At 57.1% G+C, this 414,153-nt stretch overlaps 8 protein-coding genes and 1 long non-coding RNA gene across 32 annotated transcripts in view; 6 read left to right on the forward strand and 3 right to left on the reverse strand.

Annotated features, from left to right (window-relative positions):
• Window positions 1-2,589: 2,589 nt before the first annotated feature.
• On the forward strand, window positions 2,590-13,193 carry GPR153 (G protein-coupled receptor 153). 4 transcript variants are annotated; one of them, XM_078452509.2, is made up of 8 exons: window positions 4,300-4,553; window positions 4,895-5,061; window positions 6,548-6,765; window positions 6,857-7,324; window positions 7,784-8,213; window positions 9,687-9,879; window positions 10,210-10,394; window positions 10,559-13,193. In XM_078452509.2, the coding sequence occupies exons 4-8, from the start codon at window positions 6,969-6,971 to the stop codon at window positions 11,225-11,227; spliced, it is 1,833 nt and encodes a 610-aa protein (XP_078308635.1). In that variant the 5' UTR covers window positions 4,300-4,553; window positions 4,895-5,061; window positions 6,548-6,765; window positions 6,857-6,968; the 3' UTR covers window positions 11,228-13,193. The 4 variants fall into 4 exon arrangements, with proteins under 4 accessions (XP_060481924.1, XP_078308635.1, XP_060481926.1 ...); XM_060625941.3 differs by lacking the exons at window positions 4,300-4,553; window positions 4,895-5,061; window positions 6,548-6,765 and adding an exon at window positions 2,590-2,866; XM_060625943.3 differs by lacking the exon at window positions 6,548-6,765 and having other exon boundaries at window positions 4,300-5,061.
• A 120-nt stretch (window positions 13,194-13,313) lies between these two features.
• Window positions 13,314-15,959, reverse strand: HES3 (hes family bHLH transcription factor 3). The gene is made up of 3 exons (XM_060625944.3): window positions 15,864-15,959; window positions 15,681-15,762; window positions 13,314-15,290 (listed from the first exon to the last, which is right to left on the reverse strand). The coding sequence occupies exons 1-3, from the start codon at window positions 15,942-15,944 to the stop codon at window positions 14,917-14,919; spliced, it is 537 nt and encodes a 178-aa protein (XP_060481927.2). The 5' UTR covers window positions 15,945-15,959; the 3' UTR covers window positions 13,314-14,916.
• An 8,217-nt stretch (window positions 15,960-24,176) lies between these two features.
• ICMT (isoprenylcysteine carboxyl methyltransferase) lies at window positions 24,177-30,639 on the forward strand. The gene is made up of 5 exons (XM_060625004.3): window positions 24,177-24,482; window positions 25,364-25,452; window positions 26,345-26,514; window positions 27,292-27,509; window positions 29,358-30,639. The coding sequence occupies exons 1-5, from the start codon at window positions 24,288-24,290 to the stop codon at window positions 29,538-29,540; spliced, it is 855 nt and encodes a 284-aa protein (XP_060480987.1). The 5' UTR covers window positions 24,177-24,287; the 3' UTR covers window positions 29,541-30,639.
• A 2,023-nt stretch (window positions 30,640-32,662) lies between these two features.
• RNF207 (ring finger protein 207) lies at window positions 32,663-46,763 on the reverse strand. Of its 3 annotated transcripts, none has more exons than XM_060625001.3 (17): window positions 45,757-46,738; window positions 45,003-45,135; window positions 43,845-43,989; window positions 43,656-43,737; window positions 43,503-43,578; window positions 43,303-43,428; window positions 42,839-42,885; window positions 42,509-42,581; window positions 42,357-42,425; window positions 41,825-41,893; window positions 41,634-41,731; window positions 40,794-40,980; window positions 40,468-40,653; window positions 40,157-40,208; window positions 39,713-39,830; window positions 35,171-35,251; window positions 32,663-34,334 (listed from the first exon to the last, which is right to left on the reverse strand). In XM_060625001.3, exons 1-17 carry the CDS (start codon window positions 45,945-45,947, stop codon window positions 34,163-34,165), a joined length of 1,905 nt encoding a protein of 634 aa, XP_060480984.3. In that variant the 5' UTR covers window positions 45,948-46,738; the 3' UTR covers window positions 32,663-34,162. The 3 variants fall into 3 exon arrangements, 2 of the variants coding, with proteins under 2 accessions (XP_060480984.3, XP_060480985.3); XM_060625002.3 differs by lacking the exon at window positions 32,663-34,334 and adding an exon at window positions 34,352-35,010 and having other exon boundaries at window positions 45,757-46,763; XR_013557731.2 differs by lacking the exons at window positions 32,663-34,334; window positions 40,157-40,208 and having other exon boundaries at window positions 45,757-46,751.
• Window positions 46,764-49,919: 3,156 nt separating this feature from the next.
• On the forward strand, window positions 49,920-57,588 carry RPL22 (ribosomal protein L22). The gene is made up of 4 exons (XM_060625397.2): window positions 49,920-50,032; window positions 51,809-51,913; window positions 54,554-54,678; window positions 57,387-57,588. Exons 1-4 carry the CDS (start codon window positions 50,021-50,023, stop codon window positions 57,529-57,531), a joined length of 387 nt encoding a protein of 128 aa, XP_060481380.1. The 5' UTR covers window positions 49,920-50,020; the 3' UTR covers window positions 57,532-57,588.
• A 6,289-nt stretch (window positions 57,589-63,877) lies between these two features.
• On the forward strand, window positions 63,878-123,589 carry CHD5 (chromodomain helicase DNA binding protein 5). Of its 3 annotated transcripts, none has more exons than XM_078452511.2 (42): window positions 63,878-64,100; window positions 73,515-73,639; window positions 79,103-79,282; window positions 81,950-82,068; window positions 82,595-82,833; window positions 84,511-84,635; window positions 85,869-85,992; window positions 86,517-86,683; window positions 86,826-87,047; window positions 88,181-88,387; window positions 88,609-88,820; window positions 91,158-91,289; window positions 91,372-91,477; window positions 92,534-92,725; window positions 92,820-93,020; window positions 96,024-96,161; window positions 96,282-96,403; window positions 97,290-97,463; window positions 97,893-98,034; window positions 99,024-99,155; window positions 101,406-101,523; window positions 102,776-102,900; window positions 103,952-104,183; window positions 104,362-104,472; window positions 104,814-104,986; window positions 105,529-105,703; window positions 106,106-106,198; window positions 106,415-106,503; window positions 106,785-106,918; window positions 107,298-107,442; window positions 107,825-107,984; window positions 110,065-110,144; window positions 110,400-110,517; window positions 116,749-116,838; window positions 117,625-117,762; window positions 118,030-118,138; window positions 120,366-120,498; window positions 120,897-121,092; window positions 121,852-122,015; window positions 122,138-122,252; window positions 122,354-122,407; window positions 123,257-123,326. In XM_078452511.2, the coding sequence occupies exons 1-41, from the start codon at window positions 64,022-64,024 to the stop codon at window positions 122,359-122,361; spliced, it is 5,844 nt and encodes a 1,947-aa protein (XP_078308637.1). In that variant the 5' UTR covers window positions 63,878-64,021; the 3' UTR covers window positions 122,362-122,407; window positions 123,257-123,326. The 3 variants fall into 3 exon arrangements, with proteins under 3 accessions (XP_078308637.1, XP_078308638.1, XP_078308639.1); XM_078452513.2 differs by lacking the exon at window positions 63,878-64,100 and adding an exon at window positions 67,264-67,345; XM_078452512.2 differs by lacking the exon at window positions 122,138-122,252 and having other exon boundaries at window positions 123,257-123,589.
• Window positions 123,590-127,292: 3,703 nt separating this feature from the next.
• On the reverse strand, window positions 127,293-213,182 carry KCNAB2 (potassium voltage-gated channel subfamily A regulatory beta subunit 2). Of its 11 annotated transcripts, XM_060626208.3 has the most exons (18): window positions 189,879-190,159; window positions 188,761-188,849; window positions 179,682-179,810; window positions 178,483-178,524; window positions 152,959-153,002; window positions 152,122-152,159; window positions 145,329-145,408; window positions 142,551-142,595; window positions 140,522-140,566; window positions 139,775-139,818; window positions 138,705-138,791; window positions 137,916-137,960; window positions 134,904-134,989; window positions 133,011-133,131; window positions 132,728-132,822; window positions 131,625-131,745; window positions 131,191-131,279; window positions 127,293-130,084 (listed from the first exon to the last, which is right to left on the reverse strand). In XM_060626208.3, exons 3-18 carry the CDS (start codon window positions 179,756-179,758, stop codon window positions 129,995-129,997), a joined length of 1,149 nt encoding a protein of 382 aa, XP_060482191.1. In that variant the 5' UTR covers window positions 179,759-179,810; window positions 188,761-188,849; window positions 189,879-190,159; the 3' UTR covers window positions 127,293-129,994. The 11 variants fall into 11 exon arrangements, with proteins under 11 accessions (XP_060482191.1, XP_060482189.1, XP_060482193.1 ...); XM_060626206.3 differs by lacking the exons at window positions 188,761-188,849; window positions 189,879-190,159 and adding an exon at window positions 213,052-213,182; XM_060626210.3 differs by lacking the exons at window positions 188,761-188,849; window positions 189,879-190,159 and adding an exon at window positions 191,396-191,528.
• A 172-nt stretch (window positions 213,183-213,354) lies between these two features.
• Window positions 213,355-323,427, forward strand: NPHP4 (nephrocystin 4). 7 transcript variants are annotated; one of them, XM_060626201.3, is made up of 32 exons: window positions 213,358-213,604; window positions 214,449-214,516; window positions 220,348-220,449; window positions 220,837-221,009; window positions 230,097-230,249; window positions 238,018-238,190; window positions 239,305-239,369; window positions 242,815-242,970; window positions 253,906-254,042; window positions 255,923-256,104; window positions 256,795-256,921; window positions 269,543-269,725; window positions 273,183-273,321; window positions 279,497-279,558; window positions 281,451-281,558; window positions 282,942-283,093; window positions 283,238-283,429; window positions 283,864-284,051; window positions 296,971-297,131; window positions 301,295-301,472; window positions 307,426-307,551; window positions 309,848-310,059; window positions 313,812-314,038; window positions 314,161-314,332; window positions 315,128-315,211; window positions 318,450-318,606; window positions 319,368-319,453; window positions 320,006-320,091; window positions 320,924-321,095; window positions 321,693-321,872; window positions 322,112-322,255; window positions 322,849-323,427. In XM_060626201.3, the coding sequence occupies exons 4-32, from the start codon at window positions 220,875-220,877 to the stop codon at window positions 322,987-322,989; spliced, it is 4,278 nt and encodes a 1,425-aa protein (XP_060482184.2). In that variant the 5' UTR covers window positions 213,358-213,604; window positions 214,449-214,516; window positions 220,348-220,449; window positions 220,837-220,874; the 3' UTR covers window positions 322,990-323,427. The 7 variants fall into 7 exon arrangements, with proteins under 7 accessions (XP_078308641.1, XP_060482184.2, XP_060482183.2 ...); XM_060626200.3 differs by lacking the exon at window positions 220,348-220,449 and having other exon boundaries at window positions 214,449-214,520; XM_060626199.3 differs by lacking the exon at window positions 220,348-220,449.
• A 76,011-nt stretch (window positions 323,428-399,438) lies between these two features.
• The window catches only part of LOC132672481 (uncharacterized), a 41,798-nt gene continuing 27,083 nt past the window's right edge, over window positions 399,439-414,153 (forward strand). The window contains exon 1 of the long non-coding RNA XR_009607533.3: window positions 399,439-401,830. This is a non-coding gene — a long non-coding RNA (uncharacterized LOC132672481). The remainder of the gene's footprint in view (window positions 401,831-414,153) is intronic.

Below are 414,153 nucleotides of genomic sequence, written 5' to 3' on the forward strand. Positions count from 1 at the left end.
GAGCCCAGCCTGACTGGGCCACGTTCAGCAAATGGGAGCCCTGCCCCGGCCTCCCTCTGCCTCTTCTCAGTGGGAGCAGCTCTGGCTCTTTAGCCCTCTGGAGGAAGAGGCAGGGATTCTTCTAGAAGGAGCCTCCCAGCTGGTGCCAGGGCCCCTGTGCCTGTTGTGGAAACCCCCAGCCGCTCAGGCCAGGGGGTTATTGGGAAGGCTTGTGGGGTGGGGGTCTGAGCAGCAGCGTGTGTGAATGGTGTCAGCGTGTAGCTGGGGGGGGGGGGGGGGGCGTGCATGCACATCTGTAGCCCTGTCTGTGCATACGTGTGTGTGTATGTGTGAGATGTGAGGCTGTGCGTGTGCAGCCTGCCAGGCACTACAGGGGTCAAGCCTTCACCCCCACCCGTGTCTGAGAAAGACTCCACCAAGCACACCTGGTGATGGGAGAATGTTCCCGACCCAGGCTCATCGTGGAAGCCTGGAGATGGGGAGAGTGGCCACCCAACAGCTGCAGCCTCACACAGGGCTCCCTGGGGCCCAGAGAGGGGGAATGCGGCTCCAGATGTGCAGAAACACCCGCCAAGAGCTTCGGAATCTGTCTCAGGCCTCAGTCCCAGCTGCCGGGGTTATTTCCTGCCTGGAAGCAGGAGGAGGGAACAGGCCACTGGAGGCCACAGCACCAATCCCTTCTCCCCCCCCCCACCCCCAGCTCCACCCAGGCCCCATTCAGACCTCCTTAAGGCAGCAGGTGGGTGCCCTGGGCTGGGAGTGACCGGGAGGCCTCCCCTACAGGTCCAGCAGAAAGCCCAGCCCAGCCCAGGCCAGCCAAACCAATGTCCGTGAAGCCAGAGCCCAAGGGACGGGGGACATCAGGGCATCTACATCCTTCTCGGTCTTGACTTGACCACTCATCTATGTGGCTTTGGGCAAGCCAGGTGCTTAAAATCCACTTCCCGGGACAGCTGGGAGGAGCCCAGGCTAGCAAAGCATTTAGCACAAGGTCCCCAGGGTGGCCATGGGAGGCCCATCTCCCACCTGCCCCCAGAGCCAGCTGAGCCCAGGGCAGGGACACTAGTACAGGCAGCAGTGCGTGAGCTGGGCTGGTGGAGGGGCACTGGGGGCCATAGGCCTGGGGCGGGCTGTCCTCTGCCAGCGGGACAGCAGTGTGGCCAAAGGCTCCGGATGACTGGGTCACCTGTGTTTGTCTTAGAAATGCCACACTTGGTTACCAGCCTCCCTGTGCCAGCCTCCCGCTGCCGGTGGCCTATTTATAACCAGTGCCACCTGGGCAGGGAGCTGGCCCATCCATGGAGAGCTCACTAGGGGTCCTGGCTGCCCAGAAGCCATACATGGAGTACACGGTCCAAGGCCCCCCATTCGCCAGCCCCACTTCATTGTGGAGGCTTTGGATACAAACACCTTTACTTTTGTCACAGAGCACTGACCCTATGGCCTGCCCTGGGTCTCCTAACAGCTGCCCCTAACTCCCCAGCTGCTCCTGGGATACGGAGGTGGTGTAGGGGCAGGCGGTGTGGGAGCCAGCTAGAGAGTGGTGTGGGCAGCACTGGCTGCATTGGGTTGGACCCGGTTCTATCTGGACAGGTGCCCCCTTCCTCCTGACACTGGGCTGCACACTCTTGGATGCTTCCCAGGTGCATGGGAAGGACAGTGACGTGCCAAGCGGCCCAGAATGACTTCGAGGCCTTGTGCCCAAGGGTGTGTGTGGTCATGGGTGTCCTTGAAGAGACAGGCAGGGTCCTCTGTAGGGATGGGAGACCAAGACTCCAGGAGTCTCCAGAGGCCCCCATCAAGGAGACCAATAGTATTCCTTCTGGATGCCTGTGCCCCCCGCTAGAAATGCTAAGGTGGGGGGGGGGGGTGGTGGCGGGGAGCTCCTGAGGCGGGGACCAGGAGTGCTGAGTTGCAGGCCTGGCCTCTCCCAGCCGCCACGTCCTCCAGTTTGAGAGAACATTCCTGAGCCCATGGGGTGAAGGGCAACAACCAGGCAGACCCGTGGTCCATTCACCATCCCACGGTGGACCTCCCCAGAACCCAGCAGAAGCTTGAATCCTTAGTTGGCCCGACCTCGCCTCTCCCTACCCCAGCCCCTGATCCTGACCGACTCCCCAGTTCCTGGAAGTCGCTAGTCCTCAGGCGCCCCAGGTCCCCTCCAGCCCCACCCTTATTGTTGACCATAGATGTGGCTTCCTCCGGGAAGGCCTCCCTGGGCCCCACGCCCGGCCGTAGGTTCTCACTGTCCGTTCCAGTCCTAGGCCCCCTGGGCCCGCCACCCCCCAGAGCTCCAGGCCTTTCCTCTCCCCGGAGGCTCGGAGGCCGAATCGGGCCAGTGGACCGACCCGAGACGGCAGCGAGAAGCCGCTGCGTAGCGCAGACGTCCCAAGAGGCGCCTCCCTCCCGAGGGGCTTTGGCGCCCGCCGCGGCAGAGGCGGGGTGCAGGGCTGGAGGGAAACCAAGGACCCACAGATGCGCAGACAGACGGACGCGGCGGTGGGCCGCGCCTCCGGGGGCGGGGCGGTCCGAGGGGCGGTGCGGAGGCATGCGCCCTGCTCCGCCCCCCGCCCCCGGCCGCCCGAGCTCTGCCAGCCGAGCGGCGGGAGCCGAGCGCGGCGGCGGCGGCGGCGGCGGCGGCGGCGGCGGCGGCGGCGGCGGCGGCGCGAGGGAGGGAGGGGCGGCGGGCCGAGCGGAACGCGCGGGCCCCGGGCGGCGCCGCCAGGATGCCCCGGCCCGCGGGCCGCTCCGCCGCCAGCCACCCCCGCGGCCCCCGGCGGCCCGCGCTCGGCCCGGGAGCGCGTGAGCCTCAGCCAGAGCCGGAGGCGGGAGCAGCGAGCAGGAGCCCCGGGCGCCCGAATGCAGGGTGAGCGCCGCCGCCCGGGCCCGGGGACGGCCGGGTGGGAGGATCCTGGGCATGAGCCCCCCCCGCCCCCCGGCGGGAGAGCTCTGGGCGGGGAGGGTCTGCCTGATGTCCGTTGGTCTCACGGTCTGTCCGCGGGGCGGCGGGCATCGCTGAGGGCCATGCACCGCCCCCCCAACTTGGGGACCTTCGGGGTAACTTCCCAGGGGCCGCTTCTTCCTTCGTCCCGCCTCCCCGCCCCTCCCCCCCCGCCTCCCGGCGGCAGCCGCTTGCTGGGAGCGGTGATGGCCAGTCTAGGGGTACTGGGCCCACCCCTGCCCAGCGTAATCCGTGGGGACGGCTGGTTCCCGGGCCGTAGCTCGGACGCGCCCTCGGGCTTGGGGAGGGCCGGGGGTTCCGCTTGGGACCGGCAGGCTGGGGCGCGCCGGGCGGGGCGGGAGTATCGAAGCGCCGAGAGGCAGGAACCGCTCTCTGGGTTGGGGGGCGGGCGGGCGGGGGGGGGGGGCGTGCCGGAGATGCGGAGGCTCCGCGCTGCGAGCCCCGCCCTGGGCGGCAGCGGGGCCGGGTGTCGCGGGCAGTTGGGCGGCAGCGCGGGCGGGGCTGAGGCCCGCGCGAGCCGGGCGGGTGCAGCGGGAGCCCGGGGAATCCTTTCAAGTTCTGGGTTCTCTTTGTTGCGCAATAGAGCCCTGGGGCCACGAGGCTTCATTGGCCCGGGACCGTGACGTCACGCCGGGGCCCCGCCCGCGGACCCTGCGGAGGGAGTCTTCTGGGCCGGCGGGGTCCCCGGCGGGTCACACCTGCGACGTGCTGTGGGGGGGAGGGGAGGAAAGAGGGGTTCCAGGATCTGAGGGAGGCAGGAAGCCCCAACCTGAAATGCTGGGGGGGGGGGGGGGGACGCTCTGAGTGTGTCGCGAAAGAAACTTCCCAGCAGGGGGCGGCGACACCTGGGTGCGGACCGCACTAGCTGGAGCCCAGCCTGGGGTCTGGCCCTCAGTGTCCGCTGCTCCCTGTGAAGAATGAACAGCAGGCATGTGATCAGTGGGTCTCTGGTCATCAGCCTGGAGGAAGGGGTCTCCCAGTTCCTACACTGTTAAGCCCCCTCTCACTGTGAATTTGGAGACCTTGGAAATGCACTCCCCACCTCCACCCCAGTGACGTTTCTCCCCTGTCCCCAGGACCACCACTCTCAGGAATCCTGGGCTGCAAACCCAGCCCTCATACTTCCTCCCTGTGTTGCTCTGGCTTCTGAGCCTCAGTGTTCCCATCTGCAGTGTGGGAAGAGTAGGACCCATCCTGCAGGGACAGAGGGTTGAAAGGCAGCCTCTTTTCAAGGACCAAAAATGCCTGTTTCTGCTAGGGTTCAGGTTTGGGTTTGGGCTTGGGTTTAAGAGGCCAGGATTTAGCTGCCAGCCAAGGGCGGGGAGGGGGGGAGGTTGGGTCCTGATTCACGCACATGATAGCTTGGGGCTAATGTTTTAACCCCTGTCTTTGTTTGACTACCTTTAAAATGGGGATGCTGTTGGTATTTATTACGCAAAATCTCTGGGGGTGCTAACCAGGAGTGCGCCTGTTCGCGGGAAGACGCTTCCTCCCTCTCCAGGCAAGGCACGTTCTGCCCACGGAACTAGAGCCTTTCCCTGCAGTGAGAGACGGTTAGGCCGGACAAGGGGAAGTCCCGGCACCGTGAAAGGTTGTGCGTTGGCACCTTCCCCACCCCCCTGCCCCAGTGATCCACAGGGCCCAGGGTTACAGGGGTCGGACAGAGCCTGTGGGGCATCTGAGGGAAGGCCTCCCAATATGACAGCCAGGGAGACCCGACGTGGGTGGAAATAGATGCTGGCCCACCAGGTGCGTGCTGAATCCAGCTTCCTACTTGACAATGTAAAGACCACTGGTTGTCTGTGGTCTCTGGCCCCCCAGCGGCGCCCACACCCTGCCTGCTCTAGACCCCTCGGTACACCCTGTGCCCTCCTCACCCCAAAGCCGGGCTGTCCCAGGTTCCGGTTGGGGTGACTGTGTCTACCCACACAGGTCTGAGGCTTACCCACACCTCCAAGCTCAGGGTCTTGGCCCTTAAGGGACAGCCGAGCTCAGTGAGCCAAGAGGGCTGTGGTACGGACTTCTACCTGGCAAGCATTTATCGAATGCTTACTGTGTGCTTGGCTGCATTCCTTGGCATAGTGTATCTACTGTCCAAGGTAGGTACTATCGTGTCCAGCTTACAGATGAGAAAAATGAGGCCCAACTGAGTCAAGTAATTGGCTGGAGAGCTAGAGGCAGAGTCTAGCAGCTCTTTACCCCACCCCACGTGGCCTCATGCATGCTGATATCAAAGAGCTTTGCTGGACACTGGAATGGCTGGCTGGTGGGGGGTCCGACGGGGCCACCCCATCTCCCACACTGGGTCTGGGGTGGGGAAGAGGAGGAAGCTCTGTACGCAGAAGCCTGCTGTTTGGGAGGGAATTTCCCTGGCCCCAGAACTTCCCCAACCCCGTAGGAGGCCTTCAGGAGCGCTGGTATGGTCGAGGACAGTCTCCTCCCCTGGGTCACGGGTCTGGGCAGGCCCCCAGCAGGGGCGGATAAGATGCATCCCTCAGAGGTCCCTCAGCGTCCAGGGGGCTCAGGCCACAGATAGACCAAAAGAACCCCCGGACAAGACAGGAAAGGGCCGAGTGGTATTTCCTACCCTGCCCTGACGGCCAGGGGCCTGCAGTGTCCTGCCCATCCCAAGCTGGAAACAGTCCCCGGGGGATGGCATGGCTGTGTCTGGTACAGCAGCTGCTCGAAAGTGCTGGGGGCAAGAGAATTGCAACCGGTGAGATTAAACAGGCGCTTGAGTAAGAAGGGCCAAGTATAGGCAGAGGACGCAGTAGGCTTTCACCTAGCATTGTACTTCTCCTCATGCTGCCTGCTCCAGGCTATGGCCACATTGTCCTGTTGTCCCGGCCTCATATCAGAAGGACCAGCCAGTGCTCCACTCGAGGAAGTAGCTTAGGGCTGCCAGGCTCGGAAGGAGGAGGGAGAGACTCTGCCTGGCCGCCTGGCAGGATGGAGCGCCTCTCCAACATGCGCGTTCTGCCCAACTTCCTGTGTCCCTGGCTCGTGGCTGTCAGCTGTCAGCCGTTCCTCGTTGGGGTCAAGGTCTGGTCCCTGGGCTGTCTACAGACCCATGCTGTCCGAGGCATCCATAGCATAATACTGATCAGCTCCCCAGAGCACCACCGTGTGCAAGACCTGGTCCCAGAGCATGAATGTGACCACCACCCAGATCGCCCACTGGGTGTGAGACCCGGCCCAGGGCTTTAGAGATGCGGCGGCTGTCCGCCCCAGCCTCACCCTGGAGGAATCATCATCGCCCCGTTCCAGAGGACATGGGGGCAGGAGCCTTGCTCAAGCCACACAGCTGGTAGGCTGGAGCTTAGTTTGCACCCCTGGCCTGCAGTAGTGCGGGGGGCTGACCCAGGCAAAGCAGGCTGCCCGTTCCCAAGCTGGCCATGGAAGTGGTCGCCAGATCACCCCTGCTGCACAGGGAGCTTCAGGGGGCTCACCCTCTAAGGCATGCCCTCATTTGGCCAAATGAAGCGGGACTGATTAAGATAAGGGCCCCTGATGTGCGCCGGGGAGGCATCATGCGGGCTGTGTGAGGGTTGGGGACATTTATGGTGAGTGCTGGTTCCTGGGCAGGGCCAGGGCACCAGGGGACAAGAGCGCCCAGCTGGGATGAACACAGATGTCCTGGAAGCAAACCCAGACCCAGACCTTGGCCAGTAGCAGGCGGAAGGGAGGGTGTTTGCACTTTATTGGGCACCCCTGGCCGTGTCCCCTGGGTGCCAGGGACATGGGCTGGAGGCCTCGGAGTAGAGAAGAGGCAAAGCAGCCCAGCTCAAGCCAGGACCGTACAGGTAATGGTGCATCAGGAGACCCCTCCATCCCCCACTCTAAGGAGCCAGAGGGACAGTCCCCACGCACTCATCGGCTTCTCCCCCACTGCAGATGCTCGCGGTCCCTGGTGTCTCCGAGCCACCACGTGTGAGGGCCGCTGCTCCCAGCTGAGGCCTGGCCCCGAGGAGGATGTCTCAGCTGCCGGCCGGCGCCCGTCTGCACCATGAGTGATGAGCGGCGGCTGCCTGGCAGTGCGGTGGGCTGGCTGGCATGCGGAGGCCTCTCCCTGCTGGCCAATGCCTGGGGCATCCTGAGTGTGGGTGCCAAGCAGAAGAAGTGGAAGCCGCTGGAGTTTCTGCTGTGCACGCTCGCGGCCACCCACATGCTCAACGTCGCGGTGCCCATCACCACGTACGCCGTGGTGCAGCTGCGGCGGCAGCGCCCCGACTACGAGTGGAACGAGGGCCTCTGCAAGGTCTTTGTCTCCACCTTCTACACCCTCACCCTGGCCACCTGCTTCTCTGTCACCTCCCTCTCCTACCACCGCATGTGGATGGTCCGCTGGCCGGTCAACTACCGGTGAGCTCTCGGGCGTGTGCGCGTGTGCACTTCCGGACCTGGCGTTGATAGAGGGGGGGCTTGTGGGCAGTGCATAGAGGCCTGAGGGGCGTCTATACCCACAAACGGCTCCAGGGTGCTGACGACCCCCCCCCCCCCGCCACCAGCTGTGGTGCCACACCTGTGTCGCGCTGGGGGCAGACAAGGAGGCTCCGGAGGGGCTGTTCTGGGCCCCGGCTGGCATGCACGTGTAGCTGTGCCTGGGGGTCCACGGTATCCAGTACAGAAATGCTTGGTGGGGGGATGTGTGACAACACACATCAGGATCCCCCGTGCAAGGGACAAGGCCCCACTTTGCCGACTGTCACGACTGTGATGTACGGGGGGGGGCCGGGGTGGTCGGGGATCCTCTGCAGGCCCCCCGGGGCTCCGGGAAGACCCGGTGAGTGACACCTCGCTCCTGTCCCTACTCTGTGTCAGGCTGAGCAACGCCAAGAAACAGGCAGTGCATACGGTCATGGGCATCTGGATGGTGTCCTTCATCCTGTCAGCCCTGCCTGCCGTCGGCTGGCACGACACGACTGAGCGCTTCTATACCCACGGCTGCCGCTTCATCGTGGCAGAGATCGGCCTGGGCTTCGGCGTCTGTTTCCTGCTGTTGGTGGGCGGCAGTGTGGCCATGGGTGTGGTCTGCACAGCCATCGCCCTCTTCCAGACACTGGCTGTGCAGGTGGGGCCGCGGGCCGGCCGCCGCGCCTTCACCGTGCCCACCATCGTGGTGGAGGACGCCCAGGGCAAGCGCCGCTCCTCCATCGACGGCTCTGAACCCGCCAAAACCTCGCTGCAGATCACGGGCCTGGTGGCCACCATCGTCATCATCTACGACTGCCTCATGGGCTTCCCCGTGCTGGTGGGTGAGACTGTCAGCCGGCGGGAGCCTGTCAGGGGGACTTGGGCTCCGGGACAGCCCTGGGGTTAGGCACGCTCCAGGCGTCAGGTGGTTGAATCCTCCCACCCAATCCGTGGGGGCGGGGGCGGGGGTGGGGTGGGAGGCATTATCATCATCATCATCATCCCATTTTGCAGATTTGGAAACTGAGGTTCAGAGAGGTAAAATGACCCACCTAAAGTTAAGGCAGCTGTGTTAGGACTTGAGCCCAAGTCAGATGACTGCAGACCCCAGGATCTTTCTGGCACACTGTAGGGACATTTCTTACCAGAGTGAGGCCCATTCAAGCAGAGGATGTAGGACGTGGAGTGACATGACCACCTGACCCCAAGAATAAAGTCTGGATTCAACAGCCATGGCCTCGCACCCACAGGGCTCCAGCCCAGCCCCCTGAAGGGTCTGGAGTGGGACAGGAAGGGGTCTAGGGGCAAGGACCAGCCCGAGACTTTGTCCAAGCAGCTAGGCAGGGCTGTGTCCCTGGAGTCATGGCAGGACACTAGCTCCAGAAGGTGACAAGTGGGGTGGCAGCCTCATAGGGGACAAACTCAGGATGCAGTCCCAGGTAACCTGTGGGCCCGCTACCCCCTCCCCCAGGGGCTGGGTTCTCCTGTGTGCAGTGGGGCCCTACGTCTCCAGTCTGTGCTGATGGAGAGAAGGGGCGTGTGTAGAATTGCAGAGCCACAAGGGGACAGCAGTGGAGGAAGAGCGTCCCCCCACCTTCCCTTCAGGGCATGGAAAGGGGTGCTGTTTATGGAGCTCACTCCACGCTGCAGGCCTGGTATGGTGTCTGAGATCTTCACTTCACACTGTGGGGTGTTCTTGGCCCATTTCATAGATGAAGAAACTGAGCCCCAGAGAGGTTCAGCACCCTTCCGAGGGTCACACAGCTCACATAGTGGAACCAGTGTGATGAGTGTATCATACCCACTCTGCTCTGATGGGGGAATAATTAAATATCACTCTGGGTGGGGGAAGGAACTCTCCTGGGGGAGAGTTCCCTGCATCCACCACCATGCAGGGGAAGAGCGAGGAGGCCACTGGCCGCGGAGGAGTGAGGATGGCAAAAAAAGTCCCTGAACTGGGAAGCTTGGGACCTGGTTCTCCAAACCTCAGTTTCCTCTTCCCAAAAAGGGATTGGTAAAGCACACCCCCACCTCTCTCCTTGGGCAGTCATGAGGCCGACGTGAGGGAAGGCCCGCCCCGTGCTGCCCGGCGTCATGTGAAGGACCATCTGTGCACTCGGTGGGTTCTGGCCGTGCATCTGGGCAGCCGGCGGCTCTTGCCGGACACGGACTTCTACCCTCACACTCTGGCTCCTTCCGGCCCAAGAGCCCGTAGCTGCGTCTGCTGCCTCCTCCTCCCACACGCGGGAGAAGTGAGGGGCGAGGGGGAAGGGGGTCCTGCCAGGTGCCAGGCCGAGCCCTGTGCCCACAGGTGGTGAGCTTCAGCAGCCTTCGGGCGGACGCCTCGGCGCCCTGGATGGCACTGTGTGTGCTGTGGTGCTCCGTGGCCCAGGCGCTCCTGCTGCCCGCGTTCCTCTGGGCCTGCGACCGTTACCGCGCCGACCTCAAGGCCGTCTGGGAGAAGTGCGTGGCCCTCATGGCTAACGACGAGGACTCAGACAATGGTGAGGATGACCTGGGAGAGGCCCCAGGGAGAAGGGGGCCTGGGCGAGGTCAGCAGGGTGACAGCTGTCAGGTGACCACCCCATGGCACTGAGGGGACCCCTTGCTCAAATGGCCTTGAACCCCTAAGGGACCTAAGTGTCTCCTGGGGTGTTCTCCTCTCAGGTGAGTCCCCCAGCCCCACAGCCAAAAGGTGGCAGAGCCAGGATTTGAACTCAGGACTCTGCCCTGTGTGCGTGTGTGTGTGTCTGAGTGTGTCTGAGGGTCCCTGGAACTCACTCTCCGATGCCCCCAGGTTTCTGTGGCCCCTAAGCTTTTGCCCCACCCTGCAGATACCAGCCTGGAGGGTGGCATCCCCCCGGACCTGGTGCTGGAGCACTCTCTCGACTACAGCTATGGAGGTGACTTTGTGGCCCTGGACAGGATGGCTAAGTATGAGCTCTCTGCCCTGGAGGGGGGCCTGCCCCAGTTCTACCCGCTGCGGCCCTTGCAGGAGGACAAGACACAGTACCTGCAGGTAGGGCACCGGGCAGGGCCCGAGACCCCCAAAATGCGGGTGTGTGTGTGGGGGGGGGGGGGCGGGAAGTATCGTGATCTCCCCAAGGCCTTTCCTCTCTGAGCCGCGCGTCGGTCCCCGTTTTCCAGGAGGGCAGCCCGGGTTAACCCCGCCCGTCCTGACAGGTCCCGCCCACGCGACGCTTCTCCCACGACGACGCGGAAGTGTGGGCCGCCGTCCCGCTGCCCGCCTTCCTGCCGCGCTGGGGCTCGGGCGAGGACCTGGCCGCCCTGGTGCTGCCCTCTGGGTCTGACCGGCGCCGCGGCAGCCTGCTGGCCTTCGCGGAGGACGCGCCCCCGTTCCGCCCGCGCCGCCGCTCGGCCGAGAGCCTGCTGTCGCTGCGCCCCCCCGCCCCCGACGGCGGCCCGCGCCGCGCCCGCGACTCGCCCCCCGGCAGCCCGCGCCTCCGCCCCGGGCCCGGCGCCCGCTCCGCCTCGGCCTCGCTGCTGCCCGACGCCTTCGCGCTGACCGCCTTCGAGAGCGAGCCGCAGGCCCTGCGCCGCCCGCCCGCCCCGCAGGGGCCCCTCCTCGACGGCGCCCAGCCCGGCGAAGACGCGGCGCCCCCTGGCGGCGGCGGCGCGCAGCGGAGCCCCGGGCCGCGCCCGGCCGTGCACGCGCGCGCGGGGCCCCTGCGGACCGGCCTGAGCGCGTCGTGGGGCGAGCCCGGGGGCCTGCGCGCGGCGGGGGGCGGCGGCGGCGGCGGCGGCGGCAGCACCAGCAGCTTCCTGAGCTCGCCCTCCGAGTCCTCGGGCTACGTCACGCTGCACTCGGACTCGCTGGGCTCCGCGTCCTAGGACCTACCGGCGCCTCCCCACGCGCGCCCGGCGGGCCGGGCCGCCCGCAGGGACCAAAGCACCAAAGATGCCGCGCTGACCCAGGCCGGGCCCCGGGCAGCGCCACGCGGGGCCCGCCGACGGCGCCTGGCCGTGGGCCAGCTCTCCCTGCGTGACTGAGCCGCGGGCATTTCCTGGAGTGACGGCGGCTGCCCTGGACGACCGCCGGGCACGGACCAGCTGCTGGGTACCGCATCTCGGGGCAGAGCGAGCCTGGCTTGGGTAAAGGCCCTGATGCACCTCGCGCAGCCCCGGGGCAGCTGCGTTGGGGGGATGGGGGTGGCGGCCGGGAGCCCAAGGACAGGGCCACCACAAGACGGAGCAAAGCCCAGCCCTGCGGGAGCCACCGGGCTACACCCTAACTTTCCACTTTGCACTGTAACTGTCTCACCCCCGTGGGGGGCAGGGTACAGAGGGTCTCTAAGCACAGGGGTCTTCAAAGCCCAAACAAGCTCTCTGAGCAGGTGTTCCTGCTGACCAGTTCTGCCTCGGTTTCCCCATCTGTTTTGAGCAGGTGACCATGTTAACTCTCAGGACTGTTGGGAGAAGTCTCCTGGTCCCTGTGCACTGGCTCCTCAATGGACAGGGTGTGAGAGCATCTGGGGCCCTCTGTGGGCCCTTTGCGGGGCATCAGTCTTCAGTGTGTGGCCCGGTGTGGCCTCTGCACCTGAGGCCTCCCACTCTCAGTGCCCCTGGCCCCCCAGGGACACACCCCAGCTAAAGCACAGCACTTTTCCTCCACCGCCCACCTTGACCACTGTTAGTGTCCCCCCACCCTCATCACTCTGCCATCCCTGTGTCCCCACCAAGTCAGCCTGTGACTCCCGTCACGAAAGTCATGGGTCCGTGATGGGAAAGAACTGAAGAAAGGGAAAACGGGCTTCCTTATCCTGATGCCCCAGGGAAGGAATCCTGGCTTAGAGTCCTCCCAGGTTGTGGGCCGGGTCCCTGGTGAGGGTCCTCCCTCACCCGTGGACAGGGCTCCTGGCTTTGCCATGGGTCTTGGGGAAGGGCCTGCTGGGTATTCTTTGGAGAAAGACCCTAGGCTCAGGCTAAGGAGAAGCCCAGGAACAGCTGTGACCTTGAGCTGAAAGGACAAGGGCAAATGCAGAGGCTGCGTCATCCTGGCCCCTGCCTCCACACAATGGCCCGTACACCTGAGCCCCTCCCCTAGCAGATTCCAGGGCCAGCACCGAGCCTGCCGGCCCTATGTTCCCTCCTGCTCTGTCACCTAGGATTGCAACACTGCCCCGGCCCCTCGTGGTCACGCCCATTTCCTCACCCCCCTGACAAGGTCTTGGCCCCAAAGGAGGCCCTGGCGGGGAGGGGGGGGGGGTGAGGATAGGGGATTACCTGGCTCCATCTATGGTTTGGAGGCCACTGGTCCTAGGCTGTGGGGTAACTGGGCAGGGAGGAGCCAGCCACAGGTGAGCAGGACAGAAAACCACAGTAGAGCCCCAGCCACGGGAGGGGCCACCTCTGGCCAATGCTGCTGTGCCTTCAAGGACCCACATGTCCAGTGGGGGCAGAGATCATCAGCTAGCCACTGTGTCATCTCCCCACCCCACCCCTTGCTCAGGCCGGCCCACTTGTCACATTGGGTTTTTACTCTGTATTTCATATCCAATGGCAATACTTGCAGGGAGACATGATACCCCCAAATCCCTCCAGTTATGGTTTTTACAAAAATAAAAAGGAGGGAGGACCCCAGACGGAGGACCCTGGGGCCTGGGTCTCCCCCTCACACTTTGTGCAGCCGCCAGGCCTATTTGCTGCATTGAGAAGCAGCTTGGCCCCAGGCTCACAGGGGAGGGAGCTCTGTCCTTATACCACCACCCACCCAGAGCCAGGAATCTGTTTGTAGTTTTTTGACGACTGAGCATTTCTCTTCTGTACAGAATACAATAAAAACTTCCTATGATTTGCACCTGGCATTCCTAGGGTGGTTTCATGGAAACACCTTTCCAGAATAGAGCAGCACTGCTAGCCAGCTGTCCCCAAGTGTCTCTCCCTCTGGGTCCAGAAGTCCTCCTAGGGCGCCATCCTTTGGGCCAGTGCCCCTTTTCTATGCCAGCGTTGCAGCCCCACCCAGGGAGCCAGGATGGCCTGGACCAGCGGCAGGACAGAGCAGTGGGGTGGGCACCACAGCGCTAATAGCAGGAGAAGCACTATAATCGCAGTTGGCAGCCTCCGCACCAGGAGTGGCTTCAGGGACGTTTAGCCTCTGTGAGGTCTGTTCGGGAGAGCAAGAAGGGCAGGGCCTGGGGGCGCCAGACCTATCGTGCCTGGTGGTGACCCACTCCAGCCCGGGTACGAGTTTGGAGGCCGCTCCCTGGGTCCGCGGTATAAGGTCGCCACCTAGTGGCTGGCAGAGGGATTAGTGCGGCTGCTCCTGTCCCCCACTCGCCCCCAACGCAGCAGGAGACCGAGACCCTAGGGGCCGCCCCCCCACCACCACCACAGCCGAGACCCCCTCCCCGTCTGCGCTCCAGAGAGACTGATGGGCGGAGTAGGGGAGCCGGGCCAATCTCTCCCCGTACTCTAACCAGAACGGGCTTAGCACACATAAGCAAAGCAGGGGTATCCCTAAATGGGAAATGTTTTATAGAAAGTCAGTATTTGTAGTTCAAAAGATGCACCCCAGTAGGCATCGTGGGAGAAATTTGGACTTCCGTGGTCTCTTTGTACCCATCTCACAGGTTCGCCACTGTCTGTATTCTGAATTTCAAGCTGGAAATGCCAGGATCCCTCCCAGGGCTTGGCGCAGGATTCTCATCCCCCAGCCCCAGGCTGCGCCTCGAACACCGGGACCCCGGGCTAGGGTCGGAGCACAGCAATAACCTCGTTTCCGGAAGAATAAACAGGCGCAGAGCGCTCGGAGGGCTGTCGAGGGTCGCGGGTTCTGTCGCGGCAACAGAGGTCCGGCGGCCGGAACCCTCAGGAGCCGCGCGCTGCGGGGTGTGGGGTGACCCGAGCGGTGGGCGGAGCATCTGGCGGCAGGGCGGGCTGCTGAGCTGGGGCAGCTCGGGGCAGGTCTTCTGAGATGGGCGGGCCTCAGAGAGCGCGCCGGCCGGGTGGGCTGTGCTGCGTGCGGAGGGGGTGGGGACCCGTGGAAGCCGAGAAGCTCCAAGGTGGGGGTGGGCAGGGGGCCCCTCGCCGGCGGGGCGGGACCCGGCGAGCTTTGTGCCGGTGGGAACCGGGCGTCCTCGGCTGGCTGAATGGGCCGGGGCGGGGCAGCGATTCTCCTCGCTGCGAGGGGTCCGCTCTGCGCCGCTGCCGACGGCGACCTTCCCACAGCGGCGAGGCTGCGGGGCGGGGGCAGGGGCGGGGGCGGGGGAGGGCTGCCCCCCGGGGGCCCTGGGAAAGAGGAGCAGCCTGGGACATCCCCTCCCAGCCCCGCGAGAAGGTGGGACGAGGAGAGAGCGGGTCCAGCTTGAGTAGGTGGGGCTGGGGGGGGGGGGGCACAGGTCCCCCTCGAGGCTCCGTGTATTTCCTCGCGTTCGCGGGCACGCGACACCCTCCCAGCCACCCCTGCCACGGGACCAAGACGGAAGCCTGGGGTCCCGGCCATCACCGCAGGCGCGCTCTAAACAGTCTCTGCGTCCCGGGGCCAGAAGGGGGCCCCCTTGAGTCTGAGGCGGCGCCGGGACTCACCAGGGCCGCCAAACCCCCAGACCCGGCCCCGGGCTCTCGGCGCAGCGGCGAGGGGCCGGCTGCGGCCCCGGGACGCTGGAGGACGGGCCGGGGAGACCTCCAGGGAAGAGGAGCCGGGGTGGCTGGGACCTCGAGCCGCCGATGGCTGGAGCAGGGGCCCAAATGGCGGGGACGCAGGGGCCAAGCGGCGCGGGCGCCTCCGGGCTCGGGCTGGCGCTGTCCATGGTGCTGCCACCTGCGCGCTCAAGCGCCAGGGGGCAGCGCAGGCCGCCGCCGCCGTCCTCTCCGCGCCCCAGAAGCTGGCTAACTCCCGGCAGACAGCTGCGGAAGCCAGACGGGAACTCGGCTCCGCTGGGGACCCGCCAGAGCCCTGGGGGGAGGGGAGCGGACAGGAGAAATGTGAAGGGGAGGGAAGAATAGGAGAGGGGAGGAGGAAAGGAGAGGTGTAGAGAGAGAAAAGGAGGGGAGAAATGTGGCGGGGAAGGGAGGGGAGGGGCTAGGCAACCTGAATTTCTTTCCCAGGGTCCAGACCCTCGCTCACCCGGATTGCGACTGCACTAGCCTGCAGGGTCTTCGCAGCCTCCTGCCTCCAGCAATCTGGGGCCCTCTCCTCACCCAGCTGCCCACTGCCCCGAGCTCTCTTCTCATCCATCCCTCCTTTATCTGGCCTTGTGATATCCACGGGTCTGACGCCACAAGTGCCCCTCCCCCCCCCCCCCCCCCCAGATCCTTGCCCTATCCCCTCCAGACTCCCTCCCACCTTGAGCCGAGTTCTGAAGGCTTTTCATGTACTTGACGCTCAGCTCCAGTATATCCGCCTTCTCCAACTTGCGTTTCCGGATCTGCAGATCCGTGGAAAGGGCTCTTAGCTGCACAGTCCGACTTGGAAGGGATGAGGTGGGGGATCGTATCACCCCCACCTCACCACATCCCCACGTCTCACCTGGTGGGAGTAGTGTTTTTCCAGCAACGACTTCAGCTGCTCTAGCGATACATTGATGCGTGCCCGTCGCTTCTTCTCCATCAGTGGCTTGGAGATCTGTAGAGGGGTGGCATTATAGGACAGGGCCAGGGTCCTCTTGCCCTTTGCCCCACCCCACCCCCGGCTTGGCAGGCCCACGCCCTGCGCCCTTCAGGACCCCAGACCTTGCGGAAGCCGCCGGCTTGGCCACCGGAGCTGCCTTGGGTCCCAGGCTTAGTGCCCATGTTGTCGTATCTGCTCCTGTGGGAGGCAGTGCCGCCTTTATAGGGGCTCCTCGTTTACATGTCAATGAGGCACTCCTGGACTCGAGGAACCCCGAGGGGGAGGAGATGAGAGGGGGATGCACTGGGAAATTCCCCACCTCTCTGTGCGACCCCCTCTCAAAGCCCAGGCTTCAGCCTTACCTCCGGGAACCCTCCTTTCTTCCAAGGGGCCCTCCTCTTCCCCTTTCTCAGTCTTTCCCATATCCCTTTCGCCCCCACTACTTCCCGAGTCTGGGGTCCCCTCCCATGCACATCCCTCCGTGCCCTGTTCTGTCCCAGTGTTTAGTGTCCCTAGGGACCGAGCCTCACTAGTCCCACTTACCTAGTGCTTGCCGTCCCTTGCCTCCAAGCATTCTGGGGGGCACCCACTGAGGAAGGTCCATGGGTCCAGCTGGTTCTGAGCCCCACTAACGACTATGACAACACACCAGGCCTCCGTGTGTCTGATGAAGATGCGGAGGCAGGGAGGACCCGCCAGCAAGGCCTTTCTGCGGGTTTCACGCTCTGGCCACGCTGGCAACGCCACATTAGTTGTTCTAATGTTGGGACAATGCAGCGATTTTCTGCCTGTGTCTGCTCAAAGCCGGGCACAGGCTGGGCTTGAGGGGGCCACACAGCGACATGTGTCCCATTAAAGCGTGCAGCCCGCCCTCGGGGCCACAGCCAGTCTCCTCCTAGCTGGGGTCTTGGACTGGGAGCGTTCCTGTGCCGAGGTGTGTGTCCTGACCCCAAGTGCCCTCTGGCCCTGTTAGGCCCCAACCCACACTCTTCCAGCTGGGCTAGTTTCAGTCCTGACTTTCCAGGCTGGACAACTCAGGCTCTGCCACTTGCCCTCACAGCCGGGGAGTTTATTCCCACCGGCCTTCTCTTGCTCCCAACAAATGAAAGGTGAGGGTGAGAAAGATCACTGGTCATATGGCGAGAGCATCGTTCTGTGCTCTTGGAGGTCTGGGACCCCCCAAACACTGTTCATTATTCTGGCTGTGGTTGGAGACCCAGGGAGCTCAGTGGAAGAGACACCCACCCCAGGACCTGTTAGGCCCTACAGCAGGACTGCTGCAGTCCCGGGGCGGGCCCCAGGAGCAGGACTCCCGTAGCTGTGGCTGACAGGATGACGTCCCTGGATTCATCTCCAGTTATCTCCCTGTCCTGGGTTCGCAGGGTCGCAGGTTCAAGGTTTATAAAATGGGGCTCCGAACAATGCTGGCTCCCACGGCTACTCGTGAGGGCAAGGAAGTAGCTTCGACGCAAAAGTTCTGCAGTTGAGCCCTGCGGCAGAGGAATAAACAAATCGGCCTTTGCGAGGGACCCAGCGCGAGGCGGAGGGGAGATTGTTGGGTCCCGGATGGGCCCCCTGGCTCCCTGGAAAGGGGCTATCTTCTTCCCCCACACCCGCCCCTGCCCGGAGTATTGATGGGCCCTGCCTGGGGCAGAGACTTCTCAGGCGCCTAGCAGCGTGGAGAATCGCGCTCCGCCCTCCTTTCAAGGCTCAGACTGCGTCGGCCGGGGTTCCGAGGTGCTCTTCCGCCCCGGCCGCAGGACCCCGGGCCAGATCGGGCCGGGCCAGGCGGCGGGGCCGAGGCCGGCCGGCCGGCGTTGGCACGCGCCGGGCAGCTTTGAAACACCGGGGGCTGAGCGGGCCCCACTGGCCTCCGTGCGCTCCCCCGGCTTGGGGCGGTGGCGGCTCGGTACAAAGGCGCCGCGGGGCAGGCGGGCGGCGGGGCCGGGCACAAAGGGGGCAGCCGAGTGTTAAGGGCATTGTGCCGGCCCCACAAAGCCCGCCCGCGCCCGCCCCCTCGGGGCCAAACTCCGGGCGCCCCGCTGCGCGCGGGCTTCCAGCGGCCGCACATCTGCACGGAAGCTGGGCGCGCGCCTCGCTCCGGCGGTCGCCCTCCGCCCCCGCCCCGGCTCTCAGCCGCGCGGGCGGCGGGGCAATTTGTCCTCTAATTATGATCCCTCCCCATAAACCGCCGCCCGCGCCTTTCAACTCGGGCGCATTAGCAAACCAATGGCCCTCGGCGCAGCCCTCGCGGCCCGCCCCCTCTCCAGAGTTAGGGCCGCCATAAAGGGGCCCGCGGCCCGCCCCTGCCCGCACCCTAGCAGCCGCAGCTCCTGGGGCCGTCACTCCTCTCGAGCCCGAGCGGAAGGCTCCCGGTCGCGCTAGGTGGGGCCGCTCACGTGGGTGGCTTAGTGTGTTCTTAAGCACTGGAAAATTGACCGCAAAATGAGCTAATTCGCAATGTTCTGCTTTGGCTGCGGGCGGCGAGCCTGGTGGGGCGGCCTGGGCTGGACTCGCAGCCGTCAAATTCTGCCTCCGCCCACTTAATGGGCCTCCGCCTCGCTGCCCCCTACCCCTACCCCGGCACCGCCCCCTGCGCCCCCATTTAGCACCCCCCCCCCCATCCCGGGACAAGTCCCCGGGCTGGCGTCCCCGCGACTCCCCGCCTAGGCTGATTTTCTCTCTGCTTTCCGGGTTTCCCCACTCCCAGCGCGGCTCGCCCGCCGAGAACCGCCCTTAAGTCGGGCGAGGGTCGGGCAGGACTCAGGGCTGAAACAGATCCTGGTGAGGATTCCACCCTCCTTTTTTCCCCGCGCGCGGAGAAATCTCCACTTGATGCGCAATTCGGGCTCCTGGGCGGCCACGTCCCCACTAAGACCCAGTTCCCCTCCTCCCCCACTCTGTGAGTCCTGAGCTAGACCACCCTCAGCACACTCACAGGCAGGCGGGGTGGGGGTGGGGGTGGGGGGCTCCGAAGGTGTGCGTAAAGGTTGGGCGGGTGCGTTTTCCGAGGTGGGGTGGGAGGGGCAGCACACCCTCCCCCCCTTATCTAAGAGCAAGCAGGGCGAAGCCTCTCCGGCTGCTGGGAAGGACGTGGACTATCTTAGAAGCCGGGCTTATGCAAACTGGGATGTAGGCCACCGACTCCCTTTCCATCTTTAGCATCTGGGCTCCCCAGGGGGCCTGGAAAGGAGCACGAGTTCCGGCAAAGCGCTGGGGAGACCCAGGTTGCCCTTTGCTCATTCAAGGGAAAAAAAAAAAAAAAAAAAATCCTTCTGTAGTTCTGGAGACCTCGGGGGGATTCAAGGAACACTCAGTCCTCTGCTTGCTCAGGCTTGGGAATTGAAGGCAAAAAGCGACCTGTGCCTTCGTTCTCCCTTTCCCCTTTGGTTTTCTCGACTTTGTCTAAAGAAACACTGTTACAGAGCAACTAAGGTCTGGAAAGGAGGTAGGCGGGGGGTTTGCAGGCCCCAGGACAAGAGCCGCACCAGATACTCCCAGGCGATGGCCCTCCCTGTGTAACCTCTCCGCCCTGGGTGAGAGCCCCTTTCCCTCCGGCAGCACCCAGGGATTGGAAGCAATGCTAGTTTACTGGGGAGTGCCGCAGAGGCCACCGCCCGCGAGGTGACTTCGGGGAAGAAATACGCCAGCCGGCCGTCTCTGCAGATGCATTTCAAAGGGGAATGAAGTGATTGCTTCGTGTAATTAACTATTGGGACACAGCAAAAGCTCTGAAATGACTCAGCCATTTGTCTCCAGATGGGGTTGGAGTGGCTGCGATTGTTTAACTCTCTTTAGCTGTGTTGGAACTCCGAATGGCCTGGCAGCCAAGGGCCCTCCAGGGGACAAAGGCTGGGACTCCGGTGAGTGCATCAACGCTGAACCGGGCTGGCCCAGCTGAGGGAGAGTGAATTCAGAGAGACCCCCATTGTCCCAGGCCTTTGTGTTTCTCCCCAGCTGGCTCTAATCTTTAAATATTTACCCGGCCCTTTTGTGCACTTGTGACTTAGGCACTTCGGGCTGATGTGCTCATAAATTCACATCATTTACCCGTTTCCACACTAGAGAGAGGAGGCTTTCATGCCTGGAGCCCAGAATGGTCAGAGGAGGGAGAAGAAAACTGTTGGAGGATCAGGGTTCCCTCCTGGGGAGATGAACAGGCCCTTCCTGGCCTCCATGTGGGAAGTGGATGAGACGGAGGGCCTGTGAGTGACAAGGAGCCCCAGAGGCCCCTCCGGCAATAACTGACCAGAGACCCACCGGCAGAGGGAGGGGAGAGGCCAGTTCTCAGACCTTTTCTTACTTGGTGTCAAGCTTGGACAAGAGCAAACTTTTCATCCTGGGAAGCTGGTGTGGGTTGAGGTGTTTGGTTCACACCTCTCACTAGCACCTGCGTCTTGCGTGCTTTGCACTTGCTCCATTCTCTCTTGCTCTATAAAGCAACCCCGTTTAAGAAAAAGGGTAGGGGCGCCTAGGTGGCTCAGTCGGTTAAGTGTCTGACTCTTGATTGCGGCTCAGGTCATGATCTCATGGTTCGCGAGATCGAACCCCCCCCCCCCCCCCGCCCCAGTCCTGCTCTGTGCTGACAGCAGGAACCTGCTTGGTATTCTCTCTCTGCCACTCTCCCACACTCTCTCTTTCAAAATAAATAAATAATCATAAAGAAAAGAAAGAGAGAGAGAGAAAAATAAATAAAAAAAATAAAAAAGAGAGAGAGAGGCTAATTTCATCTCAGCCTACAGTTTAACTTGGAAAAGTCAAGCTGGTTCTTAGGACTCTTTAAGCAGGAGGAAACTGCACTTAGACCCAAGATGGAAAACCACCTCAGCTGGTGGGTGAATAGCAGGATGGGGGATGGGGGCGGGGGGAGACGTGCAGGGGAGACCCTGCAGAGGGACCTTCCTGCATGAGAAAGGGCTCCCTTTCTCCTTGCCTCCCAGCTCCAAGAACAAAACACATTCAAATGCTTCTTTACAAAAGAAGGCAAGTAAGGCATCCCAGGGCTGAGTAGTTTTCCTTTATTTTCTTATATTTTTATGGGTTTGTTGTTCTCCTGCCTGGGGATGAGAGCCAGATGCAGAGTGGATTTCTTTGATCAGGTTGCTTTTCTCTGGTAGGACAGCAGGACTCATTGTGTGTTTCTGTCCGTATCGCTGGTTGAATTACTGTTACTCTGTGCATCTCTGTATCTCTGTGTGTGACTTTGTTTCTCTGGTTCTATGCCAGTGTGTGCATATATTTGCTTACTTGCCTGTTTCCTCCCTTACTACTCTGTGAGCCCTAGGTCCTGACAGATTCAGCAACTCCAGTCACTTCTAAAAATCCCCCTTCCCTCAGGTCTGGCCATACCTGGGAAGAGACTGCTTCCCCTTCCTTTCTTCCTTCTCCAAGATGAGGCTTGATGAGGTTTTGGGGTGATGGTGGGGGGTTGGAGCCCACAGCCAAGAAAGGATTCTCAAAGATGTCTTTGGTGCAAAAAAGGTGATTTTATTAAAGCACGGGACGGGGCCCGTGGCAAGAAAGAGCTACACTGGGGTTGCAAAGAGTAACTGATTTATATACCTTCAGGTTGGGAGGGGGTTAGGGACAGAGTAAGTCTCTAAGAAATTTTAGAAGAAAGGTTTCCAGGACCTTGAGGGTCTAGCTGTTGTTAGCAAAACATCATTTATTACTGCTTAGTAAAACCTCACTCATGAGACCCTTTAGATGTATATCAGGAGTCATATACTTGGAGTTTAATTGCCAACATATACTTGGGGATTAAAGACAAATAAGGTTTGCAAAATAGTTTTTATGTGTTTAAGGAGACTCACAGGATCCTGGGTGGTGGGGGGGGGGGGGTGTCAGGATAATGTTAAGCCAAGATTCCCTTTTGCCCCTAGCAAAGTGTCATCGTCCAGGCAGCTGAGCTCCTTGAGGGAGGTTGCTCACTCTGCCCCTTTCAAGGACTCATCACTGGGCTGTGGGCAGTAAGGGAATTCAATTTTTCATTTGCCTTTGTTTCCCACATCACCGTGGCAAGCACTTAAACCCCCTTCCGTCTTGGTGAGGGTGCTATTAGGGCTCCAGGAAACGGAGTCTATAGGTTTCTGGAGATTAGACTATGGAGAAGATTGCTTTTTACTTGCAGTTTACTAAGTTATCCGTAGACTGAAGGAGACTCCTGTTCTGTATGACTGTGATCTCCATCAGTCAGACATTTGCTTCCTTTCTTTTCCCCTGTTCTTGAGCAGTCAGGAGTGTCGGAGGAAGACACATATCCCACCCGGGGTGGGGGTGGGGGTGGGGGTGCTGTTAGCCTGTACTTTGTCCTCAGCTTGCCCCATGCTCCCTAAATCAGGGCTGATGGAGAAGGATGGTCTGAAGTGATGGGCAAAGGAGAGGGGGTTGCCTGGACTGGCTAAACTGGATTTCATGTTACTCTTTGCCCCCAGAAGGAAGCCAGTCCCTGGGGGGTAGATCAAGGCCCTAAGTCAGTGTGGACAGCAGATTCCAATGGCCAAAGGCACCCTGGAGATTTAATGTTTTAAAATACAAAGTTGGGGCGCCTGCGTGGCTCACTTGGTTACACATCCGACTGTTGGTTTCAGCTCAGCTCATGATCTCACGGTTTGTGAGTTCGAGCCCCATGTCCAGCTCTGTGCTGCCAGTATGGAGTCGAGTTGAGATATTCTCTCTCTGCCCCTCCCCACTTATGCTCTTTCCCTCTCTCTCAAAATAAATAAATAAAACTTAAAAAAAAAAGTTAAACAGACTTAAAAACAACAAAAACATTACATCTCCTTTCAATTCCCATGAACCCAGTTTAGCAAATGTCTCCTGAGCACCATTTAAACACGGTACAAGGCTTGGGAGGACACTGTCAATACCTGATGGTGAAATCAGGACCCCTGTTTTACAGGACGCTGAGACTTGGGAGTTGACTTGCCCGAGGTTACAAAGCTGGGCCACTGCAGTCCTCAGACCAGGATTCAATCCCAGGCTCTCCATCCTTCCCCGAGCCCAGCTGCTCAGACCTCAGGCCTCCTGCCAGGTCCTGCAGGGACAGACGAGAGAGTGGGGCAGCCAGAGGCTCAGATGCAGGCCTGGCTGACTGCAGCTCAGTCTGGTCTCGCGCTCTCTGACCCACTGCTCTGGGCTCCAGCCTCCCCGGGGGCCTGTCCCCTATCCCAACTCAGGCTTCCTTTCTCCTGCCTCTGTGTCTGCAAACTCAGTGCCAACCCTCCCTCCCTCCCTCCCCACAGATGTCCTTGCTCTCATTTCCAGCCTAACGCTGCGGGTCCCCGAGTGCCCCAAGACCTAGCTCCAGCCTCTCTTCCAAGCTGCCTCCTAGCCCTCTGCCCGCCCATCCGCAGGCCCCTCCTTGGAGCCCCTCCCTCTCCTCCACTCTTACTTGGCTCCTGTCCACTCCCACCCGCCATACTCCATTCTGGTCACTTGCTCACTTGCTTTTCTCCTTCATCATCCCTCTGTGAGCTCCCCAGAAGAGGACATTAACCCTTTCGAAAAAAAGAGCAATTTCCGATTCAAAAAGTAATGTATGTTGACTGTGGGCAATGTGGAAAACACAAAAACATACAACATATAAAGAAGACAATGAATGTCACCCCGAGTCCCACCACCTGAAGGTGACCGCTGTTAAATAATTCCAATCTTTTCCCCATGCTCACACGTCTGCTTGTGCTTTTCCCCAGCGAAGCCAAAGTCACACTGTAAACTTTTGAATTCTGCCTTTTGGAAAACGCGGTGCAGCCTCCTGCGCTTTTTCGCTATTGGCCAACATGCTCCCTCACCACGAAGTGGGCGGTCGTCCCGCGCGCGGTTGCCCGGTACGGGGTGTTCCGGCTGCCTCCAGGGCAGGGTCCCCGCGCGGTCGCAGCCTGGGCGCCTGGCGGGCCGCCCCGCTCGCGCCTGCGCGCCGAGGGGTGTCGGCTTCGCCGGGGCACCGCGCGGGGCCGTCCGAGGGCAGGGTCGCTTCAGGCTGATTTCTTGGGACAGGGGCGTCCTTGAGTTTGGGGCTGCTTTCTGGCAGCCGCCGGCAGCCGCCTCTCGGCCGGGGCCACAGGCGCCCCGCCCGCCGTCCGCCGCTCTGCGGGGGGGCGGTCAGAGGATTCCCCCGGGGGCTGACGGGGCGGGGTGGGGCGGGGCCGTGGGCGGGGCGCTCCCGCCAAGGCCGGGTCCCCGCCCCGCTGCGCGGCGGTATCGCGAGAGCTCTCGGGCGGCGCGGGGCTCCAGGCGGCGGCGCTTCCCAGCCGGCGTCGGCGGCGCAGTACGCAGGCGCGGCGGGCAGGTTTCCCCGGGCTACAGCCGGCGCCGTCGCCCGCTCGTCGGCCGCCCGGCGCCATGGCGGGCTGCGCGGCGCGGGCTCCGCCGGGCTCCGAGGCGCGCCTCAGCCTGGCCACCTTCCTGCTGGGCGCCTCGGTGCTCGCGCTGCCGCTGCTCACGCGCGCCGGCCTGCAGGGCCGCACCGGGCTGGCGCTCTACGTGGCTGGGCTCAACGCGCTGCTGCTGCTGCTCTACCGGCCGCCGCGCTACCAGGTGCGGGTCGGGCGGGGGTGGGCCGGGGCCGGGGCGAGGACGGGACCCGGGTGGGTTGGGCGCAGCGCGCGGGCTCCGTCCCCCTCGGGATCGGGGTGGGCCGGGAGCTGGGCCTGTGGGAGGGACCGCCTCCCCCGGGCGTGTTCTTTCTCCGGAAGTTCAGTTGGCAGGAGGGACCCCGCCTCGCCAGGCTGGTGGGGGGGTGGGGGGGTGGGGGGGGGCGGGGCGTGGGTCGCGGGCCCTCTCTCTCCCGCGGAGTGGGTGGGAAGTTGCAGTTGGTGCGGTTCAGCAGCTGCGCTTGGCGTGGGGAGGAAGCGGGCCCACGAGTTCCTTTATGTCATTTAAGTTGTGGAGACACACTTAACCTGCCGCCAAGTCAGGTCAGAAGCCCCCGCAGTGTTACTCGGAGGGGGTTGGGCACAGAGCCCCGCACGTCCCCGACTAGACTTGCTGCGTGGACTCGGGAGAGTCTGGCCAGTAAACGAGGTTCATGCGGTGTTCCCACTGCTCTGAATCATAATAGCAGTAATGATAGCAATGGTAGCTCGAACTTACACACAGCACTCTTAAGTGCTTTATGCGGGTACTCTTCACAGCAGTCCTAAAAGGTAGGTAGCATTGTTGTCCCCGTTGTGTATAGGGGGGAAACGGAGGTCCAGAGAGGTTAAGTAACTTGTCCAAGGCCACACAACCAGAGAGGGGTGGATGCGGGATTTGAACCCCAGGCACGTTTGCCTTACCCTCTTAGTCTCTGAGCAGATCAGCTCTAAGTGTTTCCCAGTAGCCTACTTGTCCCAAGGAAGTGGGGTGTGTGCTCTTGCAGCCCGGATGTGTGCTCAGGGAACAGCCCGGTGACTGAGCTTCTTTTGGGTGCATTTCAGATAGCCATCCGAGCTTGCTTCCTTGGCTTCGTGTTCGGCTGCGGCATGTTGCTAAGTTTTAGCCAGTCTTCTTGGAGTCACTTTGGCTGGTAAGATGTATTTGGGGGGAAGAGTGGTTTTGAGGCAAGGGTGGGAGGATCAGAGGGTCAGAAGTGGTATATCCTCATCCCTGTGTCTCCTCTCTGACTGGCTGAAGGCTGTTGAGGATTCTGTACGGTCTCTGATGTCCAGCTAGATCCCTATGTCTCGGACCTTGAGAACTTGTGCCCATCGGTTGCTTCTGTTGCAGGCAGAAACAGGTCTCCCTGGCACCCTCCCCATAGGCGCCTTCATCAGTAATGTGACGAGCCCTTCCCAGAAGAGGGTACAGGTCCTCAGTGACAGGAAGGGGCAAGGCTCTGGCTCGTCTTCACAGGCCTTTTCCGTCTCTAATTTCTATTAGGTCACATCTAGCGCCTCCCCCACGGCCACTGTAGGATTTTCCCCTACACTATGATTTCAGTCCCTTGAGCCTTCTAGTCCCTGACCTGGATATGAACCAGTGGCTTCAGGTAAAAGGCTTTAACTCCCGTTATCAGTTCTCTGAGCCATCTAATCCTTCTTTGCTGGAGTTATCTGTTTGGCTGAATTTTTGTATTCAACATACATCACTGCTTTGTTTTGACTGTGTTCCACTTTCATATTTTACTGTGTGGTGTGGTATCCTTTCTAAAAGACTGAAGGGCCCATAATGCCCTCATGACCCTAGTCTGTTTGTGGGGTCTGTTACATTCAAAAGTAGTCTTTTCAAAGCCCCACCTTCTGCAGACCCGAAGAGTAACGTGACATGTGGGTGCCTGATGTCCACTCTCAGGCAGGTGACAGCAGGACCTCCTCAGAGAATTCAGGGACAGTTTGGCAGACCCAGATCTGCACTTGGACTTATGGCCAACTTGATTCCCTTGCCTCAACTTACCTCTCTTTCTTTTTGTTTTTAAATAGGTATATGTGCTCCTTGTCACTATTCCATTATTCTGAATATTTGGTCACAGCAGTCAATAACCCCAAAAGTCTGTCCTTGGATTCCTTTCTCCTGAATCACAGTCTGGAGTACACAGTAGCTGCTCTTTCTTCTTGGATAGAGTTCACACTCGAAAATATCTTTTGGCCAGGTCAGTGTGTCCCACGTTTCCCTCTGGAGGGGAGAAGGGTGGCTTCTGTGCAGGCCTGAGGGTGGTGACGTGGGCTCGCCTCCCAGGTGTAATCTCCCCGAGTGGCTTTCCCCAGCTCTCCGTCCTCACTAAGCTCTTTATAAAGGACAAGCACAGCTTGTGGGTTCCGCTTCCGGATTTTGAACGGAGGACATGTTGACCGTTTGCTTTAAGCCTTCCACGACGTACCGCACTACCTCATGTGAAGTCCCGACCTTCGATAGCTATAATTCTAATTTTACAGTCAGAGATTTGCATCTGTTCATTTTCTGTGACTTGAGACTTTTCGTGTCAAGATGTTATTAGCAAAAACCTCTGCATCTGAAACCTACTCTCAAATGGAACTTTCCACAGCAAATTAAGTAAAATATATGTGGTTCCCAGGATTTGGTAAAGGGCCAGAATGGGAAACATTGGATCCCTCTCTGCTTCACTTAGCTGTCCTTGTCCCCAAGGGAAGGAGGGGCATGTGACAGAGGGACACGGATGGAGAGCTCATCAGGTCTTTGCCATGATGCTCTAATCGGGTTGTTGGCACTTGAAGCAAATGAACAGCACGACTTAGGGGAATGTGTTTTGCTTATAATTAAATTTTAATGTGATGACAAATGCTAATTGCCCACTAGCATGTTTCTAATGTTGCTGGCCTTGGAGAAATAGGTTCAATTTAAGCATCTGCAGGGGGAGCTCCATGGGCCCATGTCTTCACTTCCTGTCTGTCACATGTCTCTCCTCCAGAACTGAAGCAGATCACCTGGCTCAGTGCCTTGGGGTTGCTGATGGTGGTCTTTGGAGAATGTCTGAGGAAAGCGGCCATGTTCACAGCTGGTTCCAATTTCAATCACGTGGTGCAGAATGAAAAATCAGAGACTCATACCCTGGTGACAAGCGGAGTGTATGCTTGGTTTCGGCATCCTTCTTACGTTGGGTGGTTTTACTGGAGCATTGGAACCCAGGTACAGTATCAGAAATGACAGTGGTTGCCTTGGATTCTTTTTACATTTTAAAAAATTTAACGGCATAAAATGTACCATTTTGAAATGTACAGTTCAGTGGATTTCATTGGATCTGCAAGGTTATTGGTCTCCTTCAAATAGGTGCATGTGCCCTCTGTTGTGTTTCGGTGGGTGTAGAAGGGGCAGGTTACCACACATGATTTATTCTCTCTTTTCTTTTCTTTTCCTTTCCTCTTTCCTTTTTTCTCTTTTCTTTTCATTTATTTTTTTAAAGTTTGTTTTGAGAGAGACCACGCATGAGCATGAGTGGGGAGGGGCTGGGAGCCAGGGAGAGAGAATCCAAAGCAGGCTCCACCCTATCAGCACACAGCCTGACTCGGGGCTCAGTCTCACGAATGGTGAGATCATGACCTGAGCCAAAATTGAGTCGGACGCTTAACTGACTGAGCCACCCAGGCGCCCCAGGATTTATTTTAAAACTTTCATTTCTGAAACTTAAGACTGCTGCATTAACGATCATACTCCCTGGGAACAAGTTGATTGTAGTTGAATCGTGTAATTTACCATAAATGCTGCCTATGTATTTAAGTGCTCTAGGACTAAAGAGTTTTCGTACCTCTTTGACCATAGGTCTTTTTACACTGTGGCCCGGCACACAGACATGCATGAAAACGGAACAGGTCTTTCCCAGAGCAATATTTGTTCTTACTGAGTACAAAATACTCCTGTTTTCTATCTTGTTATTTGTGATGCACTAAATGGATTTCGGGGCTCAGTAACAGGTTGTGGGCTGCAGTTGGGAAACCCTAGTATAGGGTGTGTTGGGAAGCCACATGTGGTTGCTGGCTGTGAGGGCACAGGCTCTGGGGCACTGACAGGGCCAGTCCTGGCTGTCATGTTGGCTGCTTGGCCTCTCTGTCCTCACACACTGAGGACAGCAGTGCCGCCCCATAGGTTCATTGTAGGGGCTTATTGGTCGTAAAGGGCTTAACTTGTGCCTGGAATACGGTTAAGTGCCCAGTAAGTAGTGATGGGAATAAGAAGTCAAGGGCATGTGCCTGGCTCTTGGTGGAAATCGCCCAAGGGGGAAGACATGTGTCCGTAGGGGTCCATCAGAAGGGGCAGGGGTGGAGTAGTGGGTTTCCCACACAGCACAGGAAGTTCCTGAGAGCCGGGAGGTGTTCTTGGCCTGGAGGGACTGTTTGGCTGTGGATCAGCGGGGAAGACATTCTTAAGAGTGGAGAAAACACATGAGTAAGGAAGTGAGAGGCAGTCAGAGTGGGGGTACAGCCCAGAGAAAAGGGGCCAGAGGAGGTGGCCAAGGTGCTGCTTTTCTGGGTTGGGGCAGGGGAGTGGTTTGAAGAAAGAAGTGATTTCATAAGCTCAGGTAGCAGTGGATCTGGTACAGGGATGGGCTGGGGCGGCAGAGGGGCGGGGGGGGTGGGGTGCAGGGCAGGGGCCGGGGACCAGGCAGCTGCAGGCTGGAGGGGGTGCATGGAACAGGAAGGGACAGGCTAGGAGCCCCACGGGGAGCTGCCATCAGCCTCGAGGACTGAAATCTGAGAAGTTGATGTTTTAATTTTTAGGTACCTCTCACATAAGAGGAACAACAGAAAAGCGTATGAAAGAAAACTGCCGTGATGAGCGTTTAGCTCTAATGTGAACGCGGTGGGGTGGTTTCAGTGCGTGTGCCCTGGCCGCTGCTCTCAAAGACCCTGATAGTATTTGAGAATCTCTGGGGCCCTTCCCTGACGGGAAGTCGACCGCGGGTGTTCAGGAGAAGCAGTGCTGCTGACGTTCGTGGTGTCAGAACACTCTGACCCCGATCGACTTTGTGTCCCCTGTCAGGTGATGCTGTGCAACCCCATCTGTGGCGTTGGCTACGCTCTGACGGTGTGGCGATTCTTCCGAGATCGGACAGAAGAAGAGGAGATCTCATTAATTCACTTTTTTGGAGACGAGTACCTGGAGTATAAGAAGCGGGTGCCCACAGGCCTGCCTTTTATAAAAGGGGTCAAGGTGGAGCTATAACATAGCAGGAGCGGGCCAGGCTGGGCCAAGGGGCCTCCCCCCTCCACACAGCCCGGGACAGAACTGCCTCTGGCAGCCACGCCGCAGAATGGATTTTCTGAATCATTTTATACGTCACCAGTTACTCTTCTGGAATATCACTCGAGACCAAACGGTCAGAAGGCCTTAGGACCAAAGGACCCCATACCCTAGAGCAATCTGTTCTTGGGCTCAATCAAGGTAGGACATAGATTAAAGGTGGGCAAGGAGCAAATAACAGCAATATTCAACAGTGCCCCTCCAGAAGGGCCCTGGCGAGAGCCCATGGCCCACGAGGTATTTAGTGTAACCAAGACCCCTCGGGAGAGGTGGACTCGCTCATGATGTCGAGTAAGGCTTCTTCTGCAGGAAGGGGTATGTGGGCATCAGTGCTTAGTGTTAGAAATTCGTTCAGAATCTTTAACCGAAAAACACAAACAGCACAGCTTCGACCTCCTTCTTTCTGTGCTTAAGTGCATGAGCATCTATACAGTTTTAAGATAATTCTTTATAAGGCACTTTGGCTCTTAATATATTTAATCGTATTTACATATCTATTTTTTATAAATAGCAGTATAGATTTAGAGGGGACTCACTTGGTGTTTATAGCCCCAACTTTTATCTGGCAGAATGGACACCTCCAGACAACTTGGCTGAGTGGCTTTGTGTTCACAAGGGCACCCCTGGCCAGGGAGACTGGACCCCTGTGGCTTTCCCCGGGGTCCTGGCTCCCGCTCTTCTCCCCAGAGGGGGCTGTTGTCAGTGACACAGGCATGTCAAAGGGGTGTCATTTTTCCTTTAACAGAGAAATGCTCACTGAGCACGTGCTCTGTGTAAGGCGTCGTCAGACACCGGGAAGTATTGCTCTCCGTTGGTTTGGGATTTCAGTCTTTCACCATAGCTTATATTTTTCTGTTTCATTTGAAATCTCTCAACTGTTGATTTCTATGTTCTGTTCTCAGAACTTCACCATCTCTAACATCATCTCGCACTGTCTTTCCCAAGGGGGTTTACGCACACACCACTGCAACATTCAAGCAAGTCAGTGTACGAGAGTCTTAAATAGAGCAAATGGTCCCGACGGAGATGTAGTCGGTATTTTTGTTTTTCAAGTTTGGGGAAAGTGGTTGGCTTTAAGTACGTAAGCTTTAGGACCCTTGTTTAATTCTGGACCAGAGAGGGCCTTGGTCTCCGCGTGGAATCCTTCCGCTGTGGCGCTAACGGAGCCTGATTACGACGGCCGCGGCGGCCCCGGCTGGAGGGCTGCTGTGCTGCCACGCCGTGCCGGGCGGCTTCGAGGAGCCACTTAACCTTTCCGTGCCTAGACTCCCCATCCGTAGAATGGGGTCAGTACCACCTACCTCATAGGGGTGTTGTGAAAACTTAGAAGAACAACGTCAAACGTTTTTAATACTTAGATGAGAGAGAATGGCGTGAATGAAATCTATCCTGTGCCAGAGTCACACAGACGTGGACGTTGCTTAGCTGTACCAGACGCTGGAAACGTGTGTTCAGAAGAGCATTTTACCAACTCAGAAACATCACTTGTTTCTAGATTTCATGGCCTAATTAATTTTTTTGTTATTATGTATACCAAAGAGGTTTACGGGTTTGTTGATTCCTGGGATGCCGCTCGCCCGTGTGAGCGGACTCTACCATCGGCCCTCGTGAGGGCCTTGCAGCCAGGCCGGCCGAGGCCGCCGCTGGAGCACTCAGCAGCAGGTCCTTCTGGCACTCCCCAGTGGGACTCCCCACTCCCCAGTGGGGCACTCCCCAGTGGGACTCAACATGCACTTACTCTGGGAACTCGAGTTGACTCACTTCTGACTTGTTCTCCAGACCACGCTTAGCAAAGTCAGCTCCGCTCATTGGAATGCAGAATGGAGGAGGGTGTGGCTGGGGTTTTGGCAGCCATCCCCAGCTGCTTGAGGGAAAGTGCTGTGCTGTATCTACCGGGATTGGACCCAACTTTCATTCCCACTGAGGGCTGTGAAGCTGTCTTTAATAGATGGAGAACAGCTAATGATGGCCCCCCTGGCTTTGTGGACAGAAAGTCTGAAGGTGTTGGCGTTTGGCGATCTCATCTTGCCCCACCTGCTGGAATTCTCAAAGCCCACCTTCCTGCCGGGGCCCTGAGCCCAGAACGTGGACCTGGTGTTTTGTGGCGAGGTGCTGCTGTTACACCACCTGGGCTTTAAAGAGCTCTTCCAGGGGCGGGACTAGGGGGGCGCCCTCACCCCGACTTGTACGCCCAGGGCAGAAGTGAGCAGTTACTTAGGGAGAAAAGATGAACTGCTTAGGGGCAGGATTTGGCAAGTGATTGACTTTCATCTAGTACTGACATTTTCAGATTATTTTTAACTTTATAAATTTAGCAGTGACAGTGTGCATGCAGAGAATCAGGTTAATGAAGTGCAGGCTTTTGGGGTATTCCCAAAAGCTTTTGGGCAAAGGCCACGTCACCAGTTCCCTCAAATTAAGAAACTGTCAAGAGATTACTTACTTTTTCCATTGCAGGTTTTAAAGTGGAGATTCTTAAATGGAAAAAAAGGCACTGCACAGAACAAAGCTACTTTGAAGCAGCGTAAAGTGAGACGTTTTATGAGGATTTGCAGGCTGTGGCCGAGAATAGCAGCTCGCAGAAAAGAGGTAGTGAGTGGGGTGAGCCTGGCTGAAAGCGAAAGGCAGCGTACCCCACTGCCCCTTCATCTGTATGAACTGCTTCTTGAGCCTCAAAACTAAACTTGATTAGTCCCTTCCATTTATTTAACACTCTGAGTGATGGACACGATAGGGAAGTATTCCTAAACCAATACACGTGTTAGTAGCTTAGGCTCAGGAGGACCGGCCACAGCTCCAGCTTTTTGGTAGCAGCCCCTCCGTAATAGGCACAGTGACCCCCACTGTCCCTTCTCTGCACTTTCTTACTGCCTTAGATAGTTGCGATCTCCCACCACATCTTGCTCCTGTAGTGGCTCGATGAGGTTGGTGGGAGAGGCTTGCTCTCTCTCTGCGCCCTGCTGTGAGAGCTTGACGCCTTGTCCTGGGCCCCGAAGGCCAGCCGGCAGGGGTGGTCCCAAGCGCTTGCTCTAGAGGAAGCCGTCCCATAGCTAGGAGAGTAATTTAATGGAGTAATTATTTTACTCTTCTTTTTACATGCAGAAATGTTTATTTAAGTATTTTAAATTGGATTTTCTTTCACAGATACTGATTATTTCCAATTCTTAAATAAAACTGTACTTGATTTCACTATGAGCGGTAGCGTGATTGTGTGGGATGTAGGAACTCTAAGATCACGTCATCACTGGCTAAGAAATGTCCGGGACCTACAGCATAAAACCAGATGTGTTTTGCCCCTTCAATTCAGTTTTGAATTCTAATCTGTAACCAGTTTGTTGTGACGAGTTCCTCCTGCCTTTTAGGCTCCCATGGGTTTAGGCTTTGGAATGAGGACATCAGTGCTCTGAACGCAGGGGCAGAACGGTGGATGTTGACGTGACATTTTCACGGATTGATGTGCTCCCCTACCTGGCACATGGAAGCCATTTGCTGTTCATTTTTTGGTGGTGGTTTTTTTTGTTTTTTTGTTTTCAAGTTTATCTATTTTGAGAGAGAGGGAGAGTGCAGGTGGGGAAGGGGCAGAGAGAAAGGGAAAGAGAGAACCCCAAGCATGCTCCATACCACCGAATGCACAGCCCAATGCAGGACTTGAGCTCATGAACTGCAAGATCATGACCTGAGCCAAACCAAAGTTGGACACTTAACCGACTGAGCCAGCCAGGCGCCCCATCCGTTTGCTGTTTGAACCACCACATCGAGCTGGATGTTTCCTTAAAATGTGACTGTGTGGACATTTTAACTCCAAAACTTAAAATTTTAGGTCATCTGGGTTAATTTTCCTCTTTAAAGCATTTGTGAAATTACGCTTGATAGAAAGGACACCATGTAGGAGTAGGAATTTCTGGAGAAAGGATTCTGAGTCATCCTTTAGTAATACCAGTAGAAGGTGAACACGAGAGTGACCGTTGTCTGGAGAAGCAGCAGAAAGTTGTGGGGAAGTTGTACTGACCCTCTCCTGCAGCCCATGCCACCGGCCGCCTCTCCTTTGCCCTGGCAGCTCAGTCCTTCCTTGACAGGAGAAAATGGGAGTGACAGTTTTCCCTTTTGCTGAGTCTGCTCAGATTACCGGCTGGAACTTCCCAGCAGGGCCGTGGCTCAGGACACCCTGAATTCTTGGGAGGCAGGCACGGCAGGGCTGTCTGTGCACGGCCCCTGACGGGGGCAGGGCCTGGCGCTCCCGCAAAGGAGGTGCCAGGCCAGCGAGGGGCTCGCGTGGCACGTTCATGTGTTCACTCTTTCCAGGCGGACTGGGGCGTCGCCCCCAGTCCCCATGAGGAGGACGGAGACTTCATGCAGCGCAAACACAGGGAAGAGTGAAACTTAAGCCAAAGAATCTGAGATTAGGACCGGTCCGAGTGTCTGGGTTTTTCCGCTGATTAGTGATTACCCCTTATGACATACCTGGTGGGAATAACCTTTCTTAAATATCCCAGTCTTGACCTGCGTGCTGTGAAATGCCCACCCCTCCGGACCAGTCCCGTTTGCTAAGTCGGGCGCTCTCTCTGTGTTGGGCCCTCGCCCCCGTTTTTCGGTTTGGGTCTATGAGGGTCTTTGTTTTTCAGTGGAGACTCTTCTTTGAGGCTGTTTGGAGTCCGGCTGTTCCCTCTGGGTTCTGACGTCTTCTCTCTCTTCTCTGCGACACTCACCGGGTCATTCCTAAAGGGACACTTGGCATGAGTGCTGCCTGGCACCCCCCATTTCACTGTGTGCCAGCACCAGCATGGCTCCTGGGATGGGAAGCCTTTCTGGACGACACCAGTGGGTGAACCAGAACCTTCTCTCCTAAAGGATTCTCCTCTCGTCTCTAATGGTTTTTAGTTGCCAAAACATTGGCAGCTCAGGCTACGTCTGTGGCTCGCAACAACAGCTTTGAATGGACAGTCCTCTGACGCATCTGAGCCGAGCGTGGTGCCCAGGAGGGTGAGACTAGTTTCTGCTCTGTCACCAGCCACTCTGGACCGTGGCAGGTGCTCTGTGCCCTCCAAGCTCTCTTAGCTCTGGTCTCCTGCAGCCCTGGTCTATGCCCCGTGCACAGCAGGCTTAACTGAGAGCAAAATACTACAAGATCAGCCCGTGACAGTGACGGATCTGTTACCACACATTCTTCTCTTTCTCTGGCAAGGATTTTGGCAAACCCCGTGGTTCCAGTGACTAGTGATGCTCCCACTTGGAGGAGAGAACCCTCAGTTACTTTTCCTCATTCAAGTGAATCTGACTCACTTGATGTAAATGCCTACGAGCCAGTCTCCGGTGCCCGCAGCCCTCGGTGGCATGAATGGTGCAGGCAGCAGCCGTGGCCATCTGCAATTCTGGAGTGCGGGTCACGTCTCCTCTATGAAGCCGCCATCCGGGTTCAGAACCCCTCTGACCCGTGTTTTACAAACAGACCCAGCCAAGGCTCTAGAGCTGGTCAGTGGCAAGCCTGGACCGAATGGGAAAGAAAACCCGGGACCTGTCTCTGAGATCGAATCTGCTGGAAAGACTCGCCTTACCTGGCCTGGGTCTCAGCACTGACGTCCTCCTTGTGCGTGTTCTGTAGGTGGTCCAGCTGTTCCCCTGCGGGCACCTGAAGCCTGTGCGGGAGAGACCGTTCCCGGGAGGCTCGAAGGCAGCAGAGCCAGTCACTGTCCTTCAGCCCCCTCTTCGGACAAGACCAAACTGAATGAGGCACTCGGGCCTGCCTAGGGCTTGGGTCTCAGCTGTTTACTGAGGGCCAGAGCTGCTCCCGGGGACGGCAGCTGCGCTGTGGTTGGGAAGAAGGCACCGCGGGGCCAGGTGGTGGGGAATGGCAGGAACGGACACCTGCGTGTCCCAGGATCCCTGGGACAATCTGGGAAGGGGGATCTGGTCTGGCTTCTCTGGGGAACTGAAAGGCCATTATGACTGGGGTGTGGCCAGGGGCTGCCGTGGTCAGAGGTGGACAGGGAGGGTCCCGAAAGGGCTGTCGGGCCCCGGAGTGATGGGAACTCTAGGCTCTAAGAAGACCACTGGCTGTGGAACACCCTAGAAGGGCCAGAGAGGGTCAGCAATGGTGGCGTGGCCTGGGGCTGCCGTGAGGACAGTAGGCAGAGACAGATACATCAGCAGAATTCAGGGTATGTAGGAAATGGGGCGAAGGAAGGAAAGGAATCAGAAGGCCCCCTGGCCTTCTCACTTGGGCACCTGGGGGATGTGATACCACTCCTGAGGGGTACAAACAATGGCACGTTTGGGGGAGGAAATGGGGTTCTGCCATTGTGGGATCTGAGGCCCCTGTGACCTGTCCAAGTGGAGACATACCCCGCCCCAGGAGGAGGCAGCTGGAGAGGGGTCTGGAGCCCAGGGGGGCCTATGCCGGGGAGGGCTTGGGGGTGGTCAGTGGCACATTGGAGTTTTAAAGTGGGGGGACCGGATGGAGCCCCTTAAGCATAGGGTGTGGGACGGGGAGAGGCTCTAGGACTGAGCCCTGCGGAAAGCTGACACTTGGGCACTGAGCAGAGGTGGCAGAGCGGCCAGTCTGTAAAGGGACAGCCTGAAGGGCAGGAGGGAAACAGGTGTGGGCTGCCTCAGAAGCAAGACAGGAGCCTGGTGAAGCCAGCGGCCTGCTCTTGAGCGCCGGGAGAGGCCAAGCGCTGCAGCCAGAGGTCGCAGAGGACAACAGGCCACAGGAGCGGGCTCAGTGGGGACGGGGGTGGCGGGGGCGGGTTGTGGGCACTGGGAGAGGAGGAAGCAGAGGCAGCAACGCCAGCTGCTGGAAAATGGTGCCATGAAAAAGGACAGAGGCAGCCAGCCTCCCCCGTCCCCCCCCCCCCCCAAACCTCCAGGAGCTGGGCTCCAGCCTGAGCTCCTCCTTTCCCTTTGCCAAAACCCACCGCTGGCGCCACGTCCCCCGAGACAGGCGGGCAGGAGCACGTCCTTGAAGCTAGTTCCTCGCCGAAGCAGCACACAGAAGGAAACGTGCGCAAACTCTAAGAACGAGGCTCGGGACAGGCACGTGGCCTGCACAAGTTGGGCAGCGGCACCCGGAACGTCTCCTCCTTCCAGAGCCCCCCACCCCCACCCGGGGATGACCACCATCCCGACTGCTAATGCCAGAGGTGGTTCTGTCTGGTTTTGACGTTTCCTAAACGTCTCATAAACGGAATCACACCGTCTGCGGAGCAAGCGACTCGGAATGGCAGCTTCGGAGCCGATGCGGCAACTGGTCCCGGGTAGACAGGGATTTCAGCGCAATTGCGCAGAGGCCAGGCTGCGTTTAACCTCTCCGTGCGCATGTCAGAATAGTCACCGGAGAGGTGGCTTGGCAGTTCGGGAGGAACACGGTCACCGCACACTAGTTCTCCTTCTTCCTCAAACTCACGAAATCTCCAGGAAAGGGGCCAAAACAACAGGGGAAGGAGCCTCTCCAGGTTGAGGAGAGAAAAGGGTAACACCACAGTTTTGGAAGCTGGAGGGTAGTGGTAACCTCAGCAGCCGGGAGAAACCCGAGCTCGGAACGGACACGGGACACGCCCGGCCCTACTGCCTTCACACCAGGGAATCGCCTCTACCAGGGAGGACGGGACAGAAATAGGGAGGGGGCCGCCTCAAGCTCCCCACGGCCGAGCGGCCTCCCCTCGCCCACCCCAGCCCCCTGAAGGGTTGGTCTCTGAGAAGGTACCAGGGTACAACACGGGTGGGAAACGAAAACCAGGGCTGCCTGCAAATGCTCCACACAGCGGCCGCCAGGAGGGAGACTGGGGAACGACAGGAAAAAAGCACTGCCCAGCCTGGTCCCCCCACCCCCCTGCAGTGAAGTGCCACCCATGTGCTCTGAGTTTCTGGCCTGCCCCCTCTGCCCCCCACCCCTAATATGAGCACATGATCAAGGATGGCCTGAGAAAAGTCCTTAAAATGGAAGACAGAGAGAGGGGCGCCTGGGTGACTCAGTTGGTTAAGAGTCTGAGGTCATGATCTCACGGCTTGCGAGTTCGAGCCCCGAGTCGGGCTGTGCGCTCAGAGCCTAGAGCCTGCTTTGGATTCTGTGTCCCTCTCTTGCTCTGCCCCTCCCCCACTCACTCTCTGTCTCTCTCTCTCTCTCTCTCAAGAATAAACATTAAAAAAAATAATAAAATAATCCAAAAATAATAAAAATAAAACGGAAGACAGAAACCTAAACAAAAACTTGGAGGAAAGAGACTTAAGGGAGAAAGAAACAACAAACACCTATCAGCCTTGGAGGGGTAAGAGACTGTCCATAAAACAACAGAATGCTGTGTGTTGGGGGGGGGGGGGGGGAAGACCATGTTACAAAACAAGGGCTCTTGGAAATGGAAAACAAATTTTACACATTTTTATTTATTTTTGAGAGAGCACGAGCAGGGGAGGGGCAGAGAGAGAGGGAGACACAGAATCCAAAGCAGGCTCCAGGCTGTCAGCACAGAGCCCGATGTGGGGCTCAAACCCACAGGCCGTGAAATTGTGACCTGAGCCGAAGTCGGACGCTTCACCGACTGAGCCACCCAGGCACCCCCAAAACAATGAAATTTTAAAAAGAGCTCTTGGGAATTTTCTTCAAAAATGAACTCAACAGAAGGGTTGGAAGAAAAGAAATCTCTCAGAAAGTGCAGCAGAAAGACAAAGAAGAAAGTACCGAGGAGGTACATCAGCCCAGGAAAGCCAATAGTCCAATAATAGGGATTCCAGGAAGAGAAGTGAAGAAATCAACTAATTCAAGAAGACATGTCAAAACTGAAGGACATGGGGGCACCTGGGTGGCTTGGTTGGTTAGGTTGGTCATGATCTCACAGTTCCTGAATTCAAACGCCACATTGGGCTCTGCACAAGGAGCTAAGCCTCCTTGGGATTCTCTTTCCGTCTCTGCCCCTCCCCGGCTTGCTCTCTTTCTCTCTCTCTCAAAATGAACAAAACAAAAAACCTGAAGCACATGAACTTACAGACTGAAAGGTGCTTCCTAATGGATGGAAGTAGACCCTCACCAGTGTGAAGTTTCAGAATGCTGGGACCAGAGAAAATTCCAGAAGCTTCGAAAGAGAATAAGTAGATCTCATCACAAAGATTAGGAGTCAGAATGCCTTCAAACTTCTCAAAGACAATCTTGGAAGCAAGGAAATACAGTGATGCCTTCAAAGACAATCATTTCCAATCTAGAATTTCACGACTTATTTGTTTGAGAGAGGGAGACGGCAAGCACAGGCAGGGAAGAGGGGCAGAGAGAGGGAGAGAGAGAAGAGAGAAGAGAAGAGAGAAGAGAAGAGAAAGAGAACCTCAAGCAGCCTCCACACTCAGCAAGGAGCTTGGTGAGGGGCTCAGTCCCACAACCCCGGAATCATGACCTGAGCCAAAATTGAGTCAGATGCTCAACCAACTGAGCACCCCAGGCACCCCTCCAGTCTAGAATTCGATACCCAGCAAAATCATCAGTCAAGTGCAAAAGCAGAATATAGACATTTCAGACTTGTGCTGTCCAAAATATGTACCTCCTGTGCACCCTTTTCCAAAGAGTCACAGAAGGGTGCAGGGGCAAGGCAACGGGAGTCCCCCAGAGGGTGGTGGAGAAAGACTTCAGGCTGACCGCGGTCAGACCTACAGGGCAACCAGCCCACCCTGGAACCAGGTGATGCAAGAGACAAGCACATTGAGAACCTGCCACCAACATCCCTCTGCCACTGTAACACCTTTTGATGCCCAAGTATGGTGCTGAGAGCCTAGAGTTGGCTTAACCATGTAGGGAGGCAGTTCTGCCCTCTCCTCCGTGTCCTGCTGCCTGGATCTGTCGAGGGCCCTCATTTCACCCCTAAGAAGTGTCTTCTGCTTTGGCCTATTCCTGAGGGCTAGAGGGGGGCAATGTTGTGCCTCGAAGCAGAAACTCCGAGCAGCCAACTCATTCTGTGTCTTTGAGAGATGTCCAGCACCTGGTCTGCCCAGATGCCCTGAGTAAACCCTCGTGACCTGGCCCACTGACTTCCTGAAAGGAGCTCTTCTGCACGTATGGCACCTTGTCCACACACATTCAGAAGTGTCTTGGCTCCCCTGTGAACAACCCCTGCTCTCACCTGGGCTCCAGTCGCTCCTTCACCTTGGCAATGGAGCGGACGTAGGGCGTGATCTGCTTGGTGATGCTGGTCAGGTAGGCATTCTCCTGCTTCAGCTGGAGAAGGTCACGGAGCTGGGCTGTGGGGGCCAATGCCAGAGCGTTGGGTCTTGTTGGCTTCAGGTTCTTCTTGTCAGGCTCACACCTTCTACGAATCTATCCCAACTATGTCATCGATTGCCTCTTTAATTAAAGAGCATCGTGAGACTTGTGGAGGTATTCTGTTTACTGAATCCTGACCTCACATGCATCATTTTGGGGCATTAGCAATCGTGAGGCAAAGTCAAGGGCTAAGGGGAGGAGCCTGGGAGTCTGTATCTGGTTAGTGGGTAACTGACTTCCTGCCCCTGCTAACACGTGGGTTAGCTCCAGGATGGGGGTGCACCCAGCAGCAGTTGCCTGGGACCTTTGTAGATCTCCTGCTCGTTAGCTACCCGCTGGTAGGATTCCTCCCAAATCTGAAAGAGAAAGGGAGTTGGACGTTGCATATGGCCATCAGCTGGAATTCCCACTGGTGGCATTTCTGTCCTCTAGCTACTCAGGTCCACAGGGCACCCCCAGCTAGGTCACGGGGTTCCAGGCAGCAGAGAGCCTCATTCCAGAGCCTGCCACACGAGGGCCTCATGATGGACCAGGCCAAGCTCCTCCTTCTCTCTCCTTCCCCTGTATGCCCGACAGGTGGGGCTGCAAGGGGCTCAGCGCCCGGGGAGGGTCTACCTCCTGGAAGACCGCTCTCATCCCCTCCAGGGAAGCGTACTCCAAGGCGATCTGCGCGTCCACCTGTGCGGACTTGTGCAGGATGTCTCCCATGATCTCCGCCTTGATGAGCGAGTGGTGTTTGGTGAGGTCCCGGTGCAGTTCCTGTACCTGGTCCTTCAAGTTCTGCGTCTCTGCCTGCAGGCGCTGTGCACAGACACCTAGTGAGCGTGCCTCAGCAGAGGCCCAGCCTCCAGGCCAGGTGGTCAGGACTCGATTTGGCCACTGCACGCTGGGCAGGCAGGGGTGGGGACATTCCCAGCCTGCAGGTCCCTGGCCCCGCTCACCCGGTAGGAGTCCTCATAGTGGCGGCAGTGCTCCACAAAGGGCGTATCCTCACCCTCGGCCAGCAGCACCTTGGTGCTGATGGACCGGTGCAGCGTGGGCTTTTGGATTAGTGACCCCAGCATCTTTCCCGCTGGGGAAGGGCAGCTGGGCCCCATCAGCACGTTGGGGCCTGAGCCCGCTGCTAGCCTGAGGGGGAGAGAGCCAGTGTGGATGCAGATGGGGGGGGGGGGTTGGGAGGGTCTCCCCTTCTCCAGGCTCTCAGCCTCTCCGCGGGACTGCACACCAGAACCACTTAGGAACTTTGAAAAAGTCTGCGCAAGGTGCACCCAAGACCAAGGACATCAGCATGGTGTTTAAAAAAATCCAGGGTAATGTCAATGTACAGGAAAAGGTCCATCCAGATGTGTCAGGGCTGGTGCATAATAAACTTTGTTCACTCACCCGCGGGACTCTGGGCATTTCACCTGACACCCAGTCTCCCCTGACCGGGTCCCCGGGGTCCCTGGCACATACATCCAGCTCAAGCATTTCTCCTAAGTTCTCCTGGGTGTCTGGCTCTCCAGACTAAAGCCCGGAAGTCAGGCCTTACCCCAAGCTGCCCCTCCCTTCAGTCCCTAGGCGCCAGGGGCCGAGTGGCGGAGGAAATGAGCGGCAATTGGGGACAGTCCCGGTCTTCTCTGTCCTTCCCTAACCAGGCTCTGCTCTGCCAGGTCTGCCCGGGGCTTCCGATCCCTCCGTCTGGGGAGGGCGGCAGGCAGCCTGTCCCTACCGCGACAGGGTACCTCGTGTCGCCCCCACACCCCGCCCCGGCGGCAGGGAGGGCGCCCCCAGCTGCTCACGTGTTGGGGGCGGCCCCAGCCCCCTGCGCCCGGCGCGGCCCCAGCAGCAGCAGCGGCTCCAGGCAGCGCGCGAACTCGGCGCGGTAGTCGCTGGCGATCTGGGCGGCGGGACCGGCTGGTGAGGCGGCTTCCTCGCCCCCTCCGGCCCCTCCGGCCCCGCCCCGGCCCCCCCACCCCGCGCCGCCCCGCACCTTGCTATTCTGCGCTGGCCGGAGGCGCTGCGGCCGCGTGACGATGCCCTGCAGCCTCTCCAACAGCTCCTGCAGCGGGAGGAGGGCGCTCAGGCCCCCGGGAGCGGGGGAGGGGGGCTGGCGGGGCAGGACAGTGAGGCCCCGCGCCGCGAGGGCAAGGCTGACTTTGGCACTCACCTGGTACGTGTTGGAGTCCCTTCCCTGGGACTGTCCCAGAACCCCCACGCCACCCCAGCCCCCAAGTCCACAGGCAAGTTGGGGGGAGCCGGACTTCAGTAGACACCCCACACTCTGGGCGGAGTGGAGTGGAGGCTCCCGCTCCCCTCCAGGCTTCGCCGTCCTTTTAAAAGGGACTCAGCTGGCCCCTGAATGGTTTGCAGATGATGGTGCGGAGGAGGGGGAGGTCAGCCGCAGAGAGCCCTGGTCCAGACCCCGGGTGGCAGGCTGCCAGGCCCTGAGGTGGGAGTCCTGGGTGTGCAGGGTGGGCTTCTGATGGGGAGTGGGAGACCCCTCAGGAGCCAGGGGGACTCACATAGCCCAGGTCCAGGAACTCAGCCTTATTGGCCAGGCTGAGGAAGGATGAACAGTTGACCAGGTGAACCTGTGGGCGGGACACTGCTCTGTAAATGGTGGGGTGGGGTGGGGGGGGTGAGTGCCCAGCCCTGTACCCCCAGCTCCCCTTACCTGCAGGGTGGGCAAGAGAGTGGCCAGGTGGGAGAGCTGCTCCTTGAAGGCCTTGTCCTTCTCTTCGTATTGGCTGGGGGAGGGGCAGGCAGCCTCAACTCCTAGGGGAGTGCCGCCCACCCCCCACCTGGGTGGGGGGTGGGGCTCAGAAAGGGGAGGTTCTATCTCCCCACCAGCTCTGTGCATCCTTCCCCGGTGCCCTGAGCCACCCGGCCCTCCTGGCCCAGATGTCTTGCTCCCCAGGGTGGGGCAGGGTCTGCCTAGGTCCAGGCAGGGAGATAGGTGTATGGAGGCCAAGGGACAGCGAGTGGAGACCCCGCCACCACTCACCTCTGCACCGCCTGCAGCAAGAGCGCTTTCCTCTCGGCCAGTTTGTCCTGGGAGGGATGGCCTGCTTCTGACTGGGCGCGGTCAGCCCGCCACCTCCCGGCCCAGCACCCCCCCACGCCTGGGGCCCAGCCACACACCTGGTTCCGCTGCTGTCCCTCCAACCTCCTGGCTCTTCCTGCCTGCCCCCTACTGCCTGGGAGTCCTGGTGCCCTCACCTTAAATGTCAGCAGCTCCCCCCGGGGTGGGGGGTGGGGGGGGGCGGGGAGTGTTCCCTCACCACCCCGCACCTCTGGCACCAGCCTGGGGCTGGAACTCTCCTGGCCACCGTGATTAAGTAACTCCATGCGCGGCTGCCCTGCTACACCGGAAACTCCACGCGGGCGGGAGGTGGGGTGTTGTGGGGACCGGATTGTGGCTGATGAGGATGCTCAGCCTGTGGCTGTCGGGTCCCCACTACCCCTCACCTGCATGCTGCCGAAGAGGGCATGAATGGCGGCCTCCTCCGCCGCCGCGCTGCGCCGCACCTCCTCCACCATCGCCTGCAGCTGCGCGATGGCCTCCCGTGTGGCCGTCTGCAGGGCCTTCACGGCCTGGGAACAGGGCGGCCTCAGCCCGGCAGGCGCGCACCTCCCCTGCCCCGGCGCGCTGGGCACCCCGCGCTCACCAGCACCGCCTGCTCCAGCCGCTCGCAGCCCTGCACGTAGGCTGACTCGAGGTCCACGCAGTGCGCCCGGCTCTCCCTGCGGGGACCCCGCGCGTCAGCCCCGCTCCCGGCTGCCCTCCGGCACCCCCTCGCCTCCCGCTCCCCCCTACCCACCCCTGCATGTCCCGGAAGCAGCGGATGCACAGCAGCGACTTCTTGTCGGTGGAGAACATGATGTAGGGCTCGGCGTGCAGCGCTGCGGCGGGGGCGGCGGGGGCGGCGGGGGCGGCGGGGACGGAGGTGAGGGCTCCGGGCAGGCCCGCCCCGCCCGGCCCCGGCCCCCACCCGACACGCCGCACTCACTGCACTTCTGGAGCACGTCGCGGCTGCGCTGGCCCAGGGCCACGATGTCGTGGCGCGCGAACATGCGTGCCCGGTGCGTCTCATCGCGGCAGCGTGCGCACAGCGGCTGCCCACACGTGTTGCAGAAGTACGTGGTCTCTGCGTCCTAAGGACAGAGGACCAAGCGCAGCCTCAGCCTGCCCACGGGCCGAGGAGCCTGAGTCCCTGAGCACGCACGTGTCAGAGACTGTCAGTCTGAGCCTGGGGCAGGCACGCGGCTAAAGGCAGCCCTTCCCGGTAATCATGACGCTTGAATATACCCAGTTTACAGATGAGGGGTGGGGGGAGCAGAAACATTTTACCTACAACAAAATTTCGTGTTCGAAGGCTTCTCAAGCCCTCCTTGGCACCCTCAACAGTGGCCAAGTAACGGTGCCCACCCTGGCCATCTGTGTCACAACTTGGCTGGGAGAGGGAAGGAGGGCCCATTGGTTCCCTTCCCTACGCAAGACCTAGGGCTGAGAGGCCAGGTCTCCCACTGCCGCTGTGGCTTTGACCCCAACAACGGCTGTGTAAGCACGGCCCCAACTCCTTACTTTGGCATTCAAGGCCATTTCCTTCCATGCTGTCCCTACCTCCAACCCCTAACCTCCCGAACTGTCGGCTCTCACTTGCCCAGCACATCCCGAGCTTTTGGGCCCACAGGGCTGTCCTCCTGGGGCTTGGAATACCTCACCCAACCTTCACAGGCGAGTCCCGCGTGCCATTCACGTTCACAGCCCAGCCTGAAGCCTGGCCTCTGCTCCTCTTTCTTAGACTGGGGGAGGGGGGCAGGAACACCCCTCTCCAACAGCACATTGTCCTCACTTCCCCTTGGGTACAGGTAGCTTGGTCAGCTCCCCAGGTAGGAGCCCTCGAGAGCCATCCCAACTCCACCCCAAGTTTGGGGACTGGTAAGCCCTCCCCCAGTGGAATGATGTTAACCTCTGCCACTATCTGGCTAGTGCCTCAGGTCACTTGTCCTGGACCTCAGTCTTCCCACCTGTAAAACGGGGCCCACATTTGGGATCCAGGGTGACTTAGGTTTTGGAAAATCCACGGAGGGACTAATCCTCTAAGGACATGGGGGGCACTCCCCCTCCCCCCAGGCACTCCCCCCCCCCCCCCAGGCCTCCCTGCCTGCTTGCCGCACTCCAGGTCACAGTTGGCACACTGCACCACCTCCATGCCATCCCCTGAGCTGTCCACCAGGAACTGCAGCAGCCGATCCACAGGAGGGAGCCCGCTGGGGCCCTTCACCACCGTCTGGTGTCTGTGGAGAAGCTCAGCCAAGATCCAGATGCCCCTTCCCCATGGCTCCTTATCTCCTTTCCCACCCCCCGCATTTCAGGCTGGAACTAAAAATAGGAGCTGGCCTCTGCTATAAATATCTCACCCAGTGCCCATTCTGACCCCGTCCCCCACTCTGCCCCATCCTGGGCGAATCCTGGGGGCCCATGGGGTTGGCGACCTGGGGTTTCAGAGGTGGACACCTCCCCTCTACCCCTTCTCAGCGCATTGCACAAACTTAGGGCTAGCCCTTGTAACTTGAGCCAACATAACCTGCTTCTGTTGATCTAATACTCAAGGGATCCCCCAAGTGAATTACTGTCAGTGTTAGGGTTGCTGTGCTGAGATCGTGCACAGCCTTCCTCTCGCCTCCTGGCTTTCTAGGGGAGGGCTTCTGCCAGTTACTCCGGGCCTCGGTTAACCTGCTCTGTACAATGGGCGGGAGCCCGCATTCTGGGGCTGAGAGGTGCGGGCTGGGGGCAGCCTCTCCCAGCGGCCTCTGCCGGGAGTCAGAGCCCTGCCCTCCCTGCACCTAGCCCCGCATCCAGACGGGGCCAGTCTCCCCGGGGGGTGGGGGGCGACCACTGGGCTTTGGGGCACTCACTGGCACAGCGGGCAGGCGAGGCGGCCGTCGGTGGCGCGGCCCCGCAGGCAGCCGGCACAAAAGTCGTGGAAGCAGTCCAGCAGGCACGGGCGCTCGAACTGTGCGTGGCACAGCGGGCACACCAGCGGGTGGCCGCTCGCGGCGTCCGGGGCCCCCAGGCCCTCCAGGGGCACGAAGATGGCTCCCGACATCTTCTGGAAAAGCTCAGGAAGGCGGCGGCGCGTGCACGGTGCGGGGAGCCGGCCGCGGAGCCCGCGCGTCCCCTCTGCCCGCGCGCGGCTCCCTCCCGTCTACCCCGCCCCGCCCCGCCCCGACGGGGCGTCCAGCGGTCGTGGGGCGGGGACCACCTAGGCCCGGGCTGGGGTCTGGAGCGGCCGGGGCGGGGAGAACCGGCAGCAGGCGTGCGGAGGGGTCGCGCCCTGTGCGCGCTCCCCGCCTCTCCCGCACCCCCTTGGTGGCCCCGGAAGGTCAGGCCGCAGGACCGAGCAATGCGTCCTACCCAACGTCTACCCTCCCCTGCCTCCTCGTCGCCCACCTCGCCTCACTCCCACCCCAGGAATTCCCCTCCCGGTGTCCTCTGGGTGACCTGCAGGCGACACCCCTTCCGCGCTGGACCGCAGCACTGCTCGGGCACGATGCTCCCGTGCACCCTTCCCAGGCCGCCCGCTGCGCCGCGACGAGGGCTCCCGCCACGGCCACGGTCACTCCGCGTCTCGCCCCGAGGGCAGAGGCGGGAACGCGGAGGCTGGAAAGGACCGCGCGGCGCGAGGGCCCGAGGCTCTGACTGGCTCCCGCCCGGTACCCGAGCCCGGAGCCCGGAACCGCAGGAGCGCCGCGCAGGGCGGGGCCGGAGGACCCCGACTGTGGGCTCCGCAGGGGTGCCGAGGCGCTCTGGCTAGGCCGGCTCTCTCCCGGACGACGGGGGCTGGGACACGAGTGGGTGTGCGGGTCCCCATTTCCTCCACGGCCAATTGGGGGCGCCGGAGAGCAGCGGCCGCCCCTCCGCAGACAGCGCGTGGGAGGGCCTGGAATCCCAGGCGGGCCTCTGCCTGGTTGGAGTCTCTCGGCCAAGAGACTGACCTCTCAGAGCCTCTCTGTTTGGGTGAAACAGGGCCTGCCCCTCGGTGATGCGCGAGAGTTTAATGAACTGAAATGAGCCTACTAGGCTTCTAAGTAATGAAGGCCTCAACCCCCATCACCAGCCGAGTTCCCCAAAGAAGGGGTGAGTTGGGGAGGGAGAGGAGTTTCTGAGCCTTTCCGGCAGAGCTCCCTCTGCTGTTCATGGCCAGGCCGGTCCTTGTTTATCCCAGTGTTATTTTCTCCAGAGTGCCTGCCATGCTTGGGTCATTTTCTACCTTCTCTGCACATGTTATCCTGAGCTCTGGGAAGGCAGTCTCTGTCTCTGCCCCTCCTGAAATCAGAGTCAAGCCCAGAGACTGACCCACAGAAGGTGCTGGATAAAATCTTATCAGTTAGGATGTAATATTTTAAAGCTAGGAGAGAATATTTAAAGCTGGGTTTTGAAGGATGAATAGGAGTTTGACAGTGGGAGAAAGGAAGAGAATTGTAGGTATAAACTACCTGTTCTTTCTCTCTCTCTCTCTTTTATTTATCTGTTTGTTTGTTTATTTATTTAGAGACAGAGAGAGCTCGAGCAGGAGATGGGCAGAGAGAGAGAGAGGGAGAATTCCAAGCAGGCTCTGGGCACAGTCATCCAAGAAACCAAGAGATCATGACCTGAGCCAGAATCAAGAGTCGGACACTCAGCTGACTGAGTCACACAGGTGCCCCTAAACGACCTGTTCTACCCCTCTCTACCCCTGGTTCTATTTGTGCTCTAAGCCACAAGAACTGTAATAACAATAGCTAATGTTGTGGACAAGGTACTATTCAAAGTTCTTTTACTTGTATGAACTCATCCAGACAACAGCCTTAGAAGGTGGAAAATGTTACCCTAGTAAGTGATAGAACTGATATACAAAACTACAGGATACTTCATAAGCGAATTATGCAGGAGTTTCCTTCTGGAGGGGCTGTAGGAAATGGATGTCCCTTCCTGATACTTGGGCTTATTTAATCCATTGATTCGTGTCTTCATCTGTTAGTAAGCAGCTGCCATAGGTCATACACATGGGAGGGACCACAGTAGCCACGGTTAGCCAAGTATAAACATGGACAAGTACAATAATGACAGATAATAATGACAGTGCTAAGTGCTCCAAAGAAAATTATCAGGATGATGTGAAGGAGGGCAGCTGGGAGGGGTGGAGCTGAGGGTACACTAGGTAATCCTGGGCAGAGACAAGCACTGAGCCTGAGACCTTGCAGGATGAGAAGCGATCAGACACAAGAAAAGCCAGAAAGAGTTCAAAGTGGAGGGAGCAGCACATATAAGGTCTCAGAAGTTGGAATAAATGTCAAGCAAAGAAAAGTAGACCCATGTGTGTGGAGACTCAGGAACTCAGGGGTGAGGTGGGGCTGAGGACGGAGATGGGTGTAAGGGTTACGGGTTTGGGGGGGGAGGGGGAGGGGGAGTGGGGTCATGGGGGTGAGGGTGGTCCACTCCACACTCTAGACTAGAGATATCAAGGAGGTCACTGGTTGTGAGTCAGGAGTCCAGGGAGGGGTGGAAGCTGCACACAGAGACTTGGGGAGTTGTATTCAAAGGCATGATCTTGGGTCACACCAAAGGTCAAGTGCAGATAAAGATGAAGGGAGCTCTGTGTCCTGCAGCCCTTCAATCCAGGGAAGAGGAGGGAGCAGTAAGGAGATGGAGAAGGAGTGGCCAGTGAAGTGGGAGGAGAACCAGGAGACCCTAAGTCCTGCCCACCCCCCAAGAAACGTCAGCAAGGAGGAGGGAGTGACTCACAGTGTCAGATGCTGCTAAGGAAGCAAGAAGAGGAGGACAGAAACCTGACCCCAGTCCCTAGCAGGGGGACATCACCAGTGACCTTGATGAGAGCTGTCTTGATAGCTGGGGGCCAAAAGCCTGACCAGAGTGGGTTTAACGGACAATGGGAGGACAGTCCAGAGAGAGGCAACTCTTCCAAGAAAATTGGTGTGAAGAGATTGTCTTTCTCTGTCTCCCTCTCTCTCTCTGCCCTTCCCCCACTTGCACATTCTCTCTCAAAAGGAAATGAACATTAAAAAAAAAAAAAAAAGAATAAAAGGGTGGGTTTGGTACTTGGTTAACTGGCACAACAGGCCTGAGTTTAAACCTAGACCAGTCACCAGTCGGTGCACTGGGTTTCCTCCAGCCCTTGTAAGCCAGGATGGGATTTCTGCCAGGGGAGGCCACTGGAGCCAGGTGGAAGGGAGAGGAGGGTGTATGCAGCTGGGTGATTACAACGAAGGACCCTAGGATGTAACTGGTGAGGACAAGAGGGGGGTGAGGGTGGGTGGAAAGCAGGCCTGTCGATGGATCTTAGTTCGGGGGTTGAAGATCCCTGCTACTCAGCTTGGGGTGCATAGACCACCACCGGCAGCAGCATCTTCTGGGAGTTTGTGGGAAATGCACAATCTGAAACCAGTGAGATCCACTGAATTGGAATCTGCATTTTGAGGAGATCCCCAGGTGATTCCTGTCTACGTGCCAGTTTGAGAAGTGTTGGCACAAGAATTTTTGGAACTGGGAAACTAGAAGGCACGCGCTGGAAAGCTAGGTGGTGATGATCAGAGGGTGGGCGTCTTGTATTTGAGATGGCGAAGGGGTCAAACTGGAGAGTGTACCTGACTGCAGCATGGAGGGCTAGCCCTGGGAGACACAGCCCCTGGGCACCAGCTTCAAGGCTGGGCACTTCAAGTAGGAAGAAGCCAAAGTGCTCTTGGGCATTAGGATCCCAGGACCAGAAAGGCCTCAACTCCCCAAGTTGGTGGGTTCTACTCCCATACCACTAGCTGGTGATTTATGGGTTAGTGAATTTCCTTATTTCTTTTCTCTTTCCAAAACTTTCAAAAGTAGAGCGAACCCTCTATTTCTCTTTGGGCTCATCCAGTCTAGCTCCCCCCTCCGATCGTTTGCAGTGGGACAGGCCACAGGGCCTCCTTCCTCAGCACGCCCCCGCTGCCTAAGGCCTGCGATAGGACGGGCTTCGCATTCAGGCAAAAGCAATCGCTCCCCGATCGTACAAAACAGGGCGAAATCGTGGCGGCCGAGGGGCGTGGCCGAGCGATTGGTACGGCCTGAGTCCTGCGTGCTCTGCGCGCTGCGAGCTCTTTGCGTCTGCGTAGTGCGCCCACCTCCCTTTCTGCCTCCGCTGCCGCCATGGCGCCCGTGGTTAGTATGGCTCCGCGCGAGGCCTCGGCTCTGGGGCAAGCACGTGGGCTTCGCTGGCCCGGCTCCTGCCCGGCTCGCGCGGGACGGCGCTCTGCAGAGCCCGGCCGAGGCTGGGCTGGCAGGCCGGCGGGAGCGGGCCAGGGCCGCCCCGGGCCCAGCACGTTGTGGGCGGAGGAGGCCGCGGCCTGGGGCGCGAGAGGAGCCCCGGAGTTTGCGGAGCCCGCGGCTCGGGCTCGGGCGGCTGTCTGCGGCCAGCCGGGAGCTGGGGCGCCCAGGCTACAGCCTGGGCCGGCCAGGGCCCTGGGGAGCCCGGGTGGCGTGAGGCAGCCAGGGTCTGGGCCTGGCTACCTGGGCGGAGGGCGGGGAAGAGGAAGGGGACCTGCCACTCTCGGGAGTCGCATATCCGGGTAACCTACACCCGGGACTTGGAGACGAGTGGGAATGTCCACGGAAGGTGTCTGGCCGGTTTGCTTTCAGAGAGGGGCCTGGGTTTGAGGACCCTCGTAGTGTTCATGGAGGAAGCAGTTCCTCAGGGCGCACCTGTAGAGACTTTTTTTGGTCGAGGGCAGGGCCCACCTCCATTCAGCCCCGGCCGGGCTGGGACCGGCCGTGTGGCGCCCTCGTGTCACTCGGCCTGCAGCTAGCCCTCCTCACATGTTGCCTCGAGCAAGTCGTTTTCCTGCCTCCCTTTTGTTGGGACACCGTTAACATTTTCGGCTTACCTACTCTTTTCTGCCGGGGCAGGCTTTTAATACCTCTCTGCATTTGTATGCCTTTGATTTAAAACCTTGATGGGAGGTGTGGATCCCATTGTGGGCAGGTCTTTTACTTGCTGATTGTGTCTGTCCGGGGCTAGATCTTAAAGCATCCCTTTAGGTTACCAGGAAGAGATGTCTTAAAGAGAAGTCCGTGATTTTTGGAGTAGCTAAAATGTTGGACAAGTTGAGCCAGTCAAATGGTAGATGAAATTTTTTTAAACGTGAAGGGGGACCAGGCGTGTTCTTGGAAAAGTCTTTTTAGAGTCTGTAAAACTCTTTAGAGTGGAACTGCAAGTAGTTAGGTAAGGTCGTACAGGTGCTTTTTTTAGTGATGTTGGAGTTTGCAGAGGGAGAAGACTGAGGTTTGTGAGAGTAAAGGGACTGCATCCTTGCAGGATGTGCTCAGACTGATGATTTAAATCAAAACCTAGAAATCGACAGTAGTGTTGTAATTAGAACCAGTTTGAGTCTTTTTCTTGTCCCTGCTGGGGTAGATGCGCTGCTGGGACGTGCAGTTCCCACTGTGGTTTTCAAGAAGGTAGGTGAGCAGTTAAACGGATCAGGACCCTAATCTGGAGAGTTAGGACAAGTACTCATTTCAGATTCAATTTGTTTTAGATATGCAAGGCATACTTTGTATGCTTGCCCTAGTCCTGGAATAAAGTGTGCACTGTTTCTTGAAACTGTGTTTCTAAAGTTTTATGGTAAATAAAAGAAAATGTTCCTTTTATTGTGGTTCATAAGGTAACAGACTTTTCGTGCCCAGAGAGATGGGGGAGGCTGGAAAGGGCAAGTAAGTCAGAGTGCTAGAATTTCCCCCTCAAAAGGGCATGACTCCCGGCCCCTAAGCTTACAAAGCAGCATTCTGGGTATCACCCCTCAGGGCAGGTCGCTTGCGGATTTTGGATTTGTGTGGGCTTTTCCATCTCAGGCGTTTTTGGTTCGGTTATGTTTTTGGTGGTTGAGGGGAGGGGCATACCGGTCGTACCTTCATCTGTGTATCGTTTGCGCACCTTAGAAAAAGCTTGTGGCGAAGGGGGGCAAAAAAAAGAAGCAAGTTCTGAAGTTTACTCTGGACTGCACCCACCCTGTAGAAGACGGAATCATGGATGCTGCCAATTTCGTAAGTGACACCCTTGCTGCCACTCAGGACAGGGAGGGACCTTCTGAGATGTTGCCGAGAAAACCTGCTGGAGCACGTTTCTGTTCTCCTGCTCGTGGGCATCTCTGGTTCTGGCTCCACACAGACCGGAAGTTGGTCTGGTTACTTGTTTTTAAGTCTCACTTTCTTTCATGTGTATCGGTGGTGAGGAGTAAACATCAATGCTAGGGAACTGCCTCAGTTTCTTTCGCCTCTTTCCTTTTGTTTCCAAAAGTGGTTTTATTTACTTCCGAGTTCCCAGGAAACAGCCAACTCCACTGGATCCAGTACCCGCTTGGCACCGTGGTGTGTTGAAGCATAAGCACTGGGCCCTGATCCTCACAGAGTAAGGGGCTGTCTCCACCCGGCCTGACTGCTGGGCTATGGGTATTGGACAGATGGCAGCGTTTCTTTGGGCTTTCCTTTTTATTAGTTATCAGGGCTTCAGTGTTTACATTAAAATACTCTCTTTGCTGATTTGTAATTGGAGCTTGTTTTTTTCCCATATCCCGCTTTGTATTGATATTTTACCCCATATATTTGGCCCTAGAAAAATTAACCTCATTGCCATATTTTGACTGTGCAACTTGGCAGTTTACTCTTTACCTGTTCGGTAGCCGTGTCTGGGGAATTCAGACTGACTGACTGACTTATTTATTTATTTAGAACGTTTACTTATTTTTGAGAGAGAGAGAAAACGTACGTGCGAGCAGGGGAGGGGCAGAGAGGGTGTGTGTGTGGGGGGGGAGACAGGATCCAAAGCAGGTTCTACACTGTCAGCACAGAGCCCGACTCGGGGCTCGAACTCACAACCCGCGAGATCATGACCTGAGCCGAAGTCGGACGCTTAAGCCACTGAGCCACCCGGGCGTCCCAGAATTCAGACTTCTTGTGCAGAGGCTCTTAAATTCCCATTTGCTCTTCTCTTTGCCAAAAGATAATGTTACAACAAGAATAATTTTCAGGTGAAACAATCTAGAGGTTCAGCCTATGGCCACTAACAACAGTGAATGCCCGTAACTTCTTGCGTGTCCCTGCCTTGTGTGATGTGATGCCTTTTGTGTCTCTGTTGCTGCGGGAAGTCCCTTAATTGGCTCCTCAGTCTCTGTGTAACAACGTTACTTTTCTCTTCTCTGTGGCCACCTTTCCCTCCTAACCTTTGTGGCCTCTTCCAGCTTGTGTCTGTGTTGGCCCTTCCCTGGCATCGCTTCCCTCTCCCTGCCTTTACACTCACTTGTGTGTAATTGTTTTTCCTTCTAGAACCTTCTTAGGATAAAAAAAAAAAAACTTGAGTCTAAGATGCAGAAATCAAGATTTCTGACTTAGTCACTCTACTCTGTCCTCAGTTAACGTACAGTGTATTGGAGTATGTATGTATGTATTTTAAAATTTATTTTTGAGAGAGTGCGTGTGTGCATGCTGGGCAGAGACAGGAGGAGACAATCCCAAGTAGGCTCCACGCCATCAGAGCAGAGCCCGATGTGGGTCTCTAACCCATGAAACATGAGATCATGACCCAAACTGACATCAAGGGTCGGACACTCAACTGACTGAGCTGTCCGGGCACCCCTACCCTTGGAGTTTTTAAATAGAGGATTGTAGGGATTTGGGGCTGGAGGGATTTCATATCATTTGTAACAGCAAGAGAACCAGAGTTGTCCCCCCCTTTTTTTATTTTTATTTTTTTAATTTTTTTTTTCAATGTTTTTTAATTTATTTTTGGGACAGAGAGAGACAGAGCATGAACGGGGGAGGGGCAGAGAGAGAGGGAGACACAGAATCGGAAACAGGCTCCAGGCTCCGAGCCATCAGCCCAGAGCCTGACGCGGGGCTCGAACTCACGGACCGCGAGATCGTGACCTGGCTGAAGTCGGAGGCTTAACCGACTGCGCCACCCACGCGCCCCCCCCCCCTTTTTTTTTTTTTTTAAAGAAGTAGGCTCTAAGCCCAATGTGGGTCTTCACCCCACAACCAAGAGTTGCACACTTCACTGACTGAGCCAGCCAGGCACCCCCGGAGTCCTCCTTTTTGACCAAGACCGCTGAATTCACCCCATGGAGGTGGGTGCCAGGCTTCCAGGGGGTTTTGCCAAGAGTGCCATTTCTGGGCTCCTGGGCTGTTGCTCTTCTGCTGGGCCATGCAAACGGCCCCTGAGCTGATGTAGAGTTGTTTTGGTCTGTGTTATGTTTTGCTCCTACTGCTAGGTTGAAGACTGACTTATTTCCTCTCATGGTACCGAGAGCAGTGTTTTATACTCCTTAGATTCAGAATTGTCTGTACTTTGTAACAGTTTGGCCCTAGGTTTCCTGTCTATTCTTTACTTTTGACTCATCAGTCAAGCCTTTTGTGTAGAGGCACATTTGTTTGACCTTGTGTGGAAGCAGTCACGTGTGTTTGTGTGGGGATGTTTTCATGTTCCACGTGTAAATAAAGTTGAGTAGTGCTGTCTTCTAATTTCCATTCTTAGATTTCAGACCTCATATTAATAGCTAAATATGTGCTGTAATTTTTTTTTTTTTTGAAGACTGAACATAGAAACAAGTCTTCATTCAGTATTAAGAGCATAAAACAAGTGGGCCAAGCTGTCGCTTCACTTACTGATCGATTTGACCATTTCCACAGGAGCAGTTTCTTCAAGAGAGAATTAAAGTGAATGGAAAAGCCGGGAATCTTGGTGGAGGGGTTGTAACCATCGAACGGAGCAAGAGCAAGATTACGGTCACTTCTGAGGTGCCTTTTTCCAAAAGGTATGGGACAGGAAAGTGCTACCTGCCAGCCTCCCATCTCTGAGTCCCGCCGTCCCGCGCGCCCCCCCCCCCCCCCCGTCATTTGTTTTTTGCTTGCATCCCTTAATCCCTGGAACAGGGTCCAGTGCAAGGAGGCACTGAATGAATGATCCTGTGGGGGTTGAAAGCATTCAATTTTTGGTAGTTTTAAAAATTTTGTTTTTCACGGGCTAACATATTTCAAGCAAGATGCTCAGACTTGCTTAGACAGTACTGAAAATGAGAATATTGCCTCCTTTCCCTGTAGATCAGTGGAGAGCTTTCGTTTTTATTTTATTGAGGTATAGTTGACATGCAGTGTTGTACTGGGCTCAGGTGCACAGCACAGCGATAGGACAGTTCTCTACCTTCTTCAGTGTTCGCGATCAATGTGCTTGCATTTTTAATTCTACTTTTAGTTCCCTGTAAGTGCCAGTATCGTTGGATGAGGACTCCGAGATCTCAGTTTAGACTGAAGCCATCCTTTTAATTCCTGTGGGCCCATTTTTCTAAGTCGGAGACCCCAGTTCGCTTGTCCTGCCGTATTGTATGGTGGTTGTAAGGAATTGAACCGGTTTATACCTGGCTCCTAGCCCAGAGCCTGGCATGTTCTTAGGAGCTTTCAATCAGACTGAATCAAGTAATGGGAGATTTGAAGGTGTGTTAGGACAAATTTGGTATAATTCAGCTTTTGCTTTTAGCTTTAATTATTATCAGTCAAGAGGTGACTTCCTACTCTGCCTGGTTCAGTTATTTGTGCAGAAGGAGATTTTTTTTTTTTAATGTTTGTTTATTTATTTTTGAGAAAGAGCACAAGCAGGGGAAGAGCAGAGAGACAGGGAGACACAGAATCCAAAGCAGGCTCCAGGCTCTGAGCTGTCAGCACAGAGCCTGATGTGGGGCTCGAACTCACGAACTGTGAGACTAGGACCCGAGCCAAAGGTGGACGCTTAACCGACTGAGCCACCCGGGCACCCCCAGAAGGAGATTTGATAACACGAGAGATGGGTGCAACCATAGGGCCTCCAGGCCGTACAAAGCCTGCGACACACTGGGCTTTTGCAGAGCTCCTGGGGGTGATGCTGTGATCTGTGACCTGTCCCCGACGTTTACCAGGCTGGCTGTGAGAATGGCTCCTGACACCTTTTCCATTGGCACAGATTGTTCATCCCCAGTGCAGGAGGACAGGGGCCCTGTGTTCTTCGCTTTCCTTTCTGGATGGTAATGGTTTTCTTGAAGTGTTCTAGGTATTCCTAATCCAGGACTTTTTCTTGTTTGCGCACTTCTGTAGCTTTTTACCTAGTTTTCCAACATCCTATTATAAGAAAAGGAAAAAGAAAAATTTTTTAAAAATTTTTATTTATATCGAGAGAGAGAGCGTGTGCGCACATGCACGAGTGGGGGAGGGGCAGAAAGAGGAGAATCCCAAGCGGGCTCTGCCTTCACAGTGGAGGTCATCACCTGAGCCGAAATCAAGAGTCGGACACTTACTAACTCAGCCACCCAGGCGGTTTAATTTAAAAATTATGAAAAATCTTAAGCCACCTGGACTTTCAAATTAAGCACCTCACCTGAATACAATATGGTAGAAACAGTATATGGCAGAAAAGAATACTTTTTAGATGGAACGACCAAATTGATTTATTTTTATGTAGGGGAAAGTGGATAGGATTGAACTGAGATCTTCACATCTTTGTGAAGATGGCTTTGTTGGCGTAAGTAACGCTGTTGAGCGGTACTCGTTTCCTGGAGGTGGTGAGTTTGTTGGTCCGTTCCTATCTGGGTCCTTGCCGGTCTGCCTGTGTGGCTCACGTAGTCCTTGTGACAGCCTGAAGAGATGGTAAGTATCAGGAGTCTCATTTCATGGAGGGGGAGAGTGGGGCTTGGAAAGGTTAATTTGCCCAGCCGGGACTTAGTTTGGTGTTCTGCTCCCTCTTCTCCTTTTGGGTTTGGGAAGATGCCCGAGGGCCTCCTAAGTCAACAAGTGAGAGGAGAAACACGATTGCAGGCTGTGGGCAGTTGGGATGTTGAGCACAGAAGCCAGTCGCTGCCTTTATGAAAACAGCCAGTTTTTTAAGCAGTTTGCTGTGGTGACTGCTTAGCTGTCCCCCAGGCCACGCCAGCAGTCAGGCTGACAGGTTGAAAGGACTGAGTGCCGTCACTTGCAGAGGTGGAGCAAGGGCAGTGGCAGGGTGGCGTCCTGTTTCCCAGGAGTTGGGTGGTGAGCATCTCCTGGCCGGAGTGAGTGTATGACAGACAATCCCCGTCATCCGAACAACCTCGGAAGGAGGTTAGAATCCGTGAGGTGAGATGCGGGAAGTACCTGGAGCTCATTAGAAACCCAGTGATTTCTCCGTAGAAGGTACTAAGATCGGGTACTTAACTGTGTCATCACTACTGTGGTATCTTTCTCCAGTGGTCACTAAGAACCACTTCATAGGCGTTGTGCTGTGTTTAACCGACAACTGTGACCTCTCCTTGTGTGTCCTCATTTTTATTGCCAGTGTAGATGAAATGTGGCTGACGCTTGTTTTAGAACCTTGGCTGGGTATATCGGCCTTACCTTTGCCCTTTTTGGATGCTGGGAGAACACCCTGAATGGTGATGGTTTGAATGCACAGGTTTTATACAAGTGACTGTTGGAGATGCCGGAGCCCTGTGGTGAGTTCTCAAGTGTTCTCTCTCTGCAGGTATTTGAAATATCTCACCAAAAAATATTTGAAGAAGAATAATCTACGTGATTGGTTGCGCGTAGTTGCTAACAGCAAAGAGAGTTACGAATTGCGTTACTTCCAGATAAACCAAGATGAGGAAGAGGAGGAAGATGAGGATTAAAACTCCTTTATCTGAAATATTTTGTATGAGTTCTTCAATAAAACTTGGGAACCAAAATGGTGGTTTTCCTTGTATCACTGCAGTGTGGATTGACCAGAAAATTGGAAATCATAGTAAAAGGGCTTCATTTGGGCTGCCGTTCACTTATTTGTAATTAGACTTTTTTTCCTGCTTAAAAACTTTAGTTATTGTGGTAATAATACCAAAATAGAAATAACCTCCTTTAAGGGAACTGCCCATGAATTGACCTTGAGCAGGTGGTTAAAGGGTGTGGAGGTGTGTGCACTTCAGTTAGTCACTATTTTACTTCAAAAGGTGTGACCGTTTTACCTGGTGCTTTTCTTAAAAGATTCAGGTATACAAACATTGGGACGTCTAATCCACTGAGAGCAAAACCAGTGACTTCTCTGAGGTTTGCTTCCTGCAGGAACAGGGCAGCGTCGATAAAAATGCAAGGTTCTGGGGCATTTACTTCACCTTTTGATTACAAATTACTCGATGCACATAACTACTATGTACATCCTTTTTCTTCCTGTAGAAATAGGATGTCCTTTTCCACCGCTGCGTATTCTCCTCTTCAGGAAAGAATTTGGAGAGTGCTTATAAAAGTCCCAGGTTTTCAAAGTAAGAGTGCACAAAAATGAATCTGTAAATAAAAACTGTTCCCACAACTCTTTGCAACAAACTGTCCCTTTGGCCCCCAGCAGGGGGAGCTGGAGCTGAGCGGTGGTAGAGCTTCCAGAGATGGACCTGTGCATCTGGCCGGGATTGGAGCCTTGTCACGGGGGTGGGGCGTGAAGGAGAAGCGATTGAGAGACGGTTCATGCCGAGGAGACGGGGAAACAGTGTGGACGTGCCAAGGGAATGGTCACTTCTGAGCCACCTAGGCCATGCCTGGATTTAATGTCCAGTCCTACAAACTTGGATTAAGCAGGACCAGGCTGAAAGTGGGATTTCGTTGCCTTGTGTGCAGAGGCTGGAGATCTGAGCAAGGTCATTAAGTTGTAAAGATGTGTCGTTGCCAACTGAGAATCCAGAGTATTTGGGAGTGACTTTGAAAAGAGACCCTGATGCCTTATGGTGCCCTTCTAAAATCTAAACAATTCTGCAGAAATGTCTGCAAAGTCTTAAAACTACAGTGTAAAATGTTCTTAAAGAGTTTCCCTCAGCTAATTTCTACACCTGACATTCTTGGGCTCTGCTGGTTGAGGAGCTGGAAATTAGAGTCCTACCTTGGCTCCAATTTCACATTTGGTGCTCCTTGGATTGAATTTAACATGTTGCATCTTTGCAATTTCATTTGTGGTAAAGGCTCTAGCATTTTCTATTTCTATGCAAATTTCGTGAAGCAGAATTGTTTGCATGTGTGAAGGCGAGGTTTCTTTCTGATGTAACTGAGGCATCAGCTGGGTTTTGGCCACAGTCCCTACCATGATCTGTCCCTACCGTGATCGTGATCGTGATCGTGATCGTTAACTGTTAGTAAGTTTATGACCTGGGTTTGCAAATTGTACTTGTTTGTTGCATTGATGTTCGCCTGTAGTGATTCTTAGTTTGGTTGTAAAAAATTAACCCTGGGCTAAAATTAGCATATATAGTTTTTTTTTTTTTTCCCAAACTGCTCCCAAATTTTAAAACTTGTAATAAAATTGAAACTCATTGGTTTTTCTATGCCTTTTTGAACTCTTGTAATTGAGTTTTGATCACATTTTATATTAAAGTGGCTAACACATGGCTACTATTACTGTGCAAGCCTTTTTTTTTTTTTTTTTTTTTAAGGATTGGCATGTTAATCTATTTAGCGACAGATTGTTTTTCCTGCTAATTGCTGTACCAACAATGACCTTGGTCTTCATTAAGCTTGAGAAGAAAATGTGTCCTTTATTCCCATTTTCTTTACCTCAGCTGTGCCTTGGTGAGAGTCTGGAGTTGGTGGTGACCCAACTCTCCGGGTCAGATCCAGAGCCGAGAGAATAAATTTGCAAACGACTTTTTCTGATGGAGGATGTGTAATGGGAACCTGAATCACCACGCCCGTTATGCCAGCTGTGTCCAGACCACCTTTAGACCACTTTCCTTTTCATCTCTTGACTGATGACCTACCTGCTCCATGGGAAATACAGCCCAGGAATCGGGGGGGAGGGGGGTCATGGAGAGTTTCAGGCCAAGATTTTCGTTCATAAAAGCAACGGAATAGGAAGCTGGCACAATCCTGTTCTTAGCTGATTCTGGTCACCAGTACCATTTCTGGGCTAAAGGTTGAGTATTTGGTTTTCTTTCAAAAGCCTCAGTGACACCCACCTTTTCCTGTGACTTTCAGTGGTTAAAGGTGCTTGTTTTCTGAGTAGTGTTCCTATCTTTTTGGGAAGAACCAAGTGTTGAGATACATGGACCCTAACTTCACCAGTGGCGCCTGGCAGGCGGAAACAACTTGTGTGTAAGACAGGGAACAAAGTGGGGGAGTTTGATCACACCAAATACTTGTAAAGACAAACTGATCAAAATTATGGAATGTTCTGGGGGCGTTTAGACCACAGCCTTTTCAGAGGATACTTGATGACCTAGGAGGTGAGCAGGATTCCAGTGAGGTGATAGACTGGCCTGTCCCCTGGTTGTCACCTTAACCTCAGGAGAGCCTAGAAATTGGCTTTGGCAACCTGGCTTTCGCTTCCTCCTGCTGCCACGGTCCTTCCCGTGGCTTTGCTCCAAGCTTATCCAGCGTTGGAAGCAGAGTGTGGTGCTGGCCGCTCCCTTTGAGGGGGGGCATACACTTAGGATGTGTGGGTCATTGGCCAGATGACAGATTCTGCAGTACCATGGGGACATGTCTTCTTGGTAACCCTGGACAGAGAGTGGGGCTGGCCAGAGTCAGAAGCTGGGGAGAGCCTGGGTGGGGTCCTGCTGGAGGTGTTGACTGACTTGTTGGGTGCCTCTTCTTTGGGGTAACAGGTTGTAGAGGTTGCGTCCCTTTCTGGAAGGGAGGAAGGTGAGGAAGAGGCCTGGTGGGTGAGGAGGAGGTGCCGAAGGAAGCCGGTGAAGGGCTGCCTTTTGAAGGATGCCACCATGCTGCTTGTCTCGGGGAGCAAAAACCTAAGAATTTGTAATCTAGACATTTTCCTATCTTGCCTCTCTTTGGGAGGATCTGAGAATTCACATTCTTTTTTTCTAGGCTATTTCTGGCCAAGCTAAAACTGTCTGTTAATGCTGTGCTGACCGGCTGAGTTGGCTGCTACCGTACCTAGAACCCAGAAAGAACCCCTAATATGATTTAAGTCTTAGACAACCCCTTCCTCTGGCCCAGGGCCGTGGGGCCCAGAAGTCTGCCTTATCGAGAAACACCCCCAGCAACTCTAAGTGATTTGGGTTCAGGCAGTGCAAGACTGCCGTCTTGAGAAACAGGCTCCAGGTACAAGGGAGATCTTGGTGCGTTAGGGACATTTACCCTTCATTTTATTTTTATATATTGTTTTATTTATGAGGGCGAGAGAGCGTGCACAGGTCGGGGAGGGGCAGAGAGAGAGAGAGGGACAGAGAGAACCCCAAGCAGGCTGTGCGGTCAGCCCAGAGCCTGACACAGGGCCGACTGAGCCACCCGGGGGCTCCTGCCATTCATTTTAGAAGACACTGCGATGCCAGCGATGCGGCTCAGCCGCTAAGAGGAGGCCGGGGCAGAACTGCATGGCTCGTGTGAGGGGTGTAGGGACAGGGGCTTCACGGGGCCGTCAGGTGGTCACAAGTAGGATATGTGGGTAAAGAACTGTCCTCGGGCAGCGCTTGAGAGCCGCCTGTATGAGGAGTCCACGCAGCCCGGGGACGGAGACTGATCGGGGTGTTTGCTGAAGGTGCCTCATAAGCAGTATAGTTAAAATGATTTTGATTTTGAATTGTCCCTCAGGTGTAATTCTAGGCTCTCATCAGCCAACAGGAGGAGCTTGTCTCCTGAAACTGGAACCTTATGGATAGGCTTATTCTCAGAATTGGGTCTTTATGGAATTGCCACCTTTTTAGGGATTGTTTTTGACATCAGACATTTGTGGTCCATTGTCACGGCTGCTGATAGTTTGACAATAATCAGAGCTCTCCTTTAAATATTCTCGGAGATTTCTAGTCAAAAATCCCTTTGTCTCTGCCATTGCAGTCTTTGCTTAGTTTTGCTTTTGGCGGGTAAGTAACTTGACCGAGCCGCAGCCCTCTGCAACATGGGATGGCCAGGGGGCGGGGGGAGGTCTAGGAATGTGAGCATTTGGACTGTTTGTTGCCAAATTCGGCAGGTGGGACTGTCCTTGAATGATGTCTTGACTGTCTCAGCCTCGCCTTGGGAATGGGACCCAAGATTAGCGGTGTGTGCCCGAGGTGGGGGCTTTCTGGTGATAGGAGGTCCTGTAAGCCCACGTTTCTCTCAAGTGGGACAGAGAACCTTTGGAAGGGTCCTGACCTCCTCTGCCATCCGGGAGGGGTTGGGGGCGGGGCTGCCGAGGGGTGGGCAGGTTTGATGGTGCTTCGGGCTTTTCCCTGGATAGTTAACATTCCGAAAGACTGGAGGTCTGGAAAGAGCAAGGCAGCCTTGCCAGGGAAAACGGAGGCTGGCTAAAGCATTGGCGATTTGGGGCCTCTGAGCTAGACGCTCAGTGACGTGAAATGCAGCCTTAGACCAGAGAAGCCCTTTGCTTTCTTAGCCCAACTCCCTGCTGCCTTTCCCTCTGCCCTTGCAGGCCACCTGCTCTGGGATGCTTCAACCTCCCTCTCTAGTGTGGCTTACAAGTGACCCGGCAGATGAAGGGGACCCCCAGCACCCTGCACTTTGACCCGGGAGGCTGGACAGACCTGCCTGTACCCAGGAATAAATGATGAGGAGCTTTTCTTCAGGGCTTGCTCCCAATTCATTTGGATCGGAAGGGGGAGGAAAAATTGCCTACACATTTTTCCAACTCCCCCGGGCCATCCATCGCCTTCTGGTCACAGCTTGGATTCATGGCTTGGGCTGTGGCCCCCCCGCCGAGAGGTTTTGCATGGGGTGCCCTCACCAGGCAGTCACAACTTTCCTGGTTCCCCAAAGGCCCCAGGAAAAAGAGCCCTTTTGTTAATGCCAGCGTGCCAGGGGTTACTGGTCAATCCCTGCCAGGACGGGGCAGGTGTTCAGCCAAGGCCAGAGGGGTTGGTGCGAGAGAGGAGACAACACTACCCCTCTCTCTTGCTTCCCAAGCCGGGCAGATCCTGTGGGTCCCTGGCAGCCACATGGGTTTCCAGTGGGTTCCCCCAAACGTGTCTGGACTGAGGCAGCGAGACAAGGGTACCCTCCCTTTACTGGCTCTTCTAGGGTTAGAGAACTGACCATCCTAAGGGCTGCTGCAACTTTGGCCTTCTCTGAGTAGCTTTTACACCTCCGGCAGCCCAGACTGGCCGCGCTCGTTTAAAATTCCAGCCTTGCTCCCAAGGGCTTCGGCCTTCATGTTCACCTTTAACTGAGGGCTGTTGGCGGCGCCTCCTTACCGCCCAGCGACAGGTGTCGCTTCTGAGCGGGAGTTTTGGGCACAGACAACGAAGATCCGCACCACCCCCAGGGGCTCTGGAGGTGTTTAGACCGGACCTCGCCTGGAGGGGCGTTTTGGAAGAGGGCACGTGGGCGGTGGGAGCGTGGTGCCATGGGGTGAGGGAGGAGCCAGCCTGCATGCATTTTTCTGGAGGAATCGCACCCGGTCTCCAGAGCGACCCTTCCCCAAGTGCGGAACACATTTTTCTTCCGATCTTCCTTCCAAAGGGCCGAGCCAGGTTCTCGGTGCATGTGAGTGGAAGTGCGGGAGCTCGACGCCTGCCGCCCAGGGCACCCCGCCCCTGCGCCCTTGGGGACTCGGGGGGGGGGGGGGGGGAGGGGGGGAGGGGCAGGGCGCCGTCCCGGGCGGCGGCGACGGTGGTGGCGGATCTTCCAGGGGTGCGCGGGGGCGAGTTCCCCGCCTCCCAACGGGCCCGGCTCGCCCGAGTCGCCGCGGCCCTCTCGGCCGTCGGGTCCCTGGGCGCGCGGGCGCCTCGACGGCTCCCCCTGCCGGAGCGCCGGGTGCGCCCCCCTGCACCCGGGGCTCAGGACTAGTCCCCCCAACTTGTTCTCGGCTGTTAACTAGTCGCGCTGCCGGAACGATGGGATGGGGTTGCCACAGCAACAGACTGGACGTCACAATCCGGGCATGTGTGCCGCCCCCCCGCCGTGCCGCCGGCGCTGCCGCCGCCACCCTCGGCCGGCTGCGGGACTCGGGCTGCGGGGCGCGGTGGGCGGAGCGGCCCGGGCTTTGCGGGGAGCGGGGCGAGGGCGGCCGAGAGGAAGGGGGTCGAGACGGGGGGGTGGAGGTTTGGGGGGGTGGGGGGGCAGGCGGCCGCCATCTTCTCGCCGAGGCCGCCTCGCCCGCCGCGCGCGCCCGTCCGGCCGCGCACGGGTTAAGGCTGGCACCGCGCCCGGCGGGAGGGGGGGCGCCCACCTCCCCTCCCCCCCGCGCCGGGCATGCGGGGCCCGCTGGGCACCGAGGAGGAGCTGCCGCGGCTGTTCGCGGACGAGATGGAGAACGAGGACGAGATGTCAGGTGAGCGGGGTGCCGGCTGCGCCCGGGGCCGGGCGGCGCGGGGCGCGGGGCCCGGCGGGGGCCCGGGGCCGGACCGGCGGCGCGCAGGAGGGGAGCCCGGGCCGCGGGACTGCGCTCCCGCCCTGCTGGCGCCGCGCGGCCAAGGGCGCGGGGCCGGGCGAGCTCCGGGGCGCGGCGCGCGGGCGGGCCAAGGGCGGGGTGCGGTCGGGGGCTCCCGGGCCGCGGCGCGGACCGGGCGCGGGCGGAGGAGCGCGGGGGGCTGCGTTGGGCGCCCCCGGGCGGGGAGGGGGCGCGGCGCCGCCGGCTCAGCCCCGCGTGCCCTTGAAGGGGGCGGGAATCGCGCTCGGCGCCCGGCGCCGCGCACCCCGCGCTGTGGACCCGCGCCGCGCGCCTCTGGCCTCGCGGGGGCAGGCGGGACCCGGCCGCCACCCGCCTCGGCCCCCCTCCCTCCCCGGGGCGCTCTGGGTGGGGCCCGGAGCGGCTCGAGGACCGGCCGTGCTGGGGGACCCGGCGAGCGCCTTGGCTGGGGCGGGCTTCCCCCACCCCCCGGGCCCGCGAGGGCTCCGGGCCGGGGCGCTCGGGCACTGACTGCCTCTCCCCTTTCCCGGCCGTGGGGTGCTTGGGGCCGTCGCTCCTAACACTTTGCCCGGGCCGCCGGCGCCTCCAGCCCATCCAGCTTTGGCCACGGGCCTGAAGCCCAGGGCCGCCGCCCCAGCCCTGGCGGGCCCCTCTCAGGGTTCAGCATGAGCAGGGCTTGTGCGTCCGGGGTAACCTTGCTGGATCGTCCTTTAGTTAACTGCTCACCGTTTGTTTGGGACGGTTCTCCCCCTGGCACAGCTGGGCAGGGCCTCACCCTGTCAGCCAGCCTCCCTCCCTCTCTCCCTTTTGGTGGACTCTTCTCAGCTGCCCGGCGCCAAGCCCATGGCCCTTTCTGGGCTCCCGAGAGACTTGGGGGAGGCTCAGGGGCCCTCCCGAACCCAAGAGTGTGCTGTCTGGCCCCAACAGTGCCTTGCAGGGAGGGCGGATGGGACATTCTACACGTCGTCGTCGGGTCCCCCGACTCTTGTGTGCAGGGGGCGGGAAGGGGAGGGCCCTGCAAGCAGCAGCTCCCCCGGGTGCTAGGAGGCTTCCTGGAGAGGGGATTCCCACCAGGTGGCCCCGCCCACTGGGGGGCCTCCTCCCCACCCCCCCACTTGTTGGCTTGCTTTAACACAGACTGGGCCCCTAAGGGAGCCTGGCCTCACTCCGCCTTTCAGACCGCCGGCCAAGTTTGCGAAGGGCCTGCCAGCCTTAGGGGAGTGGGGGTGAGGTGGCCCCTTACGGGTGGGGCTGCTTGGACAATCATTGTTTTGCCCCTGGGTGCAAGGAATTAGGCCCATTTTCTGGGAGGGAACACAGAGGCCCAGCACAGGCACTGAAACCCCATGGCTGCTTTCTCCCCGGGAGGCGGGCTCCTCCCTAAGCTGTCCTCCTCAGTAATTCCCAGTGGTGCTTGGGGCGGGGCCCCTTTGTGGCACTGATGGGGCAGTGGACAGCTGAACTTGCACCAACAGGTTTATTTCCAGGACTTCACGGAACCCCTGATGGGGGGTCCCCTGTTCCCTTTCCCCCCATTCTCTGCCTCTCCCTGGTTGTGTTAGGGCTCAGAGCATGGGGAGGGTTGATGGGCTCCTGCTTCACTCTGTTTGGGCCAGAGGGGTTGGGTCCCTGTCAGAGTCCCCTGCCCACCACCTGTTCTCCCTGCTTGTGCCCATTGCTCTGGGGCAGGGCGAGGTGGAGGGGTGAGGTGGTCCCCAGGGGCCCGGAAGAGGTCCTGCTCTGGGCCCCTCTGGCCTGGGGATTGCAGCCCCGTCTTTCTGCAAGACGTGATGCCCTGAGCCTTCCCAAGCTCCCAGCTCCCTCTCTGTGTCCCTGGCCCCAGGCACCGTCCTGGTCCACTTCGTAGCCTCCTAAGCAGTCCTCCCTGACCGCCCTCCCCTCAGCAGCCAGGGTCACCTTTGTAAGCACAGATCAGACCCAGACTCCCGCTGCTTGGGTAGATCAATGTGCTCCTGGTCTATACCACCTTCGTCTCCCCCCTCATTCCCCAGCCGCAACCACACTGGGCTGCTGGATGCTTCTGGAACGCCACCTCCAACTCCAGACTCCGTCCTGCCCTTGAGTACTGGCTGTGACCTCTGTCTGACCTGCTCTTTTCTCTGCTCATGGCGGCCTCCTTGCTGACACGTCAGTCCCAGGACGCGCACATGTCTCCGCGGGGAGGCCCTCCTTGGGCCTGGCCCAAGCGCGGCCCCACCCCTGTCCCTCTCAGGGGCCATTTTATTTTAATTTTATTTTTAATTTTAATGCTTTATTTTCTTGGCCACACCAGGTTACTTCTGTGTCAGTGGGCTCCCCGTCTTGAGGGCGACTCCTTTGATCACCTGCCGTGCTTGGCATCTGGCACCCTGGGTGCTCAAGAGATGCTTGTGGTCTCGGCGTCTGAGGGCTGGGAGTCCCTAGCTCACGCCTGGCCTCTGGACACGGCGTCGGCTTCAGCCCGGGCCTCGCGTCTCTCCTGAAGTGCCAGCCAGTTGGCCCCCTAGCCCTCCATTACAGCTGCCCCGTGGCCCTCGGCCTGGGCTCATGGTTGTGACCCGCTCGGACCTAGGGCCAGCTGCTTCCAAAACGTCACAGCTTTTGCGGGGAGGAGCCAGTGTGTGGGGCGCAGTCACGCTAATTTTTCAAATCTGCAGCGGTTGGACGCGTCTCTTGTCAAATCTTTCTTTCCATTGTGCCTCACCTTCCCCTCCCCCTCAGCCGTGTTCTTGTTTCCCACACAGGGCTCTGCGCCACCAGTGCTCTGGCACCGAGGCAGGTGGGCGAGCCTGTGTCCAGGAGGAGGCGGGGCGGGTCCCTGCCTTTCTGGCTCGGGCCCTGGCGGCTGCCACATTCTGTCGGGAGAGCGGAGGGCTCAAGGGTCAGGTGCAGCCTGCCTCTGCTTGTTAGCTGACTGACCCTGGGCAAACTCCCCAGCCCCTGTGCCTCGGTGTCCCCACTTGTGGAATGGGGATATGGCACTAGCTACCTCATAGAGGGTTATTGTGAGGGCTAGTGAGACAGTGCACGTGGAACATTTAGGTCACAGTGCCCAGCACATAATAGGTGCCCCATAAACTGTCACCACTGTAATTGGCACCATCCAAAGGGGGGCAGTTGACCTACCTTCCCCGAGGAAATGCTTCTGAGACTTGCACCCTCATCTAGTAAGTTGGGGGGGGGGGCCCGGGGCCCTGGGCTGCAGGAGGGCTGGGAGTGTGAGGCCATGGTGGGGCTGGAGGGAGAGAGGGAGTGGCTCGATGCCCCTGGCCTTTTCCTCTAAAGTTCCCAGCCTGCTCAACCCCAGTCAATCACTTACAGCCGGAGGGGTGGGTTTCTCAGGGCTGGTGAGCCCAGCCTCTCTGCTGGCCAAACAGTGTGACCACTCTGGCCGCAAAGACACTTGACTGGCCCATGTCCCCATGCCCACAGGGCTGACCCCAGTCATGTGAGCATCTTAGGCTTCTTGGAGCCCAGGATCCAGGAAGGAGTGATGGCCATGATTCCCAAGGTTCATACTTTCCTAGCTTACTGCACCTCCCCTGGGGACATGTGGGTTTTGGGGGCTCCACGGAGCCTGTATGTAATACCATTTGCTGGGGGGAGGGAGGGAAAATGACCAGCGTGCTTTGCCCAGTGCCTTGGCCTGTGAGATAGTCACTTCCTTCCGAATTGTCTATCATTTCGTCCGTTTATTCAGTCAGCAGCCCTCCTATTAATCCACCCACCCATGTGTGCACTTTCCCACCGAGCATCTGTTTATCCAACCATGAAACCAGCCAACAACCACCAGCCGTACAACCACCACTCACCAGCCAGCCATCCTGCCCACATTATCCATCCATCCTAGCCACTCTCCATCCACCACCTACCATCCATTTATCCATCCATCCATCCTGTCTATTCTCCATCCACCATCCATTCATCTGTCCATCCAGCCATCATCTGCCCATCCATCAATCCGTCTGTCCATCCATCATCTAGCCATCCATCCATCCTACCCACTCTCCATCCATCCATCCATCCATCCATCCATCCATCCACAATCCATCAGCTTGTCCATCCTTCATCCATCCATCTGCCTCCCCAACATAGATTTATTGAATATCTTCTCCGAACACAGTATGTGGTATCTAACTTTCTGGGGCTTTTGCAGGTACAACTTTTGAGACTTTCTGCCTTGCCTTTGGCTCTGTCCTTATTTCTCTCTCCCTGTCTCTTTTTCCCACTCTGTCCCCATGTCTGTCTCACTGTCTTCTCTGAGTGCTTGCCCCTGTTTCTCTCTCTCTCTGGCTATCCCTCTCTTTCCCTGTTTTGTCCGTGTCTGTCCCTGACCCTCAGGTGCGTCTCTCTATCCTCTCCCTCCTTGTCTCTCTTTCCTCCTACCTGCCTGTGCTCTGGCTTTGCATGGGGTCCTGTCCCTGCTTGCCCTGGGTCCCTGTCCTCTCTTCTTTGATCTCTTCCTGTCCCCAGTCCCTTAGGGTAAAAGCTTCACCTCTTCCCCCTGCTTGCCTGCCCAGAGTGCTCAGAACTGACACTCTCTTTGATGAGATGCCAGTGAGGTGATGTCTGGGTTTTGGTAAAGGTCATAAATAAATTATCAATCCTCTCTTGGACAGGAGTACTGACCTCCTCCCCATTATCAGCAGAGGGCCTGTGGTGTGGGGGTGCTCCAAAGACTGATGGGAACCTTGGTCTTGGTGCCCTGTCCCTTGGCTAGCCTCAGAGTGGCCTTGGGAACCCCTGGCTTGGCAATGCCCAAACTGGAGACCCGCTCTCTGCCACCCGCTTTGGGGCCCCGGGCTCCGCCTGCTGTCACTGAGCACTCACTCTGTCTCACGACGTCTAAGTCTCCACCCCATGAGAACGGCACCGTGAGGCCCATCTAAGGATGAAGAAGTAGGCTCATCTGGAAAGGGATTGGGGGCAACCTGCCAGGAAGGGGTGGTAGCTGGAAGCCTACACTCCCCTGGCCACCAGCTCTTGTCCCCTGCCTGGTGGTGGGTTGGGGATGGAGAACAGAAGGAGCCTCCTCCCCAAGACCCAGAGACGATGGTGGACGTTGAGCTGGGTCCCCATCGCTGGCAGATTTGCCTGCCTTTCTGGACCCTGGCAGTGGAGCTTTTGTCCCTGCACCCGGCTTGGGCCCCGAATCCTTCGACCATCCTCAGATCAGATGACCCAACTTTTCCCTCCATAATCTGATCACCTTGCATTTGCAAAGCTCCCTGGGGGGCTGCGTTCTTGCCCAGAGGAGGGGGCAGGAGCTGGGCAAAGCATAACCCGCTCGGTGGGGGGGGGGGGGGGGCAGTGAGCGTGTGGACCAGCTCTGACCCTGTGGGACCCTGAGGGACCCTGTGGGACCTTCCAGACCAAGGGGTGATCTGAGTCACCTTGGTCCCAGGGTGAGGCCCGAGCTCGGCACAAAGGCCTTGCTAAATAAATATGAGGTAAGTCTGAATTCTGGAGTGGGGGTGGGGGGTTGGGGGAGGCTCCGGTGCCCGGAGAGGGGCCGGGGTGAGGACCACGCATGGTGGTGGGAGACACCCGTCTGAGTTCCTTCCTGGCTCTACCACCTGCTGGCTGTGAAGCTATGTGGGTAAGTCGTGAGATCTCTGAGCCTCAGTGTCCTCATCTGCAAACGGGGGTAATGATAGTACCATCTCTCAGGGTTCCTGTGTGGAGTAGACAAATTGGTTCAAATTAGCACACGTGACCTTCCTCAAGCCCAGTGCAGGTGGCACCAGGTGACACGTAGTTACTTGCACTGTTACGCCGGGTTACCCCCGAGAATGGCCCACCCAGCTTGGCTGGGCTGCAGCCTTAAAGGGCTCAGTGAGGGCAGCCTGGGGGGCACCGGAGCATGTGCCCAGGGAACTGGTGGGAGGGCTGCGGGTGAGCTTAGGAAAAAGCAGCAGACTTACCTCTCTTTGCCCCGCTGTCTCCACCCCGCTGCCTGTCTCCGTCTCTCTGTCTCTGGAGCAGCATCCCCCTCACACCCCCTCCCCTGCCCCCCAGCCTGCTCCCGACCTGGAAGCTCAGGAGGTAGCAGAGATAACAAGGCTAATGGGTCCTAATTATAGCCCAAGTTGGATCGATGGAGCCTCGGCCCTGGAGGGGCAGGGCTGGTGCGGGAGGGCACAGCCCGGCGGGGCCAGAGGGCTGTGGGGGCTGCCAGGAAGGGCCAGGAGCTGGCGGGGCACGGAGTCCTGGGGCTGGTCTTTCCTGGACCCTCACCCCAGGGCGAGTGGGATCCCCCCCGAGGAGGGTACAAGGCTGGGGGCCCGGGGAGCAGCAGACGGGCCCAGGAAAGGGTGCTTGGATATAACTCGGAGGGTCTGGCTTTCGGAAGCTCTCCTGATGTTGCAGAAGAAGGAGGGCGGGGAGATGAGGCCGGGGTGAGATCGGGGTGCTGGGGAGTCATGAGGTGTTGGCGGGGAACGTCACAGAGCTCAGCCCTGGGGTGTCCTCAGGGCTACCAGAATCTGTGCAGGGAGAGGAAGGGTCTGTCAGAGATGGGGGTGGGCAGGGCGGGGTCCTGATCCTGGTGCTCCAGCTCTGGAACCTTCCTGGAGGAGGGGTTTAATCAGGCAGATGGCCCTGGGCCGTGAGGTCTTCTGGGAGTGGAGGAGGGGCTCTGTCCATGGGCAGAGGGTCTGGGGCCTTGTCCTCTGAGGCTCATTCTGGGCGTGGATTAGGGCTGGAGTGTGGGGCATCCCCCGACCCCCTGCCCTCCGCCCCGGGCAGATAACCTCCCGCAGACACCTGTTCATCCCCTTGTCTGCTCTGCTGGCCACTTGGCCAGTCGGTGACTGTGTGCTGAGCTGGCCTCCCCGGGCTGGGGACCACCCTGCTGAGGGAACAGGGGACTCAGGGAGGTGGCAGGAGGGAGAGAGAGCCCCTCCCGATTGCATCAGCCTGAGCCTGTTACATAACTGGCGCTGGGCACTGCAAGGGTGCAGGGGTGGCTCTGCCCAGGCAGTCTCCCCACGGCTCCAGAGGAGGTGGGGGCAGGTGGGGGTGGGCAGGTGTCGACGGACAACTGTGTCACTACCTCCAGACCCCCCACTTCAGGACGCCTCTGGGGGTCCCCGTGCGCGTTTTCAAGCGGTCTGAAAAATCCCTGCCCCTCCCTTGCCAGGGCTAAGAGGGACAAAACGGGACAGGGTCAGCTTGTGCAGCCTTGCCTCGGCCTGGCTCCACTCAAGACCTGGCCCACATCAAACCCAGCCCTGGGCTGGCCCCCCTGCTGCTCTCCCCTGTGTGCCATGGCCCCGGCCAAAGGCCCGGCAGCTATGCCCCCCCTGTGCCAGCCAGGACCACTGAGCTGGCCCTCGGGGGCGGCTGGCACGGTGACCACGAGCAGCAGCTTGAGGTCCTGCCTGGAGTCTGCCTCTCTGCACGCCCGTGTTTGCCCAGCGGGATGGGAAGGGCTCTAGGACTCGGGCCTGCCCTGCTGCCTATCCCCGCGGACTCCAGGGGCCCCGGCCGCCCCAGAGGGGGGCCTTGGGGCAGACGGGTGCCCAGACAGTGGTGCAACCCCCCACTTGCCCCTGGTGGGGAGGTGGTGCGTGTGGGAATGGGTCCTGTAGGGCACCGGGGTGGGAGGGCGTCCGCTTGGCCACTGGAGTCACCAGTGCCCTCTAGCCGCACCCACACGACCCTGGGGACTCTGGGGGACTGGGGTCCCAGGCAGGGGGTGAAGGGAGACCTGTGTGGAGGACAGGAGGCCGGATGTGGGTGTGTCCTGGGTGTGCACACGCGTGTCTGAGCATCTGATGTCGAGCAGCTGCTGGGGTCAAACGCCACGCCAAGCGGTCCAGGCTTCCTGGGCCGGGTGGGTGCGAGCTCTGTTTCTATTAACTTATTTCAGTGGGGACACCCTATCGTCTTTCCCGATGAGAGTCCCCTGGGCACCTTCCTCGGGGTCACGGGGTGGCAGACCCGCCCTGGCTGAGATCCCCTGTTGTGTGTCCCGCCCCAGCCCCCGCACGGCCAGAATCCCGGGGGGCTCTTCTCTTTGCTCCCCTGGGCACACTTGGCGGTAGGGGGGCGGGTAGGATAGCCTGACTGGGGGTGCTCAGGCCCCCGGGCTGGCATGCAGCACCCCTTTTGTGGACTCTGGACACTCCGTGGCTTCCTTCTGGATGTATCTCTACTCTGGGGGGTTCGTTTCTTGTCGCTGTTTGCTCCCAAGAGGACCCTCGCCACTGTCCCCTTCATGGCCCACGTCTGACTCTCCGTCCCCCCAACTGGGGACTCGGGGCTCGCTGCCCTTTTCTCACTGCTGATCTCCTGGGTGGGAGTGAGGCCCTGGGGCCACACGTCAAGCCCTCTCCTTTTTGGCAGGGGTGGGGATGGAGGGGTGGCATGAAGCTGGAAGCCAGCTGCTTCTTCAAAGATTTCCCGCTGCGCACACACCTGTCCTGCTCCCCTCTTGGCCTTTTAAATTCACGAGGGAGGGAGGGAGGGAGGGAGGGAGGGAAGCGTGGCCGCTTGTGGAAAGCCCACGTGTGGCGGATGCAGCATCTCTCTGTGGAATTTCACGTCTTCCTGGGTGCCCAGCCGGAATGTGCTTGGCATCCTGCATGTGTGACTGGGGGTGTGTGCACCGCGTGGGGGTGCGCGTGCCGGTTCGGGCGGGAGACGCGATGTGGTCTTCGAGCCTCATCAAGGGAGGGTTCTGGCTTCCTCCTTGTTGGTCTCCCTCCCAACTCCGGACACTTGTTGTGTGGCTTCACGTGGTCCTGGGGTGATGTGACCCGTGCGTCCCCACCATCCAGCATTCACAAACCGTCTCCTGGCCACACTGTGGGCCTCTGGAGGGCGCAGGTAGGCCCCGACCCCTCCCCGGGGCCAGCTGGAGGGGGTTTGTGATTCTCTGGGGCTGCTTCTGCCCTGGAGGGGGTCGTGTCAGCGAGGACTCATGATTAATCACTCACTTGTGCTCAGAACACTGTTCTCTCCTATCGGGGCGGGGTTCTATCGGGGGGGGGGGGTTCTTTACGGTCCCATTTTACAGTGAGGGGAGGAGAGGTCTGGAGAAGTGGGGACATGGGGCACAGCCTGCCTGAGGCCTGGGACTCCATGCACCAGGTGTGGGGTGGTGGCTCTGAGGTCTTGGGAGGAGCCTGGGGCAGGGGCAAGGTCTGCAGGGAAGGGGTGGGTGCTGGGGAGGCCGGTGGCCGTGACCTGGCAGGTGGCTGTGACCCGACCCGGCAGGTGGGTGCCTGTGGAGCTGCCCGTCTCACTGGGCCCTGCCTCTTCCTCTGCGTCCCTGGGGGCCACCTTGAGGGAAGAGGCGGAGTAACCCCCTCCTACTTCTTACTCCTCCAGAAGAAGAAGATGGTCTTGGGGGCTTCGATGACTGCTTCCCTGAGGAGCCTGTGGGCCTTCCCAAGAAGAAGAAATCCAAGAAGCTCAAGGAGAACAGGTCCAAAGGGAAACGGAAGAAGAAGGAGGTGCGTGGGTGGGTGGTCCTGCTGGGGTCGGGGTGGCTGGGGGTGGGTCAGGGCCCCAATGGGGTCTTGGCTGCTCTGCCTGGGCCTGCGGAGAACCTTCCAGGGCGGTGTCCTGAGAGCTGGGCTTGAGTGCGAGGCACCAAAAGCAGTGTGTACAGAGCTTCACAGGCCGGGTCTGAAATGCCCTGTCCTCATAAATGGGATGATCCAGGGTCGTGGTCTGTATGTCCCAGAGCACTGGTGGTTTGGGGCTGGTAGGACGCCGGGATGCAGGGACCGACCCCCATCCTGGCCGCGGCCACTGCTCTCACCCCACAAGACCTGAGGCTCTGTGGACGATGTCCGGGGAGGTGGAATCTAGGATCCTGGGGCCTTGTGCTTCCTGCACATGCCCGCCCGCCCCCCCCCCTCCCCCAGCTGCTTTCATGGGCAGCAGACCTGGGTGGGAGGCCCGATGCTCTCTGTTCCTTGGCCGCAGGCTTTTAGGTTGAGTCTGCCCGGTCCCCAAGTACAGATGAAGGACCACCAGAGGTGCCCCAGGCAGGGCTGAATTCTCTCTCTCCCTCCCGGGCACAGGGTGCAGCAGGAACCGCCCCCTCCCCCAACCCCAGGCCAGGAAGGAGGCTGGAGGTGGGCAGTGTCTTTGCAGTGGTGAGGCCGGGGCAGGGCTGGCGGGGTAGTTCAGCAGCTGGAAGGGCGAGGGGCCTTCAGAGCCTGGGAAGGCTGGCGCTTGCCTCCCCCATACCCACTGCCGCTCCCTCGGGTCTCGCCCTCCCTTCTTCCTCTGGACCCGCTTTCATATGTTTGCGTTTGTCCAGGCCGGTCTCCGTCTCCCTCCGCTGTTTAGGCCTGAGCTTGGCCTCTGCCTCACCCTCTCTCTCCCTCCCTCTCCCTTTTCTCCACCTCTCCTTCTCCTTCAGCCTCATTTCCCACCCCCCTTCCCACCCCTCACTTCCTCACCCTCTCTCCTTCCTTCTGCTTCTCAAAAGGGGCGGAGGGCCGGGTGGATGGGAGGCCTGTGCATGACCAGCCGCTGCCTGGCAGGCCCCCAAGGTGACCCTTAGGTCATTGCTGCCCCCTCCCCGGTACTCCTGAGAGCCTGGCTCGGCCGGCTGTCAGATCCTAGAGTCCAGAGCAGGGTGCAGCAGCCAGAGAGCAGTGTCTTGGCGGCCATGTGCCCCCCACCCATCCACCCGCTTGCCTGGGTCCCCAGGACACGGGGAGGGGGATTTCAGCCTGTGCTCCTCGTCATCTCCAACCTGGTGGCTCCAAGATAAGGCAGTGGGTGGAGGCAGAAGAGGGGCGGCGGGTTTTTTTTTTTGGCCAGGGGTGGGGGGTGGGGACAGGCAGCAAGTCATGGATCCTGATTTACATAAAACAACCGGGCTGCGGCCAGAACCTGAGCATATGTAGATGAAGCTCCTTGTCAGACCCAGCGCAGGAGGGAGAAATGATTTCAACCTGTACTGCAGCGGTTACCATAGCAACCAATTATTCAGTGCTAAATTATAACTGTTTATAACACTCGTGAATGGGAAGGCTCATATTTCATTCTTTCTTTTTCCCTCTCAATCTTGAAGGACCCCAAATTGAGAATGACCAACTCTCTGAATCTTTCCTTTTGAGTGTAAATGCCTCCTTTATCGAGAGAGATGCGGGGCGTGTGTGTTGTGCGCTGGGCGCTGGGCGCAGAAGGAAGGGAGAGGGAGATGGAAAGCCTGGATAAAAGGCATCCGCAGAGCTGGGGAAGAGGAAGGGCAGGTGGGGACTGGCTGCTTGGGGTCCCCAGGGCCTGCATTGGTGGCCTGCCGTGCCCTCAGGGGGCCAGGGGGGTCGGGGCAGGGAGCCCTCCCACTTACCCCCAGCTTCTCACACACACAGCCTGGGCGTGGTGTTTATTAAGGCAGTCGATGGATTCCGATGGGGACTCCGAGTCCACTAAGATTCTTCCACTACCAGGTGTCTCCCCTGTAGTTATGTCTGGGGCTGCCACAGCCCAAAGGACAGCATCAAGGTCAAAGCCCTGACTGTGACGGTCATACTGATGTTCGCACATCACTATGGCTTGGGGCTGAGGTTGGCTCCGGGCTTTATTAGGACATTATCCCTCCGTGCCTGTGTCTCTTCCCCTGAACATGGCTTGGCCCAAAACCCCTTCTGTAAGTTCCAAGATACTGAACCGGCTGGTCTACCCCTGGTTCTCGGTCACTCCTTCCTTCTCACCACTGGCTGGTGCTGCTCATGGATCACTCCTTTTTGTATTGTTTTCAGAACCCCTTGCTGCCCTTCCTCTTGCCCGTTTCTCTGCAAGGAAAGATTTTGGGGGAAGAAACAGGAGGCCTGGGTCTTGAAGGGGCCAAACAGCTGGATGCAGAGATAGGCTGTGGATACAGGCTTCTTGTGCCAGTGGGAAACCAGTCTTCAAAGACCTGTCCTGTACCTCCACCCTCAGCCAGCACCCCGCCCCACCCTGGGCAGGCAGGAGGGCCTGGATGACATCGGGGTGCAAGTCGGGGTGGGCCCAGGCGCCATGAACTTCATTTGGTTGGGGGGATAAGGCATGGCCTGGGGAGGATGAAGGAACAGGTGGTGAGTCGGAAGAATTGGGGAACCAGAGCTTGCTTTCTGACAGAACTTTCCCCAGTGCAAGTAGACCGCGGAGGGAGAAGTCTCCCCTCTCCCTGCCACCACTGCTGTCACCCCAGGGGGCGACTAGGGCACTGATGAGTGGCATATGTGCCCTGCCTTAGCACTAACTCATTCCTCAAGGAGGATCTTGGCCCTCCTGCTGTGCCATTTAGCCCTGGAATGGACGCTGGGCCAGCCCTCTGGCAGTGCTCAGCTTGGGGCCTTGCGCCAGGCCTGGCCTCCAGGGCACATACAGACAGTGGAATCTGCTGGAGGTGCTTTCCCCCGCTCCCTCCCTCCCTGCCTCCCTCCTGCCTGCTCCCTCTGGGCCCCACATTTGGAGCTGTGCTGGCCACTCCTGGACCTGGCAATGCTGGCTTCCCATCAGATGCCCAGGTCCGTGCACCCTTGGGTGTTGCCACAACAGCCTCTTCTGTAATTGCCACCCAGCTGCAGACACTGGCTTTGCATTTGGCTTAGCCGGGTCCTCACGTGCAGAAATGAGAAGGGTGAGGCTAGTGATGTCCTCAAGTCTGTCATCTGGCCTGCATCTCTGGCTTCCAAGCAGAGTTGGAGTTATGGGTGCTTGGATCTCTCCCATTTCAAAATGGTTACAGCCCCCTCTCACACCCTCTCCTTTGTTCCTCTTGAATCCCCCTTTCACAGATGATGAAGCTGAGGTCAGGCCGCAGTGACTTGCCTAGTTCTGTGCTAGCGGGGGACAGTGATCCTAGGCATTCTGTGTCCTGCAACCTCCCTAGGGAGCCCCAGGACCCACGGTCAGGCCACTCGGGTCTCACCTGAGTGGGTATTAGTCATGGGTCCACCCCAGGGCAGCTTGGGGACCAGCCCCATGCCCCGCCCCCGGCAGCCCCACAGCCCCACAGCCTCTGTCCGAGGTGCTGAAATCCATGGCAGCCTTCTCCTTCCATCCTTACCTTTGCTGGGGTGAGGGCTGGGGTAGAGCCTGTCTCTCAGGTCTCTGGAAGGATGGTCTCTTGCAACTGGCTGAACTCTACACCCATGGGGAAAATTGATGTCCCTATCTGACCTCTGCCTCTCCAAAGGACTGTGGCAGAGCTGGGAGCTGTGGTCCCAGGGCTCTGCATTGGCATCTGCCCTGGGAGCACCAGCAGCCAGGACCGGCTTTGCCCCTCGGCCCCGCATGGCACATGGCGAGTCAGTATTCTGGGAAACACCCAGTTCCGGAAAGGCGCAGAGGCCTTGCTGTCTGGCACCCGCCAGCCAGCAGACTGACTCAGCGTCTTAATGAGCATAAAAGGTTTGGGAGCAGGGATCCCAGTGGGAGAGAGTTGGGAAGTGCAGGGAGCCCGTGGGGGAGTCCTTTCCCAGCTGTATCTTGGGAAGAGGCTTCCTCCTGGGAAAAGACTCTTAGCTCTTTACAGGGTGCCTGGAAGGGGCAGAGATCAGGTTGGGCCCTCCCAAGAGCCTCCAGACAGACCCCTGCCCTTGCTCCCCCCGCTTCCCTTCTCCCACCTGCTCTCCTTCCTCCTCTCCTTTCCGACCCCCTCCCCACCTTCTCTTAGGCCTCCCCACCCCCACCCCCCGTGCTGTTTCTCAAGCTCATTTTTCACCTCTCCAGTTCTCTCCTCATCTTTTCCGTGCCTCTCTTTGCTCACCTTGAAAACAGTAAACAGCCAGCTCGAAAATGACAAGCCCCGCGCTGGTAATTGGAACGTCAGTGCCCAGCCTCTCCTGCAGACCCAGGCCAGGAGGGGGCTGGGAAGGGCTTTGCCAGTGCACTTGCATCTGGAAAGGCGGAGAGTAAACAGCTTTCTCAGAGTAAACAGCCTTCTCGGAGGGGCAGTGCCTTTCTGGTGGGGATGCTCTGGCTGTAAACGCCCTTATCTCCATATAAATGGGCCATTTTCTGCCTGTACAGACGGGGAAACTAAATCAAGGAAGCCAAGCTTAAGAGCTGCCTAAATTACCTTGTCTCATATCGAGGCGAAACGGCCAGGGTGGGGGTGGTGGAGAAGGTGGGCTCGTGCCATAGCAGCTTCTGGAGAGCCCACGGACAGATGAAACTGCGATGTATGTGCTACGTTAATTACAGGTTTCACCTGACGCACGCAATTCCATAGGATGCATGCAGCTCCAACAGAGGTTGGGTGCTGGCTCACACCCCTGGCTCTTCACCCGCCCGTTTGCTGGTGCGCTTTGTATTTTGGCTCTGGACATCACGTCCTGTCCAAATTCCTGGATCCGAGCACTCTCACCAAACACTCGTTAAATCCTAAAGTCCAGGGGCGCCTGGGTGGCGCAGTCGGTTAAGCGTCCGACTTCAGCCAGGTCACGATCTCGCGGTCCGTGAGTTCGAGCCCCGCGTCGGGCTCTGGGCTGATGGCTCGGAGCCTGGAGCCTGTTTCTGATTCTGTGTCTCCTTCTCTCTCTGCCCCTCCCCCGTTCATGCTCTGTCTCTCTCTGTCCCAAAAATAAAAATAAAAACGTTGAAAAAAAAATTAAAAAAAAAAAAAATCCTAAAGTCCAGAGAAACCTGATTCTGATGGACGCAGAGCCTGAGCCCTCACCCCAGGGCAGTCCAAGCAGGCTACCCTGGATTCCCCAGGAGGGGAAGTGTGGCTTCACGAGGCCTCGTCTTTCCTTGCACGCTCCACCATCTGCTGTGGCCCCAGCACTGGGGACAAGGCCCTGCCTTGCCCAGTGCTGCCCCGAGCCAGCCCCTCTGGCTGGGCTTTGGTGCTGAGCTGTGGGCAGAGGAACGCTGAATGATCCAGAAAGCAGTACTGCTGCCCAGGACTCTGGATTTTCTTGGGGCCCCTGTTGCCGTCACCACCCCCCTTTCTCTTCCAGGGGAGCAATGACGAGCTGACGGAAAATGAAGAAGACCTGGAAGAGAAGTCGGAGAGTGAGGGCAGTGACTACTCCCCTAATAAGAAGAAGAAAAAGAAACTCAAGGACAAGAAGGAGAAAAAAGCCAAGCGAAAGAGGAAAGATGATGACGAGGATGATAACGATGACGGGTGCCTGAAGGTAACCCCCGGGGCCCGGCTGCAGGGACCTGGGCTCCACCAGGACCCGCCAGCCTGGACGGGCCGCGGCTTCAAGGCGGTTCTTCTGCCTTCTGGCGCCTGTGCGAAAAGGGCCAGAGCTTCCTCCCCGCTCCTCCGCCCCTCATGGCTGTCGGGGGGCGGGTGGGTGTGTGGGTGTGCACATGCGCGTGTACGTGCGCCTGCACGTGGAGGTTGGACACAAGCGTGTGAGGAACACCGTGCCCCAAGTCCCGGGGACACATTTGAAGTAAGGATGGCTGACGTTCAGAAGTAGCCTCCTGCTCGGGAATTTTCTGCTCCTCCACCTGCTGGAGTAGGAAAGCGGTGTTCTTTCTTGAGCTTCCAGTTCGGAGCCTCTCCCTCTGGAGCACTCTCGGAAAATAAACCGACAAACGGAGCCTCTGCCGGCAAGAAGCGGCTGGACAGCTCCACTTCGGGCAGGGGGAGCTTTGGCGCTCAGCGTGTGCTCTGGATTTCTGGCCGCCAGGGCATCCCAGAGAGGGTCCCAGTGAGCGCGAGTCAGGGCGGCTGCAGGGGCGGGCCTGCAGCTCTCTCTGGGGGACAGCAGCGTCTCTGTGCGTGTGCGGAATGATGTGAACCAGGCCACGGCCCCTCGGGTCCCCGAGGCCACTGCGGGGCTCCTCGGGGAGGGGAAGGTCGCTGGGCCCCCCCTGCTCTGGGATAGTGGCAGAGAGGTCAGCGAGCGGCCCGATGTGAACCAGGCCACGGCCCCTCGGGTCCCCGAGGCCACTGCGGGGCTCCTCGGGGAGGGGAAGGTCGCTGGGCCCCCCCTGCTCTGGGATAGTGGCAGAGAGGTCAGCGAGCGGCCCCGGACAGAGCGCTCTGCTTCCTTTGTTCTCCCCTTAAGGCACCCAGACTCAGTTTGGGCTAGCCATGAGTTTAAAAAAAAAAAAAAAAGTGCCCCGTAAATATCAGTGGAGTGGCTGTTGGGTGAGGCAGAAATGGTGGCTGTCAACGGCTCGAGTTAGGAAGCACCGTGGTGTCCCGACACCCAGAGGGATTTCATTAGTCGGCAGGTGTGTTGTGAGTCATCTGTGACTGATAATAGCTGAGGGCTGACAGCTTGAAAGGTGAACTTGTGGGCACGGTCCAGGGTTGTCCTGGAGCCATGTCACCCGCTCATGCCGTTCCGCTTCCTGCTGTGGGAGCAAGGTCAGAGGTGCCTCCAGGGATGGATACGTGTCGTGGGGGCAGGTCAGCCATGGGAGGGGGTCCCACACGGGAGATTAGGAGGCCAGGAAGCGGGTTCCCCAGCCTCCCTTTTGCACTGTGCTGGAAGGCCTGCTTCTCAGCGCTCGGGACAGAGGGAGGCTGAGCGCACGTGCCGGGGTGGCCTACTGTTGTGGAGGAGACAGCCCGGGCTGTCTCGGGCATCGATAGGGCTTGTTGGGTCAGTGCCCAGGAGTCGAGAGGCCAGGGGACTTCCGGCTTGCGGTGTTACCCAGGGCCTGTTTTCACATCTTTCGCCCTTCGTGGGGTCAGCGCCAGGCTCAGGCCACACACACCCTTGTGTCTGAGAATGAATGTCTCTGCAGCTCAGGGCTTCCTGGCCACCCCGGCCCCCTCTGGTAGCGGGGGAGGCAGGCCTGCGTCCTAGATCGTTGTCCACGCAGGAGACCCAGTGGCGCCCTGGACTGGACTCCCGCCTGGGCCGGTGACTGTGGCCTGGGTGTGGCATGTGCCGACTGGCTGGGTGGGTCAGCGGGGTGCCTTGGACCAATGCAAAATGGGGCGAGGGCCCCGTTCCAAGCGGTTGTGCTAACTTGTCCCTCCTGGGAACGTTTTGCAGGCGGGAGGCAGGCATAGAGGGGCGAGGTAGCTTGTCCAGCTCTCACCGCCAGGATCAGAACTGCCATCTGAGCCTGGCTCTAGGGCCCGAGCTCACGGCCAGGACCTCCACCCCCCAGCCAAGCCCCGCAGGCCCGGGTTAGGCCAGAGATCGGACCCCTGGGCTGGCTGTCTTGAGGCCGCACTGTATGCCCTTAGGGAATCACACACCTTGGGTCTCAGTGCCCCATCTGGAAAGTGAAGCAGTGGCCAAGGGACCCTCTCCCGCGTCTGCCTTCAGCTGGGCCATTTGTCCCGTGCCCCTACCCTGGCCAGGGCACACCTTCCTGGCCCTGGAAGCAAGAGAGCAGTGGTCTGTCATTTCATGGCGTCCATGTGTGACTCTACCAGGCGACGTCCTGAGGCGGTCTCCTTTCTTCCCGACATGCCTCAGGCAGCCCTTCAGCCCTGCTCCCTTCTCAGGGACATCTGTCCCCTTAAAACCCATCTTCAGGCTACTGTTCCCTCCCAGTGCCCAAATTTCCAGAACACATTCCTCCCAGAGAGTGAGTTCTGTTACTGTTCCTGCCTTGGGTGTGCATATAGCCTCCCCCAACCGCCGCCCCTCCCACTAAACCCCCAGGCTTGACCCCACACCCCCTCATGAGCTGGTGCCTGAGCCCTTCCCTCTGATCAAGGGGCAGGCGGGCTGGGGGTCAGGGGTGGGTAGGAACTGTAGACACAGCCTTCCCCTTCCCCCGGCCCCTGTTCCAAGACCTCCTGGGACGGGGCCCCAGGGGTGGGGGTACGGGTTAGAAGGACCCTGCTCTGACCCCACCTCTGGCCTGGGTGTCCCTAGGAGCCCAAGTCCTCGGGGCAGCTCATGGCCGAGTGGGGCCTGGACGATGTGGAGTACCTGTTCTCAGAGGCCGACTACCACACACTGACCAACTACAAGGCCTTCAGTCAGTTCCTCAGGTGGGCGCGCCGCCGGCTGCCGTGGCCGGGCATCCATGGGAATGACAAGTTGGAGGACAGAGCCCCAAGGCCCCTGGGGTGCTGGGTGCTTTCAGGCCAATGCCAACACCTGGCAGAGCCATTTTACCCGGTGGTCCCGCCTTCCCCTGCTTGCCCGGAGCCCCAGGATGGCGGTCCCGGTCAATCCCGAGGGCCATACCCTCATGGGCTCTCTCAGCTCTGGAAGAACTGGGGCTGGGCACCCAGTGGCTCACTGCGGGCTCGTCCTTCTGGTCTCTCGGGTCATACAGGGTCTGGGAACCTCATTAGAAGATGGCCGACCACATAGACAGGGAATCAGGAATGTCTGGGGCTGGACTGCTGTCGAAAGCTTTGTTCTCTTCCCTGCTTCCTGCCCAGTTTCTCAGCCTGGAACTCGGGGCTTCTTATCCCAGGCTCGGGAGAGGAAGGGCTGCCTGGGTCTCGTGGGGGGGTCTCATCCCCTCCGTGGTGGCGCCCTCACCTGCCTGCCTTTCACCTCACACAGGCCGCTCATTGCCAAGAAGAACCCGAAGATCCCCATGTCCAAAATGATGACCGTCCTGGGTGCCAAGTGGCGGGAATTCAGCGCCAACAACCCTTTCAAGGGCAGCTCGGCAGCGGCTGCCGCGGCAGCAGTGGCCGCGGCCGTGGAGACAGTCACCATCGCCCCTCCGCTGGCTGTCAGCCCCCAGCAGGCACCCCAGCCTGTACCTATCCGCAAGGCCAAGACCAAGGAGGGCAAGGGTAAGGCTGTGGGTGGATGGGCACCGGGCCCTGCTGGCAGAGTCCTACCCCAGACCCCATAGCCTCAGGCAGGTGGGACAGGTGGGGCAGTCTTCTTCAAGGACCCAGGGCCGTGGTTGACCTTGGACCCACTCGCCCTTTCTCTGCTGTACTGTGGCATTATAGCTTCTGCCTGCCTCCCTTTCGGGGCTGGGGTGAAGCAGAGGGGATAGTGTGCTTGGAGCTTTGGGACTTTTGCACTGGCACCCTCCGACATGGTATGGAGGTAGGGAGAGGGCAGGTCCATGCTGCTGGGAGTGGGGGGGGGGCTCTTGAGTTCTCATTTTCAAGGAGAAGGGGTCCCAAGGTTAGCCCGTTGACCCCTCTTGTCTGAGCACCCAGCCCTCGGGGTAATGCACGTGCATAGGTGTGGTTGTGGTCAGGACTGGCTGCTCTGGGAGACCTGGAAGGAGGTCCAGATACAAAATCAGACTCAGTGCTGGGTGTCTGGGTCTCTCTGGGGGAGAATAGGGACAGCAGAAGCTGTCTGTGACTTCAAGTCCTGGGGGAGGGACCTCCCCTAGGTGGAGGATTTCTGGCCCCATTGGGGTAGAGACCCACATCTCCCCAGGGCTCTCAAAGATGGGGTCACTAGCAGCTCAGCCTTTCTGGGTACTCGGGACTTTGGTGGGCAGCTAAGGGGGCTCTGGGGCCCACTGTTTCAGCCCTAAGGAGCTTTGGTTTCTGGGATGATGTACCCCTTTTCCAGGTCTCTGCAGGGGCCTGGTGGGCAGAGTGACATGGGGTTTAGAGCCTGCTCCTGCTCTCCTCCCTCACTGTCCTCCATCCTGGGCCTCCCCAGCCTGCCTTACCTTCTCATTTCCTCTTGGGCTCCAGCCACTGAGCTATTCCCTGAGCTGCCCATTCAGAGCCTGAAAAATTGAGATAGATTTTCCGTGGCACCATGGAGGTTACAGCTGGGCTCCTAGTCCCATCTCAGCTGTGTGATGGAGCTGGAGGAGGGTCCAGGTCAAGGCCACCTGCTGCCAAGGGCTCCATCTTCCCTGCTCAGCCGGTGGGAGAGGCTGCTGGGGGGGGGGGGGGTGGTCATGACTCCCAGGTGGCTAATTGTCCTGTGGCCAGTTCCATAAAAATAGCCTCAACCCTGCTGGCCACCAGGGAGCTAGTGTTTCCTGGGGGTGATTGGCAGAGGTGGGGCAGTCTTGAGTGGTGCCAGTGTTGGCCGGGCCTGGGGACAATCTGGAGGCTGGGGGCTGGCGGCTGGGGAAAGGGCTTCCTGCTCAGCATGTCCCTCCAGGGCCCAGGTATGGACCACAGGTGGGTGGGTGTGCCCTCAGTGGCCCTGCTAACTGTGGGGGCCCACGGCTTCACTGGGGACAGCTCCTTCCTGGGGAGAGGGGACAGGACAGGGCTGTTCCCATGATGGCCGGCATTTCTACTACTCATGGAACAGGGGCTGTGGTGGCCAGAGCAGAGACCGGGTCGGGTCCTCCTTGCTGTGTCACTTTACACAAGGACCTCACCGCTCTGAGTCCCCTGCCTTCTCATCTGGAAAGGGATGGCGGCCGAACCATCCTTCCCTTATGGAGCCCCTGGGAGGGCTGACCCAAGTCATGGCTCTGGGTGAGTGAGCCGCCGCGGCTCTGGGTTATTGGGTTATCTGCGGTCACTCTTCAGGGCCAGGAGTGAGGAAGAAGATCAAAGCGTCCAAGGACTCGAAGAAAAAGGGCAAAGGGAGAAAGGTAGCCGGGCTCAAGTTCCGCTTTGGAGGGATCAGCAACAAGAGGAAGAAAGGCTCCTCGGTGAGCGTGTGCGTGAGACAAGGTGGACTGGAATGTGTGTGCGTGTGAGCGGGAGTGTGGGTTTGGGAGCAGGAGCGTGCGAGTGTGTAAGCATGTGAATGTGTGAGGGTGGGCCGGGATGGGTGGGTGTGAGGCATCGAGACCGCATGTACTTGGCCGTGTGTGTGGGTGTGTGAGCAACCTTCAGATGCATTCTGCACGAGTGTGAGCGTGCTCGTGTGCTTGTGCGCCATGGAGGCAGGGGGACTGGAATGCAGGGCTGTCAGTCCGCTCTCCTGAGGCAGGACTCTGGGACAGAGAGCGCCCCGCTGAGCTGGGGGCTCACTTCGGACTCTGCTCCATCTGGGTAGCAGGTGGGGGAATCAGCTGGCCCTTAAGAGTCCTGACGGGGCCTGCGAAGCCAGGTCTGCTGGGAGGCTGGACCCCAGGAAGGTGGCATGTAGGCAGGATCAGGTGGGCCGGAGCTCTGACCCTTCCTTGCCCTTCCGGGGCCAGCTCTGGCACCCGGTTCAGACTGACCATAAGTCCCCATCGGAGCCTCTGGCCCTCCCTTCTCTGGGAGGAGGGCATTCACACTCTCCCCTACCCCCGCAGCGCACCCGTTTCCCTCACCTTGCCCCACCTCTGTAGAGGGGCAGAGTTGGAAGCCATTTCTCTGTCCCTTGGTAGAGGCAAGTGACAGGTCTTGAGTTTAGCTGCTCTAAGAGGGGAGCACGGGGGAGCAGGTGTGGCCCAGCCCAGAGCCGGTGGTCCAGCTCAGCTCAGCAAGTATCTGTGGAGCACATATTAATGTGCTCGGCTGTGGTGGGACTTTCTCCGGAGGTGTTCACAGTCTGGAGGGTGTTTGGGAGATATAGTGGGAGAGAGCCAAAGACAGGCAGATGATACAGGCCAGACCTGGCACACAGGCTGTGCAACAGGTCCAATTAAGGAGGGATCTGGGAAGCCTCCTTGGAGGAGGTGTCCTTAGGGCTTTCCCTTGAGGGATGTATAGGAGTTTGGCAGGGTGGAGAGCAGGGCTCAGGGAGGGTGGTGGGACATCCGGCTGGCCTGGTGGGTGGGGCCTTGGGGTTCCTAGCCAGAGGGAGATGAGATGAACCACAGAGCACGCTGTGCCTCTGGAGCCTCCACCATGCCCTGCACCACCTCGTCCTCTGCCCGGGCCAGTGAGACCCTCAGGATGAGCCCCCAGGGCAGGCTGTGGGCTCACAGGGCCCTCCCCCACCCCCGCAGAGCGAGGAAGATGAGCGGGAGGAGTCGGACTTCGACAGCGCCAGCATCCACAGCTCCTCCGTGCGCTCCGAGGGCTCGGCAGCCCTGGGGAAGAAAAGCAAGAGGCGGCGCAAGAAGAGGAGGAGTAGGACTTCCTGGGGTTCCTGGTGGAAGGGGGTGCAGAGCCCCCCTTGGTTAGCAGGGGAGGGCGTCCTCCTGTCTGGGCCTTTGCCGGCCTCAGCCCGACAGTTCACCTGTGCTCCCTCGCCCACTTGGTCTCTATGGTCAGGAGAGGGGTCCCGTCCCAGTGAGGCTAAGCTAGGGACTTTTGAGCCACTCGGGGCATTTGCACTAGCAGAGGGGACACTGGAGAAGGCAGTGCTTCCTAACCTGCTGCACGTCCACCCCTTCAGTCATCCACCCATCCGTCCATCACCTTCAGTTATCCCCTTAGGCCCGGTCCCCACCCATCCCCCCTCCCTTTATCCATCTTCCACCCACCTCTCCACCCCTTTCTTCCACATTTGTACACTCCGCCTGTCCGTCCACCATCCATTCATCCAACATCTATTAAACACCTACTGTGTACCGGTCCAGTCTGGGGTGGAGATTGGTTGGGCACTGGGAGTGGGCACCAGGCCCTCCACTACCGCCTCTGCCCCTCCCCAGTTGACGATGGTGATGGCTATGAGACGGACCACCAGGACTACTGTGAGGTGTGCCAGCAGGGCGGGGAGATCATCCTGTGCGACACCTGCCCGCGGGCCTACCACCTAGTCTGCCTCGACCCAGAGCTGGAGAAGGCTCCGGAGGGCAAGTGGAGCTGTCCTCACTGTGTAAGCCTTTGGCAGAGGCCCCGGGGCAGGGGCGCGGGGAGGTGCAGAGTGTGGAGGGGCGCGCGCGGGAGGGAGGAGGGAGGCGCACCCTGCCGGAAGGGGGGCCTGGCCCAAGGTGCCTCCACGCGGATTGTCCCTCCAGGAAAAGGAGGGGATCCAGTGGGAGCCGAAGGACGACGAGGACGACGAGGAGGAGGGCGGCTGCGAGGAGGAGGAGGACGACCACATGGAGTTCTGCCGCGTGTGCAAAGACGGCGGCGAACTGCTCTGCTGCGACGCCTGCCCGTCCTCCTACCACCTGCATTGCCTCAACCCGCCGCTGCCCGAGATCCCAAACGGTGAATGGCTGTGCCCGCGCTGTACTGTGAGTGTTACGCCAGCCCCGCGCCGCCCCGCGCCGCCCCGCCAGCCAAGCCCCACCCCCTGATCTGGCCCCTCCCCGACCAAGCCCCGCCCCGGCCAGGTCCCTCCCCCCCGGCCAGGCCCTGCCCACGAAGGCCCCTCGTCCGCGGGCCCAGGCCACGCCTACCCACAAGCCCTGCCTGCGGCGCTCCAGGCCACGCCCCGCCGGCGGATCCCGGTCCACCAAAGGCTCCGCCTCTGTTGGGCTAGGCCACGCCCACCCAGTATAGCCCCGTCCGCGGAGGACCCCCCCCCCCCCCCCACCTCACCCAGCTCTGCTGGCCCAGGCCCGGCCCACCTAGGCCGGCGCCGCGATGCCACAGGCCTACTAGCCAAGGCCCCGCCCCCTCCAGGTCCGCCCAGCCGGCCACCATCCCATGCTCGAGTTCCCGCCCACCACGGGTACCCCCACCCACCCACCTCCGAGGCCCGCCCACCGCCTTTTCCCACCGGAAACCCGAGCCCATTTGAAGAAACAAGTGGCGTCCATGACCTACCATCACCCTACCCTCTGGCCGCTGTGCACCCCTTTACCGCGTACCGAGTTTTCCAGTACAGGCCTTTTGTTATTCCCATTTTTAGATGACAAAACTGAGGCTCAGGGAGGTAAAGTGACTTGTCTAAGGCCAAACAACAGAACTGAGCACTCAGACCCTGCCAGGACTCAGGGCTGGGGGTGATGAGAGGGCAGGAGGCAGGGAGAGAAGAGCGCCTCCCACCCCGCCCCCAGTCGCTTTGTGCATTTGAAGGCCCCCCTGCTCTGAGTTGTCCCCCAGGCCCACCCCCACTGCTGGATTCTCCACCCTCTGGATCCTGGGCTGTGCTGTGACCAGCCGCAGTTACCCTGGGTGCATCTGGGCTTCTGGTGTGTGTGTGCGTGCGTGGGCGTGGGTGTGCACAGACTCATGTTGCCTATCTCGTGTGTGCACAGCATGTGCCCTGAGGACAGGGCAGCATTGTGGGGTCAAGGTGGTGCCTACTTGGGGGTCACTGCAACTTGTTGGAGAGAGCCTTGTGACGGCCTGATGTCACTGGAGCCTCAGGGTGGGGCCCTGTGGCTAAGCCCTGAACTTGGGGACCCTCCTCTGTCCACAGTGTCCCCCACTGAAGGGCAAAGTCCAGCGGATCCTGCACTGGAGGTGGACGGAGCCCCCGGCTCCCTTCGTGGTGGGGCTGCCGGGGCCCGACGTGGAGCCCGGTGTCCCCCCACCGAAGCCCCTGGAGGGCATTCCGGAGAGGGAGTTCTTTGTCAAGTGGGCTGGACTCTCCTACTGGCACTGCTCCTGGGTGAAGGAGCTACAGGTGAGCGCCCCCGGGCAGGTGTGGCTGTGCTGGGGCGCCGCTCCTGAGGGCGCTGGCCGGCACCCCGAGCGAGCGAGGCACCCCGCTGGGGGTCCGGGAGCAGGAGGCTGCACGTGGGGGCCGTCCTGCCTGGGACCCAGGCTGGGGGAGCTGGGTTGGGGACCTGGGGGGGGGGGCCATGGCCCATCTCCCTCCCATAACCTCTGCCCCTGTGCCAGCAGCTGGAGCTGTACCACACGGTGATGTATCGCAACTACCAAAGAAAGAACGACATGGATGAGCCGCCGCCCTTTGACTACGGCTCTGGTGACGAGGACGGCAAAAGCGAGAAGAGGAAGAACAAGGACCCTCTCTATGCCAAGATGGAGGAGCGCTTCTACCGCTACGGCATCAAGCCCGAGTGGATGATGATCCACCGTATCCTGAACCACAGGTGTGTGCCCGGGGGGGTGCGGCCCTGGGTCTCCCTGGAGGGGTGCCCGCAGGGCCGGGACACATGGCTCCTTCACCCTGTGGAATGGACACAGGACTGCACGCGGGTGCGGAGGGGGCAGGAGGAAGGGGTGGAGGGCCCCCACCGGCAGCGATTCGACCGCCCAGCTGGAGGGGCCGTCGTGTGCTCGCAGGTCGGTGTGCGCGCACGCGTTCTGGCTCACATGTGCGCACGTGTCCCACTCACGGTGGGAGCACGGCTCCGAAGTCTTACATATACAGGGGCAACTTGACCAGCCCGTGACGCTTGCACGGAGCGGGACCGTCATTGGGTCAGGATGCTTGTGCTCCTGGGCTTCTGCCAGAGCTAGTGCTTGGTACCTGGGGTAGGGTCCTGGGGACCGAGGTGGCCTGAGTGTGGGGGCGTAAACACGCGTGATCTTCCTTTATAACAGCAGCTAACACAGCTGAGCGCTCTCTACCCGAGAGACAGGCGTTTTATTTCTCTCTCTGTTATGGACGTGTGAGTAGGCACAGCAAGGTTAAGTTACTTGCCCGAAGTCACACAGCCTAGAGGGGGTGGAGCTGGGATTTGAACCTGGTGAGTTTTGACGGGAGGGCTTGCTGTCTTGGCCACTATTCCAACCTCTGTTGAATGGTCTGGAAATCCCCCAGGGACAGCGATCGGAGGCTGCAGAAATTTGGACAAAGAGATCAGGGCGGGAAGCCTGTGGACCCCCTGAGTTTGGCTTTGGTTTGCAGAGCCAGTGGGAGCTCTTGTGAGTCCTGAGCTCAGGTGCTTGAGAACTGGCAGTGGCCGACAGGTGGGCGCAGGGTGGGGGTCGAAGCCTTGCCCTTGCCTCCCTGCGTCCACCGGATGGGCTCTGCCCTGGAGGAGGGGCTTAGGGCCCAGCCAACCACAGGCGTCCTGAGAAGCGGGAGTTGGGTAGTGCAGAGGTTAAGAACCAGAGCCAGACCCAGATTCTAATCCTGGCTCCCCATTTTCTGGGCTGTGCGCCCCGTGTTTCTCATGTGAAGTAGGATCTGGAGAGTACCCCGCAGGGCTGTTGTGAGGGCCGAACGAGCATGCCGGGGCCGGGGCTGCGAGTGCAGCCTTCAGTAAGAGGGGGAAGCACTGCCTGGAGAAGCCGCCCGCCTCTTCCCATCCCCAGCCCTCACTGAGAACAGCTCTTAAAGAGAGGGTTAGTTACTATGCGAACCTGAGCCCCCCACTGAACTGACCCACGGTTTTTTGCCTTTATTAAATTGCATTTTATTCATTTATTTTTTAAAGTTTATTTACTTATTTTGAGGGGAAGAGGGGCAGAGAGAGGGGGAGAGAGAGAATCCCAAACAGACGCGGGGCTCGATCCCATGACCTTGAGATCATGAACCAAGCCGAAATCAAGTCGGTCGCTCAACTGACTGAGCCACCCAGGCGCCCCTTAAATTGCATTTTAAAAGCATAAATGACAATCTGCTCCCTGTCTCCAAGGCAGGGCTGATGACTTTTCCCCACATTTATTACCCCACGCCTGAATAACAACTAATTATTTATCTTCAAAAATATCAGTTTCCATGGTGCCCGGGGACTGGTCTTTCTCTTAATGGTTCCCAGGCTAGTTGCAGCCACAGCCTTTTTGGGGGGCCGAGACTCCCCCACCCCGCTGCACTCCCCAAGCCTGGCTGCCCGCTCAGCTCAGTTGGGTGGCAGGCCTCTAGGACCCTCCCAGCAGCCGGAGTCAAGCTGGCGTAAGGTGCTTCCCTGGCACAGCCCTTCTGTGCTGCTGGCTCGGTCACCAGGTCCCTGCGTCCCCAGGGGTCTTCAGAAGAGGTCATCCCACTTGCACCCGCGGGAATCAGCCCTTGTTTACTTTGCAGAGATGGGACCAGGATGGGCATGGCTCTGGTCCTTTGAAGTTTTTTTTTTTAAGTTAGAAAACAAAGGCCTGTGGTCAGGGGAGAGGCCTGCCCAACTCAGAAATGCCGAATTCCGGTGTCCACACCCCCGGCCCGGATGGGATTTGTCACTGTGACGGGAGGATGGAAATGTGGCTGGCTCTTGGCTCCTCTGTGAGCGTGCCCTCCCACCTCTCCCTCTCCGGCTCTGCCACTCAGCCCGCGCCCTCCTCCCTGTCACCAGCCGCGTGGCCTCAGGCAAGCCGCTTCACCTCTCTGGAGTCACAGCCCTGGTGCTCTGCCCTCCCTTCTGGGCCCAGGATGCCAGGGGACTGCGGGCGCGGCGGGGTCTGCATCCTGAGAGAGCCCTCCTGGACTCTCCCAAGGCCACGGGCCCGGTGGCCCGCCCCTCCCCCACCACCCGTGTGCTGTGTTGCAGCTTCGACAAAAAGGGGGATGTGCACTACCTGATCAAGTGGAAAGACCTGCCCTATGACCAGTGCACCTGGGAGATCGACGACATCGACATCCCCTACTACGACAACCTGAAGCAGGCCTACTGGGGTCACAGGTGGGCTGGCCGCCGGGCTGTCCCCGGGCTGTGGCCTCTGGCGGGCTGGAGCTTTGCCCATCTGCACCCCCCTCTTCCGCAGGGAGCTGATGCTGGGTGAGGATGCCAGGCTGCCCAAGAGGCTGGTCAAGAAGGGCAAGAAGCCAAAGGAGGATAAACAGAAGCCGCCAGACACACCCATCGTGGACGTGAGCAGGGAGGCGGGTGACGGGTGGGGTTGCCAAGGCCTGCCACCCCGGGCGTGGCCACAGAGGATGGCCCGTCCTGCAGAGGCGGGACAAGGTGATCAAGACCCAGGACCGCCCAGGTCCCCCAGCCTGTGCAGCCCCCCCCCCCCCAGGGACAGAGATGGCTTCCTGTGAGATTTGCACCGTGGGTTATCTGTGCACAACCGGGAGGGGGTGGGGGGCAAATAGTCCCTGCTCAGCACACAAATTTACATTACTTTAGGTGAGCTAATTCCAAGCATTTAAGTCAACTTTAAGCCGACATGGTAATTATACACCTTTCTTACCTGTTCAGGGAGAGGAGACCCCCAACTTGCCCCACCCCCAGCTTTGAGCCCATCAGGGAGGGGAAGGGTTGACCTTTATTCCTTTAGCAAACTTCCCTGGGGTGTCTGCCAGCTGCTGGCCCTGTGGGAACAAGGACTCTGGCCCCATTTCGAAAAGTGCCCGTCTCCCAGGGGCCTGTGGCGTGAGCACACAGAACATAGGGGTTCGACCTGGGACGGTGGGATGCCAGGGAAAGGCAAACGGGCCTGGTCCATCTGGAGGACTTCATGGGGGAGGCGGCTCTGAGCTGTAGGATAGAAGAGACAGAGGGTGATGTTTAGGATCGAGTGGATGGAGCACCTCAGGCACGCACCAAACACATGTTGACTGAGTGCCCACCGCAGCCCAGGTACTATGTGGGGCTCAGAGGAAGCAATGGTGTACAGGATGAGTGTGGCGACCACAACCTGGGCTCAAAGTCAGAGAATCCAGCCATCAGGAAACTGCCCCGATAGCAGCAGTACAGGGCTGCTGCAGGAGGACAGGGGAACACCTGAGCCAGAGTGGGAGTCAGGGAGGGCTTCTTGAAGGAAGAGGCGTTCCAGCCAAAACATGAAGGATAAATAAGTTAGCAGGGATGAGAGAGTGGGGAGAGTATTCCAGGCAGAAGGAATGGTGTGTGCAAAGGCCCTGGGGTGGGCTCTGGTGCCCAGGATTGAGGGTGTATCTGAACCTCTGCCTCCCCTGCAGCCCACGGTCAAGTTTGACAAGCAGCCTTGGTACATTGACTCCACGGGTGGCACACTGCACCCGTACCAGCTGGAGGGCCTCAACTGGCTGCGCTTCTCCTGGGCCCAGGGCACAGACACCATCCTGGCCGACGAGATGGGCCTGGGCAAGACTGTGCAGACCATCGTCTTCCTCTACTCCCTGTACAAGGAGGTGCGCGGGCCAGGGCAGGGGCCTGGGAGCGGTGGCCGGTGCTGGCCGGGGTGCGGTGGGCAGCCTCACTGCTTCTGTCTCCCTCCGTCCCCAGGGGCACTCCAAGGGGCCCTACCTGGTCAGCGCGCCCCTGTCCACCATCATCAACTGGGAGCGGGAGTTTGAGATGTGGGCGCCCGACTTCTACGTGGTCACCTACACGGGGGACAAAGAGAGCCGCTCCGTGATCCGGGAGAATGAGTTTTCTTTCGAGGACAACGCCATTCGGAGTGGAAAGAAGGTGTTCCGCATGAAGGTGAGCGCCCCTCATCCGCGGGGAGGACCCCGGAGAGGCTCCGGGTCTGTCGCTGGGGCCGCAGGGGCCCTGCGTTCTGACGGGGGTCCCTCAGCTCCTTTGGAGGCCTGTGGCCGACTCTGCAGGCAGAGTTACCAGCGTCTTGCGGCTGCTGTCACAAAGCACCACAAGCCGGGCGGCTGACAACAGACTTACTTTCTCCTGGTTCCGGAGGCTCGGAATCTGGGGTCGAGGTGTCAGCAGGGCCACGTGCCTCTGAGGGCACCAGGGGAGGGTCCTTCCTGCCTCCTCTGGCTTCCGGCGGCTGTTGGCGTTCCTTGGCTCACAGCTTGGCTCACAACTAATCACACCTGCAAAGACCCTAGTTCCTGGAAGGGCCACATTCCGAGGTGCTGGGTGGACACGGATTTGGGGGGAACACAATTCCACCTAGTACACCAGCTGGGCGACCTCTCTGTGCCTCAGATTCTTCTCAGCAGAATGAGCTCACAGACCCCGCGGGGTCATGGAGGGGCGACCGAGTGAGCCAGGAAGGGTCTGTCCCACTTGATTGTGCCCCCGGGTCACCAGGGCTCTTGCTGAAGGGCAGGTTCTGATCCAGCAGCTCTGGGGTGGGGCCTGAGACTCCGCATTTCTGACGAAGTCCCAGGGGGTGTGGATGCCTCTGGTCCCCAGGCTCCCCCAGAGCACTCAGAACAGTGCCTGGTGCATGGGAGGCCCTCAACGAATCTCAGCACTTACGCTGGGGGCTGGGGCTCCCCTCCCAGGATCCTGGGGGGGTTCTTACCCCAGCTTGCTGCAGCATCTTGGAGCCTCTGTGGCCCCAGGGGATGCCCAGTAACTATTTGCTGAATGAGGGGATGACTCAGATGATGGACCTGTGGGCCAATTAGTCACAGAAAACTTCTCCTGAGCTCACACTGGGGTCCTGTGCCGTGCTGGGCACTCTATAGACTCACCTCTTTTACTTTATTTTTTAAAATCGTGGGGGGCGCCTGGCTGGCTCAGTTGGTTAAGCGTCCGACTTTTGATCTCAGCTCGGGTCTTGATCTCAGGGTTGTGAGTTTAAGCCCCACATTGGGCTCCATGCCGGGCACGGAGCCTGCTTAAAACAAATTGCGCTAAAATACACAGACATAAAATTTACCGTTGTGACCATTTTGAAATGTGCGGTTCAGGGGCACCGAGTACCCTCCACCATCGGGCAACCATCCCCCATTATTCGTCTCCAGAACTTTCTCCTCTTGCAGAACCAAAACTCGGTCCCCATCAAGCAGTAACTCCACCAGCCCCTGGCACCCGCCCCGTGATTACCAATCAGTGCCTCATTTAAGTAGAATAGCACAGTGTATGCTTTTTTTGTGACTGGCTTATCTCACTTAGCAAAGTGCCCTCAACCTCACCCTTGTCGTAACATGGGTCAGAATGTTCTCCCTTCTTCTTCTTCTTTTTTTTTTTTAGTGTTTATTTATTTTGAGAGAGAGAGAGAGAGCGAGCGCGTGTGCGTGAGCAGGGGAGGGGCAGAGAGAGAGAGGGAGAGAATCCCAAGCAGGCTCTGCGCTGTCAGCGAAGAGCCCAATTCGGGGCTTAATTCCACGAACTGTGAGATCATGGTCTGAGGCAAGATCAAGGGTCGGACACTAAAGTGACTGAGCCACCCAGGCACCCTCGGAGTGTCCTCTCTTCTTAGACCGAATAGCACTCCATTGGCGAACTGCATTTCCTTTTTCATTCACCCATCCAGACCCTTGGGTGGTTTCCACCTTTTGGCTCTTGTGAAAATGCTATAAACGTGGATGTGCTGACATTTACTCTAAGTCCCTGCTTCACTTCTGTTGGGCCTTTGGGTCTGTATCCAGAAGCAGAATACTTGGATCCTGTACTGATTCCATGTGCGTTTAATTATTTTAAGGGACAGCTTTTGCCCTCTGGATTCTCATGGCGTTCCTCACGCAGACAGGATCTCTCCTTTTTTTTTTTTTTTTTTTACCAAAGGGGATACTGAGGCTCAGGAGGCTAATTAACTTGACTTGGGTCTAGCTGGAAAGGGTAGGGCCGGGTGCAAACCCAGGGGCCACCTGCAGGCAGAGCCCGTGCAATGAGACGCCCCTCTGCCCCTCTCTGGCCCCTTCACAAGGGACGTCGGTCGCTGGGAGATCCGGGCTTGGGTTGGCCAGGACTGGCTGCCTCCTTTGCGGGGCCCGGTGGAGACTGAAGATGCAGGGCCCCTGGTTCAAATGCAAGAAACAGCGTTTTCCTTTTTTTAGTAGTCTCTCTCTCGACCTCTGGGTGGTGGTTTTTATTGGCTATTTAATGTCCTGTTTCCTCAGCACGGGGCTCCTCTCAGGGTGAATGCCCCCCATGCCCGGGCCCGGCCCCCACAAGGGTGTGAGGCGTTGGTGTTCGCTGGGTGGGGACGGGGAAGCTGGGGGCTCCATCATTCCATAGATCTCCTCTTACAAAACACAAATTCAACAACGTAATTATCAAGAATTTCAAGTCCGTGGGGGCACCTGGGTGGCTCAGTCGGTTGAACTTCAGCTCAGGTCATGGTTTCTCAGTTTGACAGTTTGAGCCCTGCGTCGGGCTGGCTGCTGTCCGTGTAGAGCCCGCTTCGGATCCTCCTGGCCCCCCTCTCTCTCTGCCCTCCCCCCACTCTCTTTCTCAAAAATAAAATAAAATTTAAAAGACAAAAAAGAATCTCAAATCAGCGACGGCAGAGCATTTAACCACACGTACAGGGATCGCTTCCCTGTGCGAATCCTGGTTCTGCCATCCTTTGGTCTTGGGGACCAGCCTGAGATCCTGTGAGCTGTAAATGGGGACAATGACAGCGTGGGGGGGGGGCGGCTTGTGAGGATGAGGGGGCTTGCCCCCGCGGCCCTTCCTGTCAGTCCCAGAGCCTCCCTGGGCCCTCCGGAGTCCTGTCCACCCCTCCTCCACGTCTCCTTATCTCTGGAGACCCTACCTGCTCCCCTCCCAGACGCTCCTCTTCCCCTCCAGAAAGAAGTGCAGATCAAATTCCACGTCCTGCTCACCTCCTACGAGCTCATCACCATCGACCAGGCCATCCTGGGCTCTATCGAGTGGGCCTGCCTTGTGGTGGACGAGGCCCACCGGCTCAAGAACAACCAGTCCAAGGTAGGCGGTGCTGGCTGCTGGCCCCTGGAGCCACGCCTTCCACCCCGGTGGAGGGGTGGGGCGGGGAGGGGTGCCGGCTGGCCGCCCCGCTCCCCCTAACTGGCCGCCTCCTCCCCGAAGTTCTTCAGGGTCTTGAACAGCTACAAGATCGATTACAAGCTGCTGCTGACGGGGACCCCGCTTCAGAACAACCTGGAGGAGCTTTTCCACCTCCTCAACTTCCTGACTCCAGAGAGGTTCAAGTGAGCCAGGGGGTGTGGCCGGGGAGGGGGTGTGGCCGGGGAGGGGGTGTGGCCGGGGAGGGGTGTGGCCGGGGAGGGGGTGAGGCCGGGGAGGCGGGCTGGCGGGCAGCCAGGGAAGACCGGTTCAGTGCGAGCTGGAGCTCAGCTTCCTTGTCAGTAAAATGGGAGCATTAGCAGCAGCCTGCCCCAAATGACCTGTGCGGGAGGGGCCGCGGCCCTGGCGTGTGCAGGGTGCTCAGTGGACGTGAGCTGCCCCGAATACCGTGACTGATCCTCGGCTCTGCCCCAGGAGACCCCCGGGGCATCCTCTGGGGCTGCTGTCCTGGCCCCCCCATGCCCTGCCTCATTCCTTCCCCTCCACTGACACCTAAGTGACTACCTGGGTGACAGTGATGAGGGCAGAAGGCTGGGGGTGGTGGTGGATATGGGGCGAACACGGAGCCCCTGCCAGTGGGGGGCCCCGGCCTCCTTGCCTTCACCTACCCCATTCTCCGGCTCAGAATGGGGGGTTCAGGGTGGAGGGTGCTGACTTCAGAATCAGGAGATACAGATTGGAGGGCAGGCTGGACCATACAACCTTGGGCCCCCATCAGCCTCAGTTTCCTTTTCTGTAACAGGGGTAAAAGTCCTAGAGACTTTGTTTCCAGGACAGCTTTGAGGAGAGGAAGTTATCCTATGTGGCCGAGCTACACTGGAGGGGTGGGGACACGGGCTTAGGTGGACACTGAAGGGACACTTAGGGCAGGGCTAAGGCTCCCAGGCCCACCAGCCAACCGGCCTGCCCTTGGCCCTCTGGTCCCCCACCCCAATCCTGGCTTCCTCTGCAGAGGGCTTTGGCCTGTTCCAGTCCCCTGCTCCTGGCTCTGATCCTGGTTCTCTCTCGCAGCAATCTGGAGGGCTTCCTGGAGGAGTTTGCCGATATCTCCAAGGAAGACCAGATCAAAAAGCTCCATGACCTGCTGGGGCCGCACATGCTGAGGCGGCTCAAGGCCGATGTGTTCAAGAACATGCCGGCCAAGACCGAGCTGATCGTTCGCGTGGAGCTGAGCCAGATGCAGAAGTGAGTGGACCCTCCGCCCGCTGGGGCCCCGCCACAGAGCGGTCTGCCTCACGCCCCCTGGGCTTGCCTTCTCCCAGAAGGTCTGACTGAGCCTTCCAGCAACGCTTCCCCGGGTGGTGGGAAGGCTCTGCGCCCCACACCCCTGCTCCCCCCCGCCCCTCCCCCGCCGACCCCTTGACTCACATTTTGCACGCGCTTCCTTCTTTGACCGCTTTCACTGGCCTGGGTTGGGGCTGCCTGAGGCTTTTCAATGTCCTGAGTAACTGGCTGGGTGACTCGGGGCCTGGGGCTTCACCCGGCAGGGCTCCTCTGGTCTCTGTAAGTGGTGCTCGGCCGGCAGCCCTGTCTCCCTGCAGAGCAGAGAGTGTCCTCTCAGAGGTTGGGGCGGCCCTGGTGTCCAGCCTGCCTTTCCTCCTCGCCCTGCTGCAGGAAGTACTACAAGTTCATCCTCACGCGGAACTTCGAGGCACTGAACTCCAAGGGGGGCGGGAACCAGGTGTCGCTGCTCAACATCATGATGGACCTGAAGAAGTGTTGCAACCACCCCTACCTCTTCCCCGTGGCTGCCGTGGTAGGTCCCCATGGCCGCCCTGTGGCCACTGTAGTGGGTGCCCGTGACCGTCACGGTAAGGGCCCGAGGCTGCCGCGGTAGGTTCCCTTTGCCCGTCGTGGTGCCTGTCCGTGGCTGCCGTGGCACCCTCAGCCCCCCAGCCCTCCCCGCACGTGTGGACTTACAGGTGATGTGGCCCCGTTACACCCAGTTTCTGAAAACTTACCTCCGTCCATTGCTCAGGCAGGCCCTCTCCTTCCCTTGACCCCTCCTTGTGCCCACAAAGCAGTGGGGGGCATCAGGGCACCCCAGGCTGATCTGGCTGTGCTCGGTCACCGGGGGAGTCAGGAAGGCCTGCGTGGGGCCCCAGGTAGTCCTGAAGTGAGAGACTGGACCCGGGCCAGGCACCAGCTCCAACCCTGTGGTCTCAGGAAAGCCAGTGGTCCTGCTCTGAGCCTCAGCTTCATCTTCTATGAAATGGGACAGTAACAGCATCTGCCTGAAAGGGTGAGGGCCGGGTGAGAAAGTGCCCTCAGAGAGAGCCCGGCACGGCCGTTCTTGTCACCGTCACTACTGTTCTGGTTCTTGCTGAAACCCTCCGCGGTGTCTGCCTCCTGCCCCCAGACAGCCAGTCACGTGCAGAGGGAGCCGTGGGGGGCCGTGCTGTGGGTGATCTGCCCCCCAGATCTCTCTCACCTCCCTGGCACGGCAGGGCCCTTGGGCTGACGTCCTGCCCAGCTGGGGTTCAGGGCTTGGCCTTGCCAGGATGCGCCCTACCGTGACCACAGAGACCAGGCATAATTCCTTCTGGGAAGGCCGGCTTAGCTTAAGACCCTGTCATCGCCTGTTGGCTGATGTCCCCGGTGTCCTGGTGGAGTGCCAGCAGGGGGAGATGGAGGGCTCTGCCTGGGAGTGCCGTGTGCCCGGAGGGGCCCCGTGGGATGAGTGGCCTGTCTGCCCGGTCCGACCCGGGAAGCCCCCCAATGCCCCACCTTCTGCCGTGTCTACAGGAGGCCCCCGTCTTGCCCAATGGCTCCTATGACGGCAGCTCCCTGGTCAAGTCCTCGGGCAAGCTCATGCTGCTACAGAAGATGCTCAAGAAACTGAGGGATGAAGGGCACCGCGTGCTCATTTTCTCCCAGGTGAGCTGACCTCCCTGCTTCCCCCCCGCAGCCCCCACTCCACATCCTGCGGAGGGCACCCCTGCCAGCTGAGGGCGCCGCCTGCCGGTGGCCCTCCAGGCCTGGTGCTCTTTCCCGGTGGACTGCACGTCAGAGGTTCGTGTGCGCCCTGGCCGGGCACAGCCCAGAAAGCTGGCTGGGTGCCAAGCTCCAGGAGCTCAGGGCATGTTGGCCATAAAGCCCAGCGTCTTCCCCACCACCTGCCCCTTCTGGCCTGCCCCCCCCCACCCAACCTCCGAAGCAGCGGAGCCTTCCCTGGTGTCCAGGCTGGGACGACAGCCCCTGGCCCTCACCCCTGCAGCCTGACTTGTCACAGGCGGGCCCTGAGGCTGGTTTGGGCAGAGCCTGTGCGGGGGCAGCTCCTCCTGAAATGGCACTTGTACCACTGCCTCTTGGGTGGTCAGAGGCAGGCTGTGCAGCCTCGGGGGTCTGCTGGTCTGTGCACCCCTTGTTCCCTCACCCCTCTGGTTGCATCTGCCCTCTGTCAGGCTCTGTGGGAGGCACGGGGCCAGTCCCTGTCCTTGAGACATGCCCAGTCTAGTGTGGGAGACGGATGTGGGCAACGGACGTAAAGAGACATTTAGTTCCGGGGTCGTCTCTGTAATGGGAGTCAGCAATGGTCCTGTGGGTCCTGGTGCTAAAAATGCTCCTGTATTCTGGGACTGAGCCAGGCCCCTTGCTCAAAGCCAGAGAGGAGGATGTGGCTCTTCTGTGTACTGAAGTCAGCTGGTGACTGCGGCTCCTGCCTGCAGCCCCGACCCCACCATGGGCCCGCAGGAGGCCCAGAGACGTTGGGGAAATCTGACCAAGCCTGGCACTGTGGACTGGCTTAGAGATTGGACCCACAATGCCCCCAACCCCCTGCCAACATAAGATATGATTCTGGGACCAAAGAGAAGGGACTGCGCAACTCCTAGAAATGTGCACAGAGGGAAAGGGACGGAGACAGAGCACCTAAAACGGGCCCACAAACCCCACTTCCAAACCTCATGACAAAACCGGATATTAGGACATCCCACAAAACAGTACGTACACTCCAAATGAAAAGAATAATAGAAAAGCCTGAAAAAGACTTCAGACAAGCATGTTTAGGATCCCCCAAATTAATGGAGTAACAACCCATAAATCAAGAAGAAATCAGTTAAGCACAAACAGGAAGAAATGAAACAAGAATAATTGGATACGAAAAGGGTCTGCATGGAACTAAAATAAAACATTTCAACACCTTGGATAAACTCTCAGCACTGGTGAGGGCAATGCTGATGAATGGGACCTGGTGCTGAGAATCTCCCCAGAATGGAGCAGAGAGACACAAAGATCAGAAAGAAGAAAGTGCACGAAGGACACCTTGAGAGGCTCCGATAATCATCTAACAGGAGTTGCAGAGGAAGAAATAGAGAAAATGGCGAAGAAGCTGGATTCCGTGAGAGTTTGCAGACCTGGGGAAAGACGTGAGGTCTCAGATCTGAAACGTACTCTGGAGTACCAAGCAGGATAAATATAAAGAAACGAATCCCTAGGCACCTCACAGGGAAATCACAGCACTTCAGACCTAGTACCTACAAAGGAATGATGATCAGACTGTCCTTAGGCTTCTCATCGGCAACAACAGGTGGCAGGAGGCAATCGTAAAATCTTCAGTATCCTGCGGGAATGGATCATTTTATATCCAGCTCAACTATCTCTCAAGAATGAAGGGAGATACATGGGGTAATGGGAGCCCAGAAGGGACTGCTTTTCTCTTCTTATAGGGAGCAGTGAAATCAGGGAAAACCTCACAGAAGAGGTGCTGTTTGAGTTCCCTAGGCAGTAAGGGGGTGGGCTTTCCAGGAGGAGAGGCCAGGTCATTTGGGGTAGCTGAGGGTATGATGGAAGCATTGAGACATGAAGCCCATATAGACTGCACTAAGTCTTGCCAGCCTGGAATGCCAGGGTGAGGAGCTGAGATTTTGTGCTGTTAGGTAAGGGCAGGGCTGCTCAGAGCTGTGCTTTAGACAGATGGCTGTGGGGCTGGTGTGGGTGATGCAGTGACTCTGGGGGTCAAGGCTGGAGGCTGCATTCTTGAGCCTCGAGTCAGGTCTGCCCGGGTCCCACCTCTCTCCCCACTCAACAGGCAGCTCTGTCTTCCCCAAACTCATGGGGACCATGCCCATGGCCCCATGGGGCTCCTTGCTCTGGGGCAGCCCCTCAGGCATATCATGTCCCCTGCAGATGACGAAGATGTTGGACCTTCTGGAGGACTTCCTGGAGTATGAGGGCTACAAGTATGAGCGGATTGATGGTGGCATCACTGGGGGCCTCCGACAAGAGGCGATCGACAGATTCAACGGTACCCTGCCTTACCCATGCATTCTTGACTGGGACCCTATATCTGCCCTTCCTCCCAGGCTGGGGTCTCAGCCAGGCCACCCAACTGATGTTCAGATTAGTTTCCCCTCACGTGGCTGCAGAAAGCAGATTGGTGTCTAAGTCCTAACAGCTGTCCCTTTTAAATGCTAAAAGGAATGAATTCCACGGAACCTCTGGGGGCTGCCTGGGGTGCTGAGGGCCCAGTAGGGAACACCTGCTTGGAACTGAGACCCAGACCAGGAGAAAGAGAGGAAATTACCACCTCTGTTACTAAATGAAGCTGGGGCTGAGGGTCTGGGCGGCACCTGTGGGCTTCTGATACCCCAGATAAGCCACCGGTTACCAGCAGTGTGGGACAGAAGCTGCCACCCTCAAACAGACCGCGGGAGGGGTGGAGCTGAGCGCCTGCTCCCTGCGGGCTGCTTCCTAGCAACAGGAAGAAGCAGAGCCCTACGCATCCAAACTCAATGTACTCTCTTCCTGGCCCGGGAAGGAGAGACCAGAGCTTGCTGGGCAGTGAAGGAGACCTCCGGAGTGGGGGAGAGGTCAGGTGACCCAGTGCCCCTGTATAGTGGCAAGGTTTGCAGCAGTGATGATGAGCTGTTTCCCTGGGGCTTGTGGCTTTCTGCTGGCCTCCACCCTCAGAACAGGGCTGGGGCCCCACTGCCCGATCGCCCCGGGGAGGGGTTCCTGTTGTCCACTCGTGTTTGAGGTGAAGCGAGTCCAGAGTTGCAAGATCTAGACGGAGGTGGGAGCGGCCGAGGCCCCGGGAGGATCGGGAACCTGTTTGCAGCTCTCGCGGGCGCACAGGTCAGACCCCGTCACTTACGAAGGGCTCAGGTGGGCCTGAGAACAAGCTGTCCTGCGACAGTGGGAGCTGCCCGGTGGGGTGGCCGCGGCCCTGTAGTTTGGTCTTTGCTCATCTAGGCTTTGAACATAACTTCCTTCTCTCTCTGGCTCCCTCCTGTAGAGTCAGGACTCAGAGCACAGCTGGGGGCTGAGTGGGGCTCAAGGGGGCTGCTCTGTCCCCACCCTGGGCCCTGGGCCTCCTCAGGCTTACCCTGAACACAGCTGCGGCTGATGTCATCTGCGATGGGGCCACGGTGTCCCAGCACCCCCCTCCCCCTCTCCCGTCCTCTGCAGCCCTCCTATCTGCTGTCCACCTGTGCCCACCCTCACCTCTCTGGGCAGCCCCTCACTGACCCCACTGGGCACCTGCCTCTCTTCCTCAGCCCCCGGGGCCCAGCAGTTCTGCTTCCTCCTCTCGACCCGGGCGGGTGGCCTGGGCATCAACCTGGCTACAGCAGACACGGTCATCATCTACGACTCGGACTGGAATCCACACAACGACATCCAGGTCTGTGGCCCTGACACCGTAACCCTGTCAGAGAGCCCCCTTGCCACCACTGGTTCTGTGGGCTTTCCACCCCTCCCCCTCAGACTGTGTGTCCGGGTGTCACCTCCCCCTGGGCCACCCTCATGGAACCCCAGCCCCAAGAGGGGACCTGGGAGGTGAGCGGAGGCTATGCCCTGCCCCTCCAGCTTCCTCCCTATACAAAAGAGGAAATGCCCAGAGAGGGCAGGCAATGTGCCCAAGGACACACAGCAGTCTGTGTGGCCGACAACCCTTAGTCTGTCCCATCACTCTTAGGATCAAGCCCATGGGGGGAGTCAAAAGGAGGGAGTCCTGGGACCCAGACGGGGGGCAGTTTGGGGGGGGGAACCAAGGAAATACTGGGGGGACAAGCCTGTGGGAGAAGAGATGGAGGAGGGGCAAGCAGGGTTGGTGAGGAAGGACAGAAGGGCTGAGGGGGTAGGGGTGTGGGAACTAAGACACATGCTCTTGTCCCTGGCCACCTGGGGCAGGGATGGACACACTGAGTACATACTGTTAGGGGCACACACAAACTCATGTCTCACGCACACGTGTGTGCGCCCACGCAGAGTCACCCACACAGATAGTCACGCTAGGGTCGCCTCACGCAGACGCCTGATGCACAGAGTCTCGGGCACGTCCTCATACCACTGGGCAGCTTCCTGGCCTTGCTGCCCTCCCAGGGTGGCCGAGTGTCTCCAACAGGAGCTCCTGCGGTCACGAGCGGCTCGCTTCAAGGGAGGTGCCACCCCACCTCCCCAGGACTGCCGTCAGAGCCCCGTGTGGCTTTCTCGGGGGCACACACTGGCTCCGCCGCCCCTGCACACACCCCTGCCCACCTGCAGTTATGCCTAGTTCCACCTGTGCGGGCGCCCAGGCCCGCCCGAGACCACCCACGGTCAGGAAGCCAGCACAGCCCCATGCAGAACACGGCCCTGAGCACGCGTGCACGCCCCTCCCACCTCGCGGCGCCCGGCCCTGTGGTCCCCCCCCCCCCCCCCCCCCCCCGCACTGAGCTGCAGCTTGCCCCCAGGCCTTCAGCCGCGCCCACCGCATCGGACAGAACAAGAAGGTAATGATCTACCGCTTTGTGACTCGGGCCTCGGTGGAGGAGCGCATCACGCAGGTGGCCAAGCGCAAGATGATGCTCACCCACCTGGTGGTGCGGCCTGGCCTCGGCTCCAAGTCTGGCTCCATGACCAAGCAGGAGCTGGACGACATCCTCAAGTTCGGCACCGAGGAGCTCTTCAAGGACGACGTGGAGGGTGGGCGTCTAGGGCGGCTAGTGGGCGGGGGTGACGCTCCATCCGTCCCCGGGGCCCACAGCCTTTCTCCTCTGCCCCCGTCTCTTGGCCACGGAGGGTAGGGCCAGGGCGGCGTCTCTAGGCACCGGGGCTAGGGGTTGCCCCCCAGCCCTGCAACCCCTCTGACTCTGTCCTACAGGCATGATGTCTCAGGGCCAGAGGCCTGTCACGCCCATCCCGGATGTCCAGTCCTCTAAAGGGGGAGCCCTGGCTGCCAGCGCCAAGAAAAAGCATGGCAGTACCCCGCCAGGTAGGGGCTAAGTCAGCCTAGCTCCCAGCTCCTCTTGTGTTTCGAGGGGCTGTCCCCCGAGAGGAAGGGTTTCGCCCCGCCCCGCCACCCCTTTCTGTGTTTTGTCGGGCTCCCGTGCTCGCCCCCACTGGCCCCTCACTTGGGTGCCCGCGGACTGTCCGGTGAGCAGGCAGCCGGGCTGATGCGGTGCAGGTTCCGCTCTCTGATCACCATGCCCCTCTGCTGCCGCCCCTGCTGGAGGCTGGGAAGGGCCATGGTCGGGAGTCTGTTCCTGTGGGGTCCCCACACTTGGACCTGGGCACCCCATCTGTCCCTTCACTCTGCACCCTGTCTGCTCCCAGGCGACAACAAGGACGTGGAGGACAGCAGTGTGATCCACTATGACGATGCGGCCATCTCCAAGCTGCTGGACAGAAACCAGGACGCCACGGACGACACGGAGCTGCAGAATATGAACGAATACCTGAGCTCCTTCAAGGTGGCGCAGTACGTGGTGCGCGAGGAGGATGGCGTGGTAAGCCCGCGGCCCCGCCCCCACCGGTCCCGCCCCCACCGGTCCCGCCCCCGCCGGCCCCGCCCCCGCCGGCGGCCCTTCTCTCACAGCAAACTTAACCCTGGGTCTCTCCTGGGTGGGGTCTCCGCTTCCTCCTTCTCCGCTTCCTCCTCAACTCCCATCACCCTCCATGCAGACCCTGGGTGCTAATTATCCTTCAGGAAACCAGGAGCCTCCTGAGGGCAAGGCTGGGGCTTATTCACTTCTGTACCCCAGTGCCTGGCACACGGCCAGGAAATACTTTTGGAATGAATGAATGAATGAATGAACGAACGAACGAATGAATGACTGTGTCAGGGGCAGGAGGAAGACCTGTTGGGGCTGGGGTGATCAAGGTGGCTTCCTGGAGTAGGCAGGCTTTCCGATTCATCTTGGGCTCTTGGAGGGTGAGGGGTGGCGGAGGCCGCTGGGAGGCTCCCGGGGGTAGCTGTTGGCCCCACCTCCGAGCATCCGGGGCCTGCGCCTGCGGGGCCTGCCCTCATGGGCCCTGCGCCTGTGTCCAGGAGGAGGTGGAGCGGGAGATCATCAAGCAGGAGGAGAACGTGGACCCCGACTACTGGGAGAAGCTGCTTCGGCACCACTACGAGCAGCAGCAGGAGGACCTGGCCCGCAATCTGGGCAAAGGCAAGCGCATCCGCAAGCAGGTCAACTACAACGACGCCTCCCAGGAGGACCAGGGTGCGTGGCCCCGGGCGGGCAAGAAGCCCGTGGGCGCTGAGAGTGCGGGCGGTCAGAGGGCTGGCCGGGGGGTGGGGGGTGGGGGGGTGGCTTGGAGAAAGGGGGCTGGGAGCAGGGGTGGGTGCCGGCTGTTTGGGGAGCTTGGTGGCTAGGGTCCAGTGACTTCACCACTGCTCCTGGTGTGGCCTTGGGGAAGCCTCAGTTTCCGCATCTGTGAGAGAGGGATGATGATGGTGTCATGCCTTAGGATACAGTGCAGGGCTGTTGGGGTTCAGTGAGCTCCCAGGAAGTACACCGTGCTCGTTTCGTTGTCCCTCACCCCTGGGCTGGGTTTTGGGGGCTTGGCATGGCCCTGGGCGTGGGGGGGTCTCACTCTGTGCCTCTGCACGTGGCCCCTCACAGAGTGGCAGGACGAGCTCTCTGATAACCAGTCTGAATATTCCATCGGCTCCGAGGACGAGGACGAGGACTTTGAGGAAAGGCCAGAAGGGCAGAGTGAGTCTCAGGACTGGTGACCCTGGACTGGGGCCCAGACACGTGTCAGGGAGCTGCTGGTCAGCCTGGGGTCCCCTGGGGACACCAGGACAGTCGTCCATCCTTTGGAGGATGTCCTGAGGGGTTCTGCTGTCCTGGGGTGAGTTGCTGGAAGGGATGCGGGGGGTCGGGGCACCCCGGGCTCCGGTGAGGTGTCGTGGTGGGTCTGCTTCCCAGGTGGACGGCGACAATCCAGGAGGCAGCTGAAAAGCGACAGGGACAAGCCCCTGCCACCTCTTCTCGCCCGTGTGGGTGGCAATATCGAGGTGGGGCCCGCCTGCACCCCACTTTCCCAGCTCCCCTTCCCCCCCCTCAGAACAAAGAGCTCATCCCTGCTGCACCTCTGGGGGTGTAGAGTAGGGATAGAGGCGGGGGGGAGGGGCGAGGGGCCTGCCCAGCGTCACAGCCAAGTAGAGGTGGGGCCAGGACAGACCCCTGGGTCTCCGGGTCCTGCCTCCTCTGTGTTTCTCCCAGCTTCTCCCCTCCGTCCGCCTCTCTGCCCATCCCTGAGTTCTCTGCTCCTCCGCCCCACTCCCCGCCTGCCCAGGTGCTGGGCTTCAACGCCCGGCAGCGGAAGGCCTTTCTGAACGCCATCATGCGCTGGGGCATGCCCCCCCAGGACGCCTTCAACTCCCACTGGCTGGTGCGGGACCTTCGAGGGAAGAGCGAGAAGGAGTTTAGGTAAAGGGGCTGAGGTGGTGGCCCGGGGCGTGGCTGCCCACCCCAGAGCGGGCAGGCTCCGCTGAGGGCACCTGCCCACCGGGCCGTGTTTGTGGATTCCTGTTGTCTGGCCTTTGGGTGGGCAGGGCTCAGGTGCAGAAAACCCTGAGCAGCCGCCTCTGCTAGACCAGATCCAGGGCAAGGGCTGTCATGGGGGGGGCTCCCTTCTGGGCCCCCCCGCCCCCGGTCCTTCCCTCGGGGCCTGACCCAGCAGGCCGGGCTGGGAGGCAGTTGATGGATGATGGCTCCAGCCAGGGGGTTACCTGGGGGGTCCTGCCAGCCCTCTCAGAGGGTCCTTGCTGGCCCCTCACTCCCTGAGCCCCAGTCCCCCCCACCCCAGAGCCTATGTGTCCCTCTTCATGCGGCACCTGTGTGAGCCGGGGGCTGACGGTGCAGAGACCTTCGCGGACGGCGTGCCCCGTGAGGGCCTCTCGAGGCAGCACGTGCTTACCCGCATCGGGGTCATGTCACTAGTTAGGAAGAAGGTGGGTGAGTAAGCCTTGCCTGGGCCTTTCCCGGCGGCCCCCCCATGGCCCTTGTGTGCCCTCTGGGGGTCAGCGGGCAGAGGGCAAGTGCCTGGCTCCGGGCACTGAGTCAGGCTAGAGGGACACCTCTAAATGCCTCTCTGGGCGGGGGTGGGGAGGCTGGAGGTGGGGACGGTAGGTCAAGGGGCAGAGCACACACTGGGGTGGGGGTGGGGCCTGGCGTAGAGGTTTGTGGTCAGAAGTGCATTCGGCTTGGCCAGCCTCGGTGGGGAGGTGGCATTCATCCCAAGCCCGGGACACCCCCTGTCCCTCCAGCCACCCTGAGGCCCTTAGCTCTGGGCCGAGACCACTTCCCTCTCCCCTTCCCTGTCTCCTGCCTCAGGTTCAGGAGTTTGAACACGTTAACGGGAAGTACAGCACCCCGGACTTGATCCCCGAGGGGCCCGAGGGCAAGAAGCCAAGCGAAGTCATCTCCTCGGACCCCAACACGCCAGTGCCCGCCAGCCCTGCCCACCTCCTGCCGGCCCCACTGGGCTTGCCAGGTCTGGGCTCCGATGTGCGGGGGAGGGCACCTGGGTCACGGGAGGTGGCAAGGCCCCAGGAGACGCCGGGTCCTCTGCACAACCCAGGATGGACAGCCTCCCTTCCCCGGCTGCAAGCTTCTGCCTGCAGAAATGTCGCTGTCCTGAGAGTTTATCTTTTTAATGGCTATTTACTCACCACAGCGTTCAGTCCTTGCAAATCTTACTATTCGGTAGTTTCTCGTGTGTTCACAGGGGTGAGTTGCCTCTAATTCTAGAGCATTTTCATCCCCCTGTGAGAATCACGTACTCGTTACCAGTCATTCCTTACTCTTTCTCCCCCGAGCCCCTGGCAACCACTAATCTACTCTGTGCACTTGCCTGTTCTGGACATTCCATGTACGTGAAGCCGCGTAACACCTGGCCTTTTGTGTCCGGCTTCATTCTCTAGCATGTTTTTCATTTTTTAAATTTTTTAACGTTTATTTAATATTTGAGAGCGAGAGAGAAAGAGTGCCAGCGGGGGATGGGCAGAGAGACAGGGAGACGCAGAATCCGAAGCGGGCTGCGGGCTCCAGGCTCCGAGCTGTCAGCACAGAGCCCGACGCGGGGCTCAAACCCACGAACTGCGAGATCGTGACCTGAGCCGAAGTCGGACGCTTCACCGACTGAGCCCCCCAGGCGCCCCGGTCTAGCGTGTTTCCGAGGTTCATCCACGTTGTAGGGCGTGTCCCGCTTCCTTCCTGTTTTTGGCCGAGTGATATCCCATTGTGTGGGATGTGCCGTGTTTCTGTTTGCTCGGCCGTCAGCTGGTGGATTTGGGGCCATCGTGAGTAAGGTGGGGGGTGCCATGAGTCACGTGGCTGTGAGCGTGGCTAGGGGTGGCACTGCTGGATCACGTGACCTGACATTCTGAGGAACTGCTGGACTTTTTCAGAGTGGCCACGCCATTTGACGTTCTCACCAGCAACGTGTGATGCTTCCCGGTTTCCCCACCCCCTCCCCGAACATTTGTTTTCTGACTTTTTGCTTACGGCTGTCCCAGTGGATACCAAGTGGTGTCTCCCCGTGGTTTTTTTTTTTTATAATTTTTTTTTTATTAATTCTTTTTTTTTTAAATTTTTTTTTAATTTATTTTTGAGACAGAGAGAGACAGAGCATGAACAGGGGAGGGTCAGAGAGAGAGGGAGACACAGAATCTGAAGCAGGCTCCAGGCTCTGAGCTGTCAGCACAGAGCCCGATGCGGAGCTCGAACCCACGGACCGTGAGATCATGACCTGAGCCGAAGTCGGATGCTTAACCGACTGAGCCACCCAGGAGCCCCTCCCTGTGGTTTTGATTTGCGTCTCTCTGATGGCTGAAGACGTTGAGAATCTTTTCACGTGCTTCTGGGTCATTCACGTGTCTTTGGCGAAATGTCTTTTCAGATCTTTTGTTCCTCGTTAATTGTCTGTCTTTGAGTGTCTTTTGGTGACCCATGTGTTTATTTGGGCAAAGTGTCGTCTTCCCTCCGTTGGACCTCGAAGGCCCCGTTCTGACCTACCTATGCCCGGGTGAGGCGTGAATCCCTGAGAGGCTCAGTGCCTCCAAGGACATCTATCCTGCTCCTGCGCAAAAGTGTGCCCTCTGGAGGTGGACACACCTGGTCCTGTGTGAGCCCCGTTTTCTCCCTTGTGATGTGGGACCGGACAGTGGACACCTCCCAGGGCTGCTCTGAGCACTTGGCAGGGTGTCAGGAGTTGGCTCAGTAAGGGGAGGCACACAGCCTGTCAGCCAGCCTGAAGGCGGGAAGCACCTCCAGCTGTCCCGGCTCCTAGGCCGGCCTCCGCCAACCTCCCCTCCCTGCCATGGGCAGCCCTGTGCCATCAGCCTGTGGCTTTGGCCTCACTGGGCCCAAGGTCCTCCAAGGATCCCCATGTCTGCGGGCCTGGCTTGAGGTCTCTGGCTCACCTGGTTCACCTGTCCTTCTTCTGGAGGGGCCAGGCCCAGAGGAGCCTCCTGAAGGCCAGCCTGGCTCTCCCCTGTGGCGCCCCATTTCCTGCCTTTTCACCCCTTGCCTGCCCAAGCCCACCGTCTCACCTCTTCCCTTTGATCTTTCAGACAAAATGGAAGCCCAGCTGGGCTACATGGATGAGAAGGAGCTGGGGGTGCAGAAGCCAAAGAAGCCCCCAGAAATCCAGGTGTGGAGGATGCTGGTGCCTGGGCCCTGGTGGGTACGGGGTGGGGGTTGGGTCTAGGGACCTTTTCAGCTCTTGCTTGGACAGCTGAAACCCAGACCTTCTGGCTCCACGCTCGAGCTTCTGGGTCTGGGGGGAGCAGTTTGGGAGCACGGACGGGAACCAGGAGGGAGTGGATTCCCAGCCGAGTGCCTGTCCTCTGCCCTCCGTGCTGTTGAGGCCTCAGGCCCTGAAGCATCCCTGGCCTGTCCTCCCCAGGCCCTGCCAACTGCCCTGGACAGAGTGGAGGGTGAGGACAAGCATGAGAACTCAGATGGCCAGGAGCGACTGGAGGACACAGAGAAGGCCCCGCCGTCCCCAGAGCAGCCGCCAAAAGGTGAGGCTTCCCACGGTCCCCCCACCTCTGCCAATGCAGGCTCTGGCTCCCGCCAAGCTATGCTCCGCGCTGGCTCTCCCTGGCCGAGCGGCAGACTCTGTCCTACCACGACAGGATCCGCAGGAGGAGAGAGCCAGGGGCTCGGGTCTCTATAGTGGACTTAGCTTTCCCTACCAAGCAGAGTTTGGGGGTTACTGGGCTGTCTTTTTTATTAGTGATTTCTAACTCCGTTGTATTGTGGTTGGGGCATGTGGGTCCGTGTGATATTGTTTCTACATTATGTTCATGAAACCTGCTTTTTGGCTTAATACGGTCAGATTTGGAAGTGGTCACGTGTGCCTGGAAAGAATGCATATTCTCTTCATTACTGGGTGTGAGGTTCTGAACATATGTGTTAGGTCATTATGTTGTTCAAATTTTGTTTGTTTGTTTGTTTATTTATTTACTTGAGAGAGAGCGGGAGTGAGTAGGGGAGGAGCAGAGAGAGAGAGAGAATTGCAAGCAGGCTCTGTGCTGCCAGCCCGGAGCCGGACGTGGGGCTCGAGCTGTAAAATCATGACCTGAGCCGAGATCAAGAGTTGGATGCTCATCTGACTGAGCCCCCCAAGTGCCCCCTCAAACTCCTTACATCCTTACTCAGTTTTGGTTTGCTTTAATCCGTCAAGTCTGAGAGACTTGTGTTAAAATCTCTCACTATGATTGTGGGTCAGTCCCTTTTTCCTTGTGAGGCCAGAGTTTGCCTCGTATCATTTGAGACTGGGTTGACAGATGCATATTGGTTTAGGGTTTTTATATCTTTCTGGTGAAGTGTGCCTCTTATATGATCCTTTTATCTCTCCTGATACTTTTTGCTTTAAGGTTTATTTAAGCTGGTTTGGATGGATCATACTTTTGTTTAGAATGTAGTCGGTGTATATGGCTTTCTGTACTTTCACTTCAAAAAATACACGTATACGTACACACTCTTCGCATGATGTAACCGCACGGATACAGTTTACCCGTTTAAAGTGTGCAAGTCAGTGATTTTTGGCATATTCGTAGAGTTTTGCGAACCATCAGTGCCATTAATTTTTAGAATATTTTCATCACTCCAAAAAGAAACCCCATATCCATTAGCATTTACTACCCGTCTCCTTCTCTCCTTAACCCCCGGCAATCACTAAATGTACTTTCTGCCTCTGTGGATCTGTCTGTTCTGGACACTTCAGGTAAATGGAATCATAAAACGGATGCCCTTCTGTGTCTGGCTTGTCTCACTCAGCGTAATGTTTTTGAGGTTCATTTATCTTGTGGCGTGGACCAGCACGTCACTCCTTTTTATGGCTGAATAACATCCTGTTGTAGAAATACGCTGCCTTGGATTGTCATCCGTTGATGGACGCTTGGGCTGTTTTCAATCTTTGGCTGCTGTGAACATTTCTGTAGTTTTTTGTGTGGACGTAAGTTTCCATTCTCTTGGGTATATACCTAGGGGTGAGACTGCTGGATTGTATGGTAACTCTGTGTTTACTATTTTGAGGAAATGCCAGATTGTTTTCTCCAGTGGCTGCACCGTTTTGCATTCCCATCAGCAATGTCTGAGGGTTCCGGTTTCTCCATGTCTTTGACCACGCTTGTGTTTTGTTTTTAATGTGTATTTAAAAAAAATTTTTTTTTAACATTTATTTATTTTTGAGACAGAGAGAGACAGAGCATGAACGGGGGAGGGTCAGAGAGAGGGAGACACAGAATCCGAAACAGGCTCCAGGCTCTGAGCTGTCCGCACAGAGCCCGACACGGGGCTCGAACTCACGGACCGCGAGATCGTGACCCGAGTCGAAGTCGGCCGCTTAACCGACTGAGCCACCCAGGTGCCCCTTAATGTGTATTTTTTAAGATTTTATTTTTAAGTAATCTCTACACCCAATGTGGGGCTCGAACTCACAATCCTGAGATCAAGAGTCGCATGCTCCACCATCCAAGCCAGCCAGGAGCCCTGCTTGTCTTTTGATTATGGTCATCCTAGAGGGTGAGAAGTGGTATCTCCAGTGGTTTTGATTTGTATTTCTCTTATGCATAAAGATGTTGAGTTTCTCTTCATGTGCTTATTGGCCATTTGTATATCTTTGTTGGAGAAACGTCTGCTCAGATCTTTAATTGGATTGTTTTTTTATTACTGAGTTCTAGGAGTTCCTTATACATATATATATCGTATCATATATGTGATTGGCAAGCATCTTCTTCCATTCTTTTACTTTAAAAAGTTTGTTTCCTTTACGTGTAATTGGCGTAACTACGTCTTATAAATAGTGTACAGAGGGATTTGTTATTTTAAGTCCAATTACAGAATCTCTGTCTTTTAGCTGGCAAGTTTGATGTCTTTTCATTTATTGTAATAGCTAGATATTTGCATGGATTTTTACTCTCTTTTTTTGTGCTTTATATTACCCTTGCCTTTTTTTTTTTTTTTCTCCTTTCCTATTGTCTCTTGGATTGATTAAATTTTCTTTTTATTTCCTCCCTCAACTCCTTCGGAAAGTGTATAGTCAATGCTATTTGATACTCTTAAGCTTTTAACATGTATCCCTCCTGAATAAGAGAAGGATGGTGGACAGTTCCACTCCCTTAACATCTTCAACGTGCTGCTGCTCAGTGTTTTAGTTTCAACGTGTTTTAATTTCCCAAATTTGTTATGGTGCTTCTTTCTAAATCTTTTTTTTTAAAGCTTATTTTATTTTGAGAGACAGAGAAAGAGAAGGGCAGAGAGAGAGAGAAGGAGAGAGAAAGAATCCCAAACAAGCTCCATGCTGTCAGCTCAGAGCCCAACGCAGGTTTCGAACCCACAAACCTTGAGATCATGACCTGAGCCGAAATCAAGAGTCGGACACTTAACTGATTGAGCCACCCAGGCGCCCCTTGTTTCTAAATGTTTAATCTTTATTTAGACCTGACCATTCTTAGCAGTTTTATGTTTGCTTCCTCGTTCATCATTGCTTTGTTCAATGTCTTTCTTCCTAAAGTACCCCCTTTAATGGTGCCTTCAGCAGATTTCTGTGCACGGAAAATTCTCTCATTGCGTGTTGTTTTCTCCTTTACTCTTGAATAATAGCAAAGCACAAGACGGGAGAGGGGCTTTCCCTCAGTGCTTTGAAGATGTTTATTCCCTGTGTGTTTTGGCTTCCACTGTGCTGAGAAGGCTGCTCTCAGGGTAATGTTTGCTCCTTTGTCGGAAACCTGCCTCTTCTGACTTTCCTAACACGGAAAGACCACTTTTAAGATGCTCCGTTTGTGGGGGCGCCTGGATGGCTCAGTTGGTTAAGCATCCGTCCAACTCTTGATCTCAGCTCAGGTCCTGATCTCAGGGTTGTGGGTTTAAGCCCCGCATTGGGTTCCATGCTGTGCATGAAGACTACTTAAAAACAAAAAAGGAAAAGATATTCATGTGTGTTTTTGCTACGATGAAATTCTTATTTGTCTTGCTTGTGACTAACTGTGATTCTTAAAGCTAAGTATTCTGTCTTTCATTGATCACGAGCAAGTTCTCAGTCATTCTCTCTTTGAGGATTGCCTTTGTCCCCATTATGTTTATTTTCTCCTGGCATTCCTGCTACTCACGGATTCTTTCATTCATCCAACAAACATGTATTGAAGGCCTGCTGTGTGTTGGGTGCCGTCCTGAGTACTGGGGACACAAGCAAGAAACCAGAATAGCCAAAACCTTCACGTGGAATTGCATTCTAGTGGGGGAGGCAGGCCATCAGCAGGAAACGGAAATACGTCTTGTTCAACAGCAGATCCCAAATGCGACGAAGAAAAGAAAGCAGATACAAGGTTAACCAGAGACAGGGGCTGGTGTATCTTTCACTTCTTTGTCTCTCTGCAAGCCTTTTTAATTTTTTTTTTAAGTTTATTTATTTTTGAGAGAGAGAGAGAGAGAGCGAGCCGGGGAGGGGCAGAGAGAGAGGGAGAGAGAGGATCCAAAGCAGGCTCTGCACTGACAGCAGAGAGCCCAACACGGGACTCGAACTCAAGAACCAGGAGATCGTGACCTGAGCCAAAGTCAGACACTTAACTGACTGAGCCACCCAGGCACCCCTCTCTGCAAGGCTTTTTGAGTCATCTTTAGATCTAGCTTCTGCCTCTTCCTTTATACTGTTTTGTTTGTTTATACCACCCATTTGTACTATTTTCTGTGGCTATGAAACAGATGATTACAACCTCAGTTCTGGGTTTTTTTTTTTTTTAACACTTATTTTTTAGAGACAGAGAGAGACAGAGCATAAGCAGGGGAGGGGCAGAGAGAGAGGGAGACACAGAATCCGAAGCAGGCTCCAGCCTCCGAGCTGTCAGCACAGAGCCCGACGCGGGGCTCAAGCTCATGAACCGCGAGATCATGACCTGAGCCGAAGTCGGACGCTCAACCGACTGAGCCACCCAGGCTCCCCTACAACCTCAGTTCTTAAAGCAACACCCATTTCACGAGCCCACGGTTCTGGGGGTCAGAAGTCTGGGTCGGTGTGGCTGGATTCCCTGCCGAGAGTCTTGAAAGACTGACATCAAGGTGTTGGCTGGGCCGAGTTCCCGAGTTCCCGACTGGCAGCTTAGGGGAAAAATCTGCTTCCAAGCCCATTCTTGTTGTTGGCTTTCGTCAGCTCCTTGGGGGTGGGGGACCGAGGCCCCGTTTCCTTGCTGGCTGTCAGATGGCCGTTCTCTGCACCTAGAGGCCGCCCACATTCCTTTCCACGGGGCCCGCTTCATCTTCAAGCTTCAAAATAGCACTTGTGTGCTGAGTCCCCCTCCTGCTTCAAATCTATGATGTCCTTTTCTGTGACTGGTTGGAGAAAGCCTGCTTTTTAAAGGGCTGGTATGATGAGGTCAGGCCCACCCCAATAATTTCCGTCTTTTAAGGTCACCTGGGCCTCATCACAAGCTCTGCTCCCACTCTAGGGCCCAGAAGCCTTGGAGGACATCTCAGATTTCTGCAGTGAAAATGTTTAATTTTAATTTTTTATGTTTATTTATTTCGAGAGAGAGAGAGCGAGAGAGCGCACGCACACGAGCAGAGGAGGGGCAGAGAGGGAGGGAGACAGAGGATCCGTAGCAGGCTCTATACTGACAGCAGAGAGCCTGACTCAGGGCTCAAACTCGTGAACCGTGAGATCATGACCTGAGCCGAAGTCAGACACTTGCCAGACTGAGCCACCCAGGGGCCCCATGACCGTGTATTTAATTTCTAGAAGTTTCATCTGGCTTTTTCCAATTTCCCTTTAGTTTTTGGACTTGCCTTATTATGGATGCTCATCACTTTTGTCTCTCTCTCTCTCTCTCTCTCTCTCTGGTGGATCTCTGGATTTGGGTGGGTACATCTTTCTGCTCATGGGGATCCTGGGTCACCTGAGTAAGCAGGAATGTCCCTGCTTTATTTCCAGAAGCCCTGGGCCCCGTGGTCTTGCTGGTGGCCTGGCTGGTCTGGGACCAGTCTTTAGGGCACGGTCTGTGCTGGGCCACACAGCTCGGGTTCCACAGTCCGCACGGACTTCGTGTTGGGTTTGGGTCTCTTACCGGAGACTTTCTGCCTCTAGATTCCACGCTGGAGCCAGGCTTCCTCCGCTCGGCCGTGGGGCACCGGACGGAACTTTCTCTCTTTCGCTGAGTGTGTGTGTCGTTAGAGGGTGTTGGGTTCCGGTTCCTGCGTCTTCGCGGCTTTTGCCGCCTCATCCTCCGGGTCTGGGTGTGGAGACGGAACCCAAACCCCCCGGGCCTCCTCCCGGCACCTGCTCGTCCCACGCCTTGTGCTTCTCAAGTTTGAGTTTCTCTTCATTTATGGCGCCAACGGTTTCCTTTGCTTCTTGTGAGCTCACTGTTGTGTTTTTCCAAGGTGATAGATTTTGCCTGACATTTCCGGGTGTTTACAAGAGGGTTTTGTGTTACTGAAGGCCTGCCGTGTCGCCAGAAATTGGAGTCTTCTGGTTATCATTGCTGTCGGGAAGATTTTTGAGGCTGCACCTTGAGGAGTTTGGGGCTGGGGTGCTGCTGGGGGTGGGGGGTGAGAGGGAAGGGGCAAGCCGACGGGTGTGGGGGGTCCACGCCCCCATGCCCCCCTTCCCAGAGGACCGCTCCTCAATGGCACCTGTTGGACCCTTGGCAAAGTGATGGATGGGGTTGTGTGTGTGGCTGAAATGGAGGTGAAAAGCCACCAGCCCAGAGTCCCCTCGACCCCTTCCCATTCGACAAACACCCCTTGTCTTGCAGAAGAAGTGCTTCCTGAGAAGGAGAAAATTCTGGACAAGCTGGAGCTAAGCTTGATTCACAGCAGAGGGGATGGCAACGATTTCAGGCCAGGTTTGGGCCTCTTGTGTGCTCTGTCTTGTGTCCCTTGGTCTCTGGAGGGCACCATCTGGACCCCGTTGGGCCTCCTGCAGCTGCCTGGGTGCCGCCTCCAGGCCCGACTGGTGCTGGTGGGCGGGAGCCTGGGCTCACCAGCTTTGGAGGGGGGAAGATCCCACCCCCTCTCCGAATCTTTCCTGTGGCCCCAGCCACCACCGGGAGAAAGGAGAGTGGTCACGGAGCTTGGCCTGGAGCATTTGGGGCTCAGTTGGAGGCTTTGTGTACCTGTAGGTGCTGGAATATTCTGGAACACCCATCCTCAGATTAATGTGCACTTTTTAAAAAAAAGTTTATTTTGAGAGAGAGAGAGCGCGCACATGAGTTGCGGAGGGGCAGAGAGAGAGAGGGAGACAGAGAATCTCAGGCAGGCTCCAGACTGCCAGCATACAGCCCAATGCTGGGCTCAATCTCACGAACTGTGAGCCGAAATCGAGAGTTGGGACACTCATCCGACTGAGCCACCCAGGCGCCCCTTAATGTGCACTTTGCCCACTGCTCTGCCCCGTGTTTTCAGGTGGTCCTGACTTGGTGGGGGAGGAGCATCTGGGCTGGAGCCCACCCTCCCTGCTCAGGACAGAGGAAGGAGCTGCTGGTCTGTTTACAATCCCTCTTGGCAGTGAGCTCCTTGAGGATGAGGAGATACGTTTCCCACTTGCCTTTGGGTCCTCAGTGCTTGGCACAGAGAGGCCCCTGGCCAGTACCTTTAGGATGGGTGGTGAATACGCATCTGTACTCCCACAGACGACACCAAAGTGGAGGAGAAGGAGCCCGTTGAAACACAGCAAAATGGTGACAAAGAGGAAGATGAGGAGGGGAAGAAGGAGGACAAGAATGGGAAGTTCAAATTCATGTTCAACATTGCAGATGGGGGCTTCACAGGTATTGGGGTGAGGTGGTGCCCAGAGAGCTAGGGTGGTTGTGTCATTCCTAACCATGTGGGCCCTGGGAGTCTGGGCAGATGGTTATTTTATACTAAAGTGTGCATGGTTGATGTAAGTGCATTTTAGAACCTTTCCTAATAACCCTGGAACACTGAACTTCTAGGGGTGGGAGGATGGTGGGTGGTGAGGAAGAGACTCTCCTGTGCCTACCTCTGTGAAGGACTTGGGGGGGCACCTCATTCTGCTCCCTTGGCTGGCTTCCCAGAGCTGCACACGTTGTGGCAGAATGAGGAACGTGCTGCTGTGTCCTCGGGGAAAATCTACGACATCTGGCACCGGCGTCATGACTACTGGCTGCTGGCGGGCATCGTGACGTATCCTTGGCCAAGCCAGGCCGGGCAGGAATGTGGCCTGTTCCTCTCTGGGCCTCGGGGAGGGGCATGGGGTGTGTAGGAGTCAGGAGCCAGCGCTTTGGGTCAGGTGCCAAGGACCCTTTCCTGGTGGTGGCGGTGACGATGACGTGATGATGACCATAGCTGCGGCTCGTCCCTTTATGCCCAGTGCTCACTCTGTCCTCACAGCAGCCTTTCGAGGGGGCGCTACCATGATTCCCATCATGCCGAGTAGGACACGGTGCTCAGAGAGGCCACACAGCTGGTGAGTCCCAGCCCATCCACCTGACGCCACGGCAAATCCCCATAAGTCCTGCCTGGTGCATACCTCGCCCCCTCCCGGGAATAATGCCTGGGGGGCGCAGCACCATTTACGGTGGGCTGGTATTCGTTCGTTCCGGCTCGGTTGATCATCTCCTGTGTGCCAGGCTTGGAAGGTACATCCGTGGACAACATTCCCAAATCCTTGTCGACCCGGGGCTCACCTCCTACCGGGGACAGATGGCGAACACCCTAAATGGGCAAAGTGTGGCATTCAGCACATGATGAAGCAGGGAAGGAGCAAAGAGAGCTTTGGGGGAGGGGGAGGTGCGTTTTCTAATGGGACGGTCAGAGGTGACATCTGAGCACAGACCTCCCAGAGGCAAGGAGAGGGTCACACAGCTGCCCTTCTGCAAAGCTGAGACAGCCTGGAATGGGCTGGTTATTATGAGAGGGGGAGTGTTCTGGAATGGGGGTCAGCAAACCTTGCTGGTCAGGGGCCAGAGAGTGACTATTTCAGGTTCTGCAGAGTGATTACTACATTCTGTGATTATAGCCAAAGCGGCCATGGACTTTAATAGTAAACCAGTGAGCGTGACTGTGTTCCAATAAAACTTCGTTTAAAAAAATAGGGTGGGGAGCTCAGGGGGCTCAGTCAGTTAAGCATCTGACTTCGGCTCAGGTCACGATCTCACAGTTCGTGAGTTCGAGTCCCGCGTCGGGCTCTGTGCTGACAGCTTAGACCCCGGAGCCAGCTTCGGATTCTGTGTCTCCTCCTCCCTCTGTCCTTCCCCCGCTCACGCTCTGTGTTTCTCAGTAATAATAAATAAATAAACTTAAAAAATTTTTAACAAATAGGCTGTGGGCCATAGTTTACAGATTTTGTTGTAGAGGTTAAGGTGTTTGGAGCCAGCCTGCGGGGCTTCAGATCCTGACTCTGCCCCTCACTAACTGTGGGACTTTGGGCAAGATAATTTTATTGTGTCTCCTTGTTCCCTCGAAGGCTCTGGGGGGAGGATCTCTTGCCAGCTTCTGGTGGCGGCCGTCAGTCCTTGACATCTCTCGGCTGACGGCTCTGCCTCCCGTCACGTGGCCTTCTTCTGTGGGTGCCTGTGTCCCAATTTCTTTTCCTTTTTTGTTTCGAAAATTTTTTTATTTTTTAAAAATGTTTATTATTTATTTTTAATGTTTATTTATTTTTGAGACAGACACAGAGCACGAGTGAGGGAGGGGCAGAGAGGGAGACCCAGAATCCGAAGCAGGCTCCAGGCTCCGAACTGTCAGCCCAGAGCCTGATGTGGGGCTGGAACCCACGAAGCATGAGATCGTGACCTGAGCTGAAGTCAGACGCTCAACCGACTGAGTCGCCCAGGTGTCCCCAATGTTTATTTTTGAGAGAGAGACAGAGAGAGACAGAGCACGAGGAGGGGAGGGGCAGAGAGAGAAGGAGACAGAGGGTCTGACACAGGCTCCAGGCTCCGAGCTGTCAGCACGGAGCCTGACACGGGGCTCAGACACATGAACCGCCAAATCATGACCTGAGCCAAAGTTGGATTCTTAACCGAGTGAACCACCCAGGCGCCCCCCCAATTTCCTTTTCTTATAAGGATACCAGTCACTGGGTTAGTGCCTGCCCTCATCTAGTATGACCCCTCCTTAACTTGATTGCATCTACAAACACCCCATTGCCAAGTGAGGTCACGGCCACAAGTGTAGGGGTTGGGGCTTGAGGGTTCTGCCCTCCAGGTTGTTAGGGTGAAGAGTTAAGCCCGTGCAGCCTCAGTGTTGTCTGGGCCTCTGAGGGCACCTGTCACATGATCATCAACCTGCTCACCCTGCAGCCAAGGTTAATGGCGTGTCCCAAGCTCACAGCCAGGATGCTGAACCTGGGCTGGGCCCCCCCGCCCCCCACCGTGGCCAGGTTTGCCCTTAACAGTGCTGCACCCAGGCACGGCTACGCCCGCTGGCAGGACATCCAGAATGACCCGAGGTACATGATCCTCAACGAGCCCTTCAAGTCTGAGATCCACAAGGGCAACTATCTGGAGATGAAGAACAAGTTCCTGGCCCGCAGGTTCAAGGTCAGTGCCAGCAGGGCCAGAGCCTGCAAGGGAGGGGGGCTGCAGGAGGGCAAGTTACACGAGGGCCTGGGCCAAGGGAGCGGCGCTCCCTCCCATATACCCGGACGTGGGCCAGGCTGTCCGCCAGGGGAGTCACGCAGTCAGTCAACCAACAGGGCGCTGGGCCCTTGATCCGCGCCTAGCCCCACCAGGTGAGTGTCCCAGCCCCAGGCGATGGGTGCAGAGAACCTGGCTTGGTGACAGTTCCGAGGGGGTGCTAAGATCAGACAAAGGTGGACAGACAGGTGGAAGTGTGTCCTCCCTCCTTCCTTTCTGCCAGATCCCAGGCATGCGGGGGTGGGTGCTGGTGGAGGAGGGGCTGGGCCAGCGCTCAGATCTCGCCTTGCCCCATCCCCCAGCTGCTGGAGCAGGCCCTGGTCATCGAGGAGCAGCTCCGGAGGGCCGCGTACCTTAACATGACCCAGGACCCCAACCACCCAGCCATGGCCCTCAACGCCCGCCTGGCCGAGGTGGAGTGCCTTGCTGAGAGCCACCAGCACCTGTCCAAGGAGTCCCTTGCCGGGAACAAGCCAGCCAATGCTGTCCTGCACAAGGGTGAGTGAGCCCCCTTCCCAGAGGCCGGCCTGCCAGCCTTCCTCCTGCCGGTGCAGATCCTTCGCCATCGACGAGGGCACCGATGGGACAGGGGCCTGGGGACCAAACGTCAGTCCAGAGGGCATAGCCTCCCAGCCGGGATGGGACTATCCATCATCCGGTCCAGGGAAATTTAAGCCCTCCGTGCTCTGGACTTTTCCTCAAGGTGGGCTCCGTGCAGGCCCCGGTCTGGGCATTGCCCTGGTCTGCGCATTAAAGAGATAAGCACGTTATCTCTTCAATGCTCACGATACCGGGAAGCGGTAAGGTGTATTACCCCATTTTAAAGTCAGAGACATTGACGGGCGGTGGAGTCAGTGCCCCAGATCTCCTGGGATTCAGACCTTTGACTCCTGTGCTCCGGAACTTCAGGAAGCTCCCGGGCCAGTTAGAGGGCCGGGGGCAGCCAAGGCCAAGCTTAAACCAGAGCCCCCGGACTTGCCGGCCCCTGCTCTGTCTGGGAGACGTCTCCTGAGTGGTGGGCTAGGGCGGGGGCCTCCCTGGGAGCCGGGACTCTAGCTGAGGGCCTGGGGGAAGCCCAGTGTTGGGTCAGAGCGTCTGGCTCGGCCCTCGGGCCCCTGGGGACGCCTGCTCTTGGCCCGGGTGGCGTCTCTCTGCTCCGTGGGCCCGGAGGGCCGGGTGAGGAGCGCCCGCCCGCCATGCCCCCGGCCTGGGGGGTGCTGGCCCCCGGCAGCTTTTCCACCTGCCCCCCCTCTGCAGTCCTGAACCAGCTGGAGGAGCTGCTGAGCGATATGAAGGCGGACGTGACGCGCCTGCCCTCCATGCTGTCGCGCATCCCCCCCGTGGCTGCCCGCCTCCAGATGTCAGAGCGCAGCATCCTGAGCCGCCTGACCAACCGAGCTGGTGACCCCACCACTCAGCAGGTCAGGTTTGGCCCACATGCCCTGGGCCTGGTCCCCGTCACGCGAGTCCTGGGTGCCCCGGGGCTGGGGCTTGGGGTGGGGTGTTGGGACTACGACCTTTAAACCCGAGTCCTTGCCTCCAGGGCGCTTTCGGCAACTCCCAGATGTACAACAACAACTTTGGGCCCAACTTCCGGGGCCCTGGACCGGGAGGGATTGTCAACTACAACCAGATGCCCCTGGGGCCCTATGTGACCGGTAGGTGCCCGTCGCTTCTGGGCGGCACGTGCAGGGGTGCTCCACGGGGCCCGGCCTGCCTGCCGCCACCCCAGGCAAGCAAGCTTCTCTCTCTCTGACAGATATCTAGCTGTCCCCGCGATGTCCCTCTGTTGCAGTGCTCATTTCCAGCTGAGGTAAGCCCGCACCTGGGTCCTCCACTGTCCCTTGTCCCCTCCTCGGACTGGCAGGTCCGGTCCGGCCAGAATGGACCCTGATTCGCTCGGGTGTGCCCCTTGGTGTCCACAAGCGTGGCTGTGTGCACACGTGTCCACGGCAGTGACTCAGCCCCAAACCTGGCCTCCACGGCTCCGCCTCCATTGCCCAGCTGGGTGGTGGGCACCCCGGGACATTGGCCCCCTGCCCGGGACGAGGAGGGTGGCTCAGGGACTGAGGGGGTTAAGTGTTAATGGCTATGAGAGGGGAGCTTATTCCTGAGAAACGGCCAGTTCACTCAGACCTCCTCCCGCTGGTCCCCCCAAGCCCTGTCTGTCCCCGTGAGAACTGCCACTTTAGGGTTGGGATGCTGGGGGTTTCCAGACCGGCCGCTCTTCCTTGGGCCTCTTCGGCACTGCAGGTGTGGTAGGGAGGTCTTGACTCTGGAGCTCTTTCTTTCTTTCTTTCTTTCTTTCTTTCTTTCTTTCTTTTTAATATTTAAATTTATTTATCTATTTTGAGAGAGAGAGAGAGAAAGTGGAGGGGTAGAGAGAGAGAGAGAGAGAGAGAGAGAATCCCAAGCAGGCTCTGCACTCTTAGCACACAGCCCGGTGCAGGGCTGGAACCCACGACCCTGAGATCATGACCTGAGCTGAAACCGAGAGTCAGACTTGGTTTGACTGAGCCACCCAGGCGCCCCTTGGGAGGCCCTTCTGGTGGTGGCTGTGTGTGGTTGGCTGTGACAGGCGGCGGTAGATGGCGGCAGGGTGCTGGGTATCCCAGTCTAGCCCTGGCGCTCAGCCGTGTCCCCTGTGATCTGCCTCTTGCAGCCACACCTGCCGGGCCACCTGCCCGACCGCCACAGGAGAGAAAAGCTACCGCCTTTTTAGGAGCCGTGCCACCTTGGGACAGAAAGGGAAACTGAGTAATGCCATCACATGGGGGACGAGGCCCAGCCTGGCTGGGCCAGAGCCCAGAAGTGCCACCTCATCATAATGCAAGTGTCCCACCCAGCGTCACACCCACCCAACACTGGGACGTGCCCCGTGGCGGCCTTTGCCGGACAACTTCTTAGAAGAGATTTCATTTATTTGTACATCTTTTGCACTTTCCTATTGAAGACTTGAAAAGTTTGTCTTGATAAAAGTTGAGTGACGCGTGGAGGGGGTCTGACCTGCTACACTTAACGTCTCTCTCTGTCAACGGGCTCCAGACTGCAAGGGAAGATTCTAGAAGCCCTGCTGTTGCCCCATGGACTCGGTCCGCCTGGGCAGCCCTCATTGTGCTCCCGCCCACCCCATCCCGTCCATACTGCCCGACCACCCGTGTCCTGGCCCCCTGCTCCCTGGGGCTCTCCAGTGCTGGGTGGGTCAGGACTGGGGAGCAGCTGCCCAGCCCGAGGGTGGAGACCTCGGCTGATGCCCAGGGCAGGGGGTTATTCCACCCCCTTCCTCCCAGGGCTGGAGACCACCAGGTATGTGCTATCTGTGTGGGGGAGGGGGCCAGTCAGCAGGCGTCTGGCCCTGGCCCAGAGTGGCTTGTGGGCCCTGAACTCTGATCTGAGCAAGGCAGGCCTAGCATGTGCTCCTGGGAGGGAGGGGAAGAGCCTCCTAGAGCTTTTTTCTCGGCCTATGTGGGAAGGGGCTTGCTCTCTGCCGGGATGTGGTTAGCATCCTAGCGGGGAAGGTCACAGTGGCCCTGAGGGTGGCCCAGGAGACCCTGGTCCTGCCCTGTGCCCTGGGAGGCCCATCACACCCACCTCCAGGTAAACTCTCCCTGTTCGGTGTCACGGCCACAGATGCAAGGAAACAGGGCCACCCCTTGGAGCCTGGACTTCTCCCTGCCGTCCTGTCCCCAGAGAGGCCTCAATGTGGTCACTTGCCGCTGGGGCCTGTATCACAGCCGCCCTTGCTGTGTTATCAGATGGCCTGGGGAAAGAAAGCTCTGCTTGGAGACGGGGGACTGGACGCGATGACCCTCGAGCATCCCGGGCTTCCTGCCGGGAACACCCACTGTCTCCTGCGAGGGCCCCAGCAGACGGAGAGGAGCAGCCAGGCCGGGCCTGTCTGTGTCTGATGCTTCCTCTGCGCTCGCTCGGCCTGGAAGGAGGTTTCCCAGCCGTGGGTGGGCGGCTTCCTGGGGAAGTGCCCTGGGTATAGAATCCAGGATGGGGCCAGATTTTGGGGGCTTGTCTTGGGGCCTCTTGGGCAATCAGCCAGCCCTTACAGGGTCCCAGGACCCAGGTGTCCTCTGTAAATGGCTCTCTGTGCATCCCGGGAGGGCTGGGCCCCAAAACCTCTCCCATCTTGGTGTCCCCTCGCTTCAGCATCTCTGAAAGCCCCCAAGGCTGATGCAGCATAAGCACCGAGGTGGGGGCAGTGGGGAGCATCCAGAAGGTGGCCCGCCGGCTTCCAGGACACGTGTGCAGCAGCACTGGCCTCGCCTTCTGGGGAGGGCAGGGTCATCCCTGTCCGCTGTGGTTCCTCCAGTGCCACGTGCACGTGCTTGTGTCTTGTGGTCAGTGCCTCCTGCAAAGGCTCCTGGCTTGGGCCACGGGCGAGGTGAGCAGGTGAACCCCCTCCCCCACAAGCCCTGTGATGCTCCCCTCCCAGACCTCTGGTCGGCCCTGTGGCTGGCCTCACTGGAACAGTGCTGCCCTTCCCTGGCCGCTGTGGATGGGCCCGGAGTGTCCAGCCGGGAGGCACACGGGGGCAGGGCAGGGGTCTGCATCCCTACTGTCTGGCCTCAAAGGCTGGTGGTCCCCCCTGCTGTCAGCCCTTCCTCCCCAGGAAGCCTCCCTCTGTGCCCCCCATCTTTGCCTCCATCTCAGACCTCCCCCTTGCCCTCGCCCCCCGGGCCAGAGCCAGGCACCCACAGATGGCCAGATCTGGGAAGGGCTCAGCTCTCCGCAACCAGCGCCCCCTAGAGGCCCGGGATCGGGGGCTTTGGACAGTTGGGGAGTGGCTTTCTGGTCAGCTGGTTTGGGAGAGGAAAATGGATCTCAGACTGTTTTCTTCTTAGTTTATCAGTTCTCTCCAGCCAAGAGTGGTGGCGAGCGGGTGCGGTGTCCCCTGTCTTTGGCATCTTGCGGCTGGGTTTGGTTTTTGCTGCTGGCAGAATGAGGGTCTTTGTGTACGAGCAGAATCCTAAAGTGCCAGCCCGCATTTTTGTTTCCAGCCACCCTATTATTTAAACCAGTGCTGAGTAGGCTTTCTGTCAAGCCACCTTTGGGCCACGGGGGCTCCCAGGTGACGAGGGGAGCCTGGGCTAGACTGACCACGTCTGGAAGGTCCCCCCCCCCCCCGCCCCCCCGCACATGCCTGCCCCTGGAAGTGTGTCCCATGTGAGGAGACCCTCCCTGTAATTACGCCACCTTTGGGAGTTCCTTTGTTTTCTCCAACTTATGACCAAGGTCCTGCTGATACCCACAAGGGGTGCAGGTGCCTGCCCTCCTGCTCTCGGGGGATTCCTTCCCAGGGTCCTCTGGGGCCTCCCCAGCCCAGACTGTGGCTGGATGAGCCTTGCCCCAGTGACACGGTAGCTCTTGCTCTCGTGTCAGGTCCCGCAGCTCTTGAGGGCTTGAGGGGGGGGGGTTCACGTAGAGGGTTGGCTCAGGGACAGGCGCGCCTCCAGAGCTTGGGGTGGGAGTGGGGGACTTGGCCGAGAGGCGGGGGTCAGGTCTTGGCCTGGCCATGGCCTCGGGTCCCCCCCCCAACACCTGCGGCTATTCTGTGCCCACTACCACCTCCGTCGAGGAAGCCGGCTCCTGCCCCATTTTCTCTTTCTGGAAGTTTACAGGTCGTGGTGCATCAGCCCAAAGTCATTGGCGTTGTGTTTTGGGTTTTCTTCTTAGTTTTCAGATTTTTTTTAAACAAAGTATTTTTTTAGGTGCGATAACCCAGAAAGGGCCCGTTGGGTGTGTGTGTATGTCCTGAACCCCTGACGTGGACAGGGGGGCCCAGCCCCCCTCGGCTCCTGTGTGCGGAGATGAGGGGGGGTCCTGCTCCCTGTGTGTTGGAGCCATGAGGGTATGAGGGAGCAGATCCCCACGCAGGCTGGCATCTGGCCCAGCTAAGGGGGCCGGGCCCCTTGCCCTGGGTACACCCCCAGGCCAGCAAAGGAGCCTGGGTGAGTTGGGAGGGTCCCAGCCAGGGGGCTGGAGCTGGAAGCTGAGCCCCCGTGAGTGGCGACCCGTCCGGTCCCTGGCAGGACACGGGAGAGGCTGGACAGAGCCTGCAGCCGACACAATCCCCTTTACTTTGTACTCTGTGTGTATGTCTTTGTTTTCTGTGTTTTAATAAATCCTTTGGGAAAGGATAGAATCCGTGTTTTCCTAGATTCCCAATGATCTAGATGGGGGTGGGGGCTGGAGGCGGCAGAGGAACGTGGGGGATGGGGTGTCACCGGAAGCCAAACCACCTCCCCCCTGGGAAGACATGGCCTCATGAGGCCGAGGGGCTTGCTGGGAAAGGGGGGGCAAGGAGGTGTGGTGCCTGTCTCTCCCACTTGGACCCCAAACACAGACACAACGTGGCGTCAGGGAAACACGGAGCCCCCAGTGGCACCTCGTGGACCTTCCTGGACCCTGATCTCTCCGCACCCAGAGGGCACAGCAGCCTCCCAGCAGCAGAGGATGTGTTGAGGGTAGTGGGGGGCACCCTTATCCTCAAATCACTTGGGATGTGGGGTGCCTCAGAGTCCCCAGTCTCTGCCTCTTCCCCAGGGCCCTTTTTCCCCATCCCTACCCTTTGCCCCAAGGTCAAGACTGGGGGGGCGGGAGGCGAGTGTGCGGCCCCTGCAGGTGGCGGCCTTTTCCTCCCCTCCCCACTGCCCGCGGCCGGCCCCTGGAAAGGAGAGGAGCAGAAAGCCGCAGACCCCGACAGGCTGGGGTTTTATTTGTCATTCCATAAATACGGTGGCTGTGTCTCGCTGAGTGTCGTCTGGAGGCGCGAGGCATGAGGCAGGTCTCTGCCTACGTAGGGAGTGCAGTTAGCGGAGGAGCCACAGTCATTAAAAAAAAGGGGAGAGAAGAAAAGCACATTATTTACATGACAGAAGACCGAGCAAGCCCCTCTGTCATTCCTCCGGACCTCCGATTTGCACTGGATCTGGGATGAGAAATGGGGGGGGGGGGGGGGAACTCCGGGTGTCAGCAAGGGAGAAGGATCCCACCCCTGCTCCCAGAGTGGACCTCCTTTCCGTGCTGGGCATTCCCGGAGGGGGTCCCCTGGGGCAAACTGCCTCGAGGGGAGGGCCAGAGGCTGGGAGGCTTCCCTCGACCAGGCGGCCAGCGTAAACCCATGCTGGGTCCCAGGCCACACTCCTCCAGGCCCCACCTCTGCCCAGCTTGTTTCCAGACTCTGTCCCCCCCCCCCCCCCCCCCCGACCGCCACCCCACCAGACCTCTTCTAAGTCGGGGGCCTTCCCCAGGGAAGCAGAGCCGGGTCCTCCCTGCAGGTGGGTGTGGGAGAAATGACGGCTGAGAATCAGGCTGTGGACAGTGCCCCAGGACGGGGAGGCTGCCTGGGTCCTTGCCATGGGTATTTCGGCCTTGGCCCAGCTCAACTCTGGCGGCCCTCGTCTCTGTTTGGCAAATGTGGCCAACAGGGGACTGCCTTCCCAGGTGTGGCTCCCCATGAAGGGGGCAGCAGTGTGAAGGGGGCCCAGCAGCTCTCCCCAGTGAGGGGTGGGCAATCTGGTCCCTCAGTACGGGGGCTGCCTGGCCCAGAGCACCTGGTCCCTGCCTGTCTTGGGAGCTAAACACGCATCCCGTGTGGTGGTGGGCAGTGGCCACAGGCCAGGGGCCCCTGCCAGGATAGGCTCACCCCCTCCCCACACCCACAGCGTGCAGCTTATAGATTTGGTGATGAGCCCAGGGGCCTGGGCTGGGAGGGGGGAAGGTTCTAGACTCCAGGGTCAGCATAAAGGTCAGGAAGTTTGTGGCTTTCTCAGGCCTCAGCCCAGCCAGGGCTGGCCAGGAGGCTCTCTGAGGATGGCAGGGCGAAGCAGGACCGGGCATACCGGCTGCAGTGAAGGTGAGACTGTTGGCGGGGGAGGGGTGTCGAGGTGGGGCCAGCTGCTACCTGCTGGGACCGGAGACACAGAGGCACCCTACAGAGTGGGCTCCTGCCTCCAAATAGCCAGCAGAGGCTGGTACCTCAGGACTCCCGGCTGCAGGCCTGTGCCCTTCATCCTCCCAGCCGGGGGGCTGACGGTTCTGTCCTGTTCCAGGCTGGGGGGCGGGGGGGTGGATGCATCGCCAGGAATGACTGGCTCCAGCCGTCCTGACCTCCTCACAGGGTGCATGTGGTGGTTCTGGGGTTGGTACTGCTGTCCGTCTGCCCGGGTAACCTGCTCTGGGCACCTAGACTTAGCACCCTAATGTGGGGTGCCTCACCCTGACCCGATCTGAGGCCTTGAAGAAGGCACTGCTCCAGGGGGAGGCTCCTGGGGCCTTTTCCTAGATCGTGGGGGCTTCTGTGGGATGTTCAGCCTCCCCAGCTCCCCTGCGCATGCAGCACGGAAAACCCCAGGGGCCTAAGTGTGTTCTCTCCGCAGACCCTGAGGCCACTACCCAGGCAGAGCAGAGGTGGGCCGCCTGGCATGTGGCCAGCCAGCGACCACAGTCTAGCTAAGTATGCATGACCTCAGGGCATTCTGGGGCAAGGACAGAGGGGCAGTGGGCAGGGCACCTGGAGAGGAGGGTAGGTGGGGCCCTGGAGGGACCTGGGCTGGAGCCTGCTCCTCAGGCCCCTCCCGAACGCTCAGGGCTGCTCTGGGCACGGGGATCGTCAACTGTGAGCAGGGAGGAAGCTGCCAGGACGATGAGCGTGGTTAGAAACCCTCCCCCCCCAACTTCCTGTGGACCCCAAACTGATAAGGAATCCCCCCGGATCTCTGCCCCTGCCAGCAAGGGTGGGGGTGGGGGTCAAGGGACAGCTTGGAAGGCCCCTTGAAGACCCGCTGGGGCAGGGGGTGGTGGAGAAGCGGGTGCAGAATGAATCTGAGGTCGGGCCCATGGTAAAGTATTGGGAGCCCTTGGCAAGAAGGGAGGTTGAGGGCCCCACCTGGGAGGCCCTGCCCAATGTCCAGTGTCCTGGCAGAGGGGCCACGGGAGGAGCCAGACCTGGTTTCCTCTTTCCCACCCCCAACACCAGGTGGGGGTGCTCAGCAGAGGAGAGGCCAGCCCTGCTGCCCCCAGCACCCGACCGGGTCTCGGCCTGGCCTGGACTCGGGGCGTCTCTGGGAAAGGCCGAGGCTGGGAGAAAACGCGGTGGTCTCTTCCAGGAGGGTGAGCAGGGCTGCAGGCGAGCTTGGACGGGACCGCACCAACACCCTTCCCAGTCAGCGTGGTCTCCCCAGCACGGGTCAGAATTCCGTCCCGCGAAGCGGCGAATGGTGTCTTAGCAGCGACTTTTGAGATCTTTTCCCCACAACATCTCGTGCCGCGTGATGTTTTCTTTTTGATGCAAACCACACCCCTGACTTGGCTTCAAAACAGCTTAAGCGAGCGAACAGAGAGACTGGGAGGGAAACAGAAACTGTCCGGGCAAGCGGCCGGGGGCTTCTTAGGATCTGTAGTCCTTTTTGCTGTAGGGTTTATTGCCCAAAATACTATCAATCTCGTGGATAATGGAAGACGACAGTTTTGGAAGGACCTGCGGGCAAGGAAGGACAAGGGCTAATCAGAATCCCACCAAGGAGACAGGACGGGCCTGTGGAGGAGGCTGGGTGACAGTCTTCCGGCCACTGCTGGCCCAGGCTTGTCCTGCCTCATCACATCAGCGTCCCGCTGAAGCCGATGGGGGCTATGCTGCTTTTGGGTTCCAGAAGGTCTGGGGCAGAGAGGAAGCCTGCCCTGGTACACGCTCTGCACCTCAAATGCCAGAACGTGCTAGAACTATGTCTGGCAGGCATAAAATACAGATTCCAGGGCCAGACACCGGATCTCCGCACCCCTCACCTACTTTTCCCAGCCTTCCCTATTTCAACCAACAGCAAGGCCACCCTTCCAGGTAACAAAACCCCACGGGTAACTCTGACTGGACTCTCCCTCACCCTCAACCCGTCCTGAACATCTAGGAGCCAAGCAGCTGAGCTCGGGACCAGGGACCATCAACAGCCCTCTCCCAGGGGGCCCGCCGTCACTTCCCTGCGGGTCTTTCTGTTTCACCCCCTCCTGCTCCCTAAAGCCCTTCCCCCACTCAGCAGCCAGGCAGAGAGGGGTCCTGCCCCTCCTGTGCTCTTGGGGACTCCCGTCTCACCCAACAACCTCCCAAGTCCTTAGTGCCCCAGGCGCTGCCCCACCCCCTCTGCTCCGGCCCACGCTCACCTGTGCCTCCTTTGCTCCCAGAATGCTTTTCCTCCAGGTAATTTGCACATCTCACTCCTCACCCTTCAAGCCTTTGCTCATGCGGCACTCTCTCAACAAGTCTACCCCCACGGCCCCCTTCAAACCGGGGCCCACGGCACCCCCACCCTGTTCTGTGCCCACTGGTGCCCCGGACCTTGCTCAATTTTTCCCCCACAGTGCTTGTCACCCTCATGTTCTAATTTCCTCATTTACTGTCCACTGTGTGCTCTGAATTCAAGAGCAGGGCTTTTACTGGCTCAGTGACGTAGCCCAGACGCCCAGCACGGTGTCTGGCACATTGCAGGTGCCCAGCAAACACGTGCTGGACAAACGACGGAGCGGTACCTTGCGTTCAGCCCAAGGGCCGGGGGGTGGGGGGGGACACACCCAGCAGCCCCCTCCCCGACCCACCTGTATCGCTCCAATGTTCTCCATTAGCTGGTCTGCGCTGGAAGCACCCAGGAGCACGGAGCTGACTCCCTCGTTCCTTAGGCACCAGGCTGGGGCAGGAAGACCAGAGGTGAGGGGGACACACCCAGGGCAGGGGCCCTTTCTGGCTCTGCCCTGTCCCTAACTGGGCCACACAGATCCAGCCTTTTGGTCATGGGGCTGAGGGTGCCCAGGAGGGTCCCCGTAAGCCTACAGCTCTGCATGCTGGGTTCTGCGGAAGCCCAGGCACCAACTGCTTGCGGGGGGGGGGGGGGGGGGAGGGGGCCCAAGTGCTCAGGGACCGCCCCCCATTCTCTCCCCATGAATGTAAGGGCCCCATTGCCCATGGCTGCCTGATGGAGGTGTGGCCCCGGGGACCACGGTCAACCCTCCCCCCTCCCCCCCAGCACGGTTACCTATGGCCAGCTGGGGGAGGGTGCAGCCCAGGCGCTCAGCTATGGCCTGCAGCTCCTTCAGCTTGGCCTGCTGGCGCCGGCCCTCCTCGCTCAGGATCTTGTCTTTCAGCCACTGGTAGCCCTGGTTGTGGGGGGGAGAAAGCACAGCCCCCTGGTGAGGGCAGGTCACCTGGACCTCTGCGTGCAGACAGCTGGTGATTTGTGCCAAGGTAGCACCCCCACCCCTGCCTAACCGTGTCCCACTGCAGAACAGACCTGGGCAGGTGGAAGGATGGGGCCTGCTGAATCTGAAGCCAGAAGCTTCAGGGTGGCTGAGGCGGGGTCCCTGAGTCAGGACCGGGGGGGCCCGGCAAGCCCGGGGCGAAGTGGGGGTGGGGGAAGAGGAATGCTTTGGCCGTTGGCCCAGAGGACCCCTTCCCCAGGCTCTGGGGGAGCTGTGGTCTTACCTGCCCCCACCCCTGGGATTGCAATGCCTTCCAGGGAATCCCTGATCTCGGTGTGGATTGGGCAGGAGTGGGTGGGACAGGCCTTCCTGTCTTTGAACCCCAGGCAGGGGGGCTCCAGTGCTGGATCTGCCCTGACCTGAGTAGGCCTTTCTCTGCCTGCTTCTCATCCCCCAAACCCTGCATTTGGGGGACCCTCCTGAGTCCCCACTCCAGAGGCATGTCTGCATGGGGGGAACTTGTCCCAGGGGGTGGCCTCTGAGGGACAAATGAAGCAGCTCTGCAGCCCCCAGCCCAGAGGTCTCAGAGTTGGCCTAGAGAGTGTGTAGGGGGGTACCCGTCGTGGGAGGGGCCATCCCAAATAGCACAGGTGGTCCGCCCAGCCCACGTTGTCAATGCTGAACCCAGCTGGGGGTGGCGAGGGAGTGAAGGGGACCTTTCACCCGGGGGGCGCATCCCAAGAAGAGGACAGAGGACGGCCTTTCCGGAGGTGGGATCCGGCCAGCAAGGGCTCCAAGTTCGCTTTTCCTGGAACGGCCCCCACAAGGGCCCAGGGAAGCCCCGCCCAGACCCATTGCGGCGGCCCCGCCCCAAAGCCTCGTGGATCCAAAATGCCTGTCACGTGCCCGTCCCCTCCTCCCAGCCTGGCAGCTCTTTCACCTTTAAGGAGGCTCTTGAATAGGGCGGGATGCCACTGTCGTACTTTCCGGAAACGATGCCGCAGGCCAGAGGTGACCAGGTCATGGCGCCCACTCCTGGGAGAGGAAAGCCAGGCGAGGTCAGGCCCGGGGTGGGCGGGGCTAGGGAGCGAGGAGGAGGAGGAGGAGGAGGAGGAGGGGCGGAGCGAGAGGAGGGGCGGAGCTAGGGAGCGAGGAGGGGCCGGGCGAGAGGAAGGGGCGGGGCAGGGGAGAAAGGACGGGACGGGGCGCGGGGGGGAGCCCACCTATCTTGTGGAAGAGCTCCGGCAGCTGGACCTCCACCTTCTCGCGCTGGAACATGTGGTACTCGGCCTGCTCGCAGATGGGCGGGATCAGGTTGAACTGTCGGGCCACGGAATAGGCCTCCTATGAACGCAAATAGGACCGTGGATGGTCCCTGTCCGTCAGTGGGTCTGGGGGCTGCTCGGGCAGCATGGAGGAGACACAAAGACATCCCCAGGAAACAGCCGGCTCACCTGCTCTCCCCCCACACTCCTCCCCGGGGAAATTCACCGCTTTCCTGGGAAACCGGTAGCCTGTCCCCCTACCGTCTCTGCTGGGAAAACGGGATGGGACCCCAGCGTTGAAGGCATGGGGAGGATTCTGGCACTTATTGGCCAGGTGGTCTTGGGCAAGGAGCTCACCCCTCTGTGCCTCAGTTTCCCTGTATGTTGTGAGGGTCAAGTGAGCCAACGGCATTCACAGCCTTCAGGAGGGCAGTGCCTGCCTGCTATGGTGTTACTGTTTTTATCATGATCATTATTCCAGGGCCCTGGCCCTGGGATGATGGTGGCAGTGTCAGGAAAATGCTACGTCAGGAGGAAACGTAGCATCAGCCCATTTCTGGGACTTGGAGCTCAAGGCCTGGACTCTGCAGACTCTCCCTCTGCTCCTACTGGATGGGTGTGAGCCAGGGCTGATGTCTCCTGACAAGATTCCTGGGGAAGCCCTGCCTGCCAGCATGAGAGGCCCTTTCCTCTTCGGCTTCAGACTCAGTTTTTGCATCTGTAAAATGGGAATAGGATACTGACACCTCAGAGAGCCCTGTTCTGGCTCCAGGCAGCTTCAGAGAAATAGCAAGTACTCATTAATGCTGTGAATACCAAAGGCTGATTAAAATCACAGGCTCCTAGAGTTGTGTTGAACTTGAAAATTCTGCTTAATTTTTGTGATGAAGTAGAAATCTGGGGCTCACTAGAGGAGAACCCCCCCCCCCCCAAGGATACCGGGATGTGGGGAATTCTGGGAGGAGGGGCACGGGAAGGGCTGAGGCCGGGAGGGCCCTGGAGGCAGGGGTGGCAGGTCAGCCTCAGAGCCAGTCCTGGGAAGACCCGATCCCCAGGCCTCTGCTCTCCAACCTCTGAGGAGCACAGCGCCACCCCGCTGACCCTCCTGGGATACCCTGATACCAAGAGACATCTGCAGTCCTCTGTCCCTGATGGCTCCTGGAGGGAAATGACAAGGAAGGGGATGCTTTCCTGAAAGTGTGGGAAACGTGACGGATTAGGAGATGGAAGCCGGGCTCCCAACAGCAGCGCACATTCTGAGGCAGCCCAGGCCGGGCGCTACACCTGGCGACCCACCTCAGAGTGAGCTGGCTGACCTTGGGTGTGTTACTTAACCTCTCTGTGCCTCAGTATCCACATCTGAGAAACAGGATGACAGTAACGCTTCCTCCTAGGGCATTGGGAGGTTTCAATGGGAGTCAGTCTGCATGAGGCCCTCAAGTCTAACGACAGCTGGGGCATCATGAGAGCCGGGTGCAAGTGGCTGGTACTGTTACTGCTGCCGAGCGCTGGCTGAGCTCTAGGTTCTCTGCTAAGAGCTTCGCAACTGTTCTCTCGGCCCTCAGAACAGCCTCCTGGGGGGTCATGCTAGCGGTCTTGTTCTACAGGTGCGAAAACCAAGGCTCAGAGAGGTGAGGCCATCTGTCCAGGGCCACACAGTGCTGGGATCCAAGTTAAGAGCACTGCCTACAGATGTGGCTGCCACAGGTCACCATACTGTCCCTCCCTGTAGTACCCAGTTGTCTGTGCCATCAGGACCAATGGCACTGAACGAGCCAGAGTCCTGGGTGTTCATCCCTAGAATGGGGCAGGGAACCCCATGGACACACATATGCCGAGAGGTCGCCGTACCATGATCTCCATGGAGCTCCAGCGTGACGTGCCCCAGTACATGGCCATCCCCTGGTTAATGACGTGGGTCATGGCGCGCACGGTCTCTGTCAGGAGAGAAGGGGACACTGCGGGTCGGGGGTGGGGTGACTGGGGGCATGGGGCCCAGCCTGGGGACATTCTGCAAAGACAGGTGGAGCAGGAGGTGGGGGGCTGCAAAGATGTCTTGCAAGCAATGTACTTCCTGGCTCCAGAGTCAGGTGTGGCTGGGGTTTCCAGGGACCACAGGAAAAAGGGAACCACAGCCCAAGCAGCTGGCCTTGAAAACAATTTCCCCCAGTAGTTCCGAGTCTTACGGAATCTTTGAAAAATGGGTTCTAGATGGACGGTGGCATTTCTATGGCGGATTGGAGAGAGGAGGGAAAGGTGAGATCAGAGGATGTCATTCTAGACGGTGGAATGGTTGGGGGGGGTGCGTCTCTAGTCTGGGGACGAATCACACTGGCAGAGGGCAACAGGAAGTTGCCTGTTTCGAGTCCCCCCCGCTTCGGGGTGTCCCAGGTTCTCCCTGGGATCTGGAGGACTGAATAGAGAGGTAATAATGGCATCCGTCCGGACAGCGGGCAGGGTGGGGCCCTGGATGGTTCCAGATGTGTCCCCAAGAGCCGGAAGTGGACATGGAAAGCCCCGTTTGTATCCGTCCCGGATTCTCAAACCAGCCCAGGAGCAGGCAAAGGACCCTCGCCCCAGCTACACGATACACTCTTTCTAGTACTCAAAAAAGTTTTTGAGAGATGAAAATCTGCCACTCATAGTCTCCCTACTGCTCCCGCACCAGGCTGTTTCAGCCCACGGGGATGCTGTGGTGTTAACAACATACTTGGCCTCGAATTTAAAGACCTCAAATGTCTCTCAGCTTTGCGGGGAGAAGGGCTGCGTCGTCAGACTCCTCGCTGGTCCCATACAGTGCTTGCAAGTCTCACTCCCACAGGCAGGGCAGGAAGGGGGGCTCAAGAACAAGTGTCTGTCAAAACGAAGCGGCAACCTTGACCCCTGGAAGTCCTGTCTCTCCCCAGGTGGCTTGCTCATCGGCTGCCGACATGGCGGGGGGCTGGGGGGCCCCTGAAGATGGCAGGGCGGTGGGAGAGCCGGAGGAAGGAAGGAGAATGCGGGCTTTGTTCACCCAAGCTCCCCCTTGAATGGCACAGACCCTCGGGCACCTTCTCCCGCAGAGAACGGCACCTCTGTTTTGGGGTGTCGTCCGCCCCCATCCCGGGTCCCTGGGCGCCCCTTCGGCCGAGGTCCCCTCTTTCGGTAGAAAGCTAAGGTAGCTGGGGCTTCTGGGGTGTTGGTCTTGGGGCAGGCACGCCCAGGGCCCCCGAAAAATCACACCTCGCCTTCCAGGCCTTTAGGCCGACCCCTGCCCTCTCCTTCCTTCCAAGGTCGGGGACTGGGCTCCTCTCTGCCCATCCTCGGGAGGAGGCTGGCAGGGAGGCCCGAAGCCCCGCCCCAACCCCCAGGGACCACCGACAGGCCGCCCGGTTTGACTGCCCACACCACTCGATGCCAAGGGGGACAGCTCTTGTCGGAAAGCCCGGGGGGCCCCGGGAAGATATCTGCCCACACCCAAGGCCAAGCTCAGGCTTCTGGCCGCTGTCCTTGTCGGCTTCCTCAGAAACGCTCCTAGGGTCCCCTGTGACCATGCAGTGTAACCGCCGATTCTTTGCAGCCACGGCCTCGGCCCGCATGCCGGAGAGGGAAGCGACACCCTCGTTCCCCAGCCTGGCTCCCTCTCATCCCTCAGCACAGCTGTCTCCTCACCCGGGAAATGGCACGATACACTGCAGCACCCCTTCTTCCATGCAGAGAGGGGGTCCGCCGGGTGCCTGGGGGGCGGGGCGGGCCACCGGGGCAGCAGCCCGCCGGAGCCTGCGACCAGCTTGAGAGAGAAGGGGTCCCGGGCACGGCTGGCCGGGTGGCCGGCCCACACACGGGAGTCCGGCACTCTGCGCTTCTGCCCAAGCCAATGTCAGCGGCCCCAGATGCAGGGACCACTGGGGACGACTGTCCTGCACCTCGATATTTAATGCCGGCCGGCAGCAGCAGGAGGGCCCGATCCTTCCAGCTGCTGCCAGAACCCACAGTACCTCCTGCCTCATCACAAATAATACATGGGAGGGGTCAGGTGGCAGCACCAGTTGGCAGGCAGGCGCCCTCCCACTGTGGGACACAGCCCGGCTCCCAGGGAGACCACAGCCTGCCCTGGGGCGGCCCTTAGCTCGGGGGCAGGCAGAGCCCACGCCAGGTCTCAGGGTTTGGCCTGCTCGAGTAGGTATCGTGCAAGGAGGCCAGTGACCGAGTTTTGATGGAGGGGTGGGGCTGCGTGGCAGGGGGCGAGAGCGGCAGGTGGCCCAGCCCGCCCAGGGGACCTGAGCACCACGCGCAGCCACGATGCTCGTGGAGGAGCCCGCGTGCCGTGACGGGGCAGCTGGCCACCGGTGTGTTTTGCTTCTGCTTGATGCAGGAGCTTAGCAGACGTGACCTACAACGTTAAGACGCGCTGGAGGCCGCTCGTCCTAGGGATCCCCCCGGTGTTGACTCCTGTGGGCCCCTGGTCTCCCCAACCCTCTCCCAGACCATCCAGGGTCAAGGTTTCAGGCGCCCATCCCAGCATCCTCAAATCAAGAGGAGCCCTGGTGGACAGACAGCCGGCCTCGAGGATCACGGCAGTGCAAGGCGGGGGGGGGGGGTTGGGGGGGCAGGGCGGGGGGGGTCATGCATGGGGCGGGGGGGCGGGGGGGGCAGGAGAAATGAAATGGCAGCGCTGGCCAGGCGGGGGTGAGGGCGGGGGCTCCACACTGCTTTGCTTTTCCTTCACTTGCAAGATGTTCTCATAGGGTGCTTATTTTTCCTTTATGCATTTTATGGAGAAGTTTGTCTTGGGGGGAAAGAGAGTAGTGTAAATAAAAACACTGTCTCATAAAATGCAGCTTGGACACAGGAGTCAATAGTCGGGCTAAGGGTACTGTGTACCTTCTATGATGAATGTCCTTGACTTGGAGGAACTAAATGGGTCCCCTGGTGATAAAGAAAGATTTAAAGAGACCAGAGTTTATAGCTGTGGGAACACGGACAGGCGCGGCATGACAGAGAGCGTGGGGAGGGGACGCACAAATCTTCCCAGAATACTCATTTTGTTTAAAGACAAAAAAACGAAAAGACAAAAACCAAACAGACCACACAGACCCCACACGCAAATATATACACGCACGCGTGCACGGTATATATAGAAACAAATGAAGAAAAAATAACTCGAACACAACTTCATTTTCCAAATCCCTGAAGCAGCAAAGCACAAATGAGGAGCCTGAAGCAGGAATGGCGGGGGGGGGGGGGGGGGGGGCGGGGGGGGTGATGGGAGGGCGGAGATGGCGGGAGAGGAAAGAATAAATACGCGGCAAAGAAACCAAAACTGCTTTTCAAAGCACCGCTCCTCTAAGTAACAATTTACCTCTCAGAGCAAGAGGCCCCTAAAGCCTCCCGGCAGAACGGGAGTATGACTGAAAAGAACACAGCAGTTGCAAACAGCCATCGTATCGTGACTTCATTTAGCTACGGAATAGTAAGAGCTGAGAGGAGAGGACATTCCACTCGGTTCTGAACCCGGGAGGGGGCGTAGAGCCCGCACGGATCAGGTGCATATGGACCCAAGGCCAGGACGGGGACTCGGGGACTCCGCCTGGAGGTGCCAGCCCCCCCCCCCCCCCCCGCCCCGCCCGCCCCCAGCAGCCGGGAGGCCTGGGTGCCCCGCGGAGAACCCACCTTCCATGGGCGTGTTGGGGTCCGGGCGGTTGGCAAACACCACATCCACGTACTCCAACTGGAGCCGCTCCAGCGAGGCTTTCAGACCTGGGGGGCGGAGTCAGGAGGGGTGGTCACCGTCTTCACTGACACTGCTGGGCCAGTGTCACCCGCGCACCTGCATGCGGCACAGGGAGCAAGAGGTCCCAGGCACCCGGAGCCGTCACACGGCGTGGGGACCCATGTGGGCAGGCGCCAGCGGAGGTGAAGAAAAGCCAGGACCTAAGTGGGTGCACGCCCCAAAGCGGGGGGTCGTGTGGTCGGGTCCACAGGCCAATGCTCTGTGACTGCACGAAGGGGTGCCCTCCTGCACGCCCTGGGGGCCCACATGGAGAGCCAGGTTCTCCGCACGGAGTGGGAGCTGCATCCCTGTCCACGCACCAAAGGCGCAGATCACCAGTGAGCGCTGAGCAAGGGCTCAGAGCAGAGCCGCACAGAGCCTGCTGGGGCTGCGGGGGCCGCAGCAAAGCCCCCCTAATCGTGTGATTCTTAAAGGGACGGGTGTGTCATCTGGGAGCCCAGGTGGAAAAAGGCACAAGTATAGGATAAGCGGGACAGCCTACCCGACTCCTCTCCCCCCCCCGCCCCCCCCCCCCCCCCGCCTCTCTCTCTCTCTCTTTCTCTCACTTGTGCACAGAGCGCCTGGCTGTGTCTGCACCTTTCCTGGGTTCTTCCCAGTCCTCCCCCAAATCCCAGAGGTGGCCACTCTTCCCACACCCATTTTACAGATGTTGCCACAGAGGCTTGGGGAAGTGATGTCCCTTGCTCAGGACCACCAGTCAGCATGGGGCCCGGCCCAGGCCTGTCTTGTCTTCCCCAGGACCACAATGCCCATCTGAAGGCGGTGGTGCCCTGCTCTGGTGACGCGGAGGCTGGGTGGAAGGAGAGGGTGGGACCAGAGTGAGGGGCATCTCCAGGCCTAGGCCTGCGCGTGTGGCTGGTGGGCGGGGGCACTCTGTGTCCTTCACTTGGGCATCTGCAGGAGGCTCCGTGGGTTCAGGGGCCGTGTGGGGCCAGCGCGCCTCCCTCACCTTCTATTATGTGCTTCCTGGAAAGGCCCCTCTCGGTCTCCGCTCTGAAAAACAGCACAACAGCGTGTGTGATGTTGCAAGCGGTTTTGGGGGAAATGTTCATGATGCAACGTTAGGCCAAGAAAAGTAGGTCAGTGAGTGCCACGTGCATCTGATTCCACTTGGGAGACAAACCACAGGCTCCAGGGGTGCGTTCATGCAGCCAGGAGGAGGGGCGCTGCCCGGCTGGCCTGGGGGAGTGGGGGTGGATGCAGGGGGAGGGGTCTCTGGGTTCCAATCGGCCCTTCTGTTTTGCTTAGATTTTTTTTTTTTTTAAGTGAAGAATGAATCATATTTATAATTCCTAGGAAGCCGATTTGGTCCGGTCCTAGAGACAATGAGGGGCCAGACCGCTGGAAACGGGCAGGGGTGGTCTGTGGCCAGGGAAGGTAGCACGTGGTTGAGACAGTCCACGAATTTTCTAGGTTTTCCAGAGTTTTGGGGATGTTACCCCTGTAATCAGAAAAAGAAAAAAAACAAAAACAAAAACCAAGCCCATGAAGGTAAAAAATACAAATGAAACAAGGTTTGAGTAAAAGGCAACTCAGCCGAAGCTGCTTTTCCGGGACTTGATGTCCCTCAGTGGGGCTGGGCACCGGCCGGGGCAGACGGCTGCACAAACACCCCCCGCCCCGGGAGAGCCTCCGATTCGGGGCCGTGGCTGCTGACCCCTGACCCCGGCCGGGAGCATGCCTGTGCTGCACCTACTTTCCTCCCCAGAAGATCTTGGTGGTGATGACCAGGCTGGACCGTCTGCGAACAGAAGAAGAGGGGTGTTACTGGACGTAGCTGGGGTGGGGAGGGGTGTCTTCAGTTTACAAAGAGGGTCCTAAACACCCTTCTCATCTGGGAGCACGGGGTGTGAAAAGGGTGCTTCGAGATCATTTCATGTTTGCCGTGTGCGAGCCCGGGGTCCTGGGGCTCCCCGCTGAGCCAGGAGACAAGCCACAGACGCAACTAACTCATCTTGAAGTTGGGCAGTGGGGAGTGGGGGCCGGGGGGGGGGGGATGGAGTCTCACGCACCAGACCAGAGCCCAGAGCAGGACACACACTGGGGGGTGCAGGGAGCACGCTCCCAGGAGGTCAATGCAGGGGCTGCAGCAGAAGGAGGGGCTCCAGTGGGGATGCCGAAGGCGAGGGGGCCAAGCAGTCTGGCTCTTCCCCTACAGGCCGGAGACAGGCTTTCAGAAAGCGGTTTGTGGGACGGCCTTGGGGAGAGCCTGGGGCATCCGGAGGGAGAGACAGGTGGGTGGCGCAGGACCCGGGGTGTGAGGGAGCTGGTGTGTGGGGTGATGGAAAGCCCCGAGGGAAAGGAATAGATTCGGGCCTCCTGCTGTGAATCCACAAGAGGCAGGAGCTGACACCTGTTTGGTCCTGGAGGGATGAGCAGGGATAAGGATGGAGCCTCCAGGCCACATCTCATCAAGACCCTTCCCAGGGGAGGGGGTGCCCGGGTCCCCTGTGGTTGTGTTTTCCTCCCTTGGAAGCAGGGGGGCTGCTCAGGAAATAGCTCCTCAAAGTCAGAAGCTGTGGCCCCCTTGAGCTCCGTCTCCAGGCAGGGGGGTGACCGGATATGCATTTCCCGAGGTATTCACCTAAGACCTAACCAGGGGACCCACTAATACATGCGATTTCCTTTAATTACTGCGTGAGGAGGAATTTTGTGATGAATTAGAGCTGAGAAGAAACAAACAGCTCCGTTGGGACAAGAGGAAGGGTGTCTGTCATCTGTCCCCAGGGGGTTTTGCACTCGCTGGCGGGGGAGGGTGGGGGGGTTGGGGGGGTGGGGTTGGGGGCAGCTTTACAACAGCTTCTGCTGTTTCTGAAAATAAACACATGCAGGCCTCAAGGGGCCCCCAAGTGCAGGCGAGTGCCCAGCCCCGTCTGTCCTGGGGAGGGTGGAACCCTCAGGCTTCTGAGCGCCTTGTGGGAGGGCCCTGAGCAGCTTGTGGGGGGACCCCAGCCACAAGGGCCACCACTCCCCAGACAAGTGTGATGGCCCTTAGCTGGCCAGCCGTTTGACAGACTCGGGCCCTCGAGCCTCAGGACAGCCCTGCCAGGGAGGCCAGACGTGGTCCCTTTACAGGTAGGGCCAGTGGCAAAGGGTGGAGTCCAAGTCCGGAGAAGGATGTCCCTCTCCTCAGTGGCTACACCCTCTGCCTTACCCGGGCCATCCGGGAAGTCCTCATGTCCAGATCTTTTTGGCCTGACACAAATCAGAGCGCAACCTAGTTCCCTGGCCCCCTGAATCCCTGCTGGACCAGAGGTAGAGATCAGAGGCAGAGGAGCAGAGTCAGGGGCACAAGGACTACCCCCCCCCACCCCGCTCGACTCCCCCCCTCAAGCAGAGATGCCTCTGGTCTTGGGGAACGGAGTTTGGCACCTCACTTGGTGACTCAGCCGAAGCTTCCCGCCTCACCACAGCATCCCCCACCACGGTGTGAATGCTCTCTACCCCTGGAGGCAGCCCGGGGCTGGAATATTCTCCCCAGTGAGAACAGTTCTGAGAAGTTCCAGGCTTTCGAAGGACTGGCCGGCTGCCCAAGGGCCAATGAGGCCTCACTGAGCACTCCACTGGGCAATAGGAAAGAGCAGCTTCGGGGCCCTAGCCGGAGCTCGCCCAGGACCCAGCACGCATCTGTCCCTCACGGTGCCCTCCTCCCTCCCGCCTGCCTTTTCCACGCTTTTCCCTGTGTGCGCCCTGGACACTGACCACAGAGAGAACAGGGTAATTACCTCCATCCCTTCTTCTTGATGATGTTTCCTAATACCACTTCAGCCCTGCAGGAAAGACCGAGATACGGGGATTTCATTACAGCGCGACAAAAACGTTAAACCTCGCCCCTACCATGACAATGGGCCACTTGGTCCCCTCTGTGGAAATGCCACTGGGGCCACAGAGCCAGGCTGTTCATGCTCGCCTTGCCTTGGACACTTCATTCCAGAACGAGGAGAGAGCCTGCGAGCGGCTGTCACCCCCCATGAAGGTGGCCGTGAGCGGTGCCCCTGCAGGAGCCTGTACAAGCAGACGGCTCCAGCTCTCACAGAGAAGGAAGGGGCTGATGTCCTGTTGGTGAGGCCTGCCGTATCCCGTTTCCCTGGCCTGCTGGAAATTCAGCGGGGAAGATGTTTGGCAACGTTCCGTGGGTGAAGTTTCCAGAGAAGTGTCTATATATTTTTTAAAAAGGTAAATTATTCATCAAGTGCATCCTCTCTTTTCAGAGACGATCAACATGTATTCAGGGCCAGGGGCTGAATTTCCAGCAGGGTGCATGCGTGTGTGTGTGTTCACGTGTGTGGGTGCGTGCATCTCTCTTGTTTCTTGCTTTTGAACGCTAAAGAGACAAACGCCATGAGGACTGCTCTCTGTTCTTTTTGGCGTCACTCTGGCCCTGCACCAAACCTGGGCTAGCGGGGGTCACGGGCGGGGCTGTTCCAGCCTTGCCTGGCACTGTAGCGCTGGCTTAACTTTTAAGAACTTTCTGCTTGTAGCGAAATGTTTCTGAGTAAAAACAACAGACGGAGAATGATCCATACCCAGTGCTACATTCCAATTATAAAAGCGCCTGAGTCATCCACTCAGAAATAATGGGCTCTAATTTGCAAGCTGTTCAGCATACATTCTGAATGCTCGTCATTCGTGGTCAAGACGTACAGAAATTCACTCAGCCCTGGGCCTCTTCCTTTTATTCCTTGGCCCCTCATTTGTGGGACAAAAGATGAGGAAAGGAGGAAGGGAGAAAAATGAGGAGTGGTCCTGGGGTTGCAGGAGCTGTAGACCATCGGCTAATCAAAGCCTGTTGCTTGTGGCTGTGAATTCTTGTGGCCCTGCATTTGGGAAGCCTGACATCTGCTTGGGGCTGGGGTGGGGGGGCGGCGGTGGAGCGGGTACAGAAATCCTGCAGCTCTCTGGTAAGCGCCCAAATTAGCATCAGCATAAGAAGCAGGGGGCTCAGCAAAATATGTGCTTGGCATTCTGGTTAGCAAGAGGGACAGTGCCTGGCCCAGAAGCCACCGGAGGAGCCCGGCAGCCCCCCCACCGCCCCCCAGAACAGCTTCTTCTGGCCTGTCCCTTGCTTCCCGTGTGGGTCACTGCTGGCACCATGCCACTGATGGGACTGAGGGCTGGACTGAGAAGGAGCCGCAGAGGCGTGCGGAGGAGAGGACAGGATGAGGGCAGTGGGCTCCAGGGGTAACAATAACCCACCGGAAGCTGCTCTGAGTCCCCGGCTGCTGGCAAGGGGCTCCGAGAGGCCCTGAGGCTGCCAGGTACCCAGTGCATTTGCCCTGCTATGCCAGCCCTGGGTGTCCAGTTCTTCGGGGGGAGTGAAGACAGGGACACAGGGAGTGTGGCGGCTGTGGAGTGGGGTGTGCAAGGCTTGTACACGGGGCCAGGCCATCTGGAGCCCGAGAAGGCTGCCTGGAGCTGTCTGCCGCGTGCTCTCATGGGCAGCGAAACCAAGGCAGGAGCAGGGCCAGGGAACGCCTGCGGGCCTGGCATCCGCATGGGGCTTTTCTACCTCTGACCCTTTGCTTGGTTCATCTGTCTGGAAAGCATTTCACTTTGATGGGAAGAAGCTGCCAGCAGGGAGGGGTTAGGAGGGGGCTGTAGCACCGGGGGGGGGGGGGGTGCAGAGGGCTGCTGACAGGGACTGAGGAGATCTGGGGGTCCCAGTGCAGGTTCCTGGGGCTGTCAGATCCTCAGACCCTGGGTTGAGACTTGAGAAAACGCCCTGCTGGGTCCCTGATTCTCAGAGCTCTGGGCCCCAACTCAAGCCGCAGGTAAGAACCCAGAGCCCTCAAGGCAGGTGCTGGCCCCGCAGCAGCCACGGTGCACAGCCAGCCCGGCTGCAGCCGACCCAGCTGATGGGAACTTGGCTCGCCCCAGGCAGGAGGGGCCAGAGGGAGGACGAACAGAGAGCCAACAGATGACTTCACAAACAAAAGCTGACTTTTGGAAACCCGATGCAGGAGAGTGGATGATTTGATTACAGCTAGTCTTTAAAACTGAAGCCAGCAGCCTTGGCTGAAGAGGGCTTTTACATAATTGAGTAGGGAAGTTCACTGCCAAGATGGGAAGTGCTTCCTACAGTGCTCGGCTGGCCAGACTCTGCTCCCCCCAGCTCGAGAGGCCCTGCCGTTCCCTGCAGCCCTCACTGTACCATTAAGACGTGGGAATGTCAGGCATGTGGCGCTGGCCGCAGGAACGCGGGGGACGGACGACAGCTTAATCAGGCTCTGGCCCAGCACAGCATCTCAGGCACCAGAGGGACTGTGGTCCTCTCTGTGTTTGGATACATGGGGAGTTTAGTAAGTGACCGGTGTCCCAGTGTTCTGCAATTCTGGCCCCATGCAAACAACACCTTCTGAAGCCACTTAGACTTTAGAAAAGCAGGCAGAGTGGGAGGCCCATTGTGGACGTTTGGGAGCAAGGACCGGAGTACCAGCAGCTCTGGTTCTTCCCAGGGAAGCCAGGGCCTGCACCACACTTTCCCCACGAGAAAAGACACGTACTTGCCCGCCGCGTAGACTTCTGCAGTATCGAAGAGGTTGATGCCATTGTCGTAGGCCAAGGTCATCAGCTGCTCTGCTATCTGAAATGAGAAAACCAGGCCGCTAGTGTCCTGCCAGGCTGGGGGGCGTGCCTGGGGTTCCAGGGCATCGCCTCGTGGCTGGGGGGTCCCCTGTCCTGCCAGGGCTGGGGGGTCCAGGCCCTGCACCCGGGGCTCCGTTCGGCCTCTCCTGCCGAGGGACAGGCATGGAGGCAGCTCTCAGCAGCGGACCCACAAGAAGGAACAGCTTATGGGTTGCGAGTTTCAGGCAAGCAGGACTCTTACCTGTTGGGTCATCACAAAGCTTAGCACCTATACCAGGTTGAACACAGCCCCCCCCCCCCCCCCATAGGAGGGCGATAGATCCGGGGGGCGGGGCAGGAAATGAATACGTTTTTAAAGCTACGGCTACGACGTGTCCTATGGCCGCATGCCCGATGCCTTCCCAGCAACCACACGAGGATGATGTTACTACTGTTTGCAGGTGGAGGAAATGCCACCCTCGGCCGGCAGGCACGCTGGCCTCACGGGAGGCCAGAGTTTGCTGCCCAGGCTGGTCTAAGTATGAGCTCGCGCTTCAGCAGCAGTGACCCACTGGGAGTGGGGGTGAGGCTCGAGCAGCCGGGGGAGGCCCCCCTGCCATCAGCAGCCCCCCCACGCTGCAGCGGAGAACTCTGCCGGTCCTCTGGACAGCGCAGGTGTCCCTTTGAGAGTCGTGGAGGCGAAACTCCCCCGCCCCTCACTCCTCAAAGCTCAGCTCGGGTGCCGAGCCTGCGTCCCCAGCTGCCCAGGGTGGGCTCGGTAACACTCCACAACCCTCAAAACCCGTAGGACGAACAGCCAGCCACATTTGGGTTCGCAGAGATTCTCTCCATACCGGACTCAGAAGCCCCACGGGCCGGGCAGGTATGGAGGGTGAGGCCGGTGGCCGGTGGGGAACCCACACTCCGTCTCTGCCCCTGGAAGGCAGCTCAGCGTGACCACACTCCTTGAGTTTTTTCAAGAGAAGCCAGAGATCCAGGGAATTTGGGGGTGGTAAAAATTTCCTGATTTTTCAAACGTGGGCAAGGAACCCCAAATATTTCTGATACTGAGCAGGCCAAAGCTAACTCCCATCAGTCAGCAGCTGTCATTTGAGTCAGAAAGCCCAGGGGGTGGTAAGGCTGTCCGCGGGGGATTTTTTGGATCCACCTGCAGGGCTGACGGCTTCACTGGCACTTAAGTGTGATCACGCTGTCGGGAGGCGTCCGGGCGCCCTCCCGGAGCCTCCCCCAAACCCCCATGCATCTCTCTCCACCTCGGGGGTCGCTTTCTTGCTCTTCAGCGCTCCAGGCACAGCAGGCTCCCTCACCAGTTCGTCTTGTCTTCATCCAGACTTTTCCGGGGTGCGTCCCACCAAGCTGCCCGAGCTCTGCCCGGGAGAGCACCCAGCGCTGGGCCCAGGCAGGGTTATACAGACGGTTTGGGGGTGACGCTGCCTCCTGGGGAGGGTTCTGAGCCGAGGTGACTCAGGGCCAGGGCTTTTATTTTGATACTTCAGACACTGCCCACTGTGGATATTCTGCTCTCTGCTCTTCGCACGCTACATCTTGGAAATCAACCCAAACTAGTTAAAATGATTTAAAAACCGTGGTCAAATATGCGTAACATAAAATTTACCACTTTAACCTTTTTAGTATACAGTTCTGTGACATTAAGTACATGCATGTTGTACAGCCATCACCCCCGCCCACTTCCAGAACTTTCTCATCTCCCCAAACAGAAACTCTGTTCTCACGACACACTAACTTTCCATGCCTCCCTCCCCCCCAGCCCCTTGGTGTCCACCCATCTATTCTCCGTTTCTATATTTTTGACTCCCCTAGTTACCCCATATGAGTGGAGTCTCACAGTGTCTTTCTGTGGCTGGCTGGCTTATCTCATTAGCTTGGTGCCTTTAAGTTTCCTCCATGTCGTAGTGTGGGTCAGGATTTACACGGCTGGGCTTTGAAGGATGGTTAGGAGTTTGTCAGGCAGGAAGGGGGAGAGTAGGTGGAGGGGGGTGGTAGAAGGAGGGTAGCTTGCTGTGTCTTGTCCTTCCTGTGCGCAGGTCCAACACCTGGGCCTCCTCCTTGCCCAGCTTTCTCTTACTCCAGCATCAGAACTTTGGCCGGTCCTTCCAGCTCCCCCTTGAAGCTGATCTAAAATCGGACCCCCCCTGCCCACCTCCACTGAAGCCATCTGGTCCAAGCCAGAATGCCCTCGGCTGGGTTTCTGTGGTAGCCCCTGACTCTCTCCACTTCTGTCCTTGCCTCCAACACTCTACCTGAGCAAAGTGCGGTCCACAGACCAGCAGCATCAGCATCGCAAATGCAGAATCCCAGGCTCTGGCCCAGACCTGTCACAGCAGAACCTGCATTTTAACTGGATTTCCAGGAGGTTCATGCATACATTACAACTTGAAAAGCAGCCCCCACCATCTGGCGGGAGGGACTGGCTGTCCTCAGTGGAGCAGCCAGAGTGAGCCTTTTGAGTTAAGTCAGGTCAAATTTCCTCTGTCCAAAAATCTCCAGTGGCTTCTCTGCCATGGATGGTCAAAGCCAAAGTCCTCACCAGATCTGCTCCCTCACCTCTGATCCCATCTCTTGACCTGAGGCTCCTCCTGTGGCCTCTTGGAGGCTGGGGACAGTCCTGTTCCCTTGGCCTGGAATGCTCTCTCTCTGAATCACCACATGGCTCACTCTCACTCCAGCTTTCCTGATCGTCCTGCATAAATTGGGAGCCCACATCCCAGAACTTCTTTCTCTGCTTTCTTGTTCTCTGTGGTTGACTAAATAACAGCTCCTGGAGCCTGTGAATGGTCCTTTGGGTAGAAAAAGGGTCTCTGTAGATGTGACTACATTAAGGGTCTTGAGATAGGCGATGCTCTCAGATTGTCATGTGGGCCCTGAATGCTACAGGTGTCCTTGTAGGAGGGAGGCAGAGGAAGGATCTGACACAGAGGAGCGTGAACGTAACCACAGAGGCCGAGGCTGGAGTGATGTGGTCACAGAGGACTGTGAGAAAAGAAATTTCTGTAGTTCTAAAACCATGCAGTTGGTGGTAATTCGTTAATGCAGCCACAGGACACATCTCGCCCTCAGAGATAAGATGTGCTTACGGTCTGTCCCCCTCCCCAGAAAGATAGCAGCCGATGACAGGGACCTGGCACTCTGCGGGTGCCCACCAGGCACGAGCTGGGTGGAGACCGTCTTCAGCTGGCCCCGGAGGCCTCCAGACCGCCCTCCCCCACCACCTCCTCACTGCCCCTGTCTACGCCTTGCTCCTCCCTTCCTGTGCCAGGGAGACCTCCTCCTGTTCACTGAGCTAGAGCACGAGTGCTGTGAACACGCCTAGATCCCACCCCCACGGAGGACGGAAGCCGGGCAAATTCGCACAAACCAGGCCCTGGCCGCCATGCACGGAAGATTAGCAGGCTCTGACTCAGAGGACACCCGTCCCATTTCACCTGTCGGTTAGCAGAAAGACATAAACACGATCCTAACCACACCAGGACAGTGAGAAAGAGAATGAGGGCCCGGGAATTTTCAGGGCTGGGCTTTTTATTTTTGTCAATGCTAGGATTTTGGTATAATTCCTCTTCGGGTTTTTCTATGTGAATATATGCTTTTTCCCTGCAGAACTACGGCTCTAACACACAGACCGCTGCAGGTGCTGTTATCCACGCACTCTCTCTGGGCCTGTTCCCGTCATTCTTCAAAACGTGACTTCTGAAGACTTCCGCTCTGTGGGCGTTGTCCTACTTTATGTGATGGGGCCTCTATTTTGTGAGTGGCTATTTCCAACATCAGAAACTAATGGCAGGAGGAACTTTAGGAGACACGTGGGCCTCCTCCCTTCCGCTCCTACTCGGGGGACCAGGAACCCATCCCATCCCAGACCTTGGCCCCCCTCCAGGATTCTCCAGGTAGACCTCGGGCACCTGACGTGTCTCTGGAGCTCTGTGTCCTCGAAATAGGGCTAACACTACCTCCCTGGGTCGATGGAGGATGGAGTGTCATGATAAATGTCAAGTTTAGGGGTGCCTGGGCGGCTCAGTCGGTTGAGCGTCCAACTTCGGCTCTGGTCATGATCTCACAGTTCGAGGGTTCGAGCCCCGTGTCGGGCTCTGTGCGGACAGCTCGGAGCCTGGAGCCTGCTTTGGATTCTGTGTCTCCCTCTCTCTCTGCCCCTCCCCTGCTCACGCTCTCTTTCTCTCTCAAAAATAAACATTAAACAAGTTAAAAAAATAAATAAATGTAAAGATTGTAGCTACTATCCTTATTAGATTTTTAATGCCCGGGCCGCTTTGAACGCATGCTCTGAAGAGGAGTTTTTCGCCTGAGCAGCCGTGTCAGGTCACAGGAAGGGCACCAGACTAGAGGTTGGAAACCTGACTCTGACCAGGGCGGCCCCCACGCCAGGCCACATGATCAGAGCTTTACTAACACTCTGCCAGGCTCCCTGGGGCCATAGCCCCACAGACATCTGCAGCGAGCTGCTGTGAACCCAGAAGGCCGGGAACAGCAGACCTTTTCTGGGACGGACCAGAGAGTAAAGACTGCAGTCTTTGTGGGCAGTGGGGTTCTGGGAAAGTGGCCATTACAATATGTAAATGAGTGGGCGTGGCCGCCAGTCAATAAAACTTTATTTATAAACACCTGGTTGTGGAATTCATAGAGACAGAATAGAGGCTCCCCAGGGGCTGGGGGATTATTCCCTCATGGTTCCAGAGTTTTGTTTAGGGCGATGCAAAATTCTGGAAATAGACGGTGGTGATGGTTGCACGGCAAAGGGAATGTACTTAATGCCCCCGAACTGTATGCTTATAAATGGTTAACGTGGTAAATTTTATATTATGCATACTTAACCACAATAAAAATGATGCAAATGGCAAATCTTATGTTTCATATACTTAGTTAAAAGAAAAAAAAAAAAAAGAACCAAAACTGGGCTGGGGGCCAGAGTTGGCCCGAGGGCCATGCTGCTCACTGCCGTTTGCAGAGTCCTGCCGGGGAAAACCACTTTGCCACAGAAAATCCACCGGCTCCTTGTTTCTGTATCTCCCCGGCATCACGGCGTCTTGTGTACAAAAGGGAGCTCTAAAAACAGGACCCCGTTTCTGGATTCTTTGGCAGGGCAAGCACCTTCCTCTGGACACACCGTGCTCCAGGTGGGGCACCCGTCTGGAATGCGCAGTGGCCCTTGGCCACCCTGGTCTGGGCAGGAAGCCAGCCGGCTAGAGAATAAAACCCGGCCATTCATCTGAACCGCGGCGAGGTGGGCCCCTCATCCTTGACGTATTGATCTTGTTGGACACTAAATGTAGGATTTAATACAAAAATTCTGCTTGCTCCCTCGCTCAATCACTTTCGCCTGCCAGGACCTTTTAGAACCCCGAATCTGTCATCTATTGTGTCCGCTGTCCTCCCAGCTTTGTGTCACCTGGAAACGACTTCTGGTATCTTCACACGTGTCACTATATACAGGACGGAGACGCGGCGGAGGCCAGAACCAGCGAGGCCGCCACTGGATCGTTAATCGATACTCAGGGCGCAATGTATCTGTTGGTGAAGACGTCACCTAACTGGATGGTTATGATTTCGCCACTTCTCTGTATCTTTCTCACAAAGACGTCACACGTGGGGGAAAATAAGTCCTTCCCCTCCACGTCAAAAGGGAAACAGGTGAGTCACCCACTACTTCCTTAGGGTGAACCACATGGGCTCCGGGGCTCCGACTTTATATTCTAAGTGCTCTGAACCAATCTGGTAGCTGAAGGCGAAACAATTCCCTGCACCTTAAAAACCCCTCACTTTACCCTGAGATAGTCCAGAGCCAGAACCCCCAAAGCAAGGGCAAGGGACTTCGAGGACCAGCGACTGCCACAAAACCAAAACGGAACAAAAGCACAAGTTAAATACATTTCGATTTTGACGGAAGCAAAGCTTCTGCTTTGAAAACGAACAGAGCAATCACGGCTAACACGGTCTCAGATGAACTCACTGATTAATTTTTAAACGTGACCTTTCTGAGAGTACGTAGGGCAGACATGAGGACAGCTTCTTGTGCAGATGTCCAGGACTCTCTAAGCAAATGCCACTGTTCTCATTTCCAGGATATTCACTCACTGGCCCGACGTGCACAGCAGCCCGGGGTGCACCCGCCTCTCCACGGCAGACGCTGCGTGGCAGTGGGAAGCCAGAAGCCCCAGCAAGTACCTTCGATGGCGGCTCCGGGAAACGCAGTTAGGAGCTCGGTAGAATGGGGAGCCACTCAGAGTCCTCAGCTTGCAGTCAAGTTTGCTGAATCCGCATTCGGAATGCCCTCCACGGATACTTACTGAAGTTCCAGATCTGCGTGGGTGTTCTCTGTCGGAGCAGCTTAGAAATACATCGGGCTTTGTAATTTGGAAAGCATGCGCTCCCTGAATTTTCCTGGCTAGTGGTGGAACAGGTGTGCAGGTGAGAAGCCGCAGTTCCTGTGCCTTTAGGAGACTCATGGACGCCCCAAGGCACCCAGCTGCTAAGCACAGGCACAAGATCGTTCGATACTGCCGTGGCTCACCTCACCGTTCCCGCTACCCAAAGGGTCAAGGCACCCTTGAAGAACAGGAAGAGGGAGGCTGCGGTGGCCACTGTGAGCACAGGCCCAGTGGTTCATGTGGTGGACTTTACCATGTGCCCGGCATGGGCAGCCCTTGCTGGGACCTGGGGGCCGAGGGAGCCCCGTCTTACCTCATCGGTGATCTGGCCTCCGAAGGTCACCCATGTTCCTGGAAGGAGACACACAGGCTCAAGTCAGAGAGCCTCCCCAGGGAGCTTGGACCTCCCCCAGAGTGCTCAGTCCTCAGGCTGCAGGGCCTGGGTGGGGGGCAGCCACAGGCCACCGTGCCCCCCTGCTCCGCGGTGAGCATGTCCTCGGCACGTGTGGACACCTGGCCTTCAGGGCAAGTCTTCCTCTCTTGGGGCCACCAACCTGGGGGACAGGACGTGCCTGGAGCAGGCAGCGGGGCGCAGATCTTTGAGCTGCTCGTTGGGGCTCACGCTGACGCGGCTCCCATTCTGGTGACCAGCCACACGGAGCAGGATGAGGGGTGTCTCCCGGAAAACAGGCTACGTCTGACAGCCACGCCCGCACTCTTGCTGGACGGCATACACGTGTATGTGTGTGGAGGAGTGTGGCGGAAGCATACTGTGTGTTCCATGGAGGGGGAGGGACAGTGTATTCTGGGAGCAGAACTCACATCCGGGCAAAAAATCCACCTGCCCTTTATGAGGACTCTGCCACGTGAGGAACGAAGATGGTCTCCAGACACACCTGGGGCCAGCGTGCTTCTCTAATATTCTGGCGCGAGGCAGGGGGCTGTGTGGGCACAGGGCCCTGATAACTTGCCTCGTCTCCCCCCTCTCTCCCCTAGGACACCCCCACCTCCTGGTTGCCATGGCAACAGCCTCACCAGCGTCCCCCCCATCCTGGCTCCCTACCCTTACCCCCAGGAGTGGCCCCTTGAGTCCCCCCCCAAAGCCCCTGCTCCCTTGGGGGGCACTGGACCAAGGGGGCCCCACACTCACCGAGCCCCAGGCAGGAGACCCGCAGGCCCGACTTGCCCAGGTTCCTGGAAAACAAACTTGGTGTGAGTTCTCAGGAGTGGCACAGGACCTGGCAGCCAGGCGCAGGCCCCCCCCCTATTCCCAGTGCCGTATTCCTTGAGCCCCCCACCCTAGTCAATGCATCTTTTGAGGCTCTGAAGGCCACGGGTCCTTTGGAGAGAGTCTTACTGTAGCTCACCTGCCCCCTGGGGGTCAAGAGCCAACCGTCCACTTCCCGCCCCCCTCCCCCCGCCCCTGCCACACACACACCACAGTTCGGCCACGGGCTGGGCCTTGCTGGTGCCCATGGTGGGGCCTGGAGAGCGCCCCAGAGAGAGGCTGGCGGAGTGGACAGTGTCTTGTTTCACGGGCGAAACAAGGCTGATGTAGGCGTGGCAGTGCTCTGCTGAGGACTGGATGCCCATCTGTCCCGGCACAGGCCGGCTGGGGGCCTGCGGGGGCAGCAACTCGTCGAGGATCCTCCACGGCTCTGTGGGTCAGGCACCTTCCTTTTCCCAATATTCCCACTTGACCTGAGAGCATGCCAGACCCGCCCAGGAAGCGGCGAAGCCAGGAGTCCACCCAGGCGGTCAGCTCCAAGAGCATGCTCCCCACCACGATGGCATGACCCTGTCTGCATTTACGGGGGACACAGGATGCGAGCTGCCCAGATGGGGAAGTTGGCCAGGGCAGGGTCGGAGTCCACTACCCTCAGGGGGACCCCACTGCCGGCATCTCAGTCCTGGGACCGGCCCCCGGGTGCAACACCCGGCCAGGCACCGGGAAGTCAGAGAGTTGTGACAGACCCAGAGGGTGAACCCCAGCCTCCGTCCCAGAGGGCCCCAGCTTTTCCCTGGGGGTACCCCACTTCCAACTTTAGTGGATGCTGTGTCCTCAGTTTCTCCCCCCAAACCTGGCCCCCTCGGGCCCTCTGAAGCTTCGGTTTCCTGGTCCCAAGATCCACAGGTGGTTGTGGGGGGTGGGGAGGGGGTACAATAAACTTGTAAGCGGTTTGAAAACAGTTTCACGTGTCTCCAAATTTAAAGTAGTTCTGGAATACGCAGGCTTCTGTTCAAATTTCCCATTAAAAGCAGCCCGGCTGCCAGCCCACAGTTCCTGCAGGGAGGGCTGGGATTTTCCCTAAATAAAGTACAGAACAGAACAGCAGCTGGTTTCTCTTTCAGGGAGGGGGGCAGAGGGAGCAGAGGCTCTGAAGCCAGAGCTCAAACCCTGGCTATGCGTCTTTGGGTGTGCGATGTAACCTTGTGATGCTTCAGTGTGCCCCTCTGTAGAATGGGCTCACAGGGCCGGCCGAGAGGATGACACGAGATAACACGTGTTCCCCCGGGGCACAGAGTCACAGAACACGGACTCTGCATGTGTCCCACTTCCAAGAGACAGGGGACAGAACACAGAGGCCTTTTTTCCTCATGTGAGAAGCAATGGACCAGTCAAGTAGTTTTTTTTTTCCCCCTTAGAAATCAGTGAAATAACCTGAGGGTGCCCTCAGCATGTCTCGTATGTTCTGACCCAGAGCCCCTGGCATCTCTGGCTGCTCTCAAGGAAGGCACGATGTGTGAGGTGAAGGACAGTCGCCATACGTATCGTGGTGACCCTTTCATAGTGCACCCACACACGTCAGATCTTTATGTGGTATACCTTAGCCTTACACAGTGTTACCACATTTCCAGAAGCCTGTGGGAAAATACTTGATTTAACTTCAGATCTGCTATGAGAAATTTAAAATAGAGTATGTATGAAATCCAAGGGCTGAGTGGTCAAAAGACGTGACTTGAGAGTTTTCTTACATTCTTTAAACCGTGTGTGAATTGCTGTTGCTTGCTAGGCAGGAAGGTAATTTTTGTTTTGTTGTCTGTAAATAAACTGGAATTAAAAAGTAATTAAAAAAAAAAAGAAAGAAAGAAAGGCAAAGCACATCGCCTATAGACCATGCATCAGGCCGGGACGATTTAACGGTGCAATTTTCCCCATGCTAGTTAGAAGGGACCCGTGGCGAGAAATCAGAGCATTGCTTAAAAGCAGTCTGGTAACGAGGCAAAAAGGATAGAGGACTCTGATCAGTGGTTCTTAACTGTTGGGAGGTCACAGGCCCCTTTGAGAAGCCGATAAAGGCTACAGACCCCTTCCCTGGAAATGTGCAAGGACACGAAAACCCCCAGAACCCCGTTAGCAATGCCCGGCGGGCAGCGGGGGGGGGGGGGGGGGGGGAGCGGTTCACAGGGCCCCGGGCACCTGCTCTCAATAAATCCAGGTGCTGGAAGGGGGGCTGAGCTCCTGACTCTGCAAAACCGGCTCCCACCTGTGACCGTGGGAAGCAATTTCCTGGCCAGGCTCTGAGGAAGGCTAAGCGTTAGGTACGTCCTCTCGGAGTTCCCTTTTACCAGCATGGAACCAAATGCCTGAACGGGCTGCGCGTTCAGGGAGACGAGCGGCGTTAGCAACAGGCAGATGAGGGTACAGAACGCCTGGCTGTGTCCACCTGGGTCTGTGGCTGAAAGTCGCCCACCAGAAGGGGCTCCTCGCCTCCGACCCAGGCTCTCCAGCTGCTTTTCCACCCACTGCCCACAGGAATAATCGAATGAAACTAGGACACCGCGTGATGCTGCAATTACCCCGCTCAAGTTGTCTCCCTGATAAAATGATGGTATTAGTTCTGCCATCGCTGCCAGGCCTCAGGAGAAGGGATGAGAAGGGACAGGGTACTTCCGGGCGAAAAGCTTTACAAACATGACTGCTCCGCGACGGGGGGGAGCCCCAGACATCTCAGCCTCAGCTGGACCGGGGCTGGGGACCAGGCCACTTTCTGATCAGCTGTCGTACGGAGGAGGGAGGCTGTGTGTGATTACCTGTTCACAGGTCTGCCGCGCTCACAGACTCCAGGCTCCCTAAGAACAGGCCTGGGTTTCTGGGCCTTCGTCCTCAGACTGCAGCTGACATTCGCAGGGTCTCAGGGCTGCTTGTTGGGAAACTGGGGGGTGGGAAGCCCAGGCCCTGAGGCCAGGCCCCGCCGCTTACTCACAGGGCTTGGCATCACGCCTCTCCCACCACGGAGCCCCTCTTGGGCCCTCCGGCAAGAATGTGGCTGGCGCTCTGGCCACCCACCTTTTGTTCCCTCAGCACCAAAGGGTGTGGCTGGAGGCCTCCCCCACTCTGGCCAGCTTCCTAAGGTGATCGGAGTTGGGGGCAAATAACCAGGCCCCCTGCAGCCGTCATCTGCACCCAAGCCGTGGTGCTGGGAGTGTCACTATGCAGCAACCCCAGGAGGGGCAGGTATCTACCTGTAAGGCAGGTGCCCTGTGCTCACCAAGAGTCGGTACCCAATGGTTTGGACTCTGGCTCCCACTTCAGCTTCTAGGCAACGACGTTTCCTTTAGAGGTAGAACCCGCCTTCCTCCCCCCACACTGTAGTCCAGAAAAGCTCACCAGGCCACATGTAAGGACGGATGGGGGGGGGGTCCCATAATTAGGAAGTGCTGGGGCTGGGATCTGAACCCAGCCTCTTGGACTGCAAACCCCCTTATCATCCGTCTCGCCCTCCCTGCCTCCAGCATGTGTCATACCTGAACACACAAATGCACACACACACGCATGTGCAAATATATGCATACATGTGCCCACGTGTGTACTCACACAGATATGCACACACACATACCTATGCACACGCGGTAATCCTGAGCAACCAGGCTCTTTGAGATTCACTCCTTAATCGACCACAGGATCTTAGGAGGGAAATCATGTGAATAGCCATATTTTCCATTTACACAGCACTTTACATTTTAAGAAATGATCTCACTCATATTAACTCCTTTAATGATCCTGGGACTGATTTAAAAGTATCAGCCGGTAACAGGTACCTAGCTTGAAACATATAGTCTGTTTACTCTTAGCTTTTGATCCCAACTTAACAAAAAGAGATAAGCCGGCAGGGCTCCAAGACTGGAGAATTCCAATCTGGATTGTCCTCCTCAAGCTTAGAGGCTGGGAACACAAGCCTTTTTACACCAAAGGCTCATAAAAGAATATCAAACACCCCCAAGGACCCAGGGAAGGAAGGGATACAGGCAGAGGCACAAAAGAAATCAGAGTTACTCCAAAATTCATCTCCAGGAGGCAGGGAACTCCACACGGTTCTTTCACGCGAGGTCTGACTTCAGGCATTGGTTTTGGGGCAGGTTCAAGCTAAACATCTCAGGTGTTAGGAGTGAATCTCTCATTACTTTTCAAGTTGTCAGCACCACCAGCTAGACACCCAGACACTCTCCTCAAATACAACTAGAATCTCCTGTGGCTCTTTTTGAGCCTACATGACTCTTTGGGTCCGGCCGCAGCAGATTGTTTGCTGTAACATCATCTCCCAGGAACATCATTCTAGAAAGGCCTAAGGGTGGACATACAGAAACACTCATAGTAAGAAAGGCCAGACTGCCAAGCAAGGTGCCCTCCGACCTTGGCCCCAGGGGTCCTTGGTACAAAGCGGGGACTCTCCTCTTCCACCTGGGTGCGTGTGCCCAGCATCTGAGCAAGGCCCAGGGTGGGACAAGGGGTGACATCCAAGGAGGGGGAGGAAGGTCCCTGCCCCTGACGCTCATGCTCTGCACCCTTTCCACATACCGGCGGACTGAGCCCAGGCAGACGTACACAGTGCAGTCTGGGCTAAGCCACCAGCAGGAGGGTCCAGATGCCGCTCTGTGCCCTGCCGAGTGGTGGTCCTGCCTGTGGAGGACCCCGGCCTGGGGTCTGGAAGATGAATTTCATCACATGGTTCACTCAATGGTCCCTGAATATCAAACCAACGCTTGTCATGAGGGCCTAACCACAAAGACCACCTAGGGGAGGGCATGGAGGGCAGGAGGCTCTCTGGCCGGTGTTGGCGGTGGTCCCCAGGAAGAGAAAGCATCCCTGAGTCTTGGAAACCATCACATGGATGGTTTGGCTACTGTTACCACCGCCCACTGCCCCCACCCCCCAACAAAGGAAACAAACGGGCAGAAGGAAGAGAAACCATCATACATCTTAGCCCTGTGGTGGTGAAGAAAGAAATTTGGGGCTGAACGTGAGCCAAGCCTCGATGTTGTTTCTCACCCAGTCCACCCAGTGCTAGGAGCTCTTCCCCCCGCCCCCCTCCGCCACCTCTCAGCACGCAGAGTGTCCAAATCTGACAATGGATTGCAGATTTCCCCGGCTCTCCCTGATGGGGGTGGTGGGGGAGGCAGCCTCGACCCTGAGAAGCCACCCCGGAGCCCGTACCTATATTTCATCCCTGGCTGCTTCACGCTGGCGTCACCGGCACACGGGAGGCTCTGCATTGACAGGTGTCCCAGGCTCCGGGCCACCATGGCCACGGCGCGGAAGCGGCCACGGGAGCCCAGGCTGGGGCTGCTGGCAGCCGGCCGGCCCAGCCGCTCCTCGGGGCCCCGGCCCTTGAGGCTGTGCTCTGAGCACACAAAAGACACCTGCATGCCAAGGCTGGGGCCCAGCTCCTGGCTGCGTCCCCCTCCTTCTGGGCTCTGCAGTCAACTGCCCCTAGAAGTCCTCCTGTTCCCAGGACAAGGCTTTATCCCAGAAAGCCAGGAAGCTGCGAGGCGCTCCTTCCGGAAGCGAGGATTTCCCAAGGCAGCGAGAGAAAAATCCTGTGCGGTGTCCGAGAGAAGGGAATCGAATGTCCAGAAGCATGCGAGGAAAGACCTTATCGGAGGGAACTCGGAAATCCAGGTGGGGGCGGTACCATTTTTTCTCCGCTCACAGCCTTCTCGGCTCTACTGGTCCTTCCCCTGCACTCACCCTGGTCTGGCTCTGGCTGCCAGAGTCCCCAGGCCGGCGGTGTCCGGCAGGGCTGGGCTGCAGGTTACTCCCGACCTCCGCGTGACATCGCCCTCCTCCAGGGGAGAGGGGAGAAGGGAGGGCGCCTCCCGTCAGGGTGGTGGCCTGGGGGCTGCCGGGGGCGAGGGGGGGGTTCAGGGGAGCAGCTGTTTCCCCAGGCTTCCCAGAGTCCAACTCCTGGCTCTGCACACCACGGGCCGTCGGGCGCCCCCGCCAAGTAAATTAGGTGACCGGTGGGAAGCGCAGGAGGCATCTAGCGATTCATTATTAATGACGCGGATGCTCCGCCGCCCGCCCTGGCCGATCCCCGGGAGGCTGGCCCTGGCTGCTCCAGGCTGACAGCCGCTCGGCTGGGACGGGGACAGGCAGCCAGCCGTGCCCCCCCACCCCCAGCTGCCTCTGGTTCTTGCTCCACAAAGTGGGGCTTCCACCAGCACGAGGAGAAGGAGAATCACCCGAAATGTGGAGAAAAGACCTCTCCGTCTAGACGACCCGAGGAGAGAAGCCTGGGGGTCGTGGGGCCAGAGACCTGAGAAGTTCTGGCACTCCACAGTTCTTAGCTCACAGCAGAGCAGACACTCAGTAAATGCTTCTGGAATGTATGCGTGAATGCATGAGTGAATGAGGACACCCATCCCCATGACCCCAGCCTTCTTTCCCACACTCATGGGTTCAGGATGGACTTGGGAGCAAGGCTCTCCTCCTGGAACAAAGCTCATGGGGTTTCCTGAAACCCAAGGAGATTTCCTCCCCCCCCATGGCAGGAGGGACTGGCTTTGCCCTCTGACCCCAAACATGCCACCTTCACCCTGTGAGGTGAGCCCTGGCCAAAGCTACCTTTTGGGGTCTTTCTTGCCATGCAGGAAGGGGCAGAGAAAGAGCTAGATGGGAGACAGGTGATCGGGGTCTAGTTCAGGGTCTGCTGTTAATTTGCTGTGTGATCGCAGGCAAGGGGCCTGCCCTCTCTGGGCCTCCACTGACAAAATGAGAGACGTCGCCTGACAAGCCTCTCTGTCTCTCCCGGCTTGGACCCACAGGGCCCTTCCCAACCAGCTGACTGTCCAAAGATGAATCCGCCTAAAGATGTTCACGATGGATGGTGTCTGAACTCGCTCTCAGCCCCGGCCCTGCCTTTTTGACACAGAGGTTAAGAATAAAACCTTGCTCCTGTCTGGTCTCCCTGCTCCTGAGCTGGGCATCCTCAGGCAAGAGACCTCGTCTGCAGGCCTCAGTGTTCTCAGTGTCCAATGCAGAACACAGAGCATGGTCAGATCACAAATGGCATGTATTCCCAGGATCCTCAGCAGGAAGGAAGGGCTTTTTGCAAATTTTTTAAAAGTTTATTTTATTGGGGCGCCTGGGTGGCTCGGTCGGTTGGGCGTCCGACTTCGGCTCAGGTCATGATCTCACAGTCCGTGGGTTCAAGCCCCGCGTCGGGCTCTGTGCTGACAGCTCAGAGCCTGGAGCCTGTTTCGGATTCTGTGTCTCCCTCTCTCTGTGACCCTCCCCTGTTCATGCTCTGTCTCTCTCTGTCTCAAAAATAAATAAACGTTAAAAAAAATTAAAAAAAAAAAAAAAAAAAAAAAAGTTTATTTTATTTTTTATTTTAGAGGGAGAGAGAGAGCACGAATGGGGGAGAGGGGCAGAGGCAGACAGAGAGAGAGAATCTCGAGCAGACTTCACACTCAGCAGAGTGCCTGATGTCGGGCTTGACCCCAAGACCCTGGGATCATGACCTGAGCCGAAATCAAGAGTCAGACCCTCAACCGACTGAGCCACCTGAGCGCCCCGAAGGAAGGGCTTTTTGGAGGTGGCAGTTGGTACAGGCCCATGTGCAAGACTCTACCTCCACCTCTGCACTGGTCACTGTACCCCTTTTGACCCCCTCAGGGCCACAGGCCTGACGCAGCAGCAGGAGACACACCCTGAGGGTGATACCTGGACCAGGGATGGAGCTGGGGCCTTCGCCAAGGCAGCCCTGGCAGGTCACAGACACCACTTACACAGGCCAGCAGGGGGCCCTCAGGACCCAGAGGCCCAGCTCTGCCTTAGTCTCTTACCTGCCCACATAAGCCACAGGTCTGCTTGGCCATCCCTGAGCCTCTCGAGTGGGCAGGGCCTGAGAAGATCAAAGGGCAACCTATAGTGCCGAGCCCCTCCACGAGCGGGGCCCTGGCCTTCAGGGAGCCCGCAGGCCTGCCAAAGAGGCTGCAGGGGCAAAGCCTGCCTCTGCTCCTCCCAGGAGGGGAGCTTGTTACAAATACAGATGCCTGGGTCCCCCCCTGATCTACTGAATCAGCAGCTTTCGGGCTGGGCTTGGGAAGATGTGTTTCATCAAGAGCTTCTGGTTGTGCTGTGTACCTGGTCTAGGGGATGTGGAAACCCTCTACTCCTTTCTTCCTTATATATTTCATCTCTCTGCACTCTGGCAAACTATCAGATCTGGCATCTTACCATTCCTCAGAGGTGCCTCAGATGGTGTGCTTTAGGCAGCACCAAGTTAAGTGAGAATCACAATGACTTAGTCACCACAGTGGGTAAAATATCATCTGCTCCACCATGCAACTCAGCAATTCCACTCCTAGGTATGTGCTCAGAGAACCGAAAACATATGCCCACACAAACACTTGAACACAAATGTCCACAGCAGCATTATTCATCATTGCCCCAAAGTGGAAATAACCAACATGTTCATCCACTGACGAACTGATAAACACAATATGGTCTGCCTGCCAATACAACAGAATGTTACTCAGCCATACAAAGGAATAAAGTACCGGTATATGCTACAACATGGATGAACCTTGAAAACATTATGCTGAGTGAGATAAGCCAGTCACAAAGGCCACATAGTATATGATTCCATTTATATGAAATGTTCAGAATAGGCAAATTAACAGCTATCATAGAAATCTGAGACATAGCTTTCTGTCTCAGAAAGTAGCTTAGTGGTTGCCAGGAGCTGGGGGGTGGGAATTGGGAATTGGGGAGTGATAGTTAATGTGGGTATAGTGTTTCTTTTTGGGGTGCTTAAGATGTTCTAAAGTTGATTGTGGTGAGTTTTCCACAACTCTAGGAATATGCTAAAATCACTGAACTGTATACTTTATTGTTTTTTTTTTTTTTTTTTTTTTTTTTCAACGTTTTTTATTTATTTTTGGGACAGAGAGAGACAGAGCATGAACGGGGGAGGGGCAGAGAGAGTGGGAGACACAGAATCGGAAACAGGCTCCAGGCTCCGAGCCATCAGCCCAGAGCCTGACGCGGGGCTCGAACTCACGGACGGCGAGATCGTGACCTGGCTGAAGTCGGACGCTTAACCGACTGCGCCACCCAGGCGCCCCTATTGTTATTTTTTAAAAGTTTACATATTTTGAGAGAGAGAGAGAGAGAGACTGAAGGGGAGGGCAGAGAGAGGGGGAGAGAGAATCCAAGCAGGCTCCACACTGTCAGTGCAGAGCCTGATTCGGGGCTCAAACTCACAAACCGTGAGATCATGACCTGAGCTGAAACCAAGAGTCAGATGCTTAACCGACTGAGCCACCCAGATGCCCCCTGAACTGTATACTTTAAACATATGTATGGTATATGAATTATATCCCCATAAAGCTGTTGCCCCCCAAAATGCCACCTGCCTCAAAAGTCTCTGGGCCTCAGTCTCACTCTTGCTCCCATGAGAGCATCATTCCTGTTTGTCTGCCTTTGAAGTCCTCCTCGCCCTCTGATATCACCTCAGAGAAGCCAGCTCCCTAAGCACATGTAACCCTTTCCTTCTCCAAGTGCCAACGACGCTCTACCCAGCGACACATCAGGGGGCTGGGAACCACTTGCCGGTTCCTCTCTGCAAGACGCACTCCTTCCAGACGTCAGCAGGACTCCTGAGCAGGGCCTTGTGATAGAGTCCCAGCCCTCACTCCATCCCATTGTAGTGTGTCATAGAAACGATGAATATTTGACCTCAGCACTCCCCTGGGGAAACCCAGGGCAAACAGGTGCTGTCCTCAGCACAGAACTGCCAGGCAGAGCAGGTAGGTTTTTAAAGGCTGGCCAGAATCTGTAACTTTCCACTTGCCCCAAACAGGGGTCACGACTTGCAATACTCCTAGGAGGTCGCAAGAATTAGGCAAGAGGGGAGAAGCTGGAAGCTTAAACCCTTGACCAGAATTTGCCATGGTTAAATGTCAGCCCCAAAGGGCTGCTCCTTTCGAACGTGTTTAGGTCAAGAGGGTGAATTCCAGACCTGCGTTGCTCGACTTGAAATGGGCTTTGAGCAGAAGCGTCAGTATGGCTGGTGGATTTGGATACAGAACCGTTTCTGTGGTGCTTTTTCTGCCCCTGTGGTACCTGCTGTTCTGAAAACAAGGCAGCTAGCTCCTGCTGTGATTAGAGGCAGGGCCACCCCAACTCAAAGCTCTCCTCTTCATCCACAGAATGCCACTATAGAGAGCTTCTGAGAATAGAAGCTTCTGGCTCAGCCACCTGGGATCCACCCTGTGCCCCACCTGCCCCGGGAGCTCATGGAGAGACAGGAAAGCTGGGGCCCAGGCAGGCTGTTCCTCCAAAATGGTGACAGCCTCTCAGTGGGGAGGTGATGGGCACTCTCCCCATGCAGAGTGAGGCCCACGGAGGCCTCGAGGTCTGGAGCAAAAGTTTTAAAGATGGCTTTTAAAAGCCCAGACGGCTGGGGCACCTGGATGGCTCAGCCGGTTAAGCATCTGACTTCGGTTCAGGTCATGATCTCCCAGTTTATGGGTTCGAGCCCCGTGTTGGACTCTGTGCTGACAGCCTGGAGCCTCCTTCAGATTCTGTGTCTCCCTCTCTCTCTGCCCCTCTCCTGCTCCTGCTCTGTCTCTGTCTCAAAAAGAAATAAACATTGAAAAAATAAAAATAAATAAAATAAAAGCGCAGACTGCAATAGTCACTCACGAGTGAGGACGAGCGGCTGCGTCCTGTACAGGCCCGGGTGCCTCCCCTGTACCCGCGAGGCTGCCTGGACCGTGCCAAATGGAGGGTGTTTTGCACCCAAAGGTGACTTCTTGACCAAGGAGGTGGGGGGGGGTGCTGACGAGTTGGGGGCTGCTCCAGTGGGGCAGTGGGATGGGAGGTCCTTGGCCCCTGAAGTTTCTAAGAGCAAAAGGTGGCAGACCGGTGACCTTCCTGCAGGAGGTGTCGTCTGGCAGGTAAGAGCCGAAGACCCCTCGGGGGCTTCCTTCAGGACCTCATACCCCAGTCACCAGAAGGGGAAAAGGGCTAAGTGGCTTCCAATCAGCTCCTTTTGCTTCTTAGTTGATGCGTGTACAAAGCAGTTGTGCAAGCCCTGAGTAAGTGTTTCTGGTACGTTTCCTGCCTCATCGCCAGGAGCACCTCCGAGGCACCAACAATGGCCACCGCACTATCAATGAAACGGTGCTCACTGAGCCGTCCTGCCAAGCCCTTTTTGTGTAGCTGAACTCCCACCGCACCCTGCCACACCCGGGGAAACTGAGGCACAGAGGGGTCAAGCAAGGAAGGCAGACGCTGGCTCCGCCCTCATTCACAGGGGTGGCAGGGTGGGAGGTGAGCAGGGTGAGCAGGGCCCCTCCCATGGAGCGGCTCCCGCTCTCAGAGCCCTGGATTAAAGGGTGAGGGCTGGGGGGCAGTCCCGGGGGGCTGCCTGGTGCTGTCTGTGGATTGGATCGGGCTGTGCTGACCCTGCCTTTCTAGGTGGACAATACAGAACCAAGCATCCTGGTCCCCATCCTTGTCCAACGAGAGGGGTGGATCCCCTCAGACCTCGGGGTGGAGGCCTGGGGGTCTGGACTGCTAACAGCTAGGCCCCTGATTCCCGAGGCCAGGTGGGCTGTGCTGTCAGCTGGTTACAGCACAATCCACTGGCGGAGGTGTTAGGCCCGCCGCGGCCCTTCCTATTCCGTGGTGGGGGCAGTGGCTGCTATGCCGACCCCGTGGCCCGGTCGGCCCTCCACAGAGACCCACAAGTCACCCACGCCGGCCATCCTCCCAGCTCCTGGTCGTGCCGGAGCGGCTCTTCCCTAAGACCGGCTGGTCTCGCCTCCTCCCTCCTCTTTCCCTTCCCTCCCTTCCACATCTGCTCCTTGTCCGCACAGGACAGGGGAGCCACATCCCCAGGACCAGAGTTTCTCTCCCACCCGCAGCCAAGCCTGGAGCTCTCAGTGATGTCATTGCCTAATGCAGTCCTCCAGATGATTCCGTGAGGAATGCCTGTGGTCTCCACTCTCTAGACTGGGAACTGAGACACAGAGAGGCCAGGTGACTCATCCAAGGTCACAAAGGTACCTGCGGGGAGCCCGGATTCCTCCCGGGACACTCCCCTGGGCCTCAGTAGGCTCAAGGAGTTGACTTAGCCCTTGGGACCTGTTGTGGGTGGGAATGCATCCCCCAAAACATGCTGAGGTCCTGACTCCTGTATCTGTGACCTTATTTGGAAGTAGGGTCTTTGTAGAAGTAGTCAGGTAAAGGTGAGGTTGTCCCAGAGCAGTGTGGGCCCTAAATCCAATGCCTGGTGTCCTTGTGAGGAGATGGGCAGATACACACAGACGGGCAATAGCCACTTGAAGATGGAGGCAGAGACCGGAGCGTCTGTGAGCCAAGGGACACAGGGGACACTGGCAGCCACCAGAAGCTGGACGAGGCAGGGAGGGGTCGTCTCCTGGGGCCCTCAGAGGGCATGGGGTCCTGCCCACACCTGGATTTCAGACTTTTGGCCTCTAGAGCTGTGAGAGAATGTTGTTTTAGGCCACCATTTGTGGTATTTCATTGTGGCAGATGCAGGAACGCAGTATAGGACATTTTTCAAGGTGGACTTGTCCCCCACTTAGCTTCTGAGATTGGTCCACACGTCATCCCTCTCTGGCCTCTGCTCTTTTTCTCCTGCCTCTCCTCCCCAACCCCCCCCCCCCCCCCACCGGGTCCTCTGAATCACACCTGTCCTGCCCACCTGCCCTCTGAGGCACACCTGGATTCTCAGCTCTTTCAGGAAGCCCTCTCTGATGGCCCACCTGCAAGGGATCTCCTAGGAATAACTGAGCAGCTACGTAGAATCCGCTCCGGGAACCCGACCACAAATCAAATAGTGCCTGGTGACAAGTGCTGACTCGTGGCAGGAGCCCATGGTCTAGGGTCCGAACGCGCAGGTGTGCCAGGGGCTGATGACCAAGCTTCACTGCCCAGGGCTCCCCCCCCCACCCCCCTCCACATCTGGGCTGCAACAGAGACGCAGACCCAGCCTCCAGAACCGTGGTCGAGGAAGCAGCAGGAAGGAGACACATCTTACAGGGGAATATTCTAGAAAGGGGGTTAAGGCCAGCAGCATTCAATACCATCGAGGCTCCGGATGTTCTAGGTGCTGGGAACAGACAAAAGCCCTGCTCTTAGGGAGTGCAGATAAGAGGGACAGCAGGGGGATGTGAGGATGACCACAGGACAGGACAGTGCACTCGAGGACCGCCTGCGAGGATGTCATTAGACGAGGCACTCGGGGAAGTCTCCCAAAGGACCAAGATGTGACTGACGGGAGGGAGCCAGCTGTGAGAAGATCTGGGGGACGAGAATGTGCAAGGGCGCTGAGGACGGACGGAGCTTAGCACCTTCGAGATACCGAAGGAAGGAGCCTCCTGAGCGGGAGGGAGAGGGGTCTAAGCTGAAATCAGAGCAGGCAAGGGACCGCGTGGGTCTGGGGGGATTTGGGGTTCATTCCCGGCGCCACTTCTCTGAGGCCACATCTCTGGACCCTCCCGTTGCTACCACCAGGTGGGTGTGGGGAGGGGAGCTTACACGTGCATTGTGCGGATTTAAAAATTCGATGCATTTTTTTTTTTAAATCACAAGAGTTGAGGAAAGCTAAAAAGCGGAGGAAGTTAACACGAAGGCTTTTCCCAAGCTGCAGGCTCGGTTCGGCAGATAAAACGCCCGGGCCTGGGGCACAGCTGTCCCCTTGCTTATCTGAAGGCATTATCTTTTTTACATTAATATTTAAGACCGAGTTTAACAGAGTCGCAGCCCTACTGCTGGTGGGGACGTTAACTGTGGAACGGCATTTATCTGGGATCTTTAATAACTGCTGGTGTTAGTTGTGGAGGCCCCTGTTTCCAGATAACTGCAACCCCCCTGGATGCAGCAAGATCAAATCCGCCAGATAAAGAAAGGGCCGCGTGGGTGTGACAGCCTTTGGCCCATCAACTGCTAAAGACACGGTGGTTTTCTGGTCTCCTCTGCAACTTGGGAAGCGAGTTTTCCCTGGGTATTTAGCTCCCTGGTTAGTTCCCCACATTTCAGATGTGGCCCAGATTTTCCGGTGGCTGGGGGGGGGGGGTGTCAGGCAAATAAGATTTGTCCTTGTCCCTGTACCCACCCATGTTAGTGTCCCGGGGTTCCCATAACGAGCACCACAAACGGGGATTCAAAGAACAGAAATGGATTCTCTCCCAGTTCTGAAGGCCAGACGTCTGAGAGCCAGATGTGGGCAGGGCCGTCTCCCTCCAGAGGCTCCAGGGGACCACGCTCCCGGCCTCTTCCAGCTTCTGGTGGCTGCAGGCATTCCCAGGTTCGTGGCCACGACACTCTACTCTCTGCCTCCACCACCACGTGGCTTCTTCCCTGTGTGTCTTATAAGACAGGCCCTATAAGGGCTTATAAGGGCCCTTATAAGGCCCTAACTCTGATGACAGGCGTCCTTATAAGAATATCATGTGATATTCTTATGATATGATATTCTTATAAGGACGCCTGTCATTGGAGTTAGGGCCCACCCTATTCCAGCTGGGCCTTGTCTTTTTTCTTTTTTTAATGTTTATTTATTTAGTTTGACAGAGAGAGAGTGAGCGAGGGAGAGGCAGAGAGAGAGAGGGAGACAGAGAATCCCAAGCAGGCTCCACAGCTGTCAGCACAGCACCCGGCGTGGGTCTTGAACCCACGAACTGTGAGATCATGACCCAAGCTGAAACCAAGAGCCAGACGTTTAACCGACTGAGCCACCCAGGCCCCCCCAGTAGGGCTTCATCTTAACTGATCACATCGGCAATGGCCCTATTGGCAAACAAGGTCACATTCTGAGGTTCAGGGTGGACATGAAATTTTGGGGACGTGATGCACTCCATTGCAACCGCCATCATAAACTGTATCCACAGTGGAGGGGGCTGGGGTCTTCCCAGGGGAGGAGGCCGAGCTCCAGCCGCCCCACCTCACCCTACTGCCCTCTACCTTCCTTGCTCTGGCCCAGCCGCCCGGGCCTTCTCTTTGCTCCTCAGATGTCCCCCTGTCTCCTTGGCCTGGAAGGTTCTACCCCACATCTTCAAATGTCTCCCTTTCAGATGGTTAAGGTCTGGGCTGTGCCTGGCCTCTCTCACGCCCTTGGGTGGTGGCTTGCTTTTTTCTCTGCTTCCCCACATGAGGACTCACTGTGAGGGTGGGGACCCTGTCCATCTTGTTTGTGTGGCTTCTGGCCGGCTGCCTGGAGCTAACAGACCCTTAACAAACATCTCCTGAATTAAGGACAAATATTAACGGCCAGTGCCCCTCCCTGCCCCCCATTTCTCAGTCTTGAGAAATTTCCATTAGAATTAGGACTTACTGGGGCCAAAGTAGCTGACGCTTTGTCCCTCCCACACAGCTGGATTCAGAATACAAAACCTTATGAATTCTGCCATCTAATGGACTCCGAGAAGAAGTGTTTTGTTTCTTTAAATGGCAACCACGCGTTCAAACAATGAACCGAAGGTCCAGACACACTGTCCACAGGACAAAATGTTAAGCAACAGGTCTCTACCCTCCTCCCCACAGAACAGCCAGAAAAACCTCGGGAGGCCTGTGTTAGATGGAAGCCAAGGGTCTAGGGCTGCCAGATGAGCCACGGGACACCCAGTTCAGTCTGAACTTCAGATAAACAACGTTTTAGCATAAGTATGACCCAGATATTGTGTGGGATATACTTATACTAAAAAAAGGAAACGTTATTTGAAATTCAAATTTAACAAAGGAACAAAGCTGCATATACGTAAGGTATGAATGCAAACACCAGCTCTGGGGTTCTTTGGCCGTTTCTCCGAGGCTTTCACAGGAGAAAGTGGGCCGGCCGCCGGAGTTCTGCCCCAGATGCTGAATTCAAAGATGAGCCAGCTAAAGGCAACGTCCTTCTGAAGTTCCAAGGAGAGTGAGCCTGACGTGCCTATCACCCGGAGAACACAAGGGACATGAAGCCACAGCCTTTGCCCTGGACGCAAGCGTAGGTGCTAATTCAGAGGCTGCCTGTTGAAAGCTGCTTCCCACGAGGACAGCCCAGCTTAAGGTCAGATGGGGGGCGGGGGAGCACATCTTTGCCCCCAGGACCCAGCCTGGGATTCTGATAGCAGGATGAATTTGTTGTTAGAGATGACCAGAGACGTTCTCGTTAATTCATGTCTAGCCAACCCCTCATGATTAATTTGTCCCAGTGGTGCCTCAAGAAAAATGAAACGATGCCTCTAACCCCTGCTGCAAAGCGTTTTCAGGAAACCACGTTCTCCCACAGAGGATAAATCAAACCGGTAACAGCGCTTATCTTCCAGGGCAGGACTACCCTTTGGAGAAAAGACTTTCGTTTTCTTCTTCGTACATTTCGGTATGGCTGGACTTGAAAAAATTTTTGGGGGGGTTAATTTATTTTTGAGAGAGAGGGAGAGCGAGGGAGGGGCAGAGAGAGAGGGAGACACAGAATCGGAAGCAGGCTCCAGGCTCCGAGCTGTCAGCACAGAGCCCGACACGGGGCTCGACCCCCACGGACCGCAAGATCGTGACCTGAGCCGAAGTCGGACGCTTCACCGACTGGGCCCCCCGGGCGCCCCGGGTTGGACTTTTCACACACAAACTAGTTACCCCGACATCCGATAATGTCACGCTCGATCCCCGTCTCCCGGGCTGCAGCTCCGGCCTTGTGCAGGGTCCTTCCCGCCCCGCCCCAGCCCGGCCCTTACCGGTACTTCATGCCCGTGCGCTGGGCGGTGCAGCCGTCCAGGGAGAGGCCGTGCATGCGGAGGAAGCTCTCCATGTTCCTGGCCTGGGCCGCCGCCCGCACCTCCCGCAGCCGCGGCAGCTCCAGCGTGTCGGTCTGGCGCACGGGGTGCAGGGCCCAGTCCGAGTGACACCTGCTGCTCACGCTCCTCAGGCTCTCGCTGTACGTCATGGACAACATGGCACCGCCCGGCCCGGCAGCCGCCGCTGTCCACACGGGAAACGCCGAGTGGCCGTGAGTTAGCGAAGGTGCCGCTGCCCTGCCCCGGCGCCCCGCGGGACGCCGGCCCCGGGGCAGGGGTGCCGCAGAGACACCCCCTCCAACTAGAGCGGCCAGAACGGGTCTCGGCGCCTGGGGCCGGGGCCCCTGGGTGTAAACGCCTCCTGGCACGACACTGTCAGCCCTTGACTCTGCACGGGCCGGGGACTCTGGCTAAGCCGCCCTCCCCTGCCCCGCGCGGCCCCGAGACAAGCACTGGCGAAGCCACATTCCAGGCGTGAGAACTCAAAGCGGGGACTCCGGATGCAAACAGAGGCAAGAGAGCATGCAGGGAGCCCGGGCCCCCGCAGCGAAGGCGCCACGTCACAGTGCTCCCCGGAGGTGCTCGCAAGGTAAAAGCAGGTTCGGGGCTGTCTCCCCGAAGGGGCAGGAGCACATCCGTCATGGAAGCAAACGCTGGTGTGATTTTGCTAGGGGAGCCCACCCCAGGAGCGCCCTGTTTGTTTGCTCGCAAGCCTCATCAAGGGAAACGATATCCACACACACGTTCTCTGCTCGCAGGCACCGTGGCACCTGTAGACTCTTTGGGCCCCGTCCTCCATGAGGATTAAGTATGTCACAATCCACAAATTTTGCAGTAGAAAGACTGAATGGGATGCACGTAAGGAGCGGGGTGACAAGGGGGGGACAGGGGTTCAGTACAGACAGGGAGAAAGCAAGGCTAAGATGGGAGGAACCATCACTAAATAGTCATCCTGGGGGCACCTGGGTGGCTCAGTGGGTTGGGCTTCCGAGTCCGGCTCAGGTTATGGTCTCACCGTCAGTGAGTTTGAACCCCGCATGGGGCTCTATGCTGACGGCTCAGAGCCTGGAGCCTGCTTCGGATTCTGTGTCTCCCTCTCTCTCTGCTCCTTTCCCACTCATGCGCTGTCTCTCAAAAATGAAGAAACATTAAGAAAGAAAATAGTCGTTCTGAGTGATGGCTACACTCTCTCAGAAACTAAGAGCAGCACAGATGTCCATCAACAGGGAGACAGGTTACATAAATGATAGTCCGTCCCAATGATGGGACTTGTGCGGCCTTCAGTGAGGTTTCTCTACATGGGCTGATGATGCAATGAATCCTAGAAGACAGTAGTAAAGGAAGAAAGGAAGACGTGTGTGCAAGGAATGCTACCATCTGTGTTAATGGATGTACATGAGTGAGTGAGTCAAGGAACGTGGCACCATGGCTACGCGCCGAGGACACGGTCGCGGGGCAGGGGGGCTCTATGATCCGGGGACTCCTGTCGGCACCTGACCGCAGCCCTCTGCCCGGGCTCAGATGCCTGCAGGACGACCCCCGCCTCATCACCGAGCACAGAAAGTGCCATGGAAGTCATCATTTCAGTTGGGTCAGCAAAGCAGGGTCCCGGAGCCCAGCCCTGGCAGCTGGAGGAACCAGCGTGGTCCCCACCTCTGCCCCAAGAAAGAACAAGCTCGATTATCCGTGGGAAGGGCAAGGAAAGCTGTCCTGGGAGCCGAGGCAGCTGCAAAGGCTGCGGCCCCACCCCCCTCCTTGGGGAAGCTCTCCACCAGCACCCGATACTTCATAGCCCCCTTTCCCGCTGCAACTGTTCTCCACAGCCGTGTCCTCATCTGACCTGCTAGAGTCTTCTCTAATCATCTTGTTTGTTTGTTGCATTTGAGCCCCTGAAGGTCAGGTCCAGGAGGGCCAGGACCTTTCTGTCCGCTTTTACCACTGAGGCTCAGTGCCCACAGCGGAGACCGGGCCTTCTCACTGGGCTGGCGGTGTGGACAGCACCTGGCAGGGGTGGGCTGGCCCCCTGACTCAGGCCCAAGGCACCAAGAAGGATGCCTTATCCTGGAGGGTGTGGTGGGGGGCTCTGGGGCCAGGACTCCCATTCACTATGGCTCGGATCCACAGGGAGGGGGCCTGCAGGGCCCAGGACCACTGGCCTCCCCCAAGGGTTTGGACTAAGCTCTCTGATGGATGCTAAAGCAGGTGAGGATGTCCCTGGCGTGAAAATCCCCATGTTTCAGGAGAATCACTCTGGAGGCAGAGGAGGGGCGCAGGGCTCCAGGAGGGGGGTTGTCTTAGGAAATGGAGCCACGGATGCCTCCAGGGAGCAGTGCTGCCCCTCCTTCCCTCCCTGCCTGCTGGCTCCTGGCCCCCTCCAAGCACTGCCCGGGGTGGGGGCAGGGCAGCGTCGGACAGCTGCTTTAGATGTGGCAGTGTGGCCGGCTGCCCGTCCTGCAGGGGGCAAAGGCAGGCCAGTTCTGGCTTCCCTGGGGGTCCGTCCTCAGAGAGAAGAGCCTGGCAGGCCGGAGCTGCAGGGAGCAGGAAGCAGGCACACAGGCCCAGCCAGGCAGAGATCAATAACCATTAGCTTTCAAGACACCACCCACAAACAGCAATCCGGTCTGGTGTGGCTCTGGAGGTCCAGCCAGGGTCCCGGGGCTGGGGTGACAGTGTGGCTGAGCACCTGGCTGTCACCCACTTAGCGAACACAAGCAGGCACCCTGACGGCTTCGAGGCTCAGTCTCCATGTCTGTGAAGTGGGCCCAGCAGGGGCTGATTGCACCCGCTGTCGAGACAACCAGGCAGGGCTGTGGGTGCGGCTGGGCGCATGCCATGTGCGGGGAAGCGGCCGTCAACAGTGTTGCAGCGTGGTGTAGGATACCAGCTAGGATAATCGGGGTGGTGGCAGAAATACACAAAGCGAGGTGGAGGGGACAGAGGCTGGAAGGCAGGGTGGGCCTCTGGAGAGGGCACACGTGAGCGTGGGCTTCTGTGATACGAGGGAGTGGTGTAGATACCAGTTATTACTAGAAAAGGTTGAATAGGATTAACGTAGACCTTAATAAACGACCCGGGTCTCGCAGAGAACACACATTCCTTATGAGACGGGGGCAGGGCAGGGTGCACCATCTCTGTGGGGGCTGGGGTCTCCCCTGCTTGTGATCTCTCCTTACAGTGCTGGGGGCATGGAAGGCACGGAGAGTGTCCCCATGATGCCAGGCAGGCTCCGGCTGAGGGACGCAGAGAGGTGGGGCGTGGGAGAGCACGGTGGCCCTGCTGGGGGGCCGCAGGGGTGAGCACCTGGTGCCCACGAGCAGGTTTGTGGCCAGATGGCCACGCACAGTGCCAGAGGAGCTAGGACACGTTCCTCCTCTCCTCTGGGGAGGCAAGACCCCACCGAGGGGGAAGGATACAGAAGGCACAGAGGGGCTCTGACGGTCAGCAGTGCTGCCCATGGGAGAGGACAGAGTCCAGCTCCTGGACAGCCTCACGCTGGGGCTCATTCCCAGCCTCCTCCCGGGATGACTGGGGGCAGGCTGGGGTCATTGGACGAAGGGGCCACAGGGAGACACTGCCAGAAGGGAGCGCCCACTGCCGGGGCTCCTGCCTCAGGCCCTTTGCTTCCTAGGGCTCAAAGGTGCAGTGACCCTGACCTCGTGTTCCTCCTCCTCGAGATCCAGCCCCCACCCCATCTCAAGAGAAACCCGCCCCCTCCTCGATAGCCCTTGCTAATTATGAGGCGCCTATAGGTTCGTCCCTGAGCCGGGGCCTGCCTTTTGCAAATCTATTCTTGTGGAGGGAGGGCTCAGGGGGATTCCAGTAAATGAACACCGTGACACGGAAAAACCGAACTGAAGGCATCGACCTCATTAAGTCAGTGGGGACCACGACCGCCCCGAAGGGCCTTCCACCTGGAATTTCTGAACTGTGGTCTGTTGACTGAAAGCCACCAAGGCATGAAACGTGACGTTCGGAAGGAATCCCGAACAGCTCTTTTAAACGGTGACATTTGTCTCGATCTTAGAGAAACCAGCCCGAGTTCCTGAAAGCGGGGTTGCAAAGGAATACGGCATCATTCCGGAGCGCAACTTTAAAATGCACAGCAGCGCATCAGGGCAAAAACAAAACCACCTTTGCTGGAGAGCAATCAGCGAGCCAAGGCCCAGACAAGCGCCCCTGCCTCCCCCATCCCAGACCCTGCCCCAGCTCCCTAGGCCATGTGTTTCCAGACAGACCTTCCTGACAGCCGCCGAACCTCCCTGCTGTCATTCTCGGGGCAACCTCGACAATGCCAAATCCTAATGGTGACCCCAACGAGGTGTGGCTGGATGTCTGGGCCTCCCCCAGGCAGGAAGACGGACGGTCCCAGCCGGCAGGTCTGGGAGGCAAGCTCACTGAAGCGGGAGAAAGCCCACCATTCCTGCCTCCCACTGTCACCTTGCGGTTACTTAGGGCTGGCTTTTTTTTTTTTTTTTTTTTTAGGTTTTCTGCTTTGAAAAAAATATAGGGGATCTGATTTCGGATCAGCCAAATGCACCCCCAATACTGTCCCTCTGTGACTTCCATTCCTGGGCCACGTGTCCCCAAGCAGCAACACCCCCCCTCCCGCCCCCCACCGCCGGAGACAGCAGCTGCCCCTGGACTCCTGGAGCTGAGGGGGCCACTCACCTGCCTTCCTGGCGTCTGCTCGTTAAAAAGGACACAGTCTAGTTTATAGGGTTCACCAGCCGCTGTACGGATCTGGCGCGGCAGCTGGTTCATTAGGGAGTGTCACTGTAGGACGTCAGAAGCAATTGGTGAATGAGAAGCGCCCCATGAGGGTCGAGTTTGGAGGCAGGGAGTCCATTAGTCTATTAGGGCGTTTTCAGCTCAGTGAAAGGCTGAATTATTCACAAGCAGCGTCTCTTTCCCCTAAAAGCCCGGGAAGTGCACTCCCGCGGTGCAGCCTGGCTGAGGCCAGCTCCCGGCCTGTGGGGCTGGGAGGGGGCACCCACTGGGGTCCTGGCATTGCCTGGGGCTCTTTCGCCCACCAGACCTCCCGTGCCCCCGAGGGCCAGGGACACCACCCACAGGTGGAGAGCGGCAGGCCCTGCTTTCCAGTGATCTGAGGCCAGGACCCCTGCTTGCAGCTCGGGACCCCCACCACATTCGTATGTCTGCAGTAAGGGATCCCACAGCGTGTGACCACCACCCACAGTGAAGGGGCTGGGGGTCTGGTGAGACCTTCAGCAAGGCAGATGGATGTCCCTCTACCCTTCTGCTGGGACATGCCCCAGTCAAGGGTGCTTACCCTGTCAGTACCTTTACATGGCCAGAAAGTTCTGGAAGTCTGCTATTTGAACACCACGCTACCACTCCCTGCAGGCAGGGGTGCAGGGGCCCCTCCTCACGGCACACATTCTGATCTGGGGTTTGAGGCTGAGCTCTGGGCAGTAGCCATGCCGAGCCCCTGTTCCAGAGTCACGACCCTGGGGGCGTTTCTTGTCATCCTAGGATCCCAAAGAAGTCTCAGCATGACACGACCCTCCAGCACGAGAGATCCTGGATGGAGGCTGAGTGGCTGTCCGATGACAAACCTACATCTGGCGACTACGACCCTGCTGGGGAACTGCTGCTCGGGACCCGGAGTAGAAAGCAAACAAAACGGGAAGCAGGCTGCGAAAGCCAGGCAAACGCCAGCAGGTTTCTACCTGGAGAGGCCCCAGTGACGGGGCCGGGTGGTCCCTCTCAAAGGCGCCCACCTGCCACGTCAGCTCCCTGGCCTCTATGTCACAGGGCCCATCGCTGGGTGGTGGCATCAGCCTGCCATACCCTGACACACCCTGTCTCCTTCCCCCCAGGCCCCGCACCCCTCTGTCAACTCAACATCCTCAGCACCAGCCATCAGTCACCTGGAGGACATGGTTCCTGACTTCCTGTCCTCCTGCCCTGCTGCCCTTCACTCCATCATTCCTGGGCTCCCCCACCCAGCCTTTCCACCTGTCGTCTCATTCCCTGCCGCAGCAGAGCTCTGATCCCTGCTCAGACACTGTCGATGGCTCCCCATTGCCCACTGAATGCAGTCCAAGCTCCTTTGCTAGGCACTCACGGCCCTTCCCCCTCTGACCTCCATCTTCCTCTCTAGTCTGGCCTCCTGTCCCTCTCCATCCCGTCCCTCACGGCCGGTCTGTGTAACCACCACCTCCTGTTCTTGGCACCTTTCCAAGCTGTGGCTCAGGCATCTCCTGGAAGGTTCCTCCTGGGCTCTATGTAGGAGTCTGCCCAGCCCCCAAGGCCCCGCTCAAAGCCATCATGCTGTCTCCTCCATGAAGATTTCCCCGACTCTCAGTGGGCTGTGCCCACGCCTGGCCTTCCTCAGAACGCCAACAGCTGTTTAGACTTCCCCCACGACACGTTCTGCCTTGTAGATATTTTAGTTATTTGGGTTCTGGGGTAGACTGCATTATGATGCTGGGTCCTCTACCCGCCTCTGCGTCACATGACTATAGTTCTCCTGGGGTGGGAGGGCGGGAGAATATCTTCCTGCCCTCGGACATCTGGCGTGGTCGTGAGCTTTGCTTTGGCCAAAAGAACGAGCGGTGTGCCGGTTCCAACCATGGGCCTTCGAAGACATTACATGATCCTGCTCTTCCTCTGACACTTTTGCCGGGAATAGCCTCTGGTTAAAAACGATGGGAGGATGAACACCTGGGCCCTACCTGCGGCTCAGACCAAACCCAGCCGAGACCACATGAACTGACACAGACACATAAACAAGAAATACATGCTTCTCCTTGTAAGGTGCTGAGTTTGGGGCCTGTTTGTTATGAGGCATTCTCTGGGAGAGCTGACAGATACAGGGTCTCACCTCCCTTACTAGTCTGTGAGCTGTCCCAAGGCAGGGCGCACACCTTGAACACCTCTGCCCTGTTCGGGGAGGGGTGGTCACTTGGCAGGATGCTGCCGATGGACTTAACCCTCTGGTGGCTGTGTCAGGGCCCAGGTGACAAGGATGCCCCACTGTGAGTGGCACCCAGTATATTAAACACAGATCCAGCCTCTTTAGAGGTCATAGTCGGAGACCCCCACAGGAGACACCTCGGTGTCTGTGAGTAGCAGCCACACTGGAGCTGCAAAGGGCAGGACGGCCAGAGCCTGTGGGCATCAGGGACAGAGGTCGGCAGATCTGGGGTGCAGCTCTCCATCAGGGCTCGTCTCAGGGTAAGACAGCCTCTTGGGCACAGGGGGGTCAACCAGAAGGTTCCCCAGGGAGTGGACAACAGGTTGGATCTGTGGGGCCCCGAGGGCCAGCAAGGGGAGTGGGACCCTCCTTCACTTTGGCTCTGTGATACCTGGCAATCTACTCATCCCGTCCCGTGGCGGGGCCCCTTAGGCGGCGGTCTGTGCCACGGCCCCGCCACCCACCCTGTCATGCCTCTCCTCCAGGGTCTCAGAGGATGCAGCTCGAAGGCATGTTTGGTCCCAGTGGTCAAGTCCTTCCGGGACAAGTATCTCGAGCTCGCCCTGATACACCATGCCGTCATACGTACGTGATGGCAAAAGTGTCATCCGAAAAAAGCATCTGCAAGCCCAGGTTCAGATCTAACTATTTCAGGCAAAATCTCATCGAGCAACAATTCCAGTCACCATTTTAGGGTTCTCCGTAAGGAGTGAGACCCCACGGGAGGCACTGGAGTAGTGGCGAAATCGGCCCGAGGACCCAGACCCGCTGTCACGTTCAGAGGTGCGGGGGGGCTGTGGGAATCCAGGTCCCCGCGTCCTCCGGGGGGTGTCGGCGGCGACCACCCCCTGGCTCTGCGCTGGTGGGTGTGTGCGACCCTGGGGAGCTGCTCCTGGACACAGACCTCGCAGGCCCGAATGCCAGGACAAACACTGCGCACCAGGGCCCTGCCCCCAAGAGCCACGTGGTCCTGAGGCTGGCGGGGCTGACCCGGGGCTCCCGAAATGTCAAAGTAAATTTCTGGAGTTATAGCCTTCCCGAGGAGCAGCCACCTTGGTGGCTCCCCTCCCCACTGCACAGGTGAGCTACAGGCTGCCGAAGGGACTCGCCCGGGAGGACTCTGCTGGCTGACCTGCCTTGGACGCACCTGGACGCCCTGTCCCTCTGGGGCACAGCCTCCGACCCAAGAACACGCTGTGCTGATTCAGCAACGGGGACGCGCACCAGACAAACACCAGCAGGTCCGCCCCTGACCCGGGTTGCGCCAGAGCCACACGCCCGGGGGGCGGTATCGAACTCTGATTACAAGTCAGCTCACATCCAAAGAAAAGGGGAGAACGGTTGGGTTCGCCCCGTCTCTTTTACTCTAATCACCCAAGAAGCACAAACCCACGAGAGACAACAGGAGACAGCCACATCCGCCGCCCCACGAGTGAGATTTTAAGGTGGATCTGGTGAGGGCTAAGCAGGTATCACAAGTCCGTTTGCTCAAACGCAAGCGAACTCTAGAGATCAGCGCACACACGGAAGCGGCTTCACGCTGCTCATCAGCGCCTTCCACGGGGCCGTGTGGGTGGCCACCGGAGCCCGTGTCTTACTGGACAGGTTCACCGGCACACCCGACCTGCACGGGGCGTGGCCCTCCCACCCGCTCCCCTGCCTTCAGCGTGCGGGTCTTAGGGAAAACGGAGGGCTCGTTACCTGTAAAACTGGAGCTGTCTTTTGGGGCTCCCATACCGAGTACTGCGGACAGCGATGGAGGACAGAGCAAAAGGAGAGAAAGAGAGAGAGAGAGTCCACAATTGGCATCAGCCACAGGGAGGTGCAGGCGACGGCCCCGCGGGACACACCAGCGACGGCCCCGCGGCCCGGCCCCTCCCCGCTCAGCTCCGGGCTGTGGGTCGGGAGGACGCGCGCCCGCGTACCAAGTGCTCGGTGGCAGCGCCACCTAGTGGCACAGGGAGGCGGAGGCCCGGCCTGGGCGGACGCGGGGTCCTCGGGCGCCCAGGCTCATTCCCCACACGGGGCGGGCGGGGAAGCGAAGACGAGAGGTAAACCTCTGGGTGACGGTCTGGGTTTTAACGAAACCTGCTTTAGAACGACAGTACAAAACCCTCAAGCCGAGAAGCTGCCGGCCACCCCACGTGCTGGCGCGTCTGCATGTGACCATGCGGTTCTTTTTAGGACTTGGATGAAGGCGAGACGTCCCCTTTCCCTGTGGGCTCTACAGATACTTGCTCTGATCAGGCCCTAACAATTTTTGACAAAGGCCCAATCCATCGGGACCGATGGGCCCCCCTGGTGTCCCGCCCGGGGCCCCAATCTTTCAGGACAACCACTGCCATCTGGGTTCTGTGCTCCGTGCCCGGGACAGCAGCCTTCACCCAACGCCTTGGCGTGCCCTCCCTGTGGTTCAGCCTGGGCTACTTTCCAAACGGAAAGACCCAGAGCTGGGTTTGGGAGGCGGCCCCCACGTTAGGGAGGTAAGGGTGCCTGGTGAGCAGCTGGATGCCTCCACCCTCCTGGTGCAAGGCTCTGAGCCCCCCTCAAAGGGGCTGCACGGCCTGTGATGTGTAAGAAACAGGAACTGGAGAGGGTCCCCCACTCGCTTCCGGGCCTGCCACCTCCAAGATTTCAGGGGAGTCAGGGCCAAGTCTAATCCTGGCTTCACCCCTCTGGGAAAATCGCGGGCTTTTCTGTCCCACTTTGGTTTTAAAAGTTTCCATTCCTTTCCTTGGAGAAAGAGCTTGCCTACATGCACCTCAGAGTCCTGTGGGCCTCCCTCGATCTTTCCCTCTGGGCCAAGGGGTGGGGCTGGCCTCAGGGACCCCCCCAACCAGACGCAGGACTGACCCCGAGAGTGGCCCAGGTGGCTGGGGTGGGGGGGGCGGGAGAATCACCTGTAGATCATGCCGGGGGAGCCCGTCTGCCGCAGAGAGAGCCGTGCTGGGGAGCCCGTTGTCGATTCTGGATACATGGAGCCTGCCTCACTTGTGCTGACCTGCCCTCTTCTTCACGGACGGAAGATTCTGGAGGAAAAGCAGAGTAGAGGGGAGGTGGTTCAAAAAGGGCAGTCTGGTTTGCCCAGAAGGCTCTGTGATCCTGAAGGCCCTGTATGTCGGGCACCTGTACCCCCCACACCAGAGGGACAGACCAGCCCATGGGGGCTCAGACAAGGCGGGTGGTCAGGTTCAGTAGTTCTCCCTTCCGCCTCCCCAGCTGCCTTCCTGAGGGTCCGGGAGCCCTTTCCCGGTGGTGCCAGGGGAAATCTGTGGACTTAGAACTCTGGGCTGTCTCCCCTGTCCCAGGAAGTGGCACCACCACCACCACCCAGGCTCATCCCTGAGCCTGCAGATTCCCAGGTGCCCCGGGGCAGTTTCCAGGAAGGCAGCCAGTCGGATAACCCCGGCTCCAGAGACTCACGCCCTCCCCGTGGGTATGCGCCGGACCTAGTGACCTGCTCCCGCCCTACAGGACATGGCACAGGTCACAGGATGTCACTTCCATCATCAGGTGATACAGGCCGTGCCTTCTGTCTTGCCCGCAGACTCTCTCCCTTGCTGGCTGTGACGACGCGGGCTGCCGTGCTGGAGGGGCCCGTGAGGCCGGGAACTGAGGCCCTCAGTGCAACCACCCACAGAGAAGTGACTCCTTCGAACTGCGTGAGCTTGGAAGAATATCGTTCCCCAGTCGAGCCTTCAAATGAGACCACCTTGGCTGCAGGCTTGTGAGGCCCTGAAGCAGACGACCCTGGTGAGCTGTGCTCTGCCGGACTCCTGACCCACAGAAACTGAGTTTTCAGGCCCTACGCTTCCAGCAGTATTTTTATGTAGCACCACGTAACGAATGCAACAGACGTGTCTGTCCGTTCGCTCTTCCCCCTGCTCCCTGCAGGCTGAGCCACCATCATGTCACCTGGACCTCCTGACTGCTCTCCCTCCTTCCATTTCTACTTTAAAAGGAGATTAGGTCATGCACCCCTTTCTTCTCTTCTCCGACAGGCCAAGGGCACATCTACCACAGGGCCTTTGCACTTACAGCTCCTTTTGCCTGAAATACCCTTATGACCGACCTTCTCGTCGTTGGGTCTCCTCTGGGAGCCCGCCTCCGACTATCATGCTCAGGGGTTCTCTCCCAGCACCCTGCCTGCTGTCCTGTGTAGTCAGCACCAGGGACCTTCTTGATGGTCTGTCCCTGAGTTATGAGGTCTTAACTCTCTCTGGAGTGCAAGCCCCACCAGCACAGAAAGTTTGCTGGTTTTGTTCACTGTTACATCCTCTGTGCCTCAAACAGGGCTTGGTACTCAGCAGGGATGTAATACAGGGTTTCCAAAAGAGTGATGGTCCTCTGATCCAAAATCACCACGCCGATGGGCTTTAAAAGGATGGTCTGGGCTCAAAACACAGCCCCGCCTGCTCCCAGCGGGGCCTCTCAGTGAATGCCCATCACTCTTCCTTCTGCCGGGACGTGACCCTCCTGCCAGCAGGAAGCAGGCTTTCTCTGGACACATTCCAACCCCGGCAGAGGGCTCGTAGGTAGTGCAGGTTAGGTCTCACTCATCACTCAGCTCTCCTCTGAGTGAGGGGCGTGCGCATGTGTGTGAACATGCTGGAAAAATGGGGAGAGAAAATGCAAATCAGAGTCGCTACAGAGATAGCCTCACGGAAATGACAGAAATGATGCAGACAGCGAAGGTCCCCAAAGCTTTCTTCTTTTCCTTTCTTTTAAGCAGGCTCCACGCCCAGAGCTGAGCCCAATGCAGGGCCCAAACTCACGACCCATGAGATCAAGACCTGAGCCGAGATCAAGAGTTGGATGCTTAACTGACTGAGCCATGAAGGTGCCCCCCGCCCCTGCAAAGTTTTATTCTTAAGAAATCTCATTCAGAAAGAAATGACAAAATGAAAAAAAAAATGCACTTAAATCCTTAAAAGAAATGCAGTAGATCCTTGGCTGATGCGGAATCCAGTCTTCGGGCTTATCAGCTGATTCCTCATGACCTGCGATGCTGTGACCCAGGCTCACCTCTCCCCAGGCCCCAGGCCCCTTGTCTGCTTGGCCCTGTCCATCCACACCTGGTGGATGGCTCCGGGCAGACCCTGAGGGCCTGCTGGTGACCTATTCTTTTACTCTGGGGTCCATCGGGGTCACTGTCACCAGACGGACCAGCCTGACTGCCCCCACCCAACTCTATGCAAGAAAGAGGCACGGTGCCTCTCCCGCAGAAAGAGGTCAGTTACACAGCTCCAGGGGAATTGAGTCCTGCAGCTTTGGGGGTGGGAGGCCTCAGAGGCAGGCTCCCCTCTGTGCCCATCAGGTGCTCCTGGGGTTTGCTCTGCCAGGTGGCTCAGGGGACGAAAGCCAACCTTCTCATGAAAGTCGTTAACCTTAAGTCATTTACTGGCGCACAGAATGTCTGTCGAGGCCCTACTGTGCGCAGGTGCTGGTGGCTGCCTGTACAACACGGAGCCCTGTCCGTGGACAGGAAACCACAGCCACAGAACTGGGGGTCCCCAGAGTGCCAGGCATTGCGTCCAAACACGGTGGTCCAGAGGTCACCGGGGAGGAGGGATGGCCACAGGGGTGGGGGACGCAGCATGTCCTCACAGGGTCTTGTGGAAGGGGATGGGGCCAGGCAGCCCATAGCAGGCGGGACGCCTGTGCCCTTCACTGGGGGATGTGACCCAGCCCACACCCCACTCTCTCCTGTCTGCCTTTCCCTGGGTCCAGTTGCTAAGCGGTGGTGTCTCAACCCCCAGCCTGGGCACTCAGGGGTACTTAACTCCCAGGATTCCAGAACCACAAGCTCCGCCTGAATTGGGGATGGTTGTGGGGACCAAGAGTCTCAGATTCCACAGATATGGGGTGCGCCCAGGAATCTGCATTTCTAACTAGTCCCCCGGGTGATGCTTGTGCTCCTGGCTCAGGGACCACGCTTTGAGGACTGCTGGCCCACAGCCTGGGTCCCGGACCAGGAACTGGCAAATTAGCAACAACAGACCAGATGCAGCCTGCCGCCTGTCTCTGTAAGGTGTTACCGGAACACCTCCGTGCCCGTCAGCTCACGAGCCGCACCTGTGTCTGTGTTACACTGTGACACCGGGCCACCACAACATACCGTCTGGCCTCCAAAGCCTAAAATATTTACCACCTGCCTCTTTACACAGCAGGTTGCTGACCCGGCTGTAGGCCCCACCCCCGCCTCCAGCATGACGCTGGCGCGCCTCTCCCCTGAAGTCCCCAACACGTCCTCTGCCACGTGACTTAGAACCTTCTGTTTCCCCTCCTATTGCCACCTGGACGCCTGGCCACGGCCACGGCCACGGCCACGGCCACGGCGCCCGCTTGAGCACACACCCCACTCCCGCCCCCACTCAAGAGCATCTCGACTCTCAACGCGGATTCTTTGTCCTCTGTGGAGCACTGCCCTCCTCACGCGGTCGCTCGTTACTTCTCGCATCTTAAACAACAAAAAGCACAGCTTCTTGGATCCCCTTCCTTCTCCACCAACTGTCCTGCTTCCCTCCTTCCATTCACGGGAAGATTCCTCAAAAGAGCTGTCCTTTCTGGTCCGCAATTCTCCCTTCTGCCTCCGCCGCTCTGAGGAAGCTACTCTTGCCAAGGTCACATTCCTGTTGCTAAGTCTGATGGTGCCCACGGCTTGGGGGTGACGGCAGGGCTGCCCCCACCCTCCGGCTCCTGGGACGCACGCTTTCTTCCTGTCTCCCCGTTGCTGCTTCTCAGTCTCCTTGGCTGCCCCGTTCACCTCTGCGACCGTGAATCTCTTTTCTTTTGCATCACAAGAAGCGTCTCGTATTTCCACCTGTCTCCTGTTTCTGAATCGAGTGCTTACACCGGAACCCGTGCGACTGTACCTCCAGGTCCCAGCTTCCCCCCTGGACCCCAGACTCATCTATTCAACTGCCCTTTGGGCATCTCTATAGGGTGCGGAGCAAGTGTCTCAGATTCACTTGTCCCACGTGGAGCCCCTGGCCGCCGCTACCCCGGCTCCCCCATTATACAGGCATCTTCAGAAACATCCAGAATCCCATGCTTGCCCCAGTGGCCCCTACCACCTCCTCTCCGGTCCAGGCCACCACCTTCCCTCTTACAGTCCTCACAACAGCCTCCTGATGGGTCTCGGCTTCCACCTTTACGCCTCATGGTCTACTTTACAGGAGCCAGAGTGATCCTACTAGAACATCAATCAGGTGCCATTACTTTGCTCAAAACCTTCCAGTGGCTGCCCATTCTGTCGAGAGGGAAGGCCTGAAGTTCACCAGTGGCCTCAGTGTCTCATGAACCCACAGACGCTCCAACCTTCGGGCTTCCTTCTGCCGGAAGCTCTCTGACCTCCCGTGAACCACCCAAGGCCCCCTCTCCAACCTCTGCCTCTTTGTACAAAGGTCACTTTTTTGCTGACTCTTCTTCGGACGCCTTGTCTTAAATTGCAAACCCCATCTCCCCGTGTTCCTCTAATCCTCTCCTGGTCATTTTTCTCCTTAGCACTGTCACCTTCCAACATACCTTGTACTTCACCTAGTGTCCCAGTTGTGGGCTGTGTCTCCCTCCCCTTAAGACACCAGCTCCATGAATCTGTCTGCTGTGTTCACACCTGTGCCCGGGAAACACTCAAATATTTGTTGAATGAATGAATGAATGAATGAATGAATGAGTCTGACTCAGCCTGCTGAAGGCTCATCCAGGGAAAGCAGAGGGGAAGGGGCCAGGCGTCTGCATTAAGGGCAAATAGACTGCCCGCGGTGCTGGGTGGGCCTGGGGACCCTGGCCGCATGAGGGACAAGGGCAGTCTTCTCTGGAGGGTGCAATGCTCTGTCGGTCCCAGGTGTGGTACTCAGGGCAGCTACAGGGACAGGAAAAATATGGGCTCCACTCAGGGAGGTGCCCCTGAGTAGGCCGCCTGGCACACTCCTCTCCACCTCGCCTGGACTCCGAAGGTCAGGCTCCCCTTGGAGCCAGCGGCCAGCTCCCCGACCTGCAGCCAGGCACTGGCCATGCCCTCGTGCCCACTTCACGAGAACGACAGGCCTCATTCCTCCTGGGGGGCTGGTGCCTTTGCACCTCCTGGCGAGGGAGGGGGGCCCGTGAGGTTTTCCCCTGCCCCCTGCCTTGCATTCGGCTGGCCTGCCCAGAGCCCTCCTCCTCGTTTGCAGCTGCCACAGTCCAGGTAGGAGAGACCACGTCTGTCCCGTGGCCATCCCGAGGGGCCAGCGTCCCAGCAGGAGGCTGCTGATCCCAGGGATCACGGAGGAAGGGAGGCTGGGAGAAAGGCTTCAGAAGCCATTTGAGAGACTACCTGGCCCAGGGTGCAGCCTGGAGGTCCGCAGTCTGGGCCCCTCCATCCCCTGCACTTCCACTTGTTCTGGATGTGACCTTGAGCAAGCTGCCTGACTCATTCTCGGAGAAACTGAGGTATGAAACACTCACAAAGCCCTGCCTGTACTTTCTCACGGAAGCAGAGGGAAGGAGTGAAAACGCTTTGAGCTCAGGAGGGAAGAAAATGGGTAGGTCCCAGCTCTCAGACGGTATGGGAGGGGGGCTGACAACGACGGCAGGCCCCCCCAAAGCCCAGGGCTCCATCTATGGGCACTGCCTGTCTTCTCCTCAGCTTACTATTCTGCAAACTTTCAAACATCATTGAGGTTGTAAAGAATCAGCACAGCAAGGAACGCCCATATGCCCTACGTTCTATTCCCTGATTGTCTGTATTTTGTCTGGTTTGTACACCTGCTCTCTGTCCTCTCTCTGCTCCTCCTCTCCCTCCCTCGCTCTCTCACTCACAGGCAGGGCTCGCACACAGTCACATGCGCACACACACACGGCCGCACATGCTTTGGCCAATGGCGAGCAGTGAGGCCGTGTCAGCTCCAGCCTCAGCCGCGGCAGCCTTGCCTCCACCATCGCCACGGATGAACGCACCCCCTGGTCCCCCAGGACTGTCGCACGGAAGGTGAATGGAGCTGTGAGCCCTCCTGGGAGTATGTTCTACTGGCTTCAGCCTTCAGACCCATCCTTGTTACATGAAGTTACGACTCGTGAGTCACGGGAGGGACCTCCAGTTGGCGGAAAAAGCCTCCGCTCGTCTCACCGCCGTAGATTCTGGAGCGCAAGAAAACCGGGCAGTGGGAAACGTCATTTAGCACAAGCTCCTGAGCCCTGGGTCACAGTTCCTGACTCGAAGCCTCACCAGAGCCACCACACACGCTTCTATCCTCCTCCAGGGCTGGTCTGATGACACAATCCCGCCTTGTGGGTGACCTGAGGAGACCATTCCAGGTGTCAGGGAGGGAGGCAAGGTCCGGTTGGGCTCGGATCTGTTGTCTGACCTGGGGCAGCTCTTTCAACCTTCCTAAGTGTCAGTTTCTCCATCTGTGAAATGGGATAATGGGAGTTGAGGAGGACCTGATGTGCTAACGGGTGGGGGTGTGCTGGGAGGGCCGCGGGCTGGGATCCACCTGTGCCTGGCCCTGGTGGACAGAAGGTGCCGGTCCAGGACCTGGGAGCCCCTGATCATACCTCCTTCCTTAAGGAGGTGTGCACCACGGGGCACAGATGTGCCCCTGCCTACTCCCAGGCGGTGATCTCATCTTCTTAGGGCCCTCAGATTTGCTACCACATCTGCTTTTCCCTCGCCGCCTCTCTGCTTTGCCCGTGGGGGCTGCTCGTCTTTTCCCCAGAAAAAGACGAACCCCTTGTGGATGTGGCCAGCCACATGCAGAGATGATTCAGCGTCATAGTGGGACCTGTGTTTCTTGGGCCGTCTGTGGCTGCATCCCAATGTGGAAGCATCAAAGCTTCCAGAAGGCTTGTCCCCACCTAGTGGAGGATTTAAGAATTACAACACTGGGGGCCCCTGAGTGGCTCAGTGGATTAAACATCCAACCTCGGCTCAGGTCATGATCTCGCGGTTTGTGGGTTCGAACCCCACGTCGGGCTCTGTGCCGACAGCTCGGAGCCTGGAGCCTGCTTCGGATTCTGTGTCTCCCTCTCTCTCTGCCCCTCCCCTGCTCGCACTCTGTCTCTGTCTCTGTCTCTCTCTCAAAAATAAACTTAAAAACAAAAAGAATTCTAACACTGCATGAGTTCATCTATTGCCACGTGACCCGGGTTAGGGCTGGAAACAAAGAATTCTCACGTGGCTTTGGAAAGTCAGGGACTGGGGGTTGTCCCGGCCGGGTAGCTCTGGCCCAGGGTCTCTCCTGAGGTTGCGGTGAGGGTGTCCTCTGGGCTGGGGCTGGAGACGCTAGATGTTTCACACACAGGGGTGAGCAGGGGCCCCCTTCCCACCACCTGGGTCTCTCATGCCGAGGCAGCTGGCTTCCTCCAGAGGGAGGGGTGGAGAGAGAGAAGCTTTGATGTCTTTTATGCCAGAGGCTCAGGACTTTTGTTCTCTTGGCTGCAAAGGCCAGCCCTAATAAGGGGGTGGGGGCAAGGACCCGGAGGTCTGGCACTGGTCATTACCGAGACACCAGCAATGGATGATTCCCCACGTTTACTCCTTCCCCATCTCCTGTGAGACCCCTGGACGTCGGCTCCGCCAGGGCAGGGAGCTCTGTCTCTTTTGTTCCCCGGTGGGTCTGAGTGCCCAGAGCAGCACCAGGCACACACTGAGCACTCGGGAACACTGCCCGAGGGGGAGAAGACAGGAGAGGTTCGTGCTGTTGGGGGTGGAGGACGTCGGGGGCTCTTCCCAGAAGCCTCGGGGCTCGGGGCTCGGGGCTGGGACTCAAGCTCCTGTCTGTCGAGCTCACCTTACTTTGCGTGTTGCTACTCCGTCCCTGGAAATCCTTCCTGCCAAAGCCCCGAAGAACCACTGTGACTATGACATAGCGTGAAACCACCGCCTTTTATGGGTCCAAAGCTGCAGCAGCCACGGCAGCCAGTGTGCACCCCACAAAGAGACAGGAAGAGGTGTAACTGCTCAAAACCACCAGATCCGGAAGGCTGCTTGCGTAACACACCCTTCCTCTCTCTCCCACAAGCGGGGTGCCGCGAGACGCAAGCCCACTCCTCCCCGTGAGCAGGGGTGGCGGGCAAGAGTGAGTCCATCCGTGGAGGCACTGCCAGTCCGAGAGCACTCGGGGGATCGGCTCTGCCTGTGGGGCATCTTGGGTGTGAGCAGAGAGGCCCAGGGGCTGGAAGGATGGCCCCGGGGCCCGGTGGGGAGGCGGTCCGGGGATCCACAACCCGATTTCCAAGCAGTACCCCCAGGCCATGCTCAGCCTTGGATGGGGGCAGGGAGAACAGTGAAAACACTACTGGGGGCAGGGGGCCCCGGCCAGGACCCCCTGCTCTTTGCCACAGAGAAACCTCCGTCTGTCCTCCAAGCTCCTGAGCCAGGAGTGGCATGGCCATCAGCCCACCTGACAGGAAGCACCGTGGATGTCACGTGTTCGGACAGCAGGAGAAACAGAGGGACCAAGCTGCAGAGTCCCAGTGAGAATTTCTTAAAAAGACGACAGGCTAGAAACTGTTTTCAAAGCAACACTCGGGTGTCTGTCCCCTGATGACACACAGGCCACCCCAGCATGGGGCTCTGGCTACACTCTTGCAGGGAGAGGCCCCATTCATATCTCATTAGTGCCACGATGCAAAAAAAAAACAAACCAACCAAACAAAAAAAACCCATCATGGCCCCAAACTTTCAACTTTCCCAGAGCAACACTGAAACGCCTCTGCCCTCATGCAGCCCACCCAGATGCACACCCACCCGTCATGCACCTGCAGGCTGAGCGCCTCCCGACTGAAGCAGGAGCCCTGCTGTGGCCCCCAGTCACACCCAGGGGATGCACAGCGACCGACAGGGGTCCGCCGGGGTCAGGGGCCGAAGACCCCCAGTCTTGGGAACTGCCCCCCGCCCTCCCTGAGAGTAAGTGGAAGCTTGGACCACCCCTGGCACCGAGGAGCACCACCCCCTCCATCCGGGTCGCACCAACCACAAGCGGGACGGGCCCTCACCCGGAGCCAGGGCAGAGGGGGCCTCAGAGCTGCAGCTAGTCAGGGCAAGAAGTAGGATGCGAGCCCCCCAAGCTCCGTGCTCCGGAACCCTGTAACCGCGGCGTCCCCTCCGTCATTCATTCAGCAAAGCTTGGTGGCCCTCCTGCCCCACCTCGGGAAGCTGGCAGGCCCCTCCTGCCGCCTCCTTCTGGCCACCCCCGCCTCACCCTCCTACCGTGACCACACCCTGGCACAGAAGTGGAGAAGAGAAGCCGGTGGGGGAGGGAGGGAACACCGTCCCAGAGGCACTTGGCTTTTCCGGGCAGGGAGGAAGCCCCTTGGGCAGCAGGGAACTCCCTGACCACCCCTGCCCTCCTCTCCCGCATGGGGGCCATGGGCTGCCTCTCCAAGACAGAGCCACCAGGTGGGGAGTGCTTTCAGGGTCCCCCCTATCTTGCCCCCCCCCCCCCGCTACCCTGCTGTTGGCCCTGTGCTCAGCTCTGTGGGAGACACGAGGGCTGGGGACCCGCTCATTTCTTTCTAAGGCAGGGACCCTCACTTCTTCTGGCTGTGAAACTACTTTCCTCTCAGAGACGGGAACTCCCCGGAGAGGGGTTCGGGAGAAGCAGATGGGCAGGGATCCCTCCAGGAGCTTGTGGGAGCGCCTGGCAGCTGGCGCTCCCTCTCCCCCAAGGGCAGGACAGAGGTGGCCCCACAGCGCTTCTGATCTCCAGGCAGCTCCTGTCTTGTTGCCCCAGGGATGAAAGCAGACGCCAGGCAGAACAGTGTCCCGTGTCCCAGTCAGACACCTCTGCTGGGTGCCAGCCTGCTCGGCCCCACCCGCCCGCCCTGGCTGTTGTCGCCGGGTTGTGGGGGGCCTGCGGTGTCCCCGTGCAGGCAGGACGCCTGTAGCTGCTCTGCTGTGACAGATGGCCACACGGGCTGTGCCTGGGTCCAGCAGGGACAGCTCTCCCGGCTGCAGCCAGCCCCGTGCGGGCACGGGGCCCCAGGGCAGTGGCCGGCCCGATTAACCCTGGATGTCAGGGGAGCGCTAAGCCCCGCTCAGGGAGCTGGGGTGCCCACCTCCCTCGAGCACAAACCCCATTCGGCAAACAGGATCCCTGAAACACCCCAGGTACCTGTTCCTGAGACAAGACCATTTTCGTGCGTATGAGGTGGAAGGCACGGGACCACAGGGCCGACCAGGAAGTGGGTGGCAGTTCATGTGGGAGGGTTCCTGGCGAGCCAGGGGCCCCCGAGGCGCTGGGGTGGGGCCTCCGCTCCCGGGCGGACACCCCAACCTTCCTGGCTGGCAGCACAGCCACCTCTCCGGGGGAGGGGGCAGGGGATGAGAAGGGGAAGGACACTGGGCGTGTCCCCTCCCTCCAGAACAGGAGCGGACCCTGGCAGGCAAGCCGTGGGCCCCTTTCCCGGAGGGGGAGAGGGACACACATGCAGCTCCCGGCTGGTCCTGGTGACGTCACAGAGTTCCGCTTCTCGGTGCCAGCTTTGTACGAGGGCTGGGCTGCACGACTTCCACCTGCTTCCCCTTATCTGGTCATCCCCACAGCCCTCAGAGGGTACTGCTGCCCTCCTCATTCTACAGATGATGACACTGAGGGTCAAAGGTCAGGCCCATGGCTGGGATTCAGACCCAGCTCCCAAGCTGTGCTCTGAGCTCTGCACGGCTCTGCCTCGCCCATTTCCCATCCCAGTGGTCCCAACACGGTGCCAGGGCACAGCAGGTGCAAGCAAAGTATGTGCAGGTGGGGCAGCCCCGGGGGGAGGACAGGTGGAGGGGACTGTTTTTCCCCATAGCCTCTCCCTGCTCTGCCCTTCCTTCCCGGGGAGGCCCCTCAGCTGGGGGAGAGCGAGGCCAAGGGACGATCCGGACGGAGCATCCCCTCTGCCCCTGTGCCGGCCAGGGGCCTCTGCCCCTGTGCTGTGCCACCGCAGCCCTGGCCGTCCCCTTCCCCACGGTTCCGGGGAGTAGAGCGGGCTCCCCTTCCCCCAGGGGTGGGCACAGGGAGTCGGCCAGCTCAGCCCCTGTGCCTCAGATTAGGGGTGGCGCTATGTGTCCCCAGCAGGGTTAAGACACGGACGGGGTGACGGGGAAAAGAGGTAAGGGAAGTGAACGGTTTGGGGCGCTCAGCTCTCCCAAGTGATGGGAGGTGAACAGGAGGCAGAAGAGAGGAGAGCAAATGGGACAATGGAAAAGAGAGACCATGAGGCAGTGGGGGAGGGGAGCCCCTCTGGGCCGCAGCCCAGGCTCTCCCCGCTGCCCTGTAACCCCCACAGGCCGGAGCGCTTTATAGACGAGAAAGCCAAGGCTCACTATACGAAATCGTATCCCAGGGCACTCAGTCGTCAGTGGCAGAGCTGGGATGGGAACCAGGAGGGTGTGACTCTGGACCGGGGCTCTTTCCTCTTGCTGGTCTGAAGCGCCCCCTCGGGCCTGACTCGGGACCCCGCCAGCGCCCGCCAGCCCCGTGACCCTGTGCCCTGAGAAGGCAGGCTTAATTCAGTGCTATCACAGACCTCCAGGAAGCAGGCAAAAGTCGAACATTTCACATGACCATCTGCAGCCCTCACACCCCAGCATCATCCCCGGCCCTTACGTGTCTATTGCACCCACTGACTCTTTGTAAACAGTTACCTTAGACCAGGAGGGCTGGCAAGTGTGCAAACGAGGGGCAGCGAAGTTGGAGATACCCCACAGGAGGGGCTCCTCTCTGGCACTGATGAGTCTGAGCCCCACGTTCAGGCTCCATCAATAAACATGGCGGCAGGGTTGCTGGCCCTCTCCTGAATTCGCCACTCCTGAATTATCTCCCAGCTACTGTGGCCTGGGACGCGGTCTACGGCAGAGTCCTGGTGGGTGGGGCTTCCAGGAAAGTTTCGCTTTCCTGATGGAAAGGGAGTCTTCCGGTACATTCTTCCTCATGGAGGAGGCTGCTGACCACGTTCTACCTCCATTTTCAGCAGAAGGAGTAACGCTGGGAGTTCGGGGCGGGGCGGGGGTGTCTCAGAGAGGGTCGGGGTCCAGGAGGTGGTGCCACAAAGGCCCGAGTGGGGCGATGTGCAGTGAGCAGAGTCTACTGCTGTCTCCCACGACTCGGCCAGAGAACAAGATCGTGTCCCAGACTGGTCTTGAGACCACCCCCAAACATCTTCCTGCTAGGTGGGGAACCTCACAGTGGTTCTGGATATTTCCACAATTTAAGAAGCAAGTACTGCCTTGATGTAACTCGTGTTCCTCCGGCTGAGATCCGGTGGGGGGTGCGGTGGGGAGGGGGCGTGTTCCCCGGGTGGGCGTATGTAGCCAGAGAACTGGTCTCACATGTGCTAGGCTCCCCCAGGGTGAGGGGCAGAGGCCCAGGTCCAGGGCGCTGGAGACACCGCTTCCCTCTGCAAGATTCCCTCGCAGGCAGATCTCGAAAATCACCCAGATGAGTCCCCTGGGGACAGATGAGTCCCCCCAGGATAACCGAAATGATGAAAAAGGTCCTTTTTATGTTGATTTGAAATCCCTGTCCTTGTAACTACACCCGCTAGGCCCACTTCTGCTCTCCAGAGGCAAATCCTGTCTCTACGTCTCACGGCGCTCCTATCCATCTCGCAGACATCCTCACACATCCCGCGCCGCTCCCCTGCCGCGTCTTTCAACGTTTCCCCCCCGAGGTTTCCGACTTAAATTTCATTTGGGCCAACGGCACGCGATGTGCATTGCTTCTCTGTCACACGGAACCCTTACAGAACCGTAAAGGTGGCTGGGAGACTCCGTCATGCTGTGGAGGACACTGGGCCCGAGTCAGCTGGCCGCTAAGTGCAGGGGCAGAGATTTGACGCTTGAGGGGCTGACTTCAGAGCCTGGGCACATAATTAGCCACCCCTGGGTACGGCCTCTTTCTGGAACATCAACACTGAGGTCACATCCTCCAGTCTGCTCTTGGCGGAGATTCTCTGGAAAACGACAAGGCACCCAGAGCCAGGAACAGTATCTCAGGCCTTGGTCAGCAGTCAGGGAGGGAGGGGGTCTCCTTCCTTGCTCTGGGACAGGGTTTGGCAAGGGCCTGGGGGCCCAATCCAGCCTATCACCTGTGTTTGCGTGGCCTGTGAGCGAAGAGTGGCTTTTAAGTGGTTGGAAGAAAAACAAAAGAAGACTATTCCATGGGAATGAAAATTACATAAACTTCAAGTTTCAGCGTCCATAAATAAAGTTTTTTTGGCACAGGGCCATGTTCATTTGTTGTGCTGTTCTGCTCTGGCTGCCATAACAAAATGCCACAGACTGGGGGAGCTTCAGCAACAGACACGGATTTCTCACAGTTCTGGAAGCTGGAAGTCCAAGATCAAGGTGCCGGCAGACTCAGTGTCTGGTGAGGGCCCGAGTCCTAGTTCACAGTCGGGCTGTGTCCTCAAATGGCAGACAGCGAGCCTGCTGGGGTCTCATCATCTTCTTACAAGGGCACCAATCCCATCAGGGGGCCCCGGGCTCACGACCTCGTCAAATCCTAATCACTTCCCAAAGGCCCCGCCTCCAAACACTATTGCACCGGGGGTCAGCACATGTGAATTTGGAGCCGGGGGGAGGGTGGTGGCGGGGGGGGGGGGGGTGTCACATTCAGACCACAGCACTTAGTCACATATTGTTCACGACTGTGTTCATGCTACACGGCAGGGCCGGGGGGTTTCGACAGCGACCGCATTACCTGCACACCAGAAACATTTGCTCTCTAGTCCTTCGTACAAGAGGTTTGCAGAGCCCTGACCCAGGACGACACTGCTCGTCACCACGCCTCCTTAGACAGCCTGGCCTCCCTCCTGGAGAAACGAACCCCCCACCACCTGCCTGCTTCACATGAGCCTCCCCGTCCCACACCCTTCTCCGCCCTGTGCCCACACTTGCTTCTGGACCCAGGTCTGGGTCTTTACCTCTCTCTGTGTGGTGCTCAGCGCTGAGCCACAAGCATGCTCTTGGACTCTGTTATTTGTCTCTCGCATTTGGGGGCACGGTAGGGGGTTTGGTGTCTTTCAAGCCAACCCTGGGAGTCTGCTGGGGGTTTTCGTCTCATGAGATCACAACCTCCCCTCTGGGGATTGGACACGCTAATCCACGCTAAGAACCCCTATCCAGAAGGCAGACCCGTTTTGGGGGCGGTGTGACCTCTAGGGTTCTGCTCATCCTTGTCCAAAACCTAACCACGAAGAGGCGAGCAACATCAGGGGGAGCCCTTGTTGACGCGGGGGGCCACGTGTCCCCACGCGGCGAGTTATTGCTGGCATGTGCTCAGTAATGCCACCGCCATCCCACCTACACTCCCCACCTGTCATGCCATGTGGGAGAGGTCCCCCGGAGCCTTCGCAGCAATGCGAGCCTTCACGGTTGAAAAGCTCCCTGCATTTCTTTCCTGGGGGACGCCTCCCCAGGGAACATGCCGTGCAGAGTTCCCAAGCATTCAGGACAAGGCCAAGTCAAAACACCTGATTGAATTCAGGACTTGGCTCTGTGGTCTGTTGAAAGGATCCTCTCCCCAGAAGGCCCCAGAATGGGTGGACACAGGGCCACAGGCCCAGCTCGAGGTTTGAAAGGGCTCCACGATGACTCATGGAAGCCAGAGGGACAGTCTAGACAACGTTGCAGGGAAAGGGAAGCCCCAAGAGCGAGGTCCCTCCTGGCTCTGCCCAGCAGGGTTCTACCTGCTCCCTCTCCGATGCCTGGGGAACAGAGCAGGGAGGGAGGGCAGCAGGTGGGCGTGGGGACCCTGCCTGGCCCTCGGGGGTCAGCGGGACAGCTGTAGCTGTCCATAGGTGGTGGCACATATGCTCTCCCTTCACAGGGGCGTGCCGGGGGGCGGGGGTCTGAGTCTAGTTGTGTGGCTCAAATATCCCTGCCCCAAAGATATTCCTGGTGCAAGAGAAACCTAATTATTGCAGAGTCTTCTTTTCTTTGTTCGCCCCCAGCAACACGTGTAAAGCTCCAATCAACATCAGCACAGACACAGCCCCAAACCGAACCCTGTCACCAATGGTTGTCTTTAGGTGGACAGGATGCTTGCCTAGGATGCTTAGGCATATGATGAAAAACATCTAGGGCGGGAGACCTGCCAAGATTGGGCGGGTAAGGGCCAGTGCGTCAATATTTTAGGCTTTGTGGGCCAGGTGGTCTCGGCAGCAAGGCTGTGCGAAAGCCAGCAGAGACAGTGTGTGACTGGACGGGGGTGGCTGTGTTCTAATAAAACTTTATTTACAGAAGCAGGTGGAGGGCTGGAGTGGGTCCTTGTAGTTTGTAAAACCCTGATCGATGACATAAAAAAAATAAAGGCGACGTCCACCATGAGATCAAGACAAATGTGTGGGCCCTCGTGAGGTCCACAGCATCTGCTTCGCTGGGGGCTGAGGCCTGTCCTGTGTGAACATTCTGCCAGGAAGGTCAGAGGTGACCCCACACTGCCTGTTGGCCGCACCCTGGCCCGCTGCTTGGCGGGGGTGCAGGGCTGGAGGGGAGGACGTACGGGGGCCCTGTGCGCCCCGAGTAATTATCCTGCTCTTACTTTGCTAGTAATTCTGATCTATCATCGGATTGCAGGCCTGATTAATCTGTTCCGGAATAAGCATGCAAAGCCGTCCTCCTGGCCGCTCTCTGCGATGCCGCTCGCCGGGGACAGCTGGCCGAGGGACACAGGCTGCTGCCTCCGATGCCGTACTATTTTTGGTTACTCTTTTTGCCTCATTTATTTTTGATGTGAGTTGCTCATACAGGCTGTACGTTCTCTTTCTCGCTCCTGCACTGAAATGAAATAAGCATAGTATTTTTAAACCCTGCTTGTGATGCTCCTGATTAGTGCGGAGGAGCGATGCACCTGGAGAGCGTCCTCCGCCGCGAGGCCACCTGCCCTCTCACGCCGGCAGAGCCTCTACCTGATGAAAACAAAAGCACAGAGATGCTACACCTCACTCTCCTGGACACGGTGACCTGCACAGTCCCGGAGAGAAGGCTGGGCCTTCAAGGTCCTGCCCTGAAGTTGGACTTCGAATGGATGGGGTACAACGTGTCCTCTTAGTGGGGTGGATAGAGGAAGCGCCACTGGGGCGCCTGGGGGGCTCCCTCGGTTGGGTGTCCCACTCTTGATTTCTGCCCACTGGACATCCAGGTGAGAGGCTGGTGGTGTCCTCTCCTGCTCCTCAGTCCCTGGCCGGAGCGGTTTCTTCTCTTGTACCGCAGGGCCTTTGCAGGTGCTGTCTCTCTGCCTGGCACGCTCTTCCTTTGTGTCCTTGCTCAAACGTCACATCTCTAGAGGCAGTGTCCTGGAGCGCTCTCTCCAAAGTGACCCGTCTGTCACATGTCAGCGCATGCCTCTCCTTCGGAGCTCGTGATTGCTCACTTGGCTGTCTCCCAACTTGATGGCGAGCCCCCCGTGGTGGGACCGGGGCTGCCTCGTTCCCCGTGGAGACCCTCCTGCCAGGACAGGCTGAACCCTCCTGCCAGCACGAGGCATGTCCTGCTGCTCCGATCGGGCGGTGCTTTCCTTCTAGTTAACACAGACTCTCCGTGAGGCCGAACCGAGCAGGGTGGTGAGTGGTGGGGTGAGAGCACATCGTCTTCCAGCTGCTCCTCCGAGGGGCCGCCCGGTGCCACAGTGCAGCCTGCACGGGCCCTGGTCAGCATCTCGGGCTGTAGCTGGACTCGAGTCTCCACCAGGTCTGGACCCCCAGCAGGACGATGCTGGGTTCCTGAAGCGTGCGGAGAGCCGGGCGCCTCAGGGGCACGCGTGCATGGGCGTGAAGACACACGTATACACACGCGCACACACATCCGCATCACCTCTGCCCCCTGCGCCTGTATCACCTCCATCACCTCCCCAACTCTGTCACCTCCACCTGCACCCCAGGCTGCTCCTCTTCCTCCAAGCACTCTTGCTTCCAGTGTTCTACTCGTGGAGCCTTTCCCCTGAACGACCCTCCAGGATGCTTCTTTGCCCCTCCCCCACCCCCACCCTGCGAGCTTCAGCTCTGGCCGCCACCATGAGCCCCACGGCTAGCCGTGCCTCCATGTCACCCCTCTGCCCCGAGCAGAGGTTCCTACTCCCAGCTCTGTGGGCTCTGTCCACATGAGCAACCCTTGGAACATTCCCTCTCTTGCCCATTTCCACCGCTGGCCTTGGGAGTGCCTGCCTGGACTATGGTCATTCCCCTGTCACCAGAGTCCCGTTCCTGCTGCCCACCCAGGGATCTATCACATCATGCCTTTCCCTGAAGTCCTCAATGGCTGCCCAGGGCCTTCTCTGTCAGGTCCAAGCACCTCAGCTTTGCATGCTGAACCACTCATGGCCAGCCCTGCCTACTTTTCCAGTCTTCTCTCTCCTCTCTGAACCTCCTGCACCCCTGACCTTGGGCCCACCTGCCTGCACGTCTTTTCTGGCACACCCGACCTTGGGGCCAACTGCTTGCCTCTTCCCTCATGCCCCTGTGCCCATGGCAGTCCCGTCCTTGTTCTTGCTGTTGCCTCGGGGGACCGCTACATCTCCCCATCTGCCGGGGCCTTTACCAGCCTCAGGGTCCAACGGTAGGTCCCCAGGCCTAGACAGGTCACCCCGCAGGATTTTCAGGGTTACCCTGGGGGTGGGAAACGGTGGGGAGGCAGCTTGCACTTTCCATTTCTAACTCCTGTACCATCTGCGTCCTCTTAGAGACCTACCTAGAGTCACACAACTCTAAGAGGCAAAGAGCTAGGACGGGTCTGCCTAACTGCAAAGCCAACACTCTGAATTACAACCTTATGCCATTTTGCCCCCAAATCCACGATGATTTCTGGAGAACGCTCCCTATAGTTTTCTCGTCTAAGCCTTCAACACTTGAATGCCGGCCCTGCCCCTGGGCACCCCCTCCCCAATAACTGCCCTCTGCCCCGGAGCCTAAATCCAACAAGGGGATATATATATATGGGGCTGATGCCTCAAGGCTTCCCCATCTCTTATATTCACCAGAGCAGGGGCAGGAGGGACTCCTCAGCTCGCCCTTGAGAACATGAGTAGCCTGCCTGTGACCTAGGGGATGGGGTGACTGGAACACCCCTGAATCTCCAGAAGGCAAGCAAGGGCTCATCCCACATCCCCTAAGGCAGAGACAGTCAAAGTCTGCATGTCCTGATCACACTTGAGATTAAAAAAAAATGTTTTTTAAACGTTTATTTATTCTTGAAAGAGAGAGAGAGCAAGCAGGGTAGGGGCAGAGAGAAAGGGAGACACAGAATCTGAAGCAGACTCCAGGCTCTGAGCTGTCAGCACAGAGCCCGACGCGGGGCTCGAACTCATGGACCGTAAGATCATGACCTGAGCCAAAGTTGGACACTCAACCAATTGAGCCACCCAGGTGCCCCTTGAGATAGTTCTTGAATCCAACATCTACCTACTTCTTTTCTAGTTATCTCCAAACTATGACAAGTAATGCTGGCAGCAAAATTCATTTCAAAATAAGCTTATTTAAAAAAAAAAAAGCTTAAGGGAAAAATATAAACGCAGAAACGGGCCTGAAAGTGTGCACGTATATAACCCAAATCCTGAGATGGCTGGCCAGTGGCTGAAGCGTGGGAAATCTTGCCAAAGAGAGACAGACAGAGAGCCGAGTGCGAGAGAGTGTCTCTGACATCCCGGCAAAATCTCATCCCAGCAGTCCCAGGAGAGGGCGTGTGGACTCCACAGCAGAAGCCCAGGGCGAATGTGAGTTCCAGGACATCGTGCGGTTCTCGCTTCCCTTTGAAACTAATTTTACATCCCCTTTTGGGAAACTGTGTCAGGGGTTTCTCATCTTACAGGAAGTTTATCAAGAGAATCTAGGGAGAGACCAGAACACCCCCCCCCCCCCCGCCCCCTGCACCGCCCCGGCGGATGGCGTGTTCCAGGCCAGCCCTGGTGAGAAGCTCGGGGAGGGGGGTGTAGGCACGGGAAGCAGAAAGCAGATCTGAAGGGGTGTGTGCACGTGTGTGCACACACACACTCACACGTACATGCACACACATGGGCCCACGCCACCCAGTAGCCAAGTGGCCCGTAGTCTGCTGGTGCTTGGGTACCCAGAGATGCCGGGAAAAGGCCTCGCCTTCCAGAGGCCAGACACTCCACCCCGCGCAGACCAGACGGGTAGTGCTGACCTTCCCACGTGTAGAAGGCACTGATGTCCCAGGCCACCCCGTGGGCAGCCTCCCTCTGCTCTAAAAAGCAGATGCCAACGGGGAAGGTAAAGACCGAGGGCCCAGGGTCCCCACAGGGGTGTGGGGTGGCCAGAAGGACTTGAGAAGCACACGATGCCACCTAGACCCTCGGGCTCGTCTTCAGGGGAAGTGCACATTCAGCCACGGCGCATTTCAAACAGACTCAGCGTGTCCCACACTTCTGGAGGGAGGCAGAGGGGGGTTGGATGTGCTCCTACCTCCCTGGGGATGAAGCACACCCAGGGGCGCTGTTGCTTTCTTCCTTCTGGGCCCTGGCCAAGGCCAATTTCCTGTCTCTACAGCTCCAGCTGCACCCGCTCCCAAAGGAATGGCAGGGCTGCCCCAGTGCCTCCCTCGGGGAAGCCAGACCATGATCGAGGCCACAGGCATCTCCCCACGAGGCAGCCTAAGGCCTGAGTTCCCAAGGGGCAGCCCCTCCTGGGTGGGAGTTACACGCAGCATGAGATCATGGGGCTGCGCAAGGAGGGTTCTCACCAATTCTGGTGTCAGGACCAGCCGATCTGGTCCTTCCGAGAGGAGAGGCTCTTAAAGATTATGCACGGGGAACACGGGAGATCTGTCCCTGGTGCTGGCAGTCCTGCAAGGGGTGGGGGCGGCGGGGGGTGCAGCTTCCTACAGCAGGACCAGACTAGGGGGTCATTTCCCTTGCAAAACCCAAGCCCTGCCCTTCACGCCAAGTAGAAAGCCTGCAGGTCTCAATGGCTCCCCTCCAGGATTCCCTCCTCACCGGTGCTAGAGTGGGGATCCGGGGTGAGGCAGCGGCCCCCTTGGGGGTGGCTGGGCAACCCACAGGCTGCACCGAGCTAAGGACACCCTATGGCCATCACGGCCGTAGCATCTCCAGCCCCTCTCGGCCGCGGCTGCAGCTGCAGGGTTGCGAGGACCTGGCTGGCGCGTCCACCTCTCAGCAGGGTAATCAATGAATCAAGGGGCTGCTCTAGGTGGGGAGGGGCCCGGAGGCCCCCCCCCCCCCCCCCCCCCCGGCCCCGTCCCCTGCGATGGCAAGAGTAACGGTGTTGCACAGTGTCCTTGGGAGGGCCTGGCTTCCCCCTCTCTTTTGGGGGCATCCATGATAAGAGACCATAAAGAAAACATCTCTCACAAACGGCTCAAGTCCTAACTGAGCGGAGGCAGGAAAACAGAGTTCCAGGAACGGGAAGGAAACAGGCAATTCTGCCCGTGGTTACAGCCATGAGCACTGATTACTGCGTCTCAGAGCCTGACTCAGCAGTCAGAGCAGCTGACACAGGAGAGAGCCGAGGTGGCATCCACCGATGGATGGAGCTGCTCCAAGCTTCCCGGCACAGGGGTGCGTTTTAACCGCTTACACCCCAGGACGGGAGGAGGAGGGACCCCAGCTTCCTGGTGTTCCCAGATGGGCAATTTCACAGTCTGTTCACATGAAGTGGCCACGCTGGCATTGTCTTGTGTTCCCAAGCAGTCCCTGGGCACCTGGCCCTCCCCCAGGTGGGGCTGAGGTCTCTTCCCCTCTGGAGCCCTGCAGGAAGCCACCCCCTGTGCAGCCTGCTTGGGGAGCAGCGGCTGTTGCCATCTTGCTCACTGATGTGAGTTTCTGCAGCAACATCGGAGGTGGGGAGGCTGGTCCTGGGCTGTGGGGACCGGAGCCACCTACTCTGGGCCAGCCCCGCACTGGGACACTCTGGCCATCGTGTCCAGCCAGTCCCCCTCCCTTGTGCTTAGCACAGTGCCCGGCGCAGCTCCAGGCTGGCTGTCTGCACCGACCGTGTGCCGATGTGACACACAGTGGGGGTGGGATCCCTGGAAGGTAGCTCTTAACCTCACTCTCAGGTGCATCTCGATAGTGACCCTTGGAAGTTGGGGGCCAGATCCTGGTTCCAGCTGCAGAGGGGAAGCAGGATCCTGAGAAGCAGAATTCTGGCTGAGCAGCATGTCTGACAGATCCAGGGCCCCCTCACAGGCTGGCATCCTGAAAAGGGGGTTTACCTGAGTGCCTCCCATCCACCGTCAATGAGACACAGGGCCCTGTCTTACCTGCTCACCTTGTCACCCTCAGGTCAGCTCTAGAAGGAGGGCCTGGGCTTCCCACAGCCTCTCCGGGCTGCTGAGCCAAACCTGATTGGCAGGGGGGGGGGGGGGGGGGTAGGGGTGGGGTGTGGGGGGTGTGGTTCTGCCTTCCAAGTAAGCCCGCAGATGCGGCTGGGGAAGACCCCATTCTTGACAGCATGAAGCCCTAGTTCCGGTGTAACTGTGGGCCTTTGACACAACCCCCTCTCCCCCGTGCCCCCACTCCGGGGTCCTCGTGAACTCTCACCCCCAGCCAGCAACACCTGACATGTGATCTTCGCCAAGGGGAAAATAAACAGGAGGCTAGAAAGAAAGTCATAGAACCCTCTGTAGGGCACTGGGGATGCGGGTGGACATCGGGGGCAGAACCCCACTGCAGCAGGTTGAGGTGTGTACCCGCCCCCCCCCCCCCCCAAAAAGGTCAAAGTATTAATTCCAGAGTATGATCTTATATGACAACAGGGTCTTTGCAGATGTAATTAAGGTAGGGATCCAGTGATGAGGTCACTCTGGATTGGGAGGGTGGGGGGAGCCCTTAATCCAGTGACAGGTGTCTTTGTAAGAAGAGAAGATTCAGACACAGAAAGAAGGAGATGCGAAGGTGGGGGCAGATGACACATCTAGAAACCTGGGATCGTCAGTGGCAGCACCAGGGGCTGGGAGACAGGCCTGGAGCAGGAGCTTCCTTGGGGCCTCCAAAGGGAATGAGCCCTGCCCACACCCTGGTTTCAGACTTCTAGCTTTCAGATCTTCGAGAGAGTAAATACGGCTATTTTGAGCCTCCATGTTTGTGGTAATTTGTTCTGGGAGCCCTAGGAAACTGACATACCCACCACCGAACCCTTTAAGCCTTGCGATCTCAGTAGGCTGTACGGGAGGCAGAGGAACAGCCTTCTCTTGGGGGAGGGGAGAGCACCTGGGGGGGGGGGCGCTGGAGCCCCGTGTCCCCAGCCGTGGCTTAGCTCCACACCCTGGTCAGGAGTGGGGCGGGGAGTCTACAGGGATATTTCTGCAGCTCTCCCTGCATTAGCATCTGTGAGCAGCCTCCTGGGGCTCTCCCCGCTCTCCAGGGGGCTGTAGGAATAAATAACAAATGGTTTCAAAGAGGATTACGGTCCTAGCACCACATGACGGAGGCATGGAAGATTAATATCTTGCCCATGCAGCACCACACTAGCAATTTGAAAGCCAGCTTTAGCCCAGCACATCCATTAAAGGCTCTGCTGAATTAAGAGCTACGCAAAAGACAGTCACCAGGCGCCGTGCCTTGGTGATCATAATTCACAGGGAAAAATAGTTTCAAATGAGAATACCCGTTGTTGGTGAGGCTACGATGAAGCTACTCCATTCAGATGTTGCTACTTTGGGCTACACGGCACAATCTTCTAGTGAAACAACCGGGGTAATACAGATCTATATAGCCTGGGATCCAGAAATCCTACTTCTAAATATATCCTAGAGGTTCAGGAGAGCAAATAAACCTAGACACACACAAACCTCACTACAGCCGCTAACCCCCTAAGGAAATGATGTTTAAGTGAATGATGGAAACCCAATAGGGTGTAACGCAGTCACTGGCAGTGAGCGTCCCCCATAATTGGGTGAGGAGTGTGGAGAGCTCCCAGGTCTCCGCTGGCAGAAGGGAAAGCAGACAGGTGACAGGGGAGGGGCCCCTCTTCCCAGTCACCCTGTTGCTGCTTCAGATTCAGTCCCCTTTCTGGTGAGGACGGCCTGTGTGCACAACGCAGGGAAAGGCTCCGGTGGCAGCCTGGGAATCCCACAGGGTCGGGGGTGGGGGTGGTGCTCTGCCAGGGCCAGTTCTCACCTCCTCATCAATGGAGCTGGAGCAAGGGTGGCCAGCTGGGGGCCGGGCGGCACCTTCCTGGGGTTTCCCTGTATGCTGACCTGGACCAGGGATCCCGATGACCCTAGACCAGGAGTGAGGCCAGGAGTGTGCACCTGCCCCGTCACGAGGTTGGTCTGGGACACAGGATCGGGAGCCCTCTGAGGTCATATCCTAGCTCCGTCCTCTGGTTGCATGACCCGAGGGAGGCATGGTGCCTGTTCTCCCCCGTGAGGCGCAGAGATTCATATTACCCAATCCTGGGGTGGCTGGAGGATTAAGAGCAAATGCGTGCCAGGTTTAACCAGGGGACTGACAAAGAGCAGGGCTGTTCTTGGACAAGGCAGCTCTGGTACAAATAATGACAGTGACAGCGATCATTGCTGCCATCATCCTCACCATTAACCCCATCGCATGACCACCATCACTATCTTCATAACCACCATCCCCATTACCACCGCCATCATCCCCATCACCATCCCCATCCCCACTGTTATCCCCACCATCACCCCATCACCCCCATCATCATCCTCCCCATCACCACCATCATCATTCCCATTACCACTGCCATCTCCACCATCACCCTCATCATCATCCTCCCCATCACCACCATCACCATCCCCATCGCCACTGTTATCCCCACCATCACCCCATCACCCCCATCATCATCCTCCCCATCACCACCATCATCACCCCCATCACCACTGCCATCCCCACCATCACCCCCATTATCGTCCTCCCCATCACCACCATCGCCATCCCCATCACCACTGTTATCCCCACCATCATCCCCATCACCCCCATCACCATCCTCCCCATCACCACCATCACCAGCCCCATCGCCACTGCCATCCCCACCATCACCCCCATCGTCATCCTCCCCATCACCACCATCACCATCCTCCCCATCACCACCATCGCCATCCCCATCACCGCTGTTTTCCCCACCATCACCCCCATCCCCACCGCCATCCCCATCGTCATCCTCCCCATCACCACCATCCCCATCCCCATCGCCACTGTTATCCCCACCATCACCCCCATCCCCACCGCCATCCCCACTATCACCATCACCACCACCATCATCCCCATCATCCCCATGTCACCATCAACATCATCTTCCAACATCCAGATGAAGTGCCAGCTCTTTCTCACAGCACGACAAAAGGCGGTCAGCTATTCAGGTCCCCCCCCCCCCACCCCCCAACTGCCGGGCCCTCAACTCCCCTGCAAATCTGCTGGTGGGGCCATGGCCTTCTCTACCTGCCACCTGGGACGACTCAATCCGGATGCCCTGGGACGGTGTCTGCAGTTAGGAGGAATTATCTCCGCATAATTAAGTGGCTTGGCTGTAAAAACACGAGGGGCATCCTGGCCGCTGGGCACTGAACATGCGGTCTGTTCCGGGAGGCTGAGGGGCTGCAGGACAGAGGCCGTTGGTTCACACGCCAGGCGGCAGGGAGGCTGTGGCCATCAGCCGGTGCTGCCGGCCCCAGGACCGCAGCTGTCTCAGCACGCAGGTTCAGTCCCCACATGCCACCGTCTCTGGCTGGGTGCCAGGCCCAGAGGCTGTGGCTGCCCTGACCCCCCCTGGGGCACTGCCTGGTGTTCAGGGTGTGCCAGGATCGTGCCCTGGATCCGGTGGCGGGTAAGACACTTCCGGGGAGGATCTGCTGGCAGGTAGCCAGTATAGGGGAGAAGAAACGAGGGAGCCTGCAGTGGGGGTGGCCTCTGCCCGCCCCCAGGGAGCCCAGGCTTGGTCCCATGGTTTCAGCTTAAGGACCCAGAGCCCATGAGGTGGGGAGTGTGCTGCAGCTCAGCTCCTCCAAGTGGGGCCTCTGGAGGTTCCTGGGGTGGAGGAGTGGGCAGAAGGGGAGCCCCACAAGCAGTCCTGGTGGAGGGCAGTGCCAGGGCGGGAGGTGCGACTTCATTCCTGAGCCACGGGGAACTCACAGACTCATCTGGATGGTGGCATTTACCTGTCTCTGCAGCTCTGAGCCCTGGGCACGGACGCCGTGAGGGAGTCGGGTGGTGAGTCTGGCCTCCGAGGCACGGAGTGTGCTGCTTCAAGGGACTGTGGGCACTCGGGAGACTGTGAGGTCAGCCCGGGGCAGGCGAGTGCGCTTGGGGCCCGTGTGGGGGGAGTGGGGGGCGATGCCCTGGCACCAGGCAATTTCACCAACACATAGAGGGAAACGAGCATTTCCCTGGAGAACGAGGCACAGGCTGTCTGGCTCAGGAAGCGGGAAGGCCTGGGCTGGGGTTGCAAGAGTAGCCCCCATGATGGGTGGGCCCCTCCTCTAAGGACGGTCCAATGCATGGAGCGGGGTCCCAGGGACCATGGCACAGGTTCGGTTTCTGCCCAGAGGGTTCCCTTCTCTGACCGTTCTAGGTCCATGGGCCACGCTTTTGCACCTGTGCCCAGCTCGGCAGAGGGTGCCTCCAGCTGGGCGAACGGGAGCTCCACGTGCCATTGTCCACCCTGCCCTGCCTTCTGGGAGTGTCCACTGTTCCTGACGGTCGCTGACAGCCTGCTTCTGGCACGTCCCCCCTGAGGGCTGAGCCGGGGGCTGCAGCGGTGATGACACAGACATGCCCTGTCCTCGCGGGCACACGGTCTAGGAGGGCCCAGACACCAGCCACAATGGCCGCTATGGAGTGCAGAGGCATACAGGAGGCTAGCGAGGCGGCTCAGGGACCCAACACAGGTCAGCGGTCAGGAGCCAACAGGTAGGATTCCTCCCCGAGCCTTGGTTCCTTCTTCCTAAAATGGGGTCGCTGGACTACAGGGCACCAGACTGAGGGGCCTGAAGGGACTTTGCTGACGCCCACTGGCTGGAGAAGCAATGCCGAGTGAAATAAAGCCCTGTATTAGTTAAAGTGCCTGCTCACACTGGGGCTGTGTTAGAGACCAGGGATTCTGCCCGAGCGGGGGGACAGGTGCCCTCGTCTCTGTGAGGGGCTGGGGGAAGGGCCCCCTGGCTTGTGATGCCTTTGCGTGCAGAGTGCTGGGTGAGAGCCTGGGCTGCACCTGCCGCCCCCTCTCCTACTATTCACACAGGCTGCTACCCTGGGACCCACGTGGGCATACCATGGGGCCCAGCCAGGCCCTCACACCCATACAGCCCAGCAGGTGGCTGGGCACCTCCAGCGGTTACCATGGTTACCAGCCTGCAGGAGGGTAGGGAGAAACCCTCTTTTCTGCAGCCCTCCCAGGGGCACTCTGTGGGCTTTGCCAGAACCTTCTAAGCATGGGTGAGATGCAGCCTGGGCTGTGTGAATGTGCGTGTTTGGGAAGGTGGTAGTACCTGAGGGACCCTCAAGGCAGGGCTGGGGGCGCTCATGGGACCTGGTCAGCTTCCCTCTCCCCACGCTGTATGAATGACCCAGCTCAGCCCCACAGAAGAGTCAGGAAACATCTTCTAAAGATGAGCAGACCCCTAGACGCTTCCTCGTTTGGCCCAGTGTCCTTTCCCTGAGGTCATGCCAGTACCTCTCGCTGTCCCTGCACTTTTTTTTTTTTAAGTTTCTTTATTTATTTTGAAAGAGAGTGAGTGAGTGGGGGGGGGGGGGGGCGGCGGTGCAGAGAGAGAGAGAGGGGAGAGAGACAACCCCAAGCAGGCTCTGTACTGTCAGCCCAGAGCCTGATGTGGGGCTTGAACTCACGAACCGTGAGATCATGACCTGAGTGGAAAACGAGAGCCGGGCACTTAACCAACTGAGCCCCCGGGCACCCCGTCCCTGATCTTTCTGTATGCAGCTCTCCCTGCCCAGAATGGTGCCCCGTCCTATGTCCTCCTGACACTCTGGCTTCAGCCTCACGTCTCTTCCTGACCACATAGGATGCACGCTGTCTGGTGGCACCTGCCCGGCCTGAAGACACTTCTGTTGTGGCCCAAGGGGCACCCACGTGTCCCGGACCCCACATCTTCTCCCCCAGCCGATGTGGCCTCATCCACACCTTTTTGGGACAGCAAAGGAACGGGTAACTTCCCGGCACAGGCCGTACCTGCACAGAGCTGGGGTTGGGAGCACGACATCTCCTACAGGCAAGCACAGCTGCTCGGGCTGTGACATCAGGCCTGGGATGGTTGACGCATCTCATCCAAACAAATCCTTTTGTTAGGACCGTGGGTGCACGTCCCCCAGCAGATGCCCCGCGCGCCCTGGTGGCCTCTCCTAAACCCATCTTTCAGCATGAAGGGGAAGCACAGTGAGGGGGCAACCCGGTGCCTCCAAAGTGCCCTGGCCGGGGCAGCTGGGACCCCCTACTCCCCACCCCCCCAGTCACCCCTGGCTCCCTTCTCCAACAGGTGTAAACGGGGAGGGGTCTGCTGCTCCAGGAAAGTCAAAGCTTGCCTGTGGCCCTGAAGAAAGGTGGCCGTTTTGGGTTGGGATTTGCAATTCTGTTCTGGGTATCATGTGTCCTTTGTAGGAGCAAAGGGACAGAGATGGCTCCGGGCCTCCTGTCCCTGACACCTGAACACCGCCTGGCCAGGGTGACTAAAAATACCTTCTTCTCATTGAGAGGGAAAGGCAATACCCCCGGGGCTGGGGGGACGGGGAGAAGAAGCCAGGAGCAGAGGTGGGAGACAGGCTACCAAGATGGGGGAGGCGAGATGCCACAGGGTGAGACCAGAGGGACAGAGCCCGCTCCTCTGTAGAGCCTGGCTTCCATCAGACAAGTGCACGGACCGTCAGCATCCCCAACCAACCAACATGCCGAGAGGACCACGACGCTACTGACAATGACACCCTGTCACGCTTGTCAAGATAAAAGCAGGATTTGAGGTCACAGATGACACAGATGTAGCAGGTCACTCCTGGAGAAGTGGGCTTCACGCATTCCTGAGACTCGAGGAAGCCCCAGGGTGCCCCTGGCATCGGAGCCTCCAATGACCGAAGCTTCCCTGTGAGCTGCCTTAGGGAGAAGCGAGAGCCGCAAGTTCACCGATAAACACAACAAGCTGGGAGTGTCTCTCAAAGTGAGGTCTCAGAACCCCTGGACCAGTGCTGGCGAAAGATGGAGCCTCATCAGGACCCTCGGGGGACTGTTTTCGGGTGCCCCTCCCTGCGGTTCTGGCGTGTGCGCCCATGGCCCTTGGCACGTCTGGAGCCCTGGGACCCCCGGAGCCCCCTGCTTCCCCGCTCTGCAGTCACACTGTGTGCACAGCTACCAGTGAAGCTGGAGAATCAGAATCTCCTTGCTCGTGCCTTCTAGTATAGCCGATTTTCTTCCATCTAGAAGGGGCGGGAAGGGCACTGTTCCCAGGGAGGCCCTGCCACCACAGAGCGTTCAGGAAAGCATGGCTCGCAGGCAGAATTCTAGATCCTTCTGCCCTTGGCTGCATTTGACAGCTTGTGGGTATCAGGGCTGGAGTTTGCTCCGAAGGATCCCCCAGCTGCCGAGGGAACATGGAAACATGCCGCGGTGAAGGGGAGTGGGTACGCTCAGACAGCGGCTCAGCAGCCCCCCCAGTGCCCACTGCAAGGGTGGGCGGGCGTGCAGACAGGCGCCGGGCAGACTGGCCTGGCCATCCAGGAGGCCTGAGGTAAGGGAGGACAGGGCGAGGTGCGTCCCTCCATTCACAGAGAGGCTCTTCTCGGCAATGGCAACGGGACCGCACCCCCTCCCCATGGAAGTGGCCGGCTGGGCCCGTTCTGAGCAGCCCTGGGGGGGATCATGAAGTCACTCAAAAGGGGACCCGAGTCACTGCTCAAGCCTTCCAGGGAGCCCCCTGGGCTCCAGGTAGGGCGATCATTTGGACCCCGTCTGTGACTAGAAGTGGAAGGTGGCAGGGTAGCCGATGTTGACCGGATACCCTGCTAGGAGACATGTATCGTCCCTATGCTTTTACTCACATAGTCTCGTTTTGCCAGTCCGGAAAGAGAGTGAAGCCAGATGGCTGAGAAGGCGAGAGCCAGAGACTGAGGGAGATGCGGAGCTAACTTCCCACCAGGGTCCACGGGCCAGACTGGTGACCGAGGGCCCTGTGGACAAGACCTGGTATTTAGGGGTCTTTATGTGCTCGGTATTTATGTGCTCGTTTACTGGAGAAACTGGCCTAGTGACGAACACTTTGCTGCTCTGTCTTGAACTCGGGGCAGGGATCTGAGAAGTAGGGCACTGCCTAGCTTTCAGCCTCCAGGAAGATGACTGCCCAGCAGCCAGGGCCCAAGATCTCCGTGGAGAAAATGACCAAACTGAGTCTGCAGCATGGGTATGAAGCTGGAGGAGATAGTCCCCCCTTTCCGCTTCTTCTCTTGCCCCAATCTTATTTTATCTGTGCCCCACAAGACATCGAGAGCCAACTCTGCAGGTGCCTGTGTGCTGGGGTGAGAGAGAAGCAGGCTGGCTGCAAGGGGGAGGGCAAGGGAGGCAGGGGCCAGGGATGTGGGCAAGACAGGTGTTGGGGGACTGGCTGTGCTACGAGGGACACACACAAGCCCGCACGCATGCCAAGGTCTCCAGGGTTAAGTACGTGGCGATGATTTGGCAGAGCAGGGAGAGCCTCCTGAGACCACATCCTGTGGGGCTATGAGTTAGAAAGCTGGGTGTGGCTGTGGGGCACCCTCATGGCTGGGGGGCACTGGGCCCAGAGCTCATCCTGGAGATACAGGGAGAGGGAGGCCAGCTCTCAGCTGAGCCCCACAGGAAGTGGTAAAGTGTAAGAAGACACGGCAGCTGTTCACGCCCACCCGGCAGGGAGACTCTCCTTCCTACCTGCCAAGGGCAGGCTGAACGGAAGCCTCAAGCTACCCCACAGAGACAGTATGACCAGGTGGGTCACCATCTGGTCCCAGGGGTGCTCTCTCTCCTGGGGAGGCCCTGTTCCCTCTTCCTCCCCTGAAGTGGCTGAGCCAAGAGAGGTCGGCCAAGGACCACCTCTGTTCACAGAGTGCTCCAGAGAAAGGCAGGACCTGGAGTGAATGGAGGGCAGAGTGTGTTAGGCTCCCCTTTGTGAAAAGGGTGGGTTTCCATGTCCCTTGGGAGCTGGGATTGAACCGTGACCCTGCTGTGGATCTGAGACCCATCTGTGTGTGTGCGGCACACGGGGTGGGGGTGGGGGGACGGCGGGGATTTCCGGCATTTCCGGAGCTTGCTGGGAAGGGGGAGGGGTGGTACCTGTCTCAGAGTCTTGGCACAGCAGGAACAGAATCAAGGTTTCCTTAGGAGATAGGAGGCTGGGTCAGTCTTTCTACCCTTCTGTGCCCCAGTTTCCCCATCCTGGCTAACCAGCCCACCTTGTAGGGTGATTTACAAAGATCTGTCACAGAGCAAGGTCCAAAGTGCAGGCCCAGGATGACCTAAGACTCTTCTCTCTTTTCATCTTGCCAGGTGCCTTGGCCCCTTGCCTTCTCTTTGATGACCTCTTTGGAACCATGGCGCCCTGGCTCTGGGGTCCTGCCAGGCCAAGCAGGATGGTATCACTAGAATTCTCTGTGGTTGATAACATTCCCCCCCCCTGCCCCCCACAACAGCTCCCCAGTGACTCAGACACACCCCAGGGCACTGGTTTCCTCTATACATGTCAGCAACATCTCAGAGTGGCCTAACCCAAGGGCAGCTGAATCCAATGGTTGGGCACATCACAAGGTGCTGGCTTCTTCCGATTGGGAGAGCGGAAGACGACCTGGGCTTCCATTAGTGGGGTGTGAAGGGTCTGGATCCACCCCTGCCCTCAGTGACCTTGGAGAAGTCTGCCTCTGGGCTTCCGTGGACTCCCTTAGGGGGGAAGATGGCCAAGACCTTTCGCCTCTATGAGGTGAGACCCCCTGGCTGCTGGGAGAGGGGATGGAGGGAGGCTCGGTGTTTCTGGCCCCCCACACCTTCAGAGATTGTCTTCCCCAAGTGCCACCTGCAGCGGCCACTGCCCTGCCCTGTTATTCAGGGACTCCAGGAGATCACTCTTCTCTGTGACCTTTGGTGACATGAAGGTCACTGAGAATGTCGTCAAGGACTAAACACGTGCTGCTTTCAGCCGGAGTCCCCGGAAACGAAACGCGTGACACAGGTTCCAACAAAGAGGAGGCCTTCCTTCGCCACTCTGAGGTGCCTGGTTGCCTTGGACCCAGCACCAACTAACAGAAAGTCTGGAGGAGCGCCCCCCCCACTCCCTCTGAGCCCCTACCGGAAACTGCCAAATCAAAACTTGTGCCACTCACTTCCTCCTGAATCATTTGGAGATCGTTGGCAAAGAAAGCCAGCCTCTCAGGCTGTCCCCGTCCACGGAGCTCACTCGTCCCTCAGGCTCCCAGAGCGCACGGCCGGCTGGGACCCTCGCAAGGCAAGAAGCGGTATCCCGTTTCGCCACACCTGTGGTGTGCAATTCCTTTTGTGCCCAATTCTTCCCAACCAGGCTCCACATTCAGACCCAAAGGGTTTTGAGCACAAGACCTGGGCTTCACATTTTTCATAAACCCCCTCCCATCCCCCACGGCCTGGCTCAGTCCTGGGGGGGTGCCGAGGAGTGTCTACAGAGTGTGGCAACTGGCAGGGGAGAGAGAAACACAACAGCTGAACCTCAGTTGTATACGGGAGGCCTCCCCCGGGGTTGCTTTCCAGGCAGGAACGAGCTGCAGCCCAAACACCCCAAACACCATCACGGCCACTGAGGCTGGGTGTGGATCTGGAGCGTTCCCATGGACGCAACCTGGGGAGCCAATGCCCTCTGGGCCCCTCACTGAGACAGCACATGGGCAGGAGCCCAGGAACTGCACATAAGCCTGGCTCTGCAGGTGGATGCTTTTCCAAGCAACAACCAGGAGGGCAGATGGGACTCTCCACACGCAGGTCCCCCAACCCTGCAATGTGTTAGCAGAGTGGGAGCTTGCTCTTGGCACTGGAAGGGGGATGGCATTTTTGAGGGGGAGGAGAAGTTGCAGAGAAAGAAGAAACCCTGAAACGACAGACCCTGGGACAGCTGTGGCCTGAACTTGGTGTTCTCACTCCTCGGATGTGGATGTATTAATTTCCATAAATGCTAATAGCCCATTTCCCCAAGAGCTATTACTTATGTCATCTCCCCTTGGATGCGGTTCAACACAGGACAGACAAATGAGGGGGAGAGAAGGCAGCCCCCACTGGCGGGTCCCCTGCTCCCCACCCATGTCCCCACCAGGCAGCTCGGGTCTCTTTCCTAAGGTGGCCCTTGTAACTAACTGCAGGGTCAAGACCCCCAGCCTTCAGCCCCGCAGCCGAGTTCTGTCAGGCCAGGAGGCAAAGAAAGTTACCAACCCCGAAAATGCTGAATCACAAAGTGAGGCTGAGCAGGAAAGTGGGGGTGGGGTGGGGAGGGAGATGGTGGCCAGGCAGGAAGGCAGGAAAGGGTGCTAAGGGGCTTCCCACCTGGAGCCCCCCAGGATGCTCTAGGTGAAGCGCAGTCCCCCCACGGGATCCCCCAGGATAAGCGCCAGGAGGAGCGGAGCCAGGGTGTGACTGGGTGGGAGGGTGGCAAGGTGGGCAGGTACTCTGGCTGCTGCTACCGCAGCACGAAACGGTGCAGCTTCTGGGTCTCTGCATCCTGCGGGAGCAGCAGCAGGTAGGGAGGTAGGGAAAGAAGAGAAGCTGAAGATGGGGAAGGGGCTTAGGCACGGGGTGGAGTGGGGTGGGGTGGGGTTGGGTGTGTAGGTAGCCCGAGGAACTGGTGCAGGAAGGAAGTGCCAAGGACCTGGGGACCTGCAAGGTGGGGGGAGAGCGCCCACTGGGAGAGATGTAGGGGCTGGGAGCAGACTGGATGGGAGGATGGGGACAAGGATCGGGAGAGAGAGGCAGGATGAGCCTTCAGAAGCAATAAGGAGGAGAGATGGGGAGGTCCGTGGCCAGGCGCGCTCGGATGGGGCTGCGCAGAGGCCGCGGGAAGGGATGGGAAGGAAGGCTGGGGGCAGGGGGAGGCGAGGCTGCAGGAAGGGGAGGGGGCAGAGGTGGGGAGGAGGGCACCCGGACGAGGGGAGGGATGAAGTTTGGGGCAGGGGTCGGGGATGGGAGCTGAAAGGTCGGGCGGGATGGGGGAAGGGAGATGATGGAGAAGGAGGTGAGCCGGCTGGAGAGGAGGTGAGGACGGAGGCGGGCGCGGGGACGCGCTGTGGAAGAGGAGATGGAGAATCAGCGCGGGCCTCGCGGGTGCCCGCCGCTGCTCTCCCGGCGCACGGCGGTGGCCAGCGCGGCCCGCCGGGGTCCCCCTGCACTCACCTGGGGGCTCCAGCTCCGAATCCTGTGCCCCGCTCCGGATCTTCCTTCCCGCCCTGCCCCGGCGACTTTAGCGCCCCCGAATCCCGCTCGCTCGGCCAGGTTCCGCCTGCAGCATCCTCACCTCGTGGGACGCCCTGGGCCACGCCTCTACTGTCTTCTCATTGGTTGGACTTCACGCCAGTCATATTCCAATTGGCTGAAGGGGTCGTCGGCCATGCAAATCAGGACGGGCCCGCGGCTGCGCCGATTGGCTGGCGCTACGGGAGCGGAGCTCCTGGACTGGGGCTCTGATTGGTCCCTCGGGCCTGCCAGCAACGCTGACGCGGGGCGGGCTCCGGGCGCGAGCGCGCGGCGCGCCGCCTGCCGAGGCTACTCCCGCGGTGGTGGCGGACGGGGCGACCCTCTGCGGGTCCTCTGTCCTCTAGGCCTGCGGCTCCGGCGGGCTCCCGAGGGCACCGGCGGGGCTCTGGGTCGGTCGTGGGGGCACTTCCTCAACAGCTTGGGCCTCGGCGCGCCGGGCACGGCCGCGGCGGGCGGCGGGCCCGTCTCCTAGGTAACGCAGTCCGCGGCGGGCGGAACCACGCTGGCTGGCGCCGCGGGGGAGGTTGGACGGGGCCCGGGGCGCTGCGAGCGGCGGAGCGGGCTGGGGCCCGGGCTAGGGGTGCTCCGTGCGTCCCTCCGCGGAGACAGGGAGCCCGCGTCAGTGGCATCCCACCCGCTGTCTTGACCCTTGGTGCGGCCCGGGGTTCCAGTGGGGCTCCTTGGGGCTCACCCTGCGCGCCCTCTGCCCTTGGCCCTGGCGTCCGTCAGCAGCCGCTCGGCTTAAGACGAGAGCGCGGTGCGGACGACCTGGGCTTTGCTGAGACCCTGATGGACGTAGGCCCACTGCACTCGGCGTCCCGCTGCCCTCCCCGGCCGGACAGCAGTGGGGGACTCCTGCAGGGTGTTTGTTCCCGGGTCGGGCCCTCATCCCCTGCTGGCGCATCCCAGAGCCGCCGCCCAGCGGAGATGGCGAGACTCTGGCTCTTGCAGGAGGTTCTGTCTGCCCTGCTGGTCCTGCCTTCCCTTCCGCTGTCCGTGTCGCTGACTTCCTGACCGACTTAAGAGCTGACCACCTGGGCCCCTCCCGCATGCTTGCTCTCCTAAGCGCTCCTAATGAGTCAGAGGCCCCACCTGTGCACATGTCTCCACCGCCTGTCTCCGTAGAAGACCGCTGCATTCTCAGAGCGGTTGGGTCTCCGTGTTGCGAGCGTCCTGTGATTGTGGACAGCCGGCTCCACTTCCAACCCAGTCTCCATCCCAGCTCGCTGCACCCTCACCACCTCTGTCATTTTCATAGATCGCACCCTGCCTTCGTTGTGTGCTAACTTACCTCCTGTCTTTCTGCTTCACACCAGATCCATCCGGTGAGGGCAGGGAGCTGGTCTGCTACCTTCAGGGCGGTGTCTCCAGGCCCTGGCGCGTGGTAGGTATGCAAAGAAGATTGCTTGAATGAGCAAATTCAAGGCAGCGCTTAACTAGACCTCACTTGCTCCCAGAAAACCTTGCCAAAGCTTTTTGGTCTCAGGCACCCCAAATCTTGTTCACTTCTTGGAAAGAAGCTTCCCTCTGCCTGCACAGCACCTCGTGGCTCCTGCCCGTCTTTCTCTGGTGAACCATCGGGAAACTCTGTCCCAGCTTACCCTGTTCAGCGTCCAAGCCCCCTTTTCTTTCTGTCCCCTCACCCCCCTCTCCCCAACAAAAACAGAGACTTGATTAGGCTCATCTTCTGTGTGCTGCTCACTCTTGTTCCCACTGGATTTTTAGATTCTTTTTTTTTTTTAAGTTTATTTTTGAGAGAGAGACAGACAGAGAGACAGAGTGGGGGAGGGGCAGAGAGAGAATCCCAAGCAGGCTCCATGCTGTCGGTGCCCGGACATGGGGTTCAAACTCACGAACTGCGAGATCATGACCTGAGCTGAAATCAAGAATCAGATGCTCAACTGACTGAGCCACCCAGGTGCCCCGGATTTTTAGATTCTTAACAACAGGGCACTTGGCGGGTCTTCACCATTGCATGCACTGGAACGGAATAGGTGAGCAGAAGCAGAGCCCTCTAGGAAACCTCCCAGCCCTCTCATCTTACAGGTGGGAGACAGATGCAGGGAGGGCAGGAGACTTCCCTGAAGCCTGAGGGCAGTGGGGGTAAGCCTGGGTCCTCGGCTGGTGTCTCATTGGCTTCGATTGTAATGGTCATATACGACCAGCTGTGTGACTTTGGCCTGGCCCTTTAACCTGAGTCTCACCGTCCTCATCAGTGATATTTATCTACACAGTTGCTGGAATAACACACTTGGAAAGGCTTGAGAGGGCCCAGCTCACTGTGGGAACTCGTGAAAACTGGTGCGTTTTCTTGTGTGGTTTTTCCCCAGAGAGCCCTTTCCCTAGGCTCAAAGCATGGAGCCCTCGACGTTTTCTCTTTATTGTTTCCCCCAACCCCAGAGGTCCTTCTGTCTTTCCTCTGTAGCCGTCTTGATTCCTGCATGGCACAATTTAATTATACTTCATCATTGGAAAGATTTTCACTGAGGACCTAGCCCTGACCTCACTGAGCTCAGTCTTGCAGGACAAGAGAGGGAGCCTGGTGACTTCTGTGACTTCCCTTGTGGGGGAGCCACTGGAGGGGGCTGGGGGTGCTCACCCTGCGGAAATGGCATTGGATCTGACTTCTAAGGATGTGTGTGGGTTTTCTAGGGGCCTTGTGTATGTGTGTTGAGGGGAGCAGAGAGAGGTCATGGTATCTATGAGGGACTGTAGCAAAGGCAGCGGGGTGGTGGAGTGGGGGAGGGTCAGGTGGCAGCTGTTCTGTGGGGGTTGGGAGGAAGGGGAGAGTTCTGTGCCTGCCTGGTCTCCACCCCCAGGAGCCTGTGTCTCCAGTGTCCTCTCTCCCTCCACCAACCACTCGGACTGTTGCTGTCTACCTCCACCTGCCCAGCTCACTGTTTTGGTTGGGTGGCTGTTCCCTTCAGAGCAGATGCCTTTCTGCCCGGTGTGGGTCCTGCTGTGCCGGGGGCACTCCCGTGGACGCGCGTTCCCTGCCAGGTGGACCAGAACTCGAGTGTTCCTCAGCACCTGCCGGCCAAGTGCGGTCGCCGGCAGGAGGGGAAGGAGGTGCCCGGTCAGGAATCTGGGCCAAGTGGGCAGGGTCTTCAGTGGCCTGCAAGGGGGGCACGGCCCCAAAGCTGGGCAGACACTACAGGCAGCGTGCAGAGGCCCCATTCAGAGGCGACGCTTTACCTGAGGCAGGAAGGCCTTCCTACACGGCGAGCTTCAGGCTGCCGCGGCGCTCGCTCGGTATGAATTAATGTCCCGGTTTTTAAAAAAAATTTTTTTTTAACGTTTATTTATTATTTTTGAGACAGAGAGAGACAGAGTATGAATGGGGGAGGGTCAGAGAGAGAGAGAGAGACACAGAATCTGAAACAGGCTCCAGGCTCTGAGCTGTCAGCACAGAGCCTGACACAGTGCTTGAACTCACAGACTGTGAGATCGTGACTTGAGCCGAAGTTGGCCGCTTAACCGACTGAGCCACCCAGGCGCCCCAATGTCCCAGTTTTATAACAAGTGCACGGGGAGACGTTTTCCCTAAAAAAAAAAAAAAAAAAAAAATGCTTGGGAGTCAACTTTATTGAGACTTCAATTAGATTTTATGAAAATTTTTTGAGTTCTGATGATGAGCCAGGTACCAAGGACACGGGAAAATAGATCCCTTTATGCAGGTGGCTGGCCAGTACAGGGCAGGTGGCAGCCGTGCCCGTGGGAAGCCCAGCAGCTGGCCCTGGGAGCCTCCCAGAAGGTCTCTTGGGCAGGTGGCCCTCCTGCTGGGTGTCAGGCCTCTGCTGCTCAGAAGTGCACCTGTGTGTCCTGTGGCTTTTGTAATGGTACCACGTGCTGGGTGGCTCAGGACGACACAGAGTTCTTCTCTTTCAGTTCTGGAGGTCGGAAGTCCACGGTCTGTCTCACTGGGCCGAAGTCGAGGTGTGGGCAGGGCTGTGGGGGAGGATCTGTTTTGCTTTGTGGTCACCTGAGCTTCCCTCTGACCCTCCTGGGTCCCCCACCAGGCCCGCCTATGGAGTCCAGGGCACTTTCCTCACCTGAAGGTCCTTAGCTTAATTAATCATGCCCCCAAAGTCCCTCTTGCCATGTGAAGTCACACATTTCTCAGGTTCTGGGGATTAGGACAGGGACAGCTTTGGGGGCAATTCTTTAGCACAGAAAGCCTTCAAGGGCTTTTCCTGGCAACTCAGCTCTGGTGGGAGTGGGGCTGCCTTCCGTCAGCCTGTCTCCACCTGGAGGTCTGGGTCCTCCCCACCCCCATCTCCGCCAGCTCCCCTGGGCTGGCCTTGACCTCGGGCTCTCCCTGGAGCGGCAGGCGGCCCCTGGGGCTCCCAGCTGGCTTGGGCAGCTCCTGTCTCCTGAGCAGAGACAGCCTCTCCAGAGGGAACCGTGGCTGGAGTCCCAGGGGAGATGGTGGTTTGCACACCGTGGGTCACATGTCACCTGTGAGCGTGCCACTAGAGCGCTCTGCCCGTAATCGTGGGTGGCCTTCCCACACATGGGGTCGGGAGGGTCATTCCTTAAAACGGGGTATCGTGCAGACCAAAGTAACGCAGGACAAGGACCCCAATGCATGCATGCTGTCCCGCTCGGGAACCGCCCAGATCTGGATGCTGGGGTGGATGCCTGCCTGTGTGTGTGTGGGGGGGACTCCGGGGTGGGGGGCACTCCCGTGGAGGGACAGGGCTCCGTTCCCCGGGCCCTCTGGTGTGGGAGAGCATCTCAGGCCAGTCACATCTGTGCTCTGTGGGCTCTGCTCCCCACACGCTGCACAAAAGCCCTCGTCCTTTGGGTCCCGCTAGAACAGCCCTTCATGCTTTACAAAATCGTTGAGGACTCCAAGGAGCTTAACATCTACCAGGATTTACCATGTGAGGAATGAAAACTGAGAAATGTCAACAATGCTATTGTTCATTTAAAGATAGCGATAGACCTGTTACGTGTTAGCCTGAAGTGTATTTTTTTTTATGAAAGCCAACTGTTTTCCCAGAACAAAAAAATTAGCAGGAAGAGGGGTGGTTTTGCGTTTTCGTAAATTTTTTTTAACGTCTGGCTTACTAGGCAGCTGGGTCTCATACAGATTTCTGTTTTGAACCTGTTGAGCTATGTTGTTTTGGTCGCAGTCGTTGAAAGAAACTTGGCCTCACTCAGAAGGGAGGAGTGTTTGGGTAAAAATTAGGGATGTTCTCCTCTGGTGCTTCACCAAAAAGTGGTAGTTTCTTTTTTTTTTTTTTATTTTTTTTTTTTAACGTTTACTTATTTTTGAGATAGAGAGAGACAGAGCATGAACAGGGGAGGGTCACAGAGAGAGGGAGACACAGAATCTGAAACAGGCTCCAGGCTCTGAGCTGTCAGCACAGAGCCCGACGTGGGGCTCGAACCCACGACCGTGAGATCATGACCTGAGCCGAAGTCGGACGCTTAACCGACCGAGCCACCCAGGCGCCCCAAGAGACAATTTTTTAATGTGTTATTTTAGTTTTTGAGAGACAGAGACAGAGTTTGAGCAGGGAAGGGGCAGAGAGAAAGAGAGAGAAAGAGAGAGAGAGAGAGAGAGAGAGAGAGAAGGAGAGAATCAGAAGCAGGCTCCAGGCTCTGAGCCATCAGCCCAGAGCCCGACGCGGGGCTCGAACTCACAGACCGTGAGATCGTGACCTGAGCTGAAGTCGGACGCTTAACCGACTGAGCCACCCAGGCGCCCCAAAAAAGTGGTAGTTTCTTGAACGTTTGTTGCCAAGTAGAGTTTGACACTCTGCCAGTGAACTTGTCATACTCTGGTACTTACAGTCCTTTGGTCTGTCCTGTACTTTGGGTGGGTCTTTTACACGTGCAGGCTTTTATATCGTTAGGCCCTGCACGCTAGGAGAATACTGGTTCTAAGGTAGGCTCCTCTTCTAAACAGCACAGATTTAATCCTACAGATCCTACAGTTTCAAAAGATCCCTTTCCTTACTGTCACCATCCATCTCAGGAAAACCTTCAAGGAGCTGGAAGCTGTCAGGTTCCCGGGGGAGGATACCGATTTCCCCGATTCTGATTTTTGCCTGAAAGCTCAATTCTTACAAGTTTTCCTTGAAGTGACAGACTCATTTTGTTCACGTCTGTCTGTCTGCAAGGTGCCCAAGTTCAAATGAGCACGGTTTGTCTCTGAGCTGGTCTTTTAGTAAAAACGGTGCTGCTGAGTGACAGAAGCAGCTGGTCCCCCGCACGGTGCACAGATCATGCCCAGCTGACCCCGAGCCAACCATCACCCTTCATTTTGTAGCAGAAGGGCTTTTTTGTGGATTTCCCACATCATCACAAAATATTAGAAATGTGTGTACTCAAGGGCCAAGAAGTGGTGGTTTTGACAGCTTTACCAAAGACATTTAAAAAATTTTTTTAAAAATTTTTTTAACATTTTTATTTCTGAGACAGAGACAGAGCGTGAGCGGGGAGGGGCAGAGAGAGAGGGAGACACAGAATCCGAAGCAGGTTCCAGGCTCCGAGCAGTCAGCACAGAGCCCTATGTGGGGCTCAAACTCGCGAACTGCGAGATCATGACCTGAACCGAAGTCGGCCGGCCGCTCAACTGACTGAGTCCCCCAGGCCCCCCAACCAAAGACGTTCTTAAGTGAAGCTTCTGTGTCTTCTGCTGTGAGTGGTGAAGAACACCCAGCGGCCCGAAGGGTTTGGTGCCGTTGCCTTGGGGCTCCCTGAGGCCCCGGCAGCTTCGCCCACTGTTGCCGTGGCTTCATCAGCACAAATTGTCCATACAGAGAAAAAGGCCCATGACATCTGAATATTGTGGAAATATTTTTGACCTTGTGGAGCCCTTGACAACCCCAGGGAACGGCAGCGTCTGGGGACCACATTTAGAGAACCACTGTCTTAGGAGACCAGATCACTGCCCTATCTTGCTTGTCATTTGAGTGTACAGGATTCAGCCTCTTATCAAAGCCAAGATTGTGTCAGCTGGAAGGTTGACAGTTCTAGAGAAGGTTCAGATCCCTGTCTGCCCGGAAGGCGGGTGACATCCTCGATGAGCCAGGTCCCCAAAGAAGCTCTTAGCACTCAAAACCTGTCCCAAATCGGCTTTGGCAACAAGGGACTGCCCATGTAGCTGAGCTGTCCTGGGTGGCTTTAGGGTCTCTTACCATGACACGTAGACCCACTGGTCCTTTTGCTCTGCTTGCTTTTTCCATGTGTGTCTCACGGAAGCTGCTCCCGTGGTGACCCCTGACAGCTTCACACTGATGACCTCTCTGCTTTAAGGGCTGCAGAAAAGAGTATTTCCTTCTCTCAACAGGAGCAGCAGAAGCTGTGAGATTTGCATCTCGTTGGCTCTGACTGGGTCATGCCTCCTAGTCCCTTCCAAGACGGCCCTAGTCCCCAAGGCCTGGCACTCTTGCGTAGTGCTCAACCTCTGCAACTGTACAAAGCAGCCCTGCATGTGCCTGTCTCTATACCAGTCACTGGCTGAGGCCAGCCTAGTCATGCTGTAGTTGGGTCAGGACAGCAAGGACGGAGAGGCTATCCGGAGCGAGACGGGGCATGTTAACCCCGGGGAAAGCAGCATGGGGTTCGGAGGGAGGAGTGGCGGAGGGTGGGTTTTGGGGATGGTGTGGTGGGAGGTAGGAGATTTTCAGAATTGCTCTGAGCACCGTGGCCCTTAAAACTCCTTTATTTATTTGAACACAAATCACGCAGGTAATCCTAGAGGCCCGAGTCATCCTCAGACTGGCAGAATGAAAGACTGGCTCAGGATTTTTGACCAAAACGTGCTGGTCCCTCCCCACCCACAGAGAGCACGCCAGCCTATAAAGGAATCAACTGCGTTTCAGTGCGTCCTGAAGTGGCTTGATGGGCCGCTAATTAAGCAGGTAAAGAAATTTGCTATTTGTTGTCAACTGCATGTCGTTACTGTTCCAGCTGAGAGGATATTGATTTTTACTTATTTATCTAAGTCTTACCACTGTACCCATTACCTCGGTCTTTGGCAGTATTTGGAGGCAAAGTGGCCCATCAGCAAAGAGAATACCTGATTCAGCGACTCGGTCAGCACTTTTGACACCGGGTAAAGGTTTCTTCTGCCCACAGTGGAGCAGTTTTAAAACCCCGGTAATCTGATTTTTCTTGGGTCCCTTGAGCCAGCATATTTGCAGGAGGTGGGCTCGTGCACGATCCAACACCGCCCGCTTGCAGCCTGGCACTTAGAGCTGCCGGGGCAGAGCTCCGGGCATCCTGGCAGAAGCCGTGTGCCTGGACGTACCACGGCCGTCTGCACGCTCGGGCCCTTGCTCCGTGGCTCTGCAGGCGTCCGTGTCCTTCCGGGGCAGGGAACCTGGGGAGAAGCTGGTGCTTCTGCGCTGCCCGCGAGACAGTCACATGATTGGAGGCTTCCAGTGTGGCCCAGTGGGGTGCATGGGAAGGATCCAGACCTGCCAGTGTGAGCATGTGACTTTTTGTAGGGTTTGGCCTGGCAAGGCCGTGTCCTCCTCTGCAGGTGGTCCTAGAGCTGGTAGAGTGATTCTCCATGTCCAAGTCGTTGGGGGGCTGGGTCTGTAAGAGCTCACTCCCGCGAAGGCGCCCACACCCTCCGGCTCCAGGCCCTTTGATCCAGCGCCTGCTCTGTGCGGCCTCTGCGGTGGCACCGCGGTAGCTGCTGTTCCCCCAGCTGTACCGCCCGGCACTCTCCTGTACCGGCCTGCTTTGTCCCGAAGCCGGGTCGTCAGAAGAGGAGGCGGTCGGAGACCAGCGGAGCCGGTTGTGAGGGACGCCCGGCTCTAGGCGGCCGGCGGCGGGGCAGACAGCCAGGCGGCTCTGCCTCATAGGAGCGCACAAGTCAGTGACGGCACTGTCTGTCTCCTAGGAGTTTTACGAAGGAGATTTTATTCATTGTCCCATTTTATTTCGTTTACTTGTATTTATTTTTGGAAAGGTGATTACCGTTGTTCAGAATTCACTGGGGTACGCCAGCAAAGTGTATCGTTCCACGGAGTCCCTGAGGCCCCAGTGTCCCTCCCTGGACACAGCCGGCAGGACCTGTTGTTTGGTGTAGCTTTCCAGAAATTGTAAGCAAACGCAACGAGTAAATACACTTGTATTTTATGCTTTAAAAAGATTCTTAGCAAGGTCTTACAGATGTTCGTGTCATCACGTGAAGAACTTCATTCTCTCTTATGACAACATAGTATTTCTTTGGATGATTCTGCATTTATTTCTTCAGTCCCTTATTGATGAACACATAGAGTTTCTTTCAGTTGTTTGCTGTCACAGATACAGCTATAATAACTTCATTTACGTGTTTTTTTTTTCATGTACACATGTGTCTGTAGAATGAGTCCTATAAGTGGGATTCCTGATTCAGAGTCACGTGTTAGAAGTTATTGTTTAAGACCCAGTTATAGGCTGTTTGTAAAAAAAAACGTGCTTTAAACAGAAAGACGTGAACCGTATGTGTGACGGTAAAAGGATGGAGAAAAGATAGGCCATGTAAACCCTGTAAGAAATCTTTGTGTTGTACTGACGTCAGATAAAGTCAATTTCAAGGTGAAGAGTATTACCAGAGATAAAGGGGCATTTCTTCCTTCCTTTCCTTCCTTTCCTTCTTTCCTTCTGTCTATTTTGAGAGAGAGAGAGAGAGAAAGAGAGAGAGATTCCCACGCAGGCTCTGCACTGTCAGAACAGGGCCAGATGCGGGGCTTGAACTGATGAACTGTGAGATGGTGACCTGAGCTGAAATCAAGGGTCAGAAGCTCAGCTGAGCCACCCAGGCTCCCCTAGAGGGGCATTTCATTATCATGATGGCAGTCAAGAAGATATGACAGTCCTAAATGTGTATGTGCCTCTCTTGGGGCCTGTAAGACCACCCTCAGGTTCAGTGATTCATTGGGAGGACTCCCATGGCTCGGCACGTGGTCTGTCTCCCAGGAAAGATTTACTACAGTGAGAGGATACGGAGCAGGATCAGCCATGGGAAAGGCATGTGGGGGAAAGTGTGGGAGCAGGCACATGCTTCAGGGGTGCTCTGCCAGTGGAGCCCCACAGGGTGCATTCAGTTCTTCCAACAACAGTCATGACAACACGTGTGAAACGTTCCCAGCCAAGGAAGCTTGTTAGAGGCTCCGGACGTTTTGGGGACTGGTCAGGTGGGCATCTTCTGCCTAGCGGGTTCCCAGATCACAGACTCCCAGCAGGAAAGCAGGTGTTCAGCATGAACCACTTTGTACAGCGTAGGCAAAGTACGCTGTGATCGGTAGAGTGACGGGAACCCCCAGCCTCCAGCCAAGGGCCAGCCTCGTGGACCCACCTTTCAGAGCACACAGTTGGGCCAGCTGTGCTAGCTCTTCTGTGCACGGTACCCGGTAACACAGCCTCCAAACACGTGAAGCAAAATCGTGTAGAACTAAAGGGAGCACTGTTCAGATTCGCCGTCACCACTGGAGACTTTTAACTCTCCTCTCTCACTAACTGATAGAGCAAATAAACCAAAGACCAAAAACCAAAACAGGGGCGCCTGGGTGGCTCAGTCCGTTAAGCGTCCGACTTCAGCTCAGGTCATGATCTCACCATTTGTGAGTTCGAGCCCCGTGGCGGGCTCTGTGCTGACAGCTTGGAGCCTGGAGCCTGCTTTGGATTCTGTGTCTCCCTGTCTGTCTCTGCCCCTCCCCTGCTTGCACTCTATCTCTCTGTCTCAAAAATAAATAAACATTAAAAAAATTTAAAAAACAAAAACAAACCAAAAACCAAAAAACGCCCCATAATGATTTGGAAGATCTAAACACCACCAACCACCTAGACCTGTCTGTTATCTCTAAAACACTACAGCCAACAAATAGAATATGCGTTTTTCTCAAGTGTGGAAACTTCACTGAGATAGGCCATATGCTGGGGCATAAAAATAAGTCTCCATGGATTTAAAATGATTGAAATTTATAGAGTATACATACGTCAACTGACTAGTATGGTATTACATTAGAAATGAGCAACGAGATATCTAGAAAATCCTCAAATAGCAGAAAAGTAACACACTACCAACTAACCCATGAGTCAAAGAAGAAATCATGGGGAAATTAGAAAATATTTTGAAGTGAGGAATGGAAGAACATACCAAAATTTATGAGGTGCAACTATTTGAGTCCTTTGAAGGAATTTATAGCTTTATATGACTGTTAAAGGAGAAGAAAGGTATGAAATCAATGATCTCTTTCCTCCATCAGAATCTACATAAGAAGTTAAACCCGAAGAAAATAGAAGAAGGAAATGGTAGATTTCTGCTTATTTAGCAGAAATCAATACATTAAAAAGGCAAATAGTAGAGAAAATCAGCAAAGTTAGAAGTTGGTTCTTTGAAAAGCTTAATAAAATTGACAAACTCCTATAAGACTGGTCATGAGCAAAGAGGGAGAAAACACAGATTACCAATATTAGGAAGGAAGGGAGTATTACAGTATATCTTACAGACGTTAAAATGATAGTCAAGGGAGTGGCACCTGGGTGGCTCAGCCGGTTAAGCTTTCAACTTCGGCTCAGGTCATGATTTCACATTCGTGAGTTGGAGCCCCGTGTTGGGCTCTGTGCTGACAGCTCAGAGTCTGGAGCCTGCTTCGGATTCTGTGTTTCCCTCTCTCTGCCCTTCCCCTGCTCACTCTGTCTCTGTCTCTCAAAAATGAATAAATGTTAAAAAATTAAAAAAGATAATCAAGAGATATTATGAATCACTTGTGTGCCAAGAAATTTGATAACTTAGTTGAGATGGAGAAATTTCTTGAAAAGCACAATTTACCAAAAGTTACACTAGAGGAAATAGAAGATCTATTAAAAAAAAAATTATTTTTGAGACAGAGTATGAGCGAGGGAGGGGCAGAGAGAATGAGGGAGACACAGAATCCGAAGCAGGCTCGAGGCTCTGAGCTGTCAGCACAGAGCCTGACATGGGGTTCAAACCCACGAACTGTGAGATCATGACCTGAGCTGAAGTTGGACACTCAACTTACTGAGCCACCCAGGTGCCCTGAGGAAATAGAAAATCTAAATAGTCCTGTATTCATTAAAGAAACAATTCATAAGCAAACATCTTCCTCCAAAGAAAACTCCAGACTTAAATGACTTCACTGTTGGATTTTATAGAATATTAAAAGAAGCAATAATATGAATTCCAGAACAAACTCTATCAGAAAATAGAAGAGAGAGGATGCTTTCCAGTGTTGGTTTTTTTTTTTTTTTTTGAGCCCCCATAACTGATAACTAAATCAGGAGAGGATATCACAAGTACAGACTAATGTCCCTCATGAATATTAACACAAAAAACCTTAAAATATTGGGACATAGGATTTAGTTAGTACCTTACAATCAGATGGGGTTTAACACAGGAACCGAAAGTTTTACAGTTTTTATAGTTGACTCTTGAACAGTATGCGGGTTGGGGTGCTGACCCCCTCAAAATCAAAAGTCTGCATATAACTTTTGACTCCTCCAAAACCTAATTACTAATAGCCTGCTGTTGACCAGAAGCCTTCCTAATAATGTAAACAGTTGATTAATACGTATTTTGTATGCTATATGTGTTATGTACTGTGTTCTTACAATAAAGTCAGCTAGAGGAGAGAAAATGCTATTAAGAAAATCACAAGGAAGAGAAAACACATCTACACTCCTATGATGTGTTTATAAAACAAAAGCACGTGTAGGTGGACCTGTACGGTTCAAATCTGTGTTGTTCAAGGGTCGGCTGTACATACAAGAAATCAGTGAAAAGACAGCACTTGAAAGAAGACTGGGGTGCCTGGGTGGCTAAGCATCCAGCTTGATCTCAGCTCAGGTCTTGATCTTGGGGCTGTGAGTTCAAGTCCTGTGTTGAGCTCTATGCTGGACGTGAAGCCTCCTTAAACATAAAATAAATAAATAAATAAATAAAAGAAGACCAAGTAGGAAACAAACGTAGAAAGCATAGTCTTACAAAGTTTATACGATTTGAGTTATTTTGGGAATTGACAGCTTTAGATGACAGCAAACTTCCTATGAAAGGTGTTGGCTAAAAATATTAACGTGTTTTTGAACTCAGGATACTTTCTTAATAATTTTAGTATGTCTTTCTTGCTGTCCCACTTACCTTTTCCGTTGAGTTTAACTTTACCATGAACGTTGATTGATCTTCTTTGCTTCGGCTGTTCCAATTCAGTTTGATGTTTCTTGGGCACAATTGTATGTTTGCAGCTGTGTGGGGGACACAGATGACCATCCCACATTCTGTCTTCACACACCAGCAGAGACTGTTTAGAAACCTACCTGATTAGAAATGGGTACGGAGTCACATAGAGGTGGAAGGATGGTTAGGGTCTGGGTTCTGGGAAGAGGTCTAGGTCAGCAGGAAAGGTTTGGGAATTAGCAGGTTGTGGCTGGTGCTTACATCTCTGAGAATGGGAGGAAGAGGAGGGAGAGAGAGGAGGAGGGGGGGAGAGAAAGGGGAGGGGGGAGGAGGATGGGGAGGAAGAAGAGGAGGGGGAAGGATTGGGGAGAGGGAGGGGGAGGGAGGAGGAGGGGAAGGGGCAGGAGGGGAGGGGGCAGGAGGGGAGGGGGAGGAGTGTCAGGGAGGAGTGAGAACAGGGAATAGGGGAGGAGGGAGGAGGGGAAAGGAGGAGGGAGGGGGTGGGGGGGAGGAGCGAGAGGAGGAGGGGAAGGGAGAAGACGAATGGGGAAGAGAAGGAGGGTTAAGAGGCTGCTGGTGGCACCCTGGGCAGCATCAGCAGTGAGGGGAAGCTTAGGATCAGGCCCCTGGGGACAAGTGCACTGATATGGGGCAAGGTCTCGTTCTAGGCCCTAAGGATGGGGCAGGGAAGAGTATCCGGGAGGATACTCTTGACCCTTATCCTCCCAGAGCTCACACTTGGTTGGGGGCAGCAGAGAACTGGATGAACCCCGGGGAAAGGGAAAGCAAGATCAGAGGACCGGCAGGGGTCTAGATGGTGGAGGTCAGGGAAGGCACGGGAATGAGGTTCCTGAGAAGAGGTAGCTGGGGGGAATAGGAGGAGGGAAGGGGATGTGGCTAGAGAGACAGGGGCCATGCTGAGAGAGGTGTGTGGAGGCCTGGGGAGTGGGGAGGTCCCCACAACTCCGTGACTGAAACCAGGCCTGGCTGCCTCCTCCCTACCTGTTTGCTGTCTTTCTGCTTCCTCGCTCCCAGCTTCCAGGGACAGAAAACACTGCCATCATCCTTTGCTAGGGACTAGGGACTAGGGACATGGGACTCACGAGCGCTAGACCCAGGAGAAGCCTGGGCACCGTGAGGCAGCTGGCCACCCCATCCTTACCTGTTCTGTGGTTCTGTCCCTCACATCCGCATCCAGCCCATCCTCGCTGAGCTCCTGGTGCTGGCTGGAGGGAGATGAAATTGACAAAATAATTGTGAGCTATTTAATTAAGGTGCCCAGTGGGGGGTTTGATACACTGTACATTGTGAGGACCCCCACTGAGTTAAATGACACATCCGGCCCCTCCCTCTTCCCTCACGGTTGCTGCAGTTACACAGGGGGACCTTGTTTTATTTATTTATTTATTTATTTATTTATTATTAAATGTTTGTTTATTTTTGAGAGAGAGAGATAGAGAGCTTGAGCAGGGGAGGGGCAGAGAGAGAGGGAGACACAGAATCCAAAGCAGGCCCCAGGCTCCCAGCTATCAGCACAGAGCCCTACATGGGTCTCGAACCCATGAACCACAAGTTCATGACCTGAGCTAAAGTCAATGCTTAACTAACCGAGCCCCCCGGGCGCCCCAGGGAATATTCTTATACACATATTTTTATGGGTTTGTCTAAGGGTATCCAGAGGACAAATTCTAGCTGAGTTGCTAGAGCAAAGGGTGCATCTGATCAGATTTTCAGTATTGCCAGATGCCCTCCATGGAGATGGTAACATTTTATATGCCCATGAAAATGGTACATGAATGCCTATTTCCCCCATCCTGTGGCAGAAGTTGTCAAAGTTTTTGATTGTTGCTAACCTGAGAGGTTAGAGGTGGTATATCATTATTTAAAAAAAAAAAATTTTTTTTAACATTTATTTATTATTGAGAGAGTATGAGTGGGGAGGGGCAGAGAGAGAGGGAGACACAGAATCCGAAGCAGGTTCCACGCTCCAAGCTGTCAGCACAGAGCCCAACCTGGGGCTCGAACACACAGACTGAGAGATCATGACCTGAGCTGAAGTCAGACACTTAACTGACTCAGCCACCCAGGTGCCCCATGGGGGGCCTAGTTTTAAAACCCATGTCATGAAAGGTGCCTGGGGGGCTCAGTCGGTTGAGCATCTACCTCTTGATTTTGGTTCAGGTCATGTGGGATCGAGCCCCATGTTGGGCTCTGTGCTGACAGTGTGGAGCCTGCTTAGGATTCTCTCTCTCTGTCCCTCCCCCATTCCTGCTTTTGCACCCTTGTGCGCTCTCTCTCTCTCTCTCTCAAGTAAACTTAAAAAAAAAAAAAAAAAAACCTATGTGGGGTGAGGGCAACATTGAGAAGACAGTTTATTACTGTTCCTAAGAGGCGGGGTATGCCAGGCCACATAGGGCCATGCGGGGTGGCACCAGGGTGTCATGGGGTCTGTCAGGAGGCAGAGCAGCCGGGAAGACCATAGCCAAGAGTCTTCACCTTGGCTTTCATGGGAGGGAAGGCACAAGGAAGGGTGAGCACTTGACCAGGTTCAGGATTGGTGGGTGTGAATCATTTCCGTGGCCTCCTGGAGGCTAGGAGCCAGATAGGGGACCAGATGGGAGTCTGGACTCTGGATTGGCCAGTTTGCATATCAGAGACGTTCTGGAAGGCAAGTCATTTACTCTGTGTAGGAGTTAGCCGGTCCTGGGGGGGGGGGGGGGCCGGTCAGTCTCCTGTGGTGAGGCCCCAGGTGCCAGAGCACCAAGAACACAGTGTCAGAAAAACTAGTTAACACAGTTGAGTATGGTTGGTGCAGGCTCTCCAGGGTCGCTGAGAACCCCGGCTGTCCTCTGCCCCAGAGCCTTTGGTTTGCTGCTCCTTCTGCCTGGTGTCTCCCCTCCCCTTAGTTCTCAGCTCAAACATCGTCTTTCCTGACCTCCCCTGGCCATCCTGTTAAAATGCACACCCACCGTCTCCCCCACTCTCACTGTTCTTTACATGAGCCCTGTTCCCTGTTGTCTCACTAGTGCCTGGAACAGTGCCTGGCACAGAGTAGATGCGTAGAGTAGGTGCTTAATGAATGTTTGATGAATGAATGAGTGAATGAATGAATGAAAACCATTTCTTGGTTCCAGGGCAGACGATAGGAGCACAAAGGAGAGCCTCACTGTAGGTTGTGTGGCTCTGGGAAGATGGCTTGTGTTTACAGTCCCTGGGTGTTTTCGTCTGTGTTGGCAGCCATGACTTCTCAGTCCTCAAAGATCTGCTTTTCCTTTGCTAATACCACCCCAGAATAATTCTGACAAGTTGAGGATTTAGAGTTTGTGATTATATCAAGAAGGACTCATTTGTTTGCAAATAATAAGGACAACCCCATTCAAAACAGCTTAAGTTAGAGAGAGCTCACACAACAGGCAAATCCATAGTTAGGACAAACTTCAGGTGTGGCTTGATCTAGGGTCTCAAGTGCCATAACCTGGGCTTGTTCTCTCTCGGGCCCGTGTGGTGTCAGGTGCCTGTGTCTCTTCAGCCGTGGCCTCTTGTGTCTCATTGGCACTGGGTGAGTCTTTTGCCCATGTTGTCTGTACCTTGGGACTTTAGTGCTTGGATTGGCCAGGGGAGGGCCCAGCCCTTTGACGCATAACCCCCCACCCCCACCCCAAGAGCACTAGCCACGGGAGAGGCAGTTCCCCCAGAGGATATTGACCCCTAAAACCGGTGGATTCTGAGTGTCCCAGTTCTCCCAGGCTGGCCGGTCAGCACGTGGGGCATGGCTCGTGACGTCGGGAAGCCTTCAGGGCCGGCACCTTCTGTCTCGCAGGGAGTGCTGGAGGTGCTCTCGGAGGTGGGCTGCTGTCTGCGCGTGTCCCTCTTTGATGTCACCTACCGACACTTTTTCGGGAGGACGTGGAAGACCGCCATGAGGCCCGTGGAGCAGCTCTCCAGGCAGCCGTCCAGGATCGTCTTCGACGAGGTGGGCCTTGTCGGCGGGCGGGGCTGCTCTGGGGCCAAGCACACGCCCTGTGCATCTCAGACCCGAGGCACGCGGCCGCAAAGCTGGTCTTAGCCCTGGGGCACTCCATTTCCAGACCCAACCGATGCGGGAGCCACGTGTCCTGGGCAGACGAGAGCGTGTGGCTCTGGTCCAAGCAGTGGGGCGGGGGACACTCGCGGGTCTTGTCACCTTCAAGGAACCCTGGAGTTCGTGGAGCAACGTTAGGAGATTATCGGTCTCACTGACTCCCCCGTTTTCTCTCACCCTCCTTGTCCCCCTTCTTCTTTTAGTTTGGTTTCCTTCTTTGTCTTCAAGACGGGTGTTTGAGACTTAGCAGGAGGGAAGGTGACTTACCCAGGTGGCAGGGGGCAGAGCCTGGACTGGGACCCACGCCTTCTGTGTCCACACTGGGTGCTTGCGTTGGCACTGCTGCTAACGTCACTGGCCCCTGCCCCGCGGGCCGGTGGCTTCTGGCTTTGTCCGGCTGCCCCCAATACAAGCATGTATTCAGGCCTTGGGCTGGGTGCCGGGGGTGAGGGTGGACGGCACGGTCACGGAGCTCACCGCGCAGAAGGGGGGTGACGCGCAGAAGCAGGTAACAGAGTCATTGTAAGTTGCGGTGAGCTTCCAAAGGAGGCCGGTACGCTGCTGTCCCGGGGGGACGGGGAGACCTCTGCGGGGAGGGGAAGAAGGAGGGGCTCCCCTGAGTGAACGTCGAAGCCGACGCTGCAGGCAGAGCAGGGTCACACACGCACCAGCTTCCCGACGCGGCCCGTCTGCTTGATTGGGCTCCTGTGGAGACGTCACAGGTGTGGAGAGGGCCGGTGCCCTGTTGACTTGATCCTTCTCGGGTGTCGAGCGGGGCTCAGGGGAGCCTGGTGCTGTAGCCGTAGTGCAGTGAATGGTGAAGCTGGCAGTGTCCACAGCCGTCCTGGGAGGCGTCACCGCATGTGACCACAGCCCGAGTGCCCCTTTGCTGCTGGGGACCGTCCCGGCTCAGTCCTGAAGCTGCGGGGGGCCGGCTGAGCACGCCGCTCCCTGCATTTGGCTGCCACCCAGGGTTCGGGCTGTGGTCGGGGCGCGGATCCATCCGCTGGAGCCCTGCCTTCCCAGGGTAGGAGGGCGCTCATGCCCCCAGAGGTCAGGAAGGTTAAATGAGGCCTTGGGAAAGCATGTGTCCTGGGGACGAAAGATGTGTCTGATATTCAGGTTGTCACACAGCCTATGCAAATGCTACTGAAGAGTCTGGCTGGCTGCATCGTATGTGAGCCACGTGTGGGTCTGTGGACAACTCCTTATAGGGCTGTGTCAGCATGGGCGATGAATGGCCTTCTCGCCCCTGACACGGCTGGAAGAGGTTCGCCAGGAGCAGCGTGGCCCTGGGGTCGTGGATCACCTGGCCAGGCTCAGCCTCCGCTGCCTTCGGGGGTGGCCTTCGAGGGCCAGGCTGCTCGGATTTCTCTTTGTCGTGTGTCCGGTCAGGCCCACGGAAGCCTGGTTTGTGACATGACCACAGCGAATGTTGGAGGTGTGGACGTGAATGAGGAGTGGTGGACGTGGGAGTTCACCGTGGGCTGGGCCGTGGGCGGGCCTTGGCTCACAGCACGTTATGTGATTCCGTCCCCCCAGCCCTCCTCCAGAGGACGGTGTTATATGTCCCTCCTTACAGTCATCAGCAGGTCAGGAGGCCGGGAGTGCCCGCTCCCAGGCCCCTCATGTCACTGGGTGGAGGTGAGCCCTGAAATCAGCGCCTGAGTGCTTTGCGGTCGTGGGTTGGGAACGAGTCCCTCTCCCATGTCCTCCCCTTGGCACCCCTGTCCCTGACCAGTGCCGAGTGGTGGGACTTCCCTGTAGCGGCGGGGTCATGTCCCCCAGGCCACGTTCTGCCCAGAGTGGCTCGGCCATGGTGGCCTACGGAACTGGCCACACCGTAGAAAACAGCCTCCGGAACTGCCCTGCTCCTGCTGGACCTGTCCAGGCTCAGCACTGCTTCCCCCCAGAGGCCTCTGCTGCCACACCGGCCGTGGGATGCGTCAGATGTCACCCGGTCCTGGGCCCTCCACGTCTGCTCAGCCTCCCTCGCTGTTTGTCTCCTGCTGAGTCGGCCACGCGGCGGGGGACGGTGCGTTAGTGAGGACACAGTGTTTAAAGTTTCTGGAAAATTCTGTACCCTCCAGTCTTGCAGTTGCTGAAGTGGAGCGTGCAGCAGGGCCAGTGGGTGAGCAGAGGGTTTTTGGGGGGCGGTGATGCCAGAAGAGTTGCTCAGGAAGCCGCTGCTGTCCAGCTGCTATGCCCAAGGCGAGCAGCAGAGGCCAGTGGTGCCCCAGGAACCGGCCGGCCTGCTGCGCCCTTGAGCACAGTCCTCCCGGCCCAGCACTTCCTCTCTGATTCTGATGATCAGAATACGGGAAAGTCAGCTCCTTTCGAGTTAGTTAAGGAAAGAATACCCCGTGCGGAGTGTGTGTGCGTGCGTGTGCGTGTATACGTGTTTCCATGCATGCGAGCCATGGAAATGGGGAGCACTCCCGTGGTGGCACCCACAGACAGGAGGGTCTGCCCTTGCTGCCCATGCACCTCTGGAAACAAGTACAACTTGCCCTTTTTAGAGGGGATTCGGAAATTTGGCGAAGATCTTTTTCTGGTTTTATTAATTGCTTGTGTTTTCTGGTTTTACCGGTCGGCAGTGGCGTGGGGAGATCTGATTGGAGGTGGGCAGGCCGCCGGTAGCGGGCCCCCATCCTTGGAATCACCATGGCCGTCCAGTCTAAATGTGGATTAATGAGCAAAGCCCGTGTGCTCAGGGTTTTTACTCAGTTGTCAGTGTCATATGGGCCCTGACTTTATTGCTTGGCAAATAACGTCTTGGAGAAAGACCTTGAAGAAAGAAGTCTTGCCTTGAACCTGAGCTGGTATTTCCGTGAGTGATGAATTCCTCAGGCTCAACCTCCCCCCTCAGGCTTGCCTGCCTCCCCCGCTGAGGCTCAGCCTCCTGAACTCAGGCTCGGCCACCTGGGCGCTGCCTGGTGGAGCCTCTTAGCTCAGAGACCAGAGTTCTGTGCTGTCCTTTGAGACCCTCCTGGTGCAGAGGAATCGCCTTTCACTTCCGCCGAGATGGTTAATAATTTGTTCCACCTCTCAAAAAGTATCTTCTGAAAAATAACCTGGGAAGCCAAAGTACCGTGCGGTTTCTGCATTTTCCTCCTGAGACGTATGTCGTTCTCCTTTAAACTCTCCCCCTAACAAAGCACACGCAGGCTTTCAGTGACAGCGTCCTGTTTCCTTCTCGTATATTTTTTAAGTTATTTATTTCGAGAGAGAGCTGGAGAGCTGCAGGGAGAGTGAGAGAGAGAGAATCCCAAGCAGGTGCCACACTGTCAGCACGGAGCCTGATGCGGGACTCGATCCCGTGAACCGTGAGATCGTGACCTGAGCCGAGATCAAGGGTCGGACGCTTAACTGATCGAGCCACCCAGGTGTCTCTCCTCCTCCTTGTGTTTTATGGGAGACAGGACCGCCACCATGCAGACCGGGCTGGCTGCCTCCAGGGCTCCCCTCAGCCCCTGGTGTTGCTACAGGGGTAGGTACACCAGTGGCCTGAGCTCGAGGTACAGCTAGTGGGGTGGCCTCTGCTACCATGCCAGTGCCACGAGAATCCACTCTCAAATGGTCCTGATTCGTCAGGCGGTGACAGCCATGTGATTTCCTCTTTAAAAGTGGACACTCTAGGGGTGCCTGAAGTGTTCAACTTCAACTTAGGTCATGATCTCCCGGTCTGTGGGTTCTGGCCCGGTGTCAGGCTCTGTGCTGACAGCCCGGAGCCTGCTTCGGATTCTGTGTCTCCCTCTCTCTCTGCCCCTCCCCTGCTCGTGCTCTGTCTCTCTCTGTCTTTCAAAAAATGAATAAATGTTAAAAAAAATTAAAAAGTGGACACTCTGGCCCTGGGCGTGGGGGTGGTATAAGGGGGGTGCAGGCTCTCACTTAGTCCTGGGGGGCTTTAGGCCAGGCACCTAGACTCTTGGCTCCGAATTCCCTCGTGTGTGCCTGAGAGAGAACGGTGTGCATCTCGTAAGGCTGCGGGGGTACCAAATACGTTCTCGAGCACTCAGCCGGTGAGCAGCGGGCACTCCTCCATACACACTTGGCTCCAGGCCCTGTCCAGGAGCCGCACAGACCACGATGGAGAAGACCGTGTGTCCCCACGCCGGCCGGGGTTGACGCTTACGTTGTCCCTCTGGAGCAGGGCCTCTCAGCCTTGGCGGGCTGACCCCTGGGGCTGGCCCTGTTGTGTGTTGTGTGCTGTGGGTGATGGCGGGCTCTGCCCTGGGTGCACAGAAGCCTCTGACTTTGGAGCTGGAGACTTTGCGTTTCCCAGAGGAGAGTTTTGTGTCACAGAGTCCCCGGGTTCGGGGCACTCGGGCTCATGGTGGGAAGTGCACAGGAAACCATCTGAGCCTCAAGTGGGAGGCCGCAGGAAGTGTTGGTAAGCCATCTGCCTTCCTGAAGATTCTCTGTTAAAGGCTTGTTGGAAAAGAATTGCTCGAAGACACTGTTGCCATCTCTGCTCCTCTCTTCCCTGGCCTTGCCGCCCAGCCTTCCGCTTGCGACTGAAGCGAGCAGGTCGAGTGGCAGTGCAGTTGGGGACGCGTGGCCGCGGCCTCTCCATCACGGCGCGTCATCAGATGCCCCATTTCAGTTCTGTCATGTGGGTGAGAGATGAGGACCTGGCCCCTGGGCAAAATGGTGTCCATGTTTTGGAAGATGAAGGTGTTAAGACAGGAGCGTTTCCATGATTTATTAACCTGTTTACCCCATCAGGGAGGAATCCTGTCAAGTGTAGATGAGTGGGGATGTGACTGGAGTGAACGAGAGCCCCCCTCTTCAGTCCCGAGAGTTCTTCTCTTGCAGGTAATTTGATGGGCTTGACGCAAACTTTTAATCACGTGGTTTTAGTTGATGCACAGGATTTTCCTCTCGCAGCCTGCCTCGTGGTGTTAATTAGACATCCTTACACTGAAGGGCTTATTTGCAGTTTTGGCTCAGCTGAGTGCTGGCGGAGTCCAATCGCGTGCTGCAAGGTGGGAATGGCACCTCGGTACCGGGTGGGCCGGGCTGGCCCTGCTTTGCCCTCCTGGGGAAGGTCCCCGCAAGGCGACCAGAGTATTAAAGCTCGTTAGAAAACAAAAATCAGGGGCCGTGGGGGTTCAGTTGGTTAAGCGTCCGACTCTGGATTTCTGCTCGGGTCACCAGCTCGTGGATTGTGAGTCTGAGCTCTGTGTTGGCTCTGTGCTGATGGTGTGGAGGCTGCTTGGGATTCTCTCTCCCTCTCTCTGCCCCTCCCCTGCTTGAGTGTTCTCTCTCTCTCTCTCAAAATAAATAACTAAGCTAAAAAAAAAACACCAACAAACCCCAAAAACCAAAAATCAGCTGTGTAAATTTGACAATCTCATTGGCTGTATTCACGACTCATGAATGGGGCGGCATCCCATCCGGCAAATAGAAAGGAGCTCCGGGGAGCTGGACAGAGTGCGGGGCTTTCATAGAACAGGGTGGGAAAAAGTCATTTCTGCAGAGAGAACATTGTTCTCGGGTGAGGTCCCCTTCCTGTGGGGGGAAGGCAGGGGTCAACCAGGCGGTCTGTGTCACCAGCACCGACCAGGGAGTCCCAGATTGCCGGGTTAAAGGTTACATGCCCGAGAGGTGGAGACCACACTAGGTCAGGCGTGGCCTTGTTTGCTGACCGGGGCTCGGCACAGGCGACCCTGGGGCCTGTTGTGTTCTTTCTGAGAAGCTCCACGGCTGCCTTGTGCTCTTACCCCTGGGAGCCTTTTTACTTCCACAGGCTTCTGGTGGGTTCTGCACTGGGTATGTGTTTTATACCTGCCGAGGCTAGCCTTACCTTTGAGCTCTGAACTTGGGGGTGGGGTCGTGTCTTCAGGTTCCTTAGAGATTCTTCAGCACGGTGCTCTCCCCACACTGAAGGCTCCGTAAATGACATTTGGAAAAGAGCACGCGCCCTTCACGGTCAGTAGTGACAGGGTAACACCCTTCAGGCCTCGGGTCACGGTCGGCATGCTGTGCTCCCGGCAGCCGATGCTCCTGGTTGAAGGTGGGGTCTTTGGGGACAGACAGCAACGGGGCTCTGCTGTCGTCGTTTCCGGTCTCAAATCATCGTCTTCGGGGGCAGATGGCAGGGAAGGGCCGCGGCCCTAAATTCGAACTTGGACCTGCTGAACAGCTGGTGCTACTGCTCCAGGCAGAGCAGTGTCAGGGTGACCTCCGAGTGGGGGACCTTCGTGGCTTTGCATCGGAGCATCTGTTTCGCTGCCGAAAGGAGAAGCGGGCGGTGTTGCTAACACGGACGTACCCAGGTATTGATAGGACAGGTGAGATGGTGACAAACCGACGCTGCGGCCGGCCGTTCAAAAACAGTTCTTGAGTCTCGGAAACAGAAACATAATTCTCTCTTGGTCCCACCACCTGTCAGCTGTGAGTGGCCATTATTTCATCATTTTGCCATAAAAGATAATAGAATAACGATTTATATCTCATGGCTGATGTTTTAATGTGTCTCTCTGTTATTCTGGGCTGACAGTCTGTGATTACAGGAAACATTTTCTCGGTGACACCCTGGTAATGACTCATTAATGGGGGATTAGTCCACGGTTAAATCACATTGAAGCTGCCCAGCGTGGCCTTGCCTTACCGCTCCCTGGCTGGGGTGGGGGGGTCTATGTGTGCAAGGGGGTGACCTCTCACCCGTCACTCTCCCCCAGTGCGGACGCAGTTCCGGGGACGCTCCCAGTGCAGAGCCACAGCTCAGCACCTCTGTCTAGGTTTGACCTGCGAAGCCCGGCCGCGATCCTGTCCGCATCCTCGGTGCCTACGCCGTTTATTAGCTTTAAACAGAGGTGACTGCGCTGGGCTCACCAAATAAAAGAACCACAGAGCCCACAGAGCGGAGGCGCGTTCTCTTCTGTGTCAACGGAGAACGCCACCGGGCAGCCAGGCGGAGAGGCAGGTGGCTCTGACTCCCCTCTGTTGTCTTTCCCTTAAGGCCACCACCAGGATGACCCCCAGGATGGGCGGGGCGGGGCGGGACAGGGCCCAGCTGGGGCTCCGATTGCATAGGATGGAGCGGAAAGGTGACAGGTGGGAAACCTTTTAGGAGCCACCTGAATACCGTCTACTTGGCTTAGGTCCAAAAACAGTCTTGTAAGAAAAGGCTGTCGAGGTGATTTTTGTCGTAAAAAGATGTTAGTTGGGCTCTGAACTGGGGATGATTACATAGCATCTCAAGAAATCTAAGGATCCTGCTTAGTTGAAACAGTTGGTTTGGTGGAACTTCGTAACGGCTGCACAGAAAACGGACTAGGGTCGACGTTGGCAAGCTGGGTTGAAGTTTCAGGCGGTGAGTGTTCTGTGGGACGGGTCGGCAGGCGTGTGTGTTTGCAGTGACTGGTTCCCACGAGGAGACGGGGGCGTGAAGTCGCTCCTGCCTTCCTTTAGGTGCAGGGCCTGCGGCACGTTCCGTGGATGGGAGTGGATGGGAGTGGATGGGAGCTCCTGGAACAGAACAGCTTCGTTCACTCCCGTCCGAGTGAAAAGCCGTGATGCCAGCTTCCGACTCCGACGGAGCTATTCTGCTCCAGGGCCCTAGAAGGAGGTGTGTCCCAGGAGGAGACACGTTTGCGGCATTTTAGGACCTGCAGGACAGTCCATCACCTACGTTCTGGTTTCTGTTTTGCAGTCCTTGTATTTTCACACGTCCTTAAACCACCCTAACATCGTGGCTGTGGTCGAAGTGGTCACCGAGGGCAGGAGGCCGGATGGCTCCCTCCAGGCTTTGTCATGTGGGTTCGGAATTCTTCGGATCTTCGGCAACAAGCTGGAGTCTCCTACCTCAGCCTCCCAGGACAAGCGGTATCTGCCTCGTTTTCTTTATCCTGGGGATTTTCCAGCCTCACTCTGGGGAGAGTTAACCGCTCATCATCCCCCACACAGAAAGCTTTCCCTTTGTCCACTTGTGTTGTGGTCTGTTCCCAACGGTGTGTACTGTGGGAGGTTTTTGCTTTGGAGTAGCTGGGTTTGCCATTTCTGAGTAAGCCGGGGAGTTGTCCTTTAGATGGGGGTGGGGCCGGCTCTGGCCCTGGGCGTGGGGGTGGTATAAGGCGGGTGCAGACTCTCACTTAGTCCTGGGGGGCTTTAGGCCAGGCACCTGGACTCTTGGCTCCGAATTCCCTCGTGTGTGCCTGAGAGAGAACGGTGTGCATCTCGTAAGGCTGCGGGGGTACCAAATACGTTCTCGAGCACGCAGCCGGTGAGCAGCGGGCACTCCTCCATACACACTTGGCTCCAGGCCCTGTCCAGGAGCCGCACAGACCATGATGGAGAAGACCGTGTGTCCCCACGCCGGCCGGGGTTGACGCTTAATGTCGTCCCTCTGGAGCAGGGCCTCTCAGCCTTGGCGGACTGACGCCTGGGGCTGGATAAGTCTTTGCTGGGGGGCATCCTATGTGCTGCAGGATCTCTGAGAACATCCCTGGCCTTACCCACTAGATGCCAGAAACCTCCCAGCCTCCTCCCCCCACTTGTGACCATTGGAAATATCTGTGGACGCTACCAAATATCAGGCAGTCTCACCCCTGGTTGAGAACCAGTGGTCTGGATACACAACCATGGCACTTCCTCAGAAGTTGTCTTTGCTGGGACATTTCAGAACGTTATAAATTTCCCTGGTGTAGTTTTCTAGCACCTGGGTGCGTGGGGGCGGGCTGTCCGTGTGCTGGAAGTGTGTGGCCAGGGGCACGGGGGGCGTGGGGGGCGCCAGGGGCGTGGGTGGCACGGGGGGGCTGCTGCTTCGCTTGGCCATCTCTCTTCTTTGCGGAAGGTGTGATTGTCTGGTGTGTAGAAAGCTCTAGTAGGTGTGGGGCGGTTGGTGAGTTGCGTGCTTTCCTTCCGAGACGTGTGGCTGACGTCTGGTGACTGGAAGCAAGACGCGGAGAGTTGACGTGCACCCCCTGGACGTGTCTTGCAGGTTGAAGCTGTACCACGGCACCCCCCGAGCCCTCCTGCACCCGCTTCTCCACGACCCCGTAGAACGTAAGCGACGAGGCGTGGCCCGGCCTGGCCCGCGGTGTTGCCGCGGAAGGTCCTGCCGTCCTCAGCAGCACTGGTTCACCCTGTAACTCTGAGTGCTCTCTGCCCTCAGTCCATCTTGGGATCTTTCTCCGTGTAAACCTATCAGCTTAGCGGCTTTATTTAGTGAATTAGGGCAAAACTTCTCACGGGCCTGGAGTTTGGACACAACTGAAGGAACTCTAACGTGCCAGCCTGAGAGGAGGGCATTGCTTCCTGCGGACGTCCCTGGGACAGCAGCCCCGGAGCCTCCTGGCCGCCGGGGCGGCAGCCTTGCCCACCAGACGGGGTAGTTGCTGTCGGTCACCGGCCACGCGGGCACCAGAGACCTTTCGCCGTGAGGCCCGCTGGTTCCTCTCGGCACGGCACGGCCTTCCAGCTGTGCCTGACCGCAGAGGAGTGTCCTGCGGGGCCTCCCGCCGTCCCCCACGAGGTCCAGCAGCCGTGTGGAGGATGGACAGATGGATGGGGGCGCCTGGCAGAACATGTCCGAGGCCCGGGGTGGGGGTGTGGAGGGGTCAGGTGGTCAGAGGTGGATCCGTTTGGGAGGATGGCTTTTCTTGTCTTAGACTTGTTGCCGGATTCTGTGACAGGAACTTTGAGCCTGCCCCGTGGCCTGAGTTAAAAATCGAACCAATCCCACACCTTCCACTGCCCATTGAATTTGGTGAAAATTTCATTACAGAGGAGCAATCAGTCCAAAACTTTATGTTAGTTTTTAAAGTATTCAAAAACATTTTTTTAATGTTTATTTATCTTTGAGACAGAGACAGAGCGTGAGTGGGGAGGGGCAGAGAGAGAGGGAGACACAGAATCCGAAGCAGGCTGCAGGCTGTGAACTGTCAGCCCAGAACCCGACACGGGGCTGGAACTCACGGAATGGGAGATCGTGACCTGAACCGAAGTTGGATGCTTAACCGACTGAGCCACCCAGGCGACCTAAGATATTTTTTTTAAAGTTTACTTATTTTAGAGAGAGGGTGAGAGAGACAGAGCTCATGTACATCCATGCGTGTGAACGAGCAGGGGAGGGGCAGAGAGAGAGAATCCCAAGCAGCCTCTGGTGTCAGTGCAGAGCCTGACTCGGGGCTCTAACTCGCAAGGAACCCTGAGATCATGATGTGAGCTGAAATCAAGAGTTGGACGCCTAACCAGCTGAGCCACCCAGGTGCCCCTGAAACTTAATTTTATTGATAGAAATTGACTTTTAGGTTATTTCTTAATTGAGTCTAATCATTACTTTGCTGGCATTTTGTGTCCTGGAGCATCCTTAGGATCAGGACTTTTTTTTTTTTTAATTTAATTTTAAGTAGGCTCCATGCCCAATGGTGGGGCTCGAATCATGATCCTGAGACCAAGAGTCACATGCTCCATCGACTGAGCCAGCCGGGCACCCCAGGATCAGGACCTTTAGACAGATGTGCACAGCCAGCGGCTTGTCCTGGGGCAGCAGTGGAAGGTTGTGTGCTGGGAGCTGAGAGCATGAGGGTCACCTTCTCGTGGGCATTTCCCGAAATGTACAGATTTCTTGCTCGAATGGGCAACACATTCACATGATTGAGAATTAAAACAGCATAAAAAAGTTTAAAAAGGTCCAGTGAGGCCTTCCCCCGCTGCTCTGCTCCCTCCCTTGCACCCCTGGGTGTCTCTAGGACCCTCGTGTGGGACAGAGGCAAGAACACATTTCTGGGCTCTCATTTTTGCCTCCTCTTTTCCCCTTGACAGTTTACCTTAGTGAAGTCTTCCTGTTGGTCCCTGGAGTGCCCCCCATTCTTCCTACGGCCGTGTGCTGTCGTTGAGGTCACGTTCCGTGCTTTACTTTGTGGTCCTGCGAGCCAACCTTGGGGGACCCAGGGGACAGAGTTTGGGAACATTGCTGGTGTGGACAGCTGCCGTTTTGCACGCGTGCCCGCACAGCTGGGGGTTGAACTCCCGGAAGCCGGGGTGCTGGGTCTGAGGACTAGTTTGTAACATTTCTCCTGATTTCCCTCCATGGAGGCCCGGCCAGCGTCTTTCCAACCAGCCATACGGAGAGTGCCTTTCAGGGCATCTAAATCTTAAAGTAGGCAGCAGACCCTGTGTCTGTGGTGGTTAGGTATTAAATATATAGTTTTCGTTCATTTCGTTTTCTAACGAATGCAGTAGGTCATATTTAGCTCATTTCTTATGAAATCGTGTAGCACGTTGTAGTAGGTGCTTAGGCTCCTGTCAGTGGAAGAAATCAAGTCCCAGCAAGACTTTTTTGGGGGGCTGTGTAGAGGGCCTGTCTCTGGTCCGTCTCAACTCCAGGGCCCTGTGGTTCTGGGCACCGCCCTTCCTTGAACCTCAGTTTCTGTTGATGATGTTCCCTCCATCTTCCCGAGCTCTGTGTCTGAACCCTTTTTTTTTTTTTTTAATTTTTTTTTTTTTTAACGTTTATTTATTTTTGAGACAGAGAGAGACAGAGCATGAACGGGGGAGGGGCAGAGAGAGAGAGAGAGAGACACAGAATCGGAAGCAGGCTCCAGGCTCTGAGCCATCAGCCCAGAACCCGACGCGGGGCTCGAACTCACGGACTGTGAGATCGTGACCTGAGCTGAAGTCAGACGCTTAACCGACTAAGCCACCCAGGCGCCCCTCCGAACCCTTCTTTAGCCGTCTCTTCCTCCAGGATGCTCTCCCTCTTCACTTTCCCTGGTCCGCTATCTGCTGTCCGCACCTACCTGGGGTTCAGTCCCGTTCTCCCTTGTGCTGTGGGTATCGCGGTGTTTGTGTCTTGGTCTGTCCTTGAGGGCTGGGCTCTATCTCAGAGGCTGCTGCTCCCAGGTCCCAGTCCTGCTGCTCCGTGGGCTCGATGATGCAGGTGCTGAGTGGGAAGGGAGGCAGGCTGGGGCCCAGGCTGCCTTCTAGACCCCTGGTGATAATGGGGACCGGGCGGTTTCTGGACTTCATGACTCGGGGCGGGGGGAGGGGTGAGCAGGAGGGAATTTGTTGTGTTGCATTAAAAACGAGTATCTGGGAGGGCGCCTGAGTGGCCCAGTCGGTTAAGCGTCCAACTTCCGCTCAGGTCATGATCTCAAGGTTCGTAGGTTCGAGCCCCACATCGGGCTCTCTGCTGTCAGCACAGAGCCCGCTTCTGATCCTCTGACCCCCTTTTCTGCCTGCTTGTGGCATGCATGGTCTTTCTCAGAAATAAACAAACATTTAAAAAAAAAAAATAAAAAGCAGGTATGTGTGTTTGTAGTTTCACCAGAGAGTTCTTAAGGATCAATTCTTTTTGCTTTTTAGGCTGAACAGAGCATTTCCCCTGCCTTCGTGGAAAAATGTGTTTCCTGCTTGCGGTGTTTCTTTCTTAGATGCTCAGTTTATCGACTGGTTTGACCCAAAGGGCCTTTGGTCACAGCTGTCACATGGGTGTTTTCTCCCCCAGAAAACAAGCATATGACCCTCATGGAGAGCTGCAGCCTGCAGTACATGCTGAGGCCACACCCGCTCCTGGAGCCCGTGTTCCATCTTCTTCCCGAGAACCTTCTGGTGTCTGGTCTGCAGCACATTCCTGGCCTCCTTCCCGCTCACGGAGAAAAGGGTAAGGGCTGCTCGTCTCTCTCCATTTGGTGTGTCTGTATTATTGACGGCTGATGGCTAGACCTCATAGGAATTGGGCTCTACAGAGGGGTCTGGGTGTGGCTAGGCACCCTCAGCAAGAGGCCTGGTAGAGGTGGTGGTGGGAGAGGGAAGGGGGGAGGGGGGGAGGGGGAGGTGGTGATGTGGGGCGAGGGGGAAGGACAGGGGCGGGAGGGAGAGAGGGGAGGGGAAGGAGGGGATGAGAGGGAGGAGGAGGGAGGGGCAATGCCCTGTCTGCCTGTCATCCCTTCTGAGCAGTGTCTCGTGTCCCTCAAATCACTTCTGTTTTCTTTCCTGGGGAAACGCTTTCGTAAGACAGATAGTTCACATCTTTATGACCAAGGTCAGGAAAACCACTTGCTAGATCTCTCGGCCTTCCTGGACGCCCCCGTCCGTGGCTCGATTATTAATTACTTTTAAATTGTGGTGAAATAGACACGACACAGAATTTGCTATTCTGACCCTCTTCAAGTGTGCAGTTTGGTAGCGTTAAGCGCATTCTCGTGGTTGTGCAGCCGCCACCACCACCATCCACATCCAGAACCTTCTCATCGGCCCAACCTGAAGCCCTGTCCCCACTAAATACACACTCCCCATGTCCCCTCCCCCAGCCCCTGGCCACCACCGTTCTTTCTGTCCCTGAATTTGACTCCTCTAAGGTCTTCTAGAAGTGGAATCATCAGGATTCCACTTCTGTGACCAGCTTATTTCGCTTGGCATCGTGTCCTCAAGGGTCATCGTGTTGAATCACATTTTGGGACTTCCTTCCCTTTTTAAGGCTGAATAATATTCCATTGCACGGATGGACCACGTTGTGTTCGTCCATTCACCTTTGGACGGACACCCGGGTCGTTCTGCCTTTTGGCTGTTGTGCCTAATGCTGTTATGAACGTGGTGTGCAGTGGGTTGGTAATCTTTGAACACTGAAATCCACGTGGAAGCCTCAGGACTCCGTCTTGGCGTGATTTAGAAGTAGGTTCTCCAGCGGTGGATTTGGGACAACCCCTTCGTGCCTTGGAGATCACTGCAGAGATGTGCTCTGCTCTGGGGTCCCGCCGATGGGCCTTGACCTGGGCCTCATGCTCCTTCTGGGTACTTCCAGGGGCTTTTAGTCTGGCTGCGTGAGGAATCCAGGAGAAGGGACCACCCCAGTTCTTTCCCGCCCGCACGGCGGAACCTCTTGTCCTGGGTGGTCTGGCTCCTTGTTCTGGCCCAGGGAGAGCAGGATGGGGCATGAGTGTGAGTTGGGATGTGCCGAGTTTTGACTTAGAACAGTGACTCTCAAGAACCCAAAGAAAAGGTGTAGTTCAGCTCCAGTATGAGAATGTTTCCAGTAACGGTGTCCCTGCACGTGGCTTGGTGTTCTGGTCCATGCTGGGATGCAGACGTTGTTATCTGAGTTCATGAGTTTCTTGGATGGGTCCGTGGGGGTCATCTCATCACGAGGTCACTGTTTTTCCTAAGAAGAGATAACGATGCGTGAAAAATGATAAATTAACTATGAACAGAAGCAAGTCCTAGGACTGGTCCCGGCTTTGGGTCTGCCGTGGCTCACTGAGCTTCAACCCCCCACCCCCCGGCCTCATGTGGGAAGTCTTACCGCCCTCTGTAATCCTCTTGTGTCCCCTCGAGAGGGAGGAGGGGACAGACAGGGAGACAGAGAAAATGCCACAGGGTCTCTGCTGTCGAGATTGAAAGCAATGGGACAACCCGCGTCCGGCTCGGAGACCTTGGCCCCTTCGGTCACGGAGGGCCCTGTAAGTGCCGCTGTGCTGTGTGCTGATGTCAGGAACCTAGGTGCACACCTGCCGTAGAGTCCCTTACGTAAGTCTTACCCGACCTGGGGTTCCGGGAAAGCAGCCTTTCGTTGGGGCCTGAGGCGGCCCCATCACCTTGTGACTCGCCAGCGGGTGTCAGCAGAGCTGCAGGGAAAGCCTGGCAATACCTACAGCTCATCGGGGGCCTGTGTCTGTGTCTCTACGGCTGGGGCAAGAGGGCAGCTCCGACGGTCCCGGGTCTGTTCTCAGTATCTCGTGGCAGTCCGAGGGTTCGGGGGGCCACTATAGAGTCCTCCCAGGTCATGTCTTCTGAAGGGATCTGAACCCCAGTGGCTTCCCATTTGCCCCCTTTGTGTGGGCAGCCAGCTGGTCACTGGGGCACTTACCGGATGCAGGCGGTGCCTGTGAAATTGCAAAACTGATGACAGTTTAGGTTGTTGTTTTCTTAAAAATTTATTTATTTTGAGAGAGAGAGAGAGAGAGAGAGAGAGAGAGTGCTTGTACACAAGCGAGTGAGGGAGGGACAGAGAGAGGGAGAGAGAGAGTCCTAAGCAGTCTCCACGTTGTCAGCGCAGAGCCCAATCTCGAGCCACAGGGCTCGATCTCATGACCCTGAGGCCATGACCTGACCCGAGATCGAGAGTCCAATGCTTACCCAACTGAGCCCCCCAGGCGCCTCTGTGTCATATTTAAAAACCAATGACCAGGATGGGGTGCCTGGGTGGCTCAGTCGGTGGAGCGTCCCAACTTCGGCTCAGGTCATGATCTCCCAGTCTGTGAGTTCGAGCTCCGTGTCGGGCTCTGTGCTGACAGCTCGGAGCCTGGGGCCTGCTTCGGATTCTGTCTCTCTCTCTGCCCCTCCCCTGCTCATGCTCTGTCTCTCTCTATCTCTGTCAAAAATAAATAAACATTAAAAAAACTAAAAAAAAATAAATAAAAAATAAAAACCAATGACCAGGGACTGTGGAGTGGAGCCTGAATATGCTTGGGTGGGCAGGCAGGCAGGCACATTCCCCCTTCTCGGGGAGAAAGGACCAGAATGCGGCTTCTCACCAAGGCCCCCGGTGACCACCTGAGACTCTGAGAAAGGAAACCCGTTGTGCTCAGCCTTCTCCTCACGTGCAGGATGCCGGGTTGAAAATCTAGCTCACGGCCTTGCGGCCCTCAGCTTGCGTCCTGACAGCGGTTACGGTCTGTGTTATAAATCCTGCCCAGGGTCTTCTGGGCTTTTGTGACTCAGTCTTGGAAAAGGGTTTCTTTGCTGGGTGACATTTTATCTCCCTGGAAGGGCCAAGGCAGGGACTGGGACCGGCTTCTGTGGTGGAATTCACATGCAGTTTGCAGAGGGTCTGACTTTATTTTGCTGTCATGTGGGGACATGGATGTTTGTTTGCTTGGGAAATGCCACAGTACAGGAGGATTGAGCCGTGTTTAACGGAAATTTTTATTGAGGTCATTCCAGATTCACATGTGGTTTTAACAAATAATGCAAGAAGAGTCTGTGTGTCCTTTGCCCAGTTTGCCCCAAATTGTCACATGAGGTCACGACCAGGATATGGCGACACAGTCAGCGACCTTCTCCCCATTTCCCTAGTTTGACTCCCCGCTTTGTGTGAGGACTGACTTTTGAAGAGTGGTTTTCAGCCTGGGAGGGACTGGAAAAGACAGGTCTTAATTGTGGTTGTTCTGGTGGCTCCTTGTCACTCCCCGGAAGAAAGGCAGGCCTTCCCTTCGAGGGACGCTTTCAGAATCTGTGCAGATTAGCAGGTGCTGTCGGTCTGTCGTCTCTTCTCTGCAACTAGGAAATTCATGCAGCCTCCCTCGCTCTGTCTTCTGTTCTTTGCTTGGTTCTGACCTTTCCCTTGTTTCTGTGTGACGGGCCTGGACAGCCGCATCAGCACCAGGGTGACTGTTCACGTGCCCCTGAAAGCTGCCGCTTGCAAGGAGAGCCCCCACGCCCTGGCTTCGAGCGAGTCTCTGCCCTGGGGCTCCTTGGCCTGCTCTCGTGGCCGCAGAGCTGTGAGCCGGTCACGGGCCCGGTGCCGTGCGGCTGCCTCTGGCGGCGTGGGAGGTGGTCTCGGGAGATGGGTTTGGGAGAGGGCTCGGGTAGCTCATCCGGCCCTGGAGCAGACGCAGAGCTTTGCATAAAGTGGCTGAGTGCAGTGGAAGCTGGTCATCAGTGTAGGCGGGAAGCCCGTTTTCTAGAACTGGGCCCGAAGGCCACGGGCCCACGCCAGGGCGGAACGGAGTCCCGAGCGAGGCTTCCTCACCAGGTGCTCAGGGAGGTGTGGGGGTCCTGGGCCCACATCCCATGGTGCTTCTAGCTGGAGGAAAGCAGAGGGCCTCCCGCTCCCCCCACACCCAGCCAGCTGCCACCACGGCAGCGTCTGGAGCAGAGCACTTGGCCATGGACCTCTGCCGGGGCCTCAGTGGGAGTGAGCTGTGACTCGGCGGCATCTGGGCGGGGGGGCGGGGGGGGGCGGGGGGGCGGGGCCTCCGGGGAGACCTGTGTGGAGGTCACAGAGGTGATCTGGATGCTGTGAGTCCCGGGAATGTGTGTGCGGCAGAGAGGCCGAGGAAGACTGCCGCTGAGGTGTCCCTGCTGCGTGCGCGTCCCCCACGGCCGTCCTCACAGTGAGCCTTCGTCCTCCCTGACCCGCAGGCCAGTGGCTCTCTGACCCCTTCATCCGCTTTGAACACCCCCCCTTGGTGATCTGCCTCCCACCTTTCCTTCCTCACTGCCTTCCTCCTTCGTCCCTCCCTTTGGTTTCACTCAGTGGCCGCTCTGTACTGGGAAGGCCCTGCCCCGCCCTCCTGCATGTCCGCTCCTGTAGACACGCCCCACAAGTGGCCTTTCCCCGTGGACCCTCCCTCGGCTACCACATGGTGGCCCGCTCTGGTTGGTGTCCGCACTCAGGAATGCCCTGAGGTGCTCCTTAAGGATGCACCGCCCCCTGACCTGCTGTAGGTGCATTTCAGCAGACGGCATCCAGGCACCTCAGCGGCTGCGGGGTTCTTCTCCCAGGCTCCCAGACCACTCATATCCTTGTGAGGAGGGGATTCGGCTTCTGGATTGCCCCATGTGAGCGCGGGGCGCGGGTGGGCAGGGCGGTGCCCCCAGAGCGGGCTCCTGCCCTGTGTGAGCTCCAGTTTTAACACAACAAAGGTAGTCTTCCTTCCGGCCTCAGTCCCCAGGGAACCGCCCCAGAGAAAACCACCGCCCCCAGCGTGGTGTGCACCTTTATACCTTCTCTGGCCACCGATGCTCTGGTTTGTCTGGGATTCAGGAAAGCTCACTGGGTGCATCTGCGTGCGCAGGCCCTGAGCGGGGGTGAGGGCACGGCGCGCGCCTCTGGGTGGAGTGCTCGTGTCTTGGGTGGATTTCAGCAGGGGCAGACCCCACGCCTCACCACGGCCATCGGAGGCAGCAGGTGTTGTGGAAGCGCCACGTCCCAGCCTCCTTTCTTCCCGTTGCCTCTCTTGCAGCGCTGTTCGTGTGGTAGGGTGTGTTCTGCTGGATCCAGTATCCTTCCAGGAGAGCTGTGTCCCCGGGAGGTTGTGGACCCTGTTGGGACCTCGTGGGGAGCTCCTTGGGCACCTGGGGGTGTTTCCGAGCACCTCCCCGAAGGATGTCACTAGGAGGGAATTCTTGCTCGTTCAGCACCTGTAACCCCCATTTTCTCGGCAGTGCGTGTGTGGGAATCCCTGAGGGAAATGGGTCTGTTTCCCATAGGAGCAGTGCTATTTTGGGGAAATAGATTTGTACCCAAAGGCTTGGCAACAGACACATGAAAGCGAGGCCCAGTTACAGAGCATGAGGGCCAAGAGCTGCCCCCTGGGGAGGTCGGCTCTGCCGAGGCTCCATCCATCCTGGCCGCTGAGGTGGGTGGTGCACTGAGCAAGTACATACAGACGGTGGTGTTGGAGCCGTCCAGTGGGGCCGACAGACCTTGGTGAGCGTGGCTCCACTCCTGGCCGCGGGGTGAGCCCTGAGTTTCCTAACCTCTCCCAGTCTCTGCTGCTGCGTTTTCTCCATAAAATGGGGGACATTCTTGGGATCTGTCCCGGAGATGCATTTGGGAGCAGATGACCGGGCTGGTGGAGCCCAGTGCCAAGGACTTGGAAAGGGCTCAGCCCAGGACCTCTTGTCCTTTCTCCATGGGACACTGTCCTCTGCTGTGGCCGCCCTGGGGCTGCCTTCTGCGGTACAGCATCCGGGGAGGCCTGCTTTGCTGAGAGCCCTTCTCTGGAGCCTGTGCCTTTCACAAGACATGGCCCGGGGACAGCTTGCCGGATGCCAGCCAGCCCTGCCTCCCGGGTCCTTCAGGCTCTAGAAGGTTCTATGTGGCCAGTGCAGATACGGCTCTTCAGCCTGGTGTCCTGATGGAAGAGGTGTCCTTCCTCCCTCCTCCCCCCCTTCTGTGCCTGGGACGCTCTTCCTCACTGTGAGACCAGGGTCATGGCTCTTATTATTATTTTTTTAAATTTATTTTTAATGTTTATATATTTTTGAGAGAGAGAGAGCGAGTGAGCATGAGCGGGGGAGGGGCAGTGTGCGGGAGGCACAGAATCTGAAGCAGGCTCCAGGCTCTGAGCTGTCAGCACAGAGCCTGACATGGGGCTTGAACTCATGAACTGTGAGATCGTGACCTGAGTCGAAGTTGGACACTCAACCGACTGAGCCACCCAGGCACCCCGGGTCATGGCTCTTCTTGTTGTCACTGATGGCTCTTGTCATGGGGAGGCTGTGCAGAGCCTGCTTCCTGCCGGACCGGGCCCTTTCCAGAAGCGCTGGGCCCTGCCCCCTTCCTAACACCCGGGGCTCGCCCCCGCTGCCGCGCTGTCACCCCTTGAGCTGTGGTACCAGAAGGACTCATCCCAGGGGAGATCTGTCTGGGAAATGGCCCGCGCCCCCCACCGATTTAGTTTATTTCAGTTTACGTACGTGGGCGATTGGCGAGGGGGAGCGGGTTCGCCGCGGGATGGGCCGTGGCGGCAGCACACAGCGTGAGTCTGTCCGTCCGTCTGTGCTGCCGGCCCGTCCCTGCAAGGGCTGGCTTCAGCCAGCGCCCCGAGTTCTGCCTGAGTCCACTGCTCCCAGCACTCCCCGCCCTGGTTACTCACGGATTCTGCATTTGCGAATCCACTCGTTCCCTGGAGTCCTCACGGTACTTGCCTGGCCCTTCGTGGACGTGTGCTCAGCAGCTTGAGTATTTGAGTCTCCCTCATGCACGTTCCTGTGAGTGGGGTGGCCTCGGGCCAGTCACTTAGCTGTCCAAGCCCCGTTTGCCTTTGTAAGATAAAGAGAAGAGACTCTTCCCGGGATGAGCCGTGCTGAGGCTTTAAGATGACAGTCTGGGAGGTACGTACACATATGTGTGCGCCCTTTCCCGGGAGCCCGTGACTCCGAGCTCGTGGCTCCTCTCCAGGGCACAGCGTTGACGTATTCGCTCGGTCCCCGCAGCGCCGTCCCGCGGTGGGCGCTGTCACCTGGCTTTCGCAGCTGAGGAGGCTGAGGATTAGAACTGGGGTTCACACCCGGGCCCCGGCCCCGGAGCGCACGTCACCTCCCCGCTACCCTCCCTGGTTCCAGGAGGCGCACAATTCATTCTGACTGCCGGGAAGACGCACGGGCCCTCCCCGGCGGGCGGTGGCGTCGGCCCAGGGAAATGGAGACCCCGCCGCCAGCCTGTCCTCTTCCTGCTGACGGGCCCTGGTTTGGTGACCGTCGCCTGTGCTTCGCAGGGCCCAGCCCGTCCCCGTCTGCTGCGTCTCAGATGTGGCTCCGAGCCTGCTGTGGCCTGTGGTGGCCTGCTGGTGGCCGGCCTGTCCTTGGTCTGTTGTCGCCGTCGCGGTGTTACGTTGGGCCCTGGAGCTGTTGTGTCGCTGCCGGTGCGCCTCTCCACCCTGTTCTTCTGTCTCCTGCTCCCCGGTGCCTCCTGTACTTCTGCCTTCCTGCCGAGACGCTTGGCTGTCGTGCTCTGAGCGACCACTGCACGCGTGGCTCTGTCCTGGTTGTGATGCCCCTGGTCCTGGGCCAAGGTTTTTGTTTGGTTGCAGCCTGCAGACAGGGCTGTCTTTCCACGGTCAGTGGTGCTTTTGGAACCCCGGAAGGACCTGTGGCCTGGGGGCTGCCCAGCAGTAGCTCGGGGAGAAGCGGGTCATGGTGGGTGGGCCCCGGGGCTTCCCCTTTGTGTTTCTGCAGAAACAAGGCTTAGCACTTGGGAGAGGCGGGCACTGAGGGCATGTTATTCTCTGCACCTAGAAGGTGACCGGCAGGCTGTGTCGTGCGGTGTGGCTGCTCCCTTCCTCCTTGCCCGCGGGCCGTGTCGTGCAGGGTGACGGCGCCCTTCTTCATTGCTGGCACAGGATAATCAGGTGGGAGGGCGCTGGGCACAGCTGGTTGTCCCCCCACCCCAGGGTGCCTCGGGCCAGTGACCAGAGCCCAGGTCGGGGGCAGGGTGAAGTGGTCCCACTGCATTAAGGCCAGTAGTGGGGGGTCTCACCGGGAGCTTGAGGGCCACTGTGCCCCCTTGGAGCCCTCAAGACTGGCCCCTGTCTCTGGCCAGCTGTGTTGGCCGACAGTTCAGCCACAGTCAAGAGCGGAGGGATTGTTCGGTGACCCGCGAAGGAGTTGCTTGTGCTCCGAGGCAGCATGTGTGTGCGGGCAACGTGTTCCTTCTGGTGACTGTGGGAGAGGGCACTGGCCGTGTGCTGAGGGTGCCACCAGGGCCGCTAGAGGACTGAGCCTGTTTGCCCACCGTGTGGGCGAGTGACTAACGTGCCCTTGCTCTCTACTTGACGGGAAGCGTGGAGCCTATAAAAAGAACGAGATAACAGACTCGCTTTTACGTTGTCCTCCTTTTCCTCAACTTCCTGCTGCGTCTGTGCGCTCGCTTCCCGGTCTGCGTCGCCGCTGGCGCTCTGCTCGTTCACCTGGGCGCCACCTGCCCGGGTCCGACTGGCCGGGGATCGGTCCCTGCTCCTCCTTTCTCTGCCTCCGGAGGGCCGTGGCCTCCCTGCCTCGTCTTCTCTGAAATCCTGCGTGAGCAATCCCGTGTGGCCCGTCGGCCTGTGTGGGGGGAGGCCCTGGGGCTGTGGTTTCTGCTCCTCGGGGCCAGGCTGTGCAAACATGCGGTTCCTCCTCCTCTGATGGAACGTCTCCATTCAGGATGTGCCTCAGACACTTGCTGGACCATTTCGAGAAAGGTTGGACTCTAAAGAAAAATTGTGGGAAAGTCGATATGGCATGACATTTACCACGTGAGCAGCTTAAAACGTGCACTTTTGTGGCATTAAGTACATTCACGTTGCCGTGTACCCACCCCCACCATCCACGGCCAGAACTTCCTTGTCTACACTCTCCACCCCCGCCCCCTAGCCCCTGGCGCCCACCCTTCTGCGTTCTGTCTCTGACTTTGACTGTTTCTGGTACTTCGCGTGACTGGAATCACCCAGGATTCGCCCTTTTTGTGACTGTCTTACTTCATTTAGCATAACATCTTCAAGGATCATCCGCATGTCAGAATTTCCTTCCCTTTGAAGGCTGGGGAATATTCCACGTGTGGGTTGACCACGTTTTTCTTATCCGTTCATCTGCTGTTGGACACTGGGTTATTTTTACCTTCTGGCCATTGTGAGTAATTATACCTGCACTTTTAATGGGTTCTGACTCATCAACCGACCAGCTTCAGATGCTCCTTTTTAAGTTACAAAGGAAAGCAGAAAATTTCTCAGAAGCATCAAATCTGATGTGTGTTTGTGACGGGGAAGGCGTAGAAAAACCGTAAAGAAGGAAATGGAATAATCTGCGATTACTGCCCCCAGGTATCTATGTGTCCTTGTACGTGCATAGATTTTTAAGTGAAACTGGCACTAAAGGGTCTAATGCACAATTTTATGTGTATTATTTTCACCTACGATGCTATGATTGCTTTTCAGTCATTAAGTAATCCTTGGCGATATGAGTTCATTCTCATTTTAAATGGACACACAGTAGTTTACTCAACACCCCCCACTAGTGAGTGCTAGGTAGTTTCTTATTTTTTTTCTGTTATAAATCAGGTTTCATGAGTATTCTCGCACATAAAGCTTTGCTTCTACGTTTGATTAATTTTGCTGAATAGGATGAGAAAGTGGAATCACCGAGGCAGAAGGTGGCTGTGGATATTTTTAAGGGTCTTGGCACACGCGGGGGCAACGACGGGGTCCCTCTGGCTGTGCTGATTGACCTTCCGCAGGACGTCGGGGGGATCTCACTGCGCTCTCCTCCGCCAGTCTCACATCGATTGTTTTCGTTCTCTGACTTAGGAATTGGCTCTGAAAGTCTGACTTTGCACCTTAATTCTTGCTTGTAGAAGCTCGGGAAGAGACAAAGAGGGCGGCAGGGCAGGAAGATCGAATGCAGGGATTGGGGCCATGGTGCCAGAGCCTGGGCTGTGGGCTCCTGGGGAAGCAGTGGGCTTGGCCTTTGTCCTGCTGCCCTGGTCTTTGTGCCACAGCCCAGAGGGGAGGGCTCTGCACAGATCTGACCGCGCCCCTCGAGGCCGAGGGTTTATGCACCTGTTCTGAGCCGGGCACCGAGCTGGATGCCAGGACCCACCGTCCCCTTCTGTCCTCACGGAGCTCCTAGTCTGGGACGGGGGCTCTTGCCTGGCGGTGCCAGCCCAGACAGTGTTTTTGCTTGTTGCCTTAATGTGCTCGTGAGTATTTCTGCATGTTTCCAAATGGTTCAAGGTAAATGTACAAAAATAAGAAACGGCATCGTTGGCTGGGTTCTCGCTGGAGAGGAAGTCAGTGACAAAGGGAAACCAAACCGAAAGGAACAGATGTTAGCCTGCGTTCTGTAGTCTGCGTTCTTTGGATTGCTGATTATAAAACGTGTGTCTGGAGGAGGGTGGGGGGAGAAATCGGGCCGTAAATGAAATCTGGGTTTGTTGAATCAGCTTGGTGTCTCCGTGCGAACGGAGGTGGGTTCTGATTCGGTCTGAGTGCCGTGCCCGTGGTCTCTCCTCTGCCCGGAGGGCGGGCACCACGGCCTGGCCCTCGGTGGGGGAGAGCCCTGGACCCCCTCGTGGCCTCCCCGCGGATACTCTACACGAGCCCCCTCGTTGTTTCAGGGGACGCCCTCCGAAAGCCTCGCCTTCAGAAGTCTGTCACGTGGGACTTGGATGATTTGTTCTTCACGCTCTATCCTTCCCTGGAGAAATTTGAGGAAGAGCTTCTGGAACTCCTTGTCAGTGATCGCTTCCGGGAGGTACTGTCTTCCATCAGGGAACTTCATCTGATCGGCAGAGACGCGGGCAGGGCAGGGCAGAGATGGGGGTGCTGCCGGCCTCTGATGCCACCAGGGTGGACGGCTCAGCCCCTGATGACACGGTCCCGTGTGCTCCCTCTTTGTGGCCGAAGAGGGACATCTAGCCTGTCGTCTTAACTTCGGTGTGACAAAGGTGTTGTTACCGTAAGCTGCTAACGTTGGTTTTGTTATATCTTAAAACAGTCTTCATTTAAAAATAAATTAAACCTCCAAATGAGCATAGGGAAACCAGCAAAACATTCTGCACTTACAAAGGCCGTTTTCGAGATTCTTGGCTCATTCCAAGGAGACGACTAGAAATCTGTCATTTTATCCCAGTGGAGCCGCGTTCTGTGAACGGGGCTTCCTCTCACAGTGTCCAGTTCCGCCTGCCCGTGTGACACATTCCCATAAACTCCGGGCAGTCACGGGCCATAGCTCGTCCCTACGGTGACCTTTGGACACGTAGCTCACGTTCCTGGACATTCTGTGTCCAGACCCTCACGTGGCTCCTCTCAGGCTTCAGGTCTCTGTGCAAACCCAGCTGTCCTGACCGGCCACCTGAGCGTGCTGCTGAGGCCGCGGCCCCTCCCGCCCCCTGGCTCATTTCTCTGGGTGCCTGGCCCTCCCCGAGAGCACCCGGTCTCCTTACCTGTCCGCTCCTCTGTCGTCGTCCCCTCGGTGGGTATTGGCACCCGGAGGACAGGGACTTGGCTGGTTCGCCGCTGCAGCCGAGGCGCCTCACACCGTGCCATCCCGTCACGGACCTTCAGTCTTCACGTGCCGTGACGGTGGGTGATGCCACCAGCGGGTGCCCCCCCGGCGCTCCGTGGCAGTACGGCACGCACGGGTGAGACGGACTCTGTGCTCGCTACCCGTTCTCGAAAAGGCAGCTCCCCGTGATGTGTCGTACGACACGGAAACGCAAGCAGATATCAGGGTGGAACCATAGCAGCGCACATTCTCTTGCTGTGGTTCCCGCTGTGTTCTTGCTGCTCAGAGTGGATTGCGTGAGGGGAGAGCTGCTTTAGGAGCATCAGCGTTGAATTCTATGTGTTCCCGTAAAAACCACTTTCTTACGTGGTTTACTGCTTTGTATTTTTGTTCCTACCCAACTGGTAGCTGGTCTTTTACCTCCATCGCTTTATTTTCATTACTCATAGGCTGAGTTTAGGTCTGTTCAGCTTGATTAATGGGCAGTGAAGAAAACTTGAAAATTCAGGGACCGTTCTGCAACGATCACACAATTTAATAAACAGTAATAGCCTGGAGGACTATCCTTGCTCATTTGTTAAAGTGCCTGTACATTTTTTGTTAAGATGAAACACTTTAATATCCGCGATCACTTTGGGGCAGAGTCCATGTTTATTGGTTTATGACTTCCCACATAAACATGCTCCCTGTTCCTGCTGCCCCTTGTGCCCAAGTCTCCGGTGTCTGAGTGTCAGGGAGGGCGGAGGTGCCTCGGGGGGCGGTGGGCTCCTGCACCCTGGGGCCTGGGTCCCTGCTTGCTTGTTTGGTGCGCCTTGAGAATTGAGCTCAGCCGTGGAAGCCTGAGCAAGAGTTCAATGATTCGGGCGTCTTTGGGGAGGTGGTGTCGGGGTGCATTGCTCCCAGAAGGCTGTCCTTGTGAGAAAAGCTGAAACTACCTAGAAAATGGCCTAGGCCAGTAGTTTCGATGGCCTTATTTGCCTGTCATTTGGACTCCTGTTCACTCAGCACCATCTGATCTGCAAACTCCTGCAACTTCTGTTGAAGGTTCTTCTCTCTGCTTGCCCCTCCCCCGGGAGCTTCCGCCCTCCCGCGGAGGGACTTACTCTGTCTCCTGCGTGCTTTCCTAGGAGGGCATTCCGCGGGACGGCGGCACGCTGGAGATCCTGGAGCGGCGCCTGTGCGTGGGTGTGCACAACGGTCTGGGCTTCGTGCAGAGGCCGCAGGTCGTGGTGCTGGTGCCCGAGATGGACGTGGCCTTGACGCGCTCTGCCAGTTTCAGCAGGAAAGTTGGCTCTTCTTCAAAGGCCAGGTATTCTCCCCAGGGACGTGAGGTCTGGTCCTGCGGAGGTAGGAGGTATGAGTGTGCATGTAACCCGGGATCAAAGCGAAATGCAATTTGTTTTTGCACGAGAAGTGTGCACCGCCCACCTGGGGTTCTTCCTGGCTGACTTTGTTTTGTCTTGGCGACTTGTACCCATCAGGAGCAGACCTCAGTGTTATAAGCTTGGGAAAATCCTGATTTGTGCTATTAGAGATGCCTCGCGCTATGGCTGCTTAGGGTCTGAGGAGACCCTGGCACGCTTTCCCCCAGCTGTGCCTGTGATCCGTTTCTCCCATGATGGAGAACCAGCAGGCAGGACGGTCTGCATCCTGTTGAGTCCTGTGCCTCCCAGGTCAGAACCTGAGACCTCTCCGAGGAGTGCTGCGTGAGAGTCCGGGCAGAGGCGGGCGCCCTGGAGGACGAGCCTCCCTGGAGACCCGGCCGTACCGTTCCGTCCTCCTCACATACGCTCTGGCAGTTTGGAAATTGTTGTTTAGGTGTTGACTGAGGCACCTGAAAAGGCTCTGATTTGGGAACTGCCTTGGGGGCCGGACACACAGAAGAGCCCAGTGGCCTTGCTGGGAGGGGGGGGACTCTGCACCAGCAGCGCCCGGCGCCCAGGTGGGTGCAGGGCAGCGGGGCACAGCCTGACGTGCCTCTGCCCTGTTCTTGACCCAGCTCTGGAAACCAGGCTCTAGTTTTGAGAAGCCGCCTCCGACTCCGTGAGCTGGTCCGTCACCCTGCGTTCGCCATCGTCTTTCAGCTGGAGTACGTGTTCAACAGCCCTTCAGGGGCAGACGGCAAGGTGAGAACCCGGCCCTGGGCTCCGTGCCCCGAGAGTCAACAAAGTCGCCACTAATGTTGTTTCTGTTAAGAGCAGCGTAATATTAGCAGTGTGGGTGACAGGTGTAGATCGCGATCGTGAGCCTAGAAAACACTTCTCCCTAGTGATCGCTTTGTCACTGTCATTTCCCGTCTCTGTGGTGATAGGACGCTCTGCCAGCCGGTGGTAATAAAGAGTGCAACAGGTGGGCATGACCACAGCGTTAATTCACAATTACCAGATTGATACTTATTTTGGAAACTGAGTTCATCTTAATGTATTTTTCATATGATATTAAGTGTAGTAAAGCTTGAATCTGGACAAGTGATAAATGTCTTACAGTGACTTGATAATGTGCTTATCTCATAACTAAGAGCAAGGATTTGTAGGGTTCAGTTGGAAGAAATACGGTTGACCCTTGAGCAACACAGGATCCACTTCTAACAGGTGTTTTTTGGTAAATACAGTCGAGTACTGTAAGTGTATTTTTTTCTTATGATTTTCTTTTTTTTGTTACGATTTTCTTAATGACATTTTTTTTTTCTCCAGCCGATTTTACTGTAAGAATACAGCATATAATATGTACACATACAAAACATGTGTTAATCGACTGTTTCTGTTATTGGTAAGGCTTTTGGTCAGCTGTAGGCTTTTGGCAGTTACGTTTTTGGAGAGTCAAAAGTTCCACGCAGGTTTTTGACCATGTGGGGGTCGGTACCCACACCCCTGCCTTATTCAGAGGTCACGGTATAGCATACAGACATCATTTACATCATGGAGGTCGATTCTTTGGAAAACCCAAATCATGCCACGCTTAAGATTCCGGTTTCTGTTTGAAAAAGCAAGTTATCAATTTAACAAGTAGGTCAAAAACAAAACAAGGATGACCGGGTACCTTCCATGGTGGCCGGTCTGAGGAGCGGGACTGAGCACGGCCCCGGGGTGCGCCTTAGGAAGGGGAGCGGGGTGCTGAGCGGAGGGGCTGTTGTATTTTCTCATGTTCTCTGGCAGCAGTGAGCTGACCTCTCTGCCATCCACACCTCAGATCAGCATAATTGAGAGTCCTGATCAGGTGAGCAAATCTGGAGGCAGGTGTTCTGATTATAGCTGGACACACGGTCACACTGTGTCCTTCCCAGGTCTGCTTTTCTTTATTTATTACCAGGAACTGTATCTAAGATGCAACCGTGTGTGAGCGTGCCTGGCTGCCTGGGGTGGGCATCCTGGGCCTGGGTGGGGGGGGTTCTGCGGGGAGGGAGGGCCTTCTGGGGCTGGAACCCCAGAGCTGCCCTTGGGAGGACGTGGGTGGCGGTGGGAGACGTGGCGCCCTCCGTGTCCCATTTACATAGATGGTGTCCCGCCAGAATGTTGATTGTGGTCATACCACGTAATGATGTAACATAAGTGTCGCATACAGTGTTGATTTGCTTGCGATTACAAAGCACCTAAGCAGAAAGGGATGTGTCTCATGTGACACTTTGTTATTTTGTTAACTCTTCATGGAAATGCTTAACCCGTGGCAGGTGGTGGGGTGTGGCCCGGGGGGGGGTGGGGGGACAGGCCGCAGCCAGCTCGCCCTGGGACCCTCTCTGGGCCGTCGTGGGGCACACTCTTCACTTGCGTTCCACCTGTAGGTCTCCCCTTCCTTCCCTGAATTAGAGCTTCGTATGGCGGATGCTTCAGACACGAACTGAGGCAGACGGCGAACAGTGAAATGAACCGGGTGGCCCAGTGGTGTTACACCTGTGTGCGCTGCCCTCTGCTGTCTGTACCGACTCCCACAGTCCGTTTTGATTTATTTTCAAGCAAAATCCAGTCACGATCTGCTTTCATTACTGTGAACGTCGTGGCACGTACGTTTCTTTTCTTCCTTTAACCCTTTCGTTGTGGAAGATTTCAAATACGATGGCAGGGAGAAGCCTGTGGTGGACCCAGAAGTTACCTGCTCACGGCCAGACGCGTAGGTTCCAGACAGCCCATCGCTGCGTCTCTGAACGGTTCGGTACGTGTCTCCTAACGGTGGGGCTTAAAAACACCGCTGCAAAACCGTCGACGCGCCTAAACGCCTAACGCGGGTTTCTCCACTGTCACCCGATCGATGCCCAGGCAGCCCGCGTGCACATTCTTCGCCTCCTTTCCTGAATCGGAACTGGCAGAGCCAGAAAGCTAACTGTACTTTTCTTTGGAAAACGGTTTCTGAAGCAGGTCTTCCTGCACGACTGGGGCAGCCATGGTCGTCTCCCTCACGGATGCTGCCTTTTGTGCTGCGACCTGTTGTCAGGATGGCCTGGCCGCGTCCCTTAACCCCGTGTTCCGTTACTCCTCTCGCTTTGGACCGGGAGCTACGGGCCTCAGTCTCCTGAGGCCCTTTGTGAGACGGGTCACTTTTACCTGGTTTATCCGGAGGGGGAGACACCATCTGGGCTGGAGTGTGTCCAGCTGACACCCAGTCACCTGTGTCTGAGAGAAGTTTTTGGTCCTGAGTGTTTTGTTCGGTCACTAAAAACAAACTAGAGAAACGGTTTTGAGAAGGCACGCCCCTTGGTGGCGGTCCGCTGTGGGGCTTTCGCATCTTGTGTTTAGCCAGCACAGCTGAAGCCTGGGTGGTTTGTCTTGGGCTGGCGGTGAAGAGCCGGAGGGGTACTTGTTCCCACCAGACAGCTTCCTTCCCGGGAATTTGAGTGCGTGGGGACAGTGTGCCCGCACGGGGCGGCGCATTTTGGAACGCTGGCAGCTGCGGGAGTGTGGGCTCCATCAGCGTTTGCCGAGAAAGCAGACTTCCCAGGGCCTGAGAGACAGACACAGAACGAAGGCAGCCGTAAAAACAATCAGGCCCAGGGTCCTCTGTTGCATTTTTATGTCAGAAGTGCCAGCCCCCACGGGCTGCCAGGGATCAAAACAGCCCTTTTTTTTGGAGTCACATGGCAGAATACCTCCCGGATGTCTAGAAGGGGAAGGTGAGCTGGTCTGTTATTTACGTGTTTGCTGGTATTCTCTGGACAAGACAAGTCCCTATAACAAAGATCTGGGTGCTCGCCAGGTGCCTGGGATTCCTCAGAGCCGAACATTTTGACAATCTGTATCGGGCGTGTGCGAATCATGCCTTGATTTATTCTGAAATGATGTGAATTTGCACTTGTAGAACTTGGAAATAGAGGCGTCTTGAGGGTTTCCTGGAAATGTTTCAGGATAACCTGGCTCGTCCCTTGCAGCGAGCCGGGTGTCCCAGCGTCACCATGGCGCCCTCCATATGGCGTAGCCACACCTCCACCTGCTCAACCTGGGCCTCTGCCCTCCATCTGCCCAGACTGCCCACTGTGTGTGTGTGGGGGGGGGGAGGGGCGCCCGCCGAGTGTGCCCTGTGTGTGCGGCGGAGGGGGAGGTGGGCGGGGGGAGCGCCGAATGAGAGGGGATCTGCTGCCGGCTCTTCTGTTTTGTCCTGAATGTTGGGTTCCCCTCGGGGCTTTAAGAAAGATATCCACTCACTTATCTTTTGAAAATTGTTTGTTTGGTTTGTCTTTTTAAAAAATATTTCATTGAGAAATTCACAAGGCCTAAAAGAATTTTAAAGTGTACAGTTTAGTGGTATTCTGACTTTTATTTTTTAATGTCTTTTTTCTCTTGTAGTAAAAATACACAACATAAACTTGGCCATCTTCACTGGTTTTAAGCGCTGTGGTTTGGTGGCATTAAGCATGTTCACACTCTTGGGCAGTGGTCACCCCCATCCATTCCCAGAACCCTTCACCTCTTGTAAAGCTGAAACCCCGGCCCCAGGAAGTACTATCTCCTCCTTGGCCCCGTTCTCCAGCCCCGGGCACCACCATATGCTTTCTGTCTTTATGACTTTGACAACCCTGGGGACCTCACGTATGTGGAATCGTTCAGTATTTGTACTTTGTGACTGGTCTCCTTCACTCAGCATAATGTCCTCACGGCTTATCCATGTTGCTGCGTGTTGGAGAATTTCCTTCCTTCTTACGGCTGAAGGACGGCTATCCCACATTTTACTGATCCAGCCATCTGTTGATGGGCCTGGGTGGCTACTCCGTTTTAGACATTGTGAAAAATGCTAATACGAACATGGGAATACCCGTGTCTCTTCGAGACCCTACCCTCCTTTCAATTCCTTTGGGTGTATACCCAGAAGCAGAATTACTGAAGTGTGTGGAAATTCTACTTTTAATTTTTTGAGGAACCCCTACACTTTTCCACGTCGGTTGCACCACGTTACGTTCCCCGCCGACAGTGCAACAGTGCTTGAGGGCTCTGGTTTCACCACACCCTCGCCAGCACTCATAGTTTTCATGAGGTGGTGTCTCTCTGTGGTTTTGATTCGCATTTTCCTGATGGTCAGTGATGCTGAACAGATATCTTCTCACATGCTTGTGGGCCTGTATTTTCGTTGGAGAATGTCTGTTCAAGTCCGTTGCCCATTTCTGAGTCGGGTGGTCTCTTGTATTGTTGCAGGGTTTAGGAGTTCTCTCCGTGTTCTGGGTGTTAATCTTTTATCAGGTAATGGTGTTTGCAGATTTATGTTTTCATTTTACTGTTGGTTGGCTTTTCCAGCTAATAAATAAAGCTGCTCTAAGCATTCTTGGGCAAGTCTTTGTGGACATATGTTTTCATTTCTTTTTGGTGAATGCCGCGGAACAGAGTTCTGGGTCCTAGGTAGATACAGGTTACCTTTCCAAGCAATGCCTGTTTTTCCAAAGTGGTTGTGCCAGTGCTGTTTGGGAATTACAGTTGTTCCACATCCTCACGAGCTTCTGGTTCCGTCTTTTTAATTTCAGCCTTTCTAGTGGGCATTAATTTGCCTTTCCTTGGTCACCAGTGATGAGTCCTGTCCCTGTGTTGGTTGGCCATTCTAATCGTCCTTTGTGAAGTGACTGTTCCGTTGTTTAGGATTATGTGTCTTTTTTATTATTGGGTAGATAGGAGTCTGTCTGATGTATTTTTGCTAAAAGTCTTCTGTCACATACACAGATTGTGAATATGTTCTCACAGTCTGTCACTTGCCTTTCCGTATTCTTAACACTGTTCTTGGGGAAAAAAGGCATAGTAGGACTTTATGTAATTTCTTTAAAAACTTTTTCTTTGGATGCTAAAGAAAATCACAGTCTCCATATGTGCCTTGGTCCCTACTGTTGGAACACAGAACGTTGGATATCCCAGAATGACTGTGCATTTCAGCACACCGGGAGAAGGTGGGCGTGGACAGTAGCAGCCTCTGTACCCACCCACGCCAGCCCACTTAGTTCCATGCTAGAGAAAATACTCTCCTTTGGTCGCCCCTTAAACAGATCAGGAATGTGCCCTAAACCTGTTGGTCTGCTACGAAACTCTTTGTAGATTTTTCTTGTAACTTACATTTCTATCATCGCTGGTGCTTAGGAAAGCAAATTTCATACATGTTTCATTTACTCTGTAGAGCAATACTTCTTTGCATTTGTCTCAAACTTCTTTCTTTTTTAACTATCCACGGGCTAAGCCTTCATGCTCAAACAATAAAGCGTTCAAATACAAAAGAAAAAAAACCATTTTATCTGGACATGATTTTAAGCTTACAGACAAGTTACAGAAGTACCAGGAATATTAGTCCACTCTTAACCCAGATTCACCTGTTCTCATTTGCCACACTTGCTTTATTTCATGATTTTATTTTTATAGGACAGTCTCCCTGCTTTAAGAAACATTTTGAAGTGAGTCTTCCTTGTGTTAGATTTGGTGGTGTTTCCTCCTGATGGAGTCAGCTTCTGCATCCCTGCCGGAACACTGCAGGGGGTAGGGGTGCGGTGTGTCCCTCAGGGTCCCACGGCAGAGATTCGTGAGGTCCCTCCCATCTCATTGGCCTAGTTAGTTTCTTTTTTAAGATTTTATCATTTTTTATTTTCTAATGTTTTAATTTTTTTTTGAGAGAGAGAGAGAGAGAGAGAGAGAGAGAGAGAAAACGAGTGGGGGGGGGGGGGCGGGCAGAGAGAGAGGGAGACGCAACCCGAAGCAGGTTCCAGGCTCTGAGCTGTCAGCATGGAGCCCGACCCAGGGCTCGAACTCGTGAACCGCGAGATCATGACCCGAGCTAAAGTTGGACACTCAACTGGCTGAGCCACCCAGGCGCCTCTAAGATTTTGTTTTTTTTTTAATTTTCAAAAAATGTTTATTTTGAGAGAGAGAAAGAGTGTGTACATGAGTGAGGGAGGGGCAGAGAGAGAGAGAGAGAGAGAGAGAGAGAGAGAGAGAATCCTAAGCAGGTTCCAAGCTGTCAGCACAGAACCCAGCGTGGGGCTCAATCTCATAAACAGATCATGACCTGAGCTGAAATCAGCAGCCTGACACCCAACTGACTGAGCCACCCAGGTGCCCCTAAAGATTTTTTTTTAAGTAATCTCTACCCCCAATGTGGGGCTTGAACCCACGACCCCGAGATCAAGAGTTGTGTACTCAACCGACTGAGCCACCCCGGCATCCCTGGTCAGGTCTTGTGTGATGTCCCCACTGGACAGTTGCTGTCTTCCTCCTTGCAGCTGAGAAGCAATCTGTGGGGAGACCTTTAAGCTGCACAGACCTCCGCCCCTCATGTAGCCGTGAGGGTTTCCAGCTCCCTATGGCGATGGACTCACGGACACCTTTAAAAAAACCCCAAAAGCTGAAAGCTGCCGTTCCTGATTAATTTGGTGCTCACAGTGTCTGTCCCAGAGTGTGCACGGTGCCTTCGGGCTGTGTCCTTGTGACGTCCTCCATCATGTCTCTCAGTTTCCTACTTCCTGGCATAACGAGAGGCCCCAGGCTCACCTTGCGTCCTCCCTGTTCCAGCCCCGGAATCAGCCATTTCTGTGATGGGCTGTGGTTTCCCATCCCTGCCACCTGCTTTTTTTTTTTTTTTTAAAGAAATTTTTTTTTGTTTTTAATGCTTGTTTATTTTTGAGAGAGAGAGTAGGGAGGGGGCAGAGAGAGAGGGAGACACAGAGTCCGAAGCAGGCTCCAGACTCCGAGCTGTCAGCACAGAGCCCGTTGCGGGGCTCGAACTCACAGACTGCGAGATCACGACCTGAGCCGAAGTTGGACGCTTAACCGACTGAGCCACCCAGGTGCCCCTAAAACGTAGCTTTTAAACAGTTGAACAGTTGCTTATTATGTTTATTGATAAGTACTTGATTTCTGTGCTGCTGTTGTAAATAGGGCCTTTTCCTCCATTGATGGCACCTTCTCGCTTACCACTGTGGGTGTTTTTTTTCTGGAGAGTCATTTACAAACTTATCAGCGGTTCCCATGGCTCTTACCCTATACCACACACTGGTTTTAAAATTGCACTGTATTTTGAGGTGAGTCCCACTGTAAGGAGTATGCAGAGGGCTCCGTGTCCCTCTCCCACCGTCCTCAGGGGGAAGCCTGTCTCTGGACAAGCAGAAGCTGTGTTGTCACATCCCCTGGTTGGCTTTTCCTTCGGGTCTGACGCCTGGTGAGTGCTCTCCTGGACCGTCTGCAGCCTCGTCAGCCCCTCGTCCTTCCCTGTCCCCCTCCCCCTCCCACTGGGAGGAGCTCACTTCTTCCCCCGATGCTGACTCTGGAAGAGAGCTGCCTTCTCTCGAGGCCCCTGGGGGTCCCCTCACCCAGGGATGAGCCCTGGCCTCCCGTGCACCCCTTCCCTGGAGCAGTGGCTGTTTCAAAGCACGCAGTCCCCTGTTGACCTGTGGCGGGGGGGGGGGGGGGGGGGAGGCTGGCCCTGAGAGGTGGAGGGGCTGTGCCCACAGGAAGGCATGCCAGGCCGCCAAGCCTGGGCCCTGCCATCCATGGGCCCAGTGCGAGGAGGGGGCGGGAAGAAGAACAAGGCAAGGGGCCGGTTCTCCCGCGGACGCACGTGCAAAGGCGGCTGGCTGGGGACTCGGTGTCCAGAGGGTCCAGGCACAGCTCCGGGCTCAGGGCCGTTTCGCCTTTGCTTCTTTCCTTCACTGTCAAGTGGCACCTTTTTTGCAGAGAGGTCCAAAGCGTTATGATCCCTTTAGTCAGCATGAAGACTTGTCCCAGGTTATGGAACTTTCTTAAAACCACGGTCCTGTTGATTTTCACTGCTCATGTGTATGTTCAGAAATGATTCCTTTATTCCACAGAATGAAATGAATATGTTGCCTGCCGAAGATTCCTATGCTTTTAAGTGATGTATACTGTGTCCTACAAGGGGAGACTAAGTGACTTTCATTCTGTGTTGTTGGGTTTCCTCTTCCACCGTGAATGCGTGTGAAGGAAATTAGCCTGCAGCCACTGCCAAGCTCACCTCACTGTCTGTCAGATTTGCAAAGGGCTTTGGCATCTAAACGATCCGTTTTTGGAAGCACGACTCCGGGCCGGTGACACCTGTTGTGCGAGCCTGTGCTTTGCCCGGTGGGCGTCACCCAGGCTCTGGGTGTCTGTCTGCCTCCCGACTCCTCACCTCGGGTGGCCTTGTGCAGTCTGCCTCCGGGATCAAGGACTTGGCGTCCTTCGAGGAGAATGCCGGGAAGAGAGCAACTTACAGGCGGCCTTGCTCCTTGTCGGGCTCTGGCTGCTCCCGTGTGCCCCTCTGGAGGCCGTTCCCTGGTCCCTGCCACCTGCGTTGGTGGGGGGCGTTCTCGGGGCACAGCCTACCTGCTCTCAGCCCAGGGCCCGGCCTCTCGCCCCTCCTTCAACTGTGATGTCTCTCTGGTCTCGTTTCTTCTGGCTTTCTTGTCCCTCTGTGATGTGGCTGACACTGGGGACACCGGGAGGCACTTTGACACACATTTGTTTCCCCATTCCGGTTCACCCAAGCATGTCCCCCGACAGGCGCTGCTGTCACCTCTATGGTGTGGCCAGGCCCTGAGTCTGGTGCTGGCCAGGAGCCTGGGGCAGGAAGAGAAAGGTCTCCCTGAAATGCTGGAGAAAATCACCCTCATGAAATAACGTGGACTTTTTACCTGCCTCTAGATGACTTTCAAGTTGGTCTGAGGACAGAAGCCAAGGGGACCATGCTCATTTCCTGGGGCGGCCGGCCCAAATTGCCACCAACTGTGTGTGTCTCAAAGTGATTGACATTTATTCTCTCATGGTCTGGAGGCCTCGGATTTAAAGTCAGTTGCACTGGGCCGAAGCCAGTGCAGGCAGGGCGGCGTCCCTCCCTTCGGAGGCTGCAGGGGAGGGTCCTGCCTGCCTCTTCCGGGTTGGTGGCTGCTGGCGGCCCTTAGCTGATGGCGAAGCTCCTGCCTTCACCTGCACACAGCCTTCCCTCTGCGCGTCCCCCTCTGTCTCTCTGTCTGTCCTGCTTTGTAAGGATGCTTGTCATTGGATTTAGGGTCCAGCTGGATAATCCAGATCTCCTGATCTCATAATAATTAATTCCATGGGCATGGACCCTTTTTCCAAATAAGGTCACAGTCACAACGCTCAGGGCTTAGGATGTGAACATGTATTTTTGAGGCCACCGTCAAGCCCACCTCAGGGAGCCCAGAGTGCGGCATTCCTGGGGTCGGGTGTCTGTTTTCTGTCTGTTTGGGCTTTGCCTGGTGAATGTTGGCGTGGCTCTTCTGTTCCGCGACAAACCTGGCTCACATTCCAAGTGTGTTCCTTTGGCCTCCCGTGTGTTGTTTGCTGTTACAATTAAAAGTCTTAGTGGGAGCAATGTGATGTATTTTTTTTCTTCTTTTCATGAAGTCAAACCTGATTGGACAGGATAAGACGTTCTACAGTAACCAATCTTCTCTCGACCACTAGAATTCACCGACAGGAGGAGCCTTATCATGGTGGCCAGCTAAATAGCTGCTCTCACTCTGCCCACCTGCTTGGATGCACCTGACCTTCTCCTCAGAGCCTGGGGCTGGGGCTGGGGCTGGGGGGATTTGAGGGACGTGGGGTGGGGGAGGTTCCTGCCTGCAGCTGTCACCCTGGCCTGGTGAGAGGGAGCATAGGCTAATAAATGGCAATTGAATTGCCATCGAGCCCTAATTGTCGCAGAAATCTTTGCAAAGGAGCGATCAGTGACTTGCTAACTGTCTCCTCTCGTCGGAGCTGTTGGAGACACGAGCGAGGGAAGCTGGATACGCTGTGCAGAGGAGAGCTCTATCGATCGAGGACTGGGAAACCAAAGGAACCATGAAATTGGAAGATTGCATATCAGAATCACCTAATTTGAAAGATTAAACCACAAGGACTTGTACAAAGAGCATGAAAAGTTGGACACATATTTCATTTTATTTTTGATCCCATAATAAACTGGATTTTATAGATGACTGTTTAGAAAAGTAGTCTAGAAATGATTGGGTCTGTGTAGTTTTTATAGTGGCCGTTTTTGCCGGCACATGTATAGTCATTTTTTAAAAATATTTTTAAAATTTTTAATGTTTATTTCTGAGAGAGACAGAGTGTGAGTGGGGGAGGGGCAGAGAGAGAGGTGGAGACCCAGAATCCAAAGCAGACTCCAGGCTCCGAGCTGTCAGCGCAGAGCCTCGAACTCACAAACCGTGAGATCGTGACCGAGCTGCAGTCGGACGCCCGACCGACTGAGCCACCCAGGCGCCCCAATAGTAATTTTGTTTTTGAAGGGCAGTGGATTTATAGTTGCTTGGTGCTGGTTTGTGTCCCTGTCATCGGCCAACGGGATGGGGAGCCGCAGGCATCGTCTTCGTATTCGACTCGCGTCGGAAGTGTCACACAGGGTCGTGTGCTTCGGCTTCTCACTTTGCTGGTTCCTGGTACTTCCAGGATGTGAGTGTTTTTCTCGTTGATCTGGCGGGGACCCAAATCCCCGGTCACCCCTGTAACCAGGGCAGAGGAGGCGGTAGCCCAGCTGCTATCTGAAGTTTGGCTCCGTTAAAGGGTCAGAACAGGCCCCCCTGAAGTGAGGTCGGTCCCCTAACGATGGGGCCTCAGGAAGAGATTAATTCAAGACCAGACGCTGACTCTGGACATTTATCCCCACGTGACCGAGGGAAGCAGCAGGAAGGAAGAGCATCTGGCAAAGGAACAGTCTGGAGAGACTGACTGAGGAGACGAATGTGCTTCCTTTTCCATGTTGGGTGCTGTTTGCACCTACGCTCGGCTGTGGTGTGGCCTCGCTGACTGTCGAGCCATCCGCGTGGGGCTCCAGCCAGAGTCCTTTTGTGCGTATGTGACCTTGGACCCGAGCGCAGTCGACTCCTGGCCAGGACAAGGGCGTGGCAGCTGACCCGTGTCCAGCAAGTAAGCGGGGTCCGCTGGGAGCCCCAGCCGTTCTGCTGGACGCAGCCCGTGTCAGCGGGCGCCTTGGCTCTCCTCTCCTTGGGGACGATGTCCTTCACCATCACAGATGGGGCGTGGGCTTCGGTTCCTTTCCAAGAGTGTGAGGCCCCCTCCATGCAGGCTGTCCACCTTCCCCGTCCCCGTGGCCCGAACCGGGCTGCCTGGGTTAGCGCGTGTGGCTGGTGGTCTAGAGCGTCGGAGGCCCTCGGCTCCCTCGGCTGCCCAGGGACCACATGGCACCACCGTCCTCATGCCAGACGGGCGCAGATGGCCCTCTGCTGCCTCTGAGGACAGCGTCAGGAGGCGGGGTGCTGAGCTCGTGCTCCAGTTACTGCCCGCCACCTTCGGGGTTTGCTCCTCCCGTGTCACCAGCCGGGCCTGGAGTCGGGGCAGAGGAGGTGTGGCTGCGGCCCGGGTCTGGACTGTGTCACTGTGACCCTGGTTAGGGCCGCTGTGCTCTTGGGCCGGAAGGGCCCTCCTGGGCTCCCAGTCTGACCTCCTTGCAAGTGTCCCGTGGCCCCTGGTCGAGAATTTGCCTTCCCGGGGTCCCGATGTGCTGCCTCCCAGGGAGCCTGCGGCGTCTGCCTGTCGGGCTCGGTCAGAGCCGGAGTTCCTGACCTTGCCTTCTGCCTTGCATCACTGCCCAGCCGATGAGGGGTTTTCCCACCCGACCGGGGCCTGGAATGTGGTTTTATTCTTACTTCTCAGTGAATGGATGAAAGTGAGCCATTAAAACACCGCTGACTCAAGCCCTCGAACCGTATTGGAGAAAATGACTCTTCCCTAATCCTAGGTTTTCCTTAGTGTCCTCGCTGCTTTCGCTTGGCCAGTGATAGAGAAAAGCAGGAGAAGGACCCGGCTGATTTCCCAGGTACACGGAGTCACATGGATGAAACGTGCCATTCATTCTGAGCTGGGACTTAGCTGCAGAAACTGTGTGTAAATAATCCTGATTTGAATTCCCATGTGCGTTCTTCATTATTTTACAAAGTTTCCTATCACGAACACAAGTGTCACTCCTGGTGTTTTCCTAATGGATTTGTGCAGACGTGGGCGAGGTACAGCCTGTTTACAAACCTGCAGAAAGAGCCTTATGGGACCAGGAAAGGTCAGAAGGATGATGTCGGTCTTTAAAAGAAAAGCCGCCGCCGCTTTGAGCCAGAAAGGGAGACCTGGACGGAGGAGGGTGCTGGTTAGCTTGAGGGGGGCTCCTCAAGGTGGGCAGCGGCTTCCCTGTCCCCTGAGCTTCTGTGTTGTGTTCTCCTCCTGCTAGACAGGCCCCTCTTGCACGGTCCCTGCCCGGCGGCCCTGCTCCCTGGTGTTTGCCAGCCGGTTTGCTGGTAACTCACACACCGCTGTGCTTTGTCTCCCTCCCAGGCAACGTCGGTCACCTCTCTGTCCAGCGTGGCATGCATGCACATGGTCCGCTGGGCTGTGTGGAACCCCTTGCCGGAAGCCGGCTCCGGAAAGGTGGTCTTACCTCTGCAGGGTGGGATCCGGCCCAACCCGTCGCACCGTCTGGTCTATAAAGTGCCCCCAGCCTGCATGAACTCCAAAGAGGTAAATTGTTGAGGTGCTTTTGTAAGTATGAGTCCTGGCTCGTAAGCTTTTAGCAAGCTCGTATGTTTTCAGAACCAGAAGTTGACAGATCTGTTTGTGGATGTGTCGTGAGCAGAATGTCTCGTGTCACGGATGTGCCCTTAAAAGACAGGTGTGACTGCTGAGTCACAGTTGGCTGCGAACTCGCTGAGGCTGGTTTCACCTCGGGGCTCATGATGTGCTGTTCACACGTCAGTCTTGCAAGGTGGCCTGTGACCCTTATTTGTACACTCTGTGGAACAAGATCCACTTCTGTGCTCTCCGTGTCTTTTTTTTTTTTTTTTTTTTTTAAACGTTTCTTTATTTTTGAGGGAGAAACAGAGTGTGAGCAGGGGAGGGGCAGAGAGAGAGGGAGACACAGAATCTGAAGCAGGCTCCAGGCTCCAAGCCATCAGCACAGAGCCCGACGCGGGGCTCGAACTCACGAACCGTGAGATCGTGACCTGAGCCGAAGTCGGCCGCTTAACCGACTGAGCCACCCAGGCACCCCTGTCCATGCCTTTTTATTTTTATTTTTTTATTTAAAAAAAAATTTTTTTTAACATTTATTTATTTTTGAGACAGAGACAGAGCATGAACGGGGGAGGGTCACAGAGAGGGAGACACAGAATCTGAAACAGGCTCCAGGCTCTGAGCTGTCAGCACAGAGCCTGACGCGGGGCTCGAACTCACGGACCGTGAGATCATGACCTGAGCCGAAGTCGGACGCCCAATCAACTGAGCCACCCAGGCGCGACTGTCCATGCCTTTTTAAAAAGGACTCTTGGAGCGTTTTGCCATGGAGGGTGGACTTCGGGGCTGTGGTCGGAGCTGGGCCGTCCGCGTCCAGCCCGGCCCGTCCGTGTGACTTGTCACTCGTGCCCGCTGGCCCTTGGCTCCCTCCAGCTTTGTGTGGAGGGCAGGCCACAGCAGCAGTTTTGAAAATCCATGTTTGGAACAAAGCTTTCTCTGAACCCCAGTAGAGGAGTCAGGTAAAACGGGGGGCAGGGCCAGCTGACGTGTGTGTTGTGAGAGGTCTCGTCCCCCGCCTCCCCCACCCCACCGGCAGCCTCGCAGGGTGGGTGGCAGGGACCTGGGGTGTCACAGACACCGTGTGACCCCGCGGCCCCGGTCGATGGCTGGAGTCTCTCTCCCAATGCCTGTGTCGAGGAAGGGCTCTCGGTTCTCCCGCTCACGTTCCTGAAACGTGTTCTCCTTGTGTCAGTGGTGCGGCCAGGAACCTTTTAGAGCTCAACTGTGTCATTTTTCTTAGGTGAAGGGGCCACTGTGTTATTTCAGCACGCTGTCTGTGTGCTGACCCAGGCGACAAACATCATTTTCTGTGTTGTTATTTATGATGCTTTGGGGACCTGGATGAGGGAGCGGCTGACTGTGTGGCTTTTCCTGTTCCAGGAGCGTCTCATTATGGGGCCACATTTTGCTGCATCCCCCCCACGGACTAGTCTGAGCCCTTGTTATAAAATTGCCACTGGAAATCCTGAGGCCATCACCTCTCTCTCCCCCTCTCTCTCTGTGTGGGTGTATGTATGTGTTTAAATAAATATTTATTGGATCTAATTTTAGCCTGTCGTGCCACTACGTTTCCTTCACTTTCTACGTGCGTACGTAAGCTGTATTGGGGGGGGTAAGCGTTTGGAAGTTTCGACTGTCTCGAGGACACAGATACCTCCAGTACTGCCATTTTTTCACAAGGAATATCACTTCTAATTGGCTTTTCTCAACCTTCGCGCTGCTGACATTTTGGGCCTGATAATGCTGTGCTGCGGGGGTTGTCTTGCACAGCGGGGACGTTTGCCACCAGCCCTGGCCTCTGCCCTCTAGATGCCAGGAGCGTGCCCCCAGCTGTGGGCACAGTGGCTGCGGACGTTGCCAGGTGTCTCCTGGGAGCAGAATTGCACCTGGTAGGACCACTGTGCTAAACACGTGTAACTACCTGACACAGTGGGCCCCATCTGGTCACAGCCGCGATTCCGTACCCTCCTCCGCTTCCTCCTGTGTTTGCCTTCTACAGCCGTGCCGGTGTCTGGCAGGCAGAGAGCTTGTGGGCCAGCGTGTGCCTAGTCTCCACCCCTACGCCAGGCCACTCTTTATCTTACTCTTCTATTCAGTGAACTTCTTTTTTTTTTTAATTTTTAAACTTAAAAATTTGCTTATTTTGAGAGAGAGAGAGAGTGTGTGTGTGTGAGCAGGGGAGGGGCAGAGAGAGAGAGAGAGAGAGAGAGAGAGAGAGAATCCCAAGCAGGCTCTGCACTGTCAGCACAGAGTCCGATGTGGGGCTTGAACTCACGAACTGTGTGATCGTGACCTGAACCAAAACCAAGAATCGGACACTCAGCCGACTGAGTTACCCAGGCGCCCCCATTCAGTGAACTGCTATTGAGCACCTGTATACATTCTTGGAAACTATCCCTGATCCCGTGAGCTTACAGTTAAGGGGAAGTGGCAGATATTACTTGGAGGAAAATACAAAGATTGTAAACATCCCATAGTTTTGGACTAAGTAAATCTGAGGGCTTCTGTTATGATTATTTCAGTGTTATTTACTGTGAAGGTAAGAACGGTGTGTTATGATTATGTTTTCTTTCCTAAACACTCTTGTAGTTTTCCTATGAGCGAATTACTGTCTTTTAAAAAAAGTGTCCATCTCCAGAGGCAGTCACTTCCAACTCTTAGCGGTGACTTCTGGCATTTACTTTGTTTCCAAATATTAATGCTTCTACTTCTATTTCTTAGTTGATTACTCTTAGACGTTATATAGTGACCTCCAGTAATGACAGACGAGAACGTTAGCTCTTTGATGCAGTCCCGCACTCTTTAAAGAAACCACTCTGTCCTCCCACTTTGTGGCCTCGGATTCAGGGACTGTTTCTTGCCAGAAGCGTGCAGCACAGTGAGGTCTGGTCTAGAGGATGGTAAAGGGGACTGGGCAGTACGGGTGGAGGGGCCATGAAGAGGGAGGGGCTTGGAAAGCAAGCCCCTAACGTTGCTTAAGAAATGCCGGGTTAACCCTCAGGTGCACGTGCCCGAGTCTGACCCTGAACAGCATACCAAAGACCTTGAGAACTGACTGTGGCACTCACACTATGCACCAAAATTTAAAAGGTCGGCTTTGCATAGATTTGTTAAAAAACACATTCGAAACTGGGGAGGTGTGATTTCTACTTGTGCAGGGGCCATTCTGTGCTAGTGTGGGCGTCTGGGATTTGATGGCTGCTGGACGCTGATCTTTTTCTGCTTGGCAAGTGACTCGATTATAACTTCAGAGCATGTGGCTTCAGACATCGCTGGTTTTACGCGGACTTCGGGCCGGGGGGCTCGCTCCCGGGTCAAGGTGACAGGAAGGGGGGCTCGCTCCCGGGTCGATTCGACACGAAGGCGCGACTAAGGGAGGCGGCTGCTGTTTGCTGTCTCCTCGCAGGTGGAGCAGGTGGCGTCGGGGACGGTCCAGTTCCAGTACTCGCTGAGCCCCAAGGGGCACCCGGACACGCTGCCAGGGCACGGCCGCGGCCCGGAGGCGGAGCAACAGCCCTCCAGGAAGCCACCCGCGTCCCCTGCAAGTAAGTGTTTGCAAGGCACTGATTTTGGAGCACACAGCGTGACTCCCGCCTGTTCCCGAGGAGACGTACTTGGGCCGGTACGATAACGTTCATCCGCGAATCGCCACAGATTGCTGTCGTTTGAGCCAGTGGGCTGAGCTTCTGCTTGATGTGGAGCTGTAGGATTGGACGGTGACGGGTGGCCTGGCGCGGTGTCACCTGTCACCCGGAGCTCCCTGACCAGAAGCCCGCGGAAGGCTGTGCCGGTGACGCGTCACGGGGCCCTTGGCACGGGGGTCCTGCAGACGCGGGCCCGAGAGCCGGAGCCGCGCTGAGCGCCATGGGTGCGCCTCTGCGTTGTGCTGTTAGCGTGTCGTGGGTTTGCCCTTCCGACGAGGCGCTTCCCACCCGCTTCCAGTCCGAGAGTGGGGCGTCTGCTCTCAGCTCGGGCCTGTGAGGAAGGGAGTGAGGGCTACCAGCAGAGCAGCGTCCTTCCCGTGGGCGGGGACGTGTCTGCACGTGTGCAGGTGGTGAAGCAGTGATGTCCGTCTGTCCGTCTGCCTCCCACACCTCATCCCCTCACCCCTGAGCTCTCTTGCTGTTGGCTTCCTTCCGGGAAGAGTTTCTCCACGTAGTGACCCCGGAAGCTCTGGGGAATCCCAGCAGAAAGAACCTCTGTTCACACGCTCCATAGAAGTCCTGACCGGGGCCCCTGCTGCGTCCCCTGCCTTTGTCCGCGTGGTTCCTGACCGGCAGCCATCGGTGCTGCTCTCGGAAGAGAGTTGTGGAGTCAGGGTGGGGCCGGCAGACGTGTCACCCACGGACCCAAGTCCCCGCTTGGTCCCTGCACTCTGCCACTTCTGCCGTGGGGCGGCCTCCCAGCTTGGGCCAGCTTTGCCTGCGTTTTGAGATGTTCGAAGGAACAGATATCAGCAGTCCTACCCCTGTTGTGCCATGCGAGGATGGAGACCGGTGGGAGCTGGCCTGTCCCTCGGACCGTAGTGTCTCCAGCTCTCCGCACGTAGCCAGGCACAGAACAGTGCCCATGGGAAGCCAGACACTCCTGGGCTCCAGGCATGTTGTGGAGGTTCAGGGGGAAGGGGATCCTCCCTCCCCACAGACGCCGCTGGCTTTGGGCTCGAGATGATCATGTTAGTCAGTGGGACGGACATCTCTCTGGATGACTGGGTGGGGGTGTGTGCTCCCCGTGCGGGGCTCACTGAGCCCTAGTTGGGCATGGAGGATTCGCGCCCTCTGAGCTCTTTACTAGGAGAGTTATGGTTAACATCATGGCAGACAGATTGCTGGAAGGATCCAGATCTAGTACAGACGTGTGGTGGCAGTGCCATCCATTCTCCACCACCATCTGGGGACCAGCAGGTCCGCCCGGATGGAACCTGATTGCATTTGGTTTATTTAATTGGGATTTATCGCTGCATTCACATCACATTGAGAGGATTGCCTTCATCCCAGATTCCAAGCATTTGAAGGCCTGGCCTCCCAGGACCCGACGCAAGAGACTTAAATATCTCTCGTGCTTAAGCGGTGATGGAAACCTTTCCTCCTTCGATATTTTACCAACTTACCCGGTTCCGTTGGAAATCTTGAGGACACGCGGCTGTCACGTTAAGTGAGGGACTTTGGCTCTCTGTTATGAATTATCTTTTTTATGTCCTCTGGAGAATTACGAGGGAGCAGAGGCCCACTCATCACCCTCCGGGAACGAGTGCACGGAGCCACTAGAGGGCACTCGCTCTTGGTTTTTGGAACTTGGAATTTCCCTGACCCATATTTTACTTTTGAATGTTCTGGCGGTCTCAGAATGTCCGCGTGTTCGCTTCACGGATTTGAAAAACAGCCGGGTAGAAGGGGTCGTGGGAAACCTGTCCTCATGGTGTTTCCCAGGATACCCTGGGTTGGGTTCTTGCCATGGTTGTGACTCTTTGTGTGTTGGCACTGCAGGGACGTCTTCTCCGACAGGCGGCTCCCTGCCCTGGGTTGTGTCATCAGGGCAGTTATTCAGGAAGGGGCGTTTGAGCTGTCCAGCTGGAGTGACGTGAGCTAGCAGATTTCAAGGGATCCCAGGTGTGCGCTCTGGGGGAGGACGTTAGCGGGTGGCCCAGAGCAGAGGCCTTGGCAAGGGGCAGGTCCCTGCAGTGGCCAGCCCCTGACGCTGACCCCGGCCTCAGACTCTGGGCACCCCTTGGCTCTCCCCACTCCTCTGGGGCCTGGTTGGGGCACTCGCGCACCTCCAGCAGCAGGATGGACAGACATTAGACGTGACACCTTTGTGGTGACACCCCCTCGTCAGCCCTTGGAGCATGCATCTTCTCCCGTGTCCTCTGTGCTTAGGGGACATCTGGGTTGGGGCGTCTCTACCAGGCACATGCATCTCTCGCACAAAGAGCCCGGCTGCTCCCGCAGGTGTGGAGCCGCTTCCCAGGTGCTCAGGGGCATGTTGGACCCTGGGCCCTAACTTAGCAGCATTGTGGCAGCTGCTGGCGCAGGCAGGACCCTAGGACCCCCGGGTGTGCTCGGGATGCATGTCCCTCGCTGCCCCTGACTGCCCGGCCTGCCTGAGCAATGGTGGCGGCTGCGGTGGGGGGTGGAGGGGGGCTTGTGCAGCTGTGGGCAGCCCCAGCCCCTCCCCCGCAGCACCCCCAGGTGTGCTGGGCCTCCCCAGGCATCCGGTGTGCAGGAGCCCCTCGGCCACCCGCGTGCACCCTGGGTGCAGCACCAAGCCCCATAGCCACGCCATCTCTGAGCTGGCTGTCCCTAATCTCTGCGGTTTGTTCACTGTCCCCATTTCCTGTGGTTAGAGTCTCAGGGAGGATGACTGTTTACCCCCAAATAATTAGGAATGAGGGCCTTTCAAATGGGTTTGTCGTATGAATTCTTGGTGTCTGAATAACCATCAGATACTGAGGAATCCTTTATTTTCAAGGCCCAGTGAGGACATCTGTTTCTCCAGGTCTTTCTTTAAATCACGGTGACGCTGTCTTTAGCAGTGTTGACCCTTCCTCGGCCATGCGTTTGGTGTCCGCTGTCCTGATCCTGTAATGTTGCCAGACCCTCCCCCCCACTCCCCGGTCCGAGACCTGAGCTAGTCGATGACTGACCCCTCAGCTGGACATAGGTGGGTTTGTTCCCCTGGACAGCGTTTTCCTCTGTGAACACCCCTCATCCGGCCCGCCTGCTGACTCCTTCCCTCAGTTTCCCCCCAGAACGCACAGCGGTGTTTAAGAAAAGCATTCCCGGAAGACAGCTTGCATTTTGGGACAAAGGGCTTTGGTGGTACCTGCTGTACAGGGCTGGCCCCTGGTTGGGGACGGGCAGGGAGGTGGTTGTGCTGTGGGCCCCCCAGCATTTCCAGAGAGGCCTCTGCTCCCTCCAGCCTGGAGGAAGCCTCCACGAACGCCTGGTCTTCCATTGACCCGTGCACTTGTTTGCCTAACTCTCTGTGACCCCTGCCCAGTCCCCTCACCAAAGGCAGGGTCTGTGGAGCGTTGACGTTTCAGATTTGCGTGATCCTGTACACGCGTCCCCCAGGCAGAGGAGGTGCCAGGACACAGGTCTTTGCGTGACCCGAGGGTCTGTGTCCACAGTTTGCGCTTCTAGAAGCCAAACTGACAGAGGGCGGCTTGGATGGGGAGCTTCTGTTGACGGTGGCTTTCAGCAAGTGGAGGCTAACCAGTGGGTAGCAAGGTGTCGGGAAAGATGCATCTTCACTCAGGTGGCCAACCTGCTGTCCTCTGTCTCGGGCGGTCGGTGGGGATGCTGTCCGCACAGCACTCAGCCCTGGTGGCGGGGGAACCACCTGGGTAGTCCCTTCCCGCTGTCCTCTTTGCCACCTCCGAGGCCTAGGTGCACGTGGCTTCCCAGGCTGCGTGGCCCCTGAGCCGCCCAGAGCGCGTGCAGGGCTGCCGGTCCTCTCGGCGTTTCCGTGTTCTTCAGGAGACCAGAGCCCTGTGGCTGCTCAGCCAGATGCTGGTGCTGCTCCCGGAAGGGGCGCGTGCGGGGCGAGCCTCTGGGGCTAGCAGCTACTTTCCGTGGTGTCTCCATCTGCGGGCCGCCCTGCCCCCCTGCCTGCTGTCGTTGGTTCAGCCAGGAGCGTTTCGGGTTCCGACGGAGATGCAAAGTCGCACCTCGTAATGATTGTTAAATTAAATTTTGTTCTTTTTTTTTTTTTAAGTTGATTTATTTATTTTGAGAGAGAGAAAGCAGGGGAGGGGTGGAGAGAGCGAGGGAGAGAGTGAGAATCCCAGGCAGGCTCCACGCGCAGCTCAGAGCCCAACGCGGGGCTCGAACTGACAAACCGTGAAATCATGACCTGAGCTGAAACCAAGGGTTGGACGCCTAACCAGCTGAGCCGCCCAGGCGCCCCGAAGTTCTTTGTAATTTCACCACCGACCCGTGAATGTGCACGCTTACCCTGGCGCATCAAGGGGGAGGTGATAGCCCCTCGCCCTCGCACCCCGTTGCATGGATTTCAGTGGCCTTATCTACGCTCCTGCATCCACGGCGCTCTTTTCCAACTTTTCCCCCTTGAACGTGGATGAGATGACACATACAGGTTGTTTGGGGACTGGCTTTTCCCATGCCATGATCTCTCTTGGCCCCCTTTCCACATCAGGACCTCCCCCCGCCCCAGTTGTTACCAGGCCACACACGTGACCACGGCCGCTCTTCCCTCCGTGTGTCCGTGTTGTGTGCACGTGGCTCTTTCTGATGTGCCGTCACCGCACACGTGCTGCCCGGTGGCTCCTGGCCCGGCTGTGCCCTGTGCTGGAGCTCAGGCCTCCCATCCTGGGTCCGGCATTGTGGCCTCAGGGAGCCTCTTGGAGGCACTGAAGTGGCCTCGTGAAGAGGACACGTTCTCTGGCTGTGGCTGGTAGGTGGTCTTGTTTGGGAAGCAACATGGCCAGCGATCACCGATTACCGCCCAGAGCATTGGTACAAAAAGCTGGAGCCGGGATGTTTTGTGGTTTTGGTGTGTTTTTGCCCAGGCCCTGCCCCCCCCCCGGGCGTCCCGGCCCTGCGGTCACCAGCAGGCATCTTTTTACTCTGCCGCTAAAGTCTTTCTTATGCTGATTTATTCTCTAGGAAGATAAGATTGCATAAGTCCCAATGTAAAGACTTACCTCAAGAAACATAGCGCACAGCACCCAGCTTTGAGAAGGTGGGTGAACAGGGGTGCGTGGAGGGGGTCTTGGACGGCAGGCTCCGGTTTTTCTTAGTGGAGGGCCACGGAGGCGTTTCCTGCAGTTTTAGCCTTGTTGCCAAAGTCAGGCTGTGGGGCTTTCCAGGGTCCCTGTTCCGGGTGGGACAAAGCAAGACTCGGTGGCTGGACAGTTTCGGGAAGGAGGGTGGCTGAAATGGAGTGGAGGTGCCCTGGCTGGCCGAATCCTCATGTGCATTTGCTTCTGGTGAGGTGACACCTTTCCCCGGAGGCACAGCTTGATCAGTGACTTGCCATGAGCTAGTTTGGGGCACTGAAGTTTCTGGGACTCAAGTGTTTCTAAGTTCCTGGGAAGCACCTGCCTTGGCCTGTTAGCAAGGGGCAGGCAGGCCACGGACGGGGGTGCCCTCTGGACTCCGAGGTGGATGCAGGTTGGAGCCTGTGGGAGCCTGCCTTGGCATCCCTGAGGTCAAAGGACACATGTGGCCCCTTGCTCTGGGGGCCTCTACCCCTCCCGGTCTCACCACGTCTGCACCTGGAGTGAGCGGGCATCAGCAGGGCTGGGAGACAGGAAAAGTGGGGTGTTTAGAAGTTCCTTACCTGACGTCAAGTCCACCCCAGCTGGGGAGATGCCAGGCCCGCCGACACGGGACCCCAGCTCTTTGAAGTCAGGTGTGTGTGAGCGGCGGGAAGATGGAAATACCCTGGGCAGGCACGCAAGGACTTTGACGGTCACGAAGCCCACCCTTGGTGAGACCACACGATCGGAGAGCACGAGGCCAGGCAGAGAAGCTGGAGCCCCAGCACACCTGGCTCAGGCTGCATCCTCTGCTGTCACCCGCAGAGCGATCCTCACTCTTGCCCAGGCCAAGTCTGCTCCAAACTGCTGGGCCCCCGGACTCTGCCCAGTAGCTGCTGCCTGGGCCGCGGGCGGCACCGGTCACAGCCAGGGGGCAGACGGGGCAGGTCCTGGCTGACTCGGGCTCCCTCCCCACCTCCATCTGTTTCCCCCCCCAGGCCCACCAGCGCTGCCAGCCCGGGGGCACGCTGCCCCCCAGGACTCGCCCGTGGGACCAGGGGTAAGTCCAGGCCCAAGAGGCCTGTTTCAGAATTCCAAATTCAGTTACCCGAAGGTTCCAGCTACATTTCTCTGCGTCTTGAAGGACAGTGGTGTCCCGCCTGGTGGGCTGGGGCTGGGGAAGGGGAGGGGCCGAGGTGCTGCGTCCCGTCCCTGCCCTGCTGTGCCCCACCCTCCCGGCTGCAGCTGCTCAGCTCTCCGTGCATCCATCTGGCGGCCACCAGTGTTATTAGTGATCCTGCGGTCAGCCATCAAAGGCACATTTCAATACTTTTGAGAAATGACGTCTTCTCCCCGGCAGTTATGTCTAGCGGCTGGAGAGTCTCTCGGGACCGAACAGCCTCGGTTGCTTTTCTGAGGCTCCATAGTATGGTCTTCATCTCCTTCCTCCCCACCGTCTCTGCCAGGAGAGGGGGCCTGGCAGTGACCAGTGTCCTGGCCAGCGAGGTCATGGCTGCCTGGGGCACCAGCCAGGCCCAGCGGCTGAGCAGCTGGTGCTGGTGGAGACAGGCTGCGGCCGGCAGAGACCGCCCGTCAGACAGCAGACGGCTCTGCGTTTGAGGGTTTCCTGCGTAGGAAGAGAAGGCCCTGCCTTGCTCTGGCCTCTGGAAACCCGAGTGGTTGTGGTGCTCGCCCGCGGTTCCGGCTGCGCCGTTTTGTACAGGGCCAGGGTTGGCTTGTCTTCCAGCCAACGTCGTCTGCCAGCAGCACCCTAGGAACTGACTTCCTAGAAAAGTCGAATAATCCGGTATCAGACTGTCCCCACAGAAGCAGTTTTCCTGTATACCATGCAGCTTGTAAACTGGCTCAGTAGTGAGCATTGTATTTGCCAGAAGACACGTGTGTGGGGACAGCCTCCCAGGCTTCCCTGCTGGCCTGTTCAAGCACTTTCCTTCCAGAAGTTTCCATGTCACCCTAAATGTTTGGGACTCACAGGATAGCGCTGTCTGCTTCCAGAGGCAGGAGAGGCTCAAGACAGCTTGTGGGGTCTGAGGGGAGCTGAACAGACCCTGCAGCTCTCCTCTGCCCCTTCAAGGGCTCTGGGGTCCCCTGTTGCCACACGCCCCCACTCGGTCGTATGCCCTCACCACCTCTTCGTGTGTCGAGTCCGTCTGCACCAGCACCTCCTCGGGCCGGCTGTGGCTGTGCGGGACAGAGTCTGGGACTTGAGAGGGGGGTCTCCAGTGGACGGTGGGCCCCCTTGACAGCCACACTCAGCTTCCGAACGCCTGTGATGTTTACGGAAGGCTAGCCATGTGCCGGGTTCCCTGCCACCCCCTCCCCGCGGGTTCTCGCTTCATTCCCAGCTGGTCCTGTGATTTAGGTGCTCTCTTCGTCGTACAGACAGGACACCGAGGGGGAAAAAAAAAGGTGTTTGGTGACTTGCCCACGGTCGCGTGATCCTAGTGATGACGCGGGGACTCCATCCCAGCGGTCTGTCTCCAGAGCCCGCCTGGGCTGCCATTGCAGTCATGGCCCTCATGCCAGGCTCATGTCACGGGAGCACAGGTGCTGGGACTCGAAGGGTCTCGAGATGTTCAGTCCCCGGCTAGAAGTGAAACCCCGCCAGGTTCAGAGACCAGCCCGCCCTGCAGCCCGCGAGTGGCAGAGACCCTGGCTTCCCTGGCCCTCCCTTTCTCCACTTGCTCTTTTGTGTTAGTAAGATTTTGTAAGCAAACGTTACCATCTGGGAGAGGGCACGGCCTTGCGCGTCCACAGCTAAACTGAAGGAAGTCAGGAGCGGTCTTGGGCTCCAGAGCAGCCACCGAGCACGAGGTCGCATTCCCGCTGCCCTCTCTGCCCCGCTTACCGGGTCTGTGCCAGCGTGGGTGGGAGGCGCCGTGACGTGACGGGGGTGTGTCTCACGTCTCGTCCACGCTTCCTCCCCTTCAGCTGTCTCTCTCCCAGCTGGCGGCTTCCCCACGGTCCGCCGCCCGGTGCCGCTCGGCCACGCTGTCGTCCCCGCAACCTGCCGGCTCTGAGCCCTCCCCGGTCCAGGCGGTAAGTACGCCCTCCCTTCCTTCCTCCAGGGAGTGGCTGCGAACCCTGGCTTCTGCTGAGGCCTCTGGCTTTGCGAGCTGTGCCGGGCCTTGGTGAGGCGGCCGAGACCCTCATGGGCTCTCCGTGATACGGGCATGGTGACGGTCGCGGGGCCGGGGGGTTGGGGGTGGGTGGGGGGAGGGGGAGGGTGTGTGTGTGGACATGGCTTAACAGTTCTTGCTTCCGGTATTTGCCACCGTTCTGTCCTGCTGACCAAGGAGCATTAGGTGTGGGAGCTCTTCCTGCCACAGGGCTTAATTAGGCTTTTGCTCCACCTGACCAGACAGAGCTAGACCACCCTGGGGTCTCTGTGCCTGAAAGAGAAGGACAGTTTTGCCAGAGGTAGAAATAGAGGCCGACCCAAGCCTGCAGCACTCCGGGACACTCTCCTTGCTGTCAGCAGCCGAAGGAGAAGCAGCGGAACCCGCCGTCCTGGATTCTGGTGCGTCTGGGCTCAGACAGGCCTGTGCTGCCGCTGACCTTGGGGAGCACAAGTGAAGTCTGATTCCAAAAGCTGGCTGGCGCTCCTGTAAACCGCATCTTCAGTCCTATACTGGGAGTCTATTGAGGAAAAGTAGTGCCGTTCCCTTATCTATTTGAGAACACGCCCAGTACCGTGAAATGCCTCGGTCTAAAGCCTGTCTGGGGCTCGTGTGTTTATGAAAAGCCTGCATCTCTTAGTGTTGACAGCTGAGATGTGTGAGAGTCCTCCCTGGTTTTGTGGTGTTCCTTTGAGCTGGAACGGAAAGCTGGGGAAGCAGGCTCGAAGGAGAGTATTCCGGTCCCCAGACAAGCTCTTCATTTAGACACGCCTTCTACTCTGGAGGGACGTGGGAGGTGGGATACAAGGGGATGACTAGAATACCCCAGTGACATGGGATGAGAGGAAGGTCTGCACGCGCCAGCCGGGGGCTGGGGACCAGTGCGTCTTGTGGTTTGAAGGAGGGCTTGTTTTTCTGTTCTATAAATGTGGTTTTTATGTTAATTGACCTTCTCAGACAGCACATCCCTCCCATGGTACCTGTTCATAAAATTGACGCTACCTTTCTCGTTGCTTCCCGACTCACACAAAATACGAGATGCCCAGATAAACCCGAGTTTCAGATAAACGGTGACTTTTTAGTATAAGTCAGTCGTGGATATTTCACGGGACGTACTTACATTGTACCGAGATTATTCATTGTTCACCTGCTGTTAAAAGGCAACTGGGCCTCCTGTGTTTTCATTTGCTGAAGCTGGCAGTCCGACAGAGGCGGTTCGTCCGTGAACCCCCACACCCCAGCATCCTTGGTCGTTACAGGCTGGGATCCTGGCTGGCCTCACCCGGGCCCACATTTTGCTCAGCAGGGGCTCCCCTTGGAGGGCAGGATCTGTCACCTGGAAGCCGAGCTGAGCCAGGCGTCCTTGGTCCTGGGAGCATCTGTTGCCGAACACTTGCAGGAGCTGCCTTTCACACCGGTGCACGTCCCGATTGTCGCGGGCGTCCAGGCCAGGAGGTGAGGGGCGGCCGTGGGAGGGCCCGGTGTGTGCTGTGCCGTGAAGACGGACCCTGAACAACAGGCTGTCCCCAGAGGTGGGGCCACAGGTCCTGCCCCTCCCTTCTTTCCTGGAGGCCGGCTGCGGGGGTCTTTCTGTTTCAGCTCTGGAAGTAAGCTCTCGCGGGCCTCGATGGTGCTCCTGCAGGCCTCTGGCTTTCCTGAGATTCTGGATGCCAATAAGCAACCAGCCGAGACTGTAAATCCCGCAGACCCCGTGCAATTCAACCCTCAGAAGGAAGAATCCGATTGTCTACAAGGCAATGAAATAGTACTGCAGTTTCTTGCCTTTAGCAGGTACGTTCTTAAGTGTTCTGTGTTCCTCTTTCTGGCTCTCGCTTTCCTCGCGTTGAAGAAACACCTCTGTGTGGTTCTGAACTGGGAGAACCCTCCATGCTGAGATCTTACCAGACTAAGGGACGCTGTCTGTTTTTATTTTCATCTCACTACGACCCCCACTCAGCCATTTCTGAACGCGGTCAAACCTGCTTTTGCCTGGTCTTCTGTGATTGAATGTGTTGTGTTGGTCAATTCTTCGGTATTCGTGTGGCTACGTGGGCAGGTTCTCCAGCTGGGGCTGAAGTGGGTTGCTGTCCAGCGGGCTCCCCGAGATCCCGGTGGAGCCACCCGGTGGGCGGATGAGGCGGCGTGTGGCCTGTGGCACTGGGCTGTTGAAAGCCCAGGTTCTCTGCTCTGGAGGCTCGATTAATTTGGGCTCTTATTGGATTCAGAGTGTCCCAAGACAGCCGGGCAGCGCCGTGGCCAAAGACCGTGTATTTCACCTTCCAGTTCTACCGTTTCCCGCCCGTGACAACGCCGCGGCTGCAGCTGGTCAGGCTGGACGAGGCGGGCAGGACGCGCCCCGGTTCCCTGCTGCATCTCCTGGTTCTTGCCGACAGAGATGATTCCTCCGATGCTGGTAAGTGCTCGTGCGTCTGGTGGCCGTGAGAAGCCCGGCACCGAGCCTTGTCTGCAAGTTCTATTATTTTCAAATGACGCGTGATGAAACATTTCCAGCACGTGCAGAATTGGAAGGAACGGTGTAGGGAACCAGTGTGTCCACCGGCGGGCCCCCACTCCAGACCCCTCCCCAAGCCAGGGTCGCTTTGAAGCAAACCCCAGACGTCGTCTGATCTCATCTGCGAGTATTTCCTTACGTGTGTCTAAAAACTAAGGAGTCCTTTCTGAACACTGTAAACTCAGTATATCCTGCTGGAAATGAATAATAACCCCATAATGCCATCAAATAGCTGATGTTAAAATTTTCCCAGTAACTTCATGCATTTTTTTTTTGAGGTTGAAGAAGGGTTTTTTTTTTTTTTTTTTGAGGATGATAACATTTTTAAAGGTTTTCTCAGGTATGTTTCCCTGGACATTGCAGTGGCGTCGCTCTCGTGTCTGTCTGCGGTCCCCCTGCCGTCCCCAGTCTCTGCTTCCGATTTATTTGTTGAAGTAGCCACGTTGCTTGTCCCGTGGAGCTGCCCTCAGTCTGCACTGGGGTTTTGCTTCCCAGTGATGACATTTAGAATGTTCCTCTCTGTCCCCTGTTTTTTCTGTACATTGGGAGTGAGATCTATGTGCGTGGCCAGAGGCATGTTTTTGTTTTGGGCAGGAATTCTCCGGGGCCGGGGTTGCATTCACTACCTCTGGCAGCTGCATAGGGCCCGGTCGCTTCTTTCTGTGCCGTGTCGGTGGCCACTAGGTCCGTTGCTGATGGGCTGATAATTATGCTCAGGGTTTAAGTGGTGGCATTCTCCTTCTGGAACCCCTCTTCATTTGTCAGCTGGAATGCCTCCATGAAGAGAAACTTCCTGAGGTGCAGTTCACGTAGGAAAGGCAGAATAATGCTCAGTTCTTCCCTTTTATTTACTAATTTTCACAATAATTAGCCAGTTCCCTAGCATCCTTCGAGAGTGGGGCCGAAGTTTGTTTCTGGTATCATTATAAACCAGGGGATTTAAACTGCAGTAGAGCAAAACAGATCAAAAGTGTTGTTTTTATTGATGGTCAGTCACATGGTAAGGGGCAGAGCTGGGTACCTTGTGTCTCATAAGTAGAAAGGGCAGGTGGAAAACGATGTGTTAAAATGCTAATCAAATGAGGGTAGTTTAACGACATCAGCACAGACAAAAGAGGCAAAAGGCAAATGCAGTGCTAGGGGTAAAGAAACCTGTGAAATATAATCGAGGGAATAATCACTAAGAAAATAAATAATTCTGTATCTGTTGAACTTCCAGAAAACATAGCCTCAAAATATAAAAGAAAAATTGATAGACTTTATGCAGAAATTGACAAACCTGCAGTCACAGAAGGTTGGACCGACCTGTGTCGGTGAGTTGACATATCAGGCAGAAAATAGTGGGGGAAATTGTAAAATACAGTCTAAAAAGATGATCTTACAAAACCTGCAGGACCAGTTTAGAGAACATGTGTTCTTTTCAAGCATACTTTGAGACTTATGGAAACTGATCATTCACAGACATGTGTGTATGTTTTAGGCCATCACGCAGGCATCACCTTGTACCAGGAGACTCAGTATCCGATCTAATTGTATGGCATTCTCTGACCGAAACACTGCAGATCAGAAATCAACCATTCCCTCACCCAAAAAAGGCTCTGAACTGCCGGGTTTTTTGTTTTTTTAATTTTAAAATACATTTGTAGTTATTCCATAGGTTAATGAAGAAATAAAAATAGAAATGACTATTCATTTACTTATTTATTTATTTTTAAATGTTTTTATATTTATTTTCGAGAGAGAGAGCAAGCAAGAGGGGGGCAGAGGGAGAGGGAGACAGAGGATCTGAAGTATGCTCTATGTTTAGAGTGCAGAGCCTGATGTGGGGCTTGAACTCACAAACCGTGAGACCATGATCAGAGTCAAAGTTGGATGCTTAACCAACTGAGTCACCCAGGTGCCCCAGTGGAAATTTACAGCTTTAAATGCTTGTATTGGGAAAGAAGAAAGCATTTTTTTAAAATGCTGATCTAATTGTTCAACTCATGAAGTTTGGGGAAAAACCAGAATAAATCCAATAAAAGTGGAGGGAGAGAAATTTGAAACTAAGCATAAATGCTTAGAAAACAGCAGACAGGGTCAGCCAAGTTGCTGGGCCGGGGGTGGGGAGAGGTCACAAGGTCAGAATCGGTCGCAAGGGTCAGAGCTGTTGCAGGCGTTGGTGGGTCCGAGAGCCGGGCGTCTTGCTGGTGGTCCCCTCCATCCGATGGGCTTTGCTGCCGGCAGAGGTAGCTGCTCAGCTGCCGCCAGCCGCGGACCCCAGGGCAGAGCCCTCGCCCCCTGCTTGTCTGAGGCCCCTGGCATCCTCTCTCCCTGCAGGCAAGTCTGAAAAGACAGAGGGGAAGGGGGGTGCAGCTCAGGTCTGCTCCTTCTCCAAAACCCTCCGGCTGATGAGCTGTCCTTGGCCTGGGGAGGAGCCTGCACTGGGCAGAGGGTGGGCGCAGAAGGTCCCTCTGCTTGGAAGCATGTGGCCAGGAAAGGACCTTTGCCACATTCCCAGGTTTTGTTCTCTCAGCTCCCTGGGTTTCCCAGCCTTCTTGGGACCACTTCTCCCGAAACGACTGCCTTCTCTTTGCCCATCCTCCCATCGGTGGACAGTTGGCGGGCAGTTGAGCTCATGTCCCCAGAAGGCTCTGAGATGGATCACAATAGTGCATTGATTTCAAGGCTCCCATGCACCTGTTGCCGAGAACGTGTCTCCTCTTCCATTTCCTGTTTTGAGCCCCATCTGGCCACGTTATCTAGGGCAGCTCTCGGAGGTTCTGCGGTGAGGTTAAAGGGATAGTGTTTAGGCGATTCCGTACAGAAGGCCTGATTTGAATATAAACTCCTTTACCGTATGAATTTCTCAGAGGGAAATTAGTTCAAAAATTAAATTTCCTGGGGTGCCTGGGTGGCTCAGTCGGGTAAGTGTCCAACTTTTGGTTTTGGCTCAGGTCATTACCTCACAGTTCATGAGTTTGAGCCCCCATCGGGCCCTGCTCTGATGGTGCAGAGCCTGCTTGGGATTCTGTCTGTCTCCTTCTCTCTCTGCCCCTCCCGTACTTGTGCTGTTTCACCCACAAAATAACATAAAACTTAAAAAAAAAAGAAATTTCCTTGCAAGTTGAGGTCCAAAGAAGTTAAGCTCCAAAATCAAAATTTGTCATTATGAATTAGAATTCAAAGTCCAGATTTCTTAAGTTCAAGTCCGAAAAAAAAAGTTCCTTTCTGTGTCTTACCCAGCTGACTTAGCCAATGTTGCCCCTGCCTGGGCGGGTCTGGGCTCCCTCCAGCAGCTCCAGCTTGGGGTCCTTCCTCGTGGCCCAGCTTGGGGTCCTTCCTTGCGGCCCAGCTTGGGGTCCTTCCTCGTGGCCCAGCTTGGGGTCCTCGCAGTCTACACCTGGCCTCTCTTGAGCCTCACTTAGGATATGTTTTCTTCTGTTGTTGAGATAGAACATGTGTGTAAACAAAGCGTTCAGTTGCACCAGCCTTTGAAAATTAATAGGTTTTATTTTTTAGAGAAGTTTTAGTTTTATGGAGGAACTGAGCTGGTCGTCCAGAGTTCCCAAATACCCGCCGCTCCCAGAGTCTCCCCAGTTAGCAGCCTTTCGTATCAGGTGTGGACGTTTGTCACAGTCGATGGACGAGTGTTGACGCTTTGTTGTTAACTAAAGCTCAGAGTTCGCACGAAGGCTTGCTCCTGGTGGTGTACATTCTGTGGGTTTTGACAAACACAGAACGTCTAGATCCCCATACAGTATCGTGCAGAATAACTTCACCCCTCACAGACGCCCTGTGCTCCACATCTTCAACCCTCCCTCTCTCCGCCCCCCTCCCCCCTCCCCCCTCCCCACCACTGATCTTTCTCCTGTCCCCATGGTCTCCCGTTTCCAGGGTGTAGTATGCTTGGAATTGTGTAGGACGTAGCCTTCTCGGACTGGCTTCTTGCACTTAGTAGTATGCATTTAAGATTCCTCCATCACTTCTTGGGGCTTGGTAGCTCATTTTTTTTTGGCGCTGCGTCCCGTTCCATCGTCTGGAGGGACCACCGTGTATTTCTCTGTTCCCCTACTGAAGGGCATGTTGACGGCTTCCAGTTTTTGCCTTTACGAATAAAGCAGTTATAGACATCTTCGCTCAGATTCTGTGTGGACATAAATTTTCAGCGCTCTTGGGTGACACCTGGGAGCACGTTTGCTGGGTCGCAAGGTAAGGGTATGTTTGCTGTTGAAGGACTGTCTTTCCGAGTGGCTGCACCGTGTGGCGTTCCCGCCAGCCACGAGTGCGGGCCTGCTCCACACCCTCTCGGCATTGGCGTTGTCGGTGTTGTGGGTTTTAGCCGTTCTCACACATACATGGTGGTATCTCGCTGCCGGTTGGCTTGCGTTTCCCCGATGGCGTGCGATGGGGAGCCTGTCCGCCAAGAGTGACTTGCCACGTGCCCGTCTCTCTGGGGAGGTGTCTGCCCGTTCCTTTTGCGTATTTGTAGACTAGGTTTTCTTATTGTTGTGTTTTAAGAGTTCCTTGTTTATTTTGCACAAAAGACCGTCATCAGATGTGTGTTTTGCAGATGTTCTCTCTGCGCCTGCGGCTACCCTTGTTCGTGGTCTCACCAGTGTCTTTGGGAAGGCAGATGTTTTTGATTTGAATGGAGTCCGGTTTATCAGTTATTTCTGTCATGGGTGCCTTGTGTCTTTGGTATTAGAGCGAAAAACCTGTCACCACACCCAAGGTCACCTGGATTTGTGTCCCCTGTCTTCCCGGGTACCAGAGTTTTGTGTTTCAAGTTTAGGTCTGTGATCCGTTTTGAGTTAATGTTTATAAACGTTGTAGTGTTCACAAAGTGAACACCGCTGTGTGACCACGAGCCCAGCCACCCCGATAGGACTGCAGACCGGTACCTGGGCCTCCCCCGCCCCCCCATCCTTGGCTTCCCCAGGGGTGAACGCCCCTCAGAGTCTGTCACTGTAGACCAGTGCACTGTGGTTTTGGACTGGAGCAGGATCACGTTGTGCGTGCCCTTCTGAGTCTCACTTCTGCTCGACGTGTCCGCGAGGTCCATCCAGGTTGCCGCGTAGAGCGGCGGTTCGGCCTTTATCTTGGCTGTATGGAAATTCTTCCTCTGAGTCTTCCACGCCATTTATCCATTCGGTTGCCCACAGACATGTGACTCGTTTCCGGCTTTTGCGCCTTCTTTGGGTGCGTATGTATGCGCGTGCACTGGTGTTGGGTGTGCACCCACGAGTGAAACTGCTCTAGGGCACACGTGGTCATCTTTAGTTGATTTGCCAAGCAGTTTTCCCCAATGCCCATCCATTAGAGTAGATTTGATCCAGCGGGAGACGTGGCAGCCTCCCGGACAGAAGTTTCCGGAACCCACGGCCCTGGACCTGGTGGCTGCCTCTGCCCCAGGCTCCTGTTTCTCAGTGTTCCGGCTCGTGAGGGGAATTGTGTTTTGTTGCCTCCTTTCCTCAGGACAGAGCTCCCTTGCCGACTGCTGTCCCTGTTCTTTTCAGGAGGGCTCAGCCGTTTGTGGTCCTATCCTCCCGCACACATGTGACGCCTTCTTCCCCTTATTTCCTTTGCTTTCTGGCCTGGAGTTGGGCGTCTCTAACACATTCCTCCCGATGTCTAGGCCAGTGGGACCTTTCTTAGCACGGGAGCTGGAGTCCTTGAGCTCTGGGTCAGCCGGGAGCCCCCTGGTCTGGAGAACTCTCGTGCTGGCGTTTGCCAGCCCCGCTCTGGGCCCATTGGGTGCTGCCTCTTCCTTGGTGGCTGTCCTGTGTCCTGTGCCTTCTCCACGTACAATCTCACGTCCCCACCTACCAAAACCGTATCTGTGTACTGTGACACGCTTGCGTTCGCTGTTTATCTGTTTCCCTCGATCACTTGAAAGCCAGCATCAGGGGAGGTGACACTTCACCTCTAAACACAGTGTCAGGCTTTACTGAGAAATGGTTCCACCGTTGTCCTGGAATGGACAGGAGTCTCACTGCCCCATCCCCGTTTTCCCTCATAATGTTTGTTGTGGCTGCTTTTTCTCTGTGACACGCAGTCTGAGACCTGTGTGGTATTGGGGGTTACCTCCTTAACGTCCTTTCCTCTGGAATAGTCCCCTGCCTTCTCTTTCCAGCGACAGTGGCTGTTTGAAGGGCCCAGGCGAGTGGTCCTGGAGAGCATCCCTCATTCTGCGTGCATGTGATGGTTTCCGCACATTGTTACTGACCCTGGCCCTCGGTAGGTCTCGCGCACGGAGGGTCAGGGCTTACGCGCTCCGTCAGGGTCTGGACGTGGCACCAGCGTTCCACGTGCCTCATGTGACATCCCGTCTGCAGTGTCGAGGTCAGGGCTCATGGTGAGGGTGCTGGTTTGGTCCCTTGGGTGAGGCACCGCCCCACGCGCCTCTGGGGGAAGGGAGGTGGCTCCCCTTGGCACTCAGCGCGGAGTTCTCAGGCCATTCTTGGGCTCCACGTGAATATCCACCCAACAACTTCCACCCACTCTTCTAACATCCTTGGTGGAGCTTTGCCTGGGTCAAGTCTTTAACTGGAATTTTGTCGGGGCGCCTGGTGGCTCACTGAGTTAAGCGTCCCGACTCTTGGTTTCCGCTCAGGTCATGATGTCATGGTTCACGCGATCGAGCCCCAAATTGGGCTCCACGCTGACAGCGTGGAGCCTGCTTGGGACTGTCTTTCTGTCTCCGCCTCTTCTCTGCTCATGCATACTCGCTCACTCTCTCTCAAAAATAAATAAATAAACTTGAGTTGGAATTTTGTAAATGGTAGTTTTCTAATTTTATCATTTGGTTTCCCTCCATTAGCTGACATTCTTCTATTAACAAAAAATTTTTCCTTATCAACCGAGGGTGAACTACATATACATCCTCCAAAACAGAATAAAAGCTTGATACTTTCCCTCGAATTTCCAGTTTGCAGGGTAAGAAGTTGTAACAGCTACTCCAGTAGGGACAGTCCACGATTGATATATGTCCTGTCCGTGTTCTTGTTTTGTTTTTAGAACATCACTCTGATGTTTATTCAGTGTGTTAAATTCATCGTTACTACTTTTTTGTTGTTGTTGTTGTTTATTTTTGAGAGTGAGAGAGGCAGGATGTGAGTGGGGGAGGGGCAGAGAGAGAGAGGGAGACACAGAATCCGAAGCAGGCTCCAGGCTCTGAGCTGTCAGCACAGAGCCCGACGCGGGGCTCGAACTCACAGACCCTCAGATCATGACCTGAGCCAAAGTTGGAGGCTTAACCACCTGAGCCACCCAGGCACCCCCAATCGTTACTACTTTCTGATGCTCAGGCTTCCCTATGTTTGGCCGGTAGGAGACCTCCCAGTGGGCCAGGAGCCCTGACGCAGCCTCGCTTTCTGGAACGGCCCCCTGTCCTGGGCTCCCCATGTGCCTTCTCTGCCTCCGACCTGGACCAGCTGCTTCTCCTGTGTGGGACACGCTTAGAGACCCAGGGCTGGGGTGCTTTTGATTCTGGGTCGCATTGCTTCTAAGCCTTTCCCTGGGTAGAGCTGGAGAGTATATCGTAGCATGAGTTCACACTGGTATTCCTCATTGAGATTTAGTTTTTTCCTCAAAGGAATTTATTTGTATCTTTTTATACTGGGAATCGTGTTTCCTGATAATGTATTTACTTACTTTTCCTTACAATTTCTATCACGTGTTTTCAGAATTATATTGCTACTGGGGCACCTGGGTGGCTCAGTCAGTTGGGCGTCTGACTTCGGCTCAGGTCATGATCTCATGGTTCGTGAATTTGAGCTCTGCGTTGGGCTCTGTGCTGACAGCTAGGAGCCTGGGGCTGCTTCGGATTCTGTGTCCCCCTCTCTCTTTGCTTCTCTCTCTCTCTCTCTCTCTCTGCTTCTCTCTCTCTCTCTCTCAAAAAATAAATAATAAACATTAAAAAAAAAAAGAAGAATTACATTGCCACTGTTAATGCTAAGGGCACAGACACCGAGTGGAGGGCTCAGATTTCTGGCGTTCTCCCTTCCTGGGCCACGTCCTGCTGAGGACAGACCTGGAGACGATTCTGGGGAGCTGGTGCCAATTTGATATTCAGTCAGATTCATTGGTTTCCATTTGTTTTTAATTTTATGTTGAAGTATTTACATGGCTCAAAATATAAACCCCTTGTCCTCTCCAGACCATCCACACCCCACTCAGCCTCCTAGAGGTAACCAGCCTTTTAGTTTCCAGCTTCTCCTTCTGATGTTTTTGTTTGTTTTAAAAAGTAAGCAACGACATTTCTATTTCTCCTTGTTTCTTTGTTCAATAGGTAGCATAGCAAATAACACTCTTTCTCACTTGCTTTTTTCAGTTCACCTTACGCCCCGAACCTGACTCCACACGGAGCCCCTGTGCGCTGGTTTCCACGCCGCATCGAACTGCTCTGGGCGCATGCCCTGTGCTTCACTCGGCCTGGTCTCCTGCTGAGGGACACTCGGGCTGGTTCCAGGGCTTTGCCTTTCAGAGAAGGTGGCAATTAGTAACCGGGGTCAACGTGTTCTCTGCGCCCGGCGCTGTGTGTTTAGGGTGCGTTGGCGAGCTGTCAGGTTACAGATGTGCCAGCACCCGCCCCCCACCGGGTTAGCCCCTCCCACTGGGTTACCCACGCTCCCCGCCCCCCCACCCCCCCACCCCCCACCCCCCACCGGCTTAGCCCATGACCTTCCTGTGATTCACTGGCAGTGCCTGGGGCTGCCTCTTTCCTCAGGGCCTTGCCCACAAAATGGGTTGTTTACCTTTGGGAGTTCTACAGTCTGATCATGCGAGATGGATCTTTGTGAAGTTTTAATTTGCATTTCTGTTATAACGAGTGGAGTGGAGTGTCTTTTAGATTTGTCCTTGTCTGCAAACTTCTATTCCTATCTTTTTCCATTTCTCTCCCTGAGTTTTTGTCCGTTCTGTCCTCTGTTTTGGGAACTCTGTTTATTAGGGGGATTAACTGTTGCCTGTGACGTCAGTTGCAGATACGTTCTCCTGCTTTGTCTTTTCTTTGCTTCTGGCGGGTTTTCCAAAGTAAAGTTTTGTTTTCGTCCCGTCTGATGTGCCAGTCTTCCTTTGTATTGCTTCTGAGTTTTCCCAAGTCCTGGATAGGAGGGCGTCCTCCCCGCCAGCTCGTAGAGAGAAGCACACGTTTTCTTGGAGGGTTTGTAGGTTTCATATTTCACATGAGATTTCTGGTTTATTTGCAGGTTATTCTATTGTGTGATGGGAGATAGGGATCCAATGTTATCTTTTTTCAAATGTCTCTCCTTTTGACCCAGTGCTGTTTATTAAAAAGGACATCTTTTTTTTTTTTTTTTCAGGGACTTGAGGGCCACCCCTATCACGTACCAACATTTTTTTATCAAGTGGGTTTATTTCTGGATTTTATATTTTGCTCCATTGGACCAGAGGTTGGCAAACTGATCTCTGTTAAGGACCAGATAGTAAATATTTTAGACTTTCTGGGTTACATATGTTCCCTCTGGAATCTTCTTTTTTTTTTTTTTTTTTCTTTTCTTTCTTTCTTTTTTTTTTTTTTTTTTTTTTAACAACTCTTTAAAAGATGAAAGCCATTCTTAGCTCCCAGCTAGATCGGCCTGTGGGCTGTGGTTTGTGAGACTGCATTAGATTATCTGACCAGGAAAGGCAGGCATGCTATTTGGTCAGAGGTGCTACTTGGCTATGCTTTGCATTTATAGCAGCCCTGCCCCTCCCCGTCCCCCACCTCTCTGTACATTCTGGCTGGGCTGGTTTTCCAAATGAACTTGTTAGGCCCTTTTTAGGGGTTCTGGGGAATCCATAGGTTAACATGAAGAGAATGGCCCTCGTGGGGCAGGAGCAGACTTGCCAGGCACAGGGACATTTCCTCACTTGCTCATTTCTATTTACCCGTCTTTCCAAAGACTCAGAAGTGTACCTCATGGTGGGTTTTGCTGTTTATTTGTTTTCAAACCAACGAAATCTTGCCTTTATCTTTATTACTTTTTTTGGGGGGGGCGGGTGTTCTTTACTGTTGTTTTTCTAATTTGAGTTATTTAACTCATTTATTTTAATTCTGTCTTTATGGATGCAGAGTATTCAAGGCTATGAATTTTCCTTTGGTTGCTGCATTATGTTTTGGTGATTCAGATAAGTAGAATTTTCATTCTTTTCTAGAAAATCTATTTCAATTTTGTTTCCCCTTTGACATTGAATTATTTAAAAGTAAGTTGTAAATTTGTTTTTAAAAGTTGTTTCCAATTTCTGGTTTGTTGCATTGTGATCAGAGAATATTATTTGTAATATTTTTACCTTATGGAGCATAGTTAGGTTTTCTTTGTGGCCTAACACATAATTAACTTTTATTAACGTCCCAAATACATTCGAAAGATGTATTCTGTTGTTGGGGAGCAGTGTCGTACGTATATGCACACGCTCCACCTCAGGGATTAGCTGGTCTGGTCTTTCATATCCTTATTTATTGTGGGCTTGACCTGACTTGAAAACAAAGTGATTAGTTGTTCTCTACTATTATTATGTTTTTATCTGTTTCTCCTTGCGTCTCTAGATTTTTGCATTGTCATTTGGTGCCTAGATATTCCTAGCTGCCGTGTGTTCATTGGTGATTGTAGACTGTAGTCTTAGAACGTGCCTGTCATCTGTGGGAGTTGTGGATGCCTTCACGGAGCAGGGGTGTCTGTGAGTCAGGAAGGAGGGGCAGAGGCTGAGGACCGTCCAGCCAGAGGAAGAGACTCCTCCAGACTTGGACACAGGGGTGTGGCTGGACTGAGGCTCAGGAAGGAGCCCGGGGGTGGGGGTGGGGGGCTGGGGCTCCGTGTTTGTGAGGGCGGAGAGGGAGGTAAGCTTGGGAGCCTGAGCGGACCCTGGGGAGGTGCCACTGCCCCTGGGGTCTGTCTTGGTTGAGTCGATGGTCAGCAGCATCGCAGACTTCTGAGGGTGGTGGAGATGGCACAGGGCTCCCTTTGTGGATGCTGTGCAGTGATGGATGGACCACAGGGAGCGGAGGCCTCAGGGGAGGCCGCCGAGGAGCCGGTCGTTTGAGCCAGACAGAGTGAAGGGGCCCAAGCCTGCGGGGTGCGGGGGGACTGGGCGGCTCCCGCGTGAGAGCCCTGAGGCTGGGCCCAGACCAGGAGGGCCCCCACAGCCCCACAGGCCTCCCCCAGGTGCTCAGCACACCGTCAGCTCTGGGCTCAGTGTGTTGTCCTGAGACCGTGAGCTCCATCAGGCTGGGACCCGTTCGTCCTCTTCTCCCGTGTGATCCCCACGCGGTGTTTGGTGCGTGGTGGGGGGTCCCAGTTATTATGTTGCATCCAGAAGACCGGGCAGCTGATAGGAGGTAGTGACGGGGAGGGGGAAGGAGCCAGCCTCGCAGGCTGGGAAGGAGCCAGGGTGGGAAGGAGCGTCGAGGGTCCAGTGGGGACATTGGCGAGCAAGTAGAACCCGGGTGGAGAGTCTGGGCCTGGGGGACCCTGGGGTGGAGCATGGAGCCCCCAGGCCAGGTGTCTATGGGTGTCATTTGGGAAGTTGGCCCACAGGGTTCAGATCTATTCTGCCTCTTTGAGTCGGAAGCCGGACCGGCGTGGAAGCCGGTGCCCGAGCTGTTCCTTCTCCGCAGCGCAGGTGCACCTGGCAGGTGGAGCTGTGGCATCGGTGCCTTGAGCTGGGGCTGGGCTGGTCACAGGTCTTTGTTCCAGTGTCCACCATGCCCCTGAGGAGCCACCCATTATGGAGGGGTGTCCAGAGAGCACCGGATGTCTCAGCTGGCTGGTGGCGCTGGGGCAGGGGCGGTGGGTGTCCTTGGCCCCCATTCAGCCTGTGACTTCGTCTGGTCACTGGACATGTGATGCTCGGGACTGGCCTGCACGGTGTCACGGCCGGCCCTCCCTGAGCCTTTGTCCTGGCTCCTAACTGCTCCCCTGCTCCAGGAGGTGCCCCTGTGACCTCCCTCGCTGTGGCCGGTGCCAGGCCGTTGGCAGCTGGTCCCGGCTCTGTATCCCTTGGGCCCGTGCGAGGCCCTCCGCCCCCAACCGCTCTCAGCCCCCAGTGCTGTGTCCTGTCCCGACCGGCTTCCCTCCTTCCACAGGGAGCACTGTCCAGGTCCTGAGAGCGGATGGGGCGTTACTGTGTGGGCCCCCCGGGGGTGGGGTGAGGACCCTGGAACCTGTTCCCCCTGCTGAGTAAACACGTGGCCCTTCCTCCCGAGACTTAGTACTGGGCTCACCAGGGGCTCCGTGAGCGTGTTCCCCGGCGCTGCAGCTCGCTGTCTCTGCCGACGTAGAACGGATGGCGCTGCCGCTTCGAGAGGCTGCAGGCCTGGGCTGCCGTCTGCTCCCTTGTCAGTAATAAGCCTGGCGGCCGGGACAGCCCCGAGGAGGCCCCGTGCTGGGGCGGAGGCTGGGCCTCGCGAGCCCCGTGTGCTCAGCTCGACCTCAGCGCGAGCTCCCACGGCCGTCTGCCGGCCCCTCTCTGACAGCAGACGCAGACTGCGATGCTCCTTAAACTCTGCACATGGAATCACGGCCTCCCCCGGCAGCCCCACCGGGACGCCTGTCCCCGTTCGGGAGGGACTGTTCCACGAGGGTTCGGTGAAAACCCTAAATCGTGTTTTGGGAGGAGTTCATTGTATGTATTGCGAAGAAACGCAGACTTCTGGACACGACTCTTTGTTTTGTAAATTTGGATATCTTACGACGTTTTTGATTAATGTGTTTATTAAACTGTAGTTACGACGGAAGCAGAAATTAGTGATCGTGACCAGAGCAGAAATCTCTTCAAAGTGTGAAGACGATAGATGGCTCTAATTACCTGTGGACTCATTTGGGGCCTCTTTGCACAGGCTCTCCTGGCTTTCAGCTCAAGTTCCTGGCGGAGCCTGGATTCCTGAGGCCCGGAGAGCAGAGTCGGTTCAGCCACTACCTGGCCGCGCAGACCCTCCAGGTGGACGTCTGGGATGGAGACTCTCTGCTCCTCGTTGGATCTGCAGCCGTCCCGATGAAGGTGGCTGCGCTCTGCTGGCCGAGCCCGGCCCGGGTGGGGTGGCCCTTCTGGGAGGCTCCGCCCGCTCGGTGGTCATCATCCGGTGCGGGACCGGGGTCTGACTTCTTTGTTCACAAATCCTGTCCCGCCCCAAGGAGAAGGTTTTCACGGGGTCTCAGCTGTGCAATACCAGGTTCTATTTTCTCAGCCATCGGTCCGCTCCCCCCAAAACTGACCCCTGGTGAGGTCACCTCCCGCCCCCTCGACGTGAGGATGCGCCTTCCCCGGGGGCAGCGGCCGGGCCTGCGGGAGTCCCCCCTTCAGCCCGGAGGTAGGAGCTGGGGCACCAAGTGGAGTGTGCCAAGATCACCTGGTGCCTGCTCTCGGTTACTCGAGTCGTGCTTTCCTCACTGTAATGGAACCTGATTCTGTCTCTAAGCTTTCCCTCCTCCTCGTGTACTAAGACCTGTGTCCGTGGGTGAATTTAAGGCTCTTCCCCAGAGTTGCCCCCAGAGGGTCAGCGTAGTTGCACTGTGCTCTTGGGCCCGGGACTGAGGACACGACGTCCCAGCGGTGGCACGGAGGTGTGAGAGGACACGGCTCCACAGCTGCAGCCCCCCCCCCCCCCCAGCTCTGAGAGTCACCCACTAGCTGACCTCCTTCCAGATTCAGCCTCGGGGGGCCCTCGGTTCCCCCCCCCCACCCCCCACTGTGAGCCCTGCCCCTGCAGCAGCCCCGTCACTCCTTGCTGCTGGGTGGCCCTCACTGCGACGAGCTCACGGCTGCCATCCCGTGGTGCCCCTGGCTATGCGCGTGGCTCCCCTGACGCCACGCTCCCCTCCTCCTCCTAAGGGCTGACGGGGCTGCGTCCCCCCTCCGCCCGCCTCGGTGTCCATCTCTGCCCCCAGGGGAACAGGGTCGCCCGCAGCGCGCACTCGCAGGTGTCAGCTCATGTTCTCGGTCCTCACTCGGTCCTCACTCCGGTCCCTTGGGCCTTCCTGGGTCATTGTCCGGTGCGGCCCCAAGGGATCATCGTGGCCACTGTGTGTTTCCCACACTGGCTGGTGATGTCCTGGAGGGTGGGCTTGGGACGGTTACCCCATCTCCAGCACAGTCGTGACCCACAGTAGGCATGGAGCTGTGTGGCTGAGAATGAGCAAACGGAGGGAGCGATGGGGGAAGGGGGGAGGAGGGATGAGGAATGAGGATGGGAGGAGGGATGAGGAAGTAGGGGGAGGAGGGAAGAGGGGTGAGGGGATGGATGGGGGAGGAAGGGAGTGGGAGGAGGGGAGGAGGAAGACGGAGTGAGGGAGGAGGGATGAGGAAGTAGGGGGAGGAGGGAAGAGGGGTGAGGGGATGGATGGGGGAGGAAGGGAGTGGGAGGAGGGGAGGAGGAGGAGGGAGTGAGGGAGGAGGGAAGAGGGGTGGGGGAATGGATGGAGGGAGGAGGGAGTGAAGGAAGGGAGGAGGGAATGGGAGGAGGGGAGGAGGAAGACGGAGTGAGGGAGGAGGGAAGAGGGGTGGGGGAATGGATGGAGGGAGGAGGGAGTGGAGGCAGGGAGGAGGGAATGGGAGGAGGGGAGGAGGAAGACGGAGTGAGGGAGGAGGGAAGAGGGGTGGGGGAATGGATGGAGGGAGGAGGGAGTGGAGGAAGGGAGGAAGGAATGGGAGGAGGGGAGGAGGAGGGAGTGAGGGAGGAGGGAAGGGGGTGGGGGAATGGATGGAGTGGAGAGGGAGTGGAGGAAGGGAGAAGGGAATGGGAAGAGGGGAGGAGGAGGGAGTGAGGGAAGAGGGAAGAGGGGTGGGGGAATGGATGGAGGGAGGAGGGAGTGAAGGAAGGGAGGAGGGAATGGGAGGAGGGGAGGAGGAAGACGGAGTGAGGGAGGAGGGAAGAGGGGTGGGGGAATGGATGGAGGGAGGAGGGAGTGGAGGCAGGGAGGAGGGAATGGGAGGAGGGGAGGAGGAGGGAGTGAGGGAGGGGGGAAGGGGGTGGGGGAATGGATGGAGTGGAGAGGGAGTGGAGGAGGGGAGAAGGGAATGGGAAGAGGGGAGTGGGCGGAGGGGAGGAGGAAGACGGAGTGAGGGGGGAGGGAAGAAGGGTGGAGAATGGATGGAGAGAGGAGGGGTGAGGGAGTGGGGGAAGAGGGAGAATGGAGTGGGGGGAGGACGGAGCAGGGGGTAGAGGGATAAGGGAAGGGAGGAGGGATGAGGAGTTGGGGGAGGAGGGAGGAAAGGAGGAGGCTTGAGGGAAGGAGGGAGTAGGGGAGGAGGGAGGAAGGAGCGGAGGGAGGAGGGATGAGGAATGGAGGGAGGAGGGAATGGTGAGAGGAGAGATGAATGCAGGGAAGAGGGAGGGGTGAGGGAATGGGGAAGGAAGAAGGAGGGAGTGGACGAATGTGGGGAGGAATACTCATGGCAGTACTGGGGCCGCGCTGGAGGGGCAGAGAGGAGCCCCTGTGGGTTTGGGGCCCACTGTGGCTCCTACCTCATCCCCAGCTGAGCCCTGTGTCCCTGGGTGCCGTCACCTGGAGAGGAAGTGATTTTCTCTTGTCCTCTAGGAATAGCTTCTTAAACAAACTCTGTCGTGATTATTGACTCTTACTTGGGTAAATTCAAGTTAAAATTTACTTTTTAAAAATAAAGTCTTTAAAAGTTGTGGCCGAGAGGAGAGAATCCCCTGGATTCCGAGATGCTGAGCTAGTTAGGAGCCGGGCCTGCGGGAGGGGTGCTCTGTAAGGCGTGGGCGTGGCTGCCCTCACCTGCTGCTGGCGTCGGGCGGGGACTGTCCCTTCGAGCCAGCGAGTGAGCGACAGTGCAGGCAGCATCTTCAGTTCCTGAGAATACGACCATGTAGTTAGGGTGATGGTGACAGTGGCTCCCGTGCTTCACTGACTGTGTCCCCAGCCCGGCCCTGAGCTCACGCTGTGTTATCCTCATGTCCGGCTGAGAAACCGAGGCCTCAGGCCACACCGACGAGAGCAGCGCGCCAGGCTTTTCGTGCAGTTCTGACTCGGAACTCGTGCTCCTTGCCCTTACGCTCGGCTGTCCACAGATGAGAACTTGCTAGAAGCGTGCTTCTGAGTCAGAGGTGCGCATGTGCGAAAGTCTCGGCCTGCAGAGCCAGCCGGGCGTGCCGCCCGGGAGCCTGGTGGGGCCGCTCCTCCTGGATGAGGACGAGGGCGCCTGCTCGTCCCATACACCCACCTTTAAGGGTGTTAGCTTAAAGACTGTCTTTCCAATCTCAGAGCGAGAAGTGATAGCTCTTGTTTTTTGTTTTGTTTTGTTTTGGGTTTTTGGCACTTCTGCTTCCCGGTGTGGCAGGGTGTGGTTCCTGCAACGGAGATCGGTTGGCTGTTCTCCAGGGGGGTCCTGGCTGTGAACGTGTGTGTGTGGTTATGTGGGGCTCTGTGGACCCGCGCTGCTAAACAGGCAGGGTCTGAAGCACCTGGAAGCCGCCAGACCCACTAAGGAGGGGTCATTTTGGACACCTCTGCTCCCAGAGCCGGTCACGCCCGGTGCCGTAGACGCAGAAGAATTCCAAAAGCCGGGACCTTTGTCTGGTCCCACGCGCCTGTTTGTGTGTGAGAAGCACTAGTTGAGAGGGCAGGTGACTTTACCACGGCCTCCGAGGCCCAGCTGGGCTTGGGGGTGGCTGTGGTCCCACCATCCCCCTGAGGGCCTCACTGGTGCTTGGGCTCAGGCAGAGCACCGAGGGGTGAGCTGGGTTGGCAGAGGGAACCGGGTCAGGAAGGTCCTGGTGTGGACCCTCACAGTCGGGCCTCAGCCACCCCGTGACCCTGCTCCCACCCGCCACCTGTCTTCCAGCCACGCTGAAGTGCGATGTTCCCAGCCCTGCGTGTGTGTGGGGGTCTGTACTCTGCGTTCTGGGCCTGCTGTGCCTCCAGCCTTCCCTGCCTGGTTTACACCTCCTTCCTGAAGCTCTCGCCGGGGACGGGGTCCGCTCTGTGTCCCCAGCCTTGTTCCGTTGCTCATTTTCCATCGTTCTTCCCACAGAAGGGGGGGCTCCAGGAGGGTGGCTGCCGGGCCTGTTTGTGAATCCGTGGCGTTTACTTGGTGAACCGGGTGCACTTTATTAAAGAATTTGCGGGAAAACCCGAGAGGACTTAGGTTTTCAGCAGGTAAGCTCTGCCTTGGCCGCCCTCTGACTGCCGCTTTCTCTGCAGCATCTCCTTCGCCAGGGGCGGCCGGCTGTGCAGGTCTCGCACGAGCTCGAGGTCGTGGCGACCGAATATGAACAGGACGTGGTGGTGAGTGGGGACGTGACCAGGCTTGGCAGCATCCAGCCCATCGGCGTCTACGCGGTGGTGAAGGGCTGGCTACACCTGACCCTGGCCAACATAGGTAAGAGGCCCCGTAGCTTTGCCTGGCCTTGTGCCGTCTCTCGGGTGGACACTCATTTTCCCAGCTGGCGCATGAGCTCCCTCGTGGCCATATCGTGGACATCACGTAATCAGTAGGAATTCAGAAAATCTCTCATGTCTGACCACTGAGTCTGCCCTCAACCCCTGGGCATTTGTCCTTGACTACTCACTGAGCATCTGACCATGAGCCTCTGTCCTTGACTGTGCATATCTGTCCTTGACCGCTGAGCACCTGTCCTTGACTATGAGCATCTGTCCTTGACCATGAGCCTCTGTCCTTGACCGTGAGTATCTGTCCTTGACCACTGAGCACCTGTCCTTGACCATGAGCATCTGTCCTTGACGACTGACCATCTATCCTTGACCAATGGACATCTGTCCCTGACCACTGGATATCTGTCTCTGACCACTGGACATCTGTCCCTGACCATGAGCATCTGTCCTTGACCACTGGGCATCTACCCTTGACCATGATCATCTGTTCCTGACCACTGGACTTCTGTCCTTGACCACTGGGCACCTGTCCCTGACCACTGGACACCTGACCTTGACCACTGGGAATATGTCCTTGATTACTGGGCATCTGTCCTTGACCCCTGAGCCTGTCCTCGACCACTAGGTCTGCTCTTGACCCCCGAGCCTGTCCTGGCACCAGTTGTTTGGTGTTCCTGATTTCTTTTTTTTAAACCTATTTTTTTAAACGTTTATTTATTTTTAAGAGAGAGTTCGTGCGTACATATGTGAGCGGGGGAGGGGCAGAGAGAGGGGGACAGAGGTTCCAAAGTGGGCTCTGTGCTGACAGCAGAGAGCCTGACACGGGGCTCAGACTCCTGAACCGTGAGATCATGACCTGAGTTGAAGTCAGACGCTCAACCGACTGAGCCCCCCCAGGCGCCCCTGGTGTTCCCGATTTCTGATCATCTCAGCCTTGCCCACGTTTTGTTTCTTGGTGCTGTCTATGGGGCATCTCTGCCACAGAGATGAAATGCCTGGTTTCAGGAGACATTTTCATCTAGAGCATCAGCCCGTAGAATTACCTCATCACAAGAGAGGCAAGAAGTGTTCCTCGACCTCCATGCAGCTTGGGGATGAAGGAATAGAGAAACACACTTCTTTAGAGCCTAGCGCCCCGACCTTCCTTCTGACGGTGTCCCGAGGGTTGCTCCCCAGAGACCCTGAGCATAGCCTGGATGCTCCTCCGTCCTCGTGTGGGTAGCAGGGCACTGGGCTGTGCTGGGCGGGGCTACGGTGGTCCCGCCTGGACGTTCGGGAGGCTCCACCGAGGCCCTGATGGACAGGACCTTGGGCCGGGCACGCCTACCTGTGCCCCCCGCAGGGAAGAGGGCTGGAGTGAGGCCTGTGGGGCCAGAGGGCAAGCCCACGCAGTCTCCCTTGAGGGGCCTGTGGAAGGATTGGGGCTTTTTGGGGTGAAATGGCAAGCAGGATGGAAGCAAGCCATTTGAGGTTTCTGGAGCCGTGTCTATCTAGATGAGACTCAAACCGCTCTCGTTTTATTGGGGAATTTTCCATTCCTCAAAGCCCAGCCCGACTTTAAAGCCTGGAGCCCCATGGGCCCCATCCGGCCTTGCGGGCGGTGCAGAGGCGGGCGGGCTGGGGCGGCCGCAGCAGGAGGAGGGCACAGCTCATTAAGTCAGGTTGGAGGTTTCTGCCTGCTTGTTTACAAATGTAGGATCCGAGGCAGCCTTGAAAACAGACAATATGGAAACAGCAAAACTCAATTAGGTTCTGGAGAAATAAATGAGCCTCATGTGAGAAGCAGACATCATTCAGAAGCTCACACGAGCGAGGGAGCTGCGAGAGGCACTCTGGTTCGGAGATTGCGTTGGTTATTTTTATATTTATTCACCAGCCCACAAATGTGCAGTGACTCCGGGTTTTAAATCTTATCTTCAGAAGAAAGATTAGCTCCATTATATGTTATCTTAAATTGTCATTTCCATACTTTGCCTGCAAGAGAGCGATAGCGCCTGAGGGGAGAGAGCTGGAGACGCTGCCGAGAGGCCGGGGCGAGGACGCAGAGGGGGGCTGACAAAGGACAGATGCCGAGCAGCACACTTGTGTCCATGCGGCCGCGCTGTGGTTGCCTGTGTAAATTTTGCATTTTTCGGATAAAAAAAAGAAGTGTCGTAGCTTTTGTTTCTTTGTAAAACCGATTGTTCTGCGCCGAGCTGCAGGCACAGGCCTGCAGATCGGATGAGGGCCGTGTGAGCCTCCGGGGGATGGGAGCGGGGTCATTGCCGGTGTCACAGTGCCCGCTTGGCCTCTCCCGGGTGGTGCTCCGTGGCTCTGCATTCCCAGCGCGTGGGGTGAAGCGCGAGGCCACGGGACGAGGGGCCCGTTCCGCGCCCAGGCCTTCCGTGAACCTTCCCGTGGTGGGGGTGGTGCTCCTGCTGGCGGCCTCTCGGCTCCGACGGGCTCCATGATGGTCTCTGCGGCCTCGTTTGCCGTGTCTCTCGGTGATCGTTGGTCATGTAGGAATCGCGAGAGCCATGCTGTCCCGTCCCAGCGATCCTGGCTGTGCGGTGTGGCTGTGGCTCATCGGGAAGCTCAGTTACCACTTGTGTCTGCAGCCCTTCCTGGGGGCGCCCCGGGAGAGTGAGGGGCTGCCCCGATCCCCAGCCCCGTGGGCGGATCCCCGGGTTGTCAGGGCCGAAGGAGGACCAGGTGGTGTGCGCTTTGACAGAGAGCCTGGACTTGGGGCCGGACAGCGGTGACATGCTCTGCGGCCGCCACCTCGGGAGCCCTGCCCGCCTGGAGGCCGTTTCTGCTCCCACAGCAAACATGTGGGTCCGCAGCTTAACCCAGTCTCCCTGAAGGGAAAGAAAACCCACAGCAGTTTGAGATCGTGGACTGTGCCCAGAGGAGGCCTGTGTCTTCGCTGCGTCCGGGCCTTGAGGAAGCACGTGTACGTTCAGCTTACCCGGTTTATTGTCCCGCTTCCGAATGAATCACCGATGTGAGCACAGATACCGTCAGAGGAAATGGTGGAGCTCAGGGAAGGCCCTTGTCTGTCCAGAGGTGATCACGTGGTCCTGCTGGTCCCGCCCGCACGCTCTGGTGACCCGTGGTCGCTCCTCCTGAGATGCGGGGCTCCAAGGACGCCGGCCACCCCCGCGAGCTGGCTGCACCAGACCCCGCCCTGCGTGTGTTCCCCGGGTTTCCGTGCGTTCCTCCCAGTGGAGCTGTCACCAGTCTGCGCGTTTCAGCAAGACTGCGGTGAAGGCCGCCTGGCCTGTGCTTCAGGGAGGGTCACAGACGGTTCCCAGCTTCCCTCAGGAGTGGCGTGAATCCACTGCCAGGTGACCGACAGAGCGGGTCCTCGGGGTGGGGTGGGGAGCTCGCGAGACCCTCTGGCCCCACGCCGCCCTCCTCACCAGGAAGAAACCGCGCTGAGAGCCAGGAGCCCCAGCTGGCGGCAGGAACCGGGCACCTGTGGCTGGCTGGCACCAGGGCGTTGAGGGTCAGACTTGGGGCTTGTGCTCCTGGGAGCAGGAGCTTGGCCCTGCTTGGCCAGGCTGTGTGTCCCTGCCCATCTGTCCCCCTAGGGGCCCCGGGGCTTCTTGGGGACACTGCTGGTTCTGCCTCGTGGGGGTGTTCGACCAGCAGCGGGGCCATGGTGACCTGGCCTGGTGGTGAGGGATTCAGGAATGGGTGGAGAGCAAGCGGGGGGCCCGTCTTGCCTCGACTTCTGTTCCTCTTGGACTTGAGGGGACAAAGCAGCCCTGAGGCGTCAGCAGCCGATCCCAGCAAAGGGATGTTGACACCAGGTTCTGTTCTTGGGGACAAGCATCACGAGCCTGTGACACTGGGGTAAACAGACCCCCGGGAGATGAGAGGAGTGTGTTTGGCAGGAGACTCACAGCTTCTGTCACGGAGGGTGGGCGGTGGGTGGACCCCTGTGGGCAAGTTGTCAGCTTCCCAGCAGAGCGGAGACGGAGAACATTCGGGGCTCCAGAAGTGCGTTCTCAGGACACAGGGCCGGCACGGGTGGGATTGTCACCTTAGCGGCCGCCTTAGTGGCCGGACGAGTGAGGGGCCTGCTGCAGAGGAGGCAGTCCTGCCGTCCAGCGTGTCACGGTGACTTGGCGTGCACCCGGCAGGAGGCACCTGGGCTCCGGGACTGGTCTCTCTGCCTGCTGTGGGCAGGTGGCTTGACCCCTCACTCCCCAGGCCTGAAGTGAGGTGCTGTGTTAGAGGAGGCTCCGCACCTGCCCCAGACGGTGGTCTCCCTGACGGGGCGTGGGAGGCCGTGGACGCGTCACTCACGCCTGCCGGGGCTGCTTGTGGAGCTGTGAGCACCCGGGGGCAGTAGGGCGGGTGACCAGGACGAAAGTCCCCAGAGGGGAGGACCCTGCTTACCGTTTATCGCCAGCCTCTAAACCACACCGAGTGAGTCACTCCTTGATTTGGCCAGAGCTGGTGATCTGTCATTTTTGAATCGAGCATTTTCCCCCACGCCCAGATTAGAGCCTTTGTCCTCGCTGGCCTCCTGAGAGTGGTCTGCTGTCACCCCCACATCTTTGGGGTCCCTGGCTGCGCTTGCAGGGTCCAGCTGCTAATCCCCGGGGTCTGCAGGGGCGGCTGCAGCGGTGGCCCCATTGGTGGCCGGCAGAGACCACGTGACCTACCTTGAAGGACAGGCGTTTCCTCCCCAGCCTCAGCTCAGAACCCGTCGAGAGGGAGACCCTCTGTCAGGCAGCTGGAGATGAAAATGTCACTTTTGTCACCACTGCTGAGGACCTGCTCACACCGTGGTCACGGGCGTGCTCGTGTGCCCAGCGCCGGGCTCGCCCTTGAGAGCGGCAGCCTCTGGCAGAACAGAGGCAGAGGAGGGCATAGTGGAGCTGGGAAGCCACTCTGTCCTGTCCTCCCCTGGGAAGAGTGGAGGCGGGGAGGGGGTACTCCCAGAGAGATCGCCAGGACGCCCCACACCTGCAGGTGTTCCGCCCCGGCCAGTGGGATTCAGGGAAGCCAGCCGCACGAGTGTTTCGTTGGAAATCTGACGTCATCAGCTGTGCTCTGCCTCCTTGCGGTGGGAGTCGTGTCCGGGCACCGAGGCTCCGTCCTCCCTCCTGGGAGAAATGTTTCTGCAGGCAAACACTCCTTGTCCCAGGGCCTCGCAGACATCGGCCAATTAGCAGCCTGGGCAGCTGTGCGGTGCCCTATGCCTCTGGGCTCGTGCCCCATCCCTCTGAAGCTCATGCTTCCGTCTGAGGCTTCTTTATGGAAACAACTCCAGAAGATTCTAGCTTGTGGAGGCTCTTTGAACTTCAAGCGTGTTGTCAGAGTTTTGCGGACGTGCACAGAGGCCTTCCTTGAGCAGGGTGACATCGGAAAGGCTGGAGCCGGGGTGTGACAGCTGTCCCACATCACGGGGCTGCTGGGGACATCACGACGTGAGTCTGACCAGGCTCCCTGAGTACCTGCAGCTCGAGCTCGCCGTGGGGAAGCGGACGCATCTCGACTACCAAGCAGATTCGGGACCCACCGTGCCATTTTGGGGTGTTAGCAGGCTGGGGGTGCGGACAGGCCCTTTGCAAACCAGAACTTCCTGCAGGGAATATTGATGTGTCTCATCAGACTCCTTTTCACTGTTAATACCTTATGCTGGGGTGTTTTCTTTTTTTTTTTTTTTTTTTATGAACTTTATTGTCAAATTGGTTTCTATACAACACCCAGTGCTCATCCCAGCAGGTGCCCTCCTCAATGCCCATCACCCACTTTCCCCTCTCCCCCACCCCCCATCTACCCTTAGTTTGTTCTCAGTCCTCAAAAGTCTCTTATGGTTTGCCTCCCTCCCTCTCTAACTCCCCCCCCCCTTCCCTCCCCCATGGTCTTCTGTGAAGTTTCTCAGGATCCACATAGGAGTGAAAACATATGGTATCTGTCTTTCTCTGTATGACTTCATTTAGGTCACGTGTGTGAACAGAGAGTAAGGGATTCCAGCACGTTGCCACCCTCCAGGTCACGGGTCATCTCGAATGACAGAACCGGCCACTTCGAGGGAGGCAGCCTGCTCAGGCGTGGGGCGCCGAGACGTGAGTGGGGAGTGGGCGGGGGCAGCTGGGTCACTTGCACGTGAGATTGGTGTGGGGGTGGGGTGGAGTGAGGGCTGTGTGTGTGCGTGCATGCGTGCAGGTGCACGTGTGGGCCTGGGTGGGGCTTTGCCGTCCCTCTGGATCTGGGGCAGCGCCGTGGCCGTCGTGTCCAGCTCAGTGCCTGCCTGAGTGGGCCGGCAGGCCGCCCCAGCACCCAGCACGCTGGAGACCGCGCTCTGTGGAGGCTGTCTGCGCCGTTCTGTAGACAGATTCCAATCCGGCGAGCAGCATGTGTCTTTGGATAGCTGCCCATCTGCAGGGGAAGCGGAAACGAAGAAAAGGTCAGGATGCACAGAGACTGAGTTTTAAAAAGCAAATTTGAAAACCCCACATCGGGGAGAGGAATAAAGCATTACGGAGCCTGGGAGTAAGGCTGCACTTGCTGAGAATGTTGTTCACAGCAGGGAGCGTCCAGGGTTTTCCGTCCCCTTAGATAACCCGCAGACCTGGAAACAAAGTAGGTGTCGGTGGGACGAAAAGCGGGGTGCGCCCTCTGGGCAGTGTCCCCATGTTGTAGGCCACCGGGTGTGGATCCACAACTGCCCTGCGCTTCCCGTGTGGACAGTCCTCTGATGCTGTTGGCCTTGAACCCGTGCCCCAGGATGAAGCCCCCGCTCCTCGAGGCCTCCGGGACCCCACGAGCTCCCTGAAACTCCAGCCAAGACTTTGTGGGTGTTCGTACGCTCTCCTGGGAGAGGGGCCCCAGGGCTCCAGATGCTCAGAGGGGTCTGAGAGCTGTGATCCAGTCAGGCTGAGAGGCGTTCCAGGCTTCCTGCTTGTAGTGTTGAAGAAACCGAGGCAGAGGAGGTCTTGTGATGTGGCCCGTTGAGTGGGTAAGGGTGGTGAACTTGGGTGGGAATCCAGACTTCCCACTTAGGGGCCGGTATTTCTCCATCCCTGGCCGGTCCGAGAACAGGCTAGGAGTATTTGTGAAAGGCACGGCCTTGGGACCCAGCAGGTCAGGGACTCTGCCAGACAGCGCAGGCAGCTGTGACCGGTGAGGGTTTGTTGAGCGAATTGAGAGTCTCTGGAGTCATTGGTTCCCGACCCGGGGCCTGTTGGATCAAAGCCAGAGGACGGGACGCTTCATCGGACAGCCTGTCTTCCCCCACGGGCAAGGCTCGGGAAGTGGGACGTTGTGCAGAGTTTGAGGAAGTGCTTCTAGGCTCTGCAGTGCTGGAATCCCATTTCTGGTTTCTTCGGGACTGGGTGACTCAGTCTGACACGTGAGCCCGTGGATTAACCCCCAGCCTTGCTTGTCTCCTGCCCGTTTCCTCCCCTCGGGACTGTGGGCCTCAGGCCGCTCCAACCCTGCCCGGGTGGGGTCGCCCCCCGCACATGCCTGTACCACAGATGTGAGAAACATTGTTTTGGGGTGGACGTTTTACTAGTCTAAACCAACTCATGGCATCTGAAAAGCAGCTAAACACCTTTAAAATGGACACTCACTTCCCGTGGGGTCTGCTGGTCCCAGGAGTCAGGGAGGGCCCAGTCCTAAGCTGGGTGCTCCTCCTCATCTGCCCACCTGCGCCAGCTGAGTGGTGGTCCGGGAACCTCGTGTGTCAGCCTGTGACCTGGTGTGAGCCACGTGTGGCTTCGTCACCTGAGGGAGTGCAGCGCCTTCAGGCTCCTGCTGGTGTCTGGCCTATTTCGGCTTCCATTTGTCTGTGAACATGGCTTTCGTGTACATCCGTGGTTTGAGCAGAGGCCCCCAAAAGAGTCGGTGCCCTGGGGGCCCGGCTGTCTAGAGGCAGCCAGGTGCAGAGTCAAGGGCATGAGCTCTAGAGGCCGGGTCTGGTCTGAGCCCCACCCACTCCTGGGCCGCCTGGGGCTTCAGTCCAAGTGGGCAACTCCTCAGAGCCCCTGATTCCTGATGGGAGCACACAGGTGGGTCTGAGGACCTGAGAGCGCAGAGTGGCGGATGTCCTGGGGGAGGGTGTCGGCAGCCCTTGAGAACCCAGGGAGCATCATCTTCTAGAACACTGATCTTTTTCTCCTCTGGAAAATCATCTAATAGTGTATTAATTCGTCGGTAAGGACCGAGATCAGTTCCTTCATTTGAAAGGCTAGTGACGGGAGGGAGGCAGGGAGGGACACTGTGGAGACCAGGTTGTAGGCTTACCGTCTTCATCGCTGGGCTCCCTCCCTGGGTGAGGTGGCTGGAGGCCCGTTGCCGGTCTGCTTAAAGAACGTGAACTCTACACTTTAACTTCTTGCTCCCTCTTGAACCTTCCAGCAGTAAAAAACGTGGTCCAGGCACAGAAGCTGGCTGATGTGGACTGTGAGTTGGCCGCCATGCTGTTTGTGCCCACGCAGCACAGGAGCAAAGGGCCCCAGGGCGCCGGCCGCGAGGGGGACGCCGTCCGCAGGCGCAAGCTGGAGCGGATGAGGTCCGTGCGCCTTCAGGAGTCCCGAGGAGAGCTCAGCTGCTGGGGGGCCAGCATGTTGGTGAGGGCTTCGTCCGTCCCCCGCTGCCCCTGGGGTGTCCCCGTGCAGGGTAGGGGGTGGGGGGCAAAGTCATCGTGAGCGGAAGCAGCCTTGTCCTTTGTCCCCTCTTCCCCCGCGTGGTTCTCTCTCTCCCTCCCAAATCCTACTTGTAGAATGTAGGGGAGATAGCACTTCTCGGCCATCAAGGGAGGTTTTCAAGCCAGAATTACCTGGAGAGCTTTGACAGAAGCCGATTCCTGGGCGGCACGCCTGCGAATCCCGTGTCCAGTCGGGCCGGGGGTCCTGGGAACCGGGGTTCTTCGGAAGCTCCGCGGGGGATCCTGAGGGTCCCCCAGGTTTGGGGTCAGAGCTGCGAACGGTTTCCGTGTCTTGGGCTGTGAGTGCAAATCAACTGGTCATCCCGACCAGAAAACTTCCCATTTTGGGCTAAAAATCTAAAGAAGAGCCTGGTGTAAAATCGTGCGGCCCCAAAATGACAGGAGGATGGTTGTACCTGAAGGGTTCCTGGAATCAAGAAGCCGCAGGGATCTCGAGAAAGATGTTTGAGGGTCACCATCTGCATCAAGGCAGGCAGGTGTCTGGAGAGATGTGTCTTCTCCAGGGGCAAAGCCTGCTCGGCCCTTGGTGCTCCCAGAAGGTGGGGAAGAGGGCTCCCCGCCCTCAGGCGGGGGCTGTAGGGAGAGAGGCACAAACAGCTCAGCGAGCAAGATGTAGAGTGTGGTGGGAGAGGAGAGGCCCGGAGTGAGCTGGCGGGGCCGGGCTCTGGATGGGCCTCCTCCCCTACGGCAGCTGCTGAGGGGCCTGGTGGCTCCGAGGCCCCTTGGCTCTGTCGGTAGCCACCTGGTCTCTCCAGCAGCCCTGCCCCGGAGGGCGGTGGGCCTGGCGCACTGCGCGTGCTCAGTGAGGCAGCTGCCAGAGTCGGCGCTGGTGTCGTTGTTCTTCTTATATCGGGGGCGGGGGAAGTGTCTCCTCCTATTTGACACGTTCTGGTAGAGATTCAGCAGCTCGGAGCCCTCGTTCTGAATACAGCAGTGAATTTGGAAGTAATTGGATTTCTAAGTATGAGGAAACGTTACACCAAATTCTCATGATCTTGAGAGTGACTTGGCTTGTCGGGTACGCGGCACTTTCCCTCGCATCTAGAACCATCTCCGGGAGAGAGGGTAGGAGCTCAGGGCATCCACCGTCCTCCGGGCAAGGAGCGCTGGAAGTGGAGAGGCTGTCACGGCAGAGGTGCTGAGCCCCTGGCCTGGTCCTTGGTGCCTGACGGGTTCATGCCGCCTGGTGATCTTGGGTCCCGGAGGCTGCACCTCAGGAGGCAGAGAACAGCGCTGGGTGTGGTGTTCTTCCCCGGCAGACTCGAGGGATGCTGATGGCCTGGGGGCTTCTTGGGCCAGTGGGAGAGCGTGGAGAGAGGCCAGATGCCCGTGTTCGCATCCTGGCTGTTGCTTGGGACAGTCACTGCCTCCACCTGCGGGTGGCCCCCCTTCATCTGTGTCCGGTGCCCGGGGCAGTGGCCGGCCCTGCCTTCTGGTGTCGGTCAGCCTCAGCTGCTGTGTGCTGTGTGCGAGTCCCAGGCTGCGGGAAGACCTCGGTCTGGGCGCCTTCTCCACAAATGCCCCTTCTCCGCCCCCTGAGCCTGGGGAGGAGGGCTGGCAGGCTGTCTCCTTGTGTGTGTATGTGTGTGTGTGGGGGGGTCCTCTGAGGTGGCAGTGACAAAGCCCAGCACACGCAGGTCTGTGCAGCAGTGGGGTCCCCAGGGCCCCCCGCCTGGGCTCCAGACCGGCTGTTCCGTGTTTGAGCAGGTGCCCAGCACTCTGAGCCTGGTGTTGCCAGGCGGTCCTAGGTTGCTGCTGTCAGGCCCCTGGGACCCGCCCCCGCCTCTTCCCACTCCCGCAGCCCCCGGATCATCCCTCACGGTAGCCGTCTGGCAGCAGTACCCCCATTTCACGTGGCCATCCTGTGCCAAGTGCCACGGAGGACAGCTGCCCAACCAGAGCAGGGTAACGCGCTCACCCTTGACCTGGTCACTGGGACATGCAGGGAGGGGCTCTCCTGCCTGTTGGGACCCCAGGGATCTGGTAAGTGTCCTCACCCTTTGCCTGCCTGGATCTTGAATTGAGAAGTCAGGAGTATGGCAGAGGGAGACCCAAGTGTCCCCTCTGGTACTGATGACTCTAGTGACCGTAAAGCGGATCCTGGAGACTTGGCACGGTGCTCGAGCCACGGAGTATGGAGCTAAGGCCAGACCCGAGCCGCCCGGGCAAGGCCATACGGCGGCACCTTCTCCCCGCCACCCCGCACCGCGGGCGAGGACCAGAGTGAGCACCTGATGCTGTGTCCAGGCAGGCGGGTCCCAAGAGGAAGAGGCAAGGGAGGGCAGGGCTGTGGCTGCCTGGCTCCTACTCCAGAACTTTCTATCAGAGAAGTTGCCCGTGTCAGTGGGGTGGAGGGAGGCCCGGGCCGCCTGGTAATAGCCGCCTCTGTGGTATGGATGGAAGGGCGCGGGACCGGCGAGGAGCCCTCCTCACAACCCGCAGGGTCATGCCGACTCCGCCTGTGGCCTTTCACCGTGTGGTCTGTGCTAAACCAGGCAGTGATGTCGTGGTGCCCTGCCCCGGCCTCTCCCCTCGAGCCTGCCGTGTGTTATCCACTGGGGGGCAGTTCAGATTTTGTCCCCACAACTTGGGAGTGGGTCAGAATAGTGCACTGCCTCAATTTGGTTGGAAAGCCACTCTGTGTTCTGTTTCTCGGCCTAAATTTTGTCTGGCCGTGCTGCCCCGTACTCTGTGAAGAAGAGCTAATCATCGGTGTCCATGTAGGGAAGCCTCCAGTGTGGACACAACCCCCCTCCTGTTTCTAGATCCACAGGGAGAAATGGAAGGCTCCCCTTGCCAGGGGCGGGGGGCAAAGGATGTTGGAAAGTCAATATCCAAATAATTTACACCAAATTTTGTCCTTACCTCTTGAGGTGAAGTCCACAGGCATCCAAGCGGCCCTGCCCTCTGATGCCTGGGCCTCCCTGGTGTTCAGAGGTTCTCAGCACGGGGCCTCCCCAGTGTGGGGGTCCCCTTCTAGGTCTTAGATCTTGTGGGGCAGCCTCCATGGGCCTCACTCCTTAGTAAGTCACACAAAAGATGCAGGCTGGCCTCTGGCCTCTAGAACACCCCGTTTTGGCCAAGCCCAAGGAGTCAGGGCATCGAGGGAGGAGGTGGATGAGGGACCCGTGGCTGAGCCCCACTGAGGCAGCGTGCCCACTGTCTGGACTCTGGCCCAGCTCAGGTCATTCGGGGCCCTGCTCACAGAGTAGGCTCCTGCTGCTACACTGGAGACCTGCGCAGCCAGCCTGTCCTGTCTTAGTTCGGAGGCCGTTCTTTCCTCTTTTGTTGACAACCTCTGCTTCTACTCAACTCCCCACTACGCCCAGATGCCAGCCTCGAGGCCCTGGGGGGAGTTGGCCTCATGGGCGGTTGTAGTCTCTTGGGAACACGCAGGGCAGACCCTGCCTCCCCGGGGGTTGACCTCGACAGGGCACCGAGGAGCCTGGAGTGCTGCGTAGACCCATTGTTCTCTGTCCTCTGGAGCTGGGGTGGGCCAGTCCCATCCAACCCAGGTGGCTGAGGAGGGGGGTGGTGGTGATTCCAGAAGAAATTTGGTATTTGGGGCGGGGGGGGGGGGAGGTGGCCACATAGTCCTTGAGAGGGAGAGTGAGGCCAGGACTGTGGCCCGGTTGGGCACCCGTGTCCCCGCAGGCTCAGCAGAGCGTCCGCGCACAGCACGCACGCGACCTGCAGGTCATTGCCGCCTATCGGGAGCGCACGAAGGCGGAGAGCATCACCAGCGCGCTGAGCCTGGCCATCACCACGAGGCACACCGTGCACGTCACGCTGGGCACCGCCGAGTTCTTCGAGTTCGCCCTTCGGAACCCCCACAACACGCAGCACACGGTGACCATCGAGGTGGACAGCCCTGAGCTGAGGTGCGTGTGAGCGGCGGCCCCGACGGGGTCCTCCGTCCCCGGAGCCATCCCTGAGCGGGCGGGCAGGGGACTCGCCAGGAAGCACGTTTCTGCCTCAGCAGCGCGTCTCCCCCGCCTTCTAGCATCATCTCGGACAGTCGGGAGTGGAGGTTCTTCAAAGACGCGGCCAAGCTGCACACGCCGGTGGAAGAGGACATGTTCCATCTGCGGGGCGGCCTCGCCCCACAGCTCTTCCTGCGCCCCCGGGAGACCGCCCACATCCCCTTCAAATACCAGACCTTCTCCGTGGGGCAGGTGGGGAGGCCGCCCTTGCAGGGCCGGCCGGGCTGGACAGGCATGCGGGGGAATCGCGCCAGGCTGAGTAGCGGTGGCCCGTTTCTGCCTGTCCCTCCGTGCTGCAGGCCGATTAGCCTTCGGGTGTCACCCGCTCCACCGGCCCCTGCGTGTGCGTGTCCACGGCGGGCCTCGGGAAGGGCCGGCCCGTCCCCTCTGAATGCTCTTATCCGCGTGGGCACAGAACCGCCCCCTTCCCTCAGAAGAGCGAACGGGTTGAAAGTTCCCAGCACTTTGTGTTCTCTAGTTAATGCTGTTTGCCTACGTCTTCCGTGGTGTGTGCGCTGCTGCGGGAAATGCGGGCGTGGGGGTTTCCAGTGAGGGACGTGAGTGCTACGTGTCCGTGTGATGGGGGGGTGTGAGGTGCGCGGTTCATCTGTTTTACTGACTTTTGAGGTCAGTTCTGTAGGACGGGGTCCTCACTTAAAGGGGCCTGAGGGACTCTCGGAGGCGCACAGATCCCGGTGCAGGCTCTTCGGGTGCACTTTTGGGACGAGAGGTCGTAGGGACAGTGAAGATCAGGCCTTTGGCTTCAGGCAGAGCGGGGTCGCGTGTCTGGTGGCCTGCACACTCATGGCAGCTCCTGCTTCCTCTTTGGGGTAGCGAGGCTGGTTCGTGACAGCGGCCGCCTGGATGGTTATCGTGAGAGCAAAGGACACCGTGCACGGGGGCCCCAAGGGGACAGCTGTTTCTACAGTGCCTGTCAGCCTCCGACTCCCATCCCGTGACTCACTGGTGCCAATTGGTGTCTCACAGGCCCCTGCTGAGCCGAGCTCTGAGAAGGGCACGGACCCCGGATCGCCCCAGAAGTGCAGTGCAACGCCGACCAAGCACGCCAAGGTAAGGGGGCGGGAGGCCTCTGGTCCCCGACATTCGCAGGGTCTTGCGGTGAGAGCCAGGTGTCCTCTGAGCTGACCCGGTGAGGTGTTCACGATTTCTGTTGTTACTCGGCCGCTGGGTCCCGGCCTCGGCCCTTCCCTGCCCCTGCTGCCAGGGAGGGTGGTGGTGGGGCAGGGCCCCCAGAGGTGGACTTTCGTGTCCTGACGGGGCGGTGGCAGCTTCAGCCGATACTGGCACAGCCTCCGGGTGGGCGTCTGGGGTGGAAGCGTCTCCCTCGCTGCTTGGCACCTTGCAGCTCTTGGTTTGTGTGTGCCACCCCACGGCCCTGTAAGTGCAGTTATCCCAGCATGCGGCCACCACACACGGGGGTCAGATGGGTCCCGTGACCCTTGTCCGCGGTGTTCCCGCATCCCCCAGAGTCAGTGCAGGGGGAGGGGGTCAGACGGGCCCCGTGACCCTCGTCCGCGGCGTTCCCGCGTCCCCCAGAGTCAGTGCAGGGGGCGGGGGAGGGCTACTTCTGGGGATCCTCTTGCCACCTCTAAGGGAAGCGTGTTTGCACACACAGCTGCCTGCCTTCAGAGTGTTCTCAGTGAGAGCTTGGGACGCTTGTTGTTAGGAGTTTCTGAAGCTTTTCTGGGGGAGACAAATGCCCGTTTGAAGTAGTTTGAAAGTAAAAACAGAAGCGACAAGGTTTTGCCCCATCGCTGCCGAGGACAGAGGATTCCAGTGAGTCCCAGATGAGGAGCCAGCTCCCAATGGCAGGCCTGTGTCCTCGTCTCACCGTGGTGGCAGCTGGTGCCCACGGCCCCATCACCAGTGCAAATGGCTGTATTTTACCTGGACGTGGAGGCACAGCTTTGCCTTGTTTAAGGAATACGTCAGAACTTTATTAGGGCTGTCGATGAAATCCGAGAGGCTGATACCTTTTCCTTACGTAAATTTGGAGTTTGAAAGCAAACCCCAGAAATCTTAGGAGTTCACCCACAATTGCCTCAGTCTGTGTGCCTGACACGTGAGGACGGTGCCACTGTCCCTGCCGTGCCACCAACGGTCCACTCTGTGCTCGCCTGTCTCTGGTCTGTGTGAGTCCGGGCCCACTGATCCCGTGCCCTGCCTCTGCTGTCCACCTCGGACTCATTGCCCACGCTCATTTTCAGGGTGGAAAACGGGGAGATTCAACTTTTCTCCTTCTCCCTGTGCTTGTTTGCTGTGATTCTGCCGGAAATAAGCATTTCCCACCAGCAGTGTGGTTGCCCTGAAATGTCGTTTTTTTTTTTTTTAATTAAAAAAAAATGTTTATTTTTGACAGAGAGAGAGAGAGAGCGAGAGACGGAAAGACAGCGTGAGTGGGTGAGGGGCAGAGAGAGAGGGAGATCCAGAATCTGAAGCAGGCTCCAAGCTCTGAGCTGTCAGCACAGAGCCCCACACAGGCCTCGAACCCATGAACCGTGAGATCATGACCTGAGCCGAAGTCGGACGCCCAACCGACTGAGCCCCCCAGGCGCCCTGCGCCTCAAAGATACTTTACACCGGAAAGTCAGGGTACATGTTGGACTCTTTCATTTTATTTATCAGTTTTCAAAATAATGAATTGTGCCCTAGCAACCTCCAGAGATGGCCCAGTTTTTGGAGTCTCATTGTGAACGCAGGTTTATATTTGCTGCTTCTCGGCTGTGGCCGGCCTTGGACGCTGGACCTGCCCTCCCTCCGGCACCGCCCTCCCTTTCAAAGCACCGTTAACTAGGCTAACTCCTGATGTTACCAGGTCACTGGAAGGGTAAAACCAGAATTCGAAGCCTTCAAGGAGGTAGACATGGCAGAAAGCGGCTACTCGCCCCCACTTGTGCTAGGGAACAGAGGGAAGAAGCCAGAAATCCTAAGACTCGGGGGCTCAGCGTGGGTGGTGAGCCTGAGACTTGTCTCGAGGAGGGCACCATCCTGCCGTTCAGGGTCTGCGGTATGGACAGTCGCACTCTGGATCCAAGCCCCGCTGTAGGGAGAGCTCCTGTTGGGTGAGGCTGACCGGAAGTTTCCCTTCTCCGGAGCCTGGCTGTCCTCTGTGCTTCCAGGAGCCGCCTGGGGAGCAGAGACCTGGTGTGGGGGGTGCCCAGCCGTGACAGTGGGGGGCAGAGACCTGGCGTGTAATGAGCACGGGCAGCTGGATCCATGCGTGGTGGTGTTTGGCTTGAAGTCTCAGCGTTGGGTGCAGTTCTGGCCAGAGGGTCCGGGCACAGATGATGGGCCCGTGGGAGCTGCTCTCGCAGCCGGGTGAGCACAAGTGAGACAGGGAAGGAGACCTTTCCGGTGAAGGTCCGAATAGGCACAACCACGCGCAGCTCTGCTCGAGGGGCCGAAGGTGGGGGACCAGCAAAGAAAAGCCAGGATGGCGCCCCTGGAGTCTGGAAGGGTGGCTTCTTCGGGCGGGGCTGGTGGGGCACCCAGAGCTCAGCGGTGTGGATGGCGGCGCTGTCCCCGCGGGGATGTGGGCTCTTGGTGGCCGTCCTGTTACGATTTGTGACTTGAACGTAGTTTTACACGGACAGCTTTCTATGTGTGTACATCTGAGGGATTCCACGATCAAACATGCCCGCGCGGAACGTCTGTCCCGTGTGTGGAGGGTTTGAATGGAGGCCCAGGTTCTCTGGGGAGGTGGGAAGGTTGCCTGCCTGCCCCCGTTCAGGGGCCTGGAGGGCTCGGGGAAGGAAGACACCTGTCCCTCGTCCACAGCAGTGCCTCTTTGGGATAGAAAAGTTAGGTAACTTTTTTTTTAAAAGGAAGTTTATGTTTGTGGCCATTCTGCTTTAGGTACAGCCCCCTTTCACCGCCCGGAATCAAACAGCCCGTGCTCCGCTGCCCTCTGCTAGCTTCAGGCCCCCGAACGCCTTCCCGGCGCGCATGCCTGGTGGAGGCGGATGAGGCTGACGTTGGGCCGCAAACCTTCGTCGGCGGCGCTTGAGGGGCGTGGCTGGCTGATGAGAAATGGCAGTCGCGGCAGCCCCGCGTGACCCGTGTGTCCCAGGGGCGTGCCCGCGTGCAGCCACGTGCAGCCACGTGCCGGGTGCCGCCCCTTCGGTGTGGGCGTACGTCGCCGCGGACTCTGCCCCGTTTCTGAGGCGGCCGCCCCTCCCCCGCCCCCGGGGGCGAGCGGGCCCGCGGAGACCACACCGGCGTGGCGCGTGCGTGCGGCTCCCCGGAGCCCGCGGGCCGGTCCTGACGCTGGCGCCACCCGCTCCCGCAGGTCTTGTTCCGGGGCGGCGGCGGCAAGCCCATCGCCGTGCTCTGCCTGACCGTGGAGACCCAGCCCCCCGCGGCGGACCAGGTCTTCCGCTTCTACCACCCGGAGCTCACCTTCCTGAAGAAGGCCATCCGCCTGCCCCCCTGGCACACGCTCCCAGGCAGGTCCCAGCTGTCCCCGCGGCGCGCGTCTGCCAGGCTCCCCGGACGGGAAGGGGCCTTTCCCCGAGGGGGCACGAGTGGCATCGTCGTGTTATCCCCCGATGCTCGGACTCCAACCTGTGACCCGTCCGTACATTCTGCCATTTTGAATTTTGGATTCTGGATTTTGAAACGGCCACTTTCCCGCGTGCTCTGAGATGGCGGGGCGTGTCCTTGGCCGGCTGCTGGTGCCTCCTCGGCCCCGAGGGCTGTGCGGGGAGCACGCGCGTGCCTCCCGCTCCCGACTCACTTGCTGGCTCTGGCCCGGTGCCTTCAGAGCACGACGGCGCCTTGTTCTGCCGTCTCCCCCCTGCCCACCCGTTTACTTTGGTCCCTCCCTTTGGAGAAGGCCCCGAGGCCGTGGCTCCCAGCGGAGGTGCCGGTGCCCCAGCAGGCAGGACTGGGGTAGGGTGGCGTTGCCCACCGCCCGGCGGGCATCTGTTGAGCCCCTGTGACGGGCCAGGCCGGTCTAGAAAAGATTTTTTTTTTAATGTTTATTCATTTTTGAGAGAGAGACAGAATGTGAGTGGGTTAGGGGCAGAGAGAGAGGGAGACACAGAATCCACAGCAGCCTCCAGGCTCCGAGGCATCAGCACAGAGCCCGACGCGGGGCTCGCACTCACAGAGCTGTGAGTTCATGACCTGAGCCGAAGTCAGACGCTCAACCGACCGAGCCACCCAGGCTCCCCAAGATGTTTGTTTGGATGATCCCCCTCACCAGGTGCTCCTGTGGGAAGACCTGGCGAGGAACCCCAGGTCCATGTCCGATGTAGCGACCCGAACGTCATTTGTGAGACCCAGAATGTGGTAAGTCCCGCTTAGCCCATCTCCCAGCCGGCCCTCCTCCTGTCGTCCAAGCCCCTGACCTCCTGCGGCCTCTTCATTGTGAGGTTTCCATTAAGTGGTGTCTTTCTCAGGTGCTCAAGGGCTACTTGGACATCCTTGTGGGAGCTTTATGCATGAATTCTCATCTCTTCTGCTAGTGGATCAGCTCTTTGATGATCTGAATTTAAATGAAAGAAAAAAGGCGTGAAGCAGAGTGAATAGATTGAGTGGTAATTAAGCCACTTATTAATTGCCATTGTGTAAAGAATAATGGCAATAATTGTATTATGACTGGTTAGGAAACTGGATAAAGTCTCCTGCAGAATATAATTATTGAACTCAACATGAAATCGAGAAGTTAATGATTTTCTTTTTGGCAGTAAAAAAAGCAAATTGTGACTAATACTGAAAATTAAACACCTGTTGGGGGGAAGGGAGCCTGGTTCATGCCTGTTTTCACTTCGTGTGGCTCAGGGGGCTGGGCTCGGAGTGGGCAGGCAGGCGGTGTCCTTAGGGTGTGCCCGTGTCCGGCAGGGCCCTGGGGAGCCACGGGACGTGTTCTTGAAGGTGGCTAGTGGTCGGAGCCCAGAGAGCAAAGACTTCTTTGTCCTCGTTTACACGTAAGTCCGAGAACCCGAACCCCGGAGGTCTGGAGGGGCGGGCGTGGGTGAGAAACTTCTGGCTTTGGCATTGGAAGGGCCGGCCCAGGCCTTCCTGAGCTCCCGACAGGGGTCGTTGTTGGGTCTTTGGTCACGGGAGGTGAGACTCCAGGACTGGCAGGGGCCTCGCAAAGAGCGCCCTCTGCTCAGAGAGGCACCGGCAGCCTGGGGGCACCCTCCAAGGTGCTGTCTGCGCCAGAACGGTGCCTGGTTCCAACGAGGGGAGACGGGAGGTGGCGGCCATTGTCCTTCGATGCCTGAGATGGTGATCACGTCACCTCCTGCTTCTCTCACTCGGTCGACATGACCCTTTTCCTTTACCTTTTCCTCGGAAGTCTCCCATCCCAACCCCTTGAGGACCCTTTAAAAGTGGGGCCGGCTGGGGGCTTTCGAATAGCACGTCCGGGACTGGGGCAGGGCTAACTGAGCTCAGGGCCCGTCTCGGGCTGTGTGGACAAGGGGCAGCGCTCCTGAGCCCCGCTCACGGGAAGGGTCCGTGTCCTGTGGCCCCAGGCAGCTAGGATGGGGCCCTCGAGCTCAGGCCCGCGTGGCCTCTAAGCCCACGTGCACTTCCATGGTACGCGCTTCGCCCCGGACCACCTGGCGTGGGATTGTTGATTTCTGGCAGAAGCCCGCGTCGTCATTCGTGCGGGGTGTCGTGGCGGAGAGTCCAAGTGGTGTGAAGGTGACAGCGGCCGGGCTCCGCCCTGGCCCCTTGGCCCCTGTCCTCCTGGCCACCTTGTCGGCCTCCTCCTGGCTTCCCTCTCACGCTTGGTGCTTCCGTCCCGCACAGGGATCGCTGGCTGGCGACACCTGTCCAAATATGGCGGATCCACCTCCACTCCTTACGGCGCGTGGACGCGTCCTGTGTCACGGGCCAGCGGACCCGCCTGTCCCTTGTCCTTCGGGGGACACAGGTGGTTAGGAGAGTGCGAGCTTTCACCTCACACCCCCAGGAGCTGACAGTAGGTCGCCGGTGTCCTCTGGCCTCTCCTCACCCTCACCCCACCCTGGGAATGGACGGCGTGGGGACTGGCTGCAGCCAGCCTGAGTCCCGAGAACAGGCTTGGGGCTCGGCCGTCTTCATTCAGGTTGGTAGATATGCCATCCCGGATGAGTGACCTAGAAACCCCAAAGGCCGATATTTAGGATTGGTGGAAGGTAAATGCTAAAAGCGACTCTGTGGTTAATTTAGAATCCGGGTCACGGGGGCTGTGCGGACCCCCTGCCTCTTGCCAGGGTGGAGAGAGGAGCTCGTTGAGGTCTCCCCTGCCGGGGCAGCCCTGGCGCTCAGGGGACCGTCACACACGGGGGCACTTGCCCGCATGGGTGGCGATGTGGACCGTGCCGCACCGTGACGCCGAGGGCGAGGCTGGCATTGTCCCTCGGGCCCCTGCTGACCTCGTGCAGGGCACATGGGCCCCCCCACTCCGGAACGGCTGGGGTTCCCTTGGGATTCCCTTGGGATTCCCTTCGTTCCCTGCGCCACGGGCGTCCAGGAAGCCCTGGTCTGCACAGCGCGAGGGGCCGTGTCCTGACCCGGTTCTCTTCTGCTCTCGAAGACTGACCCCAGAGGTGTGTTCGTGCTGCCCCCTCGCGGGGTGCAGGACCTGCATGTGGGCGTGACGCCCCGGAGGGCGGGGACCCGGTTCATCCACCTCAACCTGGTCGATGTGGACTACCACCAGCTGGTGGCCTCGTGGCTCGTGTGCCTCTCGTGCCGCCCTCCTCTCATTTCCAAGGTCAGTGGGGGAGGGGGCAATGTGCTGGGCCACAGGGTATGGGTGGTTTCTCACCTGTCACCTGGTCCTACGACCCGATCTCAGGCGGGGGTTGCCTTCTCCGTCGCCTGTGGCCTGGGGGTGGCGGTGGGGCTGCTCCCGTACGGTGAGCCCCCGTCTGTCATATTCGTGGACGTGCCCTAAGTTGGGCCGCACGAGCCGAGCCGGCTCGGGAAGGGTGACTGTCCTCGCCCCCCCAGGCCTTCGAGATCACGCTGGCCGCAGGGGAAGGCAAGGGCGCCAACAAGCGCATCACCTACACCAACCCCTACCCCACCCCGAGGACCTACCGCCTGCTCAGCGACCGCCCGGACCTGCTGCAGTTCAGGGAGGAGTCCTTCCAGGTGCGCAACGCCGCGCGGGGGGCGGGGGGGGGCTGTGTGGGGGCCCCTTGGACCCTGCGGTGTGAGGTGAGCCCCGCGTTTAGGAGCATTTCTATCCAGTGACGGTCTTGAGAGCCCGGGAGGCAGCAGAGCCGTTCTGCACTGGGGTGGGGGGCGCGGACACCCCTCATTGAGCTCTTCTGCCTGTGCGTCTGGGGCCCCCCTATCTGGGCAGCGTTGTGGGGGTTCTGGTGGCCAGCCTGCCCTCAGTTTATCAGCGCTTTCCTCTGTAAGTGCCCTGCAAATTGGCCTTTCCTCTGTTGTGGGTATTTCAAGGCAAGTACAGCGCTGGCAGCCTGGCGGCCAGGAGGGGGCGTTTCCTCAGTCGGGAAGCGTCCCCCGGGATGTGGGAAGAGCAGGTGTGGCCGGGGAGGCTGGGAAAGGAGTTCGGAACATCTGGTGCCTGGGGGCCCCGCACGCGCCCTGCTCCCGGGGCTGGAGCCTCAGCTTAACATCCTCCGTCAGCCTGGGGTTGCGCACGTAGAACTTGCCGGAATAGAGAGAGTAGTGGCTGGGGTGGGGCTAGGATTTGATGCTTACCTGCGTGCGTCTAGGTTGGGGGAGGAGAGACCTACACCATCGGCCTGCGGTTTGCATCTCGCCAGAGCGCCGGGGAGGAAGAGATTCTGATTTACATCAACGACCACGAAGACAAAAACGAAGAGGCCTTCTGCGTGAAGGTCACCTACCAGTGAAGTGGTGGCCGGGGGGGCCGGCACGGCCTTCCTGCCGCAGCACGGGGACAGACTCACGTGCTCTGGCCCCTCCCCCCCTCGTGCCTTGCTGGGGCCACTGGTGAGCGTGGCCGAGGGTGGAGGGGGCGCCGTGCTCCTGACCGCTCTCACTCCGGCGCCAGCCACGCGGTGAGCCCCGCGGGCGTCCTCAGCGAGGGCACGGCGCCGAGAAGCGCGGGGCTTGTGTCTCTCTGCTGTGCTCGGGAGATCGTCACTGTTTATGATGTTGATTTGCTTCTCAGCGAAGTGTATTTTATGAGTCATCTTAAATGATAAAATTATGTTTTCTTACTGGATTTTGTACAAACGTGATTTGCTATGCAATGTTTTATATTGGTATTATTTCATATCTTTTTTTAAGTTGTGGTGGAATACTAAACCTTCTCTGGTTTTCTCTGTTGACGGTTTCCTTGAGTGCTTTCTGCTGTTTTCACTGTTGTCAGAGGCTCTGGCATCATCAGGCATAAGCCTGTATTGACCTTGAGGACCACATGGCTGAGGGGCAGTGGGGTGGCCTGGGGCCTCTGGCCTCCCGGGGAGTCGGCTTGGACCCGGCCGAGGCAGGTGGGGTGCCTGACCTCTGGTTCTGGTCCCCGCCTCCCCCTCTCAAGGACCCTTATGATTACATTGGGTCCCCCCATGAAAATCCAGGGTGGCCGTTCTGTCTCAAGATCCTTTCCTTAATCCCACCCACAAAGTCCCCTTTTGCATGTCGGGTCACTTAGTCATAGCTTCTAGGGATTAGGATGGGGTCACCCTGGGCCTTTTTCTGTCCACTGGAATCCGCTTGGCCAGAACCTAGTCACGTGGCTGCACCCAGCTCCGCAGGGTCTGGGAACTGCCCTTCTGTTGGGTGTCCTGTGTCCAGATAACTGGGGGTGTTACGACTGAGCTGGTGGAGCGGGTTTTGGGGGACAACTGCGGCCTTTGTCACAGTTGCTGGTGGAAAAGCTGCGACCTGGGTGGGCTGGGAGCACACTTGGAGGTGGGGGGACAGGACAGAGGATGGAACATAACCAGGAGCATCGTGCGGTTTGACCGCAAAAACTTTATTTGCAGTTCATTGCAAACACAGATGAGCGGGAAGTGGGGGACCCTGAGCCCTGGCAGGTAGTGAGCCAGGCTGTTCCTAATTTGGGGTGATGAGAAGGCAGCAGAGTGGCGGCCAGCCGCCCGAGTGTGCAGACGGGTAGCCCAGGCCACCGAGAGAGGAAGCCCGTGGGGGGTGGGTCGCTGGGGCACCCTGCACTGGGGGCGGGGGTCCTCCCGCAGTTAGGAGCAAGACCCAGGGCACGGGTGTGCTCACAAAGGGCTGTGAATAGACGCTGGAGAGACGGTGCTCAAGGCAGCCCAGCGGTGAGGGGCAGGACGTCAGATGCCCTCGAGGACCCTGATTTAGAGCTGGGCCCTGTCGGCGGGGTTAGAGAATCATCGGTGCTGGAGCCGGCCTGCTGCCCGTGTGCCCTGCCTGGGCACGGGTCCCGAGCCCTGCCCCCAAGCGTGCACCGCAGCGTGGAGGTCGGATTCTGGGGCAAGTTCAGCAGGTGTGCTTATGGGTCTTTCTACCGTGCGTCAACGTACCAAAGTTCATCTCCGTCTCTGTTGTTGTTTGCACGCCCCACGCTGTGTTTTCCTAAAGGGTGGGCTCTAAGTTTGCACTTGGGTCACACAGGGCAAGAGCTCAGCTTGTCTGCACCCTTTGCCGGGCCCAGCACGTATAGCCAGATCCAGGCAGCCGGCCCCGAGCCTGCAGGGAGACCTCCAGGCTTTGGTTTGCGGTGTCACCTGCCGGGTTCCGCGTGGCGAAGCTGTGGCAGCGGTTGCAGGGTCTCGTCGCTCACGGCCACCATCCGGGCAGCCTTGTCGCTCTCGCCCACCGAGGTGTTGGGGGGAGACGGCCTTCCTCCGTCGGCCTCGCCTCATGAGTCTCCTGCGATCAAGGCTCGTGAGTCGCTACTGCCCGTGACCGGCAGGGAGATGAGCTGCTCGGGTTGTCTCCTACCAGATGACTTCGGTGTTGATGGATGTGATCATGAAGCCACTATGTTCCGTTTCTCTCCCTCTCTCTCGCTGGGGAGGGGGGTTGGGACCACTTCCTCCTCCTCTCGGAGAAGACCTCGGCCAGATGCACGGAGGTCTGTCCGGACACGGCGTCCGCGCTGGGGGTGGGCGACAGAGGACTGGGGCCGCGGGAGAATCAGGTGAGAGACGGGCGGGAGAGTCGGGGGACCCCTTTCTCAGGGCCCACTGGGCTGCAAGGTGGCGGTCGGCGGGCCCCCGTGGTACAGAAGCAGGCCAGCTCCGTGATTCCAGGACTGCAGGCCCTTGGTCCCATGGCCATGCGGGGACAGGGAGGGTGGGAGAAGGGGGTCTCTGAGGGCAGACGCACGGGTGGGTGTCTTTGAGGGGGGAGGGGTGGCCTCCCTGGGGCAGCCGACGCCGTGGGTGACGGAAGCAGGCTGGCTTCTCAAGGGAGCAGAGAGGGCGGTCGTTCTTCTGTTGTGCCCCTAAGGGACCTGCACACCCTGTGAAATGGGGGTGCCTTCGGGGCTCTTTACAGAGAAGCCCTCCCTGACACCCCCGCTCCCCACTGCTTGTGGCTTGTTCCCCTCAGTGCCTGTGCTGTGTGGCTCCCGGCGGAATGTCAGGATTTTGGGTCTGTCTTCCCAGTGGCCGGAGGTTGAGGACTTGGGTTCCCACACCTCCTGGCTTCACAGGCTGGGACTGGTCGAGCGGACAACGCCCCGACTTTACTCACACCTGACGCGCTGCCGAGCCCTGGCCAGAAGATCTGGTCACTGTGCTCGCTCGCTGTCCTGGTGAGACAGGGTGAGGAGGGGTCGCCCGTGGGGGAGGGGGGGTGCTGGACCCTTTCACCTCTGTCTCCTCTCGCTTCCAGATGCTTCCAAGAGCTGGGAAGCCACAGGACTACCGCTCTTCCTAGAGAGGCGGATCGACCTCGAGTCCATTTTGTCCTTGTGCAACGGTGGGGTCACGGAGCTTGCTTACCACCACGTGTAGGCTGTAAGACCAAGACTGAAAGGGGTCACTGGGGGCCCTTCTGTGCTGGGTGCCCAGGTAGGAGGCTGTGGAAACCTGGCCAAGTTGTCTCGGCAGTGCTCTGAAGTGTGCCGTCACACCACACCGGTGTGCCTCGCGCTGGGGGCACGCCTCTGCCCAGCCGTGCCCCTGCCGTGTGGAGGCAGGAAGACGGTGCCGCCCCTGGTGGCAGGCAGTGGCTGGCGGGTGCCCCTCCTGGGCTTGCCCGGGTTGGCCTGTAGGCGGCTCATTCATTGGTACCCCAGGAGCGCCCCAGGGCCTTTGGCAAGACGGATGCAATCAGCCAGAGCTGACCTGGGTTCATGAAGGAGAGGTCGGAGAGTTCTGTCACTTATTCGCCACTCCCTTCCTTCCTTCCTTCCTTCCTTCCTTCCTTCCTTCCTTCCTCCCTCCCTCCCTCCCCTCCTTCCTTCCTTCCTTCCTTCCTTCCTTCCTTCCTTCCTTCGTTCCTTCTTTCCTCCCTTCCTCCCTTCCTTCCTTCTAACCTCCCTCCCTTCCTCCCTTCCTTCCTTCCTTCCTTCCTCCCTCCCTCCCTCCCTCCCTCCCTTCCTTCCTTCCTTCCTTCCTTCTTTCCTCCCTCCCTTCCCCCAGCTTGGACTCATGGGCACCCGTCTATGCTGGGCACCGTGCAGGGGCAGGGGTCTGTGGTGCTTCGAGACAGACACAGTCCCTGCCCCAGGTCAGGAACTCCTCCTGGGGCCCAGACGATAAAAAATGGCACATCCTACATGGTTAGTTAGCCATAGAGTCTGTGAAGGGGAAAAGCAGTGACAGGGCTTTTGTTTTGAGAGACAGAAAGAAAGAGCAGGGTAGGGGCAGAGAGAGAGAGGGAGAGAAAATCCCAAGCAGGCTCTGCGCTGTCAGCACAGAGCCCGACAAATGGGGCTCGATCTCACAGACCTCGAGATCGTGACCTGAGCTGAAACTGAGAGTTGACGCTCATCCCACTGAGCCCCCCAGACACCCCGGGGTTTTCTAGTTCAGAAAGGAGGTTGAGGCCTGAGGAGCAAAATACGGGATGAAAAGGAGGAGCCAGGAGTCGAGGGTCTGGGCCAGCTCACGGGCCTTTGGGCTGCAGGGAGGAGTCTGGACTCGGTTCTTGGGGTCACCAGGGGCCTATGGGGCGGGGGTGGACAGACGCCCTGCCCTGGCACCGGCACCTGGGGCCGAATTAGTGACCTGCTCTAACCCAGTGACCTGGCCCAGCGTCCACCTGAGGGCGTGTGCCATCTGCACGGACAGGCTGCCTGCGGCCTCGGTGCCTACGGGGCTGGGGCGCTGGGCTCGGCTGGCAAGGAGGGTGCAGCTGCACTTGGTTACATCAGAAAAGCCGGTTGTCTACACCCAGCCGTTCTTTTCCTCTTCCCTGCCCCTTCCCCAGCGGGACCGTGGCCTCTGGTCCCTGTGGTGGACAGAGCCCTCTCCTGGTACAGGTGGGGACCTGGGGCCCCTCCAGGAAGTGAGCATCAGGCACAAGGCTGGGCTCATGCTTCTCGAAACTTGACGCTGTTTTGAGCCTTTTCCTCCCTCTCCTTCCTCCCTCCCCTCCCTTCCTTCCTTCCTTCCTTCCTTCCTTTCTTCCTTCCTTCGTCTTTTCTCACAAAGAACAGAGATTTCTTTTATGACAGAATTCCAGTGTCAGATAAAGGTCAGCACCGTGGCCTTGATCTGGCCACTCAGGCTCTTCTGCTGGGGCCCGGGCTCCAGGTCTGGTTTGCTGTGTGGTCCGGGCCGTGAAGTGTGGGCCTTCTCCCCTCCTTTATGAACCCAGAGCCTTCTGCCCTAGACGAGGACTGGCACTGGGACTCTCTGTGCGGTTTCCGGTCCCAGGGTGCAGCTGGCTTCCCAGGCAGCGGAGCATTTGCATGAGAAAGCCTCGCGGCGGCTTTCTTCACGCGGGAACCTTATCATTTCCATCAAGGGCATTTTTTGGGTATTATTATATTCCTTCCCTCCTGCCCCTCCTCCTCCCACTCCTGTTGAAAGCCACTTTTAACTAAATGGAGTCAAATGAAAGCCAGATTAGCTGCTTTGCTTTTCTCACGTCTGATAATGATTTAATGCTATGTTTGTCTCGATTTAGAAATAAATTAAGGCGCCTTTTAAAATTGTTGCTTCAGGTTCTAAGAGGTTGGAGAAAACAACCATTACGTTTTCCTTAACAACGTTTCCTTCCTCCTGTACGCAGTCGAGGTACATTTGTTGGTCTGACCCCCAGCAGTCTGAGTGTAGTGGCATCGGTGATATTTTCAGGCATGTGCACAGAGAGCTTCACAGAGAGACAGGAGAGGGAGGAGGGACTGGCCAAGGACACCAAGGATTGCCGGAAGGCACCAGAATCTAGGACGAGGCCTGGGACCCATTCTCCCTCAGAGCCTCTGGAAGGAAGCAGCCCCGCCCCCGCACACCTGCCGTTGGGACTTGAGGCCTCCAGGGCGGTGGGAGAGTGAAAGTGCCTTGTTCCAGGGCCACTGACCCCGTGGTAGTCGGTTGTGGCAGCCCCGGGACACGAACACGGAAGGAGTTCTGGGGCCCACACGGCCCGGGGGTCCAGATTTCTGGTCCCTGGGTGGGGGGGAGGGGTGGTGTGGATCTGAGGAGTGGCCCACGGGCAGGGGGCACTTTGGTGCGCGGGGAGAAGCCCCAGCGTGGCCGTCCTCCCCGCAGAGGCAGCTCTGGCAGCAGCAGCCTCCACTTGTCTGTCCCCGTTTGTCAGCCATCCCGAGCTCATCTGTGCCTCAAGGATTTCTGGCATTTCTCTGCCAGACTTCAACCGTGAGATAACCGCGTGCTGGGGCGACGCGCTCCTCCCCGGGAGGGAGGGTCTCCAGGACCAGGGTTCTGACCACATTTAAGGGAAGAGAGAAGGAAGAGCCTCCTTTCGTGCTGACGTTCAGACGTGCAGGGAGAGGAGGCCTGGATCTGCGCTTCCTCCTCTCTCCCTCCTGGGCCCGGCCAGACACCGCCTCCTGGCTGCTCTCCTTGTTTACACATGGCCCGCCAGCTCATGCCCCCGGCGGGCAGCGAGACCCTAGGAAACCCAAACCTAGTCCCAGGGCCTCCCTTGTACACCCGTCAGTGGGGAGGACGGCAACGCTGTCTCAGGCCCGAAGTCTCTGAACTCCCTCCCACGTCATCCACACTTTCCCTCACCCCTTGGCTTCCCTCTGGGGGTGCGAGGACCACGGACCAACCCTGGCCATATGTCTGCTCAGCAGACCCTCCTTCGGGGGCCTCTCTGCGCATGCTCAGTCCTCGCTGTCAGGTGGGGTCCTCTGTCCTCCCTTAGAGGCGGGATCCTCCGTCCTCCCTTTGAGGCAGGATCCCCCATCCTCCTTTTGAGGCGGGGTCCCCTGTCCTCTCTTTGAGGTGGGGTCCCCTGTCCTCCCTGTGCGGTGAGGGTACTTGCATAGGTGAGGTCAGGGTCAGACATTCACCTTCACCAGAGGAAGGTCAGGTCTGTGGCCTCGGGTGCTTTAGGGGATCTGATGCGTCAGGGCTGTGGGTGCTTTTCCTGGTTGGCCTCCTGGGCTGTGTGTGAGCCCACCTGCGCGTCCTGGCTAGGTGCCCCCTTTGGGGCGTCTTGGAGAGGGGACATCCCCACCTGTCTGTGTCCCAAGGGAGCAGGCATGGGGGACGGCAGGGAAGGCCTGCCCACAGCTCCCCTCCTGGGCACCGCCCTCTGAGAGCCTCCTGCGTCCCGGTAGGACTGTGACTGGTGGATCCCACAGAACAAACAGTGGACACGCCGCCACTTTGTCGCAAGGGCCCCCTGACAGCCTCCTCCTGTCCTGGTCCGGCTGCTCTGCTTCTGGAATAGTGGCCAACACCAAACCCCCCTAAACCCCTGGCCTCGTTCACTCATCGACTGACAGATCACAGAGCCCGGCTTCCCTCCACGCCTTCTCTCTGGACTCGCTGTCTGGGCCTCAGGGACCCCCCCCCCCCCCCCCCCCCGCTAGGGAGCCGTACTTAACGGGCTGGGAAACTGAGGCTCAGTGGCCTAGGTGCCTTGTCAGAAGCCTAGGCCACCCACCCGCGTCCACGTCCTGGGTCCTTCCCCTGGTGCTGGGTTACAACGGGACGCTCGGCACCAGTGACCGGAAGCGGTGGGAGGGGGGGGAGTGCCCCGTTGACGTCACCAGGTGCTGGTGCTCTGGATCTTGCAGCCCACTACCCCCCGTCCCTGCTTCAGGTGCTGCTGGCAGGATGCGGTCCCTGCTGGGTCAGCCTGGCCCTTACCCCGGTCCTGCCTCTGAGCCTCCTCCATGGCAGCTTTGGGCCTCACTGGGGGTCTGGATGTGTGTGGTGCCCACTGGTCTCACTGTGGGAAGGGGCCTGTCTCCCTCCAGCCGCCCCGTCCCCGGCTCCTGGTCCCCGCTCTCCGCCGACGGTCACGCTTGGCTGTGCCCCAAGAGGCCCGGACTCGGGGACGTCCACTGTGTTGCCAACCTGCTCTGTCCTCCCGCGTGGCTGCGCTTGGCGGTGGGTGGCCAAGAACGTGTAGGAACCTTCCGTATGAACCAGATGTGGAAAACTGAGGCTCAGAGAGACTCCGTCCCCTCAGCCTTGGGGCCTGCCCGCTGCCCGCACCCTGGGCAGAGCTTTCTGTGTGGAGCCAGGCCCCAGGGTCCAGGAGGGAGGTGGCCAGCCAGTCTCTCTGTGTCCTGGGGAGGCCCTGCTGGGTCCCCCCTCCGTCTTGCACTGGCTGGCATGTCTGCTCACTTCCCAAGCACGAGGAGGTGCTCGGCCTCCGAGGCCTCCTGACACTTCACTGGTTCCAGCTCGAAGCCCCCTCATTGTGTCCCGATAGCTCCAAGCTGACGTGGCTGCCACTGTCTGGGACGTGTGGCCCAGGGACACTCCCCTCTCTCTTTAGGGTTATTACCAGTGTGTGAATCTGGTCTTGGGGAAGATGCTCACGCCTGCCTGCCTGGGTCAGGGTGGCCCTGCTCCTTGCTGTCCCCACGGCCAGTGCGTAGAGCAGGTCCCTCGGAGGCAGAGGAGAAGCAGCCTGCCCTACTGGTCTGAAAGGTCCCCAGTGTGGAGCAGGGAGGGGGAGGGCGACCCTGGCCGCTGCACTCGAATGTCCCCTCCTCACCCCGGCCCAGGGGACTGGCCAACCTCTGAGCCCCAGCTTCCAGGTCAGCAAGCCCTGATGAGCCCTTCCCGGACAATAGTAGCGTCTTCATCACTAGGCAGGTCTCTGTCCCCTCAGTGCCCACCACTCACCTGTCTGAGCCTTGACTTTCTCACCTGTAAGGTGGGACAATAGCAGTGCTTGCTCACAGGGGCTCTGAGGACGTGTGTTTGGTGCTGTGTCCAGCACGAGAGAAGGAGAGGCTGGCCAGGCAGGGCGGTGCCGGGAGGTGGCAGGTGCCACGCAGGAGGGGAGGCCCAACTGCCCCTGCAACCTGTTGCAGTGGGGAGTGGGGACAGGACAGATGGGTCAGCTGGGCCTCCCAGAATACCAGCTGTGCTTCCCAGGCTTCCCCCACCCCCGGGGTAGGAAGGGGAGAGGCCTTCGCACACCCCAGCAGGCCAGAGCTTTGAGGAGGCAGGTTAATGCAGGGTGAGTTCCCGTCCGTCACCTGCAATGACCCGTTGTGAGAGGACGCTGAGAAAACAGAGACAAAAATCAATGAGGATTTGGAAACAGACATTGCTGGAAACAGTTTATTTCCAGAAGCAGCGTGGTCTGGAAGAGATCTGAAGTGTCAGCCCCGAGGGGGGCCTGGGACAGACTGGAGAGAGGGGTCCCCGGTCCCCAGGGAGGGGCTGCCTCTCCCGGAGCCTCTCCCTGACCCGCTCTGGGCCCCGGGCAGGGCCTGGTCTTCAGCCGGGAGGCCGCTGCTGCAGGTGTCCTAGGCTGGGGGCCTCTAGGCAGAGACGACTGTAGGCTTTAGGATGCGGGGGGCAGATGGGAGGGTGGGGAGCTCCCAGCGCCTGCCAATCTCCCCGGGCGTGTGGGCCGGCAGGGCATCAAGTGGTATTTATGACTCTGCCGGGAGGCCGCGTGAGTTGATTGGTTCGTTCGTTCATTCATTCGTTCATTTGTTCATTCACTCATTCATTCAACAGCTGTGTCTCAGGGATCTCTGATGTGCTGGGTGACGTCCATCCTCCCCAGACACTCCGTTCTATTTCTGTATCCCTGGAACACGGCCCAGTCATCGCTGCTCACTTACAGTCCCTGAGGTCAGTGTGCTGGTGGAGGTGACCCCTGGGTTCCCCGAGTGTCAGGCAGAGGGTGGCCCTGGTCTGCCTGGGGTGCTGTTAGGAGCCGCTCACTGCTCTTCCTGTCTGCACCCCAAACCCTCCCTAGGCTCGGGGAGATGATGCCCCGCGGGGAGGAATGTCACTGCTTTTTATGGCATATTAAGCCGAGAAGCGGGCACCCCCGTCAGGGCCCATGCCGGGTGCCTCTGTAGCTCTGTGGATGGAAAGTGACAGCTAGTATTTCTGAAAAGAATTCTGTCAAGACCACAGTACATCAAGGGCCCTACACAGGGTTATTAAAGTGGAGCCACTGAATAATTTTCCCAGAATAATAACATTTCTTAAGGATTGTGAATGAGCCCTGGTCTCTCCTTAGCTGCCACGAGCCAGAAATGTCCAGGGGTGGCTCCAGGGCACCATTTCAAGCTGCAGGGCCCGTTAGGTTCCCCTGGGAACACGGAGGCGTGTGCGGGCATCAGAGTTACCCTGGCAGGCTCCGGGGTCGTGTGGAGATTAAACGCGATCGGAGACTGCAGTTTCCAGGTGCTCGCTCACAGGTATCTTTAAGACGCCCCGTGCGCAACAGCTGAGGAAGCGGCAGGTGCCGGGGCTGCGGTACTGAGGAGACTGGAAAAGATTTATCCCGCTGGGTCTTTGGATTTGTCGGCTTGGACAGGGGGGCTGGGCTTTGGCCAGGGGCCTGGGCACTTCTGAGATTCTGATCAGCTTTCTCCAGGGTGTGGGGGCTGGAGCTGGGTGGGGGGGGCGCATAGCTGTCTGACTCCAGTCACTCTTTCCAGGTAGAGGGAGGAGCTGAGCTGGGTCCCCAGCACCTGCAGGAGACGTTAGCTGCCTGGGGTGGGAAAGTTTAATGCCCCCCCCCCCCCCCCCGCCACGCCTTTGAGGATGTGCACCTGCCAGGGGGACAGGAATAGCTCCTTCTCCCCCAAGCCCAAGCACTTGAACCCAGGTCAGTGAGGTCAGTGAGAGGCTAAACCCTGAGCTCGTCAGCCTCTGAGAGCCTGTGGTTCTGAGACCCCCTCTGTGCAGGGAGAAAGTCAGCCAGTCATTGTCAGGCCCAGGCTGGACGTGTGTGGAGGTGGGGACATTTCTTCCCCATCACAGATGGCTCTGTGGGTGTGTGACCATCCAGTCGCACGGGGCTCCCTGCTTAGGGGGGGCTCCCTGCTCAGGGGGGGCTCCCTGCCTGGGGGGGCTCCCTGCTTAGGGGGGGCTCCCTGCCTAGGGCGGGCTCCCTGCCTAGGGGGTGCTCCCTGCTCAGGGGGTGCTCCCTGCTCAGGGGGGGCTCCGCACTCGGTTTACTGCTCTATTGCTGTTTCGAAATGTGGAATAATTGTTCCGCAGGGGGTTCCAGGCTTTCAGTCTGCACAGGGCCCTGCAAACTCCCTAGCCAGTCCTCCCTCTCACTCCCCTGGGGTAGGGGTGGGGGCAGGGCTCCCCCAGGCGGGTGTCGTGAACCCCTGATGGGAGAGTTTGGGAGGAGCTGCGGGCCCGTGCAGCTCAGCCTGTCCCCGCTGCCCTCTCTTCTCCGGACTCAACAGCCTGCGGTGACCCGTGTGCCGGGCTGCTCGCCCCTCCCTGGGACGGGTAGGCGGTTCTACCCAAGTTCGGGGCGAGTGGCAGGAAGCCATTGTTGCCCGACACCCGAGCTACTGTCTGTGAGCTACGTGCCGTCTGCACCAGCCTGATGCTCCCTTTATCCCAGTTGGTTCGGAGCGTGGTGGGCGTAGGAGGCACATGAGGCAGCTCCGGGCGGTGATAATGCTGCGAAACAAACATCTCCCGAGCTCAGTGGCTTACAGCAGAGCGTTCCTTCTTTGCTCACGATTCTCTGGTCACAGTGGCTGCTCCGCTTTGGGCTGCAGGTCAGGGTCAGCTTGGCCCTGGGTGAATCTCGTGCTGGGACCAGCGGCCTCCCGGGGCCCGTTCTCACGGGTAGCAGAAGCAAGGCGGGGGAGTCAGAGCGCCGGGCGGGTGAGAGCAGGGCTCGCTCACACCCGCTCACGTTCTGTCGGCCAAAGCAGGCCCCGCGGCCAGGCCTGCCAGGCTCGCCCTCCCGGGAGGTACTGCAAAGCCACACCCCAAAGGGCATGCGGTGATGTCCCCCTGCGGCGACGGAGGCGGGACTTTGGACAGTAATCCGGTGCGGCCCCAAGGATCTTGTGTGGTGACCCCCCGCTCCGACCCCAGCATGAGGGTCAAGATTGGGTTTCTGGAAGATCTTTGAGCCCTGAGGCCAGCCGCCTGGTGAACAAACTCTTGGAAGATGCAGCTGTGCTGGGTGGCTGAGGGAGCAGGGCTTTTAGAACCCTCGCCACGGGGAATCTGGTGGGACAGCATGGCCTTCAGTGCTGGCTTTGGCCAGGACCACTCAGGGGAAACTTCCGGCGCCCCCGGGATGCTCTGTGCTTGCGGCCGAGGGGACAGAGCAGTAGGAGAGATGCTTCCTGGACGTGGGCGTATGGCTCTCAAGGTGACCGTGGGGCTGGGGGAACCCAGAGAGAGGGGCTGCTCGCCCGGCTTCAGGCCTGGGGCTGACAGGGGTCTTTCCAGAGGGAAAAAAGCCTGTGCTGAGATTTAAGAGGGGAGAATGGTGTGTGGGTGGGTAGGAAAGAGCATTTGAGGCAGACGGGCGGGGGTGGGGAGAACACAGCGGGGTCCGCCCACCCTCGGGCTCACCGTCCAGCACAGCCAGGCGCTGGGGGACTGGCTGTGTCCCGAATCGGAGAGGATGGGGCCCAGAGCGCTTGAGCCCCACGGTCCGCCGGGCAGGGGGTGGGGTGTAAGGACCCCCACTCTACCGACCGCAGCTGGGCGGGGGTGGGGCTGGAGTCTGGAGCAGGGAGAGGACGCGCTCTGGGTGCTGTGTTGGCCCCGAGTCTTGGCGTCAGGGGTTTGTTACCTGGGGGAGCCGGAGGAGAGGGGGTGCTGTTCAGTGCAGTCGGCTTCCTGTGAAAGTTCAGCCACCTTAGCAGGTAATTAAGGCCCGGCTGCACTCAGCCTGGGTGAGATCCATAAAGCGATGAGGTGACAGCCTTAATTAGCGAGGCCTTTTCTTCATAAATACATATGGCACTTAATGAGCATCAGAATGGAGCCTGGATTTGCAGCCGCTGCTGGCCGTGAATCTCGCGTACAGGAGGAAGCAAGGCGACTCCCCCGGGAAGCGCGTCTCCCTTCAGCAGCCCCGCCTGTGCCCGGGATCCTGGGCTGGACGGCTCACTGCAGACTCCCGGCCTCGGGGTCCTGAGCTCCCGAGACCCGGCGCTCTCATCTGCCAGAAAATGAGGCAACAAGCGAGTGGATTGGCAGGAGCCAGCTTGGCCCCTCTGGGTGCTGCCCGTGGTCATTTCCTGCCGTCTCGCAGCATGGGGACCTGGGGAGCAGGGATGGTGTCACTCACGGTGGTGGGCAGTGAGCGCCGGTCTGCTGATGTCACCGGTGTTGGGGGTGAGGAGGCACAGTCCAGGCGTGAAGGCCTTTCTGGTGGCTGGCATCTCGGCCCGGACCCCCTTCCGGCCAGGCCCAGCACTGCCCTGCCTGAAACCTCAGCCTCTCTGTGCGGGAGGCACCCCCATACCTACGAGGGGCCGCCCGCCTGTCTTGCCTCCAGGATCCCGGGCGAGCCTGGTAGCCTGTCCTCACGACATCAGCTTCGACTAAACCGTGAACTTCCGCACCATCAGAGGTGCAGCCTGATGGGGACCGTGTCCGGGAGCTGCCTCCTTCATCAGCGGGTACAGCAAGGTGGCCCATCCGTCCCGTGGAAAGACAGACAAGGCGCTCACATGAGCTACAGCACGGAAGAGCCTTGAAAACGTGGTGCCGAGTGAGAGAAGCCAGACCCACAAGGCCACGTAGCATCTGATTCCCTCCACGTAAATGTCCAGAATAGGCAAATCCAGAGACAGAAAGCAGATTAGTGGTTGCCTAGAATTTGGGGGAAGTGGGGAGCACTGCCAAGGCCTTTTTGAGGATTAAGTATTCCGGAACTAGGTACAGGTGATGTTGTACCCCATTGTGAATGTGCTGAAAACCACCTTAAAAGGGTGAGTTTTACGTGTGCGAATTCTGTCTGTTGAGAGAAACCGTGCAGGGGTGTGGGGTGGGGACCCCAGCCGGGCCGGGGAGAGGCCTGGTTTTTCTGGGAGGGAGAGGCCAGGATGCTGGGCCTGAGCCTGGTGGCCCCGGCCTCGCTCGACCTTGGCTACAAGGGGTCCTGGCTGGGGTCTCTCGGGCCGTGGCCCCCAGAATAAAATTCAGTGGAGAGAGTGCAGGGCAGCGGCCCCAGAGGCCTGGAGCATCCCCGTCTCTTCACAGGCAGACTGGACCCACGGACACATCCCCCCGCCCCAGAATGCAGGGACCAGCCAGCTTGACTGGGGGGAAGCCGGGGTCTCCCACGGGCACCCACCTGGAAGGAGCCAGTGTGATCTTTGTGCTGTCCGGGCTGGCTGATGGAGTTGTCCCCGGTAGCGACACTGTGTGCGCATCACTCCCGCTTGTCATTCTCCTACTGTCCCCTCCCCAGCAGGAGGAACATCAGCTTCTGACGACTGTGAGATGAACTCACGGGCAGCACGTTCGCCCCCTACCTCCCCAGGATGGACGGGACTGGGAGTCTCTGGAATCATCCACGCTGGAGTCACCTCGGTGAGCTCTCTGTCCCCAGCGCCTGTGCGCAGGGCTCAGAGCCTCTGGCAAATGTCCCCCCTGGCTGTGTCCTACCTGGCCACCCGTGTCCATGTCTCCGCAGAGACACATCAGTGGTCCAGACTTAATGAAATGTAATGGGGTGGGCTTGACTCTGGCTTGCTTCTGAAGAGAATTTTCCTAATTTTATTTTTTTTTTTTTTTATTTTTTTTTATTTTTTTAAATTTTTTTTTTTTTTTTTTTTTTATTTATTTTTGGGACAGAGAGAGACAGAGCATGAACGGGGGAGGGACAGAGAAAGAGGGAGACACAGAATCGGAAACAGGCTCCAGGCTCCGAGCCATCAGCCCAGAGCCCGACGCGGGGCTCGAACTCACGGACCGTGAGATCGTGACCTGGCTGAAGTCGGACGCTCAACCGACTGCGCCACCCAGGCGCCCCCTTAATTTTATTTTTAATTCTCTAACACGCATGAGCTCAGCTCATGGAAATTACAACCGTAGCTTCCCCCTCTGCTACCCAGCCACTGCCTTGTGTGACCACTTAGGACAGAATTAATGGCACCAGCCTGGTCCTGCTCAACTAACTGGCTCTTTGGAAGCCAGCAATTAAGCTTGGTAGCCAGGCAGACGCCACGACTAGGCCGCTGAGGGGCTCCTGGGTGGGCCATTCTCGGGGCGGGGTGGGGGGAGATGTTTCAGCACCCGAACTGCTAACTTTTGGATGTCGTGGGTCAATAAAAATAACTTAGAAAAATGCCAGAGAATCAGTTTGGAATTTCTAACTTATTTGCTAAGTAAGGGCATCAAAAGAATTCCTTCTAAACCTGGACTATTCTGGCCACGCTCATTTCGTAGAGGAAAGGATATGTAAGTGCTCAGAATGAGGACAGACACACTCTGGAAAAAGGTCCTGTAGATAGGGCACGCTAATCGGAATGGAGAACTGCCCTCCATCACTCCCATGCCCCTTCCTAGCTGGGCTGCCGTTACGACAACCCCACACGGGGCTGATTGACAACAGACTCGCATCTCTCACAGCCTGGGCTACCGCTGCCCTCACCCCTTCCCTCACCTTGTCCCGCTGGCCCTGCTGCAGACGAAGTCCCAGGGAACCTGGGGTCTGATGGCAGGGGCAGGCTGAGGAGGGAGGAGAGGGCTGCGAGGCTCCCCCAGGACTTCTGCAGGGGTGGGGACGACAGAGCTGTCCTCTCTGGTTCCGAAAGCGAATTGATTTTCTGTGTGGTTTTAGCCTGTTTTCTGCCCTCGTGCTGAAAGGTGGGGGCCCAGACTTGGCTTTCTGGGCCCCAGGCAGGCTGCAAGCCCAGGGGAAAAAATGAGACATCAAACAAGGCTCAAAGAGGAACCTGGCTTCCCTGGGCCAAGATCTCAGTTGGGATGCGGGATGCGGGGGCTGGATGTGGGGGCTGGGTGCGGGATGCGGGGTGCGGGATGCAGGGGCTGGAAGCTGGCTCTCACTGACAGACAGCCTGGCTGGGTGCATCTGTCTGGACTCACAGCAACAAGGGGCTTATCAATACTGCATCTCGGGATCTGCTCGGCTGCCTGCGGGGAGAAGTGGGGGCCGGTTAGAGATTCTCTCCTAAGTGGGCGGGGGGAAGGAGTGGGGCAGATCCTTCCAGAAAGGGGCTCGACAGGAAGGGGCTAACCAGAGGAACAGCTCTCCTTGCTCCCAGGAGTAAGCAGAGGCTTGGCTTAAAAATGTTTTTGGTGCCTGTTTTCTCCTGTAGGATTCCGATGGTTTCCTGCCTCACATTTAGGTCTTTCATCCATTTTGAATTTATTGTTGCGGACGGTGGAAGAAAGTGCTCCAGTTTCATTCTTCTGCCTGTCACTGTTCACTTTTCCCAGCAACGCTTTCTCAAGAGACTGTCTTTTTTCCATTGGATGTTCTTTCCTGCTTTGTCGAAGATTAGTTGGCCATACACTTGTGGGTCCATTTCTGGGTTCTCTATTCTGTTCCATTGATCTGAGTGTCTGTTCTTATGCCAGTACCATATTGTCTCGATGAATCGGTCAGAGAAAGGCAGATATCATATGCTTTCACTCATGTGTGGAATTTGAGAAACTCAGCTGATGAACACAGGGGAGGGGAAGGGAAACTAAGATAGAAACAGGGAGGCAAACCATAAGAGACTCTTAAATACAGAGAACAAACTCAGGGTTGCTGGAGGGGAGGTGGTGGGGGGATGGGCTAGATGGGTGGTGGGCAATTTAAAAAAAATTTTTATGTATTTTTGAGAGAGGGAGACGAGCGTGAGCGGTGGAGGGGCAGAGAGAGAGGGAGACACAGAATCCGAAGCGGGCTCCAGGCTCGGAGCTGTCAGAACAGAGCCCGATGCGGGGCTCCAACCCAAGAACCGTGAGATCGTGACCTGAGCCAAAGTCGGAGGCTTAACCGACTGAGCCACCCAGGCGCCCTGGGTGATGGGCATTAAGGAGGGCACTTGCTGGGATGAGCCCTGGGTGTCATATGTAAGAGATGAATCACTGGGTTCTACTCCTGAAGCCAAGACTACGCTGTGTGTTAACTTACTTGAATATAAATAAAATGAAATAAGAAAGTTTTGGGGAGGAGTTGCAGGGCGGGAGGCCGCGGGCCTGCTGGAGCCGGGGTAAGCTCCAGTAAGGGGTATTGGAGCGGGCGGGAGGCGTGTGTGTGAACAGGATGTTGCGGAGGCTTTGGGGGAGGAAACCCCACACGTGAGCCTCAGGGACTCAAGGGCCAGGGCCACGACCCCGTGCTTGGCTCCCCCTCCCCTGGGCTCTGCTTCCCTTTCCCGCCCCCGCTTGAGGCCAGGGCCTGATCCAGCCCCCTGGAAGCTGACGGGGACAGGTCTGGCAGAAGGGTGAGGCTGCGCCAGTTGGGGACATCCCGCCCCCGCTGGGCACAGACCCGGCTCTCAGAGCTCCCTGAGGCCCTGCCGCCTCGCCTGACAGGGAATCTGAGCAAATGGCTCAGCTCGGCTCGGCTGCCGAGGGACAAGGGCTTGCCAGTGCCCTCGGGGACAGTGACGTCCTCGGTGGCTCCCCAGAGCCCGGCCAGCGCCTGGGGTTGGAAATGGAGCTGAGTGTCCAGGACCCCGTGGTAGGGGCCCCAGGGCGGAGCCAGGCTGCCTTTCCAGGGGCGTTGTGTCACTGTGGGAACCCTCCCGTTCTTGCGGAGGCTCCCGCGTCTGTCTCCTGGAGGGAGGGCTGTCGTGCACACGGTCGGGGACTCCATCTGGGCGGGCCAGCTGGCCCTTCACAGCTCGGGCCTGGGGGGCCACTAGGTTTCCGAGAAGACAGAGTGGGGGCGCTCTCCCTGGCCTGGCGGGGAACCGTGAGCAGCCAGTTCCCGCGGAGGCCTTTCCTTGCCGCAGACGGCCAGAGGTCACGCCATAGCACCCAGCCGGCGTGTGCACCTCTTCTCCTCCGGGAGCTGACCGTTCCTGCACCACTGTGCACCTGTGTGTTTCGGAAGCCGTGTACCCAGGGAGACTTGTCTGTTCCCTTCAACCACTGAGTGATGTCTGAATGCCTCTTCTGTGCCAGGTGCCACTCTGGGCCCTGGACATAGGGGACACCGCAGACCAAAGATCTTGTCCCCACTCGGTGAGTGCCATGTGCGTCCTGCCTCCACATCCCTCCCCCTCGTCCCCAGCCCCATCGTCGTGAGCTCACAGCCTGAGACGCAGCTTTGTGATGCCCACGCCGAGTGGGACTCGGGGCTGGGCTGCTTGGGAGAAAGCAAACAGCTAAGTGTTGGCAGGAAGGAGCGGGCAATCGCTTCTAAACTTGGGGTTCTCCGTGCCAAGTTGCAGCTTGGCGTGCCTTCAGGCATTCTACGTTCCCAAAGGTTTGGTTAAAAAAAATTACTCAGTGACACTAGTTAAAGAACAAAGTAAGGCAGGCTTTGCTCTGGGGGCGGGCTACCGCGATAGGTTCGGTGGGGTTTTGCGGTGGGGGAGAGGTGGGGCTCAATTCAGAGCACAAAATGGGCAAGTGGGGATTTATAGCCACCGAGAAGGGTGGGGGCAGTGGATGGAAAATCACCAGGAGGAAACAGCAGGAGTGAGGGAGACGCAGGCTACACCCGGGTGATCAGACACCCCCTGGGGATGGCGGGCGATGAGGGACCCCATCAGATATGGAGGGTAGGGGATTCTGGCTAGACTGACCTAGCAGGATTCTTACTCTAATTAGACGGTGGGGAGGTGAACATGGAAAGTCAAAATCAAGGCCTGGTTGAATAGGGCTCGGAGGAGGGGCGCCCGGGTGGCTCAGTCTGTTAAGCGTCCGACATCGGCTCAGGTCATGATCTTATGGGTTGTGAGTTCGAGCCCTGCATCAGGCTCTGTGTTGACAGCTCAGAGCCTGGAGTCTGCTTTGGATTCTGTGTCTTTCTCTTTCTCCCTTCCTTGCTCTCTCTCTGTCTTTCTCTCTCAAATAAACATTAAAAAAAATTAAAAAAAAAAAAAAGTAAAGGGCTCAGAGGAGCCTGTAGAATTTGGTCAAAGACAGAATCTTTGTCACGTTAACAAAATGGTGGTTGTGCAAGGATGTTGAGACCTTCTTCCTGTCCTCTTGTACCTCGGGGCGACTGAGGCTACCTCCGTCATCCTGGTCTGGATGTGGACTTGGGGCATGGTATGGGGACACCCCTTCTCTCTGCACCGGCCCCAGCTGTTGGTTTCTGACAGGTCTGGCTGGATTGTGGATCGAGTCTGTGATCTGGGGAAAAAAGCAATGTCATCGGCCCATTCAGACATCACACACCATCCACCGCAGCCCAGGCGGGAGCCGGGAGGCAGAGGGACAAGGTTGGGGTGCTGCCCAGGCTCCGGGTTTCACTTGCTCAGTGTGTGTGTGGGGGGAGGAAGTTCGGGGTGGGTAACGACGCAGGAGGAGGGCTGTGTTTGAGCTGGAACGAGCAGACATACGGGATGATGCCCGCCTCCCCTGGGCTCAGAAGCGGTCCTTGCTAAGCCCGGCGTTTCCCTCGTGCGGCTGAGCCGAGGGCAGGGGAGACCCAGCGGGAAAGCCCTCAAACCTCAGGCCCATCCTCCCTGGTGCCCCCACGGGGATGCTCCCGAGGGACACTGGCAAACGGGTTTGAAACTGAATTTCCGACACGGCCGTTCCGAACCCTCGGCGACATGGGTGCCACCTGGAGGGAGCTGTCAGTGGGTCAGGGGACTCCGAATCGGGCTTGCCTACCGGCCACGTCAGCATTCTGAAGCAATCCGTCTGATCCTCCGGCCCCAGCCGGGTGTCCAAGGATTCTGTTCAATTCTGACGCGGACTACCTGGAATTAGACCCCACAGTGTAAGAGGTCAGTCCCACAGACTGTCCCCTCTTCCAGAGGCCAGTCACACGGCCCAGACCACCTGTACTTCTGACCAACTGGCTATAAATTGGGGGTTCCCACGACCCCCTCTTCAGGTTCGATAATTTGCTTGAAGAGGTCACAACACTGAGGAAAGTGCTTTACGTGGGTTTACTGGTTTGTCCTGAAGGATACAGCTCAGAACAGTCAGATGGGAGAGATGCATAGGGCGAGGTGGGGTGGGGGGGTGTGGACACCGCCTTCCCCACACCTGCACGGGCTCCCCACCTTGGAAGCTTGCCAAACCTCATCATTTAGGGTTTTTATGGAGATTCCACGATGAAGCCATGCTTGATTAGATCATTGGTCGCTGGTGATTGAACCCAAAGATCAGGGGGTGGGGTGTAAATTCCAACCCTCTAATCCCTGGGTTGGTTTCCCTGGCAACCGGCCCCCACCCAGAAGCTACTAGAGGTCCACCAAGAGTCACCTCATTAGGGTAAACTCCTGTAGGGTTGAAAGGGGCTCATCATGAAGAATAAAACATGGTTCTATTACTCAGGAAATTCCAAATTCTACCACAGCCGGTTAAGGTGGTCGTTCTGCAGTCCAATGACTCAGGATCCCCGGCGTCGCCTGAGCCACGAACTCTCATTGTGCTGTGTTGTGGCATTTGCCTCTGTGTGGGCCTGTAGGATTTCCGTTCGCCTCTGCGAAGCCCCAGGGTAGCCCGAGGCAGCCCTCTTTGGGACTAGAGAGACCCATCGTGCAGCGTGGTCACGTTGGGTGTTTCCACGTGCTAGACCCTGTGCTGGTTGCCGCTTTACCAGGCCCTCTTACCGTCACCTCTGGGAAAACCTAGGATTTGGTCATCTTGGGTGGGGCTTAGCCACATGTTACCTCAAAATGGATTCATCCAGGGTTATTCCCTGGAAGGGCCTTTGTGAGACTAGCTTGGTCCTGACAGGTGCATGCACCCCTGATCTTCTCTGGGCACCCTGGGGTCACCAGGAATGACCCCAGGGCACATCTGAAGGCCAAAGCAGGGGGAAATATTAAAATCTTCCTTCTCTCTGAGCAGCAGCTGCCAATCCAGACGTCCCTCGTGACTGGGGTCCAGGTGGCAGAGCAACCTTGTGAGAGCTTCCCCTCCGCCCCCGTGCGGCTTTGCCAGCTCTGGGATGATGCCAGGAGCGCCCTTGACACCTCTGAGCCTCAATCCCTCTTGTGGACCCAGGGAACAAGACCGTGGCTGCCTCGGACGTGGGTGTCCAGGGAGGATCCCTAATATCAAGCCGGCAGCCCAGGCAATGTTCCTTATTCCTTTTACTGTCATTGCCCGCAGGCCGGTGTCTGTCTGCCTTCGTCTCTGCTGGGCCTGCAGTGCCTGGAGATGGCCTGGCTCGTTATCCTCAGCCCCAGCATGGCTGCCCCAGCCTGAGAACCGCTGAGGGAGAGGGCGGATGTGATCTTTCAGGCTCCCCAGTAGCTCTCCACACACACTTGGACAGGAAGGCCCTCACTCCATCACGGCTCTGGGTCCCGAGGCACAGGCAAGCTGTTGGTGCTGAGCCTCTGTTCAAAGGGTGGGTCTTGGTGGAGGGGGAGGGAGGATTTCCCAGCTGGCATCTGATGGTGGCGCTGTTGGCTCACACCAGGCACCGGGCCAGCCAGCTCTGCAGGCTCCTGGGCCGGGGCCAGTGAGGGAGGCGGGGAGGCTAGGGCAGCCGGTTGGGCAGTAAGTCCTCTCTTTTCCAGACAGCCCTGCAGGTTTCCTGGCCCAAGTCCACCACTGAGTTTTGTTGAGGTCTCTGGCCTTCCTTGGTGGCAGAGAGGACGGTGGCTGGACAGTGGACAGGGGAGGGCCTGGAGACCAGGACAGGGGCAGGGATGGAGCAGCTGGGCGGCCCTGGCTAGGGAGCCAGCATCGCCGGCCTTGACCACCCCCCAGCCTCCTGGCTTTTCTGCAGCCTACGGTCTTCCTTGTGCTGGCTTCCTGGCACCCTGGGGATAGCTTAAGACCTCTCCGTAGCTGGAAAGGGGGTCTACAGTCAGCAGCTGATGGGTGGGGAGGGCAGCGGATCAGGTCAGCAGCTATGGTTTGATGGTTGGCCTAGCCCAGCTCTGGGTGGCCTGACATCCACTCCCCATTCCTGAGACGGTACCTGTGGTTGTCAGAAAGGCTCTGTTGGGGTATTCTGCCTCTTGCCAGGATCTTTCTGGGGCCCTAGAGGACCCCTCAGTCTTCCCTAGAAGCAAGACTGGGTACTCTGCTGGCTGCATGCCTGGCATCCTTCCAGATTTCTGGTCCATGCTGGGAACTTTTGTAAGTCAGTGGGAATTCAACAAATATGAATGGAAGCCCACCCATGACCCGGTATCATGTTGGCACTCAGCTCTTTGTGGAAAGGCTGGGTGATTAACTCCTCACTAGGAGCTGGGGTATGGGGCTTGGGCCTGATCACTGATGCAGGCTAGTAACCTTGGACCAGTGGGTTTTCTTTCTAGGCTTTGGTCTGGTCATCTGGGAAGTGAAAGAGTTGAACACGATTCATTTCTTTTCTGCCTTGGGTTTCTGTTCCCCTTGTTAAGTTTCCTAATTTTACCCATTACCTTGGTCTCCTGCCTAACATGTCCCCTAACTTCTCCTGGTCATCTTGGCCTAAGAGCCCACCCCTGTCTTGGGACCTTGTCTTTTCCCCTGCTTCATTAACACCCTTACCACCACTGTCATCATCATGATCAGCCAGGTTCTGCCCCAGGCCACCAAGTTTGCATCACCATCACATCATCATCATCACCATTATCATCACCACCACCGCCATCATCACAGTCATCCCCAACATCAACACCATGATCACCATCATCACCATCATCACCATCATCACCACCATATCACCATCATCACCACTATCGGGCAGGCTCTTCCCCAGGCTACCACGTTTGCATCACCATCATCACCATCACCACCATCACCATCATCACCATCATCACCATCATGATCATCACCCTCTTCAACATCATCATCATCATCATCAGCATCAGCTATCATGTTTGCATCACCATCATCACCATCATCACCATCATCAGCATCATCACCATCATCACCATCATGATCATCACCCTCTTCAACATCATCATCATCATCATCAGCATCAGCTATCATGTTTGCATCACCATCAGCATCATCACCACCACCACCACCACCACCATCATCACCACCACCATCATCATCATCACCATCATCACCATCATCACCATCATCACCACCACCACCACCACCACCATCATCACCATCATGATCATCACCCTCTTCAACATCATCATCATCATCATCATCAGCTATCATGTTTGCATCACCATCACCATCATCACCACCATCACCACCACCACCATCATCACCACCACCACCATCATGATCATCACCCTCTTCAACATCATCATCATCATCAGCATCAGCTATCATGTTTGCATCACCATCATCACCATCATCAGCATCATCAGCATCATCACCATCACCACCATCATCACCATCATGATCATCACCCTCTTCAACATCATCATCATCATCATCATCAACATCAGCTATCATGTTTGCATCACCATCATCAGCATCATCACCATCATCAGCATCATCACCATCATCACCATCATCACCATTATGATCATCACCCTCTTCAACATCATCATCATCATCATCAGCATCAGCTATCATGTTTGCATCACCATCAGCATCATCACCACCACCACCACCACCACCACCGTCATCACCACCACCGTCATCACCACCACCATCATCATCATCACCATCATCACCATCATCACCATCATCACCATCATCACCATCATCAGCATCATCACCACCATCACCACCACCACCATCGTCACCACCACCACCATCATGATCATCACTGTCAGGCAGGTCCTGCCTCAGGCTACCACGTTTGCATCACCATCCACCACATCGTTAGCGGCGGCAGCCCCATCACCATCTTTATTACAGCCTCTGGGCTCATTTGGCGATTAACGAATGACTCAGGTTCTGGAATCAGACTTCTTGGTCTCATTTCTGGCTCTGCCATGTGCAAACTTGGTGGCCTTGAGCGTAACCTGCCTCTCCTCATTCTACCCTCTTGTAAAATGAGGCTGATGCCAGGAGCCAGAGGAGGTGGAACATGTCAGGGACTTGGGAAAGGCCTGGGCATGTAATAACAATTCATTTTTCTTATTGAAATGATCCCCAACGATCTTGAGAGGACACAAGGTGACTCATGGAGGTTGAGGCACTTGCCCTATACATATCGCCATTGACATTGGGCCCGCTGTCAGAGTCAGACCTACCACCTCCAAGGCCATGCTTCTCACGATGGGGCTTACAGCCCTCCTCTCAGGGAGCTGCATATAGACATCCCTACATCTTTGCCTTGAAGCCTGTCTTGAAACCGCAGAGATGCTCTGACGGGAGAGAGGGCCGTTGACTTTTCTGGGACGTGCTGGGACGAGTGGAAGGTGTGTGGGTGACTTGTTCTGGGGCAGTGAGGGGGCTGACGGGAGAGATGGGAGAATAAGACCGACATTTCCTTGTCCCTCTTCCACCCTGTTCTTAGTCACCTGCTGGAGATGGGACAGGTCAGGAGAGAATGTACGCTCCCATTTCTAGCCACTGTCACTTTTCCTGTTGGTGCCATTTCTGAAGGAAGCAGAGGGGGTCCTTGGTAGCAACAGACCCCTGGAACTCAAGATTTGAAGGACACCCTTTTGAGGTGTCAGGGCCTTTTTGAGACTGACGAAAGCAATGGGAGCCAGCCCCTGAGTTGGTCTTCTCTGATATCCACACCCCCATGCGGTCCCCGCCCACACTACCTAGAGCTAGCCTCTGCAGACTGTAATGTAACATACTGAAGAAGTGATAGACAGTGACTTTTGAGGCCGGGTCACAGAAATCATCTGGCTTCTGCCTCGCTCTCTCTTGGATCACTCTGGGAAAAGCCAGTTGCCATGCTGTGAGGACACTCGTGCAGTCCCTACTCAAGTGGATCCAGATGGTGTAAGACCAGGTCTCCTGCCAGAAGCCGGTGAGAACGGAGATCTCCTGCTAACAGCCATGTGAGTGAGCCAGCTTGGCCGCTCTCAGCCCAGCCCTAGGCCGGCCTTCGGATGCTGCTGCCCCAGCCGACAGCCCCACTGCAGCCTCGAGAGAGATTCTGAGCCAGAACCACTCAGCTAAGCCACTCCCAGATTCCTGACCCACAGAAACTGTGACATAATAAATGTTCATAGCTGTTAAATTCAGACGATTTGTTAATGCTGTCTTAGATAACTAATAAATGTGGCCCCCTCTCCCAGAAATGCACTTAACACCCACTTTTGCCAACACTTTCAGGACATTCAAGGAGTTTCTGACATCCAGGAAAATCAGGCTAAAATTCTCTGCCCTCTCGCAATCCCTCCAGGTGTGGAAGCAGACACACACACAGCGTGGCAGCTGGGTTCCAAGAGTGAGCTCCCGGAAGGACCAAACACGGGTCCTGCACATTTCAGTTATCCAGGAAGTTCGTGAAATGCACGGCTAAAGTGAAATGAGGTACCTGATCGTTTAAACATTACTGAAACAGCCCTACGTGGGTAGTTGCTGTTTGGGCCGGAGCATAGCTAATAAACTTCATCTCTTTTGGACAAAACATTGTGAGCTTGAAGAGTCTCAAGTCACATTCATTATCAGTAAAGTGGAAGTCGCCTCATCGTCACCGTTGCGATCTGTCCCCCGCGTCACTGCCCGCACCATCATCGTCACCACCATCACCATGCTCTTGACGTCACTGTCCCCATCACCCGCCATTGCTACCATATCACTATTACCCCGGCCACCACCACCACGATCGTCACCCACCATCACCACCTCCCCAGCCACTGCCACCCAGCACAACCCTGTCACCCTAACCAACCACATGCCTACCACCGCCACCAGCACGGCCACCCTCTATCAGGATTTCTCTGAGCTTCAGATGGCATAAAAGCCCCTGGTGACCAACAAAAGATGATATTACTTGGCAACGATGATTTTTTATAATAAAGGGAGCCCCACTTGGGAAACAAATCCTTTTCACAGAGACTGATAGGGGTGACTTCTCACAGCACAAAATAATTTGCAAAAGGAGTTCTTTCAGCAAGCAGCCTGACCTATGAGTTTCTACTGCATTTCTCTCACCCCAAGGGTCTTCTTGTGGGAACTCTGGAGAAGCGAGCCATGCCTCCAGCCTCCGACATCGAGTGCTGAGCAGACCCCCACTTCCCCCACCTTTCATGGCCTGTATCACCCTGCGCTGGGCCCTGTGCCTGGGCCTTTGCACTCAAGCTCCTTGAAGAGGACGGACTGGGTTGGGGGGGGGGTGGCTGAGTGCCCGGCCGGCCCCACTCTTGGGAAGAGAAGTCAAAAGGAGACCCGTCTAGGAGCAGGTCAAGAAGGACATCTTTGCCTGGGAAGAAGAAGGTGATCTGTTGGTCTTCCTTCAGGGTAACATTTTATTTGATGCCATTTTCCCTGTTGAGTGGCCTCTGCAGCGCTCACTTCGAGCAGCGGAGCTTTGTAGAGTTGTCTGTTCTTGTAGGCACTGGAGTGTTTCCTCTGGCCCTGCTCACAGAGCGGGCACCACGTGCTGGAGAGGTCTTGGATGTGTCCTGCCCTGCAGAGTCGCCGTCCTGCTCTCAGAGGCTACCCAGACTAGCTTGTTCTTTGGGATGCTTGCCCTGCACTGACCGGCCTGCCGCCACTTTGTGTAGAGTTCTGGCTTCCTGCTGTCCCTTCTGAAGGAGAGCTGGTCCACTCCGGCCAGCCAGAGGTGGCACATCTGTTGTTCTGCTCGTCTGGCATTTACTCCCCTCCCTCCATTTATTTTTTCTTTTGGCAGGGAGAATACCTTTCTCTACTCTGCGTGTGGGGGGTCGTATGGACTAGACACCCCCTCCCTGCTTCGTGACCCTGTTCTGGGAGTAAAGATGGCATCCAGACCTAATCAGTTGGACTTTTCCTTTGGGCTTTGGGCTCTCAGAATAACGGAATGCATGACTCCCCTTGACTCAAGGAGCTTTAATCCTGGCACTCTTGCTAGAATTGTTTGCAAAGAGAAAATCTCTTTATTCTGATCTTGAACCTGGCTGAATGCAGGCTTACATCGTCACGGGCTAGCCTCAGGAGCGGGCCTGCCTGGGAGTGAAACCGGTGGGGAGGGCAGAAGTGAGCAATACAGAGGGAAACTGAGTTCCGATGACATCATTCCAGTGCGAGGCGTCAGCTGTTTCGGACACGTCCTGGAATTGTCAGTGACATGAGCCAAAAAGGTCCCCTGGGATGGTTGAGCAAGTTTAAGTTGTGTTTCTATCCAACTGAGAAGGTCTTTAATTCAGCCAGGATCCCTTGTCTGAAGAAAATCACTGTCATTTGGAGGAAAAGCCTCTAGGCATCGAGGAAACCATCCTCTGTGTTTCGAAAGATGTCAGAATAGTTTCTGTCATGGACCACGAACGCTGGTGTTTTCCTTCTCTTCGTTCTCTGGGACTTGGGCTCCTGCCCAGCCCTGGCCATTCTTTGGGCAGGACTTCAGAGGACAATGGCAGTGGCCAAGTGTAGATGAGGCCTGATTCAGGGAGGCGGATCCTGTGGCACCTGTGGTGGGTGCTGGGAGGTGGCAGGTGGGGGAGGAGGAGTAGAGAAGACCACTTATTTGCTTCTCAATTTAACCTTTGATCTGGTTTGTGAATCTGATGCCCAAAGAGCCTGTACATCAAGGACTCAAAGATTTCTTTGTTAGAATCTAATGTCTGTGTCTTTTCTAAGCTGATAATTTGCCATTAAAATATTCGTAGGGAACCCAAAGGAAGGAACCCTAAGTAGGGAAACAAGAATTAAATGATCTAAATCCACACATGCCTTTTCTTTCTCAGGACCCTAAATCTATCATCACCCCTCAATTAACTCAACCTCTCAATTTCTTCTTCTTCTTCTTCTTCTTCTTCTTCTTCTTCTTCTTCTTCTTCTAATGTTTATTTATTGCTGAGAGACAGAGAGAGACAGAGGGTGAGCCGGGGAGGGGCAGAGAGAGACACACACAGAATCTGAAGCAGGCTCCAGGCTCCGAGCAGTCAGCACAGAGCCCGACGCGGGGCTCGAACTCACGAACTGCAAGACCATGACCTGAGCCGAAGTCAGACGCTTAACCAACTGAGCCACCTGGGCACCCCTACCTCTCAATTTCTGAGCAGCACACTAGTGTGGGAAGATCCCAGAGATTTGTGGGGTCCACTCACAGAGAAGGAATTTTACCCCAGGATTGTTGCAGAAAGAGGTTTATTATGGACTATTACATGGCTTCTTAAACTGTTGGGGGCGGGGAGTGGGGCGCTGAAGAAACAGATTCCAGTGTGAGCTCTGAGGTATGATCAGGAAGTTGTTTCCATTAAACTGGGGTCCCCTGATACTACTGCAGGCTCTGGCACCCAGAGGCCCCTGCTCTGAGCCCCACCAGCGGAGCACATCCCTGTACCCTTCCCCAGAGCTCGGGTCGTGCCCGCCTTATGGGAGCGCATTCCACTGACGGTAGAGCCTAGACCACACCTGGGGGTGGGCTGCAGGGGATTCTGGGAGAGGTAGTTTCCCCCCCCTCCCCCCCCCCCCCCCGCCCAGTCTCTGCAGAATAAGCCCTGAGGAGGCCGAAACAGACACCAGCAGGCGGGCCTCAGGCATCTCATGGTCTACCCTCTGCAGCCAAGATCCCCTGACCCTACTCCTTCCCAAATGCCAACTCCAGAGCAAACAACATGAGCGACCAGCTGCTCCTGCGTGATGGAATGCAGACATCTGTCATAAAAGTCAACTGTCCACATCCTTCCCCGAAAGGAGGACCCAAGTCCCACCAAATTCTAAAATCAGCCACTGACCACCCACCCAATTTAAAGTAGTAGGGCAAAGAGAGGGAAAAAGGAAACCCAAGACACCTTCTCTTTATGCAACTGGCCCGTCAGCCATCTCGTCGGTGTTTGTAACTTTTCCTTCCACTGCTGTTCCCTGTTCTTTGATCCTCAGTGATCGCCTCTGCAGGGCTAGGCTCCCAACCTGGAGGCTGACTCACAGCTCTATCCCTGCTGGCTCTGAGCTCCTGGTGGTCCCACCACTGTGGGGCTACTGTAGACTCGATCAACCCCATCACAAGACACTCCAGTAACAGGAAGCAGCTCCCCCAAATCGTGTGGCATCTAGAACACTCCCTCTACCTCCATTGAGGTGAGCAGCCTTGAGTTTCAGGATCAGTTTCCCGGACAACGTTCTCTCTTGATCCAGTGGCACGATGAGCCCCAGATGGCCAAGGGGTCCTTTCTCTTCATCGGATGCATTGCTGTGTCCTCCAGTTAGGTCTTCCCTAGGGCACCAAGGCCTCTAAACTGGCAGAGCCTGGAGTTGTGCAGACACGAAACAGTCATCGGGTGCCTACACCCAGTGTTTCCCTGGGGGAGTGTTGCAGGGTACTTGCGGGCTCAGAGTTCACCCCGCATCCCACAAGGTGGCGCTCACCCTGATGTGTCGTCACTGGCTTCTATCCAGCACCATGACTGAGTCTTTGGAAGGTCCCCTATCTCACGCCATTACTCTGGAATGCCATGTTTCTGGGTGACAGGTGCTGGGTAAGACCGGTGCATTCCACGTGCCACACCATCGCCTCCTTTTGTGTGTGTGTGTGTGTGTGTGTGTGTGTGTGGCAAGTTCCTTTGCCAGGAGCCACGCTGTGTGAGGTGGCACGGAAGGCAGTCGGCAGGTCTATAGATTTGCAGAAGCATGGTGAGCGGGGAAAACAAATCTGTATTCCAGATAAGTGTCTGTTCCAGGGAGGCCAACTGGCTTTCCCATCTTTGATGGAAAGAGCCTGGTTCCCCAGGGGGTGTGCTTCCATCGGGGCTCAGCTGACACTTCTGCTGCACTTGGGAGGGTGGTGGTGGAGCTGCCTTGGGAGCGGAGAGTGGGCCGTTGACATTTCCCATAATCCCCATCCTTGCCTCCACGTCTCTGTGTCCGGGAGCCTGCTGAGCTCACATGAGGGTGGCCGGGGACAGAGGCTCACTGGCATCTGCAGAATGGGTTGGCTGGTCCACCTGATTCTCGAGAGCCTCCCCTGCAGTGGGGACCGGGGCTCATTCTGAGAGGCCCAGCCCCCACACTCCTCTACCCTTTCTCTTCCCAAGTGTAACCCCTCGGCCAAACCTTTAGACGTTCCCACATTCACTGGGCCTGTGTGCTCTCATTTCTCTTTCTGGGACCCAGTGGAAAATCAGCTGTGCTGCTGGGGTTCTGCCCACAGGGAAGATTTCCCTTTGCCAACCCACTTTAGGATCCTCCCGGGGGAGAGCCTTGGCACAGCGACATCTGCTTTTGGTCGGTGCCGGCATTTTGTGCAGAGGCTGCAGACTAGGCTTTCCCTTCCTTAGTCGGCTGGTCGCGGGGAGACCCCCGGGTGGGTGGAAGGAGAGGTGGCCGCACCATTGGAGTAGCTGTGAGTTGCCTCCTGATGCGATATCTTGGGTTTTCAGGACCTGCTGGCCTTGGTCTTTTGTTTGCGCCTTAGATGGGGCTGCTGCTTGGTGTGGCCCAGGGGGTGGGATCCCATCCGGTGACACTGGGTCCCTGGGCACTCTGTAGGGATCTGTGCCTGGCTAGAAGTACAGTCTCCGTTCCGTCTAATAGCAACTGAGACACAGTTGTCTCTAAAGGAAATCGTTGTTTGCTGAAGAGGCTGTGACTTCACTTCAAAACCCAAGGGACAGACACTGATTCTCCATACAGTCTCCCCATCTGCCACAGACACTCTGAGCCCTGCCAGATCTCAAGGATCTTAAGAGCCAAGAGGAAATGCCGCTCGAGCCACAGCCCGGACCAGCTAGCGAGCTTCCTCCCGCTGTGAGCCCCAGTCTTGCACGGGGGAGAGGGGGGCCTGTGCCTTGTTTTAGTGGGAAGCGGCAAGGTATAGCAACCTCTTTATTTTCGCCATTGGAGGGGACATCGGAACATACCCCGGATCAGGTCCCTGAATTTTCAAGAGGTTTATCTTCTACCTTCTGGCACACCTGGGTCTTAGCAAGGTTTAAGAGGTCTACCCGGGACTTCTTGCTCTGAGACCCTGTTGCCATGGGGTCATCCATACAAGGACACCAGCACCCCCTAGGGGGCCCTGGGGGTGATGAAGGCCCCTATGGATGGAATTAGGACTCTGAGACAGAGAGCTGATGTAGCTCCAGGTACGATAATGAAATTGTGTGGCTGCCTTTGTCAGGGTTCAGCAAAGTGGATCTAAACGTGACAGAGGAAAAAGCAAGTGCCAGGTCAATAGCCAAGTATCAGGCACTCCATCAAGGGGCCCACCCTGGGGCAGTGACTGCAGTCACCACGTGAGCAAGTTTGTGATGGCCCCTGGTTGCTCTCTGAGACCCACTTGTGTTCTGCGTGGATCCATCAGGTGGGCCTAATGGGGGTGTGACAAGGAGACATAGGAATATGTCTCTGATGGTGACACGGGACCTGAATCTCTCCAGGGAGGCAGGGTGGCTCTCATTTGCTCTGGGGGAGGAAACGGTAGTCCCAGAGCCTCGGCCTTGCTCCTTCCTTTCATAACGACTCTCGCTGCCTGGGTTGGGGCCCGTGTAGGATTGTGCCAATCTCCGTGCCTGTGTCCCCCAACCGCACTCTCAGAAAGTGCAGAAATAGCCAGTGTGGTTGGTGAGCCTGCTGGGCTCACCGTGAGACAGCTGAGGCTCAAGTGTCAGGGTGTTGTGGCCTCCCCGGGCCTGTATGCTGACGGGGCCACAGTGGATCCGGGGTCTCAGGATCATCCTTAGCTCAAAGCCATGTCCAAGAACGCCCAAGGGCTGGGTATTCTCTCCTGCGTGGGCAGCGCACCGGTCCCTTTGGGGAAGGCTAAGAAGCTTGACGGGACACACGTGTGGGGCTGTGTGAGGCCATTTGTAAACAGGGCCATCGTCCCTTGTGCGCACATCCCTTTGCAATGTGACTTTGCGGCAACTCCCATCAAGAGGTAGAGACTATTTCCTTTTGAATCTGGGTGGCCTTGTGACTTCCTCTGGTCAACAGAATGTAGTGTAAATGACATTGTGCCAGTTCGGGGCCAAGGGTTTCAGAAGCCTTAGTTGCTTCTATTCCTTCCCTGGCAACCCCGCCTTCTCCATTGGAACCAGCCCTACCGGCCTCCTCGGGGATGAGAGGCCACAGGAGGCAGAGATAGGCCAGCTGGCTGAGGCCCCAGGCCTCGTGAGGGGCTGGCCAGGACGAGCTGAGCCTGGCCTAAGAGGCAGAATTTCCTAGCTGACTTCAAGACTCATGAGCGATAGCAGTGTTTCAGCCACTCGGTTTTCGAGTGGTTTGTTACGCAGCAGATACACGTGCCGACCCCCAGGGGGCCCGGCCCCCTTTTCATTCAGAGGGCTCGGGGCTGCAATGGGGCAGTAACTACTGCAGTGCCTCAGGTCAGGCTCCTGTTCACCAGGCCCGAAGGGCTGATCGAGCAGGACCGAGGCAGGCTGCCACCTATTTTAGCCCCGGGGTTCCGTGATCAATCGCTCGCTATCAGCGAGCGCTAGGAGTGAAGCCATTCTGGTAGGCATTCTGGCTGGGCCGCTCACTGGGGTCACCATACCCCCTGGGTTCTGGGGGATGAGCGCTGCTGCTCTGAGATCCCAGGGCAATCGCATCACTGGCTCCCTCTCCCCACCGAGCTCTATCCTCAGGGGCCCGAAAATCCGTCGCTCCCTTTAGGCGTAGTTGGGTCCCCTAGCCAATTGAGATTCCACTTCTGGTGCCGGTTCCTGTGAGGCTCAGCGTTCAGTGGAAGAGAAAAGATCTATTTCACTTAGTTGAAGTGTAAAGGGATTCATTATCAGGTATTAAATGATTTCAGGAACCATCGGGAGGCCGGAAACAAGAGATTCGAGCTGAGTGTCCTGGAAAGACAGTCCGCCACGGAATGCACCGGCCAGGTGGAAGGACAGGAAGCTGCCCAGGAGCTGGCGGGCCCACTCACCCACCCAGCTCAGGTCAAGCCTAAGTCCTGCACAGGTGCATGTGATCGGTGGAATCTACAGCTCAGCTTGAACTCAAGCTGCAAAGGGTTCTGGGAAATGTAGTTCTTAGCGTTGCAGCTTCCATAGTCCAGGAAGGCGTGCTCCAACTCTGAACAGATGGAGAGAGCCAGCGCCCCGTGGCCACACACAGCCCATAATCCCTGGACACTGCGCTTTCCAAAGGGTGGCATGGGCTACATACCACGTTGTCCTGATCTCCCACCCTGCCGGAGCAGGGGGGAAGTTGGCCCCTAAAACTCAGGTCAGAAGGTAAGAGGTTAGGGCCGGACTGCTGTCAGCATCTTAGCTACTGCTCACTCCTTAGCACTGGGAGCTTCTGCGACCTATCAAGTTTGCCATAAATTCACGGGATGCGGATTTTGTCACTCGTATCCTGTCAAGCGTGTCTTTGACTCTTTTTTTGCACGGGGCCCATAGCTTGGCTCTGAAGGCTCTCTCTCCCCTGGAGGCGTGACCTTGGTTACTTCTTTTCTGTGCCTCATTTTTCATCGTCTGTAAAATGGGCACAATCATATTACACACTCTCTGGAACTTATATGAAGATTAAAGTAGCTAATATTTATAGAGGCCCTAGCACATTGCTTGGCAGAGAATATGCATTTAACAAATGCTGGGTTTTGTTTATTATAATTATTGATATTGTTGACGTATCTGTCCTACAAATACTAGTTCTACCTCGTTGCATTGCTTAAGACAAAATTCTCCTACATATGCACAAGAGCATGTTAAACTTTAATTGACTTTAGTAAGGAATGAATTAATGAGCTAGCAGGAAGTTAAAAGTAGCTGATTTGAAGAACAAGTCAGGGGCAAGTCAGTGGGGAAAGGCAAGCTGAAATGAGCTGAAATAAGCTTGCTAAGTTAGATTCAAGACCACTTAATGGACTACAGAGCAATAAAAGGATAACCTTCGGGGCCATTTTCTCCACTGGAAACATAAAACCATTACTCCTTGCCGGTTTCTACAGGTTAAAACCCCTAACTTTCAGGGCTGCGGAATACTTGGGCTCCTGGCTGTTGTGCATTGTTAGGGAAACAAAGCTATGCTCCCCAGAGAATCTGATGCCCTGGCAGACTGAGGAAATGCTCTCGCAGGATATCGGCGAGTTGAGTGGTCATCATATTTCCTTTCCCCAAATTTGGGATACGCTTTAATTATTAATGTGCGCATGTGAAGTTCCGACCCATCATAAAGATACGGAGGAAACAGCCCTGTAAGGTGGGTGGCTGATTTTGCCGTCTCTAAGGGGAGCCCGTGCCTTCTGGCTTCTGGGAAAGGAGGGAGGTGTTATGGGAGGGATGCGTCTGTGTGGGTAGGTGTCTGTCCTGTGTAGGTCGGCCCCTGGACGGAGACGGGGACCCTTTGGTTCCCATGAAGCCCTCGTTTTGATGGATCGGGGAAGCAAGGACATCAGAGCTGCTGGCCACCCTGCTGGTGAAAGAAAATCGGGCAGCTGATGGAGGCATTTTCGACTTTCTTCTTCCTTGGTCAACTTTCCAACCAAGATGAGCCTATTCATGGCACCCCAAGGCCACTTGAACGTGATTTGGAGAATGTGGGTATGTTTACATGAGACATCCACAGAGGCATCTGACACAGGGCCGGTCACACAGGGTGTCGAGTTGGGGGATGGGAGCTCTTAGGACAGCATACTGGTTAGGAAGCCTGGACCCCTGCCTTCTGCCCTGGCCCAGCAGCCCCCTCCCTGCAGAGCCCCAAGAGAGACACTTAAGGAGGCAAAGACAAGCACAGCAAAACTTTGGTGGCGGCTGCAGCCCTGGTGTGCCGCCTGTGGGTCTCTGGCCGGCTGGGCTCTGGGTACAGAGAGTGCCATCCTCTCCCGACCCCTCAGACCTGAGTCTCAGACTTCGCCACTGGGCTGGGATGAAAAATACGTCTGCCAGTGTCATTGGGAAAGCTGGGGTTCATACTTAGAGGAACAATGCTACCCAGTCACACCCGAGGGCGTAAGGTGTGTGGGCAAAGGAAGCTCCATAGGTGTCCAGACTTCTGACCTGTCGGGTGAAGGCGTGGGGAGCCCGGCCCAAACCTCAGTCGTTTCTGACCTTCTGCACAGTCTTGGCCATATCCAGTTAATACTGGTACCGTATCGTCATTATAATTCTTCAGACGGACTCGGCGTTTCAGCTAAATACATTTCTTTCCAAAGGGAAATGTATGTATATCATTGTCCCAAATGAAACACCAGAATCCGCTTTTCAAAAATAGAAGGGTAACTGTAAAAAGAAACTTCGGGAAGCGAAAACGATGTTTTTTATCTGCGGCAAATACTGGCTTTTACCTGAGAGCAGCTTGTGTTGTGGTTTTTCTTTCCTTTTTCTTCCCCTCCTCACCGCCCCTGCCCCCCCTCCCTCCCCCGTCTCCCCACCTCTCCCTCCCTCTCTCATTAAGGAGGGAAGTCAGCATGTTTAGAGAGAGCTGCTGAGGTTTTCTCCTGGTCACTCAAGCTCTCTCTGCATGGCGGTCTGGAGTCGGTGTCATTTAGAGCAGCATCTGGGCTTGGCTTCTCCACCCAAAGTCTTTTCTAAGCCTTTCCTATCTCACCCTTTGAGGAACTTTCCCCTCTCATCCTCCCCTCTTCCTCACACTGCTTTGGGGGAGACTTCCTCTCAAGAGGAAGAGAGAGAGAGAGAGGGAGAGCGAGAGAGAGCAAGTGAGAGAGGGGAGAGAGAGAGAGAGAGAGAGACGCTCCCCCCCCCTACAGAGAGAGAGCCCACCCCCACCCCCCCCGCAGAGAGAGAGAGCTTGGCTGGGAGCTGCTTTTCTCTATCTGTGCAGCTCTCCAGGGAGCGGGTTGGCTTCGGGGTGCTTTGAGACACCCCTTTCTCACTACCACCTCGCTGGCTTCCTTCGAAATGGTTCTGCTTTCATGGCGACCCCCCACCCGCCCCAAAGGCATTCAGAGACTCAACAGCAGCCTTCTGTGTCCCTCTCTCCCTTTCTTGTTCACCCTGGATGTTTTGGCACATTTGAGGTAAAAGCAGATCAGCGTTATAGCCCTTACTTTCTGAGTTGGAAACTTGATTTCCGACGGACATTTGCAACGTGCGGAGATCATTCTCATTCACAGAAGCCGCCAGTGACTGCGCTCCTGTCGTGTGCTAGGCTTTGAACTTAGTGCTTTGTTGTCTTGTTAACTCCTCTCAATAATCGATGGGGGGAAGTATCACCCCCATTTTATGGATGGGAAAGCTGAGATTCGGGAAGTTTAATACCTCCTCCAAGGGAGCCCATCTTATCGGAGCGGGAGCTTAGATTGGTACCCAGGACTCTCCAGTCCCAAAAGGCTGTTTACTTTCTACAACAGTGGTGGGTTCTCACACTTTGTTGAGCCCCAGAAACATGGGTAGAGTGTGCCACTATTTACCTACCTTGATCCCGTCTCCAGTCGCTGGGGCGGGGGCGGGGGGTTAGATATTTGCACTTTAACAGAGATATTCTGCATAGATCCTGCAGAGATAGTCTGATGCCTGTCCAGGTGTGCTGGCCAGTGAATCACGCCATGCTCCCTCTTTCCAGGAACACACATGTGGCCGCTTCTTTGTGGTCACCTGATCTCCTGGTTTTAGCTTTCTGAAAAGTAAAATGAGGTCTTCATATGGCTGATTTCTAAATGAAATTTCGAAGTGAAATTTAGATTGGAGCAAAAATAACATTTGAATGAACCAATTCTTCCCCTCTTGAAAATGTCTGGGAAATGTCTGTATCAAGGTTTTGATAAAAAATTTCCCCATAGAATGGATACACTGCTGTCAGTATTCATAGAGGCAAATCTAAAACATTTTATGTATCTCCGTTACTGTATCGGATAACCCTGAAGTCATCAGAGAAAGACTGGACTATTACTACAGAGGAAGACTGTGTGCATTAAAAAATAAATAAATGAATAAAAAAAAAGACGGGCGCCTGGGTGGCTCAGTTAGTTGAGCGTCCGACTCTTGATTTCATTCAGCTCAGGTCATGATCTCACAGGGTTCGAGCCCCGTGTAGGGCTCTTAGCTGACTGAGCAGAGCCTGCTTGGGATTCTCTCCCTCCTTCTCTCTCTCTGCCCCTCCTCTGCTTGTGCTCTCTCTTTCTCTCTCAAAATAAATAAACTGAAAAGAAAAAAGAAGGGAGAAAAAGAAAACTGTAAAACGACAACGATTAAATAAAAAGGATCTCGGATTTAATCCTCTGAGCCTGTTAGAGGATGATCCATTGCATTTCCTCTCCCTGTGCACACATAAAGTCTGCACTTCCCAGCCTCCCTTGCGGTTAGATCGGGGTCCCCTGATGGCGTCCTAGCCAATGGGATGAGATCAGGAGTGGTGCACACCAACTTCAGGCCTGGCCATGGCCGTTTGCACGTGCCCTTCCTGGCAACCTCAGAGGTCTGAAGATGACATCGCAAGACTGAAGGAGCCTGGAGTTCGAGTCACCGCCTGGACGAGACTCAAAAGGGCTGTCTGGCCTACTCCCGACTGCGGCTTGAGAGGGCTACAAACTGGGATTATGAGAACGCTGGGGTTTTGGTGTTGTTGCGGAGAGCAGCCAACCGCCCTACTATGTCCTCTTGGCCAGAGAGCCCTATTAACCAGGAGACGCTCCTGCCGGTCATCACCGTTGGTAAGGATGGAGAAGCTGTGGACAGTGCTGTCTTCATCTGAACAGTCGGTATTCATTTAGCGCTCACTAGGCCAGGCTCTGGGGTAAATGCTTTCTTACATCGTGTTGTTTAATCTCCAGGACAACTTGTGGGGAGGCGGGCATTGATGGGTCCGTCTTCAGATGAGGAAGGGGGGACTCGGCTGGGTTCACATGGGCAGTGAGAGCTGGTGCTGGAGTTTGAAGGCAGGTCTGCCTGAATCCCGTCTTCCCATCGGTCAGCATGCTCCATGGATTTATCCGTTCGGTCTGGATGGGTCGTGGAGGGATTTCGAGGGGAGAGAATGGTGTGCAGCCTGGCAGGTCTGGTAGATGCCTGTGCAAAGGCGTGAGAGAGAACATGGTGTCTGACCCAAGGGTTCTAGAATGCAGGCTGTATGCTTTCTCGAGGTGGCATCTGCTTTGGTGACCTGCGGTGTGACCATACTATCTCAAGCGATGCAGATTGCACACCAGACCATTCTGCAATCTGTGCCCCCTGTCAGCTAATCTCAGCGAAGACTCTCTTTCCTGGCCTCCTTTCATCTCATTTCACATCTGGGCTCAATGAAGCAGAATTTCAGGTCTTCAGCTGGTCCGATCGATGCGTCCGTTATCACCTCAATCTAAAAATGGCTTCTGAGGGCATTTCCAGTTGAATGACCTCATTTTCAGCCATGGGGTTTGTCTCTTCAGATCCCTGGGGGTGATAGCTTAGACCTGCGGTTGGGTGAGGTCCCTGCTCATAGTTGGGCACAATCGATTTCCCTTTTCAGGTTGTCTTGACTTAACAATTTTAACCTTCCCAACTCAAATCCATGAAAGGTGTCTTTATCCCCTCGGATCCAGGGGAGCCAAATGCAGTCGGACTTTCCTCGTGTGGAGTCCCACCAGCTCTCCAGAGGCTCCTTCCTTATTGAAGTGGGGGTTGAGCAGCTCCACAAAGCTGGAAGGCAGACACATTTAGCAAGTGTCCAGGGGCATCAGAGCTCTGACAGTTGCCTTCTGCTCTGCATATGAGAGATTTTCACCTTGTGAGGATTCTAGAGAGCACCCATAGACCCCAGAAGGGAGTCTTGCTTTTTGGAAAGTGGTAATAGCTCTGAAATGGCAAACAGCATCGTTTCTGAGCTCCCAGGCTAGCGGTGCTGATGTCCATTGAGTCTGTTGGAAGCTGTTAGCAGGGGCTGACCAGCTGGTCCTAGACACCTGTAATGAGTACTTATGGAGCCAGTGGCTGGGAGGAAGATGGGTTCTTCCTTCCTTAGCAGGCAGGACATGCCGTGGCCATGACTATCTAGATTCCTAACCAGCCTCTGTCCCCACTGGGCAAGAGCCCACCTTGATTATCTTGAGATCAGTATACTAGGCACAGGGAGGAAATTCTTGGCAAATGGGGCATAGTCAGGAAGGAGGCATCATCGTTTTGAGTCCTCCTCTGGCGGAAACATCAGGCAGGCATTTTGCAGGGGGGAGACTTCATGTCTGGTGGGTGCATCAAGTTCTGCAGGGGAGGGGCTGGGATCCACACAAGCTTCTGCACCTCGGAGTGTGTGAGTGTGTGAGTGCATGTGCGTGCAGACAGAAGCGTGAGAGAATGTGTGTAGATGTGGGCATAGGCATGGTGTGTGGGTGGGTGAGAAGCATGAGGAAACCATAGAGGAGCCATCACAGAGAAGTTGTCGAAGAACTAGAACTACATTCTAGAACAAGAAGGTAAAAGAAAGGCATCAGTGAGCCTGTGGGAAAGTGGGGGGATGACTGGGGGGTTGTCCCTCTCCCTCTTCCCATTGGGTTCTCCCAGCAGCCTGGTAGGTGGGCCAGGAAAATACATGGAAGCTCAGAGAGGTCAAGTGACCTGCCCAAGTCCACAAGGCTTTTAAGTGGAAGGTTCCAACTGAAAGAGACTTTATGGAGAATGGAGAGGCTCTCTGTGGGTCAAGGATGATGAAACTGACATCAGCTTAAGTTAAGGTGAGAGAGGGGCGCCTGGTTGGCTCGGTCAGTTGAGCGTCTGACTTCAGCTCAGGTCATGATCTCATGGTCCATGAGTTTGAGCCCTGCATTGGGCTCTGTGCTGACAGCTCAGAGCCTGGAGCCTGCTTCAGATTCGGTCTCTCCCTCCCTCTGCCCCTCCCCTGCTCATGCTCCGTCTCTTTCTCTCAAAAATAAACATTAAAAAAATTTTTAATTAAGACGGGAGAGACCCCAGGAAGGAAACATGCCTTGACATATAATGCTTCCTTTAAAGGGCTGTCCCATGGCCTTAAGAAGAAAGGTTATGGCCCTTCTTGGTGGATGAATGAGCCCCCAGACAGCCTCCTTTCCTCAATCCTGTCCTGCAGGGGGAAGGTTTCCCCAGGTTCCCCCAATCACCTTTCAGAGTCCCTCAAAGGACTCTCTCAGGCCTGGGTCCCAGCATGTTTTCATTAAAAAAAGAAAAAAAGACTCCACGCTTATGGCAAAACTGAGGGATATTCTGTTTCTTGGTTTTAGGTTTTTATTCTTTGAGCTCATAATGAATTTTTAAAAAATGCATCTTGTGGCTCTGGGACCTGATGGAAAATGGTGGGAAATGAATTGGTAAATACTTTATTTACACGTTCTTATGTACACTTTTAACTGCTTTCTGATCCTCTCCTTGGATTTTGCTCCCCTCTGAACCCATGCTTGCTTATCGGGTTAACCATATTCGGATTCAGAGTAAGGTGTGTCCTTAATAACCGCAGTAATTTTCATCCGGCGTTGGGGAGTTTACAGAGCATATGCACCTCCCCTCGATCCTTCCCGAGTGGCTTAAGAGACGGAGTGCACAATCTGGGGTGAGCATTTTGGGTTTGACTTCTTGTTCTGCTACTTACCGAGTGCCTTGGGCAGGGCCCTGAAGTGGAGGGAAACCCTGGGTGTCTTATCTCACAGAACTGCTGTAAAGGTAAAGAAAGAAGGTCTGGTGGGGGAGGAGCTGAGCACGTCCCCCTTTCTTCCTGACTCCTTCATCCCCCATGCCTAGTGCTGAGCACACGGTAGGCATCTGACCTATAGACCACTCATTCATCTATTCGACTCATCTCCACCGAGTGCTTCCTGTGCATCAGGCTTTGTCCTAAGTGCTTGGGGCACAGTGACGAACAAAAATGAAGATTTACATAATACATCAGCGAGTGATATACTAGATTAGAAGGTGGTATTGCTGTGCAAAAATGCCAAGCTTAGGAATAGTGGTGCCAGGGTGGGAGAGAGGCAGAAGGCTGTAGAAACCAGGCGGCCACGCTAGGGCTCCAGAAGAAGATGGCCTCTGAGCAAATACTTGGAAGGGGTGAGAGAATCAGGTGCAGGTATCTGGGGAAGAGTATTCCAGGCAGAGACGGCAGCAGCTGTGAACCCAGGTGGACACCTGCCTGCTGTGTGCAGGGAAGAGAAAGGGGGTGGCTGGAGTGAGGCCAGAGTTAACGGAAGGCGGATCATGTGGGCCTGGGCTGGGGGGCAGGGTAAGGATGTTCATTTTACTCTGGGTGAAGTAGGGATTGCTTACTGGATTGTGAAGCGTCACTTTGGTGGATGAGTGAAGGGCTCACTGCAGAGGGTTCAGGGCAGAAGCTGGGGAATCAGGTGGGAGGCCACTGCGGGTGAGAGACGACAGGGTAGGGGTGGGGGAAGAGCTTGGATTCTGGATCTGTCCTGACGGCAGAGCCAGCAGGATTGGCCGATAGAGCCGCTATTAGGCGCATGAGAAAGAGAGGAATCCAGTGGCAGGAAGGAGTTGCCATCGGCAGAGACAGAGAGGTCTAAGTTAGAGCAGGTTTGGGGGAAAGCGTCATGGTTCAGCTTCTCTAAAGCTCAGATTCCCACGCACAAACAAGGAGACGGATGCGGAGACCCGAGCAAGGATCCTGAGGTTGAGAAGCTCGGAGCTGAGATTTGGGGCAGAGCTGAGATTCAAAGGCAGGCAGAGCCATGCTTGGCCGCTTTCCTTTGCCGGATTCTGGAGAATGAAGGCGTGAAGCCAGGTGCCTGCTCGGTGGGTGTCTGTGTGACCCTGTGTGGGGAGGAGTGGTCAGCCCAGAAAGGCACCCCTATGTGCTCCTTGTGTGGGAAGGACTGGGAGGGGGTCAGGAGCCAGAAGCCTCAGGTTACTGGTCTTAGATTCTGGACTTACACTCTAGACGATGTGTACTTCGTGCAACATATACGGAGCACCTACTATGTGCCGGGTTCCGTGTTGACTGTTGACAACATCATTGAATGATGCATCATTCCTCATCTTCCGAACACAGTGCTTAGCAAGATGTGCATAAAGTTTCTCGCGTCTTCTTCAGGTGAGGTTTTCCCAGTCACCTCGAGAGACATCCGAGACCTGGGCCCTGAAGCAAATTTGTTTCCTTCTTCAGCTGCGTGTAATATGTATGTTGTGCTGGTGTGTGAGTGCACATAGATGCGTGCACTTGAATGTGTGTGTTTTGGCCTATTCTGTGTCTGTGTGCTTGTGTTTTTAGTGCGTGGGAGGGTGTGGCTGTGTGTGCGTGTGTGTGTGTGCACATGCCCACCGTTCTGTGTCTGTGTCTGCGTGTGTACGTGTGTATGTGGCTGTATGCATGTGTGTGCACGCTAGTGTCTGTGTCTCTCCATGTGCCATGCGTGGACTCTGTACACGTATGCTCGCGTTCACTGATCTGAGAGGCCTTATCCACATGGGGATTCCTGGCAGCGGGTCCTTACCCCTCCCCATCTCCCTCTAGCACCTTCTGTCTCTCCTGTTTACAGGTTTCCCACCACACTTTTTATTCCTCTTCCAGACACTCCCAGCTCAGCTTTGCACTTGAGTCTATAGACCCCAGTCACTATTGCCCTGCCTCTTTTCTCTGCACCTGGAGGCCATTCTCAGCCTCCCCTTTTCTAAGGGTTGTGTTTCCTGCTAAGGCCACGTGCGTTTTCTGAATAGCAGGAGGTTTTATGGGGTCTGCACTTCTGTTTAGCAGCTTGAAACGTCCTCATTTTAAAACTGTCCATTCTAGGGGTGCCTGGGTGGCTCAGTCGGTTGAGCATCTGACTCTTGGTTTCGGCTCAGGTCATGATCCTTGGGTTGTGGGATTGAGCCCCATGTCGGGCTCCTCACTGAGCATGGAGCCTCCTTAAGATTCTCTCTCTCTCTCTCTCTCTCTCTCTCTCTCTGTCTTTCTCCCTCTGTCCTCCCCAACTCGCGCACTCTCTCTCTAAAATAAAATTTAGAAATTGTCCTAGTTAGTGGATTCATCCAGGAGAAAACCTAAGAGGTAGAAACAAATCTCTTTGTTTGTCCTTTATGATAATAAAGGAGCCACTAAATTAACTATGCCAGCTTTCCTTTTATTAAGTATGGTGTTCCTTTTGATTTAAGAATATTTTTACCTCTCCGAGTGCTTTTAAGGAAGGTTATGGCAAGAAAAAGTCTATTCATCTCTGCAGTATATTTGGTTGCTTTTCATAAATTGTCTAGATTGCATTTTAAGGGAGTGGAAATTGAATCTAGTCTTTTAAAAAAATTGCTGGAGGCAATTAGCTGCTGGAGTGTTTAATTATGAGAGAAGCGCTCAGATCTACAACTGAACAGAGGCTTCCTGAAGCTTTTCAACACAGTTCTGCCTACTCTTTCCTCATTTCCCCCCATTTGTAGTCTCCAAAGAACCAGCTTCCCTTACAGACCTCCCGTTCAGACCTCCACCATTTCTGAGGCTAGTGGCGGTGTCAGTGAGATGCGCTGTTACCAGGATAACAGTGAGGGATCAGTAGCCCGAGTATCGACTCTCTCGGCTCGATGGGGCTCTCTCCAATCTTGGGATGACCACCTGGGTAAAGGGTAGAGGAATGATCTTTAGAGAGGTGCTCATTGGGATCTCCGATCTTTTTCATCATTCCAGTTTTTACTGCTAACTGTCAAGTTCGTAAATTGAAGCTTAAGGAGGTGGAAATCGTGGAATAAACTTAAAAAAGTTTATCGACAGGACTTGGTTGAGTATCAGGAGACACAGTGCTGATTCCTTACCAGAAGGGTAAGTTCCCGATGAGTCATGACATGACCACATGATCGCAGTCCTTCTAAAATCAGAGACACCCTAGAATTCCTGTCTGTTTGATGCCCTCGCCCATTTCTCAACACTTTTACTACTAACTTAAAGCAAGTGTTAGCAAACTATAGCCCACAGACCAAATCTTCCTGCTTTTGTAAATAAAGTTTTATCAGAACACAGCTGCACCCATCTATTTATTACGTGTTGTCTTTGGCTGCTTTTGATTTGAGTAGTTTCAATAGAGAGGGTATGGTCTGTAAAGATAAACTACTTACATCTGGTTCTTTAAGAAAACATTTGCTGACTCCTGTTTAAAGAATTAAACACGAAAAAAACCCCATCTAATCCAGATTTAATTTACCTCTCTCTCTCTCTCTCTCTCTCTCTCTCTCTCTCTCTCTCTGTCTGTCTTTTTCTGGAAGAAACTGGTTGGGTAGATGGTTACATTTTTCTCCCTTTAGGAAATGTGGTGGATGGCTTATCCCGTGCCCTGTCCATGGTGCTGGACATGTTTAACCTTCTCTCACCAAAACCATTGTGTGTTTCCAGAAAGAGAAAACAGTTTCTAGGTTGGTGAAGACCTACCCGCTTGTCTGTCATGTAGGAGGACACACTACTTATACTCATTGTCCCTCCAGCCTTCTTGGAGTGAATAGACGGAGTGCCTCTTGTCGGGGGAAGTTTCCATATGTCTTTGCTTTTTAATGAAGAGAGATGGCTTTGTGAGTGTTTGCACAGCCAGAAGGTATTGTATTCGTGATGAAGGGAGGTTCCAATCCTGGCGTGAGTATGAATTATGTTTACTCTAAGTGCCTGAAGGTCAATCAAAGTATGTGTACGCTTTCAGTGTCGCACCGTGACAGTGAGGTATAATATTTAGATGGCGTGGTAGCATTTATATTCTAAATGTGGACATAAACTTCTTGTTTTACTCTGGAACTAAAATCGATAATGAAACAGAGCAGCATTACATCAAATCAATTCTGAAAGGCTCTTGAAGCCAATCCAAATTGCAGAAAGAGAGATGAAGGTAGTCAAAATATTTAGGCTAGTTAATTTTGCAAAGTTTGAGCATGTAGCTCATGAAAAATAGGGACAATTATGGGCTTGTATCAATAATTCTCGTCCCTTAAAATTGACTACTCTTTTTTTTTTTTTTTGCCAAGGTGACTTCTAGAATAGGGCATCGCTAAGTATGCCTATTTTGATAGTCCTCCTGCAAAGTTCCAACCTGACAAGATTTGAAGAGGCAACCTGAAGGACACCCATGTTGGTTTTTTTGTTACAGGATATACACAAGTTTGATTGCCTAGTCTCAGAATAAAAAAATAAAATAAACCTATGCAGAATAATATCTGATACTTCTCTTCCTAATGTGCTTAATTTGTTGCTATTTTCCTAGGGGAAAATTGTGACTTAGTATTTACTCAACCTCGTCATCACCTAGAATTGTTCAGTCAACTGCTGTGCCAAAGTCGGGCGGGAAGCCATGCTGACACTCGTATGATGGTCCCGTTTGAAGGACTGAAATGCTACAGTGGAGGTCAAGTGTGGGTCAAGAAGGGATCCCAGTGAAGGCGAGGTCTTCAGGGTCTCCTGCTGGTAGCAGGATGAGGTTTCTGAGCAGATCGTGACATTTGCCTGATAATTTGCCCCCAGGGAGATCTGGCTTTTCCAAACACTGTGATGACGTTGTAAGAACTGAATGAAATAAGAGCAGAGTAGGCATATTCCAAACAACACTCTTATTGCTGAGGTATGTAAAAAATAAAAAGGTCTTCATGTCTTTCTGATAAAAGGAAACCAAAGGGTCTCCTCTTCCATTTTTATCACTGTGTAAAAATGCCCTCTGGAGCCATTTGTAGCTTGGGCTCCAAAGTACACAGAGAAAGTTGATATGTTTACATGTGAGGGGTTCTCCTATGATGCCTAGGGGCTGTGGGAGGTTCCAGTCTGCATGCAAACGCTTTGGGAAAGAGTCACTTCTGAGCGAACAAAAAATGGGCATGTGGAAGGATGGATAGAAGAGGAAAGATGCATGGATGGATGGACGGGAAGAAGAAACGACTTGTTTGGTAGACTATAGTAACCATATCAGAGCCCCAGGCTCTGGCAGAGAACCTGGCAGTCCTTGACTCTTACCCCTCCCCCCATCATTTCTCTTTTGCTCTGAGAAAGCGCTTGCTTTCAGTGGGGGAGGCTCAGGTGTTGGGCATCCTGATAGGCATTGACTTCTGTCTGAGGAGGAGATTCACGTTGTTGCTGCTCTGCTCACTAGAGGCTCCAGCACTGAATGGAGGCTTCGGAATGAGACTCATTCAGCTTCTGTTAAATTGTTTATGTCTGACCTGATGGTCTTGACATTTTCAGGTGTATCATGTGATGCCCAGTTGATGTGTAAATGCCTGACACTGATGAGATCGGTTCACTGGGGAGGGGCCAGAGACTCGGTGGCATTTTGTTGTGGCAGGTGAGAGAGAATGTAAAATGTGAAGATGTTTTTGGTGAGGGGAGGTTTTGGCTTGTTGCCCAATTAATCTTGGGTTCCTTGGCCAAGGAGATTGTGTGTGTGTGTGTGTGTGTGTGTGTGTGTGTGTGTGTGAATTCACAGTGGTTGGGGGCAGAGGAAGGCTGAGCACTCAGAGGTCAGAGGCTTAATTGATACAATGGGTGTTTCCTTCTGGTGACACTGGGTTCTGGCTGGCTGGGGTCTGGGGCAATCTTCCTGCACCCCAAGGACCAGATGGGGGCCCCTAACCCTTGGACTGAGGGAAGCATGAGACTTCTGGTTCAGGGAGCCTAGAACTGCAGGGTGAACATCCTGATAAATGTGGTGCAGGAACTTGAAATCGGTTTTTGAGAAGATGTGTTCGGGGATTCAAAGAAACAGAGCTCAGCTTTTTGGGGGGGAACAGAAACAATAAGAACAATGCCTTTGTGAGGTATTCTTGAATTTCAGGTGCCTTCCCTCTAGCCCTGTGCATTTCGGGGCAAAGACACCACTGTCCCCCTTGCAAACGATGGGGACGATGGGGAGATTACAAGGATGATGACAGTGGTGAGGGACTGTAGCCACTCCTTACCATGGGCTATGTTCCGGGAATTGTGTTAACTAGCCACCATTCTTCATTCCATTTGTCCCTCAGGAAAATTCTATGATTTTACAGCTGGGAAAGCCGAGGTTCAGAGACACAGTTTACCCATTAATTTCTAGCTTTACGAATACAGCAGCCCTGTGATAGGTATTAGTATCAGCAGCATCATTCTTAACTTACAGATGAGGGAACTGGGGTGCAGAGAGGGTAGGTAACTCGCCCCAGGTCACATAGCTAGTACGCGGCCGTGCCAGGATGCAGACCCAGGGCCCGAGTGGTCCAGGGCCATGTGCTGCAGTCCTGCAGTGAGCAGGTGGGGGGCCCAGGGTGGATGTTTGGGGGCTGGTCTCCCAGTCACGTGAATACCAGCAGTAGTCGGTAGCTGCCTCCCCGCCTCCTCCCTTCCTCTCTGCTCACTCCCTGGGCGAAGCGCCCCCACGCATCCCTCAAGGGGCGGACTGGCCGTGGCCTCGCGTACCTGAGAGCACTGTGGTGAGTCTTCTGGCCACCGGGACGTGGAGCCCGGCTGTGGACAGAAATGGTCTCGGGAGCGGCCATTCCTCATACGTATCACAGACGTGGCCTGCAGAAGAGCAGAGCGGGCTGAGCCTGGCAGAAAGTAGGCTCATCAATTGCCTACCTTGGCAGGATGCTGTCAGCTGGGTCCCGCTTCTCTCCGGGCCAAGCTGTGCAGCCCCTGGGGCAGCCGGGAGCAGTCTGTGTCCCTGCAGCGCCGGTGGCTTTGTCCCAGTGGGGTGTCCCTGAGATCTGCTAAGACTGTCCTACGGGCTGCCATCCGGCCACCTGCCCCCCTTGGCCCTGGATCGTTCAGAGGAAGGCCAGTGGAGGACCAGGGACAATGGCTGGTTAGAGTAAGTAGTCATCCGTGGACTTGGGGTCCTCTTTCCCTGCCATGAGCCTTGTTCATGGTCTCTAAATCCAGAGCACCCCAGAAGGGACCTGGTCTGTGCCCCCACTTGTGGCCCCTGGCCCACCAGGGTGCACTGAGGCTGCCTGAAGTTGGGTCGGGCTAGTGCCACTGAAACGGCACGTGGGGCCAGGCTGTAGACGTCCCTGGAGGCTTCCTAAAGCATTTGACTTTTGTTGTGGGGGTGCCAGGGAGTCAGAGAAGTGTTTGAGCAGCTGGGGGGCATGGTCACACCTGGAAGAGCCAGGCTGTCGGCATTAGTTTCCTGTGGCCGTCGTTGCCAATTACCCCGAACTGGGGGCTTAAAACGATTCAGGTTTATTTTGTCGTAGTGTGGAAGACAGGAGGCCTTTCATATGAGGGTGTCAGCAGGACCGCGCTGCCCCCAGAGGCTCCAGGGGAGGATCCTTCCTGCCTCTTCCAGCTTCTGGTTCTGCCTCTGCCTTTGTGTTCACATGACGTTCTATTTTCTCCGCGTGCTGCACTCCCCGGGCTTCTCTTATAAGGACCCTTGTCACTGGGTTTAGCGCCCACCTGGATAATCAGCATGATCTCATCTGGAGACACTTAACTTCAAATCACAGCTGCAAAGATCCTGTTTCCAAAAATATAACAGTCACAGGTTCTGGGGGTTAGCATGTGGATGTATCTTTTTTGGGGCCCACTATTCAACACACTACTCTCTCCCACGGACCCCCCCACCAGGCCTGAATATCAGGAATATGGGTCCCCCCCAAGGTTTGCTTAAATGTACAGGGAGGCCAGCCAAGGGCAGAGTAGAGAAGTGTTGGGAGTTTTTCCCTTCCCTTGGGTGTGAGGGATTTTTTTTTTTTTTTAAATGATGGGTGTTGCTGTAGCACACAGACCTCCCTGTCGAGGCTGGGCCACTCTGCCAGCCTCTTAGGATAATGACTCCCTCTTGGGGCCCTCGCTCACCCGTCTCCGGTGCTGTTAAGTCCTCTTGACGCATCGGATGTCTTCCCTTTTAAAACGTCCCTGTCTTGTTAAGTGTTCCGTCTGGCACAGGCTGTAATTATTTCTAGAAACTCGATTTCAGTATGGGCGAGCTTGCTCCTCGTGCCCTGGCCTCTTGGAAATGCTCTTGGGTTGCAGCTCTGGGAGGGGGCAGGTACCCCCCCATCCACCGCCGCTTCTTGTCGGGGTGGGAGCGTGGGCTTTTCCAAGTCAGGATTCCTGGCTGGACAGGGGTTGGGAGACGGAGCTGGGCTTTGCTCTCACAAGGCAGCATGGCTTCCCACCCCACTCTGGAGATGGGACAGGGGACCGTGAGCGCCCAGGCAGGTGCATTTCTGAGGGCAGATGGGGTCAATTGCAGGTGTTCTCGCCCAGGGCTGGGAGGGACGCGGGGCAGGCAGCCGCCGTGTGCCGGCCCCAGGTGCCCCCCTCCCCTGTCTGCTGGCCTGAGGGAGGGACCCTGACGGATGCATCTTTGCAGCCCCTGGGCTGCCTGAGCCCCTGTCCTCAGGCGATGTCCTCGGGCAGCTGACTGTGCGCCCCCATTTGCTGGGACAGTCTGGGTTTACACCTGTTGTCCCGGTCTCCTCCTCTGTTTAGCATTTGTCTTACGCACTTCGAATCTCTCTTCCTCCTTCTCTACTGCCTTCTTCAGGTAAAATTCACTTAACGTTAGAGTAAACATTTGAGATGAATAATTCAGTGTTGTTTGATGCGTTCGCGATGTGGTCCAAACATCACATCTGTGCTTCCAAAGCAACCCATCGCCCCAAAGGAAACCCCGTCTCTCCGCCGGACCCCTGCCCCCACCCCAGCTCAGTGGAATTACGGCTTCTGGACCTTTTGTATCAATGACCACAGAGCCTTTGGAGACCTGGCTCCTCTCACTGCGTGCGATGTTCCCCAGGCTCGTCCACGTCCTAGCAGACATCAGTGTCACATGTGTGTGTCATCAGAGATAGAGGACACAGAGGCGGCAGCCACCTGTCAGGGGGCCCGGCGTCCGCTGCCTGGCTTTTCGCCCCGAACTCTGAGCTCCGGGAGCGGCTCCAGAGTTTCTCCCCCCCGCCTCCGTGTGTCCCTCCGGGGAAGGCCTGCCCGCAGCCTCCTCCCTCTCCCGGCCACCTGAGCTCCCAGGGGGCTTTGCCAAGCCATTGGTTCGGGTTTTAGCTGCTTGTTGACAGGGAAGGGGAACCCTCCTGCCTCCACTACGTTATTTCTTGCCGGATGCGGCCCGAACATTCATCTGTTGCCGGAGGCCGAGTTTCTTGGGGAGAGCTGAGTCCCGGCCTGGCGCTGGTGTCTCAGGCAGGACTGTGTGTCTAGCGGGTGACCCTGAGGAAAGTGTCCTCCCGAGTCGAGTCCCGATTGGAGGCAGCTGTTAGGAAATGGAGCACGTTAGCTGATGCTCAAAGCTGCTCTAATTGTACCGTTCCGGGCCTGAAACGCTGCTGCTTCTGTGAGCCAGATGACTGGTTTTCGGCACTGCTTGGCTTAGCTCCCCGGATCCTTCTCCAGAGCCCCCCCACCCCGCCATGTTGGGGATCTGGCCAGCTCGAGCCCCCAGCATCTTCGCCCTGGAGGGCTCTGCCCTAACGGATTAAATTACTGTGGGCTCTTTCCCTGGCACATCTCCTTCCCGACTTTTGCCCGAGCTGAGTCTGCCCTGGCAGAGCTCTGGGAGCCCCCGGCCCCGCCATCGCTCCCTCCACCCGCCCCACTCGCAGTCGGGAAGGTCGAGGGCCTCTCCGGGCCACGCGGCTCCAGCAGGGAGCCCAGGGGGCTGGCCCAGCGCCCAGCCGGGGGCCCCGTCCACTCCATCATGCTGCCAGCAGCTGCCAGTGAAACCAGATGGATGGGGGTAAAAGAGCTGGGCGAAATCTCAGCCCCCACAATGGTGTGAATAAAAATGCCTTCGGGTCTTGGGGAAAAATAGCTAAATGGTGTCCTTGCTTAGCTTCCATTTCTCCCATTTTTCTAAGGGAGCTGTCAGTGTGCCTGATGGCTTTGGACAGAGCCTGCTGATTGCCTGGGGAAGCCTTGACCCTTTCCCGGCAGTGGGTGTGGGTGCGGGGACAGGTGGAGAAACGACATCAGAAGTCTAGAATCTGGCGGGAGACCAGCAGGTGTTGCGCCCTCTCTGGCCAGGGGCTCCCGCCATGCGCTCCTTGACCCCGGAAGGGTGGGTGAGTCCCCCCTCCTGCCGAGGAAGCAGGACGCCCCCTCTCTGCTGGCCTCCACGACCTGCATGTCAGTGCCTTCCTGCTCCACACAGAGCTCCCCATCCCCCACCCCCCGGCCCCGCGCCGTCGACACCCCAGAGGCACTGGCAGAATTGACCACACGAGGCAGATCCATGAAGCACGTGGCAAGTCCCACTGATTTCTTCCTTGCCTCTGCTTGACCTTCGGGCTGGTGCCTTTCCTTTGTTTGATTTCATTCCTCCATTAAAGAACCAAATTCCCCCATCTTCATGGATTTTATTTTCTTGCCTCTAGGAAACCAAGCTTTTCTTCTAAAGGAAGAAATGAGATTCTGGATTCTTTCGTGTGTTCTGGGTATCGTGGCATTTGTGGCTTCCCAACAAGGCTGGGCTCACGGAGCGCGTGGCCCACCTAACTGGGTGGGGGAGTTTGGAACCCGGCACAGCACTGCGCTCACACGGGGCTCTGGTTCACCGTATTGGACACAAGCCTTGGTGATATTCACCGGCCCCGGACGGCATGCTGTCCTCGAGGACCGGCCTGGCACTGGCCCTGGGGGAAGGGGGGTGGGGCTTTCCCCTCTGGCTCCTTCCACCACTTGTGGCCTTGGATGAAAGCCCTGGCCTCACCAGATTGGGGTTCCGCATCCTGAACACCCTGCTGGGGAACCAGAGCCCTGGGCGTTGACCTTTGGCCAGTGGGAGGCGGACCAGAGAAATTCTTCCCCCTCTTCCTTACCATGGAATGACTGGGATCGTAGTTTCTGCCCGCAGCCTGGCCACAGGAGCCACACGGGCCAGGTTGACATACCCGCCCAGGGACACACGGGGCTCCGTGGCTCCCCGCCAAGCAGCCGCAGCCCTCGTGCATCACTCTGCTTGTTTCACACTTGTCCCTCTTCTTCTCTCACCGTGGCTGACCCGGGTTTACACCTCCCAGCTAAAGCCACAGGACTTTAATCCTTGCCTCAGGCTTGATGTGCTGGAACACCCATGCTGAGACCTTCGGCTTGGGGTGGAGGGGGTTTTGCTGTGTTGCAGATTCTCCGGGGATCTGCTGATAGAAAATATCACCGTGGCTCACAGCGGTGCTCAAGGCTCCGTGGAGAATAAGCAACCATCTGCCCATCTGTGTCTTTCTGCTGCTGCTGGTCAAGCCCCCCCACGAGTTTTGTTTGATGCATCAGGAGGACAGAGGGCTGTATTCCTCGTGAGCAACTGACGTAAGGGAGGAGCTGTTTTGTGTGCACGTGTGTGTATGTGTGTGTGCACACGTCTATATGTGCACGCCTGTGTATACCCATGCACACTCAAGTGTATGTGGGAATGCACATGCGTGTGTGTGTGTGTGTGTGCACGTGCATGCACAAAATGGCCTGCCTTCCAAGGGGTCACTGGAGGGGACGCCTGTGTGCCCTGCATCACTTGGGATCCTGGCCTCCTGTTGGGACGGGGAGCAGCACCAGCCCGTCCTCGCCCCGGGGGCCTCCTGTCCCCGGATGGCCACCTCCGAGCTCTAAGCTTGCTCACTTAGCTCCCTGTGATGGATTCTTTCACACCAGTTCTGATGACTCACTCCTCCCGGTTAGCTTTAATTAGGTTCCATAAAACATCTCCTGCTGTGAGTTCTGGTTCAGTAATTACTATATCTTTCAGGTTCAAAGAAACCTGAATCTTTCCTTTTAGTAATTTAACAGAACATTTCACGCTTTAAGGGCTAAATGCCCTCCAGATTCCGTGGAGTCTTCTCCAAAGTGACTCTGAGCGGTGTTGGTGTTGCTTTTATTATTGGAAAAACCTGGTGTTCCTCTTTTTTATCCAGTGTCTTTTCAGCTGCTGCACGGGGCCCTGGCCTCCTGTGTAGGAGCTCAAAATCTCAGTGGTCTGTTCCCAACGCCAGCAGCAGAAAGCCCGGAGACGAGCCGCCAAAACTCTGCTGCAGCCAGCCTGGGGAGAGAGACCCCCGTCGTGCTCCAGATCATTAAGAAGATTTCTCTTCTTTCCTTTCATACTTGCTCCAAATAACTTGCATCGGGGGTGTTCACAATAGAATGCCCAAGGCCAGGAGGCTTGAAGCTGTCTTCCCTAGGGGCGAAAACTGGCCTGGCTTGTTCACGCTCAGGAGCTCTCCAGCTCCCCCCGGCCCGCGTCTCTTGGGCCACCACCACCGTCCCGGACCCGCGGACCAGCTTCCTAGGGTCCCGCTGCCTCTGCGTCTCCCCACCGGCTCTTCTCACACTGGCAATGTCCACCTTTAGAAAATATAAGTTTGAACAGTTAAGATCTAGTCTCTTAGCGACTTTGAAGTTCGTAAGCCAGGGTCGTGGGCTCTCTTCTCTCTGCTGTGCATTAGGTCTCCAGGACTTAGGCATTCGGCTAGTTGCAGGTTGGTGCCCTTAAACAACAAAGGACAATGATGTGACAGGATAGAGGTCAGTAGTCACACCGCAGTCTGTAAACATATCGAACCGATGCGTTGTGCACAAACTTACACGCCATTGTGTATGGCAATTGTATCTCAGAAACAGGAAATACATTTACAAAAAATAAAGAAAATCTAAGTTGGAGCGGGGCATTGCCCTGCTCTAAAGCAGATGGTCTCGCGTGGTCCCCGGGGGAGGAAGGTCCAGCACTTTCTCTGGCTCTGTTCTCATCCGCCCCTTTGGGCAGTGGGGGCGGGGCTGCGGCTCTGTTCCTGGGGCTGCTTTTTCTTGGGGGGGGGCGGCTATTGGTGCAGTATCTGGTCCCTCTGTGCCTCCAGCCCACGGCTGACTTTCATGCTTGGAGGGGAGCCGGGTGTGTCTGATTTGGGAACCCCTACCCTGTACGCCGTTTCCTTCAGCTCTGCCTTTTATGGTAACGAGGGTGACAGTTCTGTCCTGCCCTGCCTGCCACTTTGTCTTGTTTTCAGTTGGTGCAGAACTCAGCCAGGGAGAGGGGATGTTATTTCTCTTGTGCCCAAGAAGTCCCCTGTGTGTGCCGTCTCCCTGCCTGGGTCCCTCCTGCTCCCCAGCCAACGTCTAAATCCTAGGTCCCCCTGGTTGTTTCTCGCACCTCACCCACACCTCTGCCTTGAGGACAATAGTTGTGATTTGTGATGCTTAACATATGTGGGCGTTTCCGTTCAATCAATCACCGTCTCCCCACCGGGCCGTGTGCTCCTTGAGGACAAGGACATCGTGTCTCGCCCCCCACCCCCACCTGCAGCACCTGTCCCGCCAGGCAGCTGTCAGTCCGGGGAGGAGGCTGGAGCAGCGGACCACGGGTCAGAGGCACGTCCACCTGTCCTGAAGGCCCCCGCACAGGGGCGGGTGGGGGGCGGTTCGAAAGTCGCCCTGGGCACCGTCTCTCAGCTCCAGCCGCCTCACCTCTAAAACCAGGACCCTAACAGCGGAGTTAACGCACAGGGCTTTGCTTTATGCCCGTGGTCAGTGTGCTTTGAGAACCTTTTTGTCGTTTTCCCGTTAGCCACTGCTGTGACTATGCTGCTACCAAGCGTTAGATGCAGATGTTTGAGAAGGCCTGGCGAAGGCGTCCCCTTCTGTCCCAGGGGGTGAGGATAGGAAGAAAGCCCTTCAAGGACATCCATCTATCAGAGCTGTGTAGGAGGGGCAGTGGCCTCAGTTCCGGCATCCTACTGACTGGAACGTTCTGTAAGGGTTTGACAGCCCCTTGACCCCTGACCTCTGCAGGGGCTGGAGGCTGAAGGTCAGCCTCACGCCCATCAGCCACGCCTGTGTGACCACCCCAGAGAGAACGCGGGACACCACGGCTTGGCGGGGCTTCCCTGGTTCACAGCGCTCTGTCCGTGTTGGCACTCGTCGTTTCTGGCGACGTGAGGGCTGTCCGCGCGCCCCCACGGGGAGATGGCAGCCGAGGCGCGTGCCTGCTCTCTCCCGGACTCTGTCCCATGGGCCCGCTCTCTCTGCTGACTGTGGTCTGTATCCTTCCCTGCGACAGGCCATGACCATGACCATGACCATCAAGACTTCCCCGAGTTCTGGGAGTCCTCCTAGCAAATCACTGAAGCTGGGGGTGGTTTGGGGGACCCTTGAACACACCGTGACTCTCCAGTGTGATTAGAACCAAGTTACAGTTCTTGCAACCTCGGATTTTGATGTCATTCTGAGTTTATGCCAAAGTTGCGGGAACAGCACAAGGAATTCTTGTGTTCCCCACAGATGCAGCCCCTGTTCACGTTTTCCCCGATTTGCCTTACCCTTCTCTCTCTCTCTCTCTCTCTCTCTCTCTCCGTACACATGTGCAGATTTCGTCAACCGTCCCGTGATGTGCTTGGTGCCTGTTTCTCATTGTCCAGGATCTGACCCAGGTCAGACAGCCCATTTCCTTTGTTACGACTTCCCTTCAGTCGCCCGCAGCCTGGATTTGTTCCTCAGCCTTCCCCCTGGCAACTCTGACCTTGACGTCTTAGAAGAGAAGAAGCCAGTTATTCTGTAACGTCTCTGGCTTTGAGTCTCGTGTCGTTTCCTCGTGTGGAGATCTGGGTTATGTGTCGGGGGCAGGTGGACTCCTGAGGTGGTGGCATTGTGTCCTCGCCAGCCCAGCGTGTCGGGAGGCACAGGAGGCCTCGGTGACCAAGGACTGATCACTTGGTTGTGGTGATCACAAAGAGCCTCGGGGCTCTTTGGTATGAGTTCCTCGTCTCCTGTTATAATTACCAGGTCATCCGTGGGGAGGTGCTTTGAGACTAGGTGAACATTGCACCCCTAAACAACCTTTTAAAAAAAGTTTATTTATTTTGGGAGAGAGGGAGAGAGAGAGAGAGAGAGAGAGAGAGAGAATCCCAAGCAGGCTCCACGTGGAGCCCAATGCAGGACTTGAACTCACAAACTGTGAGATCATGACCTGAGTTGAAACCAAGAGTCAGATGCTTAACCGACTGAGCCCCGCCAGGCACCCCCCTAAACAACCCTTTTTACCCACTGGTTTTAGCATGCCTGGGTGATTCCCTAATTTCAGCATTTCATGTATATTTATTTATAGGCATTCTCTAAGGAAGAGTTTTCATGTCTCCCCCTATAATTTATTAAAGTTATCATAATTGTATTTATTGAATTTGTTCCATTTTTATTCAATGTACTCACTTATGCATTGATTTATGTATGTATGGACTTGTAGTTTCCTATTTTTTCTTTTTCTTTTTAAGTTTGTTTTGAGAGAGACAGAGACAGTGTGGGTGGGGGATGGGCAGAAAGAGAGAGAGAGACAGAGAGAGAGAGAGAGAGAGAGAGAGAGAGAGAGAATCCCAAGCAGGCTCTGTGCTGCCAGTGCAAAGCTGGATGCGGGGCTCCAACCCACAAAACCGTGAGATCGCGACCTGAGCTGAAACCAAGAGTCAGACGCTTAACCCACTGAGCCCCCCAGGCGCCCCTCCTGTTATCTCAATGGGCTACGATCCATCGCTCTCGTTACTGTCATACTCCGACTGTCTCAGATGTGGCTCACGGGAGCCCTTCTCGCTGGCCGCTGGTTCCTTCTGGAGCTCTGCACCATCCTGGGAGCCTCCGCTCTCCCCGGGGCTCACCTGGCATCACCTCACCTCCAGGAGTCCCGGTGGGACTTTCTCTCTGGTGTTCTCAGATGCCGACCCCACTTCAGGGGCCTGGGGTCCTCGGGGGAAGATCCTCACGGGCTGGGGGGATGCCTCCCAAATGGCCCTGGTTGCGGAGTGGCGATTGATGCTTTCATCTTTTGGAGACGGATGCGTTTCCTATTTTCAGGCTCGGAGCATGATGAGGACTAAGTTCTCTCTGCCAGAGATACCTAGTGAAATGGGCAAGTTGTGCAAACACACTCGTTGGCCGCACACATCGTGCCTGACTCACGGGGTGCGTGTGCAGATGTCTTCACGCCTTTTCAAACATGTGCCTGCGACGTGTTCCCGACACGGCAGGTACTTGAGTGTCCCTCGCCATCTTCTCCTTTGCTCCGAGGGCAGGGGCTCTTGTTAGCGTCTCTGACCTGTGAGTGAGCCCCCCGTGCTAGGGGCATTCGAACTCAGAGGACACTCCCCGCCGGCAAGTTGGACAAGCTGACCCCTAGGATTTCCTGTTACCGGGAGGGAGAAGAGCTTGCTCAGACGGGAGTGTGATCCTGGGAGGAGGGGGGCCTGGCTCTCTAGTCCCCACCCGGGGGTCTCAAACAGGCCCGGCTGCTACTTCTCACTAAAGCAGAAATGACTGATGAGGCTCCAAGTGTGTCTCCTTCCAAGGTTGCGCTTTTCTTTCCTTCTTCGTCTTTTTTTCTTTTTAAATATATGCGGAGTCATTCCATGTGCCATTCTCAACGTCAGACATCTTTGTGGCTTCTCGTTCAATTTTTACAACATCCTTGGGGATGTACGTGTGTGTGTCCTATCCCTTTTTTTTTAGGTAAGGCCGTGAGGCTCGGCGAGGTCAGTGATTTCTTCAGAATTTTCCCCGTCAGACAGAGACTGCGTCCTAAATTCCATACCAGCCCCACCTGCAGCTAAAGAGCAGGGTGTGGCTGCTCCTCGGCCTCCCCTTATGGGCCAAAGACTCTGGGCGGTGGTAAAGGAGCAGAGTGCCAGAGGCTCCCGTTTCTTCCTGGAAGAGGTGTTCCGGAACACTCCTCTCGTGCTCCCACCCCGGGGCCTTTGCAGCTGTTCTCCGCACTGTCTGGGACACTCCGTGGGTGTGGGCGTGGCTCCCTCCTACCCTCCTTTGGGCATTTGGGGTCTCCTGCCGGGCCTCCCGACCGCCGAACTTAAAACCTCTCTAGTCTTGACGTCCTCACGTGTTACCACCTGACATCCAGATACTAAATCATCCACTATTCTCTGCCTCCCCAGTGAGAGCGTCAGCTGTTGCCAGGCTGGCATTTTGACTGCGCTCTTCATGGCCGGACTGGATTCCGGCCCCGGAAAAACAAAGGAACGGGGCCAGCACCGGAGCCGGAAGGGGCTGCGTAGGCTGGGCTCTCTGGGCTCTGAGGGATTGATCGCATCGGGCATGGCCTGCTGGTCTCCCTGGAGCACCCTAGGTTGTGTGTGCGTGTGGGGGGACACAGCGCACCGTGTGCCCTGCAGCACGGGGCCTCTGACGCACATCTGCTCACAGGGGTTAACACCACCCCACCTCCCAGAAATTTCCTTGGGCTTATGGTGCTGCTTCATTCAGCTGCTCAAAGGGTGGTCCCCAAACTGTTACCAGTTTGGACAAGAAAAGTATAGGAATTGAGAGTAAGCGTTTGGAAATCCTTGCAGTAATTTGCAGGGTAATTTGATGTCTGTTGAATGTAATGAAACAATTGTGGCTTGTATCTCGTGTCTTTTCTCTTTCCACTTCTTTCTACCCATTCATTTTTACTGTATGTTACAAAAGTACCAGCTCACGATGAATAGGAAATAAAAAAAAATCTGTCCTTCTCCACAGAAAGTTGATAAGTCTGCTCTTAAGAGAGACTTATTGGGGTGCCTGGGTGGCTCAGTCAGTTGGGGGATCGACTTCAGCTCAGGTCATGATCTCACGGTTCGTGGGTTCGAGCCCCGGGTCGGGCTCTGTGCTGACAGCTTGGAGCCTGGATCCTGCTTCAGATTCTGTGTCTCCCTCTCTCTCTGCCCCTCCCCTGCTTGTGCTCACTCTCTCTCAAAAAGAAAGAAACATTAAAAAAAAAAAGAGCAACTTATTTATGACGGACACTATTTAGAAAAAGTCTGTGGCTGCAGAAAGTGGCCTAAATGGAGTACTGAGGGGAACTAGAGCAATGGGGGGTGAATCAGAGAGGATGGAGGTCGGCAGTGACTGCTGTGGGAGCTGGTCCCTCAGGCCTGGGGGAAGGATTATGGGAAGATACAATTATGGGTCTGCCAATATCTGAAAGGCTGTCCTGGGTGGGGCCAACCAATTCTATGTAGCTCCCTTTGGTAGGGTTAGAATTTTGTCTACAACAGATACTCAGGCATACTCACTGAATAAGGGTATGAATTAATGAGTAGTGGGTTTGTCCTTCCATCTCTGCCCTTCCATCCACCATTCATCCTCCACCGTCCATCCACACATCCATCCATCCTTCCTTCATCATCCATCCACCATCCATCCATCCACTCATCCATCCACACAATCATCCATCCACCCTTCCATTCATCTTCCATCCATCCACCATCCATCCATCCATCCACTCATCCGTGCACACAATCATCCATCCACCCTTCCATTCATCTTCCATCCATCCACCATCCATCCATCCATCCACTCATCCATCCACACAATCATCCATCCACCCTTCCATTCATCTTCCATCCATCCACCATCCATCCATCCATCCACTCATCCGTCCACACAATCATCCATCCACCCTTCCATTCATCTTCCATCCATCCATCCATCCACCATCCATCCATCCATCCATCCATCCACTCATCCATCCACACAATCATCCATCCACCCTTCCATTCATCTTCCATCCATCCACCATCCATCCATCCATCCACTCATCCATCCACACAATCATCCATCCACCCTTCCATTCATCTTCCATCCATCCATCCATCCACCATCCATCCACTCATCCATCCACACAATCATCCATCCACCCTTCCATTCATCTTCCATCCATCCATCCATCCATCCATCTATCCATCACATATTTATTAAGCACCTATGATGCTGATTATTAGAACAGGCACTGTTTGAGGTGGTGATGATGCCACAATAAGCACAGACAACCACTCCCTGCCCTTATGGAGGTGACACCCTTGTAGGGGAGGAAGATACCTAAACACGAAATCAAGTACAGCATTCCCATATTGTGCGAGGTGCTATGCAAGAGAAAGCAAATGATGGGTGGGGGGGCTGGCTTTGGGTTGGGTGACCAGAGAAGTCTATCCAAGGAGCTGACATTCACGCTAATTCCGGAAGCATGAGAAGGAGCTACTGTTGAGGGTGTCTGGGGAAGGTGTGTCGGTAGAAGAGGCAGAGGGGTTCGACAGGAAGCTGGGGAAGGTGCTCAGCACATTGGTGGGACAAGGTGAGGCTGGAGAATTAGGCAGGGCCGGACGGGTCCAGGCCTCACGCGTCACTGAGAGCGTTCCCTGGTCCTGGAGGTGTTTGAGTGAAACGTGGTGACCATTGGCCAGGCACAGTGTATTCCCGAAAGGGGTGGACGCCCTTCTGAGGACACTCCCACTGCCGGGACCCTGGGACTGCAAAGCTGGCAGGGGTCACAAAGCCAGCGTCCCCGGGGGCTGGCAGGGTAAGTGTGTGACTGCTGCGGGCCAGGTGCGAGTGGCGCTGGTGCGGCCGAGGACCGAGTGACTTGGCCCAGTGCCACCTGCTGGTGGCCCTGCGCGAGGGTGGGCTGGCGTCGCCCAATCTCCAGCTTTCTCGAGAATCTGGAGGTCGAGATTTTACACACAGCCTCCTAAATTTTAAGTGTGACCTCAAATGAAAAACGCACCAACTCTGGAAGGACACACAGCCTTGTCTCCGGGCTGGATCCAGGCCGCCGGTCTGGTCTGTAAGCCCTGGTCTGCCGTGTCCCGCCACTGTGGCCCGGGGCGCTGTGGCCCCGTGCTGGCTGGCCATGGGGCCTGCCCCGCCCTCCAGGACGCCCCGTCTGGGGAGCGCCGCCCCCCACATCCGCAGGGCCTGGGAAAGGCGGGTCGGGTGACACCCTCGGAGGCTTCTTTCTGTTGCCCCGGGGGGCCTGGCGCTCGGACCCTTGCGGGCCCAGCTCTGCTTCACTGTTGCAGTGAGAGGAGCATGCAGGGTCCCCAGGCCTGAGGACCGTCTGCCAGGAGATCTGGCGGTCGGTCCTGGCCGCACGGGCCACGGCGCCGGTGGCTCCTCCGGTGGTCACCTCCACCCTTCCCTGCTCAGCAGAGGCCCCGCCCGCGGAAGGAGGAGCGAGGGGGCGCGTGGAGAGGGGATGGGAAGGCCTAACCTTGAGCTCGCGTATCTGTTCCCTCACTTAATGAGGCAGTACGCGCTCACGGGGCTGCGGGGCTCGAACCCACAGACCGCTCACTGTAGAGGGAAGCACAAGAAGCACAAGGAGGAAGACTGTGTCGTCTAGACCCTCACCCCTCTGGGACAAGGGCGGGACACGCGGGGCCCTCCCGCTGCTCCTTGAGGGTGGGCGTGCTGGCTTCCGGCCCTGGCCGCCAAGGCTTTGGCGCTAATCCCAGGGAGTGGTCAGTGCCCCGGCCCTTGAGTCTGGGCGGGTCTTTGTGACTGAAGCACGGCCACCAGCGGAAGGTGGCGACGGTGATGCTCAGGCTCCTGGGGTTAAGTCATAAAAGGCCCCGCGGGGTCGGCCTGGTTCACGGGGACACGAGCTCTTTGAGCCGTGAGCAGCCGTGTGAGAAGTGCCACAGAGGCACGGGCACCAGGCGCTCTGGCTGACAGGCCCGGCCCGGCTGGCCTGAGGTGGCCCCGGCCCAGGCGCCAGGCATGTGAGGCCACCGGCCACCTTGGCCGGATCCTCGGGCAACTACCTGTGCCACGGGCCCCGTGTGCCACCCCAGCCGAAGCCCCGGCCCCCGCAGCAGGGGGGGGGCCCTTCCCCCTCTGCCCCCCCCTGCCCCCAGCACCACCCACAGAATCCAGGGGTGAATCAAGCGGTACCAAGTTTCAGGCTGGATTGTTGTGCAGCGGAAACCACAACAGGGGTCACTAGGGTCATTAGGTGCCGCCTTTTGTAACTTGCTTCTTTCCGTCAGTATCCCATGAGCGTTTTTTCGTGCCATTAAGTGGTTTTCTACAACATCGATTTTCACGGCTACATAATACCCTGCAGTATGGACGTGCCGTGAGTTATCTGACCAATCCTGCAGGCTAGACATCATTGCCCCCTCACCCTCCATGCCGGCTCCCACCCCACCTTGCTGGGGCTCCAGCACCGCCCCCCCCCCCCCCCCCCCCCCCCGTCCCCCGATTTCCACCAAGGCAGCTCCCTGCCCCGGGGGCAGCCTCGTCCTGCTCATCGCCGGCCTCTTGTGCTGGGAGACCACGGCCCCCTCCGCTCCAGCCCCTGCAGACGCCTGCCTGGCTTGGGCCCGACTGACGGCTTCCGGGCTGAACCATGCGGGAGGGAATGAGGAAGATTCCAGGATGCCACGAACTTGTGCCTGGTGCTGAAGGTTTTACCCTAGGCTGCACGTACCTGTTTGCCTAACACTAGAAGGATCTTTGTTTTTCTCTGTCCTGTAAGTAAGTGAAGCTATGGGGTCTCTGGAGAGGGAGCATGGACTCGGGTGCTCCCTAAGGAGACTGTTAGGAGAATCTGCAGCCCCTGTGCTGGCAGTTCCGTCCTTTCTTCCAGAAATTTCTTTGCCTCCCTTTAGAAGGACCTCATCAGGCAGCCTCAGTAAGCACCCCAAGCCTGCACCGACACGTTCTTTCAGGGAGGTTCATTTCTCCCCAAACAATCCCTCTGCTTGGCCATAAAGAGACGGAGAAAACCCCCTCTACTCGTGATCTCAAGGATCAGAGTGTAAGGCTTCTCCCTCATTTCTGGCAGATACAGGACTAGAGCTGGTCAAGAATTCATATCATTAGAGCCATGAGTTCTTTAAAAATTTTTTTTAATGTTTATTTTTGAGAGAGCGAGAGAGAGACAGAGCACGAGTGGGGGAGAGGCAGAGAGGGAGGGAGACACAGAATCCGAAGCAGGCTCCAGGCTCCGAGCTGTCAGCACAGAGCCCGACGTGGGGCTCGAACCCACGAACCGTGAGATCATGACCTGAGCCGAAGTCGGACACTTACCCGACTGAGCCCCCCAGGTGCCCCTAGAGCCATGAGTTCTGTTTTCAGATTCATCCGCATGGCCGAGTGGTGGGTAGTTGTTCTATTTTTCAGTTTTATTGAGATGTAATAGACACATAACATTGTGTAAGGTTAATGTGTCCTGTGTGTTGGTTGGATACACGTATTATATGTGCAAAGTCAGCTGGCACCTCCATCCATTCACATATTACTATTTGTGTGTGTGTGTGTGTGTGTGTGTGTGTGTGTGTGGTGAGGATGTTTAAGAGCTACTTTTTTTCAGCTTTTCAGCTTTCAAGCATATGATACAGTATTATTAGCTATCATCACCACACCATGCTAGATGCCCAGAATTTGTTAATTGGGTAACTGGAGTTTTGTACTCTTTGACAGATATCTCCCCATTTCCCCCACCCCCGGCCCCTGGTAACCACTGCTTTATTATCTAATTCTCTGAGTTTGGCTTTATTTAGGTTCCACATATGACTGATACCATGTAGCACAGTAAAACCTTGGTTTGCGAGCATAGCTCGTCCTGGAAACATGGCTGTAATCCAAAGCACTCGTATATCAAAGCGAATTTACAGAACCATTGGCTCAGTTCTGATCATGTGACATTCAGCGTCACGTACGACTGGTATTGCAAAACATCGCTCGTTCATCAAGTTAACATTTGTTAGAAATGTTTGCTCACCTTGCAGGACATTCAGAGAACAAGTTACTTGTGATCCAGGGTTTTTCGTATTGAACTGTATTTTGTACTGCATTCATTTCGTACTGTAGCTCATCTAACTTATTTCACTTAGCACAGTGCCCTTAAACGCACCCCAAACTGTCGCAGATGGTAGGCTTTTCTTTGTCCTGCCTGCACAGGATTCCACTGTGTGCCTGCCACACCTGTATCCATTCATCTGTTGCCACTTTGCTTGGGTCCGTATCTTGGCTATTGTGAATTACGCCGCAGTGAGCACAGGCGTGAGCGTCTCTAGGAGATCCCGATGGCCATTCCTTTGGGCATATATACCCAGCAGTGGTAATACCAGGTTGTACGGTGGGTCCACTTGCAATGTTTTTGAGGAACCTTCACCCTGCTTTCCACAGTAGCTGTGGCCGGTGTCTCGACTTCACCATCGAGGGTTCTTGCTCCGTCGTTGCTGCTGGGTCTGGCAGAGCCGGCCCAGCCCCCTGGCAGGAACAGCACGACATCACGGCTAACGGGGTCAAGTGACTGGAATTCAAGCTCTAACGTGGCCACTTGTCATTCGACTTCTCCCAGCTACCCTTTCCTTGTCTGTAGGTGGGGGTAACAGCAGAATGTACCGTGTCATAGGTTGATGTGCAAATTTAATGGGATCCCGTAAGTAAACTCCTTAGCACGTGCCTGGGACAAGCAAATGCCCGACGTAAGTTCTTCTGAGATCAAGTTGTCTGCGACTCTGGTTACCAATCGGTCGATGCCCACGGCTCGGGTATTGTGACTGATCCCCAGGTGAGCTCTCCCAGTGGTGGGCACTGCTGCTTTCTCTGTCCACGGTGTCCTAATGTGCCACGCACAGCACGTCGCTCCTGAATAATAGTCCGTAATTAAAAATAAGGTAACTGAACTCTCCATATGTGAGAGCCTCTGTAAAGACCAGAATATAAAGTGACCCCTTCTCTCTTTTCTTTTTACAAGAGATTTACAATACAGATTGGAAGATAACGGTACTGGCTGGGCTGTGTTAGCCCTCCAACTTTGCTCTCTGTCAAAGTCGTTGGGGCTATTCTATTCTACGTGAATTCTGCGATCAGCGTATCCATTTCTGCAGAAACCCTGCTGGGATTTTGACTGGGACCGTGTTGGGTCCATGCATCGGTTGTGACTCTTCCAAGATTCTTTTTGGGGGGAACAAATGAAGAAACTTATGCGACATACGGGCCCGTCCGGGATGGCAGATCGCAGGGCCCCGTGACTCGGTTTACCTGGCTGGCTTCGCGTGGTGCTTCTCAAGGTTCTCCCAAGTAACAGTCACGGATGAAGAGGGAGGTCGCTGCCGTGTGGCTGGCTGCCCTCAGTGTCCTGGCTGCAAGCTGTCCACACCATCCTCAATGATTTCACCTGCCCGTTCTCCAGATGGAGACACAGGGGAGCCCCCCACCAGCTCTGTGGCCTCCGGGTGGACGCACCCACACCCTCCACGTGCTCGATGGCTCCCAGCCCGACTCCTGGGATCCATGCCAAGCAAACCCTCGGTACGATTCGAATCCGTTTCCCAGTTTGGGGATGGAAAGGTAACAGACGGACAAACAGAAAGAGCGACATTTCCGCAGATCCCAAGGCAAGAGTGCAGCGTGTAGGAGCCACACGACACGGCAATGCCACTTTTAGGGGTGCCCCCCAGAGAAACGAGAGCACCCGTCCACACAAAACCACGTACCCCCGCGGCCGCGGGACCACCACCAGGAGGTGAAAGCAATCCCAAGTCCATCAAAGGGGACTGGAGAAACAGAATGTGGTCCATCCAAACACTGGAGTCTTCGTCCATAAAAAGGAGTGGAGTGTGGACACGGGCTCCCGTGCGTACGGGCCTCGAAGACATTGTGCTGAGACAAGGAAGCCAGACACGGAAGGTCACGTATCGTCTGGTTCTGCTTCCACGTTTAGAGCAGGAAATCTGCAGAATCAGCAGGTACATTAGAGGTTGCCAGGGGATGAGGGTCGGGGCAACGGGGTGACGGTCAAGGGGTGTGGAGTCTGTTTTTGGGGGTGATGAAAATGTTCTCAAATGGACCGTGATGATGGTGGCACATTTCTGGGACTGTATACTCCGCCCCCTGCCCCCCGCAAGCTGTGTAGTTGATTTATTTTATTTATTAAACTTATTTTAAATGTTTAGTTTTGAGAGAGACAGAGAGACAGAGAGACAGAGAGGGAGACACAGAATCCGAAGCAGGCTCCAGGCTCCGAGCTGTCAGCACAGAGCCCGACACGGGACTCGAACCCACGAACCGTGAGATCATGACCTGAGCTGAAGTTGGACGCTTAACTGACTGAGCCCCCCAGGCGCCCCAAGCCGTGTGCTTGAAACGAGTGAATTGTATGCTATGTGAATTCTATGTCAGTCAAGCCGTGAAAACACAATGAAGGGGCGCCTTGGTCCATCGGGTTGGCCACAGCTGCTCAAGCATTCCTACGTCTACAGATGCTTGGGTGGTTTTAAGGCACGGATTTCCAATGTGCAGAGGTCTGGCACTGAGTGGGGGCGGGTCACAGCTGGGGTTCAGATGCGGTTCAGACGCGGTGTGCAGGGGCTCCTTGGGTCCCTGATTTCCAGCGTCCTTGTGCCTCCGTGTGAAAAAGGGAGGGGAGGCTTTGCAAGCAGCAAAGCCAGAGGTGTTGATCAGTATTTGGAGCTTTTTTAGCTTGGTCTCACCCTCCCCTTCATCAAAACAGATGTGTTAAAAAGCAGAGGTGAGCCTGGCAGGGTGGGAGCAGGGTCAGGTGGGGATGGGAGAGGGCGGGGGGAAGGGGGGAGGGAGGGTGCTGGGGGGGCAGGGGGGTGGGCAGGCCAGGGAGGGTGGGGGACGTGCAGCGCTGTGTGGGGAGGGTAAGGAGCACAGGGATGGGAGGGTGTGGGGGGCGGGGTCAGGGCAGGGATGGGGTCAAGGACCCGATGGGTGGGGGGGAGAGGGCAGGGACAGGTATGGGGGAGGGCAGGGCGTGGCAGGGTGGGGTGGGGGTGGGTGGGTGGTGCTGGACAGGGGAGTGTAGGGGGCACCGGGGCGGGTGCGGGGGGGGGTGCTGTCGGGGTTGAGGGCCCGGCAGGGGCTGGGTGGGGGCTGGGACGGGTAGGGGGCTCTCAGGGGGTGTCCATCCTGCAGCCAGTGGTCACTCTGCTGCCTCGTCCGGCTGGGGACCAAGCCGCCTGATCCCCTCCCCAGCTGCAGCACTCCTGCCCCCAACCCCCCCCCCCCCCCCGACCCGAAGGCAGCGCAAGGAGCTGAGTCCTTCCTGCAGGGGCTGTAACTGATGAGCAGTCTCGTCAAAGGTCACCCTATTCCGCATTTCAGATTTAAAGACACGAGAGGAGGATCACAGTGGACACAGGAATGGGAAGCCTGGGCCTTCCAGGAGCCTGGACAGCCCCTGCCGGTCCCAACTGCCTGGGAGCCCTGCCTGGCCCCTCTCCGTCTCAGGCCCTGCTCCTGGCCTCCTCCTTCGGGAAGGCAGCCTCAATCCCTCCCTTTGCAGTCATGACCAAGTCCAGGCTGAACTGAGATCTGCAGGCAGGGAGGGTGAGCACATTAAGGACCACGCCTCACCACAGGTGGCTCTGGAAGGCCTGCTTACAGCTGCAGAGGTCTGGACTGGCGACTGGCAAAGCCCGGCACTTGGAGAGGACACAGCCGGCAGGCCCGGCTTGCAGTGGGGGACTGGACTGGGCCCCTTGCCCCACTGTCCTGCCCCCCAACTCCATCCTTTCTGAAGGGCAACCCCTTCCTCTGCCTCTTCTCCAGGGCTGCCGTGAGGGTCACACACGGTGGGGCTGTGGGTGCTGTTTACACGGGGAAGGGGCCGCACCTGCCTATCGGGGACCCTCACCTGACTTCTGTGAGCCCCTTGACTGGCCATGAGCAGGAATTTCTACTTGCATTGTCCTTGGCAACAGTGAGGAGAAGAAATGGATCTTCCCGAAGGTCATGAAGACTTCCCGAAGTCTTAGGGTCTCCCCAAGACTGGATGATTAAGTCATTTCCATGACAAAGGTGAAGGAGTTATAAATATGCAATTAAGGTCCCAAATCAACAGGCCTTAAGTTTTCCCTGGGTGGGCCTGACCTAATCAGGTGAATCTTTAAAAGGGACGGCGCTCTTCCTGGAGTCAGAGGTTCTCCTCCTGGCCTCCAAGAGGCAAACCGTTATGGGTGAGAAGGTCAGGTGGCTGGAACCTGAGGGTGGCCCGGAGGAGCAAAGAGTGACAGGGACGTCAGTCTCAAGAGTTCTAGGAACTGGATTCTGCCAACAACCTGAAGGGGGTTGGAAGAAGACGCCAGCCTCCAAGGGAGAGTGCAGACGGCTGACTCCTTGATTTCAGCCTCAGGGACCCTGGGCAGAGGATCCAGCTTCCCTGTGCTGGACTCCTGACCCCTGGATGCCGTGAGATGACAAACGTCTTAAGTGTGTAGTAACTTGTTGTGTAGCAATAGAAAACTATAGCGTGATGTCAGTTACGTTGTCTCACTTAGAAGGCGGAACCAGCTATAGTCAGCTTGGACTGTATTTGTTTATTTTTTTATTTTTTTATTTTTTTTTTTATTTTTTTTTATTTTATTATTATTTTTTTTTTTTTAATTTTTTTTTTCAACGTTTTTTATTTATTTTTTGGGACAGAGAGAGACAGAGCATGAACGGGGGAGGGGCAGAGAGAGAGGGAGACACAGAATCGGAAACAGGCTCCAGGCTCCGGGCCATCAGCCCAGAGCCTGACGCGGGGCTCGAACTCACGGACCGCGAGATCGTGACCTGGCTGAAGTCGGACGCTTAACCGACTGCGCCACCCAGGCGCCCCTGTATTTGTTTATTTTTGATATGATCATTAGTTTAGGTTTTAAATAATTTCTTCTCTCTGCCTTTTTTTTTAAGTCTTATTCTTAAAGAAATGGAAGCCCATCTCCTGAGTCCTAGGTCTCCAGGACTGCTGGTGCCGTGTCCTCTCTCATGCACGTGGATCTTGTGGCTTTGAACCCTGGGACACGTTGGAGTGCCTGGGCGGCTCAGTCGGTTATAGCGTCTGACTTTGGCTCAGGTCATGATCTCAAGGGGCATGAGTTCAAGCCCCACGTCGGGCTCTGTGCTGACAGCTTGGAGCCCGGAGCCTGCTTTGGATTCTGTGTCTCCCTCTCTCGCTGCCCCTCCCTCACTTGCACTCTGCCTCTCAAACATGAGTAAATGTTAAAAAATTAAAAAAAAAATTAAAACGAACCCTTGGACACGTTTGGAGGGAACCAAAGACCAACACTTATTAACATCCACTCTGGGTGACACATCAGCAAATCCATGAGTTCAGGTTCTGGTTGGCTTTCTTTTGGCTGGCAAAGCAGGCCACTTCCTTGTTTTAAAATAAGACGTTCTTCCACGAAGGCTGTTAATATTCATGCGTAAGTGAAAATGTATTTGAATTTACGCAAAGTGTGTTTGAAAGTCGCGAGCGTTGCATGTTGAAACTGAGGACTGGGCTCACCGACATCTCCTGTGGTGGGACCAGCTCCCACCTCGGTGTTCCCCCGGTTCCTCTCCCCCGTCCCCTCCCCCAACCCCACCCCCCACCCCCCACGGCAGCGGTGGGGGCTCCTCGGAGCAAGCTCGCGCCGGCTCGTCTCGGAAAGCAGGGCAAGGACCAGAGCAGCCTCAGCCTCGGTCAGGGTTGCAGCCCCATCTTTCTTCTGCTTCTGCTGCTTTCTCTTTCCCTTCTTCACCCCTGCCCATCTTTGGGGCCCACGTTTCTTCACCATCCACGTGGCCACCCGTAGCAACTGAGCTTGTAGGTGACAGCCTGGTGGCCCGGATGGAAACTCCTCTAGGCTGCAACTAAGCGCTCCCGGAAAGCTCATCAGCTGCGCTCAGGGGCTGGGACGACACAGAGCCAGCCAGCTGCCGGGGCTGGCCGTCGTGGTCGGGGTACTCTCCGGAGAGGGGGTGGTGATCTCTGCCTCCTGCACGGCTGTTTCGACAGGGCAGTGTTCGTGACACCCCAGCCACGGGAGACCGTCCATCCAGGATGCTGAGGGTCCGGGGGTCCTTCATGGTTGGCACGCCAACGATGCAGGGTCTACGCTGCCCTCGGCCGTGCCCCATCCCTACTTGCGGGCCTCCAGAGTCTGCGGACCCACTGCGCTCCCTGGCTCACTGAGACATCGAGGCTGCGTGTGATGTTCAGTCCCCCACTGTGGCCCAGGCTGTAGCTGTGCGGGGGGGAGGGGGGGGTCTGCTTCAGGGGGTCTGCTTGAACCAAGTTCATCCAAACTCGTGTTCCTGTGAAAACGCATCCCTCCCGAGGGCGGTTGTAAAAGGTGAGGAGCCTGGCTGCTGGGGCAGGAGCCAGCCTTCCCCCTGACCTGGGTGCCGTCCTCCTGGCAGGCGGTTAGAATGGGCTCTCCCCCACCCAGAGGGCAGATCGTCTGGAAGGGCACTGTGGCACGATCCGGTGTTTACACGGCCATGCCACCGTGAGCCGCGGCTGGCCTCCCTTAATGGATTCTTTTAAGATTAAAACGTCAGTGATCAGATATGAGATCCTTACACGGCCTGAGCAACTCTATTAAGTGCTCTCAATCATAGCCAGACCGAGCAACTTCTAGACGAAATAACGGCTCAACCAAAAGCGCATTCGACAACTTGCCAAAAGTGAAAAATAAGCCTTGGGATGGGAAATGACATAGATCTCAGACAGACGTTGTCAGAACATAATAAAGTTGAGATGTATGACACCGGGGTGGAACTGGGGTGTCCCTGCTCCCGTCTGGTGGGGTGGCAGGGTGGGGGTGGGGGATCCAGAGGTGCTGGGCCCGTCCATCTCTCTTCCTGGTTCCTGTGGAAGGAGCTTGAAGGATGGCCAGGGAGGCAACGAATACACATCACATCCTTCACTCCCTGCGAGCACACGCCTCCGTTCACTGTGGTGGGGACACCGAGTGAAGACAGATTACCTGGCAGGTGGGGGCAGGTGAGCTCCTGTGTGCGGCCGGAGGTTTCTTGGATAAATGGCAAGAAGGCATTTGTGGCTTGAGGGATGGGCTTGTCATTAGCAGTGGGACGTTTGAGCCTCCTTTGTCCGCTGCAGACCCTCTCTGCTGCTAAAGGGCAGCCATGGCCCTCGCTGCTCCCCGCTGGGTACCAGCTGCTCCCCCAGCCTGGGCATCCCCACATGGGGGTGAGTGAGCACAGGGCAGGGCTGCATGCTTTCTGCCCCCCTGCCCCCCCGCCCCGGGGCTTCAGGTCTTTCTGGGGGCAGGAACCGTGTTTCGTCTCTAACCCAGTGCCCAGCAGAGCACCTGTGTTTAAGAAATGATTCTTTCTTCCGGGGCACCTGGGTGGCTCAGTCGGTTGAGTGTCTGATTTTGGCTCAGGTCATGATCTCACGGTTCATGGGTTCGAGCCCCGCATCGGGCTCTGTGCTGACAGCTCAGAGCCTGGAGCCTGCCTCAGATTCTGTGTCCCCCTCTCTCTCTGCCCCTCCCCCACTCACACTCTGTCTCTGTCTCTCAAAATAAATAAACGTTAAGGGAAGAAAAGAAATGATTGTTCAGTGAGGGACCCAGTCGCAGGGCCGCAGGGAGGGCGTGCTTTGTGACAGTGAGGGACGCCACTTCTAGGCTCTGAAATGCATCTTTTGGGTTCTTGCGGTTGCTGCAGACTGAATGTTTGTGTTCCTCCCAAATTCGCAGGTTGAGATCTTGACCCCCTGATGGTGATGGCATTAGGAAGTGATCGGGTCGTGCCAGGGGAGCCCTGATGATTAGGGCTCTTACTGAAGGACCCCAGGAGCTCCCTGGCTCTGTCTGTCACGGGACACAGGGAGGAGCTGGCACCTGCCAGGCAGACGGGAGCCCTCACGGAGCTTGGTGGTGCTGGTGCTCTGGTCTGGCACGCCCCGCCTCTGGGACCGTGAGAAACCGTGCCTGTTGTTTAGAAGCATGGTCGATGGGGCGCCTGGGTGGATCAGTCGGTTGAGCGTCGGGCTTCGGCTCAGGTCATGATCTCGAGGTCCGTGAGTTCGAGCCCTGCGTCTGGCTCTGTGCTGACCGGTTTGAGTGCCGGCTGGCCCTCTTCTGGGGGCAAACCTCGGTGCTCTCTGAGCCCTGAGAAAGGGGGCGCCCACCTGGCAGGGCCGCTGTGAGCATTGTGCACCACACAACAGGCGGGCACTAGGAGCTGTTTTTCCCACGAAGGGAGGAAACGCCGGGATCCGGGCCAGGCTGGACTTCATCACTGTTGGAGTGGAGACCGCAGAACTGAGGGTGGAGACCCGCCTTCAGCAGGTGTGACGGCCTGGACAGGCTCCCGGGGACCCCCATCTCCCATCAGCATCCCTGCCTGCCTGTTCCTCCGCGGCCAGCGTAGCAGCTCCCAGTGACAGGGTGTTTGGGCTAAATGAAAACCAGTGACCTGCAGGTTAACTCCCGCGTCCCCTTCCCCACTGTACCCCGTCCTCCCCCTGCAAGGCTGGATCTTTCCCAGGGCGGGAGCCCAGCCCTGTTCTCCACAGACTGAATTTGTCTTCCCATTTGTGAAAGTTATTAACTTTTTTTAGAGTAATTGTCCATGTACCCTCCTCTCCCCCATTCTTCCTGTCTGTGTTGTGAATGTTCTTATTTAAAGTGAAACCGGGGGGCCATTGTCAGCCCAGGGACGGATCAAAGGGCCATACAAATGTGTCAGAATGTGCCGTGACAAATGGAGGTTATTTTTCTGCAAAGATAGTTTGCAAGCCTGGGCTTAGAGTCAAAGGGAGCTTCAGAGTGTAAAACGTTCAGACTGTTTTCATGGTCTTTGATAGGAGGTGAGGTGGCACATCTGTCTCATCTGACGGGTGGCCTTGTGGCAGGTGATGGAGGCTGGAGTACAGAGGCGCCCCCCTGGAGGCCAGTCTGCCGCCTTGGGGAGCAGGTGGCCACTTCTGTATGGCCCTGAGGGCAGAGGCTGGGCCAGCCTCCTCCGTGGCCCGGGATTCTGAGGGGTCAGGCCCCCCGGAACTGCTCTGTGTGTCTCCACACGACCTTGGGGCAACGCCCTTCCCTCCCTGGGTCTTGGCTTCTGTCTCTGAACGGGAGCACCAGGGACCCCGGGACTCTGGCCTTCTCCAGGTGGCTGTGATGTACTCCTTTCACTAAGTTCTGGGGGGAGGGAGCATGCGGGTCTGACCCCCTCCAATCTTTCGTTCTGGAACACAGGGCTGGTAGTTATTGGCCAGTTTCTCTCCTGTGGCTTCCTTCCCAGTCTTGCCAAATGGTGGTTATTCTGCAGATGGGTCTGGAAGTCCAAGGTGGGTTTGGAAAACAGAGTGCTTGGGGTGGGCTTTGCAGATGGGAGGCCCCGGGTCTCTGGGGAGAGCTGTCCCCTCCCTGGAGGCTGCTGCGTGCCCCTCCCTGGGCTGGTGAGGGGTGGCTGGTGAAGGGAGGGCCTCAGCGAGCCCTATGCAGGCAGGGGGTGGGGGGCGGGCATGGCCGGAGTCACTTCCCCTCCTTCCCACCCGTGAGCCCCGCTTTGCCCCTCAGTCCTCCTGTTCAATCATTTCTTCCCCCTACTGTTTGCCAGACACGGTGCCAGGCCCCGGGGGTCGGGAGGGACCCTGATGCTTGAGACACAGCTGTGCCCTCCAGGGGTCGGAGGAGGGCCGGCCGCCCCCCCCCCCCCCCCCCCCCCCCACTGTGCAGAGCAGAAGTCATGACTCTCAGAGCAAAGGGGTACCGAAGTAGGGTCTGGGTAGAAACTACTTTTTCAAATTTCCTCCTCACTTAGGCCCCTGTAAGTTTCCCAGAGCTCTGAGCTGGGATGTAACCAATGCACACTGAGCACGACCTAAGGCAGATGGGCTGGCCCCTTCCGGCTGCCTGCCCTTGGGTGGACCGCTGCTGCCCACTGCCCACCGCCCACCTGCCCTTCCCTTGCTGGCTCTTGTATCCCACGGGGGTGATGCTGGGCCAGGCGCTGCTCCTGCAGGCAGCCCAGGGGAGTGTGGTGCAGGGCACGCATTCCTGCCATAAGCCCCGTTCTCCGGCCTCGTCCACCAGGAAAAATGGGGCTTCCTTTAGGGATGGACGCCCCTCCCCCACTGCCCCCAGGGAAGGTCAGGGTGACAGAGCCATGTGCCCTGTGCAGGGATTAGGGTCCTCTGGATTATCTCTCCTACTACAGGGATCCCAGGCTGGGGGTGGGGCGGGGGGTGGAGCTGCGTGCTGAGTCTGGGGGAGTCTGGCTGGTAGAAGGTTTTTAATAATGCATGTATTTGGGTCATCTTGTGTTTAAAATCTATTGAACAATTGGCCAGCAATAGAAAATCATAGTCTGTACTTCTTTTGGAAAATGGGAAGGTCTGGCCACGCTGCGCCTATATTCCTTCCCCCGCCCCAGCCCCCAACGCCGAGCCCAGGCGTCTGTCTGCCTGTCATCTAACTTTGGGCCGGTCATCCACAGTGCCTGGCCAACTCTGTGATGTGTGAGCTCTCCAGCCCTGGGTGGCAGAGTCGGCGTGGGCTGGAGCCTGATGGCCCAGGCCTGGGGTCCAGTCCCGCTGAGAGCTGGCCGTGGGGCTGTGGACAAATCGTGATCTTTCTCAGCTCTTCATCTGTACAATGGACTAGATGCTTTCGGACTCAAGAGAATGGCTGGCAGGACTTAACGGGATGGCAATTCACGTAAAGAGCACAGCCTACTGCCTGTCACACAGTAATAATATTATATATTATAATTATAGTAACACAATTTGTGCTATAATGCAACATATAATAATGATTATATGTAATAATTACAATGTAACAACATTTATTATTATAATAGTGTAACACTCGATAATTATAAGAATTAGAGCACTTGCACGCTTCCTGGGGCAGGCCCTGTGCTGAGCGCTGGGCCCGGGCTACACCCCCAGCCCTCCCAAGGGGCCCCGGGATGCAGACCTTGTTATCAGCACCAGCCTCCCGTTTCCTAGATGATGAATCTGAGACCCAGACTGACTAAGATGCTTGACTAACGTCCGATAGAGAAGTGGCAGAGGTGGGATTTGAACCCAGGCCATTTGGCTCCTGCCTCTGTGTCTTCAGGGTATACACCACCATGTGGCCTCTACTGCTGGGATGCAGGTCCCCCAGCTCAGGCGGCCTGGTCCTGACATTTACTGTAGCATCTGAGGCTCGAAGCTGTCCCCAAGGTGTTCCTGAAGCTCCACTGAACCCTGGGTCTTGGGCTTTATGGAGAAACCGGAATAGGCTGGGGGTAGCATGCAGGTGTGGGGGGTGGCCTGCCGAGACCCTGAATGGCTGAGAGCTTCTGGAGGAAGTCGGGGAGCTCCGTCCCTGCTGGCCTCTGTTCCAGCAGCCTCCTGGCCCCTGACAGCATCTCAGTAATAAGCCCAGCAAGCTTGTTGGAGGGAGCATCCAGGGGGACACACAGCAGCTGGGGCCTTGGACTTCAAGCCCCTTTTGCTCCTTCATGCCGGGACCCGTCTTGCCAGGAACAAAGCAGCAGCAGAGTGCTTGCAAGTGGGATTAATCCTGTTAAGCAATCCACAGATCTGATGCCAGACGCCCTTTTTGAAACCGGAGGGTATGTTCCGCAACTCAAGCGTGAGCCTCACATCGTGTTCAGTGGCTTGTCGCCTGGCAGGGCTGAAGGGCCGAGGGGAGACGGGCTGCCGAGGTGGTGTTCATGCAACTTCGCCGGCTGGATTCATGCTCACTGTGAACTCTCCTCTTTTCTGTGACTGATGTGCAGAACAGAGATGGCACATGAAAGGGAGGGGTTGCCCCTTGCCTCCCAGCCTCTGCCGTGGCCAGCGTGAAAGAAGTCCAGGCCGAGTCTCTGAGCGCTCAGGGTAGTGCAGCCCAGTGGCTGGGGGTGGAACCGAGCTGGACCAGATCCTTCTCACAACTTAAAAGCTGATGGATTGGGCCAGGTCCTCAGCCCGCTCAGCCCTATTTTCTCCATCTGCCAGGCGGGGACCGTAGTCGTGATGATCTCATGGAGAAGGGAGCAGGTTTGGAGAGTGTCAGGTGTCCCCCAGCCAAAGGCAACAAGCTTCGGGGTGAGCAGGGCCAGGGCTTCCTGTGTCCCACAGGGAAATGGGGTGGAGTAGAACGTGGCATGTGGGCTGGCTCTTAACTTGAGGAGTGGGGTTCATGGACTCCTTGGGACTTTTTCTCAGAAAGGTGCACTGGACAGAGACATGGAATTCTGGCTAAATTTTCCTGGGGGTTTATGAGCCCCAGTGCAGGTTAAGAGCCCCCAGAATGTGCTAGTGATCTTCTGAATGCCTGTGGAGACACCCCATGCCCTCAGCCCTCCAGTTCCCCTGTCTGCCTCTTCAGGGCTGCACTGAGTGGCTCTTTCTGTCCTCTAGGGGGGTGCTGGCCGGGGCAGTCTACACCCCATCCACCTTGTAGGCATCCTTCACCCGGAATGCCAGCTCTTCTCTCCTCTGCATGGACAGAGCTGCCTGTCTCCCAGCCCCTTCTTGTTGGCTGCCTTCTTGGGCTGCCTTGGGCAGCGGGCAGTGGGCCGTGGCCAGGATAGGGGCTCTCAAGTCAGAGGCCTGGACTGAATTCCAGGCTCTGTCTGTAGACTGTGGGGCTGCGAGTATCTTGCATCACCTCTTGGTGCAAGGAGGTTGGAGGGGGGCATCACAGCCATTAGATGAAAGTTAAATGAGCTTGTGAGTTCAAAGCACTTCTCACAGCCCAGCTCCATGAACATTAGTGATCTCATCATCACCTCTGATGGAGGCTAAGAGTACGGGTCAGAGCACTGAAGTCTGTGCATGTGCACGGGCACCCTGACTGCAGGTGCCAAGGAAACTGTATGGCTGTGGACGCCCAGAGCTGGTGGAGTCTCTTCTGCTGGAGCGGCAGGTGCTGTTGACCCAGAGATGTGTGTTCCTTCTGGGACATCCCTGCCGGGCTTAGTGCAGGGGGTCGGTCCTCCTCCTTGTCCCCTGTCTATCCCTCAGGCGGGACCGTTGGCCTAGGACCAGTTTCTCCCAGGGGTCTTGTGGCTCTTGTGTGCCTGGGCTCTGATGCTGTTTCCAGGCAGGACTGGCAGCATTCTGCACGGTGCTGTGGGAAGTGCCCCAAGGTCCTGTTCTGGCAGGCAGTGAGGGCCCAGGCTCTGTTCTGTCCCCCTGACCTGAAGCCTCCACACAGACCCGAGATCCCTGGCCACACCAGCCAGCCCCAGGCTGCCCAGCAGCCCATACCTGTGTTCACGGCAAACAGCAGAGACCGCTGTCCCCAGGCATGGCCAGGGCAGGGCGTGTGAGGACATTCACCTGCTGGGGAGCAGGGAAGGATGTGCGAAGCCAGGGAGCCGAGGTTGCTGGAGCCCACGATGTCAGGGGGCGAGGCAGGACTGGGCACCGCCCACGACTTCTGAGCAGCGCAGTGCTGGGTGCTGCGGCGGTGACGGCACGCCTGGCTGCGGGCCTGCACACGCGCCCTCTGCCCGCGCAGTCACAAAGCACCAGCTGACTTTTAAGGAGCACCTGCTCCGCGAGGCCACAGCGCAAACTGACGTCGGCCCAGGGTGCGTCACGTGCCCTCGGCTGACCAATTGCAGAGCCCCGTCCCTGAGCCATGGCGATTGGCTTACGGATGGGCACATGACCCAGGCAGGGCCAATCAGGTTCTCTCCCGTCACAAGCCGGAAGACAATACGGCCGGTCTGTTGGCGGCCTTTCTGCTGCAGTGCGGGCAGAGCCTGCGTGAGAATGAAGCCAACCTGGAGGAATGGGGAGCGGAGAGAGGGAGGCCGATAGAAAGGGGGTACTCTGGGCCCCTCAAGGACGGCCCCACGCTTCGGACGTCCCAGTCGTGGAAGCGCATGCACCCCTGTGCGGGGTTCCGTCATTGCTCCCAGGCTCTGTGCTGAGCTCATCAGGTGCATCGTGACTAATGAGTCTCACGACCGCCCTAAGGGGTAGATATTCGGCTGTTTCCTGCTTTCGGACAAGAAGAGACCCAGACTGAGACTGAGACCACCCCGAGGGTGGTTCCCGAGCGGGGAGCCCAGCCTCGGGCTGTGGACATTTGTAAACCCTGCCTCCCCGGCCGGGCCCCCTGCTGCCCAGCAGAGGCATGCAGGTGTTTGTTGAGGGCTCGTCCTGGCCGTTGGGAGTTGAGTTCAGCTTCCCTTCCTTCTCTGGAATTTGTGTGTGGGCACTGGATGTGCCCGAGCCTGCCTGAGCCCTTTGCCTCCTGTCCCTGGGCGTTTGCAGAGCAGAGCCCCTCTGCCGCGGTACTTCGTGGTGGGACTGGACGTCCCGCAGCCAAGCCTTGGACGCTCCAGCAAGATTGCATTTACAGACACTTAAAAACATTCCCTGAATGATCTCTGTGAACTTTCCAGAGTTTGAAGTGGGCTGGACCACCTTAAAGTTAGCTCAGACAGAACACCTTTTGTACGGAGCCTTTGGATTTCTTGTTCCCCTTTAGAAGCGATGTTCTTGTTTGATGGGAACAGAGACAGTCCTGTAACACCCAGGTCAAGCTGTTCTTTGGGAAATTTTAAAAGAGGCTGGAGGTGTGTTCTGAAGAAAGCAAATAAGTCCAGATCCTTGTCCCCATGTGGTAAACTCTGAGCAGTTTGGAGAAGATCAGAAACTCCTACGTTTGTTCCTTGGCCCAGGAGAGATCAAAGCCATAGCTGGCAAAGGTGATCTCATCTCCAAAAACATCCCTCAGAAAATTGGGGTGGGCTTGCTCCGTCAGCGGGGGCCAGGTGGGGGCTGGGGAACCCACTTTCCTCTGCTTCCATCCAGCCATGCCGCCCCCTCGCCTCTTAGTTCAGTGAGGTCTAGGGAGGGCCAGGGAGGCAGAGCTGGCCCACGTGGAGATTGTAGAAGGCCAGGTGCCTGGTGGGGGAGGGGCGTGGGCTGCTCTCTGGCGGACAGTGCAAGTCGTTGTCCCTCGGCTGTTTTCTCCTTTTCTCAAGGCCCTGTGTCTGTGTCCAAAGGCAGGCAGCTCGCCTACTGCTGAGGGTCAGAGGGAGCCTACCCTGAACGAGCCCCTTCTCTTGGCCTCTCTCTTCCTTCCATCACTTGCCTGGGTGTGATGAGTTCACAGGCCAGTGTTTGTGTCCTGAGAGAGCTGGCAGCCAAGGGCTGTGGTTTCTACAGAGGATCAAGATTTCTGGGGCAGACAGCCGTGGGCCTCGACCCCTGCCTTTGGGGTCCCCACAGCAGACACTGAGCCGAGGACATGAGTGTGAACGATTGATGGGGAAGCAAACCGTAGAAAGTGTCACAGAGAAGGGGATGCGACAGGCCTGGGAAGGCTGTAGGGTTGAGGTTGAGTCCCCTGGGGCGTCTGGAGCTTGTGAGGTGCAGATCCTGGCCCAGCAGGTCAGGGGCAGCGTGAATTCCTCATCTCTAGCAAACTCCCAGCTGAAGCAAATGCTGCTGGTCCACAGTCCACACAGGAGAACACATTTCTAAGCTCCACCAGCTGAAGGGGTTGACTTGTGTCCCCCAAAAGATATGAAGTCCTAACCCGATATCTGTCAGTGTGATCGTATTGGAAATAGAGTCTTCGCCAATGAAATCAGGTTGAGACTAGGACATAGTGGGTTTGAGTGGACCCTAATCTAATGACTAGGGTCACTAAAAAAGAAGAAAAGAGACAGAGGGACGAGGGAAGAAGGCCATGTGGGGACAGTGCAGAGGTTGGAGCAGAGATTGGAACACCTGGAGCTATGGGAAGCTGAAGAGGCAGGAGGGATCCCCCCCCACGGAGCCTGCAGAGAGCGTGGTCCTGCCCACACCTTGATTTCAGACTCCTGGCCTCCAGAAGGTGAAAGAATAGATTTCTGCTATTTAAACACCCCCAGTTTGTGGGACTTTGTTACAGCCGATCCAGGAGCCGAATACAGCAGCCAGGGGGTGAGGGAGCCGGTCCCAGGGGCCTCAGCGTTCCAGCACTTCCAGCCTGACCTGAGGATTGGCAGAGGGAGCAGGTGCACGCACGGTTGGCTCCCTGGAAGCAGTCAGTGCCGAGGCAAGGTGAGTGCGCCCCATAAGCCTCTGCTTCTGTCTTGCTTGGAAGATGACCAAGGCCTTTCCTGGAGGGTGAGGGGTTGGTGCCCCGAGCAAGGACGGGTGGATGGGGAGCTCGGAGAGCAAGACTGGGGTGGGGTCGACATGGGTGAGGGGAGGCTCCCTTCTTTCAGCTGTGCACAGTGATGGGCTGCCCGCCGTCTCTAGCTGGGGTGCAGGCTGCCCTGGGAAGGGTGGGGGCGGCATGGGGCCTGGAAGGAGGGAGGGATTTGAACCAAAAAGCCCAGCTTGGAATTCTGTCTCCTCTGCTGGACTTCACCTCTTCCAGCCTCTGTCTTCTTGGTGGCACAAGAGAGTAATGATAGGCTGAAATGACACATGTCATTGCCTAGGACAAGACCCTGCCCAGAGGAGGGTCTGGAGCAGAATGAGGGATGAAGAGGGGCCTCTCCTGCCCAGAGCTCCTGGCCCAGCCTCTTTGGGGAAGACCAGCTCCAAGGGACAGCAGACAGCCCCCAGGGTTCCCTTAGTTTCCAGCGATGCCTCGTGACTCCTGGCTACAGGAGACTCTCTCTTCCTCCTCCGGATCCCTGCTCCCCTGCATTTTAGCCCCAGATTTCTGGAAGCTCTTCAGAGAGGCGGATGTTTGCAAGTCCGCCCAGTGCTATTGATTTGTGCCTTAGTGAGCCTTGCCTTTACGATGATTAATATTTGATTTATGCCCTGGGTTTGTCCTCTTTCTGATCTCTTTCTAACTCATTAAATCTTCCTTAATCGAGCCTCTAACTTTTTCCTTTGGAACTTATCCTCCAGGGGAAGCTTCCAGTTCCCCTTGTTGGCTTCTGACCCATTTATTTGCCTTTTGAAAAATAAAAGAAACACATTTGGCTGGAACTAGTCCTAGAGGCTGGCTGCCAGGAGGGGCTTGGCTTGCAAATGTCACAGCTGTCCCTCTGCTGCGGAAGCTTCTTCCACTGATTGAATTTGCTTGTGCTGAAAGGGCCGGGCCCTACTGTCAGAGGGTGGGGCTGCCTTCTGGAGCCCAGGTGGGTGAAGGCCAGGTTGGGGGCCTGGGATGGAAGTGCCAGCAGGGGCCTTGTGGAGCATCTGAGCCTACAGTTGGCTCTCTTTCCTGTCGTTCTAGGCAGGTGCATGTTTGGAAAGGTGGGCCCCTCAGGTAAAATCGGGAACGAGGGTGAGCCGACCTTTAAGGAGCTGAGATTCCAGCCTGGCTGGTCTGAGCCCGGTGCCCAGGCTCCTCGTGCCGTGCCCAGCTGCCCCCCACAGAGTGCCCTTGCTCCTGCACCTGTGGCCGCAGGTCAGGGACGTGGTGAAACATCCCATGGCGGATGGCCACCCATAACATGGTGTCACCCCAAGTGTCGAGAGTGCCAAGGTGGAAACCCTCTAGTGGAGGGACCCACCATGGCTTCGGATGGCCGATCCCACTCGACGTCTTCAGTTGGTCCAGCAGGCTGGACATGACCAAGTATTGGGTTCACTGACAGAAGGATCGTAGGCTTTATAAGAAAGAAAGGACAAGGGACGGGTGTTCTTGCTGTGGACCGAACGTGCCGTCTGCCTGTGTTGAGATACAGAAATGCTGCAGTTCAGCCACAAAGACCACATACTGTCTAATTCCATTTACTGTGGAGTTCCCAGCACGGGCAAATCCATGGAGACTTAGTGACAGCCAGGGACTGGGCGTGAGCATGAGGAGGTTGGGCAGCTGCAAGGGCACCGGGCAGTGAGCCCCACGCAGCCCCCAGAAGGCAGAGAGCAAGGATGCCAGAGCTGGGGATTTGTCTTAAGTTGCGTTCACCTTCGGATTTTCCTTCTTTCTTTTGTGTTCTAGGCTTTCTGTTATGCAGTTTACATTACTTTATATTTTTATGAGGGCGGTAAAATGATCAGTGTTTTTTTTTTTTTTTTCTGTGTTTCCTGATGTTTGTAAAACGCACATTTATAATGCAGAGAGGGAGCCGATAAAAAGAAAATCACACCTCCCCCCCCACCTCCCCTGGGAACAGACACACTAAACAAAAGCAAAGGAGGAGAGTACTTGAGTCACAGTGAGCCGCGTCTGGGTTCAGCAGGTGGCTCTTGTTCTGGACACAGGGCAGTGGGCTTGGGGGTCAGTGCGAGTATGAGTTAGGGCAGGCACAGCACGCCATCCACAGCCCTCCTGCCCCCTTGGGAAGGGAGCCTCTGTTTTCCCCACCTCCGGGCTGGTTCTGTGGGAGAGCTGCGTAAGGACTGGGCACTGTGAGAACCCGAGGTGCGGTCACCTCCTCCTTCCCAGTGGGCATGGCCAGCCTCAAGTCTCCCTTTTTGGGCTGGCAAGTGGCCTCTCACCGGCCTGATCCTCCTGCAAAGGGCTGCGATTGGGGGTGGAGAGGGAGGGAAGTCTCCGTCCGAGCTGCCTCCTCTGGGCCAGCTTTCCTGCTGTGTGGTGTTTTCCTCCTTGCCTGGTCCGGGAGGGGTGACCTGGTCTCCTCACCTCAGCTGGGCAGGGTCTTTCCCTACGCGGCTGCGTGTGTGGCTTGCCTGTGTTCCTCTCTGTTCCTGTCACAGTTCGAGGAAGCCAGGCAAGCGAGAATTCTCTCCTTGGAGGGGAGCCAGTGGGGTCAGTCACCTGAGGGCAGGTAGACACAGCGTCTCAGGCCCCATCAATCCCAGACTTGAGTTGGCTCAGAGGCCCAGAGCCCCTTGAGTGAAGGGGGGACTGGGTCCCCTTGAGGAAAGACCCTGCCCCACTGCCAGAAATTTATATCATTTATCTTTCTGCCAGTCTTCCCCAAAGGGACTATGGCCCTTTCCCAGCAAGACTGGGTATTGGGGAAAGGGAAACAGACCTTTTGGGGACTACTGGACACTGGCTCTGAGCTGACATTGCTCTCGGGAGACCCCAAATGTCACTGTGCCTTCCAGGAACATAGTGAGATCAATGCTTCTTTAGCTAAAGGAGCACTTTAAGGTAGGGCTCAGGGAGGACCCTGAAAAGGAGGTGTGTTTCCACTGAGACTGACTGGCTTTCTTAGGGCCTGTTCCTGGCTTTGGGAAAGGAAGCTGGGAACCAGCCCCATCCTTTAATTCTTGGCACTCAGGATTGGGCTGGAAATTCCTTTCTACGCCTAACCCTGCTCTGGCCAGCATGGGCCATTCAAACTCCAGGATGTTTGCTCATTTAAAAAATCTTTAATGTTTACTTATTTTTGAGAGAGAGAGAGAGAGAGAGAGAGAGAGAGAGAGAGAGAGAGAGAGAGAAAATGAGTTGGGGAGGGGCAGAGAGAGAGGGAGACACAGACTCCGAAGCAGGCTCCAGGCACTGAGCTGTCAGCACAGAGCCCGAAGCGGGGCTTGAACCCACGAACCGTGAGATCATGACCTGAGCAACCATAATCAAGATTGTATTACAGTGGCAAAGAAAAAGTCACACAAATCAATGCAACAGAATAGAGACCCAGAAAAAGACCACAGACACGTCCAACTGATTTTTGACAAAGGTGCAAGAACAATTCAAAGGAAGAAAGATAGCTTTTTCAACAAACAGTACTGGAGAATTGGACATCCAGAGGCAAAAAATGAACCTTGAACTAAATCTCACATTTTACGCAGAAATTAACTAAAATCAATTATGGACCTAAGTGTAAAATAAAAAAAATACGAAACAGAAAAAAATAGAAAAATCTTTGGGATCTAGGCCAGGCAAAGGGTTCTCAGATTTGACACCAAAAGCATGATTAAAGGAAAACTGGCAAATTTGGCTTCATCAAAATGAAAAATTTTTGCTCTTTGAAAGGGCCTGTCAAGAGGATGAAAAGAGAACCTGTACAGCGGGAGCAAATGTTTGCAAACCACATATCTGACAAAGGAATAGTATCTTATGTATATAAAGACCTCTCAAAACTCAACAGTCAAAAAGCAAACTACCCCATTAGAACATGGGAAAAAAGTGGTGACATTTCACCAAAGAAGATACACAGGTGGCAAACAGCACCATTCAACTTGATTATTCTTTAGGGAAATGTAAGTTAAAATTGTCAAGAACTGTCCCTACACATCTTCCCGAATAGCTAAAAAGAGAAAAACGGTGACAATACCAAATGCTGGGAAGGCTGTGGAGAAACTGGAATCCTCATATGCCGCTGGTGGGAATGTAAAAGAGTAGGGCCACTCTGGACAGTGGCTGGGCAGTTTCTCAAAAACCTAAACGGGCAACTACCACACACTGCAGGGACTGCACTCCTGGGCATTCATCCCAGAGAGAAACGAAGACTTATGTTCACACAAATACCTGCACGCGCGTGTTTATAGCAGCTTGGTTTGCAGTCAGCAAATCAAATCGGCCCTGGAGACAAGCCAGATGTCCTTCTACCACTTAGGGTTAAGTGAAACGTGGTACCCGCACACCCGTGGGGGAATAGCGCCCCTCAGTGCTGTGTGTACAATGCCTGCATGAGTCTCCAGAGAGTATCACGGAGTGGAGAGAGCCCGTCCCACAAGGGCAGCCCCCTGTACGGTTCCAGTTCTGTAACGTTCTCGCAACGACAAAGTTACAGGAGTGGAGAACAGAGGGCTGGTTGCAAAACATGGAAGAGGGGCGAGCGTGGGAGAGGGTGTGGCTGTGAAGGAGCCAGCAGGCGGGATTTGGTGGCAAAGGGAATGTTCTGGATCTTGACCGTATCGACGCCAACATCCTGGTTTTGATATTGTCCTGCAGTTTTGCAGGATGCTACCGCCAGGGAGAACTGGGTGAGGGGCGTGTGGGATCTCTGTATTATTTCTTACAAACGCATGTGAATCTGTAGTTATCGTAAAAAGTCGAAAAGATATTTTGAAGGCAGTTTATGGAATAGCTTTATGTCCAGCGTTAGTCCACGTATGTCAGAAGCACCAAGCAAGGACGTACTGACTCATCATAAAGCTCTTAGCAGGTGCCGCCTCGTCCATCAGTGTCAGGGATAAGGAGAATAGTGCGTTCATACTGTCTGTCTGAGAGGGGATGGTGGGGAGCTCAGGAGGATGTGAGTAGGCCTGATTCCACGCCGGTGAATTTCTGATGAGCGCTTCAAAAGAGAAGAAAAAAGGCTTTGGAGGAGACCCACCCAGCCAGTCCTGCTGTGGCGTGGAGACGGCAGAGGAGGAGACTGTTGTGCAGCAGTGGAGGGGTCACGGCATGAAGGACGCCGGCCCAGGGTCACAACGGAGCCAGGCAGGAGCCGACATGCGGGCCCTCACGGGGACTCGAGCGCCTTGGGCTGGTGGGCACTGTCTGCAGCCCAGAGCCTGCGGTCAGCATGAGTCACCGTTCTGGTGGCCAGGTCTCATGCACCACACAGGCTGGCGGGAGCCATCAGCTTGGCATCCACGCCCCAAGCTGGAGCCAGGACTCCAGGATGACCCCGCAGTCATGAGCCTCAGAGCTCCTTGGGGGCATCTGGGTGATCCTGGGCTCTGGGTAAAGGTCAGAGCACCACAAGGGAGATGAACGGGGGCTCTTGCAGGCCCTGGAATATTCTTGGGGGCACTCTGCCTGGTTCTAGGAACTGGGGGAGACCTTAGAAAGTTTCCAGGAAGGGGACTCGGAAGCATGGGGCTCCCTACCACGTGGGGCCAGGCCACGGGCTCTCTGGCCCGGTTGCTGGGCAGTTGCACGGTCACCTGCAAAACCAGGAAGGGACCACCCCTGCATCCCCCACCCCCCACTCCAAAGTTCGGTTCTGATGTCAAGGCTGATGATCACACACACACACATACACACCCCCTAACCCTGACCGGGTGTGGGAGGCTTATGGGATCCCCAGGAGCCAGCACAGGGCTGTCAATCTGGTTTGGGGTGCGGCCAGGCTGGGAGGTCCCGAGTGGGCAGAGGCTCGTGTGGTTTGAATGTCCCACCAGTGCCGGGGACAGGAGCACCCAGTTTTGTTGTCCAGATGTGGGCTCCCAGGGTGCTGAGGCTTCCAGGTCGTGAGCTTTCCTCAAACGTGAGGCAGTGGGGTGAGACCCCTGCTGACGCAGTACTGCCTGGGGTAAGAGGACATCTGATCTCCCTTGTCGCTGCCAGCCCCTCAGCGGCCGGCGTCCCCGCTTCCTGGCCACAGAGAGGAGCCGTCTCTGTGGCAGTTTGGGCGGCCAGCCGAGGTGCTCCTGGGCTCACAAGGCTGAAGGCGTGCACCTGCCAGACCAGGTACCGGCACCTGCTGCCTCTTCTCCCACGGCTTGTCCCGGCTGTTCCGCCCTCCTGCCTCCTTTTGGAGCTTGGCAGGCTCTCTGCAGAGGTGGGAGGCAGAATGTCTCAGGAAGGGGTGCCCCAGGTGGGACGCAGCAGCGAGGCCTGGGTCTGGGACCACGAGGCCTCCTTGTGAAGGTCCTTCCCTGTGCTGGGTCTCCCCGCAGGGAGCCCACACGCTCCTCCGAGATGCAGTGCTCAGGCAAGAACAGAGAGAAGGACGAATGTGGCACAGGGGAGGAGATTGGGAGCGACCCGAGGGATGAGTTAGGGACAGCTGGAAGTCCCCCTACATGCTCTCCCTACAGAGATAAGATTCTTTCAGTGGCTCCCTTGCACTTAAAGAAGAGTCCTTCCCAGGCCCCAGGGGCCTCCATCACCTTCCCTAACTGCTGGTGTCCCCCCAACCTCCCCCTGCAGTGGCCCCACCTTATCGCACCCACTCAGGCACTGTGGACCCGCCCTGCCTCTACCACCACAGTTCTGTCCCAGAAACAACCATGGGTGTGTGTGATGTTGGTCACGATGTTGTGTGTGCTAACAGGGGACAACCGGGGACCCTCCGTCTGTCCCTCAGCAGGGGATGGTCACATGGGTCATGCCCTGGGTGCCCTGTGGTTTCCCACGATGATGTTACACAAAAGCATGGCGGTAAAGATACCAGTGCCGGAAGGCGGTGGGGCTCTGAGATGCCGTTTGGCCAGGGGAGCCCGGAGCCCGGAGGTGGCTGTGTGCTCGGTGAGCGGGAGCAGACGGGCGAGGAGGGGGTCTTGCGGGCCGTGTCCAGACCCGTGGCCCACCGTGCTGGGTTCTCCAGAGAGCATCCCGGAAGGCAGGCTCAAGGCCCCACTAAGGCTCGTTTGTTCTCTCAAGGTCAGATGTACCCCCCTGGGGACTGCAGAGACACCCCCCCCCCCCCCACAAAGAAAGGGCCAGTGTGCGCCTGTGAGGACACCAGGGCAGAGCCGTGCGGTCAGATAAGCCCAAGGACAGCCCTGGGCGGGAGGTGAGCCATGCCTGTGCGTGTGTGTGTGCGTGTGTGTACGTGCATATGTGTGCAGACGTGTGCACATGTGCTACACATTCGTGTAGGCATAGGTGCACGTGCATGCATGTGCCTGCACGGGTACACACATATATGCATATGTGCACGTGTGTGTGTGATCTCTTAACTCACGGCCGCTCATGTGGAGACGCAGCCCTCTCGGGTTCTGACCCCGCCAGCTTCCCTCCTCGGGGGGGAGTGGAGACGGAGGGGCGGGATGAGAAGGGGCGAGAGCTTTCTCCCCCACACAGTCCCGATACATTCAGGAGAAAAGGCATTTTGCCAAACAGGAAGAAAAGTGTGAGCCCATTTTTAGAGAGCTCATTTTAGAAAAACATAGAAATGAATGCTGAGGAAAATTACTGGAAGGATGTACAAAAACATGTCAAGTGGTACATTTGCAGTTTGGGGCTTTTGGGTAATTTTTATTCCCTTCTTTTGGCTTGTCTGCACTTTCTAAAATTTCTGCAATAAACATCTATTACTTTGTAATAACAACCAAAAAGTTATTTTAACAGTTGGCCCAGAGCTGTGACAAGTGTCGAGATGAGCCGGGACGGGCTGCGTTCTCGCTCGCGCGGCTGCCCGGGGACCGCGGGGGAGGCGGCTGAGCCGTGGCTGATACGATAACCGGCTTCCTCGACGACTTCTCAGCTCCCACTTGGCGCGGCCGGAGCGCCCGGGAGTCCGCCTTTCCGGGTGGGTTTTGCCGGCCCCTCCCAGCGGGCGGGCACTTGTCACGGAGCCCGGTCCTGCTCCTCGGGGGCTCGGCGGCGGTGCCGGTGATCTCCGGCCAATCCTCAGCCTCCCAGCAGCACCTTGGCTCCGTCAGACATGGCGACGGTATTGTGTCTACCGCGCGGGCCGTGTTGAGGAAGAACAGCGCGTCTGAAGCACACAGAGCAGCTCTGGCGCCCAGGAAGCACTCCATAAGTGCTTGTCACTTGTCCTTGTCAGCTGTGCCATGGGTGCGTCGGCTGGCAGATCAATGCCTTCAGAGATGTTCAAGTGTGAAGCCCCGAGACCTGTACATGGGTTGGGCTGTGTGGCAAGGGGGGGCGGCGGTCAGTGTGGCACATGGAATCAAGGCTGCTCATGAGCTGACCTTGACGCGGGAGAGTAGCCTGGGTCGTTCTGGTGCAGCCAGTGCAATCACAGGGCAAGCCGAGAGTCAGAGAGGCGGGTGATGACCACGGAGGGGGCACTGGTGCCGGCTTTGGCGATCGAGGTGGGGGCCACGGGCCGCGGCCCCTGAGTGGGTCTGATGTGAAGACCCTCCCTCTGTCGCCCCTGCCTCTTCCTGGGAGTCCTTGAGTGCGCACCTTTGGGGAAAGCCCGCCTTTGCTTGCTCAGAGTGCAGAGCGGCTGTGTCCCTGACCGAGTGGCTGCACGCTATGGAATGCCTTGGAATCTCCTTAAGCCCGGCCTTGAAGAGTGCTCGAGGGGGAGACCCCTCAGGCACGCAGCGCTGAGTGTGAGCTCTCGTGTCACGAGCAGGGCGAGGTCTGCGGCCACTCCTCTCAGAAGCTCCTCTTGGTGTGGGGTCCCAGGGCTGCCGGGGAAGGGGTGGGGAAGGGAAAGCCCCCTCCTGGAGCAGAGCCGTGTTGGAGGACCAGCGTGGGCACCTAGGTTCCCCTGTCACCCCGCCTGCTCCAGCCTCTGGGGGTGGGTTCGCGGACCAGGGGCTCCCCTGCCGCCCCCCTTTTCCTGTCTGCCAGGACCTGGGTGGCTTCCTGAGCTCTGCAAAGAAGCCCCCTGAAGTCCCCTCCCCTGACATCCCGCCCTCGTCCCGCAGGGGACCGTTCTCAGAAATAACCATCGTGGCTTACGGGGCCCAGTCCTGCTCTAAGCACATGTCCTGCGTTAGAGCATTTAGCTTCCTCAGTGAGGTAGGCAGCATTACTGCCCTATTTTACAGAGAAGAAAACGGAGGCATAGAGAGGTGACCTTATTTCCTTGAAGTCTTGTGGCCAAGAAAGTAGCAGAGCCAAGATTTGAGTTCAGGTGCCCGCATGCTGAGCACCCCCCCCCCCCCCCCCACACACACATACTGACGAGAGACGTGCCAGGGCAGGTGGGGTGCACAGTCTTGCCCTGCAGTTGCACCCGTCTGAATCAGAGGCAGTTCCAGTGTGGATGGCTTCCCTGCAAGGTTGGGGCACGGCATTATTTTTCTGTTGAAGAGTGTACACGAGGAGGGGGAGGCAGAATGGATCTGAACTTTCAGGCTCCAGCAGGAAGCCTCACAGACACGCTGGGTTTGCAGTGGCCACCTCGGGCAGGGGCCCTGGGCAGCTGCCCGGCTCCAGACTGTGCGTTTGAGTTTCTCCGCAAGCGGTGAGACACATTCCCCGGAATTGGGCCCCAGGGCTCCGGGAGTGTGAGGTGCTCGTGGGGGGCGGCGTGTTTTCAGCCGGCTGTTTGGCCCCCCTCGCCTGCCTGCTGGCACCCTGACATCTCCATGACCCGGCGTGACATCTCTCAGGGGTCAGTTCATATGTCAGACTGAAGTGTCCGAGGAAAGGGAGACTATGAACGAGGAGTGGAATATTCTGTGAGAGTGTGCAGCTCAGTGGCGAGAAGTCCCAACAGGGCGATGTTCCTTGTTCTGGCAGATCAGTTGTCCAGCAGGGGCCACACCTTTCTTCGAGGAGTGGCCGGTGTGGCCTCTGGATGAGCAAGCAGGTGCTCTGGGCTGTGGTCCTGTTCTGGGACAGGGCTTGGTCCCGAACAGGGTTTGTCTGCCTCTCATCCTCTCTGAGGATGCACCCCACCGTCACGTCACCTTGGAGACCCTAAGCCAGCCAGGCTGCTTCCCAGCATGGCTGCTTTACCCCCAAGGTTTTCAGGTCAGAAGCTGGGTTTCTCGCAGGCTTGTCTGCATAGTCTTGCTCAGTCAGTAAAGCAAGGGTAGAGAACATTCTGGAACTCAGTGTTTGCTGACATGTGCGATCCTTTCCTCCCTGGGCTCAGTTTGTCCCCCCGTGAGCTGGGGAGGGCCATGGAGTCTGGTGTCATTTCCAGTGACCCCATAGCGTTGCTTCACCAAACAGCGTCACGGCCCTGGGAGGTGGTGGGGACAGGGTCTCCAGAGGCAGGTCAGGACAGGGGTGCGCGGGACTCGGAGCCGGAGGGCCCGGGATTGCCTCCTGGCTGCGTCACCCTGGCCTTAGGGAAATGACGTCATTCCTTCTGCTTTGCCGTCTCAGGTGGCAGAATGGGGGTAGTGGTGGTTTTTTCCGTCAAGGGTGGTTGTGTGGTTAAATGTCACAGTCAGTCCTAACAGAGACCTGGCAACCACTTTAGCCATTCTTTTTCCACAACCTCGACTTTAGCTTTTATTCAAACCCTTCTTCATTTCTCTTCAGTGCGTTGGGTGTCTTTCAGGGCCCCGAGTGTAGGCTGTCCTAGCGGCAGATCAAAAATGTCATCTCTAGGGACAAAGGACACGGCGATCTGCAGTCAGACAGCTACTGCTTTAGTGCCAGAGGGTGGATGCCTCTGCTGATTCAGACGCAGAGGACCCTGACTTGAAGGGATCAGGCTGTAGATATGGCCGGCATTTCTTTTCTTTTCTTTTCTTTTCTTTTTTTTAAAAAACAAATGTTTTATTGATCTTTTGAGAGAGTGACTATGAGCAGGGGAGAGGCAGAGAGAGAGAGAGAGAGAGAGAGAGAGAGAGAGAGAAAGAAAGAGAGAGAGAGAGAGGGGGACAGAGGATCCGAAGCAGACTCCGTGCTGATAGGCTGACAGCAACGAGCCCACTGCGGGGCTCGAACCCACGAACCATGAGATCATGACCTGAGCTGAAGTCGGACGCTCAACTGACTGAGCCACCCAGGCACCCCTGGCCGACATTTCTTGAGTGTCTGGTGCATTGGGTGCTGGGCTGGCCTGGGGACGTCAGTATGAATTCTCTGAGTTACTTCATCTCCAGAGAGCATCCCCTCCCTAACTCAACCCCTGGTGCTAAGCTGGTGCCTGGACTTCTCCCTGTAGTTTCCAACCCTGCTGCCTGCTTCCTCCGGCCCTGGGGTGTGGCACCCCCACCTCCGTCTTCTCCCCAGTTCATTGTATCACTGAGCCATCTGGTCTACCAACTCTGTGGCTAATACGGCCTAGAGCTTTTTTGCCTTTGTACCGACTCCCACCTTCCCCCGCCTCAGGGAGGGTGCTCCGGGCCTGTGGGGGTGAGGGGCCCCCGGTCTCGTGGTCTCACGCCACCAGTGGTGGGGTCTGGGCTCAGGGCAAAGCCACAGCTCAGGCCCGCAGGTGCTGGTGTGCGTGTGGCCAGCAGGTGACAAAGGGGGGAGCTCTTGTCCCTGGTATGGAGGCAGCGAGTGCGCACTTCTAATTGGAATGCCGGTTCTGTCCAAAAGCCTCTTTAAGGAGCTGGTTTGTGGGGAAAGAAAAGTGGAATTTGCACAGAATTTGCAAATATTCATGCTCCTTCAGCTCTGAGAGCTTTCTTCCTTAATAACAGAAACTTGTTGCCACGGTAGGAGTGGCTCGTGCTGAATCTGAGGCTTTATTTAGAATCATTCCAGATAAACAGTTCTGTGACCCCGCTAAGTGCCTGTGCTCGGAGCTCCTCAACTCGCTCCGCTTTTGAAAAATGGCTTCCCGGCCTGGATGGATGCAGATGTCCGTGGGAACGTCCACCTGCCGCGGCGCGGGTCCTTGGCCTCTGCCAACCTGGGGGCCGCCTCGAGACAGGTGGTGAGACAGCGTTCCTGCCTAAAGTTGCAGGTGCTCTGGGTCTAGGGCCGGGCTGACTTTTCAAGAGTCTTCTGACTCAGCCTGACCCGGCCCGGCTCTCCTCCCAGAACGAGGTCTGGGGGCAAAGTGGCATTTTCCGAGGACATCTGGGTCGGTGGCTGGTTATTCTACTTGTCTGATTCCAGAAACCCCGGTCTGGTCACTGGTGTTTGTTTGCTAGGGTTGCTGTAACTGAGCGCCGCAGACCGTGTGGGTTAAACTGCAGATATTTCTTGGCCCAGAGTTCTGGAGAAATCTGAGATCAAGCTGTCAGCAGGCTGGGTTCTTTCTGAG

The sequence above is a fragment of the Panthera onca genome, chromosome C1 (genome assembly GCF_046562875.1).
Source record: "Panthera onca isolate mPanOnc1 chromosome C1, mPanOnc1 haplotype 2, whole genome shotgun sequence".
In the NCBI taxonomy this organism is placed as follows: domain Eukaryota; kingdom Metazoa; phylum Chordata; class Mammalia; order Carnivora; family Felidae; genus Panthera; species Panthera onca.

Excerpts from the sequence above, each read along its gene's own strand:
- KCNAB2 (XM_060626216.3), bottom strand. The coding sequence starts at position 169,999 with ATGTTGTCCATGACGTACAGCGAGAGCCTGAGGAGCGTGAGCAGCAGG. Across the intron at positions 153,003-169,781 it reads CGCACGGGCATGAAGTACCG|GAACCTGGGCAAGTCGGGCC; the intron begins GTAAGGGCCGGG and ends TTTGTTTTCCAG. Across the intron at positions 152,160-152,958 it reads GGTCTCCTGCCTGGGGCTCG|GAACATGGGTGACCTTCGGA; the intron begins GTGAGTGTGGGG and ends GTCTCCTTCCAG.
- HES3 (XM_060625944.3), bottom strand. The coding sequence starts at position 15,944 with ATGGAGAAGAAGCGACGGGCACGCATCAATGTATCGCTAGAGCAGCTG. Across the intron at positions 15,763-15,863 it reads AAAAACACTACTCCCACCAG|ATCCGGAAACGCAAGTTGGA; the intron begins GTGAGACGTGGG and ends ACGGATCTGCAG. Across the intron at positions 15,291-15,680 it reads CCTTCAGAACTCGGCTCAAG|GGCTCTGGCGGGTCCCCAGC; the intron begins GTGGGAGGGAGT and ends CCCTCCCCCCAG.
- NPHP4 (XM_060626200.3), top strand. The coding sequence starts at position 220,875 with ATGAAAGACTGGCTCAGGATTTTTGACCAAAACGTGCTGGTCCCTCCC. Across the intron at positions 284,052-296,970 it reads AGATGATTCCTCCGATGCTG|GCTCTCCTGGCTTTCAGCTC; the intron begins GTAAGTGCTCGT and ends CTCTTTGCACAG. Across the intron at positions 314,333-315,127 it reads AGACCTTCTCCGTGGGGCAG|GCCCCTGCTGAGCCGAGCTC; the intron begins GTGGGGAGGCCG and ends GGTGTCTCACAG.
- RPL22 (XM_060625397.2), top strand. Across the intron at positions 51,914-54,553 it reads TCATGGATGCTGCCAATTTC|GAGCAGTTTCTTCAAGAGAG; the intron begins GTAAGTGACACC and ends CCATTTCCACAG. Across the intron at positions 54,679-57,386 it reads GAGGTGCCTTTTTCCAAAAG|GTATTTGAAATATCTCACCA; the intron begins GTATGGGACAGG and ends CTCTCTCTGCAG.
- GPR153 (XM_060625941.3), top strand. The coding sequence starts at position 6,969 with ATGAGTGATGAGCGGCGGCTGCCTGGCAGTGCGGTGGGCTGGCTGGCA. Across the intron at positions 7,325-7,783 it reads CGCTGGCCGGTCAACTACCG|GCTGAGCAACGCCAAGAAAC; the intron begins GTGAGCTCTCGG and ends ACTCTGTGTCAG. Across the intron at positions 10,395-10,558 it reads ACAAGACACAGTACCTGCAG|GTCCCGCCCACGCGACGCTT; the intron begins GTAGGGCACCGG and ends CCGTCCTGACAG.
- CHD5 (XM_078452511.2), top strand. The coding sequence starts at position 64,022 with ATGCGGGGCCCGCTGGGCACCGAGGAGGAGCTGCCGCGGCTGTTCGCG. Across the intron at positions 87,048-88,180 it reads GGCTGTGCCCGCGCTGTACT|TGTCCCCCACTGAAGGGCAA; the intron begins GTGAGTGTTACG and ends CTCTGTCCACAG. Across the intron at positions 105,704-106,105 it reads CGCCTCCCAGGAGGACCAGG|AGTGGCAGGACGAGCTCTCT; the intron begins GTGCGTGGCCCC and ends GGCCCCTCACAG.
- ICMT (XM_060625004.3), top strand. The coding sequence starts at position 24,288 with ATGGCGGGCTGCGCGGCGCGGGCTCCGCCGGGCTCCGAGGCGCGCCTC. Across the intron at positions 25,453-26,344 it reads TCTTGGAGTCACTTTGGCTG|GTATATGTGCTCCTTGTCAC; the intron begins GTAAGATGTATT and ends GTTTTTAAATAG. Across the intron at positions 27,510-29,357 it reads ACTGGAGCATTGGAACCCAG|GTGATGCTGTGCAACCCCAT; the intron begins GTACAGTATCAG and ends GTCCCCTGTCAG.
- RNF207 (XM_060625001.3), bottom strand. The coding sequence starts at position 45,947 with ATGTCGGGAGCCATCTTCGTGCCCCTGGAGGGCCTGGGGGCCCCGGAC. Across the intron at positions 43,738-43,844 it reads CGACGTGCTCCAGAAGTGCA|CGCTGCACGCCGAGCCCTAC; the intron begins GTGAGTGCGGCG and ends CCCCCGCCGCAG. Across the intron at positions 40,981-41,633 it reads GCTGGGGCCGCCCCCAACAC|GCTAGCAGCGGGCTCAGGCC; the intron begins GTGAGCAGCTGG and ends TCTCCCCCTCAG.